The sequence below is a fragment of the Phasianus colchicus genome, chromosome 8 (assembly GCF_987193195.1).
Source record: "Phasianus colchicus chromosome 8, bPhaCol1.hap1.1, whole genome shotgun sequence".
Taxonomy (NCBI): Eukaryota; Metazoa; Chordata; class Aves; order Galliformes; family Phasianidae; genus Phasianus; species Phasianus colchicus.
In genome coordinates this window covers 33281689-33767809 of record NC_143443.1, presented here as the reverse complement: position 1 = coordinate 33767809, position 486121 = coordinate 33281689, and the positions used below count along the sequence as shown (strand labels likewise).

Here is a 486121-nt window from a genome sequence, read left to right as displayed (position 1 = left end):
ATTTTAGTTGCACTTCTGAACGTTTTCTCACTTTAGAATCCATCCATCTTTTAGAAATTTCACACCATTCCTGAGACATACATAAGACGTGGATTTAGCAGCAGTTGTAGCTACAGAGAGGTAAAGGTGAATGGGCTCCTGACCATAGCAGGGAATTCAAATAGCTGAGGTGGCTTCCCACACCTGTGCCAATAGATCTTTGCACTTTGAGTAGCAAGATTATGTTTGAACTATTTCTAAACCATACATTACATCCTTTGTGTGCGTAATATTCGCATTCCCCTGGCAGCTCTGTCTGATCCCATGTGCTTTCTCTGGGAGATGCCTTCTCAGAGGAGATGCAAGAATTGCTGTGTGGGTCAGATTGCTTCCTAATGGAAGGCAGTGGATAGCTTGTGCCCTGGGGCAGGTGTGTTATAACCTACGTTGTATAGAGATACGGGTATTATAACCCATTTATATATATCTGTATTAGCACTATATGGATATGTAGGATTACACCAAGCCTATCTGCAAAGTAAAGGACTTGCTGCAATGAAATTAGTTCAGCAATCCACCCCCAGACATCACCTTTATTTATCTTCCCATCTCTGGCTGATCCCACATTGATGCACAGCCCCAAAGGGCTCTCAGGGCTGCTCCCATTTCTCAGGTCACAGTATGTTCTGTGTCACTGCTACAGGGAGCTCATTACCTTCTGCCTTCCACAGTAAAGCTGACACCACAGGACATGAATATCCTCGTGCACAATGTGTTTGGTGGCACTGACTGCTTGTTTCACAAAAATACCCAAATACCCAAATGTAACTCCTTGCCCACTTCATGACATGGAACCCATGGAAAAAAAATAGTTCTTGTTATGAGAAGTGTATCATTTTACAACTTTTCTCTTCTCTTCCTTTAGAATTTCACCAAAATCACATGATAAAAAGCGCATGATGACAGTGTGACTGAGGAGCATCCTTGGCTGTTCTGTGGTTATATTCAATCTTGGCCCTAAACTGAGCCGCAATCCCAGCCCTAGCCCCATTCCTATCCCCACCCCCATCTCCACTCCATTCCGATCCCTATTCCCAGCCCCATCCCCACTCTCATTCTCATCCCTATCCCCAGCCGCCAGCCCATCGCGGCCAGATCTCACGCTGGGGCTGGTAACGGTGTGGTTGCAATGCCATCTAGCGATCACCGTGGCTGATGAGCTCCAGGAGCTGCTTTTCCCCTTGCTACTCCCATCTTTCTCCCTCCTCCCGCCGCCGCAACATCCAATTAGGCGGCTTAAAGCCCGAGAAATGAGGTGTGCTAACAAGCAAGCGTGAGAGACAGAAGCACTACTGACCCCTTGTCGTTTGCAAGCTGTGTAGTACATCCTCATCAAGTAGCACGGCTTAATTGGCTTGCTAAAGGCATCATTACCGCCAGGTCTAGCCTGCTCCCAGGTGTGTGGGGTGGTGGGTGACAACTGCTGGTGGCCACCTGGTCACCTGCACTTCCATAATTAGTGCTGTATGTGGGCACCACCTGCCCCTTATTCTCTTGGTAAGGTGGCTTAAAAAGTCACAACACCTGCAATGAAAGGTCATTTCAACATCTAAAGGGGAACTAAGGGAAAGAAGGGGGCAGGGTCTTTAGCAGGGCCAGCTGCGATAGGACGAGGGGAAATGGTTTCAAGCATAAAGAGGGCAGATTTAGGTTGGGTATAAGGAAAAAGTCTTTCATGGTGAGGGTGGTGAGGCACTGGAACAGGCTGCCCAGAGGTGTGGTGGATGCCCCATCCATGGAGACTTGAAGGCCAGGCTGCATCAGACTCTGGGCAACCTGCTGGAGCTGTGGTGTCCCTGTGCACTGCGGGGGAGTTGGACTGGATGGCCTCCAAATGTCCCTTCCAACTAAGGATTCTATGATTCTATGCACAAGACCCAGCCTGCAGAAGGCAGGAGGAAGCCAACCTCCCTCTCAGTAAAGCAGCTTCAGAGGAGCAAATCCAGCACACTGAATCTCAGGGCACTCTATATCAATGCTACTATTTATTTTTTTTTTCCCACCATATTTCTTTCTCATACCTTAAAATTAGAACCTTGAAAACTACTCCATGCCCCAAAATCACAGCAAAAAAGAAATGTGATAGATCCCATATCAAACACCACCACCAGCCACCCTAATAGCTTCAACTAAAAGGAAGTGGGAGCAGCTGGCATATAAACACACAGTGAGAAACAGCAAATAAGGTGAACTACTCAGATCACATCAAAACAGAAGGAAATCCATAAGACACCATGAATATCCACCCAAACGTTATTTTGGACTTAACACAGCTCTGCTTGTTTGCTGTGACAATTATTAGCTAACTAATGGACATTTTTTGAGCCAATCAAGCTTGAGACAATTGGTCTATGGCAATTAACTCTATTAACTCTAAAATTAGAATTCAGACAATCTCAGCAATTACGATTTAAACCTGAAATATGTATCTCACAGGAAGCCAATAAGAAAGACAAATCTGCTGGAGACTGCCATATTTAGATTGCACAATCTATTCTAATTTATTTTACTCTCCAACTCACAAGAGCTCAGGCAACAATTTTCTGCAGCCACGTTGTACGAGAGTAATGTCATAGAACCACAGAATGGCCTGGGTTGCAAAGGACCACAATGCTCATCCAGTTCCAACCCCTGCTATGTGCAGGTCACCAACCAGCAGACCAGGCTGCCCAGAGCCACATCCAGCCTGGCCTTGAATGCCTGCAGGGATGGGGCATCCACAGCCTCCTTGGGCAACCTGTTCCAGTGCCTCACCACCCTCTGGCTGAAAAACTTCCTCCTCATATCCAACCTAAACCTTCCCTCTCTCAGTTTAAGACCATTCCCCCTCATCACACCACTGTCCATTCTTGTAAACAGTCATTAAACGTCATATTCATTTTTTCCATTGTTTGCATTTCAAAGTAATAGACTTTGCATACACCAAAGGTTTGGGCAGCAAAACCATCAGCACAAACAGCACTAATGCCCTCACAGCGTGGTAAGAGCACACATTCCTTCACTATGTTTCCTTTCAGTCTAACTATTCAGAAAATCCGAGAAAAATCTATGAGGAAGTGCAACATGCATTGATGTTTTGATCTTCTTTTGCCCACTAAATGCTTTATCTTTCATCTTCAAGAGTTGTTTTCTTAAGCAAAATCTGGCACAACTGCTTTTAAAATGTCACCGGTGCTAAGTTGAATCTATTTTCACCTGTAACTCCATGCAACTCCAGTACTGTGACCTCAGAAAAGAGCAAAATTACAATTAATGCCTCATAGAAATACCTAAAATGACCTGGAATAACCTTTTCCAGCACAACAGGATTCCATTTTCCAGCTCTCATCCCCAGAGTTAGAAAACAGGCAGCATAGAAGTAGAGGTTCAGTAAAAATGGACGTACCAATATTTCAGTGCTCTGTGCATTGCAATTGTATTCCACTTTTACCTCTTATTTTATTTCAGCTCATTAGTGATCCCCCATGTAGAAAGATCCCTTTGAGCTAATGGCGTTCAGATCAATTGATATGGAGCATCCTTGGTCTGTTGAATTCTGGAAGTGCAACGTCCGCCTTCCATTGAGGAAAAAAAAAAAAAAAGTGAAGAATTATTGTTTCATGCATTTTATGGAAAGGATTTGATTAATTATACATTAATGATACATAAAGAGGCTGCTTATTTAGGATATATGTCCCTTACTACAGATCTCCCATACGTTAGCACCTAAATGGAAGGGAAATGCACCCCCCACTTCAGCAGCAAGGCAGTTCCTGTGGTTGAGACAGCAAGAATGGAGAAACCAAAGGATCCATTGTCCACACTGAGCACAGAGAGCACACACAGGTGTCACAGAACTCCAGCCACCTCCCTGAAATGCTGTGATCTCTCCTGGTGGCAGTGCCAGCAGGAACTACTGCTGTGTGGGGCAATGGAGCATCACCATTTGTGCACATGTGTCACAACATCCATCTACCATTGTGTGCAGCCTTCAGAAGCATCAAGTGAAATGGTTCTGGTCATGCAGGCAATAAGCAGGTTGCAACCATCTGCTTTTCCCAAGGCACATCATTTCATCACTCACCTGGTCTAAACAGGAGGTCGGTGTCAAACACGGGCTGTCCTGTAGCTGTTCCACTGCATAAGGAGCAGCAAATTGCAAGCATCTTGTTCTGCTGCAATAGAATGCGAAGAAACCCTCTGAGAAACCCTCTTTATTCATTTATTTTTTTTCTTCCATTACTAAGTAGGCTATTAATTACTGCAAAACTCATGTTTAATGGAAAGACATTGCAGAACATGTCTCCTTGAGGACCTGTTTTGTTTTTGAAAGCCTAAGTGTTGACATCATGCTTTGTGATTTATTCTCAAATTGGCTGAGGCTCGCTGTGCTGGACTGTGGACAAAGCCCATTTATTTCCCAGGCTGGGAAGGCCATCCATCAACGAGAACACGGGGCGTGTTGCCAGCCAGGAGCCCATGAGCTGGGTGGTGAGGGGAGCTGCTCAGCCATCCCTGTTATGATTTCCTCCCAAATCTCAGCAAAATAACGGGAAACTTCTACTTAGGGGGGGGACTGGGAGGAGCATCCTTGGCTCTCTGTCCTTTTCCTGCTGATCTTCTCCAAAAAAGCAGTTGGGCATTGGCACAGCTGCCCAGGGACTGGTGGGATCACCATCCCTGGAACCGTGAGGATATGGCACTGAGGGATGTGGGCATGGTGGGGTGGGCTGGGGATCCTAGTGGACATTTCCAGCTTTAATGATTCTAAGATTCAATAGAAGGGCACTGAGGGGAGCTGGAGCTGTAAGACAGCTTCGTTTTCTGCTGTCTGTCGATGTTTCCTTGAAACATACATTCACTTCAGTACCAAGCAATTGCTCTCAAATGACTCTGGATGTTGTTTGGAGCCCGAGATCACGTGCTTTCAGTAGGCAGTATCAAATTTTATGCTGGTCCTCTTACCAATAGATTTGCTTGACAGCGTTTGTACTTTTAACTGCTCACCTTTAAGTCTTCATTTTCAAGCTGTTATATAAACAAATCCACGTTTAAAAAGCATCCAACTTCATTGACACATTAGAGCAATGCTAGCACTTCCAAGTTCATAACCTTCTACTACCGCCTGCCCTGCCTCTAACACATTACTAAGAGGGATTTGTTGCCTTGCAAAACCCAGTTTGCTCCTGTGCAAAGGTATCTGACCCTAAGTAAAACCTCAATGAAAGGAGATTTTTGATATCGCACATTATGAACAGCTAAAACCTGACAGCCAAAGCACAGGGAAGGGATAACCAGGCACCTGGAACTCAGCTGTGTTTCAGAAGTCAGGCAGCTGTTGGATGGTTTGAAACTGCGCACAGCTGAAAGTGAGCGAGGGGCTGATCAGAGTTGCTGGGAGTTTAGGATGTTTTTAGGCTCTCTATTACACTTTCCAATGTGATAAAAATACAAATTCAAAGCAAATAATATAAAGGATGAATAAAAAATTACAGTCCCACAGGGCAAAGTAAGTTAATATAATGCATTTTTTATGTGCAATTCCTGCAAAGATTCCAGAGAGAGAAAATCACAGAGTTGCAGGGGTTGGGAGGGACCTCAAGAGTCCATCCAGTCCAAACCTCATACTAAAGCAGAGCCCTACAATAGGTCACACAGGTAGGCATCCAGACAGGTCTTCAATATCTCCATAGAAGGAGATTCCAGCATCTCTCCAGGTAACTTTTTCCCAGTGCTCCATCAGCCTTACCATAAAGAAGTTCTTCCATATGTTTGCATGGAACTTCCTATATTCAAGTTTTAGGCCATTGCTCCTTGTAAAAAAAATCAATTTAAAATCATGTTTGTGGTTCAGCAAGTCTACAATTTTGCTTTGAAAAAGAAGATCCTGGCTATATGGCATACAGATTTATTTAGTTTAGGCTGTACTTCTCTGTATATGGTGAAACTGCTAAGAAACAAGAAGATCAGTTGTTCTCTGAAGTGTATCTTACAGAAAGAGCCAGGCATGTTACCTCAGAGAAAAATGCTTTTACATCAGGTGCACTATGTTCCTGACAGCCCACAAAGCCCACTTTCTCACCTCTCCAAAGGCTTTTCCTTCTCCTTCTGCACTGACAGAGTGACTCCTGTCCCTCCTCTTCTATACCAGATATTTGTAGCACCAGAGCCCAAGAGGAAGATGGATGGAGAAGGGCTGGGGATGTCGGCACGCTGCTGCTCTGAGTCACTGCGAGCAGACTCAAAGTCACAGGTCCTACATCCCATTTACTTTAATGGGTTTTGTTCAGCCAATTAGGCTCTTTTTCCTTCAGATCTCATCCGTACAAAGGACAGCGTTAATACTTAGAGCCTCGCGGGACCAATTGTCTGTGAAGTCACTTCGAGACCTTGGAGAGAAGCACTGGCAATTTAATTATTATTATAGGTATTATAACGTTAAACATAAGTTCATGCATCTATTTGGGGAGAAAAAATATATATATATATATCAGAATCAAAGGAGCTAAAGCCTCCCCCAGGCTGTTCCATTATTCTATCGCCCTTCGTTTGAAAGGCGATGCTCAGCTCTATTCTTCTCCCGGTGCTGCAGTGTGCCAACCCCTGTAAGATCACATCCAGGTCAGAAATGCAACTCACTGCCTCACAGAAGTCAGAGGTAGCAAGGAGTGTTGCTCACCTGACCATTTTTCTACAACCTCTGTTCTTTTTTCCTTTATTCGAATGCTTTAATTTTCTTCTCCTGAGGAATGATTAATTTGCTCCTGTAAAAAGCCAAGATGAGCAGGGATTTGGAAAGCTGGGATCTAACAGTGCCAACTGTATGCTGCAAAAGTACAGTGCCCGTTATAAATGTGAGATACTTGGCAAGCAGTTTTCTTCTCGTGACACAATGCATTCTAACCAATCAAATAGCCAAGAGGGCAAAATTAAGCTCTTCCCGTATTTCCTGAGCCGAGATCTCACCATCAGTGCACCAAAGTCCCACGGCACGACATGAAACCAGAGATAAATGTAGATTATTTCTAAGGATGAGTTACAAGAAGTAGTTATCCTTGTCCTAATGCGAATCACAAAATGGAAGAACTATTCATAGAGAACAGCAGAAACAGAAAGTTGGGCCTAGAAAGAAGCTGCTCTGTACTAAGAGTGTTTCCCAGGGTAACTACTATCCAGACCTTCCCAACAAGTGACCAGCACAGATTTAAAACGACTCACTGCAGCTAAGGAGAAGAGAACATTCACCACTAGATGAACAGAAAGCCCATTTCTATACTGGTGATTCCAACCCCAACTGGGAAAGCAGTTCCCATTGTATCCTGGGTACACTGGCTGACTTTCTTACCACTAGAAGTCAGCCAGCAGCCTGTAATTACACTGAATATCTACCTGGAATCTTGCTTCCATAAAATGGTGCCTTCTTTTGAGTAATATATCATTGGTATGCCTTGCTCAGATTATTACACTAATATATCATTAGAGCAACAGCTTGCTTCAGTGATGGATTGGTGTAACGTGGTGTGAGAGCTACAGCTCTCTCAGGTAATATACGATGCTCTTGTGCTGATGTATGGCCATCGTATCTCAAAGAGGAGTTGCTGGGATGATGCATTCCCCAGTGGCAGTGCAGCCCCACAGTGAACAACACGGGCACACTGCAGGAGGATGCTCCATCTCCGCATATCTTTGCTTTACAAGTTCATGGGCTGATTTCCCCTGCCGACGAGGCAGGTAGATGGGGATGGCCCTGATGAGTTTTGATGTCCTACAGGACCAAGCTGGCCTGCATGTGAAGGAAAACTTGGCAAATATTCATGCCAGGGAACCTGCCAAACTGAATTCAGGTTAGAAAACGCCCTTGCTGTGATTACCCTCAGCATCACATCACCTTGAGCGCAGAGAAACCCATGGGCAGGCAGCAATTTACACACATGCCTGATGAAAGACTGTGAGATTACTAACAGAGCTTAAAACATCTCTCAGTTTACATAAGAGATAGAGCTAAACCTAATGCATCCAACCCTTGTTTTGCAATCAGTGCATGATGGAAACCCACTCACACCTGGAGGCTTCCGAGTCCACTTATGTACTGCATATCACCATTGTAAAGTCTTTTTACACAGAATCATAGAAAAGGCCTGGGTTGAAAAGGAGCACAATGCTCATCCAGTTCCAACCCCCTGCTATGTGCAGGTCACCAGCCAGCAGACCAGGCTGCCCAGAGCCACATCCAGCCTGGCCTTGAATGCCTGCAGGGATGGGGCATCCACAGCCTCCTTGGACAACCTGTTCCAGTGTGTACATGAGGAGTATCCACTGCTCTTCCACGTTCCTGAGAGTACCAAGGAGTGAAAAACATGACAGTTGACTCCTGAACTAGGAAATGTAAATCTTTATTCTTGAAAAAGTGAAAATGTCTTCCTAGATTTTTTTTCCCCCCCAATAGATTTTGAGCAACTCCTCAAAAGAAAAACCCCAAATTGCATTGTTTTCACTCTTGCATGCACAAAACCAAGCAATCACCATCCATGACAAAAGCACACAAAGCAGTTTTCTGGCAGAGCCTAAACTCATGCTAGCTCAAGTTCAAAAGGAAAATATTTGCATGCTCTGACTCAGTGCAAATGGTTTACCTACTGTTCTTTTTTTTCAGCTTTAATTACTGTGGTTGTCACCAAGAAACCTCTGAAATCTTACAAGGACATGCAGAGGTTGTGTTATGTTTCTCTTTCATCATGACAGCAATTGTTACCCCAACAATGTGAAAACATTTAAAATCATCAATAATCACTTCAGAAATTATTTCTTCTATAAACAAGATGATACAAGCTGTAATAAAGCAATCAGCATTCTCTGTAATTTGTTCTGTTTCCAGATGTTCACCTGACCTCTACCTGGACTTTCTGCTAGCCTCTGGCATGGGAGTGTTGTATTCCATCCATTATATGCATGGAAATTAAATTGAGTAGTGGGTGGAAAAGAGAATTAGATTTAGTAAGTTAAACAATGCATGGAAATTGATCTATGCATAACCTTCTCGACACTGTTCTATTCAGTGTTACTAAACACATTTCAGGAGGCAGCACTAAGTGAAATGACTGCCACGTCGGACGCTTTTCTTTTTGTTGTTGTTTTTTTCCCCCCATCTCACCTGCTGAAGCTTTGCGCAGTTAAGATAAGGTTCTATCATTTCTCCTTCCCTGTGCCTCCAGGAAAGATGTCCATTGGCTTTGGCCACAAGTGCCCTGGTTCCAGCTTCATCCCTTGCACTGCTGTGCTGGCATCAGTGCTCACCAGAGGCCCTTTGGGCTTTTGCTCCTTCACCCCATCTCTCATCTGCAACAAACGCCGGAGCTAGGGAAGAGGAAAAGGGATGTTAAGAAATGTATGTGCTGTGTAAAATCAGAGACAATTGCCAGATACTCCTACATTAACTAATGACATAAGCTTCTGCACCTTGAGGAAATAATCAGGAGTTAATAAGCTGTGTGATGCACAGAGGACAAGAAACAAGGAGAGAAAGAACACTTAATGAAAGTATAACCTGTTCCTCCAGCTCTTGACTGCCTTCTGCCTGCCTGGTGCTCTAGGTGTAGCTAATTCCCAGTTCTACCCATTTCCTCCCATAGACACTGAAGGAACACAGAGGGCTATGTACAGGCCAGGGCCTGCAGAAGACAAGAGCAAAAGCTCAAATGAAGCTTTGTGCATGGTTATTGGTGGAATTGATGTGTTTGGAAGCATTGTGAATTAATGCTATAATGGGATGATAACAGCAGGGTGGCAAAATCTTTGGCTACAGCAAACGCAGAAGCCACAGATGCAGAAATAAAAGAGCTGCTTACCTTTGGAAGGGCATAGGAAAGCAGAAAGCTCCAACAAGAGATGCCCTCGTGTCCACTGCCAAGCCTTAAATGAGGTCTGGAAAGGGGTGGATCCTGGCTGCAGCCCTTCCAGTCACCCAGGTGCACTGCATTGCACTGCATGCACCTGAGCTCCCCTGGGTTGGTCCTGCCTTCCCACCAGGTGCTCCTTCACTGCTTCAGGCAGTGACTTTGTATTGCCACCATATGTGATTTGATGTTTCGTATTTGCTAAGTTCCCCATTTCATTCTCTCCTATCTATCATGTGAAAAGGGAGCTCTCTAAGGTGAGTAGTAGCAGCAGAAGCAGTAGTAGTCCAGTTTGTGTTGTGCCTGGCTGAAGAAGAGGACTTTGCCTGTACACACCAGTGACTGCTGGTACCCAGAACACATACCCTAAAAATTATAGAGGCACAAAGAAAATTATGAAGTGATATTGGAGGAAAAAAGGGGGGGGGGGGGGGGGGGGGTTATTTATTGGTATCCCAGAAGATGAGATAGAAAGGGGAAGTACAGAGGGCAGCGAGGTGATTTTTCAGCAGGGAACAGAGCTAGTTTAAGGACATTCAGCAGCAGCAGCCAGGGTCAGCACCACTGACTGGATGAGTGCAGGTGCTATGGCCTCGTGCTGTGACAGAAATGATAGGCAGATGGATGCAACTAGGCCAGAAAGGCCTTGAAATGAAGATATATTGTTCAAGTTTGCTGTGCATACAAGATAAAAGCAGTTCGTGTATTCAGAGTAGTGAGACACAGGTAATGTAATAAGAAAATGCAGGAGGAGTTGAAGTGGTTGGATCACACAGAAACAGCCAAGGACTACAAGCAAAAGCCTCCCAGCTGATGGATATCCAGGAAGGCTGAGTACATAACGTTATAGAATTTCTGATGGGTTATGGCTACAATCTACCCTCACAAAACAGTATCTCCATGTACTGAGTTAGCTGAAACACAAGCAAAAAATCTTAATATTAGACCAGCTGAATGGAGGCACAAATAAGGCAGTGGGATGCCTGCCCTGGGAAAGTTACCCAGGTGGTTTGATTGTGGCAAAAACTGACCACCTTTTGTTTTGTTGCAGCTGAGCTTCAGGCAGAAGCTGGGGACCTCAGACCTGCTGAAAAACTGCTTCATAAAATAAGAAATACCAACTGGAATCTTAACTTGAAGGGGGGGAGGGGTAAACTCCAGAGGAAAAGCTTGTTTATTTAGTTTTAATGCCAGTTACAGGTGTCATTGTGTTCCATGTAATTACCCTGCAAATCAGAGCATGGTAATGAAATCCTATCAGTGTTGGGATTCTCTGCAGTTATCCTATGGAAGTGTATGACAAAGGTTTAATTCTCTCTGAATTTCCGTGAATGTTTAAATCATGCTCTGAATTACAGTCAGAGAATGTTTCCTGTGGTGTTCCAAGCTCAGTTTGAGCCTGGTATTTGGGAATCACGGAACCACAGAATGGCCTGGGTTGAAAAGGAGCACAGTGCTCATCCAGTTCCAACCCCCTGCTATGTGCAGGTCACCAACCAGCAGCCCAGGCTGCCCAGAGCCACATCCAGCCTGGCCTTGAATGCCTGCAGGGATGGGGCATCCACAGCCTCCTTGGGCAACCTGTTCCAGTGCCTCACCACGCTCTGATCACACCAGATCTCTTATTTTCACTTAAATTCTTCAGGACTTTTAAAACCAGTGAGGGGTTAATACAAATATTTGAATATTTCTGCTTTTGAATAATTGAACTTTGGTGCACTAATCCCCCAATTTCATCATTAGCTATTCCAAGGTAATGTGACCTCTACTCGTTAGCAGAATGTGTGATGCTGGAAACCTGAAGGAGAAAGCACACAGTCTTGGGGTTGCACTTTGTCTGGTTTTGTCCCTGTTAGTTGCCATAAAAATATTCTTAAAAGTGATTAGAAGTTTGCTTATGCAGGGCAATTATGTTGCAGATTGCTTCTTATTATTATGTAGCTAATAAAAATAACAGCAATGTATATCTTGGCCCAAAGAGGTTGGGAGTTTATTAAAGTTGTAAATTATGGATTCCACTAAAGTGGGATAATAAGATGAAGCAGCACAGCGTGTGCAGTAATCATTCTCCTATTTTCATCTAATATTGTGTAGTTATTAGACATTTTGTTCCTTATTAATCTTCCTTGACCTTTTTTCCCCCACAAATTCTCCTTCCTATAAAAATGAATAACTGCTGAGAATCATAACGTGCTGACAAATGTCTGCAAGGAGAGCAGGGTGCAGTGTGACACAGTGGGGCCAATAGAAATGATGCCCTATGGCGAGCACACACCAACCCTGCTCCCATGGCATGGGGCTTATGGGCAGGGACACGTGCTGGAGTAACTCTGCCATCTCCCACCCACTTCAGCTGCATACTGAAGATTAATTCTTGTCTCTAGATTGTTTTTTCCCTTATTGGTGGGATAATGAAGAGAAAAAAAAAAATTGCATATTTGAAGTTGATCGTTCTATTCTGCTCGTCTGAACACACATCAGTTCAGCCGCAGTGTTGTAAATGAGGTGCGTAGGGCGCTTGAATAAATAAATACCCGAGGTAGTAAACTCCAAAAGTCAGCAGCTCTGCACACCAAGCGATTCGCTCTGTTTCTCTGCAATGTTCTACGACTCACGTGTTGCAGCAGCAGAGGTCGCTGGTCCCACAGCCCATCAGGAAAGGCTGATCCTCATCCCCAGGCGACCGCGGTCTGCGCTCGGAGCAACGAATCCTGCCCGCTCCCAAACGATGCAGCTTGGGCTGAGTCTTCCAAAGGCTTACAGACGAGTCCTCCGTTGGGCTACAGATAGGAGACCAGGTGAAGCAGAAAATACATATACGTGGCTTCGCATCCCCATATCTGGCTGATGCAAAACACCCGGACAGCTGGCTCCCAACGTCCAGGGAAGTGGCTGTCATGTACTCAGATAGGCACTAGGGATAAATCAGTCAATAGCATCGTGCGCTCAGCCAGGCAGCATGCAGGGAAAGGTGCCCTGACACCTGCATGGCACTCACAGAGCTGCCATCTCCTGCTGCTCTGCACCCCAGTGGCAAAATCCAGTGCTTGGAGCCTGCAGAGCACCACAGTGTGCGGGCATGAGCACGGGCAGGCACAGCAGATAGCTGCCAACACCTACTGAGCACCAAGGGTTACTATTTGTAACAAAAATGCTCCATTTGGAACACACTTTTTACAGCAGGTGGCTAAAGAGTGTTTTCCCAGCATGGGGAATAACGGCTTTTAAGGACTATTATGATTCTTTTATGCATACAACAAAACGAAACAAAAAAAAAAGCAACAACAGCAAAACACCCAAATCCACCATTTGTGTCATTTAATGGGCTCCGTGTGAACGCTAAACAGAAGGAAGTCACAAAAAAGAAATAAAATGCATGCACTGGAAGCGGCAGCGAACCATTATCCCTCCATGGTGTCTGCTGCAATCCAGCAGGCAACAAGTGGCTATCGCAGCCCAGAGCTGAGGAGATCATAGAATCATGTCATAGAATAGCCTAGGTTGAAAAGGACCACAATGATCATCCAGTTTCAACCCCCTGCTATGTGCAGGGTCGCCAACCACCAGCCCAGGCTGCCCAGAGATTTTTAGGACCCTGAGAGTTTTTGCTCTGAAGCTGGTTGGATATTTAGTGCAGGTATTTCTGCTTGCTGCAGGAGGCTGTGAGCATCAGGCACATCGATGGGTACCTGGGACTTCAGTGCTAGTGCCACTGGGAGGCCACGTAGGGCAGGAACTTCCATGGCTTCATGCTTGGCCAAAGGGCTCTTATTTCATCTGTGTCTTTTTAATTTAACACCCTCTGTGAGGCTTTATTTACTTTGGACGCATCCTGTGATGCTTCTACACTTAAACTCAGTGTATTTTAAACCTTGCTGGAAGAGACTTGTTTTCTGCACAGAGAAAGGGGATGGCAAAGAGCTAGCCATGCTGCTGAGCCACACTGCTCTACTCCTACCACCAATATTGCACACTATTCACCAGCAGTGCTTCTCCATTTGATTGTTCTAGGTCTATTTGTATTTCCTTCCTTTTCATTGGACGGTACCATATTCTGTGGAGTCCACTGACCTGCTCACCTCTGAAGAGGTGAGCCAACTCTGAGAAAAAAGAAAAACACATTTATTATTATTATTTTTTTTCCCAATGGTGATCCTGATGTGTCTGTGCCCTCCAACCCAGACTGCTGCAGGGAGCTGAGGCAGTGTGGGAGAGGAGCAGCCCCACTGCAATGCGTGGATGCACAGAGCTCAATGGGGTGCTTTCCCAAAAACTCACCTCATCTCCATGAACAATTCCTCTGCTTTCTCTATTAAAAAAAAACAAAAAAAAAACAAAAAAAACCATTGTTTTGTTTTTGTATTAAAATCTGAAGTGTTTTGAAGTACAGAAGTCATTAACTTTGATATCTCTGGGGTTGTTCCACAGGAGAATGCCCGAGGGTAATGATGAATGCTAACATAAAGATTTACATTTACTGTAATATTAATTTTTTAAAAGCTTTTAATTAATACAAAATAATCAGAAATAAGCAAGTTTCCTTCAAGCTGGTCCACTATTTCTTTCTCACAGACTTCAATAATGTCTTCTGCAGGACAACAGTGTACTCATAATCATATCTAATGAAGAGGCTTGAAAGACATGCTTATCATAACTTTCCATATGTTGCATACAATGGCTATTCTGTACTGTTTTCACAGTGGCAATGCTAAAATCAAGAGAAGGTCCCCACCATGCTGGATGCTGTCCAGATACACGTCCTTGTCCAAAGAGTTTACAATAATCTGAGGCCAGTGGAACCTGTAGCAAAAAAAAAAGGGGACGTCAAGACAGTGATGGAGGGATAAGCAGTTTGTGCTCATGAACGGTGCTCAGAAAACCCAACGCACGCTATGAAATTAATGAGATAAATATATGAAATGAAATTGCAGCACATCCTCATCTACAGAATATTTTCCAGCCCATTTAGGTAATTTTTAAAGGCTTGTTGGTCTATTAGCAATCAGCACAAACAACTTTCGGGTGTTGACTTTTCCCAGCCTGACTTGTATGCTTTAGGCAGGCCGAGACCCCCAGTGTTAGCAAGTGTGTTAACACAAGGGTGGTCCTGCTCTGCATGTCACATCAATTCCAAAATAATAAAGCAATGCGGGCCATAAATTCTGCAGGGTTTTGTCATCTGGATTTCACATGCTCCAGTTTCTTCACACCAGTAAGGAAAGCAGGATATAAAAAGGGTTGTATTTGTCCTGGGGTTACGTAGCAGGGAAAAGAGTTAGGAATTAAAATTGGTTATCTGGCATAACTCTCTGTGCTGGTGTTGTCCTGTCCTCTTGCACACACCCACGTGCACTACCTACCTGCACCTTATTTAGCCTTACTACATGAATGTTGTTCAAGATATCAGATGTGCAATAGCATCTGTTCAGTCATTCTAAGCTTTAATATTTTGTAGTCCTTTCTTATATCATAGAATCATATAATCACAAGGTTGGAAAGGACCTACAAGATCATCTAGTCCATCTGTCCTCCTGTCACCGTTATTATCCACTAAGCCACTAAACTATACCTCATAGCAGCTCCTCCAGATGCCTCTTGAACACTGCCAGGGACAGCAACTCCACTGCCTCCCTGGGCAGCCATTCCAGTGCCTGACCACTTTTTTAGAGAAAAGGTTTTTCCTTGTCTAATCTAAATCTCCCCTGGCACAATTTGTAGCTATTTCCTCAGGTTTGTTGTCTGGGAGGATGCCGACCCCCTCCTCATCACAGCCTCCCTTCAGGAAACTGTAGAGTGCAATGAGGTCTCCCCTGAGTCTCCTCTTCTCCAAACTAAACAACCCCAGCTCCCTCAGCTACACTTCTTAAGACTTGTGCTCCAGACCCCTCACCAGTGTCATTACCACTCAGTATAGAATTTGGATACTCAGTGCCAAGTTTTAGCTGCCATTGGTATCATCCCCTCCAAAAACAAAACAAAACAAAGACAAATACAACAACAAAATATTATCCTCACCCTGTTGTAAATACCTTTTTATCTATTGTCCATCTGTCACTGAAGTCACCTGGCAGATTCCAGTATGCAAAGAGGAAATCTCAGATGTCAGTTGTATATGAAGAGTAATTCTCCATGAGCACTGACTCTTAAATGACATTTACGTTGGTGCAAGACAAAACAATCAGCAAAAAATTAAGAGCCTGTTTGCATAAGATCAAGCATAGAAAGATTCTACATCAAAGTTGACTACGCTGGAAAGTTATCCATCTAAGTAATTCCATAACTTGGGCCATATTGGTCATTACCAACTGTGACAATAAGTAGATACGCATTGTGCAAAGGAACTTGGGGTAGAAATCAATGAAGGGTATTGGTAAGATGTATTTCAGCCCAGTGCATTTCAGTTTTGTCTCTTGATTTCAATGGTTTTATTTATTCATTATCTATTTTTACGTATCGCTAAGACAGAAAATGGAAATGTATGTACAGAGTTACTAACAGCGAATGCACTGGCAAAAAAATCTTTAAATAAAAGTTCTTTTATTTCAATAATTAGGGTGACGTGACTTTATTAAAAAAGAAGATTGAAAACTTTGTGATGTGAAACAATTTTAAATGGAAACACGTTAAATTATTTACTATGGTAAAATAAGTATTTAATGGAGAAGCGTTTAAAATTTAATTGACTGCTGAGATTATCAGTTGAATTATGTGAGGCACTGACATGATGTACAGCTTTCTCCTGTAATTGAAAACACTAAGAAAAGCATTTTATAAATCTATTTTGAAACACAGAAAAGTTAATGGAATATTTGTTGTAAAATGTTGTGCTGTGTTATTACTCAAGTCGCTGGAGATAACTAAAACTGAGTGATTTAGGGGGAGTAAGGGATGAGTAGGGCAGTGCTTATATTTAGATGACTATGACTAAAGTTTGTGTCTAGAATTTTAGATGGATAATTAAATAACTTAATCAAGTCCTGGTATACAAAGTAAGTTTAACTGACTTAATAAAAACTCTTAATAAACACAGACTCCCTTTTTTTATCTGTATTTATCAGCTCCTAGTACCCAATATCATCAGCCATGGCATTGCAGAATGAGAAAATAAAGAAGTTCTTGTTCTTAAGAAGGATGAGAGACCAGGGAGAGGTGCTGCTGCAGCTCACCATGCTCCCAAGACCCAAGACACGAGGTAGCAGGAGGAAATCAGCTCTTCCCCACTTGTCTTGCTCTTCCCTGCAGTTTCCATGTGCCATATTATGGATCTCCATCCTGACTTTGTACTTCCTTCTTCACGTGGCCAGAGGAAGGCCAATAGCAGGAACGATAGAGCCAGATTCTGTAAGGTCAGTGGGTGGACCTAAAGGTCTTGCACCATGTCCCACCACCAGCATAAGCCAAGAGCAGCGTCAGGTCTCTGAGCTTCTAGACATCTTCCACACACACCTGAGGTCAGGACTGGAGAACTCACTGTGCACGGTGTATTGGTAATAACCAGCTCTAATGGCAGACATCACTGACTTGAAGCACTCCCCATGCATCTGCATTCTCCTCTGGATGAGATATTTCACACTGTCTTTCTTGCTCATCTGCAATGTCTCCCATCGGGTCCGTGCGGCACTGCTTTAAAACTGCATGTCTCCCACTTTATAAGGATCAATGCTTTCTCAAAATTATAAGGAATAATGGCAAGTTTCAAAAAAAATGACTGTGTAGTCCTGTACTGATGAAAGATCACCTAGGAAGCACCAGCTGAGTCAGCCATTAAATGATAATTCCAGGCTATTTCTGGATTATTTATAACACTTGACAAAATATTACTAATATTAGACATTGCCAAACAATGTGTCAGATTGCCACTCTAATTACTCCACCAGCAACACAAATCCTTTTGCAGCCGATCACATTTGGGTATGTTTGTAGCAACCCAATAAATTCTTTGTGTTATTTTTAAATTGTTGTAATTTCATTTTAAATTCCCTGGCAGTTGTATGCTAGCACAGGGCTGTAAGTATTCTTTTCATCACAGCACACATCTCACTGACATTTCCATCTATCCAGAGACTTCTCAAAAGCATTATTATTATTATTTTTTTAGACGAGCATGTTTAATACATTCACATTGAAAAACAAAATCCATTTTGGCTCACGGCTTAACTAGTGGTCTGTGCTTCGGATGCACAGCATGAAAACAACGCATTATTCTAGAAATTTCTATGGGTTTTTTTCTTCCTTTTCTTTCATATCTTTGTGGGAGAAGGAAACCTCACTCTGGGCAATTAAAGGCTTTAATATTTTTAACTTCTTAGCACTAAGAACCGACTACAAGTACCACAAATGAACATTTCTAAGGACACGGAGAGGCATCGTGTTATTACCCCAAAAACGATGGAAAAGCAATGAGTGTATATTGGAGCAATCAGTCAACAATAATGAGCACTTAAGATTTGTGGCATAGTATTACTTCTCAACCTGCAGGGCTGAGGATGGAGCTGGACTATTTCAGTTAACATCTGTGCTCCAACAGCCACTGTCAGTTTGGCATCACCTCCATTGGACGCCAAGGCGAGCTGTTCGCCTATAGCGCTTAATGGCAATTTGTGCACCAAGCCACTGCAAGGAACCAGGAGCTGTTCCTGCTGCCCACCCTGCTCTGCTCCAATTCCCTGGGCTCTGCCACTGAGAAACAGGCTGCAGACGAAGCCCGTGTATAAACCAGGCTCCACTGCAATGCTCACTTGAGCTGTGCCTGTCCGCTGGACATGCTGATCCTTATAGGACCTTTCCAAATTGGGATATTCTATGACTCTATGCTCAGGATATGCACACACCTAACTGCTATCTGCACCTCTGATCTTAAAACCTCTGCCTTAAAGAAGTCTTCTTTCCAGTGCAAACAGGAAAGGCACTGTAAAATATTGGCTCCCACAGTGCTATAAAAATACTACCCCAGTAATATAATCCAGTAATATAATCCATCCACAATGATTTTTTCTTTTAAATTTAGTAATTAAACTCAGTCTCAGCTGAGAATCAGGATGTCAGATTTCAGCCCGAAGTGAAAATAAATGATTGAATTATAAATCCCTAAAAATAGAAATTCAGAATGCAATCACTGACACAACCTTCATTTGGGCCCCTATAGTATTATAAAAGACATTTAGTAAACAACAAGGTAGCTAATGATGCAGTAAGCATTTTCATACAGCACTTAGAGACAACTCACTACACATAATTAGAGCATTACTAGAGTCATCAACTGTCTAGTATATCTGATAAGGAAATGTCACCTACCTTAAAATATGGCAGCATTTCCAGCTGCCTTATGTGCAAAGCTTTAAAAATCAGAGAAAGAAGACGAGAAAAACAAAGCTAATGACATAGCTCACGCCTTGCTGTTTTGAAGCAGCATGGAAATTTGGAAGAGAAAAACCTTTTCATCCATGTCATTTGCTGAACTTTGTAATACATTCTTCCTTTGAGACTGATCAACCCGGCCTGGGCTGAGAGCTGGGTCAAGCTCCTGCATGGTCTGTGCAGGGCTGAGCAATCGGTTGGATTCGTCTTGCTCCAGGTTGACTGCCCAAACGTGGAACATATCTGTCATCCGGGCTTTTCTAACATGATGTGGTGATGGATGTGATGCCAGAGGATGATTCATCCTCTTGAGGCGTTACTCAGGTGGGTTGAACCACCCTTGGGCACGTTGGCCTCTGCCTCTATTGCGGAGGGAGCAAGATTGTTTAATCGGACATCCAGCTCTTAAATTACCGGAGTAGCAAATGCTACTTGTTCACGAACCTGTAAGCCTGGAGCTTCCACCACCAATCAATAACACAGCCAGAAAAAAAAAAACTGTTAGCATCTTGTCTTGGAGTGCAGTCAGGCTGCCGACAGAAATGCCACGTCTGTAGAGTTTTCTATGAAGATAGATGTGTCCAAGTGCTGAGATCAGCACAGCGCTGCTTCCATGTATTTTTAAACAGTCGTGAAGGCGACAGGAACTCAGCGGGCAGATTAGCATCAGTGATGTGGAACCACAACAGGAACATAAATAAAGTATTGAGTGAAGAGTGAATAACTCCAGCACTCCAGGATAACAGGATCTTTGGTAGTAACTGAAGGGTTCTAGTTGCAACAATTAATCCATTGATCATTTTAGACACAGAGATAATTTAGTGTGGATCCTAAAGGATCTTCTCTTGCTCTGATCTTATTCACAAAGGAATAGAGAATGCCACAGAATAGGAAAAATAAGAAGAAAGAAAAAGAAAATCCAACAAATGAACTTAGATAAGCCAGGAAACGGTATGCATTCAGAAAGGAGCTATTGAGGCAGGGAGCATCTTTCCTCACAGCAAGACATGAAGGTGTGGTGGGAGAATGATAGATTGAACATGAACCAGCATTCTGATTGACCTACCAAACTTTCAAAGAAACAAACAAACAAAGAGAAAAAAAAAAAAACAAAAACAACCAACCACGAAAGACTTTTCTTTAAAAAGCTGAAAGATCTGATATTGATTAATATCAGGAAGAGGAGACTGAGGGAGGCTGTTTCAAAGGAAGAAACCAGCAGCCAGCCCAGCTGCTCTTTTTGGACACCGAAAATGAGGCAAAATGAGATCGACACAATGGCAACATGAAGAATTCCTAATTGATCTTCCAGGAGCAGTCTAGACAGACCAGACCTTTGCATTCCCAGTGGCACCAGTGCTGCTTTTTGCTGCTCCCACAGCAGGACGCTTACCTTGCTTGCTGTTTAGAGGAACGTGGTTTTGCTTGGAGGCTACACAAGATTTGGGGCTGAACCACCTCTCGAGTCTCTTTCAGCTTTACATCCGCAGGGTGATTTTTTTTTCCTGACTCCTAACATCAAAACTCGCCATGTTTGTTCATTTGGTACTGTTGCAAGTCAGGCAAGAGCCGCTTGGGAGAAGGAGAAACCTCTTTTGATGCACGATGTGCTAATGGCACAATGAAGACTGCAGACGTCCCCTTGGCAAGACTGGCCTGGATTAGAAAGACGTAATGAAAACACAACCTGTGTTTAGTTGTCGGGAAACAAGTGGTTTCATAAGCCTCTATTTTCCTTTCTTCTCGTTATTTTTTCCCCTCAGGGTAGTTCTTTCCCTCTTTTCTGAAAGGCTCGTGTTACCATGGGAAACATGACAGAAAGCAGCAGGCATTGTTAGCCTGGGAGGTCTTGAATAATTTTTATGTGAAAACCTTTTAATTCCTAAGGTATAATTTTAAGGTGCTGATACAAATCCCATTGTAGTCCACAAAAGGTTTTCCTCAGAATTAAATACGTAAGAGTTAACTGATTATTCCTGCACTAATTCCTGCAACAGGAACAAAAATAATGCTCTAAAGAACACAGAAATAACTCCCTAGAAGAGCAAAAGAACTGACTCTATTAACAATGTAGAAAACCTTTGACTGAGTCAACACAAAGCATTTTTCAATGTGCTTGGCTTATACAATCTAGAAGTCAGTTCACTGTCAGAATATTTGTTCTGGACTTGTCAGGAATCTATCGTAGAAATAACAGCTCTGTTTGCAGAAGCCTCTGCTAAATGCTATCAGCATTTCTACTGCCCCATCACAAGCATGTGTAACCCCTCATTTCTCCTAAATGTGGAGATATTTCCACTTCTGAAGCTGATTGGAGGTGTTTTAAAGCTGACTTGGGGAAATAAGTCAACTTAATAATGTGATGCTTAGCTGGTAACCTGCTGAAGTGCAGCACAGAACTTCAGTGAACACCACTTTCATTTTTTTGCATGAGAAAGCTTCACAACTGTGTAATGTATGCAAACATTTTTAAGAGAGCCTGCTTCATCTTTTATTCTATTAATTCATTTATCAAAGGGGAATAAGAGCCTTTGGGCTTATTTACATCTTATCATCAAGAAAACATTGCAATCTAAAATAATCCTGAGCAGAAATCTGCCAAGAACATTGGGGAAACAGCTTTTCTTGCAGGTGTTAATGTGCTGAATCAGAAGTGATGCTCCAGAAACAGATATAGAGAAAATAAAGATATTTGTAATGCCTGACACGTTACAATCTTCTTTTTTTTCCAGGATGAGCTTTCCAAATCGTACCCTAAAGTATCTGTTTGAATTTAACTGAAGGTCAACATATTCTCTGTGTAAAATGAGAACTATCCAATTATTCAGTACATCAGGGAGCTAATGCAAGGACAGTTAATGAGGTCTGTACAGAAAGATGAATATTACACAGTCAATATTGCATAACTTGTGTTACTGCCATGGGAATGGATCCAAAGCCCACTGGGATCAGCCAGAGGATCAGCCCAAAAGGGTTCAGCCCCATACATGCATGCACTTTCTGGGCAGACTCACAATGAAGTGAATGGAAGGATACAGAGGGAGCAGGAGAACGTTAGCATGATGAGATGCAGAAGAGCCTGGAGGTGCTTCCAAGACTTCAGACTAGAATGTGGTCTTCCTAGAGAAAAAAGTGGTCTCCTGCAGAGATTGAGCCACATGGGCTGGAGATGGCTGCTCCTGCCCAGCCCACATGAGCAGGCTCCCACCAGCACTTTGCCTTTGCTGTAGCACAACATCTGACTCTTGCCATCAGCTATCTGCCTTTGCAGAACAACCACAATCCATCCCCACTAAATGCTCTATTTCTTCTTTCAGATTTTGTGATAACTGTAAGTGTGATAAGCATTACCGAGTAGCTCATAATAAACTATTATACAAGGCAAAGTTCTCAAATGCAGATTACAGGTAATATGTAGTTTAGAAGATATACAGACCCAGAGAGTCAGAGATGCATACAAGCAAGCACTTAAAAGTATGATTACCCTGAGACTCTTCACAAGCTATCAGAGAGCTCAGAGCCAGCCTAGCTGCCAGTGTCCAGCAAAATAAAGCAGTCCCACAGCATCAAAATGCACGTATCTGCCCCAAACTTACAGCCAATTGCATACACACACATCGTCGGTTGAGATTTAGCCATTTCATATCCTGTGTTAGACTTCAGCTGATTAACTGAATTCAAATATTCAATTACTTTTTGTTGATAAGGAAAGCTCTAATTGAATTGTAAATTCAGAATTCAGAATGACCTCTGCAGATGCTGGGAAGATGTGGGTGTCTAAATATCTCCTTGCAATGATTTCTACATTGAAAATCCTTTTGTGTGTGTAGGGGGAGGGAGGACAAGGGGGGCTAGGATTGTTTTCTTATTGTTTAATTATGAAATACATTTTCTCTGCCAAATCAGACATGGATCCTTATTTGCAACCTTTACCTGCCAGCTCTCAGTAAAACGATTCATCTGCACCCATTCCCCAGTGCAGCTCCGACCAGCCTCAGTGAGCAGTGATAGATGGAAGAAATACTGTCTCCAGGGCAGCCAGAAGAGATGCTCACGATCCTATGGCCATCCCAAGTTTTTCCAACACTTATAGAGAAGAGAAAATGGAAATATCCCCCCCTACAAAGCTGCCTCTCTGAACCTCCAGTGCTACGGCCACGTCTGATCAGGCAGTCTCAGGGAAATCACACAGCTGCTCAAAGTCAACAGTATTTTCTAAATTATACTAAATCTCTGTGTGAAGTCTGTCACTCGGGAATAGAGTGACCTTGGTTCACTGTAGCTTAATCCTCCTTTAATCCTCCCCTCTAAGGCAGGATTACAGCACAGCAAGCTGAGATGTCTCCTCCTGGACAAGAGCTTCCAGGCGGGGTGAACGTGCCTTATGTGTCCCTGCACCCTGCAGTGCCTCTGTGGGCACCTACAGCATCCCTAGAGCCATGGGACTGGAGCCAACATCTCTATACTGCCTTCTTCAAGAGGGCTATAGAAACTAATGGTACTACTGGACAAACATGGCTTCTTTTAGACTAGCGAGTCAAATTTCATCCCAGAGGAAAGTGGTCAGTTACACCCATTGATTTGCTAGTATTGTGATGCCCACCTATAAGATGAGATGGTTCAGTCTAGAGATGAGGAGGCTCATGGGGAGACCTCGTTGCTCTCTCTGACTCCTTGAAAGGAGGCTGTAACGAGGTGGGGGTAGGCCTTTGCTCCCAGGTAACAGCAATAGGATGGGGAGTCATGGCCTCAAGCTGACCTCAGCTTGGGTAGCAGGAACAATCTCTTCTCTGAAAGAGCCATCAGATGCTGGCACAGGCTGCACAGGGAGTGGTGGGCTCACCATCCCTGCAGGTGTTTAGGAAAAGGGTGGGACATGGCTTAGTGGGCAACATTGGTGGTAGGTGGGCGGTTGGGCTCGGTGATTCTTGGCATCTTTTCCAACCTTAGTGACTCCATGGTTCTATTTATTACTCCTGTTACTGACGGACTGCAATAGTCTATTTTGTCACGTTAATAGATGTGAAGAATAGCACACACTTATTAGGTGTGGAAGGTGCACACAGTTATAATTTTGGGATGTTTTAAGGTGCTATGCCTGCTGTCAGCTCACAACAAATCAGGTGCCAAGGAGGTCCTCTATGGGCAAACGACTCTTTAGCAACAACAGTATTTTAGTGCTGCCTAATGAGATATTGGATCATTAGAGAAATGTTAGTTTCCAAGGAACAACAGGAGCAATTAATTTGGTCTCACATCACGGAAGGTTACAGCACATGCTTGTTTGGGGAGAATAATACATCACGAGAAGCCCTGAGCAGGACTTGTGGGTTCTTGGTTTGAAACTATAATGCTTGTAGAATAGGTGGGATCATTTAATAATTTATCACTACCTCCTGTTAAAACCAATAACATGAATTATTTTAAGCCTTGGTACTCTTAAGGTAAGAGGAAAAGCTTGGCAAAAACTTAGAGTCTATGCAGAAAATATTGCAGTATGTTTTTATTTCTCCTCCAATAAATGGCTCACATATCTAATTAATTTTGGAAGTGTTGAGTTTTAAATTGGATTGTGCTCTTATTCTGAGGGAAGATCAGTCTCAGACTTACCTGAAATAAAAACATATAGACAGAACATAAAGATCCCAGTCTATGAGTACGACTAGTAAATATTTTTAATGTAAACTTGGAATCACTTTTAAGTGAAAAGAAATAAGAAGTTGACTCGTGCTGAACTTCTCCCTTAGGATACTTAAAGAGGGGAGAGCTCCTTTTGTAGGTGCTTGCCTTTCAAGACAGGATATTTGCAATATCCGTATATTACTTACATGGTTCAAAGTCTGGACCGGTCCTTAGCTGATTCAGCTTTCTGCTGCCTACAAGTGATATGAGATTAGGCTTAATGAGCTCTCAAGACAATCATGCACAGCTCAGATATTAAGAACAAACCTGAGCTCTGGTACAGACCAACACGCTCATCGCCAACTTGTTTTTAGACAGTGCAGTCAGAGATCTGCTCCTCATTAAGGCTGCCCCTGTGGGGTAACCGCATCTTAATGATTGATAAACTGACTTGGAGAGAATTTCAGACCTTAGCCTAAAGGTGGATAGTGATACCTGATCCCCAGGTGTGCTGGATCCTCAGTTCTTTGCTTCGACAGATCTCATCTACAGCTTTCATCCTTGGGCAGAACGTTGCTTTATCTACAGGAGTATTTACAGGTTTAGATCAAATTGCTGAAAGATCCATCTCAAGACAGGAGGGGTTTTTATTTGTTTTTGTTTACTTGTTTTAAATCGTTGCTCTGCTTGTGTGCATGTTAAGAAAAAAAGGCTGTTTCTATTGCAGTGTTTCTACTGCGATATCGACATGCAGAAGAAATCGATAGAAGACTCTTCCACTGCTGGCTGTAAAAAAGAAGGAGATGCTGCTGATTTCAGTCTCTGAGTTTCTGTTTTGCTTGTGAAGGGGACACAGCATCTGCCCTTGTTGTGTCCTTACTGCTCCTCCCTTGGTCTGCCAACACAGCTGGGAAGTGGAGCACGGCACTGACCCACACCCAGGCTGTGTCCCAGCACCCACATCCAGTTAAGCAGTAAATAAATGCTCCATGGGTAAGTTTTATAGATTGTTCCAGACATGCTCGACATACGGAAGGGGCTGGTATTCTTCCTACTCTGGAAATGATACCCCCTTTTACAAACTAAAACCATCACTGGCCCTTGGTTCTAAATGAGATGTGCCTGAAATGCAGGAAAACTGAACGGAAGCAGAAATCACTTGTTGTCATAGGCTTGGGGAAAGGAATGGTGCAGGAGATGGAAAGGTGCTGCTGCTACCCCCTGTCTGTGAGATCAATGCAGGCTGTGTAGCCTGACCTGTCTCCTCCCTTCCCACTCAGATGGAGCCTCAAAAAGCCCCAAAGCACAGAGGATGACCTCTTGCAGGCACCAGCAGTATTTGAGGCTTGCAATTCCTCATGGCCTCAAAGAGCTGAAGGAATTGGAAGAAAGAAAGTGACTGGGGGCCAAAGGAGATCATAGTCATAGGGAAAGTGTTTTACTGCAATATGAAGCACATCTCCTGCAGGAGTGGTGTCTGGGACTGCAGTTCGTTCCCTTTCTTGGACACAGTATCCATTGGGAATCCCACTGGAGCACAGAGCTGTGCCCAAAAACCCCAGCCTCTATTTACCAGATGTCTCTTCCCCATGATTGTTGTGGCAGCTCTACAGATGTGACACGCATTCTTCTTGGGGTCTGCAGAGAACCTGAAATGATTGCTTAGAGTGCATTAATCGTCTCAAGCAGAGGTGTAAAAACCAACATGGCAATTGAAATGTCAGCACAGCTGACATCTCTGAGCCACCACGGATATTTTAGGAAAACAACAAGGAAAGAGCTGATGGCATTTATGGCACCATCCAAAAGTCCTGGTGCCAAACGCCCTAGCAGCACTATGTGCAGCTGTCACAACATGCAGCCATCAGACCTTCCAGCCCCTGTGAGCCATCACCACCAGGGACAAAATCCCTGAACCTGAGAAAGCAGAGCAAACTGTTTTCCATCTATTTCACATGCCTCGGTTATTCCTATTTCTTTTACTCCTAAATTTTAAATTAATCCTTTACAACACCTGCAGGTGTCCAGACTGTCACTGACCTAAAATACCCCTCCCATCCGAGCTGTGGGGTTTTTTTCTGCATAAAACCCCAATCAAAGCCATGGATTAGCCAGCTGGTGGCAGTGTTTTCATTAGGAAAAGATAAAAGGTCTCACGCTCACTTTCCATACAGTCCACCCCATCAGCTATTAAAGTGAAAGAATCTTACTTGTTACTTGGTTTCTTCCATTAAAATTCTAAGAAAATCCGTACAATAAAAGCACTCAGTCACTGCAGCAGAGTGCTTTGCTTTTAATAGGTTGCATAATGGCAGGAGAGCACAGATATGGGGGTTTCATTCCCTTTCGAGCTCGGCTGTTGTTTATGCTGCCAGAATGCTGCTTTGTTAGAGGGATCCTTGCTTTTCTGAGCAAGTTTATTTGGATTTCGAACCAAGATGTTAAGAACAAGATAAAAGCATGACAGATTTAATACTGGTCTCTACCCACTACGGTGCACTGTGTTTTGAAAGAGAGCAATAGGAATTGTTTCTCGAAAATGAGAGCCCTGCAATATTTCTCTGCTCTCCCCACATGTGCAGCAATGGCGTGTTCCCATCACTCTCCTGAATTTCAATTTAAAGCAGGTTATGGCTGTGTGGAGGAGAGCTTCGTCTCTCCTCATGATATTTATTAAAAAGAAATAGCAATTAATCAGCATTTATCAGAAATAACTGCCAGGATATTGAATGCCTTATCTCAAAATACCACTTGAACGCTGATCCCACCCAAGCTTCCAGTAATGAGCCATGACATGCAATATTTACAGATTTTTCCGTCCTGAAATAGCAGGTACCAAGAATGCTAAGTGATAAGTGAGAGCACTTCTGACCCCTCAGATTGAGAACAACATTGCACTCCCACTCAGAGGAATCAAACACTCCTTCCCATATGTGATAGCCATGCCATCTGCACTGGCTCCATCTGCTAGCAGGCATCTTAAGCCTACACATATGTACCCCAAACGGATGCCAATGCATTGCAGAACACCTCCTTTATGTCTGGGAAATCACACCATGCTATAGCTAAGACGTTAAAAAAAAAAAAAAGAAAAAAAAAGAAAAAGAAAGAAATGCTTATAATAATGCACAAGCACTTTGAGCTTCACTCAGCCCCTTGGGTGCAAAGCCAGCACGGCAATCAGCTGCAGACCCCAAACTCTGTGCCACTGTGCTCACGCTGGCCCCAGACACACCCCACCAGTGCACCATGTTAGAGCAGCTGCAAGGTTAACACCTCCATGCAGGACATGATGAGATGTAGGCCAGACTCACAACCCACCATCAGTACCTGCACTGCCATCTGGGAGCAGTCCATCGAGGAGGAAGTTTTTCACCCAGAGGGTGGTGAGGCACTGGAACAGGTTTCCCAAGGAGGTTGTGGATGCCCCATCCCTGCAGGCATTCAAGGCCAGGCTGGATGTGGCTCTGGGCAGCCTGGTCTGCTGGTTGGCAATGCTGCACATAGCAGGGGGTTGGAACTGGATGAGCTTTGAGGTCTTTTTCAACTCAGGCCATTCTATGATTCTATGAGGCAGCAGCCCTACAAGGCTGGGCACTTCGCCTCTTTTTTATGGCATCTTAGCACCTCGAATGCCCAGCTTCCTTTGGATTATCTCAGAGTCACTGAAATAAAAAGGATAAATACTTTTATTAACTTAAATAAGTGCACCAATTTTTTAGAGACAGGAACTTGTGTGCGTCGTTAAACTGGGACAACTTGTCTATAAATCACAGTCATTAGCTTTCAGCTTGCTTTGCTGCTCTTCTCTTTTACGGATGACCAGAAACTTCAGTGCAAGGAACTCTGAAACTAAGAAGTACTGTTAAGTGGCAAAACCAAAGAAAGATATATAGGATGGTTATTTGGAGCTCAGCTCCTTGTTGCACAGAGGGTTCCATGCTGGCCTGGGTGCTCAGATGGGCGGTCAGCATGGATCCCAAGTCAGAGGGAGCAAACGGGAGCCTGACAGGCTGGCTTCCTCCCTATGACTGCATCAAGATTGCTTGATTCTTCTCAGATCACTTCATTTTTTTATGATCTGGAATTTCCAATGGAAAAAGGAAGGTTTCTGGCTAGCCTCTTTGAAACCCCTTTGGGCCTTTGTTTCCTTTCTGGCCTTTCACAGTTCCTGATGAGTGCACAGTTTTTGCATAGAGTGCAAATGTTTGGCATCAAATTTCCCCGCAAAACCCCCCTAGGATGCACATTTCATTAAATTATTCCTCTCTCAACTTAGAAGACACTGTAAATATTTTTCAGTGAGCCAGTGATTGATGTTTCAATCATGTCTGAATTTGCATCCACCTTGGTGATCTTTCCCTGTGAATATTCCTATGAGCTGGCTGAATGATCAGAAAATTAAGCACCACAGCCAGGAGCGCTGGGGGAAACACATTTTATGTCAATTCCCCAAATGCTCCTGTGTGGTTTTTAGCCACAGTCCCAGGCTGAGGACCAGCAGTGGTCCTCACCCCCAGCAGTCTGCCATCAGCCAGCAGTGCAAAACCAACTCCAAAAACATGGGAGCAGACAGTTCACAAGAAGGCAGAAATGATGATGTGGATGTAAACAGAGGCTGGAGTTCCAACTGTGATTCATGCCTTGTATTCAGGAATCTTTCACTGGCACGTATTAATTCTAAGGCTGATTAGTATTATTTTTTTTAATAGCGTTCTTAAGGTAAACTTTTTGAAGTAAGAAGTAGAAACAGATCCAATAGGTGTTTACTTTGATCTGTGCATTGAAAAAGCTGGCACCACAGTAGAAAATATTTTGTATTTAGAGCCTACCTTCTCATGGAGCCCACCTTGTCAAACACCCACGTAGGAACACAATGAGCTCTGTTTGGCATTCTGAAGGGTTTTCTGTAGGAATACAAGGAGATACGGCAGCTTGCAGTAATGGGATAGTGCAGAACTTAGCAAATCTCTTTGAAATACCTTCCGACACCTTCTGCCAAGCTCCTGCTAGACCCTGCCAAGTCTGAGCCAGTTCCCATTCCCCAAACCCAGCACTGTGATGGGGTAATGGTGATGCACAAGGGTTTAGGTTGGAAATCAGGAAAAACTTCTTGACAGAAAGGGTTGTCACGCACTGGAATGGGCTTCCCCAGGGATGTGATTGAGTCACCATCCCTGGGTGTGTTCAAAAAGCATTTGGATGTGGTGCTCAGGACATGATTTAGTGGAGGTTTGTTAGAGTTAGGGTAGTACGGTTAGGTTGTGGTTGGACTCGATGATCTTTAAAATCGTTTCCAACCTGAGCAATTCTATGATTCTACGATGCTGCTGAGATGTTTGCACAATCACAGACCTTTCCTCAACACCAGAAAGTCCCAGGGGCCTTTTTTTTAAACTGTATTTACCACAATGCTGGCACAGAGCAGTGCAGTTCTTGCTGCATGCCTTTCAGTGCCTGCTGACACTGCCGCTACAACGTGCTGGTTCCCTCCCCAAAATGCTGCCCACCTGCAGAAGTTGAGGCCCATTTCAATCCTCCTCCACAGCCCTTCGCTGCATTTCAGCCCCTCTGATGGCTCTGTTGACGTTAGAGGGCACTCTTCCATTTTGCTGCTTCCTCAGATGTATTTAAAATCATGCTTATTGTAACGCGCCGAACTGAAGCACTTTGGCAGGCTGGGGGTGAGGGGAGAAACGCGTTCTAAACAAAACGATGCCATTTTCATTTAAAAACTACAATTCTGCAAGTATATTCTTTTAAATACCACATTTGCATGATCTTTGTATAGCTAGCAGGCTGCACACTTCAGAAATATAATGCACTTGAGCTGCTTCCCATTGCAGCAGCTATCTCCGAGGACAGTGATTTCCCAGCAGGGGCTGGAGTGCAGGAATATGCTCCATGGCATCACAGGGCACGAGCCTAGAGGGGGAAGGAGCTCCTCTGTGCCTAAGTTTGGGAATTCATAGCTCTAAAATCCTATGCTCTTTTAAATTCACTTCAAGGAGCAGTCTGAAATCAAAGGCAAGCCAAAAAAAAAAAAAAAAAAAAAGAAAGTCAAAGACCGAAAGTCGCTATAAAATTCGTAGGAAATGTATTTCTGAATCAGAGACTAAGAAATGTCTCAGAGTCATAAAGCCATAAAGCATCGATAATGCCATTCCAACATTCAAAGCTGTAATATTCATATATCAAAGCCGCGGTGCCGTTAGCTTCCAACTCTTTTAGGATGGCATTCATCTTTATGACAAAAATAATTACGGAATGCTAACCTGCAGCGACTTCAGACTTTTGCAAGAAATCAATGCCACATCTTCCCTCTCCAGCCCCACCCAATTACAAAAATGAACCCTGTGAACACGAAAATGAAGAAAGGGCAGAATATCCATACATCACAGGCTTTTATCTCTTTGATAATTTTTTTTTTTTTTTTTTTTTTAATTTTGGCTTGAGCGAGTCCGATTGAAAAGAAAGAAAATCTGAAATTGCTCATGGATCCAAGTGGAGCCTGATCTCAAGGACAAGTTTATATCTTCTGGATGTACAACGCACGTGCTTGCCCATGGGGATGTAAGGGGTGATGAGAGCTGGCTGTAGGAGGGGGAGGGTTGGCCCCATTTATTGCTGCAGGACCCCACGCCGGGCTCTGCACTGCCAGCTTCTGCCTCTGCCGCTCCGCAGCTGAGAAATATTCACAGAAAGAGAACAATCTCTTCACTCTCCCCCACTGACATGTGAAAGTCATTGCTTATTTATGGGAAAATTGAACCATTTCCTGAAGGTCAAGAATTTTAGAAGTAACTCTCAGAAATAAAGAGTTTTTCATGCACTCCGAGCCAGATCCCTGGAGAGCGGCAGTGTTTGCTGTTTTTTGCCAGTGATGTTTTGTTAGTCATGAACAAGTGCTTACCTTGCTGTTGTTTCCGACCATTGCGGTATTTAACAAGGCATTGAGAGAAATATAAAACTGTACTGGGGTCATTCCAAATAAACCCAAAGGAGTGACACAAAGGTTCTGAAATATCACTTGCTACGACCGCTGGTAAAAGCCCTCTGTGCTTCCTTATGGCAAATATCTGCAGCCACGAGACCCTTAAAACAGCATTCTTTAAAGAAGATTTGGCACGCTCACCTGTAGTACGAAACACTTCACAAAATTAAAAAAGGAAACAATTGAATATGCCTTCCCAAAATATCTACATCTGTATATAAAGCTCTGTTTTTCATTTTAAGGACTTCGTGCCTATGACAGCGATTGACGAAGCCGTGCTGCAGGCTGAGAGATGCAGAGTGTGAATGCCAAAGATGCAGGGTGTGCCAAAACACCTGACTTCATCTTGAGAACGCGCTGATGATAAATGTTACTCATTTCCTTAACACAAGTATGTAAATGGCACCTTAATTGTTGTTCCTAAGGAGCGATTTGTAAAGTTCATATGCCTGAATATGCCAGTTGACACAGCGCTGCACATGCAAAAGAGCAAACTGTCTCACCTGGCTGTCACTGAGCAAACCTGGCTGTGCTGCCATGCACTGGGAAGAATGTGCTGTGTGAAGGCAGCACTGCGTGTCAAAGGCAATGGGACAGTGGCAGAAGTTTGGAGAAGGATTCGGACAAGAGGGAATGGCCTCAAGTTGCACCAGAGGGGGTTCAGGTTGGACATTAGGAACAATTTCTCCTCAGAAAGAGCAGTGATGCACTGACACAGGTTGCCCAGGTAGGTGGTGGGGTCAGCATCCCTGGATCTGTTCAGAGCTGTGGAATGTGGCGAATGGGAATGGTGGGATTGGGCTTGGGGATCTGAGAGGTCATTGCCAGTCTGAACAACTCTATGATACTTTGAATTGCCAGCTTGATACAGAAATAGAGAAGCAGGTTGGGTTTTTTGCTTGGTACGTCCCCTTGAAATGGGGACCGTGCCCTGGCAGTGATGTGCCCACTGACAGAAGAGCCCAGCTGTGTCATCACATGCTATTTGTACACAGGAAAGGAAAATATTATCATCATCCCACCTGCCCAAGAAGGAAAAAAACATTTTTTTTTTTGGTTTCTAAGTATCTTTTCATAAGCCAATTGCATCAATTTCCACCCACACAGGTCATTTGTCTTCTTTCATTTAAGGTTGTTTAAAGTAATCAACAGGATCTCCATGCGTCAGTTAGCATACTTCATTACGTTCTGCAATCAGGATTTGGCCTTAAATTGCTCCGTGAGCTCCTCCAGTCAATTTTCCTACGTTGCCTGAAGTGGCTATAAGGAACCTCATTAATAAATGGACATGGTTAGATCACATAGCCAAAGGTAATCAAAGATAAGAGAGAATACAAATAGCAAATCAAGGAAAGTTTGTGCTCTCCAAACTGTGCTATTTCATTTAAAGGTACAAAAATAGAGCACTTGTCATTCTGCTGCTCATCTGGAGGGCAGAGCAGGACAGTGGGGCCCAGCTTGGATACCTACATTTGAGATTGAGCCAACGCAGAGCAGCCGAGCAGCTCATCCCCTTGACTTCCATGCTGCTGCTTTGCATTGCGGCGCGCTCCAGCCAGCACCAATTGCTGCCTAATTAAGTGAATGACTTAGCATCCTTCCCAGTGTGCCCCCGTGTCTGGTGCAACAAGAATTTTGCCATATTTTTGTATGTGAAAATGAATTCGGAACTGAGGAACGTGAAATGAAGTGGCATTTCATGGGATGCACTTTGCTAGGCAGCACTGAACAGCAAAAAAAATACACTTGTGATTGTGCTGCTCCCATCACACGGGAAGCTAACAAGATACACATTGCCAGCAGGAAGGAATAATTTGCAGAGCTGGCTAAAACTAAAAAGCAAAAAGACCAGCAGAGTCAAATACGTCCCTTGTCATAGCACAGGGAAACCAAGTCTGGCTGAGAAGCCTTTTACAGAGCAGATTCTCTTATCCAAAACATGCAGAAGTGTAGCAAAAGCCCTCGTGACTTCAAACTGAGAGCATCTGATATCCTTAACACATTTCTGCAAACTGGGGACTCTTACCATAAATACCATTATTATTGTCTTGAAGTCATTTAAGAAGGGCTTCAAGAAAATCATTAGCAGAAACACCAGGACCCAGTTCAAAATTAAGACAGCTAAATTTATGGCCAGAGAGTAAACGTCTAAACGTGAATTGAGTGCTTCTCCCACCGCAGCCAGCTGGGCTCTGCTCGGCATGCCCAGTGCACTGATGGATGCTCGCAAAGAAGCACACAGTGCTGGGAAAGGCCTCAAACGCTGCTGTTGTGGTGAGCGTGAAGCCCTGGTGCAGGCAAAGAGCCCCATCACAGCAGGTTCACACTGAAAGGTTTCACTGCTCCAGGCTTTCATTCGCTGCAAACATATTCCGAAACGGCACTGCAGAGGATTATCAATGAAGTCATCAGCAAGGGGGAATAAATAGTACTAAAATGGGATCATTTTTCTCCGAAATTCTCATTTATAGTCTGCATAATTACAAAATATACGTATTTGAGTTCCATTTTCCCTTTCATTTACTTTGTGATATTACTTGAAAACAAATGAAACTCCAAAACACACACACACAACCATCACCCACTTGCTAAAAGGAAAAGGAGAGGATGGAAATCACTGCAATAGCAGCGTTCACTCCTTTATTTACACCTCTGTGTTTATAAATAAATTTGCACACATGTTCTTCTATACTTTGGCTCCACACGAGTGCCACGCTGCTAATTAAGGTGTGCTGGGTGCTAATGAAGATAAGGAGCCAGGCACAGTGCCCAGCGTTTGGCCGTGGTTTTGAAATGCTGGCAATGCCGTGGTCCCCAGATTGAGATACGGTGGGCTAAGGCAGGCAGGAAGCACGAGCCACCAAAATCAACGAGAAGAAAACTCTATTAGAGCACACAGCTCCTGTGAGGTGCTCCAGGGTTGCCATAGAGACTCACCGGGTGAACGCAAATACTCTTACCGTTAATACGCCGAACGTCTGATCCAAAGCCCGCTGAAGACTCTCAGTAGCTTTCTGTTGACTTCAAGGAGTTGAGGATGATGTCTCGAGAGCAGCACTCGATAGCTCATTTCTTATCTTATCGAGCCCTTTTATGTCCTCTGGAAGGTTCATGCTGAAGACGTTCAGAAGCTAGGTCTCAGTCGATCAAGCTTTTAAGATATGTTTAATTTTAAGCTTAATCAACTCAATGACTTCAAATCCAGTAGGGCATTAGGGGAAAAAAAAAAAAAAAAAAAAAAAAAGTCTTCCAATCACCACCCCTGACTCTGAGCATCTTATGAAGCCAAACAGCAAAGTGAATAGCCTGATGCATAGCTCTGCCATTTCTTCAGTCAACAAGCTTTGGTTTGACTTGGATCACCAACCAGCAGGTCAGGACAGAACAAAGAGCCCCTCGTCCTGTTAAAAACGTACTGTTTTACTCCTAAATATAAATTTAAATATAGTGAGATCATCTGTCAAACTAATGAAAAAGCCCATCTTTGACATTTTTTTTTCATCTTTTTCCAAACTCCTTAAGCACTTAAGCAGACAGCTCATCAATGACATATTGCATAAACGCTTTGCTGTTAGAAGTATTTTTTCATGACAAATCTTTAAAGTGTCAGAATATCTGATAAGTTAAGTTTTTATTTTCTTTATATGACAAATTTTTAATAGTTGTCTTACAGTCTTTCTGCGCTGTGATTTTTATCTGCATTTTATTACAGTAATAACAACATCTAATATACTCTCTCATATCCGTCTTGTTCTCTGTTAAGGTCAAAACTATATCCAGGCCTAAAGCATCAAGACAGTTCTTCTTTCCAGTATTTTAAGGCAGTAAATTATCATCTACAGGCAAATAATAGCAAATTAGGAAATCTAAATGGGATATATGTACTTTAATGTACGCTTGGTAATCAGAAAGCCAAGTATTGGTATGTCATTACAACATCTAATTTTCAATCTCACAAGGAAATTAGATGCTATTACATCAGGTAATCTAAATGCCTTTCTTGCCAATAATCTGTGAAGAAGAATAAATGTTAATTTCTCCTTTGGTCTTCAGATAGATTTTACACCTTCAGATTTTATTGGATCTACTCCGTTCATTTTCACCCAGTGGAGAACATTGGCCACCTTGTTCAGAGGCACAGATCACTGGTAGGAGGCAGAGCAGTGGCCAACGTGCACGGCTGTCTGTCTGTCTGTCTGTCTGACCCATGGCTATCCCTGCTGCTCCACACAAGAGCGTTGTGAAATCAGCTTAGTTCATTAGCAAGACCCAGGCTGGGTACAGAGCAGCCCTGTGCCAGCCCTCGAGGTGCCCATGCCTCTCTTCTCCCCACTTCCAGGATGCACACTGAAAATACGAACATTGCGCAGAGCAGCTTTGCAATTAGAGCACAATGGGCACAACCAGGATGCTGCAAAGAACTCAGATGTTATTAAACCAGGTGATCTAATTGTTCAAGCCTCCCATTAGCGGACACTCATGTCCAAACCCTCCAAACATTAGAACAAAGCAGGGCAAAACTCCCTCTGACTAGTTAGCAGTGCTATGTTTCAGCTGGAGAACTGGAAGAGAAATGAAGCGGCTCACCTGAGGTCCCAGCTATCAATGCCTGTGATGGAGTGAAGCATTCCAGCTCCTCAGCCTGGTACTCAGTCCTAAACATAGCATCATTCTGCCTGCCCTCTGGTCTGCTCTGTGCTTTCTCTTAGTTTAGCAAAGAAAAAAAGTTAAAAAAAATGTCAACAAAATGCCTTTTCAGAGTAATGACAGAGATCACTGAGGTCTCTTTTGTTTCTTACAACATAAAACCACCTTTAAAGTTCAGACGGGAGTTTAGCATTTCGTGCTGAAGGCAGCACCAGTGCTGGGTGAGGTGAGAGTAAACCACTGAGAGTAGAACTGCTGCTACAGGACAGCAGGAGAATCCACATTTTTGAGCATCCTCTGCTCAAAGGCAATCACCAAATGCTACAGAGGTTGGTTGCAGACCTGCATACAAAGTGAAAAGTGTGTTGATTTTCAGAGCTGCATGTATGGCTGTGGAGGATCACAGACAACCAAGTTCATCACACATTTCCAGGCAGGAACATGCTTCGTTCTGTAGAAACAAAGTTTACTATAATGGATGTGAAAGCCCAACAGAAAGCTAAATCTGGAATTTTTTATTATTATTTTCTTTACCCCAGAAAAAGAAGCCAGGTGGTGTTGGGAGCTGCAGGGCCAGAGCCCCTGGTGTCTGCACTGCAGCAGGACCGTGCTGCTGAATGCAGGCATGCACAGATATAGAGCATGCTCCTAACATCTGCACAAGGGAATAATTCCACCTCAGTAAGTTCTTTTCCTTAATTAAAAGGCCCTGAAGTAATGCTGGGCGGGGAAGCACCTCTCCTCTTGGCACCTATTTGTCATAGGCTAGGATACCCACCTCGCCTTCATGTTCACGCTGCCAAAGGTATTGCCACACTGCTTCCCAGGCTGTGAGAGCTTGGAGTCAGGAGTTCACACCAGCAGGGCATTTGCAGCCTCTGAAATCACAGCAGCCAGCATGGGAGAGGGCAAAAGGAGTCAAAGTGCTTAAGCAGGTTGTAAACGTGTGATGCTCCACTATTTCACTACAGATATGGACAGAAAGGAGTGGTTTTAAACTAGGAGAGGGGAGATTTAGGTCAGATTGAGGAGGAATTCCTTTACTCAAAGGGCAATGAGGCGCTGGCACTGCTGCCCAGAGCCGTGGGTGCCATCCCTGGATGTGTCCATGGCCATGGATGGATGGGCCCTGGGGGGCACCCAGCCCTGGGGGGCACCCTGAGCTCTGGGGGGCACCCAGCCCACAGCAGGGTGTGGGGCTCAGTGAATTTGAAGATCCCTTCCAACCCAGACATTCTGTGATTCTCTGATTATACGATTGAGCAACACTTGCCCTGCTCCATGCTCAGGTCTCTTTGCTCCAAAGGCTCATGGTGCAAAAATGCAGGAGAGGAGCTGCTGGCAGCGGCTGATGTGCCACCCAGCCTTATTGTGGTGGAACAGCAAGCTGATATTTAATAAGGAAATATTAGAAAGGGTCCACATACTTATTTATTATTATTTTAAATTTCAGTTCAAAATGCACTGCACAGATAATTTTCAACATTTTCAAAGCAAGGTTACAGCCTGGAACATTGCATTTGCAGTAGACAGCCACAAGAGAAACCTCACACAGCAGATAACCATTCCTACACACAATGCTTACATATTTTCAGACCAAACGAATCTTATGAAATTCTTTAGAGAGAATGAAGAAGAGCATTGCTAGTTATTGTGCCACACCTGCAGCTATGGGCAGAAACACAATTCATCAGGAGTGTGATCCCTCTATAAGTCAGATGGTTGAGGCAGTGGGAGCTGCTGGTACCCTGCCTCAGCATGACTTCCCAGGACTCCTTTGGAAATGAGATCACACATCCAAAGACATTATTTCCCAATACAGTTACGTTAAGTAACAACATTACAAAGAAAGCAGAAGCTGCAAACAGGACCAGACTCTGTTTCAGCCCTTCACACCTTTCAGAAATGAGAAATTAAACACCCTGTAGATCTGTGCCAACGCTGCCACAGCAGCTGGCAGCAACGAGAGGGGTTGGGACAGGCCGGCTGCCTTTGTGCTAATCAGGAGCCAGCTGATTGAATCTGCAGCTTCACAAAGAAGGGGAATTAACCAAATGAAAACATTCATTTCCATACAAAACTTTATGATACTGTAACTCCAAAAACAAAGCCCGTTCTGAGCGCTTCCATCTGCTCCACTTGGCTTGTGCTCTTTGAAATAAACATCTGTTTACAAGATGAAGACACGGGTACATTTGTCTCTGACGGTTTTATCAGAGAAAAGCATTAAGGTGATTTTAAGCACAAAGTTAGGCATGGGATGCTAAAACCGGGAGTACGGTTTGGAACATTTGTTTATGACTTTGCTCTTCGAAAGGAAGTTTTTTTAATTCCTGATCCCACACCATTGCGAAAGGACCGTTTGTTGAAAGGCATCTCCAGGAAGGGAGGCTTTAGGAGAGCCAGCTCTTCGCTCCTGCCCACCTTGGCTAAGCAGCTATTCAGCAGCACCAGGCAGTAATCAGATTTTCCATACAGCTGGCAATTCAAATAAAAAGGATTGCTGCTCTGAAGAGGGAAAAAAAGAGAGAGATAAGGGAAGGTAAAATTATGGATTTGTGCGGTTGACAGGGTTTGTTCGGTATGAAAAGCAAAGCAGGAACACAAAAACAATTTATGCTTAGAATGACAAGTATGAACTGCTATTTGCTAAGGATGTGTTGTACTCAAAATCAGATTTTTTTTCATAGCTTTACAGAACACGTAACTGATGCATCTCAGGTTTAAAATACTGATAGTGCTCAAATGATGCTTACGAAATGAATTGTTTCCTGTGATGCCGACCTGCTGTGACATGCAGCGTGGTTTCCCTAGAGTATCATGCATACTTATTGGCATAAAATGAGATTTTTTTTTCAGTTAGCAACGTAACAGCATCTTGTTACCACTCGTGTGAAGTCATTCAGCTTCAACCACAGAGAAGAGAAAATGAAAATAGCTGTAAAGCAGAAGTCTGAGGGAGGAAGCTTTCTAGCAGTTACAACCAGTTATGGTGGTGGTTACATTTAATAATGACAACATGGTAATAGGAAGTGTAAAAAAGCCTGGATTAAGATCCACGTAGGTTTAAGTACAAGTTCCTTTTGCTGCGCTTCACATCATAAAATCCAAACAACACAAAAACTTTAACAAACTCAAACCAGATTCAAATTAACATTGAAATTAAACGGAAATATTTCTTGGCAATGTCTCTAGAGGTTGTGAGCATCTTTCATCGTGCCACGATTCACACAGTCGTTGATAAGCTGCTGAAAATCTCTGTGCTCTGTGCCATCGCTTTAAACCTCTCAGTACTGCGTTCTTGTTTGGGAGATGGTTGCATGATCAGAAATGAGAGGTGATTCAGCATTTACACAAGTGAAACATACAGAGGAAGCAGGAGGTGGATAGATAAAGTCTAACAGTAAAATAATCCACTGTAAGAGTAGCAGTGTTCTACCAGAGACAGATCTCCTTAATGAAAAGGCAGTGATGCACAGCACAGTGCAGGGAACCCAGCAATCGGAGCTGTGACTCCAAGAGCTATTTCACAGCACTGAAAAAAACAAGTCTTTGTCCAAAGCAGGAATACTGGATGTCACTTGAAATAAAATTCCACATTGGAAAGCTTGAGTGAAATGGTATACATCTAGCTTGACCAACAACCTGTCATACTGCCTTGGTTGAGAACAAAAGGATTATTAGCATTGTTCCCTTTAAATAGCATACTCTGATTTCACCATTTAAGAAAGTTAAACAGTCCATAATACCAAAGTGGTGTTACTGATAATAGAATAATTTTCCCAGCTTGGTGTTTCTCCTTTACCTGCACAGATTAATAGCAGTGACTAACAAACTTACTGGTTTATAATTTACCTTCCAACAAATGAAATAAACACACATCTGTTATTCTACCTACTGGACGTCAACGAGGAACTGAAATGAAATGGGGGGAGACTAATGATTCCCTCTCATCTGTATGATATTTCAACACTGGCAAAAGTTCTTCACACTCAACATCCAATATGCAGCAGATTTCTTACACGACAATCTTATAGGATTGCAGATTTTATGTGTAGCTAAAGCACAAACAAGCTCCGTTCCAGATAATATTATCCGGGTATTATTAGATAATATTTATTCAGTAGCCTCAATAGAAGTTCCTTTTATTTAATGAAAAAATCAAACCAACCAACAACAACAACAGCTATACAAAATAAATGAAACATCTGATCTTCCAGTAGCCAGGGAGCATGACTTACCATGGAAGGGCCAACTGGGTAACCCGAGCACACGAACATCGCTGAGATCCAAAGGATGTAAAGAAGGTTTAACCTGCATAGACTTCAAAGACAAATTACGACCAGTTAAAATGTGGAACAAAAATCAAGCAAAGCTCTATGCGTGTGTTTAAACACAAAAACAGCATATCTTCTCCAAATAGCAATTAAATTGCTGCATCTTTACCTGATCATTTTTTGCTCAGGAGTGTGTATGTATGTACATGCAGTTACACCACCAAGTTCCTCACATATCCTTTCAGTTCTTTCTTAGATGACCATTTTATACCAGAGTTCAGGAGTGAAAATGTCATCAAAGCTGATTTTATTGTGACTAATTGGTTCTTGTTTGGCCTTTTCTTCTTGTTAAATGGGAAAATGGCAAGAACGCACATTCAGCTGCCATTATGAAAGTACCAATTGATTTCGTTTAAAGTGTTCCATGGAAATGTCTTTCAAGTGGGTTTACTGTTAAGTCTGTATCATCATAGCAAATGTGGTCAAAGGTCTAAAGATTTCAAAAATACACTTCAAGAATTTTTACCTCCTCCAATACATCGTATTTAGATCTTTAAAGCCTGTCTGCCAGGGAAAATACGTAGAAGTGTATTTTAAGTAGAAATATTCTTCAAAGGAACTTGTTATAACCAAAGAAGATACAATGCCTAGCAAGAAATGTTACAAAATATGTAGCTTTCTTTTCCTTTTTCTACATGCTTAGCTTTAAATTTTTCATTTTAGCAGATTTTAAATGTTATTCACACTACTGAAGTTCTTAGGACACTATTTTCTTCTGTTCAGACAGATGTCAAGTTTATGTCAAGTTTATCCAATAAAGTCTTCTGTAGTATGAATAAATTCCACTGATTTACATCAAAACATTATTTATTGTGTAAGAGCATTGTTTTTTACTGCTACAAAATTAAGGGTGGTGCAGCACCTGTTGGTTCAGTTCTACAGAGTGCTGTTAAAGCAGTACGGGCTCTGCAAGTTCCTTCAATGTTAAACCACACCACTGAGGCAACGCTGAAAAAAATTAAATTATTTTCTCTTCCCTTAGAATGAAAACACCAGAAACCTTTTTTTGACATTCATGCAGTGGTAGAGAGGCACAAGCCAGTGACTCAGCGGCCTCCAATGTTGCATTCCTTTTGGTGTATACACTGAAAAATCAATGTACGAGGGCTCCAGATGGGAACTCTGCAAGAGCCTCTGGGGAGACCAAAGCTTTTATAAATTATGGCAACTTTACCTCGAACACTCAGTTTCCTGATGTAGTTGCATTTAATTCTAGGAAGTACAGAGTAGTAAAGTCTACAGATAAAGCCGGAAGAAATACTGAAGAGCCTCTGACACTTATAGGAAAAATCATCATTTGATTGAAGGTTGTGTTGAAATTTATTTTCATTATCACTTACATAGCAGTACTGATCATACCAGTGCTTGATATAATCCCCTAATTCCTACTTTTTTAAAAGGTGTTCACCATTGCTCAAAAGTACTTCAATGTACTCCTAAAGACTCTTCCTGACCAACAGAACTACGGAGACATAAGATGAAATTAGCTTGATTTAAACACCACAGTAAGCAAACCATTTATCAAAACCACCCGGAGAACATTTGACTGTTTGCACATTCAGTATGTGTTCACTTACTCACCAAGAAAATCCTTTCATTTGAATTGAACATTCAGTGCAACTCGTACAGGACCTCCAATTCCAACCAGTAAGAGGATTAGCCCATGTTCCTGCTGCAAAGAAAAGCTTGGATTCTGTTAGAGCAAAGTGTAGCATCCACTTTCATTGTATCTGCATTGATCTAACTCAATTTTAATACAAAATCAGCCTTCTCACAACACTGTCACGACAAGGAGGAACAAGAATAGCTTGTGATTAATGTTTAGGATTTGCAGGTTCAGTGTGAAGCTGTACCTCAGGTATCGCTGGGTAATCTTTGGTGCATTATTGAGTTTGTACCCTCTATGCCCACCCTTATCACATATCCATAAAACAGTGGGTTTGGTCACATTTCTACCTGACAAGCTTTGGACATGAGGTCCATAGGCTCCTTCAGTAGGGGGAGGTACCAAAAGGACAACCAAGTGGGGCAATCCAGCAGCTCCCAAGGAGGCTGCATTGTGGTTCCTGGGGCACAGCTACAGGTTACTGAGATTTCAGACAGTGGAGGAAGACTGTTCTTGTGTGAACTGCTGAAGGAAGGAGAAAAAAAAAAAAACAACAAAAAACAGCAATCAAATATGCTCATTAAGGGTGTTTCACATACAGGGTGGGAAAGATGCTCACAGGGCAGCAGATCTCCTTCGCAAAACAAATCAATCACATCTGAGCTGAGAAGGAGGAAGAAATCTATGGTTAACCTGAGGATTTGTAAGCATTTCTTTATTCATGCCCATATGAGAAATGCTCACAAAAAGAAACTCTTTTAGCCAAATTCCTTACAGTGTTTTCTGCTTCCAGTTCTACCTAAAAGCCAGGGAAGTTCACCGGACACCGACTCCTGTCCTTAGGATCTGACTCTCTCATAGGGAAAAGGGAAGTAAAGTTTGGGTTTTTCACTAAAAAAGTCTCACACTTGCACCTAACTTTGAGTTTATTTTTTTCCTCAGGTATTCTGGGTGCAACGAAATGCACCACAGCTGTGATTTGCATGCATAAAGCATACTTGGAAATTTAGATACATTCAAGATAGTCCCACTTCAGGTTTCAGTGAATGAGGTTTAACAGAACAAGTGGCAATTGACATTTCCATCTTCCACTTTGTCTGCAAAGCACCCAGCCTGAAGCCTTGTCCCTAGGTAAGGTTCACCGATAGATATCATAGGTCGTATGAATCATTAAGAAACAATACATTTTCAGCATCCTTAAAATTTGCATTTGGTGAGTGTAAATTAGCAGCAATAGCTTCTACTTCCTGCAAGGCCAACAACAATCATCTGTTGATCTATTAACGGGATAGTGCATTGCATCTGGTTGTTCTCCTTCTGCTTCTCTCCGAAAAACAGATGAAACACAATGCAAAGCTTTCAGGTAAAGCCATCGAGCTTATACAATTAATGAGATTAATAGGCCTATAAGAAACTGATATTTCTCTCCTCCATCACAATAATAAATCTGAAGCGTTTAAGCTGGCACTTCACGCCTCTGCTAAGGGATCAAAATAATAAAAGTGAAAGCATACACGGCCCATTAATATAACCCCAAACACTGTAGGACTAGATTAGGTTAGTAGTCTGAACCAGGGCAAGGTGCCAAATCTTCTCATTCCCCTCTAGGATGGCCACAGAGAAACCATAGTATGGCCTTGTTTGAGGAATGCAGCTGGGAAATTGTGCTCCAAGCTCAAAGCTTCCTTGGCTTTCAAGAGCATCAAAAAGTTGAAGAGCCAGGGTGCTTTGCTTTGAGATCATAGCAAAGTGCAAAATGGAAATTAATGGTACTCACGGACTACAGATGTTTCTGAATCTGTGATAACGGAAAAACACAGCAAGGCACAGAGATGGAGGAAAAACAGAGTGCAGAAGGCGGGTTTTGTTCCTTCGTTGGTTATTGCTGGGCTCACACCATTGCTGTGCCCCTTGTGGGGATGCAGCTGAAGCCATTGCCTGCATCTTGGAGCAGACTTTGTCTACAGAGGCACAGAAGGTTGCCACAGCCCAGGATAATCTGGGCAGCTGCCTGCTGTGTTTCTAACTCCTTTAAATCTGGTTGTGCACGTCCCATGCTGATGCTTTGTGGGGTGAGGCCTGTGAGGCAAGTCCCCATCTCTGCTGGAGCAAACTGCAGAGGGAGAGGCTCCACGTTGAGCCATTGCACTGCAACCCCTGCTTAAAAGATTCACGGCTCCTCTTTAAGACATGATTGTCCATGCAATTGCACTGTGACTAAGCCCATGTTAGCAGCAGGTAAGCAGTGCACCTTCTGACACGCATGTTTGATCTATGAGGAGAAAAATCAAAAAGGCTTCACAGTCTCCCACTCCTCAAGAGTGTTTTGATCTGCTGGCTTTGTGTGGCCAGATGCTCAGCAGCGAGGAGGTATGCAGAGGGCATGGGGTGGTGAACTACAAGAGGAGATCATAGAATCATAGAACGGCCTGGGTTGAAAAGGACCTCAAAGATCATCTATTTTCAACTCCCCCTTGCCATGGTTTGGGTTGCCGACCACCAGACCAGGCTGCCCAGAGCCACATCCAGCCTGGTGGAGGATTTACAGGCAAGCAGTGATGGGCACCTGAGGTCCAGGCGGCTGCACAACTTCAGAGAACTTCTTTGCCATCATAGCCACTGTCACAGCTAAAGGGATGGAGCTGCTGCCTGATCTCTTGTGCTAGAAGTAGAAATTAGCTTTAAAGTCACATTTTCAATCCTACCTCAGACAGGAACTCTCGGCTGCGTCATCGTCACCATCCTCAGCATTTTAAAGTCTAAATCATCATCTATATTTATATTCCTTTTCCTGGTTGAAGTACACAGAGATGATGTGGGCAGAGACAGCATGAGTTTCCTTACCCGGCGCTGACGATCCCATTTCCCAGCACAGGGCAGATCTGACGATGACATCAAATTGTGCAGCGATGCGAAACCTGAGCCAAACGTCACCACCCATGGATGGCAGCACATGGCACCTCGCGGGTGATCCGCAAACGTCCCCATCCCATCTCCCGACACCACCACCTTCGTGCTTTTTATGGGAAATGACAAGAACAGCGCTTTTGGCAAAAACATCTTTAAGCACGGCAGAAAGTATTTTGGGTTTATAAATCATATTGCATCTTTTGTCAGCTCCCTTAGCGTGCCTTCAGAAAAAGGATCTGCATGAAGAGCAACGACATGAAAAACAAGCTCTCGTTATTCCGAGCGCGCCATCGCCAAATGTTAAAGTCATTTGATAATTTATCTGGAGAAAAAAAAAAAAGAGGAAAAAAGAAAAGAAAAAAGCACACCAGACTAAACTTGCTCAACCCATTAAGGAGAGACTCAGCAATTGGAAAGTGGCAGTAATTAACATTTCTGCTGTTCTTCTTTGTGCGTGCCAACGTAATTTATGCGTTCGGAAACTTCTCAAATAGATCCTGCAGGAAGTTGCAGCCTAAGAAAAGATGTCAGTGCTGAGCTAAAAAGACACCTGTCAAAGCTGAAGCCCCATTTCTGCTCGGATGCAACAAAGATCTTGATGATCTAAGAAAGTATGAATAGTTGTTGAAGTGGAAGCAAGAATGAAAAATGGGTCCAGAAAGACCAGAAAAAGGCAATGTTTTCTGGCAGCGGAGAGAAAAGGAAATTCTGATGTGATTTAAGAAGAAGGGATCAAACTTTAACGAGATCAAACTTTAAAGGAAACAAGAAAAGTGACTATAAATAGTATAAATAGTACTGAATAAAGAGAAATAGGTAGGCGGCTTTAAAGGCCATAATTTTTATATATCTTATTGCACTCTGTCCCAAAGTTCTCCAGTTGGTAAGGCTGAGAAAGACAAGAAAAACATGACAGATTTTTGTATTAATCTAAGACATCAAAAGTATGTTTTGACTCAAGCAAATTGGTCTAAAGAATTGCTCCATAAAATCACTTTTTCTGTTCTCTAAGTCCTTGAGATGTTATTCAAATAAGCAGTATGTCACTTAGGAATGGAAATGGGTGATGTACAGCAAAAGTTGGACAGAGTTAACCCAAACAATTGTGGCTGGGAAACAAAAAGCAGGGCACAAACCTGCAGGTCTACAGTTGCTGTCTTCCAGTGAGACAGCCAAAGGATGCCAGAATGCTCACCAGGACAGGAGGGGCTGAACGGCTCACACCTGGGCAGATTTTACTCTGGAGTGACCTTCGGGATGGAAGCGGGTCAGCTGGATGTGAAACATCTGTCAGAGGTCTCATTTCTTCTACAAACAGTCCTGGTCCTCCTTTCATTGGGAAGGTATGGAATTTACCTCCATTTTGGCACACAATTATGAGAAACTCAGGAGTGGCACTTTTCCTTCTGAACAGGCAATATTTGTGATGGAGAAATCTCAGCCGCTCCACAGATCAGCTCCTGGCATTTGTGAGAAGGGCAGCAGGCAAAACTGCAACAGAAGACCTGAAATATCATTAGGGAATAAGTGGCAACATCTGGAACAGCAGCAGGATGCGAGAAACACCTTTTCTTCAAAATTCAGAGCGTTTCCCATCTGTTCTTTATGCTCTTCTAGCTCATCACTATTCTCCTTCTAGTTGTCTGTGCCACTTAAATAAACACGTATATTGCAGCCTCTTTTGAGGAACTTTCCTTTTCTGAAAAAGCCTTTTGATACGGTCTTCTCCATAATGACCTACTAAACAGAATACAAAGCCCAGCTTTTCACTGACAGCATACTGGTGCTTTCAGATTTCTTGGTAAGAAAATAAAACCCAACTACCATGCTCTGCCTTGCTCAAGAAGGGGAAGGGCAGTGAGTGGCAGATGCTTGGGCCTCCCCAAATGCCGGGTGCCTCTGACTCCATGGATGAAGGGATGGAGCTTCACTGCTTGCTGTGTGCAGCAATACTTGGTGACAACCATTGCCTATAAAGGTTCTCAGGTAGGACAGAGTTGGTGCTGCTATCTTGCAGCTGGTGCCCACACTGACGTGCCTTTTGTCAGGGCATAAGCCACCAAAAAGCACGTGGTGCAAGGATTTTCCCTTGTGTTCTCTCCTTCTTATCAATGACTTCATCTGAAGATATCACAAGCCAAAAAGCAGAAGAAATTCCAGTTTTCTTGTTCAAAACTTGTTGCAGATGGCTGTCTCAGCCCATGATACAACTCTTTGAAAAGTTGCATCAGCCTCCTTTATTCAGCCTATCATCCCCTCTCCTTTTAAGATCAGGGTCTTCAAATTTGTTTGGCATGTGTTCCTCCCACCACGGCTGCTAACTTTAGAAGTAATCAACTGCTAATAGTTAATCAAGAGCAAACACAAAATCCAGTAATTGGAGAGGAGACACAACCTTGCTCTCCAGAAAATAGGAAGGGCCATAAATGACAAAGATCAGGATTATTACTCTCTGAGGACAAGACATATCTGGATATTCTCCAGATACTCCCTTCAGAAAAAGTGTGGGAGACACGCTGCATTAATATGACCATCAATTCAGCGTGATGCTGTGTTGACTCGCAGAAGCAACCAGGTAGTCCACAGAAAATCCCTATGACTTTTTTCCTTCCAAAGAGTCTGCCTGCTGACAGCCAGTTCTTTCATTTGAGTAGTTCTAGTTCATGCTTTTAAGCCCAATTCCCATCACACAAGTACGCTGAAAAAATTCTCTGATAGTTTTCAATATTGCACTTTCTGTAAAGACTGAGTGAGTCCTAACCATGAAGAGTGAAGATACGTGGGGTGTAACTTTCAAAGGGGTTTAAAGCCTCTTTTTAAGAGCAGAAAGCAAAGGGGAGCTTAAGGGCTCAACTACACGACAAGAAGGAGCGCACCTGAGCTAACACTTCATGGCGACTCCATGGGCATCACTCACCTGGTCCTGAGCACTGGACAATAACATGAGTGTGATAGGACAGCTGCCATCATAGGACAGATGCCATCTCAGCAGGGTTCATGGAAGAAGGGCAGCGTCAGGGGATGAGGTGATACTTCTATCAGCACAGGGATCCAGCACTGGGCTCCAGAGCTCAGCTTGGACCTGCCCTTCTCCATCACTTCAAGAGAACTGAGGTTCTCCACACTTGTACAACAAATTAAAAACAGGTGACAAAGAAAGAGAAGCTCACACAGTTCCCATAACGGCAGGAACAGCAGGACTTCAATACATGTAAAAGATCCCTTGAAACTCAAATAACCCTACCGTTCTCTGCATTGCCAAATTTCATAAGATCAGTATCATCTAAGCCAACAGGACAGGAGCTAAAAATGCCGTGATTCAGCTCTTTGCAAGGTTCTGATATAAGGGCAGAGGCTCTCAACACATGCTCTTTGAAAGTGCTGAAGCTCCTGGCCTTAGGGCACATCTATACTGCAGGCATACCAGCCTAGCTTGGATACTGATAACTGCACATCAAAGACACAACCAGGAGTGCAACCCAAAGATTTCCCTTATCTGGAATGATTCACAGTTCAGCACTACTGTGCCTACTTGGTGCACATCTCAAAATGTGAGTTTTTAACAAAATTACACACCGTGATCTTAAGCCACACCAAACTGCTTTACAATCCCTGCAGATCTCACAAGGCATAATCTGGCTATTTCTGTTCCAAAAGTCAGAGATGGGAAACACAGAGCCTGAGAGCTTTGAATTTCCCAGGGCTATTTTCTGACCCACAGCCTCTCCCACAGACCCACTGACAGGGGTTGAGATGGGTTTCGAAGAAGAGCACACACTGTTCATGCACACTTCATGCTCTCCAGCAACATCCTTTTGAGGTCAGTCCCATTCTGCAAGAATGAAGGCAGCACAAAAGGAAAATGTATTTACTAAGATTATTTCCCTGTATAAGGTGATCTTCTGATTCTTGTGTTTCTGACTTCAGCCATAGAGGAATCCTCATCTCTCGCACCACCAGCAATTCTCCTTGGACAGGGCCAGCATCACCCATCCTCACTGAGTTGGGGTACACATTGCACAGTGTTCCCAGAAGCTATCACCCATTTGCTGTGATGCGACAGCCTGCAACCACACTGTGCATTGTTCCAACCCAAGCAGCCATACTGGAGGATATCAGGCCCACAAGTAAATTTAGCTTCAAGGGGAAATTTCCCAAACCGACCCAAACCATTCTGTATTTTTGCCCTGCACAGAGCCTGGCCAGGAGCACTGGCTGGTGGCAAACTCCCCAGCACAAGGCCAGGCAAAGCCCACAACCCGCTGCAGATGGAGATGTTAAGTTGCCTGGGAAACGACTCCATGGGATCACTAAAATGCATTTTATATATTTGCTTTCAGATATGAGATTATGACCTTGTCTATGGGGACAAAAATCCTGACACTGGATGAACTTAGATTGGAACCTGCAAAAATCAGTTAACTCTTTTGTGGTATTAGCCGAAATTTCACAGCATCAAAATGCACCCAATATGAAATGCTTCATTGTGCAACATGAACCAAATCTTCCCCAGAAGAGCCAAAGGGGGTTGTGGTTAAAGCATCTCACTTTCCACCAAAGGACAGAAGGTTTAAATCCACTAGTATAGCATGAACAGCTGAAAGACCTGGCCCAGGGAAACCTATCATGGAAGGAGATGGGGTTATTTAAAGACTGGGAATATTTATTTAGAATCTCATTTGCAAATTTGGATTTTTTCTTTAAAGGACTTCAAGAAAAATGGTATTTAATACTTACAGAAGTCAGCACTGGTAGCAGCCAGGTAGCTACAAACCCAGCACAGAGAAGTGGTTGGGCACTCCAGTATTCATGCCAGCACACACAAAATCCAACAAAATTTACGGTGAAGGAATTCCAGCTACTTTAAAAAAAAAGTTAGAGATGGCAAATGCTTGAGGAACAACAGTTTTAATAGCAGGCAGAGAGAAGTAAGGCATTTAGGTTGGCATTTTATCACGTCACAAGCCAACAAGCCAAACCAGGGCTATGGTGATGCAGTGGCAGAGCTGCTCAGGGAGTGTGGGGGGGTCAGCATCCCTGGAGGTGTTCCAGAGCCCTGGAGATGTGGCACTGAGGGACGTGGGCAGTGGGCACGGTGGGGGTGGGCTGGGGTTGAGGATCTGAGTCATTTTTTTCCAGCCTGTACGATTCTGTGACTATGCTGTATCTATCTGACCATTGTGGGGGCTTGGAGGAGAAAGAGCAAAGACTAGGAAAGACTATGGCTCACAACTTCATACTTCAGGCAGCAGTTTAAATAAAGAATCCAGTATAATTTCACTGCTTGCTTACCTTCAGTGGAAAAACAACACTGTGTTTTAATTTGTCCTGTGGGTGTAGTCAGCTCTTAAGTTAAAATCCAGGCTTAATATCTTCTGCTCATAATTTAGGTCACAGGCTGGGAAGCAACACAGGAAATACAGAGAAATGTCAAGCTCTGCAATAGATGCTAAAATTCCATTCTCTGCTCGAGGCTCCCAGGGCATCAATTGCACACAGTCCTCTTTGCTGAAAGAGCCAATTCTTGCAGCCAAAAAGGAGGCTGAAAATCCCTACAGGATTTAAAACCCGAGTTACCAGGCCCTGCTAGGGTCTGCCTTCAATCTCCAAGGCTGCTCCACAAGCTCAGGTCAGCAAAGCATCTGTTCTCCTCTTACCTTGGAACGCTCTGTACCCTGTAGGCAGCTTAAAAAGCTGCAGAAAAGGAGAGGAGCACAGCTTGGAGCTGCACAGCAGCATTCAGCACTGCTCTCACACACTTTTGCTGCTGCACAAGGGTCAAACGGCTGCAAATAGAGACATTAAAGGAATTACTGGGATCTCGCAGTTAACGCACACAGAAAATAGAAAGAAAATAGAAGAGGAGGTGTTTAAGCAGCAGATTGCAGGATCATTACTCCGGGTGCATCCTGGTGTTGTTTTTTATTTTTTATTTCATTTTTTATTTTTTTTTTTTGTTTTCTAAGTCTCTGGCAAGCATTCCAATCCTTCACTTAAAATAAACAGCAAACACACAGCAAAGCAGACCCCCTCCACTCCTGCCTCTGTTACACAAACTGCAAGGTTATGTTACGTTCAGCATTTCAGCTGTGGCACTGTATCCCATCAGAGTTACACGCACTGTTATCATTCACTGCTCTGTGACTTCCTACAGCTTATTATGCTCATATTCACATAAACTTAATTACACTGCACAAGGCAATAAACTCCACACGCCGGAGGACGTAAGTATCTTTCTTCTTGTATTTATTAAATGGTGTTTATATGCATTTGCACTAATTTATATTACATCTTTCTTGTTAAATATAACAGTAAAATATAATTGAATCTTCCATTCCTAACACTGATTTTTATTGCCAGCATATATATGTGTAAATCTGCGTACATCACAAAATCACTGGGAGTCTGAGGAGAATGCAGCACTAATCTGAGAGACCTGTAAGTTTGGTTGCCATGAGGCCTGTGCAGAGATTGTTATCTGTAACATCACTGAACCTTTAATGAACTGGAACAGGCCCATTGCTGGAGGTGCCCAATGGGCCTGGGCACCATGAGCTGGGAGGTGTCCCTACCCATAGCTTGGAACTGGGGCACTTTGAGGTCCCTTCCAACCCAACCATTCCGTGATTCAATGAATGGTGTGCAATTCACTTCTTGCAAAACTACACATAGTTTAAGTATTAATGGCATCAGAGGAGAAGGTGCCATGCTATTTTACTTTGCACGCAGTGACACTGGGGAAAAGATGCAAGTCCGTGCGCCCCAATAACAACTGATCACTTTATAGAGTTAAAATAAAACGAGAAACTCAAATTCCATTCATAACACATTCTGCTTCCCAGGCTGGATGTGGCTCTAGGCAGCCTGGTCTGGTGGTTGGCAACCCAGCATATAGCAGGGGGTTTGAAAGTAGATGATCATTTTCAACCCAGGCCATTCTATGATTCTAGTGCTGATTTGCAGCAGGCTCAGCAAGCCGAGCTCTGTTGGCACCGAGGGAGGGATGAGCAGGGAGTGGATGAGTGCATCCCAGGGCAACTCAGGCACCAACCTCACAGCCCCCACAGGAAGGGCTGCAGTGAGGCTGCCAAGCTTAGTGAAACAGAACCTGGAAGTACGGGCTTCTGCTCTGCTGTAGGAATCCTCTTCCAGACTGGGCATCAGATGCTGGCATGACTGGGAGGGCTGCAGCCAGCCAGCCTGCGCCAGCGGCACATTTCTAAAGCAAACACAGCTTCAGGATATTATCATGATGCAATGATGCCAATGATGCTGCCTAACCAGAAACCCATGGGCTTTTTTTCCTGCCCATTTAGGCACTCCCAAAATCCCATGTAGCACAACTGCCAAAACACCAGCGAGGGGAACCTACCCCCTTCTGCTCACACTGCACAAGCACTGCTCCAGAAGTGCAGCCACAGCTGTGCGCAGCAATTCGTGTTCTTACCTTTGATTCTCCCAAAGGCAAAAGCTGAAATATGCTGCAAGATCTCCATTCCTCCAGAAAACAAAAAATCACCATGAAAATGCTTTTCCAGCGCTGGAGAGATAATGATTTTTTCCCCAAGAGTATCATATCCCAAGTCAGAGAGTGAAAAAATGATCTGGGAAGTTGGATAGAAATTCTCTATTTTCACTATGAAACATTTTGTGATGAAGCTCAGCCAGCCAACGACCAGAATGTCAAGTAACCAGATAAAAGACAACCACGCACTGTTGGACAAACTGTATTTTTTTTTTTATATAACCACTTTTCCTTCCTAGCCTTTCTGCAAATAAACTTTTCCACACATTTACCAGAGGGAGAGAGGCAGTGAAATGTAAAGCAATAATACAGAAGCAATCCATGCCAATTTGTAGGCAGCTTGGGCTACCGGGTCAACGGCATCAGGAGTTTCTGGAGACAATTCTGGATGCCGGTTAAAAACCTGAAAATGTCACAGGTTTCTTCTGCAACACATCAGTTGTTCCCCTCTCCTGCATGGAGAGAAGAAAAGTGGTTGGGTTGAAACGTCCTTGAAAACGCCTGGTGATGCTCCTGCCCTGGGGGATGCTGAAGGAAATCTCTCTGTGTTCCCTTGTCTGTCTTTGTTTTGTAGTAAAATCTATCAGCAATTAAGATTTTAGAACTTTGTACAGTTCTTTTATTCTGGGTTAAGCCAAAAAATAATAACTGATACTGCGTTTAGCCCCCAGAAAGGATTTCTGTTCCATGGCAGAGAGACTGTATAGCAACAAACACATGGACTATGTATGCTATAGACACGATATGAAGCCAAGGATTTTGTGAAATAGCAAAGAACTTCAGGCATTTTTGGAAGTGCCTGAAAACAGCAAGCATTTATAAATTAAGTGCCTAAACGATTTGAGATTATCATTTCAAACAGGTTTTCTGTAGTATAGAGTTCTTTGTGTTTGCTTCTGACTGCGATCTGTAGTGCACTCCATCATTTATTTTGCAGCAGTACATCTCTCTCTGCAGAGCTTTCATTTATTTCCATGATTAGGAACATTGCAATGTTTTGATTTTGTTTGTAACATTTGTATCTGTGTACTTCAAATTTCTTTGAGCCAGGAAAACTATGTCTTACACAACCCCGTCCCACAGGCAGTGAACTGGGAAATAATCCTCAGAAGACTCCAGCTCATTAGTTTTAACAGTACAATCTCCTGAGAGAACCAAATTAAACGTGTTCTTAGGAATAGGGCCCGTGCAGGACTCCATTCACCTGCAGCATGCAGGTACTGACCATTCTTATCTGTTCACAATGACCTGCTTGCTTGAACAGAGGAATGGAGACAGTCATCTTTGCTGCCTATTGAGACAGAAGCATACATCCTAAAGTGCTTACCTTGGAAAGCAGTTTTTCAGTTTTCATCCTGTTTTCTTTTTGAACAGACAGTAGGCAGCTCCTGGTGTGGGAATGCCAGGTAGTCATTGGTAGCCACGACTTCTGAGGTGACTTTTGGTGGCCTACAGGTTCACTGACCACAAAAAAAATTGAGGATTTCAGCAGCAACCACAGTAATCTTGACATTCATAGAATCACAGAATGGCCTGGGTTGAAAAGGACCACAGTGCTCATCCAGTTCCAACCCCCTGCTGTGTGCAGGTCACCAACCAGCAGACCAGGCTGCCCAGAGCCACATCCAGCCTGGCCTTGAATGCCTGCAGGGATGGGGCATCCACAGCCTCCTTGGGCAACCTGTTCCAGTGCCTCACCACCCTCTGGCTGAAAAACTTCCTCCTAATATCCAACCTAAACCTCCCCTGTTGCAGTTTAAAACCATTTCTCCTTGTCCTATCACTATGCACACTCATAAACAGCTGTGCACTTCCCATCAAATAAAAGAAGGGAGATCACAATAAAGTCAATTAGAAAAATACTGTCACAGAGGAATGTTCTAAGATAAGAAGCGAAGGAAGGGTACCTTGTCTTAAGCTGGTGTGAAGTGGGTGGAATTGGGGTGCTTTTACACATTTGCATCACTTTGGTTCACATTGTTTCGTGCAGCTTATTGTTATCAACATGCCGAGTGTGGCAATGAGCTGAGTGTGCTAATTACAAGAAAAAGAACACAGAAGACCAACAGAATGTCTACAGTGATTGATTACAAAATATACCAGCAACAGTAATGTAAATTATTTTAGGAAATAACATTGGCACCTCCAGTGGCAGCGGAAGGCAGCAGTCAAACAGCACAATATGATGATACCTGTGGTGACAGACAAGGGAGCACTGCACTTTTAATTACTTTACCAATGGCTTTCATAATGTTTGCAATGAGTGTGCATGTATGGGAGGCTGCTGACACTGCTGTCCATGGCCATTCATAGAGCTGAAAATGAGAGCTGCAGGTGGCCAGCTCTTCACTGCTGCCCACAGGACAACTTGCATGGCAGGGCAGGAGGGAGGGAATCATAGAATCACAGAATGGCCTGGGTTGAAAAGAACCACGGTGCTCATCTGGTTCCAACCCCCTGCTATGTGCAGGTCACCAACCAGCAGCCCAGGCTGCCCAGAGCCACAGCCAGCCTGGCCTTGAATGCCTGCAGGGATGGGGCATCCACAGCCTCCTTGGGCAACCTGTTCCAGTGCCTCACCACCCTCTGGCTGAAAAACTTCCTCCTAATATCTAACCTAACCCCCCCCATCTCAGTTTAAAACCATTCCCCCTTGTCCTATCACTATCTGCCCTCATAAACAGCCGTTCCCCCTCCTGTTTGTACGCTCCCTTCAAGCATTGGAGTGCCACAATGAGGTCTCCCTGGAGCCTTCTCCAAGCTAAACAAGCCCAGTTCCCTCAACCTTTCCTCATAGGAGAGCTGCTCCAGCCCTCTGATCATCTTAGTGGACCTCCTCTGTGCTCACTCCAAGAACTCTGCATCTTTCTTACGCTGGGTGCCCCAGGCCTGAATGCAGTCTTCCAGATGGGACCTCACAAAAGTTGAGCAGAGGAGGACGATCACCTCCCTCTCCCTGCTGGCCAGTCCTCTTTTATGCAGCCCAAAGGGAAGGGGCAAGGCAGGTACAGCTGTTATTCATCATCTGCTCACCAGCTGTGAGGGCCACAGCACACCTTGAGCTGTAGGAAAGACGCCCTATGACAAAGCATCCTGAGATGCACCCGGTATTTCGGGAGGATGTGGAGGACAGCTCAAGCTGTCCCTGTCAGCACAGGCTGTCAGAAAGGAGCTGTCACAAAACGGATGTCCCCAGAAATGAAGCTCTGCACAAACTTTGGTCATGACGGTAATTATATCACAGTTTGAAGAGGAATGTTCTTAACATCAGAGAACTGCAAGTAATGCTCTTTTCCTGTCAGCCACCAGCAAAGGGCACAACAACCCCGTGGTAGCACACGTCTGTGTGACAGGACCGCCCTCGCTGGGAAATGTTCCTCAGCAGCAATGAGGAAAATGCCACATCAGGAGGAAAAAGGAACAAAACCTCACTGAGAGACGGATCTTCTTCGCACAAAGTCCCTCAGCAAGGAAAAGACCTGTCAGTCAGAATGGTGGTGTTGTGTCCATAGGGGTTTCTGATGCCCGCCTGGGCCACCTCCACTCCCTGCCCCTCTCGCCGATGGCCACAGCAATGACTATAATTGAATGACTGTAATTGAAGGGCCAGATTGAACGTTCAGAATTACTTAAGGCTCCTAAGTAACACATGCATGGTGTGTAACACAGCTTAAAACTAAAATAGGCCTACAATTCCCAGAAAGCACGTATCAATGCATACTATGAAAATAGGGAGTGCAGAACTTTCTCACATCTCCCCCAAGTGTAACAATTCTGAGATTTCTTTGATCCCCAAACACCTGATTTCTCCAGCAGACAGTTACCTGCTCCTACCCACATCTGTTTTTTGCTTTTTTCATAGAATCACAGAATGGCCTGGGTTGAAAAGGACCACAATGCTCATCTGGTTCCAACCCCCTGCTATGTGCAGGGTCACCAACCAGCAGACCAGGCTGCCCAGAGCCACATCCAGCCTGGCCTTGAATGCCTGCAGGGATGGGGCATCCACAGCCTCCTTGGGCAACCTGTTCCAGTGCCTCACCACCCTCTGGGTGAAAAACTTCCTCCTAATACCTAACTTAAATCTCCCTTTTTCTTACAAAAGGCCTTCAGACAGGAGCACCCAAGTGGCCCTGCAGGACCTGAGCAATGCTGGCAGGTCCCTGCAGCCCCCTCACCTCACTTGGTGCCACCAGTAACTTCTGCACTTTGCCCAACAATGACATTGTGGTTCACATATTCAGAAGTACAACAGGAGAAGCTCTGTGCTACGAACGTGCTATCGAGCTCTGTGCCGATGAAAGGCAGGGAAACAATATAAACAATGAAGAATTTGGGTGTTGAGAGGGTAGAAACACTTATTTTCAAACCATATTTATGTCCAACACGACAACAAACACAATTTTAGCTGTTATGCATTTTGGATTTTTTTTTTCCCCTTTACATCAGAAGAATTAAAAAGTGCTCTTCCATTCAACTGGGATAAAAACACATTTAGTACAGATGCTATAAGAAAGGATATCAGTGAACTGCAAAGTGATTATGTTGTACCCCTGGGCAATAAGGCTGTCATAAAATTTCAAAACAAGATGTGAGAATCTAGGACAGTTCTGCGCTTGGGTCACAACGTGTGGTTTGCAGTCACATCTTCTGTTTTCTAGTTATAAATTAAAATGCAACATTTCTAGTAGCAACTCACCCACTGCCACTGGAAATACGCACGGGAGCCTGAGTGGATCTGGGAAGGAGAGCATGGGATGTAGCAGCAGGTGTTAGCTGCTAACCACCACCACTTGCTATACTGCTCAAACAGAATCATAGAATAGAATCACAGAATGGTCTGGGTTGAAAAGGACCACAATAATCATCTAGTTTCAAACCCCCTGCTAAGTGCAGGGTCATCAACCACCAGACCAGGCTGCCCAGGGAGCAGGGGGAATGGGGAACGTGAGCACTGAGGGCTTCAGCTCAATGCAGGGCTCTGCATCTTGGTGCTGGCTAGAAACAAAATCTGAAGTTCTGTGTGCATGACCCACCTGGACCTCATAGGAGCATTATAAATAATTTAAGGTGTGGGAAATGCAAGAGAAAAGGCAGTTCTAAACATCGAAACCTGAACCACACCCTGGAGAAACCCCTTGGTTTCTGTACTGTTCCCTGTACCTTTTTAGAAAGGGAAAAACAAAGAAAGAAAAAAAGAAAACAGCAACAAACAATCAACCAACAATAACTGATAGGTTCCATTCTGATGGGGCAGAGAAAGCTTTAAAGCCACAACAAACACCTATGCAACAGGAAAGCGATTTTCTGCATCGACACAGTAGCAACACATTTCAGTGCTAATTCCACAGTTATATTTTTAGCAATACCAAAATGCCAAAACGAGAGGTTACATGCCTTGCAAGAGCAGTGAAAGGGAAGCAGCAGCCCCATGTGGGCAGGCTGGTCTCAGTGCAATGCCATGGGATCAGCATCCTGGCCACCAAACCCCGCTGTGCAACCAGCACGCGGTGTCAGCAGAAACACAGCTCATCCCACAGCGAGGAGGGTCATTTCGAAAGGTAATTGAAGGCTTTTTAGTCTGCAACTGTCCAAGTGTTTTGAGAATAATAGACCTTGACACGCTGAAAGTTGAATGAGATCGGGAGATTGATCCATCCCAGCATCTGATTTCCAACGCGAAGTTTGCATTGCACTTTTATCAGGATAGTATTGAACAAATACTTCCCATTACATGAAGGAACAGAGGGAAAATGCTCTGATGCCTAGAGCAAGGAACAAAATATTCAAAACCTACACTTGTCCCCTTACCTCTGTCAGAATGGTTGAATCCCATTTCTCTTAGCAGCTACAATGCACCTGATAACAGCAACGTGTTGGAGAGTGGAGGTCATCTAGAATGATAAAATCAAACCCATTTAGCTGAAAACACTTCTAAATCCACCTTATACGTATGCTGCTGCACTGCCAACTTCCCAGTGCTACAGAGGCAGATGGGAGGGATCTGCACTGAAAATTTCAAAGCTCTGGTGCAATCCAGAAGGGGCAGGAAAGGCCACAGGAAAAGCTGCAAGGAAAGGGAAGGGATCATTAATGGGATTTCCTAATGAAAATATGTGGACCCTGAGAGATCCCATCCTTCTCCATTTAGATATAACAGTTGCTATTCTAAACACAATTATTTATAAAAGAGCTGCAATTTCAACACTTCTATTTGTAAAGAGAAACACCCTGTTTGCTCATTCTTACTGAAGTCCCAGCAGTTAGTGCTGCCCACCTCGAGGTCAGAAGCCAGGAATGTGACACCAGGTGGGAACCAGCCAGGGCTGGTCCTCCTTCCTCTTCCATGGTGACACTTCACAGGAGGCAAATCTCTCTCAAACAACTTTAATTGGGTGCCAATTTCTAGGGAGGGACTGAAGGCAGAGAATGCTCTCAGTAGATGGCAGTAGATTGGCTACAGTTCATCCAGCTTCTGTAGCCAGGTGTAAGAAGACTGCAAGCAGCAACTGATCCATCAATTAGTCACTGGCTGACAAGCACAGAATGCAGCTCAGGTTGGAAGAGCTCCTCAGTTAACCAAAGGCACGGCCATTGACCCTCACTGACCCTCATAGATCCTAGATGCTGTTGAGCTCTGGTGCATCTGACGGATGCACCAACACCTGGATGGCATCAAACATTTTTCTTTTATGATTTCTACCTTTCCATGCAAGCACTGTTCCTCTTAATCTCTTCCTGCTTGACCTCACTCCAGAAATCCTGCCCTATGCTAAAGCATGGCTCCCTGGGCCACCAGCAGCCGAGCCCAAGGAGGGACAGGAGGCTGTTGAAGATGGGACGACCCAGCAGAAGTGGACAGAAAGTACAGAATGTATGTAAAATATTTCATAATGTGCATAATCCATTGAACTGCCAAAGCTAGTCTTGATGAGGAAAAAAAAAAAAAAGGAACGTTTTTAGTGCAGTACATGATACATTGATTATTTTATAGATAATTTTTGACCCATCATTATAACGGCTGAGTGCTTGGCAGACCATGATGAGCACTGGCAATTAAACGCTTCAGACGATGCACTGATGCTTTTTTACAGTCCATTATCAATGAGAGAAACAGCTCTCCAGCAGAAATCCTGCAAAACAAATGAAATTGCAACCTAAAAGAATACATCCCCGTTTTGACTTCCCCATCTGAAAGCAAATCCAGCAGCCAGGAAATAGAGCTACACCTGCAGCTTGCTGCTGCCCACTCCCAACACAATGCACAGCCCTGCTGCCCTGCACACAGGGACTGCTGAGTGCTCGCATCCCTCCTCGCAGCTTGTGCTCTGCTTTGATTTTCCACTCGCTCTGCTCTTGCCTGAAGGTGCCTTCCTCTGCTCCATCGTTTTCTTTTAAGGGAGAAGAGAAATGCAAGTGACATTCCTTTTATAGCTCCACTACAGGTGAATTATCTGGTAAAATAGGTAAGTGCCTGGCTTTTTTCCCTTTGAGTTCTCTTACTGCAAAAATAAAACACAGTGGGTGTACTGATTTATTATTATCAGCACAGAGTAATAAAAGCATCATTTGATACCGTGCCAGCATCAATATTCGTTTGCAGAACAAAACAAGCCCTCTGGCCCCCCAAGCAGCTCCAGGTTACCCCAAAACTCAGCCCCCAGTTAGACCAGAAGATTCCCACAGCCCCACATCTGCGCTGGCAGAGCTCCCATGTCCACAGCTGGGGGTGCCACTGCCAAACTGGGGGAAGGATCCAGTTTGGAGCTGTTCCCTTCTAAAAATGCTCCCTCGTTAATTAACAGAAGTCAAGGGGGAGGGCAGAAGGTGGAAGAGGACGGAAAAAAAGAAAAGAACATCTAAAATGTAGACGTCAGTACCTAAAAAAAAAAGAAAGAGGAACCCAGGCACTTGCTCACACACGGGGCTTTGCGGTCACTGGTCACTTCCAATTAGATTGTACCCTCGGCTAATGCTCGTTGTCAGCCAGAAACAAGGAGCACTGGAGGAAAACAACTTCCACGCAGAGAATATTCTTTGCATGGGTACTACCATGGCCTCCAGGCGAGGACAGCATCCCTGCTGCACTGGGAGAGCGCGTCAGGTCCTGCTGGCAGAGCACAGCCTCATCCTCCTGCCCAGCCGTGCCTTGGTGCTGCTGTGGTTCTCGGAGAGCATCGACTGCACCAGGCTGAGGGAGACAAGCAGGAGCCATGCGTGCTGCTCCTCCAGGTGGGATATTGTGTGTCCAGCCTGAATGGGAACCTGGTGTTACCTGACTTGGAGAGAGAGGAAGAAGAGGAAGATCTTCAGAGCACTGAAATGAGAATGTACTGCTGGAAGAGGGGGATGCACTTGCTGAATGAAGCTGTAGCATCATGGATGGTTGGGTTGGAAGCCTCAAAGCCCATCCAGTTCCAACCCACAGGCAGAGAACACTACACCAGCTGCACAGGGCCCATCCATGCCTGTGGGCACTGGCAGGGATGGGGCACCTCTACTCAGGAGGACAGTGCCAGGGCCTCATCACACTCATGGTGAACAATTCTTCTTAACACCTCATCTAAATCTCCCTTCTTTTAGCTTTAAGACATTACCCTCTGCCCTATTCCTACCTCCCCTGATGAAGTGTCCCTCCCAGCCTTCCTTTAGGCCCTTCCAGGCACTGAAAAGCTTCCCCTGAGCCTTCCCCAGGCTGCACAGCTCCAGCTCTCCATGCCTCTAGCCGTGGCTTTGCCCAGTGATGCTCAGTCCCACAGCCTCAGGCTCTGTGCTGGCATCTAAACTTCTTCAACGCTCACAGAAAAGACTTCAGTTTTTCCTTACAATCCAACATGCACGTTGAGTTAAATTCTACTTATGCTCGGATCTCTCCCACCAGGGCTCACATCAGGCTCACATTGATTTTGTTGCCTGGAGTGAACAACTCCTCAAAGGAAATTTCTCACCAGCATGCGGGAATCTCCCAGCATTACTACAGTCCAAGCTGAAAAAAACACAGGTTTTATGGCATCTCCTTAATGTTACCAGGGCTTCAGAAAAGCAGTCTCACCCCCAACAGCAGAAGTATTACCAGGAGAAATAGTAAGGTAATACAGAAACAATGCATGCAGGTGTGGAGGGCACTGCTAGCCTTGTGGTTTCTCCATCGCAAGGACACCTACCAGCCACCTTGGTCTGAGTCTGAGAGGCACTTCATCCCTTTTGGAGGCTTATGCCATTCGTATGGTTACAAATGCTCTTGGCTGCTCATGTCAGGTACTGTGTGCAACATGGAAGGTCTGGCACAAGCCCTGCACACAGCCTTACCTCTTTATGGTCAGCAATTCAATACATAGGTTGACCTCTTAAAAAAAAAAAAACAACACAAAAAACACCTATTTCTAGGTTTTTACTATCATTTTCCTCTAAGGAATGAGTTAACAATAGCACGCTACAGAGAGGAACAATGCCAACAAATATATTTTCCAGCTGCACAAAGTGATAAATTCATGGACTGGAGTTTATAGCCAGCACAATAAGACATTGCTGACAGTCGGATCTCAACACAGGTATAAAAAGCAGGACAGGTCTCCTTGTGATGCTTGTAGGGAGAATAAAGCTATCTCACCTCATGCAAGAATGCATTTTCTTCACCTGGATGTTTTTAATTTGCAGTTGATGTAGGGTCTTTTTCTCTGAGATTCTGAGCATGTGAACACAATTCAGGAAAATGTATATAATTTTCAGAGAAACAGTAATTACAGCTCAAGTGAACTCTGTGTATTCTGCAATGACTTCTCTCCCTCCAAGAACACACTTCCCAAGCCAATGTTCTCAGTCTTAAATTTAATGTTAATAAGCATCTTAAATTGCATAATTTATGCTAATCTAAAAAGTGTTTTGCCGAGACCAAGGCTGGTGGGGTTTCTTTACCTTGCAAATTGTTACACTTCTACATTAGTCATTTTTGATTCAACACAGCGTGCGTGTCAAACTGTTTTAAAATGGTGTCTGGATACCTATTAATTTCCATAGGCTCTTTAATATTCTGCTATGTACTTTTTTTTTTTTTTTAGTTGAGACGTTTTTGTAGTTGCTTTTCTCCTGTTCTCCACCGCCGCTGCAGTGATCCATCATTGTTTGTAGGAATGATGGAGAAAGAAAAGTCGGTTTAAATTGGGATTACAGCACTGAGGGAGCAAAAGCACAGCCATAGGAAAATCAACACCGAGAATAAACACAGAACTTGGGAGAGCAGCAAACAACAGGAGTATGTACAGAAATGCCTTATCTATAGGAAAACAGTGTCACATTTGATTTTGTCTGTGCCCTCCCTCTCTGAAAGACTCCCTGAAACGCCCATGACGCCCTCTGTTTCCCTCTGATGGAAACTGGCAGGAGGCCACAGCTCTCAATAATAGCACAACAAGCATCTTTTCAAGCATCTGTTAAGCAGCCAGACCTCCTGGTCTGGAAATGTGTATGAGAGTGATGATGCTTATTCTGGGTGATGTAATTAATTACGAGTACAGTCAGAGGCCCCCGAGCATTGCTGTACGGAGCAATGCAAGGAACCGGGTGCTGCTCGTGGTAAAGGCACTTGAGCCAAGACAAGTGAGGCTCAGGGCACACTCATGACCTTTGGGGACCAAGCAGCTGCTGCCCCCAAAGCCTTTTCAGAAGTATTTAATAGGAATCGTTTGAAAAAGAAAATTCCAACACAATTTGAGTTTCTTGCACTTAAAGGAGGAAAAAAACCCTCAAGGCCAGGCTAGATGGGGCCTGGGCAGCCTGAGCTCGTGCCTGATTTAGGGGTTGGCAGCCGGAGTTGGAACTGGGTGATCTTTGAGGTCCCTTCCAAGCCAAGCCATCCTATGACCCTATGAAATAGTGTCCATCAAGGAGGCTAAAGGTCTAGAAAAAGTGCTGATATGGGCAGCTTATTGCAATCTGCCCTGGGCTCCAACTCAGAGGAAGCTCATAAAAATCATTAGCAAGTTATGCAAATGAAAAATAACCTGTTGGTAAGGGATGCAAAGCTTTACCACTGAATCTGAAGCATTAATATGCTATGCTCAGTGTCCCTCCATTTACGTTCTGCAGCTCTGCAATGCAGTTTGGGCTGCAAATATTTAAGTTCAACAACAGAAGTGCCAAACCGTGCAGTGAAAATCTGAGTGAAATGGTCCTAACAATACAGATTGAACCCAAAATAGCAATGTTTCACCATCCATAACATCTCTGCAAGTCTGCGATGGCACACGGGGAGTTTGGGTGGCAATGAATCTTGGATGGTCAGCTTGGATTTTGAAAACCATCCATCACCACGTCGCTGCACCAGGATGGCATGAAGGCTCAATGCAAAATGGGGCCATGCAGAGCCCCAGTCCCACGGGGGAGGTCAGCACGTGTCCTTGCAGAGCACTGGTTCAAAACCAGCTCGTTCCAATGCGAAATGACTTATTTGATTCAGCAACTTTGCATTAAATTGTTGGAATAGCAGCACTGTCATCCCAGAAATAAATAAATAAAAAGGTCTATTGTTTGATAGAGAAACCTAATTTACGGTAATTATTCATGTCTACAGAATGCGTGTGACAAAACCAGGGGAAATTACAAACCCTACTAATAGCCCCTGTCAGCAGCTGGTCAGTTCCCATACAAGAAACAAGTACTTATACCGAGCCACGCATCTCTGCATTACCAAGAACAGGGCAATTGCAAGCCTGAAATTCAGTTCAGATCCGTGAAAAGTACAAAAGCAGAATGAAAGGAAATTGAAATATCGGAGTAGCTCGACCTCACAGTTCCCATAACCACATTAATGCTGAAAGCTGGAGATACAGGAAAACCCTCAGCGTTTTGGTGTTCCACCTCACACCTGCATGTACTTAGCCCTTTTTGCACAGACATACACTGCATGTACTACAATTTATTGCTTCATCACAAGGCAGGGTGGAAAAATTGAAAAATGCCTTATTTGGTTTGTGTGGAGGGTGGTGAGCAATCACAGCAGAGAAGTGAGCAGGGCTGAAGTGTGGTGACTTTCATGGCTGATCCTGCGTATAAGAGAGTGCTTTTCACTGAATATAAATAAGTTGAGCAAAATGCAGGTAATTTATCAATGCAGTATCTCAAAGGACACATTAACAGTAAGCAAACAGGCAGAAAGATGTTCTGCATTTACTTAAAAATATCACACATTTTTTACTGCGAGAATACACCCAACTTAACCAAGAGATTTATGAGGGGGAGGCAATGAGAAGCTGGACAGGGCATCCTGCTCACTTCCAGCAATGCATCTGAAAGGCAGCAGGGGAAAGAGCTGCAGCCCTGCAGAACGTGCTGCCAACACAAAGACTGCATCCACCACCACCCTCACCTCTGAGGCACCACAGGCACACGTTTAACGTCACAGAGCTGGAAAAAACAATTTCTGCCACACCTTCCACTGCTTTCAGATTGAGGATAAAATACTTTTTCAAAACAGCTCCAAAAGATATTCCAACGCAGTATGGCAGATGGAACAAATAGGATGACTAGTGTTAGATACTAAAACTGGCATACAAACACTTAAATCTAAAACAAGCTGTTACCTAGGCAAAAAGTCTCTTTGCTTACTTCACCTGCTTATGTCCAATATCCATACAAAACAACAGTGTAGCCAAAGGAACCTTCCTAAAAAGAGGTAAGTAGGAGCATCCACCATGGGACAACTGGCATCAAAGTTACATTGGCTTTTTGCATGGGATGTTTCCCAGGAAGGTCACAACAACTAACAGGAGATTTGTCAAGCAGCGAGAAGCTGGACACTTCAACTAGTCAGTGAAGTAAGCCATTTTGCTTTAAAAAATGTGTGTTTGGATATATGCATGTGTGTGCAAATGCAGAGGGTCCAGAGGAGGGTCATGAAGATGATCAGGGGACTGGAGCACCTCCCCTATGAAGACAGGCTGAGGGAGCTGGGCTTGTTCAGCCTGGAGAAAAGAAGGCTGTGGGGTGAATCACTGCAGCCTTTCAGTACCTAAAGGGAGCCTACAGAGGGGAGGGGAATCAACTCTTTGAAAGGGTAGATAACTGCCAGGATGAGGGGAAATGGTTTTAAGTTGAGGGAGGGGAGATTTATGTTGGATGTCAGGGGGAAGTTCTTCACTATGGAAGTGGTGAGGTGCTGGAACAGCTGCCCAGAGAGGCTGTGGATGCCCCGTCCATCCCTGGAGGTGTTCAAGGCCAGGTTGGATGGGGCCCTGGGCAGCCTGGGCTGCTATGAAATATGGAGGCTGGTGGCCCTGCCTGTGGCAGGGGGGCTGGAGCTTCATGATCCTTGAGGTCTCTTTCAACCCTGGCCATTCTGTGATTCTGTGATTCTATACATATAAATGTGTAACAGAGAAACAACATCTGACTTGAGTTCAGAGACAATCCTGCTCCTCCCCAGCTCGAGCTATCCAACTTGTTACCTTCAGGAACAGGAGAACAATCTTTATTCTGATTCATCCATATTCACTTGCCATCACTATTCTCTGCAAACAAAGACACACATCACAGATATCAGTGGTGAAGAATAAGATATGCATTAAGACAGAACTGAATTTAAGGACATTCTGCAGTCAGAAATCTGCGGTATCACCAGAGACATCTTCAGTAATCAAAAATGTCAATTAGAAAAAGTGGCTTAAGAACTGACCTTTGCACTGAGCTTCCCGCTGAAAATAAATTTGATTAAAAAACAAACAACTGCCTCCCAGCAAAGCTTTTGTGGTACTGCATGGGACTGATGAGAATCGACATGCATGCCTGTGGAAATTATCCTCCCAGTCATAAGCTAAGACTTAGAGAATGAGAATTAAAGGCTTCTCAATGTTATTAAGGGACTGTAAGTTAACTTTCAGTGAGTAACTATAGGTCAACTTTCAAGAAGGAAAAAAAAATAAAATCTGTTTTCTCAAACTATTTAGAAACTTGACCTCTCTAATTATTTATTCATTTACTTACTTTCAGAAAAATGTCTGTAACCACGTGTTCCTTTCACAGGAATGGGGTATGCCAGCAGACCAGTCTGCAGCCCTTAAGCACAGGACAAACCAAGGCCTGTAAGAGATGATGGTGGGAAGGACCAGGAGCAGAGGTGGAACAGCAGAGCATCCTCAGCAAGCAGGGAGACAAAAGGCCCTCATGCATTTAGTGCCCAGTAATGAATTCCCACAGCAACAGGACAGACCACAGAGACAAAAGATTAGCCACTGCAAAATCCCCAGAGGTTCAAAGGGCACATCCACAAACCCACACACGTTCACCAGCAGCAGGACAACCCAGGAGATGGGATGTGGATTTCCCAGAGGACACCTCTTGTCCTTACCATCACTGCAACCAACCTTGGGCAGTTTCATGGACAAACACACCTCAAATCTTGTGAGTACATGAGTATGACAAAGAAAGTGGGAGAGACACTATTTTAGGCAACACTGAACAATCTTATTTTCCTGTATTTTCTCATATAGAGCTCTCTGACGTGAGCTGAGCTTTGCTGCAGTGTCACAAGAAATTCATACTGCATTTGGATGTTCTGCTGTAACACCACTGGAGGATAAAGGAAGACAATATACTGTAGGAAAAATAACAGCCTTCGCAGGATTGTTCACTGCTTAGAGACTGTAACTGAATTAGGTTTTGGATTTGCTGAAGTGCGTTTTTACAACACTTTGAGGAGGGTAATGATTCGTTCTGGCTGGGTTTTACACGAGTAGAAGCCTAGAAGCTGTTAGATTGAAAAAATGGTGACAATTTGGGCCTGAAAGTGAATCTGAGAGTCTGATTTTCAACCCCTAATCTCAGCTTGTATATTTGTAACACATACATATGTGCGAGATTTAAAGTTTGTAGTACAAGGCCAATATAAAACTGCAGCTCTTGTTCAGAAGTGTTGCAGGGCCAAACTATAGCACTTGCATGAGCACAGGAATTTGTTAAAGATGTGTGAAAACAAACGTATTATCAGACATACGGCTCAAATAACCATTCAATTAAAGGTCCATGTGAAAATCTCCTCTTGAATTCAGGATGCAAATGGAACAGAAAAGAGGAAAACTCACCAGCATCCCAACAGTCTTCTGCACAGCAACAATATCAGAATTTAAACTGATTTTCAATTAATGAGTTACAGAATTAGTATTGTAGTACACTGTTGATCATCAACAGAAAGAATCCTTCTCAGCTTGTTTCTCTTGAAAGGAGATTATACCAGTCCCAAAACAAGTAGGAAAGTGTAGGACAATCTAGCAGTTAAATCTGATAGCTCTCTCATTGCAAGAAAAGCTTTTGGTTGACCCACAGTTCCATGATGTTTACATGCAAAATTATAAGCACATAATTAACTATTTGAGCCACTCTTTATGAAAGGACAACCATTCTGCCTTTACAACATTATTGTTTCGCTGCTGTGTAAAGCATGCTTCTGCCTCTTAACCTACAAAAAAAAGCAGAAGTCAGCACTTACAGCAGCCCTGCACTGAGCACAACAGTGAAATTCTGCAGGAAGAATGGAAAACACCAAGGAAACGTAGTCAGTTTCTTAAGACAAATTTTTAAAATAGTTTTTTATTTTTTTGAGTCAGTGGTATATTTAAAAACAATCTACCGTAAGAGTATAAAGATTGTAGATAGTAAAAAACAGAAGTGTGATGACAATAAAAAACGCTACAGTATAAAGTTAGTTTCCTTCCTCCCTCCCGACGCCCCTCCCCATCACTGTCCAATATTTTTCAGAGGCCAATAATTGGAAAAAAATTAGCTTTTTTTTTTTTTTTTTTACACTTTCAGCAATGAAGAAATTAAAAATACGTAAGGCATTTTTTGTAGGTACATTAATCCATTATTATATGAAAAGCAGGCAGCATAAAAATTAAAACATTCTAAAAACCATCGTATATACACATTCTGTACAGAATGATGGCACAAAGTGATTCCATCCAGTTCACCCTAATCCACGCGAAATATTACACATTCAAATGAAAAAGAAAGCTTTCCTCATTCTTGTACTGAGGTTTAGAATGACCACAAATCTATCTGTGTGCTCTGTTTCTTTTCCTATATGCTCGTGCCCACCCATGGCTAAGAGGCTGTCCTGGTTTACCAGCTGATCGTACAAAGAACAGCCAACTGAATGAGAATGTAAACGGCTGGTTTTAAAAAGGCCATCAGCTCTCAGCTTATTTATAACACGGCAGAAATGAAGACGTATGACACAAATAAGCTGTGTCTGATTGCAGGGCCTGGAGATAACTGTTATTTGGGGAAATCCTACTGCAGCTTCTCATTATCACAAAGCCTAATCCAACGTGCATTAAATTCACTGTGAATATTGCCATTGATTCCTATATACACTGAGATTAAGTACAAAATACTCAGTTCATTTAAAACTCCACAGCTACCTAAATGCCTTAGTTACAAAATATTCAGCTCCTACCTTAATCTCCACAGCTACCTGCGTGCCTGAAGTTATGCGGAATGAAAACCAGGGAGGTTTAGGAAGAGGGTGCTGTCAGTTGGTGAACGCCTCCCAGGCTCAAGTAGAAATGCAGATTCCTTTCAAGTTATGGGAGGAAATATCCCCAGAAAGGGGGTTAATGTAGTGGTGCTTCCAAAACACTGCTAGAAGCAGATTCTTACCGAGTTAGAGTCATTGCACTAAACGTTAGATGCTGCGTGCCTGAACGAGGTAAACATTATATACCTTAAAATACTTAGGGAAATGAATTGTTACAGCTTTATCTTTGGAAAAAAAAAAAAAAACGCTTCTTTCTTCACTGGACAATCCCCGAGTCAACAGATGTTTGCTTCCGAGTTGTCTTTGGAGGTGGAGGTGGGGGGGTCTTGCTGGGCAGCGGAGGAGGCAGGTGCTGGAAGAAACCAATTTTGAACAGACCATGTTATCAACCAGTGGATTTCGGAGACACGTCTTGGTTCATACAAAACTGAGTGGGTAAATCCATAACCCTCTGATTTGTGAAAACTTCTCAGAACTCGCTGCTACGAATACTGAATGTGTTTGGCCATTAGCTTAAAACCTACCTTTTACTTTTGACAATGAAAAACGTCTCAAGGGTTCATGATTAATTAGCTCGGTATTTCAGGAAAAATCTCTTGAAAGCATTGCACAAGTTTATAAATCCCCACTTAATATCATGATAGAATATTGATTTCTTGGTCTGTGTTGATTGTCCTCAGCCCCTATGCACCACAAAGCTTAAAAGTTATGGCAAAGAAACAGCTTAATTATTTCTCCATTACTTTTGTATTTTGCACATTTAGAACCCAAATCATTCTTAAAAACATCTCACTTAAACAGATAAGGAATTTGCAGTTTGCCATTATAGCATCATATTTAAAATGTTCAAAATAGAAAACCAGACTGTTCAAATATAAATATTTAAAATCACTTCATACATTATACAACAGAACAAGAACACCCTCAGTACGACTCACCAGCTAACCAAACAAATAATAAAAAAAAATCTTTATGGAAATTAAGACTGTTTTCATAAAGTTCAGTTATATACACGACAAGAAAAAATCTGTTTCAGAAGCTACTTGAGAATACTGCAATTTGCTCACAGACTTTCACACACCTGTTTCAACTTCATTTAATGTCTTGGGCAAAATAGTTGACGATATCCACCTCACTGTAAAAAACTGGAATACCAGCAATGGATAAAACATATCAAAGTGCATAAGAAACAGACTTGTTCATAGCATCATAAAATGGCTTGGGTTGGAAGGGACATCAAGGATCTTCAAGCTCCAACCCCTACTGTAGGCAGGGCCACCAACCTCCATATCTAATAATGGACCAGGCTGCCCAGGGCCCCATCCAACCTGGCCTTGAACACCTCCAGGGATGGACGGGGCATCCACAGCCTCTCTGGGCAGCTGTTGCAGCACCTCACCACTCTCACAGTAAAGAACTTCCCCCTGATATCCAACCTACATCTTCCCTCCTTCAACTTAAACCCATTTCCCCTTGTCCTGGCATTATCTACCCTTGTAAAGAGTCAACTCAGTTCCTTCAGAAGATACCCTCAGCTGCTATCCCTAACGCAGAGTGGTTCTGGGTGATGCCAGGATATCTCTCTTATCTGTAGTGAGGCAGAATAAGTACAGAGCATCTTACAATGCCCTTGCTGTGCACTGACTGTGAGTTGTCATGAAAGTGCAAGAGTGGATGGAAAGCAGTATCTTCAAGGTAAATGAATGTCCTCTTCAAAGTGATCTTATAAGAAGCATGAAGTTACAAATCTACAGCTACTGCCAGATAGGCATAGGTTAAATAGAAAGAAGGCTGCATACTGGCAGCCAAGATGACTGCACTTCTGTTGGAATACTTTTTGCTAGCCTAATTGAAAGGAAGTACTTTCCAGTATTTTCTTGCAGGCAAACAGGGATTGCAAACTGCTGCAGGGCAATTGTGCCCAAACTCTTTCCTTCCACACCGACACCACCCAAAAGGGCAGCACGGAGCACGTCGGGGTGCAGGCACACAACACAACAGTGTGCAGACCATCTTTCTCTCCATTTCTGGGACCTCTACAGCAATGGCACAGCAATGCAACAAGGTGCACACTCTCACCTTCATCCCTGAATACGAAATGCTGGTTTATCAGCATGGACAGCAATCCATTTCCATCTGCTACTGGATTACGACCAAGAGCAAGGAGCTCTCTGCACATCACCTGCTACCTGGAACATTGCATTTGCTGTCCCAAAGGATAAAAACATCAGAAGAGACTGCTTGCTTTGGGCTTTGGCTCCCTGTTGATCAAGGGAAACTTCCCACCCATCAACAAAGACAGGAATTAATCTATTTGGCCATGAAGACTTTTGTATTCACAGCCCAGTTGAAGTTTACACTCTCCCTTTTGAAGAAACAACCAGATTATTAAGAGCAGAGCTGAGCCTCCAAAGGGCACTGTGCAGTGAAGGAAAGCCCTGCTGAGTAAGGGTTTTGATGAGCAGACTCAAAGACATACACAATTTACTTCTGACCTGCAGTGAGGAGAGGGCACAGGGCTCCCTGAGATAGAAAAAGCAAGTAAACAGACTAATGTGAAAATCAAATCAGAGTATTATTTCAATGAAAGAAATACTGATTATTTATTTATTTATTTCCTTGAAGGCATAATGCTGCTGCTGGTCTCACCATGGTGAGACCACGAAATATTTCCTCTACCTGACCAAATATTCTTCTTAATCTGGTACGTTCAGTTAGCTTCTGAATTCCAGCTGAGACACCCTTTTTGAGTCTGACTGCTTCTGCTATTTAACCTCACATGTGTAATTGAGATCTGCACATCTCAAAGGCCTTAAAGAAGTGCTCTGTTGGAACCCTGTATCCAGGCACTGGTTGTGGGCAAGCTGCATGACAATACTGATGGTCTGCAAAACATCAGCATGCAACATGCAAGAACTCCCTGCAGAGAAGACAGTAATTTCAGAACAAAATAAAGCAGATGCCCCTCTAAAATATATTACAAAACATAAAAATATCCTCAGCCCTCTTTTTTACTTTCTTATTTATCACCAGAAAGAACTAACTTTGCTGATAGCATCATTTGTGAAAATCCATTTTGAATTTAACTAAGAGTATATTGGCAATAATTCTCAATTCAATTAGATCACAGGCATTTCTCAAACAAATGAGTTCTTCTTATTGATCACAGAACAATCAAATTATCCCTGAAAACTTGCTTCTGAAGAATATATACAAAGCAAATACAATGAGAGTAAGCTAAATATATATGCTATAAATAACAAGCACAAAGTCTACAAGAGCTTAGATTCTGCAAGCAAATTAGGCAGAAAGAAATAACAGAGATAGGTAGATAATTATTATAATTGAATTTACAATTTCCATTAGAAAGTAGGATAAATTTAGCACATGTTCATTTATATTATAAGCTACCAAGGAATATATTAAGTAGGACGTGTAATGCTCATCAGGGCAACATTTTGAGAAATTAGCACGACAGAACTTGCCAGTGTGGAATTGGTACACTCCAAGTGCCAACAGATGCTTTCTTTTACCCACTGCAGCCATAAATATCAGCACATTTTCCCTCTACCATTAACGCAGAGCTCAGAAAGCCATTATTTGCCTCGTGAAGTTCATTGTGCCACGTTTCCACCTAGAAACTTTTGAGATACAAAATGAAGTTTCCCTTGATTTCACATTTAATTAAGAACTGCTGTGCAGAGTTCACATTTATACTTCAGTTGTTAATTGTGAACCCTCCCCTTCCTCAAACATGCCTTTACTTTCTGACAGTGACAGGGACTGCTAGCTCACGTTCAAACCTATTTCGGTCAGACTCCTTAGCTCACGTGTACCTCAGGGGAAACAGAAACCTTATGTAAAAGGCACATCTGCAACACAGAAACAAGCTGTTCCTTCTGCTCCCAATGCTGAATCGCTCCCGTTTGTTTGCTTTTTCTTCCAGTTACAGGGAAAGATTGGGTTTAAAAACATTTGTCTCCGTTCTCCTCCAGAAACTGAGAGCGTTACACTACATGTCCTGAATGCCATAAGAATCAATTAAGGAAGATGAAAATATGTATATATATATATGTATTATACTGTGAAAAAGCAAAGTAAGATATACAAATGTGTCTTTTTTTTTTTTTTTTCAGTCAGAAAATATTGTTATAAAACCAATGCAGAAGATCTGAGTCCCACGGACAGTCCTTGCAGTGCTGTGGCAGAGATTGCTTCCTGCCTAACTCTTCTGCTTTGAAATCAAATGGCCATCACTACTGATGAGCTATGAAAAGCAACCAAAGACACTTTTACTTCGAAGGAATACAAGACCTAATCCGGCCTTAAGCAGCACAAACAAGGTGTAAATAGGCAACAGGGGGCTGTGCAAACACTTTCAAATACTGATTTCCAAACAGGTCCTTCAAGCTGACATCACTGCATACAGCACAGAGCTGAGTCACCTGACAGCAGCAACTTGCTTATTTAACATCTGCAATGAGAAGTAACACAATGTAAGCTCTTGCAGGAAAAACGCTCCCTTTCTAAAAGAAAGAGTAATAATGTGCTAGCTGAGGGAGAATCAACATTAACTCCACTAATTTAAACTGAATTATAGACAGTTTAAGTTAATTGACTGTTTGACTCTGAGAGCAAACTTCTGTAGAAAATACCACAGGTAACAACGTAAAACGACTGTTCAAACTCTGCTGTCATATTTCATCTACTGCTGTTTCATTTGGCTTTGAATCACTGCCGTAACCCACCTGTGATGGAGAAAGCAATTCACAGAATCATGGAATGGCCTGGGTTGAAAAGGAGCACAATGCTCATCCAGTTCCAACCCCCTGCTATGTGCAGGTCACCAACCAGCAGACCAGGCTGCCCAGAGCCACATCCAGCCTGGCCTTGAAAGCATCCAAGAGTCCCTCTGCAGACGGAGGCCCTGGCACCTGCTGAGCATCCCTTCCTTGGGGCACATTGCTCACAACAGGCTACATGGAACTGAATCAGCCATGTGGGCTCCTCCTGCTGCACTGTTTGGCAGGACCCTGCCAGGACCCCCCCCCTGCTGGGGACGTGGGGCTCCGTGCCCCTGTTGCAGGGCAGTGGTGTTAAAGCACAAGGAACACAATCCATACTCTGTGACACCATGACTGTGTGTGTGGGGTCTATTGGTACTGCAGACCACGCCAGCTAACGTGATTTTGAAAAGCACTGTTTATTATTTATTCTAGTCCTTACACAGAAAGACCTTGAGAGTTATGAGCAATACTCCCAGAATTAGGTTCAGGATCCAGACTGAAACAATATTTCTTAGTGAAGGCCTGGGCCCTGGGAGAGCTGTAAAGCAACGCACTGCCTGTTGGCCAGCGTCAAACTGCAGCTTGATCCCAGCTGATGCTGATGGCAGAGACGTGGCCACCTCTGAACCAAAATCAAGGGTGCTGCTTAGGGACACATCATGGGCTCTGTGCCTCCAGGCAGACAGCAGAACTACACATTTTTCACTCAAAATCCTGTAACAAGCAGTGGCACTGCATTGATTTTGAGACTTATTACAAAGTGACTCCTGCCTTGGAAAGAGCTTAACCCACCACACTTCAGCCTATCCCACTGGAAGATGGGCATGAACTGGTTCTCATCTCCAGCAGCCAAAAGTGACCATCAGATGGCAAGTCAAAACTGACTTTTTCTTCTTTTGTGAACACATAAGATTATCTTGTAAGAAAAATAACTTTTGGGTATCCTTGGGTATAGTTTGATATACTTCTATGCATCATCTCCTATCCAGCACAATCTGACAGTGACAGAACAAGTGAGAATGGCCTTAAACTATAAGAGGAGAGACTTCAGTTAAATGTTAGGGAGAAACTCGTTACTCAGAAGGCAGTGAGGCCCTGGTACAGGCTGCCTAGAGAAGTGTGGGTGCCCCATCCATATAGGAGCTCAAGGCCAGGCTGGATGGATGGGCAGCCTGATGTAGCTGCTGGGACTCACTCTGTGAGTCTGTGATTCATTCTATGACTCTGTGATCACAGAATGAGAGAATGGCATGGGCTGGAAGGGACCTTAACAATCACCCAGTTTCAACCCCTGCAATGGGTCTCGCACTAGACCAAGTCATCCAAAGCTCCATCCAGACTGGCCTTCAGCTCTGACAAGGATAGAGAACCCAGTGCTTCTCTGGACAGCCCGAACCAGTGCCTTTGCAACCCTCATAGTAAAGAATTTATTCCTAAGATCTATTCAAAATCTAAATCATGGAGAGGCTTTGGTCAGAGTGTCTGCTATTTTCACTCCTTCCAACTTCTCCATAGGAGAATATTAGCAGTTGCCCTTCCCACTGCCTCGGCTCCAATTCCTGGCCCACCTTTAACCAGTACTGGGGTTCCCAGGTGGGACTTGAGCTCCCCTGCAGTCTGCACCAGCCCCTGCTGCCCTGAGGAATCAAGCAAGAGGGAAGCATTTAGGAAAGAAAGCTGATGGCAACCTCCTGAGGATTCACATCAATGAAGAAATGGTTGCAAACGGTGAAGCAACTGCCCCATAACTGCCTGATGCCCTCACAGTTTCAGCTGGTTTTCTAGCCTCAACTCTTCAACCACACTGTACTTAGTGCTGTCACTGTCAGCCCCACTGAGCCTGTTTGGGTTCCCACTGCACACACCATTTCAACCCTCCTCACCACATCCTCCATCTACTGCTGGGCTGATGGAGGTCATCCCATCCAAACCACCAGCTGATGCTCAGTATGTGTGACAGCTGGTATTACAAATCTAAGTGCTGCTTTGTCTATTTTCTTTGAGTTTCCCTTTTTGCTGTGAATACTAAGTAGGCAGTTGATTTATATGCAAGGGTATGGATGAACCCATAGAGAATGAGAAGTGCCTAGAGGAATCCCTTGATGTAATAATAATCCTTGCAGGAGTTGCAGGCTTCTTTTTTATGTTCCCATATATTATTAAGAACATTTTTAGCAGAACAAATCATACAGTGCAAGAAAATGTATATAAGGGTATCATAGTTAACAATGAATAAGAGGACAATCTGATAATTATAATTAGATGATTACTGGGATAAAAGACTTAAATAGACTAAGCTAAGAGTAGACTCCAAATAATCCAAGATTACAATCTCAGGCATTAAGTGACACTCTTGCCTCAAGTTTTAAGTATTTCTTGATGCATTTATCAATGCACATTTCAGTTCACTAAAGTGCTTTTTTTTTTGTTTCTCCTAATAGACTGCAAGGCATCTATGGCAAACCACGTAACAATTTCTTATGCAAAGACAGAAATCCAATTCAAATGCTGCTGATATATTATCTGACAGTTTAAAAGATCATCAGTTTACTGGGCAGAGAATTATAACATTATGGAGTATGTAGTTATTTGAAACACAAGGCATCGAGAACTGCCCAGTGGGATTTAATCACAGCAGTTATGAGAATTTACTCATCTGATCTTTCAAGTCCAGCACTACTTGTTTTCTTCATGTTCTTTATAGCTTCTGTCCTCTAAGCTTGATGAAATAAACGTGCAGAGTAAAATAGACCTAGAAACTTTTTCTAACATTAATTCTAACACTATTACCTGTGCCTTTGTGACAAATGTGCTTTCGATTCATTTTCCAGACTTCGAAACTCTGTGTGAGCAGCACAATAGAATGGCATCTGCAAACAGTACTGTACATATCTTCACTGCACAAAAACCCTTTCAAATAGCCTTGCAAGGAAAGGAAAAGAATCCAGCCACTGGGATTTTATTTCCAACGCATATTTTATCATCTCATTGTATCATCTTTCCAATTGAGAACTGAACTTAAGTTTACAATCCTCAGCTACTAGCATGATCTGAAACTTACCAGTATATCCCACAAAATGAATGTGTACCCCGAAACTCAAAAAGGAAGTTTAACCAATCTGAAACCTTATCTGAATTTCTTAAGTTTCTTCATGAAGATTGATTCCTCAGACAAAAATCCTGTACATTCTATAATTTTCCACTTAGATGTCTGTACCCAGGTTAAGTAATAGCTGGACTCTGATAGAGAAGCCAGTGAAATGGGCAAGAGGGAGAGCTTGGCATTATGCAATAGAAGACAGCAATAGAGGGCTATGAGTAAAGTGCTGTGTTTTGTGTAACACTGCTTACATTCCTGAGGTCACTTCTATGCTTGTTTTTTCCCCATTTAGCCTGAAAATACTAAATTCCTGCTGGTACACAGTTAGAGTTTTAAAGATGGAAAAAGCCAGACTTGTGTACTGTGATGCATTGTGATACTTTCTGTTACACGGAAAAGAGACTGGATTATTTCTAAAAGCTTCCAGGATGCAGGAAAACTACACTGAAAAAGCATATTTTGTTCAGAAAGCTGAGAACCACATTCATGATGAAGAACGTTTCTGAGCTCTTTCCTCAAAGGGAGTGTGCATGTTTGCCTCTAGGAAACAAGTGGCAATTGAATGCTGACAAAACACAACTCCAAAAGGGAAAGATGTCAGGCACATATTTTATTTCCATCTCTGAGACAGGATTGAAAGGCTATAAAAACTAATTTGCTGCTGAGACTATATCCTGTCAGTTGAAGCTCCCTTACCAACATATCTAAGGACATTTTGCTGAATCTTCTCCAGCAGAATGAACCCAACCTTGCTTCAAACCAGCCCCAATGAGCAACACTGCTTCCTGCTACTCCAGACAGCTGTTTGCAGCTGCAGAAACCTTTGGCTCTGCTGACGTCTGCTCACAGAGTTGCACTTTGTGAGCTGTTAAAAGTAACAAAGCAAAGAAAATGGCAGAAAATGATCATTGTCTCTGTGACTCACCCTTTGATGAGCAGGGGGGGATGTTGTCGGACTGATCAAGTCTTGACTTTCCATGAGATTCCCATAGTCGGCCATGCTTCCTTTGAGAGGCAGAGGAGGAGGGATGTCTGCCAGGTCAGCACCAGACATGCCGTTCAGCTCCAGATCTGCAAAAATCACCATTTGGTTAACTTTTCAATAACTGTGCAGAATCCAAAGATCCCAACTATGCCTATTCTTATAGCACTGATAAAAGAAAAATTATGTGGTGAATGCCCTTTCCCTGGAGACTCTCAAGGTGAGGCTGCATAGGACCTGGGCTGTCTGATTTAGCTCTGGTGAATCTGTTCATTGCAGGGAGTTGGACTAGATGGCCTTTCAAGGTCCGTTCCAACTCCATGGACTCTTGGATAGGCCCCTGAGCAGCCTGGTCCAGTATTAAACATGGAGGTTGGTGGTCCTGCCTGTGGTGGGGAGGTTGGAGATTTGTGATCCTTGAGGTCCCATCCACCTCAGGCCATTCTGTGATCCTGTGATAATATTGCACAGGCAATATCTTCCTCTGCTCTTTGTTGCCTCTATAATTATTTTCAGTTCATGAAATGTGGGATTTCAAATAAAAAAAGAACAAGTGAACCAAGTGCCCTACCAGGTGGATGTATGCAGTGTGGAGTCAGCTTGGGCTAATTTTTAGGGTATGCTCAAAATACTTAATTCCCTCTTTTTAACAAGAAATGACAACAGATTTCCATTCAGATGTCACAACCAAAATATACATAACGTGGCAAATAGAACTTTCTCAGCTGTAAGCTCTGCACTTACACATTTTATTTTAATTAACAACAGAAGTTTGGTAAGTGCAGTGAAAGAATAATTGAGCTAAGCTTTATTTACTTTCCAACAGTAAAATAAAAGCTTCTTGTTAACAAAATGCACAAATGAAAGCCTATAATTAACTACATCTCTCTCAAAAAAATTCGAACTCCAGGTAACTATAATAAATGAGCAGTCATTAGTTGTTGAGTGAGTAAACGCATGCAAGAAAAGGCACAAAACATTTATTAGTACTGTTTGCTGGGTAGAAAACTCCCTTTTCTTAGCAGATAAATCCTAACAGGTACGTGCTGCTGTAAAGGGGAACAGCCTGAGGGATGATAAAGTTTTTTGAAGCCAGAGTGATACATATGTTCCTGTGTAGAAATCCACCCACGGTGTATTCCAGGGTAATTCAGTCATTTGAACGCAGGCAAAACCCACTGTGAGCTCTAAGAGATAAGAAACTTTATTTATTTTTTGATCAATTAGGGCAAGCGTTTTCATTTGAGGGATGAAGAAAATATTATTTTTATTTTACTGGAATGATTTGTAAAACCACTGGAGGACGGTGGTATTCAGATATTTTTATTGCAAGATTTCTGTCGATACCTTATAAGAAGTGCCCTTTTATTATTCTCTAACATGGCCTCTCACCAAGACAATTTAACAGTAAGGCTGTATTGATTTGTCACTGAAAACTGTAATTTTCACCCTTCCTTTCGCTCAGACTTTCACTACAATCAGGAAAAAGAATATTTTCCATCCTGGGACTTCAAACTTTCAGAGGTTTCTCCTACATCAGACTGAACAGTGGTGGACCTACATTTCTCATCTCTTTTTCCACTGCTTCTCTTTCTCATCCTTCCTTTCCTACACAGAGGATTTCTCCACTCCTCAGCCATTCCAGTATTAATAATACTTCCTTTTATATACATCCATCAGACTCTACTTTGACTAGCTCACGTCACTAGAACAGAACTGTGTAACAACACAGCCCATTTCTAACTACATACTGGTGCTGCCAATGAACTTCCCCAATCGTCCTGTATGCACTTCCCAGCCACGCGGTGTGTCAGATCACAGACTTTTAAGGACATACACCTTAAAACAAACAAAAAAAGGCTCCTTGACTGTGCTATGTCTCACCTACAGCTCCACATGTATGTACATACTGTTTTTTCCCCCGTGCCTTTTAGGATAGCACTGGGAGATGTTTCAAAAATGGCATTTTCTTTAGAGTTGTACCTTTACCAGAACCTCAGATTCTGCTTCACAGAGGGAATCTTTCCTTGGGCATGTACTGTGAACAAGTCATGTTTCTAGGTCTCCCTGGGAGGAGATTGAACATCAGCATAACCACATGCTATCACCCACAGACATACATCAGAAATCCACTCTTCCATTCTATTAGTAGCCAGATTTAACTGCTCTGAATATTTCATCTTGAAATCTCACACGATGCTACAGTGTCTGCGAACTTCATCTCTACCAATGCATGAGGAGTAATGGGTGCTACCAAGCGGACTGTAAGACTCATTTTGTTAGGTGCTCAATCAACCCTTTCCTTCACAGGGCTAAATACTCTTCCAGATCTTTTCCATTTGGAAGACCCACGGAAAGACAAGTGAGCAACGCTTTCATAAGCGGCAGACGAAATAACACTTCACTTTTGCAGATAGTGATAGGACAAGGGGAGATGGTTTTAAGCTCAAGGAGAGTTTAGATTGGATGTCAGGGGGAAATTCTTTCCTATGAGAGTGGTGAGCTGCTGGAACAGCTGCCCAGAGAGGCTGTGGATGCTCCATCCATCCCTGGAGGTGTTCAAGGCCAGGTTGGATGGGGCCCTGGGCAGCCTGGGCTGGTATCAGATGTGGAGGTTGGTGGCCCTGCCTACAACAGGGATTGGAGCTTCATGATCCTTGGTGTCCCTTCCAATCCATGCCATTCTATGATTCTATGAAAACAAAAATAGCCTGAGTAGCTAACTTCTCACACAGTTTAATGAAATCCAGAAGTCACCTAGCCTACTGCAGAAAAAAAAAACACTGAACACAAACATCAGTAATTTTCACTGTTAAGATTTAAGAGGATCTATTTACTCAAAACCTGTTAATTCTCTTTCTACAAGTTCATACCCATCCTTTCTGTTTTGCTCTCATTACTCAAGGCATTTCATCACACTGCTATGGTCTGAATATTTATTCTTTACTGGACAATTGCCACCGAGAATCTCTTTGAGCTGGCAGGAGATCAGCTGGATGACTTCTTTTCATCTTAACCTAATGACCAAATTTTACACTCCATTCTCCTAAACTGCCTGCTAACAAGCAAGCAATATTACTTAGCAACCCATTAACTGCTTTTAGCCAATTTGTGCACCCAAGTAACTTTTTTATCCTGGGAATTCCCCAGAATTTCATCACTCAGGCAATTATGGACAAGCCTCATGTATTTAGCAGTAACTAAACTTATTTTATGTGACGCATCTAAAACTCAAGTAAATAGATGCAAATATTCTCAAACACACAACAAAAGTTTCAGATACTTTTTCAAAAAAAGAGATTAAATTGGCTTTAATAAATTATGTATAAAAAGAAACAATCTCATCCAAAGAATATATATTTTTTGCAGGAATGTATGTACTTTAATTATCTGCATTTCCAGTTTTTAGTTTACCAATAGTTTTCAGCCATCAATGATACAAAGAAAGGAGAATTATGCAAATGGCTGCTTGGGGCGTTTGGCTAAGCAAAGGTTGAACCGACTTCCATTTGCTTACCCCTCTTTCACAATATCTTTGTAACCAACAGTTTCAAATCATTTAAGCAAAGCTTAAATGTCCTTTTAGAGGACAGTTCTGTTGCTATAGGTGTGTGGAACAAACACATTCCTGCTCACAGCACATCCATCTGCAATTGGCAACAAGAACTTTCCAACACGTTTCTTATTTAAAAGAAAAGGTTTTAGGTGTCAGAAAAGCAAGTAAGACAAAATGATCTTCATCGAGTAAGAACCTTTTTCTTCTTTTCATCTACTCTCCTCTTTGCTAACATTTAGCCTGTTGCACTAGGATTTGGGTATGCATACCAAAAAGATAATTCATTTTTCACAGGCCAGCAAAAGAAAACTCTGAGACTCAGTTTTCGGAGAACAACACAATGAAAGAAAAATGTGTTACATTACACTCAGATTTGCCACAGGGTTTCCTGCGTGTGGAAGCTAACGTATGATCTTTTACAGAAAACATAAGTGATAGATGTCAATGTCAAAAAACAAAAAGAAACCCCAAACATTAGAAAAGACCTTTATTTCCTTTGGCTTCCACATACTAAATAGTAAATAAATGCTCCTTAAAGGTACAAGTATATCAGAAGGCTATTTTTCTGATTTTATGCTATAAAATATCAAAAATCCAATACAGAATTGAGTTCAACACCGATTTCTGACAATTATTAAATGCACAATTTTTAATTATTTTTCAAAAGTGAAAAAGAAACGTTTTCAATGCAATCATTTTTCTTTCAGAAAATGCTTAAATAACTTTTGTTGGCAGCAAATGCAAGGAACAAGAGGTTAAGAGCTAAGCTGTCCTTGCTCCTGCGTGCTACGTTCCACGCTGATGGCAAAAAGAGTAACTGGAAGAACTCAGCCCCAGGTCTGATGCTCAATGTGATGCTCAGGAAACGCAATTCCCCAAGGGCAGTTATCGTGCAAGAAAATATTCTAGGAAAATAAAATTTAATTAAAGACTTACTGGACTGTATGCTGAAAGAGAGTTTTGTCCGTGGAGTTATGGGAGGTGGTGTCACTTGGCAGCTGGAAGGCGAAGGGGAGACGGAGAAACGCCTTTCGCTTGACATGACGTTTAGGACCTGGCTTTTTGGTCTCTGTGGTCTCAGTGGGCTGATCTGCAGAGGGACAAAAAATGAAAATCCCAATAGTTTCACTGCAGCATGGCACACATGTAGGCACACAGCTGCCAGTAACACCACAGCTCATCAGCATTAGGCAGGAAAGGAATACATATTGTTACTGAGCAGCAGACTGTGATAGCTGCATTTTGCCTCCTAAACAGTAACAGAGCAGTGAAAACATGCAGTGCTTCTGATTTAATGCAGTATTTTATAGCTCCAAATGCTCTTCCCATCTCCCCAGGTATCACAGTGAGACTCAATGCATGCCCCTTCCTGGAGCCTGGAATCTCTTTCTGAAGATCCAACTCCCAATATACTTGCTTGAGGTGTTATAGGTAAATAAGTCTACATACTCACACATATGATCATTCACAATCTCTTCTTTCTCCTGACATGCCTCTACTTTCCATTAAAACCTCTCTTCCTAATAGTCTGCATGCTCAGATTCTCCTGAGGAAGACATTATCCATCCAGAAGCAGCCTTTTATGGTGAAGGTTTGTGCTTATATTTAATTCCCTGGAATATCCCTATTATTTCATTTCACAAACCATTTAAATTTTCCCATCAGAAACCCTGAAATGATACTTGTAACCTTACCTCGTATTATTATTACAGCGATTCCTTTTAATTCTGAGCTCTACTCTTTCCTACCCATCCACTGGCCCCAATATTTTCAGTCATCACAGTGAGGAAAGGATCACTTTTCTTTTCAGGAGACCACAGAAAATGAAGCAGAAGCCTGAAGATAAGGTGGGAAGTATGGCCAAGGTGCAAAATGGAAACTGCAAGCAGAAACTCATTCTTTTTGAATGATTTTGTCGTTCCACCCATGACAACACTGAAGAAGAGCACTGTAGTACTTCTTTCTGTTTTCAGGAAACAAACCCTAGAAGGGTTTGCACAAAAGGCTGTCACTAGAACCCTTCTGAGAGAAATGAGCAGAAACGTGCAACTTTTATGATGAAGACCTCACATTGACCTTTCAGAAGTTTCCTGCTACTAGAATTCAACTCCCAAAGACTCCAAAGGTTTCTTTCAAGATCTTTTCAAGCGTATTTTTAGTGGAATGAATAAGCATGGTGATTGCTTTCTCAGAAGTATAAAATTATAGAAAAGCAACTAAGAAAATTGTACTAGCTGATCAGGAGACCTCCAACACAAGAATCTATCAATCAATAAATAAATTTAGTAAAACACAAAATCAAGTTTACAGGTTAACTTGCTTTATATCTACGGTGAGGTGCTGGCACAGGCTGCCCAGAGAGGCTGTGGATGCCCCATCCCTTGTCCAAGGCCAGGTTGGATGAGCCTTGGGCAGCCTGGTTTGGTATTAGATGTGGAGGTTGGTGGCCCTGCATGTGGCAGGGGGTTGGAGCTTGATGATCCTTCCAACCCAAGCCATTCTGTGATTCTATGACACTTACCTAAAACAAATTTTAACTTGTATGTGACTGACCAGCTTGGCTCTCTTCTTCAATTTTCATGGTTCTGCTAGGGAATACGAACTCTTTGGAGACAACTAATCCATAATGAACCCACTGCTCTTTCTTTCTTTCTTTCTTTTTTTTTTTTCTTCTGTCTAACAAAAGCAAGATCAATCATGAGCAATGTTAGATGTCACTAAATCAATAAAGGTATAGCCCATTATTCTGATTACAAACATAAGCTTTCAAGTAGTCTGTTAAATACCTGGCTTCAGTGTTATATTTGCTATCAGCCTGCAGAATCAAAGAACTAACAAAGAGAATTTATGTTAAAGAAGTTCATGTGATACTTAAAAGAAGATATAAATCTCTAGAAAACTATAAAGACATTACTGATGATCTTCACATACCAAAGGCGTTTAATTTATCTTCTGATAAGATCAGAGTACTACAAGATCTCTGTAATTAGGGTTTGGGTTTGATCAATCAGAAAATTCATTCCAAGTACAGAGAATTTGAAAAAAAGTATTTAAGCCACATGACTAGACTGAATGGTTCCAAATGCTGCTTTTTTAAAAAATGTAAGAGCTCCATGAGGTAATTCTGCACAATTGTATGATCTTCTTATGCTCTTCCTTGAAGATTCATTTAACTGGAAAAAAAATAGTTCCTATATAAGAAGGTCCACCATAATGATAGAAATACTCATGGCATTAGAGAGCTCCATATTGAAGAGAGCAGCTGATTGTTTTGATAAATTCCACATCCACTACAGGTTCTCATTTATTCTGCTTCAGCTGTGTCAACACTGAGTGCAGTTTTCCCAGGTGGATATGCATCCTTCAGCATCACCCCAAGCTATCTTACGTCACTTGGTGATGGCAATGTTGGGTGACACATGGGAAGAGCCCTGCTGAGCTCAGCACATGGAGCGACTACTGAGCCTCCTCCTCTGCTGCAGGAAAATAAGGATTTTGTGTGAGCTGGCACTGAGAAATCCAAGCTGGCTGGAATTCTTCTACCCGAGTGCAGGGGAACTTGCACAAAGCACAGCTCATTGAAGTACAACAATGGAAAATTTGAGTTCTTACACATAAAAGATAATGATTTCACCTCTATATTATTAATAGGGGACATCTCTCTCCTGAGTGCAACAATTTTAACAGCAGACAAATTTTATCTTTAAGTTACTTAACATTATCTTTCAAAAATTCCTGAAGACAGCGATGGGAATTGTCCAATCACTGTAAACTAATCTCAAAAGAGAGTTTCTTCTGTCTCCCACTCTAGAGAAAATGAGCCACATTGACACCCATTAAAATTTGACGTGGTCATTTTGGAACTCTTCTCGTCTGCAGATACTTAAAGAGTCATATGAACTCTGGTTCACATTAGTGGTCTGTGGATTTCAAGAAACTCAAAGTAACTGTGAGTAACTAATTATGGCATCTGATTTCCCTTCATCTTTATAACCAGGGGAAAACTGCATACAGTCATGCACTGAAAGCTCTTGACTAGAGAAGGAGAGGAACACTCACGTTGGACTTTGCCCATTTTTTTCCTCAGATGACAAAATGGAGCGTGCCTTGAAGGGCTACCATGCTCTCCTTCCCAGTTTTTAAGGTCTTCTCTGCCTCCAGCAGACACTGGGCCAGGAACACTGCTTTACTTTCCTTTCATGATGCTGAAGTTTAGTGATTACAAAGGTTCTTGTAACATTTGCAGCGTGGCCAATGAAGAGTTAAAATGAGTATGGATGCATACAGGAATATGAATTCTAAGAGGTAGGAGGGATAGGCTACATTCACTGAAACTGGCAGTGAGTGGCAGTAGTTAGAAGATGTAAGAGGACAAGTGTCTGTGTGAAGCAAGGAGTCTGGTTAATGATCCTCATAAGACCCTTCCAACTCAGGATATTCTATGATCCTAAGTAAATGAACCGGCCCTTGGTGAACAGAGGCTGATTGCTTCCAGCCATCTTCTTGTCTTTCAAGTGCTTGGAAATGGCTTCCAGGAGAGATGCTCTGTGGCAAGGGTCTGAGATTTTTTCAGAGATGACAGTGACCTTGCAGTGACATCAGCTGGCTTTTTCACCATCCTTGGATTCCTCCCATCTGGTCTCTTGGAACTGTGCACATCCAACGGAGCTGTTTCAAAATGAAACTTTCTTCTATTGTGGCTTGAGTTCTTCTCCCACAACTTCTGCAAGTCTGTTCAGGGATCTGGAGGGAGCAAGTGCATTGCTGCTGCAGTCACAGAATGGCCAGGGTTGGAAGGGACCTCAAGGATCTTCAAGCTCCAACCCACCCACTGCAGGCAGGGCCACCAGCCTCCATATCTAATACCAGCCCAGGCTGCCCAGGGCCCCATCCAACCTGGCCTTGAACACCTCCAGGGATGGACGGGGCATCCACAGCCTCTCTGGGCAGCTGTTCTAGCACCTCACCACTCTCATAGTAAAGAACTTCCTCCTGATATCCAACCTAAATCTTCCCTCCTTCAACTTAAACCCATTTTCCCTTGCCCTGCCATTATCTACCCTTGTAAAGAGCTGACTCCCCTCTAATGTCCAGGTTTAGTCAAAATATGCCTATATCCAATGTGCCTAGTATCTTTAGAGTAGAACTCATTTTGTCAAAAAGACTTATGGAAACTGATGCAAAATTTATTTGCTCTCTGAAAACAATACTCATCTGGCTGGTAATGGTAGCAGCAATACCCATTTAAACACAAGGACTGACACAGAATTTACAGAAGTCAATGGGAAAATTGTCAGCGACTTCAAGGAGGTTTGGGTGAAAAGCCTGTGGGATTCACAGGGTTTTTATGAAGTTCTGCTAAGCTAGTAGAGGGCCTATGGCCATATCAAACAGAATCAGACTGTAAGCTTCTATGATGGCAGGACACGTATCTGAGAGATGAGATCATCACTGGATGAAAAAGAAAGAGTAAATCCAGAAAATGCAGGAGCTGACTGAGCTTGCAAGCAACACTCAGCTACAAAGACCAAGCAGAGAGACTCAGAGGATCCAATATTCGTGGGCAGAGAGAAAGTGTTCCCAAAGTCCAATATAAATGACAGAGCCCCCCAATGAAAGACTCCAAGGAATCAGAAGCTGGCTCTACAAATACATGTGCAAGTCTTTAAAAGAGCATTACATTCATTTCTTGAGGGCACGTTTTAAACTACTGGCCTCCAAAGAGGTGTCCAGGCAGAGATCTGGAGGTTACGGGTAGTTCATGAAATCCCTGCTCCAGCTTAGAGCAGACTTGCTTTCCATTTCAGAACTAAAACTTCTAAAGTTACCTAAGCCTTCAGGACAGTTCCAGTGAATTAAATATACGCCAAGAAGAGAGGGCTTAAAAGAGATATGCCCTGTAGTTAATATACTTATACGCAGCTACCGGTGGAACTGCTTACGATTTCCTGCTTAAAATAGCCTTTCAAGAGCACGTAATTCCATGCACGGAATGACCTTGTAACATTTCCACCAAAAAACATCTTGCAGTGGTTGGCTGAAATATGAGAAAACCCATCACAGTCTACTGGGAAACATAAATTCAAAAGGCTGCTAAAATGGTAGCATTATTTTACTTCAGATATATACTCCTTTCCTTTTACCAAATGGTCATACGTAGCTTTTGGGAACATTTTCATAAAGGATACCATGATTTTTTTTCACTCTGTAAATAAAGTCTGTATGTCTGATTCATTAGCAAACATATCAACCTCACAGCACATTCCATTAGAGTTATTTTTTGTTTAAACATTAAAACTAAATTAAAACTAAATTGCAAACATCAGCATTTTAACTTAAAACCAGAAAGAAAACTGCTCAGTACTGGGTAAAGCATTATGTGTTAAAGTTACCGTTTCTGAGAGGATCACTGCTTCAGACTGCTGCAGAGAAATATCAGTAGACTTAAATTCTTTATCAAATATTTCCTGATGCTTGCTGTTCCTTTTCTCCTTCTTCTTTTCTTTCTTATCTTTATCTAGGTCATCCTTGTCCAATTTATCTTGAGATCTGGAATGCATCTTTTTTGGCAGGAGGGGCTCAAGCACAAACCTAAGGAAAATTGCATCTCAGATCAATAAAACGGTGTTTACAAAAAACCTCATTTTAATTTTCATAGTCCCAACAGTCTCACTTTGGTTAGAGATGATTCCCTAATCCAGTAAACCTCTGCTGAGAGAAAAGGTGTGGGCAGAAGGTCATAACAACCACAACCGCCTGCATTTACAACTGACCACAGAGCTGCTCCAGGACAACTCACACTAATTTCCCTGCTCTGTGGTATATTTACTATTTCACAGGGACACAAACTCCTGAGTTCCACCATATGAGGTTCATATGCAAAACAGTTTCTAATTCAGCACACCCATGATATGCATGGTGGCACGGAGACCAGCACTGCGCAAGAAGGGTGGAAACACCACTCCTACAACCCGAGCTCCTTGGGCAGTCTGCATGTTTACAAATAGTTTTAAGGATTTATTTAAATTTTTTTAAAAGGTATTTAAATTTAAATTAAATATAAATTTGAAAAAATTAAAATTTTTAAAAGTAAAAATTTTTTTTAAAGTAGCCAAGTCCTCAAATTCCTCCTAAACGTTTTGTTGTTGTTCTTAGAGATATTTTTATTCCCTTGAAGAAGGTTAACATTTGAGACACTGTTTTGCAGTGATGTAGTGAGAACATGCACAACACAAAAAGCTTTCTAATGCTTGTAACTCATCCAAATTACAGCCTGTTTTCATGGAAGAGCAAAAAGCATCACACCATTCACCGCACTGAAGTATGAAATATAGAGGTATAATTACAGAAACAATAACCATTCCTGTCTGTAATAAAAGACGGTTAGGATATATATTGACAGAAGTATGCACAGATAGACTCACCTACAGCACACACTGATGGGGATGAGATCATGGAATCACAGAATAGCCTGGGTTGAAAAGGACCACAATGCTCATCCAGTTCCAACCCCCTGCTATGTGCAGGGTCACGAACCAGCAGACCAGGCTGCCCAGAGCCACATCCAGCCTGGCCTTGAATGCCTGCAGGGATGGGGCATCCACAGCCTCCTTGGGCAACCTGTTCCAGTGCCTCACCACCTTCTGACATTGCAGATTATCTCCACAGTGATCGTGCAGACAGTCAGGAGGAGCCAGGTTAGTTTCTAAGGATTGGCTGCTCCATACCTGCAGCCGTGTGCTCCAAGTGTGCAAAGAAGGCTGACATGCCACTACCACCATCTCTGCAATCTCTACAATATCTGACTTCTTCTCTTCAGAGAAAAAGAAAATCCTTAGGGGCTCCATGAATTTTTCAAGTAAAACTTTTTTTTTTTTAAATAGCTTTTACATTATAGTGAAAGAATATTCTAAATCACATTAGAGCTCTTTTCAGCTAATTTTTTGCTCATTAATTTAAAGAGAGCTTTCTTTTATCTCAATTTTTAAAGACTAGTTTCAATAAAAGGCAAAGAGACATTCTGCTCTTAACTAGCTAAAATATTCTTAGCTAAAGCGTTTTAAAATTCATATTAACTAAACACAGTACTAAAAACACAGCCCAGTTAAAGTTCCACCAACGGATTTTAAAAGCACACCACAAATTATCACATAAGAAAAAATCTTAAGAACAACAACCAAGGAAACTTTAAAACTTTTTAAAACTTGGTACTTACTAATTTATATCAGGAAAAACTTCGTTACAGAAAGCAAGTTGAGCACTGGAATGGGCTGCACAGGGAGGTGGTTGAGTCACCATCCCTGGATGTGTTTAACAACCATTTGGATGTGGTGCTCAAGGACATGATTTAGCAGAGGGCTGGTAGTTAGGGTAGTATGGTTAGGTTGTGGTTGGACTTGTTGATCTTTATAGTCTTTTCCAACCTGAGCAATTCTATGATTAATACTGGAGTAGCAGTTGGGGTGCCCTGATGACACACGTGTGAAGGCCAACTGTGAGGGTTCATGTTTCAGACAACCTTCAAGGACAGTCTCTTCATCACCTTCACTACAGTGATACCCAGCAGCAAAGCATCCTGCACTGTGTTGCATGGGGACAGTTTTGGTGGTGGTGTTGCTACAACTTTCAGTGCATGTTTTCCAGTTTCATTTGAAGGAAAAACGCTGAAAGCAGAACCTGTGGCAACAGCCTCCGAGTCACAACTCTTATAACCAAAATCATAGGAGCTGGGAGAGAAAACCACAAGCTTAGCTGATAGACAGAGCTCCTTATCTCACAGCATCAAAGCGCCCTAAAAAATACCTTCTGTCCCGTTTTACAGACAGAGAAAAGGAAGGGGAACAGCTTGCCCAGGGCTGCAAAGCATGTCAGTGGCAAAGCCTGGATGTGAGTGCAGGCATCCCAGAACAGAAGAGTTATTTTAGCCACCTGAACTGTGCACCCGGGCTGTTCCTGCAGTGCTGGATTGCAGTGACAGCCACCCACGTGTGCCCCTGCCTTGCGGGCAGCTTGCAGGTTTACAAGAAGAATTGCCACTCTTCACACAATGATTAATTGCTTCCCTTCTAGGCATTACTATTATTAGTACTATTAATTATTTGCACGCAGTGTATCAGTGACAAAAATGGGCCAGCATGCCATGCTCGTACTGGAAGTACATGAGACCTTTCAAAACACTCAGGTGGGGTGGGACTCCCCTTTGCCCAGCTGCTGCTGCTGTGAGTGCCTGCATCCATGCTTCAGCAGTCCCACTTGGAGCAGTGGTTAAACCAAAGGTCTCTCTTTAAAGCAAGAGGTTTATTTATACTTAGAGTTGGGAGTTGTAAAACACATACTGTGTCAACGTTTGCTTTGAGTTCTTATTGTTAAAAGGCTCTGAAATCTGGGCCAGCTGGGAGATGGCATAAAATACAAGTTGGGTGGGTGATACAGGCAAGGCACTGTCAGCTCCATTTTTAATTGCTTTTCTTAGCTCTATCTCCAATCTAGGAAGAATGTATCTTGAAGAGTGGGCCAATGGAAAGTAGGAAAGGCCACCTGATTATAAGCCCAATCAGCTTTGGATAGGGAGATCACATAACTCCTTCCAAGTGAGGAGTGACAAACTACCCACAGCATTCTTATTGTCATTTGCATTTTAGAGCTCTTCCATTACGTTACTTAAATCTGATGATTTTTCTTCTCCGGCTCCACTGATCAAGCAAATGAGCATTTTTTCATGTCTTCTAAGTGATGATCTTTGTTAGCTACATCTTCTCTACATGTATTACAGCTGCACAGCCCAGGGGCTCAGAGCAGGAGCTGAGCTGCGCTCAGATCCATATGAGTTTTGATTTTATGCGTGTATTGAGTGGACTCACTAGGTCCTCAAAATCTCCTGACTGACACCTACTTAAGCTGGCATGGAGGTGCAAAAATTACAAAAGCAGCATTCAGTGGAGAAAGAAAGATACAGGTAATGATTTTGAAGGGAAAAAGAGAAAGAGGCAGGAAGGGAAAGAATTGAAGATGAAGAACAGAAGAGGAAAAAATCATTTCCTTCTGAGATAAGATGATGTTGCCCAGTAACATGGGATGGTAGGCATGCCAAAATTCCAGCAAGGCAATTTCCATAGCTGAATTAGTGAAAATGCATTACTGGCTCTGCTGTCCTACGCTTATATAAACATGATTCAGTGTGCATGTGTTACAGAGGGTAATGTAATGAGATCTGAACCTCACTCTGTTTGCAGTTCATTCCCAATGTGTACATAAACTGTTTGTAATCAAGGTAAGTATCATGTTGGTCCTTGGGCGCTGTACTTAATTTTACTTGATGCTTTTACTCTCTAGTCAGGCAATAACTTCCTCTGAAGGTGCACGAGGGGCACTGACATTTCTAGCACATCTCTGCAAGTTAGCAGCCCTCCAGGAGGCTTTTACAACACTGCTGCCTCGGTCAAATATTGAGTTTCTGGATTGTGAATATGCTTGGGGGGAGGAGGAGAGAGAAGGAAGTTCTGAGGCCGAGTGGAAAGCCCAGGAAGAAAACAGATTATTTCTTTTGAGGGATGTGACTGCGAGACAGGGCTTATCAACAGAATTCCCAGTTCTCATGTGAAATATCTTGATAACTCTTGAAGTACAATCTTGCCATAAGCAGCTTTCCCTCTGGCAGCATGGGTGAGAAGAAATGACTGAGCAGGCAGCTAATCCCTTCCTTCTCCTGAGCCCCACCTGTTTACTGCTACAAGACTGGCTGAGCTCATCTCATCACGTACTTTGCAAGCGATCTGTTCCAAACAATTACGCCTGCAATAATTCAAAATGAGATAACTTATCTCCTGTTCTGTTGGGTGATTTATGTTGAATGCTTAGGGGGCTTCGTTTGAAAGAGTACCAGAAGCAGCATTACATTTATTTTTGTTAAAAAAAAAAAAAGAAAGAAAAAAAAAAAGGAATATATTTTAAGATAAACATTTCTATTGTTTTCCGTTGGCATTTTGCTTGTGGGGTGGTGACAATCCTAAGGCCCTAAGATTTGCACACCAAATCTTGCTTTACAAGACAAAGCCCTGTATGGTCACTCCTTACGCACCCATCTGAGCCTGGCCGAGAAGGAGTGCTGTCTGAGGAGATGGATGACACTGAGGCAACTGACAGCGGTCTTGAAGACGATGGCATCGTGAAAGACCTCACCATGGACCTTGGCCGACTGCCTCGTCTGTCATCTAGGCTGGAAGGCTACAAGAAAGGAATGTAAGAGAGACGTGAGTTTACTTTTTAAGTCACAGTGTTGCTGACATCTGGCTCCAGAAGTAATGCAGAAAGGTTCAATGGTTTTATTTCCACGTTATGTTAATCAGGCATTATGCTTAACAACAAGGAGATCAATCCTAAAGAAAATGCTAGATGAAGTTTTTTCTTTTTTTGTTTTTCAAAATTAAACAACAGGAAAAAAAACCAAACCAAAACCCAACCACACCGGTAAGAGGAGCTTTAAGCCAAGAGAGCCAGTTGACAGAGTGACATTCAGGTGAAGAAGAAAATATATGGAAGGTTTATTTTTTTCATGCAGACAATTTCAGAGTTCTGAATATTTATACAAGCTTTGTTAGTCATTAATAACTGATATATGCATAAAATAATTGAACTCTTTCAGTCAACAAATACAAATCTCACGCTGTTTAATTACAGGTAGATTTTCCACCCTGTCAACTACTGGCAAATTGACATTGTACAAAGAAGACAGAAGCGATAAAGCTCCATCAATCCTGACAATTCTTACTGGTGGGCAGAGCGAAATGAGGAAGATAACACCACCTGTGTATGAATTTCCAGTCATCTGTCTGATGATGTAAATGCGTATTGCTGAAGTGACTGACATGCAAGTATCATTAATGTCAATTACTTCTGTTCTCCTAGGGAATAAATGATTATTTGATCTTTTCTCTACCTAAGTGCATTAGGAAGAAGTGATCTAAAGGACTGTTAATGGAACAGCATGTAGAAAGACACTATAAAGGCTGGCAAGCTCCACATAAGATTTCAGTGGTCCTGTTACAAAAAAAGTCATTGCTATAGAAAAAATGAAATCAATCTCTGAAGGAGACATTGTCAGTTCTTCCATTACACGAAGATAAAACTAAGCCCAGCAGTCTTCAGTGCCCTGTTAGGACAGAGTTCTGTCTGCACTCAGACTTACAGCGACTCCAACCATTTGCTTGTTGGGTCCTGCTCATTCAAACCCACTCATACAACAGCATGCAATCTGTGTGGCTTTTGACAGCACTGTCAATTACTTTCTCAATTAGGAAGCTCTATGCTGGCTTTTGGCCTTCTTTCTCCATGGGTAACAATCAAAAGTGAAACAACAAATCATTGGAAACACCACCAAATTCTTTTCTCTGACTTAAAATGACGCAGAAACTGAAAATCACTTGTTGGAATGACAAAAGCATCAACTCCAGCACCAATACACCTTCACGAGGAGCAGCTATCTATTGCCTGCCTACGTTTAGGGTAGTGCCAGGTGTGTGAAAATCAAGATGCAGGCTGCACATCATTGCTGGCCTGTATGACTCTGACATCCAGAAAGTAACTAAATCATAGAATCATAGAATGGCTTGGGTTGGAAGGGACCTCAAAGGATCATGAGGTTCCAACCCACCCACTGCAGGCAGGGCTGCCACCACCTCCACATTTAGTATCAGACCAGGCTGCCCACGTCTCCATCCAACCTGGCCTTGAACACCTCCAGGGATGGATGGGGCATCCACAGCCTCTCTGGGCAGCTGTTCCAGCACCTCACCACTGTCACAGTAAAGAACTTCCCTCTGATATCCAACCTAAATCTTCCCCCTTACAACTTAAAACCATTTCCCCTTGTCTTGCTGTTATCCGCCCTTTCAAAGAGTTGACTCCCCTCCAGTTTGTAGGCTCCCTTTAGGATGGCTCCTACTGGATGGCTGCAATTAGGTCACCCCACAGCCTTCTTTTCTCCATGCTGAACAAGCCCAGCTCCCTGTCTTCGTAGGGAAGGTGCTAAAGCCCTCTGATCATCAACAGCTCTAGCTATATCATCTAAAGTAGTGATTTACCTTGTAAACAATAGTTCCTTCAAAAAAAGGATACCAAAGGATTGGTTTTTGAAGGAACCTATCCAGGCAATTCAGAAGTTGTTCCCATACTTGAAAATAAAAGCACCAAGGCATTCCACACATCTCCTACAGCATCTGTTCATTACTTAATGATTTGTTGGGCTCAAGTGATGTCCATGGAGAACAAGCAGGCAATCCTGCATTAACACTGCTTTTTTAATCAGTGAAAACGACGACAGAGTAATTCAAAGTTGCCTACAGTGTAGGGAAATGTTCAATCTGTTTGAAGTGCTGTGTTGGCAGGTGACTTACCACAGCTCGGACACCATACTGCTTCTCAACTTTGTCCTTCAGCTGCCTGAAGCAAGCCTCCATCCGCTCATGGAATGGCCTCAGCGCCTCCGTCACCTTCTCACCATGAATGCGGATGCCCTCTGCCAGGAATGGGATCTGCAACAACAACACACAGCCCTTAGTGCACAGAGCCCTTCCCAGTTGATGGTACAGGCAAAAGTCCCACATTTGTTTCAAAGAGAGGGAAAGATCTTGTGGAATATCAGCAATAATAAAAGCCACTGTCTATGAAGCACAACATAGTAAAAAAAAAGTCTAAGAAGTATGTTTTATCTGATTTCCTTTTTTGGATTGTTACCTGCAGTCCTTCAGAATTAATATACACATAGTTCTGCCCCATCCTCATACAGCAGAGGAACAGCTGAATTCACCTGGCAGCACAAATATTCCTATCAGGTCACATTTGTGAGCCCCTATACCTGCTGCACTTCCAAATGGCAAACTGATGAATGACGACTCGCACACTGGGTTATTAAAACCCCTCCTTTCCCAGGTTCAAAGAGAATAAAACCTTGAAGGAGAAAATATTTGTGTGCTTTCTTTAGTAAATGCTATTCCTAAAGCTGCAAACGAGCAGCATCCCTGGACAAGTATATATTGCAGAGTAATATTTATTAATAAATTATATAGTTTTATATACTGAAAGCTACATTTCTCCTTAGACAAAAACATATTTGATTTTCTTTGGGAACAAAACAGGAGAGGAAAAATTAAATTAGATCTTTTTTGCAACTGAAAATAATCATTTACATGCAAGACTTCTGTCACAAAATACCCATGCCAACAGAGGTTTATATAATTAGTTCATAGTGTGGAGGTGTAGCTGACCTTTTAAAATGTTTTAAGAGAGACATCTTCATTCCCACAGCAATCCAGATATACCATTAGAGTTCTCTATCTGCAGCTTATGAAAAATATTTCCTCTTCCAGGTCTGCTCCAGCCCACACAGTGCTCTGACTCTGACTTAGGTATCCTCTGCAGCAATCAAGCTAAGAGGCTTCTTCTTAATAATTCATAATTAAATCATAATACTGATTAAAAACAGACTTTTCTCGTAAGACTGAGCAGCAATCAGAACAAGTAGCTTTATCAGCAAGGAGAATAATACAGACAGACAAACTACAGATGAACAAACTCAAGAAATGTTACCAAGATGGCTCTCTGCTTGGGCACCACTGAAACGGACACCATTCCTTTTCCTAAAATACACCCAAGAGAAGTCCCAACACTGACAGTATTTTTTACTGCAGCCACTTTTACTTATAGCTGCATGGATAGTCACTCTATGGAATTTTAGTTGCAACTTGAAAAACTTCTCTGCTCCAAATAAGTAAATGAATTTCAAATCGTTCAGTGCCACCAGGCCCCATTCTGACCCTGCTGCTTTGAGAGGGTAAATGGTCACCTTGTGCATTTATTTAAAGGAACCCGCTGGCTTTTTGAATGGAGTCTGTTTTAGAAAATCAAATGGCCAAGCTGAAGTCCAGACTGGGTGCAAGGCTCCGGCTCAGAGCTGATTCTTATGAGCATTAATGAGCCTGCCCTAGGGAAGAGCCATCTCCGATTGAAAAAATGAAGGGATAAAGCAGAGGATGTGGTTTTTGGTAGGGGAAACTCCCAACCAAGAAAAAAACCTGTGGGTGCAGCCAGAGTGAAGGTGGTAAGCAGGGCTGCATCTCTGGTGTACAGCAGGCTGAGGAACACAGGTGCTGCTCAGGGAATGAGCATGGCGAGGCACCAAGCGCACAGAATCATTGAAATGCTCAAGTTGGAAAAGACCTTAAAGATCATCAAGTCCAACCACAACCAAACCATACTACCCTAACTCTAACACAACCCATCACAACCCTTCACAAGCCTTGGCATGGAGGATGAAAGGCACTGAGAAGAAAGGGGCTGTTACTCTGCGCTAGAAGCAAACTCCCTCTGTTAGCTGCAAAATCCTTCCTACTCCTTCTCAGCCACTGGCAAAGGGAAATCTCACAGAATCACTAAGGTTGGAAAAGACCTATAAGATCATCCAGTCCAACCATCTTGTTACATATCACTGAACTTGAAAGCTGCATGAGCCTCTGGATGGCTCAGCATCATGTAGGATGCTGAGACAGAAGCAAGCTGCCATGCTCCTCGTCCTGTCAATTCGTTTCCCTATGCAGCAGTGAGTGACTCTGCATATGACTTCATTTCATAACATCCTACAGGGTAACCCTCAGCTTTTGAGAGGGGAAGGAAGCAGCAAAGGTTGCATTAAGTAACCGGACTGGAAAACGAGGAGGCAAATGAGAAGGGAAACCAGCTCAAAGTTGAATTTCTGCCACCAGGCTCTATTTGTCAACTTGAAAATTGCATTGCAACTTAATATTAGTCCCTGATTTTATTCATTTTTTAATTTTTCTTTTTATTTTTTTTTCCCCTTTAAAATCTTCATCTGCTGCCAAAAACTATGAACAAGGTACATACATTTGAGCTAACAGCTTAAAATCTCTCATAATGTGAAATACCATATAATCACAGAATGGCCTGGGTTGAAAAGGACCACAATGCTCATCCAGTTCCAACCCCCTGCTGTGTGCAGGGTCGCCAACCAGCAGCCCAGGCTGCCCAGAGCCACATCCAGCCTGGCCTTGAAACACAAAGTATGTTTGTGAAGTTCAGGCTGTGAATGCTACCATTTCTTTTTAGCAATGTAGGAGTATCAAATCTTTATGGCGTTGATTTTTTTATGCTGTAAATACATCAGCTAAATGCCAAGTGACCAACATTAGTTATTCATTTCATTATCATGAGCAGCTTGAAATGATACAGTTACACGGGAACTAATTTTTCAAGGGAGAAAGGACTGAGATGGGTAAAAATGGACTTTGCTTTAGTAATGATATTTATATGAAAACACAGTGGAGAGAAACAATTATTTTAATTAAAATCATTACTGTGTAATTAAAATTTATGGGAATTGTAAGAGGACAGTGCACAAAATGCAAAGCACAATTGAGACAAAGGCAGGGGAAGGCATAGAAAAAATAAATTTAAACAGTCAGCTGATAATACAACTGTCAGACTATTTCATATACCCAGATTGATTTATAGAGCATAAAGAAAATCTCTGTGTGATTATAAAACTCCAAAAACCAACATTATTGAAAAATGAAAACTCATTTTGGCTTTCAATCACTGTCAAGTCATTGATGAAAACAAACCGCTGCCTTCGTTTGGAATGTTTCCATAACAACTTGCTCATTACACCAGCTCCCTTCCCCGCCCCCATCAAGTTATCATGTGTTCTGAACACTGACATAATGTTGGAAATATTTAGGCCTTACGACACACTGAATGTATACGAGACTAAGTGCTGACTTCCACTCAGAAATGACTGCACCTTTTCAGAGAAATAAAATAGTCTTCTGATCACTTGGCTCCATCTTCCTGCTTTTTTTTTTTTTCAGAGCACTGATGGGATATTATGTACTTAAAACCAGAGTCTAATTAAAAAACAATGTGATTAGGTTCGATATATATTTTCAAATTGTAATGCTATTTGAACACACATCACCGAAGTGAATCTGCCGGAATTCATTTGAAGCAGTGCTATCAGAAGCAAAGGGAGAGAGCTGACATGAAGTCAGTCTTCTGGGATCAAATTATTTTCCTCTATAGAACTTAAAGCTCCTCAAATCTAATCTTCTGTAAAAGCTCAGAGGAAAATGAATAAATATCTTTTTTCAGACCCAAAGAGTTGCTATTCAGTGATAGTTTTCTGGCCTTCCGAGGGTATTTTCTCCTCTTTCTTTCTTTCCATTTTTAAAACTTTTTTTATTTTTTTTTTGAATTCTCTATCTTTGGTTCTGTTACCTTTAAAACTGAATCCTATAGAAATGTAAATTATTGCTTTTATTATAAAAATAAAATTGAATATAAAAGGGCAACTATGTACTTTGTTCTTCCAAGGGAAAAACAGTTCCAGTCATACTGGTACTTTTTCTTGTTATCATAAAATTATCTTGAGACCACTGGAAAGTGTCCAGCATATGACTTTGGAATAAAACTGGAATTGTTTCCTGTTTGTCTTGCAAAATATTCTTCAGTACATACAAATGCTGTTCTTTATGCAAGAAGGTTCCTGCTTTGTTTAAGGCACTGAACTGGAAATCTGCGTTCTCGTGCTGGTTCAGAATTATTAATCTGTGTGATCTTAGATTTAAATCATTTCTACTCCAATATACCACCAAGAAAATATCAGATAATTTCACTCTATGATGTGGCATTTGTGAATTATGAATATTGCCATATCTATATCTATCACATTATTGAATATTATGTGAAGTCATACAGCAAATGAAATGATGACTCCACAGTGTCCACATAAATGTTACTATTCTACACATAAATTAGTTTCTTTATTCTCATATATAATATTCTGTGCTAAGGTACTGTACTGGTACATAAAAAGGTTTACAAATAGAAAACATCTTGTTGGAAGAACGAAGTGAACATGTGAAGAAATGCTCCAGCAAAGCACGTGCATAGGAGGAGGGATTCAGTATTAAACATTTAGCCTGAATGTTTGTGAAAATGTTTTTAAAATCAGCCTTAGAAAGTTAAAATGCAAAACTTAATTGCTAATAATGGTAACCAATGTTATTACAAAATATTTCTTGTTTGAGCAACATGAGACATTTTCACTGTATTTTGGTTAAAAAAAAAAAAAGAAAAAAACGGGGAAAAAAAAAGAGGTTAATCGTATTTGTTCCTTGTGGGTTTATCAAATGAGAAATGATGTCAGATCTGAAGATGAATTTCAGCTCAAACTCTAAGTCAGTTTTACATGACAAAGAAGCAGAGTAAACAGTTTGATGCCTGAGTTTTCTCAACAGTGACACTGAATTGCCTTCGTATGGCCAACAGGACTTGGAATCCTTACCTGCCAAGCTATCAGGTCCTTCAGCTTTTCAATCTTGTCATGATCTTCCGGATGCTCATGCATATATCTTTCAGTAAAAAAAGCCTGGTCAAGAGAGAAAAATGAGGGTTTTTTTTTCTCAGAAAATGAATCAACATCTACAACCATGGAAAGATTACCTGCAGCAAAGATAAATGAGTCAACCCAAAAGTTCTGCACAACAGCAGCAGTAGCTAAAAATACAAATGGAAAAACTAGGAAAACATGCATAATTTATTAAAGTTTTAAGATTAATGCATCGATATTTCACAATCAGCAAAGCAGGTGGATGAGCACATGGTAGACAAGAGCAAATCTCATGGGCAACACCGCAGAGGACTTCTGCTCAGCACAGCTCTGAAGCTGCTTCTTAGCAGTTCCCAGGACATAAGAAATTTTATTTGATGAAATGCATGACAGTTACAGAAGGACAGAAGTGGATGAAGCCAATGACATGCCAATCAGCACATATTTTCTCCATGTATGGTACAAAATACATGCTGTTTGTGTACGCCAGCAAAATACGATTAATATTCAAAACATAAGTAAGAGAGATGGGGTTTATACAGTTTCCCGTTGTTAACATCTTCTCACCTATAACTTTAAAAGCTAACGTTGTAACATGAAGTTGAGATTATCTAGATACATTTGCAACGGGTAAGTAGCTCAGAAAGTCTCTAGCACTTTGATTAATCCTTAAAAAACGCATGCATCTGAAAGCAATGGAGAAAATTGCAGCCAGTTATTTGGTCACTGAAGTTCACTCAGAAATTCCTGCTTCAGGTCTGACGTCCAAGCACATGAGAGCACACACTGGAAATGCCATCAATCTCACTTCGTAATTCTAGCAAGCAATTGCCTGCCCCATCCCTATGTAAACATTCCTGAAGCTAAGCGTATCATCCTTCACTTCAAATTTAGAAAGGCCAAAAAATGTATCCACAAATATCAGAAAATCATAACAAAGGTAAGTTTTAAGCAATGTTCTCCCAAGCATTTATTAGGGCAGGCTCACAAAGCGTGTTTCTACACAAACACAGTAGAGAAAAAAGAAGAGGTGCAGAGCTTCCAAGAGGTGAACTGCTGCAGGAAACACTTCAGTTTGATGTTACCTTCTCATAGTTGGTGAAACCTCCCATGACTGCAGGATCCACAATGCCGTTCAGTAGCATAGAGAGAGGGTTAATGGGTAGATTTGGATCATTTAAATGTTGTTGAATCATATTATTGATCTTATCGTTTGTTAGCTGCATGGTTTCTATTGCATTTTCCAGTGGACTAATTTCAACCTAAAATAAAAACAAAAGGATGCTTTAATTAAGGAGCAGAGTTTTTAACCTGCCATGGAACTGGTTGGCCATCAAATCATTTCATTTAGAAACACTCCCAGAAAGATATTTTAACAGATAGTTAACAGAAAGGCTGGCTTCAGACACTGACAGAATCATAGAATCATTAAGGTTGGAAAAGGCCACTAAGATCCTCCAGTCCAACCATGCCCACTAACCACATCCCCACTTAAATGCTTGCTGTCTATATACTGCATAGGATACTATCTGTAGAGATACTGAGATAGCTGATAAATGATATCTGTAGAAAAAGTTAAATGCATTTCGTTGCTGTAGTACAGATTACATCTCAAAGCACAACAGAGCAAAACATTTAGAAAGGCTCTGACAAGAATCATGTGAGGTTTGCAGAGGATTATGGAGAATATCACAGATTATGGATCAGTGAGTTTTAGCAGCACAAAGAATCCAGCTTAATGTAACAATAAGAAAGAAATGATGACTTAATGTGGATTTTCTGATGGAAAACGTAATCCTAAGAAGCTCAAAAAATCAAGAAGGTATTTTTGCAGTGATTATTTTGGTACGTATCCAAGGAAAAGGAGTTTAACATGTTGAAGAGATGGCTTCTGTGCTATCTACAGTGCCTTTTCTCCATGGCGTTCCATTTTCTTCTTCCTAACTTAGATAATGAGTAAGAAATTTTCACATAGTGTAGACTTCAATGAAGACAGATCCCCAGATGTCTTAATGGGGTGAATTAGCTCTTATACTGAGCAACGCTTTCTTTATTTTAATTGACTGATCTCCAACTATTATTTAAGAGGTCACTGCATCTTTCAGAATGACAGCTGCTCATACTGAAACAAAAAGTATTAAAATATTTAAAATGTTGCTAAAACAGGCTGATTTCGTGAACGAGCTAAAAATGACCAATTAGCAGCAACCCACAATGTAGACAGTCCTTACCATAAGCCTTAAGTCATAGCCTACTTACATTAAAAATATATGTGGGAGGAATGGAAAAGGAAGGTTAATTGAGGCCTACGAGGAAAATGCAAGCGTATATTTGATTACAGCCTAATCTACATAAATGCTACATAAACAAAGAAGCACTTCTACCTGGCTAGCACTTGCTAACCACATCTCTGAGAAGCACTTATAATCAAATCTCTTTGGTTGTTACTCTTACACCTGCCATGTCATTACACCAAGGGTGTTTCCATTAGCATTTTTAGAGGCCTGCCTGGTGCATGGCTCTGGAAGGGCAGCAGGCTGGATGCTCTGCCACTGCCATGGCCCAGAGCGGGCTGAGAAAGCACCAGCTGAGCACCTCTCAGAGCTGAGGCTGCTATCAGCAACATTTGGACAGGGAAAATAAAGAGCATATTCATCTGGAAAGAACCGTTGTGAACATCGTGTGCTAAATTTAGGATTCTGTCGTTTTTATTAGCGGGCTTACAACGAGGAAATAATTTGTTGATGAAGCACTGCTTGCAAAGCTCTCGGATAGCTACAGAAATTAGCACTCATTGAGCTGACTGACATCTTTTTTAACTTCTCTGTATCAGTAACCACGGCTTTCTTTCTCAGCCTCCCTTCTTCCCCTGCTCCCCTTTACATTTCAAATGCAGAGCTGCAGCTCCCATCCTGTTTCCATGTGCTTCTGTGCATTGGACTTTCTTGAGAGCTGTTTATTAAAGAATACATATATTTGTGAACTATGACCTTTGTCCCAGGTAGCTTGCTATCTCTGTATGCACACAATCTATTTATGGCAAACAAAAATGATATAGACTGCAACACTTTAAAAGTTAAACATAAAAATACACAGATAAATGCTTGGGCTTTTTAACTGCATATAATTCAAAGTACAGCTTCTCACTCAGTGGCTGCCTCAGCAGTTTTTTTCCCTACAACTATTTGTGTCCAGCTAAACCAAATCAGATACAGAACAATGAATGCATACGATGAATTCCTTGTTGGCAGTTTAGGTACCGAGTTCTCAGAAGTAATTAAGAAAAAACAAAAACCAAAAAACAACCACAAATAGATTAAAGGAAATTCTGCGTGTTTCCATTGTTTGTGTAACATAACAAATTGCCTTTAATAAATGACTTAGTTCCCCCTTAGCACTGATGTGATCTTACCTGTTTCTTTAAAGATACTCTGGTTTGATCAATAAAATATGAAATGTGCAAAGCTACTTTAATTCACTGCACTTAGTAGAACATCAATAACATTCGTATCCGTAACCCAAACGTAGCATTACAGGCATGTACATTCAGTGGTTGTGCTTCTAGCATTTCAGCTGACAGGAATCTTGAAGAAAGTCAATACCAATTTTGTAGTAGCTATGCCAGAGCTAGGTCAAAAGTCATCCCTCGCTGTCTTCCCACATATTATTAAGGCCCATTCTGGTATCATTTTCCAACTATGTGACTAATGTGATCCTTGCTTACAAAAAGCTTATAGAAAGTGCTCGCACAGGGTTTATGTGCATGTCTGTGACAAGCACAGTGTTCAAGGTGCATGTGCACAAAATGCTTGCCTACCAGGCTGTGCTCCTAGCTCATAAGGAGAAGAGACCTCCATCAGATTTGCCAGCCTCTATAAACAACACTTTTTGCAAGGACAAAGATAAACACTGTCTCCCCTATCAGGATTATACTGAAAATACAAAATTTATTAAAAATTCAACCCGTTCTATTCAGATGCCTGTGACTGTCAAACATCACATTCATATTCTGTTACTATAGATACCATAGTAATTTTCTGCTTTACTTCTGATCATCTAAATACAACTGTCCAACATAACCTCAATGGAGCAATGAAAAAGGTTTTAATTAATCATATGCAAATTGTTCTTTTCCTTTAAAAATAAGCCTCACAAGAGAGAATTAAAAACTGCAGTAACAATGCTTTTATTGCTACTTAAAAGTTACAGCTGCATAAGAATAATTTAATATTTAAGGCACTTAATGGATACGTCTTATCTAAACAGTCTAAATGGTAGAACAGAGGAATGCCTATTTTTGAGCTGCTTGGTGAGGTTGCTAGGGTCTATTTTAGCCAACTACGGAAATGAAACAAAAACAATCTTTAATTGCAAATGCTAAGAACAGAAGTAATGCAGACACACACACAAAGCATTCAATTCACGGCGTATTTTGAATCAATCACAACAAGAATACCAAAATTCCCTTTTCCAAAATTCAGACTGGTTTCATTTTTATGTAGCAGGGTTCTCCTGCAACACCTCGGTTCCCTCTTCATTTGAGGCACGTGGCTTCAGCCACAGGCTGTAATGGCTCACCTGCTGAAAGATGGAAGTGCTTTATAGAAGTACTTCAAGTACTTTATCAGATCTTGCCCTAAAGGTCCGGAAGGTTCAGCATGCACTGCCTTCTATCAGGAGTGGAAATCATTACTTTAGTCACCCCTAGTCAATAATCAGCATCCTCTGCAAGAGGTTCCCCCTTGTCTTAGGATATCAGATATAGTCACACTGATTGCTCGTTCACAGAAGCACAGTCACACAGAAATATAAATGCTCCCCAGCTGTATAAAAGCCCCATTCTCTTATGTAACCTCAATAAAACCAAACTGAACTCACCATGAAAACTGATTTGACTTCAAACCACCTCAGAATCCCTGGTAATTTGTATGCTGTCACATAGATGGTTCTCTCAATCCACATATTCTGCAAAGAAAACGTACACATCATGTAATCAGACTGATAGCTGTTATCTTAAGAAAGACTTAAAACATTATCATCAGGCAAAAGACCTGCAATATGACAGACGTTACGAAGCCAGAGGGAAATTTCATATGGAATCTACGTGGGGAGATGATGGAATAGTGATGATTTCAATCTGTGGTCGCTTTGGCACAGTGACACTGATATACTTTTAGTAGAGAAAAGAATGCTCTCTTACCAACAGGAGAACGTTGTGTTAGAAGATGCAGATGTTTGACCAAAGTGATGTTCTCCTGCATACCTTCTGGGGCTTTCATGGACCATCTTTCATCAAACCACATCACTTTGATGCGAGGAAAGTGGAGCAGAGAGACAGCATCCCCACAGAGGCTGTGTCCTCCCCATCCTGGGGGCTTTCAAGACCCACCAGGGTAAAGCCCTGGGCACCTGACCTTGGAGCTGACCAAAACACCTCTTGATTTGATTTGTTACAACTGGAATAATTGGCAGTTCCTCTTATTTATTATGGGGCTTCTTAAAAATTTGAACTGTTTACTCCATCTTCCATTAACAGAAGAGCTTTCAAAGTGAGTTACATATAGTTGATTTTTTATGTATACTCATACTGTAAACAGTGGAACTGAGAACTGGCATCACAGTTTCATAAAAAGAGAGTTTCTTACTCAGCTAAATCCACTTAGATTCCCAAATTAATGATTTTTGATAGAAAAGCCAGTGAAAGAGGTCAGGGACACTGAAGGAGTCTCTCAATGAATGCTCAGTCTGTAGGAAACCAAGTGCTTGGCATTTATTAGCAAAAGGGTTATATTAGAGACTGCAACTTACAGAAAACCATGTTCTTTCCTTAAAATAATAAGTGAATGCATCATTTCTTAAATACTGCTACCACTACTTTACTATTAACTACACCTACTGGTACTGTGAATAAATTGTTGTCCATAAAAAAGGGCAATCAAATTGATGTAGCCTGTTCTAAACATTGTGATGAATACAAGCTGTGCTCAAAGGGAGTTTTATTGACCATTAGCTGAAACATATGGTTTTCTAAAAGAAAAAATTGCACTGCTGCAAAAAAATTGTTTTCAGAAGATGCCCCAGAAGGATTTTCATAGCACAGTACACTTTGGCAAGAGATAGGTATTTTTTCAGCTGCAACAGTGTTAAATTTCTGTCTCAAACTTTTTAACAATCGTATCATATCACAGAATCACAGAATGGTTTGGGTTGAAAGGGACCTCCAAGATCTTCAAGCTCCAACCCCCTGCCACATGCAGGGCCACCAACCTCCATATCTAATACCAGCCCAGGCTGCCCAGGGCCCCATCCAACCTGGCCTTGAACACCTCCAGGGATGGAGCATCCACAGCCTCCCTGGGCAGCTGTTGCAGCACCTCACCACTCCCATAGTAAAGAACTTCCCTCTGACATCCAACCTCAATGTTCCCCCTTACAACTTAAAACCATTTCCCCTCGTCCTGCTGTTATCCACCTTTTCAAAGAGTTGATTCCTCTCCTGTTTGTAGGCTCCCTTTAGGTACTGGATGGCTGCAATGAGGTCACCCCACAGCCTTCTTTTCTCCAGGCTGAACAAGCCCAGCTCCCTCAGCCTGTCCTCATAACAAACTAAGTACAACTTTGTCTATGTTTTCTACTGGTATAAAACAAGATGCTTTTTTAAGAATTGAACTTCTATGAAAAATAAACATACATTGAGAGCTCAAATTTGATTAAGTAAAACAAACCATAATAAATACTTCAGATTATCAAAGTGCAGGTGAATAAACAAGCAAAATCCTCAAATTAGGTTTTTCTTTTACCGCAAATTCATTGTCTGGGTTTTTCTCTCCCTTTCGAACGGGCCGCGAGTACTCAAACCGCTGGACTTCATTCACTCTATAGAAACTGAAGAAGGGGAAGAGCGCAATCAAAATCAGTTGGTATCTTTTTAGGATTTGCTGCTTAACTCTGCTAAAAAAAGCTTATGTGTATCAAATATTTACGGTATCACTATTATCCGTGAGTTTGACAGAATCTGACCTAATACGAAGAATATCCATGAAATGTTTCTACACTCTTTGGCCCTGTATATGTTTAAAATACAACCAGAAGAATCATAGAATTGCTCAATTTGGAAAAGACCTCAAAGATCATCAAGTCCATCATCTTCCAACTGCAACCTAATCATACTACCTTACTAACTCTCTGCTAAATCACGTCCCTGAGCACACATCCAGATGGTTTTTAAACACATCCAGGGATGGTGATTCAACCACCTCCCTGGGGAGCCTATTCCAGTGCGTGAAAACAGGTCGTAGTGCTAGAAAGAAGACTGATTAACTTGGCAAAACCATCAAAACTCACCTCACGATTTGTTCCGACACCGGCTTGTGGAATTTGGGTGGCAAATCAAGCTTTGGCTTCACAGTAAAGCACTGGATATCTGAAAGCAGGGTTAAGAACTGAAAAGACAATCTCCATTCTGCAGCACAGGTAGTTCAACAGGAACAGAACAAGATTAACACGGTGCACCAATGAAGGCAGAAGTGCAGCAGCCTGCTGCCCACAAACACCTTTCTGCAGGAGCTGCCCTGCAATCCAAGGATACACTGGCCAGAGGAGTTTTTGATCTCGTCACCCGGCGGAGACGTCGTCTTCATTTTCTCTGCATTGGGAAACTGAGTTAACAACCTCGCTTCGAAGTCTTCGCGCCGCTCGTACTCTTTTCCCCGGTAAATGAAGACTTTGTTCTGGAAACAAATAGAGAAGTGAAGTCCCCATAGCAGTAATGAACTGGGATCTCAGAAGTGTTGACTCCAGTGATGGTCAGAGAGACACTTTAACTCTGGGGTATAATCAGTAGATTACAAATATTTTACATCTCCTCAAGAAAACACGGGTGTCTCTCCATAACTCTGTCTTGGTGCTGAGATCCCCAAGCACAGTCTTATTTTTAGGTTTATGTACAATGAATTCAGTGGGACCCAAACACGCGATATCAAGGAGCTATATAACAGACACGCCCTGAAAACTTATTAAGACAAATAACGTCCATCAAATCCAAGACCTCCCTCTGTCATCCTTCTCATCCACCTTCCATAGTTAATGGTGGAATGGACATAAGTAACTGAACAGGCTTTTGGTATGAGTACATTTACTAAAGGGTATTAATGTCAGCAAGCAAGAACAGCAGAGGAAAGCACAGAGACAAAAGAATGCCATTTTAATAGTAAATGACTCTGTTAAGAAAACTTGTGGGTGCTACCAGTGATCATGCATCACTGTGAGCAACTGCACAGGACACAAAATTTCACTTGTGGCAGTGAGTTCCTTTGCAAAGTTATCCAGGTCTTTATTGTTCCCTCATCACTTCAGAGATCCCTGTTAATGCAAGCCTTCCCTAGAGGAATATTATAAGGGAATAAATGCTCCTTGCATGGTAAAACCTAAGAGACCATTAACAAACATTTAAAAAAATTATTATTGTTTTTCTTGCTTAACACATCACATTTTTCTTGTCTGACACTTGATGAAATACATTACATGTACATTACATGTACTTCCAGCACCACAACCACTATTGTTTTTTTCACATCACATCTCTTTAGCATCAGCCTTTTGATTCCAAACCCACATCAGCTTGCACAGCATCATGTATTTGCATCTGTTCCTGACGTATGGTTGTGTCAGTTTGCAGAACTGCACTTCATACGCTGCAGGGCAGCTCTGCGAGCTGCTGACCCTGCCACTTCCCTGGGCCTCAGAGCCCCTTTGGTAAGGGCTGTTCAACAGTGTTTAGGAGACCAGGCAGTGGGCTACCAACCAAGCTCAGCTCCCAGCTTTTTTGTCTGACAGTCTGTACACAATGGGTGCTGCACAATACGGCCTTCACCTGGGCGGCTCAGCTGAGAGCTTGTTGCACTTCACAGTGCCTGTTAGTGGTAAAGTACACCTGCATTACAGCAACTCTGGGCATATGAAAAGCCACAGGTATTTTAAGCATCATGAGATGATGCAAGAACTGCCATCATTGGAGTGAGTTAACCTGAAGCCAACATAGCCACAACCAGGAACTCTTCTCTCATTCATATATCTTCTGTTTCTTGAAAGGTCTTAGTCTACTGGAACTCTTCCACAGGGCTTTGGAGAGAGACTCCTTCCAAGCCCCAAGTCCTCATTTTTAAAGAAAGGTGTGAGCAGAAGAGTGGATAAATAGACAATGTGTTATTTCAATGTCACAGACTAAAAATTGCCAGAGTCCAGAGACTCATTGTAGAGGTGAAATTCAGAGGTGTTAACTCCCCATCCTTATTCAACCACTGGCTCAATTCCGTAGCAATTTTGGTATCAGTAGAAAAAAGAACATGAAATGTTATTAGACTTGCTTTACCATCATCAGCTAAGTGACACATGCTTTAAATTGGCAAAGATTGTGAAAATTCATTCAGAGAAAAGACTGCATTTAAGGTATCATACACATTTTTGATACTCATTTCCAAGACTGTGCTGAAAAGGGAACTCGCATGAAAACACAATCACATACATTTGGGTTCTCTGTTTTACCTGTCCAGCAAACATTTCTCTGCTTCTGATGATGCTGATTCCTATCCTGATTTACAGGTAGCGTTAGCACATCTACACTTCTAGTGATATGAACACTTGAGAAGTATAAAGTATCGGGTATTTTGGAAGCAAAAGTTTGTCTCCTAAAATGCAACTATTCCATATTGGAAATAGGAAATGGAAAGCACATGATTGTTTTATATACCTAGGAAACAACCACTGAGGTTAGGCAGAAAGTAAATAACACACAGCAGTGCACTATGGGCACAACATGGTGAAATTTCCAATGGAAGACATCAGGCTACTGCCTTTGGATGGAGGTGCACACTTACCCTTATGAAAGTCGGAAATCCCTGGCCATAGTATCCAACAGCAAAATAATCTGGTTTTGGTCTTATCACTTTCACAATGTTTTCATAGAACTGTGCTTGTTTTCTCTGGAAAATAAACACGAGAGACTTTAATGACATAAACTTGAAGCAGACTGCCTGTACATCTCTTATTTGTAGCTCTAAATTGAAGACAAATCTCACTTGTCCTTTTCTTCACTTTTTTAAAACAGATATAGAGTAATATTTTGAGATACAAAACTCTGTATCCAGTGTTTTCAAGCTCATCCTGGTGAACCTCACTATCCCACTTCTGATAATGAAATTCTGATGAAGGCCACGAATCTGCACAGCAACCTGAATTCATGGTTGCAACACTGCCAATGCTGAAACCCTGGAATGAAGAAATGCACGCTGCTAAAGCTGGCTCTCAATGATGCTGACTTCTGGCTTTTCTGCTGTTACATTTCATTACTTTTTCCTACTCCTCCTCTTCCATATTTACAACTGTTTATTTGCACTGGAAAGCATGCAGTTGAGAAGTGCAGAAAATATAACTTTTGGAATAAATACACGCATGTCAGACACCATCTGTTTTCAAAGTGGAATCCTTCTTTATCTCAAATGATGAAATAATAACAAATGTGCTGCTCTGGACGATCTGTTCATTAACTTATTTTTAGTCTGTTACTTTTCATAAGAGAACAAACTCTGATTTTCAGAGAGGTTTATTACTGATCCCATTTGACAGATAACAGTAAATAGCAAGATGACTACAAAGACCCAGATCTGCCATACACTTCTCAGTTCAGCTGTAGCAAAACTATTTTGTCATTTGTGAATTGTCTTAGAGCCTAATATCTCATATTGCTCAAACAAAAGAGACAATAGGGATAACAGAAAGAAACAAAAACTTGTTAATTTTTATTTTGGAACATCCCCCCCCATCACCTAATACTGGCTCACTGTTATTCACCAGCACCAATAAGAAAAGCCTATGGGAAATGCAAGACCTGAATCGTACTTGAATCGAGCTTGAGTTTTCATCCTTGCCTACCCAGGGATGAATGCCTGATGTACAACTTTGTTAATTTTTGTGATGCTCCCTACAGTTTCTCCTGTCTGATAAACAACAGCAGATAAATTTGCAGTGGGCAGTTCTGGATTTTCCTTATTACAAGAGGGGGAAATGTCATTTCCATATGCAGATGAACCACAATCAGTTTCTACCACTGCCTCTCTTATAATTACATCCCTTTATGTAATCAGTGACATATTTACTCTGGAAGAGAAATGGTAAAAAACACCTAGCAGTATTTTTGACCATCAGCTACGCCATACAAAGTGCAAATTCAAACTGCAAAAAATGGATGAAGCATGATGAAGTATGGCTGCCTTCGTGACAAAAGCTGATCACATTCCCATGTGCAAGCATAAAGGAAGGAGACAGAAAATTAAAAACGAGGGACTCAGAGCACTTATCTACTGATGAATGATCATACCTGACACAAGAGAGTCATTTCCAGCTCAGGAGCAATCTCCACCAGATTCCTTTTATATTGAAATGCAGAATATTCTCTATTGGATACAGCCCCACTGTCAGCAGCAGGCAGCGGGCTGAGGAAAACTCTTCTTGCCTCTCAAAGCACCTTAAAAATGCTTTCTGTCTTAATTCTCTACAACTTGGAGTAAAAAGCAACATAAAACCACGCTCCAGATCTGTTAGGCAGATGAATACACTCAGCTTGGCACTAAAAATAGTTAAAAAGCTACAGAAAGAGGATCGTGCAAAAAGGATAAAAAAACAAATCAGCCTTGGAGAGCCGGAGGACAGAATGATGGACTACACAAAAGGGAAGAACTGGTGAAGGACTGAAGAAATCGTAGAACTGAGAAGAGCAGCACTTGGCTTTACTCTTTCCTCCCCAAGAAGGGGAGATGGCTCCCAGCCAGTCTCAAACTGAGCACTGATGTCAGCTGAGGGCACAAATGGCAGTGTGTAAATGACCAGCTAGGATGGAATGGGATAAAGCAGAAACAATTAAAAAATAAAAATACAAATTGGGTGCAAAGGAAAAACGTATCAAAAATCTGACAGTCAAGAATTTTCTGAACGTAACTGGAAAGAAGTACCGACTCCTGTGAGCATGGCTGAGAAGTTGGGAGGGAAAGTGACAGCTGCCATTTATCTTGTTGGAGACGAGCAAGAGAAAAATGGTGCAGGCATAATGAATGGGTAGTGTCGGGGCAAAAATAACTGACTCTAGACATGAATGCTTGGGGATTATTCATACCTAAAAAAAGGAACGTGAATGTGGAAAGACACTCGAACGAGAAAGGCAATTTTTTCCTGTGCCCATTTATATTGAAATTCCAAATTTCCTTTTATATTCCAAATACATCAGCTTAACTCGATGGCAACATTTTTCTTTCGGCTAATTAGTAGCCATTAGTAGCCAGTTATTCAACGTTTATCCAAAAAAAGCCAAAGCAGGCATCTATTTTGGTATTCGACTCTCACAAGAAAGATTTTCAATATCATTTTAAAACCTTAAGAATTATAATCTGAAAAAAACTGTTGCAAAACTTACCAGCAGTTCACTGAGTTGTTCGTAATCAAACATTTCATTTTCATACTGTTCTGCAAGTTCCTTACCCAAGGCAATGGCCTCTTCCCACATCTGTTGGAAAAAAAAAAAAACAAACCACAAAACAATGACAAAACCAAATTACATACCTTGGTTAAACAACGACACTGGAATAAAATAAATCTCTATAAAACACAACAAAACGCATTGTGTCACATGTTTGAAAACACCGTGCATCAGATGTGCCACATAGCTGTGACAGCATTACCCATATGTTTCTAATGCAAATCAAGTACAGGGATTGTATCACTTCAGAAATGAAATGATTGCTGCCAGCCCAACTAGATACCCAGCAATGTGTAAACATGGCTCGGCCACAGAGCCGCCCAGAACCTAGATAAATGCTGTTCATTGATTATAGTTCATCATCACCTCTCTCCCCCTCCAATATCTACAACCTATATTAAACAGGACGGGCATCTTGTAGATAATGCTTTGGACAAATACTCATTACATTTCCATTGGTTCTTTTCCTTCTCTTGTTCTTCAACCATGAAATTCAGCAGCTGTCTCAAATGACCCAAAGTAATTTAACAATATCCTTCGGCTCTTCAGAAGCCAACAATCTTAACGAGCAGAGCACCAAACATGCTTTTAAGTGTGTATTTTTCATTTTTTCCTACTTTAAATGTAAAGAACCACTCAAACCCAGAAAGATACTTAAATTAGCACACCAGGAGACCTAGGATCAAACCTGATGATTTGTTTCTGCTGCAGAAATTTGGCTGGCCACGCTGACCTCACTTTACTAAGAAAATCAGAGTTGGAACGAGTTATAAATCAATTTGTCTCATATTATCCTTCATCTTAATTTATATCTCCTGTCCACGCCATCTAATTCTCCTCATGTTCCTTGCCCCAGTGAAATACAGAGATGGCTGCAACTCTACAGGGCATCAGGATGAAAGAGGACTAAACAAGAGGGCAGAACATATAGTTTCCCTTTTTCCAAAAAGACATCAGCCCTACAGGGAAGAAGAGTTTCAGTCAGAGCATCCAACCTCCCAGTGATCCTTCATTTTTCATTTTTTCCTAGGAAGTGGCAATTGGGAGACAAGGCAGGCTGAATATTCAGCAACTCTTCCACCACACCAATGCCACAGAAGCAGGAGCCACCAGTTTGCTCTTCCTCCCCTCTCATCCCCAGAAAAGCCAATTCTCAGAAGGAGGGCTCCCATCCTGCAAACCCAAGGCTGGACTGAAAAGCTGCCCAAGCAGATTAATGGAGGGAAGGGTTGGAAAGAAGCAATCTGAAGAGGTGCTCTTGATGTTAGAGGAGAATCACAGAATCACAGAAAAACCAAGGTTGGAAAAGACCTACAAGACCATCCAATCCAACCATCCACCTATCACCAATAGTTCTCACTAAGCCATATCCCTCAACATCCAAAGGGGAGCATCAAAAGGATGCTGTAGGTGCTAGCTGGAAAAGTAACTATGGAAGATGGCAGGCTCTCAAAGTAAGGGAGAAATATAGGCCAGAAACATCACAAGCAGTCACTGGTATATCTGAGCAAAGGAAAAGGAGCTTTTGAATCCTAGAGAAAAAAAATCCCTTGCTCTAGGAGGGAACAGGATCCTTGAGCAAGTAGGGACAGAGTGGAGATTGACTTCTGGCAATTCACACAATATTTAATCCCTTCTCTGATTTTTCTCATTTCTACAACAAGTTCCACTGTATTATTTATCTAAGAGAGAGGGCTGGAATGAGCATGAGTTACTAATGCTTGTCAAGTGCCTTGAAGATCAAAACCACATTGGAACACTAATTACAATCACCATAATGAGGCACCCATGTCTGCAAGAAATCAGAAGGCAGTTTCTACACCCTGCAACACAGTTTTTGCAAATGGAAGGCTCGCAATGTTTAATCTAATCTAGAATGATGATACAGAGTGTATTTTTACCTCTAGACAAGAATTAACATGGGCTCAACAGTAAAGGCTTATTTACAGACATGAAGTGTGTTCTCACATACTAAGCTGTCTTAATTTTGGCTCAGAGGAGCAACACACTACCAATTTATGGAAACTAAACTAACATTTGGCTGCTCAATAAGTCAGCAAGTGAAACCTTTCAAAACCATTTAACCTTTCTTCATTTTGACTGCTGTCATCTTCTTAACTTCAGTCATCCAGAACTACTTCTGAACATTTTTATTTCACAGAAAATGGTGTTACTGTTATTCTCCTTGCCTCGGCTCTCTGCATGCCCCACATTTAACCAGTCACTCACCAAAGCTGAAGCACTTCTACCATATTTTCCATCTTGAAAATACGCATACAGATGTCCTCAGGCAAACAGCTTTGTAGCTGAATGAGATTTGAAATAAATGGAAATCTAAATAGCTTTAGACTTGCATCAGTTCTGTAAACAACCTCGTTCAGTTCTTTTGAATCCTGACCAAGCACCACACATCCAAAACCCACCTGGCACAATGGATACTGACAACGCATGCCTTTCAGTGCAAATTAATTGCATCTGGCTTATTTATTTCCCTTCCCTGTCAATCAAGACAATAGTTTCTCCAGAGCAGGGGCTGTACTTCTATGGCACTTACCAGGAGGCAGCTCCTCCAGCCCAACCAAACCCTTCTGAGTTAGGGAATACGAACATTAGAAATGAATTTTATAAATGCTTCTGGTCAGAGAGCCTGAAGAATGAATTCTCGAATTAAATATATAGATTTAGTTTACCTTTAATTTACAAGCAGTAACCACACAATGCTAGCATTCTTCCATTTTAATAACCATTTCCTAATGCATAAATGAAGATGAATAGGAAAAAAAAAACAGGCATTATGAACATTTGTTTCTGACTTCATTTACTGGAATTACTCTAAACATTCTTCAGAAGTTAGTTCACTAGTTACAATACTCGAATTCTGTCCCATTATTTTTAATGTAACACTTCCAAGTGCAGCAAAGAAGCAAAACCATTCTCTCTCTCTCTATTCCACAGCAGATACATGATAAAACTGCCCAACTATGAGAAAAGACTGCTTCAGTTTGTGCCAGTATCTGGCACCTCTCCAGCCAAGGAATCTGCCTGCATGAACAGGACTCACTTTTTGTTGCTCCCGTCTCTTAAAAACCCCACTCTGCTCCAGCATCTCTATTCTGAAATCCAATTGTCCGGCTCGATCCTCCAAAGGAATGGCAAGGAGTTGTGTTATAAGACTCAATTTGTAAAATGTCAACTGCCCCAAACTCCAGAGGTCCACGAGTCAATTAAACACTTGGCTTTTCTTTCCACTGTTCGTGCAGCTGGACTACAACACCTGCAATGTTTGCTGAAAATAAAACTAAATCCCGTAATTCTCTTTATGTTCATAGCAGCGGTTGGAACTGCGTATTTAAAATAGCCTGTGAAATGGTCTGAAAATGTTCTGTTTGGTACGGAGCAGATTTATTCAGGTGAGGGTTGCATGGCTGTGGCAAAGGATTCTGATAAATGAGATCTATACTCTTGAAGGTCAATAACTCCCCATCTGCTGCCTGACAGATTTCCTGCATTGGAAGTTTTCCCAGGTTTGCCCAGGACATGGCAGGTCTTCTGGAGGAATGAGCCGTACTGGGAGCTACTACACAGGATTTGTACAATATACAACTCATTAACACAAGAAACAATTTATCTGCAGAGTGTACCAGAGAGAGAGGTTTGAGAGAGTGGGAGGAAAATGGTTTTTATACTAAAGGAATAAGAAAAATATGTACAGCCTAAACTAAGATGTAGACATGAGCTGCAAATTTTTATGCGAAGGGCTTTGAGAATTCAGGAGGAGATCTTAGGGAAAAAGGAGCAATTTAATTTACTTCTGAAGTCCAGATTGCTTGTTGCACAGGGAGAACTGCAGCATTCAATTTAGTTTTTGAGGATCTTCAATAGCAGCAAAGGAGAATCTTAGGATATTTCTTAGCTCGTGTTGAATTAACGGTCAGTAGAACTGAAACAGTCTAGGAGAAGCATATTATCATGCAATATTGTGAGGCATGAGGGACATTCCCAGCACTGGTTGTATTTCAGATAGCATTAATTAACCATCAGAAAGCTTAAAATTTTAAATATAGTATTAAAACAGTATTTCTCTATTGCTAGCACAGCATTCGAGAGGTGTAAGATACCCCACTTACTGGGGCATTTCAAGTATCTTGTGCTTTGTGCCTCCAGTAAAACAGTAAAAGCCTTTTCCTGTGGGCTTAAGAGGTGGGAAGGATGAAGGAGAGGAAATAGTTGAGAAGTGTGCATTTACCTCTTTTTTTCCTCTACAGGACCAATGCTTTCATTTTACGAAGAAGCAGCAGAAAACATTTATTCATTTATAGACTGTGGCATCCACCAGCAAACTCCAAACACGTTGTGGTTTGTACATCTTACTGCGCAGGGTAAGAATGCTGTGGCTTCCTGTATGGCTACAGAGACCACATAATCCTGCTTTAAGATGATAACTTTGTCAACGACACCAGAGAATTTCTTGGCTTCAGAAGTACATTAGCATTGACTAACATCAATTGCTCCACAAATTTCAGCTTGTTCCTTCTTCCTTTCATTTCTGCTTCTACTTTCCCTTCTCACTGTGATACGCTCTAGCAATTTTCAGTAAAGTCCCTGGATTAAGGGCTTTGTTGAAAATTACCAGACTTCAACAAAACACAGGAAGAGCAAACACCTGAAGAGCAGTTCAAAGGACAGGTTAGACTGCTGGGAGAAGAGCAAAGACGAAACTTTTAAGGGCAAAGGCTGAGAGAGATGGAGCAAAGACTGGAAAGTACAACATACAACACAGTAAAGGCAGAAAAATCTAGGAGATAAAAATACACACGTGCCCAAGACTTGGAAGTAGCAACTTTTCATTCTGGAAAGGAGGGACTTGAAGAGTAATGAAAAGCACTGCTGATGAGGAATCAAATCCACAACGTCAAAGAACAGAAATTGCACCTGAAAATCCTAATTTCCTAACGAGGATACTTGTGGTGAACACTATTATTTTGTTCAGACAAATGACATTCAGTACATGCTCATATGTGGTCCTATTAAATTACAAACTTCTCAGGCACTTCTGGTCTAGAAGTGGTATATTTCTCTGCATAGTAAATACATAAAATTACACCTCATCCTGCATGCTGATATTTAAGGAGTTAGCTTTATGGTTGCTCTACACTTGAAAAGTGCCTTGAGCTTTCCTCTGGGGAAATTACCCTGATTAAGAGAATGGGATCATGATTGTTGAGAGGCTGAACTACATCAGCTTTTACCAAGAAAAGCCAGCATTTTAAAACCAAGTGTTACCTTTTGAGAAATCCTGCTATGCTACATGCCTCTAACCATGGGTACATCTCAAGGCAGCCTGGAGCAGAAAAGAAATGCTCTCACAAGAGCTTTAAAACAAAACTACCAAGCTTCTTTAAGAGTCTGACAGTAGCTCTAGAGTTGTCCAGAGTAAAAGGGCCACTGGTGGACATCTCTTGTTAACTTTATGGGAGAAGAAAGCAAAGTAACAGGATCAACACAGAGCAAACTGCCAGGCAGAGGCAGAAATTGTTAGTTTATCAGCAGATGATTCTAAAAACACACATAAATACTGTTCCAGATGTGCTACTGATCACAGAATTACACAGTTAAAGTAGCTGCTAAATTTGCAAACTGCACAGGTAAATGCAAGAAGTTAATTTATCCTAATGTCAGAACACCCCACCTGAGAGAATTACCTTAATTCTACTGCAGAAACCAGCTATTTGAAACTTCATGTTAGATTTTCATATTCTTTTTGTATATTGATTTTTTTTCCTTTCTGCTGAATGATACAAAACCTTATCACCAACTCAGGGGACCAGAAAACAAGTGAGCAAAGATCTGCAGAGGGGCAAGAGTGCTTTGAAAATGAAGCCTCTGCTCACCAAAATAAATTAAGCAGGAATCCCAGTTATGCAAAGAAATATGAACAAGTGGTCACAGTGGTCCCTTCAATATCATACTTCACCAATAAATTTTAAAGCAATGAAGATTCAGCTGTTTAACTGTGAGGAAATGGAGTAAATATAGAATTTTCAGTGCTACTTCTTTTCATTTCTGGTTGCAAAACTAGAAAAAAAATAAGAATGGTTATTCCATTTGATAAAGGTCTCTTTCCACAGTGTGCTGTGGAAATCAGTGCTGCTCACTGTATGTGCATGTGCACTGAGCCTGCTGCTATCACAATACAGAATTTCTAAATATTGCATTAAGATAAGAAGTAAAATTTGACCTTTTAAGCAAAGTTTCTTTCAAAACACTGATCTGACTCTGTTAAAAGCCTACTTGAATAACATGAGCTTGTAGGAGAATTCTTTAATTCTCCCAGTAAATAACATTTCTGTTTGCACTACATTTAAGCAACAAACATTGCTTTTAAATAAATAACACTCTAGGTACGTGGAAAATAAAGATGAGGTGATTGGTGGCAACCAACATGGCTGACAAACTTGGTGGCCTTTTACGAAGGGGGGCCTACAGGAAAGCTGGGGTGGGATTTTTTATAAGGGCATGTAGCAACGGGACAAGGGGAAATGGTTTTAAACTGGAAGAGGGTGGATTTAGACTAGATATTAGAAATAAATTCTTTACTGCGAGGGTGGTGAGACCAGAACAGGTTGCTCTCTTCCTGGAAGCATTCAAGGCCAGGCTGGATGGGGCTGTGAGCAACCTGGTCTAGAGGAAGAAGTCCCTGCCTATAGCAGGGGGTTGAAACTGGACAATCTTAAAGGTCTCTTCCAAGCCAAACCATTCTGTGATTCTACAAACACTCTACTGGTGTTAAACCACTACAGAAAAAAAAAAAGATTATGTTTCTGGAACATCTCAATGAAGAGAATTCTACCTCTCCATTTACACCCTTTAGGCATGTCGTTTCCAGGCTCTGATATGTCCCTGCATCTCTCCCTGCCTCCTATACCAAAACCATCATCTCTGTGGACAGGTAATGCCAACACCCATCCCTTCCCACCTCACAACATCAAATTCAAATTCCTCTTGGAAAAGCATGAGCAACAACGTCTCTGTCTCTCCATTAACCTCTTATGGTACGAACCACACATCCACTCTGACACTTGTTTTTTGGTCTGTACATAAGATAAAACAAGAGTAACTGAAGGATTGCATTAGTTGTTGCAATTGCTGGAAAAACAAAGTCCTGTAAGTTACACATATCGCTTCCTTTTTATTTTCTCTGTGGCACCATATGAACATACATTTACCTTTAACACAGCAGTTATAAATGTACCATTGATTTTTTTTACTACTATTTTTTTTTTTTTTTTTAGTATTATTATCTTCCAAGTGCTGGCAGGGTGTTCACATAAAGCACTCCATATAACAACTTACAAATTTAAAACTCCCTGAAGGTCAGTTGATGCAAACAGTGTTTACTATTCAACTTGTAGGCAAGTTAGAGAAAAGCAACGAAACATATTTGGACTTTTTTTTCCTCTTTTTACCTTGCCCTTGTCAAAGTAATGGATAATTTCTTGATACAGCTGATCTTTCAGCTGTCCTTGAGTAGCAGCCTGGTATCCATCCCGCTGGGTAAGATGTGCTGCACACGCTTCTTCTGACCACTAAATCATACAGAAAGAAAAAGTGGAAAAATGAAGGCAAATCAGAATTTATCAAATGTGTCAGTAAATTTAGGCTAAATAAAACACACATTCTTGATTTAAAGAAGTGGTATCACAGCTTGCAAATATTTTATTATGGTTGTGTAACTTGATTCCCTGGGCACAAGGACCATTTATTTCCATGCTGTATCTATAATTGGAGGCTAATTACATATATCAGCTGGAAGGAAGCTTCTTGAGGTGGCTTCTTCTCCTCAGTGAGTTTGATGAGCCTGACCTTGGCCTGCTGATGGTGCAACCTGCTGGATGCATAATGAACATTAGCAGGTTTATGTTGAGAGATGCCCCGGAGCCTGGATACATCAGCACAAATGGAAATGACTAGAGGCAGAGAAATTAAAGAGCTAAAATGAATTGAGAATGTTTGGAGGTGTGGAAAAGTGCAACTAGGTTCATATAGCCCACTTGCAAATAGTTGCTTGCCTGACAAATGCCTAACAGATAAACAAGGCAAAGATAATAAATGGGTCTTCTCTTAGTCCCGAGACAACCATGTAATTCCTGACGGCTTTCTCTTGCACCTCCATATTCTGGTGCCCAGTAAAGGAAAGACACAACTGAAACCTCTGGACTCCAGTATTCGTATCGCTTCTACATCTCCCTTCCCTCCTCCCACCAATATGCCCTAGGACCCATCTGCAGATGAGACAAAACTGGAGCCTTCTCCCTAGACAGGATACTAATACTATATCCTACCTCTCCAACGCTATCTATTTTCATGAGGCTAGCAGGAAATTAATACCTAAGAGACTCACAAAACTCCATCAAATCAAATCACACATCTCCATTAAATCAAATGAAACTTCATAGATTGAAAAAGAGACAGGGACAGGTGCTCCAATACGGCTTGTTGCCTTAAGAAATGAAGTTAAAAAAAATAAAATTAAAGAACCGTTCACTTTCATCTCTGAAAAATCAAAGTCACTATAGAAGGAGGACTGGCCACAAAAATAAAATAACTTTTGGAATAGAAGAAATCTGTACGAAGATCACCAACTCATAGATTTCTTCACAGAACTGCTGCTATATCATCTAGTTTTACCTCCTACGTCTGTTTTTAAATTTCACCCAATTATTTTTTAATTTGGCCAGCATGTTTATATTTGACTCAAACAATGGTTGTGTTTCGTTACAGCAGTATCTTACAGAAACACATTCTGTCACTGTTTGGAGATGAGAGGAACTGAAGATAACACCCCAGCCCCTGGCAGCACATTTCAATGGCTACAGACTGCCTGCTGTAGGTATGTCAGACAGCAGCTCTGAACTTATCTTTTCCTTAACCAACCACAGGAGGCTCTTTCATATCATTTCCCTCCCCTGAAGGCAGTCATTTGATGCAAATCAAACGGATCCCTTTTTGACATCCAACCAGAGAGCACTTGACATTTCTTGCTGACAGAACCTTCCTTCACTTCTCTTATAGTTTATGGCTCTCTTATAGCCTTCCTGTTTTTACATCCTTCCTAAAAAATACACAATGGAACTCTCCAATCTACTGATGGCAGTACAGCTTTGTACTGCAAAGCCATGTTTATGAAAGAGAGAAACTTCAGTGAGTCTCCAATGCAATGGCATTTTTTTCAGTTGACTAAGAGCCACCACCTTTTGTTAGTGGGGTTGAAAATTAAAACTATTTTATGTTGTAAAGTCTCTTTTCCAAAGTCTGTATCATCAACTTGCAGTAATCTGGAGAAAATGAAGAGAAAACAGAGTGCTTGCAAACCTACAGGTGAAATTCTTCAAAGCTCTCAGTCTTGACCTATGACTGATCCCATTAAAATCAATCTGATGCAACGTATGAGAATGGCGAGTGTCAGTGAAAATCCTGTCCTCGAGGTTTGAAAGAATACCTCAACTGCTTCAAATTACACACAGCACGATATGGCTCCATCTCAAATAGCACCAGGTCCTCCACCCACTGCTAACTTGTACCACGATATCATAGCAGACAGATCAATGCTCTTCTACAATACATTTTTTCCAACCTATGAAGTATATTTATAAACAACCACCCTTTTAGCAATGAAAGCCTACAATAAGGATCACCCTTACATCTGCCATTTTCTCTTGGTTCACATCATAATAAAATAAAAGTGGGTATTTCCTTCAAGTAAATTAAAAGAGTGTATTAAGATAATTCATCCAGTCTCTAAGATTTTCTGTAAGAAAAAATGAAATTGGCTAAGCTCTCCTTTACGGTAACATAAAGCATATTGACCAAGGAGGTAAAGATATAAAGGGTAAAAGTCTGAATGATTCTTTTGGCACCATTCATTTCATCATTCTTCCAGGAAATGCAGCACGTGGGAAAGGCAATGTTGTACCTTCTCTACGAGGCTCACTCTTACAATGCCTGATAAGCAAATATCACACAACTTGGCAGTTGTGTTTAATGTCTCCAGGAAGAACATGAGACATTTTATTGCCACAGACTCAGTCAGTTATACGCTCCAACTTCTACCCACAGGTGACAGCCTACACCTGGCTATGTGAACAAAGATGCTAAAGCCTTCCCTCAGCTCCTCACCCCTCTGAGATGTGTCTCAGCCCATAATATGTCGTTATTAAAGAAGTAACTGCACCCAGTAGGCTGTGTCCAACAATTGTCCCTGCTTTTAATAACTCATAAAGCTATTGCTACTGTGCTTTTACTCTCCAGACCAATTTTACTCATTTTCTCTGAGTAACAATGCTTTATATATTTTAAAACATAAAATATAGTAAATATATTTCAAAGTGTCTTAATCTAAATTGCACAAGTACGCTCTGCATCATACTTAGTCTTCTTATAGTTTGGATGCAGTTTACTTGGCTTTGAGGCACAAATAGCTCCTCATACATCCTTTAGAAGTGCTTGATTTAACGCCCTCCACTTCTCAACTTCTCAAAACAGACATTTTACACCACCGGTTCTCTTGAGATTGCTCAGATTAAATCAAAGATTGCTAAGAACAATTCACAGCATGGAACAAGATACACTTCCATTACAAAAGGGGTTACTATTAGCATAGTTTCTGTAATAATACCTAAGGCTTACAAAACACTCACTGTTGGCATAAGAAACAAATGCCTCCACACACTACATAATTTTGATATTTAAAGGAAATTTATATCACAGCTTTTACAGTTTTTAATGTGTGGTCTTTACTTCACTGTGCTTCCATTCTTATAAATACACTAACACATTTATACACTAATGGCAGAGAGTTTGCTTCCTGCACGTTGAGGAATTAATTCCACGTGCAAAACATTAAACTGACATAAGAAACAGCACACAGGCTTTAAGTGCTGACTGCAGGAATGACAAAAACACACTACTATTGGTTAGTGCTAGAGTGATTTCCAAACCCTGCAAAGTATGTCAGTGCTTACCTTAAGAAGTTTTGCATGCAGAAGCAACGTGTAGGCAGCTTCTGTATAGTTATCACATTCTTTGTGCAGGTCACACAGTTTGTACAGGTATCTGGAAGTAATAAAAGCATTCCTTCTTAAAAAAGGTTGGCTATCGGATGTTACAAATTAATTCAAAATAACTTGCTCTGGAGACTTCAACAGTTCGTCTCTGTCTTTAAACATCTAAATACATCTGGGATTACATCTCAGTGCTCATATTTCTGTGTTCAGAACCATTTAGGACCACCTGCATTTCCACTGAGCTTTTCTCCCAATGACTTGTGAAAAGCAATGAATTCCATACACAGGACATTGCTCTAATTGTTCAGTTATAGAAACAAACAAGTCTGATTCCTCAACTTCAATACCATCAAACCTCTAAAGAGGATTATCCTCGTTTGTTTGTCAGCTTTTTAAAATGGGAATTTAAAAATATTTATCTGTCTTTGACAGAAGTTTGTTAACAGAATAATGAGAGAATTTGAGTGGCAGATGGACAGCAAGAGCTTATCTTTACATCTCTGCCACAGAGGGCAACTTGCTGCTCTAGACAGACCCATGGTGCACCCATGGTCCAGTTCTCAATCCTGCCTTTTGCTAAATATTACTCATTTTTGTACTTTATTAAAGCAACAATTAAAACCATTTAAACAATAGGAAGCGAGTTTACTAGAGAAAAGTCTTCCAAATAGGTAACAAGCATCTGAGAATGAATTCATGAATAATACTTAGCTACCTAAAATAGCAGTCAAAGAGAAGCTTCATCACTGCAGCACAACAGTCTAGCCAATTTTAAGCCAAAGTACAAATAGAGGACTGGGAACCCTGAGGTTTACAAAAAACACAACAACATATTACCATTTTCACTTTGTGTGAGAGAATAGATTTTGAAGGATTCCTAAAAACTTTCAAGTGAGTATCAGTCATCATTATTATTTAATAGCCCATTTTACCCCAAGTCACATACTTTCTACCTTACTAGGAAGGAAAATTGTTTCTTCAGTCAGTTTTCTTTTGACTTATGTTCCTCATGTGATAACATTCATGCCTGCTGACGTGTTCATCATAATAAAACTGAAACAGTTGGAGGAGGGATACAAAACCAATCTCATGTGTTTAACTACAAATGCTCACTGTTCTCAGTGAGGATAAGCTTCTGAATGTCCTTATGGTCCAGAGAAGCGATGCTTTTCCATTACATCTTTCCTTTCAGTCCCCAGCTGACTGCTTAATAAGATCTTAATTCTCTCCAATTTTGCTACACTCATTTAAGCAGATTTTTGTCACCGGTCACGTTTACAAACCTTATGTACATTTCTTCTCTCTCAATTTCCTTGTAGAAATTCTGGGGGGGAAAAAAAAAAAAAAATGTTACAAAGTCTTTGATTTCACAGTAAGAAATACATAAGGAACACATTATGAATTAAAAATTCATTACTGGATGGCATCAACCTCAAAACTGCAAAACAAAATCTGCCTCTAGTGATAGAACCTAAGTTATTTAACTTACAAAATCCAACATGTGATGTTTTGTGATGTAGCATATTAGGGCTTCTGTCTTACTGCAAAGGTTAAGAATTTGCAAGAGTATTAACAGTAGATATTTGCTTCTGGCATTTGCAAGCCACACATCATTTTCCATTTCAGTTGAAATTTTGTAATATACTAATTTTTAAGAAACAGTTGTTCTACAGATTTAAAATTCTAAACCTTAGCTGAGAAATACATCACCTGCCCCTGAATTCTAATAGTTTCTTTTGAAATAAAATGTTAGATTAGTGTTATTTATCTGCTTTCATTCTCATCATTCCCTTCAGAAATGTCTGAATGCCTCTGGTCTTGAGATAAACTAGTTAACACTACAAATATTGTAAATACAGGATATGATAAATTGGGCAAGATATTAAAGGCTTTTCTGAATCTAATTTAAAGTTTGCCTTCAAAAGTTAAAAAAAAAAAAATCTAAGAAAACAAATTACAAAGAAATTTATATCCTCCACTGAATTGCTATGTGTTTCAGTGCTAAATTAAACCAGTGTGAGCAGGCACTAGAACATTTATGAGCCAAACAACAGTACATGCATAAGCCCAATGCAAACTCACCCCCTTCGAGGAGATCCAAAATGAGTGATGGAATTTATACTGCTGTGTTGCAAAGGACCAGTTTTTTAGTGCACATATAATTTCAGATGAGCCAATCTCTAGTTTTGGGTTGAACTCAAAAGACAAACTGAACCAAATGGAATGACACTCCCCAGAAAATTCTCCTCTCCTACTCGGTTTATTATTTTGTGTTGTCAGAATGAGCTTCCAGCACCATCCCTCCTCCAGCCTGCCTGCTCCCTTAGCTGTGCACATACTTTGCCAGGGCTGGCAGAGGTAGGAACAAGCAGCCAAGGGAAAAGAGAGGGCTTTTATTTTGCTTTAACATCAGCACTGGCTTAAATGCATATCAAAACCTCTGACTTAAACTACAGTCGATACAGGCAAACCTAATCCTGTGAAAGCCTGTGTATTATTAAAGGCCCAATTAAGAACTCTTTTGAGACCTCAAGTGGGAATTACGCTCAGCACTGGCCCTGGGTCAGATTTTGCAAAGGCATAAATTTCACTTCAGGTGCATGGAGAATGATGAAAAGACTGCATTGGCCCTGGAGGGCAAACGGGACTTTCAAATCAACCTCAGGTTTTAAATCATGCCTACTGAAAACTAAGTGAAGTTCTGCCCCGCGCCACTTTCATCCATTTTCTGCAGACTTGGGTGGCAGGGCTGTGTGTGGGTAACTCACCGTGATTTAACTTGACAGCAGTACATCACCCACAGGATTTACCACCTGCAATCACCTGAAGAATTCTGATGGCAAAAATCACCATCAGGAGACAGAGAAAACAAAACCAAACCCTACACGTGCCATCAGTTCCCCCGTGGCTCCTATGGCAAGAATTACTGGGAAGAGTCTCAAGAGCATTGCAATGAAAGGAAAGATGAATCCATTCACCTTCCTTAGCAAATTTCCCTAGTTTTATACACTGTTGTCACACCTCAGAGCATGTAAAGCGTGTGATTTTTTATTTTCTATCTTGCCTGGTGCTAACTGCAGGTTTCTGTAACTCCAGTTCTGCTCAGGAGGACGCGGCGCCTTTCTGCAGCAACCCAAGGGCACTCACTGCATCAACAGCCGGTGACATCTCTCCGAGTTTCCCCTCCTTCCCCATTTACTAAACATTCTGATGCTTTTTGATGTGCACAGAGAGGAAAAACAAACTAAAAATAAAATCCCAATCCCTGACTTGATGTCTCCATACTCTCTCTCATTTCGTTTACAGCTTACACGACACTGCAGCACAAAGGCTGTGCTGCATGAGCTGAGCCCATTTGCAGCACTCCCAAGTGCTAAAGCTACACACTATTTACTGAGATCTTGCCAGCCCAGCCTGAATGAAATCTATCAGCCACAGTGCATTAGGCAATAAGCACTGTCTGTACCCCACACATTGAAATGAAGTATGTGTTGATAACATTACGCAGATAGTAGCTGTTTCCCTAACTGCTAGCAGTTTAGTACTGAGTCCTAATGAAAAACATCAAATCTAACCAGCAGTATGGTAGAGGTCTCTAAACTTTAACACAATTTATCTGGATGTGCTGATTTTGTAATAATAAAATCTCATCCTCTGATGTTTCCAGCAACAAGCATGAGGAGCGTACCATGAACCAACTCCTGCTCTTCCAGCTCTGACCCAAACAGACCAAGGTTTGTAGTGCAGACCAGACACTGCAGAATTTCTCTAGTGAAGAGAAGGAAATTTTATACCTATGAGGGACAAACCAAGCTGCTTCTGCTCCCCATGAATAACTCTCACTAGGAGGGTGGTGAGGCACTGGAACAGGTTGCCCAAGGAGGCTGTGGATGCCCCATCCCTGCAGGCATTCAAGGCCAGGCTGGATGTGGCTCTGGGCAGCCTGGGCTGCTGGTTGGTGACCCTGCACATAGCTGGGGGTTGGAACTGGAAGAGCACTGTGGGCCTTTTCAACCCAGGCCATTCTATGATTCAATATCATTCAGAAGTTCTGAACACAGAGCAGAATACAAATGGGATTGCAAATACATGCATTCAATAGCAAACCACATAGACTGGAACAGGCTGCCCAGAGAGGCTGTGGATACCCCGTCCCTGGAGGTGTTCAAGGCCAGATTGGATGGGGCCCTGGGCAGCCTGGTCTAGCATTAGGTGGGATGGTTGGTGGCCCTGCATGTGGCAGGGGGGTTGGAGATTCATGATCCTTGAGGTCCCTTCCAACCCTGGCAATTCTGTGATTCTGTGATAACTCCTTTGTTCTTCTATAGGGTTCTTCTATATAGAGTTATTCATGCACAAATAGTAAATATCAATGAACAACCCCTCAGAGACAAGGTCCTGAATCATTCCTTCTGCAAATTAGGTCATCACCCATGTTTTCACAGGTTTCCTCTCATAAAAATAAAAAGAAAGAGAAAAAAAGAACTAAACTTGAATGAAAATCTTAACACGTAGTCGATGTTAAACAAAGTACTTTGCTAAGGGTGCACAACTGAAGACATCAATTCAGGCAGGAGATTCCTGCTTACCAGCACGTTGACGGTGCAGCTCATGCGGTTCTCTTTGTTCTCGTCGTGCATGATGGTCCTGTAGTCCAACAGTCGCTCCATCAGGCGGACAACAAGTTTGACAAAAGTTTCTCCGCTCTTAGCGAGGTATTTGTGCTTCCTGCAGTGCTCCAGGAGACTAAAAAAAAAAAAAAAAAGAAAAGCCAATTACACACGCCTTGTTAACCACACACAGAAAAAACCTTGACTCAGGTGCAATTTTAAATATTGCGCACCATTAAGAAATTTTAATTATTTCTGGGCTGCAAAGTTCATTGTAGTCTAATTGCCCTCTCTCCTGACTTCACCATGACATAAATCTCGCCGCTGATCAACACTTACATTTTGTCAAATAACACTTTGTACTGTTCATCTCCTCTGCCTCCTTCCACTTCGTGATCCAGTTTTGTGATGATCTCATTTTCAAACTATAATTAAACAGAGCAAGCGTAAATAATCAGATGGCAAATATTTCACTTTATGACTGCAGTCTCAATGGTTCACAGATTGGTTGGGTATCTCGGTGATGTTTCGCCACTATTTTAAAGCTTGATTGACTTTAAGAGTTTGCAGTCTCTGGTATCAGACCATCCACGATCATCTGCTGCCCTACAAGGATTTTTTGTTGAAGGAATCATTGGTCATGTTGTTAAATGAAGCCTAAATATTTGCATTAGGTAAAACAAAGTAAGGAGCTTAATGACAAGGATAAAGGGAGGGGAAATAAGGAGGAAAAAAATAAGACACAATGTCCCCTGCAATAATGACAGTAGAAACAAAAGCAAAATAAAGGAACTGTGAAAGCTCCAGTAGAGATGACAGATAACACCAAAGGCTGCTCAGGCTGTTGGCTCACTCAGCCAACTGAACTCCCCAGCACTGCTATCATCCCATCCCTTTGTAGCATACAGGTATTGACCCTACCGTGGCATGACTCAATAAACCTATTAATAAGGCACTGCAGAGCAGGAAGGATCTGTTTCAAACAACTTAAGAGTAAATACTTTGATTGGGAAAATAACACAAACTTAAGCAGGCATTAGAACACATTTTAAATGCAATCTGAGTAATTCATAGTTTTAATGAATACAGAGGGTTTTACTGCTGCTGCTCTTTTGCTAGGGCTCAGATTAGGAATGAATTCAAACTATGAGCAGAGGAGGGATCACTCTAGGTCTGCTGCCATGTGACAAGTCGACCGCGTCATCTAATTCCTATCTCTGCATTAAATAAGCACGGACATCAGCAGTGATTCAACTTATTGCCAAGAAACCTCAGCACAAGAGCCAGGGTGAAAAGAAGATCCTCCTGCAGGTGACTGTGACCCCATTAGTCAGAGCACGGATGTATTGACAGAGCTGTTGGCTTCAGGTTTTTCATTGTCACTTGATTCAGCAGTACCTGACTATCCAGAGGAGAAGTAAAGGGCCACCTGTGAAAGAACAAAGTGTACTAACATTTTGTAAATGTCAAGAGATGTACTTTGCATCTGCAGTTAATATTAACAGTATATCATATGCAAATGCAAACAGAACAGACTGCCTGGTACAACAGCCTTCCAAGCTAGGGATGCATTACCACAACTCCAGCCATAAGCTTTCCTTCCCTGTGCCACAGGTCCCCGGTACCCTCACAGCATTTCTTGCTCTTTGTAAACTGTTCCCACTCGTAGAACATCTGCTTTATAGCGACAAGAATCCTAGCTCCTCTGCTAAAGCCACTTTCCACTGCCTATCAGAATGGGCTTTCTGTAACAGAGGACACAGGCTTTTGCTGCATATCTGAAGGTAAAGTTTGACTTTTCTTTCACTACGGGCACCAGCAAGGTGGCAACAAGCACAGCTTCGAGAAGCTGTGCAATGGAAATTATGTGCTGAAGATTTAGCTGAAATCTATGCTGAAAGATAAAATCAAAACCCACGTACCAAGAGGAAAAAATCTCTGTGGAGCATCCTGCCAGCCCAGCATTCTCTGCAGAGGGCTGGTAACTGGCATCAGGGCAAGGGACCACTGCCCCAAAGTACCCCAGTTGGCAGTGCAGAGGGAGAGAGCCTGAGCCCTGCTCCTAGCCATGATGTGCCAAGCAGGGTGACAAGCGTGGAACCCCAGGGCGCTGCTGCCCCAGCCACTGCACGCACAGCAACCAAAGGGCAGCAGAGACAGCAGGGATGGGCATTTTCCACAGGCTCAGCCCCAAGGGGAGCCAGGGAAGATGAGCTGCTACCTACAGCCAGCAGCTGGGTTTGATTTGGTTTTAGAGATGCTGCATTTTTCTAGCCCACAATGCAAAGTTCTGCTGGCGTATTTATTTCAGCAAGGAGTGTGAGATCACATATCCCTTGCCAACAGACTTGTGTCACGATGAAACTCTGACGACAAGAGAGCATTTTTATACCACCTTAATTTATATCACTTTGAGGAGGTGTAGCTCCGTCCACTGCCGGCCCTTCTGCCAACACACCGCATTCTGCGCTCTGCCCACGCAGCCCTTTCTCTGCCAACAGAGGTTATCATAATGTCTCTGTCAAATATCAAGCAGACACTCGCCCTTAGCTCTGCCACACTGCCTTGGCCCTGAAACAACTGCTGCATGCACACGGCGAGGTAACGGTGAGCAGAACAGGACAAAGCCAGCAGCACTGGGGGTGAGGAGCAGCAGCTCAGCCCCAGGGCTGGAGGTGCCCACCTGCCCTCCTGCAGAGCCCTGCTCTGCACAAGGCCCAGCAGCTGGGAACATGGGAATGTGCATTCTCTGGCCAAGCTGAGACTGCATACAAAGTGCGGCTATGAAGATGCTCCAGCCTGGTTAATAAAAGTCATTTTTAGGCAGAACTGTGCACTGGTATATAGAGCTTGACTGTTTACATTACACCAAAGAACTGCAAAACACAACTCTTTACTAGAACAAGTCACTCTCCGAATACCTCACCAGGCTCTGTAGTAATTTGGGCACTATTACTGTATGTGAAAACCCACAGTCAGATCGGGGCACTTGTCTCCATTTCAAACCCTCCACAGTTTTCTCATCATCAACTTCACCAACGTTCAGAGTCTCCTATCTTCACAGCCCAGCCCAGAGTTTTCATCCTCTGCATCGGAGCCGGGAAAGTTATTTTTCCATTCCATATGGCAGCCTGCCAGAATTGTCTTAAGAACAGAGAAATAAAAAAACTCTGCTGTGAGTTCAGTGACTGTGAGCTATCATGATGAGTAACTGCAGAAAACGTCCTGCTCACCTACTGCTCAGTGCAAATTTGGGACACAGGTTAACAACGTGCACAATTCAGCCTTACTGTGAGCTGTCAGGAAATCCTACCTAGAGATTGTGTGGTGCATATGGAGATAAAATCAACTAAATACCCAAACAACAGATATTCTACCTTAAACAATTTTTACAATTATGCTTGACTGTTTTGGAGATGAAAAACCAAAACCTGTGATGAAATAATCTCAATGGTGCTCTCTATATACCCCCAAATCATCCACAAAAAACTCACAGGAATGCTGACTGGAACAGATCTCAAAGGTCATTTAGCCCAAACTCCCAGGTGATGCAAAATCATTTCCAACACAGAGCAGGCCAACTGTAACTCAGCCAAGTCCTGAAGATCTCCTTGGATGGCTGATTACACAGCCTCTCTGGGTAACCTGTTCCACTGTTGCACTACTTTATTTGTGAAGGAACGAATGGAAAGTGAAGTGAAATAAGGTTTTTAATACCACGAATCCATAATTCAAAAAATGACAGGAAAATGAGAAAAGGAAGAATAATGCAATCCACCTCCTCTACGAGGCAACCCCAAGCTGAAACACGTTCCCACAGTAAAAGGATGTGTCAAATAAAACAGTGAGGCAATGCGACGATGAAACAGAGAAGTCACAAAATTCATGTTCTCTAATGAGACCAGAATGAAATTGACTTTCCACACCAATGTGAAAAATGACACTTGCTGCCAGCAGGAGCCCTGTAGGTGATGTATTTTTTAGGAAGAGATTACTCATATGAAGAAGAGCAATTACATTTGTCACACAGGACCACGACTATTCTTCTGATATCAATTTTACTCAAATCTCTGTAAATCTGGGCTTTGTTGTGCCAGCCCACTTGGGTTGAACCAAGCTGTGGCATTTTGAGGTTCTTAAGGGAACCAACCATTAACAGCATCCCTTGCTCTGTGATCATTCCTCACACCTATCAAGGAGATGATGAGGCTCAGATCACTCAACCCAGATGACTAAACATTGCTCAACACAGTCAGGATTCCTTCTTCTCTCCACAAAAGAACGTTTCATTGGCACACAGTTCATACAGCTATGGTCTTCCACGACAGAGAAAGAATGGGGCCATGGAGTCACATGAGCACATGGCTCTGGGATGCTGCATCTGGCATAAGATGAAAAAATCTCCAACTTCCCTTTGCTTTCTTTAAACGTGTAAGCATCTAAAATAACACAAGGTAGGACTGCAATTATAACAAAGGAATTTACTGTCACAGGAATCACAGAATGGCCTGGGTTGCAAAGGACAGCAATGCTCATCTGGTTCCAACCCCCTGCTGCGTGCAGGTCACCAACCAGCAGCCCAGGCTGCCCAGAGCCACATCCAGCCTGGCCTTGAATGCCTGCAGGGATGGGGCATCCACAGCCTCCTTGGGCAACCTGTTCCAGTGAAGAAGCACCATATTTTCCATGTTCCTGTGACAGCCAGTGACAATTGCTGAGGTTCCTTCTGGAGACTTAGGAAATATATCTGGCACTAGTGATGAGCTAGATTCATATCTATCTGTTGGCAGCGAAAGCTCGAGGAGTGATGCTAGGAAGATTACAGGAAATTATTATCAACTTATCCTTGCAGCTGATCGAGATCTCAGCTTCCCTTTAGGATGTGTGCATGAATTTTAGCATAGAGTATATCCACTGCTTCATCTGTCTGTTACAATCTCTAATACTGAGGAAACAGTGGTTACAAATCAATGTAAGCTATCAAGCATCTTCAAGTGTCTGCTCAGCTAATCACTTTGGGTTTAGGTTTACCTAAAGTGTGGACAGGCTGTAACTGCAACACTGGCTGACAATTTAATCTAGCTGTAGATGAGGATGTCTTTCAATCCTCCAAGCTGCTATAAATTTGTTTAGATACGGGATGATAATGAATTTGCCATATAAGATTCAAGGGAGACATAACACCACTGGAAATTAGTCCTAATGCAGAAATAACACAAAGATCCTGTGAAACTTTGTTAAAAGGCCACTACAAAGGTTGTGACAATTTCCAGTAGTTTTATCTTCCATTTCCTATTTTCCCAGAGCATCCTGGTCAGCAAACAGGTCCAGTGGCCATTTAATACGAAGGGATTTGGGATGTTTCTGGGCTCATTGCATCAGATTTTTCCCTTGCTCTTAGGTAAGGTAAGAATACCAACATCCTGAAGGACCAGAAAATAAATAGAACTTAAACATTTACACTTCAATCACTTCTGTTCTGTGCTCAAATCCATAGCATGGAGAGGAGAAGACTAACACAGGGTTCAGAGCTGGTAAAAAAGACCAAAAACGGAATTATAGGTTGTAAAATGTGATAGATACTCAAGTAAACAGCTAACTAAGAAGAATTATATCAATATGAAACTCATTGATAACCAAGAAGAAATTACAGAGCAAATTAAAATGCTGGTATCGCTGCCTCGATGACACTAGGATTTATTGTTAAATGCTGGAAATGAATTAAAAGGGTTTTCCCCTCATTTCTTCCCATCTTCCCTCATTTAATTCTCTTCACAACAGAACATTAGCTCGAGGTACTTTAGATGCAGCCATAGTTTTATTTTAGCAATCATCTGTATTATGCATTCATTGATTATGCATTTCTATATGATTTTGCATTATGCATTCATTCATTATGCATTTCTCTATCATTTTTCTATCTTTTTGGCAATGGCTCTATTATGCTAAGTGGCTTTCCAATTTGTATAAAATGGAACAGATGTGTTGTTCTGGTTTTGGGGCTCTTTCCTCAGACCATTACTTTTACACAGCTCCTTATTCTTAGAGCATAAGAACACAAGCTGTATCTTGCATGCTTATAACTCTGATGCTAACACCACTGGACACTTTGACAATCCTCCTTAACAATGCTGCTCAGCCTGAAAACTAGACATATGGGACTTGTAACTTCTGCATGTTCACTACTGCAGAGTGTGAGGGGGGGTTATTTTGGAGGTGAGGGCTGTTCCTTCTTCGTTATTTGATGAGATGTGTCATAATGTTGGAGAACAAAGACTAGAGAAGGGCTTCTGACTTAACCCTTACCTTATAAATTAGTTATCTTTGATAATGATTACTTCTACTAATTTATATGCATCAGAACAATGAAAAGTAATCATATTGTGATGCAGTGCTAAGGGATAGGGAGAACCTACCAAATGCCTCCCTTTGCCAAAGACAAGCATCTCCTTCTGCCTCCTGCTTTCTCCATGGCATGCTTTGTACCACATCCTACACTTGCACCTCTCTATGAACTGGCTGAGCTCAAAATAAGCAGAATTAAATCAGCCACAACGGGTTTATAAAAGGCAAGTTAAAGTTTTGGGTAGGCAAACAAAGCGGAACGTTCACAAGAAATGGAACTAGAGGAAGTGACAGATGGAAGGAACAGGCTGCCAAAGTAAGAGGTTGGGGCTTTTAATGCTTCAAATCCCACATTTCAGTGGAATGACTGTTTCATGACAAACCTCCTCTCCTGCTGTCACCACGGGATCCATCACGCTCACCTGACCAGGCCTTGAACAATCAAAGCAACATTCTTTCATGGCTTCTGGGGCTCTGACATATTCCCTTTGATCTGAAGGGCTTACCAGTAAAACAAGCAAAGGGGAAATAGCAGAGTGGAGAAGGAGGCATTTTCTTCTACAGGGAAGCTTCAGTCTCACACAGACTTTAGTATCAGATTCATGCTTTGAGGTACAGGCTACTTTGAAGCCTATATAATGCTTCAAAGCACCATAAAAAGGAGAGGACAAAGATGGGTAACTCCAGCTTTTAATTCAGTCAGCCTTTAATTTAAGGGAATTTATCTTCTGCTTCTTCTCAGGGCTATATATAGTGGAAGAGCAAAATCCCCATTCTGCCTGTTACTGGTTTTACCAATTCATACAGAAATTAAAACAGCCATGGGGAAAGCTGTCTGTTCAAAACACAAGCCATCACAGCATCATAGAAGTTCTGCAAATTCCTCCCACACACATCATGAGGTTTGCACATCTGCTGGAGAAGTGCAGCCAATTTAAACCCTTGCTGATGTGACTAATAAGGTTAGATAATTGGATTTCTGGCAGATTAGTTTAACAGCAGCCAACCATTCGGTTTTGAACTTCTCCTTAAAAGCAAGACTAGACAGGAATAACTGGTAGTTGCACATACATACCAAAATGCTGTATGTTACATTGGCAGATTAAGTATGAAAACCTGCCTAGGTACTGGTAATATTTCAGTTTTATATCTATTTCTATCATTTAGAAGACATCAAACACTTTCAGACAAGTTACTGTCTGAAAGACAGATGAAACAGTCAAAGTTTGGGAAGCTGAGGGGAATTGCATTTGTTTGGTTCTCTGGACCAGCTCCAGTCGTACCTCAACCTCCATATGGCCGCAGCCAACTTGGATTGACACTGGCCTGTGATGCTCACAGTTCCAAACCTTTAGCACTAAGCCTTACCAGGGTCTGTAACGGGATGCTACAGGAAATCTCTTAGCAGGCAGACAACTCTTAGGGGGTTTATATGGCCTTTTGAACACATCCTCTGCTGGCTGCATGCAGATGGCTCAGAGACGTCAGACAAGGTCTGATGCTGAACGGGGCTGACAAGTTACACCTAATGAAAAGACTGAAGGACCAAATGCCTTCTCTGCCTCACAGATAAGGTCAGCTCCCCTGTCCTTGGAGAAGCAATGAGGAAGTAAGCGGTGACCCAGGGACAGCGCACCAGGGATGACTGTCTGCAGAAACTGGATGTATGCAAGTCTGTGAGAGCTGACAGGGTGCATCCCTGAGGACTAAGGAAATTGCTGGTGATCTTCGTGCCCCAAACACCCATCTCACAGCCCCAGCACGCATATAACTACATTATCTGCAAAATTATAAATGGATAGATTGATTATATCGTTTGACATAAGGGTTCACTCCAAATGCAATAAAAAAAGGTTTAGTACTGCTGTACCTGTCACATCAATGTTACATCCATAAAGAAAGCAGCAGTACTGGCACAAGAATTACATGTTGACTATCTACAATCCAGGACATATCCGACTTTAGCACCAGACATTTTTCTTCTCAAAAGGCAAAAACAATTGTGAGAAACATTTAAGATGCTCATTTCTTAAAATCACCTAAATATTCCACACAGAGCTGGTTTTCTTCCATCAAGAAAACACAGGGCCATAAATTTAGCTATAAAGTTACCCTCAGATTATTCATGATCCATGTAATTGTACAAATAAAAAACGACAAGTAACAAAGAGAGCGTCTGACAGGAAACAGTTTAAATGGCATCCCAGCGAGCATTTCAATCTTTACAGTATCACTGGAGTCAAACATAAGAAAGAATGATTATGCAGTAATTGGATGGATCCAAAATACAGTTCACAACCTTTCCATACAGCATCCAACGCAAAACAAATCAAAGTAATAAAGCTGATGCAATTTCCCCATGTTTAAATCTCTTCATGCAGGCATTCATTTATTTTAGCTACAGATTAAGAGATGGTTATGAATAACAGCTCACTAAAAAATACAGAAAAAGATAAGACTTCCCATCCAAGAAAGAAAAATGGTAAGAAGGGGGAAAAAAAAAAATGACATGTCAAACTGTATTGCAAAGTTTTCAAAGTCATATCCTGAATGGACAGAAATTTCACTGTGTAAAGTAGCTATACTGGTTTATGTTACAAAACTATGTGGCTTAACTAGTTTTACACTCAATCTATAAGTTCAAGTTTCAAGGGAAAGAAGGCAAAATGAAGAATCTCAAGAAACCCCCTTCATCATCCTTGTCTCTCAAAAGCTTCAGCTATCAGTCTGTGCTTATTCAAGGGCTTCCTTCAGCACGTGAAATGAGAATAGGATAAAAAATACTCCACTTGAAGTTTGGATGTTGCATTAACTATCTAGCAGGAAGATATGCTGCCACTGGCTGGTTAGCCTCTTTTCAAAACAACAATAAAAATATGGTTAATAGAATCAAAACTGCAAGATACTAGAGATGATGAATTTGTACACATCATAGTTTCTTTTGTCACATTATCAGGCTTCTCTTCATGTCCAACTCAACTCAGAAGCAAACTCCTTTCCTAAGTCACAGTGAAAATTTAAGACATCTGTCTTTGCTCTCCTGCTGTATCATAAAGAAAGGTTTCATTTACCTCATGCAAATTTTGCCTTCAGTGAGAATTTAAAACCTTCAGATTAAAATTCTATAGCCATTCAGAGTTGCAGAAAATAAACAAATCCATAATTACATTTTTCTTCCAAAATAAATAACAAAGCAACAAAAAATTCATATGTTTTTGACAAACAAACAGCTAAATTCGTCTTATGCCTTCAAATAGTTGTTGCTTACTGCTTACCATCTGGAAGCTTCTGGTGGAATGAAATTCACACTGCATCATATCAAAGAAGATGGGGATTGTAGCTTTTCGAAGCTCCGTCTCGGGGATAAGTGTCATTTCCAAGATAGGTCCCACCATTTCTGGGATGAACTTGATTTTATGCTGACCTTTAAAAAGAAAAAAAAAAAAAGCATTTCAGAGCTAATGAATGGCCACTGACTTGGTAGGAGATAATTGTTTTAAAAGCCATAACCATAAATTGTCATATAGTTCAAGTGCAAGACAGTACTTCTCAAGATCAGACTTTCCTGAAATATGTACTGTAATTCATTTCTCAAGAGGTTAACTATGTGATATTATAAACCCAAACCAATGAAGAGTTGCTCAACCAATAATCAAGCTGGAACTTGCTGCATCTTCCACAAATCACCCACAGTTACACAGACATTAAATTTCAGGGTTTTCTTTAAATATACTTTACAGATAGAAGAGAAAGCAGCTAAAAGACACATTGCTTGCATTAACTTATTTAGACTTCTGTATCTTCCACAGCGTACAAAATGTTCCTTCTGTCACTCTATCAAAATGTCACCACGAGTGCATGCTTACACAGCCCTGAGACATGAAGCTACATCTTAGCTAAGCTGACAATATGCCTCCTTTCTCCAGGAGTTGATCTGACTGGCTAACTTTATTTCACATTTACCTTCTCAACAGAAAAGCACGCCTCCCCCTGTGCTCCCTGCTACGTGCTCTGCACACAGAGCAGAAAGGAACAGCAACACAAAGCCTAATAAATACTGGACTTGTTAAGAACACGTAGTTCCTGTTCTTCTGTTGGATGGAATGTAGTGGATGGAGATTATATATCCTGCAAATGATCTGCACAGCTCCACCATGGAAAGATGCCTGTGCAGGGCAGTGTGAGGGCACTGGGGAGTTCTAGGCACAGGACTCAATGGTGCAAGTTCAGAAAACACAAAGATTCCAACCAACACTTTGTAAAAGCCAAATAAACCCTTCTGGGCATTCGTTTTCTCCCAGCTGTGGCAGATGACAACTACCTAAATCAGAGCAGCAGAAGTAGGTTTCTTCTAACACAAAATGCAGAGATTCCTGTATAGAAGACATTAGAAGTCCAATACCTTAACGCACTGCATTGAACCTGGAAGATGACGGAGCTCATTTGGTTTTGTAATGCTACTAATAAAAAAGAACAGAAATTCACACTGGTCCGTGTACAGTGCAGGGCATTCAAGTTTCAGTGGGTGGTTTCTTACAAAGAAGAGGTTAATAGCTGCAGGCAACAGAGTGCTTTGAAAACACCTCTATGCCCCCAGTGCTGCAGGTGGGCTGTGCTGCCTGCAGGAGCCCTCAGCCCCCCCTGCTTTAACACTCTTGTTTCTCACTGCAGCTTATCAGTGGTACACAACACAAACACATCTTAATTCATTTAGATTCCAATGCACTACGCTGGCATAGCAGTAACTGTTAAAGTATTTAATTAGCAGTTTCACTTTTGACCAGAAGTAACATAAATCTGAGCAAATGTAATCAAGAAAAAATCCTTTAAAGATAAAACACGCTGCTGCTATTTTTTTTTTTTTAAGAGATATAATTTACGTTACTTGATTTGGCAAACTTCAGAATCCCATTAGCATTAACAATGCTATTAGGGTGAAGGAATACTCAACCAAAATCACTATGCCATGTGATGCTCCAATGCTGGCTGTTGGTCAGGAACAGCAATACAAGCAGTGCAGCCCTCCCTGCCCTCCTTACAAGCAGTATTACACTCAGCATCTCAGGTGCCAGTTTTCTTGTATTATGCCTGAGAAACGTCAGAGCTGATGCTTCAGAAAACAAATGATAACGACAGAGGTTATTCAACAGGCACACATTCAATGTCCTGAGGTTCTCTGTGGACCACAGTTGTTTTTCACTGCTTCGTGTGCAAGGACCCTCCCTCAGAAAAGTAACGAACATCCGCTGAAATTCAGATGTGAAAAATGAAGAATTTGCAAAGGATTATTATTATTATTATTATTATTTTTTAAATCTCTGACTCCCCCTTTTCCTCTTCTGAAGTGAAACGCACAGTTCCCCATCAAAAACAAAATGATTGAGCACATCACCTCAATGAGGAAGGGAGACCTGATGGTGGTGCAGACCACCGATGCTGAAGCACCCACAGGATGTGCTCGAGGCCCAAGGGACCTTCCACCTCACACAGACCTGAGCCTAAATAGGGCAGGCAGCAGCAGGCCCATGGGCCCCCCATGCCATGAAGACCTAGGCCAATATAGGGCAGGCAGCAGCAGGCCCACAGACCCTCGATGCCACACAGGTGGGGGCCATAGATGGCACGCAACAGCAGGCAGTGACAGCATGCTGCAAGCCTGGATGGTGTGATCTTGTGTTATGCACGCAGCATCAGAGCACAAACCAACGGCCGTGGTCCTCCTCTGGATCCCGAGAGCCTCCACTGCAGCTGCATGTCACGCACAGCACTTTCCGACAAACAACCAAGCCATGAATTCTCCCTTTTATCTCGCCCCCCCAGGAGCATAGGAGATCCCACACAAAGATTTAATATACGACAAACCTGGAAGAAAACTGCGGCCTCTCTTCCAAAAGACAAACTGCACATCTGTTTCATAAACCGCATGCAAAACCAGGATTACTTTTTTTTCTGACTACATAAAAAACTTTCCACAGTGGTTTCTGCCTTGCCACAACATCCTCTATGTAGACTGCTCACCCAACAGCACTGAGCTTCACTCCAGTGAGCCAATATGCAAGTGCTTCCTTTATCTGCGTGATTTTCATTTCCCAGCTTCTAATCTACCTTTGGGCCACTGAACAATTTGTCAGCAACCTCACCTCTGACTTGGGTCAGCTGTGCACACACATAGCAAATTCAGAGTGTTATTTGTAATGACTCCTTTTTATATAACGCTCAAAGTTCAGGTCTGTTTTTAACCCTGGCCTTCCCTCCAACAACATGAACATCTTTGCCCAGTCCATTCTTGGTATCAGGAGCGCTGGGCTGGCAACCAGCCCACTGCATGACAGCAGGACCTTCACTCTTCTACCTTCCACTAGCTGGTTCAATAAAAGCAATGCTTTCTGGTGAGGGGTCTGGAGCACAAGGCTTAGCAGTGGCTGAGGGAGATGGGATTATTTAGAGTGGAGGATGCTCAGGGATGACTTTATCACTCTCTACAATTGCCTGCATGGAGGTTACAGTGAGCTGGGGGTTGGCCTATGCTCCCAAGTAACTAGAGATAGGATGAGAGGGAATGGCTTCAAGTTGCTCAAGGAGAGATTCAGGTTGGATATCAGGAAAAAAATTCTTCTACAAGAGTGGTCAGACACTGGAATGGGCTGCCCAGGAGTCACCAACACTGGAAATGTTCAAGGAACATGTAGATGATGTACTGAGGGACATGATTTAGTGGGAAATGGTGGTAGGTGGATGGTTAGACTGGATGATCTCGAAGGTCTTTTCCAACCTTAGTGATTCTATGATTCTGACCTGTCTTTCGTGATCGACTCTACCATCTGGATTTTTTTTTGTTGTTGCTTCTTCAACATTCCCCTGGTTGAAAACATTAACCATTGAAAATCGGTATACGTGACCCAGCATCAAGCTCTGTTTTGTATATGCTGAATTGCACTACGTAATGCTTTTAAGTGCATGCTGTTTGATTCCCTACATTTACATCAAGACAGCCTTCTTTGCGTTTCCACGATTTTCATCCTCAGTTCTAACTAAACAGTGACACCAAATAATGTATTATTTTAAGAAGTTCAGGCTGTGATTTGGAAGGAAATAAGCCTACAGATACTAATATGCATTGCTACTGATGCATGCAGGAAAATAAAAACCTCACAGCACTTTCAGAAAGCCAGCACAGCAGGGGCTCTGCGCGCTGGAACTACACTCCCCAAAGCCATCCTCACTGCTACTGCATCACAGCACACAAAGCCTTCACGATCAAATTGAGCAAGGTATCAGACAGGACAGCTACAGCAAGGGTTTGTGTAGAAAATCTATCAGTCTGCATCTCTCACACAGGGCTCCCTGTTTAAAACAAAATCTTGCCTCCTAAATTGCATTATTTACAGTGTGTATGCACAGTTACCTATTGCTGTACTCTACTACACATGGTCCTTTTCTTTCTTTCATTTTTTTTTTTTTACTGCAACCACTACTGCACCAGAATACACAGGCAAAAATAACCTTGTATTTTACCATCTAATTTCAGAAAATAAATTATACTTTTAAATGTGCATCACAGCTAAAGGTCTGTCTTGTCCCCAAATGAAAAGTTTTAACTCCGCAAGTATTATGTGCTAAATTTCTACACAAAAAGTTATGAGATAATTTGAGACTTATCCACTCCAATACATAAATCAAAAGTCAAAGTTATTCGTCTTTATCGAATCTTATACACAATGGCAGGTAGTCATAAAAAATTATATGCTCAAGCTTATGCAAGAATTACAGCTTTCCGCTTGGGATTTTGTTTCTAAGCATATATATTAATAATTTGACTAATGTAGTGAAGCTTCTAAGATAAAAGTGTCAAACGCACTGCAATCAATTCCTCTGCAGTGGTAAGTCAGTATTCTTTCCTAATTGATGCTGTGACATACATGAGATTGGTGGAGAGCCAGAAGTTAAACATGATCAGCATTGACTATTTGTTTCACAAAGAAGTTGAGAAAAAGAACGATTCTCATTATGAAAAGTACAAAGGCCTTGTTGGATTGGGGTCCTGGCTCTGATTTGCCTTTCTCCTGCAGCTTTTGTTATGAAGTGCAACAATTTACCAACTCCCTCAATGTGTAACATTTCAGAATTAATGATCCCAGTCAGATAGGGAATGCACAGACATCAGAGCTAGAAGAGGTCACAGAAGTCACCTTCCTGAGTAATAACAGTTTGTAAAGAAGAAACCAAAATTCTATCTAAAACTCTATCAAAAATACAAAGGCTTTCATGATAGCACAAAGATTGAAGAAAACACTGCCCCCTCCACGCATGGCAGTCAGTTCACAAAACACCAGTGGAAATGGTTAGCATCTCCCTGTTAATGGTGAAAAGCAGAACTCAAAGGCAGCTAAATAGCTTGCACAAGAGCAGCCAGTGTCAGTGACAGCATAAAAAGCACAATGTGCTCCACTGTCTCAAGGTTGAATAAAACAGCCACATGTTAGAACAGCCAGATGCATACATACAAACACTTCTACTTCCAGTCCACTAAATGGCAGGAAAAGTACACCAGGTTTAAAAACTGAAAGATGCAAGAGAAAGTAGGAAAAGTAACAGATGGATATGTGACTGTAAGCATAAAGCAGTGAAGGATTTTGCTAATAACCACCATGGAGGCTGCCAGCATCCTGAGCTGGCTGACCCAGCATCTGTTATGGGGCTGCAACCATTACCTGCCTGTCAAGTCCCACATCAGCTGTGCATTATGCTTTAATCTGTTCTCCAGATTTGTGAAAGATGCTTCTAATAAAAAGTGAATTCAACTGCTCTTGGAAGGCTTTTTTTCATCATGCCAGCAGAGTGGATGATACTTCTGTGATATCAAATAATTGTGAACCCTGGTAACCCCTTCCTTTATATATGCTTATATATTTTTTCAAGCTTCAGCAACAACAGTTCAGCTAGAGATATAAGTCAAGTGGCAAATGCATTTATTTCTGATCATTTAAGGAACTTTTGATAAAACTCAGAACAGCTGAAGTGTCTCTGCTGTTAAGCTCAAGAAAATGAAATCTGGCAGATGAGTACACTCAGTTCGCAGTAAATACTCCGTTGCTCACTAAATTTAATCCCTGTATAGCTAAATTATACCCACAGAACGTACCTGGAGTTGAGAAAGGTGTGCCTAATTTACCCACAAACTGAGGATGTCCAACTTCCCATTCTTTGCTGATCACTGTGAGTCATTCTGATACAGCCAAACAAGACTGCAAATCAGACTTCAAGTTGAATTTCCAGGCAAAGCTACTGGCAGCCCCCAGATATATTCATTTTGCTGCAGTACACTGGATCTGTGTGTACGTGTCCGTATACATATTTTTATATCCATATATTTATTGAAGAGCAAAAGCCCTCACTATAGTTGTTTCTATTTAAAACGAGGTTGAATACCATGAAATGAAAATGAAGATACATAAACACTGACTAGTTATGTATCTTCCCAGATGGTGAATTAAGTTTGCAGAGGAGGCTTTATTTCTTACATCACTTGCTTCTAGGTGCTTATTTCAGGAGAAAGTAACCTTGTTTCATCTGAACCTCCTTCAAAAAAACACTGGCTGAAAGCATTAAGCAACAGGTGTTGATGCTACTTACCCAGATTATACCACATGTCCCTGATTTCAAAACCAATCTGCCTTCTCATGTCCCCGTATCTTAAAGAGAGAACAAAAAACACGATTAAAAAAAAAGATCACGCACATGACATATCAATAAGCAGAGCAATTTGGTTTGAAAATCTGACCAGTGTTCAAAAATATCTAAAAGTAGAGGTCAATCTGTGGCAGGGTGGGGTTGAAACTAGATTGATCTTTGAGGTCCTTTTCAACCCAGGCCATTCTGTGATTCTCTGATGATTCTATGAAATCCTCCAAGTGTAACCCTTATCAGCGATGCTGCATGGCCTCGCTCCCCCAGCTCTGCCATACACCTACATGCACTGATCTCTGCAGAATTCAACTGGGGCCAAAGGGAGAGGCAGACTTGTTCATGATGCCCCAAGAGATGCAGCCCAAAGGCTGCAGCTCGCCCTGTGCTCCGTGCTCTCAGTTTCCATTCATGGAATGAATTTCCACTTATTAAAGGGAGAACACCAAACATTCACCTTGGCAAAGCTCTGTTTTTTGGATTACCTAACCATCCTCTGGGACGTGTGGGTGTTTGCAGAGATTAATTGTGAGCGTTTCCTACTTCTCAAGCAGCGATGGCTGGAGGAAGCACGGCAGAGAGCTGCACGGCCTAAGGCTCTGTTTTATTTTTACACACACTCTTAGCATAACGTTGTCCTAGAAAATAAAACCAGGAGCACAGGGTGACATCCTGTGTGAAATCATACAGGAAGAGCTTTTGTGTTGCACATCATGGGGATGTGTGGTGCTGGGCCGAAGCAGCACACAGACGGATGCTCCTTTGCCTGGTGGCCCAATGTCTCCTGTTCAGCTCTGGTGCCACCTGTCCTACATGCCCTCCATCACAGTGTTGATGCCAGGAAAGCTTAACGAACACAAAAAAGCCTACTGTCATCATGCATTACCAGACCAGCACCATAACCATCCTCCAAGCCTATGTAAGGAGCTCCAACAACCTACTTGCTACACAGATTATTTACTGAAGGCCATTAATTAAACCACAGGATGAGCAGAACGGTTGTGTCTGGCAACTTGTGGGGTTTTTGTGGTATAACAGTGAGATACCCTGTCATTAATAAGGATTAATGATATTTCTCTTTATCATTCAGTCTGTAATTACCTAATGTTTCAATCCAACATTTAGTAAAAACTGCAAATTACAATAATTAAATTTTAATTATTGAATATTTAACACATTGAAATATGTACTTAAAAAAGAGGGCGAGTGAAATTGAATGAAGTGATTATTTATATCCCTTTGGCATAGAACTGATAGTTGTTTCCTCACAGCAATAAAAGTTAGTGCTTTCAACCACTTATTGCATCTGAAGAATTTACTGTCTTGGTTTTCGTCCCCCAAACACGATTAAACTGAAAATAACAACTTGCAAAATCATTATAAACAGAGATTTACAGTTTAGCAAACTTCATTAAGTATCCACTTCAAATGTCTTAGTCTGTTTACTTATCTCAGTAGTGAGCAACGTCTGTTGATTTCTCAGATTTCGTCAGTGAAATATGCTGCCCCACTTAATATCAGAATCACTTCAGCACATTTCCATCCGAGGATCTTATTCTCACAAAGAGGAAAATCAGTCTCCAGATGTATTTTTGGGGCATTTCCAGTCCCACCAGCTCTCTGGTATTGGTTTTTGCTCAGATCAGGAGCACAATAAGAGCCCCATTGGGTGGGTGCACCCCAGTTTTGCTCAGAGAAGGGAAGAGAATTGGGACCCAGAGCTGCCGAGCTCAATCCCTCTGGTTGGGACTGCAGCACTTTGACGTTTGTCAGTGTCCTTTGCACTTATTAATTAAAGAGTTTGTACCACTGATCTCATCTTGTGCAAAAGCATGGCTCATGCATTCCAGCTCTAACGAAATGGGATTTATGTCGCTGAACAAAAGCACCTCGATTTCTCTGTGCAAGTCAGTGGCTTTCATGCTACTTGTGGTATTTGTATCACAACTGCAAAACCCCAAGCTCTGAGATCACTTTTCCACCAAACTTTTAAATATTCCTGTTTCATCACAGCAGCCCCACGAGTCACATGTACGTATAGAATCACAGAATGGCCTGGGTTGAAAAGGACCACGATGCCCATCCAGTTTCAACCCCCCATGCTCTGTGTGCATGGTTGTCAACCACCAGACCAGGCTGCCCAGAGCCATATATGGTAGATCACACAGTGCTGAAAAACTCTGTTTTAACACTGTGGTAAATCACACCTTCCAAAGGACACACCTCCAAACTCAGGATGGAGTGGATGAGTTTGAAGGGCAAAACTCAGCTGCTGGGGGGAAAAAAGAAAAGAAAAAGGAAAAAAATAATAATAGAGAGCCCTCTGCTTTCTGGTCAAAGAATGCAGCCCACATGGTGCTGCCACTTCCAGCCAAACCCTTACAATCGCATCACACTGCAGCAGTGTGAAACTCTCCCCATTCTCACTGCGGTATCTCACATCACAGTAACACAAAAAGAGGCTTCAATTCAGTAATGCAAAATACACCCTATCTCTCTCTCTATAGAATATATATCACACATAGAAGAGGCTTGCTCAGGGACTCAGAGCTCTGAAACTGCAGTTTTGTGCATTAACTGTGGAAACCCGATTGAATATGGAAACAAACTGCTTTTGCAGGAGTTCTTTACAGATACCACAGCACCGAAAGTGAACCTGCACATACAGTCTCAAAATGTTCAACCAGCTTTTTCAGCGCTCAGTCAAGGATAGGGTCCTCTGCACTGGAAGTCCAAAGAAATTTGGGAAAAATGCACACATGAAAATATTCATGCTGCAGTGTTTTTCCTTTCATTTGCTGTGGGATTCTGAAGTGAAATCACACAGCTCGAGCTGCCCGGTCAGAGGTAGGCAATGCAACTCCTTCTATAAGCAGGGCAGCAACACTGCTATGGCTCTACAAAGCCAGTCCTTAGGGATAACATGGGCTGCAGTTGGGAAAATTCACCCTAAAAGGCTGTCAGGGATTAAGCAATAAAGAGTGCCCACAGAATGAGAACGGTCACAAAGCTGAAGTGATTTAAAAATGCAGCTTTGTAATATGTTAATACTTCTGAGAAGTCTTGACTTCATGAATACCCTGCAGTATAAAATACTGTCTTCATCAGTAATGAATCATGTAATTTAGATCTTGATTCAAGGGTAGAAACACACGCAAGACTTGATTCATGTTTTTAAAAACCAACCTTTCATTATACCATGATTGCGTCTCAATTTGAATAGATTCAGCTAAGAAATTAAACTAAAATTATGTTAACAGACCTCAAGTTCTTGTCCACAATTTAGATGACGAATAGGACTTACTTGTTAAGTATTTTTGCTCTCTTAGCACTTGAAAAATTCTCCAGTTGCAAAGACTCTTGTGTGAGAAAAGCTACGGCGAGGTGGAAGTAGTTGTTCCAAAGCTGAAAGGACCCAGAATGACAAGAATAGGTACCATTAATTCTCTGAAATGTTTTTCTGCACATCTACAAAACACCTTAGAAGAATTGAAGTTATTCACATAAATATTTAAAGGTGAAAATAACAGACACTACACAGACATTGTTTCTTGATGTATTTAGTACATCCCCTCGCTGTGTTCATCTTTCCATGAAACATTTCCCATCTACAAATCCCAATTGATTGCATTTAGTTATTCAAGTCAAATAAAATATGAACACATAAATGTGGGGAAAAGATAGAAAAGGATCCACACTCAGGCCCCACATTCGAGTCAATAGCTCTACTAAAGCACCTGTTAATGGCTCTTCACATGAGTTGATAATGATAGGACAAGGGGGAATGGTTTTAAACTGAGACACGGGAGGTTTAGGTTAGATATTAGGAGGAAGTTTTTCAGCCAGAGGGTGGTGAGGCACTGGAACAGGTTGCCCAAGGAGGCTGTGGATGCCCCATCCCTGCAGGCATTCAAGGCCAGGCTGGATGTGGCTCTGGGCAGCCTGGGCTGCTGGTTGGTGACCTGCACATAGCAGGGGGTTGGAACTGGATGAGCATTGTGGTCCTTTGCAACCCAGGCCATTCTGTGATTCCATGACCTCTCTGGAAAGGGAAAGACACCCCTTTTTGCACATCCAGATGGAAATGAGGAGTTCAGTACGGTGCTCATGGATAAAACTTGGTGCTGTTTTAAGAGGAGAACGACATGACAATGGAGTGTAAGTGCTGAGGACAGAACGACTGAATGGGGCTAACTGGGATGCCAGGGTTTACAGTCACATACACACAGACAACAAAATCATGTTGATGTGGCACATGGGGACATGGACATTGGGAATGGTGGGGATGGGCTGGCAGCTAAACTTGGGGATCACAGAGGTCTTTTCCAACTTTATCAGTTCTAGGTTTGGGACAGAAGTTTATTACAATATTAATATTACATCCCGAGACACTGTTTGGTATTTTGATAATTTTTTTCTTACCTGCAACTCAAAGTTGGCTTGATCAAGAAATTTTTTGTTTAGCATATCTGCATACTGATTAATTGCTCGCAGGAAGACTCTGAAAGATCAAGAGAAAATTACATAATTACACACTCTTCGGTGGCACCTTTGTACATTTGGCATTCCAATTAGACAAAAATCGGAGTCTGTCTGGGAAGTGAGATTTGTAGGTGTTACTTGAAAAGCAGTGTGATCTCACCACTGTTGAGCATACGGAATTATATGCAGATGTTCTCAAAATTAATCAAGCAAATTTGCAGACGCAGGGTAAAGAAACATAAGGGATGTTTTGGATAAAAATCACTTGTCTTTAAAATATCTCATGATAATCAGGAGATCATTAAACATTCAGTTTATTAGAGGAAAAATGAAGTTGTTTCTTTTTTCCCCCCCCCTTTAAAGTGACAGTGTCTGAATGCTGTAGCTCATCAGAATTAAACTGGCTCTATTTTAACTTGCAGGTGAAGCAGAATGTGCTCTCAAATGCATGAGACAGACACTATTTTACTTATGGAACAAAAACACATTAAAAAGCTGTTGAAGGACAGTCTTCAAAATGTTGTGCAATGTTCTACTTCTAAAATGCTAATTTAATACCCAGTACAGTTTATTGCTTCCCTAAAAAGGTTGCTTGTTAAATTGCAATAGGAGTTGGCTTGACAAGCTTTAAAAATAAAACCAAATGGTACAGTATAAGTAGGTCACTACATATTCATGGTGCTGAAAAGTAAACATATTATTCTCTGGTATTCTAATCTCCGTTTTCAAAATAAACATTAGATTCCTCCTGAAAACTTTAAATTTATGCTATGGAACCGCCAGCTAATGCCCAGACAAATGAGCTTGTCTTTGGAGCAGGCTGTCTGTGATACAGATTTATGTCCCCTTAAAGCTCTAGAAATGGTGAAGACCAATCATAACACGTATAACCTTTCTTTCCTTTTCCCCAAAAGCAATCTTTAAGAAGAGATTGGCACTACTGGATGCAAATAAGAAAGTTAATCTTTCTACAAGCTGACAAAAAAAAAAAAAATTAAACAAAACAGAAGAAGGAGTGAGAACTTTTATCTGAATTTAAGATACCTACCGATCTGTCCTGAGAAAAAAAGAAAAGAACATCTAGCTAAATGCTTGGTTGCCCAAATGAAATCAAACCTCACCCCAAGATCAGGATGGGAGCAGAGATTATTCACCTATACGAAATTAACAAAACAAGGCACTAATTGTCACACAGCTGGGATGTATCTGTACTGTAGAATCGGATTACTCCAAGAGCAGGAGAAGGAAAGTATCCAAACATGAAGAGAAAAATTATTTTTTTTTTTCTGGTAAAAGTACAAAAGAAAATGTAGATAATGAAAGAATTATTAAATAGAAATGAATATGTAAAAGATATATACATGCAGACCTATTTATGTGTCTAAACACATAAAAATATACGTATCTATATATGCATACATATATTTTGTAATATTGCTCTTTGTACCTAAAGATCTCACATGCACCCCTGTACTTGTACCCAGCACAGGCAGAGATGCACTTCAGGAACAGCACTTCCACGCGTTATTCACCAGTATCTTTGTCAGTGTATATATTTGGAAACAACTCCATTAAGAGATTTTATAAATGAGATGAATTCAGCATACACAACAACACTGCAGACGTGTTTTAGATCTATGATTCAATTACTGAGCTGTAACACATACTAAGATGGAATCCAAAGTTATCCCTGTAACCAGAACACCACCAGTTCCGTTTGTAGATTTACGTCCTGTTTTGCTTTGTGCTTTTAAGGTCTGACAATGCTCTGAGATCCGTGACTCCTCCTGGAAGGATCAGACGTGCCAGTAGGAAGAGCTCACTGATGTTCCTCACCCTACCAAGATAAAAATCAGTTCCAATACAGGGAGGATTATGCCTCCAATTTAATTATGTTGCCTCAAGACATCACTGTAATGTATTCAATCTGCTCCATCTAATTAAGCTTTGGAACAATCTCATTACTTTATATACCATTATTTTTCTTCAAATCGTAGCTCTCATTTTTTCCCCATGTTCATTCAAGTGACTACAAATAAACAACAAACAGTGCAGAATCCACTGTACGTTGCAACAGGAAAAAGGACCAAACCACAAGACATCTATAAAACTGTAATTGTAAATAAATACCACCACTCACTCGCAGCCCATATGCTATCCTGTAACTAGAGTGCTTTGGGAAAGTAGGCATTCTCCCAACCTCCTACAGTAGAACATCAAAAAGAAAAAAAAGGAAAAAAATGCAGAGATTTAACTGTTGATTTTTTAATTATTCAAGCCCCATTTTGGTTTTCATTTCATTTGATGTTACACTCAATCCTATTACCATAATAAGAGAAGTTATAAAGTGGAATAATCAGAGACCAGTTCAACTACTACTACCTCCTGGCACCATTAAAGTCACCATAATGGTTTCTCTCATCCTGAGCTCATAATGCATCCCAACTTCTCTCCCTTATAGGATCTCCCAGTATCAAGAGAAAACAAGGAGGTGTCAATGACTTCATCCCATAAAGCTGATTTTAACTACATGAAAATATGACCATCAAGAAGTAGCAAGTTGGTTAACAAGGTTGGAGAGGTTTCACCCCACCTTCACCATGGAGTAAAGTGGAGATTATGAAGCCCACAAAAGAAATGCTGAATGGAGGAGATGACGTAGGTGAATGTTGCTTTCTGTTGTCATCACTGACTCCTGAACACTTTATATTCTCTGACAAACTCACACAGGAGTGAGGAGCAATGCCATCCTGCTGGAATACAGACAGGACCTCAAAAAAGAAAAAAAAAACCACAACAAAACAACAAAACATCTGAAACAGGATCTCAGAGAACATGTCAATATTCTGAAAACAATATAGAACAAAATGCCATGATTAGGTTGCTCTCAAGTGGAAAATTTTAAAATAGGATAGAAGATGCTTGTGCGTCCTCATATATTCACCTAGGAGAACGGCAATGCCAGTGCACACAGCTATCAGGGCAGATTTCTTTGGCCATTTCCCATCAGGTTGCTCTCCATGCTTAAACTGGAGCAGACAGATGCCAGCCACATCCTCTCCCTCTTCTGACAGCAAAGTGAAGAGGAGTGAGAAAACCATGAAGACAGCAGAGAAATCGTAAGGTTTTTGGAAAGCATCTTGAGGATGCAGATGAGTCAAATTCAGCATTAACCAGGAATTCTGCTAGATGTTGTGCAGACATATGGAAATCAATGACACTGAAAAGAAAGGGTTCTCCTGGACTATTTAAATACCACCCTGTGAAAGAGCTGCAACAATGGATATGGTGCAACGTGGTGAAAAGTCTGAAGGTTTGGTGGCCCCCTTACCATTCTGGTACGTTGCTCAGTTGTATGCTTCATTGGAAAGAAAGATGATTGCTCTGAAGAGATCATGTGGATGGAGAGAGAAAAAAAAAACAACAACGTTGCCCAATGAATTCCTGGCTATACTCCAGGAAGTGGTGTCTTATCATCTGCAAGTTTGCTGCAACTCATGAATTTAAATGGTTCAGGTTTATGCCCAAATAAAATTCAAAAGAGGAAGTAGAATATTTTTATGAATAATTCTAGGTCTTAGTCCAAACCTCTTCTCTTTCAAAGCAGGTTTTGATGGTTTGCAATAACTTCACTGCTAAAGTGAGAGAAACAAGAAAACCAACAAAAAAAGCCATCCAAAAAAATGGCTCTCTCAGAACAGGCAGAGTTAACAGACGAAGTGTACTTGTTTTGGACATCACTGGACCAAGAGAAGTCACCAAAAGTATCTCCCACGTTCAGATGAAGAACATCAATCCACCGGGGCTCAGCTTATCTCGGTGTAATTAATAACAAAGATTAGCTCTTGGTGCTTGTGCATAAAAAGGAGTGCTCAGCTTCTACTAACAAAAGAATGCATTATCCATGTCAGGAAGAGCCACGAAAGTTAAAACCTTGAGAAAGAGAGAAGTTGAGAGGCTGGAACTGCTCACAATGTACTTAGTTACAATACGGAGAACGTCGCACGCAGCAACAAAATCTAATGCGAACACATTGCAAAAGATTTGTTAGACAAAAGACTTTATCAACCCAATTAAAAGAAGGAAATTAACATTTTTTCACGATGTGATCGGAATAGAAGGGATATGATTACAGAAGAAAATCACTTCAGGAGATGTGAAGGGAAGACAGACTGGTGCTGAAGGACAAGTAACAAAACTAACATCCTAGAGGCATGAGATTTGTGGCTGCTCAGCCTCTGAGGATGGGTGGTGTTGGGGCTGCCTTTCAATGTGTCAGCAGCTTTCTGTTGTAGTTACAGTGAAGGTCCTTTGAGGCAGGGACTGATTTCTTATCCTGTGTTTAGGCAGTTTCTAGCAGAGTAAGGCTCTATTCCATCATCTGGATGCCCTGATAATGTATCCCTGTTCATTTATTTCCAGATAAAACACCTTATCAGTTCTTTATAAGTCAGGAGGAATAACTACTTGCGCCAGCACACAGTGAGTCAAGCACCTATGCTACAGTTGGGTACCACTCACCTTGCTCTCCCTGCCTGGGCGAAAGGACAGGTAAGTCCTAATTCCTTCCATAATTTCTCCTCCCTTACAGCCCTCCATCCACAGTCAATAAAGCCACGAATATTATGCCGCCCATAAACATAACTTCAATTGCAACCGCTGTGTATTTGTATCATTGTCAATTCTTAATCACGTCCAGTGGTCCCACAGGGGGTTAAATGGTTTGTGGATGCACACCTAGAGATTGCTAAAGCAAATAACAACACAAATACTACTGCTTTGATTCTGTAATTTTACCTTTGCAGAGAAGCCCTTTTTTCCCCACATACAACCTCACTGAATCCAGGAGGCTATTCCTACTTGTCACATCTAAACCTCCACTGGCAACAATAAATGAAGAAAAGACAAAGAATTGAGAGCAGACAAGTGGAACAACAGGCACTGTGCCAAACAACTCTTTTTTCTTCCCTTTCTCAGCTACAGTTGGTTCTTCTTTCCCCATTCTCCCTTCTAATTAATCACAGGCCCTGATTTTTTTGTTCACTCTGGTGAACATATTCGATGCCCCATGTTCATTCAGCCTCTCCCACCACTAGAAGGCACTTGCAAAAGCTGAAGGAGATGAGCAGAGCCGCATCACACCCAACTCACTGGGTAACACCCAACTCACTGGGTAACACCCAACTCACTGGGTAACACCCAACTCACTGGGCAACACCCAACTCACTGGGCAACACCCAACTCACTGGGCAACACACACACGTGCAGATCAAACTAACTGTGCACAAAGAGTTTTTATGGAGAATGATATTTCAGAAGTAGAACTTTTCCTACGGTATATTCTGTTTTGCATATTATCTTGTCAGCTTTTGCATCAGGTTTGCACTTGCACAAAATACTTACAGCACTGAAAACAGTGCAAGTTACAAATGCAGTCCATGAAAGTCTGAAGAGAACATCAAAGAATAAGTACAGAAGAACCAAGGAACCAAAGGACGAATGGTTTCTGTAATGACAGCACAACAATCTAAACAAGAATATACACACACAGCTTAAAATAATCTAGGTTTAGCTGCTAATTCAATAAAAGAGAGGGAATTTGAGAGACGTTATAAAAGGGCCTATTACACTATTTCAGTTAATTTAGATGGAGGGATAATGAATGCTTTATTACAGCTGATCGGCCTTCCTGCACATTACCATGCCTCGCATGCTTGTGATTTTGCTGCTCTGGGAGACAAATTTGCTGTGCATATATGAGACAGACTACTCTTATCTTGTCAGACTGTGTATGAAACAACAGACCTAGACCTTGAAATCCCCATGCAAAACCCAAACCTGAACAACTGCTCACTAACGCACGAATACCAAAGTCTTCTCTTAAACAGCAATCACATCAAATACCTTCAAATTATTTCCCAACTTCTCATCTGCAAAGCACGGTTAAGTTTTAAACAACTTTTCACTTGCATATAAATTAAAATTCAGATTTTAATACATCCCTGTAACAGCTTTTCTCTTGGCATCGCATACAGGATGATGATTTTCCAATTATTATGACCCCTGAACGTAGAGAATATGTAATACTCAGACACACGTTCTGTGTATGAGAAATGAAAGGCATAATCATGGAAATATATGAGCATGAAGGCACGTGTCCTCCTCCCATCTCCCCTCAATCGTCTCCCATCCCAAACTCTTTTTTTTCCTTGTGATATTATTACTATTAACTTCTTTTCACACCTCCCAACTGACAGCTGCTCAGCCCACATCAAGGTTTCCAAAATCCTTTTCATTTTACACTCCTCTATGTGATAGTTCCTTGCCCAGCTTACTTCTCACTTATTCTTTTTTGTTGTTCTTCAATAATACGTTAAAAAGATTCCTTGCAATATATCCCTTCTAATTCATCAGGCAAAAGAGCAGCCAAAACTTGGGAAGAAAGAAAAAAAAAAAAGAGAAGAAAGAAAGAAACAAAACCCTTGAACGTTTGCTTTCTGTTGAATTACAATTCCTGGGCTGACTGTGATAATAGCACAAAGTAATCCCAATGAAGACTTGCTGCTAAATACTTACATTAGCATAATCTTCTCATATCGTCTACTTCACACCAGCACAGGTGCATCGTGTCACTTTATTAACCTATTTTCTAATAAATATTTCAGAAACAGTTTTAGCATATTATCTATAATCACTGACACCTCCTTCCTAATTTATATTCTGCGCTGTGCGTCCTCTAAAACAATGGGGACGGATGAATGAAAAATAACTGCAAGTTACAGAATTCTGAAGGACAAACTTGCGCTCTGACTACCAACAATGGCATCCACAACGCACTGCTTCACAAACAGCCTCTGCAGTGCTGCTGTCTCACACCTTAAGGCCCAGTTCTGCAACAGAGAAGTGTCTGACGCTGGGCAATCACATAATAGATGTTAACAGAAAGAAACAAAAAGAAGGGAAGAAAAAAGTTGGGATTTCTTTTTCAAAAGAAATTCTGACTCCAGAAATTTCATCTGCCATTCAGCTCCAGCCATGCACTGAATTTCACCTCCTAGAGACTTCCATGACAGAGTAATACAAGCTTGCAAGTGGTGTTTTCTAAGGGAAATGCTAAAAGACAATTTGAGTGTTTTTAGCTAAGGCTACAACACCAGTGTGTATTGCAAGTAGACAGCATCAGTATTCCTCTTCACCAAAAGCAAATATTCTATAAGGAATGTACAACCACTGAATTCAAAATTGACTATTTCTGTCATGACAGTCAGCAGGAACTCGGGACAGATCTTATTTAAATTTAAAACAAAGGTAATTTGTTGAAGCACCACTGTAAGAAATCTCTGCGTTCAGCTGTGTTACTAAGCAAGCTGTTTTCATTTAAAGCGGCGCTCAGCAAACTGCCAGGAGTCTTTGCAGTGCAGCAGGTATCATCACCTTCACTTGTTGAGTTTATGTGCTAAAAAACATCACTTCCAAGCAGTTGCATTTCCAAACTGAGAAGCAAGAGCATGTTTGTAATGGTCCCTCTGTACAAAATGCTTGAAGTTCACTGAGCAACCCAAGAACGTGGTGTCTTCTAAGTAAGGCATCTTTCTTTGACTTGGCCTAAGATGGGAATACTGCCTCAGCATTTTACAACTGCTGTAGTATAAAATATCAATGTCTGCATGGAAATAAGGAAGTTTTTAAAGCAAGAATTGCTACAGAACAATCTGTGACTACGCACACAAGCCCTCCAGTCAGCCCCAGCCATCCCAGCCCTTTGATTCTCTTGGTACCATCAGGAAGACCTAGCTGCCAGGAATGACCAACCCCAGGACAACTCAGTTCTACTTCCCTGTATTTGACACAGAGGAAGTAAAATACAGAACCGTGTTTAGGATGGCGTGCTGACCCCCAACAAATGGAAAAACTATTGTTTTTTCCCCTACCACACTGCTTTTGAAAGAATTCGGCCCAGAAATAATTTCAAAAAAGGGAATCAAGTTCATATGAAGTATGGCAAAGGACACCAGGTAAATTTCCCTGCAAAGTGTGAATTTTCTGATTATGAGTTTGGCAAATAAAAAAAAAAAGTTTCAAATACATGACAGCACTGCACCAGCAAGGGAACCTCTCTCCTTTTCTGCTGACAGCACTGTCCTTGGTAACTCACACATTTCTATGGATACCCCAACATGAATACTGATTAAGGCTACTTTGGGTAATTATGGATAAATCAATAGAATTGATTCACTGCATTTCATATTCTTTGACATTTTCATCAATCGTGCAATCAATTGTTTAGACAATTGCAGCTGGATAAATAAATCTTGTAATGCTTGGAAAATAATCCTAATTTTTCCTGTGGATATTTGATCAAAGTCCATCACAGAATACAAATGGGGAAAAAGCAAGCAACCCACAGAGCAAGGTGCCCAAAGGTTAGTCCAGCAGCAGACCAGTGCTGCTAGGGTCAAAAATCAGGTGCATCTCAGCATCTCAGTTTGCTGGAAAGGTCTTCTGGCTTCGTACGTTATCCAAAATGCTAAGTTTACCACAATGCCTGATGGCAAAAAGTTTCCTAGGGGGCTGAGAATGATTTGGCTTTTACATTATGTCTTCTCATGACTTTTCATTTACAAGAGGCGCTGTCCAGAAGAACCAACTTGCACAACCTTGGGACGTCCTTCTCCCAGACCATAACCAGCAAGCACAAGATTTAACTCCCTGGGAAGCAGCACAAATACAATCTTCTGGTAATTGACACACATATATGAGATACATTTATATATCACAGAATGGCCTGGGTTAAAAAGGACCACAATGACCATCCAGTTCCAAGCCCCTGCTACGTGCAGGACTGCCAACCAGCAGACCAGGTTACCCAGAGCCACATCCAGCCTGGCCTTGAATGCCTCCATGCAACTATAATGGCTGCTTCACTTTGCTGTTTCCATGCATTTATGAGGTCAGCAGCCTTGTGAAGCGATGACTAATGCTAGGAAAGTATTGAAAAGCAACCACAACAATATAACTGCTTTTCTGGAGCTTTAGGTAAGGCTGCATTTGATCCTAAGCGTGGCTCTCAGATATTGCTGTGACACACAACATTTCAAGAAGGCAGTGGGGCATGCAAAAGGAGAGTGAAGCGAGACGAGAACACTGCTGGTCCCCTGCACAGACAATTGCTTGCACAACCCCACTATTAACCTCTGGACAAGATCAGTCCTTTGCTGTTCTTTTAATTTCTCTTGCAGGCTCTTGTCTGCTATGGTTTGCAGCAAGACGACAGGACTGGAATGGAGGCCTCAATGCGATGCTTCGGTACCTCCAAGTACCAGTGATACTCCCAGCAAGTGACCACCAGGAGCCCACCTCCTCTGCAGCCAACAGTAGGATTTTTGGCTCATGTAGAAAGAGGTAAACTGTATGAGACGTCAGCACTGCAGAGGACATGATAGCAAAAAGCAGCGGTGTGAAGTGAAGGAGAAAGAAAGGCTCAAACACGGACAGATCAGGTGGTTAAGGTACAGAAGGGGCAGAAGAGAGGATAAGGGAAAAACCATTTCCTAAAGCCAAGAACAACGAGAAAGTGCCTATGGCTCAGAAGGGAAGCTGAACCTGGAGCTGGCCCATAAACCCTATGCACCATCCATCTGGTGCTTGGTTCTGTTGGTGATGTTTGGCTGCAGTTTCATATTTTTTTTTTAGTTTTTATTTTCTATGGTGACTTCTTCTACATCATCCCAGTGCAGTAATTAAGGTGATGGGTTAGCAGGGAATTACATGCATGGTTGGGCCCTGAGGCTCAGCGAAGACCCAGGTCTCCAAGTTCTGCAGCAAACACTGGCCAACATCCGACCGTTCAGGGTAAGGTCGGGATCTCTGCTCCCTGCAAGAGACCCATATTGGAGCCACTGCTCTCAGCCCCTTGGGGCGATCAGTGTGGAGCGACCCCACACCATTCCCCTCATGCACATCCCCATACATCTGTAACACTATTTTCTGCTCTGTCCTTTATTTTGGGGAAGCCCAGAGATGCTGATTACCTCTGACTGCCTTCAGCATTAATTCCATCCTCACCAGGCATGTGCTTTCTCCAATTTAGAAGAGCTAAATAACGCTGTAGATAGAAATGAACCGCATTATAAGGAATTGCAATGGAATTGCACAATCAAAACCATTTTTGTTCACCCTTGTAATGAGCGTGCAGCATGTGAGGAGAGCCTCTGGGTCAGCAGAGGGGCATTTCTGACACCACAAACAGCTGCTTCTGCAGAAAGCAATGTGCTCTGACACAGCACAGCTGCAGGCTGCACTGCCTGAACATGGTTGGGGGCCTGGAGGACCTGGCCCTCACTGTGCCCATCCTCCTGCAGCTGTCCAGTAGCTTCTGCCTGCTGAAGGCAAAGCCTCAGAGGCAAATGTGATACAGGTCATGGAAAAGAAAGGGAGGGAATCCTACAGCACAGAATCCAGTTTGGTACAACTTCTTTTAGGCAGTACTTCATTTTCCTCTCAGTGTTAATCCTGAGGAAGCTCTTGAGGTCACAAAAATGTGCTATATGTGGATAATACACGTTTAAAGCTACGGGAAACTATCTGGCTTTATATATATAGCATCTTGGAAGTCCTGTTTTAGTACACCGTAAGACTCACATTTTATTTCTGACAGCAGGGTTTGTCAGACTGTGCTGGAAGGTACAGCTGTCATTTGTGGATTCCTGATCTTTCTTCTGGTAGAGCCATACAGAAGTTTGGTTTAATAGGGAATTAACAGACATGCCCCCAGCACCAAGGCAGGCCAATTGATGCTGTCCCAAACCCAGCACTTTGAATCTGGCAATCAGCTACATTTGGACACGTTCTGGCTCCGGCAGCGTGGCTGGACAGGAGCACATGGGAGCACCGTGCACCCAGCAGTGCTGCTGGTGCAAGGTCTGCAGGAAGCAGAAGCACAGCATGCTCACAGCAGGGCTGTGCACCTCTCCAGGCAGCAAGGACAGGCAGCGTGTCCCACATCAGCACAGCTGGAGTCACTGTCACAGGCCTGCCTCACAGCGCAGCTGGGCAAAAGGCTTGCATTTACGCCACGCACATTTATGTACCATTCATGCTCCTTTTATGCTCTCCTCTGGCCTGAATTACACACTCTGGCTATCTCTACAGACAGATAATTTATAAAGCCAATGGCACTGAAGCTGAGCAGCTTCTCTATGAGCAGACTGTAATTATTTTATGAGCTCATATGGATTGTAGGAACAAAGAGAAGAAAAATCCAGAGCCAGCAGCTTCACCCACTGAGATAAAGCTCAGCAAAACACGGTGAAGTTGATTTCCTTTTCATTTAAACCAATGTTTGCACATATACAATTCATAGTAACATCCCAACTTCTGCTAATCTTATACAGCATAATATAAACTAATGGAAAAGTGTATTACTTCATTGTTGAAAACCATGATGTATCCCTGACACAGTGATTGGAAAAGCCAAGCATTCTTGTTATTTAGCCTTTTTTCCTTGCCTGGGTACACCACTCGCTGCAGCAGAACCATCTGCAGGAAGTGAACATCTGACTTCAGGGAACTACACAGATGTTAGCAGCCTGGATGAGTGGGGGCATGGGGAGATCTCACCAGTGTCCACAAACATCTGAGAGAGATGCAAGAGGAAAGAACCAGGCTCTGCTCAGGAATGCCTGGTGCCAGGAGAAAGTGCATTAGGTGCAAACCAGGATGGTTTGCATGGATCTCCTAACCCACCTGGATGTGGGTGTTCAGCCAAAGCAGAGCAGGATCAGGGACCCAGAGGTCCCTGCCATCCCATGTCAGGACACTCCTGTTACAAATTCCCATTAAGCCAACACACGACTTGTTTTACCCCTGCACTACACTGAGGTTTAAGCAATAACACACAGCTAAAGCTGTGCACCACCAACTTGAGGCCCATATGAACATTTAAAACCCACAGCAATCAAAGCTGTCAACCACACAATGGGCAGCAAGAGACAGAGAGGTGCCCAGCAGGATGATGGCTCACTGGAAGCAGTGCACATTCCTGACTGCCAGCACTGCCCTCATGCCAACACCAAGAAGGCAGGAGTGAGCTGAGCACCACAGCCTTCCAATGGAGAGCAATGCTAGTAGGATAGAGACTTGTGAAGGACAGTAAAACACTGCTTTTAGCAAGGCCAGGAATCCACATTCATCGCAGCACACGCCATGAAAGGTCAAAGGCAAGACCTGCAGGCCAGCCCTGAACAAACAATATTTGTCAAGGATTTATGTAAGGTAAGAAGGATGGTTTTCTGGATTTTTTTTTTCCCATAGCCTAACAGACAAAACCAGAATGGCAAACACAGTTTGTTCAAATATTACGTGTTCCCATCCTGAACATCAGTAACACACAAACTGTGATGGTTGAAAATTGATGCCCTAAAAGTGGCTCCGTGTGATAATTGAGATAACCAACAGTGCTTTCAGTCAGAAGTTCTTGCACGACAAACAAAAGCTTGCTATAAAGGGCTCTGTCTGATCACACCAATAGGCCAAAAAGACAAGGGAACAACGATGCTGAAGATTTAGGGAATGTTAAAATGGAACATGTGCTGTGTTAGCATTCCCCCAGGTCTCTGGTAGAAAACAGTATTTTAAAAGAAAACATGCAACAAGTTGTTTATATGTTACTGCTAAAACAAATCCCTTTTATTTTTTCTAAACATTCCAACTCTGAGATTAAGATTCCCCCCATGTTTTAAGAGGCTTCTTGAGTTTTATTAGAAAGAATAACACCTCCCCACCATGCTATTCAGGCCACATAATTCAAATTTTACTGGGGGAAATAATTAATACATTTTTATGATTTTTTTTTTTAAGATATATCTACATTAATATTTAATTTGCTACACTGCAGTTATGACTTTCTCCTTTTATGCATATTTAAAAGTTACACATTTCCTATCACACACGCACTGTACATAAGGGTGAAAAGGAGCCTCCCTATAAGGCTCAGCTCTTGGCATGCCACCTTCATCATTGCTGTAGAGAATGAGAATGCAGAATTGCAGCACGATTGGCTTGGAAGGGCACTCACAGCCCCCAGTCCTGCTATGGGCTGTACCCCCAGCTCAGGCTGCCAAGGACCCAGCCATGGCCATCTCTAGGGATGGGCAGCACAGCTCTGGGAGCAGTGCCAGGGCTGCACTGCCTCTGGTAAAGGGTTTCCTCCTCACATCCAACCTACATTTTCATCCACTTCATTTAAAACCATTCTCCCTCATCGCTATCTGGCAGCATATAAAGCGAGTCTCCCTCCTGTTTCTGAGCTCTTACACACTGAGTCACAATGGAGTTCCCCCCCCAAACCCAAACACTATGCCCAACTGCTCACCAGTATTCACCACAATATTCTAACAGAGCACTGCAGATGCTTTTACACTTCCATTAAAAATACGTTTCAGCTCAGGTACAAATAATTGTTGAGTTGATTATTTGCTCTGTGCCACAGTTGGAGAATATAATTGTACAGACATGCAAAGAAAAAACAATTCCGAGTCCAAATTAACCCTACACACATTATTTCTGCAGGAGAGTGTCTTAATTGCAATTATCCATTCAAAGACCAACACAACACTTTGTTCTTAATTTGTGTGTAGCATGATGAATAGGTTTTAAATTAGTCAAAAAAGTAAATATTCGTCTGTGACAAATCACAATTACCACATGATCACAGCTGTATAAATTACTGTCTGCTGAGAAGTTTTCAGCTGTGGTAAACACAGACTTCTTTAAGTCACTTTATAAGCACAGGGAGTTGGGGGTCACCTTCTCTCATTCATAATTACTTAAAAAACACGTTAATGAGGTCAGGACCAGATGACAGCAGCTCTGGCAATCCTGAGGAGCAAATGAGTTTGTGCTTTAAAAGCCCAGTGCTGTGTGCTGAGCCAGCTGTGGGTCTGACTCTCCTGCTCAATAAAGGCAATCTGCCCTGGGGTGAAATCTGCAAATCACACTATCCACGTTAATCTAGGAGCAGGACAATGCTGGCACAATGATGTACAAATGAAAAACAAGGTGTTCGTGTTTTGTCTTTTATGCTGAGTCAGAGAATAAGCAAAGCTTCCCATTCATTCATGTGGAACTGCTCAGGCAATCTCTGCAGCAACCTCTGTCGATATCAGCTGCCTCATTTTCTTGTTCTGCACGGGTTTCATCCCTAAAAGAACATGACTAATCCAGATAAGAAGGAAATCTGTGCTTTCCTACTCCGCCACCAGGTGAATTCAGTTTTCTCCCCTTTTTATTTAAAGAGGAGTCAATAGGGCCATCACCACAAATGTGCCAGGACACAACTGTTCAGCTTAGCAGGGATGGACACATGCAGAACTCCTTGGTGAAGGGCAAGAGGCTCCAAACCTGATGCCCTGCGAAGTGCTGACAGGGCAATGAGGCTCTGCCAACGTCCCTTAGTCTCTGTGTGGCTCCAGAGGAAGGCCTATGGCCAGGCATAGAACTCATCAAGCTGAAAAAATCCTTTAAGATCCCCCAAGCCCACCCCCACCATGCCTGCTGCCCACGTCCCTCCCTGCCACATCTCTGCTGTCCTAAACACCTCCATCCAGGGAAGGGAACTCCTTAATCCTGAGCAGCCCTGGCAGCCTGTTTCAGTGCCTGACACATCACAGATGGCTCCATGAATCTGTACCAAGCTGCTTGGGTGTCTGATCTGGGGCACTGCTCATGAACACTGAGTGAAAGCCTTCTACATTATCAATGGTTTGAATACATATTTGTAAACTTCAGACAGCTCCTGCATTGCATTTCAAGGAATTTTTACCCCAAACTTGAAATAACAGCAATAAAAGGCAAAGCTGAAAAGCGGGGTGAGAAGCAGAGAACCCCTCTTCCCCCCACTCCTTCTTGTACCATGTGAAGCTGCTCACCCAGGCAACGTGCTCTGCTGCAATGGGGTGTGCTGTTATCAGCTGCTGCTTCTAAGGGCAGCTCTGACAAGTCCCATTAGTGCAAGTAAATCCAGCAGGGTATCATTTATAAAAGCCATCCCATGCCTTGCGTGGCTTTGGGTCTCCTGTTCAGCTAGCACAGCCCACGCTCCTCCTCCTGAGTATCACCAACTCCCAAATTTTAAAACAACAAATCTAAACTCAAAAAAAAAAATTAAAATTGTGGGCAAAATGCCCACAGCAGCTCACTGGGAGAAGTCAGGGGGAAGACAACTTCACCTCAGCCCTGTGATATATCACCCTGGGTGCACATATAGTACACCTCTACAGGAAACCTACAGGAACTGGAAACCAGCCTGAATGCCACAGATCAACTTGGATAAGAGAACTAAAGCACACTACATAAACATTAATTTCCTGCCATCCAGCTCCAGTAGTCCACTTACCCCTCCAAACAGGACCTAATAGGCGATAAATCAGTTTCCAAGTTTTGGGCATTACGGAACTGCAGAGAAATGTTAGAGCATTTCTTGCTTGCTAGAGCAGCAAGGTCTCCAGCACTCTGTTCTGCAACAAGTTGGGCACTGAAGAGCCTTAAATCACCAGGTTGTCCCTTTCTCAGCTACGTGACCACTGCTGTGGCTTTGAAATTTCAGAATGAGAAATCTTTCTCTATGGCAAACTCTGTAGCTGCAAGCAAAGCAATTTAAAAAACACTTCAGGAGATTGGTTCCTACATATGGCTTCTGTTACAAATTACTTGGCTCCAGCATTCACAAAACACGCAGTTTAAATAATACAAACATGTTATGAAATTATTGTGATGTAAACAGCTAGAAAAGTTGTTTCCTATCAACAGATCCATGACAAAAGAACAATAATGCAGGGTTATTTATCACAGAGTTATCACAGGATCATAGAATGGCCTGGGTTGCAAAGGACAGCAATGCTCATCTGGTTCCAACCCCCTGCTATGTGCAGGTCGCCAACCAGCAGACCAGGCTGCCCAGAGCCACATCCAGCCTGGCCTTGGATGCCTGCAGGGATGGGGCATCCACAGCCTCCTTGGGCAACCTGTTCCAGTGCCTCACCACCCCCTGGGTGAAAAACTTCCTCCTCATATCCAACCTAAACCTCCCCTGTCTCACTTTAAAACCATTCCCCCTTGTCCTATCACCATCCACCCTCACAAACAGCCGTTCCCCCTCCTGTTTATACACTCCCTTCAAGTACTGGAAGGCCACAATGAAGTCTGTCTAGAGCCTTCTCTTCTCCAAGCTAAACAAGCCCAGTTCCCTCAACCTTTCCTCATAGGAGAGGTGCTCCAGCCCTCTGATCAACGCCGTGGTCCTCCTCTGGACTTGTTCTAAGAGCTCTACTCTTTACTCAGCATCTACTCATTCCTGCTCATTTGCTGCAGTACCATTAGAGCTGGCACTCCACGTACAGCATGCTCCAGTCGTCAGGATAACTCGATAACACAATACTTGTCTCCTGACACATCTTTTTATAGGCAAAAAGATGAAATCAACATGCTGCGATAACAAGACTGCAGTCACGACTTCAGTCGTAATTATTCAGTTTCACGGATAGATTTGATGAGGCCACTGTTCGTTATCTTTGGGTCTACAAGCCCTGATCCAAAGGCTTTGGGCTCTAGGTTTCAAGCTGAACAAGGCTGCAGACAGGTGTCCTCTACAGACTGAGCCCTGCAGGCATGTTGCCATGCATCCCCACCTCCCCAGCCCCATAGCAGTGGTTCAACACAGCACGCTCTGATTCACATCCACCCAAGCCAGCTGGCTCTGCTCAGTGTCCTTAGATCAAAAGAACCAACCTTACTCTTTTGTCTTGAATCCAATAAGGGAATGATGATCCAAGGTGTGATGCAGAACTATTCCAGAGGTGATAACCTCTAGCACAAAGACGGGAAACCAGAAGCGCTGCCTGGGCAAGACTTAATAGAAGCAGAAGACTCAACAGGCTGTTGTGTTGAATGTTTGTCTGTACCTATGCTGTGTTTGAAAACGAGGTACTGCACTGATGTTCCTTATTGTATACAGCTGAGTTGTTTTTCCCATTTATGCACTGGAGAGGGAATTGTTCTATTTTGATTAGACATCAAAATGGAACATGAAAATAATATATGATTTGAACTCCACTCTTCGCTGTTGGTTACTCGCTGCGTGAGCACAGAGAAATTACTTAATCCCACTATGAATCAACTCAAACATCTGTAAGGTCAACAGAACACAGACAATCTTCCCCAGATGCTCTGAGTTTCTCACAAAAATAATTCAAATTAGTATTACTGTGGCTACATAAAATCGACAATGTAAATCTTACTTTAGGGCAAAGAAGGCATCTTTGACAGTGGCACCCCTTCAGCAAAGATGAGCTGTACAAGATGGTAAAGTTTAACTCACCCGCAATGCCCGACTCCTTGGGTGATGGATCCAAAATGTCATTTCTCAGATTAAAATGGAAGACCTGTATGGGTGGGCACCTGAATATGGGATCCAGTTGGGCCAATAATACATGCAGCAATGAGCTTTAAACATTTAAGCTTATTTGTATTCAAGCCAAAAGTATCTTTAAGTCAACTGGTTAACCAAGTGGTTTGTAAATGGAAGACCAAAGCCTAAGACGATCACACAACAAATAATAAATGCTTGATTACAAGAAAACTAGATACAACAGTAATGAGCTACTGAAGAAATACCACTGGCACACTTCAGACTAATGTTAATAGAAAATGGGAAACAATATACCATATGCCTGACAAAACAGTCACTGATTGCTGAGGACCTCAGCATCAACACCTGGCTCTGATTTCACACTACAGCCAACCTACAGCACAGCCATGGCTGGGGACTCAGCTCTGAGACTAAAGGAAAGTGGAGCTTTAAGGCAAGCTGAAATTGTCAAGATAAAATCACCCCCAAACGCTGTGCCTGTGTTTATTTTCCCCCTATTTGCTAAGACTACACAATGCAAGACGCAGTATGATGATAAAATGCCTTAAATAAGATGGGTTTGCACAGTGCCACATTTCCCACTGCTCGCCTGTGCACTCAGGAATGGGAAGTGGTTATAAACCTGTTCAGAAAACATCTCAGAATTCCTCAGAGCACATCAGAACCCCCCTCCCTTAGGGAATGTGAGGCACAGGGCATCCTGTTACAGCAGCACCTGCGCATACAGCCATCTGCCTGGACAACTGATGCACATTACCTTTATTATTTACCTATTACAGCCCGCAGTGCTGCATCACAAACGAGTCTGCTTAATTTCCATAGAGGTGACTTGACTGCTGGCAGCCCCCCCTGCACCTGAACTATATAAACTCTCCACGCTGCTCATCAGAAATACCTGGATTTTGACATAAAACCTGTTATTTTCTTGTTTTTGCTACAATAGAGGCACCAAAATGGACTGAAAGACTCCAAGATACAGACTGAACTTCAGAACTTTCATCCACCACATCCTTTTAACCCTACTGAATTTGCACAGGAGAACGTTTCCTTCAGTATTTTTCCCATGCTCCTATCAGCATCCACACCCGTCCAGGAGCACAACCACTGAAATGGGCTCACACATTCAAACTTACTTATATTTTCCATCAATTGGGTTATTTTATTTTCATAGAACCATAGAATGGCCTGGGTTGCAAAGGACCACAGTGCTCACCCAGTTCCAACCCCCTGCTGTGTGCAGGTCACCAACCAGCAGCCCAGGCTGCCCAGAGCCACATCCAGCCTGGCCTTGATTGCCTGCAGGGATGGGGCATCCACAGCCTCCTTGGGCAACCTGTTCCTCACCACCTCTGGCTGAAAAACTTCCTCCTAATATCCAACCTAAACCTCCCTTGTCTCAGTTTAAAACCATTCTCCCTTGTCCTATCACTACCCACCCTTGTTAACTTTCTTTTAAACTTTTCCCTGGGTCATGATGCTACACTTAAAATCTCTTACCTTCATGTTACTGTAACTCACAGAAGTTTAGAGAAATATTGACATTGAATTATTGACATAAGAGGAAAAAAAGTTATCTGAAAGCTGAAATCATTCATTCACACCATCTTACTCATATTCACTACATTACATTCAAATAAAACAAACATTAAATACACGCAGAGATTTTAACACACTAGAGATAATTGATACCAAATAATTCGATGAGGCCCAGTAGCTGTTCTCTCATCACCACTTATGGTTTAGGTTCCATCAGCCACTCTCAGGGATGTGTGAGCAGAACTCAGCCTGCGGAGCGCTGCCAGCCCCATGGCCACGCATTGCTGGACGTCCATCAGGGAGCAGGAAGACACAATTTTTTTTTCCCCCCTCTCCACCCATATCTGGAGTCACACGTTGTGTACAAACTGCCTCTCCTCTTTTGAAAAGTTGGCCTTTAATTTCCTTTTTAATATACCAACTGTCTCGAGTAAGATATAAATAATCAAAATGCATATGCCAGGTGTTTCTCTCTTAAATCAATGAGAATGAGTTGCACTTTTTGCAGCTCCCCACACAGTTTCATAATGCCCAGCAGATCCTCAGCCTCTGCATTTCCCAGACAGCACTCCTGGAGCCAGACAATTTATGATTCGGGGGAAGAAGGAAACGTTCAAGAGAACTGCTTTATAAGTTGACAATGGTCAAAGCAATTGCAGCCAAGGAAAGCTGAAGGGCACTCTATGATGCCCACGAGCCATTTCTTCTGACTGACACGTGAGGCAGAATTGCTATAAAACATCATTTTCATAACCATAAGTTCTTAATTACTCTCTCATTTAAATGTTAGTTGAATTACAAGGGAGGAAAAGAGTACCTTAAAAATCTGTGTTTGAATGTGAAGTCTGTGCAAACACCAACAAATAGAGATTTAGCATAGGAAAAGCTGGCATGACAAAGTTTTAACTCTTGACATATTTTTTGTATTTTACAACTCAAGACCAAAAAAAAACACCCCAAAAAACAGCATTATGAAGTTAGTGATAAGCAAAGAAATCCTGCTATTCTACAAGAGTTCCACATTCAGATCAGTTACTCACTGATAGATTACCACCCCAGCAGAAGCATCCTGCTCAGTTTGAAGCTGCTGCTTCAAGCTCTTGATTTTCTGGGTGTATGTTCTGATGTTCATTTCTTACAAGCATATATACCAGAGCAGCAATGAAAGTGAAGCTGAGCCCAGCTGCCACCGGTACCTGGTCACTTTATTCCATCTGTGACTGAATCATCATCCAGCTTTAAATTCTGGGCTTCTGCTGGCAGCTGGCTGTCAGACAAAGCAGGGCTCTGTGGGGCAGGAGGTCAGCAGCCACCAGGGCACATTTACTCCCTTCATCCCTGGGCACACCATGCTCACTGCCTTGTTTCCAGCAGCATCACATCAGTGTTTCAACAGAAAGCAGTTTGCAGATGCAGCCCTGTCCCTTTGCTCTTAACAAACCTGAAATGATGGCTGTACTGGAAAAGCTTTCCTGCTGCTGGCATGTTCTCAGTCCACAGGACTCCACTTCCCAGAGCCCAGCCTAATGAGAAACCTTTCCATTTGTCAACATTAACAGAACGATCCCAACTTAAATCAAGGCAACTGTTGTGTTTCATCTATCAGCCTCGCACAGGTAAAGGCTCTATGTCAGAACAAGAGAACAACTTCCACACAAACACGTAAGTAAAAGCGATTAGATATTTTACAGCAGAGAGAACAGCATGCTCCAATTCAAAACTCCCCACGTGGAATTGTGCAAGTTTACAAATTTAGACCAAGCCCTGATCCAGCACCAAACAGAGGAGACGGTGCTGTCAGGGGAACCACAGCCAAACACACAGGGCTGCAATGCAAGAGTGGTTTCCCACCAGCTTCAGTGGGGTTGTTTTTTCTTCCTAACTTTCCAAACAAATTAGCAATTCACATTACAGATGTCACAGGTTACAAAGGAAATTAACACAAAAGAATAACTGAAATGGGTCTAATGAAGGAACGTTATTTTCTTCCCCGGGGGCTCCTACATCAGCACACAGAGCTCTGGTTTATCAAGATCATATCCAGAAACTGCTCAGCAAAAAAATAAATCTATTGAACAGCTCTCCTTCAGAGATGTGAGTTTTTGGAGGATTCGGCACAAGTTTGTCATTGGCACTATCCTACTATTCTCCTATGTCCTTTTATTTCATGCATTTTTTCTTATACAAATAATTAGCTTAAAATCCTGACTCACAACAAAAGGAATCCTTGTGAGTTAGGAGTGCTGGATACCTGACACTGATGTTAACATCACTGTGAGTCAAATCTAGAGCATGCTGTTGGGTCAGAACACATACAAAGCTATCAATAGTTTCAGTTTATTTTCAGACTTATTAGCAGCTCTGATGTTGGAATTTAAAGTACATTTTATATGCTGGATGAACAGATCACATATGCCAGCATAAATTTTTCACGATTTCTTCATAAATTCCTCGTTTCTTCCTCGTTGTCAGTTGTCTTGGCAGAAACTAAAATGTATGAAGCTGTAAAAACTTCACTCTAATTAAGACAACTGTCTACTTCCAGTAACACCTGACAGCAGCCCTGCCATGCATCACCCAACACAACCACTGCAAAATGACCTCTTCCAAATGCAAAGCATTGGAACAAGCGTGTATCAGCTGCAAGCAGCAAGCTATCAGCTGAGCAACACCCACCTGCACCTTGTGAGGCCCTGAGGGCTTACATTTAATGCTTCTTCCCCATTTATAAATTCAGATTGGTTACAAGCTGTGTTTTGTTTCATTTCAGCACTGAACAAGAGACCGAGATACTCAACTTTGATAGAAAGATACGAGCTTACTGGAGGCTACTGGGGTTTTTGTGTAGGTGTTCTTTGGTGGGTTGTCATTCTGTTACTTGAACAAAAGGAGGGACTTAAGTCAGAACACCTGAAGAAATGGATGAAGAAAACAAGCAAGGGGAACAACAATAAAGCTGAGCTCCTTTTCCAAGGAGAACAAAGCTCTTATTTCCATCCTTGGCAACCTGACTGCATCAAATCATAGCCATAGGGGAAGACAACCCAGGAAGGTTTGCTCTGCACTTGTGCAAGTGTCATTTGAAGGAAAGCCAAACTCAGCACACATTTGCATAATGTCACTGCTACGCTTAATACTCCAGCACTGCATTTGGCAAGGAGCAAAGCCACTGAACCCTCCATACACCTCTGATCAGTATTCACCTGAAGTGCATCCACTTCTCAGCACCGCTCCCAGCAGTTGGGCAACTAGGTGAGGGATAACTCCTAACAACAAACAGGGAAATAAAACCTTCAGATGCCAGTGAAAGCACTGAAAATTACAGGTTTATGTAGACTAGGAAAACTCAATGGCTAAAAAGCAGTAAGTTTTGGGTCACAGCAGCAGGCGTTGAATGCAAGCATGGTAAACCCAAGAAGCACTTGTTACTGACCTAAGTAAGGAAGGTAAATTCCAGTGTGTCAGGTTGCAAGTAGGGAATATCTTTCAGAAAGGAATGTTTTCCTTAAGAAAACTTTTCCTAGATAAAATATGACTTAGATGGCTGTGAAAGAAGCACATCGTAAAAAAAACAGTTTGATAAATGAAAAAGCAGTCAGCGTTCAAGAAGAACTTACATAAAACACTCTTGGCTGTGACACTTGGCAATTCTACTCTGATTTTTAAAAATTAAACATGGTTGCTGGCTGAAAAGATGTGAAACAGCCCGGCAAGAACATAAGAAAAGAGCGTGGGAGGGAGAGGGAATACTTCAAAACCACAGCATTGCACTGCGCTGATGAACCACACAACTAAAATTCATTCCAGAAATGTTTGTCTGGATATCTTTAAGTCAGTTGTAAGAAAACCATCAACTATCTTTTTCTATATCTTACTCCTTTTCTCAGCCTTGTATTTTTGCTACGCCTTGTATACCTGCAGACATGATTGAGCTTGCAAAGGGTAAATCACAAAGTAATTCATTTTATCAGTCAAACATGGAAGGAACAGAAACAGTGATTACTGAACACCTGAATTCTCAGAGGGAACATTTCAGCATTAAGAAATAAGTACTGTCATACAGGTATATAATTTTTAAGTTTCATTTTTAATATAGGATCACCTGTTCTTCCCACAAAGCCACGCCAGTTTGACTGCTACCAAAAATATATATATGCATATATACTTATATATTTATAACTTTCACATGCAGTATGAGAACAACTGAAGAGAGAAATAAACATCAAGAAAGGGGCTGCCCCTGTTGCAGCCTCCTGCCTTTCGTGGTGCATGCCCTTGGTGCACCAAACCAACAAGCAATGCATTTCCACGAAGCCCCAGGAGCTCTCACTCTGCAGATGACTACCTGGTGAGTTAAATTCCCCACGTTTTTGAGAATAAATTGCCTTGCCACACGCAGCAATGCATCTCAAAGGTTATATGTTAGCAGATTAACAGAAAACTTCTCCTTTCCCACAGTACTCTTGCTGCACCTTGATGCCAAACTCCCTCCCTGAGCACAGAGCAGCCGCTGGCCACAAACTTACCTTGCAGTGTCAAGATGGATTTGACAAGAACCAGGAGCAGAATCAGAGCCGATGTCCTATGAGTACTGGGTAACCCTGGTGATGCCCCATGGCTGATGAACACAACACATAACTTGCACATGGCAGTAACTCCAGAGGGAAAACTCATGCTCTGTGCTGCCTCCTCTTATTAACAACTCCTGGCTCCCACACTGCCTAACCACAGCCCCTGGGAGCACCTGGGCTGCAGCACAATTACTCTCAACAGCTTTAACAACCCACCAGCTGTAGCTCTTTATTGAAATATTCCCTCCATCTAGAAGGCCATAATGCATGCTATTAACAGGGCAGAGCCCCTGCTCTGCTGTGACCTACCCAATGTGTATGTGGGGTGGAGAGCCATCCCCATGGACAGCAGCTGGAGGACATGAGCCACCTTTGCAGCGTGCTCAAATATTACACGTCGTTATGAGATCAATGCTGGAATACACAGAGCAAAGTTCATCCCTACCAGCATCCTACCTGTCCATCACCCACATATCCTAAGCCTGCAGAACCCACTGGTCTGGGTCAGGAAGGCAAGCACAGAGCTAGAGGTAGGCCCAGCACATAGCGTACAGCACTGACACCAGCCCAAGAGCAGCCTGCTGCCAGCTGCAGGAGGCCAGATTACACCTGAGCCAGCATAAAGCCTGCCAATGTCAATTAAGCTGTCAAAGAATTAACTAATTTAATCAGGCAGGTGATTTTGTGGCAAATCAGTGCTTTGTGTTCCATAGGTGTAGTGGTTTCCACCCCACAGCAGTAGCTCCAAAACAAACTTCAGCCATGTGGTCCCAGTGCAGCCAGATAGATGACCTAGGGATCTGAAGCTCCACAGACATGTATACAGAGAGTTAATTAAAAGGAAAACATTACATTTAATGCTTTTTAAACTATTGTTTTAAGGGCCTCAAATGAAAAAGGTCCTGGAAGATTAATTTTGATTGCTTGCTCCACCATTCAAAAATGGGAGCTGTGGAACAGTATCTGAGAGCTAACACAAGCAAATCTATGTATTCATTGTGTTAAGGATGCTCTAATTGTGATATTTGTTCAAAAACAATGAATTCATTTTATCTTTCCAAAGAGACCACCCAGAACTGTCAGCACTCTGCTGTATCTACTTCTAACTCAAAACCTTACAATGAAGGAGGAACACCTGCCAAGCATGGCCTGCTATGCCACCAGGAGGTGCACGAGAGACTTTTCAGTTCTCTTATCTAGTGCTGCCAACTATCACACAGGTGGTAGCCAGTGATCTGGTTCTTCTTTTCCCTCTAAGTATACTTATAACACTTATTGTTCTACACTCACGCATGACCATACAATCTGTTATGTCACAGCATGACTAGTTTTCCATTTTTTTAGCCCTAGCTATTACTCCACTGGCTGTGCTTCCTCATACTTGGGCACTCGATGCCTGTTTTCTAGAGTACAGTTCAAAATTCTGTACGTGAAATACTCCTGATCTTAAAACTTAATAGCCCTACAAAAGGCCTCATTGTCTTTTTGTGCTTGGAGGACGCTGTTCTCAGAAGCCAAAGAGCTAAATAATTGTGGCTTCAAAAAGACAAACAGCCAGAAGAGGAATTGGTTAGGGAGTGGAAAGGAAGCAGAAGTTTAGGTGCATTTTAGCAAAATTGTATTAAATCTGGAACTGCACTGGTCAGTATTCTTGTGAATTATGAAAAACTATCATGCCAAACCAGCATAATATTGCTAATAATGCTGTTTAATCAAACTACTCTTCCTATCACATTTGTTTAATATGCCACAAAAGCGTAGCAGAAAACTCCTGCAATTAAAGAACTGGGATTTGAAGTGAAACGCAGTAAAATTACCAAAATTCTGAGCTTATTTTTACTCTTGCACAACTCAGTTCTCCTAAAATGACTAACATTGGATAGAGTAGGAAATAACACTGAGATGGTGACTTACTGACCTGCAAAGAGTTTCATCACAAAGAAAACCTCCTAAGACTGGCTACCAAGGGGTTTGTCATCCACAGAGGTTGAAATTATCATATCAGAATTCACATGGCACTCAGACCCTACGTCTCCATACAAACCCAACCAGCACCATTCAGCCATCATATGGGCTGAGCCATGGGCAGCCCAGGCTCCTCACCCACAGAGCAACCCTATGGGCTCTGCCAGGTGGGAAAATGGGCACTGCAGGAAAGGGCCCAGCAAAAGGCTACAGCTCCATATGCTGCATCGGTCCTGCAAGTCAGACTCCAAGCAAAAAGAGGGACAGAAATCCCTTGGCAGTTCTCAAGGTCTGACAACCTGACGTACTGTTTACATCTGGGCCTGCACAACTCGCCTTGCTGACTCTGTGTGGGAAGGATAACCTTCTCCAAAAGTTGATCATTTTTTTGTTTCTTTCATCCCTCAGGTCTAAAGCCTTCTGACTTCTTCAACCACCAGCAGGAAAAACATTTCTTGCACTTCTTGACTGATAGGCCTTGACACAGGTAAGGCACAAGGGACAACAACGGAGCTTTTACTATTTCCCAATAATTTTTAGTTCCTGCATCTCAAAAACCTGATTGATGAAAGCAGCCAGGAACAATTACCTGGGATGATAAGGGCACTGTTTTGACTATGGGAAGTACACTGACAGGAATCAACATACCAAAAGAATTCCTGAGATGTGTAATCATACACAGGGGGAGGGCTGTCTCCCTTCTGTGACGCAAAACTCCCACTCACCTGAAAATCAACAGGCTTGGCTTTTTTGCTGTCTGCGTGGAAGGAGGCAGAAGGGAAGAAGGGCATTAATTTCTGTAGTTAGGACACTTCTTTAAAAGAAAATAGGAGAATTACAGCGCAGAACTCCTTACTGAAAAGAAAACAGAACATGTTCTGAAGAGTGGCTGAGCAGCCCAAAGGCCGTTTGCTTCCTTGCCCCACTGCTTTCACTTTCCAGTATAGAAAATAATGCAGTCGCTAACTGAGGGCCAAAACCACGCAGCTCTCCATCCAGTTTCATAACAAGCTTCAGAAATCTTTGTTACAGAATAAAAGCCAAGAGAAGCAGTTCAATCTGAACTTCCATTTATGACATACAAATAACCATATTTTCTTGTTTCTGAAGAATGAAACATTTTGTTGCTTTGTTTAAATGACAGGAAAAGATTAACAAAACTCAACTGTGGAAAAGCAGCACATCTTTCACTCACCAGATATTTTAAGAGGTGTAACAGCATTAACCTAAATGACGCTGATATGGAAAAATAACAATTATAAGTGAAAATTGCTACACCTTCAGTTTTAAAAATAGACGTCACATGGCACCAACTTCTCCTGTTAGCAAAAATGGAGAACTGCTAATGTGCCTTTTGATTTAACACCTTCAGCTTCATTTAATTGCCTGCTTCATGCTGCTGCTTCCACAAGGATCGAGCATTCACACGTTCTTGTTCACGCCATGCATTTTGTGCCAGAAAAATAAAGGAACTTTGCAGTTTTAGGTGTGACGTGGGCAGCATTTCATTGTTTGAGTTTGCAGAACGCATCGATCTTGGAAGCTGACCTGGTACCAGGGGTAGCAGGATTTAAGGCAATAAACAAATCAGCACGTCAAAGTGGGTTTAGTATCCTTGTTCACACACACCACAAAGCTGTTTGCAGGACGGGAAGGCAGCACTTGGACTTGCTTGTAAAGTCAAGAGCGCAAAAGGTAGCGAATACCAGACCTGAGGTTAACCAGGCATGCACTATCAGTGACTCAACATGAGCACAAATGCATCCCCAAAGGGTTTCACTGGGTGCACAGATCAGCTGCTGCTTGAGCCAAGGAACTCCCTGGTGATACCCAGCTCCTCTTGTTCCTTGCATACTAAGAATTTCAGTAGTGGCCACGACTAACATACTTACCATCACAGAACCACAGAATGGTTCAGGTTGGAAAGGAACTTAAAAACCATCCAGTTCCAACACCTCCCAGCAGCTCCGGCACCCAGAGGCCAACTTCTTAACGTTGTATGTAATCAAGTCAGTGAAAAATACTAATTTTGTATACCTGCATGTATCTTGTTAAAAAGCAAAAGAAAACAGATGTTTACAGCATACTCTGATAATGGTTCCAGAAAGGGAAGCAAAAAAACCTATTTGTGATGTTCTCTTGCTTTTGTTTATCGTAACAACTGAGCAAAGCTGCTACTTTCACTCAGTTACATATAGCTCAATGCCCTATTTTTCTTCTAAAGAATCACATTTCTGAGCCACTTCTGAAAACAACAGACTGTGAGGGGCCTCTCAATTGCTCATTATGTTTTGCAGAACAAATATTTAAGAGTTGGTAAAATATATCAAAGATGATGACCAGCAGGGCAAACTTTTGGCTTAGCAGCTACCTAGCAGTGATGCCCCATGCACTGTCTTGTATGTAAAACCCACACCAGCAGCACGAGCAGACCACTGGATGAAGCATTACCCTAAATACAAGCTTCTCTTTACAGTTCTCCAGCTTCATAAGATAACAGTAAGTACTGAAAATGTCTTGAAGGGATTATATCTGCCACCACCCCAAGGGGGACAGGCAGTTAATGAGCTGGAGCATTTCCAGGTCTAAACCTGAAGATTGCCCTGTTACTTAAAACTCTGCAAAGAGCCAGAAATAGCAAGGCCTGGGAACAGAAGGAAACAGACATAAATCTAAAAAAGCCTTTCTTCACATTTTGTCCCCTTCATATACAAAACTTCCACCCAAGAACACTAGCAGTTAGGACCCTTTATCCCTGTGTGCTTCTTCCTAGTTCAGGAGGAGATGTTCCCCAAACACAAAATTCTTTTCTTTCAAGTTGCTGTAATTTTCTCATGGCAAACAGAAGGTTGAAATGTCATGGAAAACAGTAGAAGTATTTTTCCAAAGACATTAGCTACTGCTGCACAAAGAACATCTGCATATTAGCCTCATGTTCCACAGTGCTATTTCTGAACAAGCACTGAAAAGGGATCGCTCTTTGCCAACAGAATGAAACACAGAGCCTCCCCTGTGCTTCAGGGTGAAATACAGCCACAACAGCCTTCACCTGATTTGATAGAGATGGCAGGGGACAGAGATCTATGTTCCCAGGAGGACAGCAAATCCCATCCACACTTTAAGGACAGAAAAATAAGTTTGTCAAGGGATGCATAATAATAAAACACGTAACAAACAGAGTCACAGCAGATGCATGGCACAGTCCCACAGCCCAAGCCCACCTTAATCGATTAACACACGTCTCCCAGCACGTGAAACCCATAACTCAGACCACGTAATAACAACTCCAATGGCACCTGGTTTAGTACCAGCCATCCTTACTCCACCTGTAGACCCCAGGAGCGATTCATCACAGGCCCAAGCAGACAGGGGAGCAGCAGATGACTGTGGGGACCTGGGAAGGTATGTGCCATCTCACCCTGCAGCAGCATCGGCACAAGGGCTGCTATGAAGCTTCTCCAGCAGAAGTTATCGCAGATTACAGAAATAGAGGAGAAAAGACAGATCCATTAAAAGCAGCAGACTGCCAAGAAACTGACCGTTCATAAATTTTCACAACAGTGCTGTTATCAATAGAGCACCTCTGTCAGGCACAACATTTCTACCTCAGAACTGGCTGGGCTAAAATAACCCGCTGCAGAGGATGCTTCTGCCTTCCCACCAGGAAGGCAGTGAGTGCAAAGAGCACCTCCTGGAGCACTTTCCTTCTCAGCCTTTGGAGCAAGAAAAAAAGCCTCTGTTATTTTCAACCTAGCCGAGTGCATTCGTTTCATTCCCAGGTCCAGTTAATTTGACAGGTGCAACACTAAACCAAAAATCCTGCAAGGTCTTTGCTGAAAAGGTCAGTACGTTATGCAACTAGGTTTTATGGACAATAAAAAGGTCCCCTTCTTATGCAGAAACAAGTCTGCAGTATCTTTATGTAATTTATCAATGTGCACTCATCTGTTTTATTTATAAATGCAGAATGAGTTTCTGGCTACATGAGCTCATACTGAAGAGTGGATCCTGAGATGTTTAGCCTCAATCCATACACTGCCAATAGTATTCTTTGCCACCCCTTTGCCACTAAAGAAAAAAAACTAGAATTGCTCATATTGGAAGGGTTATTTCATTGTATCCCTAAATACAATTTTTTAGTTGTTACAGTTGCATGACTGATGCCTAAAACTTTCTAAAACATTAATATCAGGGAAGTGGGGTGAATCCCTCACAATTCAGGTTTTTCTGACTGTTCAGATTTCTTGAAAATTCTCCTCTTAAATTATGATTGCATTTGAAGCACTGCCCTCATTCCAATCTCTAATTCAGAACCACTACACAGTTTCTATACTCCATAACACATCACTGAGACACTGGTGGTTAAAATGTTTACTCAGTATAAGTGGCAAACTCTCCAGTAATGCCTATAAATCATCTCTTTGAACTTAGTATTCACGCAGGTTTGAACTGTATATTTGCAGGTTTTTCAAAAGGAAGCAGCAATCCCAAAGGATTTTTGCTTCCCCTTGCCACCCCTCGATGTCTGCTGGTTTTTTTTGTATCCTTTTGGCCAGAATCTTTGCCATCCTTCAAGACCGTTTTCCCCACTTGTGAAAACTGCAGCTCCATCCATCAGTAGTTTGGGCAGATTTTAAGCACAGGCTTTCTCCCTGCACCTCATCTGACAGATGTGACTTGACTGGTCCATTACGTAAGGACAGAAGTGTACTTCCAAAACACATGTGTTTTTCTTTCTATACGTCTGTACAAAGCACAGCAGATGATGGCATAGCTTCAATAATTAAGCATCACTTTAAAAATCTAAGCAATGGATTTATTTTAGCTGTAGGTTACTTGCCAGTAAGAACAATCTCAGGCCACTGAAACCTGTAACACACACGAGGGGTCACAGCTACACGTGACATTCTTCAGTCCACAGGCACACCGGTGTTGTCACACTGCGGATGGACAGCCACACACACGGCCAAGTTGATTCTGAAGGCACACAGTAGATCTGACAGGTACTGCTATGACAACCACGCAGCAGAACAGCCTACATTTCCCAGCAAGTTCCAAAAATAAACATGTACAATCCATGCCAGCAACAGCAAAAAGGTACATGTTTACCAGACATCCCCTCCCCCCCGATCTGTTTTCCTCCTCTTTCCAAGACTTTTGTTGTTGTTTTTCAGATGGAAAAATCCTGGTTTTCAGGAGGGATCACCTTCCCCTGCTGGGCAGGGCAGTGTGGAGCAGAGCAGGGCACAGCCTCCATGCTGCATCATCAGTGCCAGATGCGTTTGCTCTGCAAGCAGCATGTAGGCATGAGGAAGCTCACTCTCACTCAGAAGCATCTCATCCCCTTCTCTCTGACTTCAAAAGAGAAAACAACCACGGGTTTTATGTAAATATGGACATTAGACACAAAAAAATAGAACAGAAAACAGCAAATTCATTTTTCATAGGCAACCCAGCTTCCACTAGAACAGCTGCAGATGAAAGTACCAGCTACAAATTAATATATCATAAGGTCTTCCAAAGGAACCGAGCGTCTAAAATGCTGAAGTGAGAGCAGAGATTACTTCCATTTACAAAATGGTAAAGAGGAGCTGTTTACATGCTCTGAGTTACCTGCTTAAGAACAACCTAAATTTAAGTTGTCAGCTTACGACAGAGTTAAAATAATTCCTAAAACAATTCTAAACCATTTCTAAAGAGTGCTTAGAAGGGAAAAATGTAAACAAAATGAAATCCCTGTTGATAGCTCAAATGATTTCTTCGAAGTATTGCAGAGAAAACTGCCAGAGTGCTTTTTCTTTTTGTCTCTGGGACAAAGAAGCTGCCTCCAAAGCTCTCCTATCCTGAGAGAGAGGAAAAGCTCCCAACTCTGCAACTGTCAGAGTTTCACAGGGGGCAGTGGGACAGAAAAGCCACGTGGCTGAAGATCAGGTCCAAATTACTGAGGAGCAGGGATGGTACGAAGCAGCTATCACAGCTGCTGTAACCACTGCCAATAAAATCACTGCCTTCTAATTTGGAGGTATTCTGCCTTTACCTTGATGGGAAGCAGCCTTCCTGAAAATACGAAAACACAAGTCTTGCCATAACTGTGATTCAAAGGTATCCTAAAATAATAAATAGATTTATTAACAATTTCCAACAGCAGTACTTAAAACAACAAGTAGCACTTTCTCTTGCTCGTCCTTATCTTTGCACAATGTTATAATGAACACATTTAGCAATCAGTTGCTAACAGCCTACCACGCTTTAAAATCTCACTGAAAATGGAACTTGGAATTGCAAAGTTCCCCTCCAAGTTACAGCCTGGAGCCTGCCAACAAACACAGGCAGAGTCAAGCTCCAACAGCTCTCAGTACATCATTTAGGCCATTCTCCCCTCCCTAAATCACAACCAGTGTCTTAACAGATGCTCACCACACTGTTTCTCAATACTTCTGCTGCTGGAGACCTTGCAGCCGCCCCGAGCAATCCGTGCAGCGCTCCCTGCTCGAGTGCCTCCCCAGCCTCAACCTGCATGCTCCTAGCTAGTTGATGACCAGTATTTCTTAGCAATTCAATGTGGCTTTGAGAAAACTGCTCCCATCTGCTCCACTGCATAATTTTATGTAGCTGACAAATATTTATCTACTTCCAGCCCCTCTGTCTTCTCCCTTAAAGGCAATCAAGTGCAATGGCCATTGCAAGTCAATAAACGGATTAAGGATTAATAAATAAATACTATTTGGATATTCTTTATAACCAGTCACTACCAAGCACTGTCCTGGTATGGGTAAGGCTGGTGCCAGTACGTACTGGCCTGTGAGGCACTGTGTGTCTTGGCTGGAGAACAGCCTCTTGCTCTTCTCTTAGAAGCAGCTGTTTCAATCAAAACTTGCTATGCTCTATTATTCACTTCTGCCACCCTGTCTTCAATTCCCCTTTCCATCTCTGTTGCTTGGATATTGTTGTTTACCACTGAATAGCAGCTGATCCGGACCTAAATTTGACAGTGAAAGGAAAAGCTGTGTTATCAGTTTGGATATTCTCTCCTTTTCCTCCCTCTGACACCTTCCTCAGCGCAGCACCTGATGAAGCTGTGCTGTGATTCCCACAGACACGGGGTGGCATAGTGAAGAACTGCACACTGACAGCACATCAGCACCACTCAAACCTCTGACATCTGATTAACAGGTTTTGCCAAGGCAGTAAATACTGTTTTTAACTTAAATTAGAGATGCCTGTAAATAGAGCATTAAGCGACAGAACTAAGAATGAAAATTAACAATGATCTCTTTGGATATGAAGACTTGTGTTCATTCCAGCACAACGGGTGGTAACACACAACTACCTGAAATGAAGGCTGAGCACAGAGGTAGCCCTGTGCATGGCACAGCACGGGGACAGGCAAAGCAAAGCAAAAACGTAACAGCAAATGCAGCATGAGAGCAATTGATGTCATCGGGTGCATAAGTATGTATGCACAGCTAGTATGGTTGAACAACTTTGTTTCACACTACCACATACACCTCACGCAGAGGAACCAATGGACTCACAACCATTCTGAGTATAGCTACAAATTAGTTGGCTTAATTTGGCTCGTGCCACCAAAACAATGTGCAGAAGTATTTTGCAAGAGTGAAACAAAACCGCCTGCGTCCTTCCTACTGAAAGGAGCAAAGACAAAACCTGTTCTGATTTTTTTCCTAGTCCCCTCCAGTAAAAGTTTATAGGTGTGAAAATAAATGGAGCAGATGGACAAAAGGTAGTTAATAATGCTGCTTCTTGTTTTCAGGAACCATATTAATTTAAAAAAAAAAAGGAAAAATGAAAAGCACTCAAATCAATTCTGAAGCATTTACAAATGAACCGGTGTAATGAAAATTAACTTGTAAATTAAGAGATGAACAAACCCTTGGCACTACTGCAGATATTCATCAACACCAGAAAGACTCGAAAAAAATTAAAAGCAATGACAACAAAAGGCTTTACATACTAATGAGATACGTAGGGTACTGCAGGCACCCAGGAAGGGGCATGGAGCATATCACTGCAACTCCTGCTCCTTTGGGCCTTGCAATTTGGCATGGGAAGAATCACAGAATTGTAGGGATTGGAAGAGACCTCCAGAGATCATCGAGTCCAACCCCACTGCAAAGCAGGCCCCCTACAGCAGGCTGCATTGGTAGGTGTCCATGTGGGTCTGTGAATACCTCCACAGAAGGAGACCCACCACTTCCCTGGGCAGCCTGTTCTAGTGCTTCATTACCTTACCACGGAGAAGTTCTTATGAACATTTGTGCAGAACTTCCTACGTTCCAGGAAGGAAAGGAAGACCAGACTTTAAGAAGCAGAAAACCAAAGTCCTGACCCTATCTGAGGGCCTCTGCATCCTCATGCTTACCATACCAGGTTTTCAGATGAGAACTGCCTGATTAGAGTCCCTTTGTGCTCTAAGGGAAGAAACACGGCACAGGGAAAGGCTCTTTCTTTGCCTTCACACATACATTTCTATGACCAAAATTCCAGAATTAACGAACAACAACAACAAAAAAAGCAACAGAGGTTAAAACTGCACTGTGAAGTTACCTGGCAATACTGTGAAGATAATCTGAGGAATGCCCATCTCCATTGGAGCTGGGGATAGAGCCGCCGTGCCGGCTCTCAGTCACAGCGTGACGCATGGCTGGCACTGCAAGCAGCCAAGCACAGACCTGCCTGCTCCTGTTCCAATCTCCTCCAAAACTCAGCGAAGCACAGAGGTGCTCTCCTTTTTGAAAGGATGCCGATAACATATGCTGCGAGGCTTTCCAAAGCACCTGCAACAAATCTCTCCAGATAGCTGGGAGTTCTTGAAGCAAAACCACTTTCAAAATTAAAAAAAAAAAAGAAAAAAAAAAAGAAACCCAATGAGCTTTAGATCTTCCTCACCAACCAATCTGAAAGCCACCTTCTTTTAGAGCAGCAGGTGCTTTGCAAGCTGCAGCCGCATGGAGCGTGCATCCGCAGCTGATGGATCCGAGAGCTGGCTGCACCTAACTCATATTTATTAGCAGTGGGTTTTATGAGGTGGTTAAGGCAAGTTCAGAAGCCAGGATTAAAGTTATGGTGAATTTTTATAACGAAAGTAGGAACTGTAGTAGAGGGTTTTATGTAAGTAAACACTGACAACTTTACAGCCATGGTAGCTACCAGTAAGCACAGAAGAGATTTCTCCAGGCAACCAGTAAATAAAATGCTTTTACTCATACTTCCATCATAGTACAAATAAAAGCATTTGACATGTTTAATAAATGTCACGAACACAAAATATTACATCAAAGCACGTTAAATAGTGACAATGCTGCAATTATTGAGCAAAAAAACCAGGGATTAGAAATATTGGCAGCTTGTTTCTTCATTACCAGGCTGCTGGAACCTGGCTTTAAAACCCCCCTTTCAGTTCTGTCTGATTAATACCACTGACAACTTTTGAGCACATAACTCCCCACCAGCATACCATAACCACTGGTTTTTGTGGTCAAACACAAAACATATCATTGATCTCCAGAGAAATAAATTTGTCATTACAAGATACGGATAGATCCCTCCTGCAGCCTGTTCCAAATTACAGCTCTCTGGATGATGCCGCTTGTAATTTGCTGCGTCCCAAAACGGATCTCTCAAACACTGTACTGAAAACTCCAAAGCCCATTTTTAAACAACTGTTTGCATCACAGAAGAAGAAAAACCCTTAGCTGCCGCATTGTGTTTTACTGTTTCCAAGCAACACTGTTGTTTCAGATCAAACATGAAACAGCCATCTCTGAGCTGCAGTGCTTTCCTCTGTACTTACTTATTCTGCATCATGTTCATTATAACCCAGTCGAAGGGATAGACGTTCTTCCCAATGAGATTCTTGAACATGATGAATGTTTCCATTAGAAAATCCTAAAAGAAGAGAAAAATATTTGGAAAAGACTGCTCTTACAGATGAAAAACCACAAGTGATAGTGTCAGTTATTGATGACTGGATTCAAAAGGCACTTTATTGCCCTGCTTCATAAAAAAGCAATTATTCATATAAAACATACATAAATGCTACTAAGTCATGTTCACATATGATGTACGTAAGTGCTACAGTGATTCTATTTAAGCCTTTCAGGAGCAATCCTACAGCATAAACAACTCACTGCACTGCTCAGGAAGGAGCTCTGGATTGCCAGCTACGAAAAGGAAGCTTCTTTAGAACAAAATGTTTTCTTCCCTATACCAGAGGATGATGGACCAAGGCCCTTTTTGTGCACACTGTACCATGCCCAGTGTAAGTGGGACCTTTGCAGAGGTAAAAATTAGTGAAAAGCATACTGAGTTTTCCCTTTCTTTGAATACATCCCCCTCAAATTTTCCCTTGCCCCAAAGGGAGACAAAATTAAAAAGAAATAAAAGAATAAAAATAATAAAAAAGCTAAATAATAACAACAATAATAGGATTCAGGTAGATGCTGTGTGGTACACATTAGCCATGACCTCAGGAAACAATGGCTCTTTTTTTGGCTACCATGAAACTCCAAAAGACTTTCTCCCTGAAGGGAGCAGCAGTAATTGCTCCTGCCAGCGAAAACCTGACCCAGAACAAAGTTAATTTAGTAGCACAAACCAATTTATTTCTACACAGATATAAACAAACATCTTTTTGGAACAGAAACCTGATGCACTTTGCAATATACATCATCTACAATTTGGGAATCTATAATCGCTATCTAACAATTCAAGTAGCATGAAATGCTCAGAGAAAGACAGAGAGAGGGAAAAAAGACAACTTAATGCAAAAAGTCCTTGATGCACTTCCCATAGAGATCAAAATGAACTTTTATTCTTGACCCTTCAAGGTTAGAATACTTCGCTACAGTTCTTCTGTATCTGCATGTATATTGGCTATCTTTAAAATGTCAAATGTCTACCAAAAAAAGAGTTAAATTTACCAGACTTCAGACTAAGGCTGTTGTTTACATAACCTTTCCAGTGAGAAACAAATACAAAGTTATTGCACTTCCAAGTATTTCTTCATGAGTGAGAGCCAGCACCTTGGCTAGATTTTATCTTCGGATTCAATGTTCTTTTACAATACTTCCCTGGCTCAGAAATTCATTACTGGTTCAAAGCAGGGAGCTGCAGAAATCCTGAGGACACAGCACTCAGAGAAGTGATGCTAACTTCCAGCATGGCACAAGAATCTCCTGGGGCTGCCCAAGCATCCCCACTCCTCAGGCAAAGAGGGCCAATAGAGCATCTGCTGCCACTGGGCAAGTTCTCACCCTAAAATCTACGGTATTTGTAAAGTAACTCCTGTGCTCTTTCACTAAAATCACCCCCAACAAAACAACATCAAAAAAAAAAAAAAAAAAGCGTTTTGACATTAGTAGTACTGAGATAAAATTTACAACTGCTTGTGGTTAATGAGATGTTACTGTTGCATAAAGCAAAATTCATCCCAGACACGCACTCCACCAGCTCAGTAAAACGTGTCTTCATTTAAGGGCTCAAACTGTGTACTTCACTGCCCATTTTCCACACACTTTGGTGAGTTACATAATTTCTAATAATCACACTGCGTATTTTGCTGCCCAAGCACTGCACACTATTTATTTCATTGGAGCGCATGCTTTTTTCCTGCTGCACATAGAGTGATTTTCTTACTGATGCTCCTTCACAGCTCAATAACTGAAAATTTCAGTGGAAGTGGCACCATGGGAAGGGTCATCACCTATCCAAGAGAACAGATTTGAGCTCACAGTGCTTTTTTTCTCCCTTAATATTTTATGAATCCAGATGTATGCTTTCTTTTATCTGCCACTGGTTTCAGCTGTTGAACCTCGGCATACTTTGCTGATCGAGCTGCACGTGAATGAATTTTCCTACACTTCGTTGATGATTCACATTTGTTAGTGACTCTGAAGGTTGTGCCACACAGGAGCTGTGCTGGTTTGCTGATTCAGCTCTACATTTTCATCTACTGATATTTAGATTTTAGTAGTCCTAGTTTCACAAAGGTACTTTAAAAAAAAAAAACGCACCATGGCAACTAATGTAATTATTGATCAACTACAAGTGTGGAATGCTTACCTGCATGCATTTACAATATGATTGTATTTTAAATTTTGTTTTTCCTATAGAAAAGCAAACAGTTTGTAGGGGCTCAGATGGAGCAAAACGTGGCTTTTTCATGGGGAATGGAAGCGGCGGGGGGAGCTACCTGTTCATGCTGTGCTGCTGTAGAACCTGTTTATTTTCAGCCTGCCTACAACCAGAACAAATTACTCTGAACATCTGAAAAGTGATTTTCAAAACGTTCAGAAGGAACGAGGGATGAAGCTCCTGATCTCTCCCCAACCACAGCTAAAGATTATGTTCACGGTCCCAAGGAAGCATAACCCATAACAGAGGGGACTCCTTTGCCATCCCCATCCAGTTACAGGGAGAAACCAAAGCAAGCTCAGCGTTGGAGCTGAGCAGGCTGTGAGAGGCTCCCCCACACTGCTAAGACTCCCACTCCAATACACCTGTACCACTAATTATATTTTTCATAACTTCGAGTAAGAGTTGAAGATTTTATGAATAAAAATAGCTAGCTAGCTAAAATACATAGGAACGTGAAATGGAAGGGAGGAAAAGCAATTAAAAAATAAGCATTTCTTGCACCTTTTAGGCCAAGCTGATGAAAATTTCAGCTTTATTGAGTTCTGAATTACAGTCCTAAATCAAATATGCTCAGCTATAGCTTTTCATTGCAACAACTGAACCTCCACTGAGCCCTGAAGCTGCCTTGTGAAGTCCAGTGTCCAGCACCACAGAGAGCTCTTGCTCTGCAGGGCATCCATCCCCTACAGCCCACTGGCACACACATCCTGCAAAGACTGCTTAAGTTGCACAGTCACAAGACTAAGCTTCACAGAATGGCTTGAGTTGGAAGGGACCTCAAGGACCATCAAGCTCTGACCCCCCTGCTGCAGACAGGGCAGCCAACCTCCATCTCTAATACCAGACCAGGCTGCCCAGGGCCCCATCCAACCTGGCCTTGAACACCTCCAGGACAGAGCAACCTCAGCCTCTCCTGGCAGCCTGTGTCAACACCTCACGACTTGTCACAAAAGCCTGTCACAGAAGGATGGATGGTACTCACCCATTCACATTCTCACATTAAATTCAAAGCCCTAGGAGTGCAAGATGTTAAGGGGAGAGAAAGATGGAGGTACAGAAAATGGTGGTCTTAAACATTTTATAAACAATTTGATATATTGATAGAGAATCATAGACTCATCAAGGTTGGAAAAGACCTCTAAGATCATCCAGTCCAACCATCCACCTATCACCAATATTTCCCACTACACCACGTCCCTCGCTACAACATCTAAACATTTGAGGACATTGTCTTGAATGCCTTTAGGAGGAGCATTTCTAAGACATTCCACACAGCAAAGCATTAGCACACATTTTCTTTGTTAACTAATATCAAATGTACCTCAAACAACTGAATGAGAGGTTCACCAAGTAAAAAAGAAGATAAATCAGCTAGCTCCAGAAATAACCTCGGTGATCTTGGATGAGGTTTCGTTTCAAGATGATAGTAGGTTTGAAAATAACAAAATCCTTTTAGGAAGAGATACCTTAATCTCAACAGTTTCTAAAATTGAACTAAACAATATATTCTGCTGGGAGAGATAAGACTTAGTTTTATCACATTCCACCTCATCTTTCCAACATTTTAAGGTCAAGAAAGACCATTATAATATCTAACACAGGCTATAAAGCTTCATCTAGCATTTCCAGAACCAAGCTTGTAACTTCTAGCTGAGATAGAGCACATGCTGAAGAAAGAGTGATGAAACAACAGCCTCCCTTATATATAATAATAAAAGTTATAATTAAATGAAGAATGTAAGAGGATCCAATCTCTTTGGATCTAAACTCTAAAGAGCAAGACAAACAGCAGGCAGTGCTCCTGGGAGAGCTAGTACTTACTATTCTGAACTGGGGTTCCAATTAACACTGAAATCTCACAGATGAAGTAGCTATGAGAACAGGAACTTGATATTTGCTCCTCACTGAAAGGTTACCTAACTTTTTCTTCAAACAGAGAAATAGGGTTGTATCTTCAAGTTTTTGTCCCACATGGTGACTGAATCATGTTTTTTATGTATTAAAAGCAAAATAAAAGGAAACCTCAATGAATAAATTATTATCACTGCATTCACTACGTATTGCCATAATAGCACTGCTCCACACTTTTATTCCTATTACTTATAAAGTCAATTTACAATACTATTACTTACCACAAACATACTAATGATTCAGTGGTTTCTCAGCTTACTACATACCTTAGTTTCCACTAACATGCATATCAATTAATCAACGATGTTATTTAAACATTTAATGGTCTATTTTAAGTAAAGATACAAGAAGTATTACAGCAACGAAGCTTGGATTGGGACATCTGCTCCTGTGAGCCAGTCAGGTGGCACAGCAATGGAAAATAAGCAGCCAAACAGTGCACATGCTGATAGAAAATAAAATATAACCCCAGCTACAAAACCCAAGAAGATGCAGAACAGGATGAATTAACAGAGAGTCAGGATGAAAGAATAGAAGACACCAGAAAAGTGACTTTTAAATATATTCAGTTAGAGTAATCACAGATCCTCTAAACAATTTTCTTTTCTCTCTTCATTTTGTCATTAAGAGTTGCAAGAGCAAATTGCTTTTACCTTTTTCCAGATAAAACTCTAATCAGTTTGTCTTTTCCAGAGCTACACGCTTTGAACTGGTTTAAAACTACAAAAACATTTGCTGTGGTTAACCAGGAGTGTTCTGCCCTTTTTTAGCCTTTTCTAAAGGCTAAAACTACTATTTACCTAGGCTAGCTGCATTTAACTAGGGAATATCTCAGTATTACTGGAAAACCAAGTGGGGGAAAAACACCTTATCAAAAGAAGGGCTCCAAGAACTCAGAGCTGACTGACCGTGAAGCAGCCATTTAATGTCATGATGTCCTTCTGCAGGTCTTTGCAGTGGACTTTGTCTCCACTGTCCTGAATCATCAGCATTATACTTTGCTCTTCCAGATCAGGTGCAAATATGTTGAGTAATAGAGGCTCTAGCATCTTAGCTGAAAACTGGCACAGGGCAAAGAGCTCAAATCTCACAGAACAGAAGCAGAAATAAAGAGAACAAAAGCTAAGACAATAGTTTTTGTTCCACTGGGTACAGAAGGAAGAAGAAAATCTAAATGAAGGTCCCTGTGAAGATTAAAGCACAGATGAAAGCTGCCTAAAATGCCTGACAGAATCCCTAACAGCAGAGTGGGCCACGTAACACTGCTGATCAGACTTCAGGTCATCCGCTAATTGATGGATCTCAGCCAACAAGTTTGGTAGCTACTTTGCAGCATGCACTTGCCATATGGCAATGATAGTTTCAGGTCATTAGAGAGTTTTCTCCTTAGCTATAAACTCTCTTCTATTATGCTCTAATTAAGTTGTGTTGTAGGATTAGCTAGGCTACCGAATGGCTCTGAGAAGACGAATTTCAATTATTATTGCTTATTTAACAACTAAGGGCATCTTTAATGTTAAAATGCTTTGTATAAATTTTAAAGCTAGCAGGTCTGCAAGTAAAAGCTATTTAAACAAATGAACAAAATTGGGACATCTGGGAGATTTAATGATGGAAGTTCCTTTCCTCAAGCTTTTTTTCCTTCCCTCTCCTTAAACAAAACGGATTTTTAGTAATTCCAAGTCATTACTATTTCCTAATACTTTCTTTTAATTACTTTAAATCCAAGTCCCAGAGCTTGCTTTGAAAATACTGAACAGCTCCACAGATGAGCTGCATTCCTACATATGGCAGGAAGGTTAATTTGGTCCTTTGCAAATTCCAAAAACATCACACTGCTTTATTATTTTATATTACATTCGGAACTTGAAACATTTTGTCTCATTTCATAAATACATTTTAAAAACAGTAACAGGAAAAAAAGCCACAAAAACAAACTGATTGTGGATAGGTGAAGGACATGACACTTACCACAACATCTGACCTCATCTTGCCGAAAGTCTTGATTAAATGAGCGTAGTGATAGTCCTCCATTTGCCTTAAAATGGCAGTCATGCAGGCAACAAAACTTCCCTATGGAAACAGAAATATAAGCAGTTATTGCAGATAGGACAATATATTATAGGACCATCAGAACACAGCACTGGTAGCCCTACAGAATACAGCCGATAGAATTCCATCATTTAAATTCATGACTGGATATGCAAAAACCTGGCAAGAAAACCAACAAAACCCTTGAAATATTTCTCTGTCCAGTTTCATGGCTTTATTACCATCTCCACTGAAGATTTTGCAACACAGTCTTCTTATAAAAACCGCTCAGGCATTAAAGGCTTTGGAAGGTAATAACTACTGCCAAAAATATCACACGATATCTGTATTTGCATTTGAGAAGTCAATACTATGCTCAAGGAAGAAATCTCTCAAAATCATTATATTGAGAATCACAGCCTAACCCCCAAGTTTTAATTTATTGAGTGGTAGTCTGAGATACTGTGATGCTTCACAGAAAGAATCCTAAAACCACTAACTTCCACAGAAACAGGACAGCAATGCCAAACCTCTCTCTCTCAAGCCATGGAAAACGTAAGAAGTGAAGAGGAAACTTTAATCTTTTTTCCCCAGCACATAAAAATATCATATCAGAACTCAAAAGCATGTTTTTTATGAAAAACCACTTCTCTTGCTACTGGAAACTCCAACCCCATAAGTGACATTTCTGCTGGTTCATACTCCTCCTGCAGCTATCTGCTAAAAACATGTTGACTGGTTATGGTAATAGCATCCACGCCTTTTCTGATCTTTAATGAAGAAAAACATCATTGGAAAAAAAATAATCAAGAGAACTGTTCAGAAAATAAATAATGGTCTGTATGGTTCAGTGGAACTGTAAATTCACCTTTCTGTGCCCTATTCAAGGTTATTCTGTGCCGTGCATAGCGGGACAGAACACGCAGTACGTTTTGATTCTAAGCACAGCACGGACTTTTTATTGTTTATTTTTAAGATCTTTATTATTTTCAATTTAGAATATTTATTGCTACATCAGTCCAAGTAATTGAGATCAAATACAAAATGACATTAGGTTACCTGTGAGCCCTCTTATTTACTCTCCAATGCCCCGAACTCCACCAGATAAGCACTCCTCCAATATGCTTTCCTCCTATGTCCTCCAGTTTAAGGCTGAACTCCTACATAACTGATTTTGCCCACGTGAGAACATTATTTTTTCCAAACTATGCAACCATCTCTGATGCAAGTTCTTCAGGCACATGCAAATGGATAAATCTGAAAGCAAAGGGCCACCGGAGCTACTGTTCTATGACATCAAAAGAAGTTTATGTAACACTACAGCAGGAATAGAAGCAGTGGATGTATAAAAGATAATGTTTGCTACCATGAAATGTAAATCAGACTGGATCACCTCAAAAGAAAAACATTAATTGTCAAGGTGCTGTATAACCAGCACACTACAGAACTGTGAAAGAGCTTATGCCTGCGAGGAGATGTTCAACTGCCAACATTAAGGCCTCCTTCCCTTAATAAGGTCATCAAAGTGAGGTTCCACTGAATCTTATTTGTTTTTAAACTAACTTTTTAAACCCTCAGCCCAGCTGTAACTCAGCCCATGGCTCCCCGTTCTGGAGATGGTCCCTAAGTGCTCAGCAGAGCTAAAGGCAGCCTTGGTTTTACTCCCTGTACCTCTTCATGGATGCTCATTCACCCAATGAATCTGTGAAGTCCATTGCTTGGCAGATACATGAATGTGCACTTCTTCCACATGAAAACATTATCCACACATTTGCAAATGCAATCCTTTTCATGTAAACCAACAGTAAAGATCCAATCTCTGCTTTTTTATACTTCCCATGGCCATCTAACACCTTTGATCATATTTTTGTGTTTATCTATCCTTTTGATGTATAATGTAATATACACATCTGTAACAGCCAAAATGACCAATTCTGTACCCAAGAAAATTACTATGGTAGCCTTGCATAAGAACAAAATGGAAGTAGAGCAACCATAGAACTTCCATCCGCATTTTAACATCCATTTTCAGACACAGCAGCAGCCAGAGGCAGCTTTCACCATCATTCCTGAAGGGTGAAAATTGCTAAGGACACCTGAAAGTTTGATGTCTGGGTGGTCAACACCCTGCATCTACTGTGAGTGGGAAAATGGAAACAGGAGAGCGTGCTGATCACCTGGAATGTTTGTAGAAGAAAGAATAAACACAGAAAAATAAACAAGGTTGGCATTACAAATGAAGCACAAAGGTAAGGGAATTCTGTAACACATTAAAATGATGATTAAAAAAAAAGAAAATAACAAACCAAATACAAAATCAACCACAGAAACTTGTTAAATGTTGTCGTGTCAGAAGTGATTCCTACCAGAACGCCTCGAGGTCCTTGGCAATTTAATCGTTGTTGTTTCTGATTTCCATGCATAAAACAATGTAGCTTTCTCCTCTTCTTAGTACTACCTTGCTAACACAAAACTTTCCTTCTTTAATATGGAACTGTTCCCTTCTCTGGAGCACAGCTCTTATGAGTAACAGCTGAGAGAAGTGGGATTGCTCAGTCTGGAGAAGAAGAGGCTCAGGGTTGACCTTGTCACTCTCTACAACTACCTGAAAGGAAGTTTTGGCAAGGTAGGTTTGGCCTCTTCTCCCATTAACTGGCAATAGGATGAGAAGGAATGACCTCGTGCTGCTCCAAGGGGGGTTCAGGCTGGGTATTAGGAAGAAAATATTCTCTGGAAGAATGGTGAGGCACTGGAATGGGCAGCACAGGGAGTGGTGGAGTCACCAACCTTAGAGGTGCTCAAGGAACACGTAGGTGTTGAACTGAGGGACATGGTTTAGTGAGAAGTATCAATGGCTGGACTGGAAGATCTTGGAGATCTTTTCCAGCCTTGGTGATTCTATGATTCACACGCACTGCCCACTCACACAGCATTCCTCTCTTGGATCTCTACCTGCTAAAATGGGACGAATGCCTTCCTGGTTAGGAAAACGTGCTTATTATCAGAAAAGTATACAACTCACGTCGCTTTGAGGTATCACGTGCAGCCAGCATGCTCTTAATTACAACACTAATAAAAATTTGTAATTATTTATAGGCAATATTTGTGTTGTAGGTGTTTTTTTAATGCTGCCTATTAACTATTTAGCAATATCTAACAGCGTTTTAAATTTTAATCTTCAGTTGATTTTTAATTTTCGCATGGATCCGAAGACCAGTGCCATCTTCTGCTGCACAGCACTCCAAGCAATGCAAGGACAGAAAACCGAAAAACTAATTCCCCCCCAAAAAATCAATTTCAATTTTAACTTCAGAAGTAATTGCAAACCTACATTAATACAGCAAGTACTGCAAGGGCAACACAGGGCTTGCCATTGTCCCGCATGATTATTAGCTATTTATTCACTGAAATACTGTCAAAGCTCAGACTGAAGACCCTTTCACATCCTTCCTTAGTTTGTTAGATGCAAACACTGGAAATGAAGTATCCATTCCCAAAAGGGAAAAATAAACCAAAGGTGCTGATTCTTCTTCAGAAAGAATGCATTATTATTCAGACAATAAAGCGTACATAAGATGATGTCATTCCAAAATATAAACTTCTAATCCCAGAAAATACATTTCTAGATGAAAATTTGAAGATGCTCACAGATACTCAAAAAGTAGGTATTTTCTTGTATTATTTTTACAATAAAGTACCAAATGTTCAAACGGCTCTTCAATATCTCTAGAAAGGAATATTTTAATATAAAATAATCCTCGCAAGTAATAATAACAATGAAAAAATAATAACACTGATACTCCCTGCAGTACACACAGCACATGTCAATGCTTTTTTTCTGCAGGGGTAAAACATCTCATTTTAAATAGCCTGGTCCCTTTTCTTCCTGGGAAATATGAGCTGGAAACATAAAGCTCCTTATGCACGGTGAGGAAAATCAAAACTTGTTAAGAGATGTTTCATTACTATTTCTTTGTTATAATCCAGGCTGGATGTGGCTCTGGGCAGCCTGGTCTGCTGGTTGGTAACCCTGCACACAGCAGGGTGTTGAAACTAGATGAGCATTGTGGTCCTTTTCAACACAGGCCATTCTATGATTGTATGACCAAATTAAAAAAACCAAAGTGGTTAAGCCATAAATAAAACTGCCACCACTTCAGGACTATGAAATATACACCTATTCTTACCAGGTTCCAGTTTTTTTTTTTCTTTCCAAGTTTCCACCTGCGTGCCTGCAGAAGCTCTGCAGTGCAGCTCCTGTCTGGCAAAGCAACCAAAGCAGCAAGCAAGCACATCCTAATAGATGTTTCCAGTGGGCCAACACTCGTGAAATTAATAAAAAAAAAATGGATGCAAAACAAATGTAACAAAGGAATGTTCTGCACAGTAAAACACTATCCCTACTAAAGTGCCTTAATTATGTATTTATTTGGAAAGGCACCCTACATGGGAAGCCTGGTTCTCAGCAGCATTTTGCTTCCAAAGAAGTCTCAGGCCCCCAAACTCTCCAATCCAAACTACCATCCAACACACAGTGACAGCAAGGAGAACTGAGCCCCCAGGCACCCGCCCTGGGTGGATGTTGAGGCTCTGATCCTACTTTAAAATCAATTCTGGATGAACAAAATCATCCCAATTACTGTTTCACTTAAAGGAAAGGAAAATCCATGCATACTGGAGAAGAATGGAGGAAAAATAACTTCTGAAAGCAAAGAAACTTCTTTGCCAAGAGAAGCAAAAAGGATCGTCGTACAGATCAAAACCCAAACGAGATCACGTTAGCTTGGCTGGAATTCATTGTGCACAAGGATTATTTATTAGAACCTTGGTGACACACACAATGAGAATATATACAAAACATTCTCCCGTCTGAAAGTGCTTCGTGCTAACTTTTGTAGAAGGCAAGCAAAAAAATTAATGAGATATTTTAGCAGCGCCATTTATCATTTTTCTAAGGCCCTTTTTCAAAGAAGTCCATTTCAGCCCCAAAATGTTTCATTTTGAAAAACTCTAAAGAGTCTCAGTGTTAAATAGTTTGCCCTTCAATTGAAATCACAGCGCTTAAGATTTCTGAAGGTCAGCCCACTTATTTTTGGTTTTCTAACTGCAATTGCCTTTCCCCACGCTACATTACAAATGATTTCACTGAAAATCTACAGAACTGCCCACAGATCCATTTGAGGCGTCTTATCTTATGCTTCTAGTAATGCCAGTGAAAATACATTAAAGAACAGTATTTATGGGCAAGGTTAATATTCAAGAAGAAAAAAAAAAGGAAAAGACAAAAAAATCAATTTTTATGGAATTCCGCAGACACAGCATTTAGCACGGTCTATAAAATCTAAACAGAACCATCACAGGATTTAGAATTATTTATTTTTAATGTAGCCAATGCTGTTGCACAATGCCTTCCATCCCAATTGGGTGGAAGCAGGATGGAGCTGCAGAGCAATACAGCAAACAAGACCTGATCTATCCATGCATTCCCCTCCATTTTAGGAACTGCTTCCATGCAGGAGCAACCTCTGAGGAAGGCCTCAGAGATGCAATGGACACCTTTCTCACACCAGGAAAAGCCTTCCCTCTTGTTTACTTTAGATTTCTCAATGCAAGATTGTCTTACTTGCTTCATCAGTTTGGAAACTGATTTAACCTTAAGATCGTTGGTTGGAGAGGATGCCAGTGGGATGGGACAATGCAGTCAGAAAAAAAAGAAATTACCAGATTTTTTTTTGCACTCAAAGTTCATTGATCCTACAGGACAAAATTCTACTTTTGACTAAGCATATCTAAGTCACAATGTTAGCCAAAGCCATCAGCAACAATTTTAGTTATCCAATACGAGCAACGTTAGAAACCATGTAAATAAACTTCAACCAAGCTGATGCAGGCTAGATAAAGAAGTTATGTTTTGCAAATAAAAGGATGAAAAAATTTAAGATAAAACCAGCATCCTATGGTAAGAATGATTATACTGCAGACATTCCAGTAACTGTAACAGCCTACCATACTATGGATATTGTCTGCGTGCAAGGAAATCACGCCGCAGCAAGAAAGCCCCATGGCTACAGTCATGGAAATAGTATGGGAAGATTCCCTATTAGCTTGTAAATGAAGACAGGCAATCCTGCTTGATGAATATACATCTAAAAGAAACAGCCATTTCTAAGCCAAGTTATTCTATTTTTGGTGCTTCTCATTTGACTGTTGTGATATAAAATATTTAACAGCTGGTTTATTGAGGGACTCAAAAAGCTTGAAAGAAAGATCAGAAAAATATGCAATCAAAATTTAATTGATAGAAACATGCAGATTAGATATCCTTGGGTTAAAAAGGAACCTACAAGAAGGGGTCTCTGGGGAAGCTTTTTGAATTTTTGAACTAATTTCTGCCTTTGGTTCATCACCACGTAAACCATCACACTGTGCTACAACACTGTCAGGACAGAACAGGCAGAGGATATAGGAGGAGGTTGTACAGGGAGGAAATTTGATGGGGACTCCTGTTTTGGTTCGGTGAAGGGCGATACAGTCCTTGCAGATAGAAAGTACAGCAAATCTCAATGTTTTAAAAAAGACAGGGCTCTCTTTGCATGTAGATGTTGTATTGAGAGACATAGTTGAGCATGGAAACATTGGTGGTAGGTGGATGGTTGAACTGGATGGCCTTAGTGGTCCTGTCCAACTTCAATGATTTCTACGATTCTGTGATTTGTATGGTCTGAAAATTAACATATGATTATAGACCATGTTCTCATGCCCTGTTCCCCAAGAGTAAGGAAATTGATTCAATAGACAGAGATAGCACTGCTAAAGCAGTCAGGCCCTTGATTACAGTTTTCTGATTCTAACTTTCTGCAGTATTATTTATACAAAAAAATCATAGGCCATTATGGTAAATAAGGAAAATACAATTTCAGAAGTGCTTGCATTTTAAGCTAGACCTTCATTATGTACACTGACAGACAAGAGGCACTCAAAAGATTAATATCTAGTAGCAGCAAATGGGATTTCACAGAAGTGAAATTGCTCTTCCCTGCCAACAGGAGTCTCCTGATATTACCTATTTTTTCACCTGTAATCTGGCTCCCAAATCGGACTGCACCTCTACAGGACAGATGCAAAGAAAGGCACTGGAGGAGCCTGGTTACTGCTCATATTCCTTGCAACTGTCAGCCAGAAGCTAGAGCATGATTCACCAAGGGAGTGAGAAAAAGCATTATTTCCATTACAGAATCACAAAAGCACAGAGAGCAGAAAGGATTTACTTGGGGTCCTGATCAGGAGCTGTGAGCACAGCTCTGCTGCCCACCGTGAGCCCCAGACACACTGGGACTGGTATTTTGTTGGGAGTTCTTTTGTTTTGCTTTCTTTTTCCCTAGGAATTTTCTACTGGGCAGTTTTCCCTTTGTCATACATCCTGCAGGCTGTCTCTCATGCAGGCAATCTTACTTCATCTCTAATTTCTTCAGTTTGCTCTATTTTGTAAAAACGCATGCCAAGTTTTTGAGCAGCAACAGAAAAATTCAGCAGCAATTCCTATTAGACAATGAAAAGCAAGAAGTTCAGATTTCAATATTTTGCTACAGGCAGTGCTGGAGGCTGTCTACAGGTATTTACAGAAGCCAACATATCTATATTTAATAAGGATACACTATCAAATAGCACAGAACTATGTAGCACTTTGCATTTAATTAAAGGTAGGAATCCAAGAAACAACAGCAGTTCAACGGGGACTTGATTTAAAGCAGGGAAAGATTCACGTGCAGCACCTGAAAAAGTCGACATGCAGCTCTGCGTCCAAGAATGATACAATCCTTCCACATAACATTATTAAATGTGAGTGTTATTTCTTACTAAACCCAGAGCAATGCAGAATACCCAGTGGGATTATGTCAGGCCATCTACTGCTAAACAACGTACAGTATCAAGGAGATCTTCAAAGCTCAGAGAACACATCAATAAAAGAATACGAAATCAATCAAAAATATGCAGCCTAAGAAAAAACAGCTGAGCATCTACATGGAAAAAGAACTTCAGTGAGTTTAGTTTTTCACATTACTGTTCGGAATGATGACCACAAAGTTCAACACGCTGCATCCCCAACTGGATGTTACAGATAAACAGTCCCTGCACATTTCCTACTGCAGGAAGGTACCTGAAGGCAGCAGAAATCCAACACCAGGAGGCTTATGGGACAATATCAGCTTGGTGAAGGACAAACTGGGTGTATTTTCTGAGTTGGAGCCAATCACTACATTCAGTAGCACAGGAGGAAACACTAAACTGCTGGTGGAGCACAAGCAAGCCTGTGCAGGGTCACAAAGCCTGAGCTGAGCAATCCTCTACAGACCTGCCCTGCTGCCAGGTTTGCAGGCACCCACGTCCTTCCAAGGCCAAAGGAGCCATGCTGTGTTTCTGGAGCAGAAAGCAGCGCAGAAAATAAGGCAGCATGCAGCAAACATCATTGCAAAAACAGCACTGCTCAGTTCTGGGCATAGGGGGTAATGGAAGGTGACTTCTGCTTTACTGGTCTTCATGACAATTCTCAGGGTAAAAACAAACAGTAAATGGGAGCAGCACTAACTCGTGAATAAAAGGGGTGAATTAAAACAGTGTAAAATTGAAATACATTTCCTGTACTCAAAGTACTTTTTAAAATAGAAGTATGACAACTTGAAGAAGCAATCAGTTGGAATAATCAAAACTTTAAAAGCTTCCCCCCCCCCCCCCAAGAAAGCCAAATGAGAGAACTGAAGCAAGTAAGCGGGCAGCCCACTGCAGACATCTTTCTGAAGTAATTAAACCAGCTTACAGCCACAAGAGTTGCTTTTGCAGGCACACAGTTTTTATATGTATTTTCCATTCAGTTTATTGCATTTATCTGAGAGTGGTAACTTACTGGGAACGCTTCTGTACTGAGTAACTCAGAAAGACTCAGGTATAAAACAAGTTTTGATAATTCTCCTTGCGATATCCAACACACTCAGTATCTTCAATAATAACAATGCATTTTTAAATGCTAGATTTCCACCACCAAAATGAATTTCCATTTATAATTGAATTTCATTCTCCTTCCAACACCATCTTGGCAGAAATCACGAGGGAAAAAACTAAATCCCCTCACAGCAAAGAAGTCATTTATCATTTTCTAACACGGTAACACTTAAACACTCGGAATAGGATTAGATGTATATTCAACTATGTAATTGCTTTAATACACACACAGCGTATGCACGCGGTTAACAACAGCAACTTAAGTCTGGAGGTCTTTTTAAATCACTTATCCACACCTAAATGAGAATTAATCTCTCTTTGAAAACGCAATTACAATTAAATCCAAAACGAGATTAAAATCGGTGATTTAAAACGTTCCAAGGCCGAGGCGGCTCCGCATGCAGGAGGCACGGCCCAGGCCTGTCCATACACACGCACACACCTCTGGCACAACTGCCTTCACAAACAGCTCGGTACGAGTGTGCACTGACACCTGTTCACACATGTGGCTGTTCTGTGCTTTTAAAAACCTCATTTCACCACCCAGGGTGAGGTGTTGCTGGAGGGACGGGCTCTGCCAGGCCCACAGCAGCGTCACATTGGGCCTGGCAGCACTAAGTAAAAGATATGTGGAATAAGTTTAGAAATGCTCTCTCTTGTCATCTTTGGTGACTATTCAGTCACTTAATTAAAATTCCCATTATAAACATACTTCACATGCGCATAATATTTCATTTTAAGGCTGTTACGTGGCTACACTGGTGTTAGCAGAAAAAAGCATGTTTGTTTTTTTTTTATAATGAACAATGCAAATCGGCACCACTCATTTCACTGAGCTCTGACAAACTGTGCTGTTCAGGCACTCAAGAGATGGCAGCCAGGCCAAAGACGGGCTGCAGGTTTCTGTTGTTAGACTTGTGTCCAAGTCCAGCCCCATTTTTCTTCTCATACACACTAACACAGCACTACTGAGAGCTGTGGGTCTGATTCTCACCTCTCTCTACTCACCTGCCTGGCTGCTCCAGATGAACAGCTGTGTCTGAGATCAATACTAACAAATTCGGCCCTTAAGCCCATGCAAGAAAATCTAGAAGTCAGCACTGATGCACTTCTACTAAGGCTAAGATGGTTCAGCTGTTCAACAAATTGGGAAAAACAACAACAAAAGCGTATGGATAAAAACACTGAGTTTGTAAACATTTAAGTGGAAAGTCTAAAGACTTCTGTAGCGTACAAAAGCTACCAAAATGGAGACAACAGAAAATGTCATTTAAAGTAAAGAGCAAGAGGTTCTAAATGGAAGAGTTTCTCTACTGAGACAGAAAATATATTGAAAGTCTGAGGATGCATTCAGCTCATGTGCATGTATACAGCTGTCAGGTCCCCAAGTCCATTCAAAGACAAAAATTAGCTTTAGTTTGGAACATTTTTCTCTGCACTGAATGTTAAAAAGTCACTTCGTATTACCATAGAAATCTCATGAGATGCATAAAGAGTTAGACACAAATCATACTCTTCTGCCTTTATATGCTCAGATCTGTGCAAAATACTGAGTAGCCTTTACTAGTTGGAGGAAGCACAAGTTTATTTCTTCTTCACATTTTTAGAAAATAACTCCACAGAAGTAAATTGCAAACAGGATTGACTAAATTGTCCCACTCAGCGTGCACGTGTCAAAAAAGGCTTATCTATTGAAAACTCTCCCTTCTCAAATCAGAAGCTTGCCAACTGCAGTCCTACTGAACACTGCATTACTTAAGAAAGCCTGTATCACGTTAGAGTTTGCATAACAATAATATTATAAAGTAGATTAGCTCATCTCTTTGTAAGGAACAGCCCTGAACACAGCCGGACGGTGGGGCTGTGGGAGGGGAGGAAAGCTGCACTGAGGCAAGATATTCACTCCTGTATCTGAGCTCCATTTTATTCTAATTATCCACAAATAGTTACAGGAAGCTAAGGTTAAGAAAACATTGATTTTTATGTTCCACTCAAAACACTACTCAATCTGGTATATCATCATAAGCAACTTCTTCATAATACAGGCAGTAGAACTCCTTCCTTTTTGTGGCTGAATATTTGAAACCATAGCAGAAAAGTAAACTGATCCTGATTTATGGCACAGCCTACAACATTCACACCCACTCTTCCAATTTGGCAAAAGCAAGTCTTGAAATCACCAAGAAACTTTGACTGGAATGGCTGAATACGACTCATTATATATTGAGGTGGTAAATTTAAGGAGATATATTTTGAATAGCTTTAAGAATGTCTTAGGAAAAGTAGAGTAAGACAAAATGTCTTTCAGGACTAAGGAAGTAAAACTGATTATGCCTATTTCTACAGGGAATAGACCATAGGGTATATGGACAATTTCTGCATGCAGAAAGCACCAACAATACCTAGAGTCATCAGCCAGAAGAAAAAAATTGATTTGTTTACAATTCAAACCAAGTGATAAATGTGCATAAATAAAAGGAAAATACTCACCACACTGTGGATTGTTAAAACTTTTTTTTTTTTTTTTTTTTTTTTTGCTCCCTACTAAATGAAAAAAATTAACAGGCAAAAGCTTTTTCCTTTTCCCAGTACCTGGCGGTTCTCTAGCCAGGAATCTTCACTGTGTTATCTTTGCTAGCAACACCCAGAATTTTAAAAATTTTCATTTCTTCTTAAACAAATTTTTAAGTTCAACTCTGTTTAATTAAAACACTATGAATGAGGACAACACAGGCTGGGACTGTCATCCTGTCCCTGATGGGGCAGCACTGCCACCCGCTCAGCATCCCGCTCAGTCCCCAGGACTTTCCCCAGGTGATCAATTGCTACAGAGCTATCTGTCACCTCCTAATTGGTGTGAAGTAACAGAAATACTCATCAAAACAAACCTCGCTAGCTAAGCCTCCCCTGTAAGAACTTAGCTCACAAATAAAGCTCCAGTAACGTTCATCAAGAATCAAAGATTCAACAGCATCTCACAGAGAAGGAACAATGACTTTGGTAAATGAATGCAGCCCCAAAACTCGAGGGAGACACAACAGAGTGTACAAGAGGAGCGGATGGAGGAACAGATCCTAAGGAGGGATCACAAGGGCAGAGGAGGGATTCAAACAACCTGAGGCAAGCAAACCACAAGGTTTGCAGTCTTAGAACCTGGAGACAGCTGTTGAAGCTAATAGGAAACAAGTCATGCAGATATGAGAAAGTAGCAGCAGTGGCAATGAGAGTGCAAAGAAAGGTAGATTGGGGAGATGCTGTAATATGGAGGTACAGCTTTTAAACCCACCTTAAAACATCATTTTGTATAACTTATATGATACAACTGAAACTATTCTGCTGATAGTGACGGGGCTGGAACTAGATGGTGTTTAAGGTCCCCTTCCAATCCAAACTAGATGTGAATACTAAAAGTTACAACATATTTTACAAAAAACACATTTTATAAAAATCACAGTAAGCACAAAATCTGTTTCTCTTTTCTCCGACATTTCAGAGACAGAAACACGAAGGACTTCCTGAGCAAGTGAGGAAGGGACTCAACCTCACCCCTGCTCCAGCTCTCAGCAGCACACAGCTGCTGGCACCCAGTAGCACTCTGCACAGTGCAAAACCTGCTGCTCCCTTCGTCACACGGGCTTACTGAAAAGGAGCTTTCTCAGATGTAAGGAGAACATTTCAACTGAGACCTTCAGATTTTAAGTGACCTTGTCTCTACCGAGTTGTATAAAGAGAAGAAACGCAGAGTAATTACCCTTAGGTTAACATTGACGTTCTCTCCTGTTGGAGTTCTCTGGAAGAAAATGAAAAATCCTGTAGTCGTTGGCTGCAGTCCAGCGGTACCTCCAGCATCTGCCCACCTTGCTGCTGAGCCTCACCAGCACTCTGCTTCAACAAAACCTGTGCTTCTTGTGCTGCAGCTCTGCAGGAGGATTCCCCTTATCAGTAATTAATTCCTCTCCCCGTTTCAGCTGTTTTTGCTGAAATGCAAACATTGAGCTCCTCAGGCACACAGAACCTCAGAGGCTCCAAACTGAAGCACTCCAGATGGCCATGGGAACACAGCACAGCTGAATCTCCAAGAGAACAATTCTGAAAGTACCAATCTCTGTGTGCTGTCCTGCAATCACCAGCTGAGCCCATGGCTGGGCTTCTCCTGTCCCACCAACCCAGCCCACATTACTGGGAGGCACAGGGCTCAGCACTGACTGACACCTCCCCAATTTAAAGCATGTGCTTATCACGCTCCTCAGCTGTTGCTAAGTATCAATATTTAAAGTGCTGAACTTGATTAAAAATTTAAGGAAATCAAAATGTGGTGCTACTTTCAGTCGTTTTTAATGTAGCGTGCCAGAGATCATTTTTCATAAAGGACAGAGCCAATTTTATTATGCTGTATTTGAGGAGCCACACCACTGGGACCAACACAGGGACCTCGCTTTGCCTCTGTTGCCAACCATACACTTATTTAGCATCATTAGTGAGCTTCCCATGTTTATAATCAGATAATGATACAATTGCAGAATGGTTTGGGTTGGAATGGGCCTCAGGGATCATCAAACTCCAACCCCCCTGCTGCAGGCAGGGCCACCAACCTCCATATCTAATACTAGACCAGGCTGCCCAAAGCCCCATCCAACCTGGCCTTGAACACCTCAAAGTTCTTAAATTCTTTTAAGTCCTCAAATGTGACATGCTCCTATTAGATACTACATTTATAAAGTGAAGTTTCCAGAAGTTTTTGGACTGAAAATGTTTTTTGCTTTTGAAACAGTGTGTGCTCCTATGGCAGCTTGCATGCCTAGTTATCACAAGAGCACTTAAACTACTGTTTTTAAGAAACATATACCAGATAAAGAAAGAAATGTTTAAACACCTCCTGAATAGCTCTCTGTTCTTTACCTACTTGCTCTGCGCTATAAGGGCCACACAAAGACCCTGCAGAAGTTATGCGTTCCCAGAGCACCAGGTGGGCTACAACATTCTCTTTTCTTCCATTTGAGTCATTGCTCTTTCTTAATTTCATGGTGGCCATCATAATTAACAGCATTAGACCTGAGCTTTCTCTTCCTTTTTTCAACGTGCTCCTCATTAAACGAGGGCAGAGAAGCTTTTAACTGCATGTACGTACTTCAAGGCGTGGGGTGCCTGTGATACCACAACCTGCTTCTTCCTATCTGCTTCCAAACACTGGCATTACTCCTCTGCCATGCGTCAAAATTACTGAGACTTTGGTGCCCACATATGGATTTCAGAGGCAGTATTAAAGAGTTCATTTCTGTACAATGCAGCCAAAACACTCAGTTTAGTTTTAGACTCGTGAAACCAACAGAAATGGAGCACCCAATTTACTTCAGACTGTTTGCACTGCTCACTTTTACTTCCCTCGCATAATTTTGTATGATTTTCATTTCCCATCCGTTTTATTTCAGCTTGTTTTCTCTGTTAAGCACCATGCATTAACACCGAGGTTTTATCTGGGCTTCTAATGCTGAAGGAATATGTAAAAGCACGCAAAAGCGTGTATTTTTATGCTTTATTGAAATATTGAACTATTCCAAATTTGAATCGAGAAAACCTTACTGAGGGCTTGAGATTTTACAGTACCTTATAACATTTAATGGGTCTCCAGCTTGACAGAAAAGTTACATCAAATCCGCCTTCTAATGAAATCAATGTTGTATAAATAATATATTGCTCCACCAAAGAGCAAATATGAAGCAGATGAAAGTATTCCCATTATTTGTTACATTCGCCTTCCTTTTGTCAGTAACTTGAATTCTAAGATGGAATTCAAGCTCATTCCAGATTTCATTAGGTGCTTAAATCTGAAGCCATTTGTTTGAAAGCAATCAAAAGTATGATAGGATTTTTTTTCATATTTTTTCTTTTTAAACAGGGCAGTATTTCTCCCTATGCCATAAAGCAGTTGGAGATAGATCCCCGCGATGTGAAAAGATAATAAAATAAACAAGACAAAACAAAATATTAGCAAACTTGGCATGAAACTCCTTTAGAAAATGTCACCCACACTGACGGTTTCTCAAGACATCTTAATAAGAATATAATTTCACATTTGTTCTTACTGAGCAAATCAAAGATGGTGATTCATTATTCAGATGGGCACAGAGGATTTCTGAAATGCAAAAGGAAGGCCTATAAAAGCACAAATCATCAGTAATGACGACGAGCTAAACTGCCTTTCAAATATGAACAAAATGTAGCCATTTAGGGCATCATACATCATGGTCTCCCAGACCCTCATTTATTTCCCAACCATACAGGCTGCATGATAACTCAATCAGTGCAGAATTCTGCATCTATATTAGGCAGTGGTTCAACAACTCGTGCATACCACAGGAGACTATCTGATAATGTCAGGAGTTTGGAAGTGGGTCCTCTGTGTTGTCAGGGTCATGGTGGAGGCATGACTTTGGAAACAACCTTTGGAAACAACCAGTAACTGCCACTGTTGGACCTCTTCTGCTGTAAAAGTAGAATTCTGCATCTGCATTCTCATGCACTAATAGAAGCAGAGCTAATGAATGCAAATGATGCACAGCAGATTGTATCATGTACCCTTTCTTGTAATCTCAGCACAAGAGCATAAGATTAACGGTAGTGAAAGAACAAAGTTCAAAACTTCCTTCATGGCATTTTCTGCCAAGCTTTACTTAGGGAATTCTGTTTAGTTGGGTGTATGTTTGAGCAGGTCCAGTGGAAGGTGTCCCTGTCTATAGCAGGGGGTTGGAACTGGATGATCCTTGAGCTCCCTCGCAGCCCAAACCATTCTGTGATTCTATGATTTCCAATTAACAGTTTACTTCCATTTCCCCAAGCAACTACACACTGGACAGGAACTTTCCTGAACTACAAACACAGTGAAAAAAAAATCCTTCTATCCCAACAAATTGAGGTCCTCTTTCTTCATGTGAAGGATAAGCTAACATCCATGGCAGTTTGGATTCCTAACGAGACAGCGTGCAACATGAACTTGAAATCTGAGCTACAGATGCTAAGATCTGTTGTGCTTTTCTCCCAGTGATTTGTGCAAAAGGAAATTAAGAGGGCTCAAGCACAACACCCATAAACACCAGTTCACTTCATCAGCTATTTAATATTTCAGCTGCACACAGGTATTATGGGTACTATAATCTTAAATCCCCTTTATCTTCAAAATGTTCCTCTAAGTTAACAGATGTGCAATTACTTGTGCTTCATAGATAAAGAACAGACATAAGCACTGTCTCAGACTGAACTGTCCGAGCTCATGGAAGAAAAGTTATTCCAGAGTAAGACACCCAATTAAATATCTCAAATTCTGCCAAACCAGAAGGCTCTGAGAGACCTTATTTCTTTGTTGTCACAGCCATATCCTTCCTCAGTGCAAAGAGCACCTCTCAGGATGGGATTGCATGAGGACCTGCTTGAAATTCCAGCCAAGTGTGCGTTCTCCTCAGCTGGAGGAGAGCAGCATATTTAATGTTCCTCCATTTTTCTTCCCCTGGCAGGTTCAAGTAAATAAATAAATAACGGGTTCAGAGCAGAACACATCACAGCTCTCATACACAGGCATGGAAGTAAAAACCTCCTTCACACAAATGAAGCCTCGGTGATATGAACACACGAGATTTTGCAACGATGGAATGATAGCGTTGGTCCCAAACGACTTGCAGTGAAAAGGCAAAACATTGTTTGTGCCTATTTGTCTCAAATCAAACAAAACTCACCCACCTTTCAACTAAAAAGAAGGTTGAAAGGTCCTGTGATAAATTAACTAATCCCAAGTGATGATGTGCTCTTGGTAAGCTGGCTGACGTGTTTTGGAACAGCACAGCAATTAGCACCCTCTAATGAAAGTTACTTAATTTACAAGAGGCAGGCAGAAACTTTTATATTTTCCAAAAAAAAAAATCCAATAAATCCAAACCAACAAAACCAAACCAGCTGAAACCCACACCCCCAGGAATTGCCAACTATCCCACTGGAGGAATTGCCAACTATCCCTCCATCATGGGCAGCACTGCAGCTCCACAGGGATAGAACCCAGAGCACGTGGCTGATTCCCTCAGCCACAGCCAGCACTAAAATGTCCCGTGTGAAACGGGATGACTGGGAGGAGAAATGCAGGAGAAGCAGGTCCTGCAGGAAAGGAGCATGCTGTGGCAGTCTCATTCTGTGCCAGCAGCTGCTCTCCTGTCACACTTGTGCATTTGGCACTGGATTATTTTTGTCTTTTCCCCTTCTGATAGGACACTGAACTTCTTCCGGGATCTGGAGCTCAGCCTATGATGCACATTTATTCTAGGGGAGGTCTGAAGACAGGCTTTAAAAATGACTTTGGTGTGGATGATCACCCTTTTCATGCTGGCAGCAGCTGAAACACCTGGCAGAAAACTGGGGCTGGCCCCACTCACTTCTTCCTGAGCTGGGTTCCAGCTCGTTTTCTCAAGGACTGACAAGAACTACATGGCCTGTTCCAGAAAATCACACCTTAGCACTGCACTGCAGGTCCTGCATGTTCTAGCAGAGCATAATCATACAAAGCACGTGCTCAAAGTGCTCACCATGAGCAGCCCTCCCGCTTCTGTGCAGCTGGAGTGAGTGCATGGAGCTTCTGTTCCAACTGCTGGCAGCTGAAATCTTTAAAGGCCCTGCAATGAACAGGGACACTCACAGCTCAATGAAGTGCTCAGATCTCCATCCAGCCTGACCTCGGGTGTCTGCAGGGAGGACCCTTTCCTGTAGTTGTTCTCCATCTGAGCAGAGGTACCACCAAATTCATGCCCTACTGCTCCTAGACACAGCCTGGTCCAATGCAGGGCTTCCACCAGCACAGCCACACGTCAGAGCCCTGGGAAGCACTCACTCCTTCCTGCCAAGTGCCCGAAGAAAAAGGTAATATGTGAAGATTGGACACTCCATTAAAACAAAATGAATCTGTACTTTAAAGAATAGTAATAAATCGTCTTTTTTCTCTTTGTGCCTTTACGGTTTGAAGTCAGAACTCCCTCTGCCTCTTCAAGAATAATTTTGACACCTTTCATTATAGCACAGTTGCACTCAGCAGCTTTTAAAGGCTGAAAAATTGGCAAATGGCATGATGAAGCATCTCCATTTTGCCAGCATATTTACTTCTATGCACACCTACAGTGATGTGAAGCATGATAATCAGGGAATCACGTCATTTTTCACAAAGCATGATTAATTGGAACCCGCGTACAACGTAGCAATGCTTCACACCAATAGTGCAAGCAGTATATACACACAGAGCAAACAGGAATATGAACTGCAGCTGGAAAGACCCTCCTGATTCTCACAAAATCTACCAGGAAGAAAAAAAGTCATTCAGTTGCCTACCTTTACAAATGAGACATATGTGTAACGCTGTGCAAGAACAACCAGCCCTGGCACAACAGCCTCTAAATGTGATCGTGGAGAAGATAATAATGCTCTTTTAACTGCTGCCTCTGTCAGAGGGCTTTCCCCTTCCAGCCGCTAAGGTTACACAGCCACAGCATTTTCAGCCAGCAGCCCCAGACTGTGGGATGCAGGCTGCGCTGCTCACGTGCCCAGCTGGTGAAAAAGTGACAGTGTCTGCTGGAGATGATCAATTTCTTCTGCCCAAACAGCATACGTATTTAGAAGGTCTTCACCACACCACTTAATTTTACCCAAGCTTATATACTGGCTACAGTCAAAGCCAATTGTATTTCAGCATAAACAAACCTGCAGAGTCTTGGAATAAAGCATATCAGTGCTGATGAAAATAAAAACCAAAAAGCATGGTGTTGGTTGCTCTTTTGAGCAAGCTGGCATTGAAGTCCTTCCCACCTATCTCTTTGGGATAAGGTCTCTTTTGAGAAACCCAGAGAGATCCCAAACTGCAATCCTTGCCGTGCTATGAGCTCCGAGCCCTGTTGTGGCTGCAGAGCTGTAAACTTGCAGAGCTGAGGCACAGAGAAATGAGGGCCAGGGAGCACCGGGGCAGGTAGAGGATAAGGAGAGCAGTGGAACTGCCCTCTGCTGACTGCCTGGTGTGTTAGACCTCCCTCTGCTCCGGCCCTGAGCAGCTAAATCCTGATTTAACAGGCAAGGATTTCTGCGAATCCACCTCCACACTGATGTTTACGTGACAAATGGGGCCGTAAGGATTCCCGCACCCACTGCTGGGTTCTGTCCCTGTGCAGAGATAGCAGAGCTGGCACAAACACGGCGCTACAGCAGCAGCGTGTTCTCGCTGGTGCAATGGTCTGCTCCAGTTAATTAACTCTAAAAAGATGTCCAGGACTTGAGCCAGTGCTTCTGCTGCATCGCACTGCGCGGCTGCACTGCCTCATCGGGCTCTGAGGTTCACGCCGTGCTATAAGGAGAGAAAAGCAGCACCTGGGGAACAGCAGTGCTACGGAGGTGCTCCAGAAGGGAAAGGGCTGAGTGCTGCTGCCCAGGCTGGGGGGACTGCTGTGGCATCTGCTGACGGGCAGGCCTGCCTTCGTGCACCTGACCCCTTTCCTTTTAACATGGTTTTCTCGTGTCTCTGCTAAGGCCTCTGCAAAGCAATAGTGTGGTTTGAGGAGGAGATGGGAGTGAAGTTGTAAGAACCCTGTCGCGATTACCTTCAGCCCGTACCCCTTTTATCCGCCGTATGAAAGCACTCAGAAGCCCCCGCGCATCCTCCCAGCCCCGAGGCCCCACGGGCACAGCGGCAGCCCCGCGTCTCCCCGACGCTCCCGGCCGAGGAGCGCAACCACAACGGGGGACCCGGCCAACCGCGGCGGCAGCGCACGCTGCTCCAACCCCATCCGTCACCGCCGAATCCGACCCAATTACGGATTTCCGAGCGCACCCCCGTCCCCACCGCCCCCCGCTCCGCTCCCTCCTCCCCGCCTCCCTCCCTCCTCCCCCGCCTCCCTCCCTCCTCCCCCGCTCCCTCCCCGTTCCGAGGTGGCTCCCCGCCGCCGGCCCGGCCCCCGGCTCCTCCCTCCCTCCCTCCGGCCGCCCAGCCCCGCGCAGCCCGGCCGGGCGCACCGCGGTCCCGCTCAACAAGTTCCCCCTCCGCCGCCGCCGCGGGCACCTGCCGGAGCGGCCCCCCGAGCCCCGTCTCCGCAACGCAGCGCCGGGCTCCGATGAGGGCAGCGGGCGAGAGCGCGGCGGCGGCGGCTGCCTCTAGCGAGCGCTCCGGCGGCCGCAGCTGAGCGGTGCCGAGAGCCGCTCGGGGCGGGCGGAGCGCGGCCAGCCGGGGGCAGCCTGCGGCCCCAAGCCGCGCTGCTTCTCGCCGCCAGCCCGCCCCGGCGCCCGGAGGGAGATGCGGCGCCCAGCGAGCGCCCAGACCCGCGCCCGGCTGTGAGGAGCACGAGGTAAGGTACCGGCCGCGGAACGGCGCCCGGCGTGGGCTGCCCCGAGCCCGGGGAGCGCTGCGGGAGCCGCGCGTCCCCGTTTCTATGGGGGAAACTTCCGAGGCTGAGCGCGGAGCCCCGCCGTTACGCAATCCGGAGCCGCCTGGCAGCTGCTGCGCGCTCTAACTTTCACGGCGGAGAAGGGAAGATGCGCACCGTGCGTGCCCGCACCGCCGCTTTCCGCCGGGAAGCAGCAGGGAGAGCCGGCGGCACGGCGCTGTGCGGGCGCGGAGCGCGGAGCCCAGCCTAGGAAGGGTCGCGAGGAGCTGCCGCCGCTCCTTCGCTCGGCGCCGAGAGATCCCCGCGCAGCGCCCAACTTGCGGTGTGGCACTTCGGGGCAACCGGCCCCCAAACCGCCTCGCCTCAAGGCCACCAACGCCGTTCTGCGGGCGAGCGGTGCTGGGAGGCAGCTCCTCGCCCAGGAACGTGCCCTTAACGCTCCGAGCCCCTGTCACCAGCACCGCTCGATGGGAGACGGGGTGGAAACGCAGCAGACGGGACGCCGAGCATCGAGGTCAGGAGCTCCGAGCAGCGAGGGGTGCGGGCTGCACCGGGCGGTGGGGAGGCGGCGGGGGGACGCGGAGCAGCGGGGAACGCAGAGAGCGCAGCCTGAAGCTCGCACTGCCGTCCCCCAGGGCCTCGCCCCGGGCCCCAGTGCTGCCGTGGGATGTGGAGGTGGTGGAGCGCTGGGTTTGACCTTGGGGGGCTCAGCTGCTGCGGGGAGGGTTCCGCTCCTGAGGTCTGTGGTCGGGAAGTTTGCACGGAGCTGATTTTCCCACCCTTGAGCAGCGTTATTTTTTTTCTATGAAACATTGGAAAGTAGTGAGGAAAGACAAAACGGGTCATGCCTAATAGAGAGAGGAGATTCATCCCTCTGCTTAAGTGTACGGTGGCGATTACTGCCCGTAGTCACAGTGCTGACAGCAGTGCTGTATGTATCAAGGTTAAAATCTCGCTGCTGGATGAAGAACTCCTCGCTGAAATCACATGGCTGTCACCATCCGAGCCATGCGCTGCATTTAATGCAACACTGCAAACAAACACCTCTAGTAGAAACAACTGGTGTGGAGGAGAAGGAACATATACCCCAGGAGAGGCCGAGGGGTGTCCTACCAGCCTGCCCCTGCCTTCCTCTCACTACAGCAATTCTGTTCCCCAACTCCAAAAAGCAGGTGCAAGTTAAAAGCTGCATTTTGTTCTGGCATTACCAGTGCGCACAAGCAGCTCGGATGGAGATCAGTCAGAGCTCAGACATCACTACTTTGTCACCCGCAGCCCTATTCCATACACTGGTGGCACAGTCCTTGGCTTCAGTGGAAATACACGATGTACATTGCTAATCTGAGTGCTCCTAATGAGCAGCTGTAAAATAAAATTACCGCCCTCGAGTTTAAGGTGCTGTTGCACTGCATTTAAAGCATACTGCTGCCCAGAATGAGCTCACTGAAGAAGGCTGACACTAAATAAGCTTTTTTTTTTTTTTTTTTTTTTTTCCCCTGTTGGTAAGGACATCACAATGCCCTTGATGGGAGATGTGTTCTTTAGGGCTCCGTAATTATTAATGCCGTATATATTTTAAGAGGATGCTCCAAATGTTTGTAATATAGGGTGAAAGCAGTGCCTTTCCCCAGCCTGACCGCACACAGACAGAACCAAAAGGCAGCAGGGAGCAGCACCGTGGCTCAGTTACTTGCCAAGGGACAGCACTGCACCCTTCCCACTGATGAAGCACACAAACAAGTAGCTCCTAAGATCACCGCTGCGTTTCTTTCCCTTCCCATTTAACTATTTCAATGTCAGAAGTCTTTTTTTGTACGACAGATGCAGAGCATTCGTAATAAATTTGGAGGCAGATGAGCAGCTAAGTTGATGCAGATGAACGTGTACAGAGAGTCGAGCTGAGAGCCCCAGAGCCTGCACAGGCAGCAACCCAGCGTGTGAGCTGGCTCCTGGTGTGCACTACCAGGGACTGAACACTACTGGTCAGCACAACACTTCTGCTGCCAGAGACCCACAGACGACACAGGGAGACGTTAATGTTTTGTTTATCCTGTGCTGGAGAATTTCAGAGCAACCAAACTCTGTGCTGTGGCCGATGGGGGAGTGAGAGCTGGGGAAACCTATCAGCTTGCCAAAAGCTAAGCTGTGCTAAGTGTAAGGATACCTCTGCAAAGCAACAGAGCTGCGTATCGCACGGCGGCTCCTTGCACAGCCACAGTCAACTTGGCAGGGAGAACTTAGGATGTACAGTCAGAGAATTCACCGTGCTTGGGGAAATGACACACAAAGAAAGCTTGCTTCAATCAGATATTGAAAAAGGTGTTGTTTCTTGCCTCGTGACAGCCACTATTTGAAGCACTGCTGAAAATCTATGCAGGATTAAAAAACACATTAGCAACCAATCTGTACCTGTTTTACAGCACAGTACTAACTTACATCTTGCCTATCTTTTTAGATTCAGTAGGCTTGAAGAAAATGAGACAGCAAACATTATAAGTAAAAAAAAACCTCAGTGTGGTGAATGCCACATTCAGCCTTTTGAGAAGTAGTGTTTGCTTTTATTCTGCTCAGAACAATGTAACCTATGGACGTACACAGGTGCGACTCCCTGGGTACCAACAGTCAGTCCTAAACGATTATTGACTTCACAGAAGATGATCAGAGCATTCTCTTATTTTAGTGGCACATCACCGCTTTGAAGTCATTTGACTCCAAGGCTACAACTTTCAGGCAGAAAATAGGTTCTCTGCTGGATGATCCCGTCATACCTCAGAGTAGTTCCACTTGCTTGCAGATTTGCAATGCCCTCTGCCTTAAGTCACCTGCTTTCAAGTTACGCACAGGAACAGCAGTCCCATAAAGATATATGTTGTAACAGTAACAACGCAGTGTTGCATCAGCTGCTTTTGATGTCCTCCTCTTTACCTACTTTTTTTTTTCTATCAGTGGCAAAAGGGAATGGGCTGATTTTAGTCCAGCAATAATTATTGCAGCCAAATCCATGATTTAAATACAGAAACATAGAAGGGAATACGGGCCATTTTCACTGCCTGAACATCACGGGATGAATGTAAAAGGAGGCTCTGGAGGCTTCCAAGTCCTGCAGCACTTGGATGCAGATCTGAACTTCTTAAATTCTCATTACAAGAGGAGATTCGGGGAGGTGCTGAGGTTCCACCACATGCCCAGCTCCCAGATCTGGGCAGTTTGTTGGCAATGGCCTCAAACTCAGCCCACGCTGCGTTGAACATCTCTGTAATGCCACCTCGATCTGCATCTCTGATGCTGCAGCCACCAAAACTGAGCTGGAGCAGCCCATCTGCAACCAGTTATATGCTGTCAGGGATTTAACTGTATGGCTTAGAGTGGACAAGCTGTATATGAAATGAGACTTTGGTATTCACTGTCAATACAGGAGTCCTGAATAAAGCTACCCCTGCAGAGCCACTCCAGCTTGGTTCCTAAAATCCTCTCCTAACAAACTCCAGTTTCACTGAACGAGTTCGAAAAAACTGCAGTCAGATGGTGGACCCAAGAACACAAATGCACATGACTTCTGCAACCAATTTACCAAAGACCTGAGGTCTTTTTCCTTTGTGTGCATTTACTTCCATTTGCCCTGGTGCAGAGATTCCTTGCTATTGGTACTGAAACACTACAGACCGAATCCCAGCTTGAACTCATGTTCACGCTATCCATGGGGAAGAGAAGCAAGCAGCTACTGTTATTTTTGCCCATCCGTGATTGCTGTGGCACATTTGTTATAAAACTAAACAGTTTTACCAACAAAAGCAAAGGCAGGTGAGCCTGTATGGTGTGGAGAGAGGAAGAGTCAGCAGTTAACAAGAAGCAGAGCACAGAGCTGCCATCAAAGCGCAGCAGTGAGGAGCGCCCACACCTGAGCTGCTCTTTAAGGAGTCCATGAGGTCAGAGCTCCCAACCCAACCAAGCCCCTCATGTTTGAACCATGGCATGACTTAAAAAATATTAAAAAAAGAGCCTCTATCCTGCTTAATATAAAACTACCATTGCAGGTTTATAGCTTCAGGACTGCGTTGTGAAGTTAGAATGTGGAAAGTGGTTTGGGGCTTGTTAGCTTCTGCTCTCCTTGGGAAAAGAAGGAAGAAGAGAGAATTCAATCAAATCAATAGCATTTGTGATTTATATGTAAATAAGAAACATTTACAGCAAGCCCAGTCTCCTTCAAATCATTAGTAATTGGTTGTTCGTGCCCATTTTGTTGTTACATTCATTATTCTTTTCTGCAAATACAGTCAGATATGAGGAGGGAGCTGCAAGTAAAGACATTTGAGTTGTGGATCACTTTAATACATTTTTGTGTATCGAGGCCATCAGGAAATAAAATACTGCAGTATCTCTGAGAGCTGACAAAGGAACAGACAAAACATCCCGATGCTGAAGAGCATAATTCAGCAAGAAATTATGCTTGAACTGCCTTTTAACACCAAGAACACTGATCCCTTCTATAAGCTGGGCCTAAGTTGCTCCATTCAAGGTGAATCTGTGTCTTTTAGCAGTCCTAGCCGCGCGAGCTGGTGAGAAAAATGTGTTATATTCCTGCATTCACACTTTGTGTGAGTATAAAAACACACAAAGCCCTGATAAAAATGATGCAAATTATCTGACTAGTAGGCAATTCTGGTGCCTAGAGCGTTATTCAGGCAATTCCGATTAATAATAGGGGACTTCACAGCCGCAATCCCACATTCCAGATAAGCAGAGTATATAACTCAAACTGACAAAGGGGCCATATAAATATCCCTAAAAGGATCTTTAATTATTATTTTAATGCACTTCCTAATCATCCGTACCACAAATAACCCATCCTACAACACCAGAATGTTTTGAAAGCTCTTCCTCCACGTTGTCTCACAGGTTCATGAAGCCTGGAGGCAATTTACATCTCCACACCATCCACGCATGCTCACATTGCTTTTCCCTTCATTCTCCATCCAGTTCTCCCCATATTGAACCAAAATCAGTTTTTTCTTGTGATCTGGAACACCTGTGCTGCCCACAGGCTCCACTCGTTCCGCATTACTCACATAGGATGAGAATTTGAGACTCTGGGGTTTGAGATTTGGGGCTTTTGCAATTCACGTTTGAATTTAACACAGCTTCACCTCAGGTCAGAATCGAGCTCTTCCCTCAAGTTATTTCAGAAACATTGTAGAACCAGCCTTCATGAAAGAAAATTTACACAGTACAGCAATTAAGTATCACTCTTCAGGTAGCCAGTGTTCATTTTCGCACCATCCTTTCCTGCTGCAGAAGTCAGACTGATTTGTGTCCCTCTCTCCTTTCCCACCGTCAGCACACTCAGCTCTAACTGCACGCTAACAATTTACAGCTACAGCAAAGCCAGAACCAGAACCTGCTTGAAACTAAAAGCTGTTCACAAGTGTCCTGCTCAGGAAGGTGAAAATTACATGGCATGTATTTCCCAGTGACAGCACTGGAGTGCAAGTACAAATCTCCTAGACTGATGTTATTCATCAATTAATACCCTGCTAAAGATGTCAGGTTTTAGCCCTAAATTACCCGACCACATCCTCCAGCCCCGCTTCACACCCTCCTTACACTTATCTGCATGTAACCATAATCCAACCAGAAAGAGCTGGCAGTGCTCTGATGCCTTGCAACTGCTGACCTCTGTCTGTCATCTCCCATTCGTAGCAGGCTGGAGCACAGCCCACACAACTGATTTGCCCTGCAGTGAGGTTCCCATCGCGTGGCACCCAACCCTCATCCTGCAGAAGGGAGGACGTAAGGCTCAAAATGGAGCTGGAATCTGCTTCTCTCTTTCCATCTTTATCTGCCCAACAACATTTGAAAAGCTAGGATGAGAAAGAAGACAAACTGTATTTGGTGTCGATGCTTGCAGCCAAGGCGTTCCCAGTGCCCTGAGCCCAGATGGCTCTCTCTGGAGGTCTGACCATTTGGCAAACCCGTGGGCTGAGGCTGAGGAAGAGAACTGCTTTTTCCTGTCATCATTTGATGCATTTTATCTTTTTGTTGTTTTTTTTCCCTCTGAACACCCACAAAAACTACCGATGTTTACTGAGAACAATTAAAGGTTTGCATTAAACAATAATGCAGATAAGGAACTGTCCTTAAGTTCCTATTTTAACAGCTTGCTGCTTAAATTATTGAACAGAAACTGCCATAGAAATGAAAAAGCCTTGCAGTGAGAGCACACTGGCTTTTGGACTCCTGGAAGACAGTACAGTATAAGCAGAACTATTTGCAATTCTCCTAGCAACACATCCTCAGCAACATCCTTGTACTACGAATATCAGCTGTAATGCTGAAAGAGTTGCACAGATTTACATGGGAAAATAATGCTAATAAACCTTTCCCCAGATTTTTATAGTAGCAATAGCTGCATAATACATAAAGAAAAATAAGCATAATTCTTGTAGTAGCGCTGTTATTCTTTCCAGTACAGTAAATTCTAGCAAATGTTTGATATTGTAACAACTCTACGAATGCTGTGAATTGACAAGGAATATCTTTTGACGTTGAATTTGTTCCAATATGAAGTAAATAGTTATTAACTAAAACCACGGGGGTCTGTATTATGTAAGTGCAAATCTCCTATTAGCATTAATATTCACTGCACAAACATCTTAAGGGAAAATCCTGTACATCTTATTGTACGGGATTTTATCACCATGGATGGATAACTTGATCTGATGCATGTAACAATATAGGAAGCATCAAAAAGTAAGAATTATTAATAAACTGTCCTCAGAACACGCAGCAGACATCACAATTGTAGAAGATAACAAACATCAGTTTGTGCATTCAGAGAAACTGTTTTGTCAGGGAATTTTAAAGAGTTTATCCTGCAACATGTAACTTTTCTATCTGAAAATCCACAGGCTTCTTATATCATATATTTTATTTGTAGCCACTTAGCTGTAAAACTGAAGCTCACAAGAGCATTTAAAGGCATTTACAGTCCATTTCAGCCATTAGGTAGGATATTATTTTTATACATCATTGGTACAGAGCCTACCAATGGGTGGGGGGAAAAGGGAAAATCCAATGCCACGTGATCCTACTTACACTTTCAAGGCAATTAAGAAGCAGTCACGTCATCACTGAAACGAGATGATCGATAGATAGAACAGTTCAGTTGGAACAGACCTGCAAAAATCAGAGTCCGACTGCCTGCTTGTTTCTGGAGATTGTGCTAACAGCCATCACAGCGCTACCACAGGTCTTCATCAATAATGTAGGTAGACAATCTCAAAGCGTCTCCAGACCACAGAGTGAAAAACCCGAGCTAGGCAATTGGTGGTAATGCTCTGTAATTCATTGGAGTGGTACAAACTTCTCAAAACAGGAAGATGATCAGGCTACGGCAATTTGCCCTCAGCTTGATAAAATACGGAATATATGAAAGCAGCAATAAGAATGAATTCAGCATTGAGCAATGACTAAGGAAGTTCAAGAGAGAAAATTCAAGTTCAGTGCTTAAGGGGTTCAGAACAGAGTTTAAAAAAAATATTAGTTTGACATTTACCAGCACTGCTAACTCTATTATTCTACATGAACAATTCTGATAAAAGGAAGACAGACTGCTCTACCACGTCAGTTTTCTATGTCATAAGGCGTAGGGGTTTTTTCCCTAATAGCCATCTGTACTTTTTAAACCACAAAAATGGGTCAGGCCTTAAATGTATCTGGAAGTCGTATTTCATCCTCATACCTGCGTATTAAACCTCTGTAAAAATTGTAACGTGGAAAAAGCTTCTGCAAACAGCTACTAATTAATAAATGGCTAGGATGATTAGCATTTCCCAATACATTTCTTCCTTATCAGTCCAGTTTTGCTCACCGGACTTTACTCATTTAGCATTCAGGTCACTGTCATATTATTTTTTAAGTAACAACATTAATAACAGTGGATTTCTTTGAAAAGAGTGAAAATGCTCCTAAAAAAGGTGAAATTCGTAATGTGTGACAGTGGAAGAAATAAAAATGTACCATCAGAGGTAGCCTACTAAACTCAAAATTATGAAAAATATTCTGATTACATGTACAGTATCTTGCTATCACTGGTCTACATAATGGTTCATTTAGAGTCTACCAAGAAAATAGGCTTCCATCTTGTATTATAGTTACAGGAAGTCAATCCGAGTTTCTTTCTAATGTCCATTTTAATGATGGAAATAGATTAGAGACCATGTGTATACTTAAAAGACAACTTATAAAATCATTTTTGAAAAACAAATATATATTATTAAATGTTATGATGATGCACAAAGACAGTATGCAGGGCAGGATTTCTCATGAGGAAGTACAGCCTTCAGAAGCCAGAACAAGCTGCATATCACCAATGACCTTTCCTATACACAGTAAAGTCCAATCCTTTGAGTTATTTTTTTCTTTAAGCTGTTAAATACATCCACAGACACCTTTGTGCTCTTCATATGTGCACACAAGTTTACAGCTACATCTCACACAGTGCCTTTACAGGGCCTGAAAACACACAGATCGGCATCTCTGCTTGTCAGATGCATCTGGAAATTGGGAAGTTGAAGTCCACACTGTTTATTAATACATACTGCTGGGAACCCATTTCACCACATAACTTGAGGAGGAAATCTAGGCAGTGTCTCTACATGAAGGGTAGAAAGGGAGGCATTTATTTAGCTGAACAATGAACGTGGTTTCCATGACTTACCCTGGAGATTCTGTGCAAACTTAAGGCTTCTCTGTGTACCATTTTATTACTATCATTTAATAGTTTACCTCCATTTTCAAACATAAGGGAACCCTGCTTAGGTGTAATCAACCAGGAATTTATAAACAAATCCAGGCTAAAAACTGAAAAATAAGCTCTGTGATTATTAAATATTTTGCTTTGCAAATTGCGTCACGCAATCAGGGTTTGTTTAGAGTAAGTATAGACAAATAATAGAAATGTGTTATCTCTGTTGGCATCTGCAACTGGAATGCAAATCCAAAGCTCTTCTGAGCCTGGTGACATTGTCAGCCATCAATGCTGCCATACTTAAGCAAATTCTGAATCTCCATCTCAGCAGTTCCCCAAAGTAACCAAAAAACCATGCAGCTTGTAGCACATTTTACAATAGCCCGTCTTACATAAACCAGCCTTTCCTTGTACTCCATCATACACCACGTTGAGTGAGGAGCAGCAGAATCACAGATAAGTGCGTGGAGGAAAGGAAACAAATGATACCGAGATTTCCTTTTTCCATTTACCAGACCAGGTCCAGGTCTGGTCAGGTCAACATGCCATGTTCCCGTTCCCCATGAAATCATCATGAATTTTGGTACTATATTTAGTGGAAAGAAGGTGGACCTCCAGCACTGTGTGCTCTCAAATACAAGTGGGATGATTAAACGTGACTCCCTAAAAAGTACATTGTATTGTCTAAGTAAACCAAGATTGAAGCCAACACCTTGTCCAAAACATCAATGAAACAAACAAAAGTATTATATAAACTTTTCTGTGTTAAATAACCAACTCAAAATCAACTCTTTGCTCAGTTGTTTTGCTTTCCAGTGTGCACATACAGTTCACCTTGGAGACACAGAACTGATCAGAAATGTAGTTCTTTTGGTTGCTGTAATTCTTAGTCACAGATATTGATGAAATTATTAGTCCAAGATACTAGAGCTCTAGATTAGCTAAATCAATCAGGCCTGTGCTACTGAGAAAGAGAAACAAGCATTTTGAAGAGTCAATTATTGGCTGCTGAAGGCATGCTTAAAATGAACTGCAGCACGAATAGAGTGCCCTGTTTATCTATTTCTATTCTGTAGAATATCACCAGGCTCCTGGTTTTGTCTGGGTTAGAGATTCCATTAATTCTGCCTGTTAAGTCATTCCAAACAGACCCAGGGATCCACCAAGATGAAGGGGTAATGTAGTGTCCCAAATAATCTGAAAATGGAGACAGTTTGGATGTGAAGAACTAATAAAATATCAAGCCAGTACTTTACAATAAATTGTGTGTTATTTTACAGTAGGATCCACTAGCAAAGTGCCAGCAAACCCACTACTCCAGGGATGCTGATTACTTTAAGGTATCTCAAGTGATGTCTGCTGTAAGTGACTTCCAGATCTAACAACCAATTTTTCTAAGTTTCTTTTATAGGTAAAAACGTGTCCTCTTTTCAGTCATAATTCCTGTACTTCACCTGTATTTCACATTTTTCTACTACATCATTTCATATTTTGTAAAAGCAGTGCAAAAAGTCACCAAACAACTACTGGATACAATGGTTCTTGCATTACTGTTATTCATTTTGAGGGCAAATTTATTGATTTACCAGATCGAGGAGAGTTACGGAGGACTTGCTTCCAATATGTTTATGAAATTGCAGAGTTTTTCTTTTAACGCCAGCTTTTACAACATATCTTAGCCATGACAGCAAAACAGCAGGCCGACGGCTGTACAGCTGTATATCTTATTAAGCACTTCAATATTCAGTAAAGAATTCTAAACTCCCACCTTTAGGTAGACAGGTGGACATATTTCTACCATCACTACCTTTGGAAGATTTGAACCAGTGGGATTCTGTGTACAGAGTATGTGTCAAATAGTATAAATTCAAACATTAATGTAATAACTTCTGCAAGCATAATATAATTAAGAGACCCCTAAACACTTAGTATAGGATACTAACATTCTACATACAGCACAACTGTACCCTTAAGAAGAAACAAAAATTTCCTAATATTGCTATGTAGTTCACTTTTTTCCTGCAAAAATGTCTCCATCTTCGTGTATCACTTACTACAGGCACAGGGATAGCTGACCTTACACTCAGATGCCCCGGCACAAAGTAAGAGATCACTGTGACACCATATTCAGCTTCAGTTTCATCTTTAGGCCTCCCTCCAGCAGTTCCACTTTACAACCCTGTAACACGAGGGGCTTGGTCATGCTGGTTTCATGCATTATGCTTACACGTATCTATGTATTTAGTTTGAAAACTCACATATAGCAATCTAAGATCCCATTATTTGAATGGCTACGTTCTGAATTTTCTCCCTTTTTGTTCTCTTTAAGGACTTTCTTCTGCCTCACGCAGATTCAGATAGAAACCTACTCTTAAAAGGAGCACTTCTCACTCACTGCTACCTGAATGTGACAAATTAGGCAGAGAAAGGCAAACCACACAGAATACCTCCTGTTTGCAAACAGCTTGAACTGGGGGAGCAAAATGATGATAAATATTTAACTAATGACACGTTTGCAGGAAACTTTTGCAGGCAATTGGATAACCCAGAAGCCCAACCTTGCAGTATGTAGGTTGTCTGCCATGCATTCTTGAGTGTCTTTGTAACTCCTAGGGTTACAATTACTTTAAAACAAACACCCAAACAAACCATCAACATTCAATTTACCATTGAAAATGGCCTCTCTATTATGTTTTCTTAAATTAAAACTAATATAGCCTAGTCATAAGGATTCACTCGAGAGCTGATTTCGTAAAGCACACCCCATTGTGGCAATTAACTCTTCAAGCTGAAGAATTTTAATCAAAAGCGTATTTCAGATATACCATACCTGAAAGTCCCTATACTCATTTTATATTTTAGTCTGGGTCCCTCTGAAGGCACATCAGTGTTGAAATAGGAGATATGTGCAGAATACCTGGATTAAGTGAGAATTTACTAATTCAGTAAATTTCAGCGTTAGGGAGGAATTTGTGCAATAGGAGACTAAAAATGACAACTTCAAATGAAGTGTAAAAATGAGGTCTTAACCATCCAGTTACTACAGATCCCACATGATCTGTGCAGAGATAGAGCTGTTGGGGTTTTTTTTTTTTTGCTCTGTGCTGTGTTAAGCAGTTGACATCTTTTCATCCTTGAGGAGGTGCTCATATTTCAATAGAAGATTAAGTCATTGCTGTGACTCATCACAGGGTTTTTTGTTGTTTTTTTTTCCCTTATTTTTTAGTGCTTTAGGATCTTTGGGGATAAGAAGCTCTGTTACAAAGGTATATTAGTGCTTCTGGTTAAAGTGGGTTGTTTTGCATTTGAAGCAAAATTAATTTACACACTGCTGACTTCTTCCACCAACTTCCTTAGATCATAAAGTTTACGCATGCAGCAGTACCAACCACTTGCTGATAATTCATCCACACCCAGACTGTAGGTTTAGCTGTGAGGTAGACTTAAAGAAAATCCAGATAATGACAGCTGGAATGAGAAATTAGAGAACCCCCTCGCGAAGATGCAGATGTATTACATGGAGGAACCGAGAACAACTCACCTTGTAAGCGAGCATACTGTAAAAAGCAATGTCAGTTCAACACTTCTAGCAACATCTAATGTGAAAACCCGTGACTTAATTAAGGGAATGGAGCTAAAAGGGTTGAGGGTGCCGGGCATTTCAGTCAGAACACGGGGACGCAGCTCACATCTTGCAAGTTTTGTGAGTAACTGCTATTTCTGTTGTAACAGAAGGCTTTTTCTTTTTGAACTGTTTTTAATGCAGGCATCATGGTGAGTAAGGAGCCCAGCAAATGCTTACTCACCACCTCGGAAAGCGAAGTTGAGCCCGCAGCTTCGCTCGCTTTGGAGATGAAATATGCACTGGATCCCAACCGGCAGATAAAGAAACGCAACAAAGCCCTGCAGGTGAGATTTAAGGATATCTGCGAGGCCCAGAACGAGCAGCGGGACAAGCAGCTCTCCACCACCCAGGATACAGACAAAAGAGAAGCCAAGCCCGTTTCCTACAAAACGGCGTATCGCAAGTACATGACGGTGCCTGCCCGGAGGTCCATCCCCAACGTCACCAAGAGCACAGGAGTTCAGACATCCCCCGATCTCAAGAAGTGTTACCAGACCTTTCCTTTGGACCGGAAAAAAGGGAATATCATTAAAAGCGCCTCGGCTGTTGACACCTTTAAGAGTGAAAACAACGGCTTCCTGATAGACATTAAGGAGAAGGACAGCAGGAGCTCGGAGGACGGCAGTCAGTGGGGCAAGAAGGCCGGCAGCCTGCAGACGGCCGAGTTCATCTCCCACGTGGGCGAGCGGGCGAGCGCGGGGCCCGGCGCAGCCTGGACCTGGCAGGGCACTGAGCTGCACGGCTGCAGCCTCCTCGACGCGGCCGAGCCCGGCAAGGGCAAGCCGGGAGCCGAGGAGCCGGGCCAGCCCCTCCACGGGAGGGTGTTTAAGACGGAAGTGGCCACTGTCTACCTGCCGGCAGGCGGCCCGGACGCCTCGCATCCCGAGCCCGACTGGTCACTGTGCCCGGCGGGCGAGGAGGACAAAAAGAGGACCGTGCATCTGAATGGCGTGCAGGCCCAGGCGGGAGATGCGGCCGCCTGCCCGTCACAGGCGCAGTGCCGGGCCAGCGAATGTAGCGAGCGGGGCCTGCAGGTGAACGCGGCGCCCATGGAGGCTGCGCAGCCCTGCCAGGCTGCCGTCGCCCTGAGCGAGGAATGCCAACAAATCGTGCCTCACACGGAAGTTGTGGACTTGAAAGCGCAGCTTCAGATGATGGAAAATTTGATCAGCTCGAGTCAGGAAACCATCAAAGTGTTGTTGGGTGTTATACAGGAGCTAGAGAAAGGAGAAGCTCACAGAGAAGGGTGAGTACGAACTGGTTTAAATGCTTTCTCCTGTACGCGCTGTGGTGGATTTTGCTCATGTCGGTTCCCATCAGCAGTCCGGTGCCCCTCTGCACAGCACCAAATTCACCTCCTATCACTCAGCTGTAATGCTGGGAGTCCTAGAGAGCCTGCGGGCTGCATGAGCGGATTGCTATCTGCACATCACAGCACAGTGTCCTTAGGTTGTCACGTAGGGAAAGCTTACACTGTACCTCTGCTGCTCAAAATACATGGGGATGTAATGAGCTGAGCCCCAGAGCTCCTGCACAGCTTTCTCACAAGCTCGGAAGCAGCTCCTCCTAAGCCAGGATTTAAGGCAGCAACCTGACATGGCATGAGGAACAGGAGGGAGAATCCTCACTGTGTAAGAACTTAACAGACAGGCAGAGTATTATAACTCCTGATGCAACTCGCACACGAATTCTGTTTGCTTTGCTTTCACTTTCTGAAATGTTTAAGAAAACGGAATAAGAACTTGGAGTATCAAGTCTTTGTAGCATTCGTACTTTTCTATGCATGATAAACTCTTAAGGACAAAAGAAAAAGTTCTGTTCACCCCTAACTTACGTAACTGCCATCAGCTCTGAATGCATCACAAGCACTGGTTCCTGTAACACAATGCAGTCCTCACTGAGAGCTCAGCCTGTCTCCTGCATTCTCTAGAACATTTTTTAGACTTAGCTGCTAATACTTATTCAGCAGATCCATTCAGAATGTGCATGCACTATTAAGTTATGATTTATCAGAAGAAATCTGGATCTTAAAATCAGAAGCCAGTGGATCTTGCTACTTAAGGCAGTATGTCCTTAAATTTCAGTCAAAAACATACATCTTAGATTTGTAACTTAATTTTTCCTCTAGGAGTGTGGAAAGGATCTGGTTAGCCCTAAGTATTGAGAAAAATAATCTTAGATGTTTGGACAAATTCTTTAACAGCACCTTAGCATTTTTAGCTTGTTCTAGAGCTAGTCATAGTGCTTTGAAAATACTGTGTCAGTTCCCAGATCTTTGGGCTGGGAACCTTCTTGCTCCAGCTGAAAGCAACATGCGGACTTTTATTTTTTCATAGTTATTCTGAAAAAGTATTCCTCTAGCTTTATTAACTTACAAAACTAAACGGGAAAGAAGTGATGATCCTTGAGGTCTGTTCCAACCCCAGCCATTCTATGATTCTGTGACACGATGCTTGTCAAATCACAAGACACAGAAAAATATTTCTCGGTCGTAACTCATGATCTGACCATTTTGAACCCTGCGAGTATGAAACACACACCCACCCACCACAGAGTGACCTGCTATAAATATGTGTTCCCTCCATACACCTACATGTCATTTTTTTTTTTGTTTTCTCAACGATACTAGAATGCACATCCCACAAATACTTGTTTTTAATTTTACAGCTGACCAATTTCATGTACCCAGCATCTGAATGGCATCCATGCCCTCAGCACAAAAGAGGTCTTGCTCAAACTAAAATGGTTGCTGATATCTTCAAATCGTCCCTCCGAAGCTGCTAACCAAAGAAAGCTGTAGCTTGTATAAGCTCTAAAACAGTGGGACTGTCTGTGAATCCCAGTCCTTCACAAGACTGTACTGCCTCTTATGTACAGACATCAGTGTAAGAGTCTACAAGGCTGTATTATATTTGATCAAAAAGCCTATTTAGTAGCACTCCTTTACTTTTTCCCCATAGGTTACGTGGCAATGGTGAAACGGTCCTTCCCCACCACCCAAAGATACATCACGTTTTGAACTCATTTCTGGTGTGTGAAAGAGGCAATTAAGATGTTTTACTGATTCTTTGATGTTAACTGCAAAATCATAACCAGTGGCAGTTATACCAGCACTGGAGGTTAATTATAAAAACTGAAGGCAAAATATCTACAAATCAAAGTAAGCCTTCAAATGAAGGTTTGTTTTAAATACAAGGGCATTGAAATGCCTCAAAACTTAGAAAGAGCAGCAAAGCTCTTCCAGCTCCCCCTGCACATGCCCTGGGCTTGTCCCAGATGTGCCTCCTCATGGCCAGACACGAAGGGTGTGGGGATGGTGATGGAGGAAAGGAGAGAGATGCATGCTTGTACATTTTCTCCTGCTTTAGGAATCCCTGTATTCTGGATCCATTTAACTTCCTAGCACCTGGGAGATATACAAGGAGATGCAAAAAGGAGGCCAACACTTTGCCCGGGATGCTTCTGTTCTCCACTGAGTGTATTCCAGAGCTGAAAGAACCGTCTGTTCTCACACAAAGCACTGGTGCATTATTAACTGAAAGCGTATCTTTATCCTTATTTCCCTCAAATTAGGCAACCATTTCAATAAAAGGTACTCTGCCCTTTTTTTCCAATAACTCTTGCCCATTACCGCATTCATTTCTACAGCATTTTGCCACCATGACCAACCGCTGCGTATACAAACTATCACATATCTTCTCAATTTCAGGGTGTTGACATTTCTTCCTTTAACAGCCCCTGACTCCTGTTAGGTCAGTTTATAACAAGAAAATGAAAGAATTACTACAGCTTCATCTCTACTTCCCTGGCAGACTTATACAAGTCTGCCAGGAACTAAAACAAAAAATAGTGTTCTGTGTTTATGGCAGTCTATTGGATTTCTTATGTATATTAAATACCTTCCAACACACAGCAAGAAACACATCCAAATAATGCACTGCTGGCCAAAAAGAAGAAAGAAAAAAAAAAAGGAAAAAAATATAGAGTATATAGTTAACTCTCTCAGTCAGATTTTTCTCCCTTCAAGAAAATCAGTGTTCTTTAAGTGCTTGTTATGTCATGGGACTGGTGCTCAGTAAATTCATTTTCACTAATATGCTGTAGGTCTTGAACTGCTATTACTGCAATTCATCACTAAATGAGTCTATGCCAGCAAAAGTGTATCTGCATCTCTGAAGATAGCAGTATCATCCTTTGGGTGAACATCATCCACGTGTACTTTTCAAAATGTCAGTAGTACATTATCTGCAATTAGCAGCAACATACAGCACTCAACTCTGATGAAAAGCAGTTGAAAAAACAGGAGGAAGAAAAGAACATCTTGCCTTAACACCTGACAAGAGGCAGAGGGCTCCTGCTGCCCAAACCTGATGCCCTGAGCACGCATCATGTCCTCTCTTCTCTGAGTGAGGACCACGCTCCAATTTATTGGTCACAGAATGAAAAGTTGGGGCTGTCAGGAAACACAGCTCTTACCATCACTGCAGCATAATTTTGATGCATTAAATCTATCTGAACAGCACGGCACAGATCTGCAGACGGGTTAGAAATCACCATGGCTAGCTTGTGACATCCACACACACACCAATCAAAGATGATTATTAAAAAGTGTACGTTCCTTGCATGCATCATTATTTAATAACATTTTGGCAAAATAACGATTCAGTCTTTCTATGTGGAGGTCTCAACAACAACAAAAATACATCATAGCCAAGGGCATTAAGCAACCTTTGATTTAAGTCATGCATGAACAGAAGTAGCAGAGCTACAGCTTTCGTTCAGGCTTCCAGCTCCAGGTGGGGGAAAAGAACTGATTATTACATGATGCACTGTGCAGCTCCAAGACCCAAAACAAGTTATTGGCTCTGAATTATGCTTGCTTTATCTTCTAGTAAACTGTTAGCAATCTCTAAGAGCTGTAGACATGCCTGTATTCAGACACAGTGCATTCAGTTAAGCAAGCCAAAATTCTGCTCTGTTTACCTGTATGGAGCCACACTAGGTCAAGAGGAGTGAAAACAAAATACAAGGCACTGATTTCAAAACTTGGCTGACGATGGTACTGCATATGAAATATGTAACAAGAGAAGTACTCAGAAGATGAACAGATAACTGAAAATATCTTGCAGCTGGAGAACACCAATGACCTTCCCCTTAAATCCTTACTGTGAGAAGGAACAGTAATCAAGGCACTTCTTATTATGCAATAAATCAGTAATTTTAATAAACAAAGCACTCAATTTGCCATACAAAAATGAGCCAGAGTGTTTTGACTGCACCAGGCCAAATGCTACATATTAGACAAGAGTTAAATGAACCTGTTTCAGTGATGATTTATATTCATTTGTGAGTGGTTCAGGAATTCAGAAACAAACACGAAAGCAGCAGTTCCAGACAACACCAGCAGTTCAGAGAGCTCATTCAAAGAGGCTTTGAAAGAATATGAAATCATGGACGGATTTTAAATGTCATTGCATGCATCCTTCCAATGAATACATGATATTTGGGTGCCCTATTATCATTTCTAAGCAGCAAACTGAAGCAAAACCGCGTGTGTTTGCATGGATGTTAAAAGAAGGAGGAGAGGAGGGCTTCATCCAGCGCAGAAAAAGAGCAGCCTTACCCCAACACTTCTGTTCTAACAAATACTGCAAGCAGTCACTCTCAGGATCACAAGAACTGAACATAAACTTATCCTGACTCAAGAATGATGAAAAATGAAAGTCAGATAGCCAAAGCAATTATTGCCCAGTTTGTTTGCTTTTCTCCCTTTTCAGAAGCTACTCCAAAGCACAGTGGCTATTCAGCTCAGGCGAAGGGGAGAGAGCAAATAAAGGCAATAACAACCTCTGCAGTCTAACTCAATCCACCTACGCACACGCCAATACTCTTACAGGCGAGTTCTTTATTTCACCTACGGAAGACGGTAAGCTCAGAAAGCTTACAAATATCCAACCTCTGAAAAGCACAGCCTTTGGAAGTAATGCGCTGGCCGCAGAAAAGATACGGCATGGTTTTGTTTGGGACTGTTTTTTTTTTTGTTTTTTTTTAACCTTTCTGGTTTCATTTTGCTTTTTCAATTACAAACATAGCACGGGTAAAGTTTAAGAAAATTGTTTCTAAGAGAAAGCCTGAAAATGGAGGAAAGCAATCTGTTGATAAGCTTCAAAGAAGGCAACAGCTGCACTGCAAACAAAGATAGGGAAACCAGAAAGAATACAGCCAGCTTTATCTGTGATGCACTAATTACATCACATTGTGCACCATGTTAATGCAGCCAAGTTTCAGGACGCAATAGCAGCAGCCCTTTGGAACGTAGAACTGTGATGGCTAGACACAACTTCACCTATAGATCTTCACATATATCGGTTCTGTTTGTCCACTGGAGCTGTCAGAACTGTTCTGCCTGTTACTCTACCTGAGAGCATCTCCTAAATTTCCTTCTGATCTCTTTAGCATCACTGCATTTGTCATATTTTAGAGTTGCACTGTTTATAGAGCTAGATGGACCACAACGTCTTGGAGGTTGTAGCAATTCACCTTTCTGTGGCAGGGACACAAAAGCTCTTCAGATGCATTTCCCAGAGTTAAGGAAAAATAATTTCTGACAATCACAGAATCTCAGAATGGCCAGGGTTGGAAGGGACCTCAAGGATCATGAATCTCCAACCCCCCTGCCACATGCAGGGCCACCAACCTCCTCATTTAATGCTAGACCAGGCTGCCCAGGGCCCCATCCAACCTGGCCTTGAACACCTCCAGGGATGGACGGGGCATCCACAGCCTCTCTGGGCAGCTGTTCCAGCACCTCACCACTCTCTCTGTAAAGAATTTCCCCCTGACGTCCAACCTAAATCTCCCCTCCCTCAACTTAAAACCATTTCCCCTCGTCCTGCTGTTATCTACCCTTTCCAAGAGTTGATTCCCCTCCCCTCTGTAGGCTCCCTGACAAATCGGTGCTTTGCAGATTTTGCAATTCAAAACAGTACTTTTCAATATTTTAATATATATATTAGAAGCATATATAAGTGATTTATATAGAGGGAGATATAAATCATTTTTTCTGTTGTTTCCACAAACTCTTAAAGTGAAGCATTCTACTGCTGCCATGCCAATTCACAGTACAGGGAGGAGCACTCTGTGCTTCCTAGTCCTCTTCCTTTTCTTAAGGCACTCATGTCACTACTACCCTTTTTAAGCATGCAGCCAATTCTATTCATGAAGGGCTAAACTTCTGTCATTGCACGAATGGTTTATCACTATAAACTGTGAGCAGTATTCAAAGTGCATTCCATGACGACTTAAGACTTTCCCAATGTTAGTTTGCTAAAGGAGTTGTAAGACGTTTTTTTGCGTGCATTACAGGTTCTCTCCCCTCAGCTCTGTGCTCATTTCTTCATTGCAGCTCATCACTCCGATGCTCACTTAGCCTTCCCTGAAATCCAGATAAGCACCAGAACCCCACAGAAGTCCATTTTCCTGCCCTCACAGTGGTGCTGCAGCTGTAGAGCAGCAGTGCAGCCTTTCCCAGTTAAACCAGGCAGAGCACTGTGTGCTGCATGCTGACACAGCTCCCAGCTCCACTGCTCACGAGACAGATTTCCTTATAGGTCAGAGCTGCACATTTCCTAGAGGAGACTCTTTCAATGCCTGCTGCCAGCCCACACAACCATCCTTAAGCCCTCACACTTAAAATTCTGCATAACTCCAAATGAAAACAAACAAAAGCCTGACCATTACAAGACCTAGAATCATTCAAGGAGTAACTTCACATTATGCTTCCTGAATTAGATCTCTGAAAACAATCTGAAGCTGTATGTGCAAGGTCACGTAATGTGTATTTCACAGAGCAGTACGACTGTAGTTCATAGATCTCCCAAACTTGATGGGACTCTTATTTTGTGTATGATTTTTTTGGTAAGAGGTGGACAACTTCATTCTATTGCTCATAATCAGAGCTTAGATCACATTGTCAAGGTGGATGTAAAGCAAGGGCAAAATGGTTCATAGACATTCCAGAATCCCTGGACACTATGGATGCTTACGGAGTGCTGCATTAAGTAACCCGACCATAATAGCCACCTTATGGCAACTAAACATCCTTCATTAGAAATACAGCAAGAGAAGATTTTCATCAAGCAAACAGCTGTGAACAAAAATGAAAAATGAACTCTTAGGAACATTCAGTATGTAGGATACACATAAAACTAAAATAAAAACACACAACAACAAACCCCAAGATATGCCTTTATAACAGAGTTATTCAAACTTAGCACTTATACTCTGTTCTCTCCAGAAATGACAGTGGGAAAATTCAAGTTTCAGAACACATACATCATTTTGCTAAAAGCACCAGCTGTTAGCTGCACGTACTGCTGCTCTTCCCAACTGTGTCTGTGCATTTCAAGTGTTCACTGTGGCTGTGTGATGTCTATCTGGTCGCTGCTTACCCCGTTTTTAGAACAAGACAAAGTCTCACCACCTCACCTCCCCATGTCAGCGGGGCTCTGCGGCTCTGAACTTACAAAGGAGGTTCAAGGCTTTCCATCAATTGGCACTCAGTAGTGAGTGCCACCAAACAAACTTCCATGGGTCACGTGTGGAATTAGCAAAGCCTTACAATGAATGATTTTTAAAAAGTGTGAAGCAGGCTGTAATGTTCTCCCTAAATGTATCCATATGAATTACTGCAGATGGTAAGGGAAGCTTTTCCAACTGTCACCGAGCTGTCCAAATTGCATACCTGCAAGGAGAGTTTTTCAGCTAAATTAGTCTTTAAAAGAGGATGTTATTTAGGTACTGAATTACCAGTTTTCACTTCACACAATTAGAATAATCCTTTAATAACAGCATTTTCAATGTCGGTAGTATCAGAATCTAGAGAGAGAACAGTGTGTCACAGATCTATGGAAGAATGAGACAAAATGAGCTTTATCGTGTCAAATTTGTCACTGCTGTCGGTTCTCCGAGAGATTAATCCCCAGATTTCTAATTGACACCTACTTGTGAGCCTTCATGCTTTACCCAGAGCTATGGTTATCTTTCATCCTGATTGGAGAAAAATGGCTTCTGACTACAGACAGTTCCAGCAGGAAGGCTCGCCCAAAGAGAGGTGCTTTATTTTTAAACTGTCAAGTCTCCTGGCCACCCAAGTTCCAGAATTAAGGAATAAAAATGCAGCTCAGTCTTAGGAGAGCTCTGTGCATGCCCCAACTGCCACGTCTGTGTCACTGCTGGCCTTCCCTTCAATCACATCATCCAGGTACTGCTCTCAGCTGACCCCGTAAGGAATTATGGCATGACACTGTTTCGTATCTTCTTGAGGCTTAGTTTTGGGCTTTGCAGATACAGAGACATTTAAAAGACAGCTGACTAAATAAATAAACAATTCAAAAGATGCAGAACAGTCCAACGTGGGCAACCTATTCACTGTCTGCAGCCGGTCTAGGTTATTCTTCCCAGTCACTGAACTACTTTTCCTTGTTAGATGCAAACAGTAGATGAGCACTTTAATGGAATACTTAACTGGGGACAAATCAGAGGTTTTCTGCAGAAGTTCACTGTGGTTGTTTGGTTTTGCCTTCCACTGAGCAGTAGGACAGGGCCTGGCCGTGTCATGGGGCAAGTAAAGGAAAGCTGCTCTCCTACAGGACACTGACACCCCTCTGACCCCCCTAACTCTCTTTCTTCATAAAACAGGTGCAACAATATAATACAGTATTTTCCCACCATGTTACTTTTGTTGCACAAATAAACTAGAAGAGAACAGAGCACTGTACTGGGTATAGCACTTTTTTCCCCCTCTTGGTTATCCCTAAGAAGATGAAATAGAAGCTGAGCATGGTGAAATAATTCATCAGAAAGACCAAACTGCAGAGATGAGCAGAGGTATTCGACATTAACAAGGTAATTTATACCCCACAACAGTTCAACCTGGCACAACTTCGGTCATTTCTTTGGTAAATGAGATTTGTTTACTTCGCCATCGTCTGCTTGAGCTCAGAGAAAATTTCTAGGGATGGGATCTTGCTGAGCATCTGTGCACAGAGCTCAAGCAAGTGCAGAACTGCTTCTCTACCGATTCTGCTGTACTGCAGTAAAATCTGAAACTACTGTTATTTAGGGAAATGAAAAAAACAGAAAGTACTGTGAACTTGCACGGACTTCTATGAATTAAAACAGAAGGAGTTCTGTGCTTCCAAGGTCCTTCCTTCTGTTTTTCCCAATCCCCCATCTTTCTCACGAGCACTACACAAACAGCAACACTGGCCAGCCACTGCACACTGTCTTTTTTGTGTCATAGTGCTGTGCAATATGTAGAATTTTAAGCAAGCCTTCAGTTTGCATCCAGTATGGCTGGTAGCAGTACTGTAAGCCAGCATCAGCTTATATATGTAATGCACACAAAGTATTTGAGCTTGCACTGAAATCTCAGCCGCTCTGAAGTTATGAAAGAACACCAGAGATTCATTTCTCCTATGCATGGAAACACTGCATGTTAGTATCCTTCCTAATTTAAAACTCTGAGACAAGCAAAATCTGAGGTGCTGTGTTTTAAGACAGTTATTCACCCGTAAACATAAGATTAGCTGCTACCTATGGGATTCCCTTTGCTCCGAGTGGGGCCTGTGCTGTGATGCTCTGTGCACAAGGGCTGATGATGGCCACAGTGCAGGGAGCTCAGTGGTCACCCCAGCAGCACTCAGCCCCAGCAAACAAACTCCCTCAGCTATTATTAACGCAGAGCTGACATTTCAATTATCCCTCTCATTTTTTGATGGCGTGACAGAGGCACAAAGATATTCAAGAGATAGGCTAGGCCTCAAACGCTTCTGGTTCCTTCAAGATTTTCTGATTTCACTTGAAATAACTTTAATTCTTTTGATTCTCAGGTGTTGGGCTTCTTTTATATTTTAATCATAAGGCAACCCTGTTAAAATGCATTCATTAAAAAAGAAAAAAACACAACAACTCTCCACTTCCTGACTAACCTGAGTATAATATAAAAATGTATTTACGGGGTGAAAGCACTTGAATTGCTGTCTTGGGAGTTATGCCATACGCCCACAGTGCAAATACCTCAAAAAGAAAATTAGTCATCTGCTTCCAACTGTCAGGATCCAGTAAAAAACAACAAACTACTGTCTTGGAAACAGCCTAAAAATCTCACTATTGAGCTCCGGTACATTTCAAAGTAATTTCAGAGACCAAATGAATAATTTGAGCCCTATAATATCAAGACCTATACATATGAAGAAAAAAAAAAGTGGAAAATGGTTCTGATATTTGACTACCACAGGATTCCCACTTTCATCCTCCACCATCAGTTAAAAACAGCTTTCAACAATGAGTTACTGAAATTAGGCATGGTTGGTTTTTTTGCTTTGTTTATCTTGTTTGTTATTGCTTTTTTCACATTAGAACATTTGTACCCAGAATTACTATGGCCCTCCCCAGCATTCCTATGGCAGCCAGAGGTGGCAGGCCGCAATCTGGTCTCCCTTCCTGCACTGAAAGGCTGCAATGAGGTCTCCCTGGAGCCTTCTCTTTGCCAGGCTGAACACTCCCAGCTCCCTTTCTTCATAGCAGATTTGCTCCAGCCCTCTGAGCATCTTCATGGCTCTCCTTTTGACCCCTTCAAACAGCTGCATGTCCTGTTTGCGTTGAGTCCCTGAGCCTGGACATCTGGCTGAGGTCTCACAGAGGCAAAGAAGAGGGGGACAATCCCCTCCCTGCCCTGCAGTCACCCCTGTGTGTCATCCTATGCTGAGGGCACAGGATGGTCACAGTCCTTTCTGCATAGAAAAAGCTGGCCTTTACTCATACTTGTACCCTACCTACATCCAAGCTATTGCAAACGAAATTAAACTCAACATAAATCAACCCAACCTGACCCAGGGCACATGAAAGCATCTCTTTTTTCTAGCTGCTCTAAATATTCTATTCCAAGAGCTTCCACTCTGCTGGTGAGGCTAACCTCTGCTTTGTCACATCTGGCTGCACCTCAAGCACTGTGTTAGGTTTTGGGCCCCTCACTGCAAGAAAGACATTGAGGCACTGGAGTGTGTCCAGAGGAGGGTGATGGAGCACAATGATGAAGGGTCTGAAGCACAAAGCTTATGGGGACTGGCTGAAGAAACTGTAATTGTTCAGTCTGGAGAAGGGGAGGCTCAGGGGAAACCTTATTGCTCATCACAACTGGTGTAGCAAGGTGGGGAGTTGGTCTCTTCAGGTAACAGCAACAGGACCAGAGACAATGGCCTTTAGTTGCACTGGGCAGGGTTCAGGTCAGATATTAGGAAAAATTTCTTCTCCAAAAGAGTGGTGATGCCATGGCACAGACTGCCCAGGGACTGGTGGGGCCACTGTCCATAGAGGTGTTCATAGCTGTGGGGATGTGGGCAGTGGGTATGGTGGGGTGGGCTGGGGCTGGGGATCTGAGAAGTCATTTCCAATAGTTGTCTGATTCTATGATCTGTATGTGAGCAGATCCTCAAATGCAACTAAGAGACCCATGTTTGCTGGGAGACACAGCCAGGACTGACTCCCAGGGCTTTTACTCAAGAAATGAATAAATCATAGTTAAAAAAAAAAAAAAAAAAAAAAAGCTCCAGAGATTAATGAATAAAAGCTGCAGGTGAAAACTGAAAACATAGGAAGAAGAAGAAAAAGAAACCTGGAACATCTCTAAAATAAAAAAACTCAGTTAACCAAGAGGTAGGCTGACAAAGTTTAAGCATCAAGTTGATTGCCAAGAGCCTGCTATATTTTTTTTTATTTATTTGGTTGCACTAACATCTTTCCTAAATGAAAACGCTTAATTGGCGATTTTCAATGTTACTGAAATACAGCAACAGTAAGGCTAAGTCAGTTTTTCTACTGAACTACCAGGCAGATGTCACAGAACACCCTTCTATGAGCTTACAGCTGATCCAAGGTGCTTTATCTGCATATCTGTATATATTGCTGCTCTGGGTGCAGCTTCTTAAGGGAATCTGAAACAGATATGATTCCAGCAGAAACACGACTTAGCTGGCAGAAGTGTGTTTAGATGAGAAAGCTTTCCAACCCAACGTAATGCCAAGTCTTTTCTAGTTTAGATTAAGACTCTATGGCTAAGCAGGATATATTTTCATCTGCAAAACACATCAAATAGTTTGTGTAGCTATATCATGGTTATTCAAGTCGTGAGGATAACTACAATACTCAGAACACAGTGAAGCCATCTATTCTGCCAAAAGCAAATTATGTTGATATTAAGCACAGATAATTCTCTCCTGAAGCGCAGTTATTAGCCATATTAGTGCTTTAATACTTTACAGTAGGAAACACCGCTTTTGAGAAGTTCACCACTAGACTGTTTATTTTAAAACCATTATTCTGCACACAGAGGTAACATCACTGTGCTTAGCTATACGCTGTACATTGTCCCAGCAGGACTAGGCAGTGCATGGAAACACAATACCCATTCATACAAAGGAGAATGGTGGTCCACGCTTCTCCAGCTCTTCAGCGCTGCCCAGAGCTGTCACTCAGAACAACTTCAAAGGCCCACTGCCTTCTTATGATAATTTGTTGCACTATATTTTAATAAAAGCCTCAAAACAACAACAACAAAAAAATAATCCTTGAAGTCTGTTTATCCTCCTTGTTGGCAGTAGTACATAAAAGCATGATGAGCATCAGTATCATCTAACGAGCATACCCATCAGAGCATAAATGCACTCTGAAGCACAGCCACTTCTGTAAAATCGTGCCATTAAGTAACTCAATTAATATGAAGTATTCCCTGCATATCCCTGCGGATAATGGAAGACATCCAGACGTAACAGAACTACCCTCACAAATTGTTTTAGGAGATTTTCTGTTTGTTTTTAATAGTTGCTCAGGACATGTGAATCAGTGCTCTCTCACTAGCTACTCACCGAACAATGGAAGGAACCCAGCACACACAGTTCTAAGCTTCCTTCTCTCAGCTCAGTGCAGTCTATAATTTGTATCAGCAAAGACTTACATGCAAAGGTAGTTTTGATGTGTTACAGTTGGTATTTTCAAAAGGTGCCTCAAGCGGCTGCCCAAATTCTGCCTTTCACAGGGATTTAGGAGTGTAATTCCCTTCAGCTCCTCTGAAAACTGCAGCCTATTATTAGTTTCTGCCAGTCTGTGTCAGCAAAATGGCTGCTCTTCATTATAATATCTTAATACTTGGAAGTGTTAATTGAGGTTAAGTCCTGCTTCTGCCAAGAATGCTGAAAGAAATGCAATAGAAGGAAAGCCTCCTGCATATAATACGCAATGGAGATAACAACCACATGTGAAAAGCTAAGTATGGAGATCAGATACCCTTTGCAAGGTTACTCAGCTAATTAGACGCAGCCACAGCAGCGAACCAACCTACATCCATGCCTCCCCAAGTATCTGGACCATGCAGCATCATGTAATGCACGAGGCTAACCAGGCCCACCTGCACGCACCCATCCAAAACCAAAATACAGGGTGTCAAAGAATGAAGCTTTGGGAATAACAACTTTTTTGGTGTATAAGAAAAAAGAAAAATTGCCTGTTCAACATCCACAAAGCATGAGCATGCATCAGCATCAGCAATGGTATGCAGGTGAGCTCCACAGAAATCATGGAATGACTTGGGTTGGAAGGGACCTCAAGAATCACTGAGTTCCCCAGGAGGCCAAGTCTGGAGTCTGCTCACATGAGGTACACAGCCTTCATCCCCAGCCAATAGGGCACATTTACACAGTGAAATCTTTGGCATAAAAATGTCCCTCTGATTTATTTTTTCAAATGGGTTTTCAAATGAATTTAATGATCAATCTCCCTGCGCCTACCACTGTTCTGTTTCTCTTGCTATTTTTTTCTATAAGAAAGGATGAAAAAAGGGAGACTAAAGCAAGTTATGAAATGTTCTACTTCTCACGCTTAAACCAATGCAGCAGTCCCCAAATCACTGCATTAAAACTGCAGAATGAGCTGCAAGGCTGAACGCTGAAGACTCTTTAAGTAAAGCACATCGCCGACGGGAGCTCCTGGCTCCCAGGCATCTCATTCAGTGCAGAGTGAAGGGCTCTGCTTTGAGCCTCAAGCAGACCGAAGCCAACTTTCAGTTCTCTAAGAAGAAAACAAACGTTCTGTAGCAATCTTTATTTTCTGGGAAAACATCACATTTTACAGGCTTGAATAAATACTGAAAAATATCTGTGAGTTCACCAGTGAAGAAAAAATTGAGCAGTCTGTAGCCTGACCTCTTCCAAATTGGAATCATCTTATTAAATTATTTTTAAGTGGAGACAAGGAAGGATTTTATTCAAAATGCTCCATCTCACACAGCACAGCCAGATACCCAGATGTGCTCACACACTGCTCCACCACTTAGCACTGAGGATAACTATCTTAACCAGCTCTATTTTTCACTGTCTGCACTTAAAATCCAGCCTCACTGTATGAGATCTACATGCAGAACTACTATTCTCACAGTAAAATCTCTGTTGGCACCAGGTAGATGAATTCTTCGCATGTTTTTATGTAGATAATTGCATAAAAACAAGTAGAAGTCCAAAGCCCTAGGGTAAAAACAACAGAATTATTTCATAAGCAGTTTGGTTTGTATGTAATTGAATTCATACTGGAGTGACACTTGTACAACACAGAACTGGCTGCAGAGCTATCACACTGCCTTACAGAAACCAAGTGCTGTGAGGCCAGGCAGGAAGGGCTTCCTACAAAGAAATCCAAAGCAAGGGGAATTCAGGGAAGGCAACATCACTTCTCTGTTGTGCAAAAGAAAAATCACCTCTGAGAAAGCTGAATATATTCAATGAGGAAAATATTACTTTTAGAAAAGTTTATCATAAATTACATCAGAGTAGGAAAAAAGCATTGCATGTCAGTGTAGTTGGTGAATGGCAATGAGGCTAAAAGCAAGCAGAGCCAAACATGCCAGCTGAGAATTTGGGGTTTCAGAATGATCATCCAAAAGTGAAATCATGTTTAATATTTATATCCAAGTATCATTTCTATCAGGTTGAGCCTGCCAAATACCATCAATTAAGACACGTTTTTAAACACTTGAATATCTGGGATTACTGTGCATTTAAAGGTCAGCACCTTCAAGAACCACGGAGACGTGGCACTAAGGGACATGCTCAGAGGGCATGGTGGGGATGGGCTGGAGCTGGGCATGGGAATCTTAAGAAGTCTTTTCCAAACTTGTGTTAAATAAGCAACCAGCCTATGAATGTTCAATGAGTTCATGACAACTAGAATGTTACAGGCATGGTGCTGTCAGTAACTGGTCAGTAAACGCGGTTCTCCAGCACATCCTTATCTCTAAATTGGAGAGATACAAAGGGTGGACTATTTGAAAGTTAAGGAATTGGTTGGAAGGTTGCAGCCAGAGGGTTGTGGTCAACTGGTGTATGTCCATGTGGAGGCTGGTGATGAGCAGTGTCCCCCAGGGGTTGGTCTTGGACCAGTACTTTTTAACATCTTTATCAATGACGGGGTCGAGTGCATCCTCAGCAACTTTGCTGATGACACCGAGCCGAGGGATGCAGTTGATACAGCAGAAGGAAGGGATGCCATCCTGAAGGACCTTGATAAATTTGAAAGGTGGGCTCTTGTGAACCTAATGAGGTTTAACAAAGCGAAGTGCAAAGTTTTGCACTTGGGTCAGGGTAATCCCAGATATGTATACAGACTGGGAGAACAACTCCTTGAGAAGAGCCCTGCTGAGAAAGACTTAAGGATCTCAGTAGGTGAAAAACTTAACAACATGAGCCAGTAGGGTGTGCTTGCAGCCCAGAAGGCCAGTGGTATCCTGGGCTGCATCAGAACAGGGGTGGCCAACAGGGACAGGGAGGGAATTGTCTCCTTCTACTCTGCCCACATGAGGCTCCATCTGGAGTACCGCAACCAAGGGTGGGAACCCCAACACAGGAAAGATGTGCAGCTTTTGGAGAGACTCCAGAGGAGGGCCACGAAGATGATCCAAGGGCTGGAGCACCTCTCCTATGAAGACAGACTGAAGAAGCTGGATTTGTTCAGTCTGGAGAAGAGAAGGCTGAGGGGAGACTTTATTACGACCTCCCAATATTCAAAGGGAGATATAAACAGGAGGGAAAACAACTTTTTACACAAGTAGACGATGATAGCACAAGAGGAAATGGGAAGGAGGGAAGAATTAGATTAGGTATCAGGGGGGATTTCTTCATTGAGAGAATGGTGAGGTGCTGCAACAGGCTGCCCAGAGAGACTGTGGGTGTCCCATCCCCGGAGATGTTCAAAGCCAGGCTGGATGGGCCCTGTGCAATCTGATCTAGCACTTGATCTAGTGGCTGACAACCCTTCCAACTCAAGCCATTCCACAACTCTATGAAACCACCTCAGTAACTAAGGCAGTGATCATGGACATACGCCCTTATTACAGAGCAAACGAAGGACGACGATTCAGAGACACGTTGTATGATTTTTAATATGGCAATAAATTTCTTTGAGACTGATCCCTTGTTGCTGAAGCATTTCTAAGCTCTGGGCCAAAGCCGGACTTTGAGAAACTTCTTAAGCTACTTGTTACCCAGCCCAGCAGCACAGTGCAGGAACAGCAGAGTGGTGCAGAGCAGGAGGTCGTTAGGCTCTGAGGCAGCTAATTACCTGTATATTAAAGGGTACTTTGCAGGCTTACAAAGAGGAATTAAAATGTCCCAACTGACATCTAATGAAAAAAACTGGCACCCTACGCAGCATGTTTATGTCTTTATCTATAAAGAGGCATTCAGACAACAGTGCTGTATTCCTCTGAAGGCGATTATTAACTACCATTTATGTCCTCGGTAAATAAAGGCTTTCAACAGCTTATCTGTAAACTTGAGGTGTTGTGTCCTTGCTAAGAGTTTTTAGTATTTGATCAATAGCTTGAAAAAATAATTGTACAAGTCCAAGTTTAATGCTGCAGTGACAACCTGAATGCCTGCCTCCAAATAATCAAAGCGGAACTGCAAAACAGAAATGACTTCACCCCTGAGAGCACAAAAAAGTACAAGCAAATGCAAAGCAGTGCTGCTTTATCCCCCAGAAGGAATGGTACCTCGCAGAGAGTTCTACTCGCAGTTCTTTTGCCAGCCTGCCTTTGTAGTTGTGCTAAAATTTAGCAGTGCAGTTAATTTCAGTGTATTCCTCCAGATAAAAATTATTTCCAAGGGCACGTTATCACTTGGTATCAGGTTTTAAATCCAGCATGTTCCCAGTCCTCATAAAATAAGAATGGAAACAAAAACAAAACCACCAACAACTGGAACAGCCAGAACTCTAACTTGCATTTTTCTTTCACGGGGAAAAGAAAACTCTATCTTACAGAAGCAGCAGATTCGCCCTATTAACTGCTGTCTGCAGTACTGCTGTGCTGAGCAGCTCCATCCCCATGGCAGAGCACTCTGCCATGACAGTGTCCCACACCATTTATAAATCCCAGTGCTCCCAATGGCTGGAGCAGTGCCTTCCTGGGCAGACAAGCCTGATTTAAGCCAACACCGCATCCACTCTCTGCCTTCAAGGTCACACTGATACATTTCTTCCTGCTTAAAAACATCTTTTATATAAAATATGCAAGTAACCTGATGAACTTCTAAAACAATATTCAAACCTTTAACATAATAAGAGTTGGTAGTTTTCCAAGGAAGGACAACAAAGCCGTACAAAGGCAGCATGCTCGCTGAGATAAATCACCTGGAGTTAGTTAACAAAAAATAGCCAGCAACTGCATTTCCACGTTAGGGACAAGCACATGCCTTGTCCCTTGTTCTCCATTAATATTTTATTCTACAGAGGTCTGATATTTTGCCACATGAAAATTAAATCAGCTCTTTTGCAAATGCTGGAGTTTTTGCTATTGCTGCTAAGTGAGGGAAGCACAGACGAGGTCCTGCTGTCCCCACAGTGGGGATGAGGAGTGTGCACACCTCTGAGCTGCAAAGCCAATGTGGAACTGAGTGATGTCAGTTGATGGGATGATGTGGCCCCAGGACCAGGGCCAGGTTTTCACCCAGAGGGTGGTGAGGAACAGATTGCCCAAGGAGGCTGTGGATGCCCCATCCCTGCAGGCATTCAAGGCCAGGCTGGATGTGGCTCTGGGCAGCCTGGGCTGCTGGTCGTCAACCCTGCACACAGCAGGGGGTTGGTCATCTAGTTCCAAACCCCCCTGCTATGTGCATCAGGCTGCCCAGAGCCACATCCAGCCTGGATATCAGCCATCTCTTTCAGAACCCTAGGATGAATTTCACCTGGCCCCATGGATTTATATACGTTCTATTTCAAGAGGAGGACTCCCGATTTGTTCCACTGTTACAGTGGGACAGAAATCACTCCCCACACCCTCACCTACAGACTCAAGGTCCTGGCAGACATGGGAAACCTGACCACTTGTGAAGACAGAGGCAAAGCACTCATTGAGTACCTCAGCTTCTTCTATGTCTGAGGAAGCCAGCTCCCCATTACTTTCATCAGAGGGGGAACACTCTCCTTGGTCTGTCCCCTCCTGCCTATGTACCTATAGAACCCCTTCTTGTTATCTTTCACATCCCTCGCAAGTTCAGCTCCATCTGCACCTTGCCTAGGATCACCAGTAAGGAGGTGAAGCTGTATGTATTTGGGAAGAGAAGAAAGCCACACAGCAGAACCAGGAGCTGTGTCCATTCACAGTGAGGGTTCAGCATGTGGCACATAGAGGCTTTATGTAAAATGAAGAGCACTTAATTAGATTTCCTTTTGTATTCCATCAATGTACAAAAACATAACTGAAATGAATCTTATTTTCTCCTTCCAACCATCAGTCGCTTGTTGTCCAAAATAATCATCATCCCCAGTGAGGATGAATATTATCATCCCGTTCTCCTAATAGCTAGATTTTTATATTAAGTATTAAAGATAAAAAAAATAATAATAATCAATTCCTGAAGTTCTACGATAAGCACTCACTGAGGGCAAAAATATTTTAAATGACATTTTAATGACCTGGTGTTCTTATCTTTGCAGGCTTTCATATCGGACCGGTCAAGACACAGCCAACTGCGACACGTGCAGGAACAGCGCATGTATCATCTACAGGTGGGTCACAAACACTGCCATCCCACTTCGTACTGAATGAGAGGTAATGATTTATTCATTAGTGCAATATCAAACGTCAGCCTTGATTCAGTCGTTGGGATTCTATCTGTTTTTTTTTTTTTTTGTATTGTCTGCATGGAAACAGCTCAAGAAACAGAAAATAAATTCACCTTCACTTAGCTATTTAAATTCAACAGATAACTGTCTAAAATTTTCAGATCAGAGCTGCAGACTATTATGGTCAGTAGCACTGCTACAGATCTTAGGTGTGAAGTACTGCGAGTCACAAGCCTCATTTTCACATAGCCACAAATCCTTAGAATTTTCTGTTCAACAGCTCAACATAAATTGACATTTATAGCAGTAAGCACTGGACTGGGGAAGCAATTCCAAGAGATTTTATAGCAAACATAACCACATACAGATTCAATCCAGGCAGTTTAACCAGTGAGATGACGTTACTACCCAGGCTTTTACATGCTTCCACATTTACAGTGCAGGAATTTTATCCCATTGGCCAATACCCAACATGAACAGCAGCTCTGAGTTCTTTACATCAGAGTCAGTCTTCATGCAACACACACAGACTTGCTGCATGCATACAAAGACTCATTCTGAAGGTGTATGATCTGTTACATGAACACAGGTTTGTTATTGTCAAACCAATAAGCAATTACAAACGGCTCAAAGCTGAAAGGTTTTATAAAGACTGTTTATACCTGCTAGAATTTCCTGTCTGTGGCTGCTAGAATTTCTTCTGCAGAAGGAAATGCTTGGAGTTCACTCACTGGAAGCAGATCAGGTGCCAAAGATAAAAGGACACGTTTCATTTCGCTCTAAGGCAGAGGTTCCCCTCCTCAAGTTTATCAGCCAAGAGGCTTCTTTTTGCCATGTGTTATGTAAGGAAGGAGTAGCAGATAATCAGTGGGCATGACATGAAGCCATCAGGAGTCTGATGATGTGTTTCATACTGACAGCTTAATTGCCCTCCTCCATTACAGAGAGGCTTAAAGAAAAGCAACTACATATTTACATGTGGTGCAGGTAAGATGAAAATAAACGTTACTCAGATCATCATTGCAGCAGGGATTTCTTCTCTTTGTTATACAAAGGGATAAAACATTCTGAAAATGTCTTTCTTTCTGAAATACATCAGGAAAGTATTTAAGAAAATTAGGCAGTACAATACAAAAGAAAATACATAAAGATGGCCGTTAACTACAGATACAAACTAAAATGAATGTACTATTGCTGACCAGGTCTGAAAAACCTTCATGTTTCTCCACCAGATCTCTGATTTAGGTAGATCTGCTCCTAGCTTCCTAGCAGTGAAGGTAAAAAGGATGGAGAACTTCAACTCCACCTTTTCTCCTTGCTGACTAACTTGGAAAGAGAAAGATGCTGTTCTGTGCAGGAGAAGGAACCAATTGATTTACTTCTCCTTTACAGCAGTATTTAGAAGCACGTCAATACTAAAGGCCAACCCTGCCTCTCTGCTTGCTCATCCCCAGCAATTTCTTTCTCAAGACAGACTGGGAAATTGCAACAGAGCACACTGCCATCAGAGATGCTCTTTTTGTCTCGTTAACTAAAACCCAAATCCAATTTGAATTATTATTTTAAGGTCTTGATTTCGAGTCAGCACAATTTAAATTAAGCAACTTCCCAGTTTTTACCTCTTACATTCACTGCAAACAATGCAGACTGGAAGTGTTTCCTTGCGTACACATAACAGCATTTCCCACCAGAACAGCCACTTGGACTGCAGCTATCCATGCTGGGCATTTGCCTACAGCAGTGTTTCCAGGGGAAGTTTTAGCAAAACTCAGCTCAGCTCTTTGTCAGAGGAGGAGAATACATGCTGCAGGCAAAAAGTCTAAATGCAGAAGACGGTGCGAAACAGGGGAACTATGAGAAGCCTGAATTACTCTGACAAGATAAGTAGTCAGAAGGGATAGGAGAGAGATTCTCTGATAAAACTACCGCTAAGACAGATTGCCTTGTATGATCCTCTTCTCCTCCACAAGCCATACTGCAGTGCTGGAACCTCTGAGAGAAATGAAGGCTTTCACAGAATCACAGAACCATGGGGGCTGGAAGGGAGCTCTGAAAATCCCCCAGTCCAACCCCTGTTAATGCAGCTTCCCCACAGCAGGGCACACAGATAGACATCCAGGTGGGTATGGAGTACCTCCACAGAAGGAGACTCCACTACCTCCCTGGGCAGCCTGTTCCAGTGCTTGGTTTGTACCTGTTGCCCTTTGTCCAGTTGCTGGGGACCACCAATAGGAGCCTGGCCCCATCCACTTGTCTCCCACTCATTAGGTATTAATAAGCAGTCATGATATTAGTTATTTAAAAAGAATCATTTGGAACAGTAAAAACAGGCAAACGTTGTCTGGTGTTAATCCATGTGAAACATTAACCTACTCCATTAGTACTGACATCTCCTAACCGGAGATCACAGATCAGTTTCAAAATCATCCATCGTTTACAAACTGAAGAGCAAAATGAATAAAAAGACAAAAAAGTCTGCACGTGTCTTTCACAAACCAATACAGGCTCGGCACCAATATTTTTAGAAACAGACGAGTCTTATTAGGGCATGTTGTCAGCACAAAAGCAACTGCAATACGAGCACAGGCCTGAGCAACAGGCTGTTTCTCAGCATTTAATTTTGTCTTTGACATTGCATGGCAAGCTCCAGCTACTCAGCTGAAAACATGACGAGAGCACTCTCAATACACCATTACAGGTTAAAATCATGGCTACGTACATCAAGGAGGCAGCACAGCAACCCCTGGAAGCCATTCTTATGAAGATGTTAGATACACTGATAATTAGGAAAATATATAAAGATGGCATGCAAAGTAAGACAAGTAGACATAAATTCCTAAGATATTATCAGTACAGTAAAATCAGGGAACCAAATGACCAGAATAGTAATTTTCACCATCTTTTTATTTCCTACCCACGGTAACAAATTTGTGCTCTTTCTCACACAATTCTTATCTCTAGACTGTAAGATTCTTGGTTGAAAAATGGATCTTAATGGCTTGCCAGCACTGACAATGCTATGGATCCTGGGCATTTGTAATATTCAGGTTAAAATAGGAAATTTTTAAAGAGATTGTTTAAAAGTGTATTAAGCTAATTTTCAAGTTCTTAATGCTTATCTGGATCCTGTTCTTCCAAGATGCAGCATGCACTAATTCCATGTCATCCTATTAATGCAGCTAGGAGACACAATGATACTCTTTAATTCCTGTTTCACCTAGCCTACTTAAATGCAAAGAGTTAAGCTGCTCTACAAATGCTTGTAGGATTTGGGCCTTAACACTGCAAACTAGGTAGTAACAAGGTAAACAAAGGCAATGCCAACTGAAATGAGGAAGGTTTAGGTTGAAGAGAGAGAAAAAGGTTTGCTCCTTGAAGGGGAAAGCAGAGGAACCAACTGCCCAGAGCCTGGGCAAGCTCCATCCCTGGTGCTCTCAAGAGGTGACTGGATAGAGGACCCAAGCAACACAGCCCTGAAACTGGGTTATTCTGATTCTGCAGTCTTACAAGTAAGCAACACATCAGATTGTTAGTATCTAGTATCTTAAAATGATGCATATTAATAACGTGTGACTACGTTAAAAAAGAAAGCCCATCCAAATTCCTGAGCTTGTTGCTAGATATCCTCCCACGTCCCGTATGTTTAAAACCAAGTGGTTATGACTCCTCAAACTGTTTTCAATCCCATATACAGCAACAGAATTAGAAAAAGCTCACTCTGCTGCCAGCGTGCAAAAAATAAACACGCTCATTTACATGTATTCTCATTTAAAAAAAAAATAAATCACAAAGCCAAAAACAGAAAATCCAGCACACCAATCCCTAATGCACAGTGCTAAGATTCAGAAAATGGGATTAACCACAAAAGTCTGAAGGAGCTGGCCATGTTGTGTGCATGCCTTGAGTGAGACGGGACATCCAAACTGCCCGCCTGGCTGCAGCTGGGAAGGGCTCAGTATTGCTTCCTTTATCCTGCAGTGGGCCCCAGGTAGGGACACAGCCCTAACACCTCTGGAAAGCACTGCATTTAACCCACGTGCACCATACGTGGCTGAGCAGCTGTTCAGGATACCTGGTGTCCTCACCCTGCACAGAAAAGCGCTCTGAGTTTATCCTGGAGAACTCGGCATTCCAGGATTGAGTCCGCACTGCTTTCAGAATGCACAGCTTCCATTTCACAAACCGAAAGCAGAGGCTGGGGGACACTGAGCCCAAAGCAAAAACAAACACAGAAACCCCACAGAGGTTCCTGCTGACTACAATTCTGAAATTAACATCACGGAATGAAAATAATTTTCAAGGCAACGCCGCCTCGCTCGCTGCAAACCAAACTTGCACAGCAAGGGAATGATGCTTCCTATGGACAGACCAGACCCTGACTCACGTTTCTGCTGGGCTTCACTGCATGCACATGCTGTGCAGTAAATAACATCAGGGCCCAGGAAACGGGAAAGAAAAGGAAAAAAAAAAGAAAGACTGTGATCACACATTGGGTTCTCTCGGCACCAGTATCAGTCCTGAGCAGAACTCAGAACTGGAGAAGCAGACATGGGGTCCTGTGCTCAGGGGTTCAGTCAGGCACACACTGACAGCATCTACAGCTGCAACTGCAGCAATGCTTTTGATCAGTCCTGGACCAGAACTGGCACAGTGTGACAGGATTTCAGAGATTTTAATTACAAAGTTCTCGCCTGTGCTTAATGACACAATTCTCAGAGGTCTGCTGTTTGATTTCCTTTGGCCAAATTTTCATGGGACTGACATACATGCAAACACTGATTCACGTGCAAATGCCAAGATTCTGTTACAAACCCTGTGAATATATGGTGGCTCTCAGGGAAAAAAAAAAAAAAAAAAAAAAAAAACAGACAGAAAAGCAGAATTTTTTTATCACAGACAAAACAATGCTGTCTAGAGGCGCTCAGAAAAACCAAAACAGCCCATTCTGTGCAATGTGCTGCACAAAGGAAAAAACTGAGATAGGCACTGAGAATGGAGACACTGTGATGCAGTGTTCCAAACTGCATGGCCCAGGTACACGTGTGACACCAGAACCGTTTGTCATATTCAGATTCACCTCTTGTTTTTGTAGGGTTTATTCATAATTGCCAATCTAACTACTGAAAAATATATTCTGTCCTCTCAATATGGAGAAGCACTTCCAAAGCCAACAACCTCCATAATGAATAAAGCCAGAAGAACATACGGCCCTCACTAATTCAGTTGATGGAGTTACCACGAGGACACTTGAAGAGATGAAAACAGACAAATTGAAAGTGGAAAGAGCCACGTGGCACAGAGAGCATCTCAGGGAAAGGTCGTTTCGAGAGGAAACCTACAGCTACTTGGGATATAAAAACATCACTAAGCAGAGTGAAGCTGTCAGAGCTGTGACAGGTGACACAAACAAGTTCACGAATGCAAGAATTGGAAAGATAGGGGAACAGTCTGTAGGGAGTATCCAGCACTACGTAACAAAAACACGCAGAGGTCACACAAATACGTAATGCTTGCTGAGTTTAATAGCATTCCATATGTTTGATAGAACGTTAAAACCAAAAGTGAAATCAGCAACAGCTGAGTCAGGGAGAGATGAAAAACGACAGAGTAAGGAGGCTTCGGTCTTATTTCAACAGTACACTCACATCCCAAGCTCACAAGCAGACAAAATCATTTGCCTCAAAGGAATAGTTACATCAGAACACCTACAAAGCTAAATAAATTGATCCTGATAGATAACAATTCTTACAAAATGTATGCAGCTGCAAAAGCTGGAATAATACAGTTTTCTTTCATCCTCTTTCTAGTTCTCAGAAGAAAGATTTTATTTTGATGTAAATTGATGGAAACAAAAAAAACAGCCTCCAATAAGCTGTGAATAGAGAGTGATGCAGCAGAGAATTTGTCTGGACCAGAACTAAGAGTTCTCCTCTCAAAGTCTGCCTCCAATAGAAATCGATTCTGAAGAAAGTTGCTCTGTTCCAAAAGTTGTGGGGTTTCTGTTTGTTGGGTTGTTGGCTTCCTTAAAGTAAAGTATTTCTCACACTGATTTTGAGCAGTTCTTCAGAGATTTTCCCAGCTGAATGCAAGAATAACATTTTGAATTGACCTCTACCAACGCCAGAATCTATTTCATCCTGAGATTCTTTCACTGTGTTACTGAGAGCATTAACGTGGTGGGCTGTTTACAATTGATTGATGAATCTTCCCACAAAATTCATGTCACAGTTATCTGACGAAGAGCTTTTTGCAAGCTAAACTGGAAAAATGAACGTGTTCTTCATCAGCAAGGATGAACAGTAGATTCAGTGGTCTTAGAACTGTCTTTGTAGTATCAGGATATCCAACACTGCGACCTACTGCAAATTCACTCCTTGCAGATGCTGCTCTAATGTGCGTATGTTCAAAACAAATGTTCATTTTAATACAACAAGCAACATGCAGGGAAGAAAGAAATTACAGTCTTTGTTCCTAACATGCCATCAATGTCACTGTTTCCTAAATTTACCCTTCAACACCCAGCTGCAATGTAACGTCCAAGGCAGGATGAAAAGAGTCGCTGTAGGGCTCAGCCAGAGGTTGACATACCAAATGCAACTGAGACATTTCATGGTATATGAAAGTAAGTAGCCTCGATTTGGGTTTTAAGTATCAGACAGAAGTAAGGTTTTACTGAAGTTCATATTGTGTTTTATTAGCTAAACTTGAATCTCTAGCTCTCTCTATTGAAATAAGAGTTATAATTTCATCTTTATGACATTTCTTAATTGCTAGTAGGATTTTGTAGTCGAGAGCGCTTAGAATTCAGAAGGAGTAGCCTGGATCTTAAGTACACATTTTGATTCCAAACTTAGGATGAAATGAGTATTTCCCTTATTTCTACGTTTAATAGCAAATCAAAAAAACAAGTACACTCTATTACTGAAATGGGTCCTTCCAATCAGCTAAATAAATAGATCTCCATCCGTAGATGTTTCCGTCCCAGTACTCACTCACAGCAGGGGCTAAGTAGGTTCTGTGTCACTACCCTTCCTACAGGGCTATCAGCATATGGAGAAGTTCTGCAGTGCACGGGAGAATTAAGTTCTTAACGTTTAACTTATCACAGAGGAGTACATAACTACGACGGACTCGTAGTCAGGAGTCAATTTGGTGAAATTAACTCATGGTAAAGCTTGAAAGAAACAAGCCAGGGTCAACAAAATGCCAGGATGGCCTTCTTGTCAATGGCTTTTATCAAAAGAAAGTTCTCCTCACCTATGGAGGAGCAGCATGAGCAGGAGGCACAGAGCCCAGGAGCACAGACAGAGCCCTCCTGCACAGAAGAAGGCATCAGGATCCCATTTAACATCATCTTTCCACGTCTCATCTTTCTCCCTCCAGTTCCACGTTTAAGAATTGCTGCAGCAATTGAAGTGTTTATTCTGTATTTGAGTTTAATAAATTAAGCCTTTCCGTAGTGTTGTCAGATGTTGCTTTAATTGAAATAGTACTGTCATCGTAATGCAGTAGCTGATTGCCTTTTCTTCTCATTTTTAGTGTGGAATTGGATTTCAAGCAGCAAGAAGATAAACTACAGCCAGTTTTGAGAAAACTTCATCCTATTGAGGAAACTCAGGTTGCACCTTTGCCTTATTCTCAGGAGAGCTACTCCTCAACTCCCAAGCAAAAATCCAAAACTGAATCAAAAAAGCATGGAAGATGGAAACTCTGGTTCCTTTAACCAAGTCCATTAACTGTGGAGTTCAAGGCCTTCTCTGAAATATATTTGGAGTTCTGTCACTCATCTCCAAGGGATGTCGGTGCATTGCTCCGTGTCACCGGCCCGTGCTGTTCTGACTACTGTGGCAGCGTTCAGTTCTCACCGTATGTACCAAAAAGGCCTTTGTACCTACAAACTCATGTTCAGAAGCAAGGGGTGATGTGACACCTCGTCAGCTTTTATTTGCGGTTCACCAATGTGGGATGTAAAACCTGAATTGAAATTTATACTGAGATGGAAAGGAAAACTATTCCCTCCCCCTCCCTTAGATCTGAGAGCATCACATTCTAACCTGTTAAATCGTAGGCTGTCATCCTGTACACAGCTAAATATCACTTTTGTTTTAAAGCCTTTTGGGGGTTTGGTTTATTGTCTTTAAATAACGAGGGGGGAAAAAAAGAAAAAAAGCAAGCAAGCCTTATGTATGCAGTGATCTTCAGTTTTACAAATCCATGTTGATTGGGGAGTGCAGTTTTCAGCACATCTATCCCGGACAAAGCACAATTTTTCATGTGGTCCAAGACCATGAATACTCTCTGAGATGTGACTATGTGTATATTTGCCTTCATGTGTTGTAGACTTCAGCCAAGCTATCACATTTTGACAACGCACCATCAGTTCTAATTTAGCTGTGTCCTCACCACCAGGCAAACAAGGCTGCTGCCCGTCACCAGCAGGTGGGCAGTGAGAAATGTCCCAAATCAGGACAAGCCTTAACCACACCAAGCTGACAGGGTCAAGGCTACAGGACAATAAGCCGTCCTAAATCTCCCTTTTAATCTTTTGCTGCCCCAAAGCTCTAAACGACACATTCTGGCACAGAAAAAAAAAAAGACAACAATCTGAAAAACACAAAACGAACAATAAAAAGTTCTACGGATTGCTGGCACTTGCCATGATTTAGTATCTTTTTCTAAGGCAGTCTTTGGAAAACCTCTACATTACTGCAGAAGGCACCATAAATTTTATAGTACGCATTGTGCTGTGAAACCTGCCTGGAAGGAGCAGCAATTTTAGAAGCTGTTTATTTACCAAGCTGGGTTTCTCAACCAACACATTACAATTTATACCCATATCTATTAATTGTACTAAGTGACCAGCACTCTCCTATGGAGGAAACGTTTGATTATTTTTCCTTTTTATTCCTTCTTTTCATGTTGCTCTGAATTATAAACGTTTCCTTTAAGTACTTGTTGCTGTCATTAAGCTCATATCTACAACAACCACATCTCACACTGGAAGTGGACAGGGACTGGAAATACTGCTATGTTGGGTCTTTTTTAAGAAGTCGTACGGAGTTACGTGGCAGTCTGCTTTACTAAGATTTGCTTTTGAGATTTCACACCCTGCAGCATCACTGAGGCAGGAATTCCTTAGTCTATAGGTGGTAGAAATACCATGAGTAGCAGATGAGTTTGCACATACTACCAAACTTGAAATGTTTTCATTGACACTGTTTTTTTTCTGAGCTCAACATCCAGCCCGTAGCTACAAGAAAATCTGAGGAGAAACACATGCCTGTTTGCTACAGGGAAAAGGTAAGAAAAGGAAGTTAGAATGGGAACAGACACGCAGAAGATGTCAATGTCCACCTCCAAATGAATTTCAGTGTGCTTAACTGAAAAGGTCACTTTGTAGGAAACTTCAAGAGGGCTACGAGTTCTTGTACGTACACAAACAATATCCTGAAATACTCTGAAAGGTGAAGGATCAAATGAGGTGACCGGACCCTGCGTACCAGGAAAGAAGTGCATTGTTTCACGAGGAAGAAGTGTGTTTCGTGTGTTTTATACCGTTTTTAATTAAAGATACAAAGCTGTTTACAAGGCAGCTCGCCTCACATGCTCTAGAAACCCACCCAATTACTTCCAAACAAGAAAATCTCTGTTTTTTTTTCCCTAAAATGAAATATCAAACATGGGTAAAACAAAAAGACACAACGATATTCAGCATTTCAAAATAATGCCAATCATTTACGAATTTATATAAGCGAACGCGCCATTTAATTAAAGAAATTAAATCAAGCATCTCACAGTGGCAACCAATTACAAATCGTTAGAGTCACCTCATCAGCAGCTTTCCCCATCAACCTGTTCTAAATGTTCTCACGTGCAGGGACTGACACAAAGCTCAGCTGCTCCGTCTGCGGTTCTGCCTCGCTCAGAGCCCAGGGTTCTGTATGCATGTCACACCACGGAGGAAATCTCACCGGTGGAACACGTGAGAGCTGCAAGGGAAGGTTCTCACGGCGTGTTCTGGACATGTTCAGGCTATTTTCTTAAAGAGTTGCAGATTTTTAATTTTTTACATTTTTTTAAAAAAGGAAAAGCCGACATGCATCTAGTCTTGCTTAGACTTACATACCGTGTTCTGTCGTACCATACGATGTAATTTGTAATAAAATGTTTTTGCAAGTGTGTAAAAAGTATCATATTGTATTGCATTTAGAACCACTCAGGCTCAGCCTAGGTAAGCAGAGAGAATCCTCATTCTTTAGAGCTTTTGTTAAACGTGACATGATGCTCTTTTCACCCTTGTGCAGAACACCTGAAACTCAGCTATGAGGTGATAGCAGAGAAAAATACATCTTCACTTTCAGTGTGGCACATGACATAGTTTTGCCAAATTCACCGACAGCCCTTCCACACACTGATTTGCTACATGCACTTCTCTCATATCACGCTGAAACTAATTTTTAGTCAATAAATACTGCAGTGACTTTATATTACTTGCTATTTTCCGAGTCCGTATCATTTCCATTAAGCAACAGTTCTTTGTTTTATAACTACTAGGAAACACTATTCATGTACGTATCACTTGTTTTCTTAAAGGAGGATTAAAAAAAAAAAAATCACTGTAAAAATAGTTTAACAATCAGGATAAACTGAGAAAAAAATCATGATTAAAACTGAAAAATCCTACCATCAGTACAAAGTGTTTGCTTTTTCTTGCTTCAGGTGCAAAACCGTCTGTGCTGGTCATCTCACTCAGCGTGTTAATGGTTCATCAGGTATTTAAAATGGGACAGATTTGTTTCTCAGGAACACTTCCAACCCCAAACCACTGACAGCCCCATTCCTTCAGCACCTGCGTGCACACACTGCAAGTTGCTCCTGGAATCTCTTAACCAGTTACTGTGCAATTCTGTTCTTGTAGAAAGACAGAGACTGCATTATTTCAGCAGCCATAACACAGAAGTGGGGCTTATTAATGTCACTGGAGAGCTGGAAATGAGCTGCTGAGCAGTGAAGGTGCATGCAGTTGGTTCAGATAAGCACTGGCACCGCACAGCCCAGACCCATTGGCTGCACTGGTGGTGTTACCATTCTAAAGCAGCTTGATACCAGTGGCAGAACAAAACCATTACCACCATCCTCTTCAGTTTTCATCACAGAATCCTTAGAGGTGAAAGGGACATTTTGTAAGTCCAACTCCCCTGCAATGAACAGGGACACCACAGCTCCAGCAGGTTGCTGGCCTCAAAAGCCTCCAAGGATGGGGCATCCACCACATCTCTGGGCAGCCTGGGCCAGTGGAACAGGTTGTGAAATAAGTTTGCAACACCACTTCAAATGCTTCCACATGAAAAGAAAATGTGCAATTCAATAAAGTAAAAAATTTTACCCCCTAATAGTCTAGTGAAGAAAATGAAGTTTTCTGCTTAATGCTTTGGAATGCCAAGCATTGTTATCTGTGAAGTTTGGGTTTAGAAAGATAATTTACATCCTCTAGCTTCAACTCATAAACAAGGTGAGCTTCAGAACACTCTCCTGTGACCATCAATACCTCAAATTTCACTTCTGGAAAGGCATCCCTGACTTGAAAAGACAACAGACAGCATCCACCACCATCTATTATTTCAGTCTTCCCTCCTCACATCAGTGCTGTGTTCTGCTGTTTTACACTTCTTGCTCCCGTGTTGTCATCAGTTCCACTTCTTCCCTCTGCCCGCTGTCATTTCCACCCTGCAGAGATTCTCTCCCACCATATCTGAGCAGCACCTCTAAACCTTCCATTAACATCAGATGGCTGAAGTGTATCACATTGAAACCTTTACTTTCTGATCACTTTTGCGGCTCCTCACTTCTTGGTTTCACTGCATTCTTTTCCAAAATACAGCAGGAAAGAGAAGCTCCATGGGAAACACTGCACCTACTGCTAGAGCCACAAAGTCCCCTCCTGCCCACTGCTCCCCTGTCACACAGCCCAAGGGAATTTAAAGGTGTCACAGTGGGCGTTCAGCTGGCTTTTCACCAGAGACCCAATGATGTTCAGAGCTCCTCAGACACCCTCACAGCAGCACAGCCACTTCCTACCCCCTCCAAGCTACATCTTCACTCTAGCAAAATGAAACATGGCTTGTTCCACAAAGTAAAGGAACCACAGATTGCACTGCACTGCTCATCAAAGCCAGAGATTAGTAAAGAGTGGGTCAGGAATGGAGTCAGAAGGGACAAGAGATTGTACAGGAGGCAAAATTCTGCTCCTTCTGATACCCGGGTCACTTACAAGGCCAAAATTACCTTTTCAAATTCTAACTGTTAGTAACCAGCTGTAGTTTTGATGAGAATTGTTAGAAGCTGTCTCTAGGTCTCACCTTTCTTGGGAAAAACTTGCACAGCAGCTCTGCTTCAGTTAGCAAACAGATCGAGCAGAATCACCCAAGTGAGACTTCCAGAAGAAAAACCACACTCCGAAATAACAAGTACTAAAATGGCAATCTGACTTTTTTCATCTTGAAATCTATTTGATGTGCCAAGTGGGGAACAAACCCTAATTTCCAAGTCCATAAATTCACTGCTTTCACTGAACCAGCCTGTGCAAGCGGCCAGAAGCACAAAAACCTTTAAAAGCTTTTTACCTGTATTCACATTGAAATATGGCAAAAGTTAACAAAATTCTCTCTCATTTCCTGAACCACTGAGGAATGCTGAGGAATCCCACGGAGAAACAAATCTCACCATGTTTCCATGTGGGTCCTCACAACACTGTATGTGCCAACATCCCTGCCTACTGCAAAGGACAGGATTTGGTCAAGTGGGAACTACAGCCCATTCACTTTTCCTCAATGTTTCTCCAAAAAAACTGATCTGGTAACAGCCAGATCAGTATCAGACATACAAAACCCTATCTGAATGTTTTAATGGGGAGAAAACTACTGTAATTATGTGCAGCATCTGTAATAGACTCTAATTACACTGTCTCCTGCAACGGTAAATTCAGTATTCCTCTTACATTAGCACATACAGCAACCTGAAGCTATGCTGAAGACTTCTGCTCACTAATGCCAAAGGACATCACACACACAGCACATCTCCAGCCCCACAAGCACTGGCACCCAGCAAGTAATTTAAATGGGAACAATATCTAGAAAGCAAATGCCTTCAGTATTTATCCTTAGCGATCACACAGTTCAGGCATCCCATGAGGCACTGAAATTAGAATCAAGTTCCAAATATGAACAAGACTGCTGCTCTCATTTGCCAGTGCTAATCAAAGCAGGACCCAAGCAGGTAGGTAGTTCTCTTCTAGAGAAGTAAACATCAGCTCTTCAGTTGAAGATGACATTGCTACTGCTTCAAGGTGAAAACATGCCAACTGCTGAATGCCAGTATTTACACAAGAAGCAAATTGCATATGCACATGCCCTGATTTTATTGCTTATGAAAAAGTTATTATTTCAACTATGCTTCTATGGTATCGCTCATCTTTAAACTCCTCCTTCCTTCTTCTCATCCTGCAGGAGCAGTTCTCCAATACGAATTTTGGGTAAAACAATTCTGGTAGTGATAAAAGAAAAGGCATAATTTCAACCTGACTCTAACCCAGAATCCAAGCAGCTCGAATGCAGAACACGAGGTCAGCCATTCTGAGAGATGGAAAACCCAGTTTGACCAGAACTCTTCCTCTCCCCTTACACATGCTACACACAAACTACAAGCCAATGCTCTACTGCTGACTGAACACACACAGTTACAGAAGGTTTTGATTGCTTTGGATCACTTGGGATTCAAATCCTATTACATTCAGGTACAGAAAGATGTGACAAAGGTATTTAAGTTTACATCAGGAGACACTTACGATGAGCTCTGAATCACGTCCCATGGAAATGACTGTTCTATTTACTGTCCTCAGAAGCTTTTCCATGATTATCTGGACATGTCGTTGTGTTGGCCCCTAAGGAAAAAGAATGAATTAGTTTGAACTCTGTACACCAGTAGAAAAACAAACATCTGAGTTAAAACAACCTCTCTTGTGAAAGATAGATAAAACAGTACTTACTTCTATTCATCAAAAGCAGAAAATTAATCTCTGTTGTTTTCATTTTTTTAAAGACCATGCAAAATCTTATTAACATTTTACTAATAAATGTATTAGTAGTACTGTTACAGTTTTCTAAATGGAAAGCAAGTGCATGGAAGCAATGACCAGGACATTTAGTTACCTGATTTTATTGTCTTAAGTCATTTTTCCCACCATCAGAAGCACGTTATCATGTCTAAGGAGCTATTATGCAAAATCTTAGCAAAAACGGAACTAAGAAAACCAAAGGAAAACTTTAGGCAATGAATTTCAATTTCAGCCAATTACATCAAATTAATATTTCTGCCTTATAAGTAACCTGCCATTATTTTTGGCAGAATATTGAAAATAAAACATTTTGCACAACCAATCTGGAAGAAAAAGGTCAGAAACCTCATGCAGAACACTGCCTATGGGAACTGAAGCCAAAAAACACATGACAAAAAACACACAACGAACATCACAGGGTAGTCTAAATTTCATAAGCAGGGGTAGTTCCCGTTAGTGTGGATGACTTCCAAAGAGGGCTGTGACATGGGAAGGTGCAACAAAGCCACAGCCAGCATTTGGAAGCATTTTCCCACAAAGTTATCTAAACGAAGCAGCATCTTTGTGTTGCTTTTTGACTACTGTACAAACACTCTGATGATCCATTTTCTTTCTTGCCCTTGGAATCATATAACCTGCATCTTATCATTTGACTATGCTTAATTACCAAAGGTAGGCTTGCATACATGAAGAATGCATTTGCATATTCAAAGAGTGATCCATCATCTCTTCATACACAACTACTGCTCTGATGTGATTTTCCTTCCCATTGCTGACAGATACATCTTTGGGTTAGAGCTTATAATTCCAGTAAAAAGAGCACAGAATCATAGAATTTCTCAAATTGGAAAAGACCTTAAGGATCATCAAGTCCAACCACAACCTAACCATACTACCCTAACTAACAACCCTCTGCTAAATCACATCCTTGAGCACCACATCCAAATGGTTGTTAAACACATCCAGGGATGGTGACTCAACCACCTCCCTGGGGAGCCTATTCCAGTGCTATTCTTATTCCAGATGCTACTCCAGCATCTTCTGAAACATGTGCATCTCAGTACCCTGCTCTATCTTTCAGCTCTCCCTGATCTCAAAGATCCTCCTCCTCTCCACGTGCCTTGCACTTTTGCTGCTCCTGTCTGTCATTTTACTTTGTGTTCCTCCTCACTTGCATTTTGCTTCCTTTCCCTGCTCCCTTCTCCATCAGCAGCCATGCGGGGCAGCTCTGGGCTCAGCTACAGAGATGGGAGGGCTGCAGGTTGCCTGCTGCCATGGGAAGAAAGACAGTCAACACGGACTGACAAGAAGCAGCAAGGCTGTCAAAAACAAATCCCCTTTTGAATATAACCTACTTTCTGAAGCACTCAGACAGCACTACTTCAAAAAAGAAATAAAATCAGTTTTTCTTTTTTTGCTTCCCAAAAAACAGTCAAACAAGATGCTAGGTACGATGTGAGCAGGTGACCCCAGAGGTCCCTTCCAGCTGAAGGACTGCATGCTTCTACACAGGGCTGAAGATTCACGCAGCAGCCTCAGCAGCCACAGCTTCTTTAAGACAGCATCAAATGATTACAGCTCTCCAGCAAATGAGCGACGTTTGCATATTCGTGCAAAGTCAGGAAAAGACAGAAAAAAAAAAGACAGTTATGCAAGCTGCACATCTGCACGCCTGCCCAGAGCACTCACAGGTTTGCAGGTGCAGCTGCCTGACATTTCATAGAATCATGGAATGGCCTGGGTTGAAAAGGCCCTCAATGATCATCCAGTTCCAACCCCCTGCTGTGTGCAGGTCACCAACCAGCAGCCCAGGCTGCCCAGAGCCACATCCAGCCTGGCCTTGAATGCCTGCAGGGATGAGGCATCCACAGCCTCCTTGGGCAACCTGTTCCAGTGCCCCACCACCCTCTGGCTGAAAAGCTTCCTCCTCATATCCAACCTAAACCTCCTCTGTCTCAGTTTAAGATGTTGCCATTTCTGTAAGATCACTATATTAGCTGTAGCACTCATGCAGAAGCAGTCACCTACCCACAGAACTCAGCTGGAAGGGATGCACAAGGATCATCGAGTTAATAATCCTGGTTATTTCTTAATAAGGTGTAGAATTCTACTATGTAAGCTTAAACAGCATGTTAAGAAGTTAAATAAGTTTGCTAAATTCACAAAACTACATGTTCATGTATATGCACCTTCAGGGCCACCTTCAAGATCATTCAAACGTGCATTTCCCAAAATGCTTGGGTGGATGGGGATTTCAAGTACTTCCCACCAGGCAGAGGCTAAACACTGTGTAAGAAAGAGGTTTCTCTCTCAATCTTATGTATCCTTCTCACTAACCAGCATCTGTAAAGGTGTTCTTAGACTGCAGTGGTGATTGGAGTCGCCTCAGAAACAATACAAAACATCACAAGATGTCAGGGAAAACATCCTTGTCATTGTATACCTAAAAAGAAGCCTTAAAAGAGATTGGTAAGGAGACAGAAAAGAATTTAAGTCATCAGGAGTTACCTGCTGAATCAGTTCTGCTAAGATTCATTTCTTTTAAATGCTAATCTTCACAGAAACATGAGATACTAACCACATCTTTCTTGTAAAGCACTTCCAGGATGTTACTCAGCAATTGGCAACAAGCCTCCAAATCTTCTTGTCTTTCCAAGTGATACTTGAGCTGATCTGTCATTGTTGGCAGCAAGATTTCCCTGCAGTCTGCACACAAGACATAAGATTACATACACAGCAGTAAATAAATGCACAGCATTACCTATACAGCCAACCTGCTCCAGTGATTGCTTAAGACAAAAATAAATAAATAAATAGGAAGATAATTCAGCTGCATTTCAATCCAAACCATAAAAACCTGGAATATATACATACATATATATATATATACATATATATATAAGCAAATGAAAGTTAAGCTAAGAAGGCTCAGACAAAATGCTACCTTCCCATTTCTGCCCCAGCTGAGCAAAGTGCTTGAGCAGTCTCACAAGCTTGAACCACCCATACTTAAAAACAACAGTTACCCAGACTTACAAAACACCACACAACATTTCACACATCTAATGAAAGTATAACCTGCAAAGTGCCTCAGTGCACATAGACAGAACACTGGGACACTGCGTTTGCTTGCTAAAGCAAGCTCTTTCCTTAAGGAGAGACTGCACAGCCCACTATCTGCCTTCTGCATGGTTGCATCAAGCACGTCTTCTTCATGCTCAAAGGAGTGAGGATAAAGTTAAAACCCTTTTTCAACCCCCTCCATCCCCTGCCCAGTACTTCCATGCCCAAAGGAGGGGAACCAGTTACTCCTGGAGCAACTACCATGAGCCCATCCCTCCCATGAGCTACCCCACAGAAAGGACAGAATTCTGGTCTCACAAACTGCACAATGGGGAAAAATAATGTCAGTGGCAAAAAAAAATAATCAAGAGAAACACGCTACAATGCAGCATAGAGAGCACTTCAGCTCAAGAAGATGTTAGAGAGGAACTAAAACAGCAACATCTTTATCCTGCCTTGTAGGCTCGTGTTTGTGGAATGAGAACGGATGGAGTACAAGCACATCCAGCTTCAGCAGTTCAAGAGAAATATTCTTCGGTCTCAAGTGACTGCTGCACGTAGGTGCTCACTTGGGATGCACAAGTGGGCTGTCATTCTAAGGAAGAACACTTTCAAGAGTTTCTTCAATGTGGAATTTTTACATCTAATTACTTCTCGGTCATTTAACCACCAGCTTCGTAATTCAAAAGAAGAGTAAAACCACGGTGCGTTAGTTGAATTTTTCTCTCAAGAAACATGCACTACAGCCTGCAATGTATTTACATGGAAAAATCAATCTAGCTACAGCATCATATCCTCTCATATTCATTTCCATTATGACTTACCCATTAAGGAGAAGAAAACTGGATTACAAGAGGAACAAATCTAATTTTAGAGAAATATCATCATCATCATCAGTTCCCATTATGTTTACAGATATATTATTCATAAATCCATATAGATATTAAAAGCAAAGAGGTGGTGACCTCTGTGGCTAAACAGAATTGACCCAAACAACACTGGAAACTGAGACAAACCTAAGATTTTACCTTACTGCAGTGGCTAAAGGCACAAAAGCACAACAAAGGGCATTGACTGAGCTTATTTACCAGGATGTTTATTAATTAATGATCTACAGCTGCTTACACGAACATGAAGTCTCTAAACCACCCTAATAAGGCAGACAATGAAATACAGGCATTTGAAGCAACAGGTAGCTGTCACTTACTTATCTGTGCAACCTCAGCTGAAGAACAGCATCCCCTCAAATTGAAAGGGATGCTAAAGCCGAATAAAGGTCCAGCATTGCAAAGAGTTTTTCTGACTGATGATGGTGACTCACCATCAGCATGCTGGTATCATCACTGTTTTGTATTTGCTTTAAACTTCTGCCTTGGATGGAAGCTGCTGCAGCCCTTAGCCATTCCCTCCTAGCCCAAAGCCATTCCCTTGTTTCAGTACCTGGGCCACTCTTACATAAATCACCAGACAGGCTCAGAAAGAAGCAAAGGCAGATTTACCCCTGCCCATAGCAGGAGAGTTGCAACTAGGCATCTCTAAGACCCCCTCCACCCTAAGCCATTCTGTGATTAACTCTATGATTCTAAGAAAAAAACAACAAGAACGCAGTGGTGCAGCACACTCCTTCCACCAAACACAAGGGAAAAACAAAGTTCTGCCACCCAGCTGCTAAGTGTTCCAGCAAAGGCATGCTACTGGGGCTTTGTAAAGCCTACAGGGTGAATCAACATTTAATAACTTAGTACTGCCAATAATTAAGACATTCATGTTCCTGCTAAGCCCCACAAGTAGAGAATGGTCAAAGATCAATTTAATATCTGCAAAGCATCCAGAAGGCAAAAATTGTAGCTACGTCACATCTGGGATATTCTGGCATAAGCCTGGAATACACATGGATCCACAGAGCAGGTGATAAGGCTGAATTTCTGAGAAAGGAAAAACTAATTGATTCGTCAAACACTTCGTTGGGAATCATGCAGCCTGTACTTCTCCTGGAAGATCTGACAGTGCTCCTCAAGCAGCGCCTCCTGGCTCTGTGCCGTCCTACACACTGACTGCTGAACATCTGCTCTTCTGTCTGGAGCTGCTGCACAACACAGAGCACGGGAGGATAAAACATGGTGAAGAGCTGTCCTGACTACTTGGTCACCCAGTAAAACAAGTCAGATTCTTTTCAGATTAAAAAAAAATAAACACCCCAGAGATGTGTAAAGCACCAAGATTGTGAAACCTTCCTCAAGGTTACTCGGCCCTCTAACTGCTAATGGAAGCTTCATGCCGAAGAAGAAATAGTAATATAGAGATGGCTTTGCAATAAGCAAAAAGGAATAAATACTGCCAGTTAGAAAGACAAAGGCCACGGCTAAAATCAGATGGGTGCTTTATGCCAGTCATCATCTGTAACAAAACCCTTTTCATGCACTGATGACTTTGATGCGCTTTGCCTTCCTCTGACGGCTGCTCAAGGCTTACTGAGACACCGGTGAGCCAAGGGAGGACCTGTGCTGCCTCTGATCACACAGCCCTGTCCCACTGCCCCCAATGCTCCGTCACACCACAGACACAGCATCCTTCTGAGCCAAAGCAGCAGCTGCTGCTGCAATGGTTCCATCAACAGCTTCGTGGTTTTCCAGATACTTCCAGTAAAATAGGCAGGCAGTAAAATCCCGAGGGAACTCACCAACACACAACTCTGTTTCTGTATGTACGCATACAGGTAAATATTTCAACAAATCTACTGCTACGGTAATTCGCTCCACACTGAGACAGGATTTTAAGAACCTCCTTTGCCATAAACTACTTTGAAAAACACTGCGCTGATCAACCACCTCGTGATTATTTACAAGCAGAGGAGAGGAGAAGTTAACCTTCCCCACCCCGTCGGTCACAAACACCTCCTGGCACTGATTAATGGCAAGGCCAGAGATATCCAGAGCCTACGGCATTAGTCTCCTGCTCAAAAGCCAGCTGTGAAGATAGCTCACAAGTATGATGCACAATGATTACAGACAACAGTAATTCGACATCTGTTCATTCTCTGCTGCACAAGTCCAACCCCCAGTGATTAATGACACAGGAGCATGCAGCGAGAATAAAATATTAATCTTTATAAAAGGATGCTCAGGAGGCATCATCAACTTAGGAGCATCCAAGCAAAGCTCCAGCAAAACACTGGCGTGGGAACTCTGCTGAAGCTAAATACACACAATAAATTTTTGTCAATATAAAATACTTCATTTAGAGGGATGCTGATAAATGTATTTCTTTGCTTTATGGTTCATTTAGATTTCGTGGGCAAAAAAAACCTCTTTGCTCAATAACCATACACAGCGTGGAGTGGAAAACTTAAGTGTAGTCATAACTAAAGGGTAAGAATTTTTATAAATGCTAGATGCTCTCCACTAATATTTACCAGCCAAGCAATTTCCTAATGGAGAAATCACCCGATTTCCTGGCTATTTAATACAGCAGCCACACAAGCTCACTTGGTAATTAGCTGCAAGTCATTTGTAAAACAAAACAATTGAGAATACAAACATCTCTACAGGACAGAACAAATCAGATAAATCATTATTTACACCAAACCAAAAGTTTGACATTTCCAAGAATAAGACACTTCATTAAGCTGCAAACTAACTAGCTGCACATTGAGAACTGAGAACGTGCATTCAGTTGTTAGGAAACTTCTGTGCTCCAGTTTATACATTCACACGTAAGTTTTCAACATACATTTAAGTTCTTTCCTATGAGAGTGGTGAGGTGCTGGAACAGCTGCCCAGAGAGGCTGTGGATGCTCCATCCATCCCTGGAGGTGTTCAAGGCCAGGTTGGATGGGGCTCTGGGCAGCCTGGGCTGGTGTGAAATGTGGAGGTGGTGGCCCTGCCTGCAGCAGGGGGTTGGAGATTCATGATCCTGGAGGCCCCTTTCGACCCAAGCTGTTCTGTGATTCTGTGAAACACAGGAGACATTTACAGTGTTCTGGTTCACATGCTGCTCTGAAGAAACGTATCTTTTGTGGGATATCTGAACATTTTTTGAGCACTGCCAACAGAAGCATGAAGGTCTGACAGATTTAGTCTGTACTGGCTTCTACCTGTTGGCCTCTGTAAGCAAGCACAAGCTTGGAAAGATTACACTCCTTGTTGGCATGTGGCCCTTATTCCTTTATCAAATACACACAAACAGATAAACAAATGCTCCTTGAAGGCAGCTGGCTCTTATTCTGTTCAATTACTTACACACAAATAGACAACATGCTTTCTCTTTCTGCTTAACAGTGCTCTGACTGTATAGTCACATACTGATTTCTCTTCTTTCTTTTGGGTAAAAGGCCTCAATTATGAACCACTGTTAGGACAACAGCAGCAAAATACAAAGAATGCACAGGACATTCCTGCCAAGGCTGAAGTCCTAACAAAAGTAAACACAAGCTTCGCAAAGCAGAGACATTACCTTGAAATTCAGAAAGGAACAAATATATGACACACAATGTAACCAGAAAGCAATTGAATACAAGTTTTTCAATAGGATCTGCATTAGAGTTTTAAAAGACATACAAAGCACAATGCCACAGTGTATTCTTATTCAAGATCCCAAGCTCTTCAGTTTCAGGAGGACCACCACCAGCACTCCACACCCTTCAAGCAGAACTCCTTGCAAAGAATTTCACACACACACCCCTCATCCCTGCATCCTTCAAGCTTCACAAATTCTTCTATTTTCAATTTTAATTCTTCTTGAGACACAACAAATAGATCTTCCTCAACTCTCAGGGCACAGATCAGGGCATTCTCTCAAAGAAAAAAAAATTCACTGATGAAATGCTGTTTGATTTTCAGGACGTCTTCCAGCTTTCCTGCAGGTCCACAGTCTTGTACCACTTACTGCTTTTAGACAAGAAAAACTCATTTCTGTGATATGGTACAGCATCAGACTGGTACTTATATGAAAATACTGGCTATTAGTTTAATATGTTTGAATAAATGAGAAGCAGGAGAGGCAGAACTACATTTTTAGTAATAAGAACTCAAACCCACAGAGCAAGAAGAGTCTAGATTTAACCACTGTGGCTATTCACTTAATTTATTTTCAAGTGTTTACAAAAGGTTTCTGGTACAAACCATTCTCCAGGCATAAGCATTATACAGAATTATCTGTGGCACAAGGAGCATTTAAGATAATGCTTTGTTTATTGATTCAGGAGACTACATGAGGACACGCAGAAGCGCACGGGAAGATGGGCAGCACACAGTCATACACTGCCAGATGGTGGAACAGCCCCCACATCCCCATGTCACACCTCATCTCCAAACTGCAGCTAGGGTGAAACAAGCACCCAATGCTGGGATGCACACAGCAGTCTGGGCAGCACTGCTGGTTCACGTGCCTTGAATCTCCATCACACTTCAGCTGGAATGCAGATTGAGGGCATTCTTAACTCAGGTGACATGAAAGCCTCCAGAAACGAGCCTCACTGTAAGACCCAAAAGCCATTCAGAAGTGCTGTTCCATCAGTAAGACCAGACTATTGAAATGAATACCTTGCTATTACAGCTGAATCATCCACCTTCCTTAGGAGCCTTCCTTCATGTTGGACAACAGCATTCCCTGCAGATGGATGAATTTGAGAGCTACAACAAACCAGCATACAGAAATTCTCCTTCTTCACTGACTTTCCTCTGAGAAGAATTTAATTTTCACAGAGTAACATTATAAAAACATGATGTGACATTACAGCTTCCCTCAGAAGTGCTTCTGATCATTGCTTTTTATCTATGTTATCTTCATTTTCTCCTATCCAGAACGGTCAGGTGTAACACCTCACATCACTGACTTTGGCCCTGAAGATTTTACATTCTAAAAAGTGCTAGAAATAAGAAAAAATTACTACAAAAAGCTGAGAATGAATGACAAAAATGATGCACACTTTATAGTAACACTTGATGCAGGCATCAGGAAGAACAAACATTAAAATGGTCTTGGAGAGATGCACCATTTCACACAATGCCAGCAATTCCACCTGCTTTCTGCCTTATTACCCTTGCAATTCAGAACATACACAGTTGTGTCACTCTTTTGTTTGGCAAATAGGGGGGAAAAGATCTAAGAAGTGAAGATCAAGCTGCAATGCATTTGGAGCTGCTGGTGCAGGTGTGGTGATACTGCCATTAGAGTCTATTTTAAAACAGGTTCATTCCTACTTTGTCACCATCCATAGCTGAAGAAAATATACCTGCAATTATGTGCTACAGTCCCACTTGAGCAAGAATGGGAAAAGTACTGAAGGCTTCTTCATGGAAAACCTCTTTCTTGAAATGTCTGGAGGCTCTAGGATCTACAACAGTCCTAAATCTCAGTAAACATCCTTTAAATTATGAGGGAAAAACGTGCGTGTATGGTGCTGTCCCAATAATTTTACATGTGCTTACTCTAAATCTATTTGAAGAATAAACTTATTGCAAAGTCAGTCTGAACAGAAGATAAAAATAAAACAAAACTTTGTTTTCTTTGAGTATCATTCTCCATTGCTACTTGAGCAGAAAGAAAGGGCCACAGTTAGGACTTATTTTTACAGATGTTAGCAGCAGATCCATGCAATATCCTATCTTCTAGCAATACCACTGAATTGCACCAGGTGCCAAAGCACAACGCTGTGTGAATTTAGGGAGCATGGGAAGCACAGATTGGGTTGGCTTATACATGCCTTTTTTAAAAACTAATTGTAAGAAGACAGAACTGTAAGATCCAGCAAGAATTACACAGCTGTGGATAGATGCTACTGGGGATACGACCTGGCTGCACAAAGCCAACCCACTTATATTTTAGTTATTTTCTTAATTGCATCACCAGCAATTCTGATCCACAGAAGAGTCCTTCCACATTTCCTTTATGGTTGAACCATTGTCTATTTGCTCCCTCATTAGCTCCTTCAGACAGTACAAAAACACTTAGTTTAGGGTAGTTTAACCCGCAGTCATCTAGAAAAGAATAAAATGCTTCACTGCAAATGAAGAACTCTGTAAGACACCAGTTGAAGTTATCTACCACAGTGTAAAAGGAGAGGAGGAGAAAGCATGGATGAAGGGTTTGTGTTGCTTTACTTCTGCTACGGTTCAGCTTACAGGAGAAGAAAAATGCTTCAGAAAGGATGGATGTTGAGAGCAGCCACTGTTTCTATAAAACTTCACGGAGCACAAAAGCTGAATTAATAGATTTCGATAAAATAAACACAGTTGAAGTTACAACACGTGCCAGTCACACTGGATGCTTTGTGCCCTCTTAAATGAAAAATTACAAGTGTTTGCTTTCACTTCTTTGTGATCTCTAACCTGCAGTAAGTGTCAATTAGCATTTTCTCACTCACTTCAAATCTTATCCTGCTAATGGACCAACCTTAATAGGGTGCAACCTCTGCTGCATTTGGCAGCAAGGACAGAACTTCCCCCAGCAAAAGTCTGGAGGCAGTGAGTAATGTGACCATTTCAGAGTCACAAAGCTGCTGCTTACCGTGCTGTGTGAAGAGGTCGCTGTGAACTATTTCAATCAAACAGTAGAGCTTCTGAATGGTCAGCCGGCTCACGGGAACGTTGAGGATGAATTCAGTAAAAAGTTTGCTAGATAGAAAGGGACAAGTAAAAATATAGCAAACTCTCCTGAAAATATGTAAAACGAAGCAAACAAGGCAACTAGAGAGTACAAAGCTACACACCTCAAGACAAACTTTTTTCTTTTTTTCCCCAAACAACAAAGTTTTAAATTTCAAAGACAATTCATATTTCTCTGATGTTCCTCTGATTACTTTTTTCATCTTTTCCTTTTGCCCTCTCCCTTTCACCTCAGTTTTATACTGTTTTCCTGTCTTTCATTTCGGATTCTATATTTCAAGTTTCAGTTGTCTGTGCTATTGCCTCTTCACTTCAATCATCATAGATTTGGTTTCCCTTTTGTCTTTTTGTTCCAAAACAATTTTCTGTTACAAGAATGCTCTAAATTGTAAATAGAAAAGCATATTTATAAGCTACTGAAATGTCCATCCATAAATAAGGCTCAGGAACAAAAGCAGAGTTATTATTTACATCAAGTCTGTAATTCAAACAGCGATGCATCAGGCTCGCAGTCTGAGTGTTTTGTTGTCAGTTATTGACTGATAATTCTTGATGTCTCATTATATGACTTCACTAAGCAGGACTGCAGAATTTTTCAAGACGTGTCAAACCTCAATGCCACACATGACAATAAATGGGGTACCTGCATAGCCCAGCATCTACTTGTAGGAGAAAGGTGATAAAACATCTCAGGCGATCATATTTCATTGCCTCCATGCTTCAAGCCAACAGAATACTGATACAATAATGCATTAAGAACTACACTTTTATATTTTATATATATATATATATATATATATATAATATGTATTATTATACAAACTAGTCCAATATAAAGTGCACAGTATGCTCGATTAATTATTTACTTACCTAAGTTCTTTTGGATCAAATACTAATTTCACATCATTGACAATAGCTGGCAAGTATTTAAGTGCTGCTCCCTGGAAAAAGAAGAAAAAAGAGAAAAGGAAGACTGAAATTCATGCCTCCTTCAATCAGATGGGAAGACAGCACGAAGAGAATCACATGTGTGTAATTGCTTTGGCTTAACTACAGCCTGTGCCTTCAGCTGAGCCTCTCAGCCTGTTCTTCCAGAGATAAGTCACTCAACCTCAAAACTCAAGGAAAATGAAAATGATAGGATTGAATAGGCCTAGAAGAGGGAAGGAGCAAGAGAAGAGCTGGGAGGACTGATAGCTTACATCAAAATTGGAGATGGATGAGCTCTTAACAGCCCATTAAGGAAACCCCTCAGCATGCTGGGACTCAATATTTCTGTTACATTCCCTTCATTGCATCTCCCCATCCTCTATGGAGCTGGACATCCTTCTCAATAGCCATATTGTATTTGTTTGGGTTTAACTTCCCTTCCAGCACTTAAAAATCAAACAAAACCATGTCACTGCCATTTTTCCCTTCTTTGTCATGAATTTTTCCCACTAATGACTCTGGAGGTCTTTAATTCCCCCTCGATCTCGCAGTAGTCACTCCATCTCTCATAAGACACAAGTTCTACCAACACAGATATTAAATATTTTCACTATTCATAGTCATTCCAACCCCTTTTGTTTTAGGATTTTTTCCAAAAAAAAAAAAAAAAAAGTCAGTAGTCAATAACTTATTTCTATTGCAAACATTCTCTTAAATCCATCAAGAGCCAAGAACTAGTCAGGAAAAATTACAGCCCACCAATGGAACACAACCACAGCAGAACACACAGCTTTGGTTAGACAGCAGTAAGCTGCCCTCCAGTAACACCAGAGCCAAAACTCACGTCGTCTAAACAATAATTACCAAAGTTTTTGCTTCACTTGCAAATTATTTCAGCTTGCTACCCTCTTTTTACATGCACAATGAGATGCATTTCAGCCTTTTTTTTTTTTTTTTTAAACATCAAAGATGAGAAAATATTCTACCTGATTTTTGGCTTTAGCCCTAACAGCTTATCCACGTGCACTATTCTAACCAAGGCTCCCCAGCTCCTGTCTCCTGGAGTGCCAGGCCAGAAAGAAACACAGTAATTCCAATACAACCCACAGCTGCCAGACTGACTTCTCTTTGCTTTGCATTTTATTGATAACATCAAAATGTGACTGCAGATATGCTGTTGCCACAAAACGGGGAATGATTAATTCCTCATCAGGCATTTCTGTGCTTAGCATTTGCAGTTTCCATCCATGACAACACCATGCAATCCCTATCCTCTTGCATTAGAAAGAGAAGCCTTTGTGCATTTCTTTCCCAATTCTTCTATGCTCTCGAGGATGTGACATGATTATGGCATATAACTCCAAGGTCAGACAAATTCAAGAAACAGAATACTTCTGTTTAATCAACAGTTTTTAACAGTAGGAAGAAGAGCACGTGCAAACAAACTTGGGGAATACTGACCCATAGCTACACACACAGCTTATTTTCAAACTACTACACTTTTCTGCTGTAACATTGGTAATTTTAAACCAAATTACACTGTCCTTGCATGCAGCAGGTCAACTGATTACAGTCACAAGGGCCAGCTCAGTCCCAGCTGTTCAGCAAAAAGGGAAAAACTGTTTAGAGCCCACTATCAATCAAATATTTTAATCGTGTTTCCAACTGAAAATATGAACAAGTACCATTAATGATTAATAGGTACTATTTAAGAGTGAAGTTCAGGTATATTATACAGTATAATTATTTTAATTAAACCATTTGCATATCTTTAGATAAGATTAGAAAGAGGTATCACTGATACAAAATGTCATCTCTTGAATAATGTATGAAGCAGTTGTTCATTTCCATATTTCCCAATAAAAATACAAACTAAAATGGTTTTAGTTAGATGGCTAAAGAAGGCCTATATCCACATCCAGAATGAACCCGAAACACAAGGACAGGCAACCTTGTCCCTTTGGAAATAAAGCACTGCCAGGTTCCTTAGCAATTCCTAGACCTTGCTGTTCCAAAACGTGGAACATGTTCCACATGGCTGCAGGTGAGCACAGAACGTGGTCCTGGCAATAGCAGACATCCTGGAGGAAAGCACCTGCTGGTAGCAGCTACACACAATTCTGGGTAAAATACTGCATTATGTAAACTCAAGTGTACTCTGCAGTCGTCTTCTGATCAGCTCACAGCTTCTCCTGTAAGGTGAACAGACAAATTTGCTCTCCACTTAGCATTCATTGTCCAAGAAATACTGCCGACGGGGCAAAAAAAAATTACAGAGTGAAGATTTTATGGCCCATGCTCAATTGCATCCAAAAATTCAGTCCATCAACCAGGACTGAGTCAACACCCAGCACTGCCCACCGCCGTGTGCTTAAATAAGAGCTGCTGCAATCTTGTTTTTACTTCTTGCTAAAGGAATGTAGAGGGCTGGTTTGTTTTTAACCAGCAGAAGCATTCACAAAAAAAGCGGACTGAGGATAAACAGAAAAAGATTTGAATTCATAAGGCACCAACAGGCTGCATCTACAGAACGACTTCTTCACGAGAGGATGACATCTGTCACACTGTCCCAGGTGACAAACGGGGGACATATTTCAATGCTTGCTGACCAGTTTTACATGAGCAAAGAACAAACGTGTCATAGGTTGGACACAAATCTCACAGCGTTCCCGTTCCAATCCACAGCCCGTTTAAACTGCAGAGCTTGATTGTCAAACACTTCCACGTATGCTTAAAGGACTACTTACATGCTCAGAAATCAAGCTCATAACTGTAATTATGCAAATAGTCCCATTATGTACAGGCTTATGTGTTTTGATGGATGAGGACTCTAATGACCAGTTGTAAAGCGCAGCCATCGCTCTGTTTTTATTTGCTTATCATTCAAATGCATGTAGCAATAAATGTTTAGTAACACACTAAAAAAAAAAAAGAGCTTTCATTTTATATCTTCAATTAAAATTGCACACTGTGTGCTGGCACAACCATTAAAATTAACACTTTAATGACTTAAACGAAGCGCTGTTAGGTAAAGCTGTTTAAAACATCAATTAAAAGCCTTCAGTTACAACAATTATCAGCCCCTTCGTTCTGCTCTGTGGACAAACTGTTTCAAGTTGAGCATCTCCAGATTTTAAGAAAATGGTGAAAACTTATATTTCTAATTTGTGATCTCAGCTGACTCAGTTGCACAGCAGGCAGTACGGTGGTGCTGGTAGCCACAGGAAGAGGTCTGTAAGCCACAAGTATTCTAAAACAATTCAGCTGATACTCTTGCAAGAGAGCAGCATTCAGCACAGCTTTCACTGTTAGAAGCTACAGCTGAAAGCAGATCCTTCATTAGCAGCAGCACAACTGCAGTGCTGGCTGTCCCACGTACCATTGTATGTAAGTGAGGAATGTAAAATTCAGCAAATTGACTATCTTTAACATCAGGGAGAAAAAAAAAAAAAGGAGCAATCAATCTTTACCCTTTCCCCCATTGAAATGTATTCAGAATGCTATACTATACTGTCTTGGATATATCTCTTTGTACTACATAAAATTAAATTAGATCACTCTCTGCTCTTGCTATCAGCAGTGGACAAAGGCTCAAACTTCTCATCCCTGCAAGGAGCACACGGCCACCAAAAGCAAAACCTTATTTTCACAGGAAGATAGTGATGCCTAAGACAATTCAAAATTCAAAGCTTTAGGGGAAAAAAATATTAAATAATTAAGCATTTCCTTATTAACTAAACAAGATTTTTGCAGTATTGCCACGTGACCACTTCAAATAAACACACGAACCTGGAAATAACAGTCTCAGAAACTTCACTGATAATCACAGAGTTTCAAACTGGGCTGCATGAATTATTTTACTGCCCAAAGCCCCTTGAAAACCAACAGTGACAGAGCATTACTGCCTCCATCAAGTTACAAAACGACTTATTTTAAGTACTACAGGACACTAAACTGGTGAGGGGAAAGAATAACCAGAAGGAGCAGTGCATCATCCCAACAACGGGCATTTTTTTCCTGTTGCTGTGTTCAAGCTCTCTGTATGCTCACTGTTACATTGATTGTGGAGAGGTACGACTGGGATTTCATTCCCTCAACATGACTTGGGTGTGAGTCAAGGATCAGCACGACTTCAGCAAGCTCAGGTCAGTACTTAACAAAGTGTTGGTATCGTGCCTTCTCTCTCTTTACCACTACACAAACCAAACACACAGCTACGCACTCACACAGGTGTTTATTTTCCCTTTATGACCATGCACCAAAAGGTCTATATCTATCTGTATCTATATGAAAAGATCTGTTCACTGACACTTATTAAATGAACCAGCTGCCAGCACTACCTATGGAAGTGCTGAGTCAAAGAGTGCAGCACTACAAGGGGTGTCCTTCTAAACTAAAAGAAAAGATAGTTATGCCAAGGAAAAAAAAAAGAACTCACAAAAGAAAAAGAAAAAGGTGCAGAAAAGGCAACGCTTTGCATTAAATAGAAAAAACTGAGCAATAACTGATGGTCACAGTTCTCCCCAAGTCCAGTGCACAGAACCCCCAGGTTTTCATTAGTTCACAGAATAATCGCAGCTCGTTTCCTAAATCATCACAACCACTTCTCTATGCAGAACAGTCATCCTTTGCAATCTCTAAGATTATTATTAAGACTTATCTTAAGCACATTGATGCATTTTACAGCTGAGTGTATTTTTCTAAGCATCTTTAGAGTTGGCACCTAAAGTTCTTTACTATGAGAGTGGTGAGGTGCTGGAACAGCTGCCCAGAGAGGCTGTGGATGCTCCATCCACCCCTGGAGGTGTTCAAGGCCAGGTTGGATGGGGCCCTGGGCAGCCTGGGCTGGTATTAGATATGGAGGTTGGTGGCCCTGCATGTGGCAGGGGGTTGGAGCTTCATGATCCTTGAGGTCCCTTCCAATCCAGGCCATTCTGTGATTCTAAACAACGCAGGTTTTGTTTCACAGTGAAGAAAAATTCAGTGATGGTTTCTATCAAAAGATCAGTTGGGGGAAAGAAAGGAAAAATAAGAAACGTGCACACAGTTATAAGGCCAGAATGAACAAGACCAAGTGCACAGCAAACACTTTCTAATCGTGGTCCCAGTCTTTCTGAATAGCAGAGGATGCATCTCCATTCAGTGCCCATTGCCCCAGCCCCCTTTTGCCTGATGGGTTGGATAACAAGGCAAGAAAACGTAAGGAATTGGACTTATCAAACAATCAACGCTTTCCTTAGGTCTAAAGGTTCAAGGAGTTTCCACAACTTAAAATTTAGCCTCAAAGAAGGATCTCTTTTCTCTGGAATACTGGGAGAAAAGACCACCAACCTCCGTTACAGCACTTTGCAACTTCTCTATAGGAACTGCATAGAAGAAACACCAAGCTTTGCTTATTCTTTTAAAGCAATAGAAAGAGTTTGCCAAATCCCAAGTCCCCCAAACAAGTTGGAGGACTGCATTAAGGAGGAGTCCTGAGTACATGTTCTGTGCCCAAAGTAACCTAGGCCATGTTTAATAAACCACACAGATTGTGGTCTCAAAACCCACCAATCCAACACAATAGCAAGCCATGAAGGGCACGTCAACAGGAACACACACACATACACACACACATACACATTAAAAAAGCACAAGACTAGAGCAATTACAGCCCATTTTGCATGCCATTTGGAAAAATACCCTGAATACCTCATCTCCAAGCTGATGCATTAACACCAATACACTAACAGGACCAAAAGCATGGCACTGCTTTGGCTCACAGCATCCTTCTGCCTTCTGGCACGACACGGTCTGCATAAGCACTCAGTCCTCTCAAAGCTCACTAATATGAGAAGTGGTAGTTTTGCTAAGGACCTGAAAGTCACTTCTGATTTCATTTTGGGTAATAGATAAAAACAGATGGAAGTTTTATTAACTTACTTTTATTTTGAAGTTGGCAACGCTGAACAATCCTGTCATTAAGACTAAACAGAAATGACTGCTGCAATAACAAAACCAGCCTGTGATGTACAAATAAAAACAAAGCAAATTCAACCTTTCATTCCACTCTGGGGCTTATACTGACACTGCATTTAAAATAAATTTAAGAATACAGTACCAAGAGCCTCTATACAGTAGCAGGTAAGGAAACTGCAGCACTAACTTTTGAATGTCATTAGGTTGAACAAATGATATTTGCAAAGTTTTAAACAACACACATTCAGAGCAGTATATTAGAGGTTTCTGTCTTGGCTATACCTCTTTGTATTATATAAAAGCAAAAATACCTGATTTAAAAGTGCCATTTGTAAAGTCATTCATTTCAAACACTGCAGCTATTCTCAAAATTAAGCATAAAATTTCTTTGCCAAATACAGTATAACTTTATGAACTCTTTTGTTTGATGAAGTAATAAATTTCTTTTATCTATGCAATCTGTACATGACTTTAATGTTAATTTTCAGCTATTCCGTCACTGAGCAGAAAGCACATACCTTCAACACAAGCATTATCCCTGGCTGCAAATCTCATAAAGCCAGCCAAATTAAGCCTGGTCAGCAGCTGGATGAAACGATTTCCAGGAATGCCTAAAATCTACTTTTGGATTGCCCAAGTCTGCAGTAATCATTCGTTCCAAGTCACAAGTGAACCCACGTCTCTGGCACAACATTCAATGTAAAATAAAGCATAAAGCACGATCACCAGGAGATCAGCACATCAGTTACCAAAGGAACAACAGAAGTCCCCATACAGGTCCCTAAGAAAAGAGAACCCTTAGTCCATGGATGCATTTGAGCACTAAATTCATTTTAAATGATGGTCATAAAATATTGAACCTGTTGGAAAAGCCCTGCAGCCCAGCGCAGCCTGTTTTGTTTTCTCCTGATGATGAGCAGCCTGGAATGCATTTCTCCGTTTAAATACTTTCCTGTGGTTTTAGCAATAAGCACTTATTATTAGGGAAAAATAAACCACGGATACCAAGAAACATGTACTATTTGTTAAAAGTGACAGGAGTTATAGAAACCACACACACAAGAGAATTCTCATTAGAGAAACGCTATCATCTTCTGCTCCAGTTCCCTGTGGTCACATTAGGGATAATTTTTACATGCACGCCTACTTTATCAATATCATTTAAAGCACAGAAGTAACTCGCCTGTCTGCCTGTATTTTCAGTCCTCAACCACAGCACAAAGCCACACAGAACAGCAAACATCCAAGCAAAGTGCAAGAGCCCTGCTGAGAACAGTTCAGCTCCCTCATCCAAACACTGCCTAAATCAGACAGCGCCCATAAATTCAATACAGCTGATTTCCACTGCTCTTGTTTCAAAGAGATGCAAGAATAAATTACTAGGAAACATTTGCATATTTATCTGAACTTAAAACATCGTGTTAGGCTTCGGCTGAGCTCACACTTAAACAGCAAAAGGTTAAGGAAATAATTATCATGCACCAATTAGCAGAAAACAGGAACAAAAATCAGGAAAGCTCACTACACGTGTAACCATTATAAGTACACATAAGCATCCAGTGCTGCACACCTTCAACAAATAATTCCTAAAATCAAACTGATGCTTTGAAAAGCAAACAGCTCCATGTACAAAGAGAGCACTGCTGCAACCCACTGCTACTCATCGTGCAAGAAAGACTGCAGTGAGACGATGGCCTGGAACATCTGTCAGCACAGATCAGTGTTTTCATTTCCCTCTCCAGTTTGGACAACTGCACACCTAAAAAAGCAAGAAGGAAAGGTGGCCCCTGAATGACTGCCTCAGCTACGGTCAGCACTGATGCAAAAGAAAAGAAATAGCTTACTCAGGTAACTAAGATAATATTCATGTTGAACACAAGTTTATACCATGCTTGGATTGACCACTCATAGCCTAGGACAAAACATTTTCTTTTAATTCATTCTCATCTCTCAATGTTGTAACTGCAAAATATCTGAGGATTGGGGATCTGATAAATGCTTATAGATATCTAAAGGGAGGTGGGAGGCAAATGGATGATGCCAGGCTCTCCTCCTTGGTGCTGTGTGGCGACAGGATGAGGAGTAATGGCCTAAAACTTGAACATATTAAGTTCTGTACTAAGATGCAGAAGTCCTTTTTTTATGATAAGGGTGATGGAGCACTGGAACAGACTGCCCAGAGAGGCTGTGGAGTCTCCTTCTCCTTCTATGGAGATATTCAAGACCTGTCTGGACACTGACCTGAGCGACCTGCAATAGAGAACTGCTTTGGCAGGGGGGTTGGACTTGATGGCTTCTTGGTTTTGTCTCCTCAAAGCCTAAACCTGCAGCCAGACCAGCAAAGCAACCCTCAATCCTTGTATAATTCAGGCAGTTTTCATTAAACTTTTTACTTCTCAAGGCCTTGCATGCATCAATAAAAAAAGAGGGGCAGTTTAAATGCAAATTATTAAGTAACTGAAGAGCTGAGCAACAGTCGGGAACAGCTCATCAGCTTCCATAAGGACATAAATATTTGAACAGATGAAAAGTAATTCTTCCCAAGAACATAAGACTCTGGTCATTCATTCTCCCCCACACAATGTCAGCCTGAAGGCTGCTTCCTTCACAGACACATTGGGAAGAAATAAAAAATAACAACAAAAAAGATCAGTATAGCCAACCCAAAGGGAAAAGCTGTAACTGTAAAACTGCAGTGGAAGTTCTGCTTCATGTCGATAAACTATCAAGCAGCATTAAAAGGAGAAACAGAAATATTCAAATTTGACAATTAAGTACCTACCTCTTTTAACGTGAAGCATCTTAATTTTCTGTATAGGTCTTATCAACTTCTTATCTCTCCAAACAGACTTATTTCACATACACTTACCTAGCTTTGTCAAAGTATGTTAAGAAATATATATATAGTAGCCTAAAGTGACAAAGCTGGATCTGCTGATCTGAACTGAAGAACACCCTCAGCCAACAACTCACCTGCCATCTACGTTAGTTTTCTGTGCAGCTTCAGCACAGGGAATTCCAGTTGCAACCCCACTGGGCTGGGCAGCACAGCACTCAGACTCCAACTGTGGCCATGGGAGATCCCACCTCACCTCCTGACTGCTTCAGCATCCTCTGGAGGCTGCATCACACCTGTCCTTCACAGTCACTCATGGCCCAGAGCTACGGACCAGAACAGCAGCCAGCACTCAGTGTGTGCATCCAGCAGGGCTATGTAACAGCCAGAAGGCAGACCTGACTCTCAGCCTTTCTGGTGGACACCCCCTGGCCACCACACTCCAAACTGATGGCCCCATCGAGCTGCCAGCTACAACACCAAGGTGCCCCTCCTGCACTGCAGCTGCCAGCATCAAGCAGAGCATCACACAAGCATTAATGCACTCTTCCTGAGATGCACTGCCGTACATCTGCCTACTCTGAAGCTCACCTTGGTGCCCCCTCAGTTCCATGAGGTCCTCATGATGTTCCTCACTGCTGGCACAGAACTTAGCTCCCCAGCTCAGGTTGCTGATAGCAATCCAGAATGAAGCCTGTAATAGCATGCTCACTTTCCACGGTTCCTGACATCCTCCCAGGGCTCCAACTTTGTCCAGCAGCAGTCTGCTTTGCAGAAGCCATACTCACTCCCTTTCAAAAACACCACCCCCAACAAAGCAGCCACATTATACACCTATTCTTTGTAATGGAAACACAAAGTTCTAGCTGCTGAAAGAATTGCAGCGCTTCAGTGGATACTCAAACATAATAAGAGCAATCTCGCAAGCTGCAAAAGTCAATACTAACAATTACATATTCTAAGAGCTAGGTAATTAGAGTCCCAAGGAGATGAAAGCATTGAATGAATAATAAGTGAAAGGCTGTGGAAGCTGCTGAAAGGCACAAGTACTCTTCTTGCTCAGCGTCCACTGATCTGAGGCTGCCTCATCCACCTGCATGCTTACACCATCAGCTGCAGAGTGGGTGCACTCTGCCCAACTCTGCAGAAACCTGGATGTGAAGCACAGGCTGCAATGGACACTGATATAGTGTGATTTCTGTCCCCTTTGCTAGGAAGTCTGTCGTCCTTTCCCCCCAGGTGAACAGAACAAAGTTGATTTGGGGAGTACCTTTTGATTTAATAGTTTTCTTCAAGGTATAACAATGTTAGAAGAATAATTTTAAAAGTCCATGTTCATTTGCATTCTGAAGCAGCCCTCACAAATGAGTCTCAGGAAATAAACTTTGTATTTGATCCTTATCAAACATCCTATCTGTAGCACATGCAGGTCGCAACTCAAACTCAGCAATTTCCATTCAGGGCAAAATGCTCTAAAAGAGAATGGATAGGCATCTAACTCAAACAGGATCATATCCCCATTTTGTTATCAGATGTTAGTCTGAGTTCTCACTTGCAAACCAAAATATTCCAACTCACAGGCCTTATTTCCCACTGTCTGTTTTTGCCATGTGCTCTGCATAATACCACGAGCCTGAGACCAGCTATTAAGGACCAAGTGTTGAACCAAGTGTTTTCCCACTCCACCCTTCACAGCTTCCTCTTGCAAAGGCACTGTGCTTTGCCACCGTTTTCTTTGCCTCCTGGCTGCTATATAAAATTCTTCTAATATACAGCAACTACACACCTGAGCAGGAAAAGTCATATTATTCCCACATTCAACCTCAGTTCTTAGCTCCTTTCTGATCATCTTCTATCTGATTCAGCACAGTTGGGTCAAGAGGTGCATCCTTTTATACCTTCTGTCAGGACTCACAAGGGGAACTTCAAGGTGCAGCTCATCAAACGTGTTTACTACAGTCACTAAACTTATCCAAAGTAAAAGAAATTCACTGAAAGAATGTGAGACTGGTTTTGACACACTGACCTCCGACTGTTCTAAATTACAGGGCTGGAGGATTTACCTATTAATGGTTCTGCAATATTAATAGCCTTTCCATTAAAGGTTGGAGACTACATTTCCAATTCCACGGGCCAGCCAACTGTACCAGAAGTAGGCATCATATTAAAGGGAAAAGCTGGAACCAGAGGCAGAGTTTGCAGTCTGACTCACTCCTGATTTGCCACACAGAAATAAATGCGCATTAGGGCTCCAGATAATATGTTCCTGAATAGCCTAGGATGTAAATAAGTGCATAAGGATACAACATCAGTATCCGAAAAACAATGACTTAAAAATACCCTAAAGATAAGGTTATTCATTATTAACTGATTTAAATTGAAAGTGATGTATTTGCAGCAATGTAAGTAAACTTGTCTGAAATGCATTCTTTATGCGGTCACAAACACTTCGTTAGAAGCACTAAGCATTAATTAAGTTAGAGGTTTTTGGGCACAATTACAATGAACACTTTATAAACTGCCTAATTACAGCTGAGGACATAAAAGCCAAGGTGGAGAGCTGTATCCCACATACCTTCACTATGACAGTCTGATCGGAGATGCTGCTCATCATCTCGTTGATGGACTTGAAGAGCTGCAGCAAAGATTCCCTGAAGTCTGCTTCTCCTTTGTTTTCATAAAGTCTGAAAAACAATTGCGTATGTATGTCATAAACCAAAAATGGAAATGCATTGAAATCTGTTCTAGGGACCAATAAGTCCTCACATCACTTTATTTTCATTTACTTGAGTTCACAAATCTTTACACATCACTACACTGCACCAAGAGATTTCCTTCACAGAAAACTAAAGAAGCAGCAACCAGACTGGGCCAGCAGCAGCAACAGCAGATTATTTGTGCCTCCAAGTCACCGTGAACCCCTGCATGGCAACCCAACTCCACATGCACAGGCAGCAGTGGGCTGGGCTGTCAAACTAGCAGATGCCTGTGAGGACCAATGCCAAGAAGCTCTGTGATATGGAAGCCAGGAAGCATCCCCAAAAACTTGCCAGCAATCATTAAAATCTACCAGTGACCCAAGGTAAGTGACCTTAAACTCCGTGAAGGAAAGGAAAATATACCAACCCTCTATTTCCCCAACACTCTTCTTCTTGAGAAGAGAGGACTAAATTTAAAATGTATTTCACTGCTGATTTCTGGATAGCTGACACAAAACCAGTCCTGTTTCCCACACAGTCAATATGGCTGCCTCAGAGGAATGACTAAAGTTTGCAAGGTGCCTTCACAGACAGGATTTCCAGAGCTGATCAGAGCCCACAGCAACTCCTTTCTCTCTCTGCCAGATGCTTTCTGGGGGGATAAAAACTGCCACGAAACACCTCAGAAGCACTAAGCACAGAGAAAAAGGCACAATTGAGCTGAAGAACCTCATCCTCTGGTGAACTCTGGTTCAGTACAGCATTGGAACGTGTATTTTTGAAACTCCTGTTCTCCCCTAACTCACTCCATGTATGCCCACGCACCTCTGCTTGCCTCCAAGAACCCCTACCATCAGCCACCAGCTTTTGAAGCTGTCTGCAGTCACATGAGCTCTGTCCCTGAGCTCATCTTGCACCAAGACCCATTAGGGCAGCATTCACCAACACCTCCCCTTTCCTTCATTTTCCTGTATAATTCTGCAAAACCCAGCATAGGGAGCCTTGGGCATGGTGTGCAGCTCAGAAGGAGCACTACAGCCAGGCACTTTCTCTGAGGATGATTTCTTCCCACTTGAAGATAAGCAAGCTGTACTAAGAGTTCATCATGAACTTCTCCTATTAGAAAAGGAGGAGGGGCATATCTTTTCAAAATACATCTGGAGATTGAGGTGTTCTTGCTGCTTTGCCTTGAAACTAATGCATATCATTTTTAATACTGTGTTCATAACCCTATTTGTTAATAGCCACAGATGCTATTAAATGCTATGTAACAAATACACAGGAGATACAAATACTACAAAAAAATTATTAAGTTGTGCTATTTTGTTGTGCAAGCTTTTATTCCCCTTCCAGGTTAAAACTGGGGGCTATGCAGAACAAATTGCATGTTAAGTCCCTATTTCAATTATGGATTCCAGTGTCCTCCTGAACATATTAGAGAGGTGTAGCATACACTAACATAAGGAGTAACTAAACATGACAGTCCAATAAATCAAACCACTTCAGACAAAAAGCTTTGCATTTCAGAAAGGAAAGCATAATAAAAACAAGCATGTTAGAGTCTCAAATATGTTTCTATTGCCAGCTATTTAACATACCTCTCCTTAATGCACCTGGTGATACACAAAAGCACAGCAGCTATGAGAAGAACAGTATTACACCATGGAAGCACTTCCACCACTGCCTTCAAAGTATAAAGACTTTTCTACACTGAACATTACCACTGGAAGCTGTACTGAGTAACCCAAATCATGATTTTTCTGAAGATTACCCAATTTTTTGCCCTTACAGACATTGATACACTGCACAGCAGGACTTGCCATGCTTTAGTTAGATGAACCAAGCTTCTACACATTACCCAGCCCCGAAGCTTGTCTGATACTACGTTCCCCAAATGCTATTTATACTGTCTATCATAATACTAACTTGAAGTTAAAAATACACTTTTTTTCAATAAAAGATCCTGCTTCCTTGCTGAAATTTCTCAATTAAATCCTACACTTCAACATTATCATCATTTCAATTGCACATCTCAGGCAGGATTTCAGTCCTACAGCAGAACAAACTGCGGTGTCATTCAGCATTCAGAAGCTTTTCCAATTAATCCCCAGTCATTGAGAATTACAGCTCCACAATGCTGAAGTACTCTGAATTACTACTTAGCATGAGAAAACCCAATGGCCAATACTGAAGGGTCATACTGCCTCTAAATCCAATCTGCAGCAAGATTTTTTTTTTTTCCCCATTTTAAAATGATTTGTAGGTCCTGCAACAGTATAAATGACATTCAGTATTTTAATGGATATCACAGTAAGAATCTTAAATGAGAAAACTGCACTTCTGTCATTCACAGAAAGGTTGATGGAGCCGGTGACTTCACAGCTCTACATAAATCCCTCACAATAAGTTTGTTTCAGTCCTTTCACTCTTTGTTACAGCCTGCATCTTAATTGAGATGAACACATCAACTTGCTAGTAGCATTTTTCATATTTGGGGTAGAAAACAGAGTACTGATGTTAAAATTAACTTAAAATAATTATCTGTACTTGACTTTACAGACCATTGAGCAGTGGTGCACGTCAATGCTCTTGAGGGAATCCAAATGAACCTTTCTTGACATTCCTACCCATTGGAAGGACAGGGATTTCCCACAGCCACCACACTTACTGATTGAACAGTATCCTGGACCGGACTATGAACTTGAAGATGTACTCCAAAGCTTTCATGGCTTTAAAGAGTTGGTCAGTGATACCACACTTCTCAGCATTATCCACGTACGTTTTCAGAACTTTAGTCAGCTTGCTGTTTCAAAACAGAAACACAGAGAAGTTATAAGCATGTTCACAGCAAAGAATTTCAATGCTGAGAGACTGAAAGGAAAATTGTGTTTCAAGTAGAGCCCTCCACGGTACAAAATTAATTATGCAACTAATAAATACACATTATGAACTTGCTTGTGCTGATTAAGTAGCTGCAACCTGTTCTTGGGTGAAAACACAGACTGCGTCACTCAATGCACAACAATTGAGAATGTCTTGGTAAGATTCCTGTTACTCTGGATATTCAAAGATGCTCCAGTTAATAGGCCAATAAAAGGGTACAACTACCACTAATAGTAAAAAAAATAAAATTAAATAAATTAAACACACACACTTTGGTAAAATTAAAGCACTGAAAATGGGAGTGTCTTGCTTCATTAAGGTCTTCCATTTATGTAGCTTTGCCTGGTGATTTTGGACTAGAATTTGTGAAATGTATTTCTTAAGAATTCATAAGACAGCAGCTAAGAATGTGGAATAATGGAATTTCCAAGTGTGTCAAATTTGGAAGTAACACAATTTTAAAAATAGCACCATTCTGACTACCTCATTTTGAATGAATATAAACCACTTACGTAAATGCAACTACAAGCAATTCTGCATTAAAATATCCTAGCTACAGCGCATGCTTCAACATGCACATTAAAAGTAAGTACAACCACTGAATCACAGAATGGCCTGGGTTGAAAAGGACCATAATAACCATCCAGTTTCAACCCCCCTGCAATGGAGTAGGGTCGCCAACCCCCAGACCAGGCTGCCCAGAGCCACTAAATACAAACACTATATACCACTACAGACAATAACGTTGTAGAGATAGACATCTTGATATACAAGTATTTCTTTTAATAGGAATTTGAGAATTTCAGTAGCCACTTGGATATTGTTAATGCAACCTCTCTTAACGTAGCCTGGTGTAATAAAAGCAGAGAGGCAGCAGGGATCTGTCACAAATCAAGCCAACACTTAGGTCTTCCCAACACCCAAAGCTGAAACCTGCTTCTACATCTCTCTGTTTAAAGGAGGGATAGATGCTTTCCCTGCCTACCAGCAGAAAGGCCATCTCCAGCAACAAAGGCAGCTGCTGCAGGATGCTCCATCCTTTATGTGCATCCACCAAGGCAGCAGAAGTGGCAGCAGCTCAGCACAGTGAACGTAATATCAAAGCTGTGACTAAAGGCATAACTTCTTCACTATTTTAAATCAATACTCCTCAAACCTTTTCTGCTCACTTAACAGAGACTGTACAACAGCAAAGCATACAGCAGGTTTGCTTGGCTGAATTTTTTTCCTCCTACCACCAAGAAGATATCCATTATGTATTTTTCTCCTACAAAACCAGTCTGAAGCAGCAACAGTGGACCAAGAAATACCTAAGGCAGCAAAATGTAATGGATCTTTGTTTGCTCTTCACTACTTCCTCCCCAAAATGACAGTAATAAAGATAATATAGGAAAAGACACCAATTTAATGCACCAAACAACACATATTTGAAGAATCTTAAATAGATACTATTTCCTTTTCAAGTATTACTGAGAAATGCTTACAAATATTTTTCTTACAAAACAACTTCTGAGTAAGTCAATTATCCCCTCTTTCAATACAAAGTCAAGACTTTCTCCTTGCAAATATTTTATTGCTGCTGTTTTAGAAGGGAAGACATAATATATTCAGTCTTCCACACATCGAGTTCTATGGGCAGATTCCTAATTAAACAAATAGCTAAATAACATTATCTGGAAGAAAAAAAGCCATATCACATCCCCAATTTAAAAAAGGAGTTTTGAAGACTTACGTGTAGGCTAACGTAGCACTGAAATGCTTCTTAATGTATGTTTCCAGGACAGGATTAAAATGTTGAAATTTTCTGTCAGCAATCAGTCCAATGATAAATACCTGAACAATGAGAATAATTACTGCAATACACACAAAATCAATCCTGTACATTCGACCACTATTTTCAGACCACAGTAGTAACATTAAAAAGAAAGACAGACTCTGGCTTTTGATTATTCTCCCCATATACAAATACTTCTCCTTCCTGTGAGCGTTCCCTGCTCCAAACAAAGCTTTCTGACCCAGCCCTAACTTCTGCTGCTCATCCAACTCCAACACTTGGATCCTCTCTGGGAAGACAACATGATGCTATCACGCCATACCTTCCAATCACACCCAACTGAAATTTCAAAGATAATAAAAAGTTTCCATACATTTTTAACCAAAAATACTAACTAGTTCAAGGCTAATAACGACTGCATCAATAGAAAACTGCATTCTAATATTCACATCACGATCACTTTTTTTATTCCTAATTACAGTACCTACATTTTAGTCTATGCAGGATGCAAACTTACCAAAGCATCAAACACCAAGGTGTCAAATGTCTCACTCTCTGAGTTCTCCATCATTATGTTAAAAAGTGCATCCAGAGTGTCTTGAAGGAACTATAAATAAATACAGAAGCCACCACATTTAAGAGGAAAAATAAAAATCAGGTTTCACATAAGTTGATGCAGCTTTCATTTACGCAAGACGTTTTGGAAAGTTAGCTGAGAAAGGGAAAATTTAACATTGTTTGTTTGCAAATTCTTTTTAGTTCATTACTGTAAATCCATATCACTCAAAAACAGGGAAAAATATTTGGTACTTGAAGAAAACATTTAATCTATTTATAGTAGACAAACAAAATATATTCCAAAACTCAGTACCAACATACAGCCAACAGGGTCATGCATTTTCTGAAGACTGATATTTCATAGCACAAACCAGACAAGCAACTCACACTCATGCCAAACCAGTCACCCTGAGCAGTTTGAGCTGAGCAGTATGAAAAGTGCACAACGTATGGCTTTTCACAGCTGCACAATTCCAAATGACAGCATACATGCAGGCGTGGGACACAGAGCACACAACCTCCTGCCCCAGCCCAAAACCTACAGGTCTATCCCTGCACAGAGGAAGTCTTCACTAGCCAGCTGGCTGGACACCCTGATCTGTGCAACACGAAAGTAAAAGCAGATTAGTGTCAGGGGATACAAGTTGAACAGAGTGATAAAAGCTGTTTTACACGTATTTAATTACAGCGTTGCATCCCACTGACAGCAAGCACCACATTGGTAAGCCAGAGATAAAATACAACCACTTCTATCAGCACAGGTTTCTGCATCTGCTCATCCTCTTCCATCAGACAACAAAAGCAACGTGGGGTTCTCCAAGGCAGAACTGTCCTGCCCACTGTTCGTTTTGGTTGAGAAGAGGTTTAACCTAAGATTGCAAATTAGTCTCAAAGTAAAAATGTTGTTTTTTTTTTTTTTAATCTGGTAGACAAAGTACAGCAGAGGAGGAAAACATAAGCAAACACTATGCAACTGCTTCCTGAGATTATAACCCCAAGGAGATACTACATGCCTTGTGAGAGCAATGGAAAAACACCTCAACTCCCACCTTCCTCCCTTAGGGGCTTCTGCCTGTGCAAGGAGTTTCCTGGGCTACAAGTGATTCATTTGGTCTACCTGCTGAATCCAGAGGTAACTCTCAGGAGCTAATGTCAACCTAGAAGCTTGCTAAATATAAATGAATATCCAAAATTTCAGCATTTAAGCACCAGCAGCTCAAGGAGAAAGTACAGCACTGTTAGAAAAAGTTTGCCTTGGTTTTAAGAGTACTGTCAGGCCCAAAGCACTGCCTGCTTAGGTCCTAAGTCACCAAAACAAAGGATGGTCAGAAGCCTGAGCCACAACTGGGTAATCCTTGGTTTCACATTGAGGCATCCTACATGGCGTGGCAGTGGTACAAGTTTTACATCTGTGTACAGGGACTTCACATAGCAGCACGAGGGATGCAGAATCAGTGCTGCTGCTATTAACAAGGAAACAATTTTCAGGCAGGGAGACAGCCTACACAAAGACGTTTTGAACCTGACTGTAACAAATACAGCAAATCAGTGGTCTACAAAATAATGAAAAAGGTGTAAAGAGCAGCACGAAGCACTCGCTCTTCTGTCCTGGGTGTAAATCAAGTTGTGCCCCAATTCCCACATACAAGGAAGATGTGAATAAGGCTTCGTACAAGTCCTACAGCAGTGCAGGGAGATGGAGTGCCAGAAAACTAATATTGCTGTTACTGGAATCTCATTTGCACAGCGTTCTGATGCTTCTAAAATCACCAGTATCCATCAGGCACTGATCTGCTGTGCGCTCGCTGATGTCGTTTGGAGAAGAATGAAAATTACAAATGACAGCACTATGACAACACTCATCAGAACCAAGTGCCAGGGTCAAGTTTTGAGCCGTCCAACGATCCATAACAAAACAGCAGTAAGGAAAACCTTCCCAAAAAACAGACCGTATCTGAGATCCTATTCTCACCGTGCTCAATAAAGAACAATATCAGCAGCCTCGCATATTTTATGTCACTTTAAGATAGGCATGCTTTAATATTTCTATTAAAAGCATTAAAATCCAAATGAAGCTAAAACACTCCAGGCCCTTAAGGGTCATCTGTCCCCAGTACAGTACATCTTCTGACACTTTATTACATTCGATTTAGTAGAACACATTCAATAAAGTCTCAGCCTACTCTTTTCCATAAATAAATCTGTCTTTATGTAGGGCTGTGCAATCACACAGTGGCCTTGGCAAATGTAAATAACTTGGCTCAGCTCAGGATTTTCAGGAGAAAGAACTTCACACCCATCTATTAAAAATATATTAAATAACATAATGCGATCATTCTAAGATCCTGCAAAAAAAACCACCTTTGCCTTAATGTATCCATATATAAAAGTCACAGGAGTAACTAGAGGACGCCATCAAAAATTTCTTCATTAATACAAATTTGCAGGTTCCGTCTGTTTTTACCAGTACTTAACATCTGAAATGTTCTTAGAAGGAAAGAAGATTGGCATCCTGAAGGCTAAGAGACACCTGGCTATGATTTAATGTGTAAGTGTGTGTGGTAGGGTTAGGGAAAGAAAAAAAGAAAAAAAGACCAAATAAACATTTGTGAAATTAACTTGTTACCTTAACAACTTCACCACCATCAACTTTCATCAACTGCTTCAAATTCTGCTGCAACAGGTTCGTATTAGATCTCCATTTCAGAAGTCCCAAGAGATCAACTAGAGATTAAAAAAAAATTCTATTATCATGTGGGATATTTACATTCACACACGCTGTAACTGTGTTCAGAACAAACAGGTTTATTGCTATAGGTCAGCCATTCTCACTGGACAATTACACGTCTAACATACCTCTGACACTGCAGAAAACTAGCAGAGTATCTTTGTCCTGGAATAATTGTGGAAGGCTTTAAATAAAAGCAGACTGATTTTGAAATGTCATCAGTGAAATCTGGGCCAAGGAAGCCCGATCCCTCATTTCTCATTTGCTGTATACAACAGTTGTGTGTTTAAAAAAAGATGCCAACATATAATTAGTCATCCACCAACACAGCAATATCCACGGGGCTGTGATTCTTCCAGTGTGAACGTTTCTAGCTTCTCTGCTCTCTCTAAATACCATGAAAGCAAATTATGACAGCACAAGCCAAACAGCAGCAAACTATGTTAATTCAGGGGGAAAGCTGTCTGCTTAGTAACTCATAACATCCAAACTGGTCGGCTGCTTTCTAGTGATGGACGGAGGCATGGGTTGGATCATGAGATGAGTCAACTGCAAGCAGTCTTGTCCCCAAATCCCACTGTTAAGATGCTGTTGCTCCATCTTTCACTGATAACTAGAAAACACACCAGGCGTGCTCTCTGTTGAAGAACCACAGCACCATTTTCCAGTGAGACAACTCACAATCACGTTCCACCTACAAAACAGCATGCCATTAACAACCACACTGCAGCACCAGTAAGCTATACCTACTTCTGCATGGTTTTTTTTAAGATGCAACATGGAGCTGCAAACAAATCCAGAAGTCCAAGATCATCACGCCTCCACCAAAATAACATTGGGAAGAACTTCTTCCCAGTTTCATTAAGTCAGTTTTCAGCACACAACAAGCTATCTGTAAGTCATCCTTGGTACAAGAGCTCAAAGAGAAATCTACAAGATTTTAATGATTGCCTTGTTTAGTGACTGAATTATGAATGCATACTACTAAATACCAAAAAACGTGGCTAACATTATGTGACTTCTGCCAAGGTAACTCTTAAAACTAAAAAACAGCATCCCAGAACCAATCTCCCCCATGCTTTATTCAGCCCCTCAAAGCAACCAACAGAACATTGGCAAAGACATGCATCTGTAGAGTCAAACGTGCAAATAACACAGAGACCCAGAGCAGCTGCTGGATGTTCCCAAAATCTTTCACTCTCTGGTAGTACGGTTAGGGTAGCATGGTTAGTGGTGGACTCAATGATCTTTAAAGGTCTTTTTCAACCTGAGTGATTCTATGATTTTATGGAAGGAATAAAACTGTCTCCAGCGCAATTTTTGTTGGAGTAACTTCTCCTCTTAGCAGACTAAAACAAGCCTTCTCTGTCTTTGGGGAGCATTCAAAGCTGAAGTGGTGCAGTACAACAGCCATAGCCCTCCATTTTTTTTTTTTATTTTTAATTTATTCTGTGGGAAGTCTATGGGTCAAAACCAAAGTCTCAAAAACTCAACATCAACAGAGAAAGTGCTTCTGAAAGAAAGTTGAAGATGTCTCTACAAGTTAACCAAAGCACTTCACGAATACATTTATATCAGGTTTCTAACACTGAATTGGGTTTCAGTCGGACTTCTAAAAAGGCACCAGCTTGACAAAAGAAATGAGCTGGACAAAAGCCAGCCCACGTGTTTGGAATGGGGTTGTGCAGTGCCCTAAGAAAACAAACCCATATGCACTTTCAGTGTGATGGCATAGCAAATGCATAATGAATATACATGTGTGAACTGAAAATGTCAATGTAGTCCAACAATGAGAGAGAGAAAAATAAGTTACAGTGTACAGAAAGAATGTGCCTTCACTCTGTGACTGCAAGCATTAGCCCCAGCAAAGCACCAGTCAACCACTTCATCCTACTCTCTCAGTAAGCGTAGGCATAAAATAACACAGTAAGTAGAACAGGGTAAGAATGTGAACTGCATTTATCCTATAGAAAATAGTAATTACTATAGGCTCTCTAGATCAAGTGAAATTTATAGGATCGGGAAATACCAGAGGAAGAAGACTGAGGCTTTTTGATTGCAAAGGGTTAGAATAAGTATCTAGCCTGCCTATAGCCAGTAACAACTTTAACAGCTTAACACATGTGATGCTGTAAGTTAAACATGAAGATCATCTTTTATACCTTAATTAACAACAGGCAACAAATGGTCCAGTGTCCTGATTATGCTCTTTTCTTGACTCGTATGCATGCAAAGGTTTCCCTTCACTGAAGCATCAGAACACCTCAAGTGACAATGGTGATCTAAGGCATCACCTGTAAACACCTTGATTGTTCAAGGATCTCTCACTGCCTTAAATTCCACAGTTTTAATAGAGATGATCCATTTTATTACATTGAAATGAATTTGATATTTATGTCCAAGTGTTTCTTCAGCCAATAAAGGACATATTTGTTACCAAACCATCTCGAGAGCAGAATAAAAGTAGAGGTATATGGCAGCTGAATCCTCCATGTCTGGGAAGGAGATGATCTTCTTCCTCAGATGGCAAAGCAGTAGAATGTGGTCAAGAGGCAAAGCCATGACAAGCAGCATCTTCCAATGCCTCCAAGAGTTCACTCATCTCTGAGGCAGCTGGGGCTTTGCTTGGCATTGCCTTTTATTATTATTATTTTAAACAGTCCTTCTCAGGTCTGTTCACCTTCCATTTCTCTTCTTCCTAAAAATTAAACTCAAAAATCGAAGGAAAACACTGTTCCTACCAATGTATTTTGCTACTAATGCTAGTTGCAAAAAGCAATATTACCACTTTGCAGTTCATAAAGAATGGAAATCCTATGAGTGTTAGAGATGCTATATACTGCCTGCAACATCAAACATAATGCAGAAAGAACCACATGATTTATTAGCACAACTTCACAATTATTAAAAATGAGATTTGAAGCCTATTCTAGGAGAGCAGAGAAAAATATTAGAGATGACCAAAAGGAGAAAATTATTTTGGTTTTGGTAGCTGAGAATAATTGTTCATTTTTATTTATTGCTAATTAAGGCAGCAGTATTAACTTCTGTAGAACTGTGAGACAATATCAGCTTAAGAAACTATATTCTGAAGGGCAGCACCAATTTCTAGGTGAAAAATTTGAGGATTTTAGAAGTTGTTGTGTTTCCTTTCTAAATTGTCTAAGAATGCACGGTGATCTTCTTTAATACTGTGATACTCTGAAGAAGTGGCTCTGGCAACTTTAAGGAAGTTGCACAGACAACATTATTACCTGTAACATTAAGTAGAAATCAAAGATGAAGGAATACTGTATGTAAACGAAGCATGAAAAAATGCCGAGTCCTAATTTGAGTAATTTTAATAGGAGTTGTTCTTTGAAAACAGTCAGCATATTGACCACTATGAAATATTTCCAAATACTATTAACGTCTAGAAAAGACTGAGAAAGCAAACAAGCAAAACGACTCCAACATTATCAATCACAAACCAAAAGCAGTAAGTACTTCCATTTCACAGGGTGCCTTCTGTATTCTACAAAATCCCCAAATCACTGTGTTACTGCTGAGCTATGATCCTGTATTCGCGATGAAATTCCAGAAGTCATTTCTGCATTTTTTGCTAAGCATCCTCTTAGGCTATAAGACTGCCAGACTGCAGTAAGTCTGATGTGCTCTGAATATAAAACACCTAGGATGTGCTTGGAGAGAGATGTCCCTGGAAAAGACCGCAATAGAACTGTGAGTTGAGTAGGAAGTCGCAGAGTAGTAACTTTCCCCCTGGACAGAAGGGTGACCAAAGAATTAATTAATGTGACAGCTCCAAGCACAGCTCCCCCATCCCCACCTCCTCATCCCCAGTCTCAGCTCCTGGTGATTCAGGGAGGAAAGATGCCACTGCCCAGCATGACTCACACCCAGTGACCCACCCACACTCCCAGCCCACCATCACTGCAAGGAGAAGCCATGGCAACTGAGCACAAAAACTAAAGAGAGGGCACAGTCTGGAAGTGTGAAATATTTGCTACGGTGGCTGCCACCAGCCCTGGTTGCTGCAGCCTCTGGATGTGGCCAGGCAGCTGACAGGTACGCATGAAAAATGTATATAAGGTGGTTTTGAAAAGAGCAAAATACACTGATTCCAATCCTAGCTTTCCATAAGAATATGTCAGTGGGAGAGAGGCCTCCACATAACACATCCTCATGTACACAACTGTCTGTCCAATACTAAAGAATGACAGAGCTCTCTTTGGGCACAGCATACAGAAAAAGGATATTGCACCTTGAAAACAACACAAAATAGATTATTGTGGAGCACAGCCATGATGTTATCTCCCCCTGAAAACAAACTCACCCTCTCTCTTAGTGCTATTATTCACATCCACGCAGCAGTGAAATGTCACAGGGCCTGTTTCCAGTGTATTTCAGTATAAAAGTCTCAATTGTGTGGCAAATGGAGGCACCCTGGGTTAAAGGGATGCTGATATATTCTGTTTACTTGCAGACACGCTCCCGTAAAGTAAAACTAAGCAGGTGGAGAGAGCAGAGTTGAGATACTGAACTGTGAGTAGATACTTTCAGAGGACCTTGGCAACTTAATCCAAAATAGTGTGTCAAGCCATCCACCATCCCACTCAGAGGAAGTGGGACTGAGAAGACTGCATGCAGGTCACTGCATACAGCTCCACTCAAGCTGCAACACAGAAACTCCAGTGCTTCTATGAACTCACCATTCTGTGTAAGTTTTGTAGAACAGACCAGAGTAGAAATCTGGAAAGAGTCTTTGCTGATGGTGCAGCTACCAAGGTTCTGCATGCTCTTCCCTGTTGCAGAGTGTCCCTTTTCCTCCAACTCTATTTTAGTGGAAGGCAGACTTAAATACGTGGAGGCATCCTCAAGCTTCTTTGCTTCTGCCTGCAGCAGAGTTTTACATGCAACATGAAAAACAATTTAAAAAAAACGAGCAAAAGTCCTCATAATAGTAAAATTTTATTATTTGCCCTGGAATTTCTTAAGAGTTGGCTCCACAATTGGAGTTATCCAATGAGTCGTTAACAATTGCACTAACCCATCTACAGCTTGGAGCCAAGATCTGATATTTAAAGGGCTAGACAAGTAGCTTTCCCCCCAGCCATGAAAATCCATATAAATAAAATTCAATTACAAGCCTAAGAAATTCAACAATTAAACCATCCCTGAGAAAACAGATCCCAGGCTTAACCATCAATCTGCCATGCTGGCAAGCTGCACAGTACTTGCTAATTAGTTTCCTGATCTACTATAATATTCCATAACAAGCATCTTGTTGTGTACATCATTGTGTAACAAAGCAGTGCACTGGAAATAAGCAGTGCTCATACTTGGCCACCAATTATGGGAAGAGTATCTCAAAATTCTGTACCTTATAAACTATAAGGTCATGTTCTCCATCTCTCAGCGTTGTTCCATCGTATCTCATGAGCTTCACAAACGCTAGGGCAAATATTTTTTCAGATTTATCTTTGGCTGTTAAAAAGAAGAATCATAATTAAGTATTCAACATTAGTAGCGACACTTCATCTAAGGTGTAAAAAAAAAAAAAAAGGACAACCTGTATGCGAGTGATATCCTTAGAAAGGCTCTCATTGGAGAATAAAGATGAAAAAAAATGGTCTTTTATGTGTAACATAGAACCAAAAACAGGAAAAAAAAATGCATCAGTGTCTGGCCATGCTAACCCACTGTACAACCAATATAAACTAGCTAATGCATTCAATTATGCTCTCATTGTTCAACACGTAGTATCAAAAAATAACAAACAAGGCAACCATGGTTAATAGAAATCGCAAAGTAGATTATGAAGTAAAACCAGAAGGAAAGTGCAATCAACTTGAGATGGTCCAATGAGCCTATGAAGAAGCACTGGGGTCCTAAAGCACAGACTGTAATTAATTATTTAAACCATGGCTACTCTAAATGTTTGTACCATCACATATTTTTTCTTTTTACTCTAGTAGTCTGCAGTTCACAATCATAATTTTGACACCAGTGACTCTAATTATCTGCGTACAGAGTTTTCATTAGTAGGTACTAGTCTCAAAACGAAGAGAATCTCTTATTAATGACCATTCTACAAAGCATTCTGCTTTAACTAAATAACTGTTACGAGGTAATGAATTCCACACTACACAGATGAGTATACATAAAAAGTACTGCATACCTTAAAATGCATCCAATGGACACCACTTGGATTAACACTTGTATTCTGCAGCAAAAAAAAATTGCTGCCAACATAAAAAGGTATTCTTGTCCAGTGAGACAACCATTGCCATTATTACAGAGAATGAATGTTATCACAATCAAGATGAACCCCCAAATTTTACTAGAGAGCAACTGCTGACAAATGGAAGATGTTTAGCAAGACTGGCTGGACGCTCAGCCTACCAAAGCATCTGAGCTGCCAACGTTACCCAAAAGCTGAGGAGAACCACAAACCCTTAATATCACTTATTTCAAAACAACCACAAGTCAGCTTGAGAACCAGAAACGGAAACCAAGTTTCCTAATAGCTTCTATTACTGATCCTAAGCTACTAAACATTTAAATATCTTCACTACCACCTACCTCTAAGATGAGCAACACCACAACCCTCCCAGTTCCTACTGAAAGCTTTACTCACTAGCCCTTATATTTGGTTTGGAGAAATGACTGGGCAGGAAAAGAAAAAGGCAATGCCAAAGGTAAGAGCTAGAAGTCGCAAAGAGAAAAGAAGTTGAAAAGCAAACATAAAACAAGCTTATCCCCACAGCAAAACCAACTGTAAGAGTCAATTACAGACGAGAAATTTTATGCCTGTTTCAGCAGATTTTGGCACCAGACAATGACAAGAATCATAATGAAAAGGCCAAATTACTCACAGTCCTGTGACGATCTGTGTCGGAACGTGAACCTCAAATGACTCCGGTTCACATCTTCAATAGGGATTGCGACCTTCATGTTTTGTGAGAGAGGATGGAGAAAGGAAACAGTCAGGGCAGTGTCTTCCAACATACTTACTGCTACCAAATCTCATCTAGACATTTTCAACGCTAGTCTTGGCTCTTTACAAAACATTAAGGACAAGCTTCAGTTGGCCACCAAAGACCAAAGGTCACAGACTCCCCAGGAAAATCAACAATTCTTGCACTAAGAAAAAAGAGGAAAATGAAGCAAGGCTGTTAAGCTACCCAGCAAGACATGGAGATGCTAAGGCTGACACGGCCACGATGGTTGAAACCTCAAAACTTTCCCTGTCAATTCCCCCAGCTCAGGAATGAGCCCACCATACTAAGACAGGCAAAAGTGAACTGTTAAGATATTTACTACCTATGCTCCACTTGTACTACACAAACTATTAGTTCACCACTGATCCCCACATAACCAACATGCAGAGATGTAACTGCTATTCTCCCCTGACATTTTTGTAGAGCTGCTGTATTTCCTCAGCCACATGCACCAGCATGCTCCATGCTGTCTACTGCTCCCTACTGCATCAGAGGTTCTGAGACTCCCAAGCAGCCACTTTCTGTTGCCACACGCAATGAGAGCTCCTTTATTTGAAAGCATGGTGTGGAGAGATGCAGAGAGCCTCTTCTTTGATACGCATCTACTGTTCCCACTGACTACAGAATATTTCATTAAGCTAACATTGGCCTCCTACATAAAAATTGGCATTTAAACTAAAATGTTATTACCCAAGCAGCTTCAGCAAGCTTGCAGCACAATCAGCCAAGTCCCAAAACAACGATGAGTTCAACAGTATAGCAATTATGTTTTAATCTCAATATTCTGCTTTTCTAGGTCAGTTTCATGAAAAGAGTAAAAACCATTCCTAAACAGATGGTGCAGTGCCCCCATAACAGCCATCTTGACCAAAAGGATGAAATAATTTTTTTTTATGCAATGGAAGTCTAATCTATTTTCCAGCCATCTCTGAAATACCTCCTTTTGTTCTACTGAGGATGGCTACAAGCATTCATTTTCCTAAATTCGCTTCTCAAGACTTTCCACTGAAATCTATATTAACTTCCTATGAACACAAATGGATGAAATTATTGCAACGTGTTTGTACCTTCACAGTCTCAAACCAGCGAGGCTGCTTTACTTGGTAATATATTACTGATTTGTACTCTGAGATGGCTTCATCGCCAGCACCAGGAAAAATAACACTCTAAAACACAAGCAGAAGAGAAAATGTTTATGTCCATCTTAATCTCTACTTTTCAATTCAATGAATAAAAAATAAATTAGTAAGTAGGTCAAAATATGTCAGAAAAGACACGCTGATATGACAAGAGAATCATGAGAAGGAGAAAAAGTTGTTGTAAATAAAAATAGGAACTAAAGTTGAAAATATCTAAAAAGATGTTGAAGAGATTAAACATGGATATAAAACAATTAAAAAGTTAACTAAATAATACCTCTAATCTTTTCCCATCTTCGTCATAAACAGACACTGTAACTTCTACATTTTTTGCTGTTGTCTTACTGCCTTTGTCAAAATCTCCTTGAACCAACGTTACATAGATATCATTCCGAACATCACCTACAAGAGAAGCAGCACAAAGTTTGGAGCAATTTTCACAGTGAATGCTTTGATTTTTGAAATGAGCAACAGACAGAATCAATGACCAGCATCACCACTAACACACAGACACACACAGCAAAATGTCTGAAAGCCACCATATTTTGAACACTGTAAACCAACAGTGCTGAAAGCAGTTATGGTTAGCTAAAATTGGTTTAAGATGTGTAAAACTTGAACTACCAATGCATAGAGCTGAAGCTAACAAATAAACAGAACAAACAACCACACAATTATTTCTGGACTGAAAGAATACATCCTCATCGTGAAGATTATGTACCAAATCATTCCAGAAACACCTCAGGTCTCTTGCTGGCTCTATCCTTTATTTTCATTATTAATTTGGAAGGATACACCTCAGTTCCTTCAACACTTATCTCACACATGTATTTTGATATGACAGCCTATGGAGGCCTGCTATAACATTACACTGGGAGATGTTTTTGCTGCTGAGGGTTTCAGGGGAGGCCTACATTTAGCTTTACGTCTCAAAATGCTCTTCAGCCTCACCCCCATTACAGTAAAACCTTGACATGAACTGGGAAACAGGATTTCCAATAATTCCAGGAGGCAGATGGTCTATGTGCCAACATCCCACCGTAACAAGCAGAGGTGCTGAGGCACTCAGAACACAGTGGCTATACTATAAAACATCTGACAAACACAGTCTGCAGCCACAGGAGGAGAGCTGGAACTTGCTCGTTTCTGAAAGTATCTGATGGCTTCTCCAGAGCCCATCAATCTGAAAGGACAGTGACATCTTTTCCTGTATTCTAAAGTTTGGCTTCTCTTACTGTCGGGGTTTTTATTTGTTTGGGGGTTTGTTTTTGTAAATAAGCACCAGACTTGAACATCCACAGAATACACAGAAAGGAGAGACTTGATAGCTCTCTTCTATATGTATTATCTAAAGTTAGCATAAACCCTAACAGACCTGCTATCTCTAGATCAAGCCTTTTGCTCTAAAAAATCCTATCTGCTTTCAGGTTTGGATTCACCTCCAGGAGATAGAAGTTTTACATCTGCCCTTGCTAGGGAGACAATATGAACAGTGCATTTTGTATACATTTTCCTTCACTGGAAACAGGAGAATTTCCATTACCATCTCACTATCATGTCTCTGTTTGGAGGGGGGGGTAGGAGGGAGGTGTTAGTAGATTTATTAATTTCTTCAGCATGTGTGGCAAGTATACACTTATCATCAATCTATACGTATTGTGGGACAAGATCATAGAATCATCAAGGTTGGAAAAGGCCTCCAAGATCATCCAGAAAAGACCTCCAAAATCCTTTGATGACGTCCTATTTCCAATGGATACCACCACCATTTGCAGGTTCTTTTTTCCCCAAGGTTTCTGTGCATAGAGGTATTTAAAGAAGGTTAAAAATTAACAAAGCAGAGTGCATTCACACAATGGCTTACCAGGCATAATAATCTCAGGAAACCCCATTTTCCGAGCCACAGCTGTTGACCTATCCACTAAGTGTGGAAACTCTTTTCTAATCTGATGAATATCTCCTGGAAGAAGTTTCAAAGTCACCCACAAACCTGTTGGGTAAAAATCACTATTATTAAACTTGTGGTTTTCCTAGTTATTGAAGACATTTATCCATTTAGGGGACACATTCAGGAACAACTGCACACAGCTTCTCACAGGCTTACAAAGCCCAGGTCTCAGTCATGACCTAGAACCTTCACTACAACACATCCTAACTGAGGAGAACAACAGGTCAGCAGGATCACAGTACAGCAACTGTAAGAGGGAAACCACTGGGCAGCAGCCTGACACAGAGAGGCCCTTCACATGTCACCATTAACACCAGAACTCCTCCTGGCAGCACTCTGAGAACCAGACTTGTCTCACTCCTCATGTCTTACACACGGGGCCTTGTAGAAACGCGGCTATTAAGCCATTAACAGAACGGCCTCAAGCTCTCCCAAGTTCTTTCTTCAGGGGAATGTTTACCTTCCACAGGAAGAAAGAGAAGCAGCACATTTCCCCTTTCAAAGCTAGGTTACGTTTTACAACCAAGCAATATGGATACACCAAGGCAGTCAGCAGCGACAGCTGACAGATACCCTGAAATGGCTCAGGCCCACCACCCCCATCAGCTGCTTTCAAGGCACTGAACACCCAAATCTACAGCATCAGCTTTACACAGTCAACATTTTCCTCTCTCTTCAGCAGCAGAAGCAGCCGCTGGAGCCAGTGCTTGCCAACTAACATCAGGCATGCTTGTTATAGGGGGGGAAAAAAAAGACACACAAAAAAAGTGTTCCACACTTGGTAAAGTGACTGCCAATTACGTTGAAGCATGAAATAATTGCAGCAGCAATTTTCAGAAAATCCCAAAATTAAAAACTGTGAAAAGAATACCACAAAAATATTCATCTATAAAACAAGTGCGTGAGTAACAGGATAACCCACCATTTAACTATGCATTTGTTTTGTATATATCTGGCAGCTAGCTTACTTTTTTGCTAAAATCTCTCACAAATGGCTCTGGGCTGACTTGTTGCCAAAGACAGTTCTACCAGCTGCTATTTCATTAAACAGTAATGTACCCACAAGGACTGGCCAAGCCACAACATTTTGTCCTCTCTGGTTTGCTGGGGGTGGGCAGGGTCCAGCTTAGGGAAAGCATTTGGAATGAATCAGTTTCCTCCTTTCTGATACGCGTTTCTCACAAGTGAAAACTGAAGAGGGGAAGAATCAGAACCAAGTTTTCCACTTTAGTTTTAAAAAAATTATGTATGAAAATTTAGGTTTACTTACTGTAAGTCATTAAAAAAAAAAAAAAATCAGCAAAGCAGCATATAATTTGTCCCGGACCTATTTTTCATATATTCAAAAGCCAGCTGTAAACAGGGAGCTCTGCACTGGCCTGCCTGTGATTTGTACTGAAAGAAGATCACAGCCAATACTGTAACCAGAGCCGCACAATTCACTTTTTAGCTGGCAGATACATTGTAAGTGTTGTACACAACAAAGGCAAACCAGAGGAAACAAGAGGGATCACTGGGGCCGCTTCCCCCTGCAGAGGCAACGGTGTGGGATCTGATGGGAGAAATCCCCTTCTTGCTTGAAGGGAAGCCAACTGCTGCGAACGCAGCTGCAAAGCAAGGAGAAAGAGGGGAAGGAAAGGACTATTCCTTCCTTCAGCACAAGGCAGACAAACATCTGCAGCTCTGTGGCACAAGGGCAGACTTCCTGAAGCAGTTTTCAGCACAGAAACACAGAGATGCCCCGGCGAGGGACACTGGAGAGAGACAGAGGGTCTGCAGGGCTGACAACAGGGGCAAAAGATGCTGAGCAGAAATAGCAGAATCAACCTTGAAGGAGAGGAAGCACAGCACAGATATATTTTCTGGTACCAAACAACAGTATTGGTGATATTATGCTCCCTTGACTCCATGATTATAACAACCCCATGCTGAAAATCGAGCAAATGAGCATTTATTTTTATTTTTTTTTACAGACACCGGTGTATAGAAAGAACTGTACGTACCCTGACCCTTGTGGTTAACTTCTTTAGCAGCAATCACTTTGTTTATAACAGTCTGAAGGAAATCATTCTCCCCTGCCACCCTGGGTGAAAAACGGGATGATATGTTCAGCTGCTTGTGTCGAATGGCGTCATCCAACGCTAGCCTGGAGGATGCACATGACGACCAACACCAGGAAACAAAGGGTCACAGAAAACCAGAAGTCACAGTAACAAGGAAACACAAAAGATCATATCATAGTTGTGACAAAGAGTATTTATTAGTCAACGCAAGACAAAGGACAGGAAAGGTAACAAGAAAGACAGAGGAAGACCATTAATCAGAAGAACGCTGATCTACTCAAGAGAAGTACAGCAAACTCATGTTGTTACTTCTTCCTTCAGGAACATGCATGCACAGCCCCCGTAATTCTTTATTAGGATAGGAAGGGCATCTCCCACCTGAGAACCCCCAATTAAGCAGTGAAAACCTACACAGGTAGGTTTTTGTTTTAAATACGAAGCCACAGACCGGCTCTGCTGCACCTTCAGGGTCACTGCTGGGGGTCCATAATGGAAGCAGCAGTGCATACAGCCTGAGGGAAAAGCTGCTATCCATCTCACAGAAATGGTAGAGGACAAGAAAAGCAGATAATCCAAACATTCGGTTAAACTTGATGAATAAATGAAAAGATGAAATCTATAAATAAACACCAGCATTAAGTGTCATTTAAGCAATCTTGCCAAGTGCTTTCGACAGCCATTGTGTTGGTGGCTAGTGAATGAATACAAACAAACAAAGATATGAAAACAGAGTTGCATGTGGTACAACAGAAGCGAAGCATGGGATGAGAAGAAAAATGTGGCTCATATATACAGCCTAAGTCTACATTAGAAATAATGACACCAGCATTCATTGCGTGCTTTCACAGTATTCGTGCTGTTTGGAATAGACTTTTTCTGAAGCATGTTTTAATTTAGTGCTGAAAAAAAAAAAAAAATTACATCCCATATCTTTTCAAATACCTGATTTATACGAACAGAAAAAATAAGTCAGTTTTAATGGAACAGAAAACTAGATGCACCATTAGCATCCACTTTGACACACACAGATTCATCTTCATTGCATATTTCCACACTTGCTAGAAAAAAGCTGGCTATTGTTTGCCACACAATAAACATATCGTGAAAGCACTCTTCCCTGAAGAAGTCTGTTTCCCTTGAAAAATAGAGTTACACTTCTGATTTTCACAGTAACTGATGCTGTTACACACAAACAAAACCATTTTAGACATTAGGTATACATCCATTCCCAGCAGTGCCTTGACATTCTGTCTGTACTCCTGGATCTTCAAACCACAAGGTTTCCAAAACCTTCCAAAATCAGGCCTTTTTGCCAAAATGAAGTTTAATTTGTGACTACATTATTTCAAGGTTTTTTGTTGGTTTTTTTTTTCCATTATTAAACGCCCTCTGAATATCCATTAGCATATTAATCAAGGAATTTTTGGTTACTTCATTACTTCATCATTCACAATGTTGAACAGATGGCAGTGTAACATTCCTTAGAAAGAATAAACTAAGCATGGCAGCTCTACACACATGCATTTGTCTTATCCCTTCTACCTTTCTACACTTCATAATAGAAAAAGAAACCTCCGTGAACTATGGATGGAAGTGAACTTTCACCACAGTTCTCTGCTAAAATGCCTTCATTGCTAGAAGCAATTCCTACAGAATTAAAGATATACGTGTACACTTCTACACATTAAAAAAATAAATCAGGTTGTATTTCTGAATATGATCTACTGGCTGGAAGTCAAAACTGATTTGCAACTGTAGTGAATGCAAACACATCAGTATTTTAGAGGGACACCACCAATTCTATACTTGTGAGCTCATTTAATTACTCCAAAAGTTGTCTAACAGAAGTGGATATTACTGTTTTCATTTTAGCCTCTGCCCAATGCATCTTACAGACTAAAATAATAAAACCCAAAAAGACAGCATCTGTGTTTTCAGTTTAGTCTCAAGTATGGAAAGGTCTGCAGTTTCAGAAGACTGAAACCAAGACCAAGCAGGATGCTAACCTCCCTGATCCTCTACATTGACTATAATATGCACAGCAGGCAGGTCTCCTTCACCATCCAACCAAAATATTTAATGGTTCTGGTGAAGCCTCATATGAAAAAACCAAATGAGAAGTATTCCAGGATGTATATCAAGCCTTCTTTCAAATTCTCAATGCTAATTTTTACAACTACTATGGGCCCTACTGTGCCATTTCATCTCCTACCAAGAAAAAGATAAATGCTGTCATCAACTCATTTCACAGAGGTCACCTGGATTGGATGTCTTTATCAGTCTTAGTTACATTGCTGGTTCAACGCTGGCTATTTCAAGCACTGCACTTCTTAAGTGTGATAACCCTGACATCTTTATGCAAAAAAAAAAAAAAAAAAAGAAAAAGAAAACAAAACAAAACCAAGAATGTACCCTCTAAACTCGATTTTTAAAATTTAAAGTAAGTTTTTGGTGCTGGCAGTACCACAACCATTGGGAAATGGCCAACAACAAAAATTAAGAAGCAACATTTAAGATAAGCTATCAAACTGAAATAAATCAACTTCAGAACACCACAGAACACATCTTGCAATCCAAATTTAAACCGTAATAAAAAGTCACAATCTTTTAACTTCTGCTTATTCTTTAGGCTGTTCATTACTTACGGTTGAAATGGTATGAAGTGCTGTTTGTCCTCATCATCGACTTTTCCATTAATTATGTCGGTAACATCCATTACTGAAAACAAAAATGAAGCACACTGAATTTAAGGATAAGTGCAGGAAGAAGAGTGGTGAGGGGACACCCTGAGGGGCAGGAAACAACAGTGACTAAGCTCAGGCTTAGGCAACCATGTGATGTGATGACTAGGGATGCTGCACACAAGAATTTACCTGCTACTCCAAAAGGCCGCCGGAGCCCAGAGGTCAGCTTCCTCGTGTTGTTGTCCCTCAGCTCCATTCTGCCCACCCTCACAATCTGACAAACGAAACTGATTTTCTCTCTTTTCAGGTCTTTGCTGCCGAGGTCCTAGAAATATTAGATTTGTCAGATTGTTTTATCGCAGCTGAATTACAAGTTCCATTCAGCACATTTAGAACGTTTGCCTTCGTCATCGTAGGCTCTAGCACAAGAACAAATTGTTCCCAGAATTTTAAGCATGTTTGTAACGGTAGTTACTCCTTATCTTGACTTTTGTGTGAATTAGTTGCTTAGGAAGCCAAGTCATTTCTAGTAAATTAAACCTTCACGGAGCAACCTCACTCTTGTGTTTAAAAGTTTTAAAGAGACATTTATGAGAAATATCTCATAGGAGTCTCCAGCAGGAGCAGAGCCAACCCCACCATTGGCACAGAGGTTAATAACTCCTCAGGTATTCACAGAATGTGAGAGGAATCCTTTAGACCCTGCAAGCTGAAGCAGCCCCCCCAGACTTACAGTGAACACTGCTCGGAGGTTGTGCAACCTGTCAATGTCCTTGGGGAGCCCAGAGCTTGACCACCGCACCAAGTAGTTTTCACTGAAAAAACAGCATTTTTGTTTAAATGGCTTCACTGAACGTACGGTTATAAAATCAACTTACAGAAGAATATCTTAAGCCCAATCTATCTATGCTAATCAAATTAATATTTACTTAGTAGACAGCTGCCATTTTCTTTTGCGTGCATCATTCATAAAGGAAAGCAGCTCTTCAGCAAGGGAGCGTACAGATTTCTGCAAGGAAGCAGGGGGTGCAGGAACGGCTCACAGTGCTGTCAGTGCTGCTGCCAAGAAAGCACACGCAGCCTTGCAGGTGTGTTCATGTCTCATTTAAGCTCTGCACTTGAGGAACTGAAGACACGGTGTGATAAGGAACAGCACGACCCTGAAATGTACCCAGGGTGAAGGGACTTGCCGGATGCTGTGCTGAATACGACTGAAGTACTGCTGCATCATTACTTCCCAGATAACCCTGTCCTACACATTTCATAGAAATCTGACTTTCATAAGCCCTGCATCATCCTGCAGAACTACCACACTACTGAGGAAGAACAGAGAAGGGAGTACACTCAGGAGTACACTAACCTGATAAATTTTGATTCATGGGGATCATAGAGAGACATGAGGACTTCAGCATCTTCCCCTATTTTGCAGACTACATTTTTTAAATTTACAAATAAAGCAAACGAAGGAGTGGCAGCAAACTTAGCTTGTCTGTTGATATCGATATTCTGTTTCTGAGACTGTAATTCAAGAACAGAAGAAACTTAAATTTAATTTAACCTCACAAATATCCAACTGTTACAAAATCTTCCTGAAACCTATAAGACAGTAAAAGGAGTTATCTGTTGCATGCCTGCTCTTGCTGTCTTTGTTTCTATTAGATCCAGAAAATGCAGTTTGTTGTAAATTCTATCTCCAAGAACTGTTCCATAAGGAATAAAAAAAAATGAAATAAAAATAAGTTAAGAAGCGTTGATGCACTCACTTATTAAAAAAGGAAGCTAGTCAAATGGAGAGAAGAGCCTAAACCACTCCTGGCAAAAAAGCAAACTTGTTCTCTTCTGTCTCTCCTATGGCATGTACCAAGACAGCCAGGAGAGCCAGCAGTGCTGCTCTACAGCTAACCAGCCCACCCTGCACCCATTAGCTCCACAGCACTTCCCATGAATGCCTTATCTAGGCAGGAGGGAGGAGCACACATAGGACAAAAAGAAGACAGGAGGGAGGACACTGCAGAGAGACTCTTCTCACTGGTACCAAACTGCAGCAAAGTGGGCCCAGTCCATCCCTCTCCAGGTTCTGCTGCAATGACTTGGAGCCTCAGCATCAGTTAGCCAAGTTCCTACACAACAGCTGATGTTCAATAGCAAACTACAAGCCTCTTAAAATACAGTGAGCTATGGGAAGAGGTCGTGGTACAACAGGACATCTAGACAGAATTACTGTTTCTAATACTGTATTTTTTTACCCCCCCCCAAAAAAAAAACAAGCAAAAAAACAGAAAACAACCACAGAAACTGATTTAAGTAGGGACAGTGAAAGAACTCTGAATGCAAAAAATAGCATGATTTAAATTCTCATTAAATTAGAATGTTTTACATCACGTTTGGTGAGCGCTGCAAGTGTGTGTATATGGTCCACTGCAACCTCTTTGCAGGAGGACACAGAACTCCTCACTCTGCATTAACAATCTCCTGAGGAGCTGCTCAGGAATAGCGTGCTCCATTAACCCCTGCTACTGACACTGGGAGGACTCCTCACAATGGAAACGTTTTTCAATTTAAAAATTAAAATTTGCATTGCAAAGAAGGTAACTGTTTAAGGCTAAGAAAGTCTTTCTGTTATCCCCCTGTATTTCAACACACAAATTTTCCACTCTTGGTAAACACAAACCCCAACAACCTAGGAGCACTACTCTGTGCGATGCTCCAAAATAAACCCTCAGGAAAATCTAGCATATACAAATATGCTACTTCTGCATTCCCAATATTAACCTACAAGCATAGCTGATTTATTGACACAACTGCAAATTTTAGTAAGTATTTTAAAGGAAAAAAAACCACAACAGTTAAACAGTCCCTGATGCTACGCATAAAATATTTAAATCTGATAACTCCTCATAAACATATCAAATCTTTCATTACCAATGCTAACAGTAGCAGTAATCTAGTTAAGATACAGTGTTATGTTTCAAAGGAAAAGGCACAGCTGCACAGCAGTTCTTACTTTTTCCTCCAGCAACCTCTCTTCCACTTGCTTGGAAGCTATTTCATGTGCCCTAAAAAGGCTGATTGTGCTCGTCTGCTCCGGGTCCAAAATATTGCCATCTTCATCTCTAACGACCAGATCTAAATCAAGAATCCTGAACAGAAACAAAACATGCTTGTGAATAACAGTACTCAAATAAACCCTTAAATAACACCTGCAAAGTGTTTACTGTTAACAGCATTTGCTCCTAACAAATAATTACTGATACTTGTGTGATAGAAATAATTACTTGATACTTGGTAAAAGTATTCAACATATTATCAGCCCAGGAGATAACCATCCCTAGCTGGAGGACACTTTTTCCCCACCAGCACAGGAAGAACTGATGTACATGAAATAGCAGAACAGCTGGGGAAGCAGTTTCTTAAACAACTGAATTTGCAGGAGTTGTTTGTTGGAACTGTCAGATGAATCAGAGCAGACATTCATGCCACATGCAAATTGGTCAGTTCTTTCCTTCCTACTCTATACTCTCCTCCAAAGCATATTAATCACAGCTTAGTGAAAACCTACAAAATACTCAAAGGCACAAAATATCTCTCTCTATTTAAGGCAGAAGCCAGGTTTCTGTCAGCAGGGAGTTAACATCCACGTTTACCTTCTGCAGCAAGGAAGGTTTTTGTCATAACCAAGTCCAGCCTTTTTCCGTGGAACTGCAGTGCTGGCAGTGGAATCAACGATAAGGAAAACTGGAGTCTAAGTTGACCTTATTTCTCTATTTGTCTTCTCTAAGACTTATCTCCTCATCTCCCCATCAATAAAAGTGGTCCCAAACATTACCACCTCTAATTACAGTCATCTCTCATGATAGAGCTGTTGGAACCTTGCCTTTGATATGTTTGATCACTAAGCTTAAATCAAGCTTGCTGGACCTGAGAAGCCATGGAAAGGTTCAGTCTATCTGAGTAAATCCCCTATGGACAGGACCCAGAATCACTTGAAAAGTATGAGCTATGGAGAACTCCTTGCCCTCCTGACCAGGGGGAACCCAAAGGTTTGGAACAAATCTCTGAGCTTCTTGAGTCATTATAGAAGCCTTCTAGTTAGTTGCTCTGTGTTACCTGAAAGGGGAACACATCACTCAAGCAAGCCACAGAGTGCAGGTCATCAATAAACACCTCCTAAGCTCTGCTCCAAAGTGCACCTAAATATCTTAAGTACTCCAAGCAACTCACAGACAAGCTTTTCAGAGAGGAAGTGGTTTCACCACTGAGGGGGAACAGAAAAGCAGCCAAAAAACAGTTTGGGGACAGCAGCCCAACCAAGTGGACGAGAGGAAAGGAACTCACAGGAGCAATCACCCACAGCCTACAGCACACCAACAGGACTCACAGATAGTCAAATGAACAGAAGTCAAGTCCACTTTGGTTTAATTCCTTTGTCCTATCCCCTAACTTGCATTTGTTGCTTAGAAAGAAGAAACAAATTTCTCTTTAAATGTCCCAGTTACAGATTTTGCAACTGAACAACAACAACAAAAAAAAGATGTTTTTGCAACAAAATTACCTGACCCAATTTCAGACAAACAATATAAATGCAACTTCATAAAAGTACTTTTTCACTTCCTCATTTATTTTGACAACATGCAGCAAAATTGTCATCTTTATTTATAGGAATATCTTATTTACAAATCAGTATTTCACAAAACAGGAAAGTTAGCATACAATTAGATCAGAAAAAAATTTATAAAATGCATAATGAAGTCTTCCTGTCTGGATGTGGCCTTCCAATACTTGAAGAGAGTATAAAGAGGAGGGGGAACGGCTGTTTACAAGGGTGGATAGTGATAGGACAAGGGGGAATAGTTTTAAACTGAGACAGGGGAGGTTTAGGTTGAATGTTAGGAAGTTTTTCAGCCAGAGCGTGGTGAGGCACTGGAACAGGTTGCCCAAGGAGGCTGTGGATGCCCCATCCCTGCAGGCATTCAAGGCCAGGCTGGATGTGGCTCTGGGCAGCCTGGTCTGCTGGTTGGTGACCTGCACACAGCAGCAGGTGATCATTATGATCCTTTGCAACCCAGGCCATTCTATACACCAAAATCATCACTTTGCTTATTTTAGACCAAAGTGGATACAGAACTACGTTAAAAGCATGTAGGATCCATTCAGTTGTGAGCACTTAGTCAGAAATTCACATTCACTTTCCTCCCATATTCTACAGAGAATGTTCTGATCACTTAATTAGTCCATCAGAACATTATGAATATAAAGCACGGCACAAGATGTTCTATTGTGTTTGAACACTGAGCATCTGGAGGTTATTCTCAGTAACTTTAACCATCTCCTCAGACAGATGGTAAGATACAGTAGCCAAACAAACAATATCAACAACATCTGGGCAACTGTCTATTGGGGTACAGCAGTCCACCTCTTGGATGATACGTGCAGAAGCACTGACTGAATGAGCTTATTGGTTTATTGTTTCATTTCACATTGTGGCTTTTGGAAGTCGGGGGGATTGTTTGGATGTCAGGGGGAAGTTCTTTACTGTTGGAGTGGTGAGGTGCTGGAACAGCTGCCCAGAGAGGCTGGTCTAGTATTAAATGTGGAGATTGGTGGCCCTGTATGCGACAGGGGGTTGGAGACTCATGATCACTGAGGTCCCTTCCAACCCAAGCCGTTCTGTGATTCTGTAACCAAGGCCATACCACAAGTTTGACATCTCTCAAAGAATGAAGCACAAATAGCTGAAATACGATGAGTTATTTACATCACGGGGATTCAAATACTGGTTTGCTCAACACTTTTTCAGTCACTGGTGCACAGACAGTACTACAGTGTTCTGTTGGTACTCAAAATACTCTGACACATTTTTTATGCTGCAGAATAGAGTTTAAACGACATCTTGAACAGAAGAAATACTTGTGCGTTTTAACTGACCTTAAAAAAGACACAGAAAACTTCACACTAATCTCAAATTGATTTTATCAGCAAGCAAGGAAGAGTTACATAAGGATTCTATTTTATATATTGTAGTTTGCTCTATACTAAAGAGATGCTGTATCAATGTCATTCTTTATTATGCTATGATAGGACTTTTAACATACCACTTTTCCATCTGCATAAACATGGGAATAAAGATACTACTACTACTAAAGACATCATTGACAGCTAATCTGTAATATAAAGCTGTTTGCTTTTACGTCACAATCACTTGGAAAATGCTGTTCACAAACCTGTTTCCATAGTCAATTTTGGCAGTGACCTTCTTTTTCAGTTCTTTGAGCTCATCTTGGGGGAGAGTCCCAGACAGTATTTGAGATCTCCACTCAATAAGGTCATATATCATGTGCCGTACACTGCGAAACATTTCCCTGTTATCTTGCTGTTTGGAAAAAAAAAAAAATGAGTACAGGTTAATTCTGAAGTCTACTGAGCATCCTTTAAGTACATAAAATGAATTATAATTGTAAGATAGGAATTTAAAAGCATACAAGTCTACAACTAGCTCTCACATAGAGCCTAACTACAGCACACTGCTACAGACAGAACACTGAATACATATATATGTGTATATATACATGTATATATTCATATATACATATGTATGTATACGTCTCTCTCTATAGAACACTGAATAGGAGTCATACACTCTGCTTTGGGAACCTAAAGAAATATAAATGTTTGTGTTTAAGTCATCTTAAAGTCATAATGGTTTTGACAATGGCATTGAGTCAATGTTTTTTTTATAACCCTCAAAATAATCCTCTTCCTAGCCCACAAAATCTAGCCAAGCCATTAACTCATTAGAGAAGACACCTTTCTAAACACATTATATCACCAAATTGTTTAGGCTATGCATACCTGTCCTTCATTCAGACTACACTCAGGTCTTACTGGACTGAAACCAACCAGAATAATTAAATAATTACCATGCAGTTAAAACAGGCTGCTGTGTCTGAAAAAATGAAAACCTGCAGAATGTGCAGAAAAATAACAATGTCTGAAAGGCTCAGGGAAAAAAATATATCTAACTGTGAAATGTGAAGGCTTCAGTCTGTTCAGATCATCGAAAAGCTGACTTGATTATAGTGTGAGAACTTCCACAGAGAAAATACCAGTTATTAAAAGCTCTTTAATGTAGCAGAGAAAGACACAACACGCTCCTGTGGCTGGAAGCTAAATGCAGACAAATTCAAATGAGAAAGAGGTTTGTGATTTTCAGTGCTGCAGGCAATCATAAGCTAGTGAGACAAAGATCATGCCACTTCCTCCACCATCTGCAAATCAAAACCAAATGCCTATTCAATACCCAAAAATACAAATTATGGGCTGAATAAAGGGATAAGAGTGGTCATTTAATGAACTTTGATAAGCAACGTGTGGATAACACAGATCTCTCCAGCCTGTAAACTCACCTCCAGACAACATAACCCCCTTGAAAAAAAGGGATCTCAAAGCACCAGTCCTCTTAGCACCAGATAAACACATGCACTTAATCTAACAGATAACACTGGAGATAAAGCAATGAGTAAACTCACCAAGCATTCTATCCATCCAACAGAAGGACTGCATCCCCATCTGCCACCGAGCTGAGATCACTGCTGGTGTTACACACTGCTCCTCAATGCCAAGCTCTTAGCAAAGCACTCCACAGCTGACCAACACCTCCCCACAAACAAATCCCAGCCACAGAGACACAACACACAACCATTAGAACAAGCAGCTCCTACATTAGGAGAACTTCGTAACTTCTGGAAAGTTCCAACTACAGAAAGCACGCACAGGTCCCAGTAAGAAAACTTCTAACAATGACTCCTTCCATTGCTCTTTTCTCCCTGTACATGTACCACAATCACATCTGATCACGCACATCCAAAAAAGGGGTCATCAATGCCAAAATACCACCTGCACCGCCATCAGTAACACACAGAGCAGCAGAAACCAGCGTAAAACAAGTCTCACAATCTGGTCAGAATGCTGCTTATCAAGCAGTTGAATAGGGTGACATTTTAATTCTCCCTCTGTTTTATATTCAAAAGTAGTAATTACTGAAGGAAATATTAAGGATCCTTCTCAAGAACTCCTACCTTGCCTCTCTTAGCTTCTCCCCCTGCCCACTGCAGACTCTGCTCCTCCTATTCACCTCAACCCATTGATTTCTCCCTTGCTCCTCAACACACGAGCTCTCCAGTATCATCTCACATTAAAACTCTCTTTATATATGATCTGCTTCTCTTCACACACCACAATGTCCTCCATCTCATCTACTGCAACACGGGATCACTTCCAGCAGACTGGTTTTGATCTTACCTGTAAGCAATATCATGGTTGTGATTCAAAACATCTTAAGACTTAAAATCCCTATCAATGGGCTTTAAGTCAGTTGCTCAAAAATTCTGATTTCTATCCACCTTCAAATATCCTTTAACAGTACACCAAATATAAACCAAGCACATAAAAATGGGAATTTCCCATTTCCTGCCATCTTCAATTTTCCTGTATTAAGAGCAGTAGTCTTTAGCAGCAGCCTGTGTTCTCAGCAACATTACAACATTCGTTCCTCGTTATACAGCCTCCCCTGTTACAACTGAAGATTTCAAATGAACGTTTATAAGGGATAAATATTCCTCATTAAACCCTTCTGTAAAAGTAACGCTTTCATATTCACACAACTTAGTCCTAATGCTCTTATACAGTGAAAGCATGAGAAGTCAGAGCTAGGATACCTAAAATCCAACTCCATGCTGCTGGTTTACAGCTGCATGTTTGAATGCTACTTGCACCTTACTTACAAATACTCCCCCCCCCCATGCTGTCTCAGATATTGTTCTTCTCTATTTATCCATTTGAGAAACTTATTTATTGCTACAAATTACAAGAATGTATTCTTAAGTGCTTAGAACTTAAGCATATGAGAAAGAAAAAAAAAAAGTAATTTATTTCATGCAACGTCTAAATGTAGGGTCAATACATTTGAAGCAATCAATCAAGTACAAGAGCACTGACAAGCACAAGGCCTACACTGATAAATCTCCATAAGGTTGAGGTTTACACCAAGGAATATGGCATCAAATATAAGAATTTCTCCAAGACTAGCAGCCTAAACATTTTTTCTCTGCTTAACACAGTTGCCTGCAGATTGGGAAAGCCTAATATATACCTTTAAAAACAGTGTATTCTGGATAATAACACTTCATAAAAAAGGATTTTCTGTCTAGTCAGTCATAATTGCTCAACAAGTTATTACCAGAACAAGGTACCACTCCACAAAGCTGTCTCTGCACAAGAAATACAAAATGTTTTATAAAATACACAGACACGCTCCTGAGTGTTGTGCCTTAACACAGCCGATGCTGAAGAGCTGATCCACATAAAGCAGCCTTCAGAAACCTTAGGAGAGGTGGAAATCCATTACTATTTTTCTCATACTTCTCGCTGTACCCTTCATAGCATCACTTTCTTCCCCACAAACCACGTAATACTGTTTACAAAACTGGTACTTACAACGTATAACTGCCGCCATATTATGGACCATTCCCGTAGCGTTGTGGTGACCTCCTGAATCAGGGGCAGCTCGTTGGGTATAACGGTTTCATGTTGTCTTAAAAGAAAAAGGGTTAAGTAATAGTTTTGTGTAGGACAGCAGAGCTGTTTGTTTCTAAAAGGAACTGGTGGTCATTTCCAAAACCAGCCCAACAACGACAGGCTTCAAAAGAACACCACTGATTGCACATTTAGAAGTGAACCAAGAATATATCATCCCAGAGGAAGCAGAGCACACCATTACTACCACAACATGTAAAGGATAGCTATAAGAGACTTGAGGCTATGCTATTGGGCTCATGCTTTTTTCCCCCCTCCTTGTGTGTATACTCATAGTGCATCAATACATACCTCATGGTACCGTTTGTTATTGAGAGCCTGATTTTACAAGGAGCAACCAAGATGAAATCCAGATATGCAGCACGTGCAATGCCACGATACTAGTGTCTAATTGCTTTTCAAATGATTGGTCTTATAGAGAAAACGGGGCATGCAGGTCATTACCAATACATTTCTGTCTGGTTTTAAAACTGTGCCATCCAAGTACAAAACAGCAGCCAGACCTTTTAATATTTCAAAAGTAGTGTACTTAAAAGTAGTTTTCTAATCAGCAAGAAAGTTGTCATTATGCAGCAATCATATGATTAGTACTTTTATCATTTACATATTTAATAGTGTATAAAAATAAATCAGGCACAAAGGAATAAAATAGCTTAATCCTGTTACACTCCGTTTCATACCTAGCTAATCATTTATTAATTTCGAGTTTTTCTGATTTCCTGTGTTTTTTTTTTCCAGCTTTTTAAGGAATTTTTTAATACCAATGTTATGAATTTTAACACGCACAGCCAGCAACACTGGCCTGATACGTAAGAATCTGAGTTTTAACAGCAGCTAAATGAAAACCAGCCCCAACTATTTACAGCCACATTAGACAAGGGAAACAGGAGCATTACAAAACAAAACACAGCAGTGTTCCAGGGGGGCAGGAAACTTCTCAAGGGGATTGGAAATGATGTCTGGACAATGGCTTCAGTGAGGGGTCTGGTTTACAAGACTTACAGCAGGGGTAATTCAGTGCCTGAAACTTCATCTGTCTAAAGAGGAAGGAATCTCATACCAAAAGCCTCTTTTAGTAGATCAGACAGAAGCATTAAGATTTGAAGGTCAAAAGATAAACAAAGCTGTGATAACTGAAATCAGGAATTAAAACAGAGGTGGGCTGGAAGAAGTTCATCTCAGTAGCTATGTGTCAAGAGAGCCATAAAAGCTACAAAGCAAATGGATCGATTATCACTTCTTCCAGCTTTCACATCCATGCAGAGCAGCTCAACTTTGTGAAGATGCAGTCAGGGATGGCACCACTGGCAGCAGCCCCTCTGCTGCTGCACAAACACACACTGCTGGCACAAGCTCCTTAACAAGCAGAAAACAAGTGCAAGGTATCAGATAACACACTGAAATTACATCTACGCAAATAGAAAAATGGATTTTTTGTGATCTTTTCAAATGAAACTCACCCTTTTCCTTCAACTATTGCTTCCTTAAGGTGAATGTAGGAGGCAGGAAAAATGCCCTTTGAGAGGAAAGGAGAGGAAAAAAAACTTAACGTTGCACATAATACATTTATCACCTAACAACCCACTGAGATACACTGCCAGGTCTGCACAGAGCCATTCACACCCTTTTAAGTATCAGAATATTTTATTTTAAACATACATTTAAATGTTTTAACACACGACCTTCTGATCAAGTGTTACTGCAACCTCAGCACATAGATACTCAGTGTTCTGGAGCACCAAGTTCTTACGAGCTGGATGTACTACACAACAGAGAAATCATGGTTGAAGGATTATACCACTGAATTCACCTACATCACACGATGGAGACTAAAGAGGTGCTGCTACATTTAATGAGCATGGTGGTGAAGGGCTGATGGTTGGACCATGCATCACAGTGGGCTGCTTGGCTCGAGTGCATGACATACATTTTAAGTGCATGCACGTGCAGAACACAGCCATCCCACATCACAACCATAGCCTACATATAGTATTGTCTCTTATCATCAACGTATTGGTATTACAACAAGCCGAAAAACTCTGCAGCAGACAGTCCTGCAAAATAAGTGCTGTTTTTCTTATTTAAAAAGTTCTAAATTACTCTCAAGATTCTAAAAGTAATAATTGGAAAATAATATAAAATCATATTTAAAAATATAATTCAAGTCAAGCTGAGGAAATAACTTCCTATCAACTCATTCATAGCGCAAGCAGTTCCATTTTCTGTTTGAGAATGCAAAGCAATTCTTAGAAAGCTGAGTAATTCCTTCCTCAATCTGTGCTTTGTTCCCTACATCCCTCTCAGCAGAGCACAGCAGAAGTCCCTCAAACGATGCTCAACAGCAGAGCTCATTTTATGTCATAAAGTTATGTCTACTCCAAAGTAACTTAAAGCAAAACTGTTTCTTGCAAAGATGGATGAAAAACAATCTCTGCAGAAGATGTGCCTGAGCTCTGAGCTGCACGCTGTTTGAAAATGTGGGGAGTGAGGCCAGGGAGGGAGCAAGCAAGAAGCAAAAGGAACCAGCAAGCCACCAACCCACCCAGCAAGGGGGGCAGAACAGCCTCAGAGGACAAAGAAGGTGGCACAGGTCATGCAGGTCACCAGAGGAGGAACACACTGATGACCAGAAGGTCTGGCGTGCCAGCAAGACACACCAATTACAGCAATACCAGCAGTGTGGATGATACCTGCTGCCCAAGATGGGAAAGAGCACACTCATCCTTCTTAATATTTATGGGCAAGCATATCTTCCACTGCCTTTTAAAAGAATTCTACCACAGCTTCACATTTGAAGGGTTGCAATTCTACAATATCATAAAATGAGTTTTCTTTCAGAAGTTACTACATTTAGCTGCAGTTGGACAAACACACCAACACCTGGAATCAATTTAAGCTAAGAGGAATGCATCGTTTCTGCACAGGCTGAATGGGGCATGCTCACAAAATATGATTTGTAAGAAATGCAGCACATCTCTGAAAAAAGAAAGTATTAAAATAGAGTAGAAATAAACACAGACCAGGCGTGGTTAGGAAATGGGTGGGATGAACCACAGAGCTAACTCAGTACTTTCAGACATTCAGAAACAACAACTCCGCATGCAAACATGCAAATTTTAAGTGTTTTAATTTAAAACTTAAAGAAAAAAAAAATACACAGATAAAAGTTGTGTAATTCTGGTTAATGACTGCTATAAAGTTAAGCCAAAAAATAAAAATAAAACGCAACATTACGAGCAGCATTTGTGCTGTTCCCTTACTTTTTATTTCAGAAAAAGCTATAAACAGCAGCCCTTCATGCACGCTTAAAGCTGAACAACCAGGCTAAATTGCCCTGCAGGAGATTACTGCCCCCCTCATGGAGAATGACTGAAAAATCACAATGTAGACCTCATCGCTTTCCAAGATGCAATTGCACTGTACAGGTAATGTGTTATTTAACAGACAGCAAACTGTCAGCCTGCAAGCAGATCAGCTGAGATGTGAAGCTCTTAAGTTTCACATTGGTGAAGGCTCTGCAGAGCACAAGCTAATGCACATCAAACTATTTGAAGTAACTGCATGTGTATACACTTAAATTGAGGAAAAAAAAGATACAGAAGTAAGGTTCTAGGTCTCATTACAGTAAGTTCCAGTTATTCCACTTGGAATATTCCCATTTAGACCAGGCTGGCAGTACCCAGTTCCCAGAGATCACTACCATGCAGCAACACGACATGGAAAGACCCCTGTTCAGAGCAGATCCCAAAGGCAGAACAGCGAGCAGCACTCACCTTCTTGGATTTCTTCCTCAGCGTATAACCTCTGTACCAACCTAGGGGGAAAAAAGAGGAGACAGCATTAAAACCTTACACCTCCCAGCAGTTGCTCCTTCTCAGCTCAGCAGCCCATGCCTCGTTTGCTCTGACACACAGTGAGCATCTCAGCTAAAACAGAGCCTTTGAAAGCTATAAGGTTGGGGAGAATGGGAAAACTGAAGGGGAAGTCCATGTGGCAGAGATGGTATTCCACACAATGCATTAAATTGAGATTCATTTCATTTTCATTCATAATTTACCAACATGAACGAAACCAACTTACAAGCGTTAACTTCCTGGTACCTACTGTTTGTCTGGTTTGATTTTACAACCTGTTTATGTTGAACAAATTCAAGTTTTCAATTGTAGATCGGCCATTTGTCACCTCTTCAGAAGACAAGAATGTTTCAGGATTTACAGCACACAAAACAAAACAGAAAAGCAGGCAGAGGTCCTGAGGAAGCTTGCAAAAACTAAAAGCACAAACATGAATCAAAACGTCTGGTAGACAGCATTCACTCTTACAGCAAAATTCCTTACTCTATACTCCAGGAGAAGGAATACAAACTAAAGTCTCAAGCATGGAGGATTTTCCAGCCTGTTCACCATTGGAGAGTCAACTCATTATCTTCTCACTGCCCCAGATCATTGTCCTCTGTGCCCATGTGGGGACAGGGCCCAAACTGACAAGCTCCATTGCCCTGCCATAGCCACCACCACGTGTCCCTCAGCCACACAGCTCTATCTTTGCCACTTCTTTTCCCAACCCAACCTGCTGCCTGACCCAGGACACGGCTGAGATGGGGAAGCCATCTCTAACTAACCCAAAACATAATGCCTGTTCAAGTTTTCAATTCTCCATTTATAGCAGAAGCACTGCTGCAGGCAGCTGCCTTCCCATCTCCTGCAGCAAATACAGCAGGGCTGTAGGGCAGGGCTGGCACTGACACAGGGCTGCAGTGGCATCATTAAGCTGTTCTCACCTATGGTGCGGCCCTGCCTCATTTTACTCCCAGCATTTGTAACCTCTGCCACTTTGGAGGTCCAAAACAAGTGAAAAAAAGAAAACCTGATAGAAAAGAGAGCAAATATCTAACATCAAACACTGACCTGCAGTACCCAGCAAACAATTTCAGATCCTCCTTGGTCTATTTAAAGCAAATTCGGCTTCACACAAAACATCAGTGAGAAGAAAACAGGCTGATGCCACAAACGTTTTCTAAACTGAGTGGGCATTTAAGTGGCTTAGTTGCACGTAACAGGGTTTTGAGCCTCTCCCTGTAAAACACTATGGAAGTACCCATCCAAGTAAATGTCCAACAAAGAAAAGGGAGGCACCTGCAAAAGGCACAGGAAATGCTTGGCCAGCTCTGTTGTTCTTCTTGATACTTGCTATGCATTTACCCAGGTATTAATTACATTAAAATAAGAAAATAAGATATAGAAATAAACAACAGTAAACAATAACTAAATATCATTGAAGGATGAGGAAAATATTATTCTAAACTGCCTATTTTGGAACCCGAACTACACCTTTCTATAGCAGACCTAGAAATGAGCAGCTGCTCAAATACAAACTTAGTTTTGAAGCTTATTTACTGCTACATCTAACAGCCTTTTTCCTTAATAAATAAATCTGACTTATTGATCACATCTCCATTTTGACTTCTACCCAATTATATAAAGAAACAGAAGACAACAAAAAATCAGGCATGTGCTAGTTTAGAACACAGCAAATATTTGTTTAGGGATATCTACTTGAAAAAGCTATTTATCAAGGCACATGACTCTGCTGTCATCCAACTTTTCCTGTAAGGTTCACATTGAGAAGTGCACCAGGAAATTTTCCAATGGAAAAATGAAATGTTCTGCAATTCAACCTGAAATAATAACAGTAATTTGACTTTGAAAATCCATTATTCTCTCAATTGTTGTTAGAAAGGAGCTTCATCTTTCCTTTGGGTCCTTCAAGAGCAGAAACATTCAAGTTTTACAATGGAAACCACACACATCACCAATCCCATCACCTCGATGCAAACAGAAGCTGCTTGCAACAAGCCTCAAACATCACTGAAACTGCACGTGAAAATATTTGTAAAAATTGGTTCAGCACTTCAGAGAGCAAATACACTTTTTCTGACTAAATTTTAAGAGATGAAAATGTTTCAGTACTAAAATTAAATTCTGAAGTTCTCTTTCTTTTTTTAAACCTGCAAGTACCATTTGAGGCACATATAGCAGAGTCCGCAGTAGAAATCCAATCCAGTACAAAATCCAACAGAAGCCTGGCTGGTCTTAGAGCAAAAACCTGCCATAAGCTCTTCTTTTTGACAAAGAGGATTTAGAGAAGGAAGCAGTTACAACCCCACTGCTTCCCAAACCCTACCAAGACACTGCTTCCAAGGCCAGACACAGCCCTGCATCCAGAGCCCTTCAGGCAGGCTCAGCAGGACAGGCAGGTGTGTGAGCACAGCTGGACATGGGGCACCTGCAGACACCAAGGCACCTCCTGGGGCAATCCTCCCAAAGGGCCTGGGAAGGAACTTGAAGATCAAAGAGCTCAAATAATTACCCAATAATGGCAGCTCTGTGAAGAAGAGAGGTAAGAATTGCAGCAGCTCATTTCTCATCACAGCGGGGAAGTAATGAGTAACCATTGTACAAAATGCTTGGCAGAACATTAATTTATTTGCACTTCTTTTAATATAAACTCATCCCAGTCGCACAAAGATGCCAAAAGCCCAAAACCATGAGCTGAGAGCACAAAGGTCTTTCTGTTATTTGAGTCGAAGGGGAAAAACAAGTCATCTCCACCATCCCATTAAGTTGCCAGCAGTCACGATTTGACATGGTTTCATGCTCCTTATGAAGGATTCAATGTTTCTCCCACATTCATTAAATAAACCAATTTAGATACACAAGAATACAAATCTGCTTAATATTTAAGTCTTCCCACTTGCTTTTATTTATTTATTTTTTTAAAGTTATTACTAAAGCATATAACTTCAGATAACAGAAAAATTACTTTGCATAGTCAAAACTTGACATTCCAGTGGCAACCTGAACCTTATAGGAAAATACCAACCCAGAAACAAAGAGAAAATTAATTTGCACATAGTGATGAATCAAGCTTGTTACGTCTGTTGAAATAACACTGTTTAAGTAGATGTAACTACAAAAAAAAAATCTGATTAAACTAATATCTAAAACTAAATTAGCACTCGGACCAGTCTAGAAACAAAGTCATTCAAAACAGTAAACCAAAGGCATTTGCAAAAGTTTAGTTATGTGCTGCTTACACCTCTGCAGACTGCAGCAGACACAACTTACAGTCTAGGATATAATGAAAGAGATGTATTTTATCTGGCTTGCTACTGGATCAAGGGAGAGCAATAAAGTGTTCTGACAACTTTCACATTCTGTTATCAAACTCAGCATCCCGATTCCCTTTTTCACAGATCAAGGAAGGAAGGATTTTGCTATGTGTAGTGCTTGTACAGTTTCATATCAAAACAAAGCATCTGAAAGCCTGAAATCAGTCCATAGCACTGTAGCACATGTATCCATCTTACAAGAGTGACATAAATAATTTAGGACCCCAGTGACTTTCAAATTCAGATTAAACTTCTTTTAGCAGCAGGTTCCTTCGCATTACCCAAGGGTATCCAAAAACATCTATCATTTCTCTAAACGTAGGACAGATTCTGCAATCGATCCATACAAATAAAGCTGTGAGAACATCCATCTTTCATAAAAAAGGAGATGGTTATTCACCAGGTATCGACCACACGCTGCTTCATTCACATCTAGCATTGGTTAATTCTGTGCTCATTAAAAAGAACGCGCTTTGTCCTTTCGCAAGAAAGCAAGTAATTCATCACCTGATAATATGGGATGATAAAGTCACAAACAGAAAAGCAGTTGTAAAAACAATGTTTGGACAATGCACGTTTTGCAAGCTTACCTTCATATGTTTCTAATATGTGCACAGTGTCTCCTATCTGTAAGGAAAGTTCATCAGGTCCCCTCGCATCGTAATTGTAAAGAGCTAGAAAGAGAAAACAAGGCAGTTAGCACATGCAAGGCAACAGCTTTCAAGATTCCTTCTCCATACAACTGATATCATTATTCATTATTGCTACATTCAGTCTCTTTGTGCAGCTTCTGGCTACGTTTGGTCAAGTTCTTCAATCCAACAGCATGTTCCCTTAGAGCAGATCTCAAAAGGCACACGCACACTGTTCAAAGTTAGCCTCTGAACCTACTTACAATGCTTTGCTTCTTCATAACAATACCTTCAATTAATTTTTTTTATACCTGTCTGTCTTCCAGTACTTTGTGTCAGTGCGATGCAGGAAGCCTCACACGCTGATCTGCCCTAAAGCAGCACTGAATGATCACCTTCAGCCCACACTAAAGCCAAGTGAATGCAGCAAACGCTGGAAGGAAGCTTTGGAAACTGCTCATGCCTCACAGCCATTGACCTGCAGGCTGCTGACACCTCGCAGAGTTCACTTCTGGACAGGGAGAAACACTGAGAAGAAGAAAAACTGTTTTGTTGTAGATAAAGAAAGTCAGACAGAATAGTCAGGTATCTGCCAGTAAATAACTCAAATAGAAAAGATGCATCACCCTACTCGTCAGTGACCTGACATTACAAACACTAACTTCAACTTTTAGGGGGGGGGGGAATTATATAGAGTTTGTTTGCTTAAGGAAAGGCCACTTCTCCCCATGCTTCACAAAAGAAGGGCTAAAACCAGGAATGCCTTAAAGAATACTGAATGTTTATCTGACAAATATGCTGCAAACCAGGTTTGATTAATAAAAAAGTCTTTCACAAATTATCTAGAAAACAGTTACAGCCTCTAAAGCTACCTCTTGGTTTTGTTTGTTTTCATGTTCCCCATGGAAGAAATCCCTCTGAAAGAGACAAAGCCTTCTGATACCTGGTAGGATCTGCACAACCGAAGGCTACAAGCCCAGCATTTCATGAGACTGACGTTAATGAACTATAATGAAAGCAGACCAATGAAAGGTTCATTCATACTCCACTTTGAGATGCTACGGATTTCTTAGCCTTGTATTTCCAGTACACAAAAGGCTGAGCTCCTCTGAACGGAGATCTCTTCTTTACAATGGGAGCTTTCAGAGCACAGCATCAAAGGAAAGCTACTCCTTTATTTTAAGCATCTGAGAATCGATATTCGCTATTTGCCATAACGATCAGATTCCAATAATGCTTTTTCACTTCCATCGAAGTTATGTCTAAACTTTCAGCCATCCCTTGTACAAGCAGTTATTTCTGCCTCCCCATCATTTCCCAGGGATACGAGCTGTGCAGCACTGCCCACAAAGGCTCCAGTTGCTCTCTGCCATCACCACTATCAGAATAGAAAGATGCAGATAACTGAGATCAGCCCAGCCCCTCTAGCAGGAGACCTTCACAGGTGGTTACACCAAAACAGCTCACGGGACATTAGCTACAGGTAACATTCTCATTACAGGTCACAAAGCACTTCCACGAAACCCTCAAAGCAAAAACCTACAGCAGAAAGCACAAAGCCACCCTTACACAACAGCGAGGTATCAGACAGGGCACAACCTCTGCTCCCCATTTATTCCAGGTCCCAGGTGAGCCCAGCACAGCAGCCCTGCCAGCAGGGAGGTCGGCAACACAAGTGCAACATGCAAAACGTGGTCAGAAGGTACTGAATCCCAACATACAACGTTCCTGGCATCAAACACGTGAGGTGGGTCCTTGGTTCTTGTCTGGCTGGTATACGGAATGAAAGAGGTACAAAAAAAGCAACAGAAATAGGAAAGACAAAACGTATGCAGCACAGGATCCTACAGAGTTTAGGAAAGGACACTTGAAGGTAAAAATGAATAAAGATCAAGCGGATTGCAGAAACTAATAATCACCAGTACTTAATGGAGGCTTTAGAAAGTGATACAGTTTTATTGACATCAAAACAAGCTAAGCTAGCTATTCCTGTTTTAATGTTTTTGTTAACTTTCCCATTATTAAAACGAGATAAATCCTTGCTGCCAGGTATCTGGAGCACAGTATTTCAAAGCCATAATTGCTATTCTACAGGAGGAGAGCGTTCTGTGAAAAACATTAACAAAAATTAACATTTTGAACTGTTCTGAGCAGAGGAATGTTAACAACCATGAATACATGGCACGCTTCCTAAACAGCAGCACAAGGGACAGTCTGTTTGATAACACTGAGCAGGAATTTTCTCTGTCGGCATTTTGGGAGTACCAGAAAGATGAAATTAATCAGTTAGCACGAACTCTTCTGAGTTTGGATGCTTAAATCCAAACTTTTGGCCTTTACTTACATTTCTTGAATGTCACAGCTGTCGCCAGACTCAAGAGAACCTGAGGGTGCTCAAAGTGCAGAATGAGCCCGTCTGAATCTTTCGCCTTGGAGACCCTGATGAGCAATCTCACCGTGTAGAACCAAACACCCAAACCAGGAGAAATTCACATTATGACAGATTAAAAACAGTTCTGTAGCAAGTTCGCACTTCAGCGAACCATTTCTCCAACACTTAAACTGAGTAACACTAAGGATCAAAGGCAACTGCGAATAAAAGACATTAAAATTTATATCCGGGAGTGCTAACTGGTGTCTGTCACAATGAGGAGGGTCACGTCACATGAACTTCACTGTAATGACCAATTCTCTTGACTGAAGATGACAAGCAGGCATCGAGCAGTAATTACGACCCATGACAGCTCCCACTGACCCCAGCTGAGCAATGAATGGTGGCCAAAGAAGGCAGGCTTATTTCAAAATAATAAAAAGTAAATTTGGCTTGCAGCAGCATTCGTAGATGATGAAACAAACAACCGGAATGACTATAAAGCACATTCCACCCCTGTGATTACAAAACAAGGCTTGAGCTACTGCATGCTCCTATGAAAGCCAGCAGGTAACCCCCAGCATGGGGGATTTTTTATGCAGTAATATCAAAAGTTGTTACGACAGAAATGTCTGATTGGAGCTAACAACAACGCTTTAACTAAAGGAAAAGAAAAAACACAGGAGTAAAGCACAAAACTGGTACATGTATGTCTTGCCTGGTCAACAACATACAGAGGCACAACTGAATTATGGATCAAGGCCCAGTGTTTTCAAAAAGGAAACACTATACTAGTTTATAAATTAGTTTTAAAAAAAGAAATCTTTGCTACAACTGCTACAAGGGGCATGGATACTTTAGTGCCCAAAGATGCATGGCTACAACCCAGCCCGAGCAAGTTAACCTCATGGTTAACACAGACTAATTCAGTACCCTGTGTTCTTCCACATTGAGCATGGCACAATGAAGAGGCACAGTTATGCTTTTTTCCTATTGCAAGTAAACACTCCCTCTCCTTATAAGAATACTATTTACAATGCAATCTCTCCTTAAGCGACACATGCAAGTTAGAGAAATGTTAAGAAGTGATGTCCAAAAGATACCACAAGTAACAAGCTTAAGAAGGATGCTGCTTTCTGGCTCAACCAGCACGCTGCCCATCCACGGAAACACCAATCTTTGCTCAAGCACTTCTGCCACTCCTCCCCAGCCTGGAGAATGCTCTGCAGCAGAGATGAAGGATCAGGTTCCTCATGCCCAGCACACAGGAAGCAGCTTGAGGTGAGCAAAGCAGTACTCCATAAAGGGGACCTCCTTCCAGAGGGCAGCTCTCCCTGAAAAAGACCTTTCAAAAGATTAGGGGAGAAGGCTTCAGTGCTCCCGAAAGAGATGTGTTCTTAGCAAATATCTGACCACCATTTTCTAATTACATTTATAAGGTTACTGCATGGAAGAGAACAATGTTTTCTCAAAATTACAGAGAAAGAGCTAACGAGCCTTCCTTTCCAGTTCCAGGCATCATTAGCTATGATTTCATCTAGAGTTGAAGGACTCTGCTGTATTTGCAAGATCATACCTATGGACAGCACTTCCTCGACCACCCTGTGATGGGCATTCTTGTACTGACTCACAAACAGACCATTGCAGCTGCAGCCTTACACCTACCCTGCTTAGAAAAGCCAAAGCAACCCACACCTCACTGTGACAGGAAAGCAGGGACTTCAGAGCACATGCTGACAATAAGGAACAGCTGATCAAAACAAGCAGTGGATGGATTCAGCATGATCTGTTACTAGGCTGACATGAACACAGAGCAGTACTCAGCAAATCAGTTATCTATGTCAGCCTATTTGGAGTTCCAGCTCTAGGATTCAATGACCAGAACAAAAGTAGCAAGAAAAGTGCAAGCAAAAAAGAATGCAAAGTCACAAGTGACAGAAAGCATCCTGAAGGCACCTCTCCTTTGTACGCTGCTGTTCTCTGCTTAGGACAGCTATGTTTCAGTACCAGAGATATTTCTGCTCATCAGCTGAGTTCCCAGCCACGATGACCAAGCAGCTGGTAGGAATCACTGCTCTCTCCAGCCTCTTCCTTCCAGGGCAACAAAGAAGCAGATTTACAAAAAGGTACTGAAATGTCAAAAGCAAAGGATTAGTGTGGGCACAGAAAGCACAAATTTTCAACTCCAGGAGTTGATAAAGAAAGGAACAATGAATAGGGCATTACAGTAATTGCACTAAAACCCATTTATTACTAAAGAATATAAAACAAACACCTCTACAGGACTGCATTCATCAATCCATGCACATTAGAGAAACAAAGAGTGCAAGACCAGAAGAATGAAAGAGAGGTGCTTGGTAAAAAGCAAAGGTAACATCACTATGTACTGAGAAAGCTTTTCTCTGTATGAAAGCTGAGATTGCATAAGATACCATAAAAATGTTAGCGTGTAGTATTCCATAGAATATTTTGCATTAAAGCCTGCATTAAACACTTTACGCTCTGGAAAGAAAAAAGTAACACATTTAACATATTATCAAGCTTTATTCGATGGTATCTTAAAAAAAAAAAAAAATCCAACACATATAATAATGCTTTCTCATAAAAGCAAACTGAAACCAGAGATAGAAGCAATGCCTACTGCAAATCTTTACCACTGAAAGCACATAAGAAACCTGAAGATTTTCCTCTTTTTTATCTAAACAAAAGTGTCAGATTTCCACGTTACAGTGACTCCTTAGATCTCCATTACCTACCCTGAAATGTTTCCAATTATCACAGCTGAGGGTAATGAAGAAAAAAGAACATAATTTCACAGATCAGGATTTGCACCTAAGCTTTGCTAAGGATGACTGCCTCATCTGTAGGGCAACCAAGCGCAGACCTTCCCACATTACTGAAGTCACCCTCTGCATTCTCATCCCTGGTTTCTTCAAGCTGAAATCATAGTTCTCGGTACTTCAGTTGTTTTGTCATCCAAACTGCAACAAACCAGTCAATTTGCACAGGAACACACTGAATTTAGAGGTGAATCTGAGCACGCTGGCTGAGTGAGCCAAGGGCCACCCAAGCTGTAAGCATCACTAAGCACTAAGTCAGGTTGCGGAACAGATGGCAGCACAGGGGAGCAAGATGTTTTGCAACACATCTGGTCTCTTATCACTACCCAGCATGAATTAGTAAGCTGAAAAGACTTTGTAAATCCAGGAAAAAATAAATAAAAAAAAACAAAAACAAACTGAAGTCATTTTGCCTTCCAGAAGTGAAAGCACTGTGCTGCTGCATCCTCCAAGCAGATCTCATGTAGGAGAGAACAAGATGCTCGCTTCTTTCCACATGAATAAGAAATAAAATAAAATGGAGTCCTAGGCCTAAGATTCATCCAAATTCTGGCTTTTTCTCCTCTCACCCTTGAAGATAGATGCTTGTTCTAATGGAGCTGATGAAGATGCCAACCTTACCAGCCATCTCCCTCCTCTTTTTTGCCGATTCATCTGCACTCTGATTGCTTCAACCAGTAAGTGCTGAGGATATGAAGTTAAAAACAGTGTTAAAAAGAAGAGAGATCACCATTGACTCTAACATTAATAATGGGGCATACTGCATAGGTAACATAAAGGACAATCAAGAACATTTAAATTAATTTTTAGTATTAAAAACTCCTTTAACTGAAACACATGATACGCAATAATCACACAACCCAAACTCTTCTATGCTGGCATTTGTAGTTAGGAAACTGACTTCCACAAGCACAAAAGATGGTCAAGAGGCAGACAGATGCCTTGGCGTTTGTCTTCTCTAACCCAGAATCACAGAGTTTTGACATTCCCCTGATTTTCCTGCATTTCTCTGCTAAAAGCAATAGCTTGGCTCTCACTATGGTGGTCAACAGGCCACGTTCTTAAAGAATGCAATGACAAAATGCAACCATGCACTGCTCCATCCCTGCTACGGTGCACCTGAAGGACCTCTGTGCCTTTAACAGCTGAAACCTGCAATGGCTCGTACCCAAAATCTTTGATATTGTTGTTCATAAAACACATCAAAATACACGCTGGGCATGAGGAAGGAGGAAATGAGTTAAACACCGGATGCAAGAACTCGTGCAGCTTATGGTCAGTGCTGGCGCAGGATGCAGTGTGTATGAGCCAGCCAGGAGTCAACAGAGGCCAGTTAATCAGACTGAGGCTGCACAAAAGATTAGTGACCCAAGCAGGCATTTCTTCAGTGATAACCAAGAAAAAAATAATAATAATACAGTGAAAACAGAGAAAGCAAGAACTTGTGGCCACGCACAGAAGGGCAACAGCATCAACTTCAATGGTGCTGGCAGTGGATGCTGGACACGGCCAGTTCCCCAGCACCTGCTGCTCATGGGATAAAGCAGAGATTTTTATGAAAATACCTTCTTCAGCTCTCTGCTGGCGCTGCACAAAATCCAGACAGAAGGACGTTTTATCTGCGCGAGGATTCTGACAAACACAGCCCACACAGCACTCCTGTAGCTCTACTTGAGGATGCCTGAAGCGTCAGTCCCATTTCCCCAAGTTTTTTCCCCTTGCTACTGCAGGTCTCTATCTCACCAAACATATTTTTGTGAAGAGGGTGCCTTTCCCTGAGCATTTCTGCAGCAGCAAGCTTAATGTTATGGCTATATTTTAATAGTCATTTCAATGGACTATAAAAATCAAGTTCAACACAATAAAACTTCTATCACACTACTGAGGAAACTGTTAGCAAAAAAATGGCCCCTGCAAGACACTATTCACTGCAATACGGAGCTGATGATGCAGAGCAAAGAGCCTGAAGCAAGGCGACGGTGGGGCGATGGGAAGAACTTCCATTTCCTACTGTTCTTCCTCCCCTGTATTTCTACCAGGAAAAAAAAAAACAAAACCAAAATCAAGATTCCTGTATTGTGCTCTCAGGAAAGCTTGTGGACAGGGGAAGGGAGGAGAGGGCGTTTTAAGATTTTTACACATCAAACCTTACTCAATTTGTTTCTGCTTGCCATCACCTTATTTGTCTCTCGGCCCTTCAAGCTGTCTCCAACAGCAAGAACTATAAAAGCAGGGATCCACAGGCAAGTAATCCCTGAGGAGCTTGTTCTGTTTTCTTAGAAATAGCAGCCAGAGAGAAGAATTACCTGCTAAGAGCTGTAGTTTGATCCACAAACACCTCTTTTCCACAACAGCGAGGCTACTGCAGAAATAGGAAACGTGTGGCACTTCCCTTGAAACTGCATCTCATGCATACAGGAATGAATGTGAAAATGCAACCAAGGACACTAATCAAACAGCACTGAATGCATTAGAAGAGCGGCATTTTGCAAAAACAGGGAAAAATTGTTTTTCTCTAAACCAATAAGAAACCACATGACTCATGCAGCTTTCAGAAAAGCAAGAGAACTGGCTTGGCAGCTAATGCTAACAAAGAGGTTCTGTCTGATTCACTCGGGGCTTTGGGGGCCAGGCTCTGGGCTCAGCCCCATCTGGAGCACCACACTGCTTCCAGCTCACACTGATGGATGATCGTGCTGGAAGAAGCGCGGAGAAGAAAATGTAACTGATATGGGATTCCTATTCTTTAAGAGCTCTGAATTACATTTTACTCTCCCCATAAATCAAATACACGTATCTCCCAGAAGTACAAAACAGCAGAGGAACAACTGAATAATCTGCTTGCACAACTAGAACTCCCCACCTTGCTAATCACTAGGATCCTAGATTCACCTCTGTAAAGCACAGGCTAATTTGATTGTTCTTAAACCTTTTCTAGCCAAGTACAAGTTGACCTAGCCCAATTCCATCTCAAGTGAAGTGATGGCACAGAACCACACGCCTGGGCAGTCAGAAGCAGCTCCCAGCCCAAACACCTGGGAAGCCCCAGCCTCCAGCAGCACCAGCTGCACCTGGAACCTCAGAGTCAAGAGGAAAACTCAGTGATACTCTGCGCTTGTTTTTCACTTGCTGCTTGGAAGGTTTTCGGCAGGTGCGCAGAAGGCAGCAGGAAGATGGCCCTGTTTTGCGAGAGGTCACACTGGTAGAGGCACTTTAAGGACCAGAGCAGCCTTTTGATGGCCACCCAACAACTTCCAGCTCCCTCCAACATTCCCAATTACATCCCAAAAGCCATCGATTAAATGAGTGCTACCACACCCACAAGCATTCATTCCCTGGGCACCTAGCCTCTATTTTGGCCAGGGTTCAGCAAGAGCCAGCACAGACACTGGAGGCACCAGCACGACTCTCAGGTCAACCTGCAGTAGAGAAGCATGCAGTGAATGCATCAACGTTCACCATTATTCCAACCAGCTGCTATAAGAAAAGAGCAGACTATTCTGGCTTTCTTTTTGGCACATTGTGTCCCCAGCACCCTTCCAACTACTGGCTCCCTTTGCTAGGAACACACTGTACAGCTGCCAGCAGTGCCAACGGCCAACGCTGGCTGAAGGACAACCATCTCACTCTGATGGTTTCCAAAGCAGCCTAGAAGACATTGAATCTGCTCAAATGATGAAATTTGGCAAGCTCCAACTGTCAGTGCACCTTTGTGGTGAACTGGACTGCAAACGTCCTTCATAATCACTTCCCCTTAAAATTCTTGGGTCTGGGTAAAAATACTCCACCCATCTAATAACTTTTAATTAGACCAACTCCAATTTCTCATCTATTCAACTTATTAATCAGTTTCACAATCCCTAGGTCTTTTCTTCCTACAAAAATCAGCAGGCATTTGCTCCAACTAATCCTGTGGGAATGTCTCACCCAACACTTGGACCACTCACAGTGGGGCTCATCCAGCTCGCTGGCCACTGGCAGTCAAATAAACATTAAAGAAGCACTAATATACAAGCACAACACATGCACTCCCAACCTTAGAGCAGTATCTTGATATATGAACAGTTCCCAGATCGTGCCTTAAGGACTTACAAAGTCATCCCAATGTTTTAGATATTCAGTTCCTAACAGTATGAAATCTCATGTCCACCTTCATGTGCTCCAGCTGCAGAAGTCCAAAGAGTGCTTTCTGCATTTGCTCAGGTGAGTCACCAATCTGAACCATTTAAATCAGAGTTACCACAGCTCTGTAAATAGAGGCCTCCTTTGCACCAAGTTATTGATAAAAATCTGCTCATAAATCGTTTCGAGAATACTTGCAACTGGAAACTCAAACAAGCTGAACCCACACAAAAATTCTAAAAATGTAAACAATACCACAACTGAGTAATTCTCCTTACTCTGTTTTAGAATGTGCTTATCTGGCTATATCCAAGTCACTGCCTTCATTTATTTAATAAATAAGACTCATCACACAGAGCTCAGAGCAAGTCACTTCAGGCACTCCTCGAAGCCTCGCTTGCTTCTCAAAGACGTTTCCTTCTGATTAAAAGGCTGCTAACGAAGCACCTTCCGTAAGCTGCAGCAAAAGGACCCAGTGCCACCAGAGCACGCATTACCTGCACCAGCACCCCAGGAGTGAGACTGACTGTATCAGACCAGAGTCCAAAAACCCAGAGCCACAACCACAGAAGCAGCCCCCCAAACCGCTCTTGAGTTCTTAGCACAGCAGTGACCCGCACTGAAGCCACCCAGTCTAAAATAACTGCAGATGTTATGCTATCCACAGCAATGTCTTTTTTTTTCCTTTAATCCCCGTAGACTCTTAGTTACAGTAAAACGCATAAGAACAAAAGCCAACAAACAAAAATAAACAAAACGTAATATTAAATAACATAAGAATATTTGGCTCTCCATCAAAACTCCCGGATTGTTGTTTAACCCCCTTTGAGTCACACACGATGGAAACTACTGCCTCAGAAATACCTCTGTGCCACACAAAAATCTGCTCTTTACTCCCACCAGAATATCTCAGTAGCAGAAAATTCTGGGAAAAGAGCCTTCACCTACTGCTCCCAGCCCCTCCTTGCTCTGTCACATCTCTGAGCACGCTCGACAAAGGAGCCAATTCCCACAAACACAGCAGCTGTCAAAGCCTTACAACAATTCTGAGCTGGTCCTGGGCACGCTGCTCCCATCACCTGGGAAGTCACACAACACCAGGTCTGTCTGTGCCTGGTGAACAGCGAGCAGTGTCAGAAGAGACACAAACACAGCAAAAACTTGACCAAAGTCACACACAGACAGAAGACGGACTGTCAGCAGCCATAAGCACCCCTGACAGGCTCAGAGTTGGCTGCTGCACACTGCAGCCAGCACAGCAGCTCTTACTGGAGGTAGAAGCCCAGATATGTCCAAAGCTAAACCAAAAACAGAAACACACAACGCCTTTATTTATTCTTTGCTTTAAGTTCAACTTACTTATAAGTTATACCAGTGAAAATCCGAGAGACTGGTCCTCAGAAATAAACTTTAAATGGGAGATAAAATAAAGAAGAAAAAAAAAAAAGATGATCTCAGGTCTGCTCCATCTACATTTCCTAGTCAAAGCAGCACTGGGAACCAACAGGGAAGACAACCAACATCTAGTAATGATAATATGAAACATTAGCAGGGGCTCTGCAGGCACAGTGGTTCCGCCTCCTCCTGCTGTGACAAAGCAGAAAAAGTGACAAGAGTTTACAGCTGGCTACTGGAACAGAAGCAAACAGCTCCATTGCATTTGCCATTTTTCCCCCCAGCTATAAATCTTGAAGGATAAACACTTTTCCCCATCAACGACAAGGGTGAAGCAGGAAGGAAGGAATCTCAGTAAGGGCAACAAGGCAGACAATGCCTGCGTGCAGAAAACTGGCTAAGGAAAATAAGAGATACTGCCAAAAAGATAGGAAACCATTCAAAGAAGCATATGATATTAAAAGCATTATATATATTATTATTCCTTCATGTAAGCAGAAGCTGAGCAGGCTCTCATGTGTGGCTGTGTACCATAAGCCCATTTTGCTCAGTCTCAGCACCGTGCTGCTACAGGCTGAGCTCAGTCCAGGGCTGCACACCAGGCAGCACCACCTCATAGCAAACTACAGACCTGAAATAAGCATCACCGTCTGTAGTTCGGGTTAAAATGAGAGCGCATCCTACAGGCTTGAACATAAGCATTGCTTTCCAGAGCTCTGAATTACAAGCGAGCCAGAGACTGCATGAAACAGACAGCAAAACGTTTTCCATTCTGACCACAAATAAGTAAGAAAAAAAAAAAGAAATCAAGAGGACAAGCTGGTCCAATCTCCTATTTTGGGAGAACAGCCTAAGGTTTAATCAAGAGAAAGCTTCAAGGATCACCCATCCCTTTATCTATAACTTTCCTGACCTAAACAATATGCTCAACCGTATTTCTACTTAGTCATTAAAATCATAGCACAACCTCTCCTTTAGAGGACAGCATTTGTAAGACATTCCCAGTAACCACCTCAATCAGCTGCAGCCATTTCAGGGTCACGATCTGTACACTGGAGTCATATGCACAGCACATTTTTGAAAGCATGCGTACTTTTAAATTGTTCACCATCTGTGTCAGGACTTGGAAACTCAAATATCATCAGCTACTTCCATCTGGCTCAGTGCTGAGATATTTCCTGTCCCAAAGTCCACTACAGGAATACTTTTTACATTACCAGTTGCTTTCATTTCACTTGGTTGCTGATACACCAAATGCTACACGCACACCAAGCTGGAGCAGAGACAACTTAATTCCCCAATAAAAGCACCCAGCCGCACTCCCTGAGCCCACTGTGTGCTGCCAACATCTCTGCCTGCAGACCAGCTGCCACAATGATGGCTGTGTTACAGGCTGAAGCATCAGCTGGGAGGCAGGCAGGCGTGCTGCTAGAAAGGCAGGTACCAACTGAGCTGCCTTCCACTTAGCCCCGTCAGCCTACTAAGGTATTTCAAGCACTGTCATCAGCACCAAGAAGCAACTTATTTCTTTTTCAATTACTTTTCTTAATATTTTTTATTATTATTATTATTATCCCAGAAATAAAAGAAAACCTCTACAACCATGCGTTCTCAGTCTGGCATGCTCAGCAACCCCTCCCTGGGAGCTGGGCTCAGCCAAGCTCACCAACATGTGCTAGCCTACTATGCAGGACTTCAAATCTAGTGCTGTCAGTACTTCTGTGCTTTGTTTGGAGAGGAAGGAAGATGCACACAGAGCATTTCAGTGCTGTGAGGGGCTCAGGTGCCCCGCAGCACTTGGTCTCTCTGCATGCTGTGGTCTGTACACTCCTCACCTCCCACCTGTGCTTTCAGACATCACACATCCAAGCGGTTCAGGAGCCATGTTCCTTGCAGCTCTGCTGGCAATCGATGAGGAATTTACCATCTCCAGCACTGTGTCCATTACCAGAGGAGAACAATACAGTTTGCTGCTGCCAGCACACGGCATTTCCCCAGCACTCCCACTTCGTGCTCCTCAGAACGCTGAGTGCAGCTTCATGTGGGATCCGATCAAGGTCTCTCCAAGCTCAATTAAGCTGTGAAGCTGTACAGAACAGAGTGCCCAGAAGCCAAGATCCTACAAGCACACACTGATCACGTACACCTTTACTTTCTTCCTGTCCCTAAATTACAGAGCAAACCTGCACAGCTTTCTCACTTGTTTTTTCTTCTGGGTAACACAAAGACTTTTTGCTATTCCAGCTCCCTTCGGTGAAATCGGCTACAAGAAACCTCTGAAAATGTTTTATAAAAAGGTTTGTGCTAAAATAACAGTAATAGTACCCTAAACAAAGCAGCACTGCTAGGAAATACTGTACCACATTAGGAAAAAAGTGCAAGCGTGGTGGCCAATAGTTACTCCAGTTATCCATCTGTTTCTTTTGTTATGTGCATGGTTATATAATTGCACATAATAGTTCTCAATGTAATTATTTCAGTTTAGTTACAAAGCTATATGGAGCAGAAAAATATTTCAAGAGATAGTACATATTTTGCTGATAAAACTGAAATTCCATAACCGCTGCTATTTGTGTTACAACTCTTTACATCAATAATCACATTTAATGCACAAATTACATAAACATGAGAAGACTGATAATGCTATAGATGTATGTATTATCACCACTTCAGCCCAAAAACATGGATAAAGTTTCACAACCACAAACGTTATCTTTCTGAACATTCTTTTGGTTTAGATAGAGTACCATCTCCATTTTCCTCCAAGCTCAAAGAAGCATTTCAGTAACTCATTAAGGAATATATTAAAAACAAAAAGAAAAAACCCTGCAGTTAGAACACTGCTGGGATCCACCACAGGCCAGAAAGCAAAATTAAGGGTTTTCAAGTTTGCAGCAAAGATACACTTCTCCAGTTCATAACCAATGGCCCACCTCCGTACCAAGGAGACCCCTACAGCAGACCATCCATAGGAACTGAGGCCAGTCATCCTTGCACGTTTTGTAGAAGTTTCAGCTCTGCACTGAGTACAGACATGAGATTGACATCATTAATGGAGCAAATCCTTTCCAACTGGATTAGCACTGGCTCCTCAATGGAGCTTCGATTCATTCATCTAGGTAAGCTTCCAGCTGTTTATCTTAAGTTAGACACATCCACAGGTATTTACTTAACAAGGCGTATTGGATTTCAGTCCTAGAGGACTACTACAGGGTTAGAAAAGGCATACCCTGCATGTGGTCCACAGCCAACACGGGACAATCTCCAGAAACACAAGTATTTCCCAAAAATGCTTAAGCCTGTAGTTGCAAGCTGAGGGACAAGCTCCCTGGAGATGCTGCTTTGGCTTTAAATTGCATTCAGTTTACTTCCCCCTTCCTGAAAATTCTGCCCATACATAAAAGAAAATGTATTTACTTTATGCCAATAAATGCAAAATAATAATAATAATCTAAACAGTCATTGCAAGGAACAGACAAACAGGAAAACCAAAGAAACCAACAGGGTAGGTGCTACTTCTTTCTGTAAAACCTTTAACCAGGACCCCGTCCTACTGTTGTTCCTTCCATACCTGTGTATGACATGAAGCACAAAATCTCACTGTAACAAAATTCCCCCTCCTCTTCTCTCTTCTAGGAACAGGAGTGTTAATTCAAGTGGATACACTCTCAAAGCAACCCATATAACTCAGGAGAGTTCAGCCAATGCTCAGCATCAGCTGGAAGTCAGCGATGCGCTGCTCCATCCCAACAGCCTACAGCAGAGCCATAGCAGAGAGCTACAAGGGTATTTACCAGCACTGAAGCACAGCACATTTTTAAAAGCTCTTGTAAAAACTCCAAGAACCTTTCAGATCACAGACAACACACACGGAAGGTCTGGGGTAGTTTACTGCCCCTATAAAGTCGCGCTGCTCATTAACTGATCCCACTGCAAACCCTAAAGGTTTTTCACCTGCAGCTGTGAAGCACAGAAATGATTAGCAATAAAGACAAACAGCTGAAGCTCACAACCTTCACGAGGTCTTTTCATCAGGCTGAAGTAGAGGCTGGTACCTCTCTTATTCCTGGATATTTAAAATGAGGGCCAAAAGCCAAGGTGCTACAGCTAAAAACAAATGCAGCGCAAATGGTGACTGCACATATGGAATGCACACAGATTTCATAACATCCTATGCGAGAAAATGAATAAGGAAAAAACATATTTCTGGTAAAGCCCTTCTCAAAACAATACCAGCTTGCAACTCTGCCACTGACAGCTCCTTTAGGAGTAAGTACATGTGGCCATGGCACACAGGAGGGCATGTTGTCTCCAAGAGGCTGAATCTGAACATGCTTCCCCAAAATAATAATGCACTAATAAATAAATACAGCATATGCACATTTTTACTCCTTTGGTTCTGGACATCATAGCACAGCACTGCTGTAATAAATCCGTGGTGCACAGAATGGCCTCAGAAAGACTCCAAATTCGCTCACAGAACAGCAATGCTAAGATGCACCTTCATTAACTTCCTAAAATCCTTTTAAGGTAGGAGTAAAAAAGGCAAAAACCACCAATTCTTCATGAAGAAGGGAGGGAACCTCCAGTGTCCCCAGTCACCACGCCAACAACCCACAAATACTGGATTTTTGGAAAACCTGAAATCTGTTCTCAGCATTGAGGTCCTTCCTTGCACAGCAGAAATGAACAACCAGCACTGACCTGTATGAGTTTCAAATGGCATTATTCTTATTAAATTCCTGTCCATCCTTCCAAAGGGCCACTATAAGGGAAGGACAACTGAAGCTGCACATCACAACCTTCATAAATTATTTTACCAACTAACTATATGGTCCTCCTTTAGAAATAAAAAAAATATATATATTTTTGCATATCTGGTTTGAATATACTATATATATGCCTTTTGAAAAGCTATCCCAAACCCTGGGAGGCACGACAACACCCTGACCTGGAAATATGGCAAGTCCATCCTATTTCAAAGCATCCCAAATCGGGCAGGTTATCATTTGCCTGCAGTGACAAACAAACCAAACTGACCAGTAACAAGGAAAAACACACCAAGTCCCAAGTGGGGCGGCTTGGAGCAAAACTGGTTTCCTTCCTGGGTTGGTTTGTTGTTGTTACAGTTGCTTGTTTTTAAAAAGCACGCATGGAAACACAAATCCTACCCAGAACACTGCTTATGTGGGCAGCTGGAAGGTGCTGGTTGAGGACAGAACTGCAGACACCTCCTCAAGCACCCGCACTACCCTGCCTACCTGGGGAAAACCAGAGTGCACCCAGGTAACCCCTGAAGTGCATCAACAGCACATATACAGTCACAGATAGACCAAATTACTTAAAGAAATGCTGGTATCCTTGATATATTTAACATTACCATTGGCCTACGACCTGACATTGCACTTCCAGGCATCAGGTGCCATCCTAAAGTAATATATTTAAATACAGCTCCATGTACACTTACCTAGCCCCTTCTTTATCAGCACATTCATAAAACCTGCCTGAAGTTAAGAGCCTACACTAAGCACTATTCACAGTAACAACAGCATTATCCTGCTTTTTTGTCGTTCATTAGGAGAAGCAGAGAGAAGTACAGTCAGCATCCTGAAAATTATCAGGGTCTGAAGGAGAGCACACAGCTCCAGGAAGCTCTCCTTTCCCATCTGAGGCCAGCAGACTCACTGCTTCTCTGTTTACAAGAAAGTTTCAGCTGTCACAGTGGTGGTCTCATGCCTCCTTATCTGCTCTTAAAAAAACATTAAAGGTATTTTTGGCGCAACTTTTGAAGCAACTGCAGTAGCCCCAGTTTCACCTCTTACTGCAGCCTGTGGAACAAAGGAAAAGTGCTCAATAACTGCAGAAAGCACAGAATCATTAAGGTTGGAAAAGACTTTTAGGATATTCTAGTCCGACTCTCAATCCATCCCCACCATGCCCATTAACCATTAACCATGCCCAAGTGCTACATCTCCAGAGCTCCTGAAAATCCCAAGGGACAGTGACCCCACCAGCTCCCTGCACAGCCTTTGCGTGCCGTTGCCTGACTGCTCTTTCTGATTTTTTCCCAATATTCAACCTGAACGCCCAAGGGGATTTGGAAATTACCCAAGCCATGTCATGTTTGTTTATCTCAGAAGTGCTACTTAGGCTGACAGATTCCTAAAGCATCTCATTGCACCTCATTTTTATTGCCATAAACAAGAACATCAACATTTTCACCTCCAACTACAAGCACGAAACAGGAGCCTGAACAGCTCCTGCAGGCACTACTGCAGGTATGCAGCAGATACACACAGCGCCTGGACTTTCTGATGGTCCTGCTCAGAAAGCCATGCACCCACACAGCTACCTCCATTCCCAAGCATGCCACATCCCAACAACGAGATGAGAGCTGCAATGACGAAGGAGAAGGATGAGCGGCATCGGGAGCGCAGGAAAGCTGCTCCAATCCAGCTGCTCATTTTCCTCTTGCAGATGGCTGCCCTACATGATCATCTCATAAGTCCCTCATGCTATTCCATCCCCACCCGTTTCTCATCCCGCCTCCCCAGGCTCTGAGCCCCACCAGGAAGCAGAGCTGAGTCACGCTCACGGCTGCCCTCTGAGATAAGTTTCACGCGCTGCTCCCCGCACGGATCGTGGGCATGCAGTAGCTGCTGGGAACCCAGCACTGTGGGATGGGGTAGCTGAGCAGAAAAAGCATTTCCTGAAACATCTGCACCCAATCTCTCTGTAATTCACTCCCAGTGCATCGCCGTCAGCAGCCTTTGGGACTTGAGGTGTTAAGACAAGTTAGTCGTGCGCAGGAACACGCTAATCCAATGGGGAAAAAAAACCTACATATGCATTACATATAAACATATGGCTTTTATATATACACACAGACACACTTCTGTGCTCCCACAAGGTAAGCAGCATAACCCACAACCAATGACACCCTCCTGCTGATCGCTGCGTCTGCTTCAGCGCCGTGCCCACGCACTCCATCAGCTCAGTCCTGCAGAGATGGATGGCAGCTCCATTAGCAGCCCTGCTTGGAGGACACAGGTGTTGCTGGTTTGCTGTCACACAACACGGTTCTGCTGTCACTCTCCAGCACTGGCCATGGCAAACAGTCGGGAAGACAACGTTCTTTGATTAGGATGTTCACCTTAACAATGTGTTCTCCATTGCTGCTCTGGGACTACACGACTTTTGCACTGATCCACTGCAACCTGGAAGCTTCACAACCAGTAAAGAAGAACACCAGAAGCCTTGCAGGGTACGTAAGTCCCCATTTTTAACTACACAAGGACATGTAAAATATATTTACCAAGCAGAATATGAATCTCCATCAGGAGGAAATTCAGCAGTGCAGAAAAGAAGCTGTCCTCTCCAAAACCTGCATTCAGCAGCATAACAGAGAATAGCAGCACCCAATTAACTCTAAATCCCATTTAATCTCCTTGCAACACTGTGTCTCTTCTCAACTCTCACACCCCATAGCTCGTCAAAGTATTTCTCTGGCACTACAGATCATCCCACTCAGCTAACTCCAAGGAAAAAAAAAGAAAAGAAAGAAAGAAAGAAACCATCATAGAAATTGCGAAGCTATTACCAGAATATGACAAAACTCCAAAGAGCAGCAGACAAACAAGAAGTGCAGAATGAGCCTCCGCTGAGGACTCTGAGCCTTTTCAAGAGTTACAGCTTCAGCACACTCCCAGCACAAAAGTGCTCGTGCCTGTGCTTTATGAAACCAAGAAACAAATCAATATTAAATTACACCTAAGTTCACTCTCTACAAATGCAGTTTCCCACACTGGATACCCAAAACTTCCATCTCAACTGCCTCCACAACTCCTCGTCCTCTCGGAGCAAAGCAGCTCCGGGACATCACTCCCCAAAAAAGCACCTCAGACGTGAGACATCACCCTGCAATGCAGTGCGTGCCCTCCAGTGTCCTCAGGTTTCCAACAGCAGCTCACACTGCGTGGTGACAGATCTATTCCAGCAGTTCAGAGGTACAGCACTGAGCACATGCCATAGACTCGGATAGCATGCCCTTGTTTTCTAGGCACATACAGGCAGAATTTTAAAGTAATTCCTAAAACTCACTTGTGTTCAGTTTAATCCCACACGTTCCCTTCTTCCTGTTCCAGTTGTTACACAAGGCTTAGCTGTGTACAACCGATCTCAGGATCCAGAGTGCAACAACTGCGGGAGAAAACACTCCATTTCTTACTTCCAAACGGAACACGCAGGTTTATCATCTCCTTCCCCGCGACAAACGCTCTCGCTCGTGTCGGTTTTCTCCTCCTCAACCCCTACAAAACGCTTCCAAACCCTATGAAACACCGCCAGCACCGCGCCGGGCCTCCCGCAGCGCGGCTCCGCCAGCATGAGAACAATCCGCCTCTGTGCCGGGGGACGGAAACAGCCCAGGAGACATGGAACCTCGGGCAGCAGCGGGGAAACCCCGGCACATCGAGGGGCACGGGGCGAGAAACCCACTTTAAGCCAGAGAAAGTGGTACCGAGCGCCGGGATGGAGGTGGGGAGGGGGGAGGGAGAGGAGAAACAACACAAAGCTGCAACTTTCTGCTCGAGGCTGACTCGAGCGCAGGTCGAGCCGCGCTCCAGCACGAACTCCTCGATTCCAGCGGCCGGGAAGGGCGGCCGAGAGCCGGGAGAGCAGCCGTGCGGAGCAGCCGTGCGGCTCCACGCTCGCCCCGCCGGGCCCAGCGCAGCCCCCGGCCCGGCGGACGTGCGGGGATCCCCGCGTACTTCGCGGAACGCCGCAGCGCAACAGGCGGGCGCGGGGTTCGAGGGGAGGCAGGGAGGATCCTCACCTACGCCGTATTTCTCCTCCCTTTTGGTGGGAACCCAACGGGTCATGGCGCTGGGGCGGCCGGAGCGGGCGGGGATGCGAGAACCCCGCTCCTACGCCGCCATTTTCCAACCGCGGGACGGGAAAAGTTTCTACCGACGGCAGTCATGTGGTGCGGGCGGAGCCAGCGGCCGGCCGGGGGGAGCCGGCACAGGGCAGCCCCGGGACGGCGGGACGAGCCCCGCCTTCGCCCTCGGGAACCGGGGGACGCCGAGAGCGCTCCTCCCGGCCCGGACGGGGCCGAGCGGCTCCGCTACGGAAAGCCCAGCAGCTCCCGGGCTGACCGCATCCCGGCCCCACTCTGCAGGAAATCTGTCCCGCTCGGAACCGGCTCTGTATAAAAGCGGCGCTCTCCTCTTTATCCCGCGGTCAGAAAGCGGGAGAGGCCCGGGCTGCGTCCGAACTCTTCAGAAGTCCGGAGAAAAGTTGGTTAGCTTTGGTTTCTGCTGTATTTTCGGCAGCGGGATTTGAGCCTGTCGCTGCCCCGAGGAGCGGCACTAACGCGGGGCCGGCACTCGAAGCACGGCGGGCTGTGTTAGGAGAGCACCATTTCCGGGTAAATCCTTGCTTCCGAAGACAAAACACCTCCTAAATCGGAGACCTGCTCCAAACCCAGCCTCTCCTGGCTGAATAGAACCATCACAGTTCGAAAACATCTCCAGGATCCCACCTCTAGGACCCCCAAGCCCAACCCACCCCCTCATACCCACCAACCACGTCCATCAATGCCACGTTTTCAAGGCTCTGGATCACCTCTAGAGATCCTGGACTTCACCACGTGGAATAATTTGATTACAGAAGAACAACCAATAAAAATAATCATCCTGATCTTGGTTGGAGCTTCATGATCCTTGAGGTCCCTTCCAACCCAAGCCATTCTGTGATCCTTGCACTCCCAGAGAACCTCAGCTTCAGGAAACACCTGACTGGCTATCACATCAGATTGCTCCTTTGCTGGAGAAGCTCCATGCACATGGATCATACTTCAGTGTCTTTGCTCTGCTCTTATTGTTGAATATCACTGGGTACATAGGGCGTCACTTTCTACTCATTATCACCAAGTTTGAGGATCAAGTATTCAGCTCCAACATCTAAAAGAGGCTACACCTTGTTCTATGAACCTTCCCTTTTCCCATCCTTGTGATCTATTGCCCAGGTCACTACCTACAAGTTCAAACTAATCTCAATTTCATTGCATTTCATTGTCCTGCTGAACCCAAGAGCTGCTGTGATAGATCCAACCTCTGCACCTTCCCACATTATGTCCTGGAGTGAGGAGATCAAAAGATTCTTAAAGTCAGCTGCCTGGCTTATCATCTTTATCCTGCATTAATGAGTAAATGATTAGAGTCTTACTAAAGACAACTTACAACGGAGCTCTTTGATTTAACAGGTTTATTTTTCATAAGATAAATCAAAGTGAATTAACTGAAATAATGGGTATACTTGTCCTGTTGCTATAGTCATCTTTGTAACTTCAGGCAAGCAAAAGGGGAGTGAAATGGAAAAGCAGTGCAGAAATAATAGTTATTTCTTGTGACAAGTATTTCTCAGTTCTACATGGCCTCAAGCTGCACCAGGGGAAGTTTAGGTTGGATATCAGGAAGAATTTCTCCATAGAAAGAACTGGGTTTTGGATCAGGCTGCCCAGAGAGGTGAAGTCCCTATCCCTGGACATGGTGCTTAGGGATGTAGTTTAGGTGGTCTCTGGACTTGATGATCTGAAGGTTTTTCCCAACCTCAGTGATTCTGGGATTCTTTTAGTACTGTTATATTCTTTTCTGCAGCGCCAGCAATTATGTGTAGCAAAAGCAAAGAATATGAAGCAGCTCAGACATTAAATTGTTTAGGGACCTTTAAGACTATTAATGTAAAAATCTCTTATACAGGACTTGATTTACTTTCATTTAAGTTTCTGATAACAAAGAATCACTTCCATAGACACCATGCCAGCTTTACAGATACGGAAAGTGAAAAAAATGATACAAAGCAGCACTGATTTTAATTTCAACCCAGACATAGTTGCAATCAGCTCGTGCATAGCAAAAGAAGGCAGTGACAATGTCTTCTAATGGGTTACAGGCACTATGAAATAATAGCAGATAACAAAAAAGGAAAACTAACTCACCTCTTCCAACAAGCAGGAACAGCTCAAGGAGAATACAATCTCTGTCCAGGAAAAAGCTACATGCTTGGCTGCTAATCCTTAAATGAGGGGTGAGATGGGCTGGATCCTGACTCCACCCCTTCTGTTCACTCAGATGCATTGCTTGCACCTGAGCTCCCTGGGTTAGCTGTGCCTTCTTACCTGGTGCTTGCTTGCTAGTTCAGACTGTGACCTGGCCATTCTGTTGCAGCTTTTAAAGTAGCCTTGTGCTATTTGCTGCCTTTTCTGGGCCCCAATGTTCAACTCTGAAATTTAAGCTGTTAATTTTCTTCTGTGTTGAAGGATGCTAAAGGAGAACGTTTATCCTTCATGAGAAACGCACTGCTTGCTGACACCTTTCTTCAGGTGTTAATTAAGGGTTAATTTTGATTCTTCCATAGATTGGTGCTTCTTCATCTGAGTGTACACCTGCACTACATGGGAATTATGAATACTGTGGTTATGTTCCCAAGGTAGAACGTACCCTGTCAGTGAGAAGGAGGATTTTTTGTTGTATTCTCTAATCACCTATAGCACAAACAACACAAGTAATCCCATGGCCAACATAAAGACACACATAAGGTTCTATATTCATGTTATTACTTTCCACATTTTCATTTTAATGAACACCCGTTACAAATGCCATTGAAATTTTGATAGCCAGTAAAAAATACTCCTCCTTGCTCACAATGAATAAATATTCCAATACTAGTTTTTATAGCTAGGAAAAAAAAAAAAAAAAACCAACCTGTAATAGGATAGCACTGTAATATTGAGAAAGTAGAAGATTTTTATTTTTTCTCCAGCAAATGTAATGTAAAGTATGCTTGTGAAAAATATTTTTCATTAACTGTAAAGTGCTGTAGCTGACGTAGTTTACAAACTTGGGCATAATATGTTTCTTCACACTGTGCATGTATGCTTTTCATCTGTGAAGAGGAAACTGAAAAATGTTCCTTTCCATAAAATCTGAAAGTTTTATCACGTCATTATGTCAGCTCTTTGGATTCTCACCTTATCGTGTAATGCATCCCATGGAATTGGAGGCTCTTCTCCCAGAGCAAAGAAACATTCCTTTTCGTAAGAGTAACTCCAAGAAATCCAAATGCAGCATTTGGCCCCAAGTGAGATTTGAAAATGACGTCAGAGAAATTAGGAGCTTATTTGGGAAGGGATGAATGGAAAAAGAACTGGTATTCTGAATTAAATATATTTACAATAAGTAAGACTCTACAAATGTATCACTGCAGCCGAGTTGTATTTCATTCTTACTGCGTATGGCTACACAAGAGGAATCTTTGTTCCATCTCAGTTCAAAATCACTTTTTAGAGAATATTAATATTTCCTTTTTTTTATTGTCAAACGATGTAGGTAAATTCAAAATTTACGCATACCGTGCAAATTCCTCTTGGAAACATCCTTCCCAGGAGGTGATGCTGAGAACTTATAAAATCTTATAATAAATAACTGGTTTGCTTTCCTGTCTCTGCTGCAGATACTCTGTTGGAAATGCTATTGTTTCCTCTACAGATACTCATCATCTCTTTTGCTGTACGATTTTCATTTGGGGTGAATGACCTCCGTGCTCTCAGTTCATCTTTGCAATGAACAGCTGCCTACGTTCCACGTTTGGGTACACAGAGTTCTTTATACCTGATGGAAAGGCACTTCTAAAGTACAATTTTGTTACAGCGTATTGCTCTTGATGAGGATGGAAATAAAATTAATTTTATGAGTGTGTGCGACTAAAATGACTTCAGCCTTTTAGCTTGGTCTTGTATATACCCAATATATGTATTATTACCTAGGGAATCTCTTCCAGATGAAAATGGGAGAATTAAGAAGTCAAAACTGAATTTCCTTTGACCTTGTTGGCTTCAGTCTGGCAAAGAGTAGCATGTGAAAGCCTGCACTGAAGCTTAACAACAGCATGAGGAAAGTTCTACCTTCCAGGCTTTGCCCATGTGCTTTATAAGCATGCCCAGTGATCTTCCTTTCTATTACTGTAGGATCACTATGAGTATATATGAGTGTGTCTTAAGCTTTTCTTCTAGAGTCACAATTATGATAACCAGCATGCCAGATGCAGGACTTCCAATTGCAAACAGAAGTGTTCAAAGGCAACGATTTATGTATCAGTGTATGTTGTTATGGCAGATAGTGCATTTGTCACACCAGTTTAGTGCCTTTCAGATGGGTTGAAGAGAGCACCTGACCTTTCAATCTGCTCACTTTTAGTCACTGCTTGCTTCCTTCTTGCATTTTTATAGACTGTGGGACTATTAAACCGATTAGCTATGTTAAAGTTCAGAAGGAATACGAAGGTATTAATTTTATAGATATCTTTGATTGAACAGCCTAAGATTTTAGCCTAAAAAAATGAAGTTCGGTTGTTGGTAATGAAAGTTATTTGAGTCTGCTGGAAATTGCACAAACTGTTCTTGCTATATTATGCTGAAAGTGGTATAATGAAAAAGACATCTTCACGTGGTTTGATGTTTAAATGCAAATGTGTGAACACCTAGTTACTCTTTATAAATACACAAGGGTTCCTGAAGTGATGTATTTTAGGAAAGGTATCATTATCATAGATAGAGCTTGGTTTATACCCTGGTATTTTACTTTGTGTTCGAGAATAAAAAGAAATCAGATGAGTTTTACAGCGCTGCAGTAAATGGCTTCATTCCTACTCAAGGGGAAAATCTGTTTTCTGATCATACCAGAGTGTAAGATTTTACATTCTTCAGAGAAAAAGCACGGAGAAGTTTTATGAGGGGTCAGCCTCTTCCATCGCCCTGCACTTGGCACAAATGTCATTTCCACTAGTGGTACATCTTGTTCTGTGAAAAGAATAGCAGGCAGCGTGTCCTAGGTAGCATGTTTGTTTGATTGACGGCGAGTGTTTTGGATGCTGCAGTTGCCTTGGGACAGTATGGCTGCCCTGCCAATGGGAACCTTCTCAGCAGGTGTCAGGAAGGCTTATTGCCTCCCTTCTTTCCAGCCCTCGCAGCTCGTGTTTGGAGCACAGGGAGCCAAAGCAGTGCAGTTTCTGTCCTGCCACGCTGGGTTTATTCTGCAGGGCCAGGGAAGCTGATTGAGCTCGTATATAATGTTAGCAATTGCAGGTTTATCCGGCTTCACTGCTGTCTGAATTTCCATTGAATCCAGCTTTAATTTTTGTCTTTCCAACCAAAATCCTGGGCAGCTGCATTAGGGGCGTGTTGCAAGTTCCAAAACTTGATGCTTCATCCATTCCTTGTAAGAGCAGGACTTTAACCCCTACTTAATAGCAATGGACTCCTGCTCCCAAGGAAGTGCTCAGGAACATCATTGCAAATTTTACAGTCAAGCCCAAAGCAGTTAGAGGAAAAAGTAGTACAAATCACTGCAAAATACAGGCTAAAATATAGTTTACTGTTGCTTAGTGGCAACATGATCCTCTTTGCAGTAACTTTAAATAACCAACAGTATAAGGTTTTATGTGTGAGTGGGTTGTTGTTTTGTTTTTTTTTTCTGTTTATTGCTAGTTTTTTCATATATTTGATATTTATACTCTATATGAGGTTATGAACTCCATTTACGTACCCTTAAGCAAACTCGAAGCTAACAGGCAAAACAAAATGCTTTATGTAACAACTTAGGGAAGAATTGCTCCCAGAGACCAGTTGCTTTACTTTATGCACTCCGACAGATGTATGGTTTAAAATATAATGCATTGTGTACTGAATAGTTAAGAACATTTTTCCAAAAAAACAGTGAGAAAGACGTATTCTGGTAGCTATATTCTGATAGACTCATTTTTTATTGTAAGATGGATAATGACCAGATAGAGAGGAGTACAAGCTTGAGATGAAAACATACATTATTCCTGTTAAAAGTGCACTTAAGGAGCACTTAACATTTTGAAAGCGCTGAACAAATATTAACTCTTTCTTGTGGGACAGTGCCCTTATCTGTATTTACAGTGGAGAGGCGGCTATGCTAAGGCCAGCTTTTTAAATGTGACTGGCATTCAGGAATTGAGAACTCAAAATATCAGACCACTTCTGTCACACCTCTTGATGAGGTGATTTTCCCGAGGCCAGAAGCGACACATTAGCTGGGGCAGGGTTAGATTTTATAATTTCCTCGGTCTGCAGGCAATGTTCTCTCTCTCCTTTTGATGAGTGATATGAGATGACAATGAGAAATGACAGTGTAAGAACACGATGTACTCCCACCAGTTATAAGGTCTGAGAAACTAGTTACTGAAATACGAATTAGTCGGAGCAATAATGAAAATGATTTTGCAGGAAGAACGCCTGTTCCTGGGGCTGATTCACAAACGTGAGTATATGCTGCACATATAGAAAAAGGTGGTAATGTTGAAAGAAAAACGAAATCATGCTATTACAGAATCACAGAATCATAGAATGGCTTGGGTTGGAAGGGACCTCAAGGATCATGAAGCTCCAACCCCCTGCTGCATGCAGGGCCGCCAACCTCCATATCTAATACCAGCCCAGGCTGCCCAGGGCCCCATCCAACCTGGCCTTGAACACCTCCAGGGATGGATGGGGCATCCACAGCCTCTCTGGGCAGCTGTTCCAGCACCTCACCACTCTCATAGTAAAGAACTTAACTTTTCCTTTTGTTTGCCTATCCATGGGCGTTTGTCCTGTACCAGATTTCCCAGTTGGACTAGTGGGTTTTTCTGCTGTACCGTAACGGGCAGGATTGGTTTATTAAAGATCCTTTTGGAAAGCCTTCCGAGATGTACCATAGGGTAACAGCTCTTGCAGCTTCCCCTTGCTTTCTCTTGAGTCCCACAGCCAAACCACTTCCAAACTGGAATGTGGTGAGGACTCCACAGTTCCAGTTGAGTTAGCATGATAGATCCAGTTATGTGTGGAAAAATGCATTCCCATTGAGCTTTGTGCCTCACAAGTGATTAAGTTGATTAAAGAAACCCAAAAACAGCATCCCCAACATGGAGTATTGTTTATTGACCTGGGCCATGCAGCAAGCAAAGAAACCGCTTGCATTTGGTCTTCTACTGTTAGCCTTTTTTTTTTATTTTATTTTTTAATTTTATCTCAATCTTAGCTTCAAGCTTAGAAATGAAGCTTTTATTAATGTTCTTTATCCTTATACCTCACCCAGTTATTCACACTATTTTAACTTTGATTTTTTCTTGTCTGTGTTACTAATATATTCTGATGTAGTCTCCTTTTAACAGTAAATGTTAGCTGTCAGAAAAACAAGATAGATTGTGACCTGGTTCAGCAGCACAATTCTGAACTTTACTTTGCTGTAAATATCCCTTTCTGAAATCAGCAGTGCTTTTCTTCCCATTGTGTATGACCCAGGATCCAGAAAAAGGAGCCATGTGCTACCTGTGCTTCGCTTCATTCCCACATGGGAGGCAGCTCCACTTCCCCACACGGAGCTGTTTTCCAATTAAATGTTCATCGCCACTCTTAGAACATAAGGGAGAATTGCCTTCCTCGTGTTTAAGTTAGAAAAACATCTTTGAATTCTCCTGCCATTCTGGGAATGTGTCACTTTTCTATTTTCACGAGGACACTTCACTCGGGTGACTCAAATAGAGCGAGGGTGCTTTCTGTGTTCATGAGCGAGCTCTGGCTCTGCCAAACTCTTCAGCTTGCAAACTTCTCCTGAGTTGTTTGGAAACAAAGAGCTGTGATTTCTCTTCCTCTTTCTGTGTGCTGTTTGTGTGACTCCCAGTGACCACACGGACGTGGACAGGCGGTGGTTGCAGAGGAAATGCAGTCTGAAAGTGAGGAAATCCTCTTCTGCAACAGAAGCCTCCGCCTGGAGAGCAGCGGTGTTCTCTTCTGAGGGAGAGCACTGCTGATAAAATCTGCCATTGTCCAGTTCCATTCTGAGTGCTCTTCATCTAACTCTGTGTATGAGTATCTACGTGCATCTATAAAACACATATATATCACCATAAACTGCTATAAAAGTATTAATATTCTGGACAGAAATCCAATTTCATTTTTAAGCAGCACTTGCAGCAGATTGTTAAATCTTGTAATGGAATCGTTGTCTAGACAGTTTTCTTGATGGCCAACTTAATTTTTTACTTTGATTGTTTTTAATGTATTTCCTGGAACAAAAAGTCCCAATCATTTGTTTACAACCTTTTCTGGAAACTCCGTTGGATTTATAATACTCAGAACTGATAATAATTTTTCTAAACCAAACGATGTATTCCTGGAGCCTAAACATTCCCAGAGAGAATGGCTAGAAGTGTCTCAGATAAAAAAAAGTTACTATTTTTTTCAAGTGAAACATTTTCGAGCGTGTTACTTGGAAGGGGGCAATTCTCTCAATGACTGTGAGCTGTTTCCATTGGGTGATTTTTATCATGCATTACTATCTATGAAATGAGTCAGCGCATCTCAGAGTAGAAAATCTCAATTATAGCCCCTATCAGACTCATTCTTGCTGCTGCAGCCTCAACATCCAGGCAGAGATTGTGGCCTTCATCCCAGCTCACTGACACTCACGTTGGTTTTGGTGGGCTGTAGCTCTGGACTTGCTCTTCTATCGATGGTTTTCAGTCGTAAATCTTAAACCAACCCAAATATCACTGGTTTGAACAAACGGCAGTATGAGCAGCACCTATGGCTTTTATGACTCCCATGTTTTCGTTCATTTTTTAATGTGCTTTAATAATGAAACGTTACTGTCTTCCACATTCAGAGAATGTAGCTTTGAATCACGTCAAAGGCATAACAAGAATGGTAGGGCACTTTAAAAAAATGTTAGAATAGATGAATGAAGCTGAGTTATCACGGAAGGCCGTAGGTTTGTTAGCAACATCTTTTTTTTTTTGGTTTGTGTTGTGTTTTTTTAAAGGAATTTTCCTTAATCCCTCACTCCCCCCTTCATTTTCTTCCTCATTCTCCCATCCTTTTGTTTTTAATATCAATCTTTTTCACTTCAACCCCACTGCTTTCTAAGAACCTCAGCAGTGCTCAGCAAGGAGGAAGTGTAACTAATCAGAGTCTGAATAAAGCAGAATTAGCCCTACCAGGAAGCTGAACTTCCTACTCTGCAGGGCCGCTGTTGGATGTGCCATTATCTGTTTGTCTGTCAGTCCTGCTCCCCTATGCCATGCCAAGGATGAGCCCTATTTGCAGCAGGACATCAAAATGGAGCTCTATATGACCGTGGTCCTTCCAGGAGATGCCCACTCTGGGAGCCTTCCTTGGCTGCATCAAGGCACCAGGTATCATACAATCATAGAATCCAACAGTCATTAAGGTAGAGAAAGACCTCTCAGATCCCCAAGTCCAACCATCACCCCATCCTTTCCACACCCCCAAATGAATATCGTGAATATCATTGCCACACACAACATGGGTTTGTTGAGGGATGCATCACCAGGTACGGCTGCTCACCTGGGGCATGGTTTCCATGGCCACCTGCCATCTCCTCCATCTCCCTGCCTCTGTGTACGACCCCAAAATGGAAAGGAATAACTTTCCAATTTAGAAAGGTCTGTGCTGAGTGTTTGAGAACAATTGTCACATTTTGATGGCTCTTGTAATTCTATGAAAACCAAACTTCTAATTCAACTTCAGAGCAAGAAATATTTTTTTCTCGCAACTCTTTATATTTATATAGCTATCTGTCTTTAGATTAGACAAGTAGATACACGAATTGTCTTGTAAAATTGTAGTTTCCCTTTAATAAGCCACTCTGACAGGCAATTATTCATGCAGTCTGCTCTGTGCTAAATGTTTTTTCATGCTGTGCATCCCTGTCTCTTGATTGCAGGGATGTGCTCCTGTGAATTATAATTATAAGTAAATATGAACTGGTATGTTTGAAATGATTTACTAGAGCTTCTCTTGTTACATGCTATTGATTCTGTGCTTCTGCTTTACAATGATACAGTTCTAGCATATGCTGTGTATTTTTTCACCCTGAGTTTATAGGATTGCCATTAGTATTTACAGAAGTTGGAGATTCTATGTGTAAAGAATGTCTTCTGTGGCAAATAGTTTGCTAATGTTTAAATTTCAGGGAAAAAAAAAAAAAAAGTGTTAAAATTTAATCCTGTAAAGATGAAGGTATTATACATATATGAGAAGATAAGCCCAATCCACTTTCACAATTACTCTGTTTTCAGCAGATACACATGGAGGCATTGTGGTACTGAATGTTGTCTCTACGTTTGCCAGCTTTCAAAAAGAAATTCAGATTATTGGCATCATGGTTTTTTTTATTTTTATTAGGTATGAAGTTTGAGTGGAGCTGCTCTAGCTGTAAAAGTCTGAAGCCTAGCAGGAGCTCATCATTCAGGATAGCCCCTGGCCAGTGCAGGAAGAAGAAATCTGCAGAAAGCACTCATCTCGTTTATCTCAGATGTATTAGGATGGGATAAATCATCTCCTAATGGTGCCCATCCTTCTCCTTAACTAGACAGCCCATACAGACTGTATAGACTGTAGACCAGACAGCTCTTCTGATCCTAACACTTAAACTACACTTCCCGGTAATTGAAAATTCTATGGGACGAATATATATGTATAAAGTTGAAAGATTTTCTGCTGGGGAGAGATTTATGCAACCAGCACGAGTCATATCTAACTTAATAAAACCAACATTCACTCATGATAAAAGAAAATTCTGATCTCACTCAGAGTAGATCCTTATGCATTTGGGCCATACAGAGCAAAAATCTAAAACTGTGTAAAAAATTTGTAATAATGATGTGTCGCCTGGCCTTTTGGTTTCAGAAACGAGCTGTGTGATAGAAGTGCACGAGTAAAAATAACACTGGGGAGACGTATAGGATACAAAATATTTTTACTCTCAAGGCTAATATTGTTGACTGATACATCATCCTCCCTCAGAGCAAACGTATGAGGTTACGTGGGGTTCAAAGTTGTGCTTAATTTAAAGAAATAATGCTGCTTACACGGGTGTGTAAAGGGCATCATGCCAAGCCAAAATGATTAGTTTTTTAATTAAATTCTATACGAGTGGAAGAAGGGAAGGAAGTACATTAAAGCATCTCGAATTTACTAAGGCGTTTGACACAGCATGTCACAGAACTGTCTGACAAATGAGTCGAAATGGATGGCATAGCAGTGCAATTAGCAGGGCCAGCAACTGGCTGCAGAGCGTGCTGAGGAGTCGCCGATAAACATGAGAGTGAAATGCTGATCCCACATAGGACTTCATTAGGGTTTGGGCAGGCAGTGTGGCAGGAGATTTCCAGCAGTACATTGCAGGAACAATCTAACTTGTCACCTGGTGCATTTGGTGTAAAAGAGAGTCGAGAAATTACACACATGTTCTTCCCTTGGTCCTGCAATTCTTGCTGCCTAGTCTAGCTGAAGCAATGAGTGAGCAGCACACATCGGGCCCATCACTTTGGTGCAGAAATACTCACTTTACTTCTGCACACCTTTAAATGTTCAGCAGAATTATTCCTCTGACTTTCAGTGCTGCCTGACATCACCTCTTTTCGAGGCTGTTTCTGCCAGCTCACATGTGAGGACGCTAATTAAAGCATCTTCTTTGTCCATGGCAGGGCAGCAGCATCCTGCAGCCCATGGCCCACACACAACTTTCTGCCCAGCATCTCCCTGCGGATAGCCTGATGGGAATCATGGAGGAGAAGAGCATTTTATTGCTCTAAGAGCTGCATGGCTAGATGAAAAATAAATGCAAGTCGCTATGTGTCAGCTTAATGATTGCCTTCAGAGGGAACGGCAAGCCTGGGTAAAATACGAGTTTGAATTACATCTCAAGGAAGCAACAGGCTGTGGTGAGAATAATAAATGGCTTATTTTGATATTTCACCTTCTGTGTTCAGTGTTATATCACCACAAAGAGAGTGCAAAATATTCCAATTTGGGGTTGTGGTCCTAGTTTTCATTTTATACTGTTTTGCTCCAGTGTAAATGATTACGCAGGTGCAGAGGTGCTGAATTTGGCTCAGCAAATACAGTGCAGTTTTGATGAGCAAGATGGGATATGAAAAAAAAACCCACACCGAAAAACAGGTCAGCTCTCTGGAATATAAATAGATGAAAACGAAGCACGAGCCATCTCTTATTGCTTGGGCTGCAGCATCACTGGTCTATCGAGCAGTAGAGAAAGCTGTGAATATTTACCAAAGAACTCCATCAGTTATAATGGACTAAAAAAATACAACATCTGGTAGAGGATGGGGCATAGAGACCAGAGCCTATGTGCTGCTATGAGGACTGGATATTCTGTTTAAGCAGACTGTACCAGTGCTGATATGAGGGGAAGGGCTAGGATCCTTCCCACCATTGCTGGCAGAGCAGTTTAGCTAGGATCTGCCTCATCTACCTAAAATAGTTCAAATGGTAGATGTTTACCCCAAGTTTCCATCTAACCTCCCCCAGAGATCACTGAAGGGAGGATAATCCATCTCATCTTAAAATATGCTCAAAATAGGTCACATAGGTGGTAGAAGTCAACCCATCTTTTCCTACTGTTAGCCTAAACATTCATGTGTAGCAGCGCGCTGCTCCAGCCGGTGGGGTTGGATGCAATGCTTGTAAGTTGGCAGTTTTGTAAGTCTGGTTTCCTTCCTAAGTGGCACCTGCTATTCTGAGCTATTGTTTCCTGTATATTTTTCATATTTGTGAACAATTTGCTTTGTCACTCACCATTCTGTAGTGCAAGGATCCAGGTTTTAGTAGCTTTGAGTCCATGTATGCCATGCAAATTATGATTATCAACACATATGATCCAGCTGGTCAGACTTTAGAAACCAGTGACATTTTTCAATGAAATGTAAGGCATTCTCCTATTATTCTCCTAGCAGCATTAAACTTATAAAAAAAAAGTCTTTGAGAGCATTTATCCAGGACATACTTCACTCTAGTAACCACAGGTTGATGGGAAGCATTTGGTTTAAAGAGCTGTTGTACAATTTTTTTCTGATTCCCAAAAGCAAAGCTGCTCCACCTGCACTCAAGTTTGATTGGGATGGCAAAGCCCAGAGATGAGGCCTGAGCTGATGAGCAGAGATGACAATTTCCAATTGTAGTTCTTCTAAAGAATTAACTGTCTCAGTATGTGATAATCAAATAGCACAGGGACCTCTAATGATCTCATATTCTTCATTTTTATTTCTAGATCAAATAGGCACCGGCGCTGAGCAGTGTATTGTCACTGTTATGAGTAATGGCTCTGAAAAGAAGACGCTTTCCCAATTTGCTAAAAATAAGATTTTACACCTTGGTGTCTTTTTCCTTTGGATGGTTAAATATGCACTGAGATGTCAGCGTACAGCCTGGAAAATTCTCTATTTAAACAGTGTAGATATACACTGTGAAGTTTGGTCTTTAATCCCATTTCATATATGGTGGTCTCACAGGGAGAATATAAAACATGAATAGTAGAGTTGTAGTCATAAAATAAAGGAAGTAAAAGGGCTTAACATTGAGACTATGAAAGCAGTTTCCAAGCAGTCGTTAGTGAAATCAGGTTTTAATCTGGTAAAAGTAGAAGCCATTTCCAGGAGTCTATTTCAATGGACAAAAAGTACTGTGAAATTGAAAGCTCCATAGTTTATCTGGTGCGTTATTGTTTGGCTTTAGGAGAATTTTGTCATTGACAGAACAAATACTGTATGCACATTCTGATTTTTATTCTACTCGGGGAAAAAAATAAATAAATACAGAAATAACACTATTTTTCCTCTGCCTGTTCAGCCCGATAGAGCTCTGTATCTCTTCATGTTATTTCTCTTCAGTCGCAGTGATGAATGGCACTTTGCAGGGAGCAGTCATAAAGCTCTCATCGTTGGCTTGTTATGCATTGTTTATATGTGTTTTAAAGGAATATTGTATCACAGTAAATGCTCATGAAAAATTACATAAACCAATCAGTTGTGCTAACAGGAATTTGTAGAGTAAATCTCAAAATTCAGGTTCAGTTAGCACTTTCAGTGGGTTCTGTTTGCCAGACTGTTGTGTAGGGGTTCTGGTTTTTTTCTGTAATATTTCTTTACTCAAAGTTGGGGTTTTTTTTTCAGACTTACTTTTCTGTGCAGCATAAAACCATATCACCCATTGATCCACGCATCTGTCCCTTCATCCCTCCCTGCTTCCAGAAGAGGGCTCCATGGGTTCCAGGGCTGCTCAGGTCCTTCCCATGGCAGACAACATAGCAGAAAGGTCTGCTTGCTTGGAGAACTCACACAAGATGTGTTGGAGTGCGATGTTCTCTCTAATGAAAGTTAATCTCCATTTTCCAATTAGGCTTTTCTTTTTTATCAGTTCATACAGTTAATAATATCTACAATTACTAATATAAATTTTATTTAATAGTGTCTATTAACAACTGACTTTATAAGAATTTATCTCACATTTAAGTATCTGTGGTCATAATAACTGAAATAATTTAGGACTAAATGAGTTTTCAGCCTCAAGCATTTGATAGATTGCATCATTTCCTTTTTGTTATTTATACAGAGCCATAGGTGTGGGTGGTACTTTATCAGGAGCTCACCATTTAAATTGCACCTAACGCACGAGTGTTTTATGGGGATCATAAACAACATTGCAGAGAACACTGTAGTGTTCTTTGCTTTTCCTTTTTAATTTAATCACTGGGGCTGAACTCTGAGATGATGGCCAGTGCTGGAGTGCTGCCCAAAAGCAGTCACTCTGCAGCATCCCTTGTGTGCGTGAACACCAGCAGTGCTCAGATATGAAACCCACCTATACATCCAAATCATGTTTTTCTGTTTTGAGTATACATCCAAAAGTCAGAGTGTTTCCTCCTACTTTTTTATACTTAAATTTCAAGGGAAGTTGCACATGTAAGATTTGAAGAGGCAAAGGGGAGATCTTTAATTTGACCCAAACCATCCTAGTTTGCTAACAGCTTACAAAACTCACAAAAAAAAATACCCAGTGAGAAGTCACGTTTAATAAACATGCAGAAGTCTTTTTCACATGGCTCTGCAGGTTAATGTCATCTTTCTTAATCTGAAATATTGTTCTTTTCCACCACCAAGTGAGCTGAAGTCAGCACTGGGCATTACATGATGATATTTCAGTGGAGGATTAGTATCTCTTCTAAGTTCCTTCCTTACAAGCATCTATATATATATATATATATATATATCATATATCATATATCATATATCATATATCATATATCTTATATCTTATATCTTATGTATTATGTATTATGTATTACATATGATGTATTATATATTATATATTATATATATTCTTTGGCTGATGAAGCAAATGAGTCAGGAAATGAAGTATAAAAGACAGTGCCACACAGGACAAACCCCTGAGCAGACGGTAACCCTGTCTGGTCCCAGCTGACACAGGCTGGGTGCTTCTGCTGCCAAAATCCCCAGAACCATCATTTTTAAGGAACAAAAAGAAACATACAGTGCAGCCATATGAATGCCACAATCAATCAGAAGACGGTCCACTGCAGTTAATATCTTTTGCTTTGTTGCTCCTTGTGAGGGCTCTGTCCCAAGCATCACGGCCCTCCAGCTCTGGGTGGCTCGTGGAGCTGTGCTGCCTTGTACTCACTGAGCATCTTCCATCTGCTTTCTGTCTATGAGAAAAGTAAAAAAAACAAACAAAACACAAGGCCAAAAACTGGTGTAGAATCTGTCCTCCAGAACAGACTGCTGTGCTGAGCTCTTACCTCAACTAGATGTGCTAAGAACCTGCACAAGATTCTGATTTGAGTGTTTTTTTTTTCTCTCCCCGTTTTCTCTCCCCTTTATCCCAGCATTGCTCGTTTTTCTGCTCGTTCATTACATTCCTGCTTTCACATTAACACTAAATGTAAACTGGATTCTTTTACATTTCCCACGGTCATTCTTTCCTTTTCTCTTTTTCTTTGTTTATTTTTACTCTTTTTGCCAGTTTCCTCTTTTTTACTCTTTGTATGAGGATTACATTAAGTGACAAGAACAATGTCAAATAAATGAGATTATATTAATGAACAGATCTTGTCGCATTTCCGTGATTCACAGGGAAAATATTCACACTGGCTGATTTTTCAATTAAATCATTTGCTGTGTTATCTGTTCAGCGTATCTTTATGAATATGCATAACTGGAATGCATTTAAATTGTTTCAGAGTCTTTGTTAACCTCGAGAAGCCACAAGCTGCCTACCAGCAAAATATGGGATTTTTTGCTTCTTATGTAAAAATCAGAATACTTTGTCTTAGCCTTGATATCTTTTTCAAGGAAGTACAGAGGATTAGATGTTTCAGAAAGTGTCTTGATTCCTTCCAAAGATAACAGACTTCATCTTTTGTTGTTCAACCTATTTCATCTTTAAAGTATTAGCTTTTTTTCCCCCTTTTTTTCTTAATATTTCCTATAATATCTCTTTTTCCCATGAGGACTCTTACCACAAGCAAGTACATCCAAAAATGCCAGTGAAGAGTTTGTAGAAAATTAGCTGTAGCTTCAAAGATACCAGAAGTATTAATTTTGAAGTGAAAAGATTGCTGCTACCCAATTATAAAGGGAGAATCTGGGGAGTGAAAGTTGAGTTTCTTTCTCTTTCCTCTGTCGATGAAAGAATTACAGTGTCTGGAGGATGGGTAATGGCAAGTGCCAAGGTCTCTTGTTTCAAAGCCTGTAACAAAATATTGCGTCGTTGCTGTTTTAAAATAAGAGACTTTTATCATCACCTGTAAAAACTGGACTTTGACAGACACATTCCCAGATGACTGAGGTGGCTGGAATCGCTTCTCCAGTGAGATTTCAATGCAAACAAGGCAGCAGTGCAGCCTGCCATGTGTGAAAGGGGAAAGCGGGGCCTCTTCCCTTGAGACAGGAGGCTCCTAATGCAAGGCAGCTGGGAATTACAAGGGAAATTATGTGGGCTGCTCACTGTTGACCAAAAGGACTCATGCAGTCCAGTTGTACCTCTTCTCACTTGTTCACCACTCTGTCTCTTTCTTTGAGGCCTCTTGAGCCTCATCCCTAATAGGGACCACAATAAAATGAGAAAACAAAGACAGGATTAAAATATTGCAGCAGTGCATCTTTAATTCAGTGCATAATTATTTATTTATTTTTGCACTCAAGTGCAATATATGCTCCAACTTTATAAAGCACAGAGTACTGTAATAATATACATATCTTACTAATGGAAGCTTAACATCTTTCCAAACGTACTCTTATCTTTCTGTAGGTAAAATAAGACCCGTTGCTAATGTGAGAGATGTTAATTTCTCACTATAAAACACTGTATTCAGGACACACAGGCCATTCCCATCTCCACTGTGAATTGTTCTTGTGGATCACCTTGGTTAAAATTGTTTTCAGCATTCCTCTGCTGGTTGCTGACTCATTTTATCAGAAATAAATGCAGCTAATCAATATCCTTTATTCGGTGAAATTCATTAGTCGTTAATTGCTCTCCAGCAGTGCTTTCTGTGGAGCTGGAATCCCAACGATGCTCATGCAGCACTGCTGCTCTTTGCAGCTACACTGTTACCCCTGAGGATGGATGCTGTGCTGGGAGTGATCACTGCAGTTATGAAAATCACATGGCTGTATTTTAAAATAAAAGTAGAGTTGACTTTCTGCCAAAACTTTTTTTGTTTTCTGTGAACGTCCTTTCCTAAAATGTGCTCGAATTCGTACCCTCAAGGGTTTAAATAAGTAAGGTAATTAAAGAGATCCTTCACAGCAGAGACCAACAGGTGTGATAGAAGCCCGTCGTTAAGCACAGTCTTTTTTTATTTGGGAACTGTACCTTTGCACAGTGCTCTTTTATCTTTCCTGGCCCATCTTTTTGTTATGATGACAGCTCATTTGGTTGTGAATGCAAAGTAGGAAGCTGGGTTCCATCTCAGGACACAGAGAGTATGAACTATGCTAGCAAAACCAGTGCTTTCCTTCTGATGCTGAAATTGCTCTCAAGACAGGTCTGATATGAGAGCATCACAGCAAAGCATCCCGCTGCTCTGCTGCCACCAAAGCCATGAGAACTGCACTTGTTGTCCATGAAGAGCACAGGTGCTGTACATCCACACAGCATCACCTCCCTCCTGCACATTTTGCTGGGTTTTCAAAATTGCAAGTTGTAAAAATTGCATCAGCTCTTCTGTAAGGCTGTCTTAGCATGCTCACGCTTATCTCCAGTGAGAAGGAGAGAAACAGAAAACCAGGAAAATGAAGCAGGTTCGTATACCATAGAACCATAGAATTGTTAAGGTTGGAAGAGACCTCCAACCAACTCCAACCATAACCACATCCCCACCGTGCCCACTAACCATGTCCCTCCATGCCCCATCTCCACATTTGCTGAACACCTCCAAGATGTTGTTCTGTGTTGTTTTGGTTTGGTGGTTTTTTTTTTTTGAGATTCATTTCTCTTTGTAGTTTGGTGCTTTGGCAGTTTGATGCCATTCTCATCCCAGTGTAACCAAACCATTCTCGCTACCACAGACTATACAGACTGATGTGAAAATAAAGTCAGTTTTAGGAGTCAGCTGTAAGAGATCAGATGTCCCAAGTTTGGGCTGCTCTTCTTCAAGGAGAGATAGTTATTCCTATTTGGAAATGTAACTTTTCATCACTCACAAATATTAGTTGACAGTAACCATATAGTATTATAATGCTGTTTTGTGACATTCTGAGTTATGGAAAAAATAACTCCACTCATTATCAGGGCAGCTGGTGAGTTCTGCATGCTCAGAGCAGCCAATGTCCCATGTTCCCCTCCTGCACACTGCAGGCACAACACAGAATGGAGCACCATCACACATTGTGATCTTGTTGTTGTTATTCAGTTGGGTTGTGGTACAAACAAACCCAGATATTTGATCACTGTTGGTAACAGGCAAGTAAATAAGGAGTAAAGCCTTTGATTGTTGTTCCCATAATCTAATTGATTTCACACCTGATCTCATAGATTCCTTTAGAGAATAAACACTGTTGGGGCTAGAAGGATGTGTGCAGTTCAGCAGGAATCTCCTCTCTGACACGAACGAATGAATGCTACAGCACAGAACCCATGCAGCAGCCCCTCAGACAAGCTGTCAGTACAATTACAGCCACAAAAACCCATGGGTTCACTGGGAACCTTTCTAATGGCCTCACAGGCATTGAGTCATACCCATTCAGCAATAGAAACCAAAGCCCAACACGTAGTTCCTCACCTACATCAGCCTGTGATGAAAGCTGAAGGACTCAGAGTTTGGTCAAGTCCCAGCACATGCATGATCTAAACAGCACTGGAGCTGTGGACTAAAGAAACCATGTTTGGAGATGCCTAACCATTGCTGGTGGGAGATATAGACACTTCTACGTGGTGGGTTTGCTCTGTGCCTGCTTCTTGCTCAGTTTGTGCCCACGTATCCATGGGAGAATCTAAGGCAGAGCCTGAAAACCACTCCTGGATGCCCTATTATCAATACATCTGGAAAAAAAGATGAGTTAGAAATTAAAATATTACAAAATACTGAGACTTACATGAAAGGATTGAGAGAAAATGTGCCAAAAAAAAAAAAAAAAGGAGAAAGTTGCAAGTTTGCTGCAATTTAAAGTAGCTATCTTTGAAGATTTCAGTGTTCCACTCATCTTTCCTGGTGCAGCCCGTTGGGAATCTGTACATGAGGGTTCAGATCTTTATCTTCACAAGAGATGAAAAGCACACTGTTCAGTGGTGAGAGCTGGTTTCTGGGAAGTGCATCTAACCCCATGTAAGTGCAATTAAATGACAGTACCTGCACCATCATTGGAAACGGGGCGTTACAGTGCTCAGTGCTTTGCAAGATGGGATGGATAATAAATTCTGAGAGTAGTCCCACAACTGTGTAACGTGGTGTTGTTACCGAGTTATTAGTGATTCACTGGGATAGCGAGCTGCTGTAAATTAAAGAGACACACGGTAAAGATCAGCAGTAAAGGTTAAAAAAAAAAAAGGCACTTTAAAACAGCTTTCTAATTGATCAGAAGTTCTGGGAAAAGATATGAAAGGATTTGAGCAGCAAAAGCCTGTAAGCACATTCTGGATCTTGAACCTTCGTCTTCTTCATAATTGAAGAGGTGTGCAGAATATATCTCAAACACTGACTCACCTCGCTGTATTTTGGCTGGCAGGGAAGGAGAAGTCGATGAGTCAAGAAAAGGAAAAGTTAACTCATCCAGCCAGTGCTGACAAGAAGTTTTCGTTTCTTTTTGGTAAATATTATGAAATAAAAATAATGCAAAGGCTTTTGTGCCACTTCTGCTCACTCACAAAGCCATACTTCTGTAGGAACCGAGGCTATTTATTGCCCCCAAATAGCTATATGACTGCTATTTGTATCTGAGCTTCTTGTATTCTGAGGGTTCTTAGAGTTTTTTTTCTTTTTCCGTTTGTTTTTGTGTTCATATTCTTCCCAGTTCAGCTGCCATTCATTCCCAAATGTGGGCAATTTTCAACTCCCTATCAGCTGTGCAACATCTTGTAGTTAACTGTAGGAACTCATTGGCTGTTCAACATAAACAGATGAAGATAAATAGAAGCAGCAAGGCTCAACAGCCACGTGAGCTATTCTATTCTACCTGCCTTCTGAAATCCTGCCACTTTGCTGAAATTTAAGGGCAGTTTTAATAGGGATCATATTTGGGACTTCTGGCAAATGAGGATGTGAAGATTCACACCTCCTTGCCTGCCTTGAGGTGGCATTAAGAAGTGTCACAGGCAGGGTACATCTTCCTTACTCCCTGCTGCAGACTCCTCAACCTTTCCTGCCACTGACAGCATTTTCAGACATCATTAATGTCATGGTAGAAGTTTGCTCTGCATAGGTCTTACAGTAACTTCTGTTAGCTTGTTACCACGGGCTTCTCAGAGGTCAAATGAGAAAGAGAGATGAAAGAGCCAGCATTAAGGATGCCTTTTCTGACAGGGCTCTCCTGTCTCCTGATGTCCTGCCATCACATATTGCTGCCTGGGAGAACAGAAGAGTGATAATCCCCAAATGGGAAAACCACTACATACTCCTCATGGCTTCTGGGGAGTATTTAAGTGCTGCTTAAGCACAGGTTCACTGTTTCTGGCTTTACAATGAAGTTTAAATACAACTCGCTTTGAGTAAGTATAGGGTCTGTGCTCGTGGAATTGCTTTGAGGGCATTCATCTCTTTAGACATCAGTTGGTCAGACGGGTTGGCACCTGAGCTGCCGGAAACTTGGTCAGCAGTTGAGGTACTAAAAATGGAAAAGACATCCTGAATTATCGAGGTAATTTCCTGAATACAAGCGTAGCTTCATTTTCTACGTCTGAAGCAAATCAGTGCCCAGCATTTCCTTTGGGACTCATCCTCATGAATCTCATTACCAGAGAATTTTCCCTCATATTCGGCCCATTTTTTCCCTGTCTTAATTTAATCCCATTACTTCTGCTTATGCTCCCTCTTGCTAGACTAACTAATTCCGTGTCAGTCATTAAATACAATTACAGATGCATCAATTAACATCCGTTGGTGGGGCTGCAATGTGGTGGGAAGGCCCATAAGACGTGGTGGAATGTGTGGGGGTGAAATGGATGGAGAGACCCACTCATGTGGTCCCTTCAGGACTACCATCTTCCTCCCCATCTCTGCTCTCCATGTGCCCACCTGGCTGGGTATGGTACCAAAGGTACCTGGGTTGGCTTCTCAATAGAACGGTATTGCTGAGTGCTGTCCTATGATCACCTAACACAGTGAGTACTTAGGCTGATAATTAGCAATCCCTGAAGTGTATGCGCAGATAAAAACACAGACACAAAATCATTAGCTGTAAGAAATGCTACAGTTTGTAATAACGGGTCCAAATGCATCACTGTGTTAACGAGAGCAGCAGGGCGAATTCTGCCAACATCATTTTACCATATACTGCATTGGTGAATTCTTACTGCTTTTAGCTGATACCGGTTTGTTTGTTTAATGTGATACTAATTTATTTTTTTTTTTTAATCTCAGCTCTTCCTTTCATTAAATGACAACACAATGTTTCTCTTGTTTGTACTAACATTTACTGCAATACTCTGTATATTTCAACTGCTGAACAGTCAACTGGAAGAGATTGGCTCTAGCGGTTTTTATAAATATACTTGGTGCACAGATGTTCTCAGAACCTATTTTGCATGCTTGCCTGACCCGCTTTCCTTTCTGTTTTTAAGGGGGATTACGCCTGTTCTATCCATTTACAATTCTTCTACTCTCTTGCCTGTGATGAAAATAATGAAAATATTTATTTTCAGTTTTCTACAGTTTATTTCAGTAGATCTCATGGTAAGCTCAGCAGATAGGCAGTGCAAGCTGATAGGGATTTCATCTGTGTGATTGGTAGCTCATTTAAGACCCTTCACAGAATCACAGAATCACAGAATGGCCAGGGTTGGAAAGGACCCCAAGGATCATGAAGCTCCAACCCTCCCACCACATGCAGGGCCACCAACCTCCATGTCTGATACTAGACAGGCTGCCCATGGCCCCATCCAACCTGGCCTTGAACACCTCCAGGGATGGACGGGGCATCCACAGCCTCTCTGGGCAGAGATATCAGATCCCTTCTGAGATAAGATGTGTCCCAGTCAGTGTAACAGCAGATCAGAAACAGTGGGAGCTCCTGGCCAGCCCAATGCAGTGCTCATTGTTGTCTTTCCTGGTTTCAGAGCCCTCTTTCCTGCCTTCCCTCTTCCTGTGATTGCTTTGGTAGCGAAGTGTCGGTACAGCCACTAAGTCCCACACATTTCTGATGGCGTGAAATTGCTGAAACATTCTGCAGAAGTTAAATTCACTTCAGTGGAGCACTTTCTGAGAAGCATGGAAAAGAATTGTCCTCAAAACTGCAAATGCTGGAGGCAGAAGTGATTTGCGAAGGTCTTCGTTCACCACCTGACGTGGGTGGAAGGGAATCAGACAGCAGTGCCAAGGGCTGCAGCTGATGGTGTCCTGTACACCTACCTCCAACATCACAGACGTCTTCCTGATCTCAGAAGGAAGATGCTTGAACATAATGCATTTAAAAATAATTAACCATCTATTACACATGACGAAGTTCAAGAAACAGCAAATGCCTTTGTGTCCTTTATCAATGAAACGGTATTTTAAATTCTGAGAATGTTTGTATCTAGTGGCTGGATTTTCCTTTGATTTCTTTGACATTTGAGTAAATTAGGAAAACATTTTGAACAACGAAAGAAATAACAAACAACAACAAAGTGTCCGATAATTAACATCCTGCAAAAATAAGTTTGAGGAGTCTGCAACTTCTTATGTTGCATTATCAGTGACACAAATAATAGGGCGGATTGGAAAGCATAAATAAAATTAGTTGTATTGTAATGTCTTTCCCTGTATTTTGACCAGCACTATTTTATTATTATTATTATCCATATTAGGTATTTGAGTATTTGAGATGATATCCTTTGCAAGCTGTTGACAGTTTGTCCTGTGATCATTTGTCACAGACAGAAATGCAGGTTGGGCAGAGTGGTATCCCTGACTGTGCACTATCCCTACCCCAAACTGGCAATGAAGGCAGTAGCTGGGGGCTATGAGCGGTCAAAACAGGCATAAAAATTGAAAACCTGGCATCACACAGTCAAATCCTTTGTATTGTGTACTTGAATCAGAAAAGAAATCTTACCTGATGCTCTATATGAGCTTCAGCTAAAGAAAGCAGAAGGAAATGTAGCTACAAGCTCAGAAGGAGCAGGGGAATGGAAGTTTTTACCCAGTTCTGTCACAGTTGTCCTTGCCAGAGATAGCTCAGCTATCTTTGGTTTTATGATACAAACCAGCGTTGTTGTCATCTCTAGCTGACAGGTTCTCTCCAGGCACCCAGCACCTTTTCAAAGAACCCATGATCTCAACATGTTGCTTCAATTATTTTACAGGCTGTTAAAAAAGAGCCATTCCTCAACACCAAAAAACACCTATTTCCCTGGTTGCCAGCTGCCAGAACCAAACAAAAACACCTCAGAGCACTTCTCAGCTTGATGAAAGCTTTTTCCTGCCTTCTCCAGCCCTACATCCAAAAAGCCCCAGCAACTTGGACATCCTACAGGATGATAGCTTAAAGAGGTTGGGAAATGTCATCCCTGACCCATTCTGGGCAGAGATATCAGATTCCTTCTAAGATGGGATGTGTCCCAGTCATGTGAAGAGTATTGGGGCATTTGCCAATTTGCCCCAGATAGCAAAGAGCAGAACTTTGACTGAACTTTAATATTCATCTGTATACTTTCAAAGCACCTTCATTAAACTGGAGCAGAACAAGAACGAAGCCAAAGTTTCCCACAAACTCACAAATGAAGCTGGGTTTTGTAATTTTAAGACAGATTTCCTGGGAATCCCTAAAGGCAAACCTTATCCAAGCAAAAGCAGAATGATGGATGTGCTATCTAGGGCACGCAGATTCACATCTGTGGATATTTTAGGGAAATAAGATGAAATGAGGAGAAACTCTGTTCTTTTTAATTTCCCTTGGGTTTGGTTAAACCTCCGGAGACAGAAGCTTCCCTGAAGGTAGAAGACAATTTACCAACTGGGAAACCAAAACAGCGCATCCACGTGCGGATGTCCCTTTGTGGGACACTGAGTGTTGTCATAGGGTGGACCCAACACCTGCACCAAGGCAACTCTGCCACTTCAGCTCCACGACAGCATTTATCCCAACACCAGCCCCACAGGGCAGCGTGCCCGTGATATCCCCAGCCGTCCCCTGGCTTTTCATTTCCAGCTTTCTGACACAGGAGACACAGCCGCTGCGCCACGGGGCTTTTTGCAGCTCTAATGGTGTTGGGCAGCAGTGAGGCACAGGGCGAGGAGCACAGCGGAGCCTGCTGGAAAAAAAAGACTGTAGTCATTAATATGGATTCTCGGGTAATTTTATTTTTCATGAGCTTCTTTTCTCTTTCTCCACGAGCCCCCAGGAGATGGCAGATGTTTTCGAGTATCACATGGAGAGCAATGTGTCTTTTTGCTTTTTTTTTTTACTGTGAAGATCCCTCCTCACTTGAAAGGATGAAAACACAGGAAAATCCTTTTTCTTTTTCTTTCTTTCTTTTTCTTTTTTTTTATGCGTGTGTGTAACTCAGATCTTCTCCAGCAAATGCAATCAGCATTTCTGAAAAGTTTGCTTCGTAGAGCGTTTGCCCTTTCAAAGGTATGAACTTGTCCATTAAAGCTGGCTGCAGAGAAAGCTTGGATCCCTTATCTCCTGCAGGGGTACAGCTCATATGCAATAAAATATCAGCATCAGTGGGGATGGAAAACATTTGGGCTTTTCTCAGGTTGTACATTTATTCTATATACATTATTGTCTAGTTTTAAACCTAATTCAGAGCCAAAGAGCTTATAAATCAAATCTACACATAATATTTGAAAAATAGGGTCTAATCTTGCTATCTGTAACTAAAGAAAGATATTGCAAATAGAATTGTTGCAACAGCCGCATTGAACTCCTCCTGGCTGAATCCAACATTAGCAATAAAACACTGTAACAATGTGCAAGATGTCAGAAGAAAAGTAACGGAACATAAAATCTCCATTTTCCTTGCTATAGCATTACTCTATCTCAGTACTGCATATACATCTACTGAACTCGTCTGTAATTGTCCCTTCAATTCTTTCCTGTTGATTGCTTGCTTTCCCTAAACGAGAACTTTCTGCATCTCATGGGTTGAGCTGGGAGAGAATCTTCTACTATTGGAAATGTCTGTGGGTCCTCTCACAGATACTATAGCATGGTGACAGTAAGTCAGTGCTATCAAGAGATATAAATACAGGCATGTAGCACCAAAAGAAATGTCAAAGTTCTGCCAACTCTGCTCCCTCACTCAACTTTTATTTTAGCTTAAGATGTAAGAAATAATTTACTTCTTAGCAAATATGAAGGCCGATTCATGAAGTATTCATTTCCCTCTACCTTGGTGTTTAAGGTGGCTCCGTTTTTTTCTCCTGTTCCCACGGAGGAGAACAGACAGCGAGCAGCACTGAATGAAAGATATATGAACCATAAAACTGCTGGAGAAACTCTGATGTGCACATTCAAGTCACTGGGCTTTGGTGCTTTTAAAGAATAAGCAAGGACTGACTATTCTTACGTTTGCCTGTCAGTAGAGGGGTTTTTATTTTAAAAGACAAAAGATAAAATATCTTTTACACATTTCAATCAAAGTAAGTGAAGATGTTTTATTATATTTCCCGAACCGAATGGGAAGGCTGCCCCAAACTGGACCTGGTAATATTGGTTGCGCTGGTTAATTTTAATGCCCCTCCACATCTAACAATGCCGCATCACCTTCACTCGATGCTCACAAAAATAAAACCATTATGGATGCAGAAAAAAAACCCTTTCTGTGTTTCTCATAGAATGAGATACATTAGGGTCTATCAGTCGTCTAACGGCTGTAATAGAAGCCCCAGACTAATTCAGCAATAGATATGTTATACAATGAGAAGATGAAACAAAGAGCTGGAAGGAGGATAAGGTGATGATGGAGCCCTTCCTCAGTATGTGATGTTCCTTTGCTCATTCCCAAGAAACAAGGGAGAAAAGTCTTGTGAAAATTGTCAGCAATACAAAAGTACATTATCTGGGGCACTAAAGAAAAAAAAAAGTCTTAACTTTTTCTCAGTATCCTCTTTATTCCCCTGGTGGAAAATGAGATAACCTTAAAAGTCCTTTTTTGTTGTTGTTTTATCATTTACAAAAGCAGAACAAAGTGACAAAACCGAAGTTCCTGAAAACCACATTTTAAAATAAACTTCTACTAATGACGCTTTTTGCTTATAAATGGCCTGACGTGAAATCTTGCATTCCCTCCCTGCTCCTATGGGGTGAACGTGGGCTCCTGGGGCTCTTGGGGTCTCAGCTGGTGTTGGCCTGCTGTAAATGGGTGAGGGGAAAGTATTTTAGCAAATGGTGCAAGCGAAGTATATAAACAACAGGCCCCTGAACTCTTCAGTGGGGATAACTGCAGAACCAAAAGGTGAGCTGCTGGAAGTGGGAGAGTGCCAGGGAAATCTCTCACAGAGTGAAAAACATGAACAGCAGGTATGAGTGTGTAAGAACCAAGCTGTCTGTAAGCTCTACGATCTCATAGAGCTGAGTATACTTCACCCTCCAAATAATTCAATTAAATCATTTCACCTTTTCATTTTTCCCCCCTCAAGTGGTCAAAGCTTTGCAAAGCAAAGCAATTCCAAAGCTTTGCGCTGTGGAGGAGAAAGCTCCAATCTCTTTCCATCAGCTGACACAGATTTCCTTCACATTGTGCCTGTTAGGGTTAATATACAACTAATAAACTTTGCAGTAGCTCAAAGCTTGAATGGGACAGCTGGGCTGGGTTTCACAGGGAATCAGGCATGGCACTCCAGAGAGAAGCAGGGAATGGGGCAATGCAGCAGATTATGGCCTTGCTCTCATTGCTCTGCAGATGCAAGGCAGCAGGATGGGAGCAGGAGGTTCCCCGAGTGTGTGCTTGTGTGCAGTTTGGTTATGGGCTGCCAAAGACATTCCTTTGTCACTCTGAGCAGTATTTATACAACTCCCGAATGATGCGGAGTGTTCTTGAATACTGAACTAAAAGAAACATCTCAGTCAGGATAAAAGTTCCCCTGGAATCTGGTTCTTGAAATGTTTCTTCTTATGCAAACAGCTTCTGGGAAGGGAATAATCCCTGGAAGGGGTTTACTTTTCCTCCAGCATTGATTTAAGAGAAGGGACAAGGATTCTTCAAAATACAGTTCTTCATTTCCATAACCATTGCTCTGACATCTCTCTTGAGAAAGCATACACCCATTCCATCATATCATATCAAGGCTGACACTTCCAAGTCACATTTGGCTGTCACACATTTTGACCCAGCACACACTCCAGCACTACTTTGACAGAAATACATTCCAGTCCCTTTCCAAGAGCTGCCACTGCCATCCTGCACAGCCCATCAGAGCGTGGGGCATTGGAAAGGTACACCAAAATGAGCACTTAAGCCACGGAGTTTTCATCCCACTTAAATCCAAGTCTTAAGTGTGTTGGAATTGTAGAACTTCTCCTCTTTTGCAATGTGGCAAGAGCTTGCTTGCAAATGTGATTTGCCCTGCAAAGATATACAGACACACACAGACATGTGGAGAGGAGCAGTGACACCCCATCCAACCCACTGGTGGCAGGAGGTAAGATGAGGGCATGCACTGATATGAGAGGAATTATCTAAACACAACTGTGTTTCTTGGATGGGCAGTCGTGCTCACACCTGATAGCAGCGCTGCAGGCTTGCCGTCCATAATCTGAGCTCATTCTTCATCAAATTCCCTTTCTTTGGTTATTCTTATCCTATGTGAGCTTGCAATGGGCCCAGACCGATGTTCTTACAGCCACATTGTCGTTCTGCATAGACAGAAATTCCCCCACACTGCACGGTGATGCAGAGATATTTCAGCCTTTGTTCTGCCTTTCAGGCAACCATGAAGCATCTCATGAACAGGTTTCTGTGCATGGGAGAAATAAACATTAAAGATAGGGAAGAACAAAATACAAGGCTTGTATTCCGGTGTTATTTTCCTCTGCTAGAACACTGCTAAACAAACAAACACGCTGCACTGTGCCTATAATCAGCACAAGCTCTCCATCTAAAATGCACCAACCAGCTTTTTAGAAGGCAGTTAATTATTAAACGACCCATGAAGATTTTGAGCGCATGACTGGCTCTTATGCACTTATCTGATAAACTGAATTTCTCTGGACAGTTGATGTAGATAACGTCCATTTCTTCTCTTTTCTTAAAATTTGTATGTTAAGGATTGATGTGGACAGACGCTCATTTTGAGTAGAGAGTGCTTTGATGAGTTGTGACAGAGAAATGAGATTTCTGGAGTAACTGGATTGCAGATAAGTCCATTTTTGGCACTAAATAGAGGTCAAATTCAATTGTTATTAGAGGTTATTATCACAACACTGTAGGCAAAGTAAACACATTGGCTGACAAATGAAGGAAAACCAGGTGCACAATCAGCCCTTAAAACTGAAGCAAATTTCCACTAACAGGTTAAAAGAACTGCACTTGTGTGTAAACATTCTCCCACTTGCTAAGCACATCTTTGAGAACTCGGTGTGGGTTTATTGCCTCTGCTTGGTGCATCAGATCAGTTCCCCAAGCTTTTCACTGCCCTTACAAAAAGAAGTGACGATACAGAGCAGAGATCACACAGCACTGATTGCTGTTTCTGCCTAAGGATGCCAAATAGCTGCCAATGCTGCATGGTGTGCTGTGTGCTGTCCCTAAATTGTACAGCCTAATTCAAAAAAGCATGTAATTAAGTGTGTGTTAATCTTTCATTTCCACAATAAGCTTTTGTCGTTCTGTACAGAGCATTAAAAAAACCCATTTCCAAACTTGCAGTGATTCCTATCCCAGGCCTTGAAATCTCTGGAAATGGTGGAAGATGCAGAATAACTGGGCTGCATCCATGCTGGACACTTAGGAAAGGCTGAATCTGTGATTATTTCTCCAGTTTTTTGCCACCTGTAGCCTATGAATTCTGTAATAAAGCAAACCCCAGTCCTAGTGAAAGGACAACTGGCACATAAAGTTACAGACTGCAGTCTCTAACTGCACTATTAGCACTATTCCTATTAGCACTGTTCCCCTTATTTTGGGTGACTGGCCACCAAATACCAGCCCTGACCACATAAGGCCCTGTTGAAAATCAAGGAAGTTCTTTCCAAAGTAAGAGTGTGCTTCAAAGTCAATACTGGAAACCCTAATGTTATTTCAGTATTTTAGGTTCTTGTTTATGATTAAGGAATATTTTCAAAGGAAGTCATAGGAATAGAAAATGCCCCTATGAAAAGATAGATGATGTATTACTGTAGCATCTTGAAAAAATAATTTTATGCAAAAGTACATTATGCTTCAAGAATTGCTATACACAAGCTTCCTCCTCCTGCTTTCCCTCTCTTTATCTCTGGCAGATCAATAGGTAACTGTGGTCCTCTGTGTTTTCCTGCCCTGGTAAAGCAGTGGGAAAAAAGCTTGTCTCTCACTCACTCTGGTTCACATTCAGTGAAGTGAAAGTCAGACCTGCTGCTGCTCTGCTGGCTCAAATCAGCTCCTGTGCAGCAGGAAATGCTGAAGGCATATGTGAAAAATCTGTAACGGCAGGTTGGTGGGGAAATAGAGTGCTTCTGAACAGCGGAATGTGAATCTAGCAAATAGGCATGGCCAGATCAGGACTGCAGAATTAGTCCTGGTGTAGCATCGCCTTATTGCTTATTGGATGATGATAAGCATGAGTTTTGTATAACTGCAAGCCTGTGTTCCTGGATACCGGCTGCCACACGCTCTGAAAGCAGCACAAACATGCTCCTTTGGATGATATCCTAGCATGAAACTGGTAATTGGTTACAGATGTCTTATTTTTGATCTTACAGTTTACTGGTTCATCCTCTGTTCGTCCTTCTAGGTGTCCACATTCCCTTCTAGCAAAAGTTAAAGCTGCAGTTCTAACAGGAACAAAGCCCCACCAGTTTCCTGAGCCTTTTTCTGCATTTTGCAATGACGTTGTAAATAAACCACAGACATTTTAACGCTCTTTAAACACTAATCTTCCTTTTAATTGCCCATTGATCCTAATGCCTAAATCCATATCTGCTTCTGTGAGGTGTATCTTACTGTATATTGATAAATCTATATTTTTATGATCTGTTATCCCAAGGAAGTCCAAGTTTAATGTGATGCATAGGTTTATGCTGTAGTTTTATTGCTGTATAAATAACTGGGGCCAAGACAGTCTGCTTAGCCTGCTCCTATGCTATCACTTTGCAACTCTGTGCACACGTTATTCTTGTTCTTAGGTTTTGATTCCTTCATGAATAATTACAAAAGCAAGCCTTGGATGATCCCTACATGCATATTATGTCATAGAATGTGGTGGATTTCCAGCATGTAGATAATCTTCATTGATTTCTTTAGAGCTACGTATTGTCTGGCTTGAGTTTTTTGCACACAGGCAGATATGTCTCTTATTCTTACAAGTATTGAGGTAGTTCAGAAGTTGATTCATTTTGCTTCAGAGTGAGATTTTCTCTATTGTGAGAAGGACCAAGAGCTGCCACCACCAATACAGATACCACCACATCATCCCCATGCTGACCATGGTGGCAGAGCAGTGGTCTTGGAGCAGCCCCAGAAAGGTTTTCTGCCCTAATTCCTAATATTTGGACATAGGATAAAGTTCTGTTTAAGGCTGCTTAACATATTTCCAAACGTTCTTTCCATCTGTGGAAGTCTTTGTTAAATCTTATTAAACTCATCCTCAGCAGTGTCTCATAGCAGTGAGACAAAAATATGTGTGAGGTGAAACATTAACTCTATTTGGTTCATAATGTCAATGACTTCTCATCAGTTAGGACTTCAGGCAAAACATAAAGGGGGGCTGGAAAGAGCAGAAGTTCATATTAACATGGTAGGGCTGAAATTAACTCACAAACTCCTTACCTAAATGTTTCTCTGAATTGTGAGCATTGGTTTCACTTTAAAGAGCAGAAAAAGAAGCCTTTTGTGTTCTCAGTTCCAGTAAGTCAGCTAATGTCCCCAAACATGATGCACAACTCATCCCTATGAAGGTGCCAAGATCAGAGGAGAGCAACAGCTTGATCCGGAGCAAATTAAAGTCAGGGAGCAGATGTGCAAGACAGGGCTGGCTCTGAACAGCCCACCACTCACTGCAGGGCTTGGAGCCCCTGGAGCTGCAACCCAGAGCACCAGGAGTTCTCTACCTGCCCTAAGAGAAACCCCTGGCTTCTGCACAGGGGCTATTCCAGCTGCTAACACAAGCATTACAGCATGACTGGCTTATGACAAAAGGTGCTGCTGGCACAATGCTTGTCATACATATATGCTTGCTCAAACAGTATGATATGAATGCAAAAAAATTGAAAAGAATAAAATATGAAAGAAACTGTGTAGGCAATGTAGGCTTCTTAGCCAGCTCCACCAGGTTGCCCCAAATATACCCAGTTGGGTTTGAAGCTCTCCAAAGAGGAGACCCCACAAACAGAAGTGCTTCTGATGGTCAGAGGGAACCTCCTGTGCTCTACTTTGTGCCCAGTGCCTCTTGGCCTGGTATTGGGACCAAAGAACAGAGACTACCTCTGTCTTTGCACACTCCCTTCAGATGTTTATGGACATCAGTGAGGTCCCTCGGAGCCAACTCCTCTCTAAACAATCCCAGCTCTCTCAGCTTCTCCTTGTGGGATAGATGCTTCAATCCCTTGATCATCTTGGTGGCCTTCCATTGGACCTAAGGTTGCTGAGAGGGCACTCCACAGCCTAATTCTTGTGGTATTCAGTGGTGCTCCATGGGCTCTCTGCTCACCACCCTCAGATCTAGCCCTCGTGTCCTGAGTTCAGAGCAACACGTGGTAAAACAGCACTTGAAGCCCTGAATCATATATTCAGAATGGGAAAATTAGGCTATTTACCCCAAGGGAGAACACTTTCCCTAATTGCAAATAGTACATAAGGCCAAATTCCCAGCACAACCATTACGAGCACCTTATATGATCAGCATTGATCCTCTACTATATGTTCTCCAATAATTCAGTCTTCCTGTAACTGCCCATTATTGTCCAATTTCCTGCTAGAATGACCTACTACAGCTGCATTTTATATCTTACTCTCCCAGTCTGTGGATCTATGCTTCTCTTCATGTTGTTTTTTAATCTGATTAATAGGTCCAAGCTCTACATTTATATTATCTTGTCTAACACTCGCTTTTGTCGTATCAATCAAGCCGCTTAAAATAAGGTAGTCTAACACAGAGTCGCTGATTCTTCTCAGCATTATTTCCTTCTACCATTTTTCATGCTTGCTGCTCTTTACACCTTATTTTCCTTTAAGGCTTATGTGGATAGCTTGTTTTAAGAAGTAGTGTTTTAAGAACTAAATCAGGATGCCAGCTGAGTAATATTTTATACCAGCGTTGCTGCTAACAGCGAAGAGCTGGCTGTCCCTTTCTGGGTGACAGGAACACCCGCACATGGGTTCTACTGTAACCCTTGTAAGGACCCCCCTGTATGCAAATGTGGAGATGAGGCAGGCAATTCTGATACCCCTGATGAGAATTAGAAAGGGTCTTTTCCAGAAGACAGACATTCCTCTGTAAACTGGACCTAGAAAGGCATTCATTTCTGTGATGCAAACCACTAAAATATACCCTAAATAAAACATTTGATGGATAAAATATACTGAAAATTTCAGGGAAGTGGCACGAAAATGACAAGATTCATTACTGATTGGGTTTGTATTTTAGGATTTCTCCTGTCCTTACCCAAATGGATCACATATAACTTTTCAACGCAGTGCAACATCCAATGCCATAAACAAAAGCAATTTGGAATGTTAGTGCTTAAAATCACTTTTTAAATTAAAATGGAGTTAAAGTGAATTTAGTCATCCTACCCCATTTTATAACAAATAAAGCCACTATGTCTAGTGTTAATACACACAATGCCAAATTAATTTTTAATTAAATCGCTCTTGAGAGATTCTCTGAGATCTGATAAGTGCAAGAGCCAGCAGCTCTTGTGAAATGACGTGTCAGCTGAAAGAGCACCAAAGCCTCTGATAGCAGACAAGGTGCAACACCAGGGTGAGGGGCAGGGCCTGGGCAGAAAGCTTGAGCCACATCAGCTTCAATTAATTGCCTGTGGAAATTTCCAGATCTGTATGTATATTTTTAATGAGATTGGATGAATTGTGAGCACACGCATTTCTGATTGAAGTAATAGAAGACTGCTGCAGTTCTTACTTTACCTCCTCATCCTCGTTCTGTTTCTGTTTTCTGCACTGCCAGGCCCACCATTTTCCCGCATTCGGTTGTGGGATTTCAAACAGGTAACTACTTTAATAACAATTTCTTGCTTTTGAGTTGGGCAAAGTGTGTGGATATGCCGTCGTATCTCCACAGCTCAACAGAGAAAGACAGAGGATTGTTTGCTTTGGTTTTGGCTTTGGTTTCTTTACAGCAAACAACAGAACCTGTTGCATGACTACATGAGGGTCTGTGGCAGTGGGACTCCATCTTCAGCCCCCGCTTGCTGTAGCTTGCTTCCCCCCATGCTGTAGAGCTGCTCACTGCTTAAAGTCTTATTTTGATTAAATGTAGTGGTTTCACAGAGCACTTTCAATCAGCTAGGAGCAACTAAGCCATTGGGAAGCCCAAATTTAGAACCGATTTTGCTCTGGGAGCAAAGTCCTTGCTGCGAGTTGGTCGTGGGGCCCTCTGAAGCAGCACAGCACCGAGCTGGGTTCCCCAACCGCTTGTTCCTCCTGCTGCCTCCCATCCACCCCAAATCCCCCTCTGAAACCACCACAGTGTCACATTAAGTCAGCACAAACACAAGCAGCTGTGTCAGGACTGCAGCCCTGGTTTGTTCAGGGAGTGGAGGTGGGATGGTGAGGGCTATGGGAAGAACACAGTGCCCCTCTCTGCCCACCACACCTGCGCCTCTTGGATTCACAGTGTGCTAAGAGTAAACTTGTTAGCAATTGAGGTCAGGTTGGATGGGGCCCTGGGCAGCCTGGTCTGGTATGAAATGTGGAGGTTGATGGCCCTGCCTGCAGCAGGGGAGGTGGAGTTTGATGATCACTGAGGTCCCTTCCAACCCAAGCCATTCTGTGATAAATGGTTTTGTGATCTTTCAAGGAAAATGTTTGTCAGAAAGACAAAACGAAGGTATTTTCAGGCAAAGCAGTTGGACAGAAAAGCTCTGCGTGATAATGACTGCCATTGAATTCACTTGAAGCAGCATGAGAAGAGCTCTCCTCGTCGCTTTGTTTTGGGGTACTCAGTGGTTTTGGTGTTTACAGCTGATCCCCTCCAGAGGATAAAATCTCCATGTGCTGCGTTAAAAATGCTGAAAGAAGTTTCAAAAGATTTCTGTTCTTAAAAGGCAAACCCAAGCAGACAAGCATGGAAGCAGCTCTCATTTCATGACCCTCACATACACAGAAGCTGTTCACAAGTTACTCAGCTGACAAGAAGACATTACTGTTCCTCACAAGGTGCATCACAGTTTCCATTACAGAGAACCCAACAAGCAGAGAGGAGTTGTTTTCTCTCCCACCTGCCCATGTCTTGGTCTCCAGTACCACCATGGTGCCAGCAGTGCCCATTCACATCACACTTCTTGCAAAAAACAGGAAGTCATTCTTTCCCAGCAGGTTTTGGGCAGCTGGGAGAGCTTTTTGGCTGAAGCAGCAGCTAAATAACTACTAGCTGAAGGCATCCTGGCATCATAAAAAGCACTGCTGGTTGCATTTTCTGCCTCAAGGCCTCCGTTTCCAAGAAGGTGACATACTATGGGAAGCCACACACCTGACCATGCCCATGAAGACCCTTGGAGTATAAAAACTGCATGTCATCAGCATTTCAAAAGAAACTAAATTATCACTTCATGAGTTCAGAGTAATCTGTTTTACTGCTACTTAATGCTGTATTGGATCCACGCGGCCCCCTGCAGATAAGCCCAGAAATGCTGCATCACCTGCAGGGGGACATCTCTTGTAGCAGCAAATGTTAATCTCATTATAAAATAGGTTAAGAAATCACAGGCATAAATATGTGGCATAGGGCACCTGTAGCCATTTTGCCTTTTTAAATAATTCATTCTTTAAATACTTAAATGCATATTAGATATTACAAGATCTGTTGCGTTCCAAGAGAAAAAGAGGAGGTTAATTCCCAGTCAGCAGAGTTTATGCACACTGATTATGCACGAGGAGATACATTTACTTAAATGTCATTCTTGCACAGAGAGACCTAGGGAATGGCTGGGAAGCCCATGTGGTTCTTTGGTCCCACGCAGGTGCAGGATTGCTGGGAGACATCACAGAGCCCTCAGCTCCCTTGGCAGCACCACGATGCACACAGGGCACTGTGATGCTGACTCAGATTTCCCCAGGTAGAAATGCAGAGTAAAAGGTGATCCTTTGTATGTGGCAGTGCTGTACCAGGGCAACGCCTCTCTTCATTAAGAAGTAAAACCAATCAGTGATTTGATTGATTTACTTTGCTCTTGTTCAAATTAGCGCTTGGCAAGTTTCCTGGGACAGTGGGAACATACGGACGGAACCCAGAAACACCGCCCAGGATTCAGGACATAATTAGACCAGAACAAAGTACTGCATTTCATGGCTAGCAGGGAAAACCTCTCCGTGAGATCAAGGAAAGCTGCAGGCTGGGAGCTCAGCATCCACAGAGCAGGGGGATCTGAGCATGCATGGCTCTCAGGGGGCACGGGAGCTCATTGACCCACACCACAGGGCCAGATACCACAGTCAGGAACTGCCTATGCACTTCCCAGCAGACATGTGAAATCCATTTTCTCCATTCAAATGATTTTTTTTTCCATCATTTTGCTTGGTTTTCCTTGGCTGATTTCATTGTTAGCATGGAAAATATCCCGGATCAGCCCACATCCATCCCAATGGCAGTGTGCACCTGCAGCACACAGAGCATGCAGCAGGGCTGGGCTGTGTGCGAGCCTGCAGCCTGGTGTTGAATATGCCCATTGTGGAAAAACTTGTTCTGCTACCTCATTGTACTATCCCAAATGTTTTTGCTGACTTCAACTGCTCCGATGACTCACTCACACAGAGGCAATTGGCCTCCTGGAATAAAACACTTTTGTGGCAGTCATTTTTTTTTTCCCCCCCACATAAAAGGCAAGAGTTTCAGCGATGCTGCTTCCACAGGATTCTGTTTTTTAATTTATATAATGCATGTTCAGTGTGATCTGGAATGCATTATCCAAAAGACCTGAGTTTATACATGAGCTAGCAAGGACGGTCTCCCACTGAAGCAGTCAGGAGGAGGAGGCCACACACATTAATAGGCCATCTAAATTTGGATGAGATATAACCGTGTCTCCTGAGACAGTATTATCTCTGTGCAGTTTCTATGGTTGCTAGTTAGGGTCATTCTACTCCTCCTCACAAAGTCTGCCTCTGTGAAAAATAATGCGTTTTTTTTTGTTTTTTGTTTTTTAAATGAAATATTAGTGACACATTCATAAAAGTATTTGACGTGAGGATTGACACTGCTCAAGTCATGGGACTAAATTAACTGGATGCATCCAAACTGTGAGAATTCAGAAAGTGATGAAGAATTGCTGTTCATTGCCCTTCCTGGGGATATACTTCTGTATCAGCATGAGTCCATGCCCTACAGCAAGCCAAAGCCCCATCCCTCTAAAAGAGGAGATTGACTGTCAGCCTCAACAGCAGACAGTGTTTACCACTGTTCCATTTGTCTCTAGTGCTGCACCCTCTCTGCTGGGGCATATAAGTTAAGAAAAGAGGTTTTGTTACTGTAAATCAAAGTAATTTGTAAGAAATGTTGATGAATACAGGTCTGGGTTTGTAGGGATACAGCTGGCCTAAAATCATGTAGGAGCGTGCAGAACTGGTTATTGAAGCTTTGTTCACATGAGGCTCTTTTGTTGAAGAATCATTTTACAAAATGTACTTTGTGTAGGAAGTTGTTTTTTACCCAGATGTATATCATATTGTCTAGCAGTAGGGACACTGCACCTACTCTATGCACACTCATCAGTCACGTTAAAGAAAAACGATGCTGCTTTTTTCAGCAAAAGTTCTCAAAGACTCCAGAGAGACTCTCTGGAAGATATTCAGACATTACTGAAAAACAAGGCTGAAAAACACAGCTTACTTCCTTTGCCATTAGATACCTGTTCCTTTGAAATGGGAGCAGTGAGACACCTGATAGCCGTGGGATGGAGCGCTGACCCCGACAAGCAGTGCAGGACAATGCAGGACTGGCTGTGTGCCACAGTGAGTGCTGGGGAGCTCCGTGGAACTCTGGGTGCTGCAGGCTTAAGAACTTCATCTCACAGTCTGACAGTATGGGAAGAGCAGCCCCGAGCAGCTTCCAGCACCAGGATGGAAAGCAAGGATGGATCAGTTCCCTCGGTGGCTGCTTTCACACATGGAGCCTTGGGGATGCTCTAGGAGTGGGCTCCAAGCGATGCTGAAGGTATGCATGAGGAACATAGGATCTGAGCACTTTGAGTGGGACATGGAGAGGGCCAGAAGGCGAGAATCCATTTTGTGGAATGTGACTGAAAAAGGAAAACTTAAACCAAAATGTTTTGTCCGCCCCTGATAGGCAATGGAGAACATCAAGACAAGTAGAAGGTAAAGATAAATTTGTAACTTCAGGGGAAAGTACTCATCTGCTGAAATCAGAAATGCTTAGATACCATCAGAAGCTTCAGACAGCTTCTGAATTACAAAAAATACTAAACTGCATTTTCTTTTAGATGGTACTTAGGGTAACAAAGAACTGATGAATGCTGATCACTGATCAATAGTGGGGAGCAGCAGGTGGAACTGGGTGATCTTCAAGGACCCTTCCAACAAAACCATTCCATGATTCCATGGTTCTATTTGCCACCACGAAGAACCCAATGGGCAAGCAAGGAAGCAGCCTTGCAGCTGTGCATTATCAGGGGCCTTGCAGCAGCAGCACTGCAGCATAAGCTTCTGCCCACTGTCACTTAACAGGTGAAACAAGGAGTTCTGCTCAAACTCCAGCATGTCATTGCAGGAGTACTTCAGATAGTATTAATTTTCACAGCCTTTAAATTTTCAGAGAGAAAGTAAACAGGATCAGAAGTGTAGATGCTTTTAGTGTGGGCCTTTTGTTTCACTTCTACATATCTAATAGACTTTGGAATCCATTGTGTGTCCCAAACAATGCAAGTCCTCTCATGTCTGGGAGAGATTATTCTCACAAAAGAGAATCGTTTTGTCAAAACAATGAGAATAAGAAAGTTTTCAAGATTAAAATGTCAGGGAGATAAACACATTACTTTGAACCCTATTTGTATTCTGCAGCTCGTTCAAACACTCAGGCGGTTATCTTTCAAAAAGTAAACATGCATGAAATCTGATCAGCTCTTTATTGTACATGGAATAAATTATGCAGGGCATTGTAATAGACTCCTATATAGCTCATTTACACATCTTTTGATAAATGTAATATGCAGATTCCTCGTCCTCTGCGAGACATTAACCTCTGTGCATATTGATGCTGTTATTCTGGGAGGTGACAGGCATGCAGGGACCTCTCTGTCTCCCTGGAAGCAACGAGCCCCTTAGAGGGGAGGGACCTGCTCAGCAATGTACAAATGAGCCTTCTTTAGACTTCAGTCTTGTAAATTTTCTTCTCAATGTCGAAGAGTCAAAGTTCTCAACTAATTTGAATAGCTGTATAAAGTGGTTGGACTGGAAGACCCGTGCTCAGTGCTCACTTCCAATGCCATTTGGAAGCTGAGTCTAACTCAGCAGCTGAAGGTATCACTCAGAAGTTATTTTTCTGGTGCCGGATGATAGAAATTGCCTCCTGTTGAATGGATAAAATCTTTGAAGATAAATGATTTGGGATACTTATCTCAATTTTGGGCACCTGGAGTGGCAACCGTTCTGAAATTGAATTCTCTTTCAATGTCTCAATTTGGCACCCTGGGTGTGAAGTGACAACCTCTGCTAGCAAAATGCTTGCCAGGACAACTGCTGGAAGCTTTGCACAAGTACCTTTGCACAAGTGTAACAGCACTTCTTGCTATCCCTCATCTGGTACAGCCTCAAATATGGGCACATCCAGCTACAGGACATTTGCTACTAAATGGGATTGAAGTTATGCATATGCTCTCTGTGCACACACACACACAAATAGAACATAGCTCTCTAAAGGTGAGGCTGCTCTTATTTAAGGTCAAAATCAGAAGAAGAAAAAAAAAAATGTATCTATTGGCAAAGAAAAAAAAAACAAAACACCCACAGTTTCATAACATATACCATTCTTTGCCTGCATTAATTGTGGAGTCAAAACACTTCCCAGCATCAGCACCCTGCAGGCTGTGTCATATCAATGCTGAAAGGTCTGTCCCAGCTCCAGGAGCAGCATTTGATGCCCTGGCTGGATAACCTGCCCACAAAGGTGCTACCTGGGGAGTGATGCTGCAGCCAGGAGCTGGGGATGGGAACAGCACTGTGCTCTGCTGCCACGTTTTGCAGACAAAGCAATGGGATGGCAACCCCAGCAGCACACTAAATACTTATTAAACACCATCAGCCAACCCCTCTGAGCAATTTGCTCTCGTTTAACCTATCCGATGGGATGAGCCCCGCATGTGTGGGCTGGGGAATGCAAGGAGAGCAGCAGTTTGCTGCATTACAGGAGTGTCCTGCAAAATTAAACAGCTGCGGGACTACTGAAACAGAGGGTATCTTTGGTGTGACGATGCAATGATTATTTCATTCAATAAGATAATAGCCACAAGCCCAGCATCTCTTCTTGGACTCAGGATTCCAGTTACAGTCTGAGCAGGAGAAATTAGGAGGGAACTGAAGAGCTAGGGAGGAAGGAAAAGAGTAAATGATTTTTTCCCTTAAATCCGCGGGGTGTTGAAATACCAATAACAAAACAGAAATGTTCCAAATGAGCTAGAACTTGGTGAAAATTCAAAAAGAAGAAATGTTGTGTTTTGTAGCAAAGAGGCATCTTAAAAGCCACAGTGTCACGAGAGCTTCATTGGCTCTGTCCTTAAGCAAGCGTTGCAGGAGTTCGTTACTCCACCAAAGAGCTTTTCTCCCTCATTAATTCTCATCCAAACCGCCAGGACCTTGAAGTCCTTTGCAGTGCTCTAATGTGAAATAACTTCTAAGAAGCTTCTCCAAAAAGCTTTAGAAATTGATGACCACATGAAGTTCTCCTTTTAAGTTTGCAGAAATAGAGATGGTGGCTGGTGAGCTCAGCTCTGCCATGCTGTTTGACGGGTGGGGGCAATGCCTCTTTGCTCCATTTGTATGCAGCCAGTATGCAGGGTCAGAGCAGTAATTCCATTACAATCATGATCAGGCCAACAAAAACACTTACTGGTTCAGAAATCATGAGATTAGGTGTATATAGATGTGTAATAAATGAGACGATGCTAATTGCTTCCTGGTTTGGGGTGTGTGGGATGCGAAAACCCAAGAAGTGCATGCAGAGCGGCAGCAGCTTGGAAGCAGCTCCCATGGTAAAACAAAAAGAGGAAAAAACAAGAACAGGAAGGCAGAGCACAGCCCTTTGGAGTGTCAGCATTAGAACACATCCCAACCCACGAGACGCGGCCGTGCCACACGGCTGTGCTGTCAGATCAGTGCCTGCTGGATAGAAATGCTTAAAGACTGTTGTCAATGGGAAAGGATAGACTTGTGTGAAAAACAATTAAACAAACCTGCTGTTTTCCCGTCCCCTATATGCCAAATTCTGGATTAATGAGGCAGATCAGCCTGTGAGCCCCCTGCCTTGGTAGGGCATTTGATAACTGCACGTTTTCAGTTGAACATTCAGCTCCGTGGATGTGCTTGGTGCTTGTCTCTGAAGGGAAGAATTACTCACTCCCAAAATGACATGCTGGCTGCTAGCGTGGAAAAATGTTCTTTGTATTTCTCTGCCCTGGACAAGAAGGCTTTCAAATGTTTATTTTAGGTACCAATATTTCCCTGCTAAATGATATATGAAGATCTGACAGTCTTTTTATGGATGCATTTTCACAGCATACTGTGAGATGAGTAAATGCGATTAATCTGTTTTACAGCAGGGAGCTGGAGCAGATTGAAACCAAGGCTCAGGTCTGTGGAGGTGCTAAAATGCCCACTGGCATTGCCAAAGAACTCAGCTGTGGTTTTTCTTTTTTTTTTTTGTTTGTTAAAATAAATAAGCAAATGACAACAAAACCCCACTAATTCAATCTCCTATTGACATCAAGCAGCATCCCCCTTGGTAGCTCCATCAGCAGACTGTCTTTCCAGACAAAGAAGAAGAAGAATCTCCACTAAAGGTCAAACATTTCACATCTGCTGGCAGATCTGATCAGATAACCCAAACCAGCTCCAAGAAAGGCAAACCAGAAGCAGAGAACAAATTCATCTAATCCATGTAAACTTTCATCACCTGTACCACCACAGCTCCAGAGCAGGCAGCTGAACCCCTTAATTAACTTTACTTTTAATTAACTCTTAGTTAACATTCTACTGTATGTAATGGTATGGCCAGTGAGATCTTCAGAAGCCTGGAACCACCCTCAAATCAGGGTAATCACCTACTCTGGAAAGGTACTTAATTTCCTTATGCAGCTCTCTCCTGACCTATTTCAAAATAGGTTATTTTGTACAGCAGTAGTTGAGTAAGCAGGCCAAAAAATAACACAGTGGTTCCTGTTTGCTTCAGCTGTGCAAGCTCTCTGGAAATGTGCACATCGATAGGGAGAAATAAATGAATCCTTTCTCTCAGACAGTTAAAATGCTCCATAAGAACTGAAGAATAGAACAACGCTCAGTACTTAGTCTTCACTGCCAAAGGTACCCACTAATGCTTTGAATTATAAAATAAGGGGCAAAAGTATGGTCTAGGAAAAGGAAAGGGTGATGTTTGCTCTTCTGCTGATTCCTTTGGTGTAAAGTGTACTGTTGGTAAAACCCTATGCAGATTTTGGGGTAGAGAAGTAGTAGGTGCCCATTGTCTACGTACCTTGTGTATCTTACCTGTACAGCATTCCCACAGCACGTGTTTTCTGCATTAAATACTGCAGTCAGAGGGGATTCCTTGCTTTTAGCTGTCTCATTCCTAGGCTTAAGACACATCAGATACAAAAATGAGAAGCTGTGCTATCGCTGTGGCTAATAATTTAGGGGGAAATAAAGATATTGAAGTCCAATTCCAGATCTGATACAACAGTTGCAGCTGTTTTGGGAAGATTAAGCCAAGTGTTGTATACTGTCCCCGTTTTCTTCTCTACTCCACAAGTCTGAAGTAAAAAAAAAAAGCACTCATTACGTGTGGTTCCTCGCAGGCAGAGGTACAGTCTTGAATTAGGACTTCCTGTTGATAATTGATCTGTGCAGAAAAGCAGACAGAGTGGCACGCTAAAGATGTACTGCTGACATCCAGCCTACAATTCTCATGGGGAGCAGGAGAGAAATCAATGGCCAGAACCCAGATCTGCTGGTCTTTCTGACTGCTCTGGAGCTGTGGAGCTGTTTGTGTGGTGGCTGTTGTGTGATGTATATAGCAATGTGAAGGTTATTCTCCTGGACCCAAGCAGCCATCTGTTGTAAACAGGGGGAGAAGAGGGGAGCTTTATTCCAGTTCTTCAGACAGCATCTTCCACCATGAATGAAATCAATACAGCGCCCAATCTACATGGGGATTTGGATGGGTGGGGTTGTAAAAACCCCACTGAAAGGTCAAGTACAATATGAAGAGCCAAGACCACCTGGCAATAATGTACTGACTGCCACAGAGAGCATCCCTTAACTCTTCACACTGCTTTGGTGACTGTAACACATCTATGAGAGCTGCACAGCCAGTGCTTGGCAGAGGTATAGCACTTTATGCAAAACTGACAATGTAATACTTGGGGAAAATTTTTACAGCCATTTGCTCTGCTCCTGATAAAGGTGGATCTACTGGCTTGTATCTCATCTGGTTAATTAGTAGTATCCTGCTCCATTAACTACATGACAAATTGTACCTCATTGGCATAGCATAAAGTACAGAAAATTCTCTCATGAAAAATGGAGAGCTCATGTTTTTACAAACTGATTTTTTTTTTTCCTCTCCTGCGTAACAGAATCACCTGAGTTGGAAGAGACCTCTGAAGGCCATCTGGTTCCACTCCCTGCAATGCACAGGGACACCCACAGCTCCATCACAGCTCAGAGCCCATCCCCTGACACAAGCTGAGGATAATGTAAGTGCCTCCAGCAAGAATTATGAGAGAAGCAAATATTTTCTTATCTGTACTACCGATCTGTTATCATAGAAATATTGCAAATTATTTAAATGAGCACCTGCGAAACGTGTGATGGGGGGTAAGATTTGGGGTAGCTCAGGACTGTGCTCTGCCAGAGGGCTGCTGGGATAGATGGAGGCACAATTAATCTCGTGGGTGATGTGAGACCAAAGAAGGACTTCTGGCTGCACCCGGGCTGGCAGGAAGGCAGCCCAGGAGGAGCTCTGGCCCAAGGCTCTGTGCCTGTATCCCCCACTGCCACGCAGAGCTGGCAGGAGGGGCTTTCCCTATTGGAGCTGTCAGCAGCTGTCAGCTCCTTGCTGCAGTCTCTTCCCTATGTGAAATGCATACACCTTCAATGTGAGCTGTGCAGCTGGCATGGTCTGGATACACAGCCACTGGCAAACCCTGCAAAGCAGTTTCTCGCCGTGCAGCAGCAGCTTTAAATACTGATTTTTGGTCTGGCACTCAGCTTAAAATAAAATGTTTTTTAAAAAGGGACAACATTACAGTGCACATCTGTAAGCGGCTGCAGAAAGGTGGAACTACATCTAAGTGCTACACTGTGTTGAAATAACATTCAATTATCTCATTCATAATATAAATAACCCCAATTTGCTTGTACTTTTTTTATAAAGACAAATAAAATTTGGCTTAGTTGCAACAACTCTGAAGTGACAACGTATTTACTCGTTATTATTAACCTAACAGTTCTACCATTTAAAATCAGACAAGGGATATTATCTTTGTAATAGAAGGCAATTGAGAATCTAAATGAGAAATCAAATGCTTTTTCAAGCTGATTTATTTTAGATTAGAAAAACTTAAACCAGATGTAAACATGAATTGATGAAGCATGAAGAGGGAATCACAGCAGAGTGATAAATATCTGACTCGTGTTGTTATAGGTGCAGATCTGCATTAGCTAGAATAAATTGATCCGTAAGCTTTTCTAAAACTTAATTAATGCTGCAGAACAAAGCTGGAGATCAATTATCAGCATGGTATCTTGGCACAGATAAATTTGAACTAAATTAACCATCCAAAAAGGTATGTTATCAATATCATATTGGAATGACTGTTGTCATAGGATAGAAAGCAATCCCTCTGCAGCCCCAACACTCCATTACACACAGATGTTGGAAAAGCACAAAGTATATCCACAAACTCTAATTGTGCCTTTGCAAAACGTGTGTTCTACTGAAATAAATGAGCAGCAAAAGGCTGTTGATGTGTGTACGTAAGTCCTTTCCCAGTCTAACAGGAGCAGGCATGGCTCTTCTTATTTTCTTTTGCAGATTAAAATAATTTACTCCTGACCTGGTGGACAACGGCTCATTTTTAGTTACTGTCACAAACTTTGTGCAAGTGTTGAAATAGTGAGAGAAAAATGCTACTCCCTTATATCTGGTAACTTTTCAGGTACTTTCTGCTGTTTTTGTTTTTTTTTTTTTTCCTTCTGCTTCTTTAGGGCAACTGTCTGATTAAGCCTGCAGAGTAATTACTTTACAGCAGAAGGTTATGCAGTGAAATGTATTCCATAATACGAAAGGGATGCAGAAATACTGATTCCTTGGTTAGGAGGTTCACACAAATGGGGAAAAAAAAAATCAGATATGCCACAAGGTGAAAAATTGTCCTGCAAGACATACTGGAAGTTACTCTGAATTCCTTATTGTACTGCAATCCCTGCATTATTTGTCACGAGGACAAGGACGAAGTCCTTTCAATCCAAATGAACCCAAACATTCCAAATGAGATTCACAACTCCAAGACTGCACTCTGCATAAGAAATACAAATAAGTAGCACATCAAACCCACTTGCAGCTGAATGCATGCAGACCTTCACACGTCAACATGCTAGACCTGAAATTCCTGTTGCCATTACAACTAAGACAGATTGAAACCCTTTGCAGTTCAGTCAGAGAACAAATTGGTACTCAGGAATGGATGGAAGAATGGGTGGACAGATGGGTGGATGAGAGGTTTTGTTTTCTTCTTCTTGTAGCTAAACTACATCTTGTAGAAGATAAAAATACATGAGAGGGCATCTTGTCATCGGTGTCATCTTCTCCATGATCCCTAATCTTTCTAAAAGCGTGACAGGTTCACCACCTCTCTTTCACACAGTTTTATTTAAAGGCAGTGAATCCATTCAGAGGTTGTTTTTTTTTTTTTAGTGCTCTTTTAGTTTTTAGCTTTTTAGTTCCCATTTTAAGGAGTGCCTGGATGACAGTGCAGGATGTTGTTGTGCGTCTCAGCCTCTGTGTAACCGAGGCATCCCAATGGTTCTGGAACAGAAAATATCCCAGAGATGGTTTTAGATCTCTTCAATCAATTGTATTGATCAAACAGCACTCAGGTATAAATTCTGAGCCACATAACCCTAATTTGTTTATAAAAGTGTCTCTTTGAAGATAGTCTTAATTAAGTAGGAAAAAAATAGCATATAATTAAAGTGAAGAGAGCAGCATAGACAGCTAAACAAATATCCCATCACTGAAGACTACTGGTGGAGTTAAACCTTTTCAAGCGAATGATTAGGGAATCACTAGATATAAAGCTATTTGTCCTTTGATCAAGGACTTCTGCTTGAGTCCCAACCAGACAACAGACAGCATCCTCATTTGGCGTATTCACTGCATAGAAATGAGTGCTTGCATGCAGTACACAGGAGAATTCAGTCACCAAAGTGTAATTTAAACACATGTTGGCATACTGCCCCACACCAGGGCCCCTGTTCCCAGCAGGGCTTCAAGTTGTTGCTGCTTTAACTCGGAGGTCCCAGGGCCAGAAGTTCACTCTGACCCCCTGCCTGCAGCCAGCAGCTGTACCACGCTAGGTTACAACTAAAACTGTATGAACACAAACATGAATAAATAGCATTTCACCTCTCCTGCACTGCTGCACTGGGTGCTGTGCGTGCACAGCCCGACTAGCTCCATTACACCTTGTAGGAAAATATGATGGGCTCCAATTGCCCACTAACAGTTTCTCTCTGTCACAGAGCATTTAAGTCTGTTGGCTGATCAAGCCTTGTTAGTTAGTTTTTACAGTTCCTTTGAAGTCATCAATATCCCAGCTTCATTTTGTGGCAGAGTTGGCTCAGGGGAGAGAAGAAGAAATGCCTCATGCATCCATTTCCACAGCTAACTGCTTATTTGGAGTTGAATCCTGTAACCTTTAATCAAGCAAAACTGCTGTCCTTAGTGGGAGAGTGTGAAAATGCTCCAGGACATTTCTTTTACTTGTTTTCATCCAGATACACGTTATTTGAAGATTACATATCCAGTAAGTGCAAAAATAAGGGTTTGTTTTTGTGTCTCTGCAAGAGTCATCTCATCTCAGGAAGGTATCTAACTGGAGTGAATGCCTTTCCCATAGAGCACAGTGAGAGGTGTCCTGCCTGCGAGACGATGTTGTGGGGCTTGCATTTCCATTCTTCTTCTTAACTATTTATAATGATACATGCACTTTGAAGTATGCTCTGTTTACACATTAAAGAGCATAATGTAATGGCAGTGACAATGTATAAGGTAAATCTGGATTTGTAAACACAAGAATTCTAAATGATGAAGTTACAAGCAAAGCAATGCAAGAAGGAACTTGGTCTCTTGGGGTGCCTGCTGCTGACTTTTGGGATTATTGGAAGATTCTTAGCTAATTAGATTAAAATCACCATAACCCACAATTAAATTGTCATTTAAAAAAGAATTCTAAATAAAAATCATAGAACCGTAGAACAGCTTATGTTGGAGGGGACCTTAAAAACCATTCAGTTCCAATCCCCTGCTACAAGCAGGGCTGCCAACCACCAGATCAGGCTAAATTAGGATGTGAATCTTTTCATAAACAACTTTTAAAAAGATGATTGTAGTAGCACTGTAGCATCACTGAAGTACAGCAGCACAAGTGAGATTTAAAAGACCAGTACTATCCATTCAGTCTGTCAAACTGTTGTTTGCAAATCAAACTTCATGCCTGTAATGAGATCAGTGCTGTCTGTGTGGGCCAAGCTGTCTAACGTGTTCACACTTTGCTATTAGGTTAATGGGAAGCTTCAGTTCAGGGATTATGTCAGGAATAAATAAGGAACAAGTTTTGCAGCACAGAGCAGCGGGATTTAATGAGAACATCTCTCCTGGCTCCATTTCTGCATCTTCCAAGTGGGAAGTTGTTGGCCTCATGTGGGAGGATATTTTTCCTTTGGTAGATGAAGGTGACCCCATGATCAGCTGCTGTGCGGGGGATCATAGAATCACAGAATCACAGTTTGAGTTGGAAGGGACCTTTAAAGGCCATCTGGTCCTACTCCCCCACAATGAACAGGGACACCCACAGCACCATCAGGTATTCAGAGCCAATCCCCTGACCCTGAATGATGCAAAGCTGGAGTACTTCAATAACGCTTTGCCATCTACAGGCTGAGAAACTTTCTTTGTACAATCCATCTAATAAGGAAAAAAAAAATCATTCCTGTTAGTATTGATCATATAGTATTTAAAACAATGTGATGGCTGATTAGGAGGTCAGTCAGTCTGTGCACAGGTCTGCATAAGGCAGGCAGGTGGTGGTTAACACAACCACATACCTGGAGCTTGGGTTCTCTGCACTGATCAAGTGGTCTCGAAGAAAAGGGCTGCTGGCTGGAAGACATGGAAGCTTTCCCAGAGGTCCAAATGACAGAACATGGCTTCTGCTGTGGGACAGGAAGGTTGCTCTGGGCCACAGCAAAGGCCTTGCAGAAGTCTAGGTAGGAGACATCAGCCATTTTTCCTTTGTCTGCTGATTGAATAATCAGTACTACCCTCTGGGATCATTCTGCCCTTCTTGCTTGCTAGCTTTTCCCTTTTACATGCCTTACATGAGCCTCCAAGGTGCAAATATGGGCAAACAAACATGCAAAAAATAAGAATGGCCAACTTCAAGTTACAAATGCCCAGGGAAGTGTTGGGGTCACCATCTCTGGAGGTGTTCCAGAGCTGTGGAGATTTAGCAGTGAGGGACATGGTCAGTGGGCATGATGGGGGTGGGCTTGAGGATCTCAGTGGTCTTTTCCAGCCTTAAAGATTCTGTGATTCTATGAATAAAAGTTTTTGCCCAGCTAGACCCTGTTAAGCACTCCCACAGCTGCAGCCCTGCTTGGCCCTGTCCTGCCAGCTTCCAATTCAACAGACAGTGAGTGGACTAGGGGCAGAGAGGTTACCTGCCAGGAAGGAACTGCAGGTAGCAATGCTTTTTCTGTGTGTTTTCCTCTTTTAAAAGCTTCAGAAGCCAAGAACACTTCAAACTGGAATTTTTTAGGACCCATCAAAAAGGCAAAAAAAGCAACACTCTGTTTGCTACTAAATACAGTGCATGATAAAATACATTTATAGTGTTTTCATGTACAATTATTTAGCATGCAATGCAAAGAGTAAACAAGAAACAAAGCAGAGGAATACTGCAGTGAAGGAAGGAGAAAAAGAAAGAAATGCAGACAAAGTGTGTGCAAAGTATTTTGCTGAATGCTATGCCACTCCTCAGTTCCTAACTTTGGAAGAATTTCTCAGGAATGAGCTTCATGAAAACCACCAGAATAAGTGTGTGGTAACTGTTGAGTCCAAGCCTGAAGCACTGATTGAGCACCTGGGGAAAGGACCCCGTCAGCCCTGTGAGCACAGGTGAAGCAATTCAGCTGTGTGAGCAGAAGGGTTGGAGCCTGGCTGCACCTCTTAGACCTCATTTAAGGGCTGACTGCCCCTGGGGAAGGGTTTCTTTCTGAATATCTCTTCTTTGTGGTGTTCTCCCCTATGAGCCTAGATCTTCGGAGATGGGTGAGCAGTCCTTTTAATTTTCCTTCCCTTGTAACATCTTTCTATTGTGCTAGTCCCTCTGTTATTACACCTCTTGTATCACTTTTCCATTATATTAATCTTTCTGATTGTTGCAATAAGTAAAACTAAATCCTGTTGGGAAACGTATGGACTGGGGAGATATACAAGCATGATCCCAGATAGCATTGTCATGGATGGTTTAGTGACCATTGAGGGTGCTTGAAGGGAAGTTCTGACCTCCAGGTATTATCCCTTCAATAAAGCTCAAGGATAGCTCTTTGTCAATGCAATTATGCAGCAGCAAGCAAGAAAATATGTAGGCTTTCTTTAGAGTTACAGTCATCCATGTGAGCGAGGAGCATGATAGGAACTTGCACAAGTAACTCAGTGAGGTCAGGGTTCCATCACGAGGGAAATGAACTTGGTATCCCAGTTTGAAAAATCAAATAAGTTTAAAACAACACATACACAAAACCCACGGCACAAGAATTGTTCTTTGCCATTGCACCCTGCTGGAAACAACAAGCCTGCTTTGTACAGGGCAGTCAGCAGAGTGTTCTGCTTAAGGTTTCATTGATGGCTCAGCTGAAGGAAAACTCCGGGTATTTTTTTTTTTTTCATTGAGGTTAACTAAACCTAAGTCAAATAACTTAGAAATAAATAATCTGGCACCGTTATTCCTTTCTCCATTTGTGGCTTTGTTAGCATTCATTGCAAGGTAGAGGTGGTTCTTATTTTTGTTGCTATGGAAGTTTTGTCTTTAAGGCTCACCAGAGGAAAGAGCTTAACATGTAAATAGGAGGTTGACTGAAAGGCATTGACTATTGCTAAGTTAAATGCATTATAATTTTAATCTCTTTCAGTGATAGACTTTTTTTTTATTGTATCAGAGTAGAAAATGAATTCAAGTTTGAAAGTTATAACCAAATTGTTATATCAGGAAGGATTCTTTCAGTAATTATAAGACTTTCTTTAAAATTGTGGGAAATAAAAAAAAAAAAAGAGGTGGCAGGGAGAGGACTGAATACAACTGACAGGCATTATAAATTCAGGCACTGGAAATAAAAAGTAGAAAGTTCTTGTTGTTATTTATTATTATTTCTGTTCTTGAAAGAGAAACAATTTCTATCAAATATACGATGAGCTCAAACTTTCTCTATTGTGAAGGATACTCCAAAAATTTGGTTTAAAGCTAAGCACATCTTGTTATATGCATTCAGTATTATTGAGAAAAGAGGAGTATTTTCTATTTGTAGATTTTTGTACTGATTAAATAAGGAGTTTTGGAACAAGTGCTCAAGGAACCTCATTCTTTACATGCTGCATCTACAGCTTATTGCTTTTTTGTTGTTGTTTTTCCAACTAGTAACTGTCCTAATCCTATGAGGAAACACACACAGCTCTGAATAAGCTGTGAATTGATATAATAGTAATCTCCAGGACCCAACAGCTATGCATCCCTCCATGCAGTATGCCAGCTGCTTGAAGGCAGGTAGGCAGGCAGACAAATCTATCGACCAGCATAGGAGTTGGAAACCAGTCTGGAATATTGCCCTGTGCTGCACTTGAAGCACAGCAAAACTGTTCCCTTAGAAACGTTCAGAGGGACTATAACTAGATTTTATTATCTTCCAGCTGAAAATCTAAAGACTTTTAGCTCCTCGGATACGTAGACCACTTGTAACAATTAAATTTCTGTGTTATTCTTGATTAGATCAGAGAGCTGGGGTAAGTGTTCAGAAAAATGCAATTCTGAAGTCCCTCTGGTACTCAATCAGATTTACGCTCTTAAGATGCTCAGCAACTTTTGTAAACAGATTAGAAGCTCCTTGGTCACTTAGGTAACCCAGCCATTTCTTGAGAAAATGCCCTGAAATGCCCAATAACCCAGCAGTGCCATTAACCACTATTATAAAACAAGAGAAAAAGGAGGAAAAAAGTTTTTTTCAGTCTTTTCACAGCAATGTGTCCTGGTTGTTCTGAGCACTGAGAGCCAGGCAGGAGGCAGTGATGCAGCATGGCCTGTTTGTGTGTATCTGCTGGCTGAAGCTCCTCTCTATGCACTTCTGGTGCTCCTCTGCTTCCTTGCTCTGTTCCTGCCTCCATTCTTTGCCTTCCTTTCAAACTTCGGTTTTTCAGTCTCCTTCAGCTCCTTGTCTGGTAGTAGAACCAATCCTAGATCCATTTCAGCAAGAGAGATAGCTGCTACAATGCTCTAAAACATTCTCCTTGCTTTACATGGCTTTTGAAGCTGCCTACATTACCATAGAATCACTGAATCATGGAATGGATGACTTGGAGGGACCTGACAGCTCCCAGCCCCAACCCTTGCTGAAGCCCATGTGTGGCCATAGGCACCTCCATGGATGGGGCTTCACAGCTCTCACAGCCTTCAGCTGATGCTTCTCTCGGAATCTTTTTGGTTTCTCTTGTTTATTTAGACGGGACATCAGGCCTGCAACCTTATTTTGTTCAATCACCAACGTAACAAACAAGTTTTTATGCATCATTTGCTCATTAGCAGCTGCTTCAAACACCCCATCTCCCGGTACATAATCCAATTTTAAAAATAATTGGGAAAATGATGTAGCGTATTTAGCATTCAGAAATCTGTTTTAATCCGTATGGCTCCAGGTCAGTTCGGGAGAAGTAATTTCAATTAGTCATTAATTGCAGGGGCCAGGGGAGCCTGCAGGTTGCACAGCCCTGTGGTGTTGCTGCCCGCTGCGGCCGGGCTGTGCACAGGGAACATGGTCTGCCAGAGAACACAGGTTTGACAATGATTCACTTGGCAGAGCTTTTCTCTTTGATTTATTTCAGATGGAAGGATCTGATCTTGCACTTTTTTAAAGTTGGAGCAAGTTTAGCAATCTATTTCAATGAGGGCAAGATTAAAGCTTAAATTCTGGGTTAATGCGGGCTGAGACGGTTACTGGAATTGGGCTCTCTAGGGTCTCTGTGGCTCTTCCATGCGTGTATGTGTGCAAGCATGAGTGAAAGCAGAGTGCTAATGATAATACCTTGGCCATACACCAACTACAGTAATGCCACATAAGTAAAATTCACCCCGAAGCCTCAGCTGGGAGAACTCTTCACAGCCGTGACCATAATGCAGTTGATAAGTGACTCATTTGTTGCATTGCAGAAGTGGATGCTCCTCCATAGGAGCTGCTATTTGTTTTATTGGGAGATAAGCACCTGGCAAAGAAGGACCATTCAAAAGAAACTTTCAAGGAAACAAATCAGAACAGACATTGCTGAGGTTAGAATGATCTTTATAAAATTGTCCTGTGCAGATGCGCGGAGATTTTTATTGCTATGCAAATGATTGTAATGTATAAGTCTAACGGGTTGCAGTGGAGATGAATCACTCAAATTAACTTAATCACTACATATTCTGTTAAGGGGTTATCTGAGAGCCTCGTTCGGTATCACTGCTAATGGCTGACAGGTTCAGAACATTGTTTTGAGATTTGGAAGTCACAGAGTTTACATCAGACGGAGAGGTAAAATCCTAAAAGCACAACAGCCTGACGTTTTATTTTGGATCTTTCACTTAATAACTCCTTGGAGAAAAAGAATGACAGCGTTGGGATTTATGTTCTCACTTCAAGGCGTTCCACAATTCATCTTGAGAAACTCTGAGTGTTTTCTTAATGTGAAATAGAATGACTTAGGATTCATAAGTAAATTCATTTCTAACTTGTTCTGTGTGTACTTTTCAAGGAACATAAGGATGTTCTAATTATCATGCATTTGGGTTGGCCAACATGGTAACATTCTTCCTCATTCATATCATTTAAATCAAACAAAAACCTCTGCTCATACAGAGTGATGTTGCATAGCTGTGTGGAGCAGCTGAGGGAACTTGGGATGATTCCATATGGAGAAGAGGAGGCTCAGAGGAGACCTCATTGCTCTCTACAACATCTGAAAAGGAACTGTAGGGAGGTGGGGGTTGGCCTCTCCCAGGTAACAGGAATAAGACAAGAGGTGATGGCCTTAAGTTGCACCAGGAGTGGTTCAGTTTGTGCATTAGAAACAATTTCTCCTCCAAAATAGTAGTGAGACATTGGCACAGGCTGCCAATGGAGGGAATGCTAGAGTTCCCATCCCTGCAGATGTTCAAGAACTGCAGGAATGTGGTCCTTCCCATGAGCTCCCATTTTCACATCTGTTTTAGATTTAATCATACTGGCTGATACCTGGATTTATTGGATCAGCTGGGCAACATTTCTTAATGATGTAAAGTAGTGTAGGAGGGCAGAGCTTGAAGCAGAGGGTTGAGTCTTCAGGCTTAATGAGACAGCACACTTCAGCATACCTATCTGAGCAGGGAGGGTTATTGATGGAAGGAGCACAACTGTGAGATCTGGAAATCGGGGGGTGCAAGGCAAGGCCCAAATGCAGCAGAGAGGATGTGAAAGCTGGTCTCAAGGGTTTTCATTGCTGGTGATCACCTTGTGCTTTAAAACCTATCAAGACAGTTCTCAAGTACCGCTGCTGTGCTTCTTTACGGCTTTAAAACGGATGTAAATTGGCATGCAAATTAGCTGTGGCCCTCCAGCTCTTGGCAATTTGCCAGCGCAGCCTTCAGTGCTGCCCCTGAGCAGATCATCTTTTATGAGAGAGCCATCACTCATCCCACCATACTGTAGGAGGGTGATTTCCCTGCAGGAGGTGCGTGAAGAGGAGGAGCACAGCTCGTAGTGCTTCACTGCTGTAAGTGGGGAGAGGGAGCGAGGCTGTTCCCAGGGTCTGGTTGGATGGCTGCTTTATTTCTAGGCCACTGAGCAACTGTTGGAATTGGATTAAAAGGATTAAACCAGTAGTTTTCTTGGAATTGAAATTCAGCATTCTTATGTATGTGCAAGGGATTGAGATCCTTGGGCAAAAGGTACCATTTAACTGTGTTGTGTGCAATCCCTGACACAAATAGCTTATTTCTTCCCATTTCCCTTGCCTGCTGGTTGAAATTAGCAAGCTGTAGAGTATGACACAGGAAAAGCAACTCCTGGTGCTGAGACCCTCGAAATAACTGATTGTCCCAAAACAATATTTTTTGGGAGGAGTTTCTATATATGAGTAATTTGAATTGCTTACTGCTCTAAATTCCCAGTGTTTACTGTGTGATTGCTTGTTTTGGTGAAATGTTAATAATGCAGCAGTGCCTAGAAAGAGTCGATAATGAGGTAATGGGTATTTATGGGATAGATGTCCAAGCGATCCTTAGTGCATGGTTATTTGAAAATAAATAGTGTATTGATTGAAACAACTATGCAACTAAATGGTATTCCAGCATGTGGTGATAGCTGATAATTACTTAGAAGCCATTTTTTGTTGTTAATACAGCAACTATTCTATTTTTATTTCCTTTGTATAGAAAGGCAAGTCCACTTAGGGAAATATAATAATGATTTCTAGAGGTTTCTGTATCCATTTGATAATTCTCCCTCTGATGAAAATACAATATTCATACATATTTCCTGTCATGGGAATATCTACATAGTCCCATTTCAACACAGTCGATACCAATTTGAAGGAGGCTTTAAACAGCATTTAATGCTGCCCTAATATTAATACTCTATTAGTAGCACATAATCTTCTGTCCTGGGACAAATCAAGAGAGTGCATCCCCAAGAATGTTTCAAAGGTAAAAATGTTCATCGGGAACCTTAAATTTGAGGGTGAAATCGTCCATGCCAATGCTTGGGAATTTTGTGTGAGATCTGCATGTGCAGAAATCAGAAATTAGCCATTTATACATTGAAGATGCAAATGAGAAATAAGCTCTGTTTGGGCAAAATGTGACATTACCTCGGAGGGTGCTTTGGAACTGAGGTTCAGAGAGAATGAATGGTTCTTTGCCAACAAAATGCCTCGTGCCCTGCTGATGCTATGCAGACCGAAGGCTTTAATTTTTCCCAAGTGGCTTATTTTGGAGTAAATAAATGAAAGTTATAAGAAAGATGATAAAGTATAAAGGGAGAGGATTATCAGTTGAATGGATTTTCCTTTTTGATTTGATGGACCCTGAATCAAGTTTTTTGTTGTGTTGTAAATCAGCAGATAAAATTCCTGCACAGAGGAAGAGCAGATATAATTTATGGGGTCAACAACAAATGAGGGGGGGAAAAAAAAAACAAAGAAAAAGATTAAGCTTTGAGAAGCCTGGGGTGGTTTGAACAGTAAATTAAGTAAATTAAGAATCCAGTTTCAGTCAAAAAATGTAGCAGTAACTTGCTTTGGATTTTTTTTTCCTGTCAAAATAACCAATTCGAAATCAAAAGATGAGTTTTAAAATGTTAACTAACCATACCCTGGGCTGCAGCCAGAGGAGCTGGGGTCTACCAACGATTTGGGGCTGCAATATTTGGGGCTATCGTCAGGGGAGTTGGGTTTACCAAAGATTTGGGATGCTGGGATTTTTTTTAATGAAATACTTGGCATTTATATTAATCACCAGAATGGCAGTTCCAAATGTTTGGTATTGACTCCTGTGAAAGGATTTAAGTATTGGCATCCAAATTTCTTCTCAGCATGAAGATGATGATTTGTGTCTCTCTGTCCTGCCTCAGAATCAACACTTCTACATTATTAACACCATTGCTTTCTAATCTGATGTTGAAGTTTGGAAAACACAGAATAAAGAAGTCTGCAGATGTTCTCAGCCTCCAAAGCATGGCATACCCAAGTGTAATGCAAAGCCTCCTCTACCTGCCTTTCCCCTTAGGCTTAATAACACTTGCCACTAGGTCACAGCTAAGAAGACCACAGTATCTTCTCTTGTAGGCATTTCTTTTAAGTGCAATTGGAGGCATAAAATCTATAGTGATCTGTGCCCCAGTCTCTTTTATTATTCATCAGATCGTTTGTAGTTGTTGTTCTCTATGTTGCGAGCTTCCAAGCTACTGAATCATGAAGTTAAATCACATTTAATTGCCCGCCTGCAGCATCAGAAAGCAAAAAGTTGAATCATTTATTCACTTACAAGCACTCTATACACAGCACTCCCAACTTGCTACGTTTAAGAACAGCTACCTTCGTACCTGTTTGGGTAAAATGAAAAGGAGCATAGCACAAACTCGGAAGCATTTCCCAAACAGCAAAGTAGGAAGGCAGGAGGGAGCACACAAGCGTACCCTGTTGGTAATCTGAAGGACATCTCAGTTTTTGCATAGGAAGAATCAGGGTGATAGGGCAATTTTTGAAGCAGTTATAAAGCAGGCTCAGTTTCTGTAATTGCCAGCACAGGTCTGGCAGTGCTGCCTGCAGCGGGTGCACCATCACTGCTGTTTATTGATCCCTGTGATTCACTGGTTTTGCTCATGGGTGTAAGTCAGAGCTTTCAGCAGATCAGCACGGAGGTGAAAGGATCAATTACCGCTTCCCCCCTCCTGATCCGTTTTAATCGTGATATCAAAGATGGAGTAATCCGTTCTCAGGTTAGAAGATGCGTTTGAAGCTGGGACAAAACCACCCTATAGGAGCAGAGAGGCTCTGCCATGCAGATCTGGGGGAAAAACCTCCCGATTCCACGACCGACCTGAAAGCAGCAGCCAGTGACACCGAGCTTAGTTTAAATTGTTACAACAACCAACTCAATAAATAAAGCGGTTCACTTCCCTCACCTCTCCCTTGGCAGCAGCTGAGAGCTGAGAGCAAACCATCTCCGCAGGACAACGGCGCTCCAGGGAAATTATTAAGCTCAGACTCACAGCCTTTATTTTGACATTCGAGAACAACCCAGAGTGCAGATGTGTGAGGGCTGATCTCATTTGAACGTTAGCCTTGTCTTCTATTTCTTTCCTTTTTGTTGGTTTTGGTTTTGTGTTCGTTTTTTGTTTTGTTTTTTTAATTTTTTTCCCTATGTCTTTCAGAGTGTTTAGAGAAATAATTCCTTTAAAAAAGAAAAGGAAAAAAAAAAAGTCTTCAGAGCACAGCTGCTGGTTGTTGTGATTAATGGAGAGGTGTAATTAGAGGCAGCAGAGAGCTGTGATAGCAGCTTGCCAGCATGCAGGAGTGCTGCCTATACCAGGGTTGGTCTTTTTGCTCTTCTTTTTTTGTTGTTGTTGTTCTTGTTTTATTTTGTTTTCTTCCCCCTGTAGAGGATTGTTCCCTCTGTTTTAGCAGTGCTGGATATTAAGGTTTTTATCCTTCCAATGTGGAAGGTTGTTCTGTATTCTCTGAGGCTTTTCTGGCTACCCTCCTATTGGGGGAATCACTATGGGAATCACCAGGACTGGGAGGGGAACTTCAGGAAGGGAATACTGTCAGGATGGTGCCCTCAGGTGCAAGGCAAACCCCTCATCTTTTCTTGCCTAAGTTCCTCTCAGTCTTTCAATCCTGAGAACAATTCTAAGGAATTTACAGCTAAGTAATCCTTAAGACCTTGCACTGCAGATTTCTTCCTCCTGGACTAATGCTCCCCTTCCAGACAGCCTCCTGTTTGAAAGTGGGGAGACTTGGAAGTGGATCTGGAGAATCCAGAGAGCAGTTTTGTCTGGGAAACTGCTTAGGAAATGCTACTGCTCAGCTGCCACTCCAAAGGTATGGGAAAGGCAGAAGGAACTGAGATCTCTCTTGCTCCCTCTGGGTTGTAAATAAGAGATAGGGTACAAGGGAAAGTGGCTGGTGATCATCATCTGGAGATCAACTGCATTAATGCAAGAGCTACAATGGAGGCATTTCCCAGAAGCAATGCACAACTTGCCCCAAAGCCCTGACCCAGCAAGGAGGACAGCTGCTGTGGGCAGGAGGAGTTGGGTGCCTATGGAGGACAAAGTGGTTGTAACGTGGGCACCTGTGTCCTGCAGCTGCTGGGAAAGGGAGGCGAGGGCTCCCTGCCCTAATTAATTTGGAGTGACCTGGAGATAAATCAAGGCTGAATGCATGCAGATTGCCTGAGCTCTGAAATTGCATTCCAGGCACGTAGCTGCTCAATGGCTTTTAAATGGGGCTCTGGTAGCACAGCCTCGCAGCGAGTGCATGCTCCCATGGCTGCTGCTGAGCTGCTGCTTTACACAGGTGGCACATCTGCAAGGTATGGGACCAGCTGTCAGGTTAACTCACTGCTTGCTCATGGGAACTTAGTTATCTTGATAGAAGGCCTTCCCAGGAGCCTTTGTATTTTGGCCAGTGCAGTGTGATTTCATGCTGTGCTGTGGGAATATTGGGAGATGCCAACCAAAGGTAAACCACGTCGTGGGTCTGTGGCATTAGATCTCATCTCAGCCTCTCATCTGAACCCAATGGCCTCAGTCTGCATAAAATAAGCACAGGTAGTTCTGGGCACTTTAATTTCTCACATTGTCCTTCAAAACTGGCAAAATGTCCTCATTTAATTTGGTATTTAACTGAAATCACAACAGTTGGCTCTTTGGTATTAGGGATATTAAGTTAAAAAGGCCTCTGTGTACACAAATTGGGTAACACATCCTGCCACCTCATTTACATCCACAGATGGGCAAAAATCCCAAATCCTCACACGTATGTTTAAAGGTGGCAGATCTGTGACTGAGGTAATGTGAAGATGGGAGCACAGAGTGGAAAAGGAACATGTGTAAATAAAGTAATTAGGGAAGAATTGTCAGCGTACAAAGGGGAGATGGGGGAGAGTATAGGAGACGCAAAGCAAAATGCAGATTCCCTGAGATGGGAATGTGCAACAGGTGCTTGGATAGCAAACAGTCAATAGTAGATGGTTTTCTGGGAGTCTTACAGTGAAATGATGTCATGCTGCAGATAGAGGTATTCTAGTGGACAAAGATAGGTGCCTTTAACAATTAAGATGTACAGAATGAGGTTACTGGAGGTGGAGCTGGCATGAAACTGCAGAGATGGATGAAGAGGTATCAACAAAGAGGGAACACGTAGGAGAAAAAGGCAGCACATCATGTGCTCCCTGTGGAGAAAACTATTATGACTTTTAGATAACTTCAGTAGTCCAAATACTTGAGATACTGTTATCGGGAGAAGAAGCTTGACATACAGCACAAGATAAAGGCAAATCAGAGCTCATAACTTCTGTAATAGCATCTCACCTCTGTAAGGCAATGCTGAGAAATTTCAGATTTTGATCTCTTTCCTCATGCTGGGTTTGTTCCAACGTGCTGGGAGTCAGCACACTTTGATCCTCGGTGTGCAATTGGGATTGTGTTTTACATCTAAAGTGAGGCAACTTCTTGGATGACTATGGTGTTTTTTTTTTCCCTCTGGAAACAGAAATATGGGTGGATAAACTGGAACTGGAGAGAAATGAAGTATTTTTGTTCTGGTTTGTTATGAAGCTCTTGTCTCTGCCAGCCTCATCTATTTTGTGATTCTGTAGATCGTATTTCTGTGTCGTTATAGACTTATATAAGCTACTCTAATGTATGGTATACTTTGCTACTTCTGCCCTTCTCTTACCTTGAGGTCATTTCCATCCTCAGTGATTCTTTGGTTACCTTAACTTACCTACTTCCATTTTCTATGTCTTTTGGGATCTAAATCCTATTGTGGGTTTTTCCATAATTAAGGTGGCAAATTATTCTTGTTTGTTGTGACTGAGTCCATGATAAATAGAAACATAGAACAGTTTGGGTTGGAAGAGACCCTTACAGGCCATGTGGTCTGACTCCCCTGCAATGAGAAGGGACACCCATAGCTCAGCAAGGTGCTCAGAGCCCTGTGCAGCCTGACCTTGGGTGTCCCCATCATTTAGCTGGAACAATAATTTTGTCTCGCTTCTTCCCACGTTCTGGCTGGAATGGCTGGAATACTCTATAGATTTGGTAGTGCTTTTTTTTTTTTGTCTGTGTTTTGATAAAGGTGGCAAGGGAAAACCAGTTTGAGGAGATGGGTGTTACAGCTCTGAGTGGGATGAGGTCATCCTCCCCTCCCTGTGGTGTGTGCTACTTGCTGGCTGTGCTGTTGGGTCTGTCTCCTGTTCTCATGGTGGGGGAAAATCCTGAAAAAAGCAATGCTAAGGAACTATCAAACTAAAATGTTCATTTTTAAGTAGTGGTTCATGTTTATTGTATAATTAATAGGTAAAAGTCCTTTAATTAACATTAAGAATTGAGAGAAGATTAGAAGAAAAATACCCTATTACTGCTTTCTCTAATCCACCCGTAATTGTGTACCAAGCTATCAGCAAAGCACTTAAAACCTAAAAAAGCCTTAGTAAGAAGCAGAAGGCAATTGTCCGCTTCAGCATCTCAGGCATTTGGGCACGGACATGATCCAGCTATGGATGTCTCTTATGCTGTGCTCACAGTGTTCTTGGCAGCCCTGAGCAGTTTGGTGGCCGCACAGCTTGAGCTCTCCGAGCCAGGCTGAAATGCAGGAACCTCTGCTGAGGATGGAGGACGTTCGTTCCCCTGTGATAGCCATAAGGTTGTCCTTGGTCGCTGGCAGTGATCTGCCCCTCTGTATTAGAGGGGGGATAAATTTCAGCTGGTTTGTGTCACCTTTTCCTTAAGTTTGGAGAAGGCGAAGCTCTCCAGTGAATTAATTAATTTCACTCAGTTTTGACAGACTGCTTAAATCAGCTTAGAAGTGCCACAGCTGAGTAAACCCATCTAGGAGTTTATGATTGCTTCTTTTGGAAGGACCTGCTCAATACCAACAGCCGCAGTAACTGTGCAGCAAGGAGAACTGCTTAATTAAATACTGGTTACAAGAGCAGACAATATGTACAGTTCCTACAAGGAAATTGAGATGAAGTTTTAAAGAGTGATACGGATCCCTTTTTTTTTCTTAGTTTTTTCTTTAAGGACAGTAACATCTTAGAAAATGATGCAGCTTTTGCATCTGAACAGATCCCTCTGCCTTTAAACTCTCGTAGAATAAATTCTCATACGCCGTATTTTTATTATGATAAAAAGAAAATCTAAAATGCAGACATCTAAAAGTTAAAGATGGGAATAGCATTTGCATTCTCCTTTCAATTACTCTCACGTTTTCCTGAATCTCAGTGCACAACTGTAGCAGCCAACCTCGTTGACCTGTTAAGGTTTTAATTGACCAGAGGCCTGCTGATGGTGTGAGCTCTCCAGAAACGTAGCAACAGAGAAACTTTTGCCATCTTCTGGTTGCTTTTCCATTTTGAATCATTTTAAAAAGGTCATGAATGTCTTAGAAAATCAGGTGACAAACCACTGACAAGTGAAGAAGGCCCTTTGTGAGTTCATGTACAGGAAAGGATGCTGTGGCCAAAAAAAAAAAAAAGAGTGAATCCTGACACACTACACAATGAAATTACTTCATGTTGCTCATTGTTTCAGGTCGAGCAGGTTACTGTGCCTGTGAATTTCTGTCACTATGAGGCAGAGTTAATGCAGATGACAAAGCAATCCAAAGCTGCACGCCTTTGGGAACCTTGGCAATTTGCATGGCAAAGCAAAGATAGACCGGATCTGTGCCTCCTAGCTGCTGGTGGGGGATGTTTCTATCAGCCCCACTGGAGCCCAGATTTCATCCAGGATGGTTTTGAAGATCTTTTGACTAAAACAGACCCAAAGAAAAGGTACAGCAAGAGGCAATAGCTACTAGCAGATGAGAGTGTGGAATGCAGCCCTGGGCTTACACTGATGCTTTGTGTTGCCATGAGTGTTTTCATTATTTTATTTGGGAAAAACAAAAACCAATCATTTCTGATTTTAGATTATAGTGAGAACTGAAAAGTGCAGGTAGCATTAATCTAATGCTGTTCTTTTATCCAGTAATTATCTAATAGATCCAAAAATAATAAGGAGCTGAATGTGCTGCTTTGCTAGCAGCAGAGGGACAGGTTCTGCAGAGGCTCTGCCCTCCTTGGTGGCTTCAAGACTCACTGGGGTATTGCCCTGAGTGGCATGGGCTGGCCCAGCCTGAGTCTATGGAGAAAGCAATTTGCTAAATGCCAGCTGAAAAACCATGGATATTTTGAAGTCTTGCTCCTGCTTTGCATATACCACTTTTTTTTTTCACCTATACCTGACCTCTATTGTAAGACCTGAATGGGGTCATGAAAATATGAAGGGAAGACATTAAACTGTTATGGTCCAAAATGATCTATTTATTTTGGTGAGGCTGCCAAGCTGCAAATCGTGGCCCCATCTGTGCTGCAGCCCCAGCCAGGCGTCTCAGCTCATTGGGATGGGCGTTTAATGAGAGCTGAAAGGGTGATCGTGATGCCAGAGAACTCGCTGGGAAAACATGGGAGGCTCTCAAAAAGTGGGAGAAATACAAGGTTACAGCGAGGCTTGTGAGCATCTTGCTCCACCAGTTCCTTAAACACTGTGGGTTTGTGTCTCAAACAGATGCAAAGCAGAGGTGACCTTCCAGGAAGGGTTTGGAGGTGAAATGCCTGTTCAGATTATAGAAGGAAGTTCTTTCCACCCACTGAAAGTGGCACAAATGCAGTTTGACACTGGGAGGTATGACACAGCAGCAACTGGGGATGTGTTGGTATCAGAGCAGAGGCAGAGTCCAACATTTCTGTAATAGTTTGTGTTTGAAGCAATAGGGCACAGCAGCCGGTGGAGGGCTGCGAGCACAGGAGTCGTTTGGCTGAAGCAATGAGCCAGAAAAATGCTCTGCAAAGAGGGATGGCTGCAAGTGAGGTGACAGGGGATTTGTGAGGGTCAGAAAGATGCTTCTGCTAGTCCAAGGCAGAGATTAATCAAGAGCAATACGAGCATTTTGCAGAGAAGTTAAAAAACAAAACGCTTAGATCTGATGTCTGAGGAAAATGTTAGAAATATTGTGCAGGAAAAGGCATGGGGCTGCTCCTACCTGCAGCACAAGAGAACCTCTGTCTTCACATCTCGGTTAATACTGCTTCTGGGAAGCTGAGGCAATATTAAATGGCTGCATCTGTGTAAGAGATCATAACTTCATCTCCTTTTATTTATCCTCATTTAACTCTTTAGGATGCTTTAAAACTGTAATAGTGTTCTGTGAATGATGCAGTGCTGAAGGTACAACCGAGTCCATCTGTACTGCTGATCAGGGCTGTGAACAACACAGCTGCACTGAATAGATTGCTGTTTAACTACCTTGAGTCCAATTAATACCTAATTGTTCATTAGAAATTAAATAACTTGTGTTTAAAATTTAAAAATATTTGGGAATTAAATATTTAATGAAACAGAGGCTACTACAGGTGCTCTGTCAATTTAGATACTTGGCGTGCCAATTTGTATTTCCATTTATTGCAGGAAAATGAAACAAGTCAAAGGAGTGAATGCTTCCTCTATGTACAATTCACCCACAAAGTGAATCAGTGAGTGGCATTGGTGTCTGCTGTACAGAAGAGTTACTAACACAGCTGATTGCTGTGTTCCAGGCTGTGCAATAAAGACAGTTCTTCATAATAGTCTCTGCTACAATGAAGAAGTATGATGAAGAATTCAGGGTGCATTATTTTTAATAATGAAAAGGAAGGCATTTTTTCACTCCATACAAAGCCTTTTGTTTCTCTCCTGTCTGTGAATATGAGGTCCCTTAGCAGTGCCCACAGTAACGAGTCTCTGAGTAATGAATGGTTGGCAATAAAGTGATGAGGCAAACAAGGCGATGTAATCCGGTATTATCTGATCGCTGATGGAGGAGGGAGCAGGTCTGCTGCTGCCTCTGAAAGAGCTGAAATGTCACTCCCATCACAGCACATCTTTGGGAGAGTAACTCTGAACTGCCACCATTCAGTATCTTAGAGTCTGTGTGAAATGGATTTGAAGTCATCATAGAATGGCCTGGGTTGCAAAGGACCACAATGCTCATCCAGTTCCAACCCCCTGCTATGTGCAGGTCACCAACCAGCAGCCCAGGCTGCCCAGAGCCACATCCAGCCTGGCCTTGAATGCCTGCAGGGATGGGGCATCCACAGCCTCCTTGGGCAACCTGTTCCAGTGCCTCACCACCCTCTGGCTGAAAAACTTCTTCCTAATCTTCCTAACATCCAACCTAAACCTCCCCTGTCTCAGTTTAAAACCATTCCCCCTTGTCCTATCACCATCCACCCTCACAAACAGCCATTCCTCCTCCTGTTTTCTGCTCCCTTCAAGTACTGGAAGGTCACACTGAGGTCTCCCAGGAACCTTCTCTTCTCCGAGCAAAACAAGCCCAGTTCCCTCAACCTTTCTTTATAGGAGAGGTGCTCCAGCCCTCTGATCAACTTTGGGACTCTCCTCTGGACCCGTTCCAAGAGCTCTGCATCTTTCTTGTACTGGGGGCTGATCGCTATTTATATTCTTAAAAGAAAAAAGTATGTTCATGAGAAGGTACTAAATTGAAATTTAAAAGCACAGACTGATGAATAACGATGAGAAGAAAAGTAGGAATAATGGTTGTAGAATCACTGGAGTCTCCCAGCATGCACTTAGTTCCTTATTGCTCTGTGAGTGTTTATCGGGGAAATGTTTCCTCCCCAAGTTTTTTGGCAATTTTGCAAAATTGCACTGCTGCCTCCTTCTCCCTTTGCCATCAATCCCATTTTAGATCATCTCTTGATAAGTTAAGAAACTTCTCTTGGAGTGGCTACAAAAGGCCATGGGAATTCCACAGCTGGGTCAGCAGCATTTGTTCTGAACCCATGTTCACCCCCTGAAACTGCTCTGTTTTTGCCTGTGATGAAGTGGGCTTCTGAGGGATCCAAGCCTGAAGCCAGGAGCAGCTGGGGGAAGAGCTGCCTCTCTTCATTTCCCACCAATTTTAGTGCCATTGAATGTACTCAGTATCTTGTAACACCATGTTCTACTACAGGAAAAAAAAAAAAGTTAATGGCACTCTGAGCAAATATTTAGTTCCTTGATGTAATGCATCTGAATTTTGAGCCAGCAAACTATCCCTTCAATCCACTTATCAGTATTTTTCTCTGTCTTTGTAGCTACAATTATTTTCTCATCATTTCATTGGTCTTCCTTAATTTCATGGATTACATGATGGAACAGAAAGTACGTTCTTGTTTATTCAAGAGAAAAATTACACTAGCACTTTTATTGCCTGTCTCTATAAGCAAAGCCTTAGAGGATGTGATTTCTAAAGTGTCTTCATACATAAAGGAATTATACAAAAAAGAGTACCATATATTCATTAGCAGATTATATTTCTTTGTCTTGATTTAGAGCTGATGCAAAAATAGCCTTGCGCTTAGGTTTAAATTATGCTTTAATTAGGTTGTTATAAACTCACCTGTGACTTTATTAATCTTGCAAAAAAACAAAATGGTTGTTTTATGTACACGGTGGCTGGGGAGTAGTAGCTTGTGTTTGTTTGAAATGCCTGTTTCGTTAAATTAAGTGCTTAAAGTCATTAAAGACATTTTTGGGGATGTCTCAGCTTTAGCCCATTAGTGGGGAGAGGCACAAGAAGGTTCACATAGATACTTTCTTATTGCCCATAAATCTGCTCTTATTACAGCTGTAAACTCTGGGACGTAGTTTTATGATTCCATTTTCATTGATAACTGTGTAGGCTATTACTGATGCTGGAAACAGATATTTGAATAAGAGCAATTTGGAATTTTGGGTTTGATTGCATTTAATTGTGAATTATGTTGAAGCTACTGTCCTCATTATCTTAAAAAGTATTTAATTAAATATAAGCATCCAACTGTGTGTCTTTTCAAAGAGCGAAAATGTTCAAAGACCTGGAACAGAAGGGCTCTCTCTATATATATGCAAGTATCACAGGGTTTGCAAAATCCATCTCTCCTTAGTTTTCTTAGAATTTTCTTCAAGTGTTTAAGTTGCAGCTTTAATGATTGTTTTATTTGCCTTTTCTTGTGTGTATTTTGAATTCTTGAAACGCTAAGCAGCAATTCTGGGATCTCAGCACAGAGAATTGTATTTGCTGTATGATCTTCAGAAGGTCCACCTTCCAAAACACTTGAGCTAACAAGCAATGTGAATGAGCATCAAGGACAGGGCTCAGCTATGCAAACATCCTGGCAGAGGAACACAGAGACCTGAGTCCTGTCCCACCACAGAAGGGGAACCAATCCAGTATGCCCAGATTCTTCTGTCCTTTGCCACAAAGTCCGAGCTCTTTCTCTCTTGATTTTTCTTCTCCGGTCTCTCACTTTCCTGATTACTTTTCCTCCCCTCAGAGAAATTGTCCTCCTTCCATTTTCACTCCTGTCCCTATCTTTGCACCAAATTGATAACAGATCCCTATCCAAATCTCTCTCCAATCACTCTCTGTGGTTTTTCACAATTATTCTCCATCTCTTCTGTCCAAACTTCTTTCTTTTTCCCTGGCTGCCTTTAAACTCACATCTTCTCTCTTGGGTTTCTCATTTGTCAGTGTCCCTAATCTTGCCTCTTCTGCCAGTCTCCAGGATGAGCTTATCTCTTCTTTCCCCCTGCCTTTCCCTACCCAATTTCTCCAGAAATCTGTCTCTTGATTGCTCTTCCCTTCCCCCATAACAGTGACTCCCAGTCTCTTAGCTCAGTCAGTCCCCATTCCCCTCATGTGTTCACAGACCGTGCGAGTCTGTGCCCCCTCAGATGCGCCAGCACTGAGCCAGTTACACAAACCAGCGAGAGTTCAGCTAAGGCTTCTGCCCCAGACTTCAGGCATGCCTCTGAGTTAATGACTTGAGTTAAAGAATCAGCATTAACTTTGAATTTTCTGGCTTTCGACTTTTCTTCGCACAGCTTGACATTTTTGTAATGCTTTGTTTTTCTGGTACTTCAGAAAAAAAAAAACAGATGGGGAATAATGTCAGAGCAGAATGCATAACCCTCGCTTTGGCATGCCTGCCACCCCATTTTCAGCTCTTGGGGTTCATTAACAGAGCTGTTCCCCGTGTCCTGGAGGCCCTCCTGGCATCGTGTTCCATGAGCACCGCCTCTGAGCATCATCCTGAAGCCTGCAAGACTCGTGGTGGCAGTTGTGGCACTGGTTATCCTGGGAGGTGACACCTCGGGTACATGGTAGCCATGGACAAACTGCCTTGCAGAGGTGCTATGTTGGGTAACTGGATGGGCTGCCTTGGAGAGGTGATGCCGTGGGTAGCTGGCAGCCATGGGCCCTCTGAGCAGGAAACATGCTGCCTCCCAGTTATGAGAAAGAACAGAAGAAAGTCAGATAACTGAGGTGACACTCTGAACAACAGCCAACAGGGAGGGGACAGCCCATGGGAAAAGCGGAGAATTGATTCCCTAACCTCCTAGATGCATCTCACTGATTTTCTGCAGTACCTTGACAGAAACCAGATAGTACAGTGATAGCTAATTTAAAGGTATCAATAGACAGTCACATCCCAGTCTCCCGAATCTCAAATCTTTTCCTTAGTCACACAATCACCGTGTCCATCCTCAGCTACCCAGTATACTTAATCTCCGTAATATTATACACTTCTGTTTTGAACTGTGACAGATTGAGGCCATGCAAACTGTTTCAAAGGTGTGATCTAACTCGGTCTTTTCTAGGAATGATTTCAAGTAATTACATACATGGATGCAACTTTGCCCAAAGACATTTTCTATCCGCACTGAATATTTGCTGAAGGGATGAGGCTCTGCCATCCCCCAGTGGAACATGCTGGGCTGTATCTCGCTGGTCAGGGGGAGGCTGCTTAGCTCCTCCACGTCCCATCTCAAATGCCTAGAGGAAGAAAAATGGAATTGGAAATGCTTTATTTGAAACTGAGCTGAACACCATCGCCTGCATGTTTAAAAGGAGTGAAATCAATTTGATCTGAAAAAAACGGCGATAATGTGATTGGGGGTTAAAGTATTATCAAGTCCTCATCAAATGCAATCAGAGGGAGAATATTCACGTTTTGAATAGCATACCTTTAATCTTAAAATATTTCAGAAGCTCAATATGTATGGTTTTTGCTCTGCATTTACAGGAAAGTTCCAGCCCAGGTTAATAATATAGTGGCAGTACTTCACAATGCGCTCCAGTGTACAGAAGTAGCTATTAAACTGTCAACAGCACTAAAAGATGATATTTTGATGGCAATGGATAGGAACCCCATCTTCCTGCTTGTGCTACTCAACATTTCTGTAGCTTTCAAGCACAGTCAACCACAATTTGTCACTGACTTGCATACGTGACATTGGCTGAATAGGTAGTTTGAGCTACAACTGTGTCAATCAATTTTGCAGGCAAAACTTGCATAGCGTCAATAGACAGCTGTTCCCTTTTCCTAGTCTGTAGCTCTTGATTGCTCTCATTCCTGTTCATCATCTACCTGGAGACCTCTAGAGAAAGTGCAGGCCATGCCAACTTCCTTGCTGAAGCTGTTCGCTCTTATTGACCCGAATAATCCCCTCCACAGCTGCAGCCTGAGATATCATTATATACACAGAATGAAGATCAAATTCAGTCTTGGTACGTCCTGAGGGGAAATGTTTCAAAGGACTGAATTGGCCAGTATCTGACTGGCTATCTTCTCCTTTTCTGCCCAACCATTCCCTTAGTGTTGCACGTATCCTGAAGGATGTTTTCAACACTTCAACACAGGGAAGTAGCATTATTTTGGATGAAAATGTTTTATGTCCATTATTAAAAATCCACCATGGGAAGATGTGGCATGAGGAGTGATCTCTGTATGTGCTACCTTGAAGCTCCACTGGATCTGCAAGCTGGAACAAATTCCAGTTCATGCCAGCAGATTACCATAAGTTCTTCTGTCTCTGCTACGGTTTTAAGCTTGTGATCGAAGTCTTCAAAGCCCTGTGTCACTGCATCCTATCTACGTCAGAAACTGAATGAATGCTTTTCTCAGTCTTGAATAAGGATGTAAGAGGCAAAAATAAGTTTTAGTTATCAGATTTCAGACAAAACCAAGCAATTTCTTCTATACCATGCTGTTTTTCTTTCCTGTCTTAACCAGCATTTACAGGAAGGTGGGAGGAACACATGTGCATCTGGGTTACACTAGAAAGGCTCATCAGCAAACGTCTGCCATAAAATGTTCATCAGTTGGATCACCGTTGCAATGTAATAGCTCTCTGGATGAATCCTAAAATCGGTGCATAACTCTTTGATTTAAAGATTATCAGAATCACTACACTCAACTGATAGGAAAATATGCTCTGTAGACTCCAGTGAACTACTTGAACACGATACAATGCAAAGAGGATTTTAAGGAATTTGTTCTTTTGCTCTCCAGTTCTCCAATCCATGCTGCTTTGAGTCTAATAACTTTGTATTATTTGTTTGGTGAAAGCATATCTTCTAGAAAGGCATCTGGGCTATGTGGAGGTCACGAATGCACTCAGGTGATTTTTGTAGTGAGTAATGTCCCTCTCCATTAGAAGCATGTACCTCAGAAATACTTCTACTAGAAGTATTTTCTCCCCGTAAAACCCTTTGTACAATGTAGTTGAGTTAACTCTCAATGTCCTTTTTCACAGCAAACCAGCTTAAATTGCATGTTTTTAAGACCTTTCTCCTTAATAACTTCAGATAATATTTGTGGCTATTTTCTCTTGTTTGCCAGTCTCCTGTTTGGATACTGCACATATGTATGCCTTTGGTATAAAAAAAACCTAACACAATATTCCCAATAAAATCCTGAAATCTGCTTTTATATGTTCCCAAAATGCGTTACATACCTACAGAAGTAACTGGAAAAAAAACAAACAAACAAAAAAAAAACCAAACAACTGAGTTGTCTTCAAGTATTAATTTTGTGATCAATTATTATTTTCTATTACAGATTTACACATGGTTGGCATGAGGAATATAATAACATTACATTAAATACAAATTTAAATGTCACGCTGAAAAATATCACCTTCAAGCTCCGTTTTAAAAATGAAGCTGCCATGTACGCCTTCTTTAAGAAAGAGATTGTATGCTGAAGTTTTTTTTCCCCCCTTATCTCATATTTGGAACAAGGACCTTTTGAAAGCCAGGTGTTGGCTATTTAGCAGCACAAGGGGTCATTGCTGAAATATGTGCACGAACGCATGCGAGCGGCACGCTTGGAGATCTCTGAACTTTGCTTGAGAAGCACTCAGAAACAAAGAGCCCAGCTTCAATATTTAAGTCAAGAGAATGAAACATTCATGTGCTGCAGCGAGATATTGTTGCTGGAGCTGAACAGACCCTGCCTGCCTGCCTGAGCCTGGGAATGCACCGCAGAATTTATGTGCTAGCCGTAAAACCTGCGTTTAGGGACACAAATTCCCACCAATCAGACTAAATAAATCAGCAGGCCCAGGTTTTATCATCACAGATAACCCTCATTAATCCAGCGAGCTTTTCCCGAAGACAAAGGACAAAATGAATTGCTCCATTTGTGCTGCCTGAGCGGCATGCTAATGCGGGAGGTGGAGGCATGAATAATGCAGGGCACGCAGCCCGGCACCCAGCTCCCGGCTGCCCCTGGCACCGCGCAACAAGTGGCGGCCACCGCTCGGCCATCGCCATCGGCACCCAATGCCATCCGGAGGGAGCAAACCTCTGTGCCCGCCTTGTGCCCAGCACGGCCGGGGGGAGCCCGAGCTTCAGCCCCGTGCAACACGGAGCCGGGGAGCGCGGTCGTTCGTAACTCACACGTCCGTGACCCTGAATTACTGCTCTTGGCAGAGAGCAGCGCGCTTGGGTAAGTTTGTGCCACTTGTGACGTTGTCTTGAAGCTGTCGTCAGCTCTTCCCCGTTTATGGGAACTTTAACACGTCGTGTTTTGCCGATCTGTCTGAAAACAGCGTGCATTTTCTTTTTGCCTTTAAAATGAGTTAGAGCAGCCCAGGGAGGCGTGCTGTGACTTCAGTTTTACCTTTAGGAAATACGTGCACAGCGTCTGCAGAACTGACGCTGATGGTGCAGTCGAGCCTCCCAAAATTAACTCGTGTTACTTACATTTTCAAGTCTGCGTAACACGCTGCTAAAATAAAATGTTTGTGATCCAAATTTCATTTCTTGCAAGCCGAACTGAGACTGATGTAATTCAGTGAGTGTCAGACTGGGAAAACCTGAAAGAATGTTTGTTATTCTTTGTAAGAAATGGTCGTTCCTTGTTCTAAGTGTAACTTGCACGGCTGCTCTCTTATTTTCAGCTGAATACTTTTTTGATTGGTTTGGGAACAGGAACTGGGACTTCCATGCCATCCTTACAGAGCATTAACTATTCTGCTGTATCATAGGAAGAAGAAATATTTTGCATGTTATGCATTTGGCAGTGATGGAGTAAAGCCAGAGTCGCTAGTACTATCGACAATTTTCGCTTTATTAATCGTGATCAGCCCATCTACCTATCACATTCACCTCAATTGTCTGCTGGATTTTTGTTGATAGTGATACCATCAGCACTGCCTGGGAGCTCTCAGGTAACTCACTGTTTGGCACAGTTAAAAAATAGATAAAAATAGCCAGCTCCCAGGAGGAGAGGCCATGAACAGGAGTGTGAATATGAAATGAATCGTAAATATGTTTTGATTGTGGATAATAAGCTCTTCCCCTTCATTTCTTAGCTTCTAATTAAATAGTCCAGATTCTGCTGTTGTTACTTTATTTTCTTTGTTTTGATCATAACAGCATTTTACCTGACATCAAAAAGACAGCCATATTTTGAAGGGAAAAAAGTGCAGCACAGTGATATCTAGCGCCGGTAGTAATCAAATGTTCTACCTGTGTTTTAAGAGGAACCAAAAAAGAGGTGAAAACGGGGATGTGTAAACAACAGGAGATATGCAAACAACGGATGTAATCCTGCACTCCTTAATCATGGCAGCAATCCATATTCACGTAGGTAACCCTACTGGTTTCAATAGACTCGTATCAGTAGGTGCTGTAGCATGATGCCCATATTTTTCAAAGAGATAACAGTGTCTGTTTTACCTGGATGTTCTGTAAGGTAATTTTAGCAACACAGCTTTTAGTGGTGTGTTTGAATGCATTAAAGCGATCGTATTAAATTACACTTTACCAAATGTCGCTTTAGCTTCTGCAAGTATATAAGAGAGCAATGGAATGATGCGTTGGAGGTGTCAGTAAGACTGTGCAAACCCAACGTGTTTTAGCAGAGATGTGCTCACAGTGGAATAGCACTGCTTATCCCAGTTTGGCTGTGGTTGTAGGCTGTTTTGGTACGTAAACTTTGCTTCCTTTAGGTTAGGATACACTTCATCATAAGGCTGCTGTGACACCTCCTATCTCACAAAGTACACGTGGAGCTCCGTAAAAGTGATATCGATGAACATTGCTCACCTTTGTGTTACAAAAGTACACGGGCTTTGTGGTAGTGCTCTGTGAATATTTTCATTGCTGTTTACAGTTTCTAATCTTGCCAAAACAACTGGCTGCAGTTCTGCCTTGGGGTGGGCACATTTCTCTGAACACTGTGGTTATGCTCTCCTTGTTTTCAGCCCACATTGGTGCTTCTGTGCTTTCCACCACAAGACCTGCCCTGCAATCAGGGATGGGGCTGGGAAGACCTGTGAGCCCTTCCTTTGGGAGCACACCTATTAATGAGGGGAAACTAATTACTTAAAAGCTTTCAGTACAGTGGGGTTGAGAAGTGTAAATAGTCATGAAGCTCTGTGCCATCAACCTGCATTCGGTTTGTGCTGGATGCCAGTGGTTGCAGTGTGGCTATGAATGTTATCCTACAACCATTGTGGTTGCTCCTGAGGTACAGTGCTCTGCAAATATTCTCTTGTCTGTACCCTGAATGGGCTGAAACAGAAATGAAACAGATATGTAATGGATGATGTTTCCAGCTGATATGCAGAGATTAAGTGAAGCTGTTATTAAGTACCTGTTGGCTTTTTGTTGGTTGCATTGAGATGTCAAAAATGAATTGATTCTTCTCTATTTGGCTTCATTCCACAGCATGGCAAGTGGTTTTGATATTTTGTATTTGCAAATTTGGTACAGTATGCTCTTAGTATCTATAGGTATACTACTATAGGCATTAAATAGGTATTACAAACACCTATTTCACAGAGATGTCATGCAGAAGTTCAGAGCTTGGGCTCCATAGCTATGGAGGACTGAAAGCAATTTTTCTTTTTTTTTTTTTTTGGTCAGACATAACGTTTGTGGTGATTCAGGATAGTTAGTTTTTCTCCTTTGTGAATAGAAGTCAGGTATAGTAAGAGGCGTTTTCTGCAATCACTGCCGTGCCACTCTCATGCTTTCTTTCAGCAAAGGATACCCTTTCTCCTCGCTTCCCCCCTAGGGCAGGGTGAGTGCTCCCTGTTATTTCCCAGGGTTACAAGCTCCGTGTGAGCAGAGCAGTGGGTGTTCACATTGCAGGTGATAATACAAACAGAAAGAAAAAGTTCTCTGCAGTTTGGCAGCATTCCCTCTGTGTCAGATGGATATTTCTGCTCTTTGTGAGTGGGGACACAGAGGGAGCACATCACGGCCATTCTCCCCAGCTGCGGGCATTGCTGAGGTTCCTGCATACCCAAGTAGTATGCAGAAGCTTTAAAGGGCAGGCAGAGGAAATGTTCTAGCTGTTGTTTTGCAGCTGGCTGGGAGCTGATGGCAGAGAAAGCAGAAAGACCAGAAAAACCAGCATGTGGCCTGCACCATGTGCAGGTTGAGCAAGGCTGGGAGGGTGGCCTGGGAAAGACCAGCGCTGGCTACAACACCTACTTTACCAGTCACTCAGGTCTGAGCCCCACAACAAACTGGGTTTGGTGTCTCCTTGGCTTAGTGGCATGCAGGACCTTCGGGACAGCAGCACCATGCATGGGAGTGGGGAGCCTTCCCTGGTGGAAGGGTAGCACAGCCCCTGCAGATGTCTGAGTTTGATCTTGATCCTTATCAAATGTCTAAGCCAATACAACTACCCTAATGATTGGCTTATAGCTGACTAGTAGTTTCCAAGTGGAAAAGCTGAGCTGGTAAGACTATACATATTAAATGGGACAACAATGGGACAACAACATAGATAAAACTACAGTGCTTACCAACTGTAAAAGGTATTTACTTGTCCTCCATCTGTTCCATTGCAGTAAACCTAGTTCTGTGACTGAAGCAGAACTGGAGGAGCAGCAGCACTTACTGTTTGTGGTCCTGTCCAACCCAAGCTGATATCTCCCCAGGGCATGCTTCAAGGCTGGTTTTTTTTGTACAACATTGATATGGTTTCACATGGCAATTTTGTCTCTGTCTCTCCAGAGGGGGAGAGGTGGGCAGAGGACAACCGTAATCAAAGCCATGTGTGTGGTCCCCAGCCCAAACCTGCCTCAGATTACAATCAGTGATGTGTAACCTGCATTAATCACAGTCGTGTGCGATGGTGTAGCGCGTCAGTCCCACTTCCCATGGCATGCAGAATTAATGAGGTGAAAGACTCATCCTCAGCTGCACAGTTCTTGGGGAAACTGTGTTTCTTCCTCCCAGCGGGCTAATCAGTTAAGGAATTAGCCAGGCTCCTGAGCAGTTTCTGTTTGGTGTGCACCCAGTTGTGACACCTGGTGGTGTCCGAGCCAGGCTGGATTTATTAAGCAGCACAGCAGGCAGGGGGCAAGAGAAAAGAGCTGCAAAATCTTTCCTGCTTGACTGCGAGTGATGAACTCATTGCAAGCTATAGAAAGGGAAGTTCTGAACCTGGATGTCAACCTTGATGTGCTTAAATGACAACTACAAAAGGTCATGCTTTGAAAACTTTTTATTTCAGAGCCTTCAAGAACGCATACGAGCTCGTCTGTCGTACGCGTCGCAGCGTTGTGCTGTGAGTGCAATGAGCTGGAAGAGTGTGTTCATTTTCACTCATTAGTTGACAGTGGTGCCTTTCAAAATGCTCTCTAGCGTTATCAGCAGTCAATGATGGTATGCTTTCAAAGGTTAAACTATTTGATTTTTATTCTAATTTGCTTATGCTCAGAGAAGCTGTATGAGGAGCATTATTAGTCTCCCTCTAACCATTACAGTAATGAATGGCTGCTGGAAACCATTTGATGTTTCCACGGTTTGAGGCATCAGTGGCCCCGGAGAGAGAAATATGTTATCTTTCCACTAAGTCTTTAGTTGTTCCCTGAGTTGATGAAAGAGTTAATCTATTACTGGAAGACACTGCAGTTGTGAGTGAATCTTAAAAAACCCTTTTAGTTGGAGTCAAAATCAAGCAGTCGGCGTGAATTCCTCTGTGTAATACCATGGTGTTCTTCTGTAGCAACCGCTTTGTCATTTGTGGTGCTTTCCCATCTCTCGGCAGTGCATTTCAGAGAGCTTTGTTCTTGCTCTGGAATTACAGTTACCATCCTCACTTCTGGCAGGTCTGGCACATGGGAGCCCACCAGAGGGAAAATCCTACACAACTATAGCAATCATAGAATCATGGAATGGCCTGGGTTGAAAAGGACCATGATGATCATCTTGTTTAAACCCCCCTGCTATGTGCAGGGTCACCAACCACCAGACCAGGCTGCCCAGAGCCACATCCAGCCTGGCCTTGAATGCAGAGAGCACTACTGCTGTTGAACTTTATTCCATTCCCCGCAAGGTACACAGCCTTCTGCTAAGTGTGCTATCCTGACTTCTTGTTCTCGCATTACCATTAATAACTGGGGTCCTGCGTAGAGATGTATCACCATTTAAAATATGTCTTTATTTGTATTTAACCCTTTTCTGCTGATCAGAACACCGGTGTAGGCTTTGTAAGGAACAGATAAGGTAGTGGTGCAAAGCAGACATAATAAAAAGTGACAGAATTGCCAATTATTTTGGTATAATTGGTAAATATTACCAATTATTTGGTATCTTTTGAAAGATGAAGAGAGAGACCTGACAGCAGCCTATCAGTATCTAAAGTGAGGATATAAGAAAGAAGAGACACTTTAGTAGGGTCTGTTGTGATAGGGGAAATGGCTTCAAACTGAAAGACGGGAGATTTAGATTGGATATAAGAAAAAGTTGTTTACAATAAGGGTGGTGAGGCACTGCTCAGGCTGCCCAGAGAGGTGGTGGTGCCCATCCCTGCAGACACCAAAGGTCAGGAGATGGGCTCTGAGCATCTGATGGAGCTGTGGGTGTCCCTGTGCACTACAGGGGGTTGGACCAGAGGGCCTTTAGAGATCCCTTCTAACTCAAACCATTCCATGATTCTATAAATTGTATCAAGAGAAAATGATAGAGTTTCCCTTGTATCTGTAGGATAGCCCTGGGTAAACACTGAGGGGGGGAAAAAAATAAGTTTTTAATGCCAGAAGCCTGAGCAGTAGGTCAGGATAGCTGCACTTCTCATGGGTAGCATGGAGCATCTCTTGGGCTGTGTAAAATAAAGCACCGAGCACTGCTTTGCACTAAGGAGCCCCCTGTCACCATGCCAGCAAATGGTGCTCTCCTCTCTCCTCCTCTCTCAGAGCCCACCTGCAGCATCACACCATGCAGCTGCTCTGAATGCTATTGGTGAGCTTTTACCTGGGCTGCCAGGACACACCAGAAGGGTTGTTACTGCTTTTCACATCTTACCTAACAGCTGGCAACCAGTTCTCGATTTGTGTGGCTGTGAATGAGTCCCTTTGAAGGAAAGGGAATCTGGTGAGTCCTACCCAACTGACACTGATAGAAACAACACCAAGGATGTGTAACACCGGGGAGGTATCAGGCTTTATCAGACAAAGTCAAGGAGATAAGGAACAGTGTCCTGAGGCAGCTGATCAGCCCTCCTCCCAGCACTTCAACGGGATGGAAGAACTCTTGTGTAGCTGGGGCTATTTTTTCCATCTATTTAAAATGCCTTTTTGGATTTATTTCTCCACATTAATATCATGCTTTAGCAGGCAAAGTTCTCAGAATACTTTCTTTCTGCACAGTCAGTTTTTGTTAACAGATTGCTTTCCAGGCTGAATTGTTCTGAAAGCAAGGTTTAATCAATAACTACATGGCTGATTTTTGCTTTGCTAAAATGTGGTTCAAGTGTCATTCTGCTCATGTGACTGAGTGAATGAAAATGAGACACTCACTGAAATGGAGGCAGGCCATCACCTTTGTTAATCATACCTGAGTATAACGAAACCACCTGAGAACCAGTCTGCAGTGAGGGACAGTGAAACCTGCAACAAATAGCACAGCATTTCCAAGCACCATTTAAAAAAAAGACTTAGAGCAAAAAGATTTCATTCCATTTCCTATATCTAGAATGGGATATGTATAATACAGTGTATTATACACTCACGCTGGGTCTGATGTGCCATTGAGTGCACCGGATCTCTCTCCCATACAATCCTTTCCATATAGGATATAATAGCTGTGGGGAGATACGGAACTTAATGGGAGAAAAGAAAAAGCTGCATACCAGAACGGACACAGCAAATTGCTAACTGCTGCTTCAGAAGATTTAGGAGGGTTGCTATGGTTTCTGCTGAAACCTTCCAGCCGCAGAGCAGCCTCTTGCAAGCAGTGCTGAACGGAGCTGTAAGGAAACACATTGCACGTGCAGCCGTGGTGTGATGAGGCAGTGCCCAGCACAGCGGTGGGTGCCAGCCCCCTCCCTCCCTGTCCTCTCCTTGGAACTCAATGGGCGTAATGAACATTGAGAAGTGCCCAGAGCTACGGGCCTTCGCTTGGTGAAAAGTTCAGCGCACGGCAGGGGGCTGCTAAAACACCCAAACTGCTTTTTTCCTATCGTGTTCTCCTCTTTTTCTTATCTCACATCTCTGGATTTCTAAATGTTGAAATTTTTAGGACAGGCACTGCTTGCTGCTTCTTTTTTCCCTTCCTTACCCGCACAGTGCCTAGAACAACAGCTCATGACCTACTTCTGTCTTTTAATTGCTGCTGCAATATGAATTTTAATTCCAGCTAGGGTCCAGATGTATTGAGGATATGGAGCACATGTCAGAGCTGGTGCCATTTATCTTGTAGGCCAGTGTTTCTCAACCCTTTGAATTCAAGGAGCCCTTAACCTTTTTGAAAAATTCTTAAACCAGCATCGTGTATTTCACCATTGTCTGGTGATGAGAAATTGAGATAACAACTGTTAATCTAAATGCTAATATGTATTTTCTTTTACAGCTTTGTTTTTCTGTTCCTTAGCTTTCCATTAAAAAAATCAATGTAGATGAACATAAGCACTGGTCTCGCATCCTTCAGTGCCCAAGTGAACCTGGTGACAGGTACTGACAATTGCTAGGAGCCCATCTTATAGATAGGGAACCCATCTTATAGGTACTTAATATTTGTTGGCATCCTGTCATAACCATTTTTAATGACTTTTGGACAGAAGAGTGGTTCAGTTCTGCAAGATTTTTGATATCACAGAGATCATAACTTCATGAACGAGGTAATAATTCAGCGTGCTCAAAAGGAGTACTTTTTGGAACAATTTCAACTTTGTTCACTTAAAGGATCTCAGCTTTTATTTACTTCTCTGTGTTTTAGAACAAACACTGGCTGCACTTCATGCTTTCTAAATATCCCACAGATTTCCTCTATCAGCTGACATTTAGCTGTTGTGCTTAGCGAAGATTTCCCTCCTCCCCTCCACTGAGATGTGTAGAAAAGGCAAGTTATCAATATGCCTTCCACAGATTGCTCCAGAAAAGGCTCAATTTTAATCATTCAGTGATTGCAGCTTGTGACAGATGCAGGAATCCCTTGGGAAGAAGAAAAAAATGCACATATGAAAACATACGCTGTTTTATGTTAGATTATATCTTGAAATGCTGGGATATACTGTATTCAATCAGCACATAACTTTAATTGTTCCTATTAAGGAAACTGCGAAATGGAAAAATAACAGCAGCTTCTGATGTATGTATAAGGATGCCTGACCCAAAACTTGCGCATAGCAGGCACAGAAGAGTATTTATTCGCATTATGCCAGTGGATGTAGAATGTGGAGAAGGAGACTAACTGATACCTAGGGGAGGCAGAGGAGGAACAAAAGGCTCAAACAAGCACTGAAAACATGGCTGGGAGAAGCCCAAGGACAGGTATTGCAAGCACATGTCTGGGCTGAGCATCACCTTTGAGATGACACAGGGAGGAGAGTCCTTGCCTTCATCATCACAGTATCCCTTTACCCCAAATCCACCTGCCAGACACTGATGTTCTCTGTCTGCTGCCAAGCAATGCTTTAAAAGAAGCACAGCCACTTCAAACTGTTACCAGTGATGTACTGTAGGCATGACGTAGTGCATCTCATTCTCCTAGTGGATATAACATTGCTGCCGTATATTATTGGTGATATTTGATGTACAATGCAGCTATATTTAATTAGCCAACTAAAATGCATTTCCTGCCAAGTGGATGGTGGGCAGGAAGGGAAATGTCTTATATCAGAGTGAATAAAAAAAGCAGATAATACAATTTAAGACAGAAATTTAGTACATTAATCCCTGAGATCCCCTCAAAAGCTGTGGTATCGTGTAGCGGAGCTCTCAGAATACAAACCAGCCATCTAGCTGTAAAAGAAATCCCTCTAAAAGGAAACAATAAATGATATCACGTTTTAGAACAGCAAATTCAAAGTAACCTAAAATTTAAGACCTAAGATAACACAAAGCCTCTGTTGGTGTTATGTTTAGGAAAAATGTTCCTCACACAATGGGACAGAGCCTTACCTTTAGCATCACATTCAGCCACACCCAGCAAATCATCCCTGGCACTTCCCTGCCTGCACCAACTCCTTGATGCCCACCTTCACAGTGGCAGTGACTGCTGGTTAGGTAAGATTTGATTTTCTCTCCGTGAAGTCAGGAGACCACGGTTTGCTGGCCAGAAGTCCGTGCCAATTCCTTGACTCTTCTCTGTGTGGTTGATGGCAATTTCTATGCCACCGTGCTTCCCAAACCTAAATCTCCTTCAGCATCATGCAGAACCCTTCCCTGGTAGCTCCTCACAGTAGCTCTCAAGTACTTCTCTCCAGTGGGATGTGGGGGCTTTCTTGGTTATTGGATGTGGGAGGAAGATGTGGCAACACAAGCCAAACATCACTGCAGTCCCCTCTTTCTCTTGCCTGTAGGAATTTAGAAGGGCTTGTAAATGGGTCTCTGAGCCCTCCTCCATAGAACTAGAGAGGCTTCTCTTCCTTGGTTCATCAACAGGCTGTGGGAAGGGCCTCTATCTGGGGCTGGCACAGATGCAAAAGTATGGGACCACAATTCCTGGTCAGGGCATATCTGAATCCAAAATAGTCCCTGAGAAAGTGGCACTGCCCCAGGTTGAGGATGTCAAATGCAGGCTGGCAGGCTGGGGCAGAGCTGTTTTGGTGGCTCCTTTCTTGCAAGAAAACTTCTGCAGCTGCCTACATTACACAGAATGGAGCACGAAGTCCTATCCGAGGAGAGAGGAAAGCAAGGAAAGGACAAAGTGAGCAGTGGGCTTGTCCTTTATCCAGGGTAAAACTGCCCTTCCAGACATCCCAGCTGATAGGTGGTCACAGCAGGTTACTGCACGACTTGGCCTTAATCACACGTGCTCATGCTGCTCTGCCTCTGCCTTGCATCTAAATTCTCTTTTATTATTTCTAAGGTTGCTTCCCTTCCCCTTTGTACTCCTCGCGTAGCAGCAGTGTTTCAGCTTGTTTTCAGAACCCAGCAATAATATTTCCTGAGACGATTCATTTCTTTAATTTGTTGTTGTTCTGGTGCCCAACACTTCCTGAACATACAGAGCTCCCCCCGGACTCGAGAGCCTCTCTGCAGTACAAGCATCTTCGACAGTTTATTTTAATCAGGGCTACTGGAATTCTGTAATACTTCAGGCCAATTTCTACAGTAAATTGAGCGCATTCAGCACAACCAAGTGCAGCCAGCGATCAGACATAACTGCCAGCAGTTTCACACCTTCACTACAGAATCCTTGCTTGACTCCATGTTCCTGGAAACCCATTTTTGCCGTCACTGTTTCCAGCAGGAATCTCTCAGTTGCTAGGGGAAGGAATTTTTTATGCACTTCCACATGAAATGTTTTTAGCTTGTAGTGGAGAATTACCCATCCAGTATTCTGGTTAATATTTTCTCTATTAAAATGGAAGGACCAGAGTGCAGTGAGAAGCAAATCTCTAGAGGTCTGGAGGCCAGGTTTGATACAGGCACTATCCAGGCATTCAGAGTATGACTTGAGCCTGTGTCTGCTGCATTTATTTGCAGCTCTGACAATTACAGGCTGTCACGGGAGACTTCCATTTCTACTCCTGACTCAATTACCAAGTCTTATGCTTCTTGTAATATTACCATTGCTGTAAATAAAGCCAAATTCATTCTCTGTTTTTTTCACTCTTCTAAGGAAAAAAGAAGTGGCTGATTTCTAGCAACTAGCATCAAACTGAACCCAAGCCTCCAAGGGCCTCTTGGTTGCTTGAGAACTAAATATATTTTCAGTAAATTTGTGCTTATCGATGCTCTGAATTTAAAAAGCAAAATCTCCTGTATTTACTGTTCATTCCCAAATTCTCACTACATCACCTACTACACGTACTCAAACAATTTAGATACCCTTAAAATGTTACAGATGAGAATCCATAGTAAATGCAATGCTTAAGCATACGTTCAGATTATGTAGCATGTTACTTTGCTTTCCATAATGCCTTCTTTTTTGCATGCAGTCTAGCACTTGTCTTCCTTTTTGGCTGTTACTGCATGTTAAAATGATGTTTACATTAAACTGCTCGTGACTCCTGGTCTTTTTCTTAAGTGATTGGTTGATTGCAGCTCAATAATGTTTGAGTAGTTCAAATTAGTTTTTGCAGTTCGTGTTTGTAGTGATCTGAGCCTGTCTATATACAACTTCTGAATTGGGTCCAATTCCAGGACTCATTAAGAATGCACATATCAGGCAGGCCCCAGTTCCAGTGTAAATGCTTGCTTTCTCTCATTGTCTCCCTTTCCAGCTGGGATTGCAAAAGCTGACTGCAGGAAGAGCAGCTACAGGGGATCATCCTTGGAGGTGCTCTCCTAGTGAATGAAAGCCCGCTAAGCCTGGGATTCCCAGACTGTGAAGTGCACACCATAGTGCTATTAGAATATTTTAAGGGTTGCTCTCATGCATCTGTATCTTGTCCTTACCATGTCCCTATGGTTTTACCAGCAAGCACCTCCCAGCTCAGCTGAGCTTCCCTGTCTCAGGCACTTATCCTGACCAGCTGCAGGGCATTAGGGTTGATACAAAAAGAGGCATGACTGGTTTCCCTTCTTGATGTCAGGGGTTTTCAAAGACTAGAGTGCAGGAGTGGAGGTAAGAAGGTTTTAGGTGGGAGTGTGCAGCTTTTGTGCAGGTACACATATGCCTCTGAGTCACAGAGCCTGTATCTTCTTTTATTGAGTTAACTTTGGGTGATAATGCAGTGTTTGTCAGCAAGATGGAATCCTCATAGAATAAACATGGTTTTCCAAGCCAGGATGTATTTGGTGTTATAAGACTTGGTGCTACTGGTGTGGGTTTTACAGCAGCAGCCCAAGCATTCTGTTCTGCTGCTCTAGGTTCTTATTTTACTTAATCTACTTTATTACTTTTTGTAGTGCAAAATGCATGAGCAATCCTTGGAGCAAAGGCTTCCTTTTAGCAGTGGGTTGCCTTCCCTACTCCTTTATATTCTTTCTTTTGCCCTACGAACCTTGTGTTGCTTTCCCTGGCCCACCCTCCAGCCTGGCTGTGGGTTTATTCTGGGAATTGGGAAAATATACTTTTGAAGCTCAGGTCAAGAGTCCATCTACTGTTTGTTTAGCCCCTTTAATGAATCATTTACTTTAAAACGGAGAAATTAGCTGAAGCACCAGGCACAAAGGTGTGGTTTTGAGCTGTGGATCCATGGATGCAGCTCACAGGTCAGGTAGGGCTAGAAACTGGGGGAAATGCTTCAGCACAGCACTGGGATTTAAAATTGAGGTGTGGTGGTGAGCGGGAGCTGTACAAGAGGATAACTGCTTCATAAAGATGAATCTTCTTCCGAGGCAATGGCTCTACACAGACATCCAACTCTGCTATGCGCTGCCATGTGCCAAAATACGCCAAGATCCACCAAAATTCAAATAGAAAATGCTGTATTTATATGGAGATCTCACCCAGGTTCTGCTGCTTCACGGTAGGTGCTGGTGGGGAGAGGTGAAGTCTGTGGGCAGGCAGGGCTATCATTGATGCTTCATACTAAGAGGGCTCATTAACTCCACAGTGCCATTTGTGAAGATGAAAAGTCTTCTTTTCACAGTGTGGAAATTTTAACTGTGCCCCGGCTAAAGATTACCTTAACCTGCTATAAATTGAGCTGTTTCACTAATTGGTTTCTTGGTTCATTAACCAAATTGCGTGTATGAGGGAAATGGAAAAAGCTCGGAATGAATTTCCCTTGCAAAACTTAATTTAAATGGTGAATAATAATCACATGTTGAACAAAATATGTTATGTGAGTTGCAGCGATGGAGTTAATTTTGTTACTTCGAGATGTTTTGCCACCCATAAAGCTTCCTGGGGAAAATGATCCTCAGCTGTCTCATTCTGCATTGTGTGACACCAGGAAGTCACTACAGTATAACGTAGTTATGTGCAATTTCATATAGAAACACTTGGTCTTGGGCAGTTCCTCCTCATACACTGCTCGAAGTAACGAGATAACAGAGATAAACAGTAATAAACTTAAAAAGTCAGCTTTACTGCAATGAGTGTAGTTCTGTATTTCCACCATTGGTACTGAAGTAAGGAAAACAGGATGTGTCCTTGGTTTACTCTTTCCAATGCACTGCACACAGCTAAAAATCAAAGATTAACTCTGAGCAGCTAAAGCGAGCAAATCCTACTAATTCATCAAAGCAAACACTGCAGAATTTAATCTGTTTTATGAATTTTCTGCCATTGATTGTTATGGCACGGTTGGGGCACAGGAGGTCATTTGTGAACACTGAATTGCTAGTTGTGTGACAGTGAAAAAAGAGAGCTAAAAGAAAGGTTACATTACAGAAGATGCTAGAAGCAATTTTTGGAAGACAAATGTATATCATCTAAATTAATGACGGTAAACCTCCAATTAGCTGAATGTTGATGCGGAATTACAGCTTTATAAGGTAAATACATGTTTTCTCAAGCCGAAGGGTTGAGTAAGAAAATATTTAGCTTGCAAACTGTAATAGGGTTATAGGTAGATGAACATTTTCTGTGACTCGGGGCATGGTGACCTCACTGCTGACAAATCTGACAATAACTGCATTACTGCTTCCCAGCAGCCGTACAGACAATGCCATTTATGACCCTGTTCTCTGGAGTATCCCCCCTTTGTAGGGGAGGGAAAAATCCTGACTGTGCTGCTTTGTTTTTCAACAAACAGCTTAGCTTTTGTGTTAGAACAGAGGTTTTTTCTTCGGCTCCGTTTAAGAAGTTTTGGCACAAACATGTTTAAGGTGGGACCTCTAAACTTACTTAGTTTACTTTATTGAATGCCTCTGAAGACATATGTCAAAGCTGCCCTTGTTCCTTTTTTGCAATTTAGGCATACTAAAATACTTGAATTATAGAGTTATTAGGGCAATTTACTCCATGGAAATGTTGAAATTTTCATGCAGGTTGCTTTTATGTGGAAGGTGAGGTAGTCTCTCAAATGCATCCTCCCGCAGTAAAACACTGCATTTGCTGGCATTCATGAATACTTGCAGTTTACCTTTTGGCTGTGTGTAGGAGTCTGAAGTCATTATGACCTTGAATATTAGCAAGGAAAAGATCCCGCTTGAAAACCAACCAACAAAAAAGCCACTTTGGCATTTTCTCTTAAGGTCTTCTACACTTCCTATGCTGGAGCATAGAAACCATAGGAACTCTACAGTTCAGCCCCTCAGCCCCTTGAATATTTTTAAATGGTATCCATAGCCACCCTGATAGAGGCACAGTGATGGGAACATACCCAATGCTAGGTCAGATCCAGTTACATCATGATCCTTATTCTGGCCAAAAAACTGAGGGCAAAGAATACCGCATCCTTCTTGGCAAACCATCCTGGCTTCTTCAGCCAGGGATCTTCCTGAGTTTGGAGCAGGCTCTCCACTGTCTTGATTAATGCCAAGGCTGGACTTACCCTTCATAAACTCGCCTAATTGCTTTTTGGAATTTGTGCTCTACAACGTTGGGTTTGTGTCATTTAGGTTCACAATTTAATTGCGTTGTGTAGGAAAAAAACCATCTTACAGCGTTCATATTAAACAGTCTGCCCAGTAGTTCAGCCCCTCAGGGCTCTCCCCGAGCATCTTTTGAAAGCTGTTTGTGATTTTCATTATCTTTGGTTTTAGATCTCTGTCATATCATGCTTTTACTGGCAAATCCCAACTTATTAGTCTCTCAAGGTTTTTCAGCAGTGGACCCTTTCCTGGGCCTTTCTGGGTCAGTACTGTCCTTAATATACTTCTGTATATTATACAGAAGTATACATTATATAGTATAATATACTTCAGCATGGAAATTGAGTTGAAGGAGTTGTTGAGGTACATTTTGTTTATTTATGTTGCTTACTGTATATTTTCCTTGTTCTTGGCTCTGCTCCTTTGTCAGCCTGGTCTTCTGCCATTTCTTTATAATTCATACTATGTTGGTTTTTTTTTTTTTTTCATAGTGTCCTCTGATTTACCTTAACCCCATCATATTTCTGGAATGGCCATGATATAATTACCCTCCTACCCCCCTTTGTAAAAATAAACATTATTCAGTTCTTTTATACCAATTAGAACTTGCTTGGGTTGCTATTTTTATGCTGCACATGTAAATGCAGTCTTATTTGTGTTGACTATTCTTTGCAATTTTTTTTTTTTTTAACCCATGGAATTCAGTGACATGTCTTTGCTTTGTGTGCACTTCCATGTCAGGTGCCATTGTGTCAAACTGCCTCTCTGCTGCCATGTGTCACACAGCAACACGTAGCAGAATGTTGGCTGGAAAGTTCAATCTCTGACATTGTGGGCCATGATAATAAGATAGGAGGTATTACTTTTGGAGCAACCCTTGTATACACATCAATTTTCTGCAGATTTTCCTTGGAGGAGGAGGGAAGGGTAGGCATTCAGGGAATGGAAACTCTCACCTTCAGGGGCATTAGTTGTGCTGTTCTATTCTGGTGTGAATGGAGCCATGTGTTCCTTGCAGGCCTCCTTGGTGCCTGAAGTTTTCTCAGTAAAGCTTTTATCTTTCTTCTGCATTTCCCTGCACAGGGACTGCTCTGTTGGGGAGGGATTATTTTTATTATTATTTTTTGTTTAATGAAGGCTTTTGTCCCACTCTGTACTCCATAATCTCCCATCCTGTCTCTCAGATCACTCTTGTTCTGAAGGCTCCGAGTTGCATTTTCAACCCACGTAACCGAAGACAAATAGCTATATGTTTCTTGACCCAGATCAGAAGCTAGACACCAACCTGCCTTTTCCTTAATTCATTTTTTCCTTGCTTTGATCCCCACTGATGTTTATTTTACATTTATAGCAATCTCCGAGACATTTAGCAAAGGCTTTGGATATAAGGTGAATTCTGAAATCCATAGCTTCTCCTCATAACGTGGTTTTGAACTGAAATCCTCTTGAAAGGTCACTTGAAGTCTTGAAATACTTGAGCATTTAGATTGTTGTTGATTTTTCTAATGGTGATTGACTAGCCAGCAAGCTCTTCTACTGGAAAACAGAGTAAGTGTATTTTGTATTTTCTTTTCTTGTAAAACCCACTGGAATTCACACAGAGGGTGGTGAGGCACTGGAACAGGTTGCCCAAGGAGGCTGTGGATGCCCCATCCCTGCAGGCATTCAAGGCCAGGCTGGATGTGGCTCTGGGCAGCCTGGTCTGCTGGTTGGTGACCTGCACATAGGAGGGGGTTGGAACTGGAACTGGGTGATATTTAAGGTCCTTTTCAACCCAGGCCATTCTGCGATTCTATGAAATTCTGTCGTATTGGTGCTGGTACAACTGCAGTATGTACAGATGGGTGCTCATGGAAATGACAAGTGTATGAGGCTAAATAGTTTAGAAACTGTTGTGCATGGGAGAAATCACTTTGTATGCACGCATTGTAGTTAAAAGAAAACGCTGTATCTAAATGTTTGATGACTGATTCATTTTCACAGAAGATAGGCATGGCAGCATTTAAGTTACAATAGCTGTGTGCATCCCCAGTGTCATCCTGTGGTGACTTTATCATTGGCAGCTTGTTTGTATGGGGCTTTCAAGAGAATAGGCTTGCTCATCATACTGATTACATGGTTTTTAGTTGTGCAGTTGACTGTGGATGTGTTGTATGGGATAATTAATTCATAGCTCGAGTCTTGGTTTGATATCCTTTCACCAAATCTGGCTGAAATAAGGATTACCAAATTCATGTTTCTACAGGTAATCCCAAATAACACATAATTTTACAGGCATTTTGTGATGGATTAAAACACTGAATTGACTTGGGGTGTGGGTGGGGGAGAGAGGAAAAACATTACCATGTTCCACATTCTTCAGTATTTTTCTCATTTCAGCATTCATTTGTCTATGTGTGTGTTTGATGCAGTTCTAATTAGTCTCCTTTAAGCAGCATGATGAAGTGTGTAAATTTTCATGTGTCATCTTGGTTACTGTTTCCTCTTTGAAATCAGTATGTCTCCGCTGCTCTGCTTTTAGCTTGTCCTTAGAATACTTTTCCATTTAGCTTCCAGGCTTTAATGATCCAGCTTTGCATTGAAAAAATGCAGAGTATTCAGTTATCATAGAAAAATGTTAATATCAGGTGGTGACTTTTTTTTTTGGGGGGGGGGGGGGAGAAGATAGATCATTGCTCAAAATTTAACTTCAGGTTTTTGGTTTCTCCAGTACAAAGGGCTAAGTCTCTTCATGAAAATGACAATCAGAAGCACTTTTGGGAACTCAGAGGCAAAAATAAAACAGTTCAATGTATCCCTCTTTGAAATGCTTAGAGTCTGGTTTTTGTAATGAGTGACTTTAAAGAAAAAGCACATTCTGTGTCTTTTCTGGAAGAGAATTAGCTTTATCTAAGGCAATCAGCTTTTATTATAATTTCTGCATTTGGAGAAGCAGGTTTTAAGAAACCTACTATTTTGAACTTTTTGGTGTTGGCCACAATTAAATAAAGCCTTTTCCTTTGAAGAACACTTAATGGTTCTTTTTATGTCTGTATTAAATATTCTGTGGTACTGCGTAGTTTCGTACCATCTTCTACTTGGCAGCCGCACAGTAGCTGTTTACTCACTGTCTTTTGATTAATTCTCTTGCTATTCCAGCATGTAATATACCTCATTTGTTTAGAGAAAGGGAATACATTTCATATTTAAAAACCCTTTTACTGCAGTTACTGCATCTTTGCAGATTTAATTAGGTCTCAGTCCCTTCCAAATCATGCAAGTCAAAGGTCCCGTCTTACTTGTCCCTGGGGCATCGTTACAAAATGTCCCCAGATGGAGTCTAGTTTCTAACTGATGACTTTACCATATAGGGGCTAATTATTTCTAATCTTACACATTGATGGGACTGTATTTTATGTCTCTGAGCCACTGGAACTGTTAACTGCCAAATTATCCTCCACTGTAATATGCGGGTTATGTCTCCATAAAATGGACCGACTTCACAAATGACAATCCCTTCCTACCAGGCTCTTGCATTTTGAGCCGTAATTATTGCTGGCACACAGCTCCATCCGATGAGCCCTTGCTAATCTACATTATTATCTGGGATAACCGTTAGTGCCTGGCTGCAGGCACAGGCCTAGGCTCTGCTCTATGGGGCAGCCGCATGGCTGTGCTCAGCCCAGCCTCCGACTGCTGCCTTTCCTTTTTATGAGCAATAACCTCCATCGGGTCTTTAAAAGAAATGACTCAACACTTTCACCTTCTGGAAGGAAAAACCTGTATTTTGAAGTCTATAACGCATGAAGGTGTCGGAAGCCTAATCTAGTATAAGCTGCCTTCAGTCAGCCCTCTTAAGCACCGGGAAAGAGAAATGAATATCTAAAAAGCACCAAATAGCTACAATTGTACTTGGATTTCATGGCTGTGTGTGATAGAGGTCAGTAACATAAAGCTGTTTATGTCATCACAGAAAGCAGTGCCTGTTATCAGAACTTGCTGTAGGCGAAGGTATTGGAAACTCCTTATTTAAGTGACCCGCTCCATTATGACTTCACTTTGCACATGTGGGATTCCTGCCCTGCTTCTCTGTCACTTCTGCCCCAGCCCATCGAGCTGCTTTTGGGCTTGGCTCTGCAGAGCAACAGCATAAAACGATGATAATTTGGGTTTGGTGTCTTCCAGTGACGGCAAACCAGAAGCTGCGTTAGGAAAGCAGGGGCCTTGGAAGATTGGACTTTGGAAATACTGGGCTTCTGTCTCAGTTGGTTTCAGGGAAGTCAATAACGCCTTATTGATTTAGAAATTACTTTTTAAAACAACGGACAGTGCAATCTGAAGGGGAGTGAGCCTTGCAGAACTTGGTGTTACCCATGGGCTGCCAGCTCCAGAGGCACTGACTGCTAACCAAGGTATGGAGGCGTCGCTGCTCAGTTTGGGGACTTATCTTAGTAAAGGAAGATTGAAATGCAAAACCCCGCCATGTAAATGTGGATTGATAAACCTTCCTTAAATGCTGAATGAAGTAGATAATTCTGTATTTATATACCTATCAGCATTAATATTATGGCCAATGTGTTAATACCAATGTCGCTGTAACTAATGCGACAATACATTTAGAGTAATAAGATAGTACTAAATCACTGTGACAGATACTAGACTGACCTTCCAAAATAATCCTTTCGGTCTAGAGTATGAGCAACATCTTTGCCCTTTTATTTCAGATAATATAAAATCACCCGCTGATATTTTTGTTCATTTTCATGATAGATCACTGTCACCCCACGAATCATCCCAACAGTGCATTTATTCATTTTTAAGCATGTCTTAATTTTTTTTTCTTTAAAAGAAGTTCAATATCCTGGAAGCCTGTGATTTGACTTAAGAGTGCTGAGATGTTTAACCCAAATGAGCATGAATTTGAGCGTGCTGTTGTCTGCTGCTCCAGGTACCTTTGCAGTGCATTCATGTGTAGTGTTGGTATGTGCTCTAGGGTTGCAATTAACAGAATATATCAAGCAGTGTGCAATTGCTTGATATATGTGCAATGTCCTGAGTTTGCTTTTTCTTTCTTGTATTTGAACTTAGTGTTTTGAGCAATTAAAGCAGATCATGAATCTTGTGCTGATCTAATGTTGGATCCAATTGGTAGGATTTCAGTAATACTTTGTAAGTACTTTGTAAATACTTCAGTTGTAAAAATGGGGCTTTTATTCCCAGTTCTCCTAAATAATGCAGCACTCCTTAGAATCAATACCTATGTATACACATCTGTTTATCATTCTCACTAACCAAATTACATGAATGTATCATGGTGAACAAACCACAGCATCTTTAAGCTCCAACAGGAGAATAGATGTCTGTGGCTTAAAACAAATGGTGCTAGTTTGCAACCCTGCTCGTGTCCTCATTGCAGGGCTGCTGTCAGTGTGCTCTCAGCACAAATTCATGTGTGCCCTAGCAAAGGGTAAACTGTTCTCTGTTTTTCCTTTGGACTGAAAAGTCAAATCAAGATGACTTTTTGGATTAGAAATGAAAAAACCTCTAATGCAAGCAGCTGAATAATAGCTTAAGCCACTCCCTGCCCTATAAAACAATGGAAAGCAGTAGAAGTAACATCAAATAATCCAATAAGGACATCCACCCTAACCTGTCAACCCCCAACATTAAGAAGTAAAGATTATGTTGTTGTGCTGTCAGAAAGGGAAACAGGGCGCATGCTTCTTGGAGAAGTGAAATCTTTTATTTCTAGAAAGGGGTATAGTATGGTCTGGTTAAAAGTGAAGTGCTTCACTCTCACATCTACCTGCAGTGGTTTTGTAGTGTCTGGACAAAGGGCAGAGAGGGCTGAGAGTTGTATTTTCTAAAGGATTCAGATACCAGGTAGAAGGTACACACATTAACTGAGTCAACGTGACTGGCAGTGAGTAACCCATGGGCACAGTGTATGTGCAAGTCCTTCACTAGAAGGGCATGTTAATAGTTGCAACTTACTACAGGAAAATACAGAATGTTCCAAAGATGGTGGTTTTTTTTTCTGTAGTGCTTTCACTTAGGGTTAGAGCAGGCAAGGATGGAGAGTCATGCTGCGTGGTGTGATGGTTCCACAAGGAACTAGCACAAAACAAAGCATGGAAGCCCTGAAATACGAATGATGTGATGACCACAGCAGTATGGATAGAATCTTATGTGGAGTCTTATGTCTGACCCAAATTTCCAGTCTTCCCAGTAGAAAATTCCACCCAATCTCTCACTTGCCAGGGTGTATGGACTTGTAATGGCTCTCTGCCTGAGGATGAATCTCCCCCACTGCACAGAGGTGCTTGCTCTTGGCCTGAGGTAGGGCAACACCTGGTACACAAGAGCCAACCAAACCAAACATTGCACTGAGCAAAGGGTGTATCCTGCGTGGGAGCTCTTAGCATCTCTTTTGCTAAGCTTGAAAATGCTCTTTAATGTCCTGTAGCTCATTCTGCAGCTTCTTGTGGGAGAGTTTAATGGTAGCTAATGTTGGAGAGAATGATAGTGGTGACCAAGAGGTTTTTGAAAGCGTATTCAGCACAGTCTGTCTTCTCTAACTGCTGAGTGTGAAGAGACTCTTGGGATCAATTCTCATCCCAGAGCACCCGGCAGAAAGACTGCAATTGAGAGGGGCCAGGATTTGGCTGAGGAGCTGGGATGGATGCAGAGTGCTGCTGAATTTTGTAATGGCTTATGCACTGGCTGCAGATCAGAGATTGTTGCTGAACAGAGCAACTGCAGGACAAACAAAGTGGTGATGGTAATCATCCATAACAATTTAATTCTGCCCTTGGTAGATGGTTACTTCAACGTTTTGTTATCCTGGCCTAAGCTGTTCAGTTATTGCTTCAGATCACATTGTTCCAGGTATTCTCTGCAGTAAAATGTAGGTTTCCAATGCTGTGTCTATCATAGTAGGTGAATTTAGGAAGACAGCTACTCCAGTTATGGTGTGCTCTGTGACTTTAAACAGGGCAGACGTTGTACATTATTATGTCTGAGGTGCAGCAGTACTGAGGTCAAACAGCTGCAGTATCATCAGGTCAGTCTTCAGCATTTCACTTTATGGTTTTGAAAGTCCTCTCAGATTCCATAGTCTTAGCATGAGCTTTCTGTATTATTTTTTTTTAAGAGAATGGAAACAAAAAGATGAAATTGAAAATACAGGCTACCAAGAAAGAAGTGGTTTTCTGAGGAACAGAGCTGATGAAGGCCATGAGTCAGTACTGGTGCTGCTCTCTCCTCCCTACATCTCCATATCCCACTTCATCTCTCCCCATTGCTTCCTTGTTGCTCCTGGACACGATCTGTGGTCCCTCTGGCACTGTGGGTGAACTCAGTGGCCAGTAGGAAAGTGTCAGTCAGTTGTGAGTCAAAGAGAAGAGAACCAATGAGCTGCTCTCTGGGGTGGCCTCTTGTTTCTACAAAATCATTTCATCTATTTATTTACTTACTTCTACAGTGAGATAAGCTATTGACCCTCCTGTCACACTGGTTGAAGCAGCCCATGTGGTCCAAAGTCTGAGGTTGGACAGATGGATGGACTGAACATAAATCAAGTTTGTTCAACTTAAAACTGGATCCAAGTAGAGAGTACAGTAGAAAAATGTTTTGTTTTGTCAGCTTTATTTATATTTTTCTGTTATTTTCAATTGATTCCCTGGTAGTAATTAATTAGGATAAAAGACAAGCCTTCTAAAACATAGGGACAAATTTCATGCAAGCATAATTGTGCCTTGCTATCCAGATATGTATTTATGGATGTAGGTATGTGAATGACTTTATTCACAGGAGTAGCTCCTGGGAGACAACTACTGTGAATATAACTACTCACCTTTTGAAATATTTCCCAGATTGGTTTTGCATCAAAAGGTGTTGGGGAGTTCATGTGCGTGTTGTGAATGTAACACCACAGAGCAGGGAAATTGCTGCAAATAAAGCAAAATGCATTTTCTTACCCATCTGTTGCAGATCTGATGTTGCTGAACAGAATAATTTGGTGGAAAAGCTTTTAGTTGTGCACAAAAAAAAAAAAGGCATGTACAAACAACCAGGAGTTTTGGGTTGTTGCTAGGCAGCAGGTTATTTCTACTGGGGAAAACTACTGGGTCTGGCTGGGCTGCTGGGGCTGTGGGTGCTGGTGGATCCCATTCAGGTGATGTCTGCCACCAAAAGAGAGCCTGAAAACTCTTAATATCATTACTTGCCAACTGGTACTTAGGAAACACTAGAAGTTAAGGTTCAATTCTGCACCGTCCATTTTTTTAACGGAAAGACTTTCTTTTATAAAAAGCAATTGCCAATTATCAGTTCTGTTGAGCCTAGCAATGCCCTGTTTTCTCTTCCAAATACGTTTCTACAATCTCTAGAATGATCTGTGTTTCTAAACCTACTGCAAAGGAACTCAAAAAGGGTGATGTGTATGATCGAACAAAGCATGGCTGCATGGTAAAAATGCCCTATAAACAAAGATTTGTTTTACTGTCCCCTCAAAAGGTAAATGTAGGTATTACCTCACCAACTGGAAAGTTTTATGTGGTAGAATAATTACCACGTTCAGTTGTGTGAAGCGTGGTTAGATTTAGAGTTGAGGCAAGTCAATGGCGACTGAAAACAGTGGGAGCTGTGTACTCTTAAATTATGTAAAATAAAACTATTTGCTTCATCACTGAGCTAGAGCCTTGGAAATCTAATTTTTTAGGCTTTGCACTTATTTAAATCCTAGCTATTGTGGGTTTTTTTTACCCTGTGAGCACTGAATTTTTCTTCTGGTTCTAGCCTACTGCATCCAATATAATCAAGCAGTTTCTGATGCCTGCAATCACATCAGTTAGTGTGAATGACTTTCTAGAAAGAAATAATATCTCAAGTATTATACAAAACTGAATGCTTCTATTATACAAAAGTAACATGAAATGTCTGTATTAAATCTGGCATGACTGGTGCTGCACTGAGTTGAGTTCCATTGTACAAACCTTTTAGTGTCAAATTTGGCTCATGCAAACATCCTGTCTTTTTTTGTTGTTTTGTTTTTGTTTTGGAAACAGAGTTGGACTAATATAGATGTGTATTGGAATCAATTATCTTGATATCTTGACAAAAGCGTCTGTACCAACAGCATCTATCACTACTGTATTAAGAGTATTAACAGGAAAGAAAATCAATAAAGCAAAATCCCCGCAGCAAGGATATATATAAAGTCACAAAATGCATGCATAGCAGATAGTGCACAGGTTTTCTCTTGTCAACTTTACGGTTTCTTATCTTAAAGTTATGCTCTCAGAAAAGCAGGTGAGATGTAAGAAATATTGAATTACTTCTAGCTCCTATTATGCATAAGCAGCTTTAGGCAAATGCACAGGGTTTATAATTGCTACCAGTTCTGAGTAACACCAGTGGAATTTTTATTTAGAAAACTCATTTATGCCATAACATTTTGTGTATGTTATGACCTCTACATGAATACACATAGTAATGCTAGAATAACTGCTCGTAAATACACTTCTTGGCTACAATATTGCTTTTCCTTTGTTTGCTTATGCATAGTATTTGTTATGTTTACAGTCACTGAAGAATTTTTTGGCTATCTTTAAACATTCTTGTGCCTTCACGAATGGACATGGTCACTAAAATGTAGATGCCTTGATAAAACACTGGGGAAGGAACTTTGAGAATGGTAGAGGGTCCCTTCTAGTACCTCTTTCTGCATGAAATGTTTCTATTACTTACGTCTTATATCGACTTATGTCAAATAATGGTACAACAGATTCTGTGGGAAGACTCTTTTTTTGGGTGGGGGGAAGCAATCAAACCACGGTTTTGACAACAAACCGAAGTTGTCATCACTCTTACATGTTGCTAGTGCTTTCTCATGCCTCTTGCTCCATTTTGGGGATGGAGCATCTTGTACTGGAATCGGACTTGAAAGGGTTTCTCGTAGAGTGTCCTCATCTCCTAAGAGAGTTTGCTGGTTGGTTGTTTTGCTTTGTGTAATCCTCTCAGGAAAACTTGTCTGAATTATATAAAGTATCCACTTCTCAGAATCCCAGTGAAACAAATGGTCAGCATTGCTTTTCTTTTAGCAGTGTGAAGAGAGACCTGTCTGCCAGTCATCAGAGTGGGAAGCCATGGAGCTTTTAGGACTTTGCTTCTTACTTACCCAGCACTGGGGAGCTCAGTGACTCACCCCGTATCCCAGGTTCTTCCTTATGCTCCCATAGGAATGAATATCTGTGACGTTTATGACACTTCTTCCATTTCTGCAATGAAAGTACTGAAGAAAAATAATGGAAGAGTATGATTTCGCTATTATGTGATATTATCCTTCATCATCATCCAATCCAATTCTCTGTGCCTCAGATATCCCTCCTCTAATAACTTCTCTTTGAGCTTCCCCATTCTATTCCTACTATATTTTATAAAGATCTCTGAAGGGCTCCAGTAGGGAGCTCCGATGCCAGACCGTGTTATTTAGGCTGAAGAAATGGTATCTACGTCAGTTTAAATCTTCGTGTGTGCTCCCATTTGAGTCTTTGGCCTGAGTTATGCCCACACAGCTGGGCTTCAGCAGGTCTGGTGAGTTAGTTGCTGCTTCCGGGAACTGAGATTTGTTAGTGTAAGTTTGTGCTGCCAAGAGAAACCTAGAAATGCTTTTATCCCTGTACTACTGAAAATTAAAACTGCCGCTCCCTGCCGCCCCCCCCCCCCCAAAAAAAACCCCACAACCAACAAATATATACAAAGTAAACAAAAATCTTGGTGGAGCCAAGGCCAAAAGAAATGAGAAAAGTAAAGAACCTGCTTTGTTAGCTCTGTGTGTGTGTTTGTGTGATGGATATGCTGGGGGAGATTCCTCGCTTTATTAGGTGAAGATAAAAGAGTAATAGCAGTGTATAATGAAAACAAGATATTTTTCTCTTATGCATAGGTGTCAAGATATAATTCCTGTGCTCTTTCTAGCCCCCTGATGAGCACCTTGCTTCTAATGGCATGGATAATGAGAGATTTACGACTTCTGGCTTTTTGATAGCAGACCAGAACTCATTTGTCCGTTCCGTGGTGGATCCTGTAATCATCTCTGCAGGCAGTCAGCTACAGCTTCAAGGTGTGCAAGCAGGGAAAGATAATTCAGTTAACAAATCTCATGATGCTACTTCTAATAGAAGACAATCCATCCTGACATCTTAAAAAAATATTTCTCTATTTTGTTTACATAATGAGTCCTGTTCAAACCAAAATGATTTCAGGCAGTATTGCTTAGTCTGATTTGAAAACCTTCCCAGCACAGCTACCTTAAAATACTGTTATCTTTGTACAGCTGTATTGAAACGCTTTCTTTTGTGGCAGTGTACTTGTTTGTATTGGCTTTGGCTTTTTTCACTGCGAGAAAGATTTCAAGAAAAGAGCTGGCAGCTCCTTTCTCTCCCTTTAAATCTCTATTGCATTTTGACCCCCATTGTAAGTAGGTGCCTGGTACTTGTAAGAAGAGTGCAGCAAAAATACTGTAACGGGACTGATGTACTCTCCCTCTGCCATTCTCTCTTGATGGGTGAGTACAGCGTGGTTTCTGGCTTTGTTTGAGCTTTCAGGGTGGCAACACGTGCTCCTTAAGTATCTTCACTTAGGAAAAAATTGCTGTCTGTTCTTACATGAAGGTAGCTGAATGTCAAATCCTGAGGAGATGAAAATCAGGTGTATTTTTATGAGAATACGTGAAGGAAGTAAAATCCACGTGTGGCCATGAGGTCGCCTTCCTTCCCATCCATGCCTGTGCCCCATCTTCACTGGGGATGCGGCCCTCAGACCATCAACAACACAACACCCCGCCTCCTCCTAAGTCTTAGCATCACTTCTGAAGTCTTGGAATAATGTCCCTAAAGGATGGCGTGACTGTGCCCATGCCAGCACCTTCTGGAGACACATCATGCTCTCCACTTAAAAGCAAGCTCAACATTTTCCAGTAGATCCCCTAGAAATCAATTTAATATCAGCAGGGACATAAGTACAATGAGGGATTTTCAACACTTATCCATCTCTACTTTTAGTGCTGTGCCTGTGAGCTGTAGCTTGGTTGTTGGAGATTTATTTTAGAGTTGACATCTCTTTGCCATTTTATGATATTGTTTCTTTATGACACATGAAGAAGACCAGGAGAAGCAGATTTGGTTCTGCTGTTTATTCTGACTTGGCTTTCATCTTAGGCATTTCTATAATGTCTTCTGGATGACTCACTTCAGATTTCAGGAAGTGAATAATGATCTCTTCCAGCCCTTATGGAGAGGGAGAGCAGTGAATCTTTAATGATGACTTTGTTTTCCTCGTGGCTTCCTCAGGTATTTTGAATTAAATAAGCCATAGAAAAATTCAAATAAATACAGTGTTTTAAACAGAGTGAAGTATAAATGAATGCCTCCAAGTTGGTTTTCACAATATGGTTTATCTGAAGATAACTTAATGTAGGAATAATATGTACCAGAAAAAATAAAATGGGCTTAAAAATGTTTTAAGTAATGCTGAAGGTGTTGTATTAACTGAGTGATTGCTCTTATGCTTGGTCCTACAGTCAAGCCATCAATGTCCTTTAGCTCCCAGTCCTAAGGGGGAAATCTGAGTCTCTGGGTGACTACTGGACCTGGGAGGAAACCCAAGACTCCTTGGAGGTCTTTTAGATGACGTGAAAAAGATCTAGAAAAACAATCATTTTTCAGTTCTCCCCTTCTTGTACCACTGTGTATGTTCTGCAGAGTTGTTTTATGGCATTTTGAGGGAAGTTCAAGGAGTTCATTTTGAGGTGATGCTGGTGGCACAGACGGGACCTCAGACGTGATCAGCATGGGTCTTTGAGCAGAGCAGAAGAGATCAGAAGTGCTGACATGAGTTTGAAATTTGTCAGCATATGAATAGTAAATGAATAAAATAAGCAAACTTTCATGACAAAAACCAGAAAGGAGGCCACGACCAGCGCTCTAAAGTGATTCCAGCCCTTTGTGGTGTCACTCTGGCTGTCACCAAAGGCCACCCCACCACAGCAGCCTGCAGGATTTCCAGCAAGGACCTGAAACAGTGGCAAAATGGTATTATCTGTTGCTTGTTTTCATGTATGTCTTGAACTTTGTGCAAAATCTTTTTTGGCTGCAGACCAGAATGCCCTGTGCGTGCTAAATAATCACAGTGCACTATTTTTCACCAGCACCCTCACCTTTGCAATTTATCTGCAAGCTGAGCTCTGAGTACATATTTTCTGAATCATTATCTGAGCTGGCTGCCAGTTGGCCTGAGGCAGACATCCAGGCACTCGAGACTGGGAGAATTGGTTCCAGCTGCACTCTGTAATTAGGAAAACCCTGGTCTGTAGCCGGATGTCCAGATGCCTTGCCAAGGAGCATATCATTAGGTTCAACAAAGAGTACTGGGGGCAGGGGACTGAAAGCAGCGAGGGTGCAATAGGACAAAGTTTATATGCCAGTGTTTGCTCCTTCGTTCCTAATCACATCTCTCGTTTGTAAGATGGAGAGGTGGGTCGCAGTGGGAAGGGGAGGTTAAGCAAATCCTCAGGATTTCAGCTCAGAAATAAGTTTCTCATGCTCCCCACAGAGATGGAAAGTATTTGAAATGCTGTTTCTTTTTGCTTTTGCATCAAGGAAAGACTGAACTTAGCATTCTTTGTGCAACAAGAGTTACAGTGCAGTATGTTTTGTCAGCAACGAGAATTTCCATGAACATTCTGCTTGGGACACATCTCAGCTAAACCCTTGTGCTACCCAAGGAATTGTCACTACAAACATAGATTCAAGCTCTTTTGTAAGAGATCTTTTTTTGTTTGATGATGTTAGTTAACAAATGTAAAGCTTCTAAGATTATACTTAATATTGGGAAAATGACTGGACCTTTTGCAACCACTACAATTTATTTAGTCTCTTTCAGCAATCAGATCGAGTGACTCACCAAAAATCTGGGAATTTTGAAGGAATAGAATATCTGTAGTAATATAAGAATGTTATTGCACAGCATAGGGTACAGAAGGCAACGTGAAACTCCCCTTTGGATGATTTAGCAAAGAAAATATATATTTCCTTCACATCTCCAGAAGCATCTACTTTTTTAAAGTTAAACAAGAATTAACTAATATATTTCAAAATGTCTCTGTGAAATTGGAAGGTCTTACCTACAGATATCACAGGAGGTTACTGTAAGAATAATTTACAGATTATACATAATAAACTGTGTGGACTTTGATGACTTGTTCTTGTTGGACCCTGTAGAATTCAGTAACTTCTCTTGTGCTGAAAATACATTTGAACGAACTTCATGAAAGACCATCTGGCAAAACATGGCTTTCTGGTTCTGATTTATCTCCAGCCAGCCTTTTTGAGTTCTTTGCACACTAGCTGACATTTGCAAGTTGATGTTCTCCTCTTGTAGCTTCACAGCTCTATTTCAGACAACTGTGGTTTTCTTACCATAAAGTATTTGAGGAAAAAAGTTGATAGCAAAGTTTTTGCTTTAATTACATCTGCTTTGTTTCTGAAACCTCTAGATTCCTTGATGTCTTGCCTTAGCTCAATCCAACAATTTCTTCCTCATCCTTCTCTGCAAGTTACTTCCTATTTAGTTGTTTAAAGGTTGACATTGTGAATGCATCCTCATGTATTCACCAAGGTGCTGATATACTAGCTATTCTCTTTCCATAGAGCCCACCTAGCAGTAACCATCTCTGCTGCAGCACCTCCTTTTCACCATGCATCTCAACCATGAGGAGCAAGCTCTGATGGTATCTCACTCATGTGTTTTGCCAGCAGTTACTGTGATCTCGTTCACTGCATTTTCATCCATTTAAACTGTGTTATTTCTTTGTAAAAATAAATAAAAGTGCAGTGAGCCCTCTGCTCCAGCTACTTTCTGGATTCTTTTTTCCCCTTTCTGTGGCCAATGAGTCCAGATGTTTTTTCCTCAGGACTTTCTGTGGCTCAAGGAGAAGGGCAAACCTCCTTTTTTTTCCCTACCAGCTACATGTATATACAGTGGCATTGGTGCATTGGTGTTTTGGAGCTGTATCAGTGAAGTACTCCTTTAGTAAAAGAGAAAGATCATCAATCAACCTGTTCTGTGATTGCTGTCCCGTGGTGAGACTCAAGGACATCTGTTAACGTAGGACAGACCTGACACGTTACCCCTCTTTTGTTTCTACTCTTTAACTGTCCCCAGAGTCATGCGTGTAGCCTGTGCACAATAATGGACAATTGTTTTTAAAGGGGAGCTTATTTACATTTCTTTGCTATTGTATTACTACACACAAACTGATTTTCTGCTCATTATAAAGCCATCAACTTCTATAGCAGGCAGCCTAAGTGGAAGAAGGAAAAAATCTTATGGTGGTGTGTCTTGATTTGAAGAAACAGCCAGTAATGTCAGAAAATTTCAGTTCAAATAGAGAATTTTTGGAAATTAACCTCAGATGTTTATTACCATATGGGAAGTAATGTAATTTCTAGATTAACAACTCACAGCCAATGGAATGCACCATTGCAGTGTCCCAGACTCTGTGTTACACGGTAATTAGTTCTTGTAAAAAGGGTAAAAAGCAGTACTGATCACAAGCTCAGAGACTGATATCATAGATAGGATAGCATCCCTGAACTGGAAATGGCATAATGGTATTTGTGAGTATTTTTCAAAATTACTGCAGTTCTTTAAATGTTAAGACAACTTAGTCCAGAATAGAGGAGTCTTATAGCATCCAGTCCATTAACATGTTTGTTTGTGCTCTCACGTTCTGCAGATCAGGCAGAAGGGAAGTTTGTTGAAGTCAATTCCCATCTCCCCTACATTCCACACACACACCTTGCATACAGGTGAACCGGTGGCTGAGAGATTCAAGCTGTGCTCAGACCTAGACAGGTTGTGCAGCTGTTCCCAAACGTGTCTCTGCAAAGCATCCTGGCAGTGCCCAAACTCCTCTCCTGAGAATGGGGGAAACGTGATCCTTCCTATATCCAGCTCCCAGGGCAGGCAGATCACTTACCAGGGCACTCTCCCTCCTGCTTGCACTCTGCTTAAAGCCAAACTTGATCATCCATCTCCTCCAGCTCGCCAGTGATAACGTTTCCCTGTGTTTGTTTCCTAGGAGCAGCATGGAAGCAGTGGGGCAGTAACAAGACATGCACAGGCCAACAGCTGGAGAGTGCTGTGGAGAGAAAACCAAGCTTTGCAGAGGTAGGATGAATAAATAATAAGTAGATAAGAGTCAGCAGAAGGCGTTTAGATTTTAAAAACAGATGCTGGATGCTGAGCAGTGTGTTTAGACTTGATTTTGTTTCCCTGTGCTCAGCTTACATAGTCAAAAAGCCAAATGAAATGATGGCTAAAGAGGTTGTGAGTCAGCGTGCTGTTGTTGAGGAAAAAACCCATGTTTTGTTGGGAAAAAAGGTAATTAAAAACCTCCCAGGGGTTTAAATCAAGTGGTATCCCAATTACCAGTACGCTGTCTCAGATGCTCTCAGGATAATGCCTGAGGTTTTCTGTTCACCACAATTACTTGGTGTAAGTGCATGCTTTTTCCACAAGATGCAGCGAGGCTTGAAAACTCCCCAAGAACATAGAATCAGTTGATCAAACCTTCAAGATTCACTTCCCTGCCAAAGGTTGGGAGGAGGGAAGAGTATGTTTACTCAAGCAGCAAAAGAAGTGAATTACCTAAAATTTGTATCTGAAGCTAATAGAGATAAGTTTTGACATGTTTTGGGACTCTTGCATGAAGTTTCCATCTGTACAGCCCTTAACAGAATAAATAAATGTCATATCAGCTGCTACAGCAAGTGATGCCTCCACAGAATGAAGTGTATCAAGGAACCTTCTTCAGGGCTCATAAAAATCTTAGGGAAGTCGAGAGTTTTAGAAGTCATGCGAAGGTCTCAAACCTACAGGTAGAAGTAAATGCAGTGCAGAAAACGTAAGGCAAATATTTTTACAAAGAAGGAAGAAAATGCTTTCCCTGGGGCTGTGAAATTATTGAATTGTCAAAACCACAGGCAGCTGGTTTAAAGAGTAGATAAAATTTACCTGACATTTCACCTCGTTAATAAACTCTTGATCCAACTCTACTTATTTGGGTTCCCAAAACAGCCTTCCCAAGAGCTACAAAAGGAGCCGTTATTCTGTGTTGTTTCCATGCACAGGGGATGGGAGCTCGGCTATGGTTTTTCCCTTAGGCTTCAGAGCAGGGTGAAATACTGGTTAAGCACTGGCATTGATTAGCAGATGATACGGATGCCCAGAGCTGACTGAGATGAATGCACAATAAGCAGGAACAGTACAGGCTAGCAAATGGGACCTAAACTCTAAATTAAATTGAATGAACTTTCATTACAGAGCAAATCCTCAGATTTTGCATGACAATTCAGTGGGCTTTTTATCTGTTAGGATTGCAAAATCTAGGAACCCGGGGCAGAAGCAATCTAATCAGCCAATTTAGAGCAGCAGAGAGATGCCTTATTGCATATCACCCATGTGACGAGCTTTGTGGATGATAATAGCTGGAGATTTTAAATTCGGGTTTACTCCCTGTTAAACAGCTTTAACATAAAAGCACTACTTTTATCCCATCAGATGAAGCAGCATATGATCTGTCAAGATGTTTACTGCCATGCTCAGAAATGTGAATGTGGGCCACAGTCAGTTCAACTTGGACAATGTGGTTTTGCATTTGATGAGCAAGAAGGAACTGATGAATTAAAATTGTGCTTGTAGCACTTGTAGGAAATAATATCACCTTAGTCAGAGGGAACATGGGGAAGTTTTTTCATGCTTTTTTACCACTCAGGTCATAAAGCAACAATGACAGATGCCCACGTGTTCTCTACAGCACATGATGCACACGTGAACCTTCAGGCTAATGATCTGTAACTCACTTGAATGCATTTAAAACCCTAGCAGGCCATAATGAAAGAGCAGACTTCAAAATTGCCTTCAGTGTGTCAACTTTTAAAAAACATAGCAGCCCCAAATCCCAATTGCAGCAATGGGTTAAATACTGCAATTACTAGTATAGGATGCACATTTTTAATTCAAATATATTTTTACACTGGGTAAAATATTTACTGGAGCCTCTCTGGCAATTCAGAGCTGACTTTAAGAATGTGTGCTTTAAGATAGGGGGGGAGGGAGGGAAGAGTATAAATAGAAATTTAACAAGAGATCTTGTCTGTCTTGTGTGATAGATGAAAAATAGTTACATATGTTATGATAGAATATGTTGATAATTTGAATCTTTTCATTTTCAGGAATCTCTGTCATCAACAAATAGAAAATTGATTTCACCAATAGTCATTTCACAGATGATTGATGAGAATAAATTGAAAGAAAATCGGTGTGCTTTGCTGATGCAGGCTGTGACCCCCCAGCCCAGCACTTGCCACATAAAGCAATCTTTGGCTAACGATGGTTCAGTAAACATTAACAGCACGTTTGCTGTACTTGCCAGCCGATTAGAAATCCAGTCATCCTTAGATGATACCACCTCTCCATCAGGCTGTCCCATCGCAGATGGAAAACAGTGTCAAAAGCAGAAGGGTTTCGCCTCCATAACTATTACAGCCCGGCGTGTCACTGCAGGATCCAATGATCCAACCTGGAGACCCGGGGCTGTGCCAGAGCCCCACGCTGTGACCCCCACCTTGAGTGAGATCCCTGCTGCCCTCCACCACCGACTTTCACCTGACCAAGCAAACCCCAAAGTCACTCCATCACAGGTTTCTGCTTGTTGCTCAAAATTAAGTAGAGAGCTGTGTGAGAGGTTTTTCAGCCTCAGGAACGGGGAGAATGGTGTGTGTCTTCAAAGCAGCGATGGGAGAGAGAAAGTACCACCTTCATTCACCTCATCTGTCCGCCTTCGGGTTTCTCAGCAGTGTCCAAATACCATCTATTACATAGACAAGTCACTCAACGTGTGCCTTGACCGACCTCGAATTAAATGCCAAAAAATTTATAGATCAGCGTTGTCCTTCAATATAAATTGTAGTTCGTCTAGATTAACAGCAGATGGAGTAGATGGTATAGGTAATGGAGAGTCAATAGAGAAGATGCTTCAGATAAAGCTCCTGAGAGAAAACAAGACTCCACGCAGACCAAACAGGAGTGCACATTTAACAGAACGTAATGTAATTAATAAACAGGCAACAAATGAAGGCTATTTGGTTACTAAATGCCCTTTGACAAGAGTCTGTGTCTCTGAACTTCCAGCATCTGGGCATGTACCCAAAGGACCTAACAGCACAACAACAACAAAGCAAGATGATGATAAGCAGTCTGGCAGCTATCGCACTGCATTTTCTCTCCATCTTTCTAATTCAAGTGGCGAGGCAGGTAAGTCATTTCCATAAGCCTCAGTCTGGTGGAGCAGCAATTCAGGCTGGAATAGACCCACCACAATGATTTTACGTGAGCAGATAACAGTCATCTCTGCTTCTGCAAAGGCATGCTTAGTCAGAACACAACACAGGCATTCACAATTCCAGGACTACTGTGAATATATCTGTCATGCTAGTGATGCATGCTGCTCACCAGGTGACAGGGAAAACTTTGCCTGTGTTCACAACCTCTGTTTTACCCTTTTGTAAGCATAACTTATTTATTTTTCTCTCAGCAACATGCAAGTGTTTAGCCCCAAAAATAATTCTTTCTTTGCAGAAGGGCTGAATTTCATGATGTGAGATTAAGAATGAGATGGCTGCACTGAGCTTGGTTTTGTGCTCCTTATAACTGAAAATGATCAGATTTATTACTTAGAAAGGCCACAGTAAATAACCTTGGCCTCTATAAGCAAAGTGAATGTTTTGCAAAGCTTTAGCACATTTGTTCCAAATATCTCCAAGCGTTTTGCAAACTCAGTATTTTCTTCACAGCATTGCTCTCAGGGAAAGTGGCCGTGGGGATTGCTCTGTGCCCACAATGGTGTAGCTTCCACTGCACTGGACTGCAGCAGCTATGTTACAGTGCAGTTGAATAACCACAGCTGAGTTTATTGACTCACCAGGAAGGCAGCGTGGATGGGAAGAATGTCAGTGAGAGGCTGGCTATTACCAAATGTGCTAAGGTTAGAACTTACCTCCCTTATATCCTGTGAACTTGGGCTATGTTTAATTGCAATTACCTTGTACTTATACGTTCCTTTTTGATTTAAGGGCACGTATATGACATAAGCTCTTTCCTAAGCTTGTACCTTCATCTTCCCAGTTTATAATTGGGAAAAAAAATAAAGATGAGGAAGTGCATGCACTCTGATGGGTAAGAGCAAGGTGCAAAACATATTCTGCTCCATCCCTCTGCACCTTGCTGTTATTTCTGCACTCGCTGCTCTTGCAGCTGTCAAGGCACAAATGGTGAGAAGGCACTGCTTTACTCAGTCCTGCTTTACCACTAAGAAAACTATCAGCAGGGCCGGGGTCTTCCACAGAGAAACTTCATTGTATAGTAGCCTAGTTTAAAATAACAATCCCTTCCTGAGATTTTTCATAGCTTAATTCAATGCCATCTGAGGACTCTGTGTTACATCACAAAAAAACAAGGGTTAGAATAGGATTGAGATTTCTCGTGGGCTTGGCAATGCAGTGGTGGCCATGAAAGGATGACTTTTACTAGAAGTGATTAGAAAGTGAAACAGGAGATTGCTCATGGTTCCCTACTTCTGCTGGGAAAAGGAAGTAAGCGAGGTAACTGGCTGAGAAATACTGCTTTTTTAAAAGCAGCTTCCACCATTTGTATGCACAAGAATAAAGGTGTTAATAAACATGGGAAGTGTTACCTTTTCAACTGCTTCCACCATTTGTATAAGCAATAATGTAGAATGTAAAGATATAGATTTCTCTTGATCAGACCTCTTGTAATGTATAAGAAGGTGTTTATCTGCTTACTCCAACTTTCCTGTGTGAAATGTCATAAGAAGCCAGTATAGTGCTAAAAATCACCAGGATCCCAAAAGTAATAAGCTCTTGCATAGCTGTCAGCCATTAAACGTGACATATCATAAGAAACCCAGTTAAATTCATGAGGCATCCACACTGCTCATTAAAATGAAAGGCAATTGCTATGACTTTAACCTGGGAGAAAATGAAAAACAAAGTTTGCCATAATTCCAAAATTTACAAAGTGAGGGACAGGAGGAGTCTGTTGGATCCAGTGTTCCATTCTAATGCAAATGTGGTACAGTCCTACAGCCTGTCACGTTTGCTTGTTTGTTGGCTTTTTTTTTCCTGAACTAGTTTTAAGTATTGAGAGAAACAAAAGCTATAATGGGGCCCTTGCCTTCCTGTTCTGTGTTGGGGAACTTCTGCATATTCAGCTTAAAACTGCAAGACCTGTATTGCATGATGATGCTTTATGACTACAGTGAAGTAAGTACCCCATCAGCAAAGTCCTTTATACCACTATGGATTCCCAACTCTTTCTATACATTTTTCCTCCAATATTTACTAGCTCATATTTTTTGTATTAAGGTCTATTGTAAGTTTATGCAATTAAATATCTGTGAAATGAAATGCTTAAGAAGAAGGAAAACTGGAAAAGAAGAGGCAACAAACAACTTCTGACACCATGTTAATACTTTAATGTCATTATCTTGTGGATGAAGGAACTGCAGAGAGCTCTTTGTCACATTTCTGGTGACCCAGAAAGTTTGAGTTTATATTAGTTTGCAGCTGTAGGCAACAGATTCCTGCCAGCAGAAATAAAAGTATTAATAATATCACCATGGCCAAAGAATGGAACAGTTACAGTGAAAGCTAAACTTTTCTATGTGAAGTCTGTAAATGTAGTTTTAAGAATATATAGGCTGTCTTGCCAGTACCTGTGGAGGGATGGGTACCCACATTTCTGTTTTACAGGGCCAGCTTTGCTCTTTCCTATGGGCCAGTTGAGCCGTGGCCTCTTTGGAGTGCCTTTTCTTAATTTTTTATGTGACTTCACTAAAGCAACGGTGACTCCTATGGTATTACTCATACCATTTCATGTTCTAATCCAAGCATTCTGGACTTGGCTTTACATGGCTGTGGATAACCTAATCCAAGGCCATACTTTCAGTAGGAGATTGAGCCAGATAATCTCCAGAGGTATATGTTTCCACAGTTTGCCACATATGAAAAGGATATTTTAGGCATATTAAGAAATGTAAATCTTGGGCTTTGCTCATGGATGGTAGTTATACTTAGCAATCCAAAAGTCCTGGTCTCAGTTAACATTCAAAGCCATGTCTCATGCTAAGTCATCCCAAGGACTGATTATGGCCTTGTGATTTCACCACTATGGATTGTATCTTCTACTGGCTCCGTTGCTTTGGATACTTTGCTTCTGGCAAGAAATTGGACTGCAAGTGCTGGAAAATCCATATTTTGTGTGAAGTCAGTCTTCAGATGTGGGAAGACATGCAGTTATAAGATGTGATTGCATTCGCTTTTAGCGAGGGGTCAAGATCTAAATCTTTTGGGCGGCTTAATGAACGTGTAAAACTAATGTGAAGTGTCCCCACTAACAGCCACGAGAGCCACCTCAGAGGGATACAGCTGAGCCTTGGCCAGGCTCTGTGAGGTCCATGTCACAGGCAGTCCATGTGGATCTCCCAGCCTTCGGTCACAGCTTTTAACAAGCTGTCAGAACTTGCTAATGCTGCTTTTAGGTCATTGTGGCAATTTCCTTTACTGTCTGCAGTTGATGTCTCATAAATACAAGGTAAGTTAAAAATGAAAAGATTAGTCTTGTTTCTGTGAAAGACGTGAACGTTTTTAATCTTAATTTCTTACCCATCCTTCATGAAGGACGTGCTCCACGTGAGTATCTACTTTCCTATTCATCTTTTACAGTATATTACCTACTTGACGCTAGGCTGAATTATTAAAAGGGGGCAAAGAGAAGGAAAAGGAACACATTTAAATACACTTCGACCTCTTGATTAGATAAAATCATCGTTTTACTATATAAGATTATAAAATCCAACATCCAAATTTATCTGTTTAAGCTTAGATCAAACGTCTTGATGCCTAAGCACCTTTACAAACCTCGGCTTTGTTAAAACTGAAATGATTTCTTCTAGCACTTCAACTCTTATAATGTCTGCACCTGAGTTTTTCTTCTGTTGGCATTCCCAAAGCTGCTGTGCAGAGTTATTAAGAAAGAATAGCTGTGGTGGAGATCAATTTAAATCCAGTAGAGTCGATAGGTGCTGCGCTGGCTGTCACACCCTATGTTGAAATGTCAAAAACATGGAGAATACAGCACTCATAACGTATGGGAGTTACCCCAAAGTAGGGAAATGAGGATTATGATGTGCTCACGAGTCACTGTTTGGAGGTGAATGTGATGCAATGGGGTGTTATGACAGCAGCACTAAGTGCTGGGCACGGAGGGGTCTCACAAGGGCTGCACTACCAGCATCTGTTCTCCTGCTGAATTCGGAAGTGGAGTAGTGGTGACAGATAGCACTCAAGATGGAGAAAATGCATTTAAATCAGTGAACGAGACAAAAGTGAGAGCTGCTATTGTATTGTACTGTAGTTGTTTGTATTTTTTCACCAAACTGACCAAGAGGTGACATGAAAGCATAATTTACTTAATTAAAGCAATACGAGACAATGGATGGGTAAACTGAGATGGGATCTGGCATTTTGCATTGTTGAAGGGCCCAGATGGTTATAAAGTTGTCTTTCCTTCTTAAGTAGGAGTTTTATTAACTATTACTGAAGCCAGCAGCATATATGCCAAGGAGGAAGTAACTAAATTTTAATTAGATTCAAGAGCTTCTCTAAACTTTTCGTACTGTGTCCACGTCTGTGTGCATGTACATATATACTTTTATTGGAGTAAAATCAGAACAGTGGGTACTGTAGGATTTCAATGTGATACTGCCTGCAAAATAATATTTTAGTTTGAAAAATGCTTTGAAATCCTCTGGTATTTGAGACATTTGAATATTGGGAAAATATTTTGGAGGTCACCATTAAACTAATATTCACTCACAGTAATCAGAATGGGCTAACGTAAGCAGTCTTAAAACTAAAGACTATTAGAAGTATTTACTTTCAATTATTCAATATTAATTGAAATGCTGTAATGAATGAATTCAGCCTACCTAGTGTTCTCACCTGACCTGTTTATAGGCAAGTTAACATACAATAGCCTAGAATATGAGATTAGTAAGTATGCATGTATTATATATATAAAACAAGATTACAGTTAGATGAAAGCTGTTCGTACAGCGTGGAATTTATTGTACAGAAACTTGAGGAGCTACACAGATGATGCTAATTAATTCTTCAGCCTGAGAATATGCTCAGCAGTAGTGACGGTAAGGACAGGAGAAATGTGAAATATGGCACAGCAGATTTGACTTTGGCACACACCTGCTAAACACGGCGAGTCGGATTTTTGGCTGATGTCAACCAATAGAAGAAGCTGCCTTCAGAGGAGCTACGCTGATTTACATCAGCCGAGAATCTGGCCAGGGACATTACTGACTTGGCATTATGGACACAGCAGCTGGTGCTGACTTGCTAAGAACAAAGGACCACATGCCAAAAAGCCCATTAGAAGGGGCTCCTTTGATGTTTCGCTTCATCTGGTATACATTTAAAAACGGTGGAGGTTGTCAATTTTCTTTAGTCTAGACGTTCTGTGTCATTGGATCTGTGTCGCACTGCAATGTGACCTTAGCATACTGTATCAGATGCTGAGAAATTGAGGACTCGGTCAGTTCCACGAGGAATTGGCAATCCTCAGTTATCAGTGAATGTAGAAGGTGCATTGAGCCTTGTGTGCAGCCCCCAGCCTGTATAATAGGCAAATAGCAGCACCCCTTCTTACCTTAGAGATTCTTTATTCATGTTTAGGAGGGTATTCTCCTGATTATAGTACCCTAGTACTATAATTAGGTACCCCTCATTATATATTAGTAATAGTAATATAGTATATATAGTATATATAGTATTATAGTACCCCTATACTCCTCTTCAGTCCTTTTTTTCAAGCATCAGTTGCCCCTTCATCTGGTGTGTGACAAAAGGAGGGATGATGAGGCTTGCTGAGTCTGGGAGGAAAAACAGTGGAACAGTAGGTGGGTGTTCCTTGTTCTGCTCTTTAGAGTTAACTCAGGTATTCAGAGGAGTGGGGTGCTTTCTGCCCCGCTGCATGGAAACGTAGCTGTTGCTGGAGATGCAGACCATAGATGCAACCAAGTGAGCAGGATGAGGCTCAGAGCTGTGTAAGCCTAAGTTGCCCCATACTTGCTTTCAGTGCCAGGACTGACACTTCGCTGGTGGTTCATTAGACATCACAGTGACCCTGGCTATGATTAGAGCACTTACAGTTTTCTATGGAGCAAATTATTCTTTAATTTTTTTTTTCTCTCTGTGGTTTCAGTCAACATGTAGCCATTGTCTTTTGGGAGTAGTCGTTTTTTGTTCTTGTGGCTCTTATTTTATCTTGGCTTCTCCACCCTACTTGTTTGAATGCATGAGCATAAGTTAATTTGATGGGAGTTGAAGGAGCTGCCCACCTTCAGGAAGCTTGTCTTTTGCTGATTAAAGGCTCAGTTTTATATTATGGGGGGTATCAGTCAACCTATTGGATAGAAATGACATCATTTCCCTTGGAAACAGAAGGACACCTGCCCTATTAATGATATTATGAACAGAATTTCCAGAGATGAAAATGATAAATTAACATTATTTTCCCAAAGGCAATCACACTGTTTGCTGATAACCCAAATTAAAGTTAAGCTCTCCTCATTTTGGTATATGAAAGTTAAAGATTTGATTTTTTTTTTTTTCCCACTGTTCCGGGTAGACAGGAAGGAATCATTTCTGTCTTTGAGCTGTCACAGTTGGTAAAAGCATGAGACAATTTGAAGTGAAAGAATTTAGAGTGGGCAAGTCCCTTGTCAGTGCTCAGGACAGCCAACGGAGGTCTGGATACTGAAAGCATTAAAAATAATAATTTATTCTTAAAAAGAGGTGGGCTACATGGATTCAGTGAGTGCATTACACCACTAGAGTAAAGGACCTAATCTTTCCCCTCTTCACGCTTGTTTTAAAGTAGGTGCAACTCTTCTGCAGTCTGCAAAATGAATGCTTGGCTCAGACTGGCTGTGGTAAATTATCAGAAGGAGCTGAACAACTAGGTGTCTTTGACATGATGAGAATACCAAGTGCTTGATACATTTCTCACCCTGCAAATCACCATTTAAACGTTGTGAATCAGCCTGAATATATTTCTTTAAAGTGACAGTGCAACAGATTACTTTTGGAGTCACTACAATGCAGTCAATACAATCACATGATAGCTTCTAAGATGACATCCTTGAAATCCTAATGTGGATGTCTACCTCTGAGGATTTCTTGTGTGGATTTTACAGAGAGTGTCTTGTAAGTACAGCAGCAAATTCTGAAGTATTTTCAATAAGTGGCTCCCCCCGATTATTAACAGTGTGAAAAGAGATCCTCTCCATCTAAGGACAGGTTGTCTGGAAGTGTTTGGTGTAGCATGGCCAAAAAGACATGACAAGAATAATGATGATTCGTTGCATGACTGTAAAACCTAAGATTGATTCTCTTCAATGCGAAAATAATTATCAGGTTCTTGACTAACCTCCAAATTATGAGTGATTTAATGAAAAGGGAACATTTTTCTTTTAATCCTGTCCCAGCACATAGGAAGCAAAGGGGAAAAACGTTAACAAAGTGTACAAGCACTGTTCTCAACCAGCTGGGTATTGGTAACACACTGGTGCAAGCGGTTGAATAAAAAAACGTGGGTGGATTATTTCCTGGCCACTAAAATATTCTGCAGCAATCACACACTCTCATGATTCAGAGTGTAAGATGATCTCCTGCAGGTGCCAGGCAGGAACGTTTCCTTTTGGCTGCTGTAGTCATTACAAATTACGCTCTTGTTCCACCAAGCTTCTCCGCGCGCCGTAGGAATCGGTGCGTCACATCCTGTCCTAAACACCACATTGCTGTGCATTAGCTCTGTATTTAAAGTGACATCCCCTTACCTGATGCTGAGAGTGAAGATTGATGGAATATTTGTAAAGTGTTTTCAGAAAATAATTTGGAGGTCGCCAGAGAGGGGCTTCTTGCTAGGTGCCATTGATGAGCTGCATTTTGGGATTCTTTTCTGTGAAGCCAAGTGTTACACTGCACTAATTTTGCCAAAAGCCTTCTGTAAACAAGGTGCTTCTTGACATCAAGAGATTCTTCTTACTTTGAATTGATTATAGATTGGAAGCCTAACAGCACTTAGGCACGTTTGATGCACTTTCTCTTTTAAGTGATTATGACTTTCTGCAGTCAGATATTGATTTTTGCAAAAAACAGAAAGTGTCTTCTGAGAAATGTGTCCACAGCTGTCACAACTGTTTTAAAAATCTGAAGGAAATAACTAGAAGATAATCATAGAACCTTAATCACCAAAGTTGGAAAAGACTTCCAAGCGCATCTAATCTGACTGTCCACCTACAACCCGCTAAACCACGTCCCTCAGTACCACATCTAAACACTTCATAGAGTCATAGAATGGTTTGGGTTGGAAGGGACCATTAAGATCATCTAGTTCCAACCCCCTGCTATAAGCAGGGACACCTCCCTCTAGACCAGGTTGCTCAAAGTCCCATGCAGTCTGGCCTTGAAATTTCTTGAACACGTCCAGGCACAGTGACTACACCACCTCTCTGGGCAGCCTATTACCTTCCCTGACCATTATTTCAAAGAAAAAAGTTTTCCTAATAGCCAACCTGAACCTCCTCTGGTGTAACTTGAGGCCAATCCCCCTCCTATTGCTGGGAGAAGAGGCTGACCCCCACCTCGCCACAGCCTCCTTTCAGGGAGTTGTAGAGAGCAATACAGTGTTCCCTGAACATCCCATTCTCCAGACAAAACAATCCCACTTGAAGCAACTGATAACCTTGTTTGATAGCGATCATTTTTTTATCTAGCCTTTTAGCTACTGATATAGCTGAGATAATGAAGCCTCATCCCACTTGGACAGGGCTGTTTGAAGATATGTTAATACAGGTACAGTGATGTTAACAGAGAATGACAGTGTGGCTGATTCTCTTTGGTTCAAACTTGCAAAGTTGTCTTGACAGTTCTGGTATTTCTGCTGAGGATGAGGGCCAGGTCTGTTTTTCAGGATCCAGCATCAGATCACTGTTTAATGATAAATCTAAGACCTTGTTAAGTGCTACATTTTGATTAGGGAGCATGGGCACCGCTACAATTTTGTCAGGATTTTTTGCAGCTCACATAGTTTCCATGAATGTTAATGCTGAACAGCACTGACACTGCCTCTTGCAAACAAGTCACTTAACAAACATCACGAGGCAGTTTGGGACAGAGGTCTCACTGCTGGTCAGCAGAAATTTTGGTCAAAATATCTGAATTTGTAGCATTCCTTGCTGACTGCATCTTGTTGACTGATTAAAAGTGATGTCCCTTCCTCAGCAGTGATCTGAACGATAAATTATTCTCCCTATCCGTGCCTTGAGAAACACTGAAATAACGAATAATACTGTCATTGCTCTCACTGTTTCCATTTTTCTGTGTTACGAGCCTGTTGAAATGATGCAGTCTGTTTACTTATATCTAAGATCGTACAACTTAGCAATGGTAATACTTGATACATGGCAGGAATTGAGTCATCAGTCCTTGTCATCGGGCATCTTGGTTTGGATTTTGGTTTATTGCTTGTACAGCCTATTCATCCCTGGGACTATCTCTTAGACATGGTAAAAGTTTCTTCTATTTAAGATACACTAATTGCTTCTGCTTTCTGCTTGGGTTGTTGGCATCGTCAGCTCCCATCACAGGCGTCAGGGATTTCCCAGCAGCCCAGGGGTGTGGGGATTTTATTAATAAAAAAGAAAAAAAAATATCAGTAGGTGGTCTGTAATGTAGAGCCTGCCGGTAGTGGTGATGTCTGAGCTCATTAAAGACGTGTAGGGAATCATCCCTGTGAGTCTCCTTTGGCAACCACCTCTTGTCAAGCTTGCTTGGTGGTCATGGAGGGTTTGTGGCGTTGTGCATCTGCTAAAATGAGCTCTGGCCATTTCAAATAAGTATTTTGTCATGAACTGTTAAAAATCCACGCTGAAATACTAGGACGAGTGTTATATGAAAGTATGAAAAGCTGCTTTATCCTGCTGTAATGTGAAAGGAGAAAAAAGTACGTAGTAACAATGGAAAAGTGTATGTTTGCCTGAATTGACAATGCTCCCAAGGAAAGGCAAGTTCAACCTGCTGTAATACGAGGTCACTTCCTGTTAGCAAAACCCCCTGAAGGGAGGAAAATGTAAAGAGATACTGCACAGTAAAACAATATGCTCATTTTATTCAAAGGTCAAGGATTCTTAAAAAATAAAAATAAGAAAGCAAAAAACCCTGCCCTTGGTTTTACAGAATATTTTTTAACTCCTCCAATATCACACGGTTTTCATGAAGTCGTCTAAGAATTGAACCGTTGCCTCTTTGTTTCTTGCATGGAGGCAAAAATGACTTTCCTCCAAATGCAGTCCTTATTTGGTTCCTCTTTCTCCTAGAAGCAGCTGAACTTTTTGAACTAGGATGTGCATTCACAGAGCTTTACTAACAGAGTCATTCTGCTTTCCCTTCCCTTCAAGTTCTGTTCTCTTGTATCTCCCACAGCATTACGCTTGCATGTCTTTGTTCATCAGTTTTAAAGCCTTTCTTCGGTTGGGATAATAGAAAAAACATATATTGCTAGTCATCCAGTTGCAATTCTAGCTATCCTCAGAGGGGAAGATATATTTCCAGTTTGCTGCGTGGGGATTTAGATATATGATTCCAGATAGTCTTAATGAGAGTAACAGCCCTAATTCCCCACACGGTATATTAAAAACGGATCCTGAATGTACAGAGTGAAATTCTGTGATCTTACCTTTCAGTACCTTTGCCTTTTTCTTTTCTTTTTTTCTTTTTCCTGAATATCATTTGCTTCTGCGTTTGCTAGTTTAGGTAATTGACAGCTGCTTTGAGGAGGGGGAGTTGGTCCTCAGAGCCCATGTCTGTGTTGCTTTGCTGTGTTTTCCAGGGAATTGAGGGCACCTGGGTGCACCTTTTGTACTGAAAGGTTAATTCAAGAGAGTTAGAGAAGAGGTTTTACCAAACTGGCTCTGTTATTTATCTGATTATCTTCAATGTCAAACAAGAACAAGCCGCACCTTTTCTGATTGCCTTAATTAACCACAAAAAAACCTACTGTGAATCTAGTAATGATTAAGATTTAGTTGTAATGTTTGTACAAGATCTAAGGTAGACTATATTCATTCAGAAAGTGATATGTTTTTATAGCAGAATATCTTAAGGAATCTTTTTAAATGCATTTTTAGACATCGTTTGGTTACCACAAAATGCTCAGAAGCAGCCATCACCTCTGTGTAATTTCTGACCACGTTCCTGTTTTTGTTCATACCTGCATTTCCTTTCCTAATCTGCGTCTTTGCTGAGAACCCCCAGACCTTGAGGGCAGAGTGCCACTGGTGGCATTTCCTTTGGCAGGGAAGGGGTGCAGTGCAGGAGAGAAGGCTGCCTCCACTTGCACTGTATGTAAGAAAATTCCTGGGACTTAATTCCCTGTTCCTGAAAGTTACAGAGCTTGCACTCGGCAGCCAACAGGCGCAAGCAGCTAGTCTGGTAGTTAGGGATAAATGACAAATGAGTACTCCAGGCAAAAGGCAGTTTTGCTCAGATCTATGTTCTGAGATGTTACATAGGAGAGGTGGCCAGCTTTTGTCCCTGCTCTGTTTTTTGGCACCTTGCAGCCCATGCTTGCTGTCCCAGCAATCCACCCTGGCATTTTGGATAGTGGTGCCCAGCAGCAGCAAATGGCCAATACAGGAACACAGCCATGCTTGCTGAACAGCCTCACAGTCTCAGTGAAGAAGCTGTTTGGGTTCACAGCGCACACATTTGTTGTACAGACCATTGCTAGATGTGAAAGCAAACGATCTCCTACTGCGATGCTGTTTTGGATGAGCAGAAACTCTTTTCTGCTTCCCACTTTTTTTTTTTCTTCTCCTCTCTGCTTTCTGCTGGCCAATAAACAATTTTAATTTAAAAGATGATTTAAAGAGATAATCTGTTTTCCATTCAAGTTCTTTCTGTGGCTCAGCTGCCCTCTCCACCCCCCTATTTCTGGTATCTTGGCTGCCTTTGTGAAAAGACTTCCTTCTCTGCTGCTTTGCAGTTACTTAATGCTACCTGCTGCTTTCTTCATCTTCTCCTCGTGCTGTCTGCTTCCACCTCTTGCCACAAATGCTCCTTGGTGCCCATCACACCGTTAATCTGTCTCAATGTCTTTTCCCTCTGTATGTCACGAAACATTTGCAGAAGCACAGTTTGTAACTGCAGGTACAGGGTCAGTCAGGGGATGGGAGAAGAAAGCACTGTGTACGTGTGAGCTCCAGCTGAGGGTCTGTACAGAGCTGAGTGCTTTTGGTTTGTTGTATTGACATCAAAACTATTTTCATCTGAGAGAGGAGAGATGAGGTTTGACAAAAGAGAAGGCAAATAGTTGCAATGTGTGAAAAGCAAGGAGAAAAAAATCAGTTATAGCAGCAAGAAGGAGACCTTAGATGCTAGATTAGAGTCTGGGAGCTGGGCGTGCGCTTCCTTGCTTTGACCAGATTTTCTGTTTGTCTGTGAAATTGATTAGGATGGAGTTCATCTCAACTAATTTAATTTTTAAAAAGTTAATTTTTCTGCCCATGCTGATCTTCTGGGATCCCCCCATTAAAGACTGAAGGAAATGTAAAATTACATTAAAAACTTTTCTGATCTTCATGGTGAGGGAAAGGACTAGCTGCTTACCATAATGTCTTTGATGTTCCCCAAAATGCAGGAAGACAAGAATGAAGTATGAGTTATTCAGACCATTGCAATGTGTAGGAAACTTTGTGGCAAAGATAATTTATTATCTCCTAGAATTAGATTTAAGGATAGAGAAGTGGTTTGAAAACACCCTGCATCTCACTAGCAGGATTTAATATTACTTAATGATAATAAGGAATGGTCTAACATAATGTGCCACTTCGTCACTTTTCATGGGTTGGATCACAGGACAAAGATAGAAGTAATCATTCTTCACTAAAAAAAATTCACTAATTTCTTAATAACTATCAGTCATTTCCTTCTACGTAAATCTTCAAGTCTCCAGCCAGCCTGTGATTAGGACAGACCATAAGCAATTTTTGCACAGCATTAAAAAAAACAAGAGCGCTTATCCTGTGTGCACAGTTGTGTGGGTCCATTTGGGGACCTCTGGGAGTACTCTATAAGAACGTAGAACAGTTCCCATCTGCTTTTTTTTCTCTTTTTCTTTTTTTGTCTTCCTCCCACTTGTTGATCCTGCTGCCCTTTCCAAGCTGTCCCCAATTCTTTGCGTTTCCTTTCCAGAATTCTATTTTTTTTTTCCTATTCTGGACACTTCTGCATGTTCGTGTGCCCATGCTTTCAGTTTTCTGGGGTTCTGCTGGGAGTAGTGGTGGTCTGTTTAAATGATCTTTTAGGGTATGTGTAGCATAGAACTTAACTGATGAGTTCTGCTGCTTTAGGCATGGCAGAATCCTGCAGTTGTAGTGCTGTTCAACATCCTTCTCATGAAAATTACTGCAGGAGAGAGCATGTCTTGTACAAATCAGACCTTTCTGCTGCTAGTTTCTGCCATGGCTTTGTACAGAGGTAGAAGGTGGACTCAAACGTGTGGGATGGTGCTTGTGAGGCAGCCAGCAGGCTATGAACCTTAAAACACTTGGACCTTTGCTCTCCTCACAGCCACAATTGGACCCATAGTTTTAATTTTGACCAGGTATAACAAAGCTAAAATCTCTCCGTCCAGTGAATAAGAGACAGGAGAAAGTCACATGTCATACGTTTGCATTAGAAATGCCTTCATTCCTTCCACTCCGTCCATCAGAGTGAGTATATATTGGTTAGAATAGCAGCTTAGTTTTATGAAGTATCTCTGGTTATTTCTATCAGTAATGTTTTGTTGCAGTACATCTGCGTGGCAGTCACAACAATCTTTGTATCAGTTACAACTTTTAACATATATGTCTGAAATAAAAATGATGAGGAACAGAAGGCTGAAAATAATAATGTTCCCATGCTATACATTATTTTTTTTCTTGTTTTTCACAGGAAAGCACATGCTGTCTGGAAGCCAGAAGAAGCAGTGCACCATGAGCAGGAGAAGCAAAACAGCCTCTGCCTCTTTTCTGGGTACAACACTGGGAAAAGCAACCACAGCTGCTACTGATGGCTCACCAAAAAGGAGTGATCCCTCCAAGGGCACCTCTGCATCCAAAGAGATCCAAGCCCAGGGCATCCTGAAACCAAAAATGTCCATCTCCAACTGTACGTGCAATATAAAAGCTTCATCAAGAGTCCTCTTAGAAGAAAAAGTTCACAGGCAAAACCAGCTCCTAAAAAGTAAGGTACAAATCCTACTGTGGTTTTTAGGAATATGGTTTCAATAATAAGATGAGATCAGTCTCAAAGAAAAAAAGTGAAATAATGGAAAGTCAGTCCATTTTTGTCTAGCTTTAAGTACTGAGTATGAGTCATCTAGCAAGAGATCACATCAACTAATCAAACTGTATACATTGCTATGGTTAATAGAAAACAAAATAAAAATGAGAAAGATGGGCTTACTTTGTGAGTAGATTCAAGAAAATCCCAAGAAAATGTTACGACTGCTGTGTCAATCATTCTCAGCCCAACGAAGAGACACCACGAGGTTATTTTACAACCTTGTTCAGTTTTACTTCTGCAATCTCCTTTCTTTTTTTTCCTGTGATACGACAGCCTGAACTATCTGGGGCACAGTCATAGCGTGAAATATCTTATTTGGAGAGATTTTCATGGAAAGAAAAAGGTTTCACAATTGCTTATCAGCAAGGTTCCAGCACTTAAAACATACTTTCTTCGAATTCAGCAGTATGTGGATGTCTTCTCATGTTTACTCAACGAGCTAAAATGGAGATGGCACGGGAAGTTGAATTCACATGCATGGAGTTTTGCAGAAGACAGCTGGTACAGGTTATAGGTAGATTTGTGGTGGTGGTGGTGGCAGTGGTTGTTTCGTAGGCAGGTAGGGAAACCATTTTCATTATTGACTATAAAGCTACTAAATGTAACACCTATTTAGGTGAGAGCAGCTGATGCCCTGCTTTTTGGTGCCAGAAATGAAACCGTGCCATTTCATTAGCTGGAAGTGACTTTGTTTTATGAAAGTGAAGCCTCCACTCAGATCTGTTAAAGTTAATTGACACCTCTGAAAACTAGACTTATTGAGGAGCTTAATTTTCATGTCACAGGTTTCAACTTTTTTTTTTCCAAAATGAGTTATGCTAAGAAGAACAGTATTAGAGAGGAAGAGCAGCTCAAGCTTTTATAAGGCGGATGTACCCCAAACAGATTATTTTAACTTTTTTTTTTTTTAAGTACAATATAATATGTACAATATGTCATAAAGAGGAAAATACTTTAAGCTTATTGTAACCAAAAATTGAAATAAAACAGTAATGGGCTTTATTCCCAGATGTTTAGTTCTAGAAATCAAATTATTTGGCAAGGAAGAAGTACTCCAGTGTGACTTTTTGAAATAGTGCATATGGGCCTTTTCTGAAGTTAATTTGTTATTTTTGATTATGTCTAATTCTGTCACTTTTTTTTTTTTTTAACGTATCAACTGTCTGATTTTTGAGTTCATTCCCTCTTTTGGCCCTAACTTGTGCAGAAAATATCAGCTGTAGAGCAATAAAGCATAATTCTAGGGGTGGAAAATCAATGTTTTTCTCGATTCGGGACTTTGCGAATTGACAGCTTTCATAATAATGTGCTATAATGCATATTAAGCCCTGGTTTATTAGTTTTCTTCATGGAGTCATTCCACTAGCTCATGAAAATGTAGAAGTGATCGAAAGCAAACCATATTATCAGCAAAGTAAAAACAAGAGTGGGGTTTATGAAATCCTCAGTACGGCCCAAGAAAAATGTTACGTGATTAAGGCCTATAACAATACGTTATTTCATGCAGTCTGTGCAATAAATGGAAGTAAACTGTGAGCTGCAGAGTGATACCCTCTGCTTTCTGTGATGTAACTGTGTGTAGAAGTGTCTTGCTGTCGGGAGGTGGCTACCAGCAAACGGAGCTGAGCATCAGAGCGGTGTAATTACACCTCTGTGCGATGTCTGGCTTAATGTGAAAGATGCTCTGGGTGTCACAGGGCAGCGAGTAGCACCCATGATTAGATTTGATCTATTCTGCTTAATGAGGCCTATTAATAATACCTCGGCATTCTTATTTCTGAAATTGCCCTTTCTGTCTAATGAGGTGGAGAATTCAATAAAAAATTAACCGCGCACTCTTAATGAACTTTTAAATCTCTTGAAGGTGATTGCCAGTCCTGTGGTTCAAGTGGCAAAATGGAGCAGCGTGACAAGGAGGAGGTGCAGGCACAAGCCAGCCAGGAAGCCCTGTCCTCAGCCTGCTGGCCAAGTGACACCTGTGGGACACACAGCATGCTTGTGGAGCCAGATGTTGGCTCCGAGCCTGAGAAGGGTTCACCAGCCCCACTGACACTGCAGGTAAAACGCCCATTTGTTTTTAGTGTTGGTGTTAATGTAGGGTTTGAGAGATTTTTTATTTTTTTTTTCCTGGATGATTGTTGCTTCCTGGGAACTGGCTGTGGGTAGAAGTTGGCATTTCTTTCATTGTTCTCCTTCCTGGTGAGTTTTGGTCACTTTCATTAGTTGCTGAGACTAATTGGGGCTGCCTTACTCGTGGCTGGGATCCAGGGTTGCACCAAGCCCCAGCAGCAGCCATGCTTTCCTCTTGGTCCAGTGCAAGTTGCAGACAAACCTTTATTCCTGTTCCCTGTACTGAGACATTCCCAAACTTTGACTGGAAAACGCGATCCTTCTGGATCATCCACAGGAGTATCTGCATGATAACCTAAGTAAATGGAAAAGTTTGTGAACAGACAGTGACAAGCTACTTCAGGCATGTGGTGAGACAAAGAAATAGGCAAAATATCAAGAACTTGAATACGGATAGCATAAAAGTATGTAATTCGAAACCTCTTGGATAAATCTTCTTAAAGTGTTTTTTTTCCCCCCAGAAATATTCTCCTTTACCTGACGAGGAAAGGTACATGCCAAAGCACCTTTCTAACAATGAAAGGGAGCAAAGGCAGATAGGAAGCAGTTTGTGAACTTTTGTACAGACAAGGGATGATACTCCTTGGGAATCTCTTACAGAACCCAGCTAGATGAATACCACACTTTTTTTTTCTTCCTTTTTCTAAAACAAAGTGGTTTCTCTGTTTTATTTAGGAAGCACTAGAAATCCATAAGCCTCACTTCATTTCCCGTTCGCAAGAAAGGCTGAAGAAACTGGAACATATGGTGCAGCAGAGGAAAGCCCAGCAGAGTGATGCACCAGTGAGCACACCCCGCAAGCTTTCCTCAGCATCCACTTCAAACAAAAAGAAGCAATACACTGTTCCTGACCCGCTCAGTGGTAAGTTGTGTTGTGACCAGTGAATGGGTCTGGGGCTGTTCTTGAAACCTTGATTTCTGTATTGTTGGGAACAAACGTGAAACCTGCTGCTCCTATTTCCAATGTCTGTTGTGGTGCTCAGAGAACGAGGTCTCTGAATTGGAAAGATAGGGTAAGTGGGCAGAAGGTGTTATCTCTGGTCCATGGCAGCCTTCCTTGGCCATGCGTTGTCATTATCACAAACAGTTGTGTTCTACTCGTTGTAGACAAGCACCATTGACATTTTGTACCTATCACAGCTCACAGAAAGGCTGATCTGGGGAGTCTCAGGTAGGAGGACAGGTGGTGTTTGGGTCTTAGCAGCATCATGTGTAGTCTCACCACTTGACACATGAAGCCCTCAGCAGTGAGCTGGTGAAGGTGGGCTTGTCTGCCCAGCAGCTGGATGCAAGGCATAAATTGATGCATCTAAACTCTGCAATATCCTAATGGTTAGGCTTTCAGCAGCCCCCTTACAATAGCATCCCTGTAAATCTTACCTAGGCACAACGTGGTAAACAAATCACACACCCTTTTTTTTTTTCTTTTCTTTTTAATTGCTATCTGGATTTTCCTTAATTCAGTTAACTAATGAAAAAAACATCATTTAAATTACTTTTTTCATTTAAACTTGTGGCTCTTTACAGCCATGTTATTCTACTGAAAAATAAAACATTTGAAAACATTAAATAGGTTCAGGTTGTCTTCATCTCTTATTCTGACAAAGCATAAGAGCAAAAATCCCCCTGAGTGATCTAAGGGATGATGATAGGCAAACGATTTGCAATGTCTGGTAACACCTGCCAAGTCTTTCAATGAGGAAGTGATGAAACTCCACAACTTTGTGGTCATTAAGAGTACATCAGCTCTGCTTGTACCCCTCAAAACTATTTTATTTCCCTCGGCATGCTTTATATTGGGGAATATTGTTTTCTATCACTACGTGTATGCCATTTGCTGTCATGTGATGGAACCTATCTTACATGCATAATGGGATTTATAGTAAGAGCTAAATAAGCACATGTAAACAAAGCAAAGAAGATGAAGTAGCTTTTAAAGAGTTGATAAAATTCATTCAGCACTTCAATTATCCAAGGTAATTACTTTGGATTCGAATGGCTCGGGGATGCACTGCTCAGCTGCAGTCATGTGGGGCTTTGTGCCAATCCAACCGGATTCTCACTGGGAAGAGTTTGTCATTCTTCTCAGAAGAAGTGGCAAATATCTCTTTGGTTGTCATCTTAAAAAGCCCCCCCCCCAAAATGCTCTGTAAACACTTAGTGATACAAAAAGTTGAAAGGTTAAACCTCTTTCTTCTTAAACGATGATTAATTTTTATGCTTGTTTAATGAGCAATAAAAGCATAAGATTGAAATATATTCATTAATCATTCAAGTAAATTATGATTTCCCTCTCTTAGTGGTTGGTCATTAAAGATAAATTTGTCTAAAGAGAATCTTTAGTTTCCATAAGTCATTTGCCTTCACGTAGCCAAGTGTAATTTCCTATTTGTAAGATCTTAATATTTTTGTAATGACAGAAGTGCCACAAGTCTGTTGTTGGAGTACAACTGTAATTAACGCTGTAAATCCTAGATTGCTGATAAAGCACAACTGTGTGGGCTGCAGTTCAGAGGGCTGTGTAGGAGTGTTCAGAGCATATTTAATTTGCTCTGAGTCCTGACAATTGGTATTTTAGGACTCCTCCTCATGGATGCTATTGTGCAGTAGGATTAGTATCACTAATGAGTCCCAGAGTATGGGATCTTTGTTTAGTACAGATGTTCCTGAACTTTTTGGCCATGCTCCCTCTCGCAGAAGAGCCAAGGGATTCCCCTGTATGCTCACCAAGGGTGCTGGCTGCCTGTGTCCTGCTGATGTCTCTGATGATGAGACAATCTGTCCCACTGTGGTCATGGCCCTTACGTTCCCTTCTGCCTGTCCTGCAGGTTAGAAAGGAGGAAAAGTTATCATTTGTTGTTATCAGTATTCTGTATTATCTGAAAGGCTATTTTAGCATGTAAAATGTGCCTTTAAAGCAATGAAAATTAAATTTAAAAAAAAGAAAGAAAAAAAAAAGAAAGGAGAATGCAGCTATAGTCCAGATAACAAATGCAAATACAGTTTTGTTTACTGAGATGAGAAGTGGACAGCAAAATCCTGGCGACTTGAGGATGCCTTTTCACTTTATAACCTGGAGCAAGGGAGGCTGTGGGTGCAAGCAGCCATGTCACCCCTTGCTCTGTCACTGCACGGGGCCCAGCCCTGTTCCAATGCTTAAACTGGATCAGAGCTGATCTATCAAGAGCTTCATTTCTTTTTATTGTTTAAAACTAGGATTCCCAGTTTGGCTTTTTGTTACATCAAATGGTTGCTCCAGCTCATCAAGCAGAGCTGTGATCAGGAGGCAAGGTGGGAGATGATGAGAGAGCAGCATCACCTCCCTTGCCGCCAGCTTCTCGTTTTTATGGCTCTGCTGGTACCCAGCCCTTCCCAAAGCATGCTCACAGGCTGTTTGTGTACCACACTCCTGCAGCAACAACACCAAACTGGCTGAGCAAAGGCAACATGGCAGCATACATCCCTGTCTATGGCACTGTTTCATACATAGCTTTTATGCCTGAGAGCCTGGGGTTTGTGTAGGGCACGAAGCACCTGGAAAAGGACAAATATCATCCTATATCTGGTGGATATCCTGTAGATCCAAACAGTCTTGAATGCCATATCCATCTCTGGGTACACTGCTTGTAAATCGGTTGTGGTCCAGGAGCAGCTGTGACACCAGGCCAAGCTGGGGACACAGGTTGGTGGCTGTGACCTAGGTGGTGTTACTGCAGCCCAAGCAGCTGTTAGATGTCAGCATTTTAGAAGTCCTAGGAACTGGGCACCAAACGCTTCTGAGCATGCAGGACAGTGGCTTTGCCACCTCCTCACAGCCTCTGCTATTTCAATTGGTACTATTGCTGATGTTCCTCCTTCCTGCTCATCTGAAAAGTCCTGCCAAATCCAGCCCACCTGCAGGCATCTTTGTCTCGGAAGCAATCTGCTCTTTTACAGTTTTGAAACACCATTTGAAATTAAGAACCCAGGAGAGTAAAATGATGACCTGGAAATGTGCTTAAGTACACAGCGCAGTACTGATGGCAGCCCCAGGCCTCAGGGTGTGATCCTGCGGTTGCTTCTTTTCCATCTGATAGCTTCCTCTTTTCTCTTGTCTCTGGGATGTGTGGAGAGGTCTTTATGGCTTTGAGGGCTCGCTGCCAGCACACCCTCCTGCATTTTTCAGAGATCTTTCTCATAACGGTTTGTTGTCTGAGGAGTTTAATTTCCACTGAACCCATTGGAGTGACCCCAAGCACTGATTATAGGCACATTAGTGGCTGGACAGGAGGAGCATTTCTGACTACCTTCAAGATGCTCACAGAGCAGCACGCTGCAGCATACACACCGCAAGCATCGTCAGTAACATCAGTTATCCCATTCATTTTCCACCCCTGGAAGACATTTCCTGGCCTAGTTTCCCATATGTAGTCTATGCAGAAAGCAGTCAAGGTGGGACTGCCCCATCAGACAGCAGCCAGCTCTTACTTCGGTGTAAATGGGGGCAGAACTGCAGCCTGAGATGTTTCCCTTCTGCACTTTGTAAATGCGTCACTGTTTTGATTAATCTTTCCAAAATCAGTTTGCTTTTTCACTCCTGACTTGCATCTTTTATATCAATGTCACCCAAAGCAAAGAGCCATGACCGTCAGAAATACTTCTCTGATAGATTGTTCCAACAGCCTAGAATGTCTTCATTAATAACATGAAATTATTAGATATCCAATGTTTTGGCAGTGCTGTTACAACTTAGAGTTTCTTGAAGGAGAAAGAAAGCTGGCATTCAGCTTCATTTCCATATAAATACCAACATCTGTGCAGCTTGCATTTACCTTCTCATCCTCGAAAAAAACTCTGAAATCCAAGTTGTTTACCATTTTTAAATGTAATTCCTGAACAAGACCTTACGAAATACTGAAGGTAACCTTAGAAAAACAGAAATATTTATCCCACAGAAGACATTACCGTCACAAGAGCACTTTGAAGGCAGAGAACCTGCAACTCTTGTGCTAGCCTTTGTGCTGGGTAATGTGTACTGCTACATTTCAAGTGTGCTAATTAGTCCAAGATAGACTACTCTACTGTTGACTATGTCGAACAAATCAGAGATCCCACTGTGACGAACTGAATAGAAACAATGTTCAAATAACTGGATTTAAATCTCAAAAAGCGTAATGTAATTACTTCAGTGACAGGACTACCAGCTGTTTATAGGCCTTTAAATCTGCATAATGAACAGCCTTCTGATCTTAGAGTACACAAGCACTTTCAGAGGTTTAACAAATTTTCTCAGGCATGTATGGGTTTTTTCATACCTTCCATTTTGCTTTCCTTTGGGAGCGTGATGGTTGGTTGGAAATGGCATCATAAGTGGAAAGTCAGCCCCTACTGATGTGCCTGTTGTGTTTCTTTAGATTTGCATCCAGTCTTATTCCAAATCCTGTATCTTTAGTAATGTGTTGGAAACAAGTTTACTCATGCTTCTAAACCTTTCTAAGAAGCCATACTGTAATGGCAGAAGCCTGGAGGGCAAGGATTGCTATTTGTGCTTTCAAAGTGCTGGATTCTCAAGCAGCTCTGCACCACGGAGTTTATTATTTGGACTGCATATTCAGTGGGGAGAGAAGATGGCAATTGGAGGACATGCCCCAAGTGTGCAGCTAGCATAAAAGTCCATCCTTGTGGCCTTTAGGTGCCGTTGGTGGCTGATGAGATGTTTGCATCCACCTGCCCAACTCTGCTTGTGTATGACTTCAGGTTTGCCATTTCTCAGGTTTCTTTTCCCTGTCAATATTCATAGCTGGCGCCAGCACTGCTGATCCTGTTGGCACCTGGCCACTTGGTTAAGGCTGACAGTTCTGAATAAAGATTAAGCTGCAGTCGAGTAATTGAATTAGGAAGAGGAATGACCTATTTTTATGATATTATTATTCATCATATTGATTGCGGCAGCGCCTGTGAGGCAGACAGACACAGGCAGCACCTTGCAGGGCTTTGGGGGGACGTGGGACCCTCTGTGACAGCAGGGGAGGACGTAGGTGCAGTGAGGGGGGCATGTCCCCTCCGTGCCCTCATCCTTGTGAACGGTGGGGAGAGAGCCAGCATCTGTGCAAGGTGATAGTAACAGGAGAGGAGGAGGGAAGGGGATGGGAGAGCTCAGGGAGATGAGCAAAAAGGGCAATTATAAGCAAGACTGAGGTCAGAAGCCTTTCAAAGTGTGTTAGAGCACACTGCCAATTAGTATCGAGTAGAGGAAGTCCAGGCTGCTCTTCAGAAAGCTTTTCAGGCAGATAAAAGCCCGTTTCTGTGGATTTCTGGAGCTGCTTGCAATAGGGGGAGCGTCTAAGAGAGGCCCCTCTGCAAAAGGGGTCCATCTCCCAAGGTGTGGTGTCAAGGAAGGTGGAGATAAATTGGGAAATCTTTAAATATGAAGTTTTCTGTGTGGATAATTACAGTGTTGAAACGATGTGCGTTGTAGCGGGTGACTTAAAAGTTCAGTCAGTTTGCTGGGGGATAATTTCATTAAGGTCCTAAAGTAGCCAAATTGAAAACTGAATTTTCAATGATGGATTTTTTAATCGAGGAGTAAAAGGTCAGATTTGATCCATGATTAGAAACTGAAACTAAAGAAATCAAGATTGAGAAGCTGTTGCAGGTTTTACCAAAGATGAAATAAACCTTTTGATCAGTTTACGTAGACCTGTCATGCTTTCTTCACTAATAATGTGGCTTTTTAAGGAAACTGTGGGCTCTTCAGTGCTATATGCTTTAGTCAAACAAGAATGAATGAATGAATTAGGAAAGCCAAGTGCGATGCTAATTAATTTTTTTTTTTTTTCTGAAGTACATGAATGCTCAAGTATCTTTTGGACAGAGCAGAATGAGATGATGTACTGAGGGATATGGTTAGTGGTAGGTGGGTGGTTGGAATGCATGATCTTGGAGGTCTTTTCCAACCTTGGTAATTCTATAATTCTGTGAAATCTCCCACATCATGCCCAAAATGAGTTTAGTATGAAAAGTTATCATAAACCTGTAGATTTTAGTATTTTTTTTTGGGGGGGGGAGGGGGCAATCACAGTGACATTTTCCACTGTTAAGACTAAAATATTAAGGAGGATGAGAAATATTGATAGCAATAGTGTAGGTGGACATGGAGAGTTGGAAAACCCACAAACCACCTGCTTGTGGCTCCTCTTGGGAGAAGGACAGTTGTGCAGCTTCAGCGTTTCACAGAGATGAGCAGAAAGTCCAGGCACTCTTGCCATCAAACCTCTAACTGATGGGTTGTTGCATTTTCTTATAAAGAATACCAAAAATGCATCTGTTGGCTTTACTGCATGAAGTCATTGACGTGCAACGTGCAAAACTTTGGGCAGCACCTCTGTAGGCACTAGTTCATTTCTCTGGATGAATTCCCAGCCAAATGCTATGGGCATGCTGAGCTGAATGTCACCTTGGCATTTATCTTAGACTCCAGGTTAATTTATTTCTTTGTGGACTGTTGATTTGAAAAGCAGTGTTTGAAAAAAAAAAAAAACAAAACTAAAGTATCTTAGAACTTCTCTGTGCAAATGGGTTTTTGGTGACTGAATTTTTTTAGTTCAGTGAAAATCAGCTTAAGCAGAGAATCACCATTATCACTGCCTGGCTTTTCAGGAACTGGCAACACATCCTCAAAGGATATATTTTAGCTTCTAACACCTTGAGAATTCACATTTATATTAGGGGAGATACATATACTTATATATTCTGATGGGCAGGGTTTAGCCCTTGATAAATTTTGTCACTGTTAATAACTTCCCAAGCAGGTTTGTTGCTCATCCTGTTTGTGGTGCAGTTTAGTATGAGTTAAAATACATTACACTGTTGACTCATTTAATTTCATTTACAACTTGCTGAAGTAGCTTCTTTCTCCTGCTCTGGAGACCTTGCAGACCACTGTTGCACACTGCAACATTGGTGTAAATGCTGGAAGATCACTGTCTTGATAGGGTTTGACTAAAACACCAGTGAAATGTTTCCTGCCCATCTGTCTGTACTGTTATTCTTTTTTAAGACTGTGTTCCATCACTGGAAACACCAAATATCTGTTTTGAAAGCTCTTCTTGTTTATCCTTCAGCATAGTTTTCTCCAAAAGCAATACAGGGCTATGAGATCTGATAAGGAACTTTGATAAAATGCAACCTAGAAGGCTGTCAACTTGGGGAATTTTCAATTTTATGTCTAACTTAGGGCTTTGTTCAGTAAGAAGGAAGTTAATTCAGATCATCATGGTGTTCTTGGGAGGTTATTATAGCTCTGAATCTGTGCTGCTCCTCCAGATGGAAATATGTGTTCAGTATTGAACATAAAAATAGCAGACATTTAAATATTGGTTAATTTACTCATTAAAAACATTTTTATTAATTTTTCAGTTAATTTAAGAATTCTTATCCTGAAAACCCTCAAGATTTAGCACTGATTTTTTCTTGTTCGTGATTTTTTTTCTATTATATAGAGACCTGAGAGTGAGCCAAGAGATACCACCCAAACATTTACATATGTGTAAACTTACATGTGTGTAAACTTTCTGACTCTATACTGCTTCACAAAGGGTATATTTATAACCAAGGTAGATTTATAATTTTTCTTGGAGGTTTTTCCCCATGATGCCTTTTAAATCTTTCTTTTGAAACCTTTGACATAGCCACGCATGGAGTTCCCATCCCAATTGCAGACAGAGATGAGTCTGATGCCCTTCAGAACCGTTTCTGTATCATCTGGAGAGTGTTATACTCAAAGTGCTAATGTGTCATTAACAGCTTTTATTCGTGGAAAAAAAAAAAAAAAAAAAAAAGGAGAAAAATAATACCCATAGCAGCTTTTTTTTTTTTTTTTTTTTTTTTTTCCTGGAAATCATAGAATCATAGGATGGCTTGGGTTGGAAGGACCTCAAAGATCATCCAGTTCCAACTCCCTGCCGTGATCCTGTGCCATTGTCTGGGTTAGTGGATGCCTTGGGGAAGGGATGCGTCTTGCAGTCTTGCAATCCTGAGCTTCCAAATGAGGTTTGCAGCCTCGAGCAGCAGGGCACCATGCTGGGATCCACACTGGTCCCAGTAAGCTGGTGCCACCGGGTCCCTGCTACCCCACCAGGTCTGTCTGGGTCACAGCAGCAGTCTGCTCCTCTGTGTGTAAGGATTATTTGGGCAGCTATAGCATCCAAGTCTTCATTCCTTTTAAATGAATGAGCATAAAAATGAGCATAAAAACACTACTAAATAAAAGGCAAATTGTATTTTCCCAGTCAGTCGAGCATGTTGCTCGTGTCTACTGAAGATGCAGTATTAGTGACTAAAGTGCAGATAACCACGGAGTGGAGGAAAGTCGGTCCCGGTCCTCAGTCAAAATTTGTATCCTAAAAACAGTGCTGGGACAGAATAGAGGCTGCTGCACATCTCCCTTTTATTTTTGCAGAGATGCAGCAGCATTCTCCAAGGGCACGTGGCGCTTTGCTGAGCGAGGCGGTAATCCGAGCACAGCTTTGCCTCTGGGTGTAGCCCCATCCCCTGCTTGAGGCTGTTTGGTTGCTAGGACAACTTCCATAAATATCCCCGAAACATTTGGTGTCTTCAGCAGCGGGGAAGCAGACCTGCTGGGGAAGGGGGCTTTTTTGGGTAGCGGTGGCTGGCTTTGCTCTGGGCCAGCGTCTGCACCGGGCAGCTCTGGAACAAATTATTCTCTGTATTTATTTCCTTGCCTTGATTATTGTATTTTGTCTCTTCAGTGAGATGGCAGAAAGAGGCCGACGTGGTGCCTGCTGTGATATATATTATGTCTTCTAAACTTCCTTGGCAAATGGAAGTGCTTAAAGCTTTGCACACATATTTATCTTATACATATGTTCTGCAGAGGCACTTGCAAATACCTTTGCCTCTCAGCTTACCAAGACTTGCAGGGCACCATACCCTGTCCTCTGTACCATTTGTGTCCTTCCCAGGCATGCCTTCCCATTCAGAGACCATTTTAACAAAGATGCTAAAATTACCTATTCTTGGGACCCACCGACTATGAAGATCAGTAATTATTTCCCATGCTGATTGGAATTATCTCAGATATCCTCACAGCTGATCAGCAAAGAGTAATACAATTTTCTTCCTCTTAGTGCTTGGCATAATTACACACCGCCCCGCAAACTAAGTGTAAATTGAAATGGGAATGCTCGTGCCTGGCCAGCTTCCTGGCAGACATCAGCAGGGGGTATGGTTTGCTGGATGCATGCAGTTGACTGTCTGGGTCCTTTGGTACAGCAGCACTGGTGGCTGCTGCCTGGCTGAACATCAGTGTGCACCACTGCATGTGACAATGACAGAAGTTGTATGCATTTAAAATAAAGGAATGGTGCTGGTTGCTGTGGGCTTATCCATCCTTCTCCTTCCAAAGGGCAGTTCTGGGATCCATTTCAGCTCCAGATGTAGTTTTTCAGCCTTTCCACCAACTTATGGAGATACGGATCTGAGCTTAAGCCAAGAGAAGTCTAATCAGGAGTCTCAGATCATGACTGAGTGAGATGTGAGGCTTAAAATTTCAGAAAACACAGGTTCCTCTGATTAACTTTGTTTTCCCTCTGCTAGATAACCTCTTCAAACCAAAGGAAAGATTCATTCCGGAGAAGGAGATGCACATGAGATCCAAAAGGTACAAATCACTGGAGTTTAGTCTTCAATCCTATTCTCTGCTGCTTCACACTGGAGGCAGGGGATTGCCTCGTCACCTCACAGGCTGGGAGGGCTAGCATGCAGGCCACATTCTGTTTTGAACCAAATCCACCGAGCCCATTAGAAGCTTCCCCAGAACTGCGCTGCTGCATGGAGATAACCTGATCCCATCTCTCCTTATTCCTTAGTCCAAAATGAGCAATGTTTTTCAAGCAGTCAGATTTTTGTAACGTTATTGTCAATAATTTATAATACTTGTTCTGTGTCATGGATCTAATTTGGGTACTTGGAGATACTCGTTAATGCCAAGAATTGCATTGGAGATTTCCCAGTTATTTGCAAGTCTCGGGGATGATGTGTGAAGTTAACCTTCTAACTTCATTCCAGGATTTATGACAATTTACCTGAAGTAAAAAAGAAGCAAGAGGAAAAACAGAAGCGGATAATCATCCAGAGCAACAGAATGCGCGTGGAGACCTTTAAAAAGGTAACGATGCACAGTGCGGGTCCGTCAGCCTTCTTTGCTGCTTTACAGGATGAATGTCTGACCATTGATCAGTAAATCATAGAATCATAGAATGGCTTGGGTTGGAAGGGACCTCAAGGATCACGAAGCTCCAACCCCCTGCCACATGCAGGGCCACCAACCTCCACATTTAATACCAGCCCAGGCTGCCCAGGGCCCCATCCAACCTGGCCTTGAACACCTCCAGGGATGGGGCATCCACAGCCTCTCTGGGCAGCTGTTCCAGCACCTCACTGCTCTCATAGTAAAGAACTTTCTTCTGATGTCCAACCTAAAGCCTCCCTCCTTCAACTATATGAGGGGAAGAGCTCTCAGACACCAAGCCTTGCTGTTTTGCAGTGGTTAGCATGATAGTCTTTCTGTCTAGCAAAGCCCACAGCCCTGCAGCAGTGCTCCCAGAGGGGCAGGTTCTTGGGAGAGGTCCATGAAGCTCTGGGGGTACCTGTGCTAGCATGTGCAAACCCTGAGAGCTGATGGTCTTGTTCTTAGCATTAGGTACTGCTAAAGATGTAGCATCAACAGCTGAGCCTCATGCACCAAAGGCCTTTAGTTTTTAAAAATGAGTTTAATTTATCCTAGCAGAAATCTACCTGAGCACAAATAATCTAGGTGCAGATCTGAGGCACTGCCAGGTAATCCTGCTGCATGTAATGGCTTTTCCTTGTTGAAGTGCTGTGTGCTCCTCCACGTAACCGTGCTGCTCCTGCCTGAGATGGAATAGCTATCAGTGCTTTCATTATGTGAGTAACATAGCTGGTAGATCTGAGCTGGTAGATCTGAGGAGTGTTGTGCCACCTCACAGCATCACTGAAGGTCTCCACCTCATGATTTTTAACCCCATCTTAAGGCTGTTTTTCTTTCTTTCCCAGCAATTACTGGACCAGCTCCTTCAAAGGAAAACTGAGTGACAAAGGGCTCTCTTGCCTATCATCATAATTGGATCTCCAATGCTTTTGACTGTTAGATAAGCCATAAAACTTGCTGTTATCTTAATTACCTGAAGGTATTTTTCTTATCTTTGGCGTCTTATATAAAAAGAAAGATCATTTATATTTCAATTGAAATTTTAAGGCAACTTTCAAATAAGCAAGGCAGTCTAAAAGAAAAAACACAGCTGTTTCAGAGCATCAACGTATGGTCAGTGTACCCAGAGGAAATAATTTTAAGAATTTTTAATGCAAATACCGAATTACAGTGGTGTTATTTATCTTAATCTGTTTCAAAGTATACATCTCTGTAGCAATAGAGCCGGGTTTAAAAGACCTGGGAAGCTTATTTCTCTGAAGTATTCTATTAATTGATTTCCTGCGAGTTAAATCCTTGAACTAAAGAAAAACGAATATCATTATTTGTTATGTTTAGAAACTAGCTGAAATAGCATTACCACATAATCATAGCAGCAGCAGTTTCACATTAATACTTAACATACCAAAAGGGACCAATCTCGGAGCTCTCTGAAGGACTCTATTCCTGTTTATGTAGTGCGTTCGCATAGCAAGTTTACCTGTTAAAAAGCAATATTTGAAATTTCGGTCTTAACTCTTTTATTTGTGTTTTTCAATTTAATATGTATTTTACTCCACTTCTGCAAGCATTAAGTATTTATAGAAATGGCATATTAAGAAGCCGTGCCAAGAAGTGTGTTTGCATCAAAACTGCAGAACTAAAACCATCTGCAATGTTTCCTTCAAAAATATTTAAATCTTTATTTGTACATTTTGGAAGTAAAAACAACCAGCTTAAAACCAATGGCATTTATTTATGGAATAAAATATGAATATAATATTTATCCAACTGTTGTGTTTTTATTTGGTACTGTTAAAAATAACACAATTATTGAAAGCGCTCGAGAAGTCACGCCTCTGTCTGCCACAAATCCTATGCTAAAAATTCATTGCAAAGCGTTAACCTCTGTTGCACAAACGCTCCACTGAGTGTGTTCAAACGAGGCTGGAAGTTGGCCTTTGCTATCTGTGCTTTATTTTGCTAATCCAGCCCAAGATGCAAGGTCAGCTTTTCTGGAAGAGCGATGTTTGTGAGCGGAGGGCTGGCTGCCCCCATGGCCTCCAGCTGCATGACTTGTGCTGGCCCCCCAGGATCCTCTCTAATGCATTGCTTTTCCTCTTTGTGTTTCAGCTTCCTGCTTTGTAAGGTGGCATTAATGATGTTAATTTTTGCTAACGGAGAAGATATTTATTGAATAAATGTCCTGCATTCCAGATAGGTATTTTTAAGTACACAACAATTGGTTCAGTACATTTCAAGAGGACACACGAGGTAAGGCAGTGCTTGCTATGAGAGAGGAACTGCCAGAGCTCTTTTTCAGAGCAAGTCTTCAACCAAGCCAGTAGTGCAGTACTGGGGACTGAAGTCAGGGCTAGACCACACACGGCTCCAAGCTGAGGAACTTGCAAAAAGAACTGCAAAAAGGACATCCCTCAGGGTTCTCAGCTCAGCTGCATGCTGGCTCTGCTCCCCTCTGGGTCCACTGATGCCTCTGCTGCTCTCCCGGAGGAACGCATGGCCTGCCTCAGACAGGAGGGCCTTCACCACACAGCGATGGGTTTTAGTAGTGAGTGCACCAGCACACGTAACCTCCTAGCCTGGACCAGAAGGATAATTTCTCCACCTTTCTTCCAGTTAAAGCTCACTACAGCAGCTGCAGACATCTCCTAGTGCCAAAATCCCCTCGGAGCTCAGTAGGAACCTGGTGTTTTCCCCCCTTGGTTCCTTAATGTCTAGTTTCTTGATTTCTTCAGAGAAATGAAGCATGAATTCATCAAGTTTGATGAATTGTGATAAATACTTCTTGCATGCAACTGTAGGGGAATATTATGTACATTTACACCTGCTTTACTGTATACATTAAATGTGCTTGTAGTCCTGACAGCCAGAGGGAACCTCTCACATTCCAGTTTGTGCCCAGTGCCACCTCTCACCAAACAGAGAAGCTCATCCTTCTTAGAAAGGCATGACTCCAGGTCCTGGTGTGGAAACGAAGCATGTGATGGCTGAGGGGTGATGGCTCAGCCTGCTTTCTGCTCCTCAGCACCCCATCAGCATGCTGCCTGGGGCAGGACACCTCTCAAGGCACTTGGTTTCCTGTCGTCTCTGCTGACATCCTCAGGATGGTACCACATTGGCCTTGCTGCATCTTCACATCCCCTGGCTCATTGGTTTCTCCACCTTCTTGCCATCTAAAAGCAGGTATGCTGTTCACAAAAAACCTTTTGGCTTTGTAGAACGGTACTTTGAAATGTTTTTATTTTTCTTCAAATGCAGTTTTATACATGACAAATATGTAGCAATGTGAGGTGGAAGTTTTCTCCTAGGAATAAGCTTGGGGGTATACCCAGTGAGCAAAATGCCTGACACAAATCACTGTCTGGAAATGCTTTATGTGATACGAAACCTTCACTTCCAAATAACAGAAGTGATCTCTGCTGTAAACTTAATTTCTCTTTCTGGGCCTTAGAAAGGAAGGTATCTGATAACGTATCCAGAAAACAATCCTGGCTCTTATTTCAGCTCTACAGTCAAGTCATTGTAATAGAAAATAGATTATACAGGGAAATATTACTTCAGAAAAACATGAGCCTCACAGGCTTAGCCCTGTACAAGTAGGCACCAACTTAATAAACTTTAGAGCTAGGGACAAAATTGGCATAATTTTGCTTTGGACTTGCAGGCATTTCAAAATAAAGAATGCATTCACCACTGGATAGCATGCTGCACAGACAGCTCCCAGCCTGTGCTGGAGATCACCCGTGCAGGCTGAGTGTTGGAATTTTCCTTCTCTTTGGATGCAGTTTCTCTGGCTGTTGGCACACACCCCATACACTCCAGGAGGGGCACATTTTCCTGTGGGTACAACTACACAAGGATTAGCACTGCTTTTGGTAGGCATTGCTGTCTGTTCCTCAGCCCCTTGGTGAGTTGTTTTCTCACCCCTGGTGTGAATGTGAGTGTAGAACAGCATTTGATGATTGTTGGTAAGGGTGAGATGGTTTTGGGGTGCTCAGGCTCACCAACTCAACCTTTTCCTTCTAAACACAAGCCTGTAAATAGAGTTAGGCTGAATGCTTGGGATAAGCTAAAGTTTTGCATTGGTAAAAATGAAGCCCACCTGTGGAACACAAGCTGTGTTGGGTGTGCAAGGCACAGCAATGGTTTGCATGTTGGCATCATTAATTTCATCTGCCAGGAATCACAGAATCATAGAATCACCAAGGTTGAGAACGACCACCAATATCATCCAGTCCAACCACTCACCTGCCACCAACAGAACGCATCCTTAGGGGCTGAAAGTCATTGCAGTGTAAAGTGACAGTTACGATACTCTGGGGATTGATCTTGAACCCTAATATTTTCCTGTGTACATGTGTGCAAACCAATAGCTGCTTCTCCAAATGTACTCAGCTGGTCAGATAGAAGAGGAGACTGGTAAGACTTGCTTGGAGTTATGTTACTTAGGATCTGAGATTGGCCATGTCAGTGTAATGCTTTTTTGTGAGAGGGCTGATTTACAAGGAAAACAGCACAGGAAAGCAGGGATAAACTTTCTGGCAGTTCTCTCTGGAGGAATCCATTCCCAATACATCTTTCACAGTATGAGCGTCGTGGCCAAAAATACCCCAACTTGCCTCTTCTGCAGAGATGTTTGCACCTTTGACTCCGGGGGCAGAAATGCCTGTGTGCTTAATGGGTGGTTAATTGTCTTTCCCAGAGCACTGACTGGTCTCTTGTTCACTGGCAGAACAGATCAGTGTATGGGGTTGTTCCACACGGTCATATTTCATACATCTTCAGCCTATGTAGTTTATTTCTTAGTGTGCTTCTTGCTGAGCAGGGCTGTGGGCTGGATGCTGGGGAGATGCCCTCCTCGTGTTCCCCTGCTGCCATCCCCATTGCCCAGCACCAGGCAGTGGGGCTGTGAGGTCCCAGCATTCCCAATTTGCAAACGACTTAATAAAGGACAATTAGAAAGCGGTGCCACAAATTAAATGCAAGAAGGACACCACAGCATAAGAAAAATTAGGATAAAATAAGGCACTGGAACATACTGCAGGTAGAAAAAGTCAGCGTAGGGATGAAAATACTTCCCAAGCTGCTTTGACATACCTTCCACTGAGATCAAAACTGACAACAATCCCTTCCCCAGGTCCTTGCTCAGAGAGGAGCCCACGCTGCTTGCTGAGCAGTGCTGGTCTGCCTGCTGGTAGGGGCATGGTGTGAGTTTGCCTCTGGAAGTAAAACTTGTTTCCCAACTGAGCTAACTGGGAGTGTTTGGGGAGGTCCTGTTTTTTCCTCTAGCAGTCTGTTTGGTTATGACAGACCTGCCAAAAGCAGCACGCCAAATGAAAACACATTTCTATGTTGGAAATAAAAAGCATTCTAATTTTTTTTTATTTTTTATTTTTTATTTTGTCAGGCATCTTATCCTAGTTCTCCCTGGCTCCTTCCCAAAGCTGTAGGAGGTAGAATTACTTACTATCCATTTTAGATGACCCACAGAACAAGATAATGAGGTGTATCATCTCTCTAGCAGCTGCAGAATGATTAAAAAAAGAGAAGAAACTGCACAAATGTGCTCACAGAACACACAATTACATCAAATTAGTAAATGGGAAAAGTAGAATAAAGTGCTTGAGGTTCACGTTGTGTAGATAGGAATAGGAAAGAGATTCCCTAGTTGCAGAGATTTTTTTAGAAACTGGTCACAGTGATCTATTTGTGGGCTTTGTTCTAACTACTTTTACCTTCTGTAGCATCCTACAATGGCTAGAGGGTCATTAACATAGAATTACAGGAAGATGCTCATGCAAACACACATTACACGTAGCTATGTGTGGTTCTAGAGTAACTACAGGTCTGCATGTTGTTTTAGGAACCCCAAATAGGAAATGACAGTGTCTGTTAGGTGTATTTTAGCTTCATCTTCTCGCTTGGGCTGTCTAATAATACACTATCTAACATGTTTGAAAAGGGGAAGCTTCTGCAGATCATGAAGCTGTTCCTGAGAAACGTGGAGACTTCCCGTTATATTTGATGTTTTCGTGCTTTTTAGAGCTTCTGATTCCCTACAAGAAGGGAGCTCCTCGTTTCTCTTTCTGGGATGACATGATGAATGTGAAGTGCTCAAGGCCAGGTGGGATGGGACCCTGGATCTGGTGTGAGACTTAGTGGTTGGCAGCCCTGCCCACAGTGTGGGTTGGAACTGGATGAGCTTTGAGGTCCCTTCCAACCCAAGTAATGATCTGGTTCTATGATTTATTAAAGTTTGTGATCAAACTTGAGTTGGACTCAATGATCCTTATGAGTCCCTTCCAACTCAGGATATTGTATGTCTCTCATGGGGTTGGTGTCCCCCTGAACTCAATCAGAAGCTTACGGTGTCTGAGGGCCAGTTCCCTCAGCAATCATTTCAATGAATTATAACATGTAACTGTGGCCAGGGAGTTCAAACAACACAACAACAACAAACACACAGATATGGGGGACAGCTTTTATAACCAGGATATCCTTTGAAATTGAGTCGCTGCAGAATGTGGCAGGAGAAAGACAGGTTGGGATGTGGGAGGGAATGATGAGGAAAGGATGCTCTTCTCCATGGATCAGTGCTGAGTTTAAGGCTTGTCATGGCAGCAAGGCAGTGACAACAGGGCAGCCTGCCCTGAGCACCTGTGCTGTCTTCAGCCCCGCAGTGATGTCCCAGAGAGGGAATTCCCTGTTATTCTGCAATCTGATTTACAGAGAGATACACCACACATTAGATCCACATGAGTTCTTTGTGACTAATGTTATTGCAGTGAATACCAGAGGCACTGGTAATGAATGCCCACTTACTGCAAAGTGTCACCAAGTATATACTTAACTTGTAATGCTACTGGGAGCACATATATAATTTTTGTGTTTGTTATTATGGAAAACGATAACTTTGAGGGCTCGTTGGTCTAAATTTAATTATGTAATGGCATAAGCTAAACTGCATGAAAGATATATAATTATGGGCTGACTGTTCCATCTAATACTATTAGCTGATGTTCCAAAACCAACGTTTGCTATTTGTTTTAGTTCTGAGATTTCACTCTCTGTGTTTCTGAGCTGAAGCAAGTAGAAGTTTTGCATCAGAAAGTAACAATCAGAGAATCACCCTTCCATTCCTAAAAAATATGAGATGAGGAGCTAATTGATTTCATTCTGCCGGGATGCATACCTCAGTACTTTTTAATGATTTATCTCTGATTTCCCACTAGAAACACTTACTTTTTTCTTTAAAAACATCCAAAAATTCGCTGTCCTTCTAATTTACTGTGCCAGCATTTATGATGATGGATGTTGCATTGTTTTGTGGCTAGACAGGAATGCTAAAAATATATGACTTCATAATTTTGGTCTGAGTTGAATACTGTCCTCTTGTGAGACGTGTAAAAATCTGTGGGATTCTTTTCCTTTTGTTTTCAGGGAGACACTGAAATCTGTAGCAACGGATCAAAGCGTTTATTCTCCAAGTCTGGTCTGGAGTCAGAAAAAATTATTTAGCAAGTTGTTGTATTTAAAGGGTTTGTAGCTCAGGAAACCGTTCTGCTCCCAGTCTGCTCTGTCTGATATAAGGATCCAGGCTGGATGTGGCTCTGGGCAGCCTGGTCTGCTGGTTGGAGACCCTGCAGATAGCAGGGGGTTGAAATGAGATGATCATTGTGGTCCTTTTCAACCCGGGCCATTCTATGTTTCTGTGATCCCACTGCAGAGCCGACACTTCTCACTGCGACTGCTGAACTGAATAGCAGAGCTTAAAATGATGCTTCTTGCACCATGGAAAAAGCAGGGAGCTGGCTGGGTCCTCTGGGAGAGGACACAGGGTGCCAAAGGTGCAAGGCCACATCCCTCTGCTTTGGGCTTTGTGGAGCATGGTCACCACAGCCTGCAGTGGTGCTGGGCAGGAACCAGCACCCCAAGGACATGCAGTGCTTTGGGGCTGCACAGCCACACCAGAGCCCGGCTCTGATTTATGGAGATGAGAGGAGGGGCACGGGGAGGCTCTGCGGCTGGGGGGGGGGGCTGCTCTCAGAGCTCTGTGTTTGCATGACCGAGGGTTTATGCTACAGGAAAAGAATGTAACGAGGGAGAACATGAGGTTTGGGTCTTTGTGTTTTAACTGCTGAAGAATTCAGGGGGTTGCTGTTGTTGTGGTGAAGGTCCTGTATCCTTGGAGCAGTGGGTTTCTTTGTTTGCCCTTGCTTGAGGTCCTCATGGCTTTTTCACCCTTGGCCCTGTTACAGCAGGCTGCAACAGGCTGTGTAGTTTCCCTATAAAGCACTACAGAAAGCTTAATCAGCACTACAGCTGACCCTCCTCCCCTGCTTTGCTGGAGAGAAGAAGCTATTTTTTCAACACGGTGTTGCAGAGGAGTGGGGAAGGGCAGGAGGGTGATGTGCTCATGCCCCAGCCTCTGTCCCTCTTGTGATACTTGAATATCAGTCTCATTATGGCTTTAGTTGGAAGTTGGAAGCTCATCCATTTCCTACTCCTGCTGTGGGCTGGCTGTACCCCCAGCTCAGGCTGCGTAGAACCCATCCATGGCCATGGGCACCTCCAGGGATGGACACCACAGCTCTGGGTAGCAGTGTCAGCACCTCACTGCCCTCCAAGTGAAAAATTTACACCCGGCATTTAACCTAAATCTCCCTTCTCTTCATTTAAAATCATTCTCCTGTGTCCAATTGCTGTTGGACTGTGTAGAATGCTGGTCCTCATCCTGCTTGTAAGCTCCCCTCAAGTACTGGAAGGCTGCAATGAGGTCTCCACAGAGCCTTCACAGGTTGAACACTCCCAGCTCCCTCGGCCTTTAGAAGGATATAATTTTATAATGCTTTATCATTCAGGCAAGATGAGACTTGGTTTAATGTCTTTCTTATCTAAAAAGAAATGTACTTAAAAACCTTTCAGCTCAGGGGCTCTGCAGTGAATGATGTGATGCAGTGGCACAGCTGCCCAGGGAGCAGGAGGATCACCAACCTAGAGGTGTTCCAAGCTGTGGGGATGTGGCACTGAGGGATGTGAGCAGTGAGCATGGTGGGGGTGGGCTGGGGTTGGGCTTGGGGATCTGAGAGGTCTTCTCTAGCCTTAATGATTCTGTGATTCTATGAATTCAGCGTTACAATCTGTCCATGGGATGCAGCCATCCTTGGCTCCTGTACCCCCAGCTCAGGCTGCGTAGAACCCATCAATGGCCATGGGCACCTCCAGGGATGGACACCACAGCTCTGGGCAGCAGTGTCAGCACCTCACTGCCCTCCAAGTGAAAAATTCTGTTCCTTCTGTTCCTTCTGTTTCTTTTGTTCACTGTGTCCAAGTGAAATGCTCTGTTCCTTCCACAGCTCCCAAGGACATCTCATAAAGAAGCAAGCTCCACTCAAACAAACTCAACTCTGTAAGCATTTTTTGCACATGTGCAACAAGGAGACGCTATGTGGAATTAGGGACACCAGCTGGGTGCTGGAGATTGGGGTACAGGGCAGTGATGGCAGTGGGGTGCTGGGGTGGTTCTGCCTCTGCTCAGAGGTCAGAGCAGTGGTGGGTGAATTCAGCATCATGGGACTTTTGGGACAGGACGTGGATAAGGCTGTGAGCAAAGCTGGGAGCTGCAAAGGGGAAGGAAGGGAGGGGCATATCTATTGATAGCACAGGGGTAAGTTTGCTGAGCTTGCACTGCATATCATGGGCTTAACACCTCGCTTCAAGCACTCTGCACAGCCTGAGGCAGCGCGACAGCCCAGCAGGGTGTGCACTCAGTGAGATATGCAGAATGGAAACTTGCCCTCATAGACCAGGCAATCTAGAGAATGCAACTTCTCCCAAGTATGCACAGTAACCATCCAGATCCATGTAACAGAGCAAGCATTTCACCCCAGAGCACAGAGTGGATGGATGCTATTCCTGGGAGCGTGCTGTTGGAGCACTGGGACAGGTCTGCAGCAGAGCTCTGTGGTGAAGGGTCATGCCATCACACGCTCCATCTCCGCCTGTTAATTACAGAGTGCTGCAATCTGCCCCTGCAGTCACCATTCAGCAGGATCTAGATTCTGCAGAGAGTTAATGAAGTGAGGGAGGGCTGGAGACACAAAGTCTCAGCGGCTGGCGGGGGGACAAACGGCTTTCAAAGGGAAAAGGAATTTTTGTTTTGTTTTGTTTTGTTTTGTTTACAATACGAAGCAAAAACTTCAGCCTGGAGGCCCCAAAAATGCAGATCCCTGTAGCTAAGCTCAGGCAAGTCTTCATGCCTTTTGGCACGTATGGGAACAGATAGGCTCACATTTCTGGATAGCACTCGATGCTGCAGTTACAGTGAGGTACCCTGGATATCCAAAAGGAGATGGGTCTACAGCAGCAACTAACTCCTTCTCCAAACTCTTTCTGCCAATGGGAGTTGATGCTTCCTTCAGTGCATCTCCTGGTGTCTGCAATAACCCTCATGTTATGCTGTTTCCAGGGAAGTTATTCCATACCTGTCTTTTCCATACGTCTCTCTTCTGAACTGACCTTTCCAGGGCCATGTGAACAAGAGCTTCTGCATGAACAAGTAATTTGATGACCAGAGTCCAAGCTAACTGCCTGCATCATGATACAGTCAGATGTGAGCTGTTAAAAATCACCTGGACTTTCTACAACGTGGATTCATTTTTCACATGTAGGTGCAGGATGAACATGAAGCTCCTCTGAGCTGCCCTTTCCAAGTGGCACAGCAGCAGTGGGGAGGGAAAGGCTCTCTCAGGTACCCCAGCCCAACCCCAACCCATCCCTCTGTGCCCATCATCGTGTTACTCAGTGCCACATCTCCACAGTTCCTGAATGCCTCCAGGAACGGTGAGCCCAGGCTCCCTGGGCAGTTTGTTCCAATGCCTTTAGACAAAATTGTTCCTGCTATCTAACCAGGGGGAAGTGAGGGCAGAATAAAGGGAAGCAATGCAGTTGGGAATAGAAGCAATGCACTCAGCCTTAAGGCTGAGAGGCAACAGCTGCAGTGTGTGCCACCCTCTGCCTGTCCTAACAGAGGGAAAGGGCCATGAGTTTGGTGATGGGATGTAAAGACAGAGCAAAAAGATCTCTGAGCTGTTCACACCATGCTGCTACAGCGGGACAGCCCTAAGCCTGCACCGAGGGGAGCGCATCTGGGAAAGAATGGTTACACAGGGTTGAAGTGAAAGAAAAATAAATACAGTAAAGGAAAATACATACAGTCAGGAAGACAAAGAGCAAAAAAAAAAAAAAAAAAAAAAAAAAAGATGAAGAAAAGAAGAAAAATGTGTAAGTAGCAAAAAGACAAAGGTAAATAGGAGCTGGGAAGCGGTGCCCCCCCCCCCCCCCCCCCCCGGCAACGCTGAGAACAAAGCTGCAGGAGGCAGGGAGCGACCTGCTGGCTGGGGCTGTGCCCCTTTGAAGCAGCCCCACAACCTGGATGCAATTTTCATTTCCTGCAGGGAAACTCGCCCTTGTTCTTCGGAAGGGGATAAGCCAGGCCTCGTAAAACTAATTGTTGGAGGTGGTTTGACATGAGAAAGGAAAAGTCGAGGCTCAGCCTCTCCTGGGTGCAGAGCGGTGAAGCAGGGACACTGCAGGTTAATTTCATTTTTCTCTGTTGGGTTGGTTTTGTTTTGTGTTTTACAGAAGGGTTCTGAGAAGGCTGTGAACATCACTGCTGTTCACCAGAGTCATTGCAATTCGGTAGAGTTCCTTTCAGGCTGTTGCTCATCAAATATTTGGGGTCCTTTTGTAATGAACTATCAGTGTATCAACTCCGACCCCATGAAATTAGTGCAGTAGGATGCAAGCAAGTGTTCCTTCCTTGTTATGTTTTGGAGGAGGAACTGGATAATATCTGCTTCATTCATGCTGGTGAATGACCAAGATATAATTGGCTCCGCGTTTCTCTGTTAGTGAATACTGGTACTCAAAATAAAAATACTGCCACTTCAGTGAAAAGCCATGTGGGATTACCAAAACTCCATTTAAAAGCCCTTGGTTCTCTCTGATATTTTTTTTTTTTTCTTTAAATGGCAGAAAAGGCTTTCAAAGCATAAGAATGACTTGATGGCTTTCCTGCCACTGTTCTGCAAGTCTGTGCTATATGGACTACGCATCTCCTTATAAGAAGGGCAGTGGAGATCATTAGTTTCTACTGTAAGGGATGAAAACATGCTGAGCCTAGCTAAAATGGAATTGATAATGGTGGAGCAGGGGTCATTTTGCAGTTAGGGGCTTAAAGCTGTACATAAAATCACAGAATCACTAAGGCTGGAAAAGATCCCCAAGTCCAACCCATGCCCATGTCCCTACATGGAACCATAGGGTCATCAGGGTTGGAAGGACCTCTCAGATCTCCAACTCAAACCCATCCCATCATAGAATCACAGAATCACAGAGTCACAGAATGGCCTGGGTTGAAAAGGCCCACAATGCTCATCCAGTTCCAACCCCCTGCTATGTGCAGGTCACCAACCAGCAGACCAGGCTGCCCAGAGCCACATCCAGCCTGGCCTTGAATGCCTGCAGGGATGGGGCATCCACAGCCTCCTTGGGCAACCTGTTCCAGTGCCTCACCACCCTCTGGGAGAAAAACTTCCTCCTAATATCCAACCTAAACCTCCCATGCCCATTGCCCATGTCCCTCAGTGCCACATCCCAATGGATCTGGAACATCTCCAGGGACAGTGACCCCCCCCATTCTCAAGACAGCTGTGCCAGCGCCTCGCTGCTCTTTTGGAGAAGAAGAAATTGTTCCTAATATGTTCTTAATATCCAATCTGAATCCCTCTTTGTACCAGTTGTTTAATGTAGAAGGAATATGGGATCAACAGCAGAAATCAATATCAACACCCAAACCTCAAGAAAACTGACCCAAAAATAAAACTGCACTATAAAGTTCTGTGTTGGTCTGCAGGGCTGGGAACTTTCTGTTGCTCTGCAGCAGC

The 486121-nt window shown here is 42.0% G+C and overlaps 4 protein-coding genes and 1 long non-coding RNA gene across 11 annotated transcripts; 3 read left to right on the top strand and 2 right to left on the bottom strand.

The window, feature by feature from the left end:
- Positions 1–37954: 37954 nt before the first annotated feature.
- On the bottom strand, positions 37955–43297 carry NPS (neuropeptide S). Its single transcript, XM_090144631.1, has 3 exons — positions 42450–43297; positions 40773–40854; positions 37955–39039 (listed from the first exon to the last, which is right to left on the bottom strand). Exons 1-3 carry the CDS (start codon positions 42581–42583, stop codon positions 38827–38829), a joined length of 429 nt encoding a protein of 142 aa, XP_090000757.1. The 5' UTR covers positions 42584–43297; the 3' UTR covers positions 37955–38826.
- A 25157-nt stretch (positions 43298–68454) lies between these two features.
- Positions 68455–340586, bottom strand: DOCK1 (dedicator of cytokinesis 1). Of its 3 annotated transcripts, none has more exons than XM_031597310.2 (52): positions 340434–340586; positions 320831–320914; positions 316843–316883; positions 314530–314585; positions 312971–313067; positions 309700–309848; positions 306483–306618; positions 304839–304996; positions 304212–304293; positions 303668–303803; positions 303440–303512; positions 300735–300877; positions 298648–298773; positions 297061–297185; positions 296712–296810; positions 295519–295591; positions 294024–294127; positions 293353–293536; positions 288542–288639; positions 285875–285964; positions 285316–285416; positions 283369–283503; positions 280577–280685; positions 269148–269218; positions 268180–268286; positions 260189–260316; positions 257341–257436; positions 190508–190609; positions 184281–184375; positions 148910–148988; positions 147792–147892; positions 144437–144495; positions 138079–138227; positions 128798–128883; positions 128438–128594; positions 125132–125172; positions 123807–123897; positions 120252–120371; positions 112723–112812; positions 110135–110239; positions 107848–107989; positions 107604–107682; positions 107060–107144; positions 105138–105224; positions 101345–101521; positions 100215–100298; positions 95254–95391; positions 92940–93085; positions 88255–88453; positions 82799–82952; positions 78250–78395; positions 68455–69789 (listed from the first exon to the last, which is right to left on the bottom strand). In XM_031597310.2, exons 1-52 carry the CDS (start codon positions 340477–340479, stop codon positions 69694–69696), a joined length of 5655 nt encoding a protein of 1884 aa, XP_031453170.2. In that variant the 5' UTR covers positions 340480–340586; the 3' UTR covers positions 68455–69693. The 3 variants fall into 3 exon arrangements, with proteins under 3 accessions (XP_031453170.2, XP_031453171.2, XP_090001778.1); XM_031597311.2 differs by having other exon boundaries at positions 300735–300814; XM_090145652.1 differs by lacking the exon at positions 340434–340586 and adding an exon at positions 335172–335199.
- INSYN2A (inhibitory synaptic factor 2A) lies at positions 210554–252428 on the top strand. 2 transcript variants are annotated; one of them, XM_090145653.1, is made up of 4 exons: positions 210554–210918; positions 223470–224574; positions 243369–243440; positions 251037–252428. In XM_090145653.1, exons 2-4 carry the CDS (start codon positions 223475–223477, stop codon positions 251218–251220), a joined length of 1356 nt encoding a protein of 451 aa, XP_090001779.1. In that variant the 5' UTR covers positions 210554–210918; positions 223470–223474; the 3' UTR covers positions 251221–252428. The 2 variants fall into 2 exon arrangements, with proteins under 2 accessions (XP_090001779.1, XP_090001780.1); XM_090145654.1 differs by lacking the exon at positions 210554–210918 and adding an exon at positions 210936–211471.
- Positions 340587–402583: 61997 nt separating the features above from the next.
- Positions 402584–405131, top strand: LOC149917130 (uncharacterized). Its single transcript, XR_016468598.1, has 3 exons — positions 402584–402811; positions 403587–403703; positions 404487–405131. It is a non-coding gene; the product is annotated as an uncharacterized LOC149917130 (long non-coding RNA).
- Positions 405132–411643: 6512 nt separating this feature from the next.
- On the top strand, positions 411644–474144 carry C8H10orf90 (chromosome 8 C10orf90 homolog). 4 transcript variants are annotated; one of them, XM_031597313.2, is made up of 10 exons: positions 430281–430618; positions 431056–431154; positions 442351–442439; positions 444506–445586; positions 459422–459712; positions 461679–461872; positions 462620–462806; positions 472541–472604; positions 473012–473111; positions 474020–474144. In XM_031597313.2, exons 2-10 carry the CDS (start codon positions 431115–431117, stop codon positions 474056–474058), a joined length of 2085 nt encoding a protein of 694 aa, XP_031453173.2. In that variant the 5' UTR covers positions 430281–430618; positions 431056–431114; the 3' UTR covers positions 474059–474144. The 4 variants fall into 4 exon arrangements, with proteins under 4 accessions (XP_090001775.1, XP_090001776.1, XP_031453173.2 ...); XM_090145649.1 differs by lacking the exons at positions 430281–430618; positions 431056–431154 and adding an exon at positions 411644–411835; XM_090145650.1 differs by lacking the exons at positions 430281–430618; positions 431056–431154 and adding an exon at positions 423933–424213.
- Positions 474145–486121: the final 11977 nt, after the last annotated feature.

Excerpts from the sequence above, each read along its gene's own strand:
- NPS (XM_090144631.1), bottom strand. The coding sequence starts at position 42,583 with ATGCTACACTTTGCTCTAACAGAATCCAAGCTTTTCTTTGCAGCAGGA. Across the intron at positions 40,855-42,449 it reads CAAATGAAAGGATTTTCTTG|TCTATGCAGGTTAAACCTTC; the intron begins GTGAGTAAGTGA and ends TTGTCTTTGAAG. Across the intron at positions 39,040-40,772 it reads ACCCAGTTGGCCCTTCCATG|AGCAGCAATCCTTTTTATTT; the intron begins GTAAGTCATGCT and ends TTCCCTCTTCAG.
- INSYN2A (XM_090145653.1), top strand. The coding sequence starts at position 223,475 with ATGGTGAGTAAGGAGCCCAGCAAATGCTTACTCACCACCTCGGAAAGC. Across the intron at positions 224,575-243,368 it reads GGAGAAGCTCACAGAGAAGG|GCTTTCATATCGGACCGGTC; the intron begins GTGAGTACGAAC and ends TTATCTTTGCAG. Across the intron at positions 243,441-251,036 it reads AGCGCATGTATCATCTACAG|TGTGGAATTGGATTTCAAGC; the intron begins GTGGGTCACAAA and ends TCTCATTTTTAG.
- DOCK1 (XM_031597310.2), bottom strand. The coding sequence starts at position 340,479 with ATGACCCGTTGGGTTCCCACCAAAAGGGAGGAGAAATACGGCGTAG. Across the intron at positions 309,849-312,970 it reads TATGGCGGCAGTTATACGTT|CAAGATAACAGGGAAATGTT; the intron begins GTAAGTACCAGT and ends TTTTCCAAACAG. Across the intron at positions 110,240-112,722 it reads AACAACTCAGTGAACTGCTG|AGAAAACAAGCACAGTTCTA; the intron begins GTAAGTTTTGCA and ends TTTATTTTCCAG.
- C8H10orf90 (XM_090145649.1), top strand. The coding sequence starts at position 411,670 with ATGCCATCCGGAGGGAGCAAACCTCTGTGCCCGCCTTGTGCCCAGCAC. Across the intron at positions 442,440-444,505 it reads GAAAACCAAGCTTTGCAGAG|GAATCTCTGTCATCAACAAA; the intron begins GTAGGATGAATA and ends TTTCATTTTCAG. Across the intron at positions 472,605-473,011 it reads ATGCACATGAGATCCAAAAG|GATTTATGACAATTTACCTG; the intron begins GTACAAATCACT and ends ACTTCATTCCAG.